Source organism: Macaca nemestrina, chromosome 12 (assembly GCF_043159975.1).
Source record: "Macaca nemestrina isolate mMacNem1 chromosome 12, mMacNem.hap1, whole genome shotgun sequence".
NCBI lineage: Eukaryota > Metazoa > Chordata > Mammalia > Primates > Cercopithecidae > Macaca > Macaca nemestrina.
The window spans coordinates 120,354,038-120,856,952 of record NC_092136.1 but is presented as its reverse complement, the minus strand read 5'-3'; the positions used below and the strand labels follow the sequence as shown (position 1 = coordinate 120,856,952).

Genomic DNA, 502,915 nt, shown 5'->3' with positions numbered 1-502,915 from the left:
TAGGCTGTATCTGGCTCTCATTGGAATGACGTGTCCTGAAGGGAATAAGGCACAAGCCACATGTTCTATCTTTTTCAGGGAAGAATGGGGGCTTCTGTGTCCTGTTTTATGGCAGCTAATCCTAATCCTACAAGCTCCTGAGAAATGTCTCTCCAGACTTCTTCACAAGACTCTGCCCTCCCTTCTTCATTAATTATGCAACTGGAAAGAAAAGTCAATTCAGCATTTGGAGGAAAATGAAAGCATGAAAGAAGGGACCTTACCTCACCTTTCTTTTTTTTTTTTTTTTTTTTTTTTTTTTTGAGACGGAGTCTGGCTCTGTCACCCAGGCTGGAGTGCAGTGGCCAGATCTCAGCTCACTGCAAGCTCCGCCTCCCGGGTTTACGCCATTCTCCTGCCTCAGCCTCCTGAGTAGCTGGGACTACAGGCGCCCGCCACCTCGCCCGGCTAAGTTTTTGTATTTTTAGTAGAGACGGGGTTTCACCGTGTTAGCCAGGATGGTCTCGATCTCCTGACCTCGCGATCCGCCCGTCTCGGCCTCCCAAAGTGCTAGGATTACAGGCTTGAGCCACCGCGCCCGGCCTCTCACCTTTCTTTTAGGCTAAAAATTCACATTCTTTCCTCATGAAGTCACATCCATCTTCATAGCACCTCACCAGGATTTGGCCCAGAAACAATTGCAAAAAACAAACTGACAGAATTACCAAGAGTTATGAAGCAAAACACTCCCTAGTGGGGTGGGGGGGTGGCGGTGGGCGGTGGGGGCAGTGGGGGGGGGGGCGGTGGGGGGAGTGTCAATGTGCCTTTCCTAAGAGAAGCGCACGTGGTTCAGAGCTGAGGCCCCCTCACCTCACTCCGGGTTATAATGCTGAATTCTGTGCACTCCTCTTAGTCAGGGACAGGGGACGTAATTTGAGTGAGCTAAGTTGTACCCTTGAACCCATGGCGAGGCTTAATATCTATAATTTTAAAAATAAAAGCAGACGCGCCAGAGAGCAAAAGGAAGGCAAAAAGTGTTACGATGGTCTTTCACGCATAAAGATGACGATGACTGAAAAAGTGCAAGGCCTTGACTCTCAGCCCCAGAAAATAATCTCCTGAGCACTCCTGCTTAGTGTCTCGCATTGGAGTTGCTTTTGTCTTTCTTTCAGCATACAGCGTAGATTTTTGCTTACATATAAGTAGTGCTGCCCCATCCCAGATGGTATCCCACCAGGAAAATGGAACATAAAATTGCTTTCTTGAACTGTTTTTATTTTTGCAAGTTATTTTCTGGAGTTTTCCCAGCATGTCTCAAGCAGCACTTTAACACCTCAATTCCTGAGGTGCAAAACAGTATATTAGAAATGATGTATTGGGGAAAATGCTTCTTTAGGATCTAGGTGAGGGTTAACAACTTAACTGCCTTTTTAAGAGCTGCATTTAAACGTGTATATGAAGGTTTTATGGGAAAAACAAAACTTTTGACTAGTCTGCACTGTATTAATCTATTCTCAGACCACCCAGAGTGACAATATTTTGCTTAATTTCTTTTATAGATCAGTCTGGAGCACTATGTTGTAGTGTAGGTATATGTATCTGTGTATCTATATATTTGTGTGCTTTTTAGCTAAAAGTAGGGTGAAAGGAGAAGAAAAACAAGGACAAGAACAAAGAGAACTCCAGAGCAGGGTTAAAAGTGCACACGGTGATGACATAACGCATTTAACCAATAGATCTCAAATTTAGCTCTCCAGATATTGATTCAAAAAAGGAAAAGAACCTTGTCAGTTCCCAGTATCTATAGGATAAAACTAATTGCTCAAGATATTTTTAGCTGTCTGTGGCTCTAAGATCAGATAGGTATTTTCCCCAGAGACTTGGGAATGGACCGTGTAAGATGCAATGCACTGAACCTCATTGTCAAAAACTGTCTTTACAATGGTGCTAATGAGTTTCACTGGGCTCCATCTTAGCTAATAACATCTTACCAAAGGGTCCTTCCATAAGACTAATTCTGCAGGGGTCCCGTATAACGTAGTCCATATAGTCAGCTCTCTGCTGATCAATATTGTGCAAACAATAAAGTAAATCAACGCCAGAAAAATTACAATAGTAAAATAGAGTGGCTAGTTATCATCTAAGTGCAAGAAACTACATTTCGCCACTACGTGCTTTATAGACTTTTGATCCATTTGCATAGTTTTTTTGTTCCTTTCCCATCAGCACCATAAATATTTGAAGGAGGCTGTAGCTGACAGCCTAGAAAAGGGCTCTTCTGGCCGGGCATGGCGGCTCACTCCTATAATCCCAGCACTTTGGGAGGCTGAGGCAAGTGGATCACCTGAAGTCAGGAGTTCAAGATCAACCTTGCCAATGTGGTGAAACCCCATCTCTACCAAAAATACAAAAAAATTAGCCAGGTGTGGTGGCAGGTGCCTGTAATCCCAGCTACTTGGGAGGCTGAGGCAGAAGAATTGCCTGAATCTAGGATGTAAAGGCTGCAGTGAGCCAAGATCGCACCATTGCACTCCAGTCTGGGCAACAAGAGCAAAACCCTGTCTCAAAAAAAGAAAAAAGGGCTCCTTCTTCTCCTCCTCCCCCTCCTCCTCCTCCTCTTCCTCTTCTTCTTTTCTTGGTCCTCATCATCATTATCATCTCTACCATTTCTTGGACCCTTCTTATTTACCAAGCCCTGTACATATGTTATTTACATGTGTTACCTCTGTAAGCCTCCCAGCAAAGCTGTAAGAAGTTCTATTTTATTTTATTTTTTAATTGGGGATGAGAACCATTAAATGAATTGCCCAAAACACCACCAGCTCATACGTGGTAGAGGCAGAATTGACTCAGTTCTGACCTTCCATTGTGCCATGCCACCTGTATACATCCACGCTTTAATTGGGAAGATTTTTCCCCCTGATTTCTTGTGAGCACTTTCTATTTTGGATGACTTTCTTCCAAATACCACATAGGACTACAAATCATTTGGGTAGAAACTCAGATTATTGATCCTTTGATTATATTTAATACTCTAGTAAAGAAAAACACAAACACTTCTCAAACCTTTTACTGTGTTGGTAGCAACAGTGCAATCTGAGTTCTTGAAGACTCTCTTCCAGATTTCCTTTGACTAACACATTCTGATTCAAAAAACTACTTATCTGCCTTCCTTTAACTGGGTTACTGCTCCTTTTATACACTTGCGATCGGCAGATACTTTTTGGGTTGTTTTTCTGCTCGTACCTGTTGTACTCCACTGTTGATAGTACAAATGGCTCCCTCCACATACCACAGGTGCACCTAAATCATGAGACCCTTTAGGAAAAGTTTCTTTGCTGGCATAAAATCAATAGTTCAGCCTCCTAAGATACCTGAGGCCATGTCCATATGATTAAAAACATTGCTTTGAAAGGACGGTTGAGAAAGTGTTTTTCCTGGTCAATGACTGAACTTGAGTGACAGCTTAGTTCACCTGAGCTACAGGAGATTTCACTCAATCTTGTATGGTAAAGACTTATCCATATGGAAATATGTAGAGCTGGTCCATTCACTTTTACTACTGTGAATTGCTGCATTGTATTGATTAAGTCATAGTTTTCAAAATCTGTCTTTTCATTGGTATACTTTTTAAATTGCTTCTAGGTGTTTTGGTTGCGTCTGTTTTGCTGTTACCAACTATTGCAGTGAATATTTTTTGTCAGCGTCTACTTGTGAACATTTGTGAGAATTTTTCTAGAGTATATTCCAAGATATGGAATTGATGATTCATAAATGTTCCTCACTTTACCTTTACTACATATTACCAAATTGTTCTCCAGTTTACCATCTACCAGAGACAGATACATGAAAGTTTCCTATATCCCACCTCCTTACCAGCTTTGGTACTATCAGATTTTTGTTTATTTATTTTGCTTACCTGATGGATGTGACGTATTATTTCATTGTTGTTTTGAAAGTCTTCAAGTTCTGGACAAAAGCTGACTTGGTAGCTTTGTGAGAACATAGCCTTGTTCTAAAGGAAGTAGACAGTTCATGAGAAGAATTTATTCAATTAGGTCCCAATGACTATGATAAAAGAAATCAATTACCCACAGTGCTTTGAGCACTTTTTGTTTGTTTGTTTTTTTGAAACAGGGTCTCACTCTGTCACCCAGGCTGGAGTGCAGTGGTGCAATTATAGCTCACTGTAGCCTCAAATTCTTGGGCTTAAGCAATCCTCCCGCTTCAGCCTCTCGAGTAGCTAGGACTACAGAGGCACACCACCATACCCAGCGAATGAGCACTTATATTTAAAATAAAAATGAGGCCAGGCATGGTGGCTCATGCCTGTAATCCTAGCGCTTTGGGAGACGGAGGTGGGAGAATGACTTGAGTCCAGATCGAAGCTACTGTGAGCTATGATGGTACCACTACACTCCAGCCTGGGTGACAAACAGAGACACTGTCTCTAAAATACATTTTTAAAATAAAATAAAAGGGAGTTGCTGGTATTCATATTTTGACAAGTCATAAAAAGTTCTTCCTCTTTTCCTATGCTGCATAACCTTTTCCTATTCGTGTTGAGTTATGAATTTGGTGCTACTCCAAAATAAATAATTCCAGATTGGTACTTGTTTGCATGGGGAAAGCATTTGCTTAGAAATTTGAGGGTTGGCTTTAGACAATGGCCTGAACTTGCAGAAACACAAACATGCTTTAAGATGTTCCAAGTTGCTTGGGGTGGGATGGGATGGGGACTTTGGTCTCTGCCACAGAGGCAGGCTAGAAGCTAAGCAGGCAGGAGCCTGTGCAGGGGCCCTCTGAGGATGGACCATGCCTTGGAGAGCCATCACAACTCTTAAGCTCAATTAATTAGCTACCTTTTAATCTGTGTTTATTTTCCTTTGTTATCTCTGGGCCTTTTCGTTTAGCCTTACTTTACCATTTCAGCTTTGTTGCAGCTGTGCTACAGGGAATTAAGGAAAAATTTTAAGTCAGTTTGAGTTTCATTTGTGCAAGAGCAAAAGTGGCACCCTAAACAAAGATGGCAACAGTGATTTGTGACAAGACTACAAGGGGAAGATGAGTCTTGAGGGGATTGAAATCTGGTTATCATATCCAGACTCCCATTCTCATGTAGAGATTCCACCTCCATTGCAATCTTGGAAGATTTTATTAAGTGAGACTGTGGGGGTTCTTAGAATCTCCCACAGAGGCCCCTATGGCAAGGTGAATCTTGGCTGACTCAGCTGTGAAATGAGCTTCTTATTCTTTTATTTCCAGGGAGCCAGCATATTGTCCCAGAAAGACCAGGATCTTTGAATTCTGGCAAACTTGAGCTCAGATCCGTGCTGGGAGAAGTTTGTGAACTTGGACAAAGTACTTACACTCCCTGAGACTCCAATTCTCCAGCTCTAAAATGAGGGTAACAAGACTACCTTAGAGAGTTAATCTTGATGATTACATACGATAACTTGTATAAAAGTGGCTAGTTTAGGCCTGGAACACAATAGACATGAAAGAAATATCTGTTTGCTTCTCCACCCCCCTACCTCACCCCTATGTCAGGTTTCCACAGTAGCTGGTGCCTCCACACTCTCAGACCCCAGGATCCTTGGTGTGGGTCTCCTGGCCCCAGGCCTCGTGTGACTGTCCAGGAGTTGACCTCTCCCTTGTCGCATTCCTGACCTCTGCTCTTGGGGAGCAACTGACTTTTTTTTTTTTTTTTTAAGACAGAGTTTCACTCTTGTTGCCCAGGCTGGAGTGCAATGGTGGGATCTCGGCTCACCGCAACCTCCGCCTCCCGGGTTCAAGTGATTCCTCTGCCTCAGCCTCCTGAGTAGCTGGGATTACAGGCATGTGCCACCATGCCCAGCTAACTTTGTATTTTTTTTAGTAGAGATGGGGTTTCTCCATGTTGGTCAAGCTGGTCTCGAACTCCTGACCTCAGGTGATCTGCCGGCCTCAGCCTCCCAAAGTACTGGGATTACAGGTGTGAGCCACCGCGCTCGGCCTACGACTGACTTACAATGATGAACTCAGTATTATACCTCCTTAACACAAAGAAATCACTCTATTGATGGCAATTTCAGGTACCACAGCAGGTGTATGGGGGAATGCTGTATTTGAGAACAGCAGAATCTTGCAGTAATTAAAACTAACCTCCAGTGCATACCTTTATATCCACCTCAGGGCAAGCTATGGTATTCAATTCAAAGTGAATGGATTTTTCACTGAGCGTCCCCAGACACAATTGATGTCCTCACCTGCCGTTAAGGCAACTATCTCTCCTCACAACTGAAAGAGACTTAGGACCTATAGATGGTATTATGGATCTCCTTGACATGCTTTGGTCTTAAATTAAAATGCCTCCAATAGCTGCTGGCTTGAGTGGCTGACTGTGGAACTTTTCATCTCTCAGTTACCATTTCAAATTTGCCCCTGCAACAGCATTCTTCTCCTGGAAGAAGGCAGCCTCTGATAAGGAATTTGAATGGGGTCTCAGCCATGTCCCTTACCCGTGGACACTTGGCTAGCTGGAAGCATCCTTCCTTCCGGCATGGTAGTCTCAATGGAGGAACTGAAGATCAAACAAGTTTAATCTCTGACCTGCACACTGGCCACCTAGCAGGGTTCTGTCTTTAGGGCAAGAAGGATCTGAAATAATTCATGCTGTTCTCAGCACAGTGTTATTTCTCCATAGGAGGCTGTCAGCTGCTGAGGGCTATCAATCTGACATACTTCTCTAGTTCTACATAGAGACTAAAATACCATTTAAGTCTTATTCCAACATTTCTCAAATCATGTGGGTATTACCAAGCATGAAATTATCATCTAAAAACTCAATTTGAAAGAGCTGGTTCTTTGGGGAAAATAAGAAAGAACATTTCTTCCTGTTTACTCTGAGATTTGCTTTTTTCCCCCAATAATGTGGTTATTGTGTCTTTCTTAATCTTAGCGATCAGGCTTGAATTTTCACCTAGTGTCCAATTTGCTTATAAATCTCTTCATTTTGCTTAATTTAAATGTTTTGGCCAGCTTCATGGTTTAATAATGGGAAATAAAATTGGAGCCTTGATGATTACTAAGAAGGGAATTTTCATTTCATTTGGAATTAAAAGAGCTGTCAAAGGAGTGGACATCCCGTCAGACAGGCTGCCACTGCCTTAGCTGGAGCATGCCAAATGCAGCTTGATACTATACATTTCTTTACACTCAGCGTATTCTCCAATAGGATTACTTGAAAAATCCCTCAACTCCATCCCTGCTCACATCCACCTGATTGCTATGCCCCTATTGATTAGCTGGGCACTATTAATTGAATACAGGCCATCTGAGGAGCCCCCAGGTCCCCAGTGTGTTGTTCTCTTGCTGCCCAGCAGAGCCAAGGCAAGTTACCCAGCTCCAATACGCTTCAACACAACTTGTGTAATAGGGGCCCTGAGACCACAATTATCAGATAACTAGGCAGTAGAGAGTACTGTTTCAGCACTTCCACCTGAGCAGACTTAAACTTAAAAGAGAGACAGAACTATAAAAAGTTTTAAAACCCTTTTCTAGTAAGTTTACCCACTGGAGAAAGATATCCACAGCATGGCTATGTAGCCTAGAATTCCCTCCTTGTCCCAGAGCTGGGAGGAAACCCTAGCTGGGTAATTCCCCTTGTGAAGAGAGAGGAGCTCTGGTTTCTTTTGCCTGTGTAGAATACAGTGGGTCCTCTGAGACAGTCAATGGGGAGACCGCTTGGCACCGGGTAGAAGAATGGGAACTGGCTTGAGATCGACTAATCCATTTCTGTTGGGGGCTTATTGGAGAGTTCAAAAAAAAAAATAATCTCAGATTCTTTAGGCTTGTCCCAGGGCATCTTTCCTCACCACATACCACTTCTTTCTAAAGAGTATCTCACAACTACTATTCAGCATTTAATCACACATTGTCTTGGGTTAGAAGGCTGCACAAATAGACTTGACTTTCAAAACAGATTGGAAATGCCTCGAGGGCAAGAAATTTGTTTTTATATTTTTTGTGTTCACTCATTTATTAATTGATAAATGAATGAGTGATCAATCCATTCATTATTCCAGCACCTGCTGTACTGACAGCATTGTGCAAAGTTTGTGTGTCTGTGCTCCAGGGGCTCCAGAGACGTGTGCTCCCTAACTTCTGCCTCCAGTAGCGCACACTCTTGTTGGATAAGCTTGATGTACATGGAAAGATAATAATGCAGTAGCCTGCAGTAAGAACACAATGACTCAAAAACACATAAAAATGACTAGAAGAGCTGGGCGCAGTGGCTCATGCCTGTAATCCCAGCACTTTGGGAGGCTGAGGCAGGTGGATCACGAGGTCAGGAGATCGAGACCATCCTGGCTAACACGATGAAACCCCATCTCTACTAAAAATACAAAAAATTAGCATGGTGTGGTGGCAGGCACCTGTAGTCCCAGCTACTCGGGAGGCTGAGGCAGAAGAATGGTGTGAACTCAGGAGGGGGAGCTTGCAGTGAGCTGAGATCGCGCCACTGCACTCCAGTCTGGGCAACAGAGGGAGACTCCATCTCAAAAAAAAGAAAAAAAAATGACTAGAAGAAAAATGTCACTAGTGTTTTTAGGTAATGCATTTGGGGTATTCTGTTTCTTTCTTCTACTTTTTGGATTTTCTGAATTTTCTATAATGTATGAGTATTACTTTATTAGTGGAAAAAAACCCCTCAAACTATAAATTGAGTACCAATACAATATATAACAAAAATGTCAAAAAAGCAAATTAAGATTCAGGGCCAAATGAGTCATCCAGAAAGTGACTTCCTTCCATTGGGCCTTGCTTTCTGTATCCTTCAGTGCCTAGGACAGAAACGTGGACATAGTAGGTGTTGAAGGAACATTTTTTGGACTATATAATAAATACTTGTTGAATATCAGTTTGTTAGTTGATTAATTTGCTGTTATGCCTCTTGTAGTCATATCTTTCATTATTAAAGAAATCTCTTCTATCGTTTTCTGACTGTGTTTCCAGTCTCTTCAATGAGACAATGTTTTTGTTTTACATATTACTTCCCCTTTGCACTATAGTTTGTCTCCTCTCTTACATGGCACATATTGGTACTTTTGTCTCCTGTTTTAAATGGTAGTCTGAAGGCAGGCCCCATGGCCTGATAATCATAAGATGTCAAGGGTGGGTTGGAAAAGACTTTTACTGAAAAAGAGACTTTTGAGCCAGGCAGCTGTGTTCAAATCCTAATTCCACCACTGACTTCAACATTGATGCTGACCAAATGACATAGTCTTTTTTTCTGTAACATAAGGAAAATACTATCTACCTGCTATGAATATTAAAATAATATATATGAAACAGAGTACCTCATCTGGAAATTATTAAATACTTGAGAAAATATAGCAGCTATTATTGTTATTATACTACTGTTATATGATTATCATAATAACAGGTCACCTAGTCTGACCTCTCACAAAATAAAATAATCTCTGATATTCTTAATGTATTAAAGTATCTCTGAGAACATTAACTCACATCTTACAGTGATAAGGAGCTTGTTACTTTGTTTAAAGGTTTTTTTTTTCATTGATCGTTATTCTTTATCTCAGCAATATGCACCATTAGTTCTAGGGGCTACAGAGAAGAAAAAGTCTATAAACTTTTCCACATGGCTTCATCCATCTTCATAGCTCTCAGCCGTACCCACAAAACTCTCTCCTTCCCCACCAATTCAAATGTAGCATTTAATAAAGTTTTATGGATTTCAATTGATAGATTACCTTTGTAGTCTCGATGGCTTGGGTATGGTCCTAATGGTAGGGAAATAAACTAAATTGGTCCACTGACTGTGGGAAGGTCCTTCTGGTTTACCAATCTGGGTGGCAAACTTCTAGACCTCTAAGGGCCTATGTACAATTTTCCTCAACTAGATATTTATGTCTGCTCACTGAACATTGCTTTCTTTCTCTGGAAGAAAAACCAGAGCAGCTGGTAGCTTATGTCAACTACACGACTGTCCTGGCTAGTTGGTGTGTGCTATACTAAAACCATAAACCCTCATTGCTATTAATAATAAGAAACATTGTCAGAGAACCTAATAAAAACTGTTCTTCTAGTAAAAGTCCATTATTTTTGCTTGTTTTTTGGAGAGAAGGTCTTACTCTGTCACCCAGGCTGGAGTGCAGTGACATGATCTCGGCTCACTGCAACCTCTGCCTCCTGGGTTCAAGCAATCCTCCCACCATAGCCCCCCAAGTAGCTGGGACTACAGGTGCACACCACCAGGCCTGACTAATTTTTGTATTTTTTTTTCTTTTTTTTTTTTGTAGAGACAGGGTTTCGCCATGTTTTCCAGGCTGGTCTTGAACTCCTGGACTCAAGCAATCTGCCCGCCTTGGCCACCCAAAGTGTTGGGATTACAGGCGTGAGCCACCGTGACCAACCAAATGCCATCTCTTAAGTCGTATATTTAGCATCACTGGTGATTTCTGAGCATTTACGGAAGCAGGTTGTTTCAAAAACTAATGTAAAAGATTAGGGGTGAACAAAGTTATAGAATCAAAGTGATTTGTCTGCTTCAACAACAAAAAGCAAGAGTCCTAGCTCTCAAAAAACCAAGCATATTTGGAACCTTGCCTGGGTTTTCTCCTTTCTGGGATCAGGTGATGTGATGCAATAAAAGATATCCTGGAAATGGAAACAGAGAGAACGGGGCTCTAATCTTTGCCCTTCATCTTGAAGCTTTTTCACTAACTGTGGCACTCTGGGCATGTCATTTCACTTTCAGAAATCTTCATTTTCTCTCCTGTAAGTAACGTTTAATTCATGGGGCTATCACAAGGATTAAATAAATAAATGTTTTTGACAGGTAGGAGATCCTGGAGAAATGCTGGTTCCTTCCCTCAGTGTCTCTCCTTTGTTGTTGTTGTTGTTGTTGTTGTTTTCAAGCCAAACACTAACACTTAGAAAAATTGTAGCACTTTTCTAAACTTGTCAAAACTGGCCAGACTTCCCAATATGGTAATCACTCTAAATGCCAGAGCTATAATTTGTTGTCCTTCAAACCATGATGATGTTTCACATTTTAAAAGCAAATCACCAAGGGGAAATGTGTCTGTTTTCCTGGCAACTGAGGAGGAAACATAGATTGATTTTGATGATTTTGGTCAAGACTGCATCCGTTCTGAGCAAGCACCACCTTGCTGGACTTACATGAAAATGGATAGCCCAGTAACCAAGTTTTGGTAATTTTATTTTGGAGCACAGATCACTTTTTGAGGATAATGAAGAGAGAAGGGAGAAGGCTGATTGATTTTTTCAAAGCTGGCTTGGGAGTTGGAAGACTGAATTCTTCTAACCTGTGTAGAAGGCATGCAGGCAGTGCGAAGAAAACATTCCCTCATACCTACCGTTTGGAACCAACTCTGAACCACTCTACACATATTATCAACTCTCTCCGCACTAGGTTCATGCCCAGTAAAGTAAATGAAGTCATATTTTTGTCTGGTATAAATTATTAAGTAGTTCTTTGCATGGTTGCTTTAAATCAAAGGTGTATTAGCATATCCCTGACACTCAGTTTCACACCTGCCGCATTTTTATGTGCATTTGCTCTCAGTTGAATTTGCCTCATTCATTCATGCATTCATTCATGGAAACCAAGTATGTGCCAGGAATCCTATGCACTGTGAAAGATAAAAGATGGAAAAAGGATTTTCTCTATACTTTAAAGACCTCACTCTGGTAGGTGGGAGTAAGGGGGCCAGCATATGTGTCACATATAATTTAACGTAGCAGGTGATAAGGGTCGTAAAAAAAAAAGGGTTGAGAATGTTCAGGAGAGGGAGAGGTTGTTGTTTACTCCCTTGGTGATGGGGATCAATGAAGACGTCAAAAGGGAGGTGGCATTTAAGCTAGATCTGAAATATGGGTAGGCTTTGGCAGTGTAGAGATGAATGGGAAGGGCATTCCAGGAGCTGGCAACTTCCAGAGCAAAGGCCCAGAACATGGGATGCGGAGGGTCAATATGGGGCAGTGGGGGATACGGTTTGACTGCTGTGTGGGGTGGAAGGGAGGTAAGAAGTGTCAGGAGAAGGTTGAAAGATCAGCAGGGGCCCAATCGGGGAGACCTTTGAATCCTCTAAAAATAATGACAGCTTTAGCAAATTTGCTGTTTTATTCAAAACAAGAGATAGGCTACCTGAGTAAGCATGTTTCTGAATTCTGTACTTTATTGGCCAATTCAACCACTCAAATTTGAACAATTTCATTGTCTGAGCTTTTTGAAAATGATTTTCTGCTTAAAATGATGAGGTTATTGATAAGAATGGAGTGTAAATGAAAGCTGACCTGCACTGCTCTGGTTCTTTCTGGCTGTGTTCTATCACACTATCGGCACAACACTTTTTTCTAGTCACTTACTAATGCTAGAGGGACTTTCTTTTGCAGCTGATGGAGGTAGAGTGGGAATAAGTTTTAAGAAGTCAGCGGCCGGGCGCGGTGGCTCAAGCCTGTAATCCCAGCACTTTGGGAGGCCGAGGCGGGTGGATCACGAGGTCAGGAGATCGAGACTATCCTGGCTAACATGGTGAAACCCCGTCTCTACTAAAAATACAAAAAAAAAAAAACTAGCCGGGCGTGGTGGCGGACACCTGTAGTCCCAGCTACTTGGGAGGCTGAGGCGGGAGAATGGCGTGAACCCGGGAAGCGGAGCTTGCAGTGAGCCGAGATCACGCCACTGCACTCCAGCCTGGGAGACACAGCGAGACTTCGTCTCAAAAAAAAAAAAAAAAAGAAGTCAGCTCAGGCATCTTATCACTCATCTGGGAATGGGGAAAAACACCTTTTACCTCATGCATCTACATATGCGTTCAGCTTAGAAATAAATTACATCGAAGACCGTTCAGTGAGAACTAAGCCTCCAAAGCCAGAAGACTAAAGCCAGCGGTGTTACCTAGAAGCACGGAGAAAGGCTGAAGCAATAATGGGAAAAGTCTTCTGTCTTTTGAAAGGGACATTAGGGGCATGGACAGGAACCTGCTACACACACACACACACACACCATACAACACACACACCACACACACACAACACACACGCTGACAGGAGCCGGAAAGTCTGTGCTAAACTGCTACACACACACACCACACACTCACACACATTGCACACTTACACATATACACACCCACTTGGTGCACACACACTACACCCACAGACAGGAACCTATATGTCTCTGCTAAGCTGCTACACACATACATCACACACACATATACACACCCACACCACACACACACCCTACACTCCCACACTGAGAGGAAGCTGTAGGTCTGTGCTAAACTTCTACACACACCACACCACACTCTTACTACACCAACACCACAACCACACTCAACACACATATACATACACCCACACACCACACGAAATACACCCCCACACACCACAACCACTCGACCCCCACACGCACACATACAGTGACAGGACCTGTAGGTCTACTCTAAAACTGTTACACATCCCACACTCTCAACATGACACACATCACATATAATATACCCCACATACTCCCCACACACCACCCTACACCACACACACCACACCACACACACATATACTACACCCACATACCCCCCCCACACCACCCTACACCACTCATACCCACCACACCTACCCACCCCACACCCAACCCACTCACACAACACCCACCAACCTCCCACACACCTACACCACTCATACACACGCCACACACACATATATACACCCACATACCGCCCACACACCCTACACCACTCATACACACGCCACACACACATATATACACCCACATACCGCCCACACACCCTACACCACTCATACACACACCACACACACATATATACACCCACATACTCCCCACACACCCTACACCACTCATACACACACCACACACACATATATACACCCACATACCGCCCACACACCCTACACCACTCATACACACACCACACACACATATATACACCCACATACCGCCCACACACCCTACACCACTCATACACACACCACACACACATATATACACCCACATACCCCCCACACACCCTACACCACTCATACACACACCACACACACATATATACACCCACATACCCCCCACACACCCTACACCACACTCACACACACACCACACACACCCTGACATTCATACATACACTTGCACACCACACATTCACATATCACACACACATACACACCCACACACCACACACACACATATGCTACCCCACACTCATATACATGTCACACACATACAGTGGCAGGAACCTGTAGGTCTATGCTAAACTGCTACATACTCTCATGCACACACATCACACACTCACATCCCATATACACACCCATACACCACACACACACACACACACACACTCTGGCAGGAACCTGTAGGTCTGTGCTAAATTACTACACATACACACCAGTTTAGTTTATATAAGGGAAAAATCAGCAAAGAAAAATAACTTCAAGTCTCTCTATACTGAACTATTTCTCATCTGATCCTCTGTACGCGGGTTTTAAAGTTCTGTCACCACCTGAGCTTGAGGGCACACAGTCTCCTGGTAATGACAGCCTGTGCTGTCCACCTGTTTGTGACTTCTCTCCGTTGACCTTCACATTTGACCAATCTTAGTGATTTAAAATGCTTTTGTAGCCCATTCGGTGCTATAGGATTACAGATGATGGAAACGGAACTTACATTTTATTATTTTTAATGGAAAAGCTACTAAGAAGCTAATCAGAACAATCCAAGGAGAATACCTTTCCAGGTAGACTCCTTGTGCTGTGAGTAACAGGATGGTTAAAAGGACTGAAAAGGAAGACAGTTCTAAATGTTCCTGTAGAGCAGAAATTTGGACGTTTGGTTCTGTATTAATTTTTACACTGGCTCCACACCTTCGGTCCTGTTTTCTTACTCCTTCCCTCCAATTTTAAAAATCTTTGATCTTTTTTTCTAAAAAGAGCTCCCAATCCACTTCAGACAGTTTCATTGCTTGTTTCAGTTAGCCTTTCTGTATTCTGTAGGGCTAGGCTGTTTGTATCTGCAGCTAATTCCACTAATACAACTTAAAGAAACGAAGGGATGAGACAGTGGTGAGAATCTCTAGTGTTGGCAGCAAACAGGAAGAAGCATCGTTTAAAAGCCAGAATTCCTCAAAAAGGGATGCTGTGGGTAAAAACAAAACAACAGGTATAACAAACTATCTTTTATCAGAGTGGTGCTGAATTCATCAACATGAATTAACCATATTTCACTCCAAGGGCAATGAGCAAGATCTTATTTCCCAGACATAAAAAAAAAAAATTAATTAACAACCCAAACACGCAAACAGTCCTGCTTCCTCCACCCAACCTTCCTTTGCTTTTTCAACTACTTAGAATCTTGAGCTCCTCTGAATTTCTACATGGTTAGTATTCCAAACCACACACTCTAGCACTTTCATTGTTACATTTTGTGTGATATTTTTTCCGTTTCTTACAGGTTAGTTTTTTCCTTCAAGCAGAGTGTAGATCACTGCTTCTATGTCTTATTTCTGGCAAAATCTAACGTGGTGCGGGGTGCTAGGTAATACCCTCTCCAGGTCACTTACCAATCTATGGAAAAGTGCCAGTGTTCCCTGACAACCAAGAAACAACATTTGATTGGGCACAAGGAATACTGAAGAGTGGGCAGGAGCTTTAGCTAATTTTCTACAGGAGAATCTTTTGCCCTAAATACAGATGATAGAGGGATTTGTAATCCACCATCTGTATCTAGTCTAACTTGTAAATAGGATCAAGCCCTCAGTTGCTACACCCATCATTCACAATGCACTGACATGCATTGTGACATGTAAATCCTGGTGACTGAAATATTTATATGCATATGCTTAGTTAACCTACGGATATAGTATATGCTGAATTTTTTTATGACCCTTCTTGGGGCCTCAATTTTCTGCCACTTCTGGTAGAGAGCTTAGTTTTTACTTCATTGCCTTCGTAGACTTCTTTCTTTCTTGATCTCAGCATTACTTCTGCTGTTTGTCAAATGCTAACATTCGTATTTGTTTCATTCACTCTCCAGATTTGGAAATTAGTATGAAATTCATAAAACTTGAATGATAATGTTCTAACAGCAGTGGTGGAATTTCTCTTGCTTGATTGCCCTCAAATTACAACAAGCTTGTTGACCATGTAGGCTCTAAAATTTGGATTTTTTTTCCCTTTGGAAGCCACACCCAGTAACAACTTTTTCCCCTATGGGAAAAGTCTTAGGAGAGCATACTGTCCCCAGCCTTTGAGGCAAACCTTAGGATGGGCAGGTTGTCAGTTCCTGAGGGCACTCTCTGGCCACTTTGGGGAGTCGCCTGTGGGGAGAAAGTCACCATTCCCGGAAAGGCAAAGGAATTACTCAGGTCGCTTTAATTTCTCTTTGAGAAGATCCCACAGGAAGCATTAGCTATAAGCAAAATCTTTATGAAAGGATTCCTTCTCTGAATTTTCCAAACAGGCCTCTTTGTTATTACCCCAAGAGAGCTTTGTTATTACCCCAACGAGTCAGGCACTCAAATCTCCCTTATCATTTCCAGACTGTTTTACCTTGCTGTGAACATCCAGTTGGTGGGAGGGCCACAAACGGTCTCTCAAGCTTCTCTCAAACCACCAATCTGGCGTTTCTGAAACGCCCCAGCCCTTTTCTGGCCTTGTGTACTTGACTCCTACACCACGGGGAAGCTCCCCCTTGGATTCCAAAAGAAAACTAAACTCCTTGGAATCCAAAACTAAGAAACTTTCACAGAGTGGCCCCAGGTGGATTGGTTATCATGATATTTCAGTCTCACCTAACCAATAAGAGAGCTGGCTGGCACGTTCCCAGGAAGAATATTCTCATATGAGCAGTGGATGAGAGGAAGCCAAAAGATTTTCGGCCCTCTCCATGCTCACCTTACACTCCACCTGGGTTCTGAGGTAGAGATCTTGTGACGGTTGGGGCCCTGCAAAGCAATTAAAAGAAATAAAGCAAAGTATTATATTTTAATTGATGTAATCTTCAAGCTCCCAGTGGAATCTGGGGTGATATCTGACTAGAGTTACCCTAGGTATCAATAGATGACTATTCTGTGAAAGTGCATTTAGGAAGACAAAACCCTAGGAATCCTGAACTTCATTAACATATGTATCCGTTTTTGGGGATGGGGGGCGGATTGGCTCTGGCTCCTAGGACTAAAAATTGAAAGAAGCCACCTAGACTTTTCTGGGATCTGAACAAAGAGCCAAAGCGGGTGGGGGAGTAGAGAGGGAGGTGGAGAGAGGGAGAGAGAGAGGGCAGGTGGAGGGGAAGACAGAGAGTGGGTTTATGATTTTATTTGCTTTTCAAGTCTAGTACCTGGATATTAGACACACTAAACCATACTTTCTAAACCCAAACAGCTTTCATCCATCACTAACATTTCAGGGTTTGTTTCTGTTTTATTGTAAATATTCCAGTTGAAGAAAGATAAACAGACAAGAAAAAACTGCTTTATACAGTTACAGAGTCAGATAGAAAATACAGAATGGAAAAGAAAGCCAACAACCAACAGATAAAAAGTGGAGACAAACCAAGGAAGGGTACTAGCTGGTTGCAAATTCACCCACCAGCTCGAGCGAGGTGCGGCCCTCGTCTCAGCAGCTAACAGAAACCATCTAGCGCTGGCAGTCTTATCTTGATTCCACACGGAGAAAGAAACAGACTATAAATGATGCATAGGGACATATATTTCACTAATCCATTAAAAAAAGTTTGCTATTGATCAAGATAGCCTGCTCATAAAAACGAGTTTTTTTTTAAAAAACCACCCTTCCCGCCCCAAATGTGATCTGACAGTAGGAACCACGTTGTCAGAAGCATGAGATGGAGCTGCAGGTTGGAGCACAGTGGCACCATTGGGGTCTGTGGTCAGCCGGCCTTCAGGTGCCCTTCCCACCAAATCCATGTTTCTCCACGAGGATCAAGGCAAGGTTTAAAAAAAAAGACCCACGTGTCTTGCACAGCTTGTTGTCATTTGATGGTTAAAGAGAAAAAAGATAAAGGATTCAAATTCATGAGTGAGGTCAGGTGAGGACAAAATGAGTATCCCTCACAGGAATAATCAGGGTACCGTTCGGCCCCCAGGACGGCAGCCCTAACTAACTGTCCTGGCATAAAGAGGATGCCGACCAACCCAAATGGCAAAAACATGAATTAAGCTCGTCATCTTCCAAAGATGTCTTTATTTTAGTACATTTGCAACAGCAACAAAAGTGAGGACAATTCCATTCAAGGTGGTGGCAGCGGTGGTGGAGGTGGAGGTGGTGGTAGTGGCTGTTTGTTTCTCTCTCTCTGAATTTGCTAAGTTTACAACCGGAAATTGCATAGAATTTGTTTTCCATCAGCAAATGAGAACTCTCTGCGTGAAACTCCTAATTGGTGAAGTCAAGCAAAGGTCAAGCAGCTGCAGAAAGCCTCACCCCTCCCATCACACGTGTGCTCTGGACTCTGCAAACTTCTCACATGGAGAGCAGTCACTAGCAGTCACCTGGTAACCTGGACAGCATCAGTAACTCCTATTTGGTGGATGGAACAGAAGTTCAATGCTTTACCTAAAGTCATACAAGGTGGGGGGCTACTGCTCAAGCTGAGGTTAGGACTCAGGAGTTCCTGGTTCCCAGGACTGTGTATTGACTAGGAGACTCCACCTCTCTCCCAGGAACCTAGCAAATTCTTGATTACTTAAGGTCTTTCTATGGAATAAATACACACACGCACACGCGCACACACATACACACACATACACTTGCACCCAGGTCTCACATCTAAGTAGCAAGAAACTACCCAATCCATGATTGATAGTCTTAGGGGTCTGGCTTCATAGGCAGCCACTGAGTTTGGTTGAAAAGAGATGCAGTTGACAAAGTATGCACCATACCAACGGCGTGGCCCAGTCCTTCCTCCTCTGTGAACAGCATGTTCCACGGGAAGCCAAGGCCATGGTATGGGAAAATTCTATCCACTCTTTCCGCTCCTTAAACGAAGTCCTAGGACACTTTGTGCATTCTGTTCTCCTCCCCTGTCTGTCTTCAGAGACTACATTCACAAAAAGATCAAATCAAACACAGTAACAGTGAAAGTCAGAAAGAGAAAGGGAAAGAAAAGACAGATTAACCCTTGACATCCCAGGCGTTTCAAGGTCTCTCTGAGTATCCGATGAGTTAATTGCTTTTTGGCATCTACAACTTTACTTCAATGCTTTTGAGACTCTCCATCTGACTCTTCCCGAGACCCCTTCTCTTGTGCTCCTGCAGGCCCCCAATCACCATACAGAAAGGAGAGTTAAGCACCTGAAATCGGATGCACTGGTAACGCAATATCCCAAAATTCAGGAAGAAGAAGAAATGGGGATTATTTAGGCTTCCATTCCCTAACCCAGCCTCCCCCTCCAAAAAACACAAAACAAATTAACATAACTGGGAAGATGACAAAGAAGAAACGGAGAGGAGGAAAGGGAAAAGAACATTAACAAAAATATACAAATCCAGAAATGAAAAACTTCCCTGTTTAATTTTTTTTTTCGGTAAGAACTAGACAGAGGGTACATTGGCCTCTGACTAGGGGGAATTCAGCTGATGATTCCACCAATTCATTGGACTGGTCTGGGTAGGGACCCCCCACCCTATACTCTGTTATTTTGGCGAGAGGGAAAGGCCCGCTGGGAGAAGATGTGTCTTTGTGCCCAGGAGGGAGGGCCGTCCTTTGCCACTTGGGTGCAACGTCTCCGGGTGGACCCCGCTGCCTGACCGGGCGCGGTCTCTGGCTGGGGCGTCAGGCTCCTTGATCTTTTGGAAAAGTGACTGGCTCCGAAATCCGGAGAGGTGTCGACGCTGTACAAGTCCCGGCTCGCGGCTGACAGCAGTGCCCGCCCCGCCCCGCCTCCGCGCGTCCTGTGGCCGCCGGGACTACTCGGGCTCGCTGCTGTTGGTGGTCTTCTCCCACTCCAGGCTCTCCTCGCTGCGGGCGGGCGACGGCCGTGCCCGCAGGCCCTGGAAGCGGCGGCACTCGGGGCAGACGCGGATGTGCGTGCAGCCGCGGGCCACCAGGGCGGCCTCCTGCGCCAGTCTCTGCGCGAGCTGGTCGGGCTCCCCTGCCCCGCACAGCTTCCCGTTGCTGAGCGTCGCCGTGCCCCGGGGCCTGCGCTCCTCGGGTATGGGGGGCCGGGGCGGCGGGACTCCGGCGCGCCGCCGGCGGGGGTGGATACTGTCCTGACACAGGATGATACTGCGCAGCTCGGTCACCATCTCCTGGCAGACGGACACCTGGAGGAGATAGCGAGGTCAGGGCCCAGCCCCTCAACCAGCCACCGCGGGCCCCTTGCTAGTTCGCTGGGATGGGGGATGAGGGGGACAGCGGTCACAGAATCGTGTCATGTTAGGTATGAAGATAATAAAGGCTTTTCAGTCCATCTCCTCACTCCACTCCCATTTAATGTCCAAACACCCTCCATACCATAATATTCAAGAGCCCCACCAGCTGGTCTCCAATCTTTGATGAACACCTTCAAAGACAATGATCTCCCTTTTTTTTTTTTTTTTTTTTTTGCACATTTCCATTAAATGCTGCTTCCTTTTACCCAGCTAACAATTTCTGTCCCTGAAATTTTCATTCATTGATCCCAGCTAAATTTGGACCTTGAAGTCTACCAAATAAATAATTCCTCCACCACATGTCAGTCTCTCAAGTATCTGAAAAGGCTACCATGTCTCTATGAACATTCTGTTCCTTAGGCTGAAGATTCCTGTTTCTTTTAGCCAACCGGTTATAGCTGGAGATGGATGTATCCTCATGATAACAAAAACAAGAGGAGGGTAATACAATGCACAAACAGTATAGTATGTATCACACCCAGTGGGTCTGGGGCAGACTTGAATGCAAACCCACTAATATTCCTGTAGCAATATGTACGTACACTCACACCGTGTGTGATAAAGGCCACAAACATCAGTCAAGCGAAGTCACCACTAAGTGCATTTGCATCAAACTTACAAGGAACTTGGAACTCTCCCAGCTTTTTAGGTTTCAGAACTGTGGATGAAGAATACAGGAGAGGGCTGGGCACCTGTAATCCCAGCACTTTGGAAGGCCAAGGTAGGCGAATCACTTGAGGTCAGGAGTTCAAGACCAGCCTGACCAACATGGTGAAACCCTGTCTCTACTAAAACCACAAAAATTAGCTGGGTGTGGTGGTGTGTGCCTGTAATCCCATCTACTCGGGAGGCTGAGTGGGGAAAATCACATAAAGCCGGGAGGCGGAGGTTGCAGTGAGCTGAGATACTGCCACTGCACTCCACTCCAGCCTGGGCAACAGTGAGACTCTATATCAAAAAAAAAAAAAAAAAGAGAGAATATAGATGGGCCTGTATTTTTTGTTTGTTTGTTTGTTTAGACAGAATCTTGCTCTGTTGCCTAGGCTGGAGTGCAGTGCCGCAATCTCAGCTCACTGCAACCTCCGCCTCCTGGGTTCAAGTGATTCTCCTGCCTCAGCCTCTCCAGTAGCTGGGATTACAGGCACGCGCCACCACACCCAGCTAAATTTTGTATTTCTTAGTAAAGACTGGGTTTCACTATGTTGGCCAGGCTGGTCTTGAACTGCTGACCTCATGACTCACCCGCCTCGGCCTCCCAAAGTGCTGGGATTACAGGCGTGAGCCACTGTGCCCGGCCGATGGGCCTGTATTACTACGATTACTATTATTATTATATCCATTTCACAAATGTAGAAATGGAGGCTCAGAGAAGTTATGCATATTGCCAAAAATTGACTAATAGCTGACTCTGAATTTGGACCAATACCTATCAACTCCAAGCCCACACATGCTCTGCTGAGTGCCCTACTCTGAGTTGAAAGGACACTTTCCTAGACCATATGGGAGCAGAAGTCCTCAGTTCTTTCACGTTCTTTCTTCCAATTCTATAAATGGGACAGTTGTTCTACCATAACCAAATCGCTAACACAGCACTGACTCTTTATTTTAGCTATTCGGAGTGCTCTAACTACTTGCTGAGTTTGTCAATGTACTTCCAGACCATGGGTGAGCTTTGGGGGAGAATAACAAAATGTGAAGCGGTTATAGAGAGGTGATGTCACTTAATGGAATATGGCCTACATTAGTTTTCCCGACTTGGATTATAGGACCCCATCACACCCCCACAATTGTTAACTAAATAGCAGAGACTCTTGGCAAGTCACCTAACCTCTCTTCTTCTAATAATAACTACAATAAAAATAGTACCACCTGCCTAATCTATTACATGTGACAATAACATAATAATGTAGATTTATTGACTGTCTACTGTGTGTCAAGCATAGGGATAAAAGACACAGTGTTTACTGCAGGCAGCTCAACCTCTAGTTGGGGGCTGATACCAAAATAATTGCAATGTGGTGTGTCAGTGGTTCATGCCTAGGTTACAGCGGTGTCAAGAAGAAGGAGGATGACCAATTGCTGAGACACAGCAGGAGAAATGAGGAAGGATTCAAGAGGAAGGGAACACTTAAACTAGGTCTTAGGGAATAAGTAAGACCGCCACCTTTTAAGGGGTGGGCAAAAGGAGAAAGCCAGTAAAGCTGGAGACAGCAACACGAGGGGAACCAAGAATCTGGGTGCCATGCAAGGCAAGGGAAAAGGGATTCTGGAAAAAAGTATCCCCATCATCAAGAGACACACCGAAGTCCAATAAGGCCCAATAGATTCTCTTTGGTTTGGTCCACTGGGAGGGGTCAGACCTTTAAGCACTGGCCTTTCAGTGCAGGGGTAGGGAGAAGACAGGCTGCCCTGGGTTTCGGACCAAAATGGGGGTGAGGAGATAGAGACTGAGATTCTCTCAGCTGGATCCCCTTGGTTTGGAAGAGGAGAGGGATAGAGCAAGCAATAGTAATCTTCCTATTATGTTGAAAGACGGCAGACGCGTTCATAATTGTGGATTGGAGAAAGAACAGGCAGAAAAAAAATACAGGGGAGAAAGAGGATAATCCTGGAGTAGCTGAGGAAAGACAGGATCAAGGAAGAGACAGCAGAAGGACTGGGCTATCTGCTGCAGCTGCAGGGTGGTGAGCTGTGGGGAGATGCTTAGTGGGGGTTTTAATTCAGGGCTGGCCACTCCTGATTTCTTGGGAGATGGGAAGTAAAATGAAGCTCTATGCATGCAGAAGCAGAGAAGCTTGAGGAGTGGGCAACAGCATGGAAGTCCTACAAGGAGACAGCAAAGGGGCTGAGCACAGAGGACCAGGACTGGCAGGCAGTGTTGTGCTAAGGCCCCATGTGAGGCCAGACTCCATAGACTTCCAGCGGCACTGTTTGTCCTGCTGTGAGATATTTCCCCAGTGCCAATTAGGAAAGGTTTTAGGAAGTTTCAGAGTTGGGAGATGAGATAGAGGCTAATGTAACTTTAAAAAAAAAAATCTAATAATGCAATTAACATGTAAGGATTTATATATCTTCCCTGGGGTGGGCTGGAAGAAGAGCAGGATAACATCTTCTTCCCTCTTCTCCAACTGTTGAAGCTGGGTAAAGTTTATGTTCACCCTGTCTCTCAGCCACAGCTGGGGAACTGAACTTATTCAAAATCCCCGAGAAGGGAGATAAAATTCTTGGATAAAATTCTTGAGTCAGGATATCTGTAAGGATCTTCCCCTGCAAGGCAAAAACATACTCGAAATGGAAGGACTGAGGTTGTCTTTTCCGTAGTAACCTGGTACTTTCACCTATTTTTCTCAACTACATCTTAAAGGATAGTTCTAGACGGCTTTGTTGTTCATAAAAGCTTTTTCGCATGCGTATTGGCTGGGCTGTTTCAAAGAAAACTGAAGCCCGGCGAGGTTAAGTGCCCCTTCTGTAGCTGCATAATTACTAAGTAATGAAGCATTGAGCCAAATCCCCTCTGCTGGGCACTGGGATTCTCTTCGCTGCACTTCCCGTGGGAAGCGTCAGAAATGACTTTATATGTGCATGAGTCGATGAACTTCACCCCATCTGCCAACACTATGGATCACACCCCTTTGAAAGTTTACCTCAGTTGCTTCTGAGTGTCTGAGAGTCCATAAAAACTCCAGCATAGCCATGAAAATGGCCACGATTAAGCCACAAATAAGAACCACAAAGATTCCACCAATATTCTCCATTCCCAGGCCTGTAAGAAAGTGATAACAAATAAAAAATATTGTAAAAGATCAGAAAGACACAATCATTGTATCAAAAATGCTAAAATCATTTAAACAAGAACTTGAGTATTGTAGATGCTCAAGTAGACACCCATGAGTCTACCTGACATAGAGACACCCAGTCCTGGAAGATATTTAATTATCTATCTGGAAAAAAATGCAGCATAGTTGAAATAAAATGGAAGAGAGAGATCTTGCCATCAATCAAGGACACTGGCAAGAAGCCTACCAAAGGGTGTCTGGGGCTGGGAGGTGGGGACCTTTTAAGAAAAGGGCTCAGGCAAACTCTGACAGCTTATAGAGAGAGACATGACGCCAAAATACCTGTCAGTTCTAACAGTTTCATAAAAGTTTTACTCAGTCTTCCTAATATTGTATTTATGTGATATAAAAGCAACTGTTTTGACCAAACCATGGATAGAAAAAATTCTATTTACCTATCTTTGTCAACATGTTACTAAAATACTTACTTGGAAAGTAAAACTTTTTTTTTTTTTTTTTTTTTTTTTTTGGTGAGACGGAGATTTACTCTTGTTGCCCAGCCTGGAGTGCAATGGTGCAATCTTGGTTCACCACATCCTCCGCCTCCCAGGTTCAAGCGATTCTCCTGCCTCAGCCTCCCGAGTAGCTGGGATTACAGGCATGTGCCACCAGGACTGACTAATTTTGTATTTTTAGTAGAGACGAGGTTTCACCGTGTTGCCCAGGCTGATCTCGAACTCCTGACCTCAGGTGATTCACCTGCCTTAGCCCCCTAAAGTGCTGGGATTACAGGAGTGAGCCACTGCGCCCGGCCTGGAAAGTAAAACTTTTTATCCCACCAAACGAGTGCTTCACAAACCAGTTGCCATCAGAACTGCCTAGAAAGCTTGCTGAAAATATTGATTCCCAGTCCTTACCCCAGACCTACTCAATCAGTATCTCTGGACATGGGGCCCAGGAATCTGTATTTTCACAGAAGTTTCACAGGTGATTCTTTTCTAGCCATTCCTAAAAATAGTTTACAAATTGGTAATTTTAGAAGCATTGCGCAAGTTTGTAAGTTCCTGGGAGTCAGACATCGTTTCTGGTCATGTCCTCATTGCAAAGCACAATACCTGGCACACAGTATATAGTCAATACATACTTATAGGATATGATGTGGCTGTTTCATTTCCACTGTGTCAAACACTGAGTTCAGCTATGGAATTAAATGCTTTTTTTGGCATTAGAGAAACTCAAACACAAAACACCCTGATTCAACTGGGGCCACAATCAGAAATCAGAAGGCATCTTTCATCCAGGAAGGTCTGTTGTGTCCCGTGTTCTTCAGGAATGCTTGCACATCTGAGTGTGCAGTCGGTAGTGTCCTCACAGAACACGGAGCCTCGTCAGTGTCAGGGGCAGTCAACTTTGCATGGTACTATGAAAGGAGTCACAGGGCCAGAGCAGAAATCGACGCTACCTTTTGCACCTTGGAAAACTGGAAAAATAGCCCTATCTGGCCACTTCAGGATGCCCAGGGGTTCCTTTCACAAAGTCCTAAGTGGATGCCTGATTTTTGTTTTTAAAATAACAGTGCAGTAGCCATCCCTGCCTACAACTGAAAATCTGCTTAGAATGACGCTGAGGACTCACATGATGAACGCACCAAATGAACTATACACTCTGATCTGCAGGTCCACAGTCAACTCTTGAGTACCTGTGTGAATGCGGGAATTCTCTATTTTGAATAATAAAAAATAGGGGATCATTTAAAAACTCAATTCTACCTTCCAGGAGGAAGGTGCTTAAATGGGCAAAAAGGCCTTAAAACACCTATATTTGGAGGCCCCATCTCACATAAAAGCAAAAGTAGAAGAAAATGCACCCACATCTTAACACCTGTCCCCCTAATCTGGGCCATTTGGGTAGAAGGTTTTCACTCTGGGAGCATCAAGAGCCACAAGAAGGAGGGGATGAAAAAGGGACACTTAAGAGGGAATGTACCAAGGAGCTGGCTGGGGTTTGTAGGCAGATACTTCAGCCCACAGATTTAGGGGTGGTGAGAACTGGAGTATTAGGATGTGTATCTGTGCGACACGGATGAATTACCTTCTCTGGCCAGCCCCTGTGGAGGGAGGCTGGGTGGACATCCCTCGTGAATGGGGAAATGACAATGGTGACATGAAGGACGGCCATCTGCTCAGGTAACTGGAGTCCCCAAGTGACTGCTGAGATTCTACAAGATACCCCCATCACTTGGCAATAGTTGTGATTGAGATAGAAAACAGGACAAGGGGGTGGGTGCAGTGGCTCACGCCTGTAATCCTAGCACTTTGGGAGGCCAAGGCAGGAGGATCCCTTGAGGTCAGGAGTTCGAGACCAGCCTGGCCAACATGGTGAAACCCCGTCTCCACTAAAAATGCAAAAATTAGCCAGGCATGTAATCCCAGCTACTTGGAAGGCTGAGATAGGAGAATCACTTGAACCCAGGAGGCGGAGGCTGCCACTTGATCCGAGATCGTGCCCTGGCACTCCAGCCTGGGCAACAGAGTGAGACTCCATCTCAAAAACAAAAACAAAAAACAAAAGAAAATAGGATAAGGGCCCCTTTGCAGAGGGTCTCACATTCCTCTTGTTTCTGTAGAGGTGGTTTTCTTTCCCCTTTAGGTCTTCTTCTGCTACCTGTGTTCCAGCTGTGCCCCCTGCCTCCCTATCAGTCACCTCCCTGGTCCTCCTCCAATCTTCTCTCCACTGGCTCTCTCCCTCAGTACATTCACATACTCATGTCTCTCCCTCCTTAAAGACAAAGAAATCCTCCTTACTGTCTCCAGCTCTGTCTAATCCAACACTTCTCTCTCCTTCCATGGCCAAGGATTTTGAGAGTTGTCTACATCAGAACTATTTTAAGACCTTCTAAAAGCCCTTAAAATCACTTACATTTGGAGGACCCATCTCACATAAAAGCAAGTAGAACAAAATGCACCCACATCTTACGTTAAATGCATTAAAAAATTTTTGCTTCTGATAATACTGAGTGGCAAGATACAGTTAACTTAAAATTGGCTGTGATTTCTCAGCAATCATTGCACATACATACAAAAGAATGTTGCAAAATTAAAAATATAACCAATAAATTATTTCTACATGTAATGAAGTTTTTATGAACATTAAATTTAAAGATTAATGAAGTTGAAACAATGTTACATTTTGGAGATATTTAATTAAACATGTCTTAATTTAATTTTGCAGTTTCCTTTTTGCATTCTGAAACCAGTAATTTTTTTCAGACCTCAAACATAATTTGGACACTCAAAAAGCTTTTAAGCTCCAAGTAACTCTGTCTATGATATCTAAAGGAGAAAATAATTCTGTTTTGAATACTCTTTTGTTCTTGCTATTCAATCTTCATCCCATGCAATTTTGTCTTGCACCACTAAAACCACCCTTGCTATGGTCACCAATGAACATTTTGTTTCTAGCCTAATGGAAATTTTCTAGTCCTAATCTTGCATGACCTTTGTTAGCATTTGAATCGTCAGTCACATGTCAGTCTTGGCATTTTATAAAGCCATTTCTTATCACTCTCTTCCGATCTCCTCAATCTCCTTTGATTGGCCTGGGGCACATTTTCTTCTCATTTTCCTGCCTTTGGTCTCCTACCCCTCCTCCATGTCTTGGCTATTACCAAATCCTGCTGATTTTGCCTCCTGAATATTTTTAAATTTCTTACCCTTCTCTCTATTCCTCCTGCCACTTCCCTAGTTTAGGCACCCACCATCTCTTGCTTGGACTATTGCAGTAGCCTTTAAAACTATTTCCCTCCCTGTAGCCATTTCCTCCTCAACTCTGCATACTACACAGTTACCTCACTGATCTTTCTGAAATGCAAAATCTAACTGTGACACATTCTCAAGTAACACAGAATTGTTTATAGTTCCCAGCACACAGCATCGTTGCTCCTACCTTCCATACCTTTGCTCCTGTTAATTCCTCTGCCTGGAACCTACCCCTACTCCCGAGACACACACCTGGCTAAACTCAACCTTTCCTTTAAGACTTAGCTCAGAGGTCACTTCCTCCAGGCTGCCTTCTTTACTCTTACCTGACTTTTAGTGATACTACTTTTGTGTTTTACTAATAATACCTTGTTTATCACTATTATGCATAAAATAATACACTAGTTTATATATCTGGATTTCCCACTACACTGCGAGTTCTTTGAGGGGAAGAACCATGCTTTGCTCAACTCTACAACCTCACAGTCATGGTACCTGGCCCATTATAGGAGCTCAGTAAATGTTTGTGGAAAGAATGAGCAGAAAGAGAGAGGACGAAGAATTCCAGATGTAGAGGGCTGCATTACCAAAAGCTCTGGACCCATATGTATTCCTTTCTAATTAAATTTGGTTTGAAATAATGGTAAAACGTGACAGCTCTGGTTGAGTGCTCCAGCCTGGTCATAGAGGAAGACGGCCCAGACTGTACTGAGTGGTGGCTAAAGGGGACTGAATATTGACATGGGCAATTCACAACATGGACTGCCTGTGTTGGGTGGGGGTATTGGGACAGTTATCAACAGGCATGTGGTCTGCACTGGAACAATTTTTATTAGATCAGGGAAAGCTTTTGGGGGAGCTGAGGTTTAACAGGAGGCTGGCAGAAACCATGAGTCACTGAAACACCCCATAGTCTTTCTTTCCTAGCTTCTCGCATTTCAGGGCCAGCATGTTAATCATGGGTGTTGGCTCCAGAGTCCTGATTCCTGGCTGAGTGGCCTCCTCCTCACAGAAGCAAGGCTTGAATACCATTTGTGCCTTGAGGAAGTTATTGGAAAGAGGAAGCAAGAATAGATTGCTGGCAGAGTCAGAGTTGAAAAACAGATGGAGTGGGGAGTGGGAAGGGAGAGTTCGGAGAGCACAGCAGTTCCATTTAACACTGTCATCAGTCATTCTCTAGAAGTCAAATGCCTTCCACAGCACATCAACATTCATCAGAAGGGGCCCTTGATGTGAACTCCCTCCAGCCTACAAGGCCCACGTGGCACTCACAGATGCCTCAGCACCGGCAAGGGGGATTGGGAAGCCATCTAGTCATCTCTTTCCTTCCCTTCTTCAGATGGGACCACGCATAAGCCATGCAGGCAGATGGCTTTACAAACTGGGACTTTCTCCTGACACTTGAGTCTCTGAGCCTCAGCTAGGCCCCAGCAATCAGCTGCAGTCACTGAAATAGAATCACGCTCTCCCCACAAACTCCTGGTTGGCTAAATACTAACTTTGGTGTCACCCGCAGATTGCCCACAAATATTTTGCCCACAAAATGATAGTTCACAAATGCAAACGAATAATGTTCTTTGTCTCTTGAACTAACAACGGGAAGGGCACCCTGGAAGAGAGCACCTGTGAAGAGATGTGAGTCTCCACCCACCCACTTGCTCTTCCTTTGGTTCCATCTGGCTAATAACCACTTCTTGGATTCAGGTACACTTGTGTCCTAGCCCGTAAAACCCTCACACATCTCCACGAAGCACTGTGGAAATCTGCAACTAAAATACAGAGGAAAAGCTCCTTTTGAACAAACAGTGAGGGAAGACTGAGAAAAAAGGCAGAGACCATAAAAGCCATGGAGGCAGGTGCAGAGAATCCACTCGCACAGAGAGAGGACTGACTAGTGCCACGAGATCCCGGCAAGAGACAATGTATTTGCTCTTTGACCTTGGTCAACAGATCTTGACTGAGAAGCTTCCATGAGCTGGGCACTATGCTAGGTGCTAAAGCTCTGTGCCACATTGGCTCATCAAGAGCACTGGACAAGAACATGAATTCTTGGACCCATAAGGCTTTCAAGCACTTTCTATTTCAGAACTATATTCACCTATAGCCATGCAAGTATATCAAATAGTCCGATCTCCAGGGATTGTAAATAGCAACTTCATGTGCCCAGGTATAAACTGACTTACATGACCTTCCCAGAAAATGCAAAGTGATTCATCATGTTGAAATGGTAAGCTTGACATTTCGTCTTGCATTCACCAAGGCATCTGGTGACTAGACCTAGCAGATTCTGGAAAGAATAATGGGAGAAAAGTAGGCAAAAGGGACTCAAACCCGAAGAGGGATGGGAGAGGTATTTGATAAATTTTGCAATTTATCAAAACACGAGCTATGGGAGGGTGCTTATAATCCATCAAAATATGAGCTCAAGTACCTCATTTTTCATTTGCTATCTCATTCAATTATCATTAAAAACACCATAGAGAAGGCCCATTGTCCCTACTTTATAGTTAAAGAAACAGAAATTCAGAGAACTTAAGTTGTCCATGTTTTCATAACTAATGTAAATTCTAGATCAGTTTGATTCCAAAGCTAACGCTCTGTATATATGTAAAGCTGACCTTTATGAGTGTTTACTATGAGCAAAGTTAGCCTGCTAAATGTTTTAACTCAATCCTTAGTTACCCTGTGAAATGGGCACTATGCTTACCTGCATTTTCCTGACACGGAAACCAAGGTACAGAGGAGTTAGGTAACTTGCCCAAGGTTCCACGGCTGACAAGTGGAAGTGCCCGAATCTAAACTGAAGCCAGGCCCCCCTGCCGGCCAATTCCACACCACCTCTCCCGGTCACTCGGCATCCACTCACGCTGCAGCGGGGCGATGACAGAACTCAACCTGGCATCCTAATGACTGAACACATTCCTGGGAACCTCTAGAGGGACACAGGGCAGGGGTAAGGGGGTCTATGTGTGAGCTACAGCTCAGCTTATAAAATCCCCTTCTGTCCTTCAGAACATGACATCACATGTTTGAATCGATGATTTGTTGGCTTAATCTCGGCCCAGTTTCCAGACAACAGTGAGCTGAAGTCTTAACAATTCGACCTGCTTTGTTGCAGACTCATGGGGCCACCCTTTGCCTCTGCTGTGATCATGGTTTCTGGAAATCCCTCTGGAGTTTCTCTCTCTCAAAAATAGATCTAATTTGATCAGAGAGAGGCTTCCTCCACGGCATCTCTCTGAAACACTATCTAAATTCCCACATTCAGGTTTCCAGCCTTGGCTCTCTCCAGAGAAACCAGAGAACCAGGATAACTACGCTGGACCCCATGAGAAGAAAGAGAGAGGGAAGCATCCCCGGGGCCCCTTCCACCCCCATCACTCACCCCCACTCTTGCTGAGATGTCTCACACTTCCATTCCCACTGTGCCAGACAGCAAACTTCCTGTTTTCTAAGGGTTCTGTGAGTCAATGCCACTGGCCTCTTTTCCATTTTTGAAAGGGAACCCTGATTTTCACAGCCTGGTGGTGTATTTATGTTCCTTTGAAGCCCGACTGTGAGCTCGTGTTTTTCAAGATAAAGGTATTTAATTTCCTTGGAGTTCACCAACCACCTTTTTGTCTAGCAATTGTTCTGCAAAGACTTCAGTAATCCAATCTCCTTGAATTGGGATGCCGGCATCTGTGAGTGGCTAGCGATATTTCTTTTTATAGCAGCTAAGTGAGAAAATAAATAAATAAATGTTTTTTGAAAAGAAAAGGCAGAAGAAAATGAAACAGCTTGGAATGGAGCCTGTTCCTTTTTGTAATCTCCAGTTTTCCACAGGATCTGCTGTTTCATTTTTTTAGCGAGGTAGGGAGGTGGACAGTCACCCAGCTACGGGCAGGGAGAGTCAGAGGGGGCGAGGAAGCTAAGGGGTAATGTTGTGGCTCTTACCAGAGGCAAGCAAGACCTGGCACAAAGACTCGGGATTGGTGGCATTATCACAATGTTAGGATTCTTCTCTGGATTTGGCAGTAATGTTTGAGCTGTAATATTGGATTAGAAGTGGGGTAAGCACCAGTTCCTTTTCTTTGAAATTTCTCGCATTTTAATAGGATAACAAAGTAGAAAAGGATTATGTTAGGCACTGGCGCGTCGTCTGGTACATTCTAATTAAAACTGCAGCCACTCTCAGTTTCAGAGGTCTCCGAAAAACAGACCCACTCATAGTTCCTTTCACCTCTATCCCTCTCTGCCCATTCCATATTTCTCTCCTTCCTTTAAGCACACGTGAAAGCCAACTGATTGAAATTCTAAAAAAGAAAGATCACCTAGGAGCTGCTTGGGAAAGCAGGTGAAAGCTACTGCCCTCTGTTCAGCCTGAGACACAAGAAAAACAATGTTCCTAGGTCTCAATTCTTGGTGAACACTTAAAGACGTAAAGCCCGGGTGCGGTGGCTCACGCCTGTAATCCCAGCACTTTAGGAGGCCGAGGGGGGCAGATCACTTGAGGTCAGGAGTTAGAGACCAGCCTGGCCAACATGGTTATATCCCATCTCTACTAAAAATACAAAAATTAACTGGGTGTGTTGGCAAGCACCTGTAATCCCAGCTACTCAGGAGGCTGAGGCAGGAGAATTGCTTGAACCCAGGAGCTGGAGGTTGCAGGGAGTCAAGATCGCACCACTGCACTCCAGCCTGGGTGACAGGATGAGAATCTGTCTTAAAAAAAAAAAAAAATGATTTAATGGAAGAGATGTTTGGGTCATGTTGGTCCTGTTTTTCCAAATCCCTTGGACAATGAATGACACAGCATAGTAAGTTTGACAGCTAATTTACGAGAGAGATCGATCAAGCAATGGCACCTCCCGTTTCAGGCTAGTGGCTCTTGCTTGGTTTGGAAGAAGTCACATGCAGTTTCGCTTGGCCAAGAAGCCTCTTAGCCTCTCTGAGTAATGTTTGCTTGGGCTCCAGCCATGGCACAAATGGGGCCACCACATTAAACTGGCACTAGCAGCTATGGCTGGGACAGTAGCTGAAGTCCTGGCTTTCAGAGTGATTTGCATAGCATCTCCCACACAGCCCCACTCTGAAACATTGCCTCTTATTAATACAGCTCACCCTCTTGTTCCAAAGGATGACCGTAGAGAGACAAGTTAAACTGGCTGGCTGATAGCACCCAGGAATCTTCGGATGCATTTGGGACCTGGGCAGGATGACTTCCACTGTTTATTTTCCCTTTCATCTGTTCAGTTCTCTTCTTCATGCCAGGGAACATTTGGTCCCAAGGTGCAGTGGAGAGAGGCCTCCTGTTCACTTCTTTCCATCTTTCCTGGAAGCCTGATCTCCCTCTCTGCCTCCCCTCTCCCTCCACCCTGAACTCCACTGTCAGTGCAGTCTTCCGAAACTGTGGAACCATCTAATCTATTGTGGATGCGGAACTGTTTCCAAGGCCAACAACTGCAACAATTATAACTTTGTATTTCTATTCCACCTCCAACTTCCATTTCCACCACATGGGCAAAAACATAGAGACTTTTCAGTCATTTCATGTTTAAATTCGCTTAAATCCAGTGTCTTCTCCATTCCCCCTTCTTTCCGGGATGTATTTCAGGTTTGTGGTTGTGTCATTGTATTGGGGTGGGGATAGGTGTCTGGTCTTATGCTGTAGTCCACTTAGATTTCCAATATCTTTGTCTGGAGTTAAGGAAAACTCAGGCCTTTCACTGGGCCCTCTGCTGTGGGTCCCTATGTGCCACCTCTTATGTCCCCCACTTCACTGAGGCATGGCACATATTTCTGGGGTTTGCTAAACTCCAGAAATATGCGTCATGCCACAGTACAAACTCATTACACAGCCAAACTCCCCAGATGCGAATTCTTCCCTGCTCCACATGTACCACCCACAGCCCCTGCACAAGTAAAAATCTCTTTAGAACGCTTGGAATACCCAGCTAATTCTGGGAGTGCTATCTGCCACTCGCCGGCTCCCAGGAGGGCAAGGACCAAGCACATTTTTACACGTCACTTCCTGCTCAGAAGCTCCTGTCCTGGCCAGGGCATCCTTTTATCTGATTTGCAGAGTTGGTGGCCTGGTTTTTCTATTTCTAATTTTTTTTTTTTTTTTTACTCCTACTTCTAGCATCAACTTTTTGCCCAGATTTTATTAGGAATTAACCTTCTGTATTCCAAAATACTTCTCTAGCAAATCAAAAACCTCGCTCTCCAAGGACATTATGTCTGCTGTGAGCTTTAAGAACTTATTTTGGAACTTAAAGCCAGTAATTTGACTTGGTTTCTCCCGAGGCAATAACTATCCCCTGGGACCATGAATGCCACCAAGAGCTCAGAATTCCGTCCCACCACACCTGCTTTCCGTGTGCCACATCTCACCCCAGAACCTTTGATGGCTACTGCCAATTCTCCCAAACCCAGTCCAGGGCACTGTTGCTGTGCCAAGGAGTCTGGCAAAGCTGTGGCATGCTGTTAGGACATCTTCCTGGGACACTGATTTTACTTACGGCTTGGGTGGGAAAAAACATTCTTACATTAAGTAAACATGCCTATATTACAGAGTAAGATGCAAAATTCACACGTATTTTTAGGACAAAACAGAAGATTTTCAGGAAATTCCGAACAAGTAGGCTGCTTTAGACAATGTCCTAGATCCCCAGCAGTTCCCATTTGGTCTCCTCTGCTTTTGGTTCCTCCTGTGAAAATGCGTGAGACAGACTGGTTGCAGTCCAAATACCTTTACCCAGTTTTCAACTCTCTCTTAAGTCCAACCTCATCCTACCTTTTCAGACCGAGTTCTCAGCATAACACCTGTGCCTCACAGCAGTCCTAAAGCAGCCATTCCTATGGGATGCTTCCAGGTCCAGGCCATGTGCCCTTAAACCTTCCCTGACCATTCCGCAGAATTCATCACTTCCTCTTCTGGGCTTCCAGACATTCTCTTTATACCGCTATTAAAACTCTCCCACACTGCAACCATTACAGCAACCATCTGTGCCTCTCTCTAGCTTCTAAGCCTCTTAAGGGCAAGGGCAGGTTGTGTTCCTTTTGGTAATTTCAGAGCCCCGCACGGTGCCTGGTACACAGCAGTTTACCACGCTATTTGTTGGCAGCAATGAGAGCTACATGAATACTTTCCATGCCAACATTTGGGGTGCTGGGCTCCCGTTTCAGAGGAAACAATCATAAGATAAGGCTTTCCAGACTTTTCCTTCTCCAAAGTCAGGAGGACTTTGAGATGCTTGCTCATTCACCTATTCATTTATCGATTGTAAATGAATTGTTCATTGTTTCATCAAACACTGATGGCAGGTGATGTTCTGGGCATCAGGACACAAAAATTAATAAGACACAGTCCCTGTCCTTGAGTTGCTTATTGTCTATAGGGGGGAAAAAAGTCAACAGACAGAAAATAAATGTCTTAAGTGTTGATTTTTTTTTTTTTTTTTTTTTTTTTGAGACGGAGTCTTGCTCTGTAGCCCGGGCTGGAGTGCAGTGGCCGGATCTCAGCTCACTGCAAGCTCCGCCTCCCGGGTTTGCGCCATTCTCCTGCCTCAGCCTCCTGAGTAGCTGGGACTACAGGCGCCCGCCACCTCGCCCGGCTAGTTTTTTTTGTATTTTTAGTAGAGACGGGGTTTCACCGTGTTAGCCAGGATGGTCTCGATCTCCTGACCTCGTGATCCGCCCGTCTCGGCCTCCCAAAGTGCTGGGATTACAGGCTTGAGCCACCGCGCCCGGCAAGTGTTGATTTTTGAAGAGCCCTTCAGCCTGAGGGAGAAGGGATGGATGCGCACATTCGCAGCTTGGGGACACTATTCAAACCTCTCATTGTGCCCTAATTGCTCGTTCAGGCCTCTCTCTTCTCCAGCACCTCTGCACCACCATGTGCCTTCGGTCAGCTGTTCAGAGGCAGGAACAACTGACTGTGAGCGGACAGCTCCTGGTGCGAGGGCTATTGGGGAAAGTAACTTCAAGCACAGTCTCATGAGTCACGTTAGCATGACCCAGGAGAACACAACAATTGGTAGCTTCCGACAGCTAGCGGCAGTTTTCATCACACATCCCACAAACACTGGGTAACTACTATGTGCCTGGCTCTGTTGGGGAGGCTAGGACCACAGAAGCAAATGAGACTGAGTCTGGGTCTAAGGTGCCAGCAACTGAGCAGAGGAGACCAAGATTGCAGCATAGTGTGTTGAGGGCTCTGTCCAAAGTCACAGAAGGCCCCCAACCCACTGTGGTGAGGGGAGAGGGAGATCAAGGGTTTCTAGGAAGGCAGATACCTAGACATTTCTTCTATTGCATTTATCAATCAGAGGAAGGATCGATTAGCAGAAGGTCCTCTGCTGTGGGCCCCAGGTTCACCTCCCCATTTCCACGTTAGACAGCTGCAGAGCACACCACCACTACTGTTTCCCTGCAGACGGAGGTGAGATGGCCCTCTTTCCTGCCATCCTTTAGCTCACTGTTATCACAGAGCAACATTAACATATGCTGACAATAATCCAATTTTATTTTAGCTATTCCAGGTCCAGCCACATGTTTCCAATCCATGTCTTTTTTTCGGAGAGGGAGTGGAGGAGCATTTTGCTACCCACACCTTCCCTAGTACAAACCGATTACACAATCCAACTCCCCAAATGCGAATTCTTCTCTGTTCCATCTGGACCACCCACAGCCCCTGCACACAGCCCTGCCCACTGTGCTGACTTCTGCTCCACACCCGTCTTCAAGGTGCTTATCTGCCTGCAATGCCCTCCTCCTACACTGTTGCCCTATTGAGGTCCTGGGCATCTTCAAAATCTAGTTCATTCTATCCAATCCACAAAAGTGTCTTGACACTTTTTTCTGCATATCCCCCATTTTCTATTACTCTGAACAAGCAGAAGTAATCTCCGCACTTCACCCCCTAGCATTTAACTGTAATTTGGCAAGTGTCAGTAATTGTGTGCTGACCGCTTCCAGTAAGTTAATTTTGTTTCCAGAAGTCACTTTAAGATGCTTGCTGGTAAGTCTGCAGAGCTTTCTTACTCCCAGGCGTGTGAAGTGATGTGCTAGGACACCTCACTGTCACTCAGCACATCCCTATTGATGGAATATCCAGCTGACCCTTGAAAATAACTCCCCTGCAGGCAGCTGATGGAATCAGACAGCCCGGAAGTTCAGAGAGCAGCCGAGTACAGTGCTAGGATGCAGATCAGTGACAGCTACGATACACTGGGCCCGGGGAGGAGCCAAGCTCTGTGCTTTTTCACTCTCCCTTCACAGCAGCCCTACAGTGTGTTACTTACTGAACTCATTTTACAGATAAAGGAATGAGGGCTCAGCGCTGTTAACTAATGTGCTGAAACTCACAGACTCGCGGTCGGTGGAGACGGGAATGAAATGAGGTCTGCCCATGCCCTGTGTCCATTCATGTCCACTGCTTTCCCCATGGTCAGATCTGGCCTTTGGGGAATGAAGAGCCAAGAAGTGTGTGGCCTCACTCAGTTCCTCTGAGAGCAGCATTTCCTTTAAATTATAAAAAATACTTGCTCCATATATCCATATTGTTGAGACCTCTTCTTGCAAGATAGAGATCCACGTTTAGACACTGAGAATCACATAGTTATTCATTCGCTGTCTCATTAGGGACAATCATTCATGCTGAGCAGAAAAGACAAGAACATGATATCCTTCATTCTGTTCCTCAGCTGTCTTCCTCAGGCAGAGCATGGACAGGTAAATCTGTTGCATATTTAACAAGGCTGCAGTAGATGGAGTAGTAGATATGGTATGTGACCATATGATTTATTGTCTAAACCAGGCCACTTTGAGAATGAAAGCTGTCTAGAAATAATTAATAGGCATTAACTGATCTACAACAGATAGAAACAAGACTATACCATCCTGGGCAAACTAGGGTAAGTGTTCCCCTACAGAAAATCCTGGGTGCTCAGGCACCCTCAACACTCCTTAACCAAACATCTTAGTCAGGGACTGCTTTCTATTTAGCCAAATTTAACATTCGCTCATTCATTTGATAAAATATCCACATGTCCGGCTCTGTGGGCAGCCCTGTGAGGACCAACCCTGCCCTCATGAAGCTTACATTCTAGTAGAGAAAGTGGAAAGTAAACAAATACATAAGAAATATAATATCAGGTAGCGATGAGGTCTGAGAAGGGAAATAAGGTGGGGTTAAGGTGATGGAGAGACATGTATAGGGTAGGAGTGAAGAGCTCTTCAAAGAAAGGCCAGGAGGAGGGAGCAGGTGCACAGGCCCTGGGGCGGAAGAGCCAGATGGGAGGCTTGGGGACCAGAGAGAAGAGAGGAAGGTTGAAGGGGAACAGATCATATAGGGCCCTGAATTTTATTCCCAGTGGGATGGGAAACCGTTGGAAGGTTTGTGCAGGGGAATCCTGACATCGAATTTGCATTTTTAAAAAGGATCACTCTAGCTAGTAGTGGAGAATATATTGTAGAGACGCAAGAATGGGAAACTAAAACCAGGCGGTTGTAATTACACAGGTGTGAGACGATGCAGCACGGGCCAGGGTAGAAGCCGTGGTGCTAGGGGTCAGAGGCAGCTGGGTTCAAGAAACACCATGGAGGCAGAGTCTCTAGGACTTGGAAACCAGGTGGACACTGGGTGCCCGTGATACGCAAGACCCTGGGACAGACCTGACCCCCTGCCAGCCCAGCTTATACCTAGGTTCCTTCCAAGGCAGTTCGCAATGGGTCCTAGAAGTCATTATGTGTACCTGGAATTTGAACATGAGAAACAAGCTACTTTGGTCCTCTAGGGCAGGAGGAGGATGGCCCTGAACGTCCTTACCTTTAGCTCTGTGATCTTCCTCCTTGGGGCACTTCCCTCCTTCCCACCATTTGCGCTTCAGGATCTCCAGGCGGTTGTTCTCCTGCAGCTGGAGAATGGCCAGATCAAACTCGTCCCGGAAAACCGAGCCTGCGGGGGTCACAGGAGAGCCCAGGACACAGGTTGTGAATGCCCTGTTAGGGGTCACTCTGCTCCCCTTCCCGGCACACCTCCTGGCCACCCTGCCTGCTTTCACCTCGAGAGGGGACAGACAGATGCAGCGGATGGGGCGAGCCCCTGGGGCCACTGCTCTCTACTTCCCCGGGAGAGTGCGGCGTTCTGGCTTCATGCAGGGTTCTCGGTTTTTCTACTTCCCTTCTCTCCATGCTGACTGGCGCATCCAGCCCATGGCCCAACACCCCAAGATGGGTCAAGGAAAGGCTTTCCAGGCAGTCGTACCATCCACCTCCCCAGCCGGACACCACCACTTTCTAAATTAAAAAGATGGTCTATTCTGGTTAAACAACCTGCCCACCAACACCCAGGACACTGGCTGCAAAGTATCCAATCCACCTCCAGGAGGCCAGAGTTTGTGCTTCTGTGACACAAACCTCTTAGGTGTGTCCAATTTCTACTTTATTTAAATTAATTTATCATGGCCAGTCACGGTGACTCATGCCACTTTGAAGGCTCAAAGTCCAAAGTGTGAATGTCCTTTTAAAAAGCACAGAGAATGAGAATGAGAAAGTGCTCATTCTCAGCACTTTGAGAGGCCGAGATGGGCGGATCACTTGAGGCCAGGAATTCAAGACCAACCTGGCCAATATGGTGAAACCCCATCTCTAGTAAAATACAAGAATTAGCTGGGTGTGGTGGTGCGCACCTGTAGTCCCAGCTACCCAGGAGGCTGAGACAGAAGAATCACTTGAACCTGGGAGACAGGGGCAGTGATCACACCACTGCACTCCAGCCTGGGCAACAGAATGTGAGACTCCGTTTCAAAAATAAATAAGTGAATCAATTTCTTAGGCACTTGTAACTCTCACTACGTTACACCTGACAACTGTTTATCCAGAGAAGTGACCAATCAGTGAGAGAAGAGCCACACCAGAGTGTGAGAATCAGGTCACCAGGTGTTCCCCATCCTCAGCGCTGCCTTCTGAGCTCACGAGAACCCACTGGCCTGTCCATCACCCTGTTTCTCCCACTCCTCCTTCCCTCCTCAAAAGAAGGTTTTTTTTTCTGTTCAGTACTATTCTTTTTTAATTTTTCTAATGCAATTTTGCCAAGGAGCTTTGGTTCTAGAATTTAGGTTTAATCACAAAAACAGGCTTAAATCAAACCATGGAAAGCTCAATGTCTCAGCACAGGCTGAGGCCTGAGATTATTAAGAAAAAGCTGCCAAGAGGCTGGAAAACAACTAAGCTGCCCAGTTTCCTTGCCCAAACTCTATGAAGGCTGGATGTGGACAGATGCCCCAGAGGAGAAAGGCTACTCTGAAGGATCAGGCAGAGCTTGGAACAAACAGATGAGTGCTTCTGAAATTTTCACGTGCATTGCAATCACCTGGGGATTTTGCTGAACTGCAGAATCTGATTCAGTAGGCCTGGGGTGGGGCCTGAGAGTCTGCATTTCCAACAAGCCCCTAGGTGATGTCCATGCTGCTGGGCCATGGACCACACTTTAAGAGGCAAGGAACCAGAACATCTCCCAGATCTCTTCCAACCGTGACAGCCCACGGCTCCACGGTAGAACCTTCCCTACTATAGATAAAACTCTGCTTGGACACCCAAACCCAAGCCTGTAGCACTGGATGTGTGCATGTGATTTGGGCAAACACCAACGAGCTTCATGTAGAGTAAGTACTTATTACACATCTTACACATAGTTGGACCCGAACCCCAAGCCTGCAGCACTGAATGTGTGCAAGTGATTTGGGCAAACACCAGCAGAGCTTCAAATACAGTAAGTACTTATTACACATCTGCAGTGAATGGACACATGAACGAGTTGTCTAACAGAGGTTGTTAGGTGGTGAGGCTAATGAACATTCCAGGTTTAGAGAGAATGGTCTAGCCCAGCAAGGCAGTTCAAGCAGTTTGAAGGCATGTTCAACCCAACCTCCTAACACATCAGGGGCCACATGAAAGGCCTATTCTGCTTACTCGTTGGTTGCCTACTTAGTTCCTAAGCCACCTGATTAATTTTCCATCTTGTTCCTTGTTTTGTTTCTCTTAATTTTCCTGGGTCCAACCACATTGCTTATTCCATAGTTAGGCTCTTACATTCCACTTAAGAATGATATACATGCTTGTATTTCCTGGGCATACCCCCAGCTGGACCTAAATCCTGGCTCATCAATGAACTGTGTAATGTTCTTTCCAGCTTCATGTGGGAAGCTGGGCTAGCTCCGAGTAGACCTTCCCACCTATCCTGTCCTTTCTAGCTGATAGGACCCATTGGCAACATGGTCTGGTAAATGAATTACTGGACTGGAGACAAGCATCCTAGGCTCAAACCCAGCTTCTCTACCTATTCTGTGACCTTGGACAAGTAATCTGTCAGCTCTGAATCTGAGTTCTGTCCTCTACAGGATGGGAATAACCACATACATCTTGCAGGGGTCTATGAAGTGAGATAAAATGTGAAAACAGTGTCATGTCAGATATACAGCAAATGCATTTCCTTTCACTTTTCCTTGGTTATTGATGAAAATTTCTAGAGTTGTGGTCTGTCTTATCCCAACTCTCCATTGTTTTGCTCCACGAAAACTTTGGAAGCATTTGAAATTTAGGTAAAATGTGTTAAATTGCTAGAGTATCATCAAGGTGTGCCTTAAGTTCATTTTGCAGTTCACACTATCATCTTGAAACAAAATGTCAGTGAGTATATCTCTCAAAGGGGTCCATAATCTGTATTATTAGTGGACACCAGTGAAATATAATGGCATATAGAGGGTGTGGAGGTTTATAAGTACCTGGAGTGAAGCCTCCAGTTCACAGTTCACAGAACTCCTAGTGCCATAATGTACAGAGTTCAGGGATGAACCATATTATTACCTATGTTCATTTTCTTGGTTTCTGATCAGAATTTAAGTCATGTGCTTTTGTCAAATAGTGGTGGCTCATGCCTGTAATCCCAGCACTTTGGGAGGCTGAGGTGGGCAGATCACCTGAGGTCAGGAGTTCAAGACCAGCCTGGCCAGCATGGTGAAACCCCATCTCTACTAAAAATACAAAAATTAGCTGGCCATGGTAGCACACGCCTGTGGTCCCAGCTATTCGGGAGGCTGAGGTACGAGAATCACTTGAACTGGGAGGCAGAGGCTGCAGTGAGCCTAGATAGTGCCACTGTACTCCAGCCTAGGTGACAGAGTGAGACTCTGTCTCAAAATAAATAAATAAATAAACATATATGTGTGTGTGTGTGTGTGTGTGTGTGTGTAATAACATAGGAAACCATAGAAGAGATGAGAAGGACACTAATATCCCCCAAGGCAGGCTCAGTGTGAGACACTAAGGTAAGGCACCTAACTAGATTATCAGGTTTAATCCTCCCAACCCCATATGGTAGGTATTAGAAACCTAATTTTATGAATTAGATAACTGAGGCTAAAGAATGCATCTAAGGTACCACAGCCAGTAACTAGAACATGTCCCGGGGTCTGCCTGACTCCAAGCCTGTGCTCTTTACACTCCACAGGTGTGAGTGAATCCTGCCATTTACAGAGTTTTGAGCTAAGGTAAAGATCAACAACAGGGATGTGTACTGTAAATACAAAGATGAGCATACCGTATGCCAATTTTCTCCCAGAGACTGATGGCCTTGATTCCCGCTTCTTCCCCTGTTGCCTTGTACAAGAACACCCTCATGCAAGAACAACCCTCTACAGCACGGGCTCTCTATGGGGTGTGTGGAGGGGGAAGGGTGCATGTCAGAAGGGGCTGGGGAAACATTCAGATCTCCTTCACAATCACCACAGCAGCCAAACATGTCCTCTCCTCATCTTCTTGGGGAGGTTCTGTTAGCAGGTGAAGGCTCAAAGTCCAAAGTGTGAATGTCCTTTTAAAAAGCACAGCCAGGACACCTTTCTGGAAGCCAAACATCTCTACCCTCCTATTCATAGAATGAGACGGGGTGACACCCAGTCAGCAGGCCAAACACCAGAGCATTCCCGCCCCTTCTCAATGACCCACACCAACCTACTGTAGCTGGATCAGTGAAATCCACAAATAATTTAAAAGCCATTTCATCTAATCATGGCCGTCCCCTTTAGAAGTAAACTTTTCACTGGTGACGCTAACAAATAGCAAAATTAACTGATTTGAATTTCACCATCTCATCCTTCTTTCCACTGCTAGTAGAGATAGCAATCAACAGAGAAATGGCCAAGGGGTAGCAAGCAAGAAGAGGAACAAAAGGCCTAAATACACACCAAAGGCATCAATGCTCTTTAATAATTAGTATTAGCCCTTTAAATTAGTCAGTTAATCAATCAGTAGCTAATCAACTAACTCTTTAATAATCAAGGATTGAGCACTGGTTGTTGAGTAAAAGAAATATGTGTGTTTGCTTTAAAAAACAACAACAACAACAACTTTAGAATGCCCATCTAAAGTCACTGTTAAACTGGTTCTAGCAACAGGGGTTACTGGATTCAATGCTGCTTTCAGTGGTTTGATCTACCCTGACCCTGTCTGGACAAAGCTACCCAAAGAGGCTGTTCCTCTCCCGCATACCGACTGGCATGCCAATCCCATAGCCCTTGGTGTCCAGCAGGCCCCCAATCTGAGTGAGGTTGCAGTTTCGCTGCCGATAGTACTCGTTCATGGTGGATTCCAGGAGGAAGGCGTAGTTGGAATTCAACACCCTGGCGATTCCCTCCTCTGTGCTCTTCACGAACACGCTGGGCTGCTTGGAATACATGTAATTCCACATGCGTTGGTAGGTCTGGTAGCGGGAATTCTGGGAAAAGAACAAAAGGAAGCAGGATTGGGAAAAGAGGAAGGAAACGTTGATTTAAAAAGAGAGGGAATCAAAGTGCACCTTAAGATGCTGGCCCTTCCTCTACTCTACCCGCCGATCACAGACAAGAACCTTTTCCCTTTCTGTCTCTCAACACAAGATGTTCGCTGTCACTGTGTAATGGCAGGGGAGGGAGGTGTGCCTTTGATACCTTTTACAGAAAGATGAGGAAGCCACAGGGCACTAGGGCCCTGATTTGGTAATTGGTTTTACCTCATCTACCCTCAAGAGCTCTTCTACTGCCAACCTCCATTTTCCGGTAGAACTGAAATTCTGGTTGGGTACCTTCATTGTCCCTCAATTTGGGGCAGTGAACTTAGGTTCATTTAGGACTATACAGAAATACCATTTGAAGAAGCAGTTTCACTATTTTCTATCCACCCTAAACCAGTTGATCAATCACATATACGAAGCTGGCTGCTGTGTTACAAATAATAACAAGTCAGAGAACTCTGGGGGTCTATCCAAACCCTGTGTTTGCACGATGACTTCACTGCTCTCTGTGCCAGTAGGCACTGAGACTTGCCTGGAAAACAGAAAGCTGAAGGCATTGGACTTGTTTCATGTGAAAATGAACTTCTTGGATATTAGGTTGGTTAGACACCTTTTAACCCCAGGGGAAACCTGCTTCCCAAGAGAGCTTGAGGCACATGAAAACCACTATTCCATCTGGTCTGGCTGTCAGTCTTGGCGATCAATCAGTTTGCTGACAGCAAACACATCGCTGTGGCAGGGCTTTCTCCTGAGCCTTGCCAGGGAAACTCAAAGAGGACAACAGGTCCCTATCTGATACCTATCAAGTCTGGAATCAATGAAGCCAGTTTGTCTTAAGCTAGTGTTCCTCAAACTTCAGTCACTCGTGTATGAATCTTGCTCTAAATACTACCTATACGATTTAAATCACTTGTTAAAATGTAAATGTATACGTTAACCCCATTCTATGCAGTAATACAAATAAAACTACAAGTTTGATTCACTGCATATATATACTTTTTTTCTAATGGCCATTAATATAAATATGAAACTATGGCAACGAAAAAATAGTTCCACCACATTAGACCTAAAATCATCTCAAGTATCACCACTCTGGCACCGGCTGATATTAACACAAAGTTCTTTTGGGACCTCATTCCAGGTGTATTTTGTGGAGCAACAGATAAATGAACCCCATGTGGACTTCCAAACTATATGTTCAAAAGAGATAATGAGATGACGAGAGATGTTTTTATCTCCAGCAGACAAACATCTCAACTTTATTCTGCCCAGTTCCCGATGTTGGTGAGCAACCAAACGGGGTTTACTTGGAAGAAGGTCATGCTGGAGCCTCCGTGAATTGTGCCATACTCAATGGCGGTCTGGTCAGCCAGGTCATCCACTGACTCAATGGGCACATCCATGCGCTGCACGGTCAGGAAGGCTGCCAGGTTGGCCGTGTAGGATGAGATGATGATCAGCGTGAATGCCCACCTATGTAGGAAAAGACAAGGAAGTCATCATTGCCCGGGCACTCCCTGGAGTCTTGGCCCCCAACCCCAGTCCTGCTGTGACATGGGAGAGACCAGGCATCTTTCTTCTAAGAGCTTTCAGCTTAGTGGGGGAAGAGAAAGGAGGCAGGGCATATGATGTCTACAGAAATGAATCGAGTTGGTGAGCATTGCCTGGAAGAAGACAGCTGATTTGTTTTTCTTATTTCCTGAAGGAGATGATTATTGGGTTATTATTCAAAAGAGGTATAGTCCATGCACATGAGACAGTTTTGGACACTGTGAGAAATGAGCCAGTGAATGAGCTGCGCGTGCCAGCTCCAAGGGCTCTGTTCAGAGCTAGAGCAGGAGGGCTTCCTCGCCTCCTCGTGTTGAAGCCAACCTTCAAATGTGCATTGCCAGGTACTGATCATCTACCACGAGCTACATCCACTATCTCACTTAATCCCTACAACTCAGGAAGGCAAAATTCTTATCCCAATTTTACAGGTGGGGAAATTGAGGCTCAGAGAAGTGAAGCAACCTGCCAAGTAACACCTTGATATATTCTTCTTTTTTTTTTTTTTTTTTTTTTGAGACGGAGTCTCACTCTGTTGCCAGGCTGGAGTACAGTGGCGCGATCTTGGCTCACTGCAACCTCCACCTCTGGATTCAAGTGATTCTCTTGCCTCAGCCTCCTGAGGAGCTGAAACTATAGGCACATTCCACCCTGCCCAGCAAATTTTTGTATTTTTAGTAGAGATGGGGTTTCACTGTGTTGGCCAGGATGGTCTCCATCTCTTGACCTTGTGATCCACCTGCCTTGGCCTCCCAAAGTGCTGGGATTACAGGCGTAAGCCACCGCACCTGGCCGATAAATTCTTTTTTTTTGGAGACAGGGTCCTGCTCTGTCGTCCAGGCTGGAATGCAGTGGCTTAGTCAGGGCTCAATGCAACCTAGAACTCCCAGGCTCAAGAGTTCTTCCTGCCTCAGTCTCCCAAAGTACTGGGACTATAGGTGTGAGCCCCTGTGCCATCTGATAAATTCGTATTTTAAAATCAGTTCTATAAATTGTAACAGAAAATCTTTAGTAAAGACGACCTAGTGAAAAGCACCTTTGAACTGCTGAAAGGCTGGAATTAGAAAATATTCTTACAATTGTCATACCATTTCAAATTAGAAGATTGTTTTATTGAGTAGACAGAACTCATTTAAAATTAGAATAATTTTGCAGCTCAGGCAGCATATATCCTAAATCCCTTAAAACCTGTGTGTTCATTTTAGTAGGTTAAACAAGCCTTCTCCCATCTGGTCAACAGTATGGAGCTACATCCCAATCCCAAGGGGCTCAGAGAGAGATCGTAGCACAGTTTGGGATGGAGAATCACAAATTCTGAATCAGTGGAGCCTGAGTTCGTAAGGCTTTATCCATTATAGACACACTAATGATGAATGCATAGTGATTAACACACAGAACTCGGCAACCTGCTGCTGCTGGGTCGATTTTCAAGAGCAGCAGGTCCCACTGCCCTATTTGCCACTGTGACCAAGAGCTCTTGCTGGCTGCCTCCCCAGGAGTGAAGCAACAAGGGCCTCCTCTGACCCGATGGGCACGTCTACATGGCAGACCACCAGCAAGTGAACTGGGTTTTGGTTCTGGCTGTGTTCCACTGTGAGACCGTGGGGAAAACCACTCACCTACTCTAAGCTCATTTACTTGTCTAATAAATATATGGGGATGATCATGCCTGCTCTGCCTGTTGCTGGAGAGTTGTGAGATAAAATGAAGTAATATGTCATGAGTGATCAGCAATCTGTAAAGGACTAGAGGGATGTGAGATATAGAGAAATGTCTAGAGAGACCATCAGACTGAAAATGGGATGAAAATCACCTGGCTACCTCCTTCTGCCTTCTCTATCTGTGACCTGTAAGTAGCAGGTGTCCCTCCATGCCCAAGGTCTGCTTTCCCTGCTCCTGCTTCAGCTCTTCTGCCCTATTGGAAGGTGCTTCTCATGACCATCCCTAAGAAAAGGCCTGGGGCAGGGCGGTCCCCAGGAGGAAGCCAGCACTCTGCAGCTGCTTAGCTGTGGTGGAGTGTGCTGGGGGTTAATGAGCCCTAGGTATGGACATGACTCAGAATTGGCTACACTCTGGCTACACCCCAGCTGGCTATTTAGGCCACTGGTCACAAGGAAACTGGTCAGAGGGCACAAGCGGCTCAGTGCAAGGCCATCGGCTCTGCTGAGAAAGGGAATGATGCCCGCTTCCGGAGGGGTCAGTGCAGCCTCGCTCCTGTATCAAAGGGCATTTTCAGTTGTCAAACTGGCATTCTCTCCAGCGACATGGTGTTTTCTATCTCATGCTCTGGGTGAGGAGGTCAAGGTAGGCCACAATGGCCCCGTCTTCTGACCTCCCACTCCTCCACAGAACGGACCAAACTGAGGCCCTGATTTAAGAACTAGGAACTGTTAGTGTGCTGGGAGAGAAGCACACTGACCACCTGGAGTCGGGGCTGGCACAGGCCTGTCACAGCGGCTTCGCATTTGCACTGAGCCCCTTCCCACACACGCTCTGGAACAGAGTGACCAAGCCACCTGCCGCCAGCTATTTAAAGCAGTGCTGAGTCCTCCCCTCAGGGCAGGGCAACCTGCAGGACGGCTGGGTCCTGGAGGAGGGATTTCCTGGGGTAAGGGTGGAGCTGACAAGTGGATGAAGTGGGCAGTGGGGCCCTAGCTGCATCCATCCGTGTGAGCAGGCACCCCCGGAAGGAAAAGCCCCAGGGAGAAGATGAACATCCTGGCACGCTCCTCTCCCAGGGCTTCTGCCCAGGTTCCCGGATGTTGTGGGACTTCCGTGACTCTCCTTGCTGGGACTGTCCATCCTTCTTCCTGGGGACCTGAGCTCCTATTCTCCATGGTGATCTACTCAGTGACATCTCCGAACTATCTGGTAACAGGCGAGCATCTCGCCCAAGTTTAAATCCTGCTACATTTGTTGTTTATTAGGGAAAATGGAAACCCCAGACAGGAAGGCGTGGCTGTCTCGCTGCATTTTCACCTTCCTAACAGCCCAGTGGCTCCTCCAGTAATTCTGTCCAGACCACCCACTCTGGGCACCAGTACTCAAGGGTGGAAACATCACCTGTCCTTTTCCTTTGGCTAAACAGGGTGAGAAGGAAGGGAGAGAACCAAGGTCGTAAGTCCTGTACGCTATGGCAGCCAAACCCACAGCAGATCTCTAAGAAAGGATCAAAAAAGGATCAAAAAAGGATCAAAAGAGGCATGTTTGTGTTCTGCAAACATGCCTCTCCAGGCTACACACACACACACACACACACACACACACACATACACACACACACACACGTTTCATCTTGTTTTTCCTTTGCCCCCATAGTGGTCTAATAACAATGACCAGTCCATATGTTTATGTAGCACTTTCAAGTTTTCAAAGAGCTTTCCCACACATTGAATCATTTGCTCAACTCTGAACGACAAGAGTTTGCATTTTCCCACACCTGCTGAGGTGAACAGGCCAGCAAGCCCCCAGAGCCAGGGGCAGAGACCCAAAGCCTCAGAAGGCTGGTAGAGGGGGCGTGATGTGGCAGCCAGGCTGGCTTCCTCCTGCAGGGACTTCCTGCCAGCAGGCTCATATTTGCATAAATCTGAATATGCCTTCTCAAACCTCAGGTCATTTTCAGGTCAGGAAGTTACCATTGCTTTGCTGAAATTCAGCAAGGCTGTTTGGTCACCTCCTCTCCCTTCCTCCCTTTGTTCCCCTCTGCATCCAGACCCCAGAGAGTGAGTAAGGGAAAGGGGACCAAATGGCACAGAGCAGGCCCCATCCATTGCCCCAAGCTTCTGAGTTGGCAGAAAGCACTCGGCTCCTTGCGTGGGTCTGCTGTAAGAGGCAGAGGCTCTGGGGCTCTAGCAGCTAGAGCCGGCTTATCAGAGGGCCCCTTTTGTGTCCCCACCCCACTTGGCCTGGTTCACCTCTGCCTGGGGCCTTACCAGACGCCACTGACACAGCGGGTGGATAAGGCGCGAGGGGCGATGGTGGAGCCCTGCTGCATGAACCCCCCGACCGGAAACCAGAGGCTGTTGCCCAGGGAGTACTGGTTCACCAGGAGGTTGCACCGGCCCTGGGCACATGGGTGTGGGCTGTACCACTCGTAGGGCGTCAACCTGTGGGAGAAAAGGAACATACACTAGTGCCACGGAGGCGGGGTGTGAAGGGACATAGGCAGGCTCTTCTGGCTGGTCTCATCTCTGAGACTGGCCTGTGGCCTTGGGCAAGACACTTCCCTTTGCTGGACTTGGAGTTTTGCAACCAAAAAAAAATGAAGCGGGTTGAACTGGGTTGATGGTTCTCAAACTTTTTTTAATCAAAGAGACATTTTTACCCTCAATAAATTCTGATGTGGAACTCCAAAATACAAAATAGAGGATGGCCGGGTGCGGTGACTCATGCCTGTAATCCCAGCACTTTGGGAGGCCGAGGTATGCGGATTGCTTGAGTCCAGGGGTTCGAGACCAGCCTGGGCAACACAGCGAAAACCCGTCTCTACTAAAAAATACAAAAAATTTAGCCAGGTGTAGTGGTGCGTGCCTGTAATCCTAGCTACTCAAGAGGTTGAGATGGGTGAATCACTTGAGCCGGGAGGTAAAGGCTGCAGTGAGCCAAGATCGCACCACTGTACTCCAGCCTGGACAAACAGAGTGAGACCCTGTCTCAAAAAAAAAAAAAAAAAAAAAAGATGAAAGTGGAGCACCTGAGGCTAGGAGTGTCAAGAGGTGGACAGCCTGGGAAGCTGCTTGTTCTGTCACTGCCACTGACAGGGTGATGAGAACTACGGTTTGAAGACCCCTAGCCTAGAGGAGTGGTCCTCCAGCCTTAGCCTACCTCAGAACCACCAAGCCGGTGTGCTGACACAGATGGCTGGGCCCAGCCCCAAAACTTCTGCGTCGGTAAGTCTGGGGTGAAGCCTAAGAATTCCCAAGTTCCCAGATGATGCTGACACCACCGGGCCAGTGTCCACACTGACAGCCACTGGCCTGATTGGTGTCTAAAGCCAGGCTATCCCCTGTCTGTGTTTCAGACCTCCCCAGAGGCTTTTAAAAAAAAGATTGCTGCTGCTTGAGTTCCATTCCCAAATATTCTGGTTTCATTGGCTCAGGTGGGGCCTGGGCATCAGTGTTTGTTTAAAGCTCCCCAGTGAGTGTAATGCACGCATGGGGCTGAGAAGGGCTGCTTCTAAGCTCTGGGCCTTGGGGTGAGGTGGGGACACTGCCCTGCTTTTCCTCTCAGCCTCACCACTGGTGTCTCTCTGAATGGCCCCTCTGATGCCCAGAATGCCCGCTCTTCCCCCACCCGCCAGGGACATGCTTGCAGCCCCAGCCCATTTTGTACTCAAAGTCTTCCAGCTCTGACGAGAGAAACAGTATGCACAGGTGTGCACCGCCCAGGCGGGTGGGGTGCTGTGTGCTCGGTGTTATCTTCACACTGCTCTTTCCTGCACCTGGCCTGATGTGCACTTAGTGTTCCCACTGTCGCTGCCTCCCATTTCCATCTGCGCCTCCCCTCTGCCCCGAGTACAACACAAACGTGTCAGCGTTGGCCCCTTGACCGGTGAGATGTGCTCTGTCCCTCTGTGCGTGTCCCGAGGAGCTGGCTGGCACTCTGGTGCCCCACTTTGTTGGCTCCCAAGCCTATGGACCATTGGTGGGATCTGCAGAACTTCAAAGATACAGATTCTCAGGCCCTTCCCCTAGAGATTCTGAGGTCATGGGACCGGGGAATTCAAATGTCTAAAAGCTCCCTACGGGACTCTGAAGTCAGCTTGCTTGGGAATGGCTACCAAAGAGCTGTCGTTTTCAGATATTTTTTTTCCCTGTAAAATCTTACCCAGAAGTACAATATATAAGAAATAAAAGTAGAGCTGGTCTGGATGAGGAGGAGTTGGGGACCCAGGGCTCTGGCTGCCCAGCCTCTTGTCATTTCACCCCTAAAGGCTCTGGTTGCTCCCAGGAGCCTTTGCAGTCCATAGAACCATGTTTGAAAATCACTACCTTAATACAGAATACCTTAGACTCCAGTATTTTGTGTGTGTGTGTGTGTGTGTGTTGTGTGTGTGCGCGTAGTGAGGAGAGAGAGGCCGTATGGTTAGCCCTTTAGCACATTTTCTGTTAATCTTTCTATGATGCTAGATGCTGGAGGGAGTGTGTTTGGATGTGGAGGGGAGGGAAGAGGGGCAGTGTAATACCCCAGGGCTGGTTGAAAGCTCCAGGCTGCTGCAGGTGTGTTGAAGCAGGCGTGTATATATCTGCTCACCAAGCCCCAAGACTTTTCAGGGCCCTTGAGGTGACCTGGGTGTTGTGGCATGCCACACACAAGGGCTCACATCCAAGGGGCAAGTGTGAATTACAGAGCAGTGGCGCCAGGGCTCACGTAGACAGCCTTCTAACGCGGCAGCAGTGTGGCAAAGTGGAGAGGTAAGGTGTCAGACAGCGTGCTAGCTCCCCGTCTCACAGGCCGTCACTGACAGCAGATACTCAACAGTGGCCATGCCTACAGGCCCGGGAGGGCTTGGTGGCACCTGAGCAGCAAACTCTGCCACGTTTGAAAATGACCAGGTTGTCAGCAAGGCCTGTCTTTTTTGGCTGCATCTCGGCCCCAAAGACCTTCCTGATCTTGGGGAGCTTGGTCTCCACTGGAAGAGGTATGTGCAGACAGGTTGATGCAACCCTTCTCTGGCAGGCTGGGAAGTGCCCCCAGGGGTTAGGTAGCCGGTGGTTCCCTAGGGCTCACCATGCAGCAGCTCCATCCCCGCGTGCCCCCCTCAGTCCAGTGAATGAACATGCCCTAGGGGAAGACCCCACCCACGCCACAGAGATGGGATGTGCACTCTAAAACGGTCTGCCCTGCCGCTGTGGCCTGGAGGCAAAGGTAACAACTGAGGAGACACCTGCAAACACAGCCACGGACAGATTTCCAGAAACTCCTCCTGAGTAGCTCTCGGCTCCCACATAACAGCCCTTTGTGAGCCTCCACCGCAGTAAGTGGAGGGCTAGCAGCACCAGGGACCTGAGTGAGTGGCCTGGGAGCCACCAGGGCTCATTCCACTTCTGGAGGGTTAAGCTGGCTCTCCTGCAGCTCAGGCTGGTCCAATAGCCTGTGGCCTCGAGCGAAACTACCTTTTCTGTGCACATTCTTGGGAGGCCACAGCCTCAGGCTGCTCCTCGGGTTTTTCCATAGGGTCAGGGCAGCCCCCGGCTTCCTGGGGATCGGGCAGGGCTTATTCTCCCCACTCCCAGGTCTGGCCCGTGTGTCTCAACTCAGCACTTCTTGAAAACGCCTCTCTCCATCCCGTCTCCTTGCCTCCCGTCACCAGCCTCCATGGTTCGCATTCGACAGGGCAGCTGTGTTTTCACAGGCAGACCCAGGCTGTCTGCATAGGAGGCCTTCTTCCTGGCCTGCTCCACTGCAGCCCCCAGTGCCCCCAGTCCAGATTCGCAGGCTCTGTTTCTTGTCCTTCAGCACTTTGTGGCAGATCCTTTGTGGCAATGACTGATGCCAGGGCAGCCAAATGCATAGTGCTTAATGGGAGTCATCTTCCTGCCACCCTCACCCCTCCTCTGTTCCCAGGGCTCCTACACAAGCAGGGGGCTTGGGTGGGGCTCTGGGGGGAAGTGGGAGGGACAGGAGGCAGAGGTGCAGAAGCCAAGCCACCTGTCTGCGTCGTGCACAGTGGGGAACGTTTGGATGGGCAGCATGAGGTCGACAGCGGGGCAGAGAGCATTTCAGGTCCCCAGTCCTTCTCCTGTCCCTCTAGTTTGGCACCAAGATCTTCCCAACCCACTCCTCTCCTCCTCCCTACCCCCTCCCCATGCAGTTCCCAGAGGTGGACACGAGGTGGCGGTGTGAGGACAGGGAAGGGAAGAGGAGCGTACCGAGCCACCAGGAAGAGGACACAGCTGACAGCCAGATAGGCTAGAAGCATGAAGAGCCAGACGCCCGGAGAAAATGGGTCCAGGAAGGAGAAATAGCCGGGTTTGCGTCCCTGGAAATGGAGAGAAAAACAAGATTCACCGCACACATTCAGTCAAAATGACCTTGGGGCAGGCAGGGCAGGGCAGGGCAGAGGAGGTAGTGAGTATGGGTCTGGCCCCAGTTCCCATTTCTCTGGGTTCTGGGTGACTGGCTTAAATGACACTGGGAATGAGGGTGTAGCCAGGCTGGACAAACACCACCAGCCAGCCCTGACCTCAGCAGGTGACACAGAACAGCAGCAGGGGCCATGCCACTTCCTGGGATGAGGCAGGCTTTGTGCTGGCAAAGAGGAACAACCCTCAGTGCCCCGAAGTACCACCCTGTGTCCTCCATGGGGAGTCGAGGATGGACTCAGGGAGCACCTTTGAGCTGCTGCTGTCTGCACTGCTGGATTCGACCACAGCATCCCTCTTAGACACTCACATCTTTTTCACAAGGATGCTAATACAACCGGAATCTCTGGGTTTTGTTTGCAGGGTGATCTCACACAGTGAGACCTTCCCCTGTCAACCTCAAAACAGTCCTGGGAGGCATAAGTTATTATTCTCATTTTATAAGTGAAGAAGCCAAAGCCGAGGGCAGTCAGAGATGTGCCCGAGGTTCCACAGCATGTAAGTGGAAGAGCCGGGACCCAAACAATCCCATGTTTCCTGACTCAAAGCCCAGGGCTCACACCACGGCACTGTGGGAAAACACGTTGCAAGGCCAGGGATGAGTCTGGCCAGAGTCCTGTGAGCCAGATGATGGAGCCAGGAACGGAATCCTGGGCGCCAAGCTCGCCACCATTCTTCACGGGAAAACAAAAGGGAATGAGAAGGATGGACTTAAGTCATCTGCTCCACGTCTTTAGCCGTGTGCTCTCAGGCAAGTCCCCACCCCTCTCTGGCCTCAGTTGGAGTGGGACTAGATCCGAGGTGACCACGATCCGAGGTGACCAGTGGCCTATGGACGCATACAGCCCACAGACTTGGTTTACCCTGTAGCATCTACCTCGTTTGTATTAGTTGCCAGCGTTAAATTATTAGGTAACTTCACATACAAATCTAGATTTCTGGCTTTTTAAAAAATGGGGCGATCCTGACACCACTGAGTCCAAGTTCCCAATTGGCTGAAGCTGAGTGTGGGCTGCCCACTGGAGACAGGGCACGTTCTCTGCAGCTCCGTGCTGCTACCCTGTCTTGTCCCAGGCTGGTTTCTTTCATTTACTATAAAACCACTGGACTTAGATGCGCTCTAAGGACTACTGTAAATGGAAAACGCTATGATTCTATAAGGCCAGAAATCCAGGAAGTCCATGGATAGGACTGAAAATCAGTACTAAGCTCAGGGTTCTATGAACAGGTCAGCGTTTAAGCTCAGGATCATATCGGCCATGGCACAACCTACTGTCACTATCAAGGTATGTCATTTTTACACTGGGGTTCCCAGAAACACAAAAGGGAACTCCCTATGTCAATACCGAGCTAAACTCGACCAGCCCTCTGAGCGTTCATTATTCAGGGGAAGCTGGAAGAAGCTGAGAAACTCCAAGTAACAACAGCTGTTTCCACGGCTGCATCTGAGGCAGGTGGGAGCAGACAGTTCTGCACGCTCCTGTTGTATCTGCACAGCCCCCATCATGGGTGATTTCCAGCTCCTCTTCTGGACGCTTTTCCCTTCCTTCTTAGGGAGCCAGTGGGCACACTGTGTTTCCTTCTACCTGCGGTGCAGTTTTACTTTCCTCTTTGAGACAAGAGCCGGAGGGTACACGGAGAGGACGCGAAGACTCATCCTCTGCCAAAAACGGCAGCTGTTCTTGGGCACTGTGGCCTTTCAGCAGCATGACAATGACCTCTCATATGGTCTATCTGAAACTGTTTTTCTTTCACAGTATGGGCTCAGACCACGGAACTGCCCTTTGATACCAATTGCAAGTTCTTTGACCCACTGTGGATCCATGCTCAGTCTGCAGACAACACTCAGGTATTATTGGAAAAATGAAACAAATGGGGGACAAAACCCAGTAACTTAGGGAAGGGAGCAGGAGAAGAATGAGGAGATCATTTAAGCTTGTCTCATCCCGTCATTACATAAATCCTCTAACAGAAGGCAAAGGACTCCAGAGCAGCAGAATCCAAGTCCCCAGTTAATCATTCCTGTGTCCATCACGGCTTGACTGTGTTTCCTTCATCATCCTAAGAGCCAGAGGCAGACACAGGAAGACACAGAGAGGGCAGGATCCATATACAGAGTACGGAATCAGTAAAGGAGCCGATCATGCCTATACACCTACTGCAATAGAAATCACTAGCGTGGTCCACTCCTGGGGTCTTTTTTGACCCCAGAGCTTCCCTGAGTAAATGTGCATGAATTCCACGTGCCCTGTCACTTATGACTGTTTCAATCTGTCTCTCAACTGAAAAATCTATTACTGTTGCTTTCTGACTCTGAAACCCCATTAGATGCTCAGTGTCAGAAATCTATACCTGATTATATCACAACAGGTGAAATTGAGGAAAATGACAGCACTATTTAAAGCTGCCATATTTGGTTATAGGTGATAAGGAATGATGCACAGCTGTGGGAAAAATTCCTAGAGACCAAAGTTATAAAACAGAGAACATCACACAAACAAAAACCAAGACATGAACAAAGCTCCCCCAGAAACACACCAATCACGTTGGCAAGGCAACATCTGATTCTACTTGTGATTGACTGACGCCAACCAGAAGAGCAAGGAATGGGCAGTCATTTGAGATTTGGGTCCGGGCTTATACAGCCTTGGCTTAGGCTAAATCCATGCTGTTTCTATGATGCCAAAGAGAAGTATGTTTCTTGCAAGATTCTGAGTGCCCACAATTTTTTTCTATGTGGATGGTTTAGATCACTTTCTTCCCAAAAGACATGAGTTACTGGCACTTGGGGCAAGTCAGGTGTCATATGCCATAGGCATTTCTTCCAAATAATTGATTTTCCTTAGCTCAAAGGAGGTATGATGGTGATGCCTTTCTTTTGAAGAACTAAAAGTGCTTCACTATGTTCTCTTGATTTCAATACCCAATTTTCCATACTGAGAGATGGAAGAACTGAGACCCAGGGAGGTTAAGTGCCTCGCTCAAATCATTGGTGATGGCTTCAATTTGTCTGGTGCTCATTCATCAAGCTGTGCCATAGGCATGCCACACTCTCCTTCATTCAAATGGCAGCTGTACTGCATCTTCCTCTCCTTTTCATCTTCACATCTTTATTTACTCCAATAAATTCCCTAATTAATCCCACGCCTTCTCCCCAATGCCAGCAAACTCTCAACCTACACACCCTCTTAGAGTACTCTTGAACATTATTTATTTATACCCATCACCATTTATTGTGACTCTGCTGTATTTATAGGCATTTGTATTGATTTATACATGTCTCTGTTGACTGTGAGTTGGCCAGTTCCTTCCGGTGAATACAACCACTTTGGAAGTAGATTGGTGGTTATATATAGTCTATGCCCCAAATGTTGAAGACAGGTCAAGCTCTGCTGATGAAATTGAAAATTAGATGGCAGCAAAATTAGAATTAGCTCCCTTGATGTTTGGACTGTGCATCAGACTGACCGTCAATCAGTATCCCTGATGCTCTTTGACGGAGGGAGAGATGCAAAGGGCTGGTCATCAACTGACCACAATCCTGGTGTGTGTAGGTCCTTTGCACGATAGTAGTGGGGCTATCCATGGAGCTGTGAAGTGGCATTAAACCCCCCTTGCATGCCCAACGTTCCTCTTATCCTTCAAAATAATCTGTTAGCTCATTGATACTTCACTCTATACATACTGGAAGAAATGATGTTCTAGGAAGAATGCAATTGCTTTCCCAGAGTCTGAAGCCAGATTCACAGGGACACCAGAGCCAGGCAGTCAGGACAGGTAGTGAATAAAACCCAGACTCTGGAGCCAGACTGTGCAAGATTGAATTCTGGCCCTACCGTTTACAAGACACGCAATCCTGGATAAGCTGGGTAACCTCTAGGTCTCTGTTTCTTCCTGTGTAACATGCAGGAAATAATAACACCTACCTCATGGGGTTGTTCTGAGAATTCAGTGAGTTAACACATAGAGCTATATGTATGTTCACTCCTCTTCTGTCTAATGGTAGCCGTGAGTGAAGGAGGAGTGGGGAGATGGTGTGTTACAAAGGCGGGAACTTCCTTTTATACTGATGCCTTCCTCAACGGACAAGAAATACTATACTTTCTCTCTTATGGTGACACATGTTAAAGATGCTTTGAGGAAGAATGCTATCTGGCTACAGCCACTTTTCAGAACTCCTGGAGTTTCTACAGCTATAATATATGCATCATGAGAGTTCCTCTAGGGCTCTCCAGAGAAGCACTTAGGGCAATACCAGGCTTTCTTCTGGAAGGAGGACTCTTAAAAGCCAGTGATTCCAACCTTTAGAACTCAATCCCTCCTCAGCCTTCCCAAAGAAGTCACTGACAGAGTGGACCAGACATGTGGCAGGTTCTCTTGGATCTGTGTTAGGGCTCTGTAGCCTAGCCACCATTTCCCTACACAAATGCATGATACCAGCTCTCTTCTTTCCCGAAACTCCAGCCCCTCCCAGCATAGCCAAGGACAAAGGGTCCTTCATGTGCTTTTTTACAGTCTTTAGAACTAAGTGGCAATTTATAGAAAGGTTGCTTGTGATATAATCAACTCCCAGCAGTGCCCAATGGTCACTCAAACACTGTCCAGGGCTGAAGAGGTAAGAGAATGCAGTCTCTCCAAGACTCCTGGGAGAGGCAGGAGGAGGTGATTTCTTCCTGTCCCTCAGCAGGATCCCATGGATGGCTTCCCTCAGTGTGTCTGCAATGGATTGTCCTGCTGATATTTTGGTTTAGCATGCGCTTTCCATCTCTGACTCCAAGAGGAAAAAAGGAAGCAAGTAATTAATTCCTATCCATGTAAAGCACCCAGATGGGTCTGTTGCCCATAGAACTCACATGCTAGTGTATCTGTTTTCACTTACTGGCTGAAAATCTGGTGTGAGGAGACCTACATTCTAATCCTGGCACTGACCTGGACTTGCTGAGTGGTGGTGCTAGGCAAGCCACTCAACTTATCTGGGTGCCATTATCTTCTCCCATAGAAAGGAGCACCATGAACGGAGCGCACCTTAATCCACATGAAGAGGGGCCGTGAGAATTACTAAAATAATGTTGATAACACACCTTGAGCTTCTTCAGAGAGAGGCACTCAGTAAATAACTAATATTAATATGATTATACATTCAGGGATCCATATTTCCATTATATGGGCTATCATGTTACTTAGCTTTAAGGAATAGAACTCTATTCATTTTCCATTTTCTTATAACAGAGTATTAAGCAGTATTAGAAATGATTCACTGGTTTACTTAGTATTGTTCTCCATTTTCCTAGACAGTCTTTCTGAAACGAAACAGACCTTCTTGAAAAACAGGTAATATATCCAGCAATGTCATGCATTAATTTAATGTCAGCATTTATTTCTCCCTCACATTTTTTTTTTTTGAGACAGAGTCTTGCTCTGTCACCCAGGCTAGAGTGCAATGTTGCAATCTTGGCTCACAACAACCTCCGCCTCCAGGGTTCAAGTGATTCTCCTGCCTCAATTTCCTGAGTAGTTGGGATTACAGGCGTGCACCACCACGCCCAGCTAATTTTTGCATTTTTGGTAAAGACACGGTTTTACCATGTTGGTCAGGCTGGTCTCGAACTCCTGACCTCATAATCTGCCCACCTCAGCCTCCCAAAATGCTGGGATTACAGGAGTGAGCCACCGCACCCAGCCTATTTCTCCCTCACTTTTTAAACACTGTCTGATTTTTCTTTTCCTTGAGAAAGAAGACTCTAGCTAAGAGTTAAGAAGAGAAAAAGAACAGAGTATAAAACTTTCCCATTTGTTAACCAAAGGTGGAACAAGTTGGTATGGAGGGAAAATGGTAAGCTCACATTTTCCAGGGAGTCTCGGATATTCTAGCTGGCTTGGGACCCTCTCTGGGATCAGAGATAGTACCCTCAGATGGGAAAGGATCTTGAAAAATCACCTAAAGCATAGCATTGACACCAAAAGAAATACACCTATGATACCATAAAGACAGGTAGTTGGACATGTATGGAGATTTGGAGACCAAAAACCTGGTTTCAATGCCCCCTGCAACATTGTGTTGCTTTTCCTCTTTCCTCTGCACTGACTGGGCTCACAGAGTTTCAGAATTTTGTCCTGTAAAATGAGAATCCTACTACCTGCTTCACGGCATTATTCCATTAAACCAGAGACTGTACATGAAAGTGCTTTATAAATTAGGAGACGTGAGTCAACAAACCACCATCTTACACATATTCCCAATTTCCTTGAAGATGTCAATACTGAATTTTTATTTTAATTTATTTAATTTTTTAAGAGGTGGGGTCTTGCTCTGTTGCCCAAGCTGCAGTGCAGTCATAACTCACTATAGCCTCGAACCCTGGTGATACTCCTGCCTCAGCCTTCAAAGTGGCTGGGATTACAGGCGTGCACCACTGCACCCAGCAACAATGAACTGTTTGGATGAGATTTATTCATGTGGGGGTTCTATGGGCCAAACACTGAATCCCAGGTTGGCTTCTACCACACTCTGATGATGCCTTGCTATAACAGTCAGGGTGTGCTTGAGGAATACAAACTCACTTTAATATTAATCTGAACAAAACATCATTAGGTAAATTGCTGCTGCAGAAAAAAAGAGACAGAAAACTACATGATATACTCTAATGTCAAATACAAATGGTTTTGGTTTTTCATATTCTTTTCCCCTGCATTCACAGGTATATTTGAGAGCTCAAAGTATGCATTAATGCCATAAAACCCTTGACTGCAAAATGTCCTTGGAATTATACTGCCATACCAAATACTAAACTTATCATTACAAGGAGATGAGCTGATGCGCCAGGGAAACCAAGAGTCTTGAACTTCAGATGTTCTGCCACTTGGTTCCCATCCTTGAGGTACCAGGGGAAAACAAAGGCTAAAGGCTGGACCATCTATATATAGCCTAGAAGCCCATCTGGCCCCAGACACGGATTCTGATACCTTCTCAGGTGGATGCTATGTTGTGTGTGGAATATGCAGGCATTGAGAGAGAGAGAGAGAGAGAGAGAGAGAGAGCGCGCACAAGCGAGCAGTGAGTTCAGGTGGCAGCTACAGCCAGACCTGAGCAAAGGCTGCATTTAGGCTGCCTGAAACATCTGCCTCCCACCTCTTTTTGTTCTCGAGACCTACAGGGGTAAAGGCCAGAAGACAAAAAAAAAAATCTATTTGGGTCACTTGTCCTGCTGCCTGGAATACTGGCCCTGTAGGGTTCCCTAATAGAATCTCAGGTTCCTGGGGCTCAGTGCTGCCCAATCAGGAGCACAAAGGAAAGCATAGCATTCACTGCCCACAGGATCACTGGATTTATGACCTGCTCTCCTTCCTTCCTGTTAAGTAAATACTGCATGTTTAGGATGACCCCATTTTCCATACCAAAAATCATATAAAAATCTATGGTCTGAAAAGAGGGTATCTTTCCCTTAATATAACTCCCATTGGAGGCTACAAAGGGAGAGAGGGATAAACAAAGAATAATATAATGCAGCCTAAAAGTGTTATAATAGAAGCATAGGCAGATGGCAAGCAGCTCCATCTAGGGGAGCCACATGGAAGAGCAAGTGCCATTTGAGCTGGGTATTGAAAGCCAGGCAAGAGTTTGTTAGCTGGCTGAGAGGCAAGCAGATGAGCATGAACCTACATGAGGAGGCAGGAAGGGTCTGACCTGACAAAAGAGCAGTGAGCAGCAAGGGGCAAAGGCGCCTGCAGGCAAAGACCTGGATGTAAGAAAGTTGAACTTTTTTGTGTGAGTGATGGGCAGCTGGTGAAGATGATTTCAAGTAGGAGGTTGATATGATTACATTTTTTTTTTAAAACCAACACCCAGGCTGCAAATAGATTATGAAGGAACAATTAATACACATTTCTTGAGTATAATAGCTAACACTTTACTGTGTATATGTCAGGCACTGCTATGAATGTATTACATACGTATTCTCATTTAATTTGCATGACAACCCATTTTTACAAATGAAGAAGCTGAGATGTATGTGACACGCATCTAATAACTGTAAAAGATGGGAATACACCCAGACAGTCTGGGTCCAGAGTCCATGGTTCTCACTCTGCTGTTTCTTAGTGAATGCATATAATGACTGTTGCCTTTTGATGGGGATCCAGTAATGGGCAAGAAATGCCTTGCCCTAAAGGAGGATACAGGCTGCAGGAATGGCAGCAGAGATTAGGAAAGCCTGAACCAAGGCACAAGTGGTGATACGCAGTGTATTTGAGAACTCTTTGGGAGGTGAGATGACCAATAGAATGTGTAAGGTAAGAAAAGTTAAGGATGGCTCAGGTTACTGGATGGAAATTCCATTACCTGATATGGGGCACAGGGAAGGAGGGATAAGTGTGAGTCAGAAACACACGGAATGCAGTTTGTGACACAGTTTTTGGGGTGCCTGTGAGACGTCCAGATGGAGATGTGAAGAAATGTGTCAGAAATACACTACTGGAACTCGGGGGAGCAGCCAGGGTTAGATTCACAGATTTGGGAGGGAGTGAGATTATCCAGGGAGAGATGGAAGAATAAGAATAGAAAAGGACATTTAAGGTGGGTGAGAAAGAAAGAGAAAGAGAAAGAGAGAGAGAAAGAGAGACAGAAGGGAGGGAGGGAAGGTGAGAGGGAGGGAGGGGGAGAGTGAGAGTGAGAGAGAGAAAGAGAGAGAGAGAGAGAGAGAGAGAGAGAGAGAGAGGAGAGAGAGAAAGAAAGAGAGACTTTTAAAAAGCAGGATGGAAAAACAGTAACAAACGCCAAAGCCAGAATCCTCAGCCAGCCTGTGAGTAACAGGGAGTAGGTGGTAAAAAGAGCAAAACATTCTTATTTTGGTCCTAAGGATGCCTGAACAGAAACAGAGATTATACCCGGTGTTAGGAAGAAGGTAAATATCCCACAGTCAACTGTTGATGATCTGTGCTCATGAAAATGCCTAGATAATCTTAGATCGCTGGAAAGTCACAAATGATTTCTTTAGACTTCAGAGACATACTTGCCACTACTTATTATTTTGGAGGTTTCAGCAATAATTCTTAACTAGGCATTCTAGGTTAATTATTTTTACATTTGCACACAGGTTTGATTGCCACCAGATGCTCACTTTTTAGTAACAATAACTCATCAGTCAGGTGACCTCATAAACATAGAACTAACATAGACATTCTTGATCCTTATAGTTCATAAATTTGATTAAATTACCCATATTATTGCTCACAGATAACAATTAGAGAAAAATTGCAAAAGAATGAACACCCAGTGTTTAATTTCATTACCTTAACACTATGATATTAGAGATAGAGTATGTAATTTTAGAATTAGGCTCTTGGGGTGGACTCTACCAGTTCATCCTTTAGCCACAGCAGATCTTCCTAAGGCCTCCTCTGTTTCAGACATAACAACGTTCATCTCAGACTTATTCTAACCAGGTATCCCCTGGGTTAGTCAATTTGGGATTGTTCTCTCCTCAGCTGACTTTTTGGTACTTTCTAAGCATGGTGTCTCATACACAGAATGCACTCAATAAATATTTGTTGAATAAATGTATAAACTGTCAGTTCTGCTTAGTGTAAGCTGTTTATCCCAGCACTCATTTCTTGCTTGGCCCCCTGTCACCAATCAGATCTAGGCAGCCACGTGGCATCCTGGTGCTTCAGTGTGGAGGCCAGGAGAGGAGAGGAATCCTCACCCAACAGTCAGGTGTGTGTGTTTGTGTGTATGGAGAGAGGGAGAGAGATAAGGAGAGATTGGGAGAGACAGGGAAAGTTATTTTAAGAAATTGGCTCACAGGATTGTGGGGGCTGATAAGTGCAAAAGGCAGGCAGGCTAGAAACTCAGGCAGGATTTCTATATGATAGACTTAAGGCAGAATTCCTTCTTTGGGTAACCTCAGGTTTTGCTCTTATGTCCTTCAACTGATTGGACGAGGCCCACCCACGTTATCAAGAGTACTCTCCTTTACAAAGTCAATTCACTGTAGATGTTAATCCTTTCTACGAATACTTTCACAGAAACACCTGACTAGTATCTGACCAAGCATCTAAGCAACATAACCTAGCCAAGTTGACAGAAAAGTTAACATCCCAGAAACGAATGCAGAGAAACTCATACAGGTCTTCAGGTGGTAGGAAATATTTAGTCAACAACCCAATTTGGGATGTCCAGAGGGTTGGTGAATTGTGGCTTCTTTCTGCTCAGAGTTGGTATTCAGGACAGTGGTGCCCTAGGTGGGGAGGGCAGCCTAGCAGTAGGTGTTTCCCGGTGGCGAAAACATTTGGGGTCAGGTGCCTTCCACCAGATGGTTCCTGATGGGCCACTGAGTCGCCGGGAGGGCATTAGTTCCCTCCAGGAATCTAGACATCAAGGCCAGAGCCTAGTGGTGTGGCTACCACAGGCCACAGCAGGGTAGTTTGGACAAAGGCTGTGTGTCTCCATTTCTTTTGGATGTCCCCTGACTCCAGGGGTCAATGTGGGGGAGGGGAGCTCCAGAAATGGTGCTGGCTGGAAGACTGCCCAGTGAGTACCAACAGATGTAACGATGGCAAGACACCCTCCTGGAGATAAGGGGCCTGGGTTCCAGGCTCAGCCCTGAACTAGCCCCAAGCATGACTTCAGTTTCCATATCTGTAAACTGGGAATTATCATACCTGCCCTCTTTCCCCCAAAGAACCATCTTGAGGACCAACTGAGAAAAAGGGTGCACAGAAGTGCCCTACGCAAGTGATTCAAAGACCACACACAAGAGGGTGGCAAGCTGCTGTCCTGTAGAAAGCACAGGCTTCAAACACACCATTCCTGGTTTGAACCCTGTTCTTTCACTTACTAGCATGTGGCCTTGCCCATGTTCTTAAACTGATTACAACTCAGTTTCCTCATTTCTAAAATAAGAACGACACAGCTGTATTCATCTCCCAGGACTGCCATAAAAAAGTACCACAACTGGTGGCTTAAAACAACAGAAATTTATCATGTCATAGTTCTGGAGGCTGGAAGGCCACATCGAGGTGTTGGTGGGGCCAGGTTCTCTCTGCAGACTCTAGGAGGATCCTTCCTTGTCTCCTCTAGCTTTTGGTGGTTGCCAGCAATACTTGGTGTTCCTTGGCTTGTAAATGCATCATTCCAATCTCTGCCTTCGAATTCCCATGGCATTCTCCTCTACATGTCTGTGTTCAAATTCCGTTCTTTTTATAAGGACACCAGACAATGGATTAGGGTCCAGCCTAATCTAGTATGGCCACATCTTCACTTGAGTACATCTGCAAAGACCCTACTTCCAAATGAGGTCACATTCACAGGTCCTAGAGGTTAAAACTTCAAGATACATTTTGGCTGGGGGGACACAATTCAACCCTTAACAACAACCCCCATTACAGGGTTGGGAGCATAGGCTGGAGCTGCAAAGGTGGACAATCCCCCTTTCTTAGAGCTGGGATGTGGGGCCTGGCAAGGGGTCACTTCTTCAGCAGGCATGTTGGGTGATCTCTTGGTCTCTACCCTGCTGGGCAGCCTTGAGGTACAGGCTCTGTTCTGGAGCATACCATGGCAGCTGAATCACGGGCACTGAGAGTGACTAGCGTGTTGGGCAAATCTGTATGACGCTCTGCACTTAGAGCCAGTTCAGCTAACAAGAGGAAAGGAAGGCTCTTCTGGTCCAGTAAGGTAAACTAGCAAAGTCAGCTATTTGCTGGCACTGTAAAGATTATCTACTGATGGATGGGACCCAGCCAGGGTGACTCTTCCTCTGCTCTTCCCACCGGCCAGTATACTTGAAGGTCGTGTCTGTACTCTGCTGCCTGTTGGTGTGTTCTCACAAACTCACTGTGACACTTACCTTGGCCTACCAGAGGAGTCTTTCTGATAGGGGGCATGGAATGCAGAAAAGGGCAGGCCAGATATAAATGACATTAAATTATCTACAATTTGTTCTCCAGGACAGATCATTGAGAGAGAAAGAATCTACATTCCCTCGCCAGTTGCAACACTAGAAGTGAACATAGGTGGACTTGGAAGTTGGCAACGTGCTTGAGAAATGCTAGGGTGGCTTATCTGGGCTGCAGGCAAGGGACCAAAGTGACCCACGGGGCCAATCACCAACACAGGATCCACCAAGTATTGAATGACCATTCTTGGTCATCGCTATTCAGAGAGGCAGAAGCAATTTTTACTGGAAAGCCCACAAGCATGACTCTTCCATCCCTCCAGTTTGCAAGTTTGTGCAGCTGATAGGAGAAAAAATAGCCCAGCACATTTGCATTTAAGTCTTGAAATCTAAATATTTCCGTGAGTCATTCATTATTCCCGTATAACTCAGTGTTTGCATGCAAATAACTTTAATGACATAAATGCTTATAAAATAAGTCTCTTACCATATGAACGCGGTAAAGAATGCTAATTCCCAGAGTCATGAATGGCTTAGAGAAATCAATCACCTTCTCCCGTTCAGCTGTAATGGTGAGGCCTGCCACTGCCAGATCTGCTTTCTGAAAGGAACAGAGACAGCCTGTCAGTCGGGTGGCCACAGGAGACGAGGTACAGAGACTTGCGACCAGCAACCGTCACTGCTATTGGAGATGTGATGCTGGTCTGGCTTCTTGCTTGAGGAGTGGCTCTAAGTCAACAAAGCATACAGATCTGAATGATCACTCACAAAAGTACATGGATATTGAAGCTATAACTCATGTTCACTTGCCGTTAGATCCCTTTCAATACATAAACCATTTTAAAAACGGGGGTATCACTACTAGACTGTTCAGAGACGGTCTCAAAGTGTCCTAGGGTAGGGGCTCGGGAGGAGGAAACTGGCAGATTGGGCTCCTGCGTTCTCAATAGCTTTTTTTTTTTTTTTTTTTTTCCAGAGACAGGGTCTCACTCCATCACCCAGGCTGGAGTGCAGTGGCGCAATCTCAGCTCACTGCAACCTCTGCCTCCTCAGTTCAAGCGATTCTCCTGCCTCAGCTTCCCGAGTAGCTGGGACTACAGGCGTGGGCCACCATGCCTGGCTTATTTTTGTATTTTTAGTAGACACAGGGCTTCACCATGCTGGCCAGGCTGGTCTCAAACTCCCAACCCTGTGATCTGCCCGCCTTGGCCTCCCAAAGTGATGGGATTATAGGCATGAGCCACCATGTCCGGCCCATTCTCAATATTGAGTAGTGTTTGTTCTGTTCAGTTGACAGAACTCCACTGAGTGCTTATGGTGTGTAAGAAACTTTGCTGAAGGGGGCTACAATGAAAAGTAAAAATGCTGCAACCACAGAAATCAGAAAAACCTTAATGCAACCCCATTTGTCCCACAGTGAGGAAGCAGAGACTTGGAAACTGAGCAAGTGGCCCAACGTCACAAAGCTCATCCCGGCTGGCTAGGATTCAGGCCTCCTGGATCACCGGCCACTTACGTCGCTGTCCAGGTGAAACTTCAGGTGTCATTAGTAGACCCAAAGAAGAGTCTCGATGGTGGTTCTCAAAATGCTATCTAGGGGGCCACCGACCTCAGAATCACCTGCTGGGTCAGTTAACATGTGAATTCCTGAGTCTCATCCCAGACTTCCTAGATCAGACTTTCTGGTGGTAGGACCCCGGAAGCTATATTTGTAAAAAGCTGCCCTGATGATTCTACCTTATACTGTACTAATTGTTAAGAGCCATATTTTTATGACCTGGCCGCTATGTCTCAGACTAGCCTACAACGATTTACATTTTCTAATGCTGGGAGATCAGCTGATGCAAGAGATGAAATACGAAAGTGAAGTGTGGTCCAACAATCTACAAACAGGCTAATGAGTTCTGAATGACTACGTACAAACATTGCAAAGAACGCAGGGAGACAGGCCCACATTTTACACACCAGGGAATTATGATGTGTGTATGGGAAGGATAAATTCGTTGGCAAAGGTCAGTTTCTTCTCCACCTCAACTCCAATCCTCCATCACCAATTCAGGTTCCACCCCATAAAGCAGTCACACGATCCAGCACAGCTTAACAAACTTGGAGCCTTATACAGTGAGGTCATCCTTAAAAAGCAACTAGGGTGCAGATGAAAATAGAACATGTGAATGATTCATTCTGTATTTCTCCAAGACAGTGCTGATGACTGCTAGCAAGTGAATCGACCCTTGGGTTCAAAGTGAGGTTTGATTAGAGGATTATTAGCGCCTTCATTTAGGGGACTCTTTAGAGGGTTGCTTGGGCCGTTCGGAGCCTCAGCCCCTCCACAACAGAGGCACTGATTTGAATTCAGCTTTTGAGCACAGGTGTCAGGCAACAGAAACGAACCAAACTGGTAGCCAAGCCCTACCTGAAACTTGAGGGGTGGAAACAAGAGTTAAGTGGGCTGCAATGAAGAAACTGGAGGAAAGATGGCAAGATCAGAAAAATTAAAAGTGTTGAAATGGGCAAGAGGTAAAAGTGGCATCTGCTCCTTTCTCTGGTTGTTTTTTAAAAAATCCGTATCAATGAACCAAAGTCAACAACTCTATCCTCAATTTTATTTTCCTCACACCCTGCTTTCCTCCCAAACGGCAAACTTTGGATTGAAATTTGGAAATCATTTCACAAGTCGATAAAAGTTGGCCAACAGTGACATTATGCCAACACAATTCCGCAAGTCCCTATGGAGACACATCTGGAAATGGGCAGCAGCTCCCTACAGGGTTCTTCCCTGGGCACACAGAGAATGAGCACACGCCGAGGGAGAGCTTGCGCCCCATGTTTGGAGAGCGCATTTCTGTCTACTCACTCACTGACACTTCCCTACAAACAGGGAACCAGCTTCATGCGCACATTGTGGGCACATTCCTGCCGGCCCCAGTCTTTCTTTCCTTTGTCCCCAGTCAAGAGGACGCTGGGGGTAAGGGAGGCAGGGAAGGAGACAGGAAAGGGCAGTGACAAGCTAAAGGAGGCCATGAAGGGTTTGTGATGGTAGTTTCTTGCACTTAATATCATAGTCTCAACATAGAGGAGCAATTACCTACTTTAGCTTGAACGCACTGGGGTATCAGCAACAGTCACATGGGATCAGATTATTCCAATCACATGTGCATTTGTTATTTTACCTTAGTTAAAAAGACATTCTGGCTGGGTGTGGTGACTCACGCCTGTAATCCCAACACTTTGGGAGGCCAGGCTGAGTGGATCACCTGAGGTCAGGAGTTCGAAACCAGCCTGGCCAAAATAGCGAAACTGTCTACTAAATATACAAAAATTAGCTGGGCATGGTGGTGCACGTCTGTAGTCCCAGCTACTGGGGAGGCTGACACAGGAGAATCACTTGAACCTGGGAGATGGAGGATACAGTGAGCTGAGATCATGCCACTGCACTCCAGCCTGGGCAACAGAGAGAGACTCCATCTTAAAAACAAAACAAAACAAAAGACATTATGCTATAAAGCAGCCTTCAGATGAAGAGATAATGTGCCATGAAAGCAAACTAGTAAGTTGGGGGACTGCAATTCCACCCAGGAGTCACTGGTGTAAGAAGCTGAGGGGCATGTAGAATGCTGAGGGGCATGTTCAATGACAACTCATCCAAGCCCTTCTGCTCCTCTGCCTCCTGAGGGGACAGGTGGGGGCCAGGCCAGGCAGGGGTGGGCGTGCTCTCCAGCAGAAAGAGCAGGGAACAGGACATCAGAAGACCTGGCTTTTGGTGACTGCTCCTGCTTTCATAGCCACTGAAGTACACTGAGCTCCATCGAGACAGCACCAGGGCAAGTGAGAACCAGATGGGCAATCGGCAGCTCTGTGCCTTGCTGAAGACAAATAGCTAAACACAGGCAAAGAAGACCCTAAGAAGCTGAGAGGCAAAATCTCATCAGGTGCACAGTCTGTGCAAACTTGCTGGGAGGAGCAGGAGAAGCAGCACCCAGCTGTCTCAGTCAGCTTTGCCAAGTTTTCTCAGAAGTACTCAGTGCTGCAAGGCCATGTCTGCTAAAGAGAAGGGAAAATCTGCGGACAGGGCAAAGGTGGAAAAGGCCTGTTATGAAAGAGAAAGGAAACCGGTATCTCTCCTAAAGGGGAGACAGAAAAAACATTAAAGGATCCTAACACACCCAAGAGGCCTCCTTTGACCTTCATCTTGTTCTTTCCTGAGTACTGCCCTCAAATCAAAGGAGAACATCCTGGCCTGTCCGTTGGTGATGCTGCAGAGGCGCTGGCAGATGTGGACTAACACGGCTGCAGATGACTAGCAGCCATATGAAAAGAGGGCTGTGAAGCTGGAGGAAAAATGCCAAAAGGATATTGCTGCAAACTGAGCTAAAGGAAAGTCGATGCAGCAGAAAAGCGAGTTATTGGGGCTGAAGAAAGCAAGGAAAAAAAGGAAGAGGTGGAAAACAAGGAAGATGAAGAGGAGGAGGAGGAAGATGAAGAAAACGAAGACCAGGGTGATGATGATGAATTTGGTTCTAGAGCATTTTTTCTTGTATGTGAAGCATTTGACACCCACCCCCCATACAAAACCCATTCCTTTTGAAGAAAATAAGTGAAATGTAAGGCTATGTAGGATTTGTTTTTTAACTGTACAGTATCTTTTTTTTTTTTTTTTTTGTCTAGTTAACACACTACTGAATGTGTCTTTAGATAATCCTGTCTTGGTGGTATTTTTAATGGCCACTAACCTTGCCTGACACAATATGGGGTTGTGAGTTGGCACAAAAATTTAAAGCAGGTTCTTGGTGCACAGCACAAAGTAGTTATGTATGGGGGCGGTGGCTTAACCATCTTTAGTTGACTCCGATGAAGCTTACACATGATAACTGTCGTTCTGTTAACTGAGTACCGCTCTGTAATTGCAACAACAAAAAAGTGGCAGCTGTTTGGTTGACATTCTGAATGCTTCAAAGTACATACCATTTTTATTTTATTTATTTATTTTTTATTATTTTTATTTTTTTGAGACAGAGTCTCGCTCTGTCTCGCCCAGGCTGCAGTGCAGTGGCACGATTTTAGCTCACTGCAACCTCCACCTCCCGGGTTCAAGTGATTCTCCTGTCTCAGCCTCCCAAGGAGCTGGGAATACAGGCGCCTGCCACCACGCCCGGTTAATTTTGTATTTTTAGCAGAGATGGGGTTTCACCATGTTGGCCAGGCTGGTCTCAAACTCCTGACCTCAGGTGATCCACCTGTCTCGGCCTCCCGAAGTTTTAAAATTTTAAACCAAAAAGAACCGTGACTCTTGTCACTTGTGGGCCACAACCTCATCATGACCTTAGGCAAATTATTCCACCGTCCGGAATAGTGTCCTCAACTGTAAAACGAAAGGGTTCAAGCAGAGGTTCTCCAAGCTCCTTTCCGGCTGTCAAATCCCCGGCTTTAATGTGCCTGACTAGAAGAGGCAGAACGTACACGAGTGGCGCCCACTTTGCTTAAGCGGATGATGGCGGTCAGCAGTATTGAATACTCTGAGGAGGAAACTGATGACCAGACTAGTCAGTGAAGAGCAGCCGCTAGCAGGGACATTTGATTTTAGGGAAAGAAATTCAGAAAGGGGCCAGCTGGGGAAGGCAGGTCTAAAATCATAACCCAGGGGGGATGGAAAACCAGAAAAGGCTGGGACCATTTGAGCCACAGGGTAGGTCTGCCGGAGGAAGAAAAAGACTGGTGAAGGGAAGCAAAGAGTGCTCCATGCATCCCATGTGCCTGGCTGTGGCACGGGGCGGATGTGCGCCCGCACAGGGGTACAGAAATACATTCCCTCCGAGAGAAAGACTTCTGTCTCCTCTCCCTATTTTTGACTGAAAGTGTTCTTTGAAGAGCTTTGTGTTCTGCCTCTGAGAGGCCCCCTCTTTTATCTCCTGGATGTTTGTAGAGTTTACAAGGGGAGGGCAGGCAGGAGCCTGCCTGGAGGTGACTTCCAAAACATACTCTCTTTGACCTCCTGGAGATTAATAGGGGCCATGCAGCTGCCACCATTTCTATCAACGCCTGAAGGCTTGGTGTGGCCACTGGTCCTCTCCTGGGACATGAGCCTGGCTGGGAGGAAGATGAGCTTTCACAACAAGGCTGTGATCTGCATCTGCCTGGGCCCGCTGCTCCCACTCGGCTTCCTGAGAACGGCATGAGGAGCAGTCTAATGGCAGTACCAGATCCGGGACCATCAGAAGCCAGCAAAGCCTTCCCATCTCCTTCTCTTCTTTTTCAGACAGCTGTTGCCGCCTTTCAGGCAAAATTCCGTCCCTCTCACTCAGCAGTGCCCTAGCACCATGGCGCTGACCTCTTTTTTTTTTTTTTTTTGAGATGGAGTCTGGCTCTGTCGCCCAGGCTGGAGTGCAGTGGTGCGATCTTGGCTCACTGCAAGCTCTGCCTCCCAGGTTCACATCATTCTCCTGACTCAGCCTCCCGAGTAGCTGGGACTACAGGCACCCGCCACCGTGCCCAGCTAATTTTTTATATTTTTAGTAGAGATGGGGTTTCACCGTGTTAGCCAGGATGGTCTCGATCTCCTGACCTCGTGATCCACCAGCCTTGGTCTCCCAAAGTGCTGAGATTACAGGCGTGAGCCCCCGTGCCCGGCTATGACCTCTTGCAGCCTCAGGCCTGCCTCCTCCACCGGGCCTGGTTGCCCTCCCTTACACACAGCCATGCTAATGGGAGGGTGGGATGGGTCAGGAGACCTGCCAATGCCTCTGCTCCTTGACGTCCAAATGTCCATGTGCAACTCACTTCCCTTCTCTGGAACTCATTTTTCTCCACTGTAAAATGGGGCAATACCTGCCTATCAATGTTATGTGAGAGTCAAGAGAGATGTTGGTTGTGAAAGAGCCTTATAAATCATAAAAGTGTAGAGTGCTGCCCTATCAATAAGGGGCTAGCAAGGCAGTAGAGGGGGTAATTGGACTTAGTTTTCAGCATGGCCTAGAACTACTTGGACTCGCACTCAACTTACTTGTTGTATGACCTTGGGCATGTCATTTATTCAACTTTTTCTAAGCCTCAGTTTGCTTATCTATAACGTGGGGATAATACAGTATCTAGCTCCTAGAACTGTTGAGAAGATGAATGAGGCCACGTCTGTAAATGCTGAGCATGGGGCCTGGTTCAAAGTAAGTAGCCAGTAGGTATTTGCTGTTGGGATGACAATGCTGCTGCTGCTGCTGCTGCTGCTGCTGCTGCTATTGAACTTGACAATGAGGATCATCTTAGCAAGGGCTTATGGAGACCTTATGATGAGTTGTGGGCATGTTTGGAGGCAGGAAGGCCTGTTCCGTGTATGTGCAGCCCTAACTGGTCACCGCGTCCCCCACTCCGCCCCCTGCGGCCTTTCCCGGGTGACCTGGAGCACACACACAACTATGTTGACACAATGTGCTTCTCTGGTGTGACTCTGTCCCTGTGGACCCATGTGGGGTCCAGGCCTCCCATACCTCATGCTGTCTGTCCTTTGGAAAACTGGGAAAAATCCAGTACCTAGCTTGGAAAGCCAGTCATTCTCCCCAGCCCCTTCCTCGAAACATGATTCTCCTTTGGGGAGAATGAATCACATGGCCTCTCCAGCTCCCTTTGAATCCTCTTTCAGATCCTCTCTTCTATCTCTGATCAGCTTCCAGATCTTTCTTCTCTGACCTTTTTACACGGCACCCCCTCACCCCAGCTTTCTGCCCTTGGGGAGGCCAGCTGCCCCTGCCCCCTCTCCATGCAGGCAGCTTTCTTCAACTCTGCAAGTCAGGCCTCCACGTCTCCTGTTTCACCTGCTGCTGGGGCTGCAGAGTGCCTCCCATTCTTTGATGTCATTTAACTCTGTAACTGTGTTACTTAACTCTGGGAAGCTTTAGGAGCCTACAGTTGGGATGAGAAAACGCTACCCAGAACAAGCATTCCTGGAAACCTTCATTCCAAGGTAATTGTCTCTGGAGATCCCCTGTATATTGAAAAGTCTTATGGAATTTCAAGCAAGGCCAGGCCTGAGGCTGTGAAAATGAGGCTGGCGTTATCTGTGAACACCCAGATAGGAAGCAGCTCTGTGCCCAGCAAGCCTGGCTTTCCCGGGAGGGATAAAGCACATTTGGCTCTGGATGAGGATATGGGCTGAGGGTAACATGGGGCTGCTGAGCTCACTGGGAGATTTCAGCGTGGGCGGGGGCTGCCTGCAGAGCCCATTGCCCTCTCGCGGCCTATTTCCTCCTCGCTAATGCTCAGTGTACCCTCGCAGCTCTCCACTGACTCTCTGCCCTGCACCAGGCAGTGTGCAAAGTGCTGGGATACTACGGTGAACAGATACAGGCACAGTCCCTGACAGCAAAAAAAAAAAAATTGCAGGCCAATAGAGGAGGCGAACAGGTATCAGATTGTTAAAAAACAAAACAAAACAAAACAAACCTTGTAAAATTGCATGCGTGCTGTGTTTATAGTGCGTTTATAGAGGGGTTATATATGGCACCATGAGAAGGTGGAACAGGGCTTGGGCAGAGCCTAGAAGGTCCACAGGAGTTTTCCCCCGATGAGACTCAGTTGTCTGAACACGGGTGACCAGTGAGAAGGCCTGGGTGAGTATTCCCACAGAAGGTACAGCGTGTGTCAAGGCCCCGATGCAGGAGGGAGCTTGGTGCTTTCCAGGGGCTGTGGGAAGGCCAGAGTGGCTAGAACACACAGGGCCAGGAGCGTGCTGTCAGATGAGGCTGGAGAGGCAGGCAGGGAGAGAGGATGCAATGCCCCCGAGAGCGGTCAGAAGATCCTAAAGTATTTTCTACAGTGAATGTCCTACGGTATCGGACTTGTAATATCAATACAGCTAATACCCGTATTTCTTCCTATGTGTCAGACACTGAACTAAGCCCTTTACATGTTACCTCACTCAGTACCCACAAAACCTCTATGAGACAGGTTACTCATTACTATTATTATCCTTATTGAACAGATAAGAAAACTGAGGCACAGAGAGTTCAAGTAACTTGCCCAAGGTTGCACAGCAAGTAAGTGGCAGAGCCAGGATTCAAACCCACTTAATTTGGCTTCAGAGTCTGCATGCCAAATTTGCCGCACATTCAATCGGCTCTAGCGAAGAAAAAGATTGAAGGGAGGCAAGAAAGGGCCCTTTGCACTTTTCTCCTCACTCGCTTGCCGTGTATATCACCACACTCCAGGCAATGTGGTCTCCACCCCATCACTCCACCAATGCCACTCCGGCCAAGGTCAGCATGACCTCCATGGTTCAGTGACCAAGGGGTGCTTAAGTCCTTGTGCTGCCAAGTCTCCTAGCCTGCCATTCTCTCCAGTTCCTGCAGGGGCTCTCCTAATAAGGCCAAAGTCAAAGCCATAGCTCTGCTTCCCTCCACCTGCTCTGACCTGTGACTACATTGCCTGGGTCACTGGCACCAAGCCAAACTGGGTTCAAGTCCTAGCCCTGCCAGTTACTAACAGTGTGACCTTAGATAGGTGTGATTTCTCTCCCAGCTCGTTTTTCTTATCTGCAAAGTGGGGATAATAATTGCCCATTCAGAGATGTTATGAGGACGAAGGAAATAATACATAATACACAAAACATTTTACCTGGAATAAAGCGGGTGCTCAGTATTTCTAGCAAAACTCACTTATGCACCACCACAACTGCACCTGTCCTCCCTCTTTAAGAAATTATTCACGACTCCCACTCCTCTGCAGTCCAGTGTGTGGGAGTCTGGCCCTCGTGGTCTGCCTACTCCTGCAAGTTCGGCCCCATTTCCATCGCTCCTCTCCCAGACACTGCTCCTCCCCTGCAGCCAGGCCAGCTCAGCTGGCTCTCAACACACCTTATACTTTTCTGCAGTTATATTTACTCCACATCAAAAGTCCGAACATCAACTCCACCTACTCTCTTCAAGGTCTTTTCAAAGTTTACCATCCTCATAAAGCCTTCTCTGATCATCTTCCCAGGCATAAGCCCTCCCTTCTCTGTCACCAAAGAGAGAAGGCAACGCTTGTGCCACCCGCCGTGGCATATACTATAAATTTCCTTGTATTAGCATAGGAGGCCTGGACTCACTCCAACTCTGCCACCTATGAGCTGCGTGATCTTAACTTCTCTGTGCCTCAGTTTTTTCATCGATAAAGTAGGGATAATGATAGTTCCCACCTCCATGGAGCTTCTATGGGAATCACATGAGTAACCCACACAAAGCTTAGGCCTGACACAGATAACTCACAATAAATGTTAGCTCTTACTATTACTGCTGTTGACATTTGTGTGCATATCTCATCTCCACATTAGATAAATTTCCTGAAGCAGGGATCAAATCTTAAAAAAAAAAAAATTAACATAAACACCATTTCAAAGCTCCCATTAGCCCTGTTTTGGAGACAAAGAAGCTGAGACCCAGAGAGGTTCATAATTTGCTCAAATACACACAGCTAGGACATGAAGAAAGCTAGCTTCAGACCCCCATGTACACATTCTCAGACTGTGCGCTTGGCTTTCTTATTACAGCACGGTTCGTAGTGACTTTCCCCAAGAGGGCACACAATCAGTCCCTAGTGAAGAGCCAGTACAGCCAAGGCGGGGACCCCCCTAAACGTGGCCCACCCTCGAGCCCCTTCTTGCTGGCAGCTGAAGCAGGCTGATTTCTGACAGATGCCTGTATGCAGGAGGGATTTTTGTCAGGAGGATGGAACATTAGAACCAGAGTCAGGTCATGCTGCGGATGCGATCCGACACACGTCCTCATCCTCCAGCCTAAGGAAGACTTGAAGCAGTAGGTTCCCCACTAGAGGGCGCCCTTCTCCCCTTGCCCCGCCCCAGACCCGGTTCCCTCTAACTCGTTGGACAGCGTCATGTGGGCCGCCCAACCAGAAGAGGAAGGGCCCATTGCTCCAACCTGGCTTAATGCAGCTGTCAGCGGAGGGGTGTTAATTATAGTCCGGGAAGGAATGGAGATGCCAGGCCCAGGCTGAGCCAGAGGCCGGAAGACTGGCTCCACGGAGCTGCTTCCAAATTCTCCCTAGGCCCCAGTCCTTTTGTGCTGTGCAGTTGAGCAGAATAACATCTGCATCTCAGTCCATTTCAAATTAGATTATCTGCTCACTTCCTGTCTTTTGATCAATTCGCCTGCGGGCAGCTTTCTCCCTCCAACCCGCACCTACTGAGATGCTCAGGGAACTTGCCAGGACTCACTGGGGTCACTGAGCTGCAGCGCAATGGGATCAGAAGAAGGCAGGGAGGTTCACTCCCACTACTGGCCCACACGAGCATCTGCAGGGTTCATCCTTTATACTTCGGCGTCACATGCCTGGGAACGCAAACACACACATCTGCTCTCCTGCCACATGAGTCAGGCTGTCTGCCCACGCCATCCGCCGCAGGCTGGAGACAAGGAGAAACTCTTAGGGGTCACATGGCACCCGCAAAATATTTGGTGTCCTTGTCCACTGAGGAGACTGGATGCCAAGCCCACCACTTCTCCCTTCTTTCAGAACCAGGATATAGGAACAAAGATCAGGGAATAAGGGAACAGTAAATAGCACCCAATTGTTCACCTGTGCCAACACACACACACACACACACACACACACACACACACACACACACACACACACACACACACCGTGTCTTTGCTAACCAATGCGAGCCCATGTTTGTAGAAAGCATTCCTGCTCACTGGGCCAAGCCTATCCACAGCAATGCTTGAAGAGGCAGAGGCCCAGCGGAGCATTAGCATTCCTGGGGAAGTAGCAATGTCATCCGCAGGTCCAAGTGCTCCCTAGTGCTATTTCTCGAGGTTACAGCTTACTCTCGGGGCTGGATGAATTTCTCTAGAGTTAAATTAAAGTCCCCATGAAATATTTAGTTGGCTCGGCACAGGGCTGTGTTATTGGCGTATGGAGGGCAGATTTTAGGAAAGAACCAGCGCTAAGGAAAGAAGGGGCTGGCGGTTCATTTGCAGGTGAAATTATGTGGCACAGAGGTCCAAGCTAGCTCAGGAGGCCAAGCAGATACTGTTTACCCTTGACCCTTTCATCACAGGCTCCCGTTCACTGGCCCACGAATCCTCTTGCTTTTTGGCGTCAGGCAGATGCGTGTTTGAATCCTGGCTCTGCCATTCACCAGCTGAGCTACTACCAGAAATCTGAGCTTCAGTGTCTTCATCTCTAAAACAGGCAAAATAACGTATACTTCTTATGATTGTGGTGAGGATTAAATCCAAGTCCCTGTGTAAACAGAGCTCACATGCGGTTCTGCTTCTTACAATCCCCTCTTCCCACTGCAGCCAGAGGGGTCTTTGGGAAAGCTAAAGCAGATGATCCCATTCTTCTCCACGTTGCCTTCTTGCTTTCTTTTTTTTTCCCTTTTTCTTTTTTTTTTTGAGACGGAGTCTCACTCTGCCGCCCAGGCTGGAGTGCAGTGGTGTGATCTCGGCTCACTGCAGCCTCCACCTCCCAGGTTCCAGCCATTCTCCTGCTTCAGCCTCCAGGGTAGCTGGGATTACAGGTGTGCACAACCACGCCTGGCTAATTTTTGTATTTTTAGTAGAAACAGGGTTTCACGATGTGGGCTAGACTGGTCTCACACTGCTGATCTCAGGTGATCTGCCTGCCCTGGCTCCCCAAAGTGCTAGGATTACAGGCGTGAGCCACCACGCCCAGCCCACCTTCTTAATCTTTTTCATGCCATGGACCTCTTTAACAGTCTGTTGATACCTGTTCACCTCTTATTTTAAAATGTTTTAAAATGACTACATAGAAATTCAGTTATAAAAATTTGTGTACACCTTTTTGTGGTATAGTGGTATCTGTGCCTCTTTACATAACAAGAGCTGGAAGTAGGTCTAATAGCAACACTAAATTAATACCATTGGTGACAAAGTCACAGGTGTGGTTAATACCACGAAGTTTTGTTGACCACATTCATAATCGAAGGAAATATTACATTTCTGTTTGAACTTAGAAAAATATATAGATGTTAATTTTTCCTTTCTTTCTTTCTTTTCTTTTCTTTTTTTTTTTTTTTTTTTTTGAGACAGAGTCTCACTCTGTCACCCAGGCTGGAGGGCAGTGATGTGACGTGGGTTCACTGCAACCTTGCCTCTCAGGTTCAAGCGATTCTCCTGCCTCAGCCTCCTGGTAGCTGGGACTACAGGCACGCACCACCACACCCAGCTAATGTCTGTATTTTTAGTAGAGATGGGGTTTTGCCATGTTGGCGAGGCTGGTCTCGAACTCCTGACCTCAAGTGATCTGCCCACCTCAGCCTCCCAAAGTGCTGGGATTACAGGTGTGAGCCACTGCGTCTGGCCAATTCTTCCTTTCTAGTTTTGTGGACTCTCAGTACTATCCTCAGACCATGGGTGTATGTGGACCCTAGGAAAAGAACCCAGAGACTTCCAAGTTCATAGACAATAAAGTCCTAACTCCTTACCGTGGACCACCAGGCATTGGTGATACGGCAGTCCACTCACCACACTCTAGCTAGTCATGCTAACCCCCATCCTGATTTCTGAACATGACAAGTTCACTTTCCACCTTGGGATCTTGGAGTTTACTCTTTCCCCTCCACATATGCTCTGCCCTGGCCATGGCCCGGCTGGCTTCTCACCGTTCTGACCTCAGCTCAGGCACCAGGCCATCAGCACGGCCTTCCCTGCTTGCCCACTTAATAGGGCCCTCTCCTCGAGACACTCTGGCTCATTAACCTGCTTTATTTTCTTCACAGCAGAAATCATGACCTGAAATTGTCTTGTTTATTTACTAGTTTACCTGTTGATTGTCTAGAGTGCCATCTTCAGGAGGGAGTGACCTTCGTCCACCTTAATCACCATACATCTCCAGTGTCAAGAACCTGCCATGTGCCAGGCACTACATAAATATTTGCTGAATGAAGTCATGATTGAATGAATGAATAGACAAATCCAAGAGAGAGGAGCTCAATTAACATTATTCTCCATCCTTGGCTCTCAACTGGTGGAATAATTTTGTAGTAGAATGTTTTGACTAAGGGCACATACTCTAGGGCCAGCTCAGCTGCTTACTAACTGCATAATCTTATGCCAGTTATTTAACCTCTTTGTACTTCAGTTTCCTCATCTGGAAAATGGGGTTAGTAATATTACATACCTTGTAGGTATGTTGGGGAGGTTAAATTAAGGAATATATAAAAAGCACTTAGAACAGTGCCTGAAACATAGGGAATGTTCCAGAAGTGTCAGCTTTTATTATTTTGTTACAACTTAAAGGATTCACTTCAATTTTATTTATTTTTAAATTATTGTTTCAGAAAATTCAATGTAGGTATTGAAGGGAGTACAAAGAAATCCCATGATTAAAAGACTAATATGCATTATAGATGTCAGTGTTTATATAGTTGAGGTGTGAAAGAGAATGGGAACTGAGAGAAAGGTCCAGACAGGTTATGGTACATGGCAAAGCCCAGAGAGGCCTGAGCTTCACTTCCTCACGTCACTACTACCATCGCCATCACACCTGACTTTCTGAAGACTGACCAACAATTTATACGTCTAATCAAGAAAATAAATTGAATCCTATCTGAGTTTTCAGGAAGACATGCTCATTTCTTTTTTTTTTTTCTTTTTGTAATGGAGTCTCATTCTGTTGCCCAATATGGAGTGCAGTGGTGTGATCTTGGCTCACTGAAACCTCCACCTCCTGAGTTCAAGCAACTCCCCTGCCTCAGCCTCCTGAGTAGCTGGGATTACAGGTGCACATCACCACACCTGGCTAATTTTTTTGTATTTTTAGTAGAGATGGGGTTTCACCATGTTGGCCAGACTGGTTGTGAACTCCTGACTTCAGGTGATCCACCCGCCTCAGTCTCCCAAAGTGCTGGGATTACAGGCATGAGCCACTATGCTGGACCGATATGCTCATTTCTAACCCAAATGCACCCTTTATTGATAAAACCTCCGGTCCACGTTGCAGTTACCAATAAGCCATGGGACAAGGGGCACTGAATTTTCACCAGTGAGTCCACCCTCTTCTGACAGTCTCCTATCCCCACTGGCTGCCAAAACAGCTGGTTAAGCTCTGGATTGCTGACAACGGGCAAAGCTAACTGGCCCACATGGGGATCCAACCTGTAGACCTGAACTAATGAGCAAGGGCTTGTGCTGGCCTAACCAGCTCTACACTTATTTCGAGGCTATGGGTTCCAGGCCCATTCAGGGGCCTGTGTAAAGCTGGCCTGGGCAAGCCCGGGCAAGAGCCTTCTGCCACTGTAGGAGCCCGACGGTGCCACTGGCTCAGGGCGCTGTCTTCCTTTCATTTTCCCTCCCACTTGTCAGCCCTGTAACTGGCAATGGTGAGATTCACAGGCCTGTTACTAGGACTGTTTGTGTTGGGTGAAATGAAGTACCACCAACTTCTGGGAGCAGTGCCCACAGCCATAGAGAACTTCTAGAGGCCTCCCCTGTGCCCCCTCTCTATTCGCACTTCTTCCCCCGTCCCCTACAGCCCCTGAGAGACGAGGAAGGGAGGCCCCGGCTCTGAACTGCCCCACCGCCCCAGGGAGTGAGCAGTGATGTGACCAATCAGATCCACAAAGTGGACGGCATCTGACCCCTTCTCATTTCCAATCAGCATGTGCACACGTTGAGACTGCTGCAAAGGGCAGCAGGGCATTTTCTCGGGAATCCCTGCCATTTTTTGAGGAAGAGAACTGGAGACATTGTTGTGAACCTCTGGCCACTCTTCCTGGGTGATAAAGGTGTATTTGGCCTTTTTCTGAGCGGTGTCCCACTTGTTGACATGGCTCATATGCCCATCAAGAGTCATACCCCAAAAGTTATTTTTCACAGATCGTACTTGAGACCCACAGCAATGTCTAAGGTTGGCAGTAACCTATTCAGAGATGAGGAGAATGAGACTCAAGAAGTTATGTGGTGTTAAATTTGGAATAATGCTTACCTTTGGGTGGATGAAAGGTATAGAGAGTGAAACAGGAAAGAGGTGGGTGGGGACAAGGGGGTCTTCGGGATGCCGCTAAGGCTATATTTCTTTATCTGGACAGTGACTGATCACACAGGGATCATTCATTAAGCCGACACTTACGATTTGTGCACTTTTCTATATGTCTATTTCAATATAATTTTTTTTAAGTTCAGTGATTTTCCCAAGTAGAAGAGAGAATGGCCACTGTTGAGCCTGCCACTAAATGCTCTGCTGACTCTGTGGTAAGGAGCCTGGAAGGGAAGCCAGGGCTGCTGCCACTGTACTGACTGCTGCAGTGGTGACCTCACACATGCAAGGGAGCCACATGCAGGCCTGGCCAACCTCCCGTGCACCTCTCTTTACACATCTGGGTGATTCTAATGCAAGAAGGGGTAAAATGCACATCTGGATATTTTCGTGGATTTTCATTTTCATTTGGATGGAGAAGAGTCCAGATCCCTTGTCTGGCACAAACAGCTTAACAGATTGTGAAATTCCCAGAGGAGCCAATTCTGCCTGCTGCGAATGCCAGGCAAAGCCCAGGGGGAAGACTTGCCTCCCTGCTGGGAGCTGTAATCACCCTCCAGGACTTGCCAACCATCACCCTAGAGAGGTCCCTACAGCCCAAGGGAGAGGGACCAGTCTGTCCCAGATTCCACAGTGATGCCCTGACAAAGCTGCATGGATCAACTACCCACCAGAATCTGACACTAGGCCAGAGAAGTCATCACGGGGTCCCGGGTTTAAGTCTGCCTCTGGGTAGCTGTGTGACCCTGGGCAAGTTACTTAGCCTCTCTGAACTTGCTTTCTCATGAGTAAAGTATGAATAGTACCAGTTTCTGCTTCATGGGTTTGTTCTGAGGATTAAATGAGTGAACGGATTGGGCCTAGCATGGCGCAAGTGCTCAATAAGTGTTCGTTGCTGTTCTTTTTATGATGCTGTTCCTGATTCTGGCATCTCATCTCCATCCTTTGTGCATAAGCCCCAGAGATCCAGCCTCTGCTTTGGGCAGTACCATCCTGCCTGGTAAGTTTTTCTAAGGCTGAGCCCTCCTATCCGATTTGCTCCTAGTAACTCCCCTTCCCTGTTGGCCAGACTAACCCCAGCTTGCACACTTGCTGGTCTCACTGGCCACACCTAGCATCTGTTTTGAAGTCCTGGTGTCCCACTGTTTGCCACCCTCTGACAGCCTCCCAGGCCTCTGACCCACTGTTCTGCCGCCACCTAGGACATGGCAGGTCTGTGTAGGGTGTCTCCTGGATCTGGATAGGGATCTGTCTGGCAAGAGTCAACAGTGCCTTTCAGTGCAGTCCAAATGCATCGACCGGCCTACACGCTGCCATTTCTAAGGATCTGGGCCTTCGTATTGTTGCCTCAAGAGCAAATGCGGACACAGCTAGGGCTGGAAATTGGCATCACGTGAAGCAGCCTATCTGAAGGCTGCATAAGATAAGGAATAATTCCATAGGTTCTGGAAAGGGGTGTAATACAACAGGGCTCTCAGATGACTGCCTCTGTAACTGCCAACACCGCCATGGGCACAACTGAGCCAGGCCTGACTGTCATGCTGACAAACGGGAGGATGTCAGTTGCTCCTGACGAGCTATAGGATGGCAAGAAAAATCATCTGTACATAAGCCCCCCAGAACATATAATGATCCTGGCCAGGAACTGTGAGTTGGCGAGGCCAAGCCAGGCAGTATGCACATCGAACATACCAAAGACCTTCTGGTGAGGGATGGCCAGAGGGTAGAGGGAAGATGGAGGGAGGTGCCACATTTGGAATTCTTTGAAGCAGGACTATCTATTCACAGAAAGGCAAGGGATGAGCAGGGCCTGGCTGTGGGGTAGGGCAGGGAGCAAAAGCAGCAGGATGGGGTGACTGAGGTACCACCCTGTAAGCGAGAGGTGGCAAGTGCTGGGGACAGCTCTGCACGGCAGTCAGGAGAACACACTGATCCATCTGAGTTTGAATCCTAATTCTACCACTTCCCAGCCACGTGACCTTGAACAAGTTAGTTAGCCTCAGAGCCTCAGTTTTCTGATCTATAAAACGGGGGCTATATATATATATATATTTTTTTTTTGAGATGGAGTCTCGCTCTGTCACCCAGGCTGGAGTGCAGTGGCCGGATCTCAGCTCACTGCAAGCTCCGCCCCCTGGGTTTGCGCCATTCTCCTGCCTTAGCCTCCCGAGTAGCTGGGACTACAGGTGCCCGCCACCACGCCCGGCTAGTTTTTTGTATTTTTTTAGTAGAGACGGGGTTTCACCCTGTTAGCCAGGATGGTCTCGATCTCCTGACCTCGTGATCCGCCCGTCTCGGCCTCCCAACAATATACTTTTGCCCTTGTAAGGTTGTACTAAGATTAAATAGGAGAACATTTGTAAAGCAAGCATTTGCATTGTGCCTGGCACACAGTAATGAGGCCAGTCCTATCTGTGGAGCAGGCACAGGCCAAGGTGACCCAGGGAGCCATGGGGGTTGAGCACAGTGTTGGGAGTCTGGGTGAGATGGTTCCAAAGTCCTGATGGGTGGGGTGGGCACTTGCTCTGTGACCTCCCGCCTGCTGCCGCCTTGCCTCACCAACACACATACTTCAGGAAAGAAAGCCCGCAAGCTTGATAGAGATGATTTATCCTAAAGGCAGTTGGACCATAGATGTGTGGGTGGTAGGGGCTGCACCAATACCCAGTTAGGCTGACAGCTTAAAAAGTGAAGCAAGGAGTCGCTGCAACTTGGAGAACAACATTGGAGACTGGAGGGTCAATCTTAGAGTCAGACAACTCCCCCTGGACCTCTCCACCCCATGGAGAGAGGAGGGAGGGCAAGAATTGCTTACATTATTCTTTCTCAAGATGATACTGCCCTGGGAAGTGGGGTGGGGCCGTGCATGCAGTGGGGTGAGCTGGAGGCCCACCTGTGGGAGCCTGGAGGGTGGAGGCAGGAGCGAGAGGCGGGGATCAAAGGAAGTGCACGCAGATGGGAGGGCAGCCACCTCCTGCAGCCCCAACCTGCCAAACGCACCAGTACACCTGGACTGCTGCTGTGCTTTCCCTGTTAGCAAAAGGATCTTCTGAAAACCTACAACAGGTCCCCAGCATTGGGCTGTTTGTTCCAGGCTCCAAGTGCTTTGGCATCAACACTGGGATGGTTAATTCTCTTCCACATGCCTTTACAGCATCCATCCATCCACCCATCCCCTGGTGGCTGAGTGTTATGTGTCAGGTCCTGTTCTGAATGCTACCAGTAGAGGGATAAAGAAGACAGCTATAGTTCCTGACCTCAGGAAACTTACATTCTAGTGAGCGGAGACAGTCAATAAACAAATAGTCCCATCATAAGCAAGGTGGTTTTAGACAGTAATAATTTCTTTGAAGATCATAAAACAGGATAGTGTGGTAGAAGGTGACTAAATGAGAGGATGGGGGTCCTTCAGGGTGGCAGAGAAAGAACACTTCTCAGAGGAGGGGACGCCTGGCTTCGATGGAGACAATGACATGGAAACGGTAGACTGGAGATTTGGGAAACAGCAGACTGGAGATTTGGGAAACAGGTTTTTGAAAGAAGTGCAAATGTGAAGGCCACATGCTGGAATTGACCATGCTGTATCCAAGGAACCAAGAGGAGGCCAGTGAGTGTGGGGCACATGAGGGGAGATGCAGAGATGTAGGACGCTGGATTAGTTCTTCCAGAGACAAGGGATACTGGTGAAATTGTGGCTGGTGCCAGGCAGGGCATAGAGGAAATGGTTATGCTCATTGAAGATGTGAGCAAATGGTAGCCCAGGAAGATTCAGATACTAATTTACGGTTCTGGGACAGACCCTGGCTTCCAACTCAAGATAATATTTCTCTAAGCCCAAGAGGACTAGTGGGTGCTCCACCACTGCCATTTCCTGGATGCCAGTAAGAGGGGGCCCAGACACCCCCACCTCCTGGGGGGAAGATTTGCTGCTTGTGTCTCCTTTACCTGCAGAGGGCAAGAAGAGAGGGGGTTGGAACAGCACATATAACTTTGGAAGGCTGCTGCGCCTCTCCCCAGTAGGATCAAGACTGGACACAGGTGTGTCTGTGTTGATGAATGACGCTGCTGTGGTCTGCATGGCAAGAGGAATGAACCCAGGCCGGCCTGGGAGAGGGAAGACTGGGGCCTGGATGAGCATGTCCCAGGAGAGCAGGCAGAACTGCATGAAGATGAGCATGTTTGGGGACCGAGGCGGGTGAGGCTGAGGAGCTGAGCTCCAGGCCAGAAGAGGAGGTGAAAACAAAGCCCTACGCAGGGAGGGAAGGAGAGGAGAGAGCGAACACTCACAGAGAGTCCACAAAGTGCGAGCATGCTAGAGGAATTATATTCCATTTCTTTCTCATAGTAATCTGGGGTGGGTACTATTATTTTCGTTTTGAGGGTGAAGACCCCAGGGTTCAGAAACGTTGGGTGACTCGTCCAAGTCCACACAGCTTATAGCTGGCAGAGCAAGTGATTTGTACCCCGGTGTCTGGTCGGGAGGAAAGGCAGTGTGAGGACAGGGGTGGGCACATCCCTCCCATTTTATTACCACGTATGCTGACAACTTCCAAATGGGGCTCGGGCCCAGCTCTGCCTCTTGCCAGCCTTCCTCACTCCCTCTACCTACTGACTTCCTATGCCCATGTCTAATTCCGTATCTCTGCCATCTAAAGCTACTCTTTCCCTGTGTGCCATTAATGACTTCCCTATCCATCTGTCATCCCAAACAGAGACCATGAGTCAGCCTGGAGTCTTCCCTCTTCCTCCCTTCCCTGTTGTCTCCCCATTCAATAACCAGGCTCCATCCCTTTTACCTCTGAAATGCCTGTTGAATCCATCACCGCCACTTGACTCTCACTGCCCCGACCATCATTCAAGCCTTCCTTTGAATTATTCAGTAGCTTCTGCACTGGTCTCTTTGCTTCCAGTTCTTTCCCATGCCATCCATCCACTCAACTGCACTGGGCACCAGGGGCTCTCAAACTCAAGCATCATTGGGAATCAGTGGTTCTCAAACCTGAGCTCGAATCAGCACCACCTGGAGGGCCCGTTAAGTTGCAAATGGCTGAGTCCCACCTCAGAGTTTCAGGTTAAGTAGGTCTAGATGGGGCCCCAGAATTGGGATTGCTGACAAGTCCCAGGTGCTGCTGATGCTGCTGGTTCAAGGACAGTATTTTGAGAACCACTGCTCTAAAGTTTACACCAAAGATCTAATATTACTCCTCTTCTTTAAAAACTCCAGTGACTCTCCACTCTCTTTAAAATGGAGTCTCAGCTCCTTCCCACGGTCTAAGTGATGGTCACCACCCAGCCGAGACTTGCCTCTTCAGCATCACCTCTAGCTACTGCCCTCTCCAGCCTGACGTGGACACAATGCACTCTTCGTGTTCCTTAAACTTGGCATACATTTCAGACCCCACACCGTTCCCTCTGCTGGCAACTCTCTCCTCCTTGTTGCTTGTCAGATTCCTACTTGTCTATCAAGGTCTGACTTGACTGCACTTCCCTGAGAGGCACTGCAGTGGTTACAATGACCGTGGGCTTTGATGTCAGATGGGTCTGGCTTTGAATTCCAGATCAATCACTTGTTAGCTGTGCGACCCTGAGTTGGCCTTCTCTGTGAAGTCAAAGTCAACCTTGGCGTCTTGGTTATGAAATATGAATAACAACATTTATTACATAAGATTGTTATGTGGAGAGGAAATGATGCATGATAAATGCCTGGCAGGTAGTAGGTATTCAATAAACACTGGCGACAATTCTCATTAGCTCTGCTCTGAAGCCTTGCCTGGCTTCCTCTGGCTGAAACACATCCTTTCTTCTCTGTGCTCCCATATCATTTTGCATAGGATTCCCTTTTGTATATATCACAAGATAAGGTCTCATACTAACTTATACACTGGGTCTCATTCCCAGTATAGTTGGGGACGTTGTATGAATTATAAAGATTGGCCCTCTGAGCGGACTTAGTGGGCACATGGCTTGGCAAGCTAAAGGCACTTTTGTAGGAAAAAAAAAATCAACAAGTGGATACCATCCCATCCCAGAGCACACGCTTGGTGAGCAGAGTGAGGGCTGGGTTTCACGACCCATTCCTCCTTCACCATGTCTTAACCTGCACAAACCATACCTGGAGGTTCTATGTATACAGGATGTGAGCTCTATGAAATTAAAAACTGTGTCTTGTTCAAGCTGAAGGCACAACCAATATGGAATCAATGCATCTAGGGGCAGGCACTATTGGTTGAGGATGGTAAGTACATCAGAGTGGGTCAACAGGGTTGTCGCCCCGGGTTCAGGCATAGGATTCTCACTCCTGAGGGGAAGGTGAGTGAGAGAACCAGCGCTGGCAAGCTCAGCGACTCAGGCTTGGGGAATCCTCAGAAGCTGCATTTCTCAGTCTGGGTGGGAAGGGGAGCAAGGCAGAGGGGGCTTGGTCCCTGTGTGCTGAACTGGAGCTCCTGAAAGCATCCCTGGCCTCAGACCAGAGTCTGGTGTCTGGCCAAGCCTGCAGGTAACATCCTCACCTCTGCTGCGTGGCTGGGGAATTGAGACTAGCTAATTCTTAGAAGACATTAAGATCACGTTGTCCGTAGTTTCCTTTCCTGCCTCTGACCCAAATCAATTTCCTACCGCCTGTCTCTTCTGCTTAACAGCAAGCCAATCTCTTAGAAGGCTTTCAGATGCCTTAATTAATACATTTTCATTTCCTCTGCAGACTCTTCACTCCCCTTAACAGCTGGCGCTCAGTGGGGAAGGCAGAAATAATTCCCAAGAAGTGAACCTTCCAACAAGTTTCCCAGGCTGCTTTGAGATGCCCACTGGGGTTTGGAGGAGTTCCCAATAGGAAGCTGCTGAGGGAGCACTGAACCTAACTGAACTTGGCCCCTTCCAGATCTCCCCGAGCAACTCCTTCCGTGGAAAATAACCAGCATGGGGATCTGAGGATGGGCAGGGAAAATTCTGAAGTCTGTTTCAAATCTATAGCTGACTCTCTCTGGGCCTGGAGACTGCTCTCTTGGAAACAGTGATTTAAGCAGAGTGCACCTTCACGGGTGGCGCTCCGATGTCATTCCTTAGTCCTGCCCTGCTTGGGGCTCCCAGCCATGTACTCACACACACACTTAATTATCTTACATGCCTATGTCCCCCTTGCCTTTTACCACCTGGACTGTAAGCTTTCAGAGACAGAACCCAACCTGATCTGTTCCTTTACCCTACACCCCAGCACAGTGACTGGCACATAGGTGTTAAATCACTGTCTGCTGATTGACTCACAGATGGAAAGTCTGTCTTTCTTTTCTTTTCTTTCTTTTTCTTTTTTTTTCCTCCTTTTCTTTTTTTGAGACGGAGTTTCACTCTTGTTGTCCAAGCTGGAGCGCAATGGCGCGATCTTGGCTCACTGCAACCTCCACCACCTCCCGGGTTCAAGCCTCAGCCTCCCGAGTAGCTGGGACTACAGGCGTGTACTACCATGCCTGGCCAATTTTTGTATTTCTTAGTAGAGACGGGCTTTCTCCATGTAGGCCAGTCTGATCTTGAACTCCTGACCTCAGGTGATCCACCCGCCTCGGCCTCCCAAAATGCTGGGATTACAGGCGTGAGCCACCGCGCCTGGCTGGAAAACCTGGCTTTCTAAGGCTTGGGTTGATGCAAACCTACTAAAGAAAGCAAGCCCTAGGGGAATGCAAGTGCCCCTTATCTGAAATGCTTGAGACCAGAAGTGTTTCGGATTTCCAACCTTTTCAGATTTTGGAATATTTTCATAAACATAATGAGGTATCTTGGGAATGAGACTCAAGTCTAAAAACGAAGTTCATTTCTGTTTCATATACACCTTAGACACATAGCCTAAAGGTAATTTCATACAATATTTTAAATAATTTTGTTCATGAAACAAGGTTTTGACTGTTTTTGACCATGACCCTTCATGAGGATAGGTGTGGAATTTTCCACTTGTGGTTTCACGTCGAAGCTCAAAAAGTTTCAGACACTGGAGCATTTCAGATTTTGGATTTTCAGACTAGGGATTCCTAGTATTACCTGTATTACCACTTCACTGTGTTTCAGGCACTGTGTTAGGTTCATAAGGATGTCAAGATGCATAAGCCACTGTGCTTTCCTTCAAAGAATTGCCAGTCTTACTTCCACTAGGAATCCAGTCCAGTTGTCCCGATTCAGATGTCATTTCTGCCCCTACCTTCCTAGTCATTTATGATGTACTTCGCTATGTCTAATACAGCACTTATCCTGTATGACCACATTAAAATAACTTCTGCTTGCCATCTGTCTGCTTTTTTAGCTGAAAGGCTCCTAGAGGAAAAAGATCTGACCTCAACTCCTAGCATTCCTGGGCGTTAGCTTCTTGGGGCTCTGTTTTCTTAGTCTGAAAAAGGAGGTGGTCATAATAAGTCCAGTTTCCAGATAAGGGGTGGAGGATGTAAGTGTCATCCAAATGTCCCTGTCAAACTGGCCACTCAGAGCCACCTCCTTGATTACCATTCTCCTGGGCCAACTTATTCCTTCCTCCCCATTCTTCTAGGAGGCAGATGCAGAGAACAAGACAATGCTACCCAAATCATTCTCTGTTCCAGACACCAGTTCTCACATGCCCCTTTGGTGTAGTGAGAAGAGCCCAAGATTGGGGTCTGAGTCTGGGCTCTGGCCACTTGCTGCGTGTCTGAGCTTGGGTTAATTATGGAACTCTCCGAGCCTCTGTGTCTTCATCTGTGGAATGGGGTAGTAATGCCTGTCTCATGGGCCATGTGAGGATCGAATGAACTCGTGAGTGTAGAGCTGTTACATGGTGTCTGGCCTTGTCAGGAGCTATAGTGTTCCTGCTTCTACTCCCTTCCCTCCTGGTGGCTCAGCTTTGAACTAGGAAGACATATGAGCAAGGGTCTAGAGCACATGAGATCCCCATTCAGATCCCATACAAGCCAAGGGAAGCCAGAGGATGGAGTGAATCGGAAAGGCACAGCAGAGCCCTCCACCGAGCGCAGGTAGGGCATTGGCTGGGCTCATACGATGGTTGGCAGCTGTGGCTCCAGAGGCCCAGTGGCAGTCTTCTGAGGTGTGTGCACCTCACTCCGGAATGCAGGAGAGGGAAGCCAACAGAGGGAGAGAGGAAGACGAGACGGGAGAGCCCAGCCGCAGCCTCGCAGCCGATAGGGTCATCTCTGAAGAAAAACAGGGTGGCTGTAGTCACGAAACTGCCATTATTGCCCTTTTCTCAGGTGAGTGAAAGGACTGCTAGTGACAGAAAAGAACCTTTTGAGAACTCACAACGAAGCAGAGTGTTGTCGAGAGAGCACACGAACATGGCTGTGGCTAAGGCGCAGTCCAGAGCGCTGGCCCTTTTGTTCTCAAGTACACCTGTCTGTGAATAATGAGCCGGAGAAGATGGATTTCCTCCCTTCCCAGGTCTCAGTGGGTTGCATGCAGGGATCGCTACGTGGCATGCATCTCTCCAGGAGCCATTGTAGAAAGGACCTTCCCAGGGTGAAACAGCGCATCCCTTCGCCCCCGAGAAGCAGGATGACCTTAACCCATGCTTGAAGGTCTACGGGAAAGGGGAGCTCCCTGCACTCACTGCGTCCCAGATTCAAATGCTGAAGTCCCCACACAGCCACCATCCTCTCCTGGGCATCCTCACCGTCACTGCTTAATTTAGACCCCGTTCTATTCTCCTGATCACTGGACAGCTGTCTAATGAGTAAACCTGCATCTGGTCTTCCCACCTCCAATCCGTTCCCCTCTCATCTGCTAGAGTAACCTTCTGGAACCAAAGGCAGTTATGCCACTCCTCTCTTTGAATAAAACAAACAAACCACCTGCTCTTAGACAGCTCCCACTAGTACTCTGGACATAGTTTATAAAGATCCAAACACATAAATCCTATCACGACTGGCCCCTGCCTTTAGCCCTGTTCTCCTCCACCCCCTCTCGTGCTTGGCTCCAGTTGTCCAGAACCAATGGCACTGCAATGTACATTTCTCACCGTCCACTGCACCTAGAATATAATATCCTTTTCTGCCAAGGCGATCCTTCTTGATCCCCAGTGCTCTGCTCACTCGTCATTTCCTTGGTGAGTTCTTCCCTGCTCCTGAACCATACCTCACTCAACTTCTATCAAAGCCACCCCTGCCACTCACTACTCATGGGACTTTCAGCAGGTTCCTTAACTGTTTTGCAACCTCACCTGCCACATTCGGTTATTGTGAGGCTTGAGTTAATACAGTCAAGTGCTCAGAACAGTGCCTGGCCCATAGGAAGCACTTCATACCTGTCAGCCGTGGTTATTACCATCATTATAACTGTTATTAATATAGCATGTGTCTCACCATACAGTAATTCTTGTTTACCTGCCCGTCTCTTTGAGTAGATCCTGAACTCCTTATAGGCAATTCCTCACATCCAAGTGGTGCTTGTCAGAAAGCAGGCACTTTGATGAATGAATGAATGGTTGAACTATAACGGAAGCTCATCTCTTTCAGATTTGGATAAATGCAGAAACTAAGCCTCAATGGGGAAGGTAAAGCAAAGCCCTCGCTGAGCTTGGCTGTCATGTGGGGAAGGAGTGGAACACTGCACTTTGGCCCCTGGATCAGTATCTTTATTTTAAAGAATGCTCAGTAGAATTCTGTGACCTACTTGCAGTTGAAATAGTCTCTGGCTTCAAGGTGAAAAGTGATCCCAGAGGACCAGTTGTATTTTTTATTTTTATTTTTTTTAGTTCAGCAAAATGTCTCCGGACAACCTTCCCGGTGGATTGAGGCCACGAACAGCCCAGCCCACCAGGCCTCCGGGAAGCTTCCTCCACAATCCTTTCTCCTGGGCACCCAGGAGAAAAAACGGAATGAGGCGTTTCAGCTTCATTTACACTTAATTCGTCAAAATGTCATTGGTAAGAGCTATTTGATGTCCAAGGCTTATGAGCCTTGAATCTAAGCCTTCCAAAGCCCTTTTCTCTTTGAACTTAAATGTGCCATTCTGCCAACATGGAGTTGAATGCCAACGGGGTACTTTGTTCTGAACTGTGAACCTAGAGGGGCACTCTATCTCTTCCCAAATGTGTTTTACTCTCTCCCAAGCAGGGCCCTGAGGATGGAAAATGTAGCTGTAGTGCCTTCCAGGGTACTACAGGTCAGTGCTTGGCCAAGAATGCCTCCCTACCAAGCGGAAGGGGCCTTGGAAGTCATCTGCCCGGCTCTCTCACTTTACAGATGGAGTGCAATCTCTTTACGGGCCAGAGTTGAACTTGGGTATCAAGTTCTGGGCACCTTCCCCATCCTCTGTCTGGAAGGACATCTCAGAAGTGAATGCCAACTGTGGCTGCAGGGAGATGAGGCTGTAATTCCTGCAGGGAAAGGCCATGTGCTGCCATGGACTTGGTCTCAGGTGCCTAAGTTTCACCAGACCTCTGCCACTAACTGGCAGTGGGACACTGGGTGGATCATTTTGTCCTTTGAAGCCTCAGTTTGCTTAGCTCTAAAATGAGGGTAATAATACCTACTTCACAGTGCTGCTGTAAAGGATGAAAGAGCTAATGCTTGTGAAAGCAGTTTGTAGACATTCAATCACTGCCTAAACGTCAAGGGTTTAAGACAACGCCCAGACAGATACTTGCCTGACGGCGCTGGTTCCCAGGTACCAGCTGTGGGAAGAAGTACTAGCATCTTGACAAAAACTCCAAAACCCTTTTCTGAACACTCCATCACCTCCAGCCTCCATCCCGCCTACCTTTTATTGACACTCCCAACTCCAATATTGCTCCAGCCACATGAATGTCCCTGCATTTCCCCAATCCATAAGAGAAGCATTCTCAATTCTGAGCAGTTGCTTACATAAGGGATTTCATCTTGACTTACAATCAATCTGTCAGCTCCACAGCTCCCTCTAGCTACAACCCTTTATCTTGCTTTCCCTTATAGCCACCTGACTTTAATGAGTATTTCCCAGGCCACTGTCTCCATCTCCTCCGCTCACTCTTCTTGTTCACAATTCAATCACTGCCACTGGACCTCAATCCAGTCACCCCCTGAAACTTCATTTGCCTGTGACCCCTGTATTGCTCAGCCTGGGAAATGCTTTTCTGTACTTCCTTTCAAGAGGCAGAAATCCTCTTTACCCATTCTCTTTCAGCTGCCTTCACAGGCTCCTGTCTTCCTCCCTCCTGAACATGTGCTCTTTTCCCTGAAAGATTCCTCCCTACTCATATCTTCAGTCGCACCCTCCCATCCATTCACCCTAGAATCTATGCCTTCAGTCTGCTGAAGCCCATTCTAGCCAACTCTCTGCTGAAAGTCTCTAAGTAGATGTCCAAAAGGCACCTTAAACTTGCCATTTCCAAAGCTAAATGCATCCTCTCTCTCCTTCCAGAACTGTTTTTCCACCTCAATGCTAGGCACCACCAACCATCCGTATGTCCAAGTCAGAAACTGGTGAGTCATCCTACATCCTCCCTCTCTCTCACATTCCACATCCACTGGGTCCCCTAGTCCTGATGATTTCTTTATTAAATAGTTTTTAATGGGTTACACAACACTGCATATAGTATAACCTCTTTTTTATAAAAAGAACTTGTGTAAAACATATATGCATTTAAAAATTGGAAGGCATGATACAGAAATAGCCATGGGTATTATTGGGTGGTGAAATTACAAATAATTTTTAGCTTTTTAAACCTTATCTATTTTTCAAAAAGCATGTCTACTGCCGTATAAGAGAAAAACCTTTTTTTTTTTTTTTTTTTTTTGAGACAGCGTCTCACTCTGTCACCCAGGCTGGAGTGCAATGGCGTGCAATCTCGGCTCACTGCAACCTCCACCTCCCAGGTTCAAGTGATTCTCCTGCCTCAGCCTCCCGAGTAGCTGGGATTACAGATGTGAGCCACCACACTTGGCTAACTTTTTGTATTTTTAGTAGAGATGGGGTTTCACTATGTTGGTCAGGCTGGTCTCAAACTCCTGACCTCAGGTGATCCACCCACCTCAGCCTCCCAAAGTGTTGGGATTACAGGCGTGAGCCACTGTGCCCAGCTTATTATCTTTAAAGAGAGTTTTGGAATCTGTACCTTCCTCTAACTCCCAAGCTACTTTTGGTTCTCACCATTTCTTTCTTGCAACAGTGAAAGCCTTTTTCCCGGCTCCCCTGTCTCCAGTCTTGCCCTCCTGCCCACTTGTTTCATGCTGCAGCTCAAACAGGCCCTTCACCAATGACAGCTGCCCACAGGCCACACTCCCTTACTGCCATGTTCTGTTCCAGGCAGACCCACCTTTGTGTGGTTCCTGAAATGGAAACTACCCCTGCACCTTCAAGTCCCCATGACTTGGCTCTTGTACTCTCTCCTCACTGGCATGCTCTTCTCTCTCCATGTTTCTTCCTTGATGGCCAATGTCTCTTCATCCTTGAAGATTCAGGCCTAGCATCACCTCCCACAGGGTCCTTCCCCATGTGTCACAGGCAGAGTGCAGAGCCCTCCTCCAGTCTTCTCTCTGCACCCTGCACTTTCCCATCATAGTCCTTCTCACCCTGCTCTTACCCACATGAGGCCCCTATCAAAGAGTGGCCTTCTTGAGTTGACTATCAATTCATCTTTGTACTTGAATGCCTTGAACAGTTTCACCAAAACTGTTTATACATTCATGTAAATGTACTGGCATGATACAGAGGGCCCCTGGGATTAGTCCTGGGGCATCTGCTTCTTCAAGCTACTCCAGTCTGTCTCCTTTCTGCCAAGCACACCTCCAATGAGATACAAAATCACTGCTGCTCAGGCCTTCTGTGGGCTTAGCTGTGAAGGAGCTGACCAGGCAAAACAAATTCAAACCTGACAGCCTCCCAAACAACCACCCTTCTCATCTCCACTGCCCACACATAGCCCCAAGGTGAGAGGCCACCCAGCTGGCCCAGTTTGTGTGAATCCATTTGCTCCCACTCCAACCACACTTCCCCTTTTAATGGGATTACACCAAAAGACATGCTCTGATGATTTTCATGAATATGCAGAAAATATGCTTAAATTCTCCTCCACAGTGAATACATGGCCACGTGTCTAAGTCCATGGTCTCTGTATGCTTTCTGCTGTTATAACAGGATACCACAGACTATGCAATTTATAAACAATACAAGTTTATTTGGCTCACAGTTCTGGAGGCTGGGAAGTTCAAGAGCATGGCATTGTCAGCTGGTAAAGGTCAGCCATGGCAGAAGTGAGCACACAAGACAGAGAGAGGGACCAGAGGCCTGACTCACTTTATAACAACCTGCTCTTCCAGTAACTAACCTTCCTCAATGATGACATGAATCCATTCCTAAGGGCAGAGTACTCATGACCCATTCATCTCTTATTGGGCCCCACCTCCCAGTACGGTTGCATTGGGGATTAGGCTTCCAACACATGAACTTTAGAGGACACATTCAAACCACAGCACCCACTGTTTTGGGTAAGCAGGTGATAACAAATGTGAAAAGACTAAGCCTCTACAGCTTCCACTGGAGATAACCCTGGGCCTCTACACTTCAATTCATATCACTCAGACATACAAGCAGTCACTATATTCCCCAAACTCTCCAAAGAAAGAGATTCCTTGGTCAACCCCCAGCCCCTCGCTGGGGAGGTTCTCCTTTATATCAACTTTCATTGCTTCTGCTGCAGTTTCAGTTACATGAACCTTGCTTGTTGTCCAGGGGAAACTGGTGGGCAGCCCTGTCCATACACACCCTGGCACCTCATCTTTGTACACATTCCCTTTCTTCCCCAAGTTCCACATGTGCTGGATAAGTGAGAGCCCCTGGAGAGCTGCCATGCCTGCAGGATGGCCAATGTCTAGGCAGGATCCCTGGACCCCCAAGAGGAAATCCTAGGCTTACTCAATGTGTTACAATGGTTTTCACTCTCAGCTGTTGACCATTGGCCTAATTTTATTCTTTGTACTAGCAAACATATACCTCTTGAACAAGAAAAGGGCATTGAGAGACAGCCTGGTGTCCCTAAGATAATCACTCCTGGGGCCAAAGCTCATACCCACGTTTGCTCAGGCACGCCCATGAGGATTTCCCCACATTGTTACCAATAACCCTCCAGGAAGATGACCCGGCACCACTGCCTTCTACTGATTCACAAAGGGAAGTTCCAGTCTTCACTGGAGAGAGGCTCAGCAGGTTCTGCCACTGCCTTGGTGGTATTCTGCCTGCTGGCCTGGCCCGGTCCATGGTGTCTCCTCTGGCTGACCTTTGTATTGCCTAACCTCACTCCTTGCACCGTGTCCTCAAGCCTCCATCCCTGAGGCTTCTTTGGGCTGCTGTGATGCAAGGACACGTTGGACTCCTTGGTAACCAGACCTGCACTGGTGCATCCAGCTGCAGGCCAGGCTGTGGGCAAGGAGAGGGTCACAGCTCTCACCCACTTGCTAGATCAGCCTACATGTTATGCTTTGCACCTCGAGTGCTGTTACCAGTGTCTTGGGAGCCAACTTCTTTGAAGGTGGCCAAAGGGTCTGGGCACACAACCTAGAAGTGTTGGGGAGGTGACTTCCTGTGGTGTGAACTTCGGTCAGTGAGAGATGGGACTCACAGACACAAGTTTCCTCCTCCTTGCAGTGGACTGTTTAGTGAGGCAATAGTTTCATAGGGCCTCTGCAGGCTGAGCAGTCAGCTGTGCTTAATACAAAGCTATGACCAGCAGCTAACACACTCCTTCTGCATACTCTCCCCGCTTGCCTGCCACCTTCCCCTTTCCCTCACCTCTGTCTGTGTACTTGTACTCCCTGATTTAGCATGCAAGCTTTGACCTTGGGCTCTGTTTTCTAGGGAGCCTGGCCTAAGACAGCTCTCATACTTCCTGTATGCCAAATAGTCTCTCTCTCTCTCTCTGTGTGTGTGTGTGTGTGTGTGCGTGTTATTTTAAATCTTTACCAAAAAAATCCTTTGCAGATGAACACTAGAGCTGTGGGGGCAGGGTTGGAAAGGATAAAATAATGCACTTAAGCACACATGGCTAGTAAATGAATAAACGGAAATTTTAGCTTAGGTCTGTCTAACATCAAGATTTGTGTTCTCTCAGATCATGAGTACTGAGATCAGACAGACCAGGGCTTAAATGCTGGCTCTGAACTTACTAGCTGTGTGATCTTTATCAGGTTACCTAACCTCCTTGGGCTGCCGTTTCCTCATCTGTATAAGGGACAGATTTAGATGCAATGGTTTCTAAGGTCTCTTTCAGCCAGCACATTCAATAGCCCCAGGGGCCTCACAGGAGCCTCTGCTTGCTGTTATAGCCACTGAATTTTCCTGTGCAGCTTGGGAAAGGGGTCACAAAGAAGGGATCCAGGCCTGAGGGCTACCACAGTCCTAGGGGAACATACTGGAAAACATCTTAATCCTTCAAACCTGGGGATGGTGGGGTCCCAGTGTTATCAATGACCACCCAGGACCAACCCCAGTGGCACACAAACAGCCTTCAGCCTTCTACCCTTTCATTGCCCAGGAAACTCCCACCCATCCTCCCTAAGCCAGCGCACACATCCCAAGGGAAGCCTTCCCCCTACAGCCCCCTTATGCGCCCACAGTGCATTCTATTCTCCTCTAGATGTTCTCTTACAACTCCTTCCACTCTGCCTCCCCTGCACTTATCACTTATCACAGCTTGAAATTACACAAGAATGCGGCCATTCATTGATCTCCGTCTCACTCACTAGTCCAAAAGATCTGTGAAGGCTGTGTCCATGTTTATTTTGTCCCCCATTGTATCTCCAGTGTCTACAAGAGTGGAAGATGTTCAATAAATATTTATTGAATTAATGGGTTAATTAATTAGTTCATGTCAAGTAGCCAAGTCTCAATGAGACCAAAGCAGCAGTATTTTTGCTTGAAAGAAGATCTGGGGTGAATTCTAAGATTCTGATTGCTCAAGTCACTCGGTGTGTGGCTGCATGTCTAAGAGTCCCAGACTCCTCTTCTTGTCCTCCAGTCTGTCACAGCTCATTAGGGGGCTAAAAAGGAGATGGCTGTGCACTGACACCGCCATCCCTGAAGTCACCCTACCAGTCATCAGGCAGCCCAAGGAGACCAAAGAAATCAGCTCAAGGTGAATGAGGACATCAGGAAAAAGGTAAAGAAAAGGCCTGGCATTTCGGCTTTCTGTGGTCTAACTACTGAGCTGCACCTTCACAGTGGACACCAAATAAGAAGAATGTTTCAGGAGTGGGTCTGAAAGATTAAATAGAGAAAGACACAAATCCTCTTCCACTTAAGCATGTACATCATCAGGCTGGAATCTCAAAACCTGAGGCTCAAGGACTGCAGAGGGCTTTCTGCCAAAGGCTTCGCCCTGCCATCCCCAACCCTGTGGCAGTCGTCCAGGGATCCCTAGGCCTTCTGCAACCTTCTGTTGACTTGTTGGCCCTCTGTTTGCAAGCCCCTCTCTGCAAGCAAGGCCTCACTTCTGAACCAGCCCTCTCTGGACTCCAGTCGCCCTGGGTCATTCAGAATTCCCAGAACAAGGCTTGCCATTTTACCCTGCTGGATCACTGCAGATGCCGTCCATATTTCGTCAGGCAAACTCCTGAAGGATCCTCCCTCCTCAGTTCTTAAACACCTTTTCCACAGTTCTCATCTACATAGGACTTTTCCCAATCCCATGTCAAGGACTGTTTATTTAATACCTCAACTAGTATTTTTATCATTGAAAAGTAGGATTTTAAAAATTTATCTTATATTCCAAGTTTGTTTGATATAAAGGGTTTAAAGCACATTATTAATTCAATAAAGAAAAAGATCTGGGTTCCAATCTGAGCTCTGCCCTATGCTGACAGTATAGCTCCCGACAAGTCATTCAAGCTTTCTGGGCTCGATGGCTCATTTGTAAAGTGGGACTAACAACCAGCTAAAAGGTGTGTTTAAAGAGGATTAGAGATAATGCATGTAAAACACCTTGCACATCAGCACGTGCTGGGAGGCTGCAGGAGCTCCTTCTACCATTGAAATCCAGAGGGGAAAAGAGTTGGATCAAGGTCACACCAAGAACCCAGGTCTGTGCTCTCTGCATTATGTCCTCATCACCTATCCTGATCATTAAAACTCAGTTATGGAAATATGGATGGTGAATTAGCAATGCCTTAATTAATTTCTACAGTTGTTAATAGTGTGTACAAAGAAAACAAGAGATTTCCCCCTGGAAGAACTTTCTATACCCTTGCTCTAACCTAACAGATGTCTGACATTCTCCAACGCTCACCCGCATGTTAATCACGTCTCCACATTCACCCTGAAAATCTACAGCAGATCCAAGCGCACCTTGGCCCTCGGTCCGTAAAAGGACATGAATGCCAGCCAAAGATAATACAAGATGAAAGAAAATAACTGTAGCTGTGACCAGCTCCTCTGCCAGTCAATCCCTTTGCCCTGTTATTTAGCCACGTCTCCCTTGGCAGTATCTCTCAAGCATCCAAGCCAGCTGATGTGGGTGCATTCTCTTCTCCCAGGGCCTGTTCAAGCTCTGCCAGGGAGTGCTAATGAGCCACAGAATAATCAGAACAATCAAAAAGCATCAAAAATGGAACCCAAACTCCCTAATCTGTGTTAACCAGTCAAAGCCTCCATGACTTGTCACAGGCTCTGGACTGGGAAAGCCACGGGGTGGGATCGTTGCAGGCTTATCCACAACTGCATGTCTGTGCCAGCCCAGGCAAGATTTATAGCGTGAATGGACAAATAAATGACAAATGCATGAATGATTGACTGAACAAATGGAGGGTTCATGAGCGTGCAGCACAACCTTATGCCCTTCCAATCCCTCCCAGCCCACCCTCAGGCCCAGATCACTTGTCCCCTCCTTACCCTAGCGATCAGCTCCCCGACCATTCCCGTCCAGGTGCCGTTGGCCTCGGGAACGCCGTACACGCCATCCCCAACCAGGCGGATCTTGTAGTTGAATCGGAGGATCTCTGCCAGCTCCTTGAGCATGTCCACACAGAAGCCCTCGTAGCGGTCATTGCCTTCCATCTCCTGGTGGTTCCCCTTCAGCATTAAATACGGGTTTTCCTGCAGCAAAACTGGGCAGCTGTCATTCTCATCTTAGCCCTGGTGTCTCAGCCACATGTGATGGGGAGGGCCGGGGCACAGAGGGCTGGGGAGGAGATGGGGCAGAAGGAGGAAAGTGACGTGGGTAATGGGCTACTTTGGCGTGATGACCAGTTCCTCTCCCTGATGTGCTCCTTAAAGCTGTCCTTCAGGGTGCTTCTATTGTCAGGAACACACAGTGGTTCCCACTGCACGGAGGGTCAGGCTTAAGCTGCTTCATCTTGTTTAAGGTCATCATCTGACCATACCCTCTATCTCTCTCTTTTTTTTCTACCCCTGCTTTATTCCAGGCAGATCTACCTACATAGGTTGGGTATTATCAGAGATATAAGGATGTCTGCAATAAGCAGGCTAGGTAAGAACAGGTACATGAGCAACTGCAGTCCAAGGAGGGCATTGGGAAGAGGGCAGATATCTCCAGTGAGATGTCCAGAGAAGGCTCCAAGCTGAAGGTGGGATCCAAGCTGGGCTCTGGAGGAGGCAGAACACTGAGAGATGGAAGGGCTGCGAATGAAAGGCATGGGCCAGGGGAAGGCACAATCAAGGGCACAATCCTGAGTGGCTGCTCAGTGGACGATGGACCTTCCAGGGTAGCTGGAGCACAGGTTGTGGGCAGGGGCGAGATGGGAGGAGAAATGTAGACAGATGGATTAGGGTCAGGGTGGGCCTCAGACGCCAGGATATGGTGGCTGCACATTACACAAGGTATAGAGGGGAAACATCACGCGTTTTAAAGACGCAAGGCTGTGAGCAAGGAATATTAAGTAGTAGGAGAGGAAGCATCCAGGGGCGAGGACAGACCCTCTTCTGAGATGAGACCCTGAATCCTGGGCACAGGTTGGACTGGAGAAAGCCAGAAGGATAAGAGATACAGAAAGGAGCAGGCCTGATGACTGGCTGGTTGGGTGTGGGTCCTCAGAGCCTTGGAGCCCGGTAGATGACCGACAGCGGGTGGTATCATGGGGGGCTCGAATGCCTGGAGGGGAGGAGGATTTGGAACAGGTTGAATCTGAGGTGCTGGCAGGCTATGCAGGCAGAAATGCCCCACTGGGTGTTTAAAATGTGGAGCGAGGGTAAGCCAGGAGCCAGAGATTGGACACGTCGCACAGAGATCAAGGCTGAAGCTAGGGAATATGTGAGACTGTCAAGGGGAAGAGTTGAGAAAGGGCAGAAGAGGAAGAAGAGGAGGCCCTGGGGAGAACCTGGTCTAAGGGAGTGGGGAAATGAAGGGCAACCACAGAAGACAACACAGAAGCAGCCAGGAAGGCTGAAAATTAGGGAAACGTGGTCTTAGCGTCAAGGAGGAGGGAATTTGAAGACAGAGGATGTAGCCACTCCCACCATTCTCACAGACCAAGCAGGGCCGGGAACCAGTGTGTGGATCACTTGTCACTGCTGACCTTCTGAAGGCAGGCAAGGTGGGGGCAGCAGGACTCCGTAGGATGAGGAGTGAGCGAGTGCCGCAGGAGTGAGGGTGGTCCAGCATTTTGACAGGTTAGGAGCTAAGGGAGGCAAGGCGGCAGGCACAGAGAGGGCAGATCGCCTCTCTTCCAAGCTCCTTCCCCACTGCAAACAGCAGGACTGGAGGGTCCTGGGGCCCACCCAGTTCTGTGATTCTGTGACTCCCTACGTTTGAGGGCGGCTTGAAGGGCAGCAGGGTGTGGGAAAGGTGAAGGCGAGGGTGTTTTAGGATGGGACAGTCCAGTGTATATTTATAGGCAGGAAGGGAAAATCTCTGGAAAAGGGGAGAAAAGAGGAAGAAAGAGCCATGTTAGCTGGTGGAGCAAGGGCCCAGGAAGCACAGGGTGGAGGCAGGGTGGCGGCAGGGTGAGGCTGAGGCCTGAGCCTGGAGGTGAGGTAGAGGGTGTGGGTGAGTTCACAGAGAGGAGGGAGCTTGTGCTGGCCCCAGAGTTGTGCTGAAAGTGGGGCAGATAGGCTTGAGGCTCAGTGTGTGGGAAGATTTTCAGCAGAGCCACTCAGGGGATGCGACAGGAGAGAGGAGAGCTGGGCTCAGGGATTACCAAGGTCCAGCTGCAGAGGGGGAGGCTGGATGCAGACAGGCAGCTGGGAGCAGGGGTGGGAGGGACAATCAGGCTTGGGTGCAGGTGTGCGTGGAGAAACCTGCACACCACGATTCTAGGAGCCAGGAGAGGAAAGTGCTGAAAGCCTGACGGGTTGAGCTTACTCTGAGAGGTGCTTCCAGGCTGGGGAAGATGGAGAGACAGACAGACCCAAGGTCATGGGGGGACTGTGCAGGAGAGCAGAGTGTGGGTGTGATGGTGTGGGCATGATGAAGTGGGCAGCCGGAAGGCAAAGGTCGTATGTCAAGGAGCAGGAGCTCTGAGTGGAAGGTGATGTGATTCTGATTCACGATGAGTCCACTGTCATGTCAATGAGATAGGGCCAGTCGGCCTGCCTTCCACACACGCCGTCCTCAGCACAAGGGCTTCTCCCTGCACAAACTCTCCACACGCTCCCCCATCTTCCGCCTCACCTAGCTCATCTTTGTCCACAGAGTCACACTGCCTCCTCTTGTGCCAACCCATGTCTCAGAACTACCCTGCTCTCATGCCAGGACCCACACAATCGCCCTCCAGTGTTTTCTGATTTGCACCTGCTCTAGGTGGAATGGGAGTGGGGCCTGGGACGGACTCGTCACCTGCTTGGTTCCCCTACCTGGCTCAGCATTAAACACTTACCAGTCATGTGAGTAAGAAGCAAACGAATGGCTTCATGGACAGGGCATGGCTGGCAGTTTCCATCTCAAGACTGGTAATGTACCATTGTATCTTTAATTGTCCCAAGGGGTGACACAAATGCTCCTTCCCAAACACTTGCTAGTCTCAAGTTAATTTAAAACTTATTGACATATTCAAAGGTCTTGGAGATACATTGGAAAGCCCAAGGATGGGGATGGTTAGGGCTCACTGCCACTTTGGAGAATGCTGGGGGTTTGAGTGCTAGCAGCGATGCTGTGAACGCAAGGTGAGAATGCGGCAAAATGCTGAAGACGAGGTCTGGTACAGAAAAGGTGTTCAGGGAATGGGAGCAGCAGCCACTTCCATGTGTTTGCTGGCATTAACCAATAAATCATCCACACATTCCCAAGTGTGCCTTGACCAGAGCGGGGAGACAACATGGATACGTGCTGAGTTTTAAGGGATAAATCATTCAGGATTCTCATTTGCCAGGGAAAACGCACAAATGGTCGCCCGGGGACTGAATTAAGATCATCATTCCTGGTGAGATCTATCGGCTCGGATCGGCCACTGTAGCACACACGCACAAGCGAAGAACCAAGGCTAATAGTTGTTTGAGTTGTACTTACCATGTTGTTAAGTGTCACCTCACACACCAGTGTCCGGCCTGCACCCCACCCCTCGTGAGCACGTGCATGTATGTGAATAAACACACGTGCACACACACACAAATCAGGGTGACTTTCCCAGACTAGCAACAGGACCCTGCGGACTTGGCATAGCCGTGGACCTGTGCCAGAAGTCCAAGCACGGTGTAACTCCCAGCTCTGAGAGGCTGGAGGTACAGCCCAGTCAGTTCCTCATCTCCCTCCCAAAGTCTTGTTGGCTTTTAAGGGACACCCTTACCCTGTAGGAAGGACTTCCTTCACTCAGACTCTAATTATTGAGCTCCTACTCTGTGTCAGCCCCTCTACTTTCAAGGAGCTCTCATCCTAGAAGGGCAGGTAGAGCTTTAAACAACAACCTCTAATAAGAGAAATGGGAGGGTCCAGGGAAAATGCTGGAGACAAGGAGAGGACAGGAGTTAGAGCAGGGAAGACTTTGTGGGAGTTGTGACATCTGAGCAGAGCACTGAAGGATGCATAGGCATTTCCAGCTGGAAACAGAAATTAGAGGGAAGGGTAACCCAGGCATAAGGAACAGCATATGCCAAGGCAGGAAGGAGCAGGATGCAGTGAGCAATTGTTGAGCCATCCAGTGGCACTAGACCCCACGCTGCATGGGGAGGAGAAGGTGAGGTGGGCTGGGCCTGATTACAAAGGGTTATGTCCCAAGCTAAGGGGCAGCAGGGCCTAGGCAGTGGCTGAAGGATTATAAGGAAGGAAATGCCAGGCCAATTCTGATTTTCAAATGACCATGCTGACAGTAGGGTCAGGGGACAGGCAGAGAAAGAAGGGAGCCTGCCAGCAGAGTATGGAGCGGCTCCAGAGAAAGAAGTAGAGGGGCCCCGATCCTGGATTAGAGCAGGGGCATTGAGGATGGATAGAAGAGGACAGATCCAGAAGTTTTTAGAGACTAAGAAGACAGCGGGAAGGAGGTCCCAGCAATCACACTGGGTGCTGCACATCCACCCCCGAAGTGGACTCAGCCAGGCTCTTCCCTGCTCTCTGCTGGGCAGCGACACCGCAACCCTCTCATCTTTCTGGCATTTTCACACTGGTTCAGATAAGCTAAGGCTGAGCTGAGATGGGTGTGGGTGAAACCCTGGGGGCTGGAACTGCGCTCTCAGTCCTTGCTTCAACAGCTCCCTCTGCCAAGAACACCCCTCCCCAGGCAACCACTTTGCTGTGTCCTCACCACCAGGTCTCTGCTCAATGCTGCCCTTCTCGGAGAGGCCACCCTGACCACTGGGTATGAACACCGCAGACCGTCCCAGCACCCTGGGCCCTTCACAGCTGTAGCTCCTTTTCCTCAGCCTTGCAGCCTTCTAATTCACTGTTTGACAACATTGCTCTTTCCTATCTGTCACGCGTTTCTTGTCGGAATGTAAACTCCTTATAGGCAGGGATTCTTGTCTTTTTGGTTCATGGATGCACTCTGAGCACCTACAACAGTGCCCAGCATATAGCAGCACCCAATAAACAGTCATCGCGTGAATAAATGAATGAATGAATGAATGAAAATGTTCAGTGACTCCATCTCATGACAATGAAGGGAAACTTAATAGCCTGGCATTCAAGTTCCTAAGCGCTATGGACCCAACCCACTTTTCTGGCTTATGCCTCTTCCCTTTCTTACCAGTGTTTGTTTCTCAGGAAAACCTGTACCTTTCTGCTTTTCCTGAACACCTGACGATGCCCTCCTTCATTCATGTTCTCCTCCCCACTTACTCCCTGTCTTTCAGAGCCCATCGTCAATGCCCCTTCTTTCCTGAAGGCTTTGCTGATCTCCCCATGGGAGGGACCTCTCTCTCCTCAAAACTCCACAGCTCTAAGTGTGCGCCTCTTTCCGGCTTTTATCTCCTGTTTACAGTAGATCAATCATTTCAGCCCAGGGCACCTGGGCCCCAGCAGTTCATAAAGCTAGTGATGGAGGTCCTTGAACTCTTTTTATTATCTCCAAAAGCCTAAAAGACATGGACACATTTGCAGACCCTGCACAGTTAGCAATGATAAGGCTGAGGAGGCGAACTCATGCATCGCCTCTTTGTTTTGGGCTGCAATGATATCAGTGTGGTACCACTGGCTATCTCCTGCTAATAAGATGCTGGGCCAGGCAGGGAAAAATGCTTTAGATTAGTTAAAAGGGGGAGGGGAGGAACAAACTAATGACTACTTAATACATGTAGTTGGTTTAATTGACAAATCTTTTAAACATAAGGCCTTCAGAGGGGAAGACAAATAATACCTTGACCATATATGCACTTGACCTATCCCATCTACTAACTTACAACCTCAGGACAGAGAATAGAACTGAGTCCTCCTCATCTTTGGTCTCCAGGACTGGGTACAGAACCTGGCACATGGCAGGGGGGCAGGGAAGGGAGGGTGAACTTGGCAATTACTGAATAGAACAGAATCAAATAAAAAGGGCAAATGGGCCGAGCACAGTGGCTCACGCCTGTAATCCCAGCACTTTGGGAGGCCAAGGCAGGCAGATCACAAGGTCAGGAGATCGAGACCATCCTGGCTAACACGTGAAACCTCGTCTCTACTAAAAACGCAAAAATTAGCTGGGCGTGATGGCGGGCACCTCTAGTCCCAGCTACTAGGGAGGCTGAGGCAGGAGAATGGTGTGAACCCGGGAGGCAGCGCTTGCAGTGAGCCGAGATCGTGCCACTGCACTCCAGCCTGGGCGACAGAGCAAGACTCCGTCTCAAAAAAAAAAAAAAAAAAAAAAAAAAAAAAGGGCAAATGGTCTCTTCCCCTACAGATTTTATTTTATTTTTTTGAGACAGTCTCACTCTGTCACCCAGGCTGGAGTGCAGTGGCACGATCTCGGCTCACTGCAACCTCCGCTTCCCGGGTTAAAGTGATTCTCGTGCCTCAGCCTCCCAAGTAGCTGGGATTTCAGACATGTGCCACCGTGCCTGGCTAATTTTTCTTTTTTTTTTTTTTTTTTTTTTTTTTTTTTTAGTAGAGACGGGGCTTCGCCATGTTAGCCAGCTTGGTCTCAGACTCCTGGCCTCAATCCTCCCACTTCAGCTTCCCAAAATGCTAGGACCACAGGCGTGAGCCACTGCACCTGGCCTCTTGCCCTATAGACTGAGAGCTCTCTTTTTATCACCTGGAAATGAAGAAACAGGCCATGTAAACCCACAGACATTCCATGTCCGCTTCAGGATGTGGTGGGGGACGGTCCTGTTTTGTATACAGCAGACACCCCCCAGCAAGGTGGGCTGCTGCGAAGGGGCAGGGGTCCCCAGGGTCTGAATCCAGCTCCCCGCTCTGTGTCACAGGTCCCCTTCCCTTGCCCCTGCACAGCTGCCCCAGCTGTCAGGGTGCCCCCAAGAGGCATCCACAAACTGTGGTGCCTCTCCACCCCGATCCTCCCCCCAGCTGCTCTGAAACACATCAAATATCATTTCCATAAGAAACAGCAACTTGAGTGTAATTACGCTGTCAGAAATTGGGCTCGGTGCTGTGATTAGAGCTCCCATCTTCTGTTCAAGGGGCAGCCTGTGAGTGCTTAGAGCCGGGGAGGCACCCCAGGGAGCTGCAGCTGGGAGCCCGGGAGAGCCCACTTACCAGGATGGTGGTGACGACCAGGGTGGTGTTGAAGAGAGTGTCCGAAATGTTGGAGGCATAGAGGCGGCTGTCCATGCTGAGGCCCTCTGCCACATGCCACTGGCCGATCTGAGGAGACCAACGGAGAGGACTGGGAAGAAATGGTGGCCTTCAGGGCTGGAAGGAGCCAAGAGACTGACCTCTGCCTCTGGCTGTGCTGCATGTGAGCAGGGAGGGGTGTGGAGTACGGAGCAGGGGGCTGGACTGCAGCAGGGAGACTATTACCCAGGGTTGGGGGGCTGAGGGAAGCGGGGGCTGTAACAGGGAAGAAAGAAATAAAGACGTGGGGGAGAGGTGGGAGAGGAAAATGGAGAAATAAATCAGGAACGAATGCAGTTTGGTGAAGTTCTCTCACACAGAAAGGAACGGAACATGTGGAATCACATTATTTTGGGGCAGGGATGGGCTGTAGAGCTTTTTTGATCCGGCCTGCCTTCAATCATTTCTGAGTATCAAAATAAGAATGAGAAGGCTATACTGGAGAGAACTGTGTCCTTTGATAAATGTTTGCTGGATGGCTGAATGAATGAATGAACTTCAACAGGTCTAGTCCAGATTGACTCATTTACTGGCTGTGAGAACTCAGGCAAGTCATTCACGTCTTTCAGAGCCCTAGTTCCCCATCTATCAATGGGGATGGTAATGCGTGTCCTGCCTTCCTGGAGCTTCTCATGTATGTGCCAGTGGGTGTTCCATTATTTACCCAGACCCAGGAACACAGATCTCAACAATGAAACCTTAGAAAAGTTACTGAACCTCTCTGAGCATGTTTCCTCACCTATAAAATGGGGATAATAATAGAAACCTCATTGGGTCATTGTAAGAATGTATTTAACCTGGCATTCAATACATGCTGCTCTCCTTCCACGTTGTCTTTTGTTTTCTCTCTCTATTGTGTTTTGTTTCCTTTATTCTGTTTTTATTTTATTGTGATAAAAACACTTAATATGAGACATACTTTTTTTTTTTTTTGAGAAGGAGTCTTGTTCTGTCACCCAAGCTACAGTCCAGTTGTGCGATCTCGGCTCATTGCAACCTCTGCCTCCTCCTCATTACAGGTGCCTGCCACTGTCCCCAGCTAATTTTTGTATTTTTGGTAGAGATGGGGTTTCACCATCTTGGCCAGGCTGGTCTCAAAACTCCTGACCTCATGATTCACCCGCCTCAGCCTCCTAAAATGCTGGGATTACAGGCATGAGCCACTGCGCCCGGCCGAGATGTACTCTTTACCAAGTTTTTAAACGTACAATATATTACTGTTGGGTGTCTCATTGTCTCAAAGACCACCAGGTGAAAAAAGTCCACAACTTACTCAGTTCTTCACTCTGGAAAGTTACCTAAACCTAAACTCAACAGCAATGAGGTTTCAGATTGCTTGTTTTTCCCAATGGATCTCTCTTTTTAATTTTTTTTCTTAAATAAGAAATGGGGTCTTATTATGTTGCCCAGGATGGTCTTGACTTCCTGGACCCAAGTAATCCTCCTGCCTTGGCCTCTCAAAGTGCTGGGATGATAGGCGTGAGCCACTGCACCTGGCCATAACTCTTTTTATACATATAAAAATACACACACACATCTCTATATACATCAAATCCCAATATATCTCTACTAACTGGAGCCCCTGGCAAATCATTGCTGTTGCTGAGTGTTTTTAGGTGGGCAGACAGGAGAGACGGCTGGCTAAAAATCAGTGAAACGCACACACCCTTCTCTGCCAGGCTTCTGCAGGCAGCAGCAGCAGCTTCCCTGGAAGGCCCACAGGAGTTCCACAGACGCCACGCAGTTCTACTCCGCAGAGCTGGGCCCTGGGTTCTTTCACGGAATTTCCAGCAACAATAAAGACATGTTGCACCCTTTTCCGCCGCTCCCACCCTATGGGGGCCAGAGGATTGAGAGTGAGAGGGAGCAGCTCCCTGCCTTCACAGTCTGGAGAAGGTGGAGCGTGTGGACGGCAGGGTCAGCCAGGCCCACCCCCGACCATCAGCTGGGAGCTCTCGTGGGCCTCCAGTTCCAGGCAGGAGCCTTATGGTCTCTACAGTTGGGGCTTTCATGTGGAAAAGGGGAGATGACCAAATGCTCCCGTCCATGCCCTGCAAGAATGCCACCTGGAAAAGGGTGGGCAGCTGTCCCCATCTCTGCAAGGGCAGCTTGGTTCTGTGCGTGTTCACATTCCTTTGCCGTTTACAAGCAAGGCCTCATACACATCCATACATCAAGCCCCGTTTTACAGATAAGGAAACGGAGGCCAAAACAAAACAGCCCACCCAACTTGCCTGAGGTCACAGAGCCTGTCAGCTGAGAGGCCTGAGCTTTAAGCCCTGCACTCTTAAGTACAGATGAATCTTCCCAAGGAAGGCTGCCTGGTCATCCTGTCTGACTCCTCCACCATTCAATTGCACATGCTTGTTTACTTGTGTGTCTCCCCCATGAGCAGCCAGTGTGGCTCAGGACAGCAGGTGCTGGCCTTACTTATGCTTGTACCCTTGCTCTGGGCCTGGCCTTGGGAGTGGGGGGGGACCATTGTCTCAACAGACTGCTGTTGTGGGTGAGGCATGGGAAGAAGGCACTTTCTCTTTCTCTGAGCCCTCCTCTGGCCTTGGGAACTCCTATTGTCTCTTAAAGGGAACAGCCAGGCCATGTTATGGTCCAAGATTCCCCTTCCTCCTCCTCTCTGCAGGGGTGAGGGATGAACTGTTAGGTTTCCAAATGAAAGGGAAAAGGGTAATAGTTACTGGACACCTGATGTGTTCGATGTGTCAAGCCTATCATCTCTGAATTCTCCCATCAACCCTTTCGAGTAGTTACATGCGTTTCTGTTTTAGTTAAGAAGAAACTGAAGCTCAGGGAGGTTTAATGGCTTGCCTAAGGTCCCCTGGCTGGCAGGTGTAGCACGGGATTGAACCTAGATCTGTGACTCCTAATTCTGTGATCTTTCCTGTTTCTGCTGCTGTCTCTTAGGGTGGGGATACGAATGTGCCCTTCACTTAAGCAGGCCAGGCTAACTAGGGAATGGCTTCTAGGGCCCCCACCAATGCATTAAGTCCAAATACATAGCTTTCTTCTCCTTGGCCTCGACACGCCACAAAGCCAGGTGAAATTATTGTCCTCAAAGAGGCTCAGTTTCCCTGTCTGAAAAATGGATAGAATTGGTCCCCAGTGGTCTCCTAGGTTGGGAGGGGCTATATTGAGGCAGAAAGAACATAAAAAGCAATTGGGCTAGATGTCAGCACTGGGATGTCTGGAACAGGACTGAACTCCTTAGAGTCCTTTCTGTCATCCTAAACCTCAGACAACAGAGCCAGTAAGGCCTCAGCTCTCTGCTACCCCCGTTCCCACCTCCACTGTTCTCAAGGGGTCTAATCCTCACTAACCACTTGTTCAAAGAAGCCCCAGCCCCAGACTCCTTGGTCTTCCCCAAGCCACGAGACAGGTAAAAGCCAGAGCCAGATCCAACACCCTGAACTACGCGCCCTCCCCGCTCCCTCCTCTGGGGACACAGCAAAGAGACTAATTAGCCCCCAAGCTCCAGTCAGGAAACGAATCCCCCACCCACCCTCCCACTAGCCCCCAAGAAATTAATAAACTCATCAGATCCAACAAAGCGGCTTGGCAGCCATTATCCAGTGCAATCTAATTGCAGAAAGGCAGTGGGAGGGAAAGGGAGATTCAGAGCCAGGCGCCCTGGGATACAGGCTAATTGCCCCACCCACTGGGCACCCTCGAAGCCACACACGTGCCAGAAGTGGGCAGGAGATACAGCTCTTTCATCACTGACAATCTGTGGCTCTGCCTCCAGCCAAATCCCTTTGCTCCACCCCGCTGACACCTGCCCCCCAAGCCTCCTGTAGGAACAGCTGTTTTGTAAGCCGCTTCCACATGCCCACATGTGCAGGCTTGATTTTGCTTCAAATAATGTCTCTCCTTGGCTCCCTCTATACTTTCTGTCTTGCACTTGCTCTGCCTTTCCACCGTTTAGAGGCCCCAGGGGTTGCAGTGGAGGAGGAGAAGGTATGGATTTGGACAGGGCCACTGCTAGCCTACATACAGCATCTTAATACCAATAAGACAAAAGCACCCCTCTGGGCTGAGATGGCCCTGCCAGAGCACCCTCGGAATGCAGAGTTCGAGCTGGACTTCATCCCTGGGCGCTGCACAACCAGAACCACTGATGCAAAGTTGGAGAGGAGTTTAACCTGGCTTCCTGCTGAAGGGCTGTGTGAATTTGGGTAAGTTAGTGAATCCCTCTGAGCCTGTTTCCCCCATCTATAAAATGGGGATGAAAATAGTAATTATTACCTCATAGGGTTCTTTTTTTTTTTTTTTTTTTTTTGAGACGGAGTCTCGCTGTGTCGCCCAGGCTGGAGTGCAGTGGCCGGATCTCAGCTCATTGCAAGCTCCGCCTCCCGGGTTTTTACGCCATTCTCCTGCCTCAGCCTCCCGAGTAGCTGGGACTACAGGCGCCCACCACCTCACCCGGCTAGTTTTTTGTATTTTTTAGTAGAGACGGGGTTTCACCGTGTTAGCCAGGATGGTCTCAACTCCTGACGTCGTGATCCGCCCGTCTCGGCCTCCCAAAGTGCTGGGATTACAGGCTTGAGCCACCGCACCCGGCCACCTCATAGGGTTCTTAAGATTAAGGGAGATGGTGTATGGGCAAAGTACTGTGTCAACCCTTATTAGTTTTTAATACCATTGCCCAAGGCGGAAGGTGGAATCTCCCGTGTGCTCTGCGAAAGGTTTCACACTATGGGCTTTAGTTGATTAGGCAGATGAGGCTGGTGTCTCAAAGCATAGTTCCCAGAAATGCAAATTATCTTCTTCTCTGAGATGGACATTTAAAAACCAAAATGAAAAATGAAAACAAATGCAAATTCTTGGGCCCCACCCCAGAATGACTAAATCAGAAATTCTAGGAGTAGGGTAGGCTGCGTTAGAGCAGAGCAGAAAGACCAACTCAGATGACAAACGGGATGACAGCGAAGGGCTAGGGTGCAGAGATTAACAGTGCTTCAATGCCTGCCCACGGTCAGTTAGGAAATGTTACAAACTGGCTCTCCTGGGAAGAAAAAAAAAAGGCTCTGATGTGTAGCATTTGCCAGTTTCTGTGATGTAAACACACCCACTATGGCTGATTTAAAGCTGCCAACATGATGTCACCAAGCACAGAGCTGGGAACGGATGTGTGCAACGGACTCCTGCAGGCTGGGGCGAGCCGGCTCTAGCCCTTGACTGCTGCCCGCTATACTCACACGGGCTCTGTGCTGGGCACTAGAAGGTCGTGCATACTAATCCCATTGCCACCCCACTGTATTCAGAAGGAAAGCAGGGTCCAGATACGTTAATAATTTACCTAAGTCGCAGAGCTGGTGAGGAGAAAAAATAGGACTCAAAACAAGGTCAGTGGCTGCTTAATTGGTTTCACAATATTTAAAACAAATGTGTAGTCCTTCTACCTACAGATTCTTAATGCCATTACAAGAAACATTTTATGATAGGAGTGCTTAGACAAATATTAAAACGTAGGTAAATATAATCGATATGGGATGTGTTTGCATGTACACAACGTGTATCATTTACCCAGCATCCGCAAGAGACACAGGTGGATATAAATTAATAATGATCTTGCTCCTTAAGCATTAAAATTTCGGAGAGTTTAATTATTTATTCAAAACCATTGTTTCCAAAACTCCTTTCTAAAGGAATTATTACGTTCCTCTGTCCTCTTGAACAGGGAGCCTGTCTACCTTAATATGCAGTGTTATCATTACCAAGCCAGTTATCACACTGTGCCATGATACAGTGCTACCCTTGGGGTTACTGAAATGTGGAGGGCCACTGCCTGCAGTTCTGCACTTTTATAAGTTAATTTGTCTGCTTCTCATAGTGTCTGTTTCTTTTCTCACTGTGAGCCATCACTTCTTGCTCCTATTAGGACTGCTGTCTCTGAGCCTCTGTCTTTGCAGGACCCCCGGGTAGAGCAGCTAAGGACCAAGCTTGAAAGAAATGTAAGGAGAGCCTAGACAAGGGGGCTGATGGGGTCACAGGGCTGTAGTGAATGGTTCTGTGGCATCGGTAGGGGCTACCCATAGTTCTTTGGAAAGGTGATGACTGCACAACTGAATGAGTGTCAGGGACTTGGATTTGGTCTGTTGCGTGACCCCAGGTCAACATAAGCAAACTCGTCACTTGTGCAGCAATGCACGACAGAAAGTCCTGCACCCAGGGGCCAGAACCACAGGGGCCCTCTGCTGCTTCCTGACAGAGGCTGCAGTGTGTTACCTGGCATTAGGAGACCCGCATTAGTACCTGGTACTATGGCCACAGGTGGGTGACCCTGAACAAGTCAGTTAACTTCCTCGAGCCTCACCCCTCCCCAGCCTCCACCCTAATCAAAATCCCCACTGACCTTGCCTGGGACTAGAATCCACTCTGGGCCTCTCTGTTCTGTTCTTCACACAGCAGCAACCGTTGTCACTACCAAATCTCACATACATGCCAGTCCCTGCTTTTGTTTACCTTCAATTGTTTACCATGTTGGTAAACAATTAAAACCCTTCAGTTGTTTACCATGTTGGCTCAAGGATAGAGACCAAACCCCTTACCATGGCCTGCAAAGCCCCAAGTCTTTCCTTTGCCCACTCTCCACTCTCCATCTTCTTCTCATGCTCTTTGGTCCAGCTTTACCTGTGCTGCAGCCACAGCTACCGTCTTCCTGCGTTCCAGTGCGACAGGCTCCTTCCCGCCACAGCCTTTGCACATGCCATTCCCTGTCTGGAACTCTCCTTGTCACATGAACCCCTGCCCCACAGACCCTTTCAGCTAGTTTAGGAGTTGGCAAATCCTGGACTACATGTGGAATCCAGCCCACTCCCTATTTTCTGAAATAAAGTTTCATTGGGACGTAGCCCCACCCCTTCATTTGTGCGTGTGACTGCTTTCCTCTACAACAGCAGATTCGCTCACAGCCATGTGACCTGCAAAGTCTAAATATTTATCATGTGGACCTTCATAGAAAAAAAATTTGCCAAATCTTGATCTACTTTACATCTGTTAATCCCCTCAGGCTTCAGCTCAAAGGTCCCTTCCTCCAGGAAGCTTTTCCTTGCTAATCCCTCAAAGTCAGACTCCTCCCAGAACCACGTTCTTTTCCTTCCAAACCTTCATGGATGTGACTATTGCTTATGGCCTATCTTTCTTACGAGATAATAAGCTTCACGAGAGTAGGGATCATGGCCAGCTTTGCCTGCCCTTTTATCCCGAGTCTGGCACAGTGCCTAGCTTATCACAGATGCTCAATAAAATCAAGTTAAGTGAATACACCAGGAACACTGCCTATAGTATCTCATTTAACCTTCAGCCTATCTTTAAGAGGGAGTTATTTTGTACTCATTTTACAGATCTTAAACCTCTTGAATCTCAGCAAGGTTAGGTCACGAATGTCCCCAAAGTCACATGCTGCTAAGTACCAAGATGGGGATATAAACCTGTGCTTTCTGCATCCCCAAAGCGTGTGCTCCTAACCACTGTGCTATTTTGTTTTAGAGTCAAGACAGCGATGGGAACAGGCATAGCACAGTGCCTGGCGTGTAAGCAGGGATGAAATGAACTTTGCCAAGTCCTTTCCTCTCTCTGTGACTCGGATTCCTTCCAGGCTGCAGTCAGTGAGCCCTCAGGCCCTTTCCTGTAGACCAGTCCTGGAGGCCCATGGGCTCACCTGGGTGTCATCCCTGGGACCTGCAGGCCCTGCCGCGGAGGGGAAGCCCTGGCAATCCTGCCTGCTCACAGCTCTCACTCCTGCCTAGAATCACACAGGGCTGTCATTTTGCCACGTTGTTCCCTCTCAAGTAGGTAAAAAGAGATTCATTTTTAAAGCCTCGAGGGATTTCCTCACATCTTTGCCTGCATCCGTGGGTGTGCACGCAGCACTATAACATTTAATATTTTATGTACATTTAGACGATTGTTCTTTGCACTCAGCGCTGCCAGGATCCAGCTTCTTCTAGGGAAGCCACCGTAACCCCAAGGCAGGGTAAGTCCTTCGGCTTCAGACTCCGGTTTTGCAAACACTTATTGATCACCTTTGCTTTCTGGGCACTCAGCCATGTGCTCTGCTTACATAAATTTCCTTGATTCTGCACAAGAACCTTGTTATTATTCCCACCTGAGAAATGTAGGCTTAATGGAGGTACTTCAGACAACAATAATAATGCTTAATGTAGCCACTTTCATACCAGTTTCTGTTGAATAAATGAATGAATGAATGAAAGTGAGACTCAGAGATGTCAAGCAACTTGGTGACGGTCACACAGTTACCAGGAGATTAAACTGAGATTGGAACTTAGGTTCTATTTATTACTATACCATCTGGTTGAGTTAGGACAGGTGTATGTTGTCTTGACCTTCAAACCTGGGCCTTCCCACATTCCTCTCTGATCATCATGAACTTGTTTACTGAATACAGCCCTGAAGGGAGTCACTTCAAAGAGCCCATATGAGTGATCCTGACCAGGGCTACAGTGGTTGCTTAGGAGCTAGCTTGGCACAAGGGGATTCAGGGGGTACAAGAGGACCCACATTGTTTTTCCCTCCTCTCCCATGCGTAAGCTGTATGAGCTGGGGTAAGGTATTTAACCTCTCTGAACCTTCTCCATCTGAAACGAAATGAATCTGCCTACCCATAATACAGCGTTGTTGTTGTTGATAAGCAACTGAGATAATGTACATGATGGCCCTTGATGAGCCACAATAAGCCATGGGAACATAAGGTAACAGTACCATTTAACAGTACCATTGTGTATTTGGTGGGAATGGAGCTGGCCAGAAGTCAGGAGATTTGGGTTCAAGTTCTACCCTGCAACTTACTACATGGTCTTGGGAAGTTGATTTTGCTACCTGTAAGATAAAAATAGCTCCCCTTCCCTTCTCCCCTTATTAGGATGATCTGAGGCAATTACAGATGTGGCAAAAGTCTCAAGGCCTATTCAAATGCAAGCTCTGATGGGGTGCAGTGACTCATACCCGTAATCCCAGCATTTTGGTAGGCCAAGGCAGGCAGATTACCTGAGGTCAGGAGTTCAAGAACAGCCTGACCAATATGGTGCAACCCCATCTCTACTAAAAACAGAAAATTAGCCAGGTGTGGTGGCACATGCCTGTAATCCCAACTACTCCGGAGGCTGAGGCAGAAGAATCACTTAAACCCAGGAGTTGGAGGTTGCAGTGAGCCAAGACAGTACCATTGCACTCCAGCCTGGCCAACAAGAGTAAAACTCCATCTCAAAAAAAAAAAAAAAAAAAAAAGAGAAAGAAAAGTAAGCTCTTTCTATTTTATTCTATTTCAGATCCTTGTTCTCTAGGGACATCCAAAGTCAGATGAACCATAACCAATGACTTTTTTTTTTTTTTTTTTTCACTCTCAGGTTCAGGGTACTAAGTTGAAGTTCTCACTAGGAAAGATGCATATTAATAATCTATATGTGGCTTCATGAGTGCACAGAAATGATTTTGACATATGGGCCAGAAAAGTGACATTCAGGTGAAAACACTATGGCCAGGGATCCCAGGAATAAACTGAGTTTGTTAGAGTTTCAAAGTCTCTTACATTATATACGTCTGTACTTTGAAATAAAACCAACTAAAAAGGTCTGTAATATTAGCCTCTGTGGTGAACACCTTGGCACGAAGGAGTAAATGCTTACTGCATTTAAATCTAATCTCTCCAATCATAAAAGTTTCATTTACAGAGGAGACTGAGTCATGAGTAAGCAAGAGCCCAACTGAGTCCCGGAGTGGGTGATCTGGGGAACAAAGGGAGTTGGCCAAAGGCTGCATTCTAGTAGCAGAGGGAACCATCAAATGTGTGCTTGTGCAGAATAATGCTGAAAATTCAGGATCAAAAGAAAGCAATGGTAAATGCCAAGGGTAAGAGATCAAAAACAAGTCCAGGGAAGGCTGAGAAGACTCGACGTCAAGTGAACTCTAACTGGGCTTTATTAAGCCCGCAACTCAGTTGGTCCAAGGCGGTATTTTGTTAAACTGTGGGTTGCAACCCATTAGTGGGCCATGAAATCAATTCAGTGGGTCAAGACATGCATTTTAAAAAGCAAATCTATACCTAGAATAGATCAGGGTGTAATGCACATAGCAGGGGTAACTTGTTTCACAAGCTTTGGTTTCAGTTACATATAGATGGATGTTTATGTGCATCCTGAATTGCAACCCCAATGTAAGTCATGCTCAAGAAGTGTGCAAGTGCTTGGCATAAGACATTTGGATACTCTCTCTGTTCACTACTCTATCATCAGCCCTTAGCCGAGTACCTGGAACATAACTGGTTCTCAAGAAATATATATTTTTTGCATCAATGAACTCCTAGTCCTGGTCACTTGTTATAACTGAAGGACTAACTACAGTATAAGAAAATTATACAAGCTAAGACTTTTGAACACTAACCATATGCCAAGTACTGGACTAAAGGTTTTGTATTTGTCATTTCATTTAATCTTCCCAACCACATTACAAGGGAAATACTGCCATCATCCCTGTTTTACAGATAAGAAAACTGAGGCTCTGAGAGGTTGGATTTCTTGCCCAAAGCTCCATAGTTAATGCAGATTCAAACCCAGGCAGGTCCGCTATGCTACTAGATATAGATACTAATAGATATAGATACTAATACTAATAGATATTAACTATATTGGGTTGGGACTATATAGTTAAACATTTAGTAAACATTCGAATCCTTATCCTTTATCCATTGTCATTTGCCACAAGCGTTCCTGCCTGAGACCCCATATCCCTGAAGGTGGCCTTTGCTGTCCCTTGTCTTTGATTCTGAGTTACGTACTTAGAAGAGGATACATAAATAAAGCTTGAGGAAAGGGAGGCTGGGCGGCAGTGAAATAAGCAGAGTGGGAGTTCTGGCTTCCCAACCAGCTCTGCCATCTACCACAACCACCTCTGGGTGGCCCCATTCAGGCTCCTCACACTCCCCTTCCCCTGGGGTTTCCCAGTCATCCACCAGGTTTCAGCCTGAATGTCACCCCTCAGGGAGGCCCCTCCCAGTCTTCTGTCTCCATCAAGATCCACGTCACAGACTTGTGCATAGTGCCCTGAACTACTGCTTTGTAGCACTCATCACATTCGAAATCATATAGGTATTTAGGTAATTATTTGTTTCACACCCCTCTCCTGTACCAGAGTGAAAAGACTCTGTCTTGTTCACTATCATATGCCCAATACCTTGCATGAAATTGGCACTTACTACATATTGGCTGGATGCATGAATAAATTCCGCTTTGTGGCTCCAGCTTCCAGGGAAGTGCCTGGCCTAAAAGGGTGCTCAATAAATATCTGTTGAATTGAATTAGAAAGTTCCTTTGGGCAAGTCATTTCTTTTGATCTTTAGTTATCTTACCTATAAAAGAAGGATATAGGCTTGCCCCTTCCAGTTCAAACAGGAATTCCTGAAAATGCTGGGTATATTTATAAAGTGAGGTGAATTTGCAAAGTGACTTGGGGCAGAGCCTGAGAGAGACAGGTTTACTCTTTTTTACTTTTGTGAGTGTCAGCAGCTCTCGTCTGAGCAGTTGTCTGAGCAGGCAGCCCCAGAAGGCCTCAGACAGGTGACGGTAGGAGGCGACGGGCAGCACTGCTTCCCTGGCGTGAAGGTGAAGCAGGTGGCCACCGACATGAGGGATACAAGGAAGTCTCCTCTCCAATCTGCCACAAAACAGCTCCATGAAATGAAGGTAGTGACGGGAAGGGTGGAATAGATGTGTGGAACCAAGAAACACAACTAAGGAAAAAGGAAAAAGGCTTTAGAAAGAAAGATTTCTGCCCAATAGATAGAAGAACTTTCTAAGAATAAGAGCGTTCCAAGATGGAATATACTGTTCCTGTATGAGTTCCCTGACACCGGAGGCACTCAAACAGACTCTATGATAATCCATTTGCCAGAATCCAAGCAGCCAATTAGAGTGCTGGCCTAGAAGACCTTTATTATTCTTTTTGACCCCAGGAATATAAGATCTGGATTCTACTTCTGCATCAGGGGAACCAGGAGAAAGGCAGGACATCAATAGGAAATGAAGCCCTTGCTCATTTTGAGAAAACAGGAGAACAGCAGTATGGGGCAGTGAACGCAGAGAAAAGGCCATTGTAGGAAAACTTCAGCTACTCATACGTTTGCTCATTCCTGGTCTTCTCTCCTGGCTGAAACTCACTACAGGTGATTCTCATTATTCATGGTAGTTCTGTTCTATAAAGTTGCCACAAACACTGAATTAGGGAATACTGAACCATTTTTGTTCCTATGGGAAATACAGGGCTAGGTTCCTGTGAGCCTCTGGTCACATTGTTTTCTTCAATCAATCAATCAATCACTTTGTTTTACATGTGTTGCTGTTTGCAGACACCTCGCTTAATATATATTGTTGATGCATCTACATTAAACAACAGCAAGCCCACTCAGCCAGAATGCAGCTTACCTAACACATGTGCTTTCACTGGAAGGTACATCACTGTTCTTGTAGGTAGGAACACTAGATAGCACTTCAGCACTATGCTTAGGGGTCATTTTAAACAGAAACATTGCCAAGAAAAAGTACAAAACTAGACAAGATGTGGCATGCAGTGGACTGTGAGAAGGACACTTGTTTACAGTATGAGAGCTGAAAAAAGAAGACACGGTGCAGCCTTGTTCAGCCTCAGCTGGGAACGTGCACATCGGTGATTCCAATTTTTTGCTGCTCTGTGCATGTCTGCAAAAGCACTGTATTGATTTGGGGGTTACAAATAGATTTTAGCAAGTAGTCGAATTTGCAAACATGGAATCCACAAATAATGAGGATCAACCGTACTTGTCTGCTCTCGAATGTGAAGCTTGTGCCAAGACCTGCCCAGACTTCCATCCCTAATCCCCAGTGTCTGGCATAGGAAGCAGAATTTGATCTAGCCCTCACTGCTCCTCCTGCCAAAGAGAATAAAAGCACATTGGCTGTTCTCAGAGATTCCAGTGACAGCGAAAATAATAGGGCAGGAGTGGAGCTCAGTCCACCCCAGTCAGCTCTGACTAAAAATGCCACCCCCGAATGATGTTTGTATGAACTTAATAGACTTCTCACCTAGCTCATGGTTTCTGAAGTTAAATTTCCTAGAGATGAGCTGTGAGGATGCTCAGATCTTCTTTCTTTTTGGACAGAAGCACTAAGTGATTTCAAGAATTTCTGTTGCTGGCAAGGAGTGGTGGCTCATGCCTGTAATCCCAGCACTTTGGGAGGCCAAGGCACGCAGGTGACCTGAGGCCAGGAGTTCGAGATCAGCCTGACCAACATGGCAAAACCCCATCTCTACTAAAATGCAAAAATTAGCCGGCTGTGGTGGCAGGCGCCTGTAATCTCAGCCACTTAGGAGCCTGACGCTGGAGAATCGCTTGAACCCAGGAAGTGGAGGTTGCAGGGAGCTGAGATCATGCCATTGCACTCCAGCTTGGGCAACAAGAGTGAAACTCCGTCTCAGAAAAAATAAAAAATAAAAAAAAGAATTTCTGTTGCCTACATCACAACTTCCTTTTCTTTTCTTGCATAGTCGAAAATCTCACAGATTCCCTTGTAAACATTTTGGGGGACGATCACATTGGCCTTCCTCAAATTGCCATGTGTGGAGTGCATGGCGGGATCCGCCAACATGAGGACACATCTGCACACCCTGCTCTCACCTCCAGGAAGCTAGAAGGTATTTCGAATTAGCTGCTGAGGAAAGAATGTATCAGAGAGCTCAGGCATGCTGGAGATTTTTCATCTTACAAGAAAATTACTGCCAAAGAACATGACACAGGCAGGCTATGCCTGGCTTCATTTGTTAAACGCACCAGGTGGAGAAGGATCTTGGGAAAGCTGGTTGTATTAATAACAAAACTTTGCGCTCTGAGTGGCAGATGCCAACTGAACTCATGATTTTAATGAAGTGCCTGGGTGGAAGGAAGCCAGTTACTCGCTGTCCTTCTGGAACTCAGGACATTGAAGTCAGCAGAATGCTGGAGGGCAGGGGAGGACACAAGTTCTGAGCTTTCTGCGAGGCCTGAGCATGGCCCGGCTCTGCCCCTGGCTGGAAGCTGGCTCGCAGCATGCAGCTAGCATGTGCGCAGGCCTTGCTGTGCTCTGGCTACATGGGGAATTTTTAGTTTTGGGGTTGTCAGCAGCGCTTGTCTGAGCAGGGCTCTGTCAGGCAGGCCTTTGAGGTGCTGGGATTCTCATAGGAGTGGTATCACAGCTTCTGCTTCCCTAGGCTTCACACCCAACCAGAGCCACTGCCAGGTGGAAGCAGCAAGGCTGCCACATTAGAGAGTGGAAAAAGGAGGGGTCAGGGATGGAGGAAGGAGAGAGGCAGGGGAGGCAGAGGCTGTGGGGAGGCCATCCTGAAGCCCCGAGTGGCCAGCCTGGTAGAGCTGGTGTGCGTCCTATCTGGCTGGCACGGGCCGGTCTTTGTGTGGTTACAGCCAGAGTGACCTGGCCCTGGGCATCTTGCTAGACCTCGCTTTGTTCTTCTCTCTGCCCTGAGGCACAGTAGAAGCGAGATTCTGGGAACACCACACACAAAGGTAGACAGATACATAGATAGTCATCTCTGCGTGAGATGACAGAACTAAAATTTGCAAATATAGTAGAATCCTCAAGAACAGCTATAAACAATGTTTCATTTTGCTCTCACAATAATTTTATGATGCACATAAAGCAGATATGATGATGATCACCATCCCTGCTTGACTGAGAAGGAAACTGAGAAACAGAAAGCTAGAACAGAAACGGAGAGAGCTGGGACTCTGCCCTGAGCCTTTGACCATGAAGCCTTATGCTCTTCCCAGTGCCCCACACTGCCTGCTGCTGAATGTGGCTCCCTCACCTCCCTGGATCCACCTTCATTCTTTCCCCAGGCCTGCCTGCCTGCAAACCCCACACCTCTGGCCCGTGGCCTGGCCCACCTCCCATCAGAGCTGACTGACGCAGGCTGCTTCCTGAGACCGAATTAGCAGGTCCGCCTCTTCCGCTCTTCCAGGCATGAGCTGGCTGAAGAGGCACGGAAAAGAGTCACTGGGAACTGGCAAACTTCCCCAGACTGATCTCAGGCAGAAGCGTGATCGGGCACATTATAAGAAATACATTTAAAATGCAGCACTTTAAAACCTTGTTCTTCTGCCCAAAAGCGGCCCCCAGCTCGAAAATTTAAGTAGCTCTAATTTGTTTGCCGGCTGATGTGTGAATAAGCTTCTGCAGTCAGTGAATTTCCCATCAGAGCTGATAAGCAGGAAGTCCCTGTGCTTTGGGAGAAAGAACCAGACTTATGTGGGCCAGGAAGGCAGGAGAGAAAATGCCCTTCAGGTTACACCCTGCCAAAGCCAGCTCATCTGCCCCTTGACCGTTGTCCCTGGAGTGGACAGGAGAGCCTGAGTCACTCATAGGAGAAAGTATTTCAGAGCCTTTTAGCGAAGTAGGGGAGCACTGTTCCTGGACGATGGCAAGAAATGGAAAGGGGGAAGATACCAGTGATTGGAGGGGCCTTCTGCTTCAATTTTCAAATTCCAGTTGTCAGCGGGGAGCTTTGTCATATGAAATCTCTCTTGAACAACGTGGCGAACAGTGGCTTTACAGAACTCTCATGACAAAATCCTCAGGTCCCCAGGGCTCTAGTGTCCCCATTGGCTATGAGCTCCTTAGGGCCTGGACAGCACATCTGTGTGCCCCCTGCACACCTCCCCAGGGCCCAGGGAGGTGGGCTGTGCACACACCAGTCCCTTGTTCACTCCTGTCTTCGCTCTCCAAGCCTGCCCTGAGCACCACTCTCAGCTGGCTCAGGGAGCCCCCAGCACTGAATAATAGTGTGAAAAGTAGAGGGAGCACATAAATGGAGCTCTGGACCGGTGCTTGCAGGAGCTGGGGGTTAGGGAAGCCTCACTGAGCTGAGTTTTGGAGACGTGAGTAGGAGTAGCCAGGTGAGGCATGGGAGTGGGTATGGGTGCACTGGCACGGGCATGTGAGAGAGCCTGGCATGCCTGATTGCCACAGCACCTAGTATTGCTGCAGCAGAGTCGGGAGGGTCAGTGCAGAAGAGGGGACTCAAACGTAAGCAACACCCAACACCTGCCATCCTGAAAGCAAATGGGGGCCACCGAGGGCTTTTCAGCCCAGGAATGACGCTCTCACAGATGTGTTCTCCGGTAGGAAAGATGGACTCGCTGACCTCCAACTCTTAAGAATTTTTGACATTCTATGAGATGTTGTCAACTATTTTAAACCTCATTCCAATTCCCCTTCTCCTGGATCCTTAATTAAAAAGAAGAAATAAGTGACTTCTCAGTAACTTTCAAAGCAGCCCCTCAGCCACCCATCTCTCTTTCTGCTCCCTCCACCCGGATCTGCCGCCTCAAAGTTTCCTCATCAAAGGTAAAGTCACTCCCACTGGCTCTGGGGGAATCGCCTGTCAAGTGGCCTCCCCAGCTGGCCCACAGAGGTCTATTCCCAAGCCGGAGAGCTGGCACTCAAGGCTGCCGATTCCCAACAATCAAAGCCGGCTCCAGCGCTCTGAGCCAGGCTCCGGCAGAAGCAGCTTCAAAGGATCTGCATATTTATGGTAAATTCCTTCCTCAAATTGAAAATGCATTAGATAGTAGCAATCACAGTACTCTCAGAGCCACCTTCCCGCTTCCACCCCGCAACCTGTCTGAGCCTTAATAGTCCTTCTCCTTAGCGCAGAAGGGGCTGGAGCTATGATGGGGTCAGCTCACAATACGAGGGGCTGGGGTCAAGGGCACAGATGCCGGGGGTACCTCTCCATGGACAGTGTGAAATCCTCCTCACTATTCTTCCATGTCATGTGAAGGCAATGTCAGTGCAGAATGTCATCTGACAGGCAGGGCGCTTTGATGGTTTTCTGTTGTTCTAGGTTTGTTTGCTTTTGAAACGGAGGAAGGGGCCTGGGTATGGGGACAGGAGTGGCTCCCACCAGAGAAGCAGGTCTGCTAAAATTCCCACCAGAGCAACAGAAGCTATTTTCCAGAGTTCTTGGCTGCACAGGGTCACGATAAGAAACGCAGCTGCCTTTACGTGACTTCCGAGTGCAGCAAAGCAAGTTCCACCGCTGCCAAGGCAGGAGGATCCCGACTCCCCCGGAAAGGGGGCAGAGCTGCCTCTGTGTGGGCTTCTGTCAGGCAGGATGGCAGGAGAGAAGATTAAAGAGAGGCAGCCTGACCTCCTAGCAACGGGTGGGACCTGCAGAAATTTCAAGGAGTTGGGTTGAATTCTCTGAGCCTTCTAAAGACGACACTGGATCCCTGAGTTCTTGGTTTGCAAGGGTGGCTCGGGAAAGTCATTTCATTCATCCTCCTCCTCGGGTTAGAACTCAAATCAGCCCCTTGAAAGCTGGGTTGATATAAGCTTTGGAAAACAAAAGTCTGGCTGTCAGCTCACAAGGCTTATTACTGGCCCTCTCCTTCGCTGCCTTGCCAGTTTCTCCAGCTCTGTAGGAACAGTGTGAAATAAATCTGTGGTCTAAGGAAAGTGTGGCTCAGGTGTAATCTCTGTGAAAAGTTCACAGGAAAAGAACCCTGCGTATCTGGTGGGAGAAAGGTAAGTGGAATAATTAATTGATCCCAAGGCCCAGAGTTCAGAATGAATAAAAAATTGGAAAACAAATTCCAGTAAGAAAGCTAACGCGGCAAACAGAAATGTGGTGTTCAGTCTGAGGAAACTCATAACTCTCCAGTGCTCTCAGCTCTGCTGTTCAGCCCCATCTGGAGTGTGGTGTTCAATGTGGGCCTTGTGTTTTAATAGACAACCTAGACAAACTGAAAAGCACTAGTGGTGAGAGACGTGGCAGCCATGTCATGTTGGGAACTGCTGCCTGAGAAAGGAAAAAATGGAAGAGCATGACAACATCAGCCCTGTACAGTAAGACCTGGCTGCAATTTTTGTCTTCCCCAAAAGATGATGAGCTCTTGGGGGAACCATGATTCATGAATCTTGCATTCCCAGCCCCTGACACAGAGAAGGTGCTCGAAAATTCTATGCTAAATTCAGGCATGAAAGAATAAGTGAATGAAGTAAAATCAAACTTTTGAAAAACATTTGAAGAGCTGGTAAGAAAGAGGAAGCAGACTGTTCCTATTACGGCAGAATTAGGAGGCAGATTTTGACTCAGTGCCTGGAAGAATTTGGAATGTGTCCCTTGAGAGGCAGTGAATTCCTCAGCCCAGGACATGCTCAGGGAGAGGCTGGGTGGTCATCTCCTTCAGGGGAACAATGGAAAACGCTCTTGCATTGGGTTGGAGGAATCCATGAAGGGCTTGAAGGTCCCTTCCAACATGGTCTGGGGCAATTCTGTATAGTGGAAAGACCTTGGACTTTGAAGGCAGCTGTACTCAGACCCAATTCTTAAATCTGGCACTTACTGGCTGTATGAATGTGGATACATGACTTCCTCTCTCTCTGTCTCAATTCCTTCACCTACAAGCTGAGAGAATAGCTCTCCTGCAGGGTTGATGAAATGATGAGAAATTTTAAATACATACGTACACCACTCAGCACAGCACATCACGTAGGTGACAATAAATGTTAGCGATTATGTCAGTAGAGCCGGCTTTCTATGTAACCACAGACAAGCACAAGACTGTGCCATGCAATTCTAGTTTGGCTAATTCTTGGGTTCACCCAGGTCCAACGCTGGGAGGTTACGACCTTCATTGCTCAGAGAAATGAAACTGAGGTATCCACATAGTGATATACAGTGAGCCAATAGAAAAAGTTTAGATCTGCATCTTAAACTAGGAATAGCAAACCTCAAAGGCTTAATTAGAGCCTGTTAAGCCATTTCCGATCCTCAGATGAAAGGTGCGCTCATCTTGTTACGGCACTAACAAAGTTGCTTGGGGGCTGCTCAGAATCTCTGATCTTTAGACCAAGTTAAACGAAGGAAATTCAGGGTCTTCTAATGCTGTGCTTCCTTCTTTCCCAGCCTCTTCCAAAGATTTCTCCCAAATCCGGAAGGGAGAGTATACTTTCCTAGTACTGTCCAGGCCATCTTCCGCGTCATGAAAAGGGAGGATATGAGATGGACAATGGAGATCTTGCAAGCGCAAAAACTGGGCGGCGGAGCTGAAACAATACTGTCAACTTCTATGCCCATAAGCCAACAACTGGGAGATGGTCCAGGTTCAGAAATGTCACTGACAGGGCACAACAGGGAACTGTCCCTGACCCTGCAGTCTCCAGCAGAAGCTCCACAAAGTCAGTCTCAAGACTGAAAACCCTCTCCGAACAGAATCAAAACAGTCATTTTTAAAATAGTAGAAAACAACCCTGAGTTCTGACAGACTATTTTTAAAACGGTAATAATCCTTTAATCAGCCACCGGCAGAGAATGCGGTATTTGGTTCGGATGTTTTACCAATTACAACCCACCAGGTCCCCGCGTGAGGCTTTCTAAATAATCAAAACCAGCTCTTAATGGTCACTCACCCAGACAGGAAGAGAGAGAATAAAACCAAGCCCCAATGAGAAGACGCCATTCCTAAGGCACGCCCAGCCCAGCCGGTCATCAGGACCGAGGCGCTGTCCTGGTTTGCAGCAGGTGGCAGCAGAACAACAGACCCGGCTAAAGGAGTTTGATTTGGGGTTTTAGGGATTCCAGGAATGTGAGGAATGGCCAGGAGTGGGGGAATCCAAGAGCACAGGCTTTGCAGTTGGACAAGCCTGAGCATAAATTCCAGCTCTGCCTGAAGTCCTTGCTAATAGCAGGACCAAGTTCCTTCCGCTCCCTGAGCTCCCGTATTCTTATTGGTGAAATGTGAATTTATCTACCTTGAAGGGCTGTCCTCAAGATTGGAAGCGATTTGGGCAAAGTGCTCATGTGATGTCCGGTATGCAAAAAGTACTCAAAAGATGTTATTTCCCCTGCTCCTTGTCCCTTTCTCCTCCCCTGCCCAGCATCACCTTGAATGGAATTGGGAGAGTATTCGCACAGAGATATTGACATTCCTCCCACCCTGGAAGAGAGGCCCAATTAATTATCACTCCCTAAACCATTTCTTCATCCTGTAATAAGCAGGGGAAGGACACCTGTCAAGAGGCAAAGATTGGGCGGTGATTGGGAAGGGACCTGGGGACCAAAGCTGCGAAGCTACATCTGTGTCCATGATACATCACGCACAGTTTTCACTTGGTACTCACGGCACCTACACCAGACAGGGAAGCAGCAGGATGCTCACTAGATTTGTTGAAAAAAAAGAGGGGGCAGGACATAAAGAGAATAATGACCATCCACTTTACAAGTCCAATCAAATATATGTGTCCCTTAGAGTAGTTGAAGGTCAAAGCACATCCTCTTTAATGGTCACTTCTGCAGCAGATTCCATCCAACACTGGCTCAAAAAGATGGGGGTAGGATGTGGAGAGGTCAAGAAAAAAATCTCTGTGTAGAGGCTGCAGTTCACGAACACTCTTCTACTAGGACAGTATTTGTCAAAGGGTAGTCTGTGGACCACCTGCACTGTTATCATCTATCTTGGTACTGGTTAAAATTATGCGGATTTCTGGAATATATCCTGTTTTACTAAACTGGAATTTATAGCTGTGAGGCCTGGGAGCGTTCAATTTTTATGAAGCACTCTCAGTCATTCTGGTGCACGTATATATTTGAGAAGCTTTGCCCTGCACTGCTCATGTGTGCCGCTGCCGAAGAAACTGCAGCCGCTATGGAGGATTCAGGGCACAATCCCTTGCTGGCCTGGGTCGGGGGCTGAAGGATGAGCCCTGGGGGCTGGGGCTGATGACGCTGGTTCTTAATAACTCAGGCAGTCCTCTGGCCTCGGGGCGAGCACAAGCCAGCCTGAGCAGCGGCTGCTGGAGCAGCAGAATAAAGATGAAGAGGCACTTGGAGCCTAATCAGCTGTCCTTCAAGTGGAGAGTGGGATCAGGGCTACCAGCCAGCTCTGCCACTGCAGGTGTCTCTTGATGGAGGGATGCTGGAAGTGGGCTCTTTCCCCGAAGCACTCACAAAGCAGGGCTGAGGTCTAAGGGGAGTGTTTCAAAGTCTGGGATCAGGCTTTCTATGGAGTGAGCATCATGTTCTCCTAACTGTTCCTCCACTGTTATCATCTCCACCCCCTTCTCCTGTCCCCTTTTTCTTTCTCCGCTTACCACTCCTGACACTATGTCACATATACATTTGTTTGCCCACTGCCTGTCCCCTACTAGAATACAGGCTCCACAAAAGCAGCCGCTTTCTTCGTCTTAAAAAACCTATACCTAGAAGAGAGTCTGGCACATAATAGGCACTCAACAAAGATGTCTTGAAAGAATGAATGAATATTCTTCACTTCACATCCCCCAAGCACATTGGGACTCAGAGAAAAGTGTGTCTGACAATTTCTCCACAGGCTGGCAGCTTCACCTATTCAGGTAATTAGAAGCCTAAGGGCACAATCTGAGTGTAATAACCCAAATTTGCACTTACGGTTTTCTATGTCAGGCTCCCTGGACCGACCGTGAGCACTCTCTCCATGCAAGGGCTGAATCTTTTTCAGCTTCGTTTCCCCCAGGCCCAGCATGGTACCTGATGCATAGTGTACGCTCAATATACGACTTGTTAGATGAATAAAATGGCCATTTTGTGAAACGCCATCCCCGTGGTTTCTGGCTGCCTACCTAACCCTGCTCCCATTTGAGAAATTATGCAAAGTGGTAGCTGTTATTGCTTACAGGCAATGCAACTCTGGCCCAGAGATACGAGGCCTTGCTGAGAGTCAGCAGCAGGACTCTGGGCTCCCCTCTGTCTGGGACTCTTTCCTTTTACTGCCTCGCCTTCCAAGAAGGGTGACCTGACCTCGGGACCCAGCATAATTAAGATCTCCTAGAAAGAACTCCACTGGACTTCTAAGGAGGGCTGATCAGAGCCTATCAGATGTGGGGACCCAGAAGCAGGAGGCAGATGTGACAGGGCCTCCGCGGGGTAGGGCTTCATTCGAATCACCTTGGGGGCTTGACGACTGCATCAGTTCCCAGGGCCTATCATAGGCCTCCCCAACTAGCCTCTTGTGAGGTAGAGTTTTAAAATCTGTGTTTTTAATGCATTTCCAAGGCGATTCTGATGCATAATTTGTTGTAATGGTTAAGGACTTAGACTTTAGAGGTAGATCTATTTGGGTCCAAAACCAGCTCTGTCATTACTGTTTGTTCAAGGATAAGTCACTCAGTCCCCCTGAGCCTCAGTTTCTTCAAGTATAAAACTGGGACTAATAAAAAGTATCTATTTTGTAGGGTTAAAAGAGAAAATATATATGACACACTTAACATGGTATAAGGCCCATGGCAAGAGCCTAATAAATGGAGGCTGCTATGATGATGACAATTGCAGTGGTAGTGATGATGATATTGGTGGTGGTGGTTGTGGTGATGACAGTAGTGGTGGTGGTGATGATGACAATGGTGGTTGTGATGATGATGCTGGTGGGGGTGGTGGTGGTGATGATGGTAGTGGTGATGGTAGTGGTGGTGATGATGGGGATAGTGGTGGTGATGATGATGACGGTGGTGTTGGTGGTGGTGATGGTGGTGGTGGTGGTGCTGGTGGTGAGCATGTTGGCAGTGGTGGTGGTAGTGGTGATGGTGCTGGTGGTGGTGATCGTGGTGGTGGTGGTACTGATGGTGGTGGTGATGATGGTGGTGGTGACGGTAGTGGTGGTGATGGTGGTAGTGATGGTGATGGTGGTGGTGGGTGGTAATGGTGGTCGTGGTGGTGATGGTAGTGATGGTGGTGGTGCTGGTGATGGTAGTGATGGCGGTGGTGGTAATGGTGGTTGCTGTGTTGGTGGTGGTGGTGATGGTGGTGGTGGTGGTGATGATGGTGGGGTGGTGGTGTGATGGTACCGGTGCAGTGGTGGTGATGGTGGTGATGCTGGTGATGGTGATGGTGGTGGTGATGATGGTGGTGATGGTGGTGGTGTAATGGTACCGATGCAGTGGTGGTGATGGTGATGATGGTGGTGATGGTGGTGGTGGTGGTGATGGTGGTGGTGGTGACAGTGGTAGTGATGGTGGTGGTGATGGTGGTGGTAATGAAGATGGTGGTGGTGATGGTAGTGATGGTGGTGGGGGTGGTGGTGGTGGTGATGGTGGTGGTGGTGATGGTGTTAGTGATGGTGGTGGTGATGATGATGGTGGTGGTGATGGTAGTGATGGTGGTGGGGGTGGTGGTGTTGATGGTGGTGGTGGTAGTGATGGTGGTGATGGTGGTGGTGGTGGTGGTGATGGTGGTGTTGGTGGTGATGATGGCAGTAGCGATGGTGGTGGTGATGGTGGTGGTGGTGGTGGTGATGGTGGTGGTGGTAGTGGTGATGGTAGTGGTGGTGATGATGGTGGTGGTAGTGGTATGACGGTACTGGTGCAGTGGTGGTGATGGTGATGATGGTGATGATGGTGGTGGTGATGGTGGTGGTGATGGTGGTTGCAGTAGTGGTGGTGATGGTGGTGGTGGTGGTGATGATGGTGGTGATGGTGATGGTGGTGGTGGTGGTGGTGGTGATGAGGGTGCTGGTGGTGGTGGTGATGGTGGTGGCAGTGGTGGTGGTGGTGGTGATGATGGTGGTAGTGATGGTGATGATGGTGGTGGTGGTGGTGATGATGGTAGTGATGGTGGTGGTTTTGGTGGTGATGATGGTTGTAGTGATGGTGGTGGTGATCGTTTGTGGTGGTGATGGTGGCAGTGGTGATGGTGGTGATGGTGGTGTTGGTAGTGGTGATGGTGGTGGTGGTGGTGATGGTTGTGTGATGGTACTGGTGCAGTGGTGGTGATGGTGATGATGGTGGTGGTGGTGATGGTGATGATGGTGGTGATGGTGGTGGTGGTGATGACGGTGGTGGTGGTGGTGATGGTGATGATGGTGGTGATGGTGGTGGTGGTGATGACGGTGGTGGTGGTGGTGATCGTTTGTGGTGGTGATGGTGGTGGTGGCGATGTGGTGGTGGTGATGGTGATGGTGATGGTAGTGGTGATGGTGGTGGTGTTGATGATGGTGTTGGTGGTGGTGGTGATGGTGGTGGTGACGGTGATGATGGTGGTGGTGGCAATGGTGGTGATGATGGTGGTAGTGATGGTAGTGGTGATGGTGATGTTGGTAGTGGTGATGGTAGTGGTGATTGTTTGCGGTGGTGATGGTGGTGGTGGTGGTGATGGTGGTGTTGGTAGTGGTGATGGTGGTGGTGGTGATGGTTGTGTGATGGTACTGGTGCAGTGGTGGTGATGGTGATGATGGTGGTGGTGGTGATGGTGGTGATGGTGGTGGTAGTGATGACAGTGGTGGTGGTGGTGGTGATCATTTGTGGTGGTGATGATGGTGGTGGTGGTGGTCGTGATGGTGATGGTGTTGGTGGTAGTGGTGATGGTGGTGGTAATGATGGTGGTGGTAGTGGTGATGGCAGTGGTGGTGATCGTGGTGGTGGTGGTGGTGGTGATGGTGGTGGTAGTGATGGTGGTGGTGGTGATGATGATGATGGTGGTGGTGGTGAAAAAGGGTAATGGTGGAGAATGAGCAAAGGAGTGGGGAGCTGAAAGGAACTATGAAGGACAAGGCATCCCTGCAATGACGGAGCAGGCAGGGAGCGGCCAGGAGAGGGGCTGTGCCATTGGCATGGGGGTGGGAGTTGTGGGTTGGTCAGAGAAGGGCAGACAGGAGACACCCAGCCATGCACTCCAACACTGAAGGTTTCCTTGGCCCACATGAGATACAGTCTCTGCCTTGCCAGCAGGCTCCCTGGAGTCTAAATGGGCTCCAGGATTAGGGTCCGACTCAGGGAGTAAAATCCTCCCTGGGAATTCCTCCCTTACATGACACCCCCTTGCCTCCCCTTTCATCCCAGTTCTCTCCCTCTTGGTATTTTGCTGGGGGTGTAGTCCCTGAGCCACAGTGACTGATCTGGTGGCAGGAAGGGGGAGGCTGGTGCAGGCCAGGAGCCTCGCCCAGGATCCAACCTGCTGCTCTTGGGGATAACTGGGAGTAGGAGGCCATCCAAAACACCAAAGGCATCGATGAAATGGGCTGGGGTCAGAGAAGGAAACAGAGAGGAGGACCTGCCATCACCACGGCACAGCTGTGCTTACCTGCCGAAAACCATTCCTTGTGAACTGTAAGATTTTCAAGGCATAGTTGGACCTCTGGCCTTTGCTGTTGAATTCAATGTGGCCGGTAAGACCTTCCAATTCTACCTGTCCAAGAGAGAGTGAGTTACAGCACCAAACAGGCCCCAGGTTACACTTGCCCCCAAGCAAGATTTCTACACAGGGGCTATTTAAGGATGCCCTGAAGAGGCAAAGCAGTTAAGATCCTTCTCCTGCCCACCCACAGCCAAGGCATCTTGAGATGACAAATGTGATGTCTGCAGAGACAATTCAGACTTGGCTTGGCCTGGAGTAGGAGAAGAATGCTTCCCCAATAACGCCATACCAACTGCACAAACCAACCCAGTCATGGTGCTAACTTGAGCTCACATTCCTCTCGGCCCCTCCTCCAGGCCCTTGGCTGTCCACAGCATTCATCCTCTCTGGGCAGGCGCTCACCCACCCCCAGGCCCACAGGAAGTCAGGATGACTCTCCACCTAACTCTAAATGCAAAGTCCGAGACATTGTGCTGCAGCAGGCTTCTCTGACAGAAGTCTTCTGTGTGGGGTAGAGATCCACATTCATCCACCAGAGGAGGCATGGCTGGGGAGGACAACAATGGGAAACCCAGCCAAGCTAGAAGTCTTGAGCCTGCAACTCCCACAGGGACGCCAGTCTCCATCAGCACCGCCCTTTCCCAGCGGTGTGGAGCTTTGCTGAGAACACTGCTGAGCAGACAGGCCAGGTGCTAAGTCTGGAATTCAGGGGCCCATTAACAGCATAAGGCTCGAGGGCTGTTGCCTTCTGAACAAACTTCCATGGATTCTCAGTGGTTATTGGGGCTTAGGGAACAAATGTGGCTCATGATCCATTCAACTGGGGTCACTAGAGAACACTGATTTATCTGGGGCTGTAATAAAAGGCACGTTTTGGGGAAGCCTGGAGTTGAGGGACTATTGTACCTTGAACCACGTGTCCCACCCCACCAGCCTGGGCACGGCCCTGTAGGGCCTCAGCCGCTCCTCACCATGCGCAGGTAGTTCATGAGGCTGGTGCCGTGCTGCCAGATCTGGGCCGAGCCACAGGACAGGGGCTTCACGCCGATTTCCTGGCTCCGGTTCAGTTCCTGCACCGCAGTCACCACAGCATAGACAGCATCAAACAGCAGGGCCGAGGAGAGCTGGGAGAGGCCGGGAAGCAGGCAGAGGGAGGGAGTGATGGGTGTAGAGGAAGGAAGGGAGGGGAGGGAGAAAAGAAGAGGACGGAAGAAGAAAAGAGAAAGCAAAAGAAAGGGAAATAAGAGTGCATCTTCATCGCCCTTGGCCCATGTCCTGTCTCTGGGCCAGCTCTACTGCATCCAATAGTCAGGTACTCACCCAAGACACATAATAGTGGCAAAGGCTGCTCTGCGATTCAAGCCTTGAGCTGGCCCTTTGGGCCCCAAATGACTTCAAGTGTACCCTTTTTTCTCTGCTCCAGGGAAATAAGCAACTGCCATTGCTCCCAGGAATCCTCAAGAGGCGGGTAGGGCTGCTTATGTCAAGAAGAGAAAGGAACCTGGCCACTGCCCCCCATCTACCCATTCTATAAGGCTCAGTTGAAGGTCACTTCCTCCTGCAAGACCCCACGATATTGTTTCTTCCTAAATGTGCCTCATATTAGTCCACTTTGTACTGTACAACTTGAGTAGGTATGAAGCACACGGTAAGTTCAAAGCCCAAAGATGAGTAGGAGCCTATTCCTGTGATTACAGCAGGATGGGGAAGGGAGGTACGAGGAGACAGGGCACGAATAAGGGGAACATGAGACAGAGTGTGGCAGGTCCACAAAGGTCTTGCCGGGGATGGGTTCCAAAGAGGGAAACATCTGGTTGGGCAATCGAGAAAGTCTTTCATGGAGGATGCTGCACTGGAACTGAGCACTGAAGGATGGGGAGTTGCTGGCAAGAGGGAAAGGCATTCCGGAGCATGGAACTGCAGGAACAAAGACTAGAAGGTGGAGAGTTGGACCATTCCTAGAGGGAGGGGAGGGGAGATAAGGGGTGAGGCTGGAGAAAGCAATCCATCAGACACGTGACAGGGGTCATGCCATGCAGGGCCTGAAAGTCAGGGAAGAGGTCAGCACAGTTGTGTGCCCACGTTTTCATCTTCCCTATTAAACTGCAAGCTTCTCAGGGTAGAGAACACACAGGACCTTAATCTCTACATTCTGCACAGCATCTGTTATGGGGCTTGTCATGTGACTGGCCCCCAAGACATCTGCTTGACTTGAGTTAACTTCTGGCTGAAATCTGCCCACTACCCAATAAATGGACACAATGTTCGCAGCCTGTGGGGAGGGGAAAGCTGGGTATCTTGGTGGAGGTGGTAGCAGTGGAAAGACAGAAGCCACCTGTCCTTGAGGAACTTGCAATCTAAGGAGATAATACTACACTATGTTAATGTATGCGGGGTCCCTGGCAATACAAACAAACAAACAAACAAACAAACCCTAGTAAGTGCAATTGACTATATACTCAGTACTGTGCCAGGGCCCTGAGGGGGGCCAGGAAGGCAGGTGGAGGCCTCCTGGGAGGAGTGGTGTTACAGGGCTAGAAGTCCACACACAGTCCCATTACCAAGCAAGTTCCTTCACTGAAACCAGACATTCCATCACTGGCGACTCAACATTGCCCCTTCCAAGCCTCCTCTTTCAACTGATGGCATCCTTGTGAGGGTCCCACGGGAGACCCTGTGAGAGCAACATTCCATGGGACCGACTGCTTACAGCCTGCCTCTTTCCTAGCCAGCCCTGGGACACCGGCCCCTCCAAGGCTGGATGGAGGGATGCTGTCGCAGGGTTTTCAAGCTCTCCAGGCAGTGTAAGCAGTGTGAGATAGCGAGGTGTTGGGGAAAGACCTTGAAAGCATGAACACCAAACCCAGAGTCCAGATCCCAGCCCTACACTATGTGCTGAGTGATCCCAGGCACGTGAATCCCTCCAAGTAAGCAACAATTTCTGCATCTGTAAAAGAGAAGCAGCAGTCCCTGCCTCAGAAGTCTGTAAAAGTGCTCTGCAAACGGCCAGTGTCAGAAGATAGCATTCCTGAGGGCAGGGGCTGTGCTCTCAGCTCCAGACAGATGTCAGCAGGTGCTCAGGAAGCAGGTGTTGACTGAACTAAGCAAGGCTCCAGGGAGTGGTAAGGACAGGGGGCTACAGGCATGGTGGATGGCCTTATTTCCTACCCAGTTTTGCTACATGTTTGGCCAGGAGGCCTATGAGGGGAACTGGGTGAGCCAGCTCTGGATAATCTCTTTAAAAGGTAATTACAGAGCAAAACAGTCAACAAAGTTTGTCTAGTCCAGTCCAAGTTCACCTGCATCACAAAACCACCTGGCTGCTGTATGCTTTCTTCCTCCCTCTCCCTCTCTCCCTCCCTCTCTTGCTGCTTCTTCCCCTCCTTGCCTTGCTTCTTTGCTTTATTCCCACTTTTATTCAGCCACTACCATCTGGCAGGTACCATAGCTCAACACCTTCCCACTCTCCACAGAGACACTGGATCAGGCCACTGCCTTCGGCCTCCATCGAGTCTCCTGTATCCCCCTGCTCCAACTCCCCTCCTGTCTGTCCCTGGGTCCCGGAGCCTCCTGGAACCCAAAGACTAAGCAACAAAGGGCACCCAATTCTCACCATGGGGAACAGTGGACATCTCTGCAGTCCTGCTGAGCTAGGATGAGCTGGGCTGAGACGCCACACTCCCGAGTCCCTCCATCCATTGTCCTCCATTCTCTCTTCTCTACCTCCCTGCTCTTCCCCTTTGCCCTCAGTTCCTTCTTCATTGGATTCACCCTGCATGGCAGCGAATGCTCCTTTGCAAGCCTACAACCGTCCTTGTCCTTCCATGTAACTTGCTTTCCCCTGAGCACATGTGGCTTTTTTATTAATGGGCCTCTCACATGCCACAAACTAATGCTGCAGACTCCCTCTTTCTGGCTTAGACAAATTGAGGGGAAGTTAGCTGCCCCTACTGAAATCGGCTTCTAGATTCCTCTGTTTGGCTATTTAAATGATACTATAAACCAATTTCTGTCCCACCTTCTCCCATGCCTCCCAGTTAATCTCATCATTCTCAGATTCCCAAAATTGCGGAGTGTTTGAGCTGGCAGGCATTCTAGAAAACAACTCATCCAGCCAGGCCCGGTGGCTCATGCCTGTAATCCCAACCCTTTGAGAGGCCAAGGCAGGGGGATCACTTTGAGGTCAGAGGTTCGAGACCACCCTTGCCAACATGGTGAAACCCCATCTCTAGTATAAATACAAAAATCAGGGGCCAGGCACAGTGGCTCACGCATGTAATTCCAGCACTTTGGGAGGCCGAGGCATGTGGATCATGAGATCAGGTGATCGAGACCATCCTGGCTAACATGGCAAAAACCCATCTCTACTAAAAATACAAGAAAATTAGCCGGGCGATGTGGCTGGCACCTGTGGTCACAGCTACTCGGGAGGCTGAGGCAGGAGAATGGCATGAACCCAGGAGGCGGAGCTTGCAGTAAGCCAAGATCATGCCACTGCACTCCAGCCTGGGCAACAGAGAGAGACTCTGTCTCAAAAAAAAAAAAAAAGAAAAAGAAAAAGAAAAAGAAATCAGCCGTGTGTGGTTGTGCGTGCCTATAATCCCAGCTACTCGGGAGGCTGAGGCAGGAGAATCGCTTGAACCTGGGAGGTGGCGGCTGCAGTGAGCCAAGATTGCACCACTGCACTCCAGCCTGGGCAACAGAGTGAGACTCCATCTCAGGAAAAAAAAAAAAAAAAAGTCGTCTGACTCTCTTCTTTTACGAATGAAGAAACTGAGGCACAAGACATTCTTCTCTTGCCCAAGGTCACAAAGCAAGGCCTGGAGGCCCGGCACCCCTTTGTCCAGCCTGGCTTCCTCCCCTCTCCACAGCACTGTCCTCCACCTCTGTCCCGCTGAGAAGCCCAGGCTGTCATTGCTCTATCAGATTTATTCTTATGCCTCATCTCCCAGGACAACTTGGGGCAATCTTTCATTGTTGCCTTCTCAGCAGCAGATGGGAGCGTGGGACTCTGGCGCCAGGGTGCGGGCAGGAAGGGGTGGTGGGCAGGCTTCTTGAATGCCCTGGGTTGGGGCCATCACCCAGTTTGCCTCCTGGCCAGACTGGCTGTTTGTCCTCACGTTAGCCCCTCAGTTAAGAGCCATTAGCCATTGGCTGCCTACCTAGCACCCATTCTCCCCTTCTTCCTCCCATTTTATTCAGGTATCCTTCCTTGTCCCAAGCTGCAAGGAGCTTCAGAGGAGGCTGAGCCAGCCCCAGGTCCCAGGGAATCCTGGGTGGTCCAAGGTCCCCAGGCCAATATGTGATTTGGGACTGTGTGAGTGACCCCATTGGAACAATGAGCCATGAACAGCGGCCTGGAAGGAGGGGCTTGCTTCTCAGGAAAGTTTCCTGTCTCCTAAGAGGACGCTCCTTCTCTCTCCTCTGGACATGTCTGTGTCTGGTTGGGATGCTTGGACTGCTGCAGCCAGCCCAGCTCCAGCCTGAGCATGAAGCTGGCACCAAGCAGGGACACAGCAGAGATGGAAAAGATTTGGTCTCCAACCTCATCACTCCGGAATCTTGCTAAGCCACGCAATAACACATTTCCGTTTTCCCACAAGGCATTTTAATACAGGGTTTCTGTTGCCGAGAGTACTCTGGTACCAAGGCCCTGGGGATCCCTTTCCTCGCAGAGGCATTGTTGCACGAGGCCCCAGAGTCTACAGGCCCCCTCCCCAGGTCCCCTCTTCCTCTGGTGAGGCTGTGTGCCGGTCCCCAAGAGACCCTCATCACAGTACAGTTGCAGAGAAAGCGCCACGCCGTTTCTCACATCCTCCCACCAAGCCCCCAGCTTGTTCCTGCTACATGGTTGCCACTATTCCCACTCCGTCTGGGACATGGTTTCCTTGGCTGATGCTCTCTTATTAGCGCATGATGTGGATGCTGAGAGATCCATGCATGCCTGTTGGCAATGTTCTTTGGCATCTCCAACTCCAAGGCCTTCAAGATTCTTCGAGTGCTTCTAGTACTAATGCCAGCTAGGGATGCTGGGCGCGGGGAGCAGGTGGAAGGAAAATCCTCAAGGTTCTGGTCTCCTCTCCATCTGTGCGTGGCCTTCAGAGGGGCGAAACCAGTGACGAGTCCCCCGTAGGCTCTGGGCTTTACGGTTCCTCTGTGTGGTTCAGCCTGGGCTGGTCAGAGCTGACCCCTTCTAAACCCCAAAGGTCTTCTCTCCCAGTGCAGTCTCCTCGGGTTCCTCTGCCCATCACCAGGCCACTCTCTTCTACAGGCTCCTGGCAATCTGCTCACATTTCTCACCTGGATCCTTCAAACTGCTCTGAGAATTCACTTCCCAACCCTTGTGCCTGCAGCTTTCTCCTCGCAGTCACCAATCTCCTGCCCTCACCCAATTTCTCCTCTGATGGTGTGCGAGCCTGTCATCTCTCTGCCTCATCAATTTTTCCATCTTGTTTCAGATCTCCATCCCAAAGCATCTTTCTCCCTCTCCTAATTGCTTTCTCCCTCCGCTATTACTTACTCATTTAGCTCTGGAAAGCATTTGGGGCTACAGTCAGGGAGAAGCAGTTTCTATTACAAAAGCCCTCCGGGCCTGGCGTGGTAGCTCATGCCTATAATCCCAGCACTTTGGGAGGCCGAGGCGGGTGGATCACGAGGTCAGGAGATTGAGATCATCCTGGCCAACATGGTGAAATCCCATTTCTACTAAAAATACAAAAAAAGTAGCCAGGTGTGGTGGCACGTGCCTGTAGTCCCAGATACTTGGGAGGCTGAGGCAGGAGAATTGCTTGAACCCAGGAGGCAGAGGTTGCAGTGAGCCGAGATTGTGCCACTGCACTCCAGCCTAGGCAACAAAGAGAGACTCCATCTCAAAAAAAAAAAAAAAGAAAAAAAGAAAAAAAGAAAAGCCCTCCATCCATGTCTCCACTTCTGGGCCCACCAGGGGAAGGAGGCGCCCCCCTGCCTCACTCCATTTCCACCCCTTCTCTGCTCTCTTATTCCATTTCCTTTTCCTCTCTGTCTTTCTGTGGCCTCCGCTCCTCATCTGTGTGTGCACGCCTCTTGGTTTTTGTCTCTGCTTCTCCTGTCCCTGTCTCTTCTAAATACTAAATCCCCCAAATGGCTCAGTCCTCATTTAAAATCCTCTCCTCTTCCTTGGCACCAAAACGTTGCTTGGCAATGAACCCTCGATTCTCTTGTTTTTATATTTTCATTTGGTTCTTCATTGTTATTTTCTTTTGAGCTGTTTGCAAATTGTTTAGGGGAATGCAAAGCTCTGTATAAATTAAGATGAATCAATTCTGACTCAGGGAGCTGTGGCTGAGTTCCTTCCCCCTCCCATGATATGAAAATAAGAATATCTCCTAAATACACACCTGTAACCCTCATCTCTCTCCACGCCCCAGATGACGGGATTCCCAGGATCCTCCCGGATGCCAATTTGTCTCTGAACTTCTGCAGCTTAAACTCTACCCCCCAATATAAAACCAGGACAGGAACCATTAAAATCTCATGGAATAGTTCTTACAATCTGGATTTTATTCAATGAAATAAACACTTAATTACAAACATCTGCTTTAGCCTAAATTCTAATTACTTAATCTAGCCATCTGTAATTTTAATGATTTTCCAGGATTTTTGTTCTTTGCCGCGTGATTAATGGGAACGGCGTGTGAAGCTAGCGGGTGTGCGTCTCCATTTGCGACACCCTGTCTTCTGCTTGCATTGTCTCAGGCAGAAGCACGTTTGCAGCTCCTGTTGGCCACCTGGCAGGTATGGCTTAGGGGCGTGGACTGATCCAGAAGGTTAGGAATAGCGGGAGACACCTACCCAAGTCAGGAGAAAAAGGCAGTGGAGAGAAGAAAGTGCCAAGAGTGAAGAAAGAGCGGGGAACATCATGTGGAGAGAGAGAAACAGAAAGGAAGGTCTAGGGAGAAAAGGGTAAAGAAGGGGAGAAGAGGAAGAGAAAGAGAGAACGTCCCCACTGAGGCTGGAGCTGTAGCCTTTGTAGAACGCTCGATGGCGGGGACAGAACCAGACTGTTTTCCTGGAACCGACTCCCTCTCGCCTTCCAGCTCCCCAGAACATAAAAGAGCTGGGCTGTTTGTGCTGTGAATTTCTCAGCCTCCAAAGAGACAGGAAGAGGCACCACTTTTCAAAAGCTGGTTGCTAAAGTGAGAAGCCTTGAGAAAGGTGTGTTGCTACTGTTGCTGCCGTGAGCTTCCTTTCCACACGCTGAGATGAGAGTGTCTGGAATACTTTCCCTTCCCTCTCAGAGGCCACAGAGACAGTAGCTGGAAGGTTCTCCGGCACTGGGAGACAAATGTAGGTTCTACTCCAGGTTATATTGGAGTGCTGATCTCAGGGGACCCTTGATGTGCCATCCAGCACTTCCATGCCTCAGTTTCCCCACTTGTCCAAAAGGGCTACATGACCACTCTTAACTGTTACTAGGATGCCATGAGGAGGAAAATAGGAGAAGGCGGGATAATTTCATGGGAAGGGCTACAGGAGTCTTCAGCTCTGTGCCCAGGTGAAACCCAGTGGGGTGGGCGCCCTGCTGTCCTCCGGAAGAAAGAACACTTGTCCATTTTATTGGCAAGAAAACCAAAGGGGCTTGGCTGAGAGAAAGCTGACTAAAGTAGACGCAGAATCTGTGACCGGCACAAGGACCAGCTGTAGGCCTGAGGTCCACATAGATGCTCCTCGCACAGTCCCATGAGACAGCCTCGAGCCTGCGCAGCTCAGCCCATCTTTACTCTTATTCTCCACCAGCAGCACCAAGAGAGCCTCAGAGAATACCCCCACTCACTGAATACCCCCCAAGCATTCTTGCGGGGCATAAGATGCTGAGGCCTTCGGAAGTCTGACTTTGGACTGGGAAGGAGATAAACGAGGTCAGGGTTTCTATCTTTTAAACGGCCCTGGGCAGCATCCTCATGACAAGACACCCTCTCCAGTCCACTGAGCGAGTCAGCACAGCGCCCCTGCTCCACTGGGATGCCGTGACCCTGCCTGGTGTATTGCACACAGATGAGCAGCAAATGACTGGCCTCCCTTTCTTCCGGCAAGCCTTCCCCGACCTCTGCAGGCAGAACTCAGGGGCTTTCCTCCGCTTCCATGAGAGTAACATAAGCCCAGGAGTCACCTTCCCAGAGGTGGAGGTGAACCCTGCTCCTGCATGGTGCATCTGGAGGACAGTGGCTTTGATCTTCACTGTGTGACTATGTGATGGAGCCAGCCCTTCATCCCACTCTGCCACGGTTTGTTTGGTCCCAAGTCTCATGTGGCAGTGACCCGGGTGGGTTGGATAAAGGGGGTGGACGCTTCACAAATGGCTTTGTGCCTTTCTCATGGGAGCGAGTGACTTTTCACTCCAGTTCCCACAAGAACTGGCTGTTGAGAAGAGCCTGACACCTCTTCCCCTCTCTCTGTGGCTTTCTCTCTTGCCATGTGAGCTGCAGACGCCCCCTCCCCTTGCCTTCCACCAAGAATGGAAGCTTCCTGAGGCCCTCACCAGAAACAGATACCGGCTTCTTGTACAGCCTGCAGAACCAGGAGCCAAATAAACCTCTTTTCTTCACAAATCACCCAGCCTCGGGTATTCCTTGATGGCAATACAAACGGACTAAGACGCACTCTGTATTTGGATATTCAGACTTTTTACCATGCGGCTTTGCATTTTTTTCCTCTAAAAGGGTAGAATACATTTCCTCACTCCCTAACATGGAGTTTGTGTGTGTGACTTTCTTTGGCCAAGAAAATGAGTGTGTGCCTTTCTGGAAGCCTAGGACTAAGAGGTCCTTGTGTTTCCACTTGCTTTGCTGTCCTTCTGTCATCACCATGAGAATATGCTGGGCTGGCCTGCTGGTCCAGGGGAAGAGGTACTGGCCCCAAGTAGGCCCAGTCTGGATTAGCCAACCCATGCATGCTGAGAGATCTCATCCAGAGCAGCAGAGCTGCCCAACCGAGCCAGTTAGACGAGTGGCTCCCTCGCTGACCCACAGGTCCACGGGCTTTATAAATGTGTACTGTATGCATATTTATTGTGTATCATGAGATTTAGGAGTTGGCTGTTACACAGCATTTACATAGCAAAAGCTGCCTGATATATTTAATAATGCCTATTCCAGCATCTGGCATATATAGGTTGTTATATTAACTTACTTGGTGAATAACTGTGAATTGAAGATAGAATCATATCTGATTCCATCTTCACAATAATGCTCTAAGACAGTCAGGCATAATTCACCTAAAATTATGGTAAAAGAATCTGAGGCCCACAGGGGTTACATCACTACCTAAGATCACATGGTGAGAAAGCGTCTAGGCCAGTATTCGACTCCAGGCTCTGTGACTCCAAGGCCAGTGATCTTTTCAGCCTGCCTGACCATGGCAGCGCTGACCCACAGCTCTCTGAAAGGCACTCCTGGCCTTTGTGCTGGATCCTTACAAAGAAGCCCACTAGGAACCGAAGAACCCTCATTTGTCTGCTCGTGGCCAATGTGAGCATCAATGCAAAGGCAGACACCCTTAGAGAGAATGAGGAAATAGGGCCTAGGACCATTTACTTCACTAGGCCAGATGCCAAATGTGGTGAGGCTTCGGTTGAAGGGAAAGAGACAGATTTTTTTTTTTCCTTTTTTGATACTGTGTTGCAAGCCTTTCAAATTGGTCAGCACCTATTAAAATACTGGAATGAGAACTGTAAGAACAGCAGACTCGGCTGGGAGAACAGGGCTTGCATTGCTGCTGGGGGTTGAGTCTGATCCTGCACATGAAACTGTGCTTTGAGATGTCCCTCTCTGTCCCTCAAACCATTTAATGGGCATGACTCCTTCCTTCAGCTGCCCTCCCCAGTCCTTCCCATGGATTTTTGCCTATTTTAGGTCTAAAATAGCTTGTTGGGATGGGTTCCATAAACCTTCATGAAACTCTGTTTCTCAAACCCCATCCTCCTGTCCCATTCCCTGGATCAAAGCTTCCTGAGTTTTCCATGAGCTCTGACCTCCTTAGCTATCCCTTCCTTCCTAAGATATCCACGAGGCCACATGATCATAAAAGCACAGAGTTTTGTGAAAGGTCATTAAGTCCAGGCCCTGGCTTCCGCAGCCCGCCTCCAAGGTCACCATGTTGACTAAGCACTAATTAGACGCCAAGTGTGCAGATGTCTAGATATGCCTTTGCCTCTGGGCATATCTTATCAAAGACAGGCATCCCTCCTATTTTTAAAACTCACCAGAGAATTTCCCACTCCAGGAGTGTACCTAATTCCATTGCCATCTCCTAGACCTGGTGCTTTTCCACTTCTATCTATAACTCATCATTCCGCCTGACTCACTCACTCACTCATTCACTCAACAAATACCTAGTAACTGCAGACATGTGTTGCTTAACAGTGGGGACACATTATGAGAAAAGCATCATCAGGCAATTTCTTCATTGTGTGCCCATCAGAGAGTGTGCTTACACAAACCTAGATGCTATAGCCTACTACACTCTTAGGCTATATGGTATAGCGTAGTGCTCCTGGGCTACAAACCTGTATGGTATGACTGTACTGGATACTGTAGGCAATTGTAACACAGTGGTACGTACTTGCATATCTAAACATACCCAAACATAGAAAAGGGACAAGAAAAATGTGCTATTATCATCTTTGGAACCTCCATCATATAAGTTGTCCATTGCTGACCAAAATGTCATTACGCCTGCATCACTGTACCTCCATCTAGCCAGGCTCAATTACAGTACAGCATGGCAAGGAAATGACAGTCCTAGAGAGATGCAAAGTGGCACGGAGGTTAAAAGTATAAACAGTAAAGCCATACGGCCTGGGTTCTGGTCCTGGTCCTCTGTTCACTGGCTGTGTGGCCCTGGGCTATTTGCCTAACCTTTCTGGGCTTCGGTTTTATCATCTGTAAAATGGAGATACTGATAGTAGCTGCCTCAGGAAGTTGTAGTGAGCATCACAAGCGCTGCCTCGTGGAGCTTTTAAAAATAAAATAACGTGTATAATGGGGCTAGGCAGGGCATAAAAAGCCACACAATCCTAGTCTCCTGAGAACTTGGCTCTTAACAAATGTACGCAAGCAGATATTCTTGGCCTGCCCCACGGAGAAGAACATCCAACTCAGTGGAGAACGGCCATGGAAAGGTTTGCTCCCGTTACACGTGCCAGAAGGGGCCAGAACTGCAGAGAGGAAGCACAGGGACTGGGCAGAGGGGAGCCACTCCGGATGAGCCCTGACTCAGGAAGTGGCCAGGGGGTGGACAGAGCACCAGACCAGGAGCCAGGAGTCCTGGGGTTAGTTCCACTCTGCAACAGCCTCGATGTTTGCCCTTGAACAAGACCCCCACATCCCCACTCCACATCCCATTCCAGCCTGGGCTTCAGTTTCCTTATCTGAAAAATGAGGGAGTAGATCAGCTTAAAGGCCCTTCTAAACGATTCTTGGATCCTAAACTCAGGCAGCTCTCGGCAATGGTATTATTGAGAGTCTGGCCGCGGGGGACCTGCAGACTTCACTAAGTGACAACCCAGTACCTCCACACAGCCTCTCCCTGCTGTCTACAGCTCACTGCTTCCCAAACATCACCCCCTGCAACCACTTCCCACACTTTCTACCTCCCTTTCTGAGCTGGGACGGGAGCGGGAGACGGCTGGACTCCAGGAGGGTGTGTTGCCCAGGGGCTGGTCCACAGAGGGGCGATGTGCAGAGGCCAAGGGGCACCAGGAAGAGCTCTGGCGGGTACTTACCGCAGGCCCAGTGAAGGGCACATGGTCACAGTTCTCCTGCCAGGACTGGTTGAGGCTCTGGGCAAACTCTTGGAAGAAAGCATGGGATTGGTTGAAAATGGAAAATCCCAGGATGTTGACACGATCATCCACAAGGCTGTCCATTCTCTGGAGTGAGAACTCCTGGAAAGACCCGGCATCAGAAATAAGAACATAGTTAGGAAAGGGTGAAGTGAGGGATGGACTTCGGTAGAGCACGTCCGGGTACTTCATTCTAGTCCAGAGAACACCATACAGTCTGTTGGGACCTAGGAGTCCAGAGTTAATGAGAGTAGTTTTTCTAGGAGTTAACACTGTAATAGTGGAGGGTGGAGGAGGAAAAAAAAAGCAGAATGATCTCTAAACAAGTATATACAAGATGCACTAGCTAGAGAAAGAAAGAAAAAAGCCATGTGCCCAGTGGAGGCAGCACTAGGCACATGGGGTTTTTTCCACGGGAAGTGGGATGCTTGAGCGGTGTCTTGAAGGATATATAGGCATTTTCTGGGTGGAGAACTGTGGGTGGTCAAAGGCTACTCCAGCCAGAAATCCCCACATATACAAGGGCACAGAGCTGAGAAAGTGCATGGCCCTTTCAGTCAACTGCCCGTGCTGTACTTGTACTTTGATGAAGACGTCACTTCTTAAAGTGTGATTCTACCGTCAGCATCATCCAGGTTCCTTTTTAAAAAATGATAGGGCTGGGTGCGGTGACTCACACTTGTAATCCCAGCACTTTCGGAGGCCGAGGCGGACGGATCACTTGAGGTCAGGAGTTCGAGACCAGACTGACCAACATGATGAAACTCCATCTCTACTAAAAATACAAAACTAGCCAGGTGTAGTGGTGTGTTCCTGTAATCCCAGTTACTTGGGAGGGTGAGGCAGGAGAATCACTTGAACCCAGGAGGCAGAGGTTGCAGTGAGCTGAGATTGTGCCATTGCACTCCAGCCTGGGCAAGAAGAGCAAAGCTCCATCTTAAAAAAAAAAAAAAAAAAAAAAAAAAGGATGATTCCTGAACCCCACCTACCACCACCTGAACCCGAATCTGTGGAGCTGAGGCCCAGGAGCTTGCATTTCCAGTGGGACCCTAAGTCTTATACACCTGAAGCATGGGTTAGCACACTGGATACAAGGGGGCGTGGGAGAGGGATGGTGAGAAACGAAGCTGGGGCAGTCAGCAGACGCCAGACCATAAGAGTGAGGATGCCAGGCTTGCGAATGTGCCCTTTGTCCTAGGTGTGATGGAACCCAGGGGAACTGTCAGCGGGGGAATGCCAAAACCAAGTTTGCTTTCCCAGAACCTCAACCTGAGGGTTTGTGGGTAGGGTGGTGCCTTCATTTACCACTAATTTTTGCATTCACTTGATAAACATTTAAGCATTTATCATGTGCCAGACATGGTTCTAGGCATGGAGGATACGGATGAGAGAGACACACTTGCTGCCCTCAGGAAGCCTGCAGTTAGTGGAAGAGACAGATAGTCAGGAAACAAATTCATCATCATTTCGTATAGCTAGGGGGATGGGACTTGGGGTGAGGGACTGCTACTTTAGATGAGGCAGTCAGGGAAACCCCATCTAAGGCAGTGATATTTAGAAGCTCAAAGGCGTTCTCCCTGCAACCCATGGTCCTCATGCAATCAGTCGGGTGGTGTGATAGTCAGCAGGTGTGAGTGCACCAAGGCCTGTTAGAGTTATAGAGAGGGGCAGTGTCCTCCTCTGAGCTGGGAGCCCTGGCCCCCAAGATCTCCCTGGGCCCTGTACAGCGAAACCAGTCAAGAGGGTGTAGATTATCCAGCTCACTGATCCCTGCTCCCAGAAAGATGCCTTCAAATGTGTGTCAGGCCACCTTTTCACACAAAAATCACATTCATTGCATGTTCATTCCAAGTGCCTCGCACACAGCTCCACACCCTGGGGGTACACAGGACTTCCAGACCCAAGGACTAGCCCATCAGCTACTCAGCCTGACATGACAGATGGCAAGTGCCTTGGGCTTTCCTTCTGGCCAGGCAGGCAGAAATATTGCTTTCCTCCAGGCAGTCTCCTCTTCTGAAGACTTAGCTGCTGTAGGCCCCTGGCACCACCCTTGTGTCCTTGCCACACAGCTCCAGTCACTGCCAAGGTCTCAGGCTGCAGGCCTGAGTTCACCTGCCCAAAGCCTGGATTCATTAGCTTACACGTGCAAACTGGAGGTACCAAGCTTCCTTTGAAGCCACCAATGCCTGACAGAGTGGATTTGGATAAGGATTAAGTGTATTTTGGATCCTGCCACATTCCCATTAGGGGAACAAGGACATGCCAGAGAATGTACTGATTCCTACACTGATATTATCTCCCATCTCTCTAACAGGGCAGCTGCCCATGTGCTGTGGGCTATCGGTAGGCACAAGGGGGCAGACGGCTAATGAGAAGAAGATTCATTTGGCAAGGTTGCAGTGACTGGGGCAGAGCCAGACTGTTGTGGGCAAACCTGGGCACAGTTGGCAGGGGCTGGAAAATGTCCTCTTCCCTGGCTTCCTTATCATTGTGGGCAGACACATCAGCTCAACTCCATCCTCTCCCCACATGCATAGCCTGATGGATGGAGGCTCATTTTAAGGAAGCCCTGAGGCCCTGGATGTTCACAGATTCACAGTGGCAGCTGGGGTGATATAGTGGACTCAGGCTTTGGTGTTCAAATCCAGGTTCCTTACCGCACTGGCTGTATGACTTTAAGCAAGGTCTGTAACCTTCTGGGCTTCAGATACTAGTTTTTAAAAAAGAAACAATATTAGCAACCTTATAGGTTATTTCAAGGAACAAGTAAGATGCATGCAAAGCTTAGCATCATATTTGGCAAATACAACAGCTACTGAAAGACCACAGTGAAATCTGGGGCAGCTTCTGGCTCTCTGCCTCTTCAGTTCCACTTGTCTTGGAAACCTAAGTTAGGAAGGTATTCCCTTCAAATGCATGTTCTAGGTGGAGTAAGAATGAATGAGTTAATTACAGACACTTAGAGACAGTCTACCCAGAAGTCAGCCAGTCTGTCTTCCTGCTTTTTTATTCCTATCTTCTTATCCCTCAATTATACGCAACTTTCAAAGGCCAAACCAGATAAAAAGATAAAAAGATTCCAGAAGTTTCCTTGATAATTTGTTCTGTTTATAATGACTCATGGGATAGCCTGTGGAAGGACAAGGAAGGGGGAGGGGCACATTCTTTTACTGCCATTTCCCACGACACTCTAAGGTTCTAGTATCTAAGAATCCTTACAGTTAGGAAATTCTTCTTTTCATCTAAACTTAGACTTTCCTGCTGCTATTGAAGACTGTTGTCTAAAAGAACATGGGAAATAGCTGACCACCGCTAGTTTACAAACAATGAACATCTTCTGTGCCAGTATTTCTCAAAGTGTGTTCCTCAGGGCATTAGGTTTCCAGAAATTTCATGAAGACAAGTTTCCATGCTCAAATAAGGCTGGAAAACAATGCACATTATATCTGCCTTTTCAAGATTCATAATACTCACTAGCCTATTAAAGGCTGAAAAAAGTACGGCAGCGAAGCAGCTGGTTTCATTTTGTTTAACCCTGAATTTCCCAAACACACTGACCATGGAACAAATCAGGACAGTGGGTTTTTTTTCCTCCTCCAAAATCCATGAGTGCCTGGCAGTAGCATGCTTCAGAACGTAATCTGGGAAATGCTACTCTACATCTATTCAGAGAAACATTTCTTATAAATCCAAAGTCAAGTGGTGGGGGCATTTTGTGGAGACAGATAGTTCATAAAACTAACACATTTCAGGAATGGAAGGGATTAAAGTTCACCCAGTTTCTGCTGCCCACCCATCTTGAGTCCTACCCAGGAATGCACACCTGGCTCACTTAGGCTCCCACTGTGCCTCCCCAACCCCGCCCCAGCCACACTGCCTGGCTGGTTGTAACCTTCATACAATGACAGAAAGGGCTGGAAGCAGTCCCTCAGGTGGAACAGGTCCTCATGGGGACCTTGATCCTCTTCTTACAAATGTCCCAGGAAGGGATGTCCTGAGGGTCCCTGCTCCCAACAAGCGTCGACTCCCATTGTCCCAAACCAGCGTGAAGCACAGAGCAAATGAAACCTGGTAAAGCCAAGTAGTGGGGCAGAGACCAGGACCAGGTCTTCCACGACTCCACGTGTGGGTGGCTTTGTGACAGACCCCGTGTTGCAGTCTTTGTTCACACACGTGGCCTCTCTCTACAGAGGGCTGTGTGTTTCCAGGAAGTAAAGATACATTTGCCTCATTTTTGAACTTCACATTGCAGCTACAGAGTGCTTGATACCTAGAAGCTGTTTGGTCAATGCTGTTTTGAGGACAGTTGATTGACGACATCTTAATGCCTTGGGTCTCACTGTGGCCAACTCTAACACCGAGCACACACTGTCACACCTCCAGAAGGTGTAAAAACATGCGTAGAAGCTGTGCTAACCACTGACTGTCGCCTGTGAATTGCATTACTGTATTTTTAAAAATCCTGACAGCTTGCTTTCTTATCACTGGGCTTTCACATGAAAAACATTTTTAAAACTGTGTGCATGTGTGTGTGTGTGCACATGTGCATACATGTGTGCAAATCTTTGTGTATACAATGGTATGGAAGGGTCCAAATAGCTATAGTTGAAGGTCAGGTCAGAACCACAAGTGGATACAGGGGGATGTTATCCTGGGATGAAGGAAGGCCTCATGGATAACGGCTTGAGAGCTACATGGAAGGGCGCCCCTCACTTTCTGCAGCAGATGTGCCATGTCCAATGTCCTGGTTTACCAACAGGCGTCCATTCACCGTGAGCTGCAGGAAGCTTCCTGGGTCTACTGCCTATTCACCACCTGGGCCAGGGAGCAAGAGCAGGCTCTGCGTAGGGGCTGAGTTGGGGATGGGCTCAGACAAGCAGAGGTCCTAGAGCTGAGGTAGTTTTGTTGGAGGAAGAGAGGAAGAGAGGGCCTGTGAAACTGTGAGATTACCATGGCTGCAAGGGGCTGACCATGCCTTACACCACACAGGGTCTGGTGCCAAGAAATACATAGCTTCAGTGTCTGGTATCTGGGAACACGGAGGGATAAGGGAAAGGCTGGGCAGACCTTGTCGGCAGCTTCTGCAAGGGAGGTCTGGGGGAAGCAGTGCCCTGAGGACATGTTCAGCTGGGCTAAGCAGTCCAGTCCTGTCACTAGGGGCTGGATTTAGTCAACCCTGGGGACAGGACGAGGTTAGTCAACTACAGCTAAAAGCACAAGAACATTTAATGACCCAGATTAAGTTTCTGGGTTTGACCTGAAGTAGAAAAGCAAGAAACCAAAGCACAGGTCCAGGAGGTGTCCTTAAATCAAGTTCATCTCCTAACTCAGGCCAGATGGGTAAGTAGGGGAAGTGGCATTCCGTGATGTTTTCTGCCCAACAGCCCCTTCCCCTTTGCCTTCCTAACCAATACGTGCATTACTATTCTCCCAGGCACCTAAGCTAGAAACTTCAGACAGCCTCGACTCCCTTATTTTTTAACTCCACACCCAGTCAACTGCCAATTCTGTCAAACCTATCTCTTAAATGTCTCTTGAAGCTGTCCCTTCCTTTCTAATCCCACCAGGCCTCGTCATTTCTCCTCTGCAATAGCTGCTATTTAATGGAGATCATGCCTGTGATTTTGGGATACCTAGCCACCATACTGTTCAACTCCCAGGTTCCATTTATACTGATGACCATGTGAATGGTGCCCCTTGGCATTGTGCAATGTGGCAATCTCATCACGAAACAGCAGCATGTATTAGAAAAAGCACAAGTTTTAAAATAAGGCAGTCTTGGTTTCAAACCCTCATTTGACCACATACTGGCTGGCTGATTTCAGGCGGGTCTCTGAACTTTCGGTGTGTTCACCTGTAAAGTGTGGGTAAGAGCATCTACCTTGCACGGGTAATCCATGAGCAGTGCCTGGCACACAGGCACTCGCGGCCTGGGAGTCCTCTTCTGTCCAAGTGCAATCTATCCTCCGTGCTGCCGGTGTCACCAAAGTGGGTGCGCTGCCCCACTCTCCTCCCTTTTCCTGGTCCCCCTGAACTGCTGGGCCCTGCCAAAAGGAAAGATCTGGCCTGGAGGTCTTGCCTTTCTCTTTCTCTTCCTCTTTGCTTGGAAAGAGATGATTCTTAGCTACTTGTCAAATGGGAAAAGTTTTGCTAAATAAGTCACCACAGGCTGGGCGCAGTGGCTCACACCTGTAATCCCAGCATTTTGCGAGGCCAAGGCAGGTGGATTACCTGGGGTCAGGAGTTCAAGACCAGCCTGGCCAATATTGTGAAACCCCGTTTCTACTAAAAATACAAAAATTAGCCAGGCGTGGTTGCGTGGCATGTGCCTATAGTCCCAGTTACTCGGGAGTCTGAGGCAGGAGAATCACTTGAACCCGGGAGGCAGAGGTTGCAGTGAGCCAAGATGGTGCCACTGCACTCCAGCCTGGGTAACAGAGACTCTGTCTCGAAAAAGAAAATAAGTCACCATAAGATGCTAATTGCTTGGTGTGGCAATTTGTGTTGAGATAGATGCCTTTAGTTGAAATTCCAGATCTTCCAACCATGAATAATCACAAGAAAGCAGTAATTCTAATAATAACTCCTACAATTTACTGACCACCAACTGTGTGCCAGGCAAAACTGAGCACTTCACCGAGAACATGGGAGAGCTGAGGTTCGCCTCACATCGCATCTGTTCAGCATGAGGAACCCAGACAAGGAGTCACAGCAAGTACCAGGTGCAGCAGGTGGGAAGGAATTCGAAGCCAATGCAGTACAACTGCAGGCTTGAGTGGCTACGATGGCTCAGAGAAACAGGCAGTCGAATGCAGCTTGGTGAACTTGGCCAACTTCTGCTGAGAGCTGTCCAGCAGCCTCAGCCACCCCTAGTAAAATCTCTCCACGGTCATCATTATTTGAGCCTCAAATACTTCCCCGCTGGCCTGTGAACTCCTGGAAGGCAGAATGGACTGTCTCACTCACCGCTGTGTCCCTGGCACCTAGAAAAATCAGTGAAACAAAAAACTGCCTTCTGGGCTCAATTATACGGTTAGGAGAATAATAATGCTGGAAAGAGTGAGTATGGGTCTGGAGTCACGGCATTTTACATCATACACTGTCTGTGGGCATTTTGACCTAGATTTTCCTCTCTGAAATCCCACATTCCAAAAACCAATCTTTTTAAAAAAAATCTTTTAATTTCTTTATTTTTATCTTTTTTAATCAGAAAAGTTTCCTCATTTTAAAATGGGGGAAATCAGACTTCACAGTGCCATTGTGAGACTCAAAAATGATAATATATAGGAGAGCTCTGTGCAGACTGGAAGCATGATACAGACTCCTTGAGTTATTACTATTATTAGAAGTAATAATAGAATAGCTCGAGGAATGCATGTTTCATGTACTTTCAGGGATCATTAGCAGGTTGTGAGGAAGGCAGTGTGCGGAGGCCTTCCTAAAGCCCACCAGATCACGCCACAAAGGTGGCCATCTCCGGCGTCTGCATAAAGCCCTCAGCCCCAGGTAGCCCAAGAACCTTAACAGCTCCCTTCCCACCAGGGCCACAGGCAACTTATAAAAGGTGTCACCCCAACACTTCTATGACCTCTGAAATCTCTCCGAATGTGAACACCTGGACCCATTTGGGTTTTAACTGTCCCTATTTGCAGCCTCTTCACTCCAGAACCGGCTCTGCTTCTTAACAGTGGTGTTTAAAATCCTTAACCCCCTTAACAGTGGGGTTTCCAGCAGTCCCTCATGTCTTGCCTGCTTTCACCCAAGCCTCAGCCTTTGATCCTCTCTGCTCCATGCTCAGCCCTGGACCCTGACTGCCTGGGAGAGGAGGCTGGCAGCCTCATGTCACCCACATCAAAGTGATTTATGAAATATCAATTTATTACTGAGTATAATAACATCAAATGCTTCCATGGATGTGGCTGAATGAAGCTTACAGGGCACTTTCATGCACTGCTTTTGGGTCTCCCAACCGTAATTGGAAGTGGACAGAACAGGTTTTATTCATGTTCACATGTGGTACAAGAGGAAACCATGGTGACCAGGAGTTAAATGTCTTGCCCCTAAGACAGATATGGAATTAAGATCCAGGTCCTTGGCAAAGAAGACCAGTGATTATTCTATCTTCCCTTATTCTATTTTCCCTTGTTCTATCTTCCCTTATTCTATCTTCCTTTATTCTATCTTCCCTTATTCTATCTTCCCTTATTCTATCTTCCCCACCGTGTGCTCAGCACCGGGCTAGGCCACTAGGAGGTGGTGTCGGGGCATACCCCATCCCTGAGATTATTAATGATTGACAACTTCAAATGTTCTCACCCCAGGAGTCCTGAGAACACTAAACAATTCTAATTTCTTAGAATATTATTATGAAGTTGAAAAGGAGGAAGATAGCCTTAAGACTGTATCACTCTTTAACTTGAACTCTTTATCTTCCCACTTGGATCTGCTTCCCTCCCTTGGTTCCCTCTTTGTGAATGTCACATGATCCACCTGTCAATCAAGCTAGAGTTTAGAATGCATCCTCCACTTCCATGTTCTCACTGTCCCCATCTCATTCATGTAAGCAGTTATGCACTCATTTATTGTCATTTGAGGACATTTTAATTTCTTTACATCTCTTGAATCTGATCCCTGCCCTCCACCCCATCATCTCTACCTCAAATCAGATCCTCACCAGCTGGGTCCTAGACTATGGACTCACTGGTTTCTCTTCCTTTAGTCTTGCACTTCTCCAAGTTCCTTCTCCATGTTATTGCTGGAGTGATCTTTCTAAACTCCAAATTTGATCATGAACTTCCCCCTCGCCGAATACTCCTTTATTGCATACAGGACTCCTTTATTGCCTACAAACCCTTGGCTAGACATATAAGTCCTTTCATGCTATGATTCCTGTCTACCTTTTCCTCAGTGTCCACCTTGACCTCCTCCATCACTCAAGCCTGGCAGAAGTGGCCACTCAATCATGCCCCCATTACACCTCATCTACATACCTGTCATCACTTGGAGCTTTTTACCACGAGTTTGTTCAAAGCTACCTCTCCAAGGACTAGATGCCATTTGAAATAAATGCACTTACATTATCAGTGTTCACTCTGGTGCGCCCCATATAGAAAGAAGTCAAGGCTGTTGACTGAAAACATTTAGGAAGGGAGCACTTGTCAGGCTGTGCCTCATCTCACCCCATTGGCAGCCTGGCCCTCTCACCTGCCCAAGGCTCTTCTTCATAGTTAGATCCATTCACTGCTCCTTGGGATCTAATGCATCGCAGAAACCAGGCCCCAGACCCTTGTCTCAGAAGTCCCCTCTTAGCCTTTTTGCAGGAAAGCCCCGGAGCCACCAGAAGTCCAACATCTCCTGGGCACGCTTACATCCTCTCCTTCCCTCCTAAGCCCACTTAACTGTGGTACCTGTCTGTCTATTTATCTGCATCAAAGCCTGTGCTGTCTGTGTAGGCTGGGAGATGGCTTTTTGTGTAATAGGTCTTTGAAGACAGTAGCAGCTGGGAGGCTAATTCATACCTGTCAATGAATTTCATTTAATAGGAGATTGGTCCTAAATCTCCCAGCTTTGGATTCTTCTCCCTGCATGTTTCGTATTCATTTAGCCCCATAACCTGGACATGCACATCCCTTCCTCCCGGGAACTCTGTCTTTTCTCTGCTTTTCTTTCCCAACATGAGTCCACAAACAGGACTTCAAAGGCAGACCATATTCCATCTTGTTCAATGCTCTATCCCCTTCACCGTACCTTGTGCTTAGCAAGTGCTCAATACACATTCATTAAATTAGTTAATGTTCACCTGCAAACACTCATCAGGGTAGAACTACCTTTACAAAGCCTTCAGTCATACGCTTCCCAGAAGAGGAAGGCAGAGGCCAGGAGGAAAGCCCTCTTACCTCCTCGGCAGCGGCTGGGTCTGTCTTCATTTTTTTAATCTACAAGACTGTTCTGGGTCTCTGGGTGCGAAATAAGTAGTTATTAACTGTGTGGTTAACTGTGCAGCTGAAACCTCAGGAGGTCAAATTGACATGAGAACTGGTGGACACCTCGGGCTCTCCCCTTAGGCTGCAGTGAGCTACCGCTTTTCTGCAGGCTTGCTTTCTTCTTCAAGCACGGATCAGGATTCACCGATCAGGCCTCCTGTTTATACATCAGGTACTAAACCTCTCCTTTCCCAGGTCCCAACACATTAGAATCAGGCATGCAGAGATCCTAGGCACCCCCAGCCCCACCATCTCACCAGGGGTACAAGGAGTTGTTTAGGAAGATGAGTGATGCTGTCAATCAGTGGCCTCTGCTCCTGACTAATTTACGTGCTCCATATTGGCAGCAGGATCAAATAATAACAGTTTTTCAGCTCTTGGACACTTTTTAGATCTTAGTTTCACTCATTCCTCCATTCATTCAACAAAAACATGAAGGTCTCCTTGAGAACACACATGCTGTGCACTAGAAATAGAACAATAAGCACACCCCATGCCTGTCCTCAGGATGCTTAAACTTAGTAGCAGGTGGAGGGCAAGTCCTGAAGTGTGGTTAATTACACAGTGCGGCACGTATAAAGTGGTCTCTTCTACCAGAATTGCTGCTGATATTCCTGAGCTGAGGGTTGACTGCAAGTTGAGACCCGAAAGCTGAGCAGGAGTCAGCCAGATAAAGAGGTAAAGAGGAGTTTCATGAACAGAGAAACCACAGCATGTGCAGAGCCCCAGAACAGCAAGAGCTTATGACAGATTCAGGGACCTGCAAGTCCTTCAGTATGGCTGGGGTGTGCAGTGGGAACGGGAGGTCACCGGAGTTATGTTAAAGGGTTCAGACTTTATCCTGAGGGTAATGGGGAGACAGACACCGAAGGGTTTTAAGCAAGAGAGCACTATGATCAGGAATGGTTTTAGGACTATCTTAACTCTCTGCCAAGATGAAAATCCAGCTTTGGAATTCACAGGAGAGGCATCTACCACGTGAGCTATGGCTGGAGGCTTCAGTGGGATGGGCAGGCCTCAGGCTTGCCACTGGGCTGTGAACGTGAGGGAAGCTTCAGATGGTGATTCACTGAGCTGTCGATGCCTTTGACATGGAGTGGAGCCTGACGCTGAGGATGGAGAAGCTGGATTGCTTAATAATAACAGCAATTGCTACTCCTAATGGTGCTTGTAATACAATAGCACTTATAATGTAATAATAATAATAATGCGATTTGCCATAATGCCTTTTATTCTCAGTCTCCCTCTGCTTTCCAAACATTCATTAAATCTCAAACACACTTCTCAGCAGGGCCCAGATTCCTCAGGGCCACCAGCCTCCCTGATAGCCACAGCAGTTTCAAGAGGCCTTGGTTTGCCCCTTTGCCTTGGCTGTCAGTTTTCCCTCAGGGGCTGGCTTACAGGCCATCATCAGGATGCAAGGGATGGGCCCTGCCCTGAGCTCTGCCTTGCTCCAGCAGAGACAACACAGAGTTTATCATTTGCATGATCAAGGGATGTATGGATTTCCTGCCTCAAGTGTCTCCAGCACTCTCCTCCCGGTGCCCTGGCCCCAGATCTCTCCTTGTATACCCTTTCACCAGATGGTAGAGGAGAAAGGAAAATAAGTAAACTAATTTACACAGTTGGCATGTGTGGTAGGCAGGATTCTAAGATGACCCCCAAGAAACACACACACACATACACACGCACACACACACTCTCCAGGACTGTGACTATGATGAATTTTACCTCTGCAATTAGGTTACGCTATATGACGCAGTTGGCTTCAAAGAAGGAGATTATCCAGATGAGCCTGACCTAAGAGTCCTTTAAAAGCAAAGAGTTTTCACTGACTATTTGCAAAAGAGGAAGCCGAGGAGATATGAAGTGAGCGAGGGGTTGGACTAGAGGGAGGTTCCCTGTTGATGAGATGTAGCAGTCATGGGGAAAGGACCCAAGAATGGTCTCTTGAGGCTAAGCTGTCCCTAGCCAAGAGCCAGCAAGAAAACAGATTTCATTCCTATAACCACAAGGAAGTAAAGGAAGTAGATTCTGCCAACCATAGGAATGGGCTTGGAGGGGGACTCTGTGCTCCAGATGAAAACGTAGTCGGTGACATTCAGATTTCAGCCTGAGCAGAGAGCCAGTCATGCCATGCTGGACTTCTGACCTACGTGACTTTGCACTAATAAATGCTGATGTTTTAAGGTGCTAACTTTGTGGCAATTTGTTACACAGCAATAGAAAACCAATACAGCACAGAAAAGCCAAAAAGATCAGTTTGACAAGTACAAGATGTGGGCTGGGAGGTAAAAAGCAGATTCTCACATCTGCCACTTATTGAGTGAAAACCCTTAAACATCTCCGAGCCTCACTTTCGTACTGCGTAGAACCGGAACACCCACCTTGCAGTGTTATTTTGAGGGTTAAAGATCTTGAGTGGAAGGTGCTGGGCATGGCGTCTGGCACACTGCTGGTACTCAGAGCCAGCAACGCCTGTTGTGATAATACCAGCTTTGGGAAATGGGCAGATTTTTATTATTAGACTCTCTTGATTGTGAATAATTGGAAATCGCTGGATCCGTAGACAGAAGGAAGGCCGAGGTATTTCTCATTAAATTAATGAGACTTCGGAATCTTTAACAACTTTGTGACAGAGGTCAAGGCAGCTTCCTCTTCTCCCAAAGCTCTATTAGGTAGAAGGCCTGGGCAGTCAAAGGCGAGCATTTCCATTATGTGTCCAGAGATACTGAACCACAGTAGTCTCCAGGGCTTTGTTCTTATTTCAGTTTGATGTATTTTATATGCACGGTCTGATGCACCCAGTCACCAATACACACGGGCATAGAAATTGTGTGTGTGTGTGTGTGTGTGTGTCAGGGGCAGATACAAGCAATGCATTTCAATTTTTACTAAATGGATGCTACACAAATATCTCAAACTCGGCTCTGGGAGCCCCGTGGGACTTATCTTCCCTGTCATGCTATTTGTCAAACATCAGCAAAGGGGTTGTCTGATAATTGGTTCCTCTGATGCAAAACAAGAGTTTCTTCACCTCCACCAGGGTCTCAACACCCCCTGTTGAGTTCAGGTGCTGTTGCATTCAGAAACTAAATGCTTCTTCAGTTTCTATTGATTTCCTGGCAATACTCATTCTGTTCTCACACCCCCTGTCCCCCTTGGTTAGGAACTGAGGGTATCTGGAAACTTCTGCCTCACCTTGGATAACCAGATCTCACTGAAAGGCCCAGGGGCTGGCTCCTCCTCCCCTACCCGAGCTCTGGGTGGGATAAAGAACTAATTGGTTAATTTTCATTTTTAGTAATCCTGCATCCGCCGGGTACACTGTCTGGCTATTCTTCCAGGATAACTGACAATAATGCCTCGTTTCCCCCCAATATACTGATTCATCAGTCCCAGCTGAGACCCACTCTTGCTGTGGGTGGAGAGCAGATGAAGGGACCCAAATCGAACAGCTTAATATTGGGGTACTCTTGGGGAAAGTTCCCATGCAGCTTGGGGCCATTCTTCTGATCACCTGAGCTTGCCAAGGGAAGGGTCTCATCTCTGATACCTTTTTCTCCTCTTCCTCTAGCCCAATAGGACTGGGTGAACAGCCACATACCCACCAGCCAAGTAAGGCAGTGGCTTGATTCAAATGCCCCCTGAACCAGAGTCTGTGCTAGGTACTGTTAGCGTAAGGAGAGGGAAAGTCAGAAGTACTGAGGAAAGAGCGGCCGCCTATACATGCTGGCAAGAAGAAAGGTGAACAGAGCACAGGAGGTAAGCCCTGCCCACCTGGGGCCGCCTGGAGCTCCGGATGAAGTTCATCGATGGCATGGAGCATCTTAGAGTCAGTCTGTACCTGTGCCTACTACATCCCCTGCCCCCTTAAGGGCTTCCTGGCCATCCTCCCTGCAGCACTCCTCCTCCAGGAGGAAGTTTCTCCTGCCTTGGATCTCAGGGCGAGAAGGCTTCCAGGGTCAGGAACAGGGATGCACTCCAGTGCTGGCAGAATAAAGTTCACCTTTCAGATGCTTCTTCCTAGCTAGCACCGGAAGCAAACCAAGGCTACGCCACCTTTAGGACTGGCCTAACCTCCCTGTTCCTGCCCTAGGGAAGCTCTGGTTTCCATTCTCTTTTTAAGCCAGTAGGGCTCACAGCCTGGAAGAGGGACGCTTGTTGACAGCTATCCAAGCGGTAATCCCTGAGTCTGGGATTTTAGGATATTTAGCCTGGGACAGGCATTTGTAACAAGCCACCACCAAGCTAAAGGTGCTGACTCAGGTCCACTTGGGACTCACGCCTTTCCTCTTCCCCTGCCTTACATAGGACAGTAAGTTGGCTGACCGTGTGGAGTAATATGAAAGCTCTGAAAGGTTCTCCCCACCCCCAAAATACCTTCCTTACAAGCTCCACAATTTCTCATGCAATCTGCTTCCTTGGTTAAGGCCTTAGTTAAAAAGCAAATGTTGTCTGGGATGCATGAGCCATTAACTGTGTGTATCCCCCACTTAGAATGTCCTTCTCTACCTGGCTAACTCCCATTGATTCTCCAAGGCCCTGTGGATGTGGCCTATTCCAGGAAGCTTTTGATGAACCTGCCAGGCTAGTCTGGAGGCCCTTCTCTGATGGCCCCATAATACCCTGTGCATATCTTCATCACTTTATTAAACCCACTGATTCATGATAATCGGCGTGTGTTCTTCTTCCCCTGACCTCCTGGAAGGTCAGAATTTTATTCTTCATTCTATACCCGACACATAGCACAGTAAGTGCTCAATTAATACTGGTCTAGGGAATGTGTGAACTGTGTGAGTGAGGAGACCTCCTCTCTCTACTCCTGACTCACTGTGAGAGCCTGGCCAAGTCACTTTCCCTCTTCAGTTCTGTTTACTCAACTGTAAAAGGATGAGATTTAGTTAGATGCTCTCAACAATCCGAAATAATTTAATGTTGTCATGGACATTAGCACCTTGGCATGAACTGGATTTTCAGATTGCGCCATCATCTCCCAGGGCTCTGTGGAGCAGGTGAGGACACAGGACAGGTACTTCTGGGTAAGGGAGTGGTAAGAGATTGAGATAGCTCACAAGACACGGGTGCTTCCCCACCTTGGGGTATCTGGACAGCTGAGTGCACTGCAGGGATGAACCAGCCAGACGAGGACACTGGAAAAACCGTGAAGAGGGGGGTGGCCGATTTCATCTGGAAAACAGGCTGGCCAGGAGAATTCATCTGGTTGTTCATTACGTATTCATCCAATCCATAAACTCAACAGAATTTCAGAGCTGAAAGGTCTTTGGAGACCTTCCAGCTTGTCTCCAGAGGAGAAAGGGCTTGTCCAAGATCACACAGTCAGTGGGACAGCCAAGACAAGACCCTGGGCCTACTGATGCCAATTCCAATGTTGAAATGTCCGGCAAATGTGCGTAGCAGCAGGACATCATCTCACTTGAGACTCCCTTGGCTGGCTCTGGCTCCACCTCTCTCCATCCCACTCTCCTGCTCCAGGCACAAAAAGGACCATAACTTACCACTGCCTACATGTCACTCTCCAATTGCCATCTCCAACACATCCTTCATTAAGGGAAGCCATATCTGTAAACCCTCATCCAAACTCCCAAAGAAGAACTACATGCTCCTTCCTCTGAGCTGCACACCTCACATTAATAGATGCAGACCTCTTCAATTCACATCCTGCTGGACCACATCCTCCTAGTCCTTATATCTCCCACCATACAGCAGGTACTTAATAGATGTTTGCTGAATAAATGTAGTTGATGGTAGCATTTTCCATAGGTAAACTGCCTAATCATAGCTGGCTAATCATTTTATAATCCTATAACTTGGACCAAGGAACGTCAAGCTGTCAGCCACAGTTTCCACAATGCAAAAAATAAATCTGCAGTCAATGCCTCCTGAATCCCCTTGTGATTCTCTCTGTTGTTTCTCCTTCTGAATATACCTCCATCTTCCAACAACCATGTGCAGAGAACAGGTACAGGAAGGTTAGCAGCTTTGGAAAACACAGTTTTGGATCAATAGCATCTCTGTAAGAAACTGCTGTGCCCATGTACACCCAGGAGACACCTGTCACCGCCAGACCTGCCACCTCTCAGGGTTTGCATTTGGTGGGGTGGTACCTTGGCAGCTCACACTGACACAGGAGGAGCTTTCACTCCATTACTCTTTTTCTAGTTGCACTAAAAACATATTTATTCACCAAAGTATACTATATTATGCAGAGTGGCTCTCCTAAAAGGCTCAATAAAGCTGAAATATGTGGATACTCTTAATAATTTTACAATAAACTACACTTTGGAATCAATTGCTCTGGCACTAGAAAGTTGTCTGGCTGATGGATTATAACTTCTGGCTGTGTGCGTGTGTGTGTGTGTGTGTGTGTGTGTGTAGAAGTGTGCATAGGGATGTGCATGTATTCGTTCAAGTGTGCCTGTTGCATTTTCCGTGAAGGACAGAAAGATGTGGAAACGGCTCAAGCATCCTGGGAACTATAGTTCCAACTAGGTGAGAGGCCAATTGAAATGTTTCTGATAACAGCTGTAGAGTTTTGGAAAGCTAGAGGCAGTAAATCAGGAAACTGAGGTCTAAGGATGGAAATACTCAACAGGGAAGTGAGGAAAAAAAGAGGGAAGGGAAATAATATTTACTAACAACCCTCAGGATTAGAAACTTCCCAAGGTGTTCACAAAATAATGTTATGAGATAAGCATTATTATCTCCATTTTACAAGAGGGAAAACTGACAGGCCAACAGGTTAAGTAACTTGCCACATGTATGGCAGGGCCCAGATAGGAACTCAAGTTCTCTTTGATCTGAGGCCCTGGCAGCTTCCATTAAACCATATCTCTATCCTCAGTGTCAACACAGTAATCAGGCTCACCCAACCTCATATGCCAAGCCACTGGGACAGAAGACAGGACTAGATCACTTCATAATGGCCTTTATAACCTGAAGGAGAGGTTTGTTTTAAAGACCCTTGGCTTCTGGCTCCATGAGTCAGCTGCCAGGTGTTGGCCCGAAGACACCACATGATCAAGGCTGACCAGGGCATGGTGCGGCCAGTGAAGGAAACAGTCCCAGGTGACAGAGAGACCACTTGGCACAATCAGTCTGACTGTCCTTGCACTCTTCTGCCCTGCCCTGCCTCAATGATCATTCTTGGTGCCAACCCTGGGCCTCAGGTTTTGACATCACTCTCACTCAGCAGAACCCCTGAAATTGTGTCTCTTGGATCCTGAACGAAACCACCCTGCATGGGCCTACACAACCTTAACTTCAAATCTGTCCAGCTCAGAATGGGAGGAAGGGTATTCCAGATGGAGTAGCTGTCATGTAGGCTACTCAAGTACCAGGGGGTCCTGGGGAATAGGGAACAGGGCCCAGCTCTCCTCGGCTGAAATGCAGATAGTTTCCTTCGTGCCTGAGGCTTAGTTGGGATGAACTGAATTCCTGTGGGATGTAAAGAGATGAGTTATCTCACTTAGCCAGCCCTTCTACTCCAAGAACTCCAGATACTACGGAATGCTCCATTCACTCATACAATATTTATTGAGTGCCTACCATGCAGGAGGCCACTGGATCTACGGTGATGAACAAGACTGATTTCATCTCGCTTTTCTGAAGCTCAAAGTCTGGTGGAAAGGTTAGCGTAGAAAAAGGGATTCCCACTCAAGATGAATGCTACAAAACCCAGAACGCACGGTGCTGGGAGAGCGTGTGACAGCAGACGTAACCTCGTGGGGTGTCAGGGAGACTTGCTGGGGGAAGTGACATTTAAGTAAGACCCAGAAGATGAGTAGCATCAGCTCGCCAAAGCAAGGAGTGAAAGAGTGGGGCTGTGTGCGTTCTCACTTCCTCCTGGAATCAATTATTTTTTCCCTCTCTGTCTGACCTGGGTCCCCTTTCTGTAATAATTTTAGCAATTTCAAATTACTTATGGCTAATCTCTCTGATAAACCTTTGGGAAAATAAACATAGGCTCAGGTCTGCTGACAATAAAATGAACCCAGGGGAGGAAAATTGGCTGCACATGTCCTTTCTGCCCAAGCAAGACAGAGACTGGGGCGTGGAGGGGTTGTTTCTGCAGGACTCACTTGGACCTGACTATAGTTTGGGAATCTGAGGAGCTGTCGGGTGAACAGAAACTGCTTCCACAAGTCACACGAACTCCCCAACCTGATGGGGCATTCTCCCCTCTCCCCAGGGAACGTCCCCAACTCCAAGGCATTGTGAACTGAAGTGAAACAGGTCCAAGGCTGAAAAGGCCCTTAGAGATCACCTAAAACAACCTCACAAATTTTCAGATAAAAAACTGAAGCCAGGCAAGGTAAAATGGCTCACCCAGATACAGGCGGTAGAGTGAAGAGGTTAAGAGCTACCTGCCTGGATTCGTGATCTGACTTGATCACCTTGATCAAGATACCAATGCTTTATAAGTCTCAAGCAAGCCTCAACTTGCTCATCTCTAAAATAGGGATAACACTGTGCCTCCTGCTAGAGTTGTTTTGAGGTTTAAATGGGAAAATAACTGGGAAGCACTTATTAGCAGTTACTCACAGAAAGTATTCAATAAATATCAACCATTGATATCGCCATGCACTCAGCTAGTTAGTAGCCCGTCTGGAACTTGAAGCCACAGCTGCTTCACCACTAGTCCAGGGCGTCGCCTTCTATAATAATGAGGCTTCCCGCTGGCGTACTCCTTCCCCCTGCCTTCTAACATGGCATACCCAGCTCTCAGTCCCTTCTCTCTAGATTCCCCAAAAGAAAAACTCTGGGTGACCACTGCCTCTGTTGACACCCCACAAATGGCAGCCTACCGTCCAGCACAGTGATGGTGCCAAGAGCAGGGAGCTCTGGCCCTGACTGGGGCATGGCAATGAAATGGTGGCAATGGCGTCCAGCTAGTCACACCACCTGCAATGCCGTAGCAGCTCAGTGACCAGCAGACTGCACAGCCTCCTGCTTCCAGTGTCCAATTATTTCCCACCTTTCATTGGCAGTCCCTGACTTTTGACCCTTACCCTTAAATCTCAACACTTCTCTCTGCCGAGATGGCAGCTCCTGCCTTTGGCACAGGGCCCACTTATGTTCTCTGACAATAGATTGGGGTGATTTTATCTTTTCTATCAGGCAGTGACTGCATATCTCTCTGGGTTCATTAGTAGCTGGATAATCCCTCCAGATTTATTAGCTCAAATTGAGCTTCCTCCTTCATCTTTTCTCTTGTGGCATCAACCACCCCTGCTGTCTCAACGGTAGACTGGTTGCCCAGAGGCCCTTACTTCTTTATGTCTTTTATCCAAACTTCCATCAATCTTGCACAACAAAGGTTTTCCCCAACCAAACCCAGAGGCCAACTGGAAGACAGAGACTCCCTTGCAGATTAAAGAGCAGAACAAGCACAGTGCATCTATAACTGTCCTATGCATGCCCTCCTTGGATAAGAGAACACAGGGAGCTGACATCCTTATAACTAAGTGCTGATCTCCACTTTTAGGATCAGTTATCCTCTAAAGAGACAAGCCAGGGCTTGGGATGCTAATTTCTTTTTTAGTAATACATGATATAGATGTGTGATGATGATTGACAATTTAATAATGTGGCAGAGATTGTTTTGTGGTCATTAAATCCATTTCCTGTTCTCCCTGGGCACATGGCTAGACTACGTTTCCCAGCTTCCCTTACAAGTGAGTGTAGCCATGTGATGAATTCTAGCCAATGGAATTGGGAGCTGAAATAATATGTGTCACTTCCAGCCCTGACACATAAACCCTCCCATGTATGATCTTCCACGTTGTTTTCCTAACACTGGTCTCTAAGAGGACACATTTATAAACCAGAAGAAGACTGGGCCCTTGAATAACCTTACGGAATGCTACTCACCAGGAACACCCTTTTGGAATTTCAATTGAGTAAGAAATTTACTTCCACTGTATGACACTATGATATTTGGGGGTTTATCTGTTATAGCAGCTATTATTACCTACCTGGTTCAGTGTTATCAGTAGCTAATTTTTAAATCTTACTAAGATTGTGAAAAGATGGATGTTATTATTATTCACATTTTACATATGAGGACAGACAACCCCCAAAGGCCTCAGCTTATAAGCTCCTGAACTGGGGATTTTTACCACTTCTGACTGATTTTAAGGATGCAATTTTTATACATCAGCTACTTTTCTCTCATTATAAAGCTTCTTAATCACCAGGACTCTCAACTTCAGTCATGTGGTCTTGCTTCTTCCAATTTGCACACTTCAAATAGAAATAAAAAACACATCTGACTACTTCACACTCACTGGGATGGTTATTATTTTAAAAATGAAAAATAATAAGCATTGTCAAGATTGCAGAAAAACCGGGACCTTTGTACATTGCTGACAGGAACGAAAAATGGTACAGTCATTCTGGAAAACGTTTGGAGGTTTCTCAATAAATAAACGAATAATGACCACATGACCCGCAATTCCACTCCTAGGCATATACACAAAAGGATTGAAAGCAGGGACTTGAACAGACATTTGCACACCCATGTTCATGCCAGCATTATTCACAATAGCCAAAAGGTGGAGGCAACCCAAGTGTCCATCCACGAATGAATGGATACACAAAATCTGGTGTGTGTGTCTACAGACACATAGTCTATTATTCGACCTTAAAAAGGCAGGCAATTCTGATGTATGAATGAACCCTAAACAAAGTCAAACACAAAAGGACAAATATTATATGATTCCACTTATATGAAATACCTAGAGTAGTCATATCCATGCAGAGAGAAATTAGAAGGTGGTTGCCAAGGGCTGGGTGGAAAAAGGAATGGGGAGTTTGTGTTTAATGGGTACAGAGTTTCATTTTGAAAAGGTAAAAAATGTTTCAGAGGCAGATGGTATTGATGGTTGCATAACAATGTGGATGTATTTAATACCACTGAAAAGTGTACTTAAATATGGTTAAGATGGCAAATGTTATGTCATATATATTTCACAATAATACAAAGCTTAAAAAAAGAAATGCAATTTCTGACACATGCTGCAACATGAACGAACCTGGAAAACATTATGCTGAGTGAAATAAACTAGACACAAAAGATCAACATTGTATAATTCCACTTCTGTGAGGCACCTAGCTAGAATAGGCAAATTCATTGAGAAGAAAAAAACATGGAGGTTACCAGAGGCCATGGGGAGGGGGAATGGGGAGCTATTGCTTAACGGGTACAGAGTTTCTGTTTGGCTTGATTAAGTTTTAGAAATATATAGTGGTGGCCAGGCGTGGTGGCTCACACCTGTAATCCCAGCACTTTGGGAGGCCGAGGTGGGTGGATCACGAGGTCGGGAGATCGAGACCATCCTGGCTAACATGGTGAAATCTAGTCTCTACTAAAAATACAAAAAATTAGCCAGGTGTGGTAGCGGGCGTCTGTAGTCCCAGCCTCTCGGAAGGCTGAGGCAGGAGAATGGCGTGAACCTAGGAGGTGGAGCTTGCAGTGAGCCGAGATCATGCCACTGCACTCCAGCCTGGGCAACAGAGCAAGACTCCGTCTCAAAAAAAAAAAAAATTGAAATATATAGTGGTGATGGTTGTACAACACTAAGAATATAATTAACGCCACTAAACTGCAAACAAAGGCAGGCAGATTGATTTCTGGATGAGGGCAGAAACTAGTTCTCTGTGTTGCCATGCTTTTATGACTTGGCACAGTAATTTTATTTCTCTTAATTTGTTCCTTAATGGGTCCACTTCATTTTGGCCTGGACTCTTGACCCCTTGCCTCAGTCTACCTGCCAGGACTTACTTCCTCATAGTTGCTCTTCGTGTGCCTGACCACATGTGCTGTCAATTTATCTGTCAAGTTCTCATGATTTGGACCTCATAAGCTAACCCTCTGCCCCAGGGCTCCCACCTTAACCAGGTACCATTGCCATCTGTTGATGAGAGATTTGCTCTGAGGGGAATGATTCCTGACCCACTAGAACCAGAAGCAGTGGCACGATGCTGTTTCACTTATCAAGTCTCTAACATCAGTGCCGACCACCCACATCTCACTTTGAAATAGATAATATAAATAAAAGGCTCAGATGTCAGCTCACTGTTTCCTATGACTGTGTGCCTTCATCGCTATACTTCCTGTCACTGACTTCCTCCTCTGTTCTGGAGAGGGGGTGTCCCTGTCTGCTGCTCCCTCCCCTCCTGCAGAAGTGTCTCTCTCATTGCCTGACACCTCACTGTCACCCTGTCACTGAGCCCAGCTTCCCCTGTACCAGAGACCTGGCCCTTCCCTGGACTTGCCCAGCTTCTTCCAGCTCTGCCTGTGATCGCCGTGTGACCTCTAGCAGCCTCCGCTCTCTCTGGCTCAGTTCCTCTTATTGCATCAGTCACCTCTGTCACCCAAGGTTCAGGGTTAGCACACTCACTCTTCTGCTGGCTAGACCCTGACAGAGAGAGAAATTGTGTTTCTATAGGGTCAAATGAACTGATGGTTTAGAAGTTCGATTCATGATGGATAATTTTGTCCCAATTCTTGTGATGGTTAATCAACTGACAGAATCCACAGCAGTCAACCTAATTTATGATAGATGCCCTAAATCCACCACTTTTCTTTATGCCTGGATGGGAGTGAGGTATGGGCATTTGATCAATTACTCAGTAATTACGGACACAAATAAACCCTACAATGGTAGGTTCAGTCACACACAAAAACCGTCCTAGTCCTATTTCTTATCTGGAAATAAATAAAATGGCATTTTAGGAGTCACTTTCACAGGCAATGCATGGCTGGGGAGCAAAATAAGCATCTTCCATTCCTTTGAGCCCATGGGAGGCATAAGCTGGACTTCTTAAAATAACACCTTCTCCTAAATAAACTTGTACTGTGAGTCTGTTGCTGTGTGTACATTATCTCCCAAAGCATGTGCTATTAGTGTCTAATTACAGAAGAGGTTCCTGGGGCTCAGAAAGGTTAAGCAACCTGCACAGGATCACACAGCCAGTAGCAAGTCAAACAAAAGTTTTGAGTCATGAGTACCTAATGCCAAAGTCCGTACCCTTCCCGTTTACCAAGCTTGTTCTCTAAAAGCTGATCTGAGGACCTACTGCATCACTGTAGCAGAATTCAGAGTGATGAGACATGGTGGAGATCTCCAAGGGATTCAGAGAAAGAAGAAATAAGAATGAAAACCCACTTGGCATCTGTATTGGGGAGAAGGGACTGGAAAATGTAGAAAACAACTCATTATCCTTTGGATGAAGCCTCTCCCTCTATGGCCCAAAACACCAACTGGGCCAGATGCGGTGGCTCACGCCTGTAATCCCAGCCCTTTTGGAGGCCAAGGCAGGCAGATCACCTGAGGTCAGGAGTTCAAGACTAGCCTAGCCAATGTTGTGAAACCCCGTCTCTACTAAAAATACAAAAATTAGCCGGGCGTGGTGGTGTGTGCCTGTAATCCCAGCTACTTGGGAGGTTGAGGCAGGAGAATGGCTTGAACCCAGGAGGCAGAGGTTGGAGTGAATCAAGATGGCACCACTGCACTTCAGCCTGGGTGACACAGCGAGATTCTGTCTCAAAAAAGCAAAAACAAAAACAAAAACAAAACACAACAAACAACAAACAAACAAAAAAACACCAACTGCAGCTGGGCAGAAAGAGTGGTCCTAAAAAGTTTCTTTACTCCTATTAGAGGTTTGTCCCTTTTAGAAAGCCAAAGCACTCATGAGAAGCTTCTAGAATATTCTCTCACTGGCAGACTTTTGCAATGGCTCTGCTGTCGTTTTCTTGACTATTATTCAGTCAGCATCACTCAGTTACTTTTCATCATGATTTCCCCTTGCAAACTTACAAACTGTTAATTCCATGAGTCCTGTTGATTCCTAAAGCTCATCTCATCCATGGCCACCCAAAAAGGAGAAAAGTTCTTTGAAAACTGAAAGCATCATAGAGATACGTATTTTTCTAAATATAATGCCTTAGAAACATACAGTACTTTGATATTTACAATAAATTTTTACTTACAGAATTCCATATAAAGTTTTATATTCCCAGTTTTAAAATGAGAAAACAGGGGTTCAGAGTCACTGCAACTCAACCAAAGGCTCACAGCGAGCATAAGGCAGAGCCAGGACTTGACTCGGGCCTCCTGACTTCAAGGGCCAGTGCTTTTTCCACTAGATAACATCGTCACCATTGTTCTTACGATTTCTATGAATGGGAAATAGTGGTACACTGTGGAGGATGCTGTCTTAAAAACCTCTAAGCCAAGCAACTCCACCTTATTCTGGTTACCGTCCTGGGAACTCATGTTCTAAATGAATGGCTTCCTTCCATCTGCTAAATCACCCCAGTGACACCTCGCTGCCCAGTTCCTTCCTCCTCTACTGATGTTGCCGGCCTAATTTAGGGAGCCTGTCTGGCAGGCTGGCACTGGCCTGCTTTTTCCCTCTCCTCCCTCTATTTCCCAGGCTCCCGAAATGGAACACAACTGTACTTTCATCTCTCTTTGCTCCTCTGCCAACTTGCCCAGGCTCTTCCAGATGCCTCCTTACTTTAAGCAAATGTTTTTGCATTGTTCTGGGAGTCTAATCCTTTTTTCCCTTTTTCCATATTAATGCTCTAATTTATAGCAGCAGTGTTAAGAAAAAAAAAAAGAAACAAAGAAGTTCATCTGTTTTATGTTTTGAGGGGCATGAGGGGGGCTTCTGGGGTGCTGGTAATGCTCTATTTCTGGAGCTGTGTGCTGCTTACACAGGTGTGCTTACTTGGAGAAAGTTTTCTTAAGCTGTGCCTATATAATATGTGTGGTTTTCATCTACATGCACGCTAGACTTCAATGAAGATGCCAACAATGGGGCAGGTATTTTGACAGTGGTGGTGAACTAGGCATTTCTACTCAAGTTCAAGCAAAGGCTGAATGACTTCCTGGCAAGCCTGTTGTGGGAGTCCCTATACCAGAAGAAAGGTCACACTGAATTCCTCTAAGGTCTGTTTCAACTCTGAGAACAAAGGCCTGTCGGATGCTACAGGGTCAACATTCCCACAGCAGCCCCCGGAAAGGACTGTTCATAGACACCGACAGCTGGAAAAGAACAAGGATCTCAGAGTCCAAGCCTGTCTCTCTGGGCTGACATCTCCTAAACCTCACAGGACATTTTAGGACACCTGATCCCTAAGTCCACCTAGAGACTGGACTACAGGCCAGACTCGTTCCTCCCGGACCTATTGAGGCGGCTCCTCCATCATACTACGGCCCAGAATTTGCTTTATGTAGCTAGTGGCATTTGAATGGCAGCATTAGATTCCCCAAATCCTCATTCTCCTGTGGCTCACAATTGTTGGGATGAGGATTTCCAGGATGCCCTGCCTCTCTGGTTGGCTTCTGCTACTCTGCTTCTATCTCCCGTACTCCTCATCTCCTGGGCTTCGTCCCTCATAATCCACCAATCCTGACCACTGACAACACTCTCTTCCAAGGAGGTGAGCTGTGAGAGCCCCTTACCAGATTAGTGAAGATGTATGTGTAATAGGCTGACACCATCCCAAGTTCGGCTGCCTGCAAGGCAAAGAGAAGGAGATTAGAGAAGAAAACAAAAACTCACTTGAAGCAAATGAGCAGTAAGGGTTCCAAGTGTCTGCCATTTGTCTGGCCCACTGCCCCTTGGCACCAGGCAAAACAGAACATCTTGATTGGTTCTTATGTTGCCCTTGATCTTGGAGGATGGAGCAGAGAAATTCTGGTCTCAAGAGCGGGGTCTCTCCACCTCTCCACCTCCACTATGCAGTGGCACGCATAGTAGCTGATGTTCTTATACACAACATACTCCCACGGTTATAGCCAGATCTTACTGAAACCAAAAAGGCTTTTAGGGAAATGAAGCAAATAATAAAACAGACTACAATAATGATCTCCACAGCTATTAACAATAACAATGGCTAACATTAACCCACTGTTTAGTATGTGTCAGGCACTCTCAAGCATTCTACATGGGATAACTCTATGAGGTTGGCACTATTATTCCTCCCCAACCCCATTTTACAGCTGAGGAAACTGAAACAATGAAAAGCTAAGTGACTTGTACAAGATCACATGTCTCATTACCGGAAAAGATAAAAGCAAATCCAGGCAGCCTCATTGCAGTGCTTATATCCAAACTATACTCCCCCTTCAGGACTGTTACATTGATGGAACCACAAACACATCTCTCTTCGGGCACAGATAAGAGAGTCCGTAGGTTGTAGCAATGAAAACGAACTCCACTCCGTCAGAGTGCAGGGCAGACTCATAAGGGTATTCTTGAACCTGCGGTAACGTCAGAAACAAGTGACTCATTTGCAAACCTGGGTCCTTTATTCGTAGTAAGGAGTCAGTTGCCTGTGACATGCCTCACCCTTGATCACAGCGCATCAGTGTGACATCACTCCACAGCTGAGAATTGCTACATCAGAAGAGTCTCCCTTTTGTCTGATCTTTGTACCCGTCATAAATACCCCTAGCCAACCTTCCCTGTCAGTGTGCCTGGCTTTGAGTGTGACAGGTGCTATAGAAACTGACATGTAGATCAGGTAAATAATGAGCTCCGCTCTCTCCAGGGCCCTCATCCCTCCTGACAGTTGGCTAGATTTTCCTAATGTATCCTGTAGCCCTGGGCCACTGGGAGACCGTTTTGTCATGACTATTGAGGTGGATGGAAGAGAAACCAGACCAAGGATGATTACATTTTCCTCTTACATAGTGTTTATCTCCCAAGGAACTCAAATAATTTTGTGAGCATTCTTTTTTTTTTCCTTTGAGTCAGAGTCTCCCTCTGTCACCCAGGCTGGAGTGCATTGGCGCGATCATGGCTCACTGCAACCTCCGCCTCCCAGATTCAAGTGATTCTCCTGCCTCAGGCTGCCAGGTAAGCTGAAATTACAGGCACCCACCACCACACCTGGCTAATTTTTGTATTTTTAGTAGAGACGGGATTTCGCCATATTGGCCAGGCTGGTCTTGAACTCCTGACCTCAAGTGATCTGCCCGCCTTGGCCTCCTAAAGTGCTAGGATTACAGGCGTGAGCCACTGTGCCCGGTCATTCTTACAGGAACCCTCGCAGGCTCCCTGAGGAACAGGTTGGGGGTAATTCTATCATGGTTGTTCCAATGGGAAGCTGGAGGGCAAAGGCTCAGGGGCTGCAGCAGGAGTCTCGGGGCACAATGGAGCTCAAAGCCTCTTTGGTGAGTTCCTTCTTCCTCCAGGCCAAGCTATATTTCCTCCTCCACTTTCAAGAGGATGGTGTGGCAAGATGACCAACCCATCCTATGCCCCACTGCACACACACAATCACACAGTCCAAGTAAAAGTGCTGCTGCATCTCGCCCCTGCCTAGACGGATGCGACCCACTGAGCGAGCCCACTGCTTGGGACCGGGAGGGGCCACAGTCGGGAGCTAAAACCCATTTTGTGAAATCTGCTGTCCTAGAGATAAAAGACAAGAGATCCTTGGTTTTTAAGGCCTGATTTCTGGGTAAACATGGAGTTTGTTGCTGGAACAGCCGCTCAATAAAATCAGGGATTACTCTGCAAATCCTCCTGAAATCAAGAGGTGGCAGAGTGCTGCCAAGCTCCGGGGGCTGGGCTCCCACGTGCACACCGAGCCTCCCAGAGTCCCCGTGTGCTCTCTGCCCACTCTGCTTCCCACCCTTGTTGAGGCCCTGCGAGGCCCTGTTGTGCCCTCCTGGAGGGGGGAGTACGGAACCCCAGGGAAGCATGAGGACAGAGGCCAGGCCTGATGGAACACCTGCCTGTCTGGGAAGGCAAATGGGAAAAGGGAACAGGCTTTCCTGAAGCCTGGCTGCTCATTCATCAGTGTGGCTCCCAGGTCACAGGAGTTGGGGCTGACAGGTGGGCTCAGGAAAGACAGCCCTGAGGCATCGAGCAGAACCATTTGCTAATAATGATCACTACACTACAGGCAGAGCTTCCTTCAAAAGCATGGCCACACACACACACACGCACACACACACACAAATCTACAAAGTGTTTTTAATTAACATACCCAGTATTGGCAAGGGTGCTATAAGACACCTATACGCTGCTGGAGAAAGTGTAAACTGTTACAGCCTTTCTAAAACGCAATCTGGCAAATCATATCAGAATCCTTAAAAGCATGCATACCTTTAACTCAGTAATTCCACTTCTAGAAATATATGCTGGGGAAATATTCACGAATGTGTATAAAGCTTTATGTACAGCCGGGCGCGGTGGCTCACGCCTGTAATCCCAGCACTTTGGGAGGCCGAGGCGGGCGGATCACGAGGTCAGGAGATCGAGACCATCCTGGCTAACACGGTGAAACCCCGTCTCTACTAAAAATGCAAAAAAAAAATTAGCCGGGCGAGGCGGCGGGCGCCTGTAGTCCCAGCTACTCGGGAGGCTGAGGCAGGAGAATGGCGTGAACCCGGGAGGCGGAGCTTGCAGTGAGCCGAGATCGCGCCATTGCACTCCAGCCTGGGCGACTAAGCGAGACTCTGTCTCAAAAAAAAAAAAAAAAAAAAAAAGATTTATGTACAAAGATGTGCATCTCAGCATTATTTATTGTAGCAAAAGATTTGAAACAACCTGTATCTCCAACAATAAAGTGATGTTTAAATAAATTATGGGACATCTGTATGATAGGAAATGAGGCAGCCATTAAAATATTTCTAGAAAAATGTTTAATGACATGGGGAAAATGCATGGCATAGAATGAAGTGGGGACAAAAAGCGCTTACAGAAAAGTTTGTGCAGTATGACAATAATTTGGAGGGAAAATGTGTCTGTAAAGCAGAAAAAAACAGACATCAAAATTTAACTGTGGTTAAACAGCTCTGGGTGATAGGATTGCTAATAATTTTTAGTTTCTTCTATGTGCTGTCTTTTCCATACATTAAAAAATTTCAACAATGAACTAGTAATACTGTTCGAATTAAAAAAATCATAGTGCAACATCAGACGCTGGGAGCCACGGAGGGCAAGAGACTGGCCCCCAGAGGCTTCTACCAGGGCTGTTCAGGCAGGCTCCAGCTACCACAGGGGGACCTGTGTATTCTGAGCTACCCTCCACAAGGGACATGTGTCTGCTAAGCTGAAGCTCTCACTCCCTGCTCCCAACCTTCCCTAAAGAGGGCCCCTCTCCTCCCGTGAAACTTGGAGGAGCTTTTCCACCCTTAATGACTTCATTGATCATAGCTCCAGGCATAAGGAAGACAGAGAAAAAGACGAAAAGAGAAAAATGCTCTGTTTGTGTGTGTGTGTGTGTGTGTGTGTGTGTGTGTGTGTGAGAGAGAGAGAAAGAGATACCGTCTGTGTGTGTGTGTGTGTGTGTCAGTGTGTGTGTCAGAGAGAGAGAGAAAGAGAGAGAATGTGAGTTGGGTATACGCACACAGACAGACATGGCTTTGGAGCTCTGGAAGATTACTATAGCAACGGGCTGAAGGGACAGCCCTCGGTACTGAGAGAACTCATTCAAATCTCTTATTAACTCTGAGTCAAAAACGAGCTGGGGAGGGGCAGCGGGGAGGGAGGGGGGAAGGAGAGGAGACAATCATCTGAGTGTCTGCGGGCTCCTCACAGCTTGGCAGAGGTTAACGAGGAGCCTCGCTGCCCTAGTGGAAGATGGCAGGTTGTGTTTAAATGTGCAATTAAAATGGCATTAGAAGAAGCCAGTGCGCCTAGAGAGGTTGGGGGAGCCGCCAAGGGGCCTGGAAACGGGGCCCGCTCTCTCCGAGGTTCATGCCCAGCCCAGCCACCAGCCCAGGAACTGGCGTCAGGTGACTCTGATGCTGCCCAGCTATTTCCAGCTGTTTGTCCTGTGTGGGGCCCCTAGGCTCCTGATTTCTCTCTCTCTTGGATGAGCCTCACTCACACAGTTCTGGTTTCCAGTGTGCATGTTCTGACTCAGGCGCCAGCACTGCCCCTCCGACTCCAGGAGCATAGGAGACACTACCTGATTTGCAGATAAGAGAGGGCTGTGCGAGCTCGGCCCTGCTCCACTCAGGGCTGGGCCTTGGACGCATCTGTTCATCTCCCAGAGTCTCAGTTTCTTCATCTGTGGGGGAAGACATTATACCTACCTCACGTCATTGCTAAGAGCTCTAGGCCAGGAGACTGACTGCACAGAAGCTCTGTGTAAACTGTTGTGGACCGTGTCAGATTAAAGACAGAGCTGGCATTCAGCAGGACACACTGGTGTGACGGTCCTATTGTGAAACTACGGAAACATTTCTACACCATTTGGCAAACAGCCTCTGCCCAAGCCCCTTGGGTGCCCCACCCTAGCCCCTCCTAGGAACCCACAGACCTCTCCGCAGAGCCCTTCGCAGAGTCTAAGTTTGACAGCATCTAGTTGTCTCCGCTGCCTACTGCCCTGCTGCCCCAGTGCTGAAACGACATCCCCCTCACCCTGCTTTCTTCAGTTTTCGGGAACCGCCCATTGAAAACGGAAGCACAGGGAGAGGTTTGTCAGAGTTCAGGTCCGGCCCGGGGCTCCGTCAGCCTCAGCTCAGGAGGACCCTCAAGGCAAGGAGTGCGGAGGGTGGGAGCTCAGCAGGGGAGGGGAGAGAGGGAGGCTCCCACCTTCAGGAGGATGGTGTGGGACATGGAGGCGTTGGCGTGGATGATGATGGTGGCCGTCTTGTCGTCCCGGATCTCCTTGAGGAGCGGGGTGGGGTCCCGGGTGTCATCCAGCATGCGGACGGACAGCGTGTCCTTGGAGATAAGGAATTGCCGGAGCAGCTTCTCTAGGTTTAAAAGGCCTGGAGGGGAGAGAGGATGAAGCCCCTGAGGGTCCACAGAGCTGCCTCTAGAGACACCTGGGCAGAAATGGAAAGGCACGGAGATGTGTGCTGGAAGTGGGGTTGGGGGGTCTGGCCCCATTGCCAGCATTAAGGAGCCAGATCATAACCTGAGCAGGTTTCTCAGCCTCTTTGGGCTTCAATGATCACATCTAAATAAAAGAACACTTCAGAGCCCATCACCTCCCCCGACTCCCTAGAGAATGTTCTTTCAAGGTAGAGACAGAAGCTCCCTTGGAATAAGAGAATCCCCTCTCCTCCTCACCACCCTCAAAAGCTGGACAGGATGCACAGAGACCAAGACCTAGGTTCAGAGACCACCAGGCCTGAGTCTGCTTCTCTAATCCATGGACTTCTCCATGTGGCCAGTTGTCTTGGCCTCAGTTTCCTCATCTGAGAAGTTAGAATTATCACAGCAGTCAGCACTCAGTTCCAAGGCAAGGATTACAGGAGGCCACGTGTGAAGGGCTCAAGCCCGAGCCTCGGACACGGTAAACCCTCATAAATGTTACACTGGGCTCTGTAAGAGCCTTTGTTTTCATTTTGGAGGTGGAGGAGCAATTCCCTAAGATCCCAAGGCCCAGAAAACAGATCTAGCAAAACGCTTTGAACTCCTCAGAGCCTTGTGGCTGCATTAAGACAAAATATTATGATGATCATAAGAGAACAGGCTTTGAACTGCACTCCAGCAGGCAAGAATCTGGGCCCAGAACAAAACAGAAAAAAGGGACTGTGCACCAAGGACCTACCCCTGCCCTCCCTCACTCCCTCCTCTCCTACCCACCAGCTATTTGATGCCTAGGGCCCTGGTGGGAGGAGGGGTTCCGGAATGACGTCACTGAGACAAGAGGGTCTTAATTCTGCCTTGTCTTTGGAAAGGCATGCCAGCCAGGAGAGGGTATGTGTGTATGGGGTGGGGGTGGGAAGTGTGGGGGATGGGGTGATGTGGGGGTGCAGGAGGCAGAGTGTGGTCTCCATTCCCATTGAAAAAGACATCATGTAGGCGTTTGCTCCCAAAAGCAATGAGAAGGGCAACATTTATCAAATGCTTACTGTGCTCCAGTTAATGTGCTAAACACTTTCCATGGCTTATCTCATGGAAGTCCTCACAACAATCCCATAAAGTAGTATAATCCCCAGCACAGAGGAGAGTCGGAGGTAGCGGGAGGACGAGCAACTGGCCTCACACACTGGGACGGCGAGGGAAGAGGTGGCTTTCTAACCAGTCCAAGGGCCCGTGCTGCTGGTTTCTGTCCTGGCTGATGGGATATTCAACCCGGGGATGGCTTGACTACAACCCCAGAAGACTCTTTCCTGCACAGGTTCCTCACTGCCCAGGCCAAAAGGAGGAAGAGCCTCCCATCCACCTCCTCGCGTTGCAGACCGGTGACATGACTTGCTCAGCACACAGAGACACGGGGACACAGCTGGGACCAGAATTCTGATCTCCGTTTTTTGATTTCCATCCATCCCTCTTCCCATGACACCAGGCTGCCTCTGAGGACAAACTCAGCTGGAGGCAGCAGGCACAGTGCCCGGGAAGGCCCAGAGACACGCGTCTCAGGACTTAGGGGAGGGAAGCTGATGTGGGTGTGTGTCTGTGCTTTTTCTTTTTTCACAGGAAGGAGAGGATAGTGGAGTTGGAGCCCAAGGGCCTGGCCTGATAGAGACAGGAGCTCTGGGAAGGTGCTGCCAACCCGTCTTCGTGTCACCTGTTTTGAGAAGGCTTTCTAGGGAGCTGGAGGTTGTGGCAGGTCGGGGAGAAGCCCTCGGAAGGCCTGTTATTTATAAAGATGCTTCAGAAACAGCCCAGCTGTGCAAACCCCAAAACTGGCCTTTCCTCTCTTCCCTGACAGGGTTTCAAGGGAGACTTGTAGAGACTCTCTGCCGCCACCGTCTGTGCCCTCACGGCCCCTCACCACCGGCCCCCACAACAGTGGCACTGACGTTGCAGGTTACTCCCTGCCAATCCTGATCCTGAAGCTCTGGATTCAAGCTCAGGGTCAGCCCTCCTTAGCTACGTGACCTTGAGAAGTTGTCTAACCTCTTCAAGGCTCCGTTCTTCATCTGTAGAATGGGCAAAGGAGGATGAGAACTCACTGTGATCATATGAGAAACCGCCGGGAAATGGGATGTATGGTCTCCATGTTATTCTTGTATTTACCCATCCCCAGAAGTGCTCCAAGGGCAGGCACAGTGAGGCAGCTGAAGAGTCAGGCAAGGACACGTCTGTTCAACCAACAACAGGACACCAGGCAGAGAAGACGGGTCACATACAATCCCTGCCCTCAGGAGTTTAGGGTGGCGGCACTCACAGCTAAGTTGACGATGAAGTTCAAATCACATCCCCGTTTTGTTTGGCAGCCTGAATTTAATTTTTTGTTTTTTAGGGGGCAACCTCATTTTGTCCTATATGTAAAATGGAGAGAGTATTTACCGCCTCTTCCTCAGAGACGATGTGAAAAGCTACCTCCTGCCTGGACAAAGGTCGGGGTGCCTGATCCAAAAGACACTCCAACAAGGAGGTGCAGGGAGGCCACAGAGCTGGGGCACCCGGAGTCTCAGCTGTCTCCTGGGCAGGCTGTGGGTGACGGTGCCCCACAGTTGGAGAGGTGAACAAGTAAGGGGTGGCAGATGCAACCCCCCACCCAGGTCCTAGAATGGAGCAGGAATAATTTTTAGAGCCTGACTGGGAAAGAGGCCAAATCCCCTGGGATTCTTCAGACAGGCAATGAAATTCAGTGGGACGAGACAGGGAAGGCTGGGGAATGACAGCAGGATTATGCACAGCATGGTGATGCCTGGCAGAGGCTGCCGGGAATGCTTTATTCCTTTGCAAATGGCAGGTGCACGAAACTCCCAGGGAAAGAGAGCCCCCAGATGTCAGATAAACTGGGGACCTGTTCCAATCAATTCCCAGCCTGCTACCCCTTGGAGAGTTCTGCTGTCCTTTAAACAAAGAATAGCATCATTCCCCATCCCATGTAACATGCTCTGTGTGCTGAGACGCAGGGCGGGGAGAGGAGAGAGGCGGCGGCAGCGAGTCCTCTGGGAGGTCCGCATCCCGCCCAAAATTGCCTATTAGTCAGTTGCTCTGTTTCCCAACCTGGACACACCTGGCTCAGCACAAAGAACCCAGTCTGGGACATGAGTGCCAACTCCAGCACTGCCAGGCAGGTTACTATGGCAATGGCCCTACCCCTCTGTGCCTCAGTTTCCTCTTCTGTGGAATAAGGGGAGTGACTACATTACAGGGTCATCAAGAGGATGGTAACTACAAGGGGCTTAATAAATCTTGTTTCCCACTCACCCCCCAACTGCCCTTTATCCCATCTCCTTCCCGAAACCTTCTCTCCATTCTCCAGCCTCCACCCCCTTCTCACTTCTCCCACCTCTTACAGGATTATCCAACCCACCAAAGATAGACTTGGTTTTAAACCATAGAAAGTATTTGAGAGCACATATATGCGTATGTATGTATATGTGCATATATGTGTGTGTATATATTTATAATATACAGTCTATGTATAAATGATTTCAGTGTTCGGTAGGGAACCCATTTCAGACTTCCCGGCACATCCCCAGGGTAGGCAGGGTGCATGGTGCTTGCTGGATTGGACTGATGTAGAGACTCTGGGGGAAGAAAGTAACTACATCCTAACGGGTCAGGGGAGCAGCAGTGCCAGGCAGGAACCGTCGCCATGTCACTTGAGGAGCAGCTGACTTGGGTGCCTGGCCGGAGGGAGAGTGGGAAGGGCTGTCACGAGGCAGGCTAGCTCTTGGCAGCCTCAAGGATTAAACCCGGGAGTCATGAGGGAGTGGAAGTCACAGGGAGACAGACTCCAGCTCAACATAAGGAATAACCCTTCCTTTATGATGCAGTGGGCTGCCCATGAGGTAGTGAGTTCCCCATCACTGGAGGTAGTCAAGGAAAGACTGCAGCCCCTCTTGAGGATCACTGTAGACAGAATTAAACCAGTGGATGAAAATTTGAACTAGAAAAACACTGATGTCTTTCCAGCCCAAAGATGCTCTAATTTTATGAATCAGAAGAGGATACTTTTTAATTCTAGGCAGTGGAAGAAATTTACATCAGGAAAAGTGTGGCTTAGTTACATTGAGAATATTGAGTTTTCAGGGCAGTTTGGCATTTTCGAATTGTCATTCTCCTCACCTTTATCTGTTTAATGGAACTAAGGGATTCACCAAAGGCAGCTGCCATGCCATCACAGGGGTTAAAAGCTGCTCTCTTCCCCACATCCCATCCACTTCCACCCCCACTCTCCTCTCCTTCGGGACCATGGCCCAGCATCAGGCCTGCCTGCCTGCCAAGTCTAAGGCGGAGAGGGGCCTAGGGAACCTATTAGCCTTGCTCAGGATGCAGCGGGACGGATCGATCAGAGACTCGGCAGGCAGGCTGTTCTGGGAGGAAGAAGGGAGGCTGGCTTCTGGAACTGGAAGGCAGGGGCCAAGACGGGTGGGAGGAGGATGTCAAGGCAGGGAAAGGCACAGCCGGGGTGGACACAGCTGCAGGACAAGGACACGAAGACCTAAGTGATGGGTTCGCAGGGGACACAGAGGACCCTTGTATCAAAAAATACTATAAAAATAAACATCTCTTTCAACCAGCTTCCTTCCCTCTCTACTAGCTGGAGTAGCACCTTGGTCTGGGACCAGCACTTTTTAACCTTGTGGGAAGCAGCTCATGTAGTATTGACCTTGGCAGATTGTGGTGAGGATTTAATGAGATAGTATGAATTCAATATGGCACATAGTGTCCTAAACCTAAACCTTCCCCTTCCCCCTGCCAGGTGCCCATGCCTCAGGGTGTGTGGTTGTTGGACCTCTTCCATGAAGCGAACCCTCACCAGAGGGACAAGATGAGGGTCCAAGGTGTCCCTAGGTGGGGAAGGGGCACAGAACAAGTTCAAGTTCTGGAATGATGTATTTTACCTGCATCCCAAATTTGTCCCATCCCACACCTAAGCTCTGCTCCAGGAACAGGCAGGGGAGACCAGCGGGGCAAGAGGAGGAGAGGGAGAGAGGAGCCGGCTGAGGCTTCTTGCTCACAGGCGGACCGTAGGTGGCTGTTTGGCCATCGAGGCTGTCTCTTCTACGATGGCAAGAATGGGTGTGGGAAGACCCCAGCCTTCGTGTTCCCATCAGCCTCCTGATTTCACGATGTGTTTCCAGCTTGGGCCTCAGCCACCGGGACCTGGTAGACATCCCTGCTCTGAGAATAACCTTCAGCGTTTCCTAAATTCCTTCACATACACAACTGATTTCATCCTCACGACTGCCCCGGGAGGTGGGCATTATTATCCCTGAGTCAAGATAGAATTGCTGGGGCGGGAGAGGTTCAGTGACTGAGATCATAGGGTCAGAGGTCCCGGGACAGGCCAGGATCCAAATCAGGTTATCTGATTCCACATTCTGGTCTCTGATACATGGGATGGTCTCGGTCCTCCTGTACTATAGGAAAGATGGTCCCTCACTTTTCTCTCTTCTTTAGGAAAGCTGGGAGAGAAGGTAGCAGGAATCATGTGACCTTGAAAATGGAGATAATCTCTCTTTTCTTCTGCATTTAATGAGAATGTTAATAGGGCCCATCTTATATGGTTATTGTGAGTTATATGGTTTAAATAAGAGAATCTAAAATTTAAATGAGATAATATAAAAACACTTAGCATGGTGTTGGGCACGTAGTAACTGCTCTGTAACGGGAGGACTGTGACCCTCCTGGTATCAGCTCAGAGCTGCATGGTTAATTTTGAATCATTACAAGCAAAAGGCCTTCCACAGGGCCTCCTGGGGACGGCACAGGGAAGGCCCACAACCGTCCTGGTTACTCTTCCAGGGCCTTGGGTCTCACTACTTACTTCCCATCCTCCACCCCCACGATCACAACCAGAGTTGCAGAATAAAATAACAGTAATTAAATGTGGTATCGTGTTCTGGGCCCAGTTACTTTCCCATCCAATTACCTCAATAGACATTATTATCGCCTTGTTACACGGGAGGAAACTAAGGCTCAGAGAGGCAGATTGACCTGCTCCGTGTCACACAGCTCCCAAGTGGTGGTGCAGCTTGGCTGACTCCGGTATCCTGCCGTTCTCTTTGGCAGCACATCCTCCCCAAGGGCAGGGACTGCCTCGAGATCCAAGTCTGCTCCACTCCAGCAGCCTGGGCCACGTTTGGTGAACACAGACTGGTATGAGGACAGAGCCCGGCCTCAGCTGACTCTTGCTCCCGGGTCTGGCCATGCCTCATTTGAAAGAGATCAGAGGAAGGGAGGAAAGGAAAACTCGTGTGTGCCGAGCATTTCCTCGGTGTAGACGCAGGGTTATTCACTCTCCAGGTGTCATCCTATTTAATCCCCTCAGCCATCCCGGGAGGGAGGTCTCACTGCCCCCATTTTACAGATGAGATGACAGAGGTAGAGGGTAAAGTCACTTTCCCAAGATCTCACAGGTAGAAAATAAGTAGCAGAAGATGTGGGGACATAGGCCATGTAACCACAAAAAAGGACGTTAAAATATTCAGAAAGAGGCCAGGTGCAGTGGCTCACTCCTACAATCCCAGCACTTTGGGAGGCTGAGATGGGCGGATCACCTGAGGTAAGGAGTTCAAGACCAGCCTGGCCAACATGGTGAAACCCCGTCTCTACTAAAAATAGAAAAAGTTAGCCGAGCGTGGTGGCTCACATCTGTAATCCCAGCTACTCGGGAGGCTGAGGCAGGAGAATCGCTTGAACCCAGGAGGCAGAGGTTGCAGTGAGCAGAGATTGCACCATTGTGCTTCAGCCTGGGCAACAGAGCGAGCCTGTCTCAAAACAAACAAACAAACAAACAAACAAACAAACACACTCAGAAACACAAAAGCAAGCATTTAAAAAATAATAATAATAAAATAAGGCCAGGCGTGGTGGGTCACACCTGTAATCCCAGCACTTTGGGAGGCCAAGGCGGGCAAATCATGAGGTCAGGAGTTCAAGACCAGCCTGGCCAACATGGTGAAACCTATCTCCACAAAAACATACAAAAATTAGCGGGGTGTGGTGGTGCATGCCTATAATCCAAGCTACTTGGGAGACTGAGGCAGGAGAATCACTTGAACCCGAGAGATGAAGGTTGCAGTGAGTGAGATTGTGCCATTGCACTCTAGCCTGGCTGACAGAGTGAGACTCTGTCTCAAAAAAAAAAAGAAAAGAAAAGAAATAAAAGAAAAGAGAAGAGAAGAGAAGAGAAGAGAAGAGAAGAGAAGAGAAGAGAAGAGAAGAGAAGAGAAGAAGAGGAAGAGGAAGAGGAGGAGGAGGAAAAAAAAGATTTGAGCCATGCAGGAAGATAGCAGATAGCAGGGAAATACACAGCATATTATACCTGTGGCTCTGGGCTTTGCCTGAGGTCAACAGGTAGATCCGTGGCAGGGCTAGGTGATCTGATCAACAGGCCCTGGGCACCCATAGTGGTGAGCCCCAACTCTCCTTGGAAGCCCCCCAGTAGCCAACTCCCTCAGGCTCTGTGAGTTCCTCCCCCAGCCTCAGCAGGAAACAGACACTTGCAAATGTTCTTTTTTCTCATTAAAGAAAAATAATGTAATATACAATATCACTCTACTTGGTCCAAAACCTGCTTATTAAAAATCTACTTTTGGGAAGCAAGAGAGTAAGTGGCATGATTCTCCATGGAATTATCTCCGTTATGCCTAATTTTGATGGCTGGAAAATAGAATTAGATTCTGCTCCTAATTCTACTCACAGCATCTCTTGGCCCTGCATTAATAAGGAAGATGGAAGAGTGTCTCCTTCGGAGCTCTGAGCTGTATTTCCCTTTGGTTCCTCATTTTCTCATCCCTTGATTAGATTTTTAATCCTCTTTGCCCTTGAACTTCTGCTCTGCTCCACCTTCCCTCCTCTGGCCCTGGAGGGTGGGGACTGGAGTCCCTCGGCAGCCTCAGTGAGTTTGTTCCAGCAAATCTGTTTCGTGCCTGCCAAGTCTGCTGGGATGTGGGCTGGCCCCTACTGTATCTGGACAGGTACACCTGCTCCAGAACCTTGTCTATGCTTAGCTGTCCTGCACCCCTGCTCAAGGGAACAAGGGCGTGTGTTGTTCAGAGAGATCTCTGCCCTTCCCTGAACACTGCACCTGCCACCCTCGAACCACTGCTCTGTTTGTGCAGACCATGATGGTGGAAGGGGGTCATGGAGAGGGAAAAGCCAGCTTGAGGATCAGAGGACTAAGAAAAAGTCTTAGCTTTGCCATGTACCAGCTGTGTGACCTGGCGTCCCTTAATACCTCCAAGACTCTGTTTTCTCAGCTCTGGAATGACTGGGGAGGAGGGAGGTAAAATGGAGAAATGTTAAGTGAAAGTGCTTTGCCATCTGCACGAAACTGTGTGAATGTCAAGGAATGTCATAATTCTAATGGGAAGAGCCCTGGGCTGGGAGGCAACAGAATTAGCATAGTGCTTAGTGTGTAGTAGATGCTTAGCAAACATCTGAGCAACCTGTTTCCCAAAGCCCAGTAAGAGTTGAAGCAGACGAAAAAAGTTTCAGCTTAAAAGCAAGCCAGATTGTGACTAGATACAAAAAGAACTTCCTGTCAGGTTGGTGAGATATTGTACCAGCATTGAGGAAGACTGCAGGACAATCTTTGCCTGGAGACATTTGCGGGTGCCCTCGGTCTCTTAATAACCCCGCTGTGTACACAGAGTACACCAGTTCAGTCCTGCCAAAATGGTCTCGTGGCAGTCAGTTCTAGGGGAGAACCCCTGAGCCTGTTACACCATTCGAAGGTCCAAGGGCGCCACAGGAGGAGAACCACCGAGTGGAATGCAGAGCTTCCTACTGTGTTGCTTGAAGTGGGAACATCCTTCAGGTTGAAAGATCAGCATTCTTTTTCTGCTCATGGTCAAACTTATTTCAAAGAAAATGAAGCAAATACCTGTTTTGGCCACAAGACATCTGAGCGTGTCCATGCTAATGTGTATCGTCAACTTCCTCCACTAGGAGGAAATAGAATGAAGGGTTATCCAAACATTATTTTTCTGATAAAACTCCTGGTCCACAAAACACTTATCATCAAAGCAGAGCTGTCCTGTAGAACTTTCTGCGGTGATGGGAATGTTCCACACTTGTGCTGTCCAACACAGCAGCCACCAGCCACGCAGCTACTGACCACTTGAAATGTAACGAGACAGACTGAGGAACTGGATTTCTAATTTTATTTTATTTTAATGAGTTCATATGTACACTTAAATAGCCATATGTGGCTTGCAGCTGCTGCACTGGTCAACATAGATCCAGAGGAAACCCATTTGATAAATACAGGTGTAATGACGATGGTGCACTAGACTGTGATCCAGAGACTCTGGATTCAAATCAAAGCTATACCACTTACTAATTATGAGACTCTAGTCAAACCAAGCTACCTTCTGGGCCTCCCTTTCTTCTTCTCTAGCTGAGGGGGTTAGAATCTATGTTCACTGATCTCTTGCCAAACCCCCTTCATGGAAGCCCTGCTGGAGAACTCCAGTGTACCTCAATTACCATTTTACTGTCTTTCTTTCTTTGTTTTTTGTTTGTTTGTTTGTTTTTTTGTTTTTTGTTTTTCTTTGAGACAGGGTTTCACTCCTGTTGCCCAGGTTGGATTGCAGTGGCATGATTTCGGCTCACTGCAACCTTCGCCTCCAGGGTTCAAGTGATTCTCATGTCTCAGCCTCCTGAGTAGCTGGGATTACAGGCGCATACCACCACACTCATCTAGTTTTTGTATTTTCAGTAGAGATAGGGTTTCACCATATTGGCCAGACTGGTCTTGAACTCCTGACGTCAAGTGATCTTTCCACCTTGGCCTCCCAAAGTGCTGGGATTACAGGTGTGAGCCACTGCGCCCATTTTACTGTGTTAATTGCTTCATGAACATTGACCCTGCTTAGTTTTCCATCAAGTCTGCTTCATTTTTGAGAAGAGAGACTGCGTGTTGCTCTTTCATGTCGTACATAGAGCGGAAGGGTGCCCAGCACCCAGGAGATGCTCGAAGATGCCTGCTGACTGCCTGAGTGATGGACTGGAGCGCTCTTGAATGCACCCAACTTGCTGGTGCCACTCAGGGCCTGCCTGTTGAACAAGGCTTTGGGTTCAACTTTCTTTCTCCAAGTCTGAGGGTCCCCAGCCCCTTGGGTCTAATTCCAGCTCCCAACTCCTTTGCCCTTTTCATGGACCCAAAACCAGTTGTTCCACAAGGGCACACCCATGATGAGAACGGCCTCTCCGCAGAAGACGCTCCTCGGAGAGTGACCTTCAAGGGCTTGCAGATGACACCTGACCAAGTCTGCGTTCCTCGCCTGCTACAAGGATCTCTGCTCCCTTCTCCAGCCTCTCTTTCCATCTTTATCCAGCATGGACTCTAGGCTCCAACCTACTCCCCCTAGGTACAGCATCAGGATTCCTGCCTCCCTCTCTTGCTCCTCATCTGGCATGCCCTATCTCCTTTCCCTCCTTTTCTAAATCTTTTTTATCCTTTGAGATCCAGTTGAAGCCCTGCCCACATCCCAAAGCCTATCTAGCACCCTGTACTCAGGGACCTTCTCCTTCTCGACTGACCATATTGCACATCTGACACTTAGCATAAACCACTCTGGGCCTTCTCAGATCAGTGGCAAGGGCCCTATTTTCTCTGCATCCACCGCAGGGCTCTGGAAAGAGCTTTTGACTTGAAGTGAGGAGGCCTTTATTTGAGTTTGGGCCCTGATGCTTAAGTTGTGTGGCCTTGGGCAAGTCATTTCACCTCCTAGAGTCTCAACTTCCTCAACTTTGAAATGGGGAGATCCAACACCTCCAATCCCCTGGGTGGTCACAGCAGAGTTGGAACTCCATTCCTTGATTTCTTGGGTAGCACAGAGTAAATATTCAATAAATCTGTATTAGATAAATGAATTAAAGCAAATGCCAGGCACAGAGATCTGGGAAAGTAGGTGGGTCTGACTCTTAACAGAGTGGTGGCTTTTGTATTTGGAGACTGTGGGGATTCCAGGATGCAGGAAGGACTTGAGAAGGCAGAGCAGTTCTGAGAAGCCATAGAAAGGAGCCCTAATAAAGATGGAATCACTCTGCAGTGTAACCCATAAAGACCCCCAGGGTAAGCCCTGGACAGGTGAGCTGCACAGGACACAGATGCCTGGGGCTCAGGCACTGGGTTCCAGCAGTAGCCAGTGGCCAGCACCTGTTTGACCACATGTGGGTGCACAGCTGCCGCTGGGAGCACACAGATGCACAGATTTGCTGGAAGGTGCTGGCTTAAATTAGCTAAATCTCATAAACACTAAATTTATGTCACAAATTGTCTGAGAGTCATAGAAAACACATTTCCAAAACCTGCATTTGCTAAAAAATGCTTTATCAGGAATTGACCTTGGACCTTGTTCCATCAGCAAAACCTGCTCTCCAGGGGAAGAAGCTCTTCAGCCCATCAAGTACAAATGCATCCAATTTTATATGTTCCCTCTCTCTCTTTTTGTATCTCCTTAACAATGAAGCTGAGAATGTGGGAATTGAGTTTGCAGATGCAAAAAGGCTTGGCGGTTGGCCAGTCTCCTTGTAACCTAGTTCCCCTCTGTTCCACTCATGCCCAGGGAGTCCTGGCAAATAGTACTCCTGGATGGACTCCCTCCCCATCTCTCCTCTCTCTCTCTCTCTCTCTCTCTCTCTCTCTTTCTCTCTCACTCACTCTTTTTCTCTTTTTCTCTTACACACACACACACAGACACACACACACACAAGGATAGGAACGTCCAAACCCACTGGTTAACAGCCCTTTGGATCTGAAGGAAACCTCCCGTTCCTGGAGGGTCTCCAGCCAGGGGCACAGGGAATCAGGCCAAAATCAACAAGACTGGACTGTCTGGGGCGGAGCCAGCCTGGGGAAACTTACATTCTGCTTTGGCACAGATGAGGCAGGCGGTGGTACAGTTGAAGAAGTTCAGGATCCCGGCTACAGCCACGCTGATGTCGGTGTTGCTGGGGTGGAGGTTCAGGGTTGTGAATCTCTGGAACTGGAACTTGACGAACTCCTCTGGGGCCACTTTGAAGTGAGGGACCTGGCGAGAGGAGCAAAAATGGACAGCAGGGAGGATCCAGGTGGGTGAAAAGAAAGAAAGAGGGATGAGTGAGCTGAGGCTGCAGAGGGTGGGTTCTTTTATGTAACACCTTCAGCAGACACCAACAGGAGAAGGAGCTCCCAGGGAACCCACTCCGTGGGAGGAAGACGAGAGATGACATCCCTGATGACGCTTCAAAGCAGCAGCCCCGGGACAGAAAACTATTTGTCCAGAGACCCGGATGAACGTACCGTGGGTCTGCAACCTGGGGTCTGTGGTCCTGAGAAGGCAAAAGAATCGATTTTTATTCTCAGAGGAACTGCCTGCCGCTGGGCAGACAGACAGTTGGCTCTTGAAAGCATAATCCTTAGAATATTTTATTTGTAGTTAATACATCAGAGCAGAGATGGCAAAAAGAGAAAAATGGCTACCCTGGGACTAAGAGAAGAGTCCCATTAGCCCAGCCCAGCCAACAGGTGTAGAGTAACCAGCTCCCAACAAACTTCAGTGGGGAATGCCCAGGGAGAGGAAGTAGGGCAGGGATGGGCTCCTGCACAGACTCACACGGGCGCACGTGGAGGAAGGAAGCCCTGCAGGCTGAGAAACCATCTAGAGAACCTCTGAACACAGCCAGGTAAATAAATACCTGGTTTGGCTTCATTAGGACAGTGTCAGCTTCCCTCTGCATCTATTACTGACATTTCCAGGACCCACCGTCCTGCCTTCTGCCTCTCTTCTCCCAGGAAAAGATCTTAAGAGGTTGTGATGGCTGCTTTATTGGCGGCTTAGGCTATTTGGTAGGTAATAGGAAAGTTACAATGTAATCATCTGCCATCCACCTTGATTTTATTCTTTCACCCTCACCCCTGGTGTTCAGAGCTGACAGAGCTGAAGCTGAGTCTCAGTGTGTATAGATGTTAAAGCAAGGAAGATCGATAGTAGACAGCAGGAAGAACTTCCTGGTGGTGAGTAGACTGGCTTCCAGAATGGATTATTCAGAAATGACGGACAAATTGTCTCTGCCTACTCCAGCCCAGAACTTATCCTGCCAAGAGTCTGGGAAGATGTTGGGATGGTCTCTGTAGGATTCTCCTACTTTATCCTTTTAAATTTCTGGGAGAAGTCAGCTGGAGACCAGAGCTCCTCTGAGACTGAGGTGGGAGGAGGATAAAGATTTAGCAGAAACTAGGGAGAAAATTTCTGAATTCAACTAGGATTAGCCTTTGAACCACAGGGAGAGGGCAACCAATATTTTCCAGCAGAAACTGAAAACCGCAGACTTGGGGAGAGTCTGGTGAGTTATGAAAGGCAATTCTAAAGAGTGAAATTGATCTGTGTTGTAAGGGATCTTTCCTCCTGCTTGTATTTTGTATCCCATCCACTCTGTCTAAAGTGAATAACAAACAGACCTTGAAAGGAAAAGGTCACAAATGGGCAAGATAGAGGGGAAGGCCGGGCAGGGGCAGGCAGGGTAGCCTGGCTGGCTGGTTTGAATGTTTGAGCACCTCTGACCAAGGTTGTCCCTGCGTAACCCTCTAGCCTACCACATTCCATTAGCAGCTAACCCAATAGAGCACAACCCATTAGCACCCCCTAGTACTGTGGAGCCCTCCAGAGTTGAATCCACCAGATCCTAGAGATGGATGGGAAAGACTCAGGAAGGTCAAAACAAACAGGTTTTGGAGTCTACAGACTTGGGTTTGCATCCAGGTTCCACTATGTGATTTTCAGGCAAACCACTTAACTTGTCTAAATGTCATTAAAATGGAGATAACCACAGGTGCTTCTTACAGCTCTGGGAGGATAAAATGTGCACCTGTGTGTAGGGTGTGTAATAGCTCAATATCTAACGAATAATAAGTGCTTGGGCAAGGCCCTTTCTCCTTCCTCCCCAAACACAGGAGCTCCCACAAAGCTCTTGGAGTTGTGCGCACAGGGGGTGAGGGCTGAGGAAGGGGACCTGATGGGGAGCGCCCAGCACAGTCTCCTTGAAGCCTGCTGGGCTCTACTGGGTCCAGGCAGGGATGGCCCAGCCCAATCCTGGTCCTGTGGTTCCCTCTCTAGGACAAAGATCAATCTATACTCAATGTGCAACTGCAAATGTATCCCAGGAAGCCATCACGGAGGTGTGTGTGGGACAAGAAGAGGTGAGCAGAATGGAGAGAGAAGCAGCAAGGCAGAAGGCAGCCAGCCACAAGGGCTGCAGAGATGTCAGCAGCACTTAAAGGAATGGACTCCTGGGTGAGAACTCCATTGCTTTTCCCTGGAGCTGGGGAGAATCCGCGTAAGGCAGTTCAGTCTCATAAAACATTAAAATAAATGCATAATCTGAGCAGAGAGGAAAGGTTGCTCTAGAAGAAACATAACCAGACAAAGGCGGGTAAGCGTCTGGCCGCTCCCAGGGCAGTGCAGTGCAGTCTGGCTGGCTGGTCTGGCACAGGGGCAGAGGAGTTGGCTGCAGATCAGGGGCTTGGCCTCTGGCCTGAAATGCCACACAGGGTTAAAGGATATATTGGCTGAGATCAAATAGCCACTGAACCCCAAGAGAAGGCCATATTGGAGCGGGGCTTGGGGGAGGATTGTGATGCACAGCAAAGACCGTGTCGGGGCGGGAGGAGGGAGAGAGGAGGAAAGAAAAAGAGGATGCAGAAGAGAAAAGATGGGGAGCTGAAGTCTTGGCAGCCCCACTTGGTGAAGATCAGAGCCACCGCTAGAATAACGACCTGCCATAGATTTAAGCTGTTTCTCAGAGTGTGGCAAGAAAGATGTAAATTACACATGAGGTCTAACTTCCTGGGCCAAGGGCTGGGAGAGGCTGGGAGGGACCTGGCAGAACAGAGCTCCTTTGTGGCCTGGGCTGGCCTCAGAGTTGTCTTTGAGGATATGTGAGGGGGAGGAGGATGGGGAGTTGTCAGCCCCAGCCCACGTAAGAAGGTTCAGGAGCACAGTCTACAGAGAGAGGCCCAGCTACTGGAGGAGCAGGACCAATGCAGCCAGGATTAGGATTGCGGCACTTAAATGTGCACACTATTCTGAGAGTGGGCTCATAAAATCAGGAAGATAAATATTCTTCTGCCCAAAGCCTCAGGGACTCACTGAGCCCTGGATCGTAAGAGATAGTGGTGGTATCAGAGGGGTAGGCTCCTCCCAGCAGGTGTGGGGTGGGCAGAGCCCTGTCTGTTGCTCCTGCCCTGGCAGGGGCGGCTCACTGAGGAGGCACCCAGTCCCTCCTGCAGCAAGTGCTTCCCCTATTTCTAAGAACTGGGTCCTCCTGAGACTAGAGCTTCTGGAAGGCTGAGTCTCCAGGCCTCTAGGGCAGAAGCAAGACTGAGCCTTCCTCTCATGTCCCTGCCCCCGACCCCACCCAGGCCCTGACCTCATGCCTGATCACCAAGCTCCATCTGCTCCCTAAGGACCTGGCGGGAAGGCCCCTGGGGCAGACAGGGGCTAAGGGGCCACTTTCTCACTGTCTCCTGAGGATATATCTGAAGGAGAAGGATTGATGGATCCAGGAAAGACCAGGAAAGATGCCAGCACTAGACAGAATCTCTGAATTTCTGAGTTTGTCTTCTCTGGGGAGAAAGGAGGGGGAGAGCTAACAGAATAGGGAGGGGGGCAGTCACTCTGAAACTTGTCCCCTACCATTTTTTTCTCCCATGGAAACAGAACTAGAGAAAATGGACTCAACACTTTGAAACTGGAGAGCCTCCAGTTCGAGTCACATCTGAGGAAGAATGTGCTGCCTGAAGAAGCAAACACTGGAATTGGTGAATGAGGAAGAAAGCAAGATAAAATCTCTTTTCTAGATAACTTATATGACAGAGGCTTTCAAACTTTATTTTAGCAATAAAATGTAGCAAAGCCTTCCTCGAAGGCATCCTTCCCCGGAATCCCGATATGTACACAGATGAACAGGAGCTGCTCACGTGGACACGAGAGTGGACGCTCAGACGTCTGCCCGCTTGGCCTGCCATGCCCACCACCCTCTCCAGCCTCTCCCTCTATCCACCACCACCAAGAGGCCGCTGGGAGCACCGCCATGGAACCCTAAGACACGGAGGAGCTCCGCTTCAAATTCCTGCTGTCAAACACCTCCTCCCAGACCCCTCCATGCAAACATCCTGGAGCAGGGCAAGCCCACTGCTTCTGTATTTGTATTTATGTTGTTGTTACTAATGACACCAACCCAGCCTTGACAGGCTCTTCCAGCCCTTAAGAATCAACCGTATCTTTGGACCCTGGGCACAGGCTCCAGCGCACGGATATTCCCCAGCCCTGCCTCACCACTCACCTCCTTCTCTCCACAGATGTTGCTGATGATGGAGCTGGAGGCTGGGCTGGACGATGGCCCGAGGACAGCGACCACCCCCTTGGGGAGGATCTGACACACTGCAGCCAGCGGCAGGGACAGGGAAAGAAGCAAGGCACTCATCAGGTCAGGCTTGGGCCACGGCCCAGTCCTCTCCTCTTCACCCGCTGCCCCCTCACCACCTACCCATCCGCTCCCCAGGCCCCTGCTCCAACGCTTCCAAACCCAGAGTCTCTCCTTCTCCCCTGGACGACTGGGCTCCAGGACAGTTTTATTGGAGTTTATGGACGGCATTAAATGAGGAAATGACCCAGGTTATGACAACATACGGCCACAGCCAACAGGGTGTATAAATTGTCTGGACTGTCACTGAAGGACAGAGGCTAATAGAGCAAACCTGCAGATTCCATCCCGCGGCCCGGCCTGGCCTGCAGGGGGGTAGGGGGAGCCCCAGCACAGCTGCTGCATTAGTCCTCCCAAATATAAAGAGAGTATAGGAGGAGGAAGGCAGGCAGGCAGAGGTACGAAGGAGGGCGAGGATGACACAGACAGGAAGAGAGCAGGTGCAGCTAAAGTCAAAGGGAGCAGAGGCAAGAAAAGAGGAAAGAAGATGGGAGGCAGGGAGAGAGCAAGAGGCAGAAAGGAGTCTCATCTGTCAATGCCCCCACCGTTCACTTCGTCCCACAGCCTGGCACATTCCCTCCCGCAGGCAGAGCAGGTCCCGTCCTGACAGACCAGCATGGCTGGGATCTGGCCTTTCCCTCCTGCACTGAACACTTGCTCACCTGTCCGGGATCAGCTCCGACACCACCTTCTCCTTAGACCTTCCTGGGCTTATTTATTTATGTATTTATTTATTGAGATGGAGTCGCACTCTGTCACCCAGGCTGGAGTGCAGTGGTGCAGTCTCGGCTCACTGCAACCTCCGCCTCCCAGGTTCAAGCGATTCTCCTGCCTCAGGAGTAACTGGGATTACAGGCACCCACCACCATGCCTGGCTAATTTTTGTATTTTTAGTAGCGACAGGATTTCACTGTGTTGGCCAGGCTGGTCTTGAACTCCTGACCTCGAGTGATCCACCTGCCTTGGCCTCTCAAAGTGCTGGGATTACAGGCATGAGCCACCGCACCCAGCCACTGGGCTCCTTTAGATGGAATTAACACTGCCTTCGGCTCCCAAGGCCTGGGGTTCATGCCTCTAGTCTAAGACACTGTATCTATTTTGCTTTGTTGTTTAGAACTCTCCTCTCACTAGATTTCAAACCTCTTAAAAACAGGAACTGAGCCACATTTACTCCTAATCCCCACTTCTCACCTCTTCAGTGTCCGGCACAGTATCTTCTAGAAAGTAGGAAGCCCAGCTCAGATTTGCTGAGTGAATGTGTGAAGGAATGGGATGTGTAATCAGAAGAGGGGGAGAGAATCTAAGATTTTAAAATGCTAGAGACTGAGAAAGGGAGGACGGGAGAAAGAGGGAAACACAGGGAGAGAGGACAGGAGAGAATTCTCAGTGCACACACTAGGGTATCAGAGCCAAGGGGCCGCCCCTCAGAAAATGCAGTTGAGCTTCCCACTGCATCCTTGTCTGCAAAACTCAAGGCTTAACTCCATATGTATTTTCTTCCTACTCGTATTGGGAGTCAGGCAGAGCAATTTCCCTGGGCTAGCAATTGAGGTTAAGGGACTAGTACAAGGTTTCTTATTGAACCAGCTGCAAAGCCACACTTGCCATGTGGATGCTTTCTCCTGGGTTAGAGTCCAACACAGCCAGGTGAACACCAGGGTTCAAATCCCAGCATTGCAATTTACCATATGAACTATAGATCTCGGAGTCTTCTCTTAGCTTAGGGCTTGGGCAGGCATCCCACAACATCCCAAAATCTCAGCTGACTGGAAGACTCATCAGTACTAAGTATCTGGCCGAGGGAGTGATGATCAGGCTTCATCTCTGAAGAGCCTCTTCAAAGTCCAAGCTATTTCCATGGGGGTTATCTCATGTGACCTCAGCCAACTTAACTCTTACAGCCTGCTAGGTGCTTTAAGTTCATCATCCCATCAGATCCCTACAACTGCCTTGTGGGAGTGGGGTCTTATCTCCTGATTTTACTGGTAAGGACACAGCACCCTATAGATGTGAAGTGCCTCCGCTCTGGTCACACACCTAATCAAGGCCAGAGCTGGCATATGGATTCAAGTCTCCTGACCCACATCCAGGGTTCATGTTCCTCTCTCCTAGCCACTTACTTTGTCTCCACTGCCCCCTGCAGCCAGCCACTCCTACACCCAGCTCTTCTCAGCCTCTTACAGTGGAGGTCCCCCCACCCACCTTGTCTGCTGAATCCACTTTCTCCAAGGTCACCATGACCTGTTATCCCTTCTCATCCTGTTCTCTTTCTGTAGCACTTGTTGTTCTGATTGCATTGTTCTTTAGAATTTCCTAACACCATCCAATCTGGATTTTCCTCCAGTTCTCTAGTCAGTCTTTCTCTCAGTGCTGACTCCTCTTCCTTCTCCCACCCACCAAATTCGGGATTTACCCATGACTCACTCTTCCTGGGCCATTTTACCATTGCCTACGGCCTCCACCCTTGTCTCTGCCCAGATGACCCTGCACTCTCATCTATGTGCTGGGTCACAAAGTCAAGTTCCAACCACCTGCTGGATGTTGCCACAGGGCCTTCCCTCTGGCATCTCGCACTCAGTTCTGTCAGAGCTTGGAGTCTGATGCATGGCTGTCTGGGTTTGGGTCTCTGTCACTTACTAGCTGTGAGACCCTGAGCAAATTACCAAACCTCTGGGCCTGTTTTCTCACCTACAAGATACTAACAGCATCTCTCTCGTAAGGTTGCTGTGAGAATTAAAGTGAATTAATACTTAACACTTAGAATGGTACCTGACACGCTACATGACCCTTTTCTTATTATCCCCACCGTATCAGATTTGTTATATATTTTTCACAGTCTGATTGGATCTCCATACTTCTATGAGGAAAATTCATTTTTATCTCCACTTTACAGCTGGGGAAACTGAGGCCTACAAAGTTTAAGTAACTTGTTTAAGATCACACAGGTAATATAAGGTCGGACTGGGCTTGAACTCGGGGATCAACCTAGCACCAAAGCCAGCGCTCTTGTCCACTCTACTTTACTCCTCTTAGCTCCTCAAGCTCAAAGCCACAGTCATCCTGGCCTCTTTCTTGCCTTCCCTCACTAAAGCTGTCCACCTGCTTTACCAGCCAGGGACCAGGTTCCGACCATCTGACCTGCTCACTCTCTGCCAGCCCTTCCTTCCTACGTCTACTGCCATGGTTCAAGGTCAACCCCTCTTTATAACCTGCCCTTCTAAGGGATCTCTCTGTCTCCAGGATTCTTCATTTCCAATCCATTCTTTAAACGGTGGGGCAAATTATAGTCCTAAAACATAGAAGTGCTCCCCCAAGGCAGAGAACCTGTCTTATTTACGTCTGTGTCCTCCATACTTGGAACAAGACCTGACTCAGAGTTATGTGGCCAATAAACAGTTGCTGAACCACACTGAGGCCCCCTCAACACCTTCCATGGAAAACGGGAAATAAACTAAATGTATAATCATAAAGGAACAGCTATATAACATGTGGGTGGTATGCCCAAATGGAATATTATTTAGGCATTTAAAATACTTATGAACAGTTTACAATAGTATTAAAATATTTATGTAATAATACTAAGAGACAGAAGCAGGATATAAAATTATATGTATATCTATACGAAGGCTACAGCTAAGCAAATACAGAGAATACTTATACATTGAGGAATGATTATGAGAAGATGTTATTAAAGACAACATTTACTGAGTGTTAATTATGGCCCATTCGAAGCACTTTTACAGGAACTGACTTATTTAATTCCCAAAATGACCTGATGAAATAGGTACTATTACTGTCATTCTCATTCTACAAGTCCAAAAACAAGACAGAGAAATTAAAGAGCAGAGTCGAGATTCAACAGCTCCACCCATTTCCCCAAAGACCAGCCCCTTCACCACTGCACCACACAGCCATCCCCAGCAAGTGGCAATTAACTGGGATGTTTGTAGATTGCCTTGGCCATTGGAACACTGAGTTATTTTCTTCCCTTTTTTCATTTCACTACTTTCTATAATGAGCATGTATTCCTTTTTATAACATATTATAAAAAATACAATGCTATAATAAAAGCATTCTTCTGACGAGCAAGTAAAATTCGAGTGACTCTGGTCTCCTTAAGTCCTATCTTTGCAGCCTCTTCTCCCACCGTGCCGTCTCCCGCTCCATGCCAGCTCACCTAGAACATACTCTGTACATATTTTCCTGCCTGATCCTGTTCCCGAATGGTTATCTCTAGACCAGGGGTTCTTAACCTGTAGCCTGGGGTCTGTGGGTAGAAGTCAGGGGTCTGTGAACACTTGCAGGGGGAATTGCATCATTCTTTTCTCTAACCCCTAAGTGAAATGTAGCATTTCTTTCCATTTTGAATGTAGGCAATAAACCACAGTATGTTAATAGCACCTGTGACTTTGTTTCCCACAGAAATCACCAAAGTTTTCATATCACACTTCAGGGCTAAGGATATCTTGAAATACCAGTTATATTCATTATTACTTCAAAATTATGGTAGTAGTTAGACTCGATGCTGGGCTTGGCTATTTAATACATTAATGAAGAAGCACATATATTAGTATACCACTACTAAAATATAACTGCATTTCCATATAGCTGGTTTTCACAGTCATCCTATCCATTTTATCGGATTTCTGTTGTTTATTTTCTGTCCTTTTTTATTAATAAAAATGTTTTTATTCATTTAAAAACATTTATCTGAGAAAGGATTCATTAGCATCTCCAGACTACCATGGTCTAGGCCTTCTCTCGCCCTCTGCCTAGCAAACTCCTACTCACACTTCAGCATCCAGCTCAGATCTTGCTCCTGGGCCAGAAGGCCTCTCTCCCTCCCTATATTGACAGCACACTGTGGCTCTGAGTCAGCTGCGTTTAGGAGACAGTGCAGCTTCCTTACTCTCTGAATTCCTGGCCAGCTTCTGTCCCAAGCACCCTGGTGACGCTGGGTCCCAACAGAGGAAAGTTCCTCCTGAAAATAAATTCTCAGAGAAGGCCACGATTCCTTATTCCCAATTCCAAAGTCCAAAAGGCTCTGAAACTTGATGTTTTTCATCAAACTCAGTTGTTGGCAAAATCTGATCTCAACAGACAGATATAAAGCTATTTACAATGTGTGAGTATTTGAATGTAAGCATGCATGTGTTTGAGTATGGGATTACTGGAGATTCAACTTTATATATGGTACATGCACCACACAACCGTTCTTTTGTTTTTGTGTGTTTGTTTGTTTTTTTGAGACAGTGTCTCACTTTGTCACCCAGGCTGGAGTGCAGTGGAGCAATCACAGCTCACTGCAGCTTGAACCCCTGGGCTCAAGCAATCCTCCTGCCTCAGCCTCCCGAGTAGCTGGGACTACAGGTGCATGCCACCATTCTTGGCTAATTTTTTATTTTTTGTAGAGATGGGGTCCCACTACATTGCCCAGGCTGGTCTTAAACTCCTGGCCTCAAGCAATCCTCCCACTTCAGCCTCCCAAAGTGATGGGATTTACAGGCATGAGCCACCATGCCCAGCCCCTCAACCTTCCCCATGTCTCACTCCGGATTCCACACACCTCAGGCCTCAAGGGTTTGTGGGCCTGTGCCTGCCATTCTGAGCTCCTCAAACACATTTGTCAATGTGTCCATCTCCCTCAGTGGATCATAAACGGCCTTGAGAACTAGCATCGTGTCTATTCAGCCCTGGCAAAAAGAAATTGTTCAATAGATGTTTGCTCAACTGAACTGAAATGATCCCAAATGAGTCCAGTGGAACTGAATTATGGTCTTACCAGCGGCTACGGCCCAGGGATTTCCTGGGATCTGGGAATTGGTCTTTTGTTCCCTATGAAGGGTGCCCTGCTCAGTAGAAATGGAAATCATTTATAAAGGGCCTCAGCTCTGGAACCCCTGTACGCTGATTCTGCAAGCTTTGGCCGTGTGAGCAGTTTGCAGGAGGCACAGGAAGGGAAGGAGATGCATTTACCTCTTCCTCTCAGGCAGCGGAGGAGTTGGAAGGCTCAGCTGCTGGAATAAAAGGCCACGATGGGGTATGGTGGCCCCATGGAGGAACTTCTTCTCAAAATGCTAGCACTGGCATGGATTGGAGACTCCTTAGAAGCCCAGGCTGGACAGGGATGGTGGCATGAGGGGTGTTGTGGAACTTCCTCCTTTCCTGTGTCTTCACAGGGTCCCTCCTCTGGACAGAGAGCAGTTCAGGGAGGGGAGGGTGCGGCTGTGTCACAGATGGTTCAGAGGGGTTAATGGTAAGTGCCACTGACTGTAGCCCCATCCAGGGAAGGAGCAGCTTCCTGGATGGACCCAGGGGCCAGATCCTCCTGCCTGACAGTAAGCAGCTGCTCAGTGTTCTCTGGTCCCAGGTGGTAAACAACCCTGGCCCCGCAGGGCCCACAGAGCTGTGAACTGGAGAGAGGCTGGGAGTCCTTCATGTGGAAGCACTTCCCAATGCTGCAGCCTGAGTGGAGCAGAGGGTACAGTCTCCCTCTGAGCCTGTTCATACTGCACAGAGTACATGTAAAGCCCTGGTGTCCCAGGGCAAGGCAAACAATTGCCTCAATCACTTCCGAAGAACCATCTCCTCTCTTGTGCCAAAGCTGTCAGGAACGCATTCCATTCTGAACTCTCTGGGAGTAGAGAGCGGACTAAATGGATTGGCCTTGCTGGCCCTGGAGCCGAGGAAGAAATGTGTGAGGGAGGGAGTGCCTCGCCCCATGACGGGCCCCCTGGTGTCCAAGAACTCGAGACAGCCATCACTTTTCCTCACCAACAGCGTATCACGCAAAGCCTTCACCTGGTCCTAAGATACCATGTAGGCAGCAATACCATTTACTGGGGCTTTCCAAGTGCCAGGCACACATGCCACCTGAATTCCTACAGCAACCCTGAGAGGGAGGAGTCACTATGCTAATTCCACTACTACTAGGTAACATTTATGGAGAGTACACACTATGCCAGGCACTGCTCTAAGTCTTCTAAGCACCATCTCATTTAATCTTCACAACAACCTCATGAAGTGAGAACTCTTCTTATTCCCACTTTACAGAAGAGGACTGTTGGGCATAGGAGAGAAGCTCAGGATGCTGGTAGAGCCAGGATTAGAATCCTGGTGCATCCAACTCCAGAACTTCCTCTACACTGAAGCCAGGCTCTCTCCTCTGCCCCCACGTACACTCTGTTTCAGCCATACTGTCTGTCACTGCATCCCAATGTATCCCTTTTTTTTCTGCCTTAAGCCTTTGCTCATGCTATTATGCCATCTACCTAATGCCTTCTTCTCTCTCTTCATCGACCAACATTCTAAGATATGGCCAGGGGCCTCATCTGACCCCATAGCCTGCTCTGCCTACCTCCTAGTTCTGACCTCCTGCTCCCCTGTGACTGAGCCACTCATTGGTACGTTCTCTGGAGAGCCACCTAAGACGATGTCATTTTGCAGATGTGTGCATCTGAACTTCTTCCTGGAGAAGATCTTGAACCTCAGTTTCCCCATCTGTAAAATGAAGGGGTTGGACCAGATGATTTCTAAGTACAGCTATTCAATGCATGACTGAGCCCACATCATGCCCATGATGTGGGTAGCTCCGAGAAGGGGAGTAAGGAATGTGTGCTGAATGACTCATCACTATTTGCATGCCTTTCTCTTCTGGCTTCTTACTTTTTTTTCCTTAAGCCAACTTCAATTGATGCTGTTGAACTGAAGGAGGGATGCTGGCCCTCACTTCTTAGAGGCAGCTCTGAATCACCAGAGGTCATGCTCGTGGAGCCTGAGAGAAGTTCAGAAGCCTGTGCAGGAGGTGCAGCCACGGGGAGCCGGAACACTATGCACCGTGCTCCCTCTGAGCGCTGGAGCCACGAGAGGCCCGGATAACCAGGGCGCCTGTAGTTTCAAGGGGAAACTGTGGACAGCTGATAGCATGCTTGGCCTCACAGAGACAAACTGAGGCACAGGTGAGGGGTTGACAGGGAAGCCCCTGCTTCTGGGTCTGCAGGAAATTAAACCTCAAACTGGTTCCAGCAGCAGCAGGGACGGAGCCTCGGGTTGTTTGAATGGTAAAGGGTGGTGCTTAAATACATGAGCCGCAGGAGAAACGCTGATCTGTAGGAACGGAGGAGGGCGACGCTTGTGGTAGCTCCCTGCAGAAGAAAGGCTGAGGCTCAGATGAGACACGGGTGGAAAAAAAGGAAGGGCCAGGTGGGACAGGAGCTGACCTAATAGGTCTTGTCCATCCCTGTTATTTTAGATCTGTGGGCTGTGTAGAAGGAGTTAGAAAGTCAAACATGAAGAGCCTGGGGCTATAATGGTGGAAGGGCAGAGGTGGGGGATGTCAGATGCAGGCTGGAGAAAGCTTTACAAGTGACCCTCACTTTAAATAAACCCATTATATGAAAATCTGTCTATTTGAACCCAAGAGAACAGGGGGTGATTTCCTCCTCATATCTTTCCAGTTTCCAGGCTGGCTATTAATTAATGCCCCATGTGATACTTTCCATCTCGGAACCTCGCTTTCAACCATCAGACGAGGGGGCTGACCTCTGGCTTCCAGCATCGTTAGCTTCTATACACTTCATAATCTTTGATTCTTGAAATAACCATTGCTTCCCTCAACTGACTCTCCCACCCTGAATAGGATTCATTAAGTGTGATGTGGACGGAGCTTTCTGAAATCCCCATTACTCAAAGTAAGGCACAACTGTGCCCTGTTAGAGTGCTACAGCCCCAACTTCAATCAGAGCCTCTGCTTGCCACAGTCAAAGACGTCATCACTAGGGTCTCTTTCATCCCCCTGGAGCCGAGCTCCTGGTCACAGGGTGACAGGTGTAGGGTTAGGGCAATTGTCCAGGACCCCAGATCCACTTGCATTTCTTTAAATTAACAATGCGAATTAGCCCTGGGCCACTAGCCCAGGGCAAACCACGGCCTTTGGCATTGGGCAGCAGCTGGCTTGAGGAGGCTCAGCACAACTTTCAAAGGTTCAGAGCTATCAGATGCATCAAGCCCAGAAAACTAGAAAGGGAAGGGGAATATCCAATGACGATGGATGCTGACATTAGGCAGGCCACTCGAGAACAGCCCTGGAGACAGTGCTGCCACATAAGTAGGGCTGAACTTTGAAACAGAAGAGAGAGGGGGAGGCTGGCAATAAGTTGGGAGGAAGCCTGTTCAAATGTGGGGTGAGAGAATAAAGCCAACAACAAAAGCCACAGCTGCCACTTCCTGAAGGCCTGCTATGTGCGGTGCCGAGCATTTCACCTACACTGTTGCGGGGAGTGTTCCCCGTGACCCTATGAGGCAATGCTACCATCGCTCCCATTTCTGAACGAGGAAACAGAGGCACAAAATGGTTTAACAGCCTGTCTACGTCACACAGCTAATACACGGGAGACCCAGGATTTAATGCTTGTCAGTCTGGTTCTAAAATCCATGCTCTGAATTTGTATACCACACAGCCTCACCAAAGGAAGGATCACAGTGCTGTGGGCTCTCCTCCACCCAGAGATCCTGTCTCCCTCCTCCCTTCCTTCCCCAAACACAATCGCTGCCCCACCGTGCAATAGCCAACAGGTGGGAGGTGCTTAAGCTGCAACCCACCTGCCCCCTTACTTTGGGAGGGAAAGAACTGGGCTGGAGCCTTTCAATGAACCTTACCTGGGTAGTGTTTAAAACCCACTGCGGAGGAGCACTCTGGCTTCAGGTGAAAAGCCTTTGGAGTGGGAAGTTCCAGAAGTTCCCTTTTCTAACAAATGCTAATCATACCTCAAACACACTGAGATGTAAAAACTGAACTGAGGGCCACTTGCTAAGAAAATACCTGGTGCCTAAAAGAAGCCCATTAAAAAGATGCCCAAAGTTCTATAAGGTGGAATAAAGATATCCGTTTCCTTTATTTCCCTGATTGATCTGGCTCAATAGTTTAGATATATTGACTTTACTAAGTCAGGCTGCATGGGTCACTAAAGAGGAAATTTACATCTGCTAATGATGCCATCCATCATGGGCAAATCTTGGCTCCCTCATTTCTGCCAGAGAAACCCCAAAGAACCAAAGAAGAGAGGGGCTGGCTTTTCAAAGTATGGACTACTGAACTATTTAGAAATCTGGACCCTTGTCTGAGACCTGGCCCCCTGGACAAGGAAACACTGTGGACTGGACTGGGGGTTCACAAGGAGTTGTTGCTGGCATTTCTGATTTCATTTGCAAGATACTGGGAAATCTGAATCTCCCTTCCATTATACTGGAAATTAACCTCCATCACAACTAGGATTCTTGTCTGTTCCCTGCTGAATCCTCATGGCCTAGAATAAAATATAATAGGCACTCACTAAACACTTATTGACTGAATGAATACATGAGCGACTATTCTGGCCTTGTTCCTCCATGCCTTCTTGGGGAGGAATCTGTGCCTATAGATCCTGTTGGCCTCAATGGCCCTGTTCTATATGGTATGGCCCTCCCTCAGTCATAGGACCAGGAGGGACCAGGAGTAGACACTCTCTCCAAAGGTAGTTATTAGGCAGCCTGGCCAACACCTGCAACTTGTGAGACTGGCCCCACTGCAAGTCGAGCTGGTCCAATCAGAGCCAGACCTTGGGGACACACACTAAGAGGCACTGGGGGAAGCTGCCACTGATGTGTGCCCTAAAGAGAGACTGAAAACCACCTGAGGGCAGGAGCACATCTGTCTTATTTCCTGCTTTGTTCCCAATGCCTGATATCCTGAATTATGCCTGAGATAGAGTCAATGCTCAATAAAAGTTTCTGAATGAATAAACAGAGAGTACATCAGGTCTGGGTAGTCATTATGGACAAGTACATGATGAATAAACCAGGGAACCCAAACTAAGAGAGAGGGAAGAGCCTGGATCTAACAGCACAGGAGCATGAAGGAAGCTGTGAGAGGGAGAAAGGCTAGGGAGTCTCCAGAGCCACCGCCTGCCTCACTTCTTACCTTTTCTGGATCTCACAATACCCCACATGTGATGCTTGGGCCGGTGTGGATGTACTGATTTTCCTGCAACCCTAACAGCCCAGGCTGGAGCTTTGCTGGATCCTCAGATGGAAGAACAGATGTATTTGAGCAAGTTGTTCTTTTGTTTTGTTTACTTATTTTTGCCACCGAGGGTGGTCAAAGGTTGAAATAAGTTAGAAAGGGAGGAGATGGGGACTCTTCAAAGTTTTAGGGAATAGATACTATTATCTCTGATTTGAGGGGCTCTTCTCCTGCCTTCTGAACTGGAGCTGTTCCATTTCTAGCTTAGCCACAAGCCACCAGCCCACTAACTTGGGCTTAGTCTTGTAAAGTTGTCAAGGTAATACGAACAGCAGGCCGGAGGATTGCAGGGAGGTGTCGTGGACTGTGCGCTGGGCACACAGGGTCCAGGACCAGCTCAGCCATTGACTAGCTCTGTGGTCTGGCAAATGATTCAATGGTTTCGAACCTCAGTTTCTTTTCTAAAGTGGAGGGGATAACACTTAACTCTTAGGTGAGAATTAAAAGCAGTACCCAGCACATAGTAGGGGCTCCATATATGTGACTTGAGCGACCTACTACGTACACCTGTAAAACACCGCAATTCACAGATTTTCCTATATTTAAAATAATTTAAATCTCACAATAGGCTGGGCACAGTGGCTCACGCCTGTCATCTCAGCACTTTGGGAGGCTGAGGTAGGGGGATCACTTGGGGTCAGGAGTTCAAGACCAACCTGGCCAACATGGCGAAACCCCATCTCTCCTAAAAATACAAAAATTATCTGGGCATAGTGGCACACCCCTGTAATCCCAGCTACTAGGGAGGCTGAGGCACGAGAATCACTTGAACACGGGAGGCAGCTGCAGTGAGCTGAGATCACACCACTGCACTCCAGCCTGGGCAACAGAGCAAGACTCCGTCTCAAAAAAAAAAAAACAAACCTCACAACAACCTACAAGACTTGCAAAATAGAGCCTAGTATTCCTCTTTTAAAGATGAAGAAACTGAGGTTTGGATAGGATAGGATAAGTGACTTACTGACTTATCTGAGGTTACCCAGAGAGTGAGTGGTCAAATTCCATCCCAAGTCCCAGTTTCTCCCACAACACCGCCCTTAGCATAAGAAAGCAAGGTAAGCAGTCAGATGTGTAGTGGCTAAGATACCCTCGGGCTGGCCGTCTCTCTTATCGCACGCACACGAGATTTCATTCAGGGACGTGTGGACAAAATGTCCAGAAGATGAATCAATCAATATATGAAGCAATGAATGAATGAATGAATGAATGAATGAATGGGTATCCTGTCTTAATTCTACTCCACACGTGATTCGCAACAAAACCTGGGAATCTCATCCAGGCTGAGAGCTTCACAGGACCTCCTGGTTCAAGTTCCTCTCCTTCCGCTGGAAATATCGATATCAGGTATCTCAGAGGCCTGGTGACTGATGGGTGCAGCTCACACCACCGCTCATCCATCCCCTCAGCAACGGAAGAGGCAGCCCTGCCCAGTCTACGTACTGGTTTCTGCAGTCTCGTACTCGCTGTCTCTGAGAAGCTCAAAGATGTCCACTTCGACCTTGGCCTTGCCCAGCCTCTCAGGAGCGCGGTTGATGCGGTTCTTGGCCAGGGTGATGGAGAGCCGCTCCCCTCTGCTGCACTCCATGGGGTCGTCCAAGATAGCAGCTGTGGGCAGGCAACCACATGGAGACAATTGGTACTCCACCGTTACTGTCACCCTCCTCCTTCTCCAGCCTCCCCCTGCTGCCACCTTCCTCTTCCAGGCAGCGCCCCAAGTCTCTCTCCATCCTGCCATGCTCAGAACCGTCCCCCAGGGCAAATTCTGTCCAAGCTGAAGGGTCTCGGTTTGCAGCCAGGTATACAGCAGTGAATTCTAAGGTGGATGCATGCCTCAGGAACCCTGTAATACCAGAGCAGGCCACTAGGGGTCCTGTCTGCACGAGGTCCCCAGGTCCAGGCATCCTGATACTTGGATACCTGTCTCCATGCACACAGGTAAGCAGGCATTGTACAAAGTGAGGCAGGTAGTGGCTGTCTTTTGAAATGGTATTCGGAACATATGAGAAACTCTCCCTGAGGTGAGAGAGGGTTAAAGGATGCCAGGTCTGTGAGGGAGGGCTGTGGTCTCAAGGAGCAGCTGCCAGACACTGCTGAATGCTGGCTCCCCAGGCTCTGACACCGATGGGCCATGCTGCCAACGTGAGCTACTTAGTTTCTCTGAACCTCTTTCTTCACTGAACATTAGAAAGAGTAGGACAACCTCACAGGGTTGGTGTGAGGATTCACTAAGATAATGTATGGAAGTGGCACAGCACACAGATTTAATCAGTGTGACTTACTCAGTGTGGATGACTGCAGTGGTGTAATACCAACAGTTGCCCAACTTCTGGGAGCAGTGTTAAGGATAAGTGTTATGGTATCACAGACAACTGGCGTCCAATCCCAGCTCCAGCCCTCCACAGCTCTGGGACCTCAGTTGCCTCACTTTTAAGGAAGTGGAGAGAGCCTTGGGCTATTGTGAAGATTACAGGATATGGCATGGGCTCAACACAGTATCTTGCATGCAGTAGGCACTCAATAAATCTAGCTACAGAGATTCTTAATTCTCTTGATGCAGATGTTACAAAAATGAAGATCACCAAAAACTTGTACACAAATATAAGCAGCATTATTCATAATTGCCAAAAAGAAACCCAAATGTCCATAAATTGATGGATAAATAAAATGTGGTTTACCCATACAATGGAGTATTATTCAATGATAAAAAATAGCAGGTACTGATACATGCTACAATATGAATGAACCTTAAAAACACTATGCTAAGTGTGGCTGGACACAGTGGCTCATGCCTGTAATCCCAACACTTTGGAAGGCTGAGGTGGGCAGATCACTTGAGGTCAGGAGTTTGAGACCAGCCTGGCCAATATGGTGAAACTCTGTCTCTACTAAAAATACAAAAATTAGCCGGGTGTGGTGGCATGATGTCTGTAATCCCAGCTACTCGGGAGGCTGTGGTAGGAGAATCACTTGAACCCAGGAAGTGGAGGTTGCAGTGAGCTGAGATAGTGTCACCTCACTCCGGCCTGGGTGACAGAGCGAGACTCCATCTCAAAAAACAAACAAACCATTAGGCTAAGTAAAAAAAGCCACACACACACACAAAATACATATTGGACAGTTCCATGAATATGAAATGTCCAGAAGAGCTGAATCCACAGAGGCAGAAAGATTTGTGGTTGCCTAGGGTTAGGAGAAAAGGGGAGTGTCTGCTAATGCATGTGGTGTTCTTTTTGGGGGTGATGAAATGTTCCTAAAATTGTGATAATGGTTGCACTACTCTGTGAATATATGAAAAAACCACTAAATTATACATTTTAAGGAATTATGTGGTATGCAAGTTATATCTCAATAAAGCCATTATATTAATAGAAATAACAGAAATATCAACCTTATCTTTCAGAGGTTGAGAACTCAGAAAAGCAACACAGGGAATCAAGCCAAATAAATTTCACTGACACATGGCCGTTGAATGTCTGGTGGACACAGAGATCCAGGTTCTATGATGTCCTTTCTGTGCATTGCTCCATACTCACTATAATCCATCCCACAAACCCAACATCAGGACACAGAATATTGCAAAACATTTTTTCCTTGATTTGTGGATTTATTTACATGCATAACTTCATTGAATAATAAAAGTTAAATGTCATTTACTCATGTTGGCCACGCATGGGGCTACAGAGGTACACCCAAGTCCGAGGCAATCTAGTGGACTTCTGGGAATTAACTAGCAAAGTCCACGCACACCTGGGTGATCAGTCACCTGTAGAAGTGACCACAGCACCATAAATGTGACTGAAGAGCCTGGGAACATTTAAATCACCCCCACACCCCCACCTCAGGGAAGCATGACTAGATTGAGGTGGCTACTGAGAGAGTAGAAACCGAGACAGTCACACCGTGGCATAAAAGAATGACAACCTTGGAACTAGAAAGGAAGCAGGGCAGCCTAGAGGAATGCTTCTCAAATGGTGCTCCCTGGCAGGCCCCTGAGTTCCTCCAAGAAGTGGAGGGGAGGCTGCCTGGGATCTCCAGCCCCATACCAGCTCCAACCATCACAATTCCACCTGCATCCATTTTAGGGGGTGGGGTTCCACATAAGAGTTGATGTGGGAAAAAAATGTTTTGCTATTAAAAATACATAGGGGCTGGGCATGGTGGCTCACACCTGTAATCCCAGCACTTTGGGAGACTGAGGCAGACGAATAAGGTTGGGAGTTCGAGACCAGCCTGACCAACATGGAGGAAACCCCGTCTCTACTAAAAATGCAAAAAAAAAAAAAAAAAAAAAAAAAAAAAAAAAAAAAGGCAGGCATGGTAGCGGGCGTCTGTAATCCCAGCTACTCGGGAGGCTGAGGCAGGAGACTCTCTTGAACCCGGGAGCTGGAGGTTGCAGTAAGCCGAGATTGTGCCACTGCACTCCAGCCTAGGCAGCAAGAGCAAAACTCTGCCTCAAAACATATATATATAAAAAATAGGAAAAAATCAGCCAAGCTGTAGAACAAGGAAAAGAGACATTTAAAGTGTCAGGAACTGGCAGTGCCATCCAGCATAAGTTAGACAGACACTGGATCCATGACACACGAGCTTTACATTAAGCTACAATGTCAGCATAACCACTTAGTGGACACTATCTCACTTAATCTCTGTAACAATTCCGTGAGGCGGATGTTTTATCTTCACTTGGACACGAGGAGTTGGAGGTCAGAGAGGTCATGATCTGCCCGTTCTCACAGGTTTGAAGCATGACAGAGGAGGGAGATGAGCCCAGGTCAGTCTGACTCCAGACCCTGCACCCTGGCCACAGCTTGTCTTCCTTTTTTTAAAAAAAAACTCAAGGATTTGCTGCTAAGCAGGGGTGCACTAGGGAGCGTGCATGAGCCTTCTAGGGACTGTAAAGGAAGCCTCCTTTTACAGACTGTAAAGGAACCCTAAAACACCAATAGCAACAGGCTTGCCCCTGGACCTCTGAAAACTCTCTCAGGGAACTTCCCCCTCCTCCCTTCTCCCTGTCCTCCCTCCACCCTGTCCTCCCTCCACCCCAGTGACACGGTGTTTAGACTGTGGAGGCAGCTATCCTTCCCTCTGGGCCAAATGAGCTCACTGTTACAACGTTTCCATCTACAACCTACTAACTATTTAACAATCACTTGTAATAAGATAAATAAAGTAGTAAAATAATCTCTCAGAAAATGAGCATGTCCGCTGCAGGTCTGGGAACTGGGAATGTTTTGATGTAGTTGTTCATGTTTCAGAGTCACGCTGGGCCTGCCTCTGCCTCATCAGTGTACAAAGGCCACAATTACACCTGCACCACAGGAGGCAGCACACACCAAAGGGTCTGCGCTGGAGCCTAGCAGTTCCATCTATTCCCACTTCGTTTTGGCAAAGTAAACATTCAAGAGTGTGCTATGGACTTCAGCAGGTCCCCCCAAATTCATATATTGAAGTTCTAACCCCTAATATTACTGCCTTAAAAAATAGGGTCTGTAGGACAAAACGAAGGTTTAAATAAGGTCATCAGGATGGGACCTTGATCTGATAGGATCAGTGTCCTTATAAGAACAGACACCAGTGCCTCATGCCTGTACCAGAACTTTGGGAGGCCGAGGCAGGCGGATCACTTGATGTCAGGAGTTCAACACCAGCCTGGCCAACATGGTGAAATCCCGTCTCTACTAAAAATACAAAAAAAATTATCCAGGCATGGTAGTGTGTGCCTGTAATCCCTGCTACTGGGGAGGGTGAGACACGAGAACCACTTGAATCCAGGAGGCGGAGGTTGCAGTAAGCCAACAGGATCATACCACCGCACTCCAGCCTGGGCAACAGAGTAAGACTCTGTCTCAAAAAAAAAAAAAAAAAAAAAGCCTGGCACAGCGGCTCACACCTGTAATCCCAGCGCTTTGGGAGTCTGAGGCGGGTGGATCACCTGAGGTCAGGAGTTCGAGACCATCCTGGCCAACGTGGTGAAACCCCATCTCTACTAAAAACACAAAAAATAGCCAGGTGTGGTGTTGGGCACCTGTAATCCCAGCTACTCGGGAGACTGAGGCAGGAAAACTAGGAGGCAGAGGTTGCAGTGAGCTGAGATTGTGCCACTACACTCCAGCCTGGGTGACAACAAGGCAAGACTCCATCTCCAGAAAAAAAAAAGAGAGAGAGACACCAGAGCTCACTCTCTTTTTCTCTCTGCCACATGAGGATAGAACAAGATGGCTATCTGCAAACCAGGGAGAGGGTCCTCATCAGGAAGCGAATTGCCTGACACCGTGATCTTGGACTCCCAGCCCCTAGAACACTGAGTAACATTTCTGCTGTGTAAGCCACCCAGTCTGCGGTGTTTTGCTATGGTGGCCTGGACACCAGTCTGCCATGTAACAGCATACAGTCGGCTCACAGAGCATCACTGCACACACCTTGAGATAGAGGGATAATAAGCAGGTGGGAAATAGGGAACGTGGGAATCTTATAGTAAGGGGAGGATGAGGTCCTCTCTTCACCCCATTCCTCTTTCCCTGCCCACAGCATCTAATTCAGAACTCTGTGCTCTAAGTTATTCTGCAGGTCATTGCCAACTCACTAAGATCTAAAATCTTGTCCTCTCTACCTCCCAACCCCCGTGCCATTCAGGGACCACTTTTCATTAGGTTTTCAACAGTGATTCAGCTCTGGCTGGAAATGGCCCCAACCAGTGGTTGGCTGGCAGGAAACATATGAGGATCGTAATAATTAGGATGACACCAGGTACTCAGACTCTAGAGCTGTGGACATGAAAGACAAGGTGGAGGCTCAGGCTCTCTTGGGACACCAGAGAAGCATGTCCTCAACAGGCAGTTACCAAACAGCACGCTTCTTTAGTAGTCCCAGGAGCGGGGACCAGATGGATGAAGGACAGCAGCTTGCTGAAGACTTAATATGCAGCGAATGCTCATGGCCTGCGCTGCGTCCCCTAGGCCTGGCTGCCTGGTTGGGCTGGGATGCTCCGAGTCCCAGCTGCTGCCTAATGAGGAACAATATGATCCAGCACATCCTCCAGCCCTGGGGACTGCCCTGCAGAGAAGCGCCGCACCACAGTGAGGCTGGGAGATCTGGGGCCACAGCAAGGGCAGAGCTGAAATGGGGAGACGTGTTCAGAGACCTGGGGCTTCCCCCTCTTTCCATCCATGAGGCCTCAGTGCACAATGACTCTTCCAACCCAGGTGGACTCCAGATGCCTCCAGCATGCCCAGGAAGCTGGGATCCCTGCGTTTCCATCGAGTCTTTCTCCCCAGGAGCCCCAAGCACTTCATCCTCTGCCAAGTTCTGAGTTCTAAGGCTCATGCCAAGAAAAGGGGAACCCCTTGATTGTGCCGTTCTCCACCCCTAAAACTCTTCTCCATGTTCTTGTCACATGCTTGTGTCAACACTGGAGGGGACTCCTCCCGCTGCAGCCCCTTCCAGCTCACCCCTAATCAGTGTGGCTGTGGCGACCCCAAGAGGGCATACAGCCACTGACCCGCTCAAGGTCCTCAGAATCTCCCCACTCTCTGAAGAGCTGTCCCAGTTAAGTCTCTGGCATGGCCTCAGGCCCCTTCTGTCCTGTCTTGGCCACATACCTCTGTGGTCACAGCATCCTCTCTACCCCCAACAAGGTGTCAGAGCCTCCATGTACAGTCCTGGACTGGCCCATTAACTCTCCTCCATGCCTTTGCCGACGCTGTCCCTGTCCTTTGTTCTCCCTTTCCCTACCAGGGCTCTTCTCTCCCTCAGACACCTCTTCCAGGAAGCCCTCTCTGACCCACTAGCCACAGTGCTCCCTTTCTCCTCGGATTTCCCGAGAAACTCCTACCACTCCAGCAGCTATTCCTTGCACACTGCCTTGGAGGGGTATTTATCCTTCTATCGGTACCTGTGAGTTCCCTCAACTGCTCGTATAATCCACCCTCCACATCTGTGGGTTCTGCATCTGCAGATTCAAACAACCATGGATTGAAAATATTCAGAAAAAAACAGTAAGAAACAACAGTACAATAATAAAAATAATACCAGTAAAAATACAGTATAGCAACTATTTGCATAACACTTACACGGTATTAGGTATTAGAAGTACTCTGGAGATGATTTAAAGTACATGAGAGGCTGTGCATAAGTTATATGCAAATACTACGCATTTTACATAAGGGACTTGAGTGTCCTCGATTTTAGTATCAGAGGGAGGTCCTGGAATCAATCCCCAGTGGATACCGAGACAGCTGTACTTTAAAAACCCAGAGTAATCCCTCTTTCCTTTGAATCTTCCCAAACTCCTCATCCCAAATTAATTTCCCCTTCCTTTGAACTCCCACAGAAATTCCTCTGCACCCTTCATTAGACACAAGCCACTTTTTCATTATGCTGATTTGTCTATCTTTTCAGCTCCTTCAGGGTGAGGACCACACCTGATTCATCTCCGTAGCCGCACAATTCTGGACGCAGAGTAGGCCCTTCATGAATGGTTGCTGAGTGAATGAAAAATTCAAGGCCGCCTGTCTTTTCATCCCCTACAGCCAGTAGGAGACGTGGAGCCTGGCGATGGTGCAGTCAGCGTCAGGCAATGAGTGGACTGACAACAGCCCCCACACACAGGGGTCCACAGGGTGGATGACCCGCCAGAGGCCTCCAGGGTCCCCCAGGGCTGGCTGTGTTCCTCCTGCTCCCTGGGTAAACTGGACTGGGGCTGGCTCACACTCCACAAATTCTCAGCAGCCCAGAAGTGACCCCTCAGGTTGAAAAAGCAGCCTCCTTAATCCCTCAGTTCTTCCAGAGCCTCGCTGCTGAAGATTTCCATGCACTTCGGTAACTCTTACCCTTTTAAGGGGTAAAATAAAGAGGTTTTACTGGAGAGTCTTTATAGGCAGTATCTATAACACTGCCTGTGGCTGTTTGGCTCAGCCGGATAAAGCCCTGTGTTAACAAGAAAAAGTGATGGTCTGCACCTTGGGGAGCGTGTTAGCTCTGCTCCCCAGCTGACCCCGGCTGCTTGCTCTCGGAGGCCCAGCCACAGCCCACCCCATCACTCATCTGGCACCTCTGTCCTCTGTGTCCCGCTCTTCAGCCCCTTGTCCTTGGTCATCCCTCTTGCTGGAGGAAATCACACCACTGTGCAGCTGCTCCCGCCACCAACTCACACCTTCGTCCCCATCTGGGGCACCAGGCTGGGCTGCTACCAGCCTTGGAGCATGCTCAGTCAGCTCCTCCCACACCACAGAACCTTAGCTTCGGCTGGGTCTGCCAATACAAAGCCCCACAGACTGGAAGGCTTAAACAACAGAAATTCCCTTCCTCACAATTCTGGAGGCTGGAAGTCTAAGATCAAGGTGTGGGCAGGACTGGTTTCTTCCAAGACCTCTCTCCTTGGTGTGCGGATGGCGCCTTCTCCCTGCACCTGCTCGTGGTCTTTCTTCCCTCTGTGCCTGCCTGTGTGCCGAGCTCCTCTTCATGTAGACAGAAGTCAAACTGAATTAGGGCCAAACCTAACAACCTCATTGTAACTTTCTTACCTCAACACCAAATAGAGTCACATTCTGATGTCTTAGGGGTTAGGGCTTCAATATAGAAATTCCAGAGAAGAGACAACATAGCCCCTAAAACCGACCTTTACCTCTAACCATCACCCAGCTCTTAGTTCCTAACACCGCCCTTCCCAGCCAACCATCGCCCTGCTCTCAGCCCTAACACCTCCAGTCACCTCTAACCATCACCCGGCTCTCAGCCCTAACACTGCCCTTCCCCCACAACCATCACCCAGCTCTCAGCCCTAATGCCTCCCCTCACCTGTAACCATCACCCGGCTCTCAGCCCTAACACTGCCCTTCCTCTCCAACCATCGCCCTGCTCTAAGCCCTAACACCTCCAGTCACCTCTAACCATCACCCGGCTCTCAGCCCTAACACTGCCCTTCCTCTCCAACCATCGCCCTGCTCTAAGCCCTAACACCTCCAGTCACCTCTAACCATCACCCGGCTCTCAGCCCTAACACCTCCAGCCACCTGTAACCATCACCCGGCTCTCAGCCCTAACACTGCCCTTCCTCTCCAACCATCGCCCTGCTCTAAGCCCTAACACCTCCAGTCACCTCTAACCATCACCCGGCTCTCAGCCCTAACACCACCCTTCCCCCACAACCATCACCGGCTCTCAGCCCTAACACCTCCCCTCACCTGTAACCATCACCCGGCTCTCAGCCCTAACACTGCCCTTCCTCTCCAACCATCGCCCTGCTCTAAGCCCTAACACCTCCAGTCACCTCTAACCATCACCCGGCTCTCAGCCCTAACACCTCCAGCCACCTGTAACCATCACCTGGCTCTCAGCCCTAACACTGCCCTTCCTCTCCAACCATCGCCCTGCTCTAAGCCCTAACACCTCCAGTCACCTCTAACCATCACCCGGCTCTCAGCCCTAACACCTCCAGCCACCTGTAACCATCACCCGGCTCTCAGCCCTAACACTGCCCTTCCTCTCCAACCATCGCCCTGCTCTAAGCCCTAACACCTCCAGTCACCTCTAACCATCACCCGGCTCTCAGCCCTAACACCACCCTTCCCCCACAACCATCACCGGCTCTCAGCCCTAACACCTCCCCTCACCTGTAACCATCACCCGGCTCTCAGCCCTAACACCTCCCCTCACCTCTAACGATCACCCAGCTCTTAGTTCCTAACACCGCCCTTCCCCTCCAACCATTGCCCTGCTCTCAGCCCTAACAACTCTAGTCACCTCTAACCACCACCTGGCTCTCAGCCCTAACACTGCCCTTCCCCTCCAACCATTGCCCTGCTCTCAGCCCTGACACCTCCAGTCACCTCTAGCCATCACCTGGCTCTCAACCCTAACACCTCCCCTCGCCTCTAGCCATCACCCGGCTCTCAGCCCTAACACTGCTCTTCCCACCCAACCATCACCCGGCTCTCAGCCCTAACATCTCCCCTCACCTCTAACTATCGCCCGGCTCTCAGCCCCTAACACTACCCTTCTCTTCCAACCATCACCCAGTTCTCAGCCCTAACACTGACCTTCCCCTCCCAACCACCGCCCAGCTCTCAGCCCCAACATCTCCCCTTACCTCTAAACATTTCCCAGCTCTCAGTCCCTAACACTGCCCTTCCTCTCAAACCATTTACCCTAACACCGCCCTTCACCTGTAACCACTGCTGGGCTCTCACCCCTAACACAGCCCTTTACCTCCAACCATCACCCTGCTCTCAGGCCCTAACAACGCCCTTCACCTGTAACCACTGCTGGGTTCTGACCCCTAACACTGCCCTTCACCTCCAACCATTGCCCTGCTCTCCGCTCCTAACACCACCTTCCACCTGTAACCATTGCTGGGCTCCGACCCCTAACACCACCCTTCACCTCCAACCATCACCCTGCTCTCAGCCCCTGGCTCTCAGCTCACACACTGGTTAAACTGAGGCCACGCTCAGTGAGTTGGTTGACTTTGTGCCCCACACCTTCCCAACAAGCTCAGGTAACGAGGGCTCAAGACTCCCCACATCCGGCCGGGCGCGGTGGCTCAAGCCTGTAATCCCAGCACTTTGGGAGGCCGAGACGGGTGGATCACCAGGTCAGGAGTTTGAGACCAGCCTGGTTAAAACGGTGAAACCCCGTCTCTACTAAAAAATACAAAAACCTAGCCGGGCGAGGTGGCGGGCGCCTGTAGTCCCAGCTACTCGGGAGGCTGAGGCAGGAGAATGGCGTGAACCCGGGAGGAGGAGCTTGCAGTGAGCTGAGATCCGGCCACTGCACTCTAGCCTGGGCGACAGAGCGAGACTCCGTCTCAAAAAAAAAAAAAAAAAAAAAAAAAAAGACTCCCCACATCCTGCCTTCCTCTCCCCTGGGACTCTGCCTCACCAGGCTTCCTTCTTTTTCTTCAGCTTTTCCCCCAGGCCAGCTGGTTCCCCTGTGCTAACAGTCAAGGCCCGCCCCTCCTATGCAGACCCTCCCCTGACCACCCTGACCAGCTGTGCCCTCTGGCTCTCCCTTCTCTGTCACTTTCAATGCAAGCCAGGCTTCTCAAATGACTACTCAACATTTGCTGACTTCACCCCATGCTACTGCACTGTGCCTTCCGTCCCCACCACTCCACCCAAACTGCACCTGCCAAGTCAATATCAACATTCATTTTTGCAAAACTGGTGAACTTTTGATTCTGTGTCTAATTATATCACTAGCTGGCAATACAACTTACAACCTGCCAGGTGCTGTCCTAAGAACAGCATATATGTTACCTCATTTAATCATCCTCCTTGGCTTCCATGAAACTACTCTCCTAGGGTTCTCCCACTGCTCTAACTGTTCCCTCCAGGTATGTTCTTCTGCCTCCCCTTTAAACAATGGTGCATCCAAGATCTTTGCAGAGGCCTCCTCTTGCCGTCCTCCCAGGAGCTTCCCGATGGATCTATTTCACAGCCGCCTCCATGGGTATGTTTTACTTATATTCAACAGCCTGGTGACATCTCCATGAACGTGTCCGAAGAGCATCTCAAACTTATGAAGACCCAAAGTAAACCCACCTCTTCCCTCCTACATTCTTCCTGTTACATTCCTACATTTAGTTAATAGCAGCACAAGCTACCCAGGCATCGTGCCTTCACCCAGTTCCTCACCTCCCAATAACCAGTCTCCAATTGCTTCTGGTTGTACTTCCTGAAAATTTCTCAAACCAGTCCACTTCTTTCTAGTCTTAACACCACCACCACCCTACTTTGGTCCTTTCATCTCAATGACTTAACTGCAACCTCTTAACTCTTATCTGGTTTTCCTGCCCCCAGGCTGGCACGACCACCACCTGGCGCTCCTCAACCACACCCTCTCATAGCTGCCAGAGTGTGCACTTTGAAGTGTAAAGCCCTGCTTTAAAAGCTTCCATCCTCAAAATAAATGGAATTCCTTGGCACGGCACACAAGATCTGAATTGACTCTTTGTCAAACCTTATATTGTGCTTCCCTGCTCATCCCTGTCTACCTTCTAGAAACAGTGAACTACTCATAGCACCCGTTACACACAGACACACACAGACACACACACACACGATGCTGCTGCATGCCTGCACACCTTTGCTCACTCCTCCTTCTGCACTCTCATCTTTGCTCACTGACTATCTCGGCTCAGACATCCCCACCTTCAGGAAGCCTTCCCTGAACACAGAGGCTGAGCAAGTGCACAACAATGTGTTTTCATAGAAACCCATGTATCCTATAATGTACGCCCATCATTGATCTAGTTTTCAACTGCCAGGGTTTAATTCTTCCTATCCCCAGTGCATTGACCTCGCCTGACAACAGGAGAACTTCATGAATGTTTGAGCCAAACTTGTCTTGGCTTTTGAGGGATTCTATGCCAACTTCTATTCCTACCTTCATAATTACTACTTTGACCTGTACATTTGTGGAAAACTGATTTTAACAAAGGTACGGTGGGGAAAAAAGTCTTTACACAAATTTTGCTGGAACATTTGGATATCCATATGTTAAAGAAAAAAGAAATCCCAATCCTTACTCATGCTATATGCAAAAATTAACAAAAATAATGAACCATAGACATAACAGTAAAACCTAAAACCATAAAACTACTAGAAGAAAACCTTTTTGATCTTGAGTTAGGCAAAGATTTCTTAGATAAGACACCAAAAGCACAACGCATAAAATTAAAAAATTGGTAAAGCAGACATCATCAAAATTTAGAATGTATGCTCTTCAAAAGATCGGAATAAAAGACAAGCCATAGGTGGGGAGAAAATATTATATGCAAAGCACATGCTGGATAAAGGACTTGTATCCAGAATATGTAAAGAACTTTCAAAGCTCAATAATAAGAAAACAATCTAATTTTTAAACTGGGCAGAAGATTTGAATAGACATTTTACCAAAGAAGTTGTATAGGTGGCAAGTAAGCATGTGAAAATATGTCCAACGTTATTAGTCACTGAGGAAATGCAAATTAAAACCATAATGATCTATTACTACACATCTATTAGAATGGCTGAAATTAAAAAGCTTGACCATACCAATTGCTGACATGGATATGGAAGAACCAGAACTCTCATATGCCCCAACCTCTTCCCTCGCTCCCCTTCCTCTCCTATGTAATGCTAGACACTATGTAATTGTCCCCCAGTTTTACACCCTGGATTTAGTCCACAGGCCACTCTTCATTGTGTAATTTCTCCCTTAAGAAACTTACTAATTTTCAACTATCAGCCCTATGCAGATAACTCCAAAATCTCTATCTCTACCCCCAATTTCTCATCTACACATCAGACTCCTTTTTCTGGCTACTAATAAGAAATGTCCAAATGTCCAAATTCTGCATCCCAAATGTAACTCATTATCTTTTTATTGAATTGGGGGCTCTTTCTGGCTTCCCAGTTTCACTTCATAGCACCAGTTGGTCTCATGCAAATCCCTGGGGGAGCTGCCTTGCACTCTCCCTGTCCCTATAGCCCCTCCATCTGCTCACCCACTAAAGACTGCTGAGGTATCTGCCTCCCACCCACTGCCCCCGTTCTGTTCCCACTGCCGCCACTCCTCGCTTTCTTTTGTAATACGTCTACACTGTCTTCTGCCTCCAGTCTCTCTTGCACCAACTTAGCTACTCTCCACTGCAGAAGCACCTGCCTGGCCCTCAGGCCCTCCACAGTCTGGCCCCAACATGCCTTTGCAGACTCACCTTCTACTGAATTCTATGACCACTTAGCTACATCTAGATTGTCCTTGCTGAACACTGAATACACCATGTTGCTCTGCCCTGTTTTTTTTGTTCAGGTGGTCTCTTCCTGGAAAGTTCTCAGCTGTTTTTTAAAACCCATGTCCAAATCCTACCTAATAACCCTCATTCTCATACCCCATTCCCACCGTGCCCCAGGTAAGCATTGAACTGCGCCAGCCCACACTTTCACCCTCCTCAAATCCTACAAAGCACTTATTGTGTGCACGATTCATTTAGTACTTAATATTTTGCTTTCTAATTGACATGGGTAATGCATTCACTCATTCAATCATTCCTTTCTTTATTAATTCCTCAAATACCTATTAAACACCTATCTTAAGCAAGGCACTATGTATGCAGAGAAGGATAAAATGTATCTCTGCTTTCAAAGTGTCCAGAGAAGGACATGGTCATACAAGCAAATAGCCACAACCCGATATGGTAAGTGATATGACAAAATCTTAAGATGTTTCCACCATGAACCAGGTGTTCAGGTGCTGGGAAATCACAGGTGACTAAGATGGGGTCATTTGACTCTGGAAGGCATCCTGGGGTCAGGGGACAGAGCCAGACTTTACTGTACAATGAAGCGATTCCATAGAGAGAATCGCAAAATTCTAAGGAAGCTCAGATAAAGGGAAACCAAACTCCAGGCGGTGGGGCAAGTTTTAGGGAAGGCCTCACACATTTATCTAACGCACATGTGTTAAGTGACTACTACCTGCCAGGCTTCACGCAAGAGTCAGCCTTGAAGGAGGGGAGTGAGCTTCCCAGGGAAGCAAGGAAGCAAAGCATGTTCCAGTGTGGGGTGACTGGCTCAGCCGGTGGGAGGGGCCTGAGCACCTGGCAGGGAAGGCAGATGGGAAGAAAAGAGCCAGGGCATGAAGAACCTGTGTGTCTCGCTGGAGAACTGGGATGGAGCCCCGAAGGTCCAGAAGGTGCCGAGGGACAAGAGGAGGGCTTCCGACAGGCGATGACATCATAAAATTTGCATTTTAGGGCAATCACTCTCAAAGATACACTGGAGTGAGAACTGAAATACGAGTTGGGAAGATCAATAGTCTGGGAAAGAGAAATGAGACAGGTACTGAGTGGGGCAGGGAAAGAGGATCAGAGAGAAGAGGCAGATTCTAGTGAGATAAATCCGGCAGAATCAAACTCAGTGGGGCTTGGGGGGAGGTAAGAGGGCTCTTGGCTTCACTGACAATTTAGATGGTGACATCAGTGACCAAGATAAAGAATGCAGGGGGATAGAGAGGAAGATTTTTCTTTTTTGTTTTTGGAGAAGGGCAAAGATGATGATTTTGGTGTGGTATTTATTAAGTTTGGGGCGCACTGTTTAGTAACAGAAAAAGTTACTGGTCTGGCTCTCCAGATAATGATCCAGGCTGGAGACACGGAGACCCAGGAGTCCCCAGGGTCAGGGTGATAATGACACCCTCCTCTCCTCTCCTGGAGAGGAAGAACCAGGCTAAAACTCTGGACACTCAACATTTGGGCGAGTGTAGGGAAAGAGACTGAGAAGCAATGGTTACATCAGAGGATCTAAGGAGAAGAGAAGTCAGACAAAACAAGGACTGAGCATTCTCCACAGGGCTGGGCAACTAGGAGGTCACCGCGGACTTTAGCAAGAGCACCTCCAGGGGAGAGGTTAGGCAGCATTTAGATGGTAGCAGGTGGAGGAGCGGCTGAGAAGTGAATGGAGAGAACCAAGTAGCGGGTCTGGGAAGGGAGGGGGCGTAATTAGGACAATCCGCGGAGAGAAGCACACCCTCCAAGGAAGGGTGTTTAAATTAAGACGAGAAGGGCCCAGAAGAGGAGCCAGTGGGAAGGGAAAGAGAAAGTCAGAAGAAAGGAGCACTTTCTGAAGCAAGCCCTGCAAAAAGGCAGCTGGAGGGAGCCTGGAACACACGCACAGGCTCATCTGAGGTGAGAGAAGGGACAGCTCCCCCTTCATGGGTGCCTTCTCCTTTTTTTCCTTTTAATCATATGTCACCCTATGTTTGACACAGACACACGGCCACCTAGCTCAGACCACACTTACCAGCCTCCCTGAACTCAGGAGGCCATGGGCTAAACCTGGACTAGCAAATGGAAGTAAAGTGACCGGAACATCCAGTTCATCTCCTTGCCCTGGATGTTCCCGGCCTTTTTTGCTGGCTGGTAATGACAGCAAGAACATATAGAGACCACGTGCTGCTGATGGCAGTGCCGCCCGCCACCCTCCATCCTTGGACCACTACTATTTACCTCCAGGTTTATGTGTGAGAGAAAAACACTTTGATTTTGGAGCTACTGCATTTTCAGGTCCCTTTGTTTTCATGGCTCAGCCTATATTCCCACTTAGAGCTGAGCCATAGAAATATAATGCAAGGCAGCTGGACATGGTGGCTCATGCCTGTAATCCCAGCACTTTGGGAGGCTGAGGTGGGCGGATCACGAGGTCAGGAGATTGAGACCATCCTGGCCAGCATGGTGAAACCCTGTCTCTATTAAAAATACACAAAAAGAAAAAGAAAATTAGTTGGGCGTGGTGGTGCGCACCTGTAGTCTCAGCTACTAGGGAGGCTAAGGCAGGAGAATCGCTTGAACCTGGGAGGCAGAGGTTGCAGGGAGCCGAGATTGTGCCACGGCACTCTAGCCTGGCAACAGAGTGAGACTCCGTCTCAAGAAAAAAAAAAAAAGGAAAGAAAAGAAATATAGGGCCGGGCTCGGTGGCTCAAGCCTGTAATCCCAGCACTTTGGGAGGCTGAGACAGGCGGATCACGAGGTCAGGAGATCGAGACCATCCTGGCTAACACAGTGAAACCCCGTCTCTACTAAAAATACAAAAAAAATTAGCCGGGTGCAGTGGCGGGCGCCTGTAGTCCCAGCTACACAGGAGGCTGAGGCAGGAGAATGGCGTAAACCCGGGAGGCGGAGCTTGCAGTGAGTGGAGATCGCGCCACTGCACTCCTGGGTGACACAGCCAGGCTCTGTCTCAAAAAATAAAATAACATCAAAAGAAATAGGTGAAATTAAAAAATTAATTTTAATATTTTCCTTAACCAAATTACACAAACACTATGTTTTGTTTCTGACTTTGTTTTTTTGAGACAGGGTCTCGCTCTGCTGCCCAGGCTGGAGTGCAGTGGTGTGATCTCGGCTCACTGCAGCCTTGGCCTCCCGGGCTCAAGCAATCCTGCTGTCTCAGCCCTGTGCAGCTGGGACCACATGTGAGCACCACCATGCCAGGCTAATTTTTGTATTTTGTGTGTGTGTGTGTGTGTGTGTGTGTGTAAAAAAAAAAAAAAGTCCTACTATGTTGCCTAGGTTGGTTTTGAACTCCTGGCCTCAAGCAATCCTCCCGTCTTGGCCTCCCAAAGTGCTGGGATGACAGGCATGAGCCATTGTACCCAGCCAAATACCATGATTTTAATATCTAGTCAATATAAAAATCATTTGTGTATTTTGTATCCTTGTTTTCATACCAGAACTTCAAAATCCAGTGTGCATTTTATATTTAGAGCACATCTCCATCCAGATGAGCCAGGTTCCAGGGGCTCAATACTAATGGCTACGACACTGGGTAGTGCAGGTCTAACTGATGCTGACAGATACAGCTGTAAATAAATATTTGCTTCGGGTGGGGGGTGTTGAAAGAGGCTGAGCTGGATGGCTTCTATTTTCTCTGAAAAGAGGAAAGGTCTCATCTTCATCTTCCACTAGCAAGACTGACAAAGATAAGGAAAGTGGCTTCAGGGGAGGGCTTGGAATAGCTGCTCTGATATGCAAATGCATTTCTGTTTGGACCCAGTTGAAATGAAGAGATGTTGGTGTGTTTCTGAAAGCAGCCTCAGGGCACAGCCTGAAGCAAGGCAGGCAGATGTCACAACTAAGAGTAGAAGGTGATCAGGTGGGTGGGCAGGACTGGGGACTAATGAGTGAAGGTGCTATCGGGACCTGGCAGGGGTGATGGGCTGGGCCTTTTCCACTGGACAGGAAAGGGAGTAACACCCAGAAAAAGCTGTCCAATGGGTTAGCCCCAGCAGCAAGGAAAGGCTGCATATGTGTGGAATATGTGGATACCAGGATTCACGGAAGAGCGGGAGCAGGGGAATGTGACGGTGAGACTGGGTAAGATGCTGTTTTCAGACTGTGGGATTTGGACATGTATGGTTTCAGAAGCAGAGGATCTAGGGCTGCCATGACTCGGAGTGCAGCTGTGATGGTCACGTGGAGTGGGAGAGAAGGCCATCAGACGGGAGGCAGCCGAGGATCCCCAAGGCAATGGCACAAGTGGGATGGCCCTTTGGGCACTAGGATCATGAGGCCAGAGCAAGGCAGCGGTCAGAGGAAGGCTGGGAGCCCTACATGAGAACAGCAGGCACAAGGCGGGGGAGGACTTGGACCAGGCAAGAATGGGGGAAATGTTTGAAGGCTGCACTGGGGAGTGAGGGAAATGCAGCTGCCGCTCTGGAGTAAGCAGTTGCTCTGGAGATGGGTTGGAAGGAAGCACTCTGACAGGGCAGATGAAGTGTGATGGGCTTGGCATCCCCGCTGAGTGGGGGCTCTGTGTGTGCCAAAAGGGCCGGGAGGGCAGGTGAGCTGGGGATGAGCACAGAGCCGCCGGGAGGATGCGCATGGAGATGCAAAGGCGTGCACAGAACCAAGCTGCCCAGGCGCTGCAGAGAACCATTTCCCTGTGCTGCGGGACTGCTGTCTAAACCGGAAACACCGCAAGTGCAGGAACTGAGTCTCCTCTTATCCTGTATCCCCCATACAACTCAGCAGAGCCAGGCAAATGTTAGGCACGTTAAGCACTTGACCCTGATATGAGCTGTTGGACTTTCACAAGGTTCACCTTTTAGCCTATCCCTTCACCTTTCACACTCCCACAATTACCTAAAGAACATGACTCCTGAAACAAAGTGTATGAATAAAGTCCCTGGCATCACCAGCAATTCTATCTGCAGTTAGTGCCCTATGTATATGGCCACTTTGTAAGGTCTCTGGATACCTGATTTGATATTCCCAGTTAGCCTCCTTAAACAGTTCCTTGCTCTCTGTGGACCGGCTCACCTCCCTGTAGGTTTTCTTTTGGGTAGGAAGACAGTCCTCATGTGTTCTCTTTTGAAAGCAGTCATGGAGAGCCCTCAGCTACATTTGGGCAAGCTCAACCAGCCAGCTCTGGCCAGCCCAGATGCATGACTGTGGCAGTTCGGTGCCCGGGATATCCAGTCTCATGGCTCACTGCACACACAGCCAGGCTGGAGGAAAGGAACAGTGGGCTGGAGTTGCCCATTTGTCTTGTCTAATGGCCTGCCAGTGACAGCATTCTGGACGACTTATGGGACAGAGCGGGAATGAAGGCAGAAGGGACGGGAGTGATGGGGGCTGCTGGGAGCCTTAATGGGTCTAGTGCAGACAGAGACACCAGGCAAGGTCTGCCTGTTACCTCCGGGGGAGACCCAGCCCAGATCAGCTTCATTGTCTGGGATAATTCAATTTGACTTGCATTTACTGAGCGCCGACCTTACGCCAGGCACAAGTGGGATAGATGCTGTTGAGAACACAAGACATGAAGACATGAAGCAGTTCTGGCCCCTGCTCTCAAAAGACTCATGGAAGAACTGGGGAGACAGTGATGGGGCAGGGGAGGGAGGGTGGAGATCATAAACTAGGTTCCTGGCAGACTCTGAAACTTGAGCTCAGCGGGGCAGCTGGAGGGTACCATCTCAAGAATCCACTCACCCCTGGACCAAGATCACTCCATGCTGTCTTCTGACCCACCTGTCAATCTCCATCATGTTATATCACCATTATATCATGTCACCTCCCTGATTCTAGACAGGGCGACCCTAAGCCATAGCACCACTGAGGGTCTTATCTCTACATTTTAGCCAAAGCTGTGAATAAATGAGCATCATACCCGCTAGAGTCTATAACACAGGACCCTGTGGCCTCCGATCAAAACTGACAAGTACCATGGGAGCCAGAGGTCTGACCACACCAAGGAAAAGCGCAAGCAGAAGGAAATGACAGATTAGAATGGCTTTGAGTTCTTTGCAAGAATATGGGTAGAAAAATCTGGAGGGCCATTACTTTGATGGTTTCCACCTTGGAGTTATCTGTCTCTTTTCCCAGGAGATCAAAGCGCCAAGTAATGGGTATTTTTATTCATTGTCATCATCCCCCAGGGAAGGAGCCAGAACAGGTGAGGGAGTATTTTTTATTCAGGAGGACACGGGGGCTCTGAGTCCAAGCTAGGGCCCCACCCCGGGGCAAGAGCAAAATATTCCTGTGATCATTCCTTCAAATAATACGCAGGTAATCTGTCATTTGTCTGTTTCCCTTTTCCTAAGGTGAAAGGGAAGAGATATGTATTAATATCAAGTCACTGTTCTACATGCTGGGGAGTGCCTCCTGGTGGAGGTCACGTCTAGGATGTGGGTGTGAACCCTGCCTCGCTCCCCATCCCCTCAGCCTCCCTGAGGCTGGGACCTCCCTAACACACTGCCTCCTTAGTTGTCTGCAGAAGTCTCAAACATCCTTTCAAGCACTTTGCAAAACAAACACCTCTCAGGTCTGTCCTCCCTCAAAATCCCATATTATGCATCGTATTTTTCCTGGACACTAAACTGCCTGTTTCCTTGAAACTAACCTGCCTTGGTCTTCTTTTCTGGGTAAACGTACGCTGTCTGGATGAATTTCCTTGAGAGCTGTTGCCTGAAAGAGATGCTTAGTTGGCTGTTGTCAGAATATTCAAAATGCATAGGGGGACGAGGGGGAAGAAATATCACTCACCGCAGGGGATAAAAAGCAGTCCCATTCCGATGCCATATGCCACGGAAGGGAAGAGCTAGTAAATTTCATTTAGTAGAGCCCACGCAATTACCCACTCTAAAAATTAAGGACCGAGACCATAAACCTACTAAACTTCAAATCTTCATAATGGGCTGTTAAATGAGAGACAAAGGGAGAGGGAGCAGAGGGAGAAAGGAAGAAGAGGAAAAAGACAAGAGGGAAGGGAACGGGGAAGGCAAGAAGGAAGGAAAGAGGAAGGCAGGAGAGAAGAGGAGGAAGGCAAGAAAGGGGGAGAACAGAAATACAGGATTAGCAAGACAGAGCAGGAGGCAGCACCAAGCAGAAAACAAAGTCAGAAACAGAGTTTGATGCACGCACATTCTCAGAGGAACTCCTGTTCTCAGGGTCTTCCCACTCTGTTGCCAAAGAGATTTAAAGTCACACCGTAGGCACAGAGAGGGACACAATCGTACTCTGACAACTTGGAAATATTCAGCACTATTGATGTGGGGCTGGGTAATTATTTGTGGTGGGAGTTGCTCTGTGCGTTGTAGGGAGTCTAGCAGCATCGCTGGGGCAATGGTTTGAACGTGTCTCTTTTCAAATTTCAGGTGTCCCCAGTGTGATGGTATTAAGCAGTGGGGATTTTAAGAGGTAGTTAGGCCACAAGGGCTCCTCCCTCATGAGTGTGATCAAGGCCCTTATAAAGAGGCCTCATGTACTCTTTGGAAGGCAGAAACCTGCCCTCCTGGCTTGTGAGGATGCAGTAGATGCCAGTAGCACCCTCCCCAGTTGTGACAACTAACAATGCCTCCAGATACTGCCAAATGTCCACTGGAGGAGGGAGAGGGGGAGAAATTGTCCCCAGCTTAGAACCACTGGCGTGGACCCTTTTCACATCACAACTGTTGGTGCCCCCAGTTTACCTCATTTCAGAGCCCTAATGCTCCAGCACCCCCTACACACAGTCATAGGAGGAATGCCTGCAGAAGGCACCTTTTGACGGGGCTGCTTCACTATTCAGAACCACTTCAGAGCATCCCAGTGTCCACTAAGTAAAAAAGTCATACTGGCAGCTGGGCGCGGTGGCTCACGTCTGTAATTCCAGGACATTGGGAGGCCGAGGCAGGTGGATCACGAGGTCAGGAAATCGAGACCATCCTGGCTAACACGGTGAAACCCCGTCTCTACTAAAAATACAAAAAATTAGCCAGGCATGGTGGCAGGCGCCTGTAGTCCCAGCTACTCGGGAGGCTGAGGCAGGAGAATGGCATGAACCCGGGAGGCGGAGCTTGGAGTGAGCTGAGATCCGGCCACTGCACTCCCGCCTGGGCGACAGAGCAAGACTTCCTCTCAAAACAAACAAACAAACAAACAAAAAGAACCAGTCATACTGGCTACCTACTAGGTGCCAGGCTTGGTTCCAAGCATCGGAAAAAGACTGGTGGACGGGAAAGAGACCCAGACTCAAGGACCTTATGCTCTAGCTGAGGAGGCAGACAGTACCCATATAAGGAAATAAAAGCAGGATAATTTCAGGTAGCAAAAAACCGCTACAAAAAATAAGGAAAAAAAATAAGGAAGTATGAGAGAATGATGGGGGGTGGTCAGGGAAGGGATGTCGCTAACAAGGTGCCACCTGAGCTGCAACCTGAATCAGGAGGAAGAAGCCATGGGAGAGAGAGGAAAAACATGCCAAGTTGGAGGAGCAAAGAGGGAGCTTGGCAGCCACCGGCGTTCAGCAGCTGGAGTGGCGCGTGTGAGGGGAAGAACGCAGGGAGGCACAGGGAGCAGGGACACACAGGTTGTCACATGGTCTCAAGGGCCATGGCGAGAATCTGTCTTATTCCAGGTGTGAAGAACAGTCACCGGAGGGTTCTAAACCTAGCCCAAAGTCCTGAAGCTGATTCTAGGCTTCCAGAGACCAACCCCACTCACTGCCAGCTTCATCCGCTTGCATCCCTCTGCACCAACTTGAGCGCCCATCAGAGTCACCTAGAGGGCTTGTGAAGACACAGACCGAGCAGGGCGCGGTGGCTCACGCCTGCAATCCCAGCACTTTGGGAGGCCGAGGCGAGCGGATCATGAGGTCAGGAGATGGAGACCATCCTGGCCAACACAATGAAACCCCGTCTCTACTAAAAATACAAAAAATTCGCCAGGTGTGGTGGCAGGTGCCTATAGTCCCAGCTACTCGGGAGGCTGAGGCAGGAGAATGGCACGAATCCAGGAGGCGGAGCTTGCAGTGAGCTGAGATCACACCACTGGACTCCATGCACTCCAGCCTGGGCAACAGAGTGAGACTTCATCTCAAAAAAAAAAAAAACAAAAACAAACAAATAAAAAAACCACACACAAAAAAATGGATAATGTTAAGTCCTCAAAAAATTAGAAATAGAATTACCATATGATTCAGCAATACCACTTGTGGGTATATATCTAAAATAATTGAAAGTGGGGACTCAAACTGATATTTGTACACCCATGTTCACAGCAACCTTATTCACAACAGCCAAAAGGTGAAAGCAACCCACGTGTCCAGCCACAAATGAATGGGTCGACAAAACACATACATACAACGGAATACGATTCAGCCTCACAAAGGAAGGAAACTCTGACACATACTACAAGGATGAACTTTGTAAACGTTATGCTAAGTGAAATAAGACAGACATAAAAAGACAAACACTGTATGATTTCACTATATGAGGTATCAAGGTTGTTGCCAGGAGCTGAGAGGAGAGTTATTGTTTAATAAATACAGAATTTCAGTTTTGCAAGACAAAAAGAGTTCTGGAGACAGATGGTGGTGACGGTTGCACAGCAATGTGAATGTCGTTAACACTGCTGAACTGTACACTAAAAATTGGTTAAAACAGTAGTTTTATGTGTATTTTACCAAAATTAAAAATAATTTTAAAATACACGAAGTCCTGTTTTATAGTTTACAAAGCACATTCACACATGTGTCTCATTTGTATCTCATGCTATTCTAGGAGATTAGAGTAAAATAGTACTATTCCCACTTCACAGATGAGTATTCTGAAGTCCAGAAAAATTGCCTCCTTATTGTCTGGCACTTCAGAGCTGCCTGAGCCAGACAAAGGCATCCATAGGTTGCCCCAACTCAAGGACACATGGCAGACATGTTGAGGAATTAAAGCTAAAAATCAGATCTCCTGCTCTACCAACGCTCTGTCTAGTGTATCACAATGCTTGTAGAATGTTCTGTAAAGTAAATCACCTTTCACATGCTAAGTGATGTAGAAATACTACCTGGCTAGCTAAGAGAAAGAAAACAGGCAAGGAGAGAGTGAGAAGCAATGATTTGATGTGAGGACGATTCCTGCCTCATGATTTAGGTATAGAGGGAAAACCAACATTTTCTGCCTTATATGGTGGGCATTATTATTTATTATTATTATTATTTTGCAGATGATAATAAAGAAAATAGAGTCCTTAAATCACTTGACCAATTTCACCACGACTTTGAATCCAGGTCTATGTGACTTCTGGGTGCAGACTCCCACTGCTGGAAAGGTAGCCTCCCCCTTGTTCCAGAATGGTCTAGTTGCCAACCTGTGGCACCCAGGCCTTCTTGCCCCTGGCTACCAGTCAGCTGATTCCTTGCCCAGTTCGCCTTCTTCTTCTACCATGCCCCCAACCAGGGTACTCGCCCTTTAAAGGGGATGCCGTCCCGAAATGCCCTTTCCTCTGAATGGACCCACCCACTAGCTGCCCTTTCCCCAGCTCCTGACCAGCCCACTCTGCTTGGTTTCTCAGGGTAAGGACAGACATGACATGGAGGCTTCTCTCTTCACCTTCCTTTGCCCGGGCTCACAGAAGGCCTGCGTACGCCCTTCTCCAAGAATGGTTGGTCGGTCCCCCGTCTGTCACAGGACTCACACCTCCATGGGACCTCTCAGAGGACAGAAATAATGTTCAGTCCATCACATCTTTCTCGCAGTCCTGCCCCTCACTCATGAAGGAACGAACCCACAACTGAGGTCCTGGTGCATCTGTCCCACCAGGTCGGTGCTCAACTCCCCAGCTGACAGGAGAGCAGTCAAGGTGCTCTCAGAGCGGGGGCTGAACAGCAGGGTGCCTGAGATGTGGAGCCCCACCATGAGTCTGAGAAGTTCTGCATCCTGTGGACTCACAAAGGCACGTCACACTAGCTCTGAGTTAGCTCTTTCTCCCACCTGGCCTCCTTATTGTCTGGTACTTCAGAGCTGCCTGAGCCAAACAAAGGCATTCATAGGCTGCCCTGTTCTAAGAATGCAGAAAGAGCTGAGGCCCCACTGATTTGAAGGAGGGGTTCATCGACCCCTGTGTCATGAACTGGGCTGCAAATGTGACTCCAGCTCCCAGTTCTCCACCAGAATTTGTCATTTGGTGGCCTTCCATTTCTCAGCATCCAGAACTGGTTAATCTACCAAATGTTAGCCCACTCCATGAATCTGACGGTAATGAGGTCAGCTTTTGCTTTATTTATCATTAGAGCTGGCAGACCCAAAGGGTAATTTAGTGTTTGAAAAAGCCGATTTTAAAACTTTATGTCAGGTGACACGTTGCCAAATGCAGCCTAATAACCGTATCATTAAATACAGACTAAAGTCTTCATTTAAATTTATTTTCATCTCACCTTGTCTATAAGGCTTAGGGATATAAACGGAACGAGTCTTTAATCCACAAAACAAATTTATCTGCTCTCGTGTTTCTCCCCCAGTCAGCGTCCTAGTGCCTCTGGAAGTTTGTTGGGGTCCCGATCCTGTCTCTCAAAGACACTTTTCAACTCCTATACATCAAAAGCACATTCCTCGTTCATCAGGCCTCTACCATGCTAAGCAGTGGAGATGTGCAATTGACATAATTGATGTATTCATGGTCCCTGCCTTCGAGGAACCTACAGACTTGTGTGGAAACAAAAGCAAATAATTATACCATGATAGGCACTGAATGTTATCCCCAGATATCCTCCCAGTTCAATGCCTCACTTACTACTGGTCTCCGGTCCTTGTCACCTGAGCAGCGAGGCCTTCCCTGAGTACAGGGTAAGAAACAACACCCCCACCTCATCGTTACCCTGCTCTACTTTATTTTGTCCTTTTTTTTTTTTTTTTGAGATGGAGTCTGGCTCTGTCACCCAGGCTGGAGTGCAGTGGTGCCATCTCGGCTCACTGCAACCTCAACCTCCCAGGTTCAAGCGATTCTCCTGTCTCAGCCTCCCAAGTAGCTGGGATTACAGACATGCACTTCTGGCTCCTTTTTGTATTTTTAGTAAGGACAGGGTTTCGCCATGTTGGCCAGGCTGGTCTTGAACTTCTGACCTCAAGTGATCCACCCACCTCGGCCTCCCAAAGTGCTGGGATTACAGGTGTGAGCCACCGCACCCAGCCCTATTCTGTCCTTTTGTCCATACTGTATATCAACACCCAATACAGTCCATACTTCTTGGCTTCTTTGTCTGTCTGTCAGACCCCACTACAGCAGGGGCAGGGATTGTGTCTGTTTTGTTCACTGCTGTGCCCCCAGCCCCAGCCCTGTGCCGGGCACACAGTGGGCACGCACTCACTACTTCCCAAGTAAGACATGGATGGCCGCTGGAGCGGAGGTACGAAGTGACTATGGGGCACTGGGAGAACCCCCATCTTTCTGGGAAGTTGCCCGGGAAGGTTTCACAAAGGAGGAGATGGGCTAAACCAAGTTGTAAGATAGAAATCTACTGTTTGGAGAAGGGAAATTGCAGGTCCATAGTCACAGAGAAATGACACCAAACTGTTTGTGTAGCTGGATTGGGGGTGACTGGAGAAAAGAGCAGAAAACGGGTGAGAGGTATTGGGGGGGCTGTGAAGCACCTTGCAAGCCACTGAAAGGGACCTGGACTTTATCTCGAAGATAAACTTTGAAGAAATCTGCATCGGTGTTTTTAGAATGGGAGAGAAGACCCGAGGGTGAAGTTTCTAGTTCCCTACATGACTCGAGCTGCACGGGTTCCTGCCAGGCCTTTGTCATAGCCAGCCCCCGAGGATGCCTGGTGACCTCTGCCTCCTGGTATTCACACCCCTCTTCCCCTCTTGTGACTCCCTGAACACAGCGGGGGTTGATCTGCCCAACAGCACATGGCAGAAGTCATGGGATGTTGCTTCTGAAACTGCTGCTTCCATGTAAGGGGACTTTTCTCTCTCTTGTCTCTTGCTCTGGGGAGAGTTGGCTGCCCTGCTGTGAAGAGGCCTATGGAGAGACCAACACGGCCAGGTGCTAAGGCCTCCAGCCAACAGGCACCAAGGAACTGAGAGGCCCAACAACACCTTGAGTGAGCTTGGGATTGGACTTTCCGGCCCCAGTCGAGCCTGGGGATGGCTGCAGCCTCAGCCCAACAGTTTGAGAGTGACCCTGAACCAGAAACACTTGCCAAGCAGCTCCCACATTCCTGACCCTCAGAAACTGTGTGAGACAACAAATGGTTATTGTTTTAAGCTGCTAAGTCTTGGGATAACTTGTTACAAAGCAATACATTGTTATTACAGCTTAATTCCCCTCCAAGAGCATCCAGTGATCTCCTGCCTTCAGGACAAAGACTGCAGTAGACATGCAGGTTGTCCCTTCTACAAAGGCTACTAATCAGAGATTCCCAATGAGGTCAGGCAAAAAAGATGGGGAACTCCAACTCCTTGTCTCAAACGCCCAGCAGGCGGAAAGAATGCCGGAAACTCAGCTTCCCTCTGAGCGAGGCCAGACACAGCCCTTCCTCCAGCTCCTGGGGCTGGCAGCTCTCCCCACCTGGCACTCTGGCCCACGCGGTCCCAGAGGTGCGGTAGAGATGTGAGCACGCAGTCAGTTTTACTGCTTCCCTCCACTTAATTCATGAGTTAATCAGAGGACAGTGCAGCCGCGCCTGCACAACAATAACAGAGAGCAGATGTTTCTGGGCAGGTTTATCTCTTGCTGGCACAACACTGGGAGGCTGACCTTTCTCCACCACGTTTATTAAGTGTTATTAACACTTTTAAGAGGGTCGTAGGTGCCCAGGTCCTTAGTCAAACTGAGAGATGCCTTCTCAGGGAAGATTTCCCAATTAGCCACTGCAGGATGCAGCCTGCCAGGGGAGGCTCTAGGGGCAACCAGGTGGCAAAAGAGGGCTCAGCCTGACCCCAGCGGTAATAATAAAAGTATTTCACAAATACCCCAAGAGGTAGCACCATGCAGTAAGGAAGCCATAAGCCTGGCTCTCACAAACTCCAATTTCAGCTAGACCATTTAGTTTTTGCCCTTAGGCAAGTTATTTGGTCTGAACCAAGAGTTCTCATCAGGATTGTCGGATTGTCATCAGGTTTAAATAAGAAACTGCAAAGAAAGTGCCAGCCACAGGCTCTGAATATGACAGGTATTAGTCAAGGTCTTCCTGCTAGGATAATTTGTAAAAATCTCACCCCTGCCCCATCCTAATCAATACACTGTATATTCTCTTCTTCTTTGTTCCATGCATGTAGGAAGCATTTCCAAATAGTACCTGTCATTATGGTCATGTTTTATACTTTCCAGAACACTTCCAATATTCATGAACATGTTAAATCCTAATATAGCCTTGTAAGGTCTGAGAGGTAGGGACTCTACCCGAGTCACATCAGTGATAAAGGGAAGAGTCGGGACCAGAACCCAGGTTGCCTGATTCCCTGTCCTCTTGCTGCCCAACCCAGCCATGTCTCTCAGGTCCTTCCTCTTCCTCCCCGTCATCAGACATTTCACCACTTAGGGGGGCTCTCTTGTATGGCTTATGTGCCATTTCATGTGTATGAGTCCAGATTCTTCAACGGAGGGCAGGTTCTTAACAGCTGGAGCTCTGGGCTTGCCAGCAGACCAGAGGCAGAAGAAATACAGAGGCCCAGGGTGTTTTCCAGGACAGTGGACAAGAAGGAGCCATGTTACAAGGCCCTCCTTAAATACCAACTCACGTGAGTTAGAAGTGCTGAAAACATAAACTGCCCCTCTGGGATGCCAAGGGCAGAGGAGGGGAAGGGAAGGAAGGATTACTGGGTGCCCCCATGCACCTGACACCACACACACACCTATCTGCACCGAGCCCCATCTTTATCTCATCTCCCACCCCTGGGGCAGAGTGTCACTCATGCTGCATCAGTAGGCCCTCTGCTGTCATTTAGGTTTCTATTTGTTCATGCATGTATTCACACACTCCCTCACCCTCAGCTGGACCCCCACACGGTCCAGCAGCCTTGTCCATGGACTTAACCATTACCAGCTCAGAGTCCCCACTCCCCTCGGCCTCCCAGTCACCCTGATATCCCTCCCCTCCGCAGATCACCCCACCGCCCCATTCACAGAGAATGTAGACTATCAGGACCTGGGTTAGGCTACAGTGCCTGAATGTTTGGCCAAACACCAGTCTAGACAAAGGTATTTTTTATATGATTAACATTTAAATCAGTAGACTTTGAGTGAAGCAGATGGCTCTCCACAATGTGACTGGGTCTCATCCAATCAGTTGAAGGACTTAAGAGAAGAAAAAAAGACTGAGGTTCCCGAAAAAGAAGGAATTCTGTCTCCAGACTTCTGCCTTTGGACCTGAGCTACAACCCTCCTTGGGTCTCCAGCCTGCTGGCCTGCCCTGCAGATTGAACTTGCCAGTCTCCATAACCATGTGAGCCAATTCCTTAATATCAATCAATCTCAATCTCTCTCTCCACACACACAAATACACACACAAACACCCACACACACAGCTGGTTCTGTTTCTCTAAAGAACCCTAAATACATAGCTCTCTAACCCTAAAGCCACCTCCCTAGAACTCCCTTTGGCAAACTCCTACCAATTTTTCAGTCTCTGCTCAAACGTGACCTGGGGAGGCCTTCTCTGGCTCCTCCAGGCAGAGCTCTTTCTCCTAGCCTCAGCATCCTTCCAACATGAAAAAATGATTAGATGGTGCTATGATCAGATCTGTCTGGTGATACTGTTAGCTGTACCTTCTGAGGGTCTAATCCTAATGTTTGTTGCTTCTGCTGACTCTCATTTGCAGCGGCTGCTTTCCTCTTTGTTGTTCAACTTTGGATTGCGAGCTCATTGTCAGTGGGACTTTTTCTGTGGGAATCCTTTGTGGCCAGGGTAGATGGTTTGTTCACTTGAGGGTTTTGTTTTGCTTCTGTCAGAAACTTCAGGAGCATTGCCAGCCTGTGACCACTTTCTATACCAATGTTTTAACTTGGTAATTCTCGGACCAGCAGAGGGTATAAGTTTAAACTTCTAACTCTTTGAGAGTAGTCTGTGGTTATAAAGTCTCCGGGGACTATTTTTTCTAACTCAGAGCCCAGGTTATCCCCTCTACCTATGAGTCGGCTGTTTTATAGTCCTCATTTCACCGAGGGCATGGCCTTGAAAGCACTAACTTTGTGTGGGATTCTCAATTCTAACTCTTGCCTGACACAGTTCCAAGGCCTTGCTTCCTATCTTTCCTTGGACGATAAAATCCAAATCCCTTGAATTTCCTGAGGAGCAACACCCCCACTTCCCCACTCCAGGCTGCCACCGCATCCATTCGCACACTCACCACTTCAGCTTTCAGCTTTCTCTCCGTGTTCGGTCCCTGGTGGTTTTCCTGTCGCTCCTTCTTGCTCAGCTAGCTTCTCAAAAAGGTTTGTTATTATATTTTATCCAGCATTTCCTGGTATTTGATAGGAGTTTTCATATTATCTAGTCAACCACACTGTCGGAAATAGAAATCTGCTGTATTTTAATTATTTGTCTGTGTGTCTATCTGCTCCCACTGGGCTAGACAAGCTTCTTGAGGCAGAACATTCGATGGGTACAAGGGTGGGCTTCAGACCACAGGTTGACTAGACACAAAGCCTGTCTCTGCTCCTTCCTAGCCATGTGGCCTTGTGCAGGTTACCTAATCCCTGTGTCCCAGTTTGACCATCAAAAACAAGTGAAAATATCAACATCTACTGTTTATGATGATTAAATAAAATATGCAAAAAATTTCAAACAAAAACAGGCATATGATCAATCCTCAATACACACTGCTATTATTGTTGGAATAGTACTCAATCTCTAGATGCTCAACAAATACACATTTAATTTATAATTGTCAACTTTATATCCTCATTGCCTAGCATAGTAATGTTGGCTCATCACAGGATTCAATAAATATTTAATGAGTTAATGTGACTAGATGACTAGATGAGTGAATGGATGAATACACCAGCACTTGGACCCACTTTCCCTTCTGTCCGAGGGAAGAGGTATCCCTCCCCTGTGTAAGGCCAATCCTTCCAGCAGCATGCTAGATCCCATTCCTTCCCATTTCTTCCCATGCCCTCTCTCCCAAAACACCATCTTCCCTTCTCTCCTTCTCCCCAGAATATAAAATGTTCTCATATCTCCCATGTAACACACACACATACACAGACCCCTCCTGTTCTCACCTACCAGCCTAGTGCAAGCTTGTAGACCACCTCCTTTTTTGACCTCCTTAGCCTGAGTTGAAGGCACTAAGCCACTGTTTCCTGCCCTAATTTCCATCCTGGCCCTTAACCACTGCCTGATAACAGAGGATGGGGAATATACAGTAGTTCTCCTCTTGTCATCCCCAGTACTTACTACTGAAACTAACATGCAGTAGGTGCTCAATAAATTTAATTTTTTTTTTTTTTGAGATGGAGTCTTGCTCTGTTGCCCAGGCTGGAGTGCAGTGGCGCAATCTCGGCTCACTGCAAGCTCCGCCTCCCGGGTTCACTCCATTCTCCTGCCTCAGCCTCTGGGGTGCCCGCCACCATGCCCGGCTAATTTTAATTTTTTGTATTTTTAGTAGAGACGGGGTTTCACCGTGTTAGCCAGGATGGTCTCAATCTCCTGCCCTCGTGAGTCGCCGGCCTCGGCCTCCCAAAGTGCTGGGATTACAGGCGTGAGCCACCGTGCCCGTCCTCAACAAATCTAATTAAATAAATGAATGAACAAAAGCTAGTGATGTACAATACTCATTTACCATTTACTCATTTACCAATACTCATTACCACCCCTAGGAGCTCAAAAAAAGAACCTTCAATAGTTCCCTGGGATAATCTAGGTGAATCAGTTGCTTGTTAAAGTTCTAAGTTAGGCTTATCTTCATGGCTGCCCTGACGAGCAAGCCCAGAGAGAGGTGAGGCTGGCCAGGGTTTGGGGGAGGACAAAGCATAGTTCAGTTCAGACCATGTGCTTTGACATAGCCAACTCCCTGTCCTACCAATGCTAACTATAGTACAACTCTGGAAGAGCCAGTCTCTCTGAATCTCAGTTTCTTTATGGACATAATGGTGATAGCACTATGTAGCCTTACTCTCTCTCAGGGTCGTGTGAGAAACAATGGTATATGTACTCATGGAACCGTGAAGCCCAAACATGAGTCAGTATTGCTGTGATTCTGCCCTCTTCCTTTCCCAGCTCCAAATCAATCCCACCACATGTCTGCTTTGACGTGATACTCTTAGCATGTGCTAGCCTATTCAGGATGCTCTAATAAAATATCTTTGACTAGGCAGCTTTTAAACCACAGAAATTTATTTCTCACAGTTCTGGAGGCTGGGAAGTCTGAGATCAAGGTGCCAGCAGATTTGGCATCTGGTGAGGGCCTGCTTTCTGGCTTATAGATGGCTCCTACCATAGATGGCAGAAGAGGCAAGGGAGCTCTCTGGGCCTCTTTTATATGAGCATAGTGATCTCATTTCGGCCACATTCTTTGTCACATTATAAAAAGGATGTCCTCTCCTCCACTCCTCCGTTGTCCAATAATATATTCCTCATTTCTGTCTGAAACTTCACTGGGATGGCCTCTATCTTCCATATTTCTACCAACATTCAGTTCATGACCACTTAGCTCATCTCTACAAAGACTGAAGCTTTCTCTATGGTTCTCCTCTTCTGAGCCCTCATCAGGATCACCCTTAACAGTCTGTTCTTGGCAAGGTAAGCTTTTTCTGGTACACACCTCAAACCTCTTCCAGCCTCTACCCATTACCCAGTTCCAAAGCTGACTCCACATTTTAGGTATTTGTTAGAGCAGCACCCTCACTTCTTGGGACCAATTTTCTGTCACAGTCCATTGGGCTGCTATAACAAAATACCATAAACTAGGTGACTTATAAACAACAGAAATTCATTTCTCACAGTTATGGAGTGCTGGCAGATTCAGTGTCTGGTGAGGGCCCGCTTTCTTGTTCATAGGTAGCACATCCAGCTATATCATCACATAGTAGAAAGAGCAAGGCAATTATCTGGGACCTCCTTTATAGGGTACTAATCCCACCAGAAGGGCTCTACCTTCATGATCTAATCATGTCCCAAAGTCCTCACCTCCTAATACTAACACATTAGAAGTTAAGTATACATGAATTTGAAGTTGGGGGGGAGGGCAGACACAAACATTGAGACCATGGCACTTCCCCAGAGTCAAAGGCTCTCACTGCATAAAATATAGAATTAGGCACAAAATACTCAAATGCATACACAGCATAAAAGAAAAAATAAACGAAATTCATCCAAAAGAAAGTATACTTTGTCAGCCAGCCTCAAGTAGGACTGGCCAATGGCAGATCTTTGTTTATAAAGGATGGAGCAAGGTCAGAGAAGAGACAGGGCCTGATACAGTGATGGGACTGAGAAACAGTTTGCCACCAAAAGAGGTAATGTGTTTTCAGAAAGGATGGCTGGAGCCAGAAGCTTAACTTTGGGTGACTTCCCAGTTTTGCTGAGGGTCAGCCCTCATTAACTTTCACTGTGTGGCATAAACAGATGCTGGGAGTTAAGGTCATTTTATCATGCCACCGTCACCCAGGAAGATCTGTGCTGCAGAATTTGGGAAGATTAGTGTGTGTTTGTCTTCTACGCCACGCCTTGACTATATAGGAGGATCATTCAATTCCTTTGCTTCCCTATTGCACCCCTGGGGACTGCAAACCTAGTGAGTGTTTCAGTGACTACTTACTGACTAACTGGCTAATTGCAGAACTCCTCTGGGTCTAGGAACAAAAGTAAGAGCAGGAAGACCCTGCTAAAATGTATGGGTTTGGGTGTTACCTGGAAGTGAGAGAAATGTTTCTCAGCCCATTGCCATTATTTTGAAGAATTAATTATATATTGGTTAAGCTGGGAGGGAGTCATAGCAGTTCCCAGGTAGGGAGAAGTGTTGCCCAGAAACTGTTGGTGCAGGCTTTGTCCACCATGGAGCAACACATAGATATTATAAGCCTCACTGTCCACAGTCCCAGCTAAACTACGCTTCTTGCAGACCCTCAAAAACACCAAGCTGTCAGTAGAGCATACTGAAGTTGACTCCCTATCCATTCCATGTCTCCTTCATTATACAACAGCAACATAATTTAGGGACTGAAACCCTGTTCCAGGAATGAGTTCTTATTAGTGTAAGTCAGGGGTCAGCAAACTATGATCTGTTAAATCTAGCCTGCCACCTGTTTTTTGCTTGTATGTGTGTGCATGTCTTGGTTTGGAATGGTCTGCAAGTTAAGAATTGTCGGGCGGATCACGAGGTCAGGAGATCGAGACCATCCTGGCTAACACGGCAAAACTCCGTCTCTACTAAAAAATACAAAAAAACTAGCTGGGTGAGGTGGCGGGTGCCTGTAGTCCCAGCTACTCAGGAGGCTGAGGCAGGAGAATGGCATAAACCCCGGAGGCAGAGCTTGCAGTGAGTGGAGATCCGGCCACTGCACTCCAGCCTGGGCAACAGAGCCAGACTCCGTCTCAAAAAAAAAAAAAAAAAGAATTATCTTTACATTATTAATGTTTTGGGAAAAAGCCAAAATATTTCATGACACATACAATTACATAAAATTAAAATACTAATATTCACAAATAAAGTTTTATTGAAACACAGCCACATTCATTCATTTATGTGTTGTCTACAGCTACTTTTGTGCTACAATGGCAAAGTTTAAAAGTTGTAATGGCCTCAGAAATAAAAGAATCATAGAGACTATTACGAACAATTTGAACAATTATTTGTCAACCTAGAGGTTGAAAAACCTAGAGGAAATGAAAAAATTCCTAGAAAAATGTAACCTACCAAGATTGAATCAGGAAGAAACAGAAAGCTTGAACAGACCAATAGCAAATAAAGAAACTGAAGTAATTAAAAATCTTCCAATAAAAAAAGCCCAGGACCAGATGGCATCAGAGCTGAATTCTACCAAACATTCAAGGAAGAATTACTACCAGTGCTTCTTAAACTCTTCCAAAAAATAGAGCTAGAGGGAATACGTCCAAATACATTTTACAAGACCATCCCTTTGATATTAAGCCAGATAAAGACACTGCGAGAAAAGAAAACTACAGGCCAATATCACTAATTAACATTAATGTAAAAATCCTCAATAAAATATTATCAAACTGAATTTAACAACTCATCAATCAGATTATACATCATGACCAAGTTGGATTTATGCCTGGCATGCAAGGCTGGTTTAACATATGCAATTCAATCAGCATGACACATCACATTAATAGAATGAAAGATAAAAGCCACACAATCATCTCAATTGGTGCAGAAAAACATTTGACAAAGTTCAGCATCCCTTCTTGACAAAAACCCTTAACAGTTTAGGTATAGAAGGAAAATTCCCCAACATAATCAAGGCCATTTATTAAAAACCCATAGCTAAACTCATAATCAACGAGGAACAACTGAAAGTTTTTCTACTAAGATCTGGTACAAGGCAGGAATGCCCATGCAACTTCTATTCAATATAGTATGAAAAGTACTAGTGCTAGCCAGAGCAATCAGATAAGAAAAAATAAAAATAAAAAGGCATCCAAATTCAAATGATCTCTATTTAAAGATGACATGATCCTATATGTAGAAAACCCGAAATATTTAACCCACACAAAAAAACTGTTAGAATAAATTAATTCAGTAAAGTTTCAGTACACAAAATAAACAAAACAGCATTTCTATATACAAATAATGACTTAGTTGAAAAAGAAACCAAGAAAACAATCGCAAAAAAATTGATAGCATCAAAAAACAAAATGTCTAGGACTAAATGTAACCAAGGAGGTGAAAAATTTTTACACCAAAAGCTATAAGATGTTGATGAGAGAAATTGAAGAAGATAAACAAATAAATGGAAAGATATTCCATGTTAATAAGAGTAGTATTGTTAAAATGCCCATACTATCCAAAGCAATATATAGATTTAATGCTGCCCCTATTAAAATTCCAATGACATTCTTCACACAAATAGAAAGACAATCCTACAATTTCCATGGGACCACAAAAGAAACCCCTGCATATCCAAAGCTGTACTGAGAAAGAAAAAGAAAGTTGGAAGCATCACACTTCCTGATTTAAGATTATATTAGAAAGTTGCAGTAATCAAAACAGTATGGTACTGGCTAAAAACAGAAACACAGACCAATGAAACCAGAATGGAGAACCCAGAAATAAATCCAAACATAAACAGTCAACTGATTTTTGACAAGGGCACCAAGAAGACACAATGGGGAAATGACAGTCTCTTTAATAAATGCTGCTGAAAAACTGGATTTCCACATGCAAATGAATGAAATTGGACCCTTATCTTACACCATACACAAATATAAACTCGAAATGGATAAAAGACATAAATGTAAGACCTGAAACCATAAGACTCTTGGAAAAAAGAACACAAAGGAAAAGCACCTTGACACTGGCCTTGGCACTGATTTTCTTGGACAGCACACCAAAAGCTTAGGCTACAAAAGCAAAAATAAATAAATGAGACTACATAAACTACAAAGGTGCTATACAGCAAAAGAAACAACAAAATGAAAAGGCAACCTACGGACTGGGAAAAAATATGTGCAAATCACATATCTGATAAGAAGTTGACATCCAAAATTTATTTTTAAAACTCTTATAAATTAATAGCAGAAAAACAAATAACCCAATTTAAAAATGGGCTAGGCCGGGCGCGGTGGCTCACGCCTGTAATCCCAGCACTTTGGGAGGCCGAGGCGGGCGGATCACAAGGTCAGGAGATCGAGACCACGGTGAAACCCCGTCTCTACTAAAAATACAAAAAATTAGCCGGGCGCGGTTGTGGGCGCCTGTAGTCCCAGCTACTCGGGAGGCTGAGGCAGGAGAATGGCGTGAACCCGGGAGGCGGAGCTTGCAGTGAGCCGAGATCGCGCCACTGCACTCCAGCCTGGGCTGGGTGACAGAGCAAGACTCCGTCTCAAAAAAAAAAAAAAAAAAAAAAAAAAAAAAAAAAAAAAAAAAATGGGCTAAGGACCAAACAGACGGTTCTCCCAAGAATACATACAAATGGCCAACAGATATATGAAAAAGTGCTCAACATCACTTATCCTCAGGGAAATACAAATTAAAACCACTATATCACTTCACAACTGTAAAAATGGCTCTTATCAAATAGACAAAAGATAACAAGTGTTGGCAAGGGTGTGAAGAAAAGAGACCTCTAGTGCACTGTTTGGTGGGAATGTGAATTGGTAACAGCCCTATGGAAAATGGTATGGAGGTTCACCAAGAAATAAAAAAATAGAACTAACATATAACCCAACAATCCCTTCTCTGGGTATATACCCAAAGAAGATGAAATCACCACCTTATAAAGATATTTCAACTCCCATGTTCATTGTACTATTAATCACAATAGCCAAAATGTGGAAGCAACCTATGTATCCATTGGCAGAAAAATGGATAAAGAAAATATAATATATGGATTCCTCGGCAAGATGGCCGAATATGAACAGCTCTGGTCTGCAGCTCCCAGTGAGACCAATGCAGAAGGTAGGTAATTTCTGCGTTTCCAACTGAGGTACCCGGTTCATTTCATTGGGAGTGGTTAGACAGTGGGTGCGGCCCACGGAAGGCAAGCAGAAGCAGGGTGGGGTGTCATCTCACTGGGGAAGTACAAGGGGTCGCAGAACTCCCTCCACTAGCCAAAGGAAGCCATGAGGGACTGTGCTGTGAGGGACTGCTCTGTGAGGGACGGTGCTATTTGACCCAGATACTATGCTTTCCCCACATTCTTCACAACCCACAGACCAGGATATTCCCTCGGGTTCCTACACCACAAGGGCCCTGGGTTTCAAGCACAAAACTGGGAAGCCATTTGAGCAGACACCAAGCCAGCTGCAGGACTTTTTTTTTCATACCCCAGTGGCGCCTGGAATGCCAGCAAGACAGAACCATACACTCCACTGGAAAGGGTGCTGAAGCCAGGGAGCTAAGTGGTCTTGCTCAGCGGATCCCATCCCCATGGAGCCCAGCACACTAAGATCCACTGGCCTGAAATTCCTGCTGCCAGCACTGCAGTCTGAAGTCGACCTGGGATGCTCAGGCTTGGTGGTGGGGGAGGGGCATTCACCATTACTGAGGCTTGAGTAGGCGTTTTTCCCCTCACAGTGTAAACAAAGTCACTGGGAAATTTGGACTGGGCGGAGCACACCGCAGCACTACAAAGCCACCGCAACCAGACTGCCTCTGTAGATTCCTCCTCTCTAGGCAAGGCATCTCTGAAAGAAAGGCAGCAGCCCCAGTCAGCAGCTTATAGATAAAACTCCCATCTCCCTGGGACAGAACACTTGGGGGAAGGGGCAGCTGTGGGCGCAACTTCAGCAGACTTAAACGTTCCTGCCTGCCAGCTCTGAAGAGAGCAGCGGATCTCCCAGCACAGTGCTCCAGCTCTGCTAAGAGACAGACTGCCTTCTCAAGTGAGTTCGTGACCCCTGTACCTCCTGATGGGGAGACACCTCCCAGCAGGGGTTGACAGACACCTCATACAGGAGCGCTCCAGCTGGCATCTGGCGGGTGCCCCTCTGGGACAAAGCTTCCAGAGGAAGGAGCAGGCAGCAATTTTTGCTGTTCTGCAGCCTCTGCTGGAACGGGGTCTGGACCACCTCCAGCAAACTCCAGCAGACTTGCAGAGAGCAGCCTGACTGTTAGAAGGAAAACTAACAAGCAGAAAGCAATAGCATCAACATCAACAAAAAGGACGATCACACAAAAACTCTATCCAAAGGTCATCAGCAGCAAAGACCAAAGGTAGATAAATCCACGAAGATGAGGAAAAACCAGCACAAAAAGGCTGACAATTCCAAAAACCAGAATGCTTCTTCTCCTCCAAAGGATCACAACTCCTCGCCAGCAAAAGAACAAAACCAGATAGAGAATGAATTTGACAAATTGACAGAAGTAGACTTCAGAAGGTGGGTAATAACAAACTCCTCCGAGCTGAAGGAGCATGTTCTAACCCAATGCAAGGAAGCTAAGAACCTTGATAAAAGGTTAGAGGAATTGCTAACTAGAATAACCCATTTAGGGAAGAACATAAATGACCTGATGGAGCTGAAAGACACAGAGCAAGAACTTTGTGAAGCATACACAAGGATCAATAGCCAAATCGATCAAGCGGAAGAAAGGATATCAGAGATTGAAGATCAATTTAATTATTTAAAGTGTGAAGACAACATTAGAGAAAAAAGAATGAAAAGGAATGAACAAAGCCTCAAAGAAACATGGGACTATGTGAAAAGACCAAACCTACGTTTGATTGGTGTACCTGAAAGTGACAGGGAGAATGGAACCAAGTTGGAAAACACACTTCAGGATATTATCCAGAAGTTCCCCAACCTAGCAAGACACGCCAACATGCCAATTCAGGAAATACACAAAATACCACAAAGATACTCCTAGAGAAGAGGAACCCCAACACACATAATCGTCAGATTTACCAAAGTTGAAATGAAGGAAAAAATGTTAAGGGCAGCCAGAGAGAAAGGTCGGGTAACCCACAATGGGAAGCCCATCAAACTAACAGTAGATCTCTCTGCAGAAACCCTACAAGCCAGAAGAGAATGGGGGCCAATATTCAACATTCTTAAAGAAAAGAATTTTCAACCCAGAATTTCATATTCAGCCAAACCAAGCTTCATAAGTAAAAGAGAAATAAAATCCTTTATACACAAAGAAATGCTGAGGGATTTTGTCACTCCCAGGCCTGCTTTACAAGAGCTTCTGAAGGAAGCACTAAAAAGGAAACAAAACAAAACAAAACAAAAATAACAACTGGTACCAACCACTGCCAAAAACAAACCAAAATGTAAAGACCATCAACACTATGAAGAAACTGTGTCAACCAATGGGCAAAATAACCAGCTAGCATCATAATGGCAGGATCAAGTTCACACATAACAATATTAACCTTAAATGTAAATGGGCTAAATGCCCCAGTTAAAAGGCACAGACTGGCAAATTGGATAAAGAGCCAAGACCCATTGGTGTGCTGTATTCAGGAGATGTATCTCACTTGTAAAGACACACATAGGCTCAAAATAAAGGGATGGAGGAAGATTTACCAAGCAAATGGAAAGCAAAAAAAAAAAAAAAGCAGGGTTGCAATCCTAGTGTCTGATAAAACAGACTTTAAACCAACAAAGATCAAAAAAATACAAAGAAGGGCATTAAATAATGGTAAAGGGATCAATGCAATAAGAAGAGCTAACTATCTAAATACATATATTTGCACCCAATACAGGAGCACCCAGATTCATAAAGCAAGTTCTTAGAGACCCACAAAGAGACTTAGACTCCAATACAGTAACAGTGGGAGACTTCAACACCCCACTGTCAATATTAGACAGATCAACGAGACAGAAAACTAACAAGTATATTCAGGACTTGAACTCAGCTCTGGATCAACTGAACCTAACAGCCTCTCTACCCCAAATCAACAGAATATACATTCTTCTCAGTACCACACAGCACTTATTCTAAAATCGACCACATAACCGGAAGTAAAACACTCCTCAGCAAATGCAAAAGAATGGAAATCATAACAAACAGTCTCTCAGACTACAGCGCAATCAAATTAGAATTCAGGATTAAGAAACTCACTGAAAACCCCACAACTACATGGAAACTGAACAACCTGCTCCTGAATGACTACTGGGTAAATAATGAAATTAAGGCAGAAATAAATAAGTTCTTTGAAACCAATGAGAACAAAGACACAACATACAAGAATCTCTGGGAAAAAGCTAAGGCAGTGTTTAGAGGGAAATTCATAGCACAAAATGCCCACAGGAGAAAGCAAGAAAGACCTAAAATTGACACCCTAACATCACAATTAAAAGAACTAGAGAAGCAAGGGCAAACAAATTCAAAAGCTAGCAGAAGACAGGAAATAACTAAGATCAGAGCAGAACTGAAGGAGATAGAGGCATGAAAAACCCTTCCAAAAATTAGTGAATCCAGGAACTGGTTTTTTAAAAAGACTAACAAAATAGATAGACCACTAACCAGACTAATAAAGAAAAAAAGAGAGAAGAATCAAATAGACACAATAAAAAATGATAAAGGGGAGATCACCACTGATCCCAAAGAAATACAAACTAACATCAGAGAATACTATAAACACCTCTATGTAAATAAACTAGAAAATCTAGAAACAATGGAGAAATTCCCAGACACATAAACCCTCCCAAGACTTCTTGGTTTAGAAGAAGCTGAATTCCTGAATAGACCAATAACAAATTCTAAAATTGAGGCAGTAATTAATAGCCTACCAAAAAAAAAAAAAAAGCCCAGGACAAGACAGATTCACAGCTGAATTCTACCAGAGGTACAAAAAGGAGCTGGTACCATTCCTTCTGAAACTATTCCAAACAGTGGAAAAAGAGGGACTCCTCCCTAACTCACTTGATGAGCCCAGCATCATCCTGATACCAAAATATGGCAGAGACACAACAACAAAAAAAAGAAAATTTCAGGCCAATATCCCTGATGAACATCGATGCAAAAATCCTCAATAAAATACTAATGAACCAAATCCAGCAGCACATCAAAAAGCTTATCCACCACAACCAAGTTGGCTTCATCCCTGGGATGCAAGGCTGGTTCAACATATGCAAATCCATAAATGTAATCCATCACATAAACAGAACAAATGACAAAAACCACATGATTATCTCAATAGATGTAGAAAAGGCCTTTGATAAAATTCAACACCCCATCATGCTAAAAACACTCAATAAACTAGGTATGGATGGAATATGTCTCAAAATAATAAGAGCTATTTATGACAAACCCATAGCCAATATCATACTGAATAGGCAAAAGCTGGAAGCATTCCCTTTGAAAACCAGCACAAGAGAAGGATGCCCTCTCTCACCACTCCTATTCAACACAGTATTGGAAGCTGTGGCCAGGGCACTCAGACAAGAGAAAGAAATAAAGGGTATTCAAATAGGAAGAGAGGAAGTCAAATTATCTCTGTTTGCAGATGACATGATTGTATATTTAGAAAACCCCATTGTCTCAGTCCAAAAACTCCTTAAGCTGATAAGTAACTTCAGCAAAGTCTCAGGATACAAAATCAGTGTGTGAAAATCACAAGCATTCCTATACACCAATAATAGACAAACAGAGAGCCAAATCATGAGCAAACTCCCATTCACAATTGCTATAAAAAGAATAAAATACCTAGGAAAACAACTTACAAGGGATGTGAAGGACCTCTTCAAGGAGAACTACAAACCACTGCTCAAGGAAATAAGAGAGGACACGAACAAATGGAAAAACATTCCATGCTCATGGATAGGAAGAATATCGTGAAAATGGCCTCACTACCCAAAGTAATTTATAGATTCAACGCTATTCCCATCAAGCCACCATTGACTTTCTTCACAGAATTAGAAAAAGTTACTTTAAATTTCATATGGAAGCAAAAAAGAGCCCGTATAGCCAAGATAATCCTAAGCAAAAAGGACAAAGGTGGAGGCATCATGCTACCTGACTTCAAACTATACTACAAGGCTACAGTAACCAAAACAGCATGGTACTGGTACCAAAACAGATACACAGACCAATGGAACAGAACAGAGGCCTTAGAAATAACACCACACATCTACAACTATCTGACATTTGACAAACCTGACAAAAACAAGCAATGGGGGAAAGGATTCCCTATTTAATAAATAGTGTTGGGAAAACTGGCTAGCCATACACAGAAAACCGAAACTGGACCCCTTCCTTACACCTTAAACAAAAATTAACTCAAGATGGATTAAACACTTAAATGTAAGACCTAAAACCATAAAAACCCTAGAAGAAAACCTAAGCAATACCATTTAGGACATAGGCATGGGCAAAGATTTCATGACTAAAACACCAAAAGCAATGGCAACAAAAGCCAAAATTGATAAATGGTATCTAATTACACTAAAGAGCTTCTGCATAGCAAAATAAACTATCATCAGAGTGAACAGGCAACCTGCCAAATGGGAGAAAACTTTTGCAATCTATCCATCTGACAAAGGGCTAATACTCAGAATCTACAAGGAACTTAAACAAACTTACAACAAAAAAACAACCCCATCAAAAAGAGGGCAAAGGATATGACAGACACTTTGCAAAAGAAGACATTTATGTGGCCCAGAAACATATGAAAAAAAGCTTATCATCACTGGTCATTAGAGAAATCCAAATCAAAACCACAATGAGATACCATCTGACACCAGTTAGAATGATGATCACTAAAAAGTCAGGAAACAACAGATGCTGGAGAGGATGTGGAGAAACAGGAATGTTTTTACACTGTTGGTGGGAGTCTAAATTAGTTCAACCATTGTGGGAGACAGTTTGGTGATTCCCCAAGGATCTAGAGCTAGAAATACCGTTTGACCCAGCAATCCCATTACTGGGTATATACCCAAAGATTGTAAATCATTCTACTCTAAAGACACATGCACACATATGTTTACTGCAGCACTATTCACAATAGCATGGACTTGGAACCAACCCAAATGCCCATCAATGATAGACTGAAAAAAAAAAAGTGGAACATATACACCATGGAATACTGTGTAGTGATAAAAAAGAATGAGTTCATGTCCTTTGCAGGGACATGGATGAAGCTGGAAACCATCATTCTCAGCAAACTAACACAGGAACAGAAAACCAAACACTGCATGTTCCCATTCATAAGCGGGAGTTGAACAATGAGAATATATGGGCACAGGGATGGGAACATCAGACACTGGGGCCTGTCGGGGGTTGGAAGTCTAGGGGAGGGATAGCATTAGGAGAAATACTTAATGTAGATGACAGCTTGATGGGTGCAGCAAACCACCATGGCACATGTATACCTATGTAACAAACCTGCACATTCTGCACATGTATCCCAGAACTTAAAGTATAATAAAAAAAAATATTTTTTATATATATATATATATATACACACACACACACACAATAGACTATTATTCAACCTTAGAAAAGGAGATCTTGCTATTTGTTACAACATGGACAGACCTAGAGGACATTGTGCCAAGTGAATAAGCTAGACAGAGAGACAAACATTACATTATCTCACTTATATGTAGAATATTTTTATAAAGAAGAACTCAAATACATAGAGAATGAACAGTGGTTATCACAGGTGGAGATAAGGTAGAGAAGAAATAATAGGGAGACATAAGTCTAAGAATACAAAAAGGCAGATATGTAGTATGAACAAGTTTAGAGACCTAATGTACAATGTGGGGATTAAAATTTACTTATTTAACAAAAATCTCTAATATAAAGTGTGTTGTATTGGAGATTTTTGTTAAATAAGCAGATTTTAGCTGCTCTTGTCATAAAAAGCATGTGTGATAATAGACATGTTAATCTGCTTCACTATAGCAACCATCTTACTATCTATATGTATCCCCTAACATCATGTTGTAAGCCTCAAATATATACAATAAAAAATTTATTTTAAAAAAAGATTCCAGGGAAAAAAGAAGTCATAACAGAGACCATATGGCCCACAAAGTCTAAAATATTTACTATCTGGCCCTTCATGGAAAAACTCTGCCAATCGCTGGGTCTAAGTCAATCACAGTAATCCCATTTCCCTTACCAGTGTTTTGGTTTGTTTTGTTTTGCTTTGCTTTTAAGAACCCAGATTAAGTCAATCAGAGCCAGGCATTCCCCCATGACAATAATCAGTTCAGGGTAGTTAAGTGAGCCAGACTGGCCCCATTAAGACCTGAGGGAAGAGACTTCGGTTCTTACTTTCATGTTAGACTTGAAAAAAAAAAAAAAATGCTACTGATAGCCCGCAATACAACACAAGGGGAATCCAATCTTGGGAGAAGCCAATCTTGGAGAGAAAGCCGATCTTGGGAGAAAGCTGAGGCTGTGAACAGTGGAGTAAAGAGACGGGAAAGCCTGAATCTGATGTCCCTGAGCCACCAGGACAAACAATGCTCACAGCCTCCCTGGCTGCCACCTGCCTCTAGACTTCCTACTGTGGAAGCCAATTCATTTTCTTGGCATTTTAGCTGCTTTCGATTTAGTTTTCTGTGACTTGCAACCAAAAGCTTCTCTCTGACCCTGACCATTTGCACATACTGTTCCCTCTGCCCAGAAAGCTCTCCATTCCCCAGCCCTTGCCTGGCTAACTTCTACTACTCATCTATCAAGCTTCAAAATACATGGCAATGTCACAGGAAGACCATCTTGTAGCCTCCTAGACGAAGTAATATCCCCGCGCTATACACCATCCCTTGTCCGCAGTACCCTCGATCCCACATCACTTATGTATTATTATGTGTTTATCCCTGCCTTCCCTGCTAGTCTTGGATATAAGCCAACGCCATGCTTGTCTTTTTCTCTACTGTATCCCCAGTGCCTAGCACAGTGCCTGGCAATTAGGTGCTGACTAAACTGCACAAGGAGCAGCATTTCCTAGACTATGTTTCATGGAATACCAGTGTCCCATGAGAAGCAGGTAGATAAGACACCAAAACATTCCCATTTATTGATGTCTACTATAGACCAATTAACAGCTGGTGATTATTTTTAGCTGCCCTCTCCCTTTTTCTTCTGTAATGTTTCACTCCAGTGTCCTGTATAGACTATGTATTATTAATAGATGATCACCCTCTTATTAGAAGTTTCAGGTCTAATACCTAAATAATTTCAAGAATCATTTAGACAATTCTAAGCAGTGGCCTTCACTACATGATTTCTCAGAGACACTGTTACAGCGCTGACCCTGTAATGGTGCCATGGGAGGTGGGCAGTGCCAGGGCCCTGGTTATGAGCCTCTAAGAGGTGAATATATATAAAATGCAGTATTTCCCAAACGTATTTGATGACGGCACACTTTTCTCTAAACCAAGTAGCATCTTACAAGACTCCAGAGCTGGAAAAAAGAAAAAAAAAAAATTTATGAAACCTACTGGCTTAGGGCCTTTGGGAAAAGACAAATGTAGAGGCAGAGCATGAAGAGGCCCTCCGAGGTATCTGGTAGAAAGCAACTGATTTGCTAAACACTCCAGAATCACAGATGTTAGGCACAGAGGCCCCCCAGGTCCTCAGGATGGGCACAATGAAGCGGAGTGAAAGAGAGGGTTGTAGGGTCTTGTACCCACTGTTCTACTGCATGGGATCCTGTGCCACCTTGCTTCCAGAGTGGTGTGAGGGGCATAGACTGTGCTGCACTGAGCCTTAAGGAATGCCCAGGGAGATGGATCCAGAGGGGTCACCTCGGGGCCAAGTGATCCCCACTTGGCATCCCAGCCTAATGCCCACTCCTGGGCTAGGAGCTAAAACCAATCCAAGAAGCTTGGCTATCAGTCTCCATGTCGTCAATCCCATGGACTGTAAATAATTTGCAGTCTCTCACTGAGGCAGAGCCCAGGAGAGCTCCAGTGGAGAAGGTGAAGCTTCAGGTTCCTTTCCTGTTTTCCCAAAACACCCTGTGCAGGGTGGGAACAGAGTGATCCTGCCCTCCGAGGCCCAGAGGGAAGGAATCCCATGGAATTCTCCAATCCAAACTCTCCTCCACAGACAACTGAGACTTAGCAACGGCCCCCGATCACTAAAGGAGAACTGGTGGTTCCATGCCCAATTCAGCAAACCTGTATTTCTAGAGCCCAAGCCCTATTTTGAAATCCAAAAAAATAAAATATAGGGGACTGGAAGAGATTGACGTTTCACTGCTTTCTGCCAGACCCTGGGACCTCTTTTACCTTTCATAGCTGTGGAGGTGGACAGATTCTCTAGAAAGAGATATTAATGGCTCCTGAGCCCTCCCTGGGCCACATGTCATCCTTGCTATTTTCCACACTCTAAGTCTTTTTGCCTCCCAACCCCACTGTGTGACAGGCAGTACTAGCATCCACATTTCACAGATAAGGCACCTGAGGCTCAGAGAAGTCAGACGACTTGCCCAAAGACACGGCCAGAGAGAGAGAGAGAGCTGAGGTTTGGCTAAAAGCCCATGCTACTCCCATTGGTCACACCACCTTCTGGAAGCCCCAAGGCAGGTATCGTGGCCCAGCAGACACAACCTTGAATATGCGGCCCCGTGGCCCTTGACATTTTTATCTCCCTAGAGGCTGCTTTCAGGGAGTCCAGCAGTATCTCTGTGGGACTGGTGGCTCCTAGTAGCCAAATGTGTGCCTCCAAAACCTCTCAGGCCACCTCTGGGAGTCTCTTACCCTGCTCAGTGAGGAGGCAGCTTCACGATGCTGCTGCTGTGTCAGTGAGCAAAGACACTCACGGGCCATCGATCTGATGAGCACACACTCGATTCACTCGTGGGTGAAATCCTGCACCTCTTTCGAGAGCAGAAAAAGACCTGTGTTCTTCAGGCAGGAGGCAAGCTGAGCAGAGGCTGGCTGGGCTGGCTGCAGGTGCGCAGCACAGTGGGAGGTGGTTGGAAGGGAGATGGGTTATCCAGGCAGCATAAAGCCTGCAGAGAAGCTGCCAGGGACAGTCCCACCTGTGTCCCAGCCTCAGGGCCTGGATGCTCCCCCATACTTACTCCCTGCCTCTTAAATAATAAAAACATTCAAGAGTCTCAGTGTCAGGATCTGAGCTCCATGTCCCCTACGGATCAATGGACAATATGCAAGATCCACAGGATGAGATGACTGGGGTCCATTCGTACAAGAGACAAAAGGCAGTGATGGTAAAGTTGGTTTCAGAGGTATGAAGAGTTGGCAGGAAGATAAATAATTTGGAGTCCAGTATGGCTCACGGACCTCAGTCCTTTGAGCCAAGTCCTAGAGAGCATGCAATAAAGAACGACCAAAAACAAGACAGGGGTTTTCTTTTGGAAACTAGGCATATAAGGCAGCCCAGTTTCCTTCCCTGTAGAGCAGAATGTGGCACAGGGCATTGGGGAACATTTTACCCCCATCAGGACACCACAGAGGCCTTAAGGGTCAAGAGTTAGAGATGGGCATGGAGGCCCTGGGATCCACAGAGGGGCGAGAGCAGGCTAGGACATGGGGTCCCAGCAATCTTGCTGGAGGGTGGGGAGCATAGTATCTAGAGTGGGCACACACATGTCTGACAAATGAAAATATACCTTCAGACTATTATTCCTAAGGGTGGTGTAGCCTGGAGAAACCAACGTTGCAACAGCAATGCCATATATTGGTTTAGGGTGGTGCAGGTGACCAAGTGCTTAACCATCCTGGGGCAGGTAGCATCAGTCCTACCTGATGAGGGACACCAAGCTTACACGGCTGGGATCCAGTCAGGTCTGGAGTCCAACACACAGAACAGAGTCTCATGATGCTGGAGACAGAACACCTCTGTCCTAATCCTAATCTCAACAATTAGTAATTGTCACTGTGGGCAAGTCACTTAACCTCCCCAAGTTACAGTTTCCTGATCTGAAAATGGCGACAATAACAGTTTACCTATGAGGTTATCATGAGATGACAAAATGTCCTACATTCCAGGAGCCCCAACTCTCCCTGGAGGGTAGGAGGGCAAGGCCAACCACGTTGTCTGTTAGCACAGAAATAAAAGCCGTAACAGGCTTGAGGGACCTTTACAAGCAGGCTATTTTCCTAAATTGTTTTCACTGTTGATTTGCCCAGTAAATTCTTTTTATTGTTGTTACTATTATTATTTATTATCTTCGGTGTTTTGTTGTTGTTGTTTTGTTTTTTTGAGACAAGGTCTTGCTTGCCTCTGTCACCCAGGGTGGAGTGCAGTGGTGTGATCACCACTCACTGCAGCCTCGGCCTCCCAGGCTCAAGTGATCCTCCCACCTCAGCCTCCCAAGTAGCTAAGCCCACAGGCATGTGCCACCATGTCTGGCTATTTTTTTTTTCTTCAAATGTTTTGTGGAGATGAGGTCTCACTAGGTTGCCCAGGCTCAGCTTGAACTCCTGGGCTCTAGCAATCCTCCCACTTCAGCCTCCAAAGTGCCGGGATTACAGGTGTGAGCCACCGAGTAAATGCTTTTTAAACAGTTAGCTCTTCCTTCCCCAGGGCTCCCTGAGCACCTGGCTCTGCCATTAGCGCTCAGGCCCTTGGCTCCCATGGTGTGACTGTGTTCTCCTCACCACACACTGTGGCTGTAAAGGCAGGACTCAGTTCTGTTCACCTCTCTACCCTCAGGGCCTGGAACAGTCTTTGACTATAGATAGTCTCAATAACTGTTGAAAGAATAAACTTTGAACCTCTGTCCTGGACCCATTCCAAATTACCAGAGTCCAAATGAATGAGGTTTAATTGTAATTAACACTGACATCGTTTGCAGTTTGGATTCAGATGTCTCCCTTCAAAGGACACTGTGAAGAAAGTAAAAAGACAGCCTATCAATGAGAGAAAATATTTGCAAATCACATAAATGATAAGCGGCTATATCTAGAATATAGAAAGAACTCTTACAAACTCTTACAACTTAATAAAAAGACAAATAACCCAATTAAAAAGGGACAAAAGATCTGAACAGATAGATCTCCAAAGATGATATACCAATGGCCAGTAAGCATATGAAAAGATCCTCAACATCATTAGACTTAGGGAAATACACATCAAAACCATGTGAGACAGGATGTGGAGAAATTAGAACCCTCATACATTGCTGGTGGGAATGTAAAATGGGGCAGCCACTTTGGAAAGCAGTCTGGAGTTGCCCAAAGGATAAAATATAGATTTACCATATGATTAGCAATTCTACTCCTAGGTATATATCCAAGAGAATTGAAAACATGTGTCCACCTAAAAACACATACATGAATGTTCATAGCAGCATCATTCACAATAGACAAAAAGTGGAAAAAAAACAAGTATCTATAAACTGATTAACAAATAAAATGTGGTAGAGCCACACAATGGAATACTATTCAGCCACGAAAAGAAATGAATTATTGACACATGCTACAACCCAGATGAGCCTTGAACACATTATGCCATGTGAAAAATGCCAGACACAAAAGGCCATTGTCTGATTCCATTTGTATGAAATGTTCAAGGGCCTGAACAGTGGCTCACACCTATAATCCCAGCACTTTGGGAGGCTGAGGCAGGCAGATCACGAGATCAAGAGTTCGAGACCAGCCTGGCCAACATGGCGAAACCCCATCTCTACTAAAAATACAAAAATTAGCTTGGTGAGGTGGCGGGCACCTGTAATCTCAGTTACTTGGGAGGCTGAGGCAGGAGAATCGCTTGAACTCGGGAGGCGGAGGTTGCAGTGAACCAAGTCATGCCACTGCATTCCAGCCTGAGTGACAGAGCAAGATTCTGTCTCCAAAAAAGAGAGAAATGTCTCAAATCGGCAAATCCACAGACACACAGAAAGCACATGAGCGGTTGGCAGGGGCTGGCATGAATGGGGACAGTGAGGAGTGATAGCTCAAGGGGATGGGGTTTCTTCTTGGGGTGCTGAAAAAGTTGGAAAAGTGATTGTGATGAAGCTTGCCTAACGGTTAAATACATTAAAATACGTTAAAAACCATTACATTGTGTACTTTAAATGGGTGCATTGTATGTTATGTAAGTTCATCTCAGCACAGCTGCTTAAAAAACAAAATAAAAAGGAAAATCAGATTCTGATGTCTTCATTATTCTCAAGCCTCTAATTTTGAAAGACAAGGGCCAGCATCATCTCTTACCTGTTGTATCCCCCACAGCACCTAAGATTGGGCTGGATGTAGAAAGCTCCTCATATGTTTGTTGAATTGAAAATGACGACTGTTTTGCCAAAAAAGGAAAATAGGGTATGTAGTCCCTCATTCAAATTCAACACCATCAGGGAAACAGTCTCCTAAAATCTATAGAGGACTTGTTGGGATAGGCACGATCCCAATTTTACAGAACAGGAAACTGAAGGCCACTTAAATTGCTTGTCTGGGGCCACGCAGCTAGTGAGTGACAAAGGTAGAATTACGTTCTAGTGTCTCCTGACCTGTTTGATTTTCCCACCCTAATTCACTTTGTCTTCCCCAGTCACCCTGCACACACACACACACACACACACACAGTTGTGTTGTCTGATTGCTCAACTGCTGGCCCAGGCTTTGGCCCCTGCCTCTGCTCCCCAGCCTTAAGCCAGAGGCCCCTCAGATCCCGCACCAAATTATTCAGATTCACCTGCATTTCTATTCTGCTCTGAATAAAGTTGGGTAAAACTCCAGAGCTTTCTTGCCCATTTTCTCCAAACCACCCATTGGTGCTCAGCCGCTCTCCTGTAAAGGACAAGATGAGGTGAGCAGTGAAGCCTCATTTGGGAGTCCCCACCCAGCTGAGCACCCTGAAAGCCACAAAGGAGGGGGTGGGACTGGCCTAGGAGGAGGCACCTCCAGGCCATCTTCCAGCCTAGGCCCACGGCTGTGCTCTCCTGCCTCCATCCCTCGCTTGGAGGGAGCCTCCTCTGACTTGACTGCGGAGGGGGTGAACAGGCTTAGAAGCCCACTGTGGGTCACTAATCACTGCCATGCTTCATGCCTCAGCTGTGCAAACAGTGACAACAGGTGGCCCTCAAGCAGAGCAAAAGAGGATCAAGGCCAATGCAGACAGCTTTGGGCAGCGGGGGCAGGAGACTGGGTCCCCACCCTGACCCCTCTAAAAAGCTGCGTGCTCCCTCCTCCCTGAGAGCTGCAGGGAGGGCGGAAGGTAAAATCAACTAATGAAAATGGGAGAACTTTAAAAGAAATGAAAAAACATAAACTAGATGAAGTTTAAGGGTCACCAGGCCAACACTGTTCAACTCTCTTTGACTATGAGAAAGCCCGCTGGGCTCAGGCAAGGGGTGCATCTCTCCATTTCCCACCCAAGCTGGGGTCACTTTGGCTTTTGCAACAGCTCTTAGACGGCGGCCTGCCCACCTTGTCTGGCTGTGTGACTCTGGCTGTGGCTCTGCCCCTCCGGACGTCAGTATCAGATCACGGGGGGAGCTCTGCTGAGATGGCTCCCCAAGCAAGGTTACAGACTCTGCTCTGGCCCAGTTGCCTCAAAACTCTGCAAGTAGAGTCATGGCTTCATTTGCAGGGATCTCTTCCTAAAAACAGCAGCCTTTTGGGACTGAAGAGCTAGATTTTAAATCAGACCTCCTGCTCCCCTGGCTGAGTGACCCTGGGCAGGCCCCAGTTGTCCTGAGCGTCTATTCCTCACTGGTCACAAGAAGTTGATCATCTCTTCTTCACAGGTTGTGGGAGCGTGCTGGCCAGGGCTTGGTGGGTTGCACAGCTGCCCTGTCACCCTGTCGAGAACGCCCAGCATCTTACTGTTAATAGCTCCTGCAGCTCCCACCTCGGAAGAGGGTCCTCAGAGGGTGTCTCCCCACCCTCCAGCCGCAAGCTGGTGATGCAGATTCCTGGGCTCCCCTCCTGACATACCACAGCAGACTTGTCAAGGAGACCCAGGAACCTTCATCAGGAGAAGCTTCCCAGGATCATCCTCCCACTCAGCACTGAGCACTGCTGCTCAGGGGAGCACAGGAGCCAGCCTGGAAGCCCAGCAGGCCTGGGGAGGAAGGAGCAGGCCCTTCACTGAAGATGCTGCTGACGTCAAGCCAGCACAGAAGGTCTAGAGAAACATGCAGGATCGTTTCCTGGTGGGAACACGGGGCTGCTTTTATTGCATCCAGGTGCCTGTCCGACGGTGTATCTGACGTGTCTGCTTCCTCCAGAGCCTGGGTCCAGAAACCTGCCCTTCCCCCGAACCCACCCAGAGCCCGGCAGCGAGGGGCTCCTGGGGACTCTATGCAGAACCCAACAAAGCAATCACTTCCCTCTCAGAGCACAGGCTTATGGGAGTCTGCTTGGCAGCCTTATCGGCCATTTATTTTATTTATTTCATAAAGCTACCGATAGGACTTCCTATGCAAATAACTCCCAGATGAGATGCAAATTGGGATTTGGAGCCAAGAACCACTAAGGCTTTTTTTTTTTCTTTCCTTTTTCTTTTCTTTTATATTGGAATGGCACTGTGGCACATCCTGCCTCATCCTCTGCCCTCTGCCCGGCAGCTTCCTTGCCACGTGCTTCCCGCTGGCAAGGCTTCGCTTGCCCCTGCCAGCCACGGGTTCTGAGCTGGCCACGGAGAGCTTGTTAATTGTGCTTGAAGTAGGGGGTCTGGGTGGTGAGCAAGCCTCGGGGGCTGTGCCAAGGTAAAAAAAACACTGGAGTCTTCCCACCCTGTGTCCCCTGTACACAGGTCAACTTAGATGCAGGTGTGCAGACAGGAACCCCCTCCCCAATTAACTTTCACGTTGCAAAAGGCTTTACTGCACATGTGTTCCTCAGGAGCCTACAGATCTGGGTTCAAATCCTGACACAACCACTAAACCCAGTGTGTGATCTGAATTTAATTTCTCTGAGTTTCCGCTTCCGCGTCTGTGATGAGGATAACAATGCCTACTTTCTGATTTGGTGAAGATTCCGTGGAAGCATCTGTCCAAGGTACTCAGTCCAGTGAGAATAGCTCATCGATAGGTTATTATTACATCAATTAAATGGAACACTGAGTACCTCACTTTGGAGAGCCTGTGTTCTAGATGAGGGAGTAACAGAATGATAGAAACAGAGGTTTCCAGGCCGGGGGTGGCAGCTCACGCCTGTAATCCCAGCACTTTGGGAGGCCAAGGTGACCAGATCACTTGAGGTCAGGAGTTTGAGACCAGCCTGGCCAACATGGCAAAACCCCATCTCTACTAAAAATACAAAAAAATTAACCAAGCACGGTGGCACATACCTGTAATCCCAACTACTCAGGAGGCTGAGGCAGGAGAATCACTTGAACCCGGGAGGCAGAGGCTGCAGTGACCTTAGATCACACCACTGCACTCCAGCCTGGACCACAGAGCGAGACTCCACATCCAAAAAAAAAAAAAAGAGAGATTTCTAGGATAGTTTGAATGAAGATCCCTTTTTTATAACCAGGGCAGGATTAGGGTGTACCAAGACTATGCCTTGGCAATTTGTTTTTTTCAATTCAATGAACATGTTTTAATGACTACCGTGCAGGGACCAAATGAGAAACATTTGATACTCAGGCTTAACACCCCTTCTTTCAGGGTTGCCATTGCCAGCCTGGGAGTCAAGAGCCACGGGTCCTGTCTCAACTCTGCCACAAAGTAGCCTGTGAACTCCAGCAAGTCACTTTCCTTCTCTGCCTCAGTTTCTTCACCTGTAAAACGACGCGGCCATACCAGGACCTCTGAGGCTCCTTCCAGTGCTAAAATTGTGGGATTTTCTACCCAAGGCTGCTGGACTCCCTTCTCTCCCTCTCACAAAGCTAACAAAGCGCATTAACAAATGGTTCTTGCATACATAGAAAACAACCCTAAACTCAGAACCCACTGCCAGATTGATTTCTCTGTCAGCAAATATTAATAGCATAAAAGTAAATTTCAAAATGATTCTGAAACATCCCCCCGCCGTCCTCACCACTGCCGAGCCCATCAGCCCTTCCGTGGAGTCCCACCAAGGCTGAGATGCTGAAGGTTGTGCTATGGGGCCCCTTCTCTGCAACTGGCCTTCGAAAGGGCTCCCTACCGCAAAGCAGCGCTGGCATTATTTACCATCTCCCTGTCGTCTGTCCTCTCGGAGGCTGTGCTTATTGTGCTTGCCTACACCCTCGATTTGCAGCTGGATGAACCCAGGCCTTTTGGTGTGATTCATTCTGGGGAGTTCCTCTGTTCTGTCTCGGAGCCTCTCTTTCTGCCTGGAAAGCTCTACAGATTGCTCTGAGCCCAGCAGCCCAATGGTTTCCACAAAAGTGGGTGGCACAAGGACAGAAGTAGGACTGTTGGCTTCCCTGTAGCTCCTCGACACCATATGTGAGCTGGGCAAATAGAGGCTCTTGGGGCCCTGTTGCCGGTCCCCTCTCCCGACACCTGCCCATGGCACCCTAGCCACAGAAGAGAGGAGGGGGCTTCTTTCTAGCCTGGCACCACAGCCCAGTGTCCAGAGATCACCTACTTTGGAGCCCCAGAGTGATCTGTGTCTTCCCAGTTAGATGAGCAGAAGACTGCGAGGATGTTGGGAATGGGGTTGGGGGGGGGGGAATGTTGGCAGAACTCCCCTGAGGTCAAAAAATTAGTACTATAGGGCCAAGCAGGGATCCAACTCTGCTATACCCAAACCCACCAGAGCTTTCTTGTTCCTGCTTAAATGTACCCACCTTAGCCAATTTCTAATCCTCACAGATCAGCAGATGGAGGAGGAGATAGTAGCTTAAATAACTTAAAAATGGCCATAAAGCCTGGATCAAAAAGTTAACGGGTTCCCATTTCTAATTCATTTGACTTGGCTTTGTGGCTATAGCACCACCACTTTTGAGGAGGCCTTAGAAAAGCTACCCAGGAACGACAGGTAGATTTCCTTAACAGTCCTGGGCAGATGGAAGGCCGCCGCTTGCCCAGCCTCTCCTTCAACTCCCGAAGGGCCCTGGGCAACTCGCTGTCCTGTGGTTTCAATAGAAACCTTATCTTTTTCATGCAAAGAGCGAATGGTGACCAGGGAGGGCTTTACAGAGGGATTGGGTGCTGAGTACCACTGTGAATGGTCACTAGGTGTAGAGGGAGCCCATTTGCCATCAGTGGCGGGGGCGGGGGGAGGCGGCGGGGAACCAGGTGCAAATGCTAGAGCCAGCAAAACACAGGCATGTTTCATTCCTTCCTCACTCTCCTCTACAGCTATTCATTCCTCTCCTGTGTGCCAGGTGCTTCCTCGACTTGGAGACACAGCCATGAGGTCACCAGTGCCTGTGGGAGAGCAGAAACGGTAGGTCTGGTAGCAGAGGCTGTCCCCTCACCCGCCCGCTATACAGCAGCACCCTACTCTCATGTCCCCACAGACACGGGGCCTGCGTACATCAAGGAGAGGTTTCAAGGTGATAAATAAAAGTGAGGAGAAAATGAGGTGCAAGAAGAAGACAGAATCAATTATTCCAAGCAAATTAAAAGTGCTCGGCAGGGGGTGGAAGGAGATGGGAGGAGGAAGGGAGAGTCTGGGAAGGTTTCCAATGGACACAACAGCCAAATGCTGGACGAGGAGGGAGACAGGGAGAGAGAAGGGTTTAACCTGTCGGCCAGTTTCCCACAGACCACCTTGGGAGACAAACATCAACTCCCCAGCCAAGGTCTTGGCGGTGAACAGAGAGGCTGAAGGCTGCTCTTCAGAGCAGAATCACAGTCCCCGGTGGTGCTTCTTAGAGAGGATATTGAATTAGCTACATTAATCCACAGAGGCGCCTGGCAGTGATAAGTGTAATTAAACCACTTAGTTGCTGGATCATGGGCTTGGGTTACAAACAGTCAAGTTTACTCATCGCGGCCCTCACCCTGAATCTTGTTTGAAGAGCACACTTGGAGAGGGTGAGGCTTGAAAACCGGTGTGTACGCGCGTAGGTTTGCACGTGTGCGAAGCCATGCACATGCTTAAAAGATTTTGGACCAGGCCCTGAGCCCACTTTCTAGACACTTTGATAAAATTCTGATTAAAATTATTTGACAATAATGTTCACAATATTAACCACAATACCAAAAATATGAACAGTACCACTGAGCCGTGCTCAAAATAAATCACTAAGCAGAAATACCACAAATGGGAACGGCGCATAGAACAAGGAACCCTGGCAGCCTCTCCTCCCTCCTTCACCTCGTGTTGTTCTGAAGACCTCCAAAGCAATTTCTAAAGTCCTAGCTATCTGTCTAAGCTTTTCATCAGCCTCAAACCACCTTAGCACTCCTGACTTTACATCTAGGGTAATCCGTTTATGGGGTTTTGGACTTTTTCCACCACTTCTGGCTTCCTTCCAGACATTTTCATCACCGCTAACATTGACTTGGTTTGTCACACCCATAGGAGGGGAGGAGACTGGGGCAAGTCAAGACAGGCTGGGGATGCGTAGGTCTGGCTCAGAACTGCAGTTGTCTAGTGCCTGTTGGGAACGTGCAGTTAATCAGCTTCCAACAAATGTGAACTAAAGACCAACGGATTAATAGGATGTGCTGAGGAAGAGCCTGCTGCTCACTCACTAATTGTTTGTTTATTTAACTGATGATCACACTATACTCATTAGGGGTTGTTAGAACATCAAGGCAGTAGGTCTGCTGATACTGAGAAAGGCTTGAGTTTGTGGACCTGAATTGCTTGTTAGAGTTTGGCAACAGCATGCACCTCTTATTTCAGGGATGTCACACCTCACAGAGTTACCAATTATTGAGTGCTTACTCAAAAAAATAAAAGCCAGGGATGATCTCATTTAATTCTTAGAGCAAGCCCATCATCCCTGGCTCAGAAAGGGATGTGGTTTGCACAATGTCACACAGCTTGCCAGTGGTGGACCCAGGATTCCAACTCCATAGTCTTAACCATTGTGCTGAATTATCCCATCCTCCAACCTTTGCTTCCATGCATTCATTCGAGAGTTGTCTGTGTTTGAAATCCTACTGAGTGATGTGCTAAGAGAAGATGGGAAACCTGAGCTCTGCCTCTTCTCTGAGGAATCTGTCATTCCTGATGATGACAGAGAGACCTTGCCGTCCAATGCTTGCAGCTCATGAACATTTCTTGATTTCTCTGGAATGGATTGTGGCTGAATAGAAATGGAGTCTGCATTTCCCCTTTTGGGTAAGCAGAAGCTCCTCCCCGTCTGCTACCTAGGACAGTTCCTCTCCTAAGGCATTTCTGAAGTCACCACACTGTGTTTGTTGACCCTGGGCTCTGAGGGCACAGAGCCCTCCCCACCTGGCTAGGACAGAAGAGGGGGCTGGAGGAAGGGACAGTTCGCTCTTCTCATCTTGCTCTCATGACCTATCCACCTGTCCCACCTACCTACCTATGCACATCTAACTGTCCCATACCCCATCTAAAAAATCAGCAGAGCTGCTGATCATGACAGGGCTGAGCTTCTTACACAGTTGTGCCTCCCTTGAGTTTTCAGAAAGGGAAGCTTCAGCTTAGAGAGGCTTAATAACTTTCTCAAGGTCAAAGAGCAAAGAGGAAACGAACACATCTCTGTTCTCTGGGTCCCAGGGCTCTGAGCACTGTGGTGGAGTAGGGAGGAAAGGAAAGGAACACTTTGATCAGCTTTAAATCAACCTCAAATGCATGATTAATAAACACACTGACGTTTAAGAAGCACCTTATTCTTTAGAAAGTAATATTGCAAGAGCTATCACAGTTACTTTTCACAGTGACTCTGCGAAGTATTTGTGATGGTCGCATTTCACCCAGGAAGAGGTTAAAAAAACATCCCCAAGTCCCAAACTCATTACGAGCAGAGCTGGAATCACAATGCTGGGTTGGACAGCAAGTCCCAGGTGCCTCATGCATTGTCAGTGCTCTATGGTAGCTGCTATTATCACTAGCTGAGGTTGCAAAGGGGCTTATCACTACCCTCCTGAATACCTCTCAAGTCATAACACTCCCACCCTCAGTGGGAGTGAGGCTAAATGTTGTTCTATGGTCCAAAACAAGCTCTCTCTCTTTCTCAATCTTCATCCTGGCCCCTAAATGAGCAAAATCACCAATTCCCAAAAGATCTTTCCGAGTTTTGTGCAGTAGTCTGACATAATGAGAATCCATTCGACCTACAGGACAAACGTTGTTGAATCTCATTTTTCAAGGTCAACAATGCCCAACTGATTCTGCTTTAACATGTTCACACCCATTCACCCAAATCTTTCACTTCTAGGAGTTACTCTCCAGAAATCCTCCTGCAAATGTACAAAGACCCAGGCACAGGGATGGGAACAACCCATATGTCCATCTCAAGAGGAAAAGTTAGTTCAATGATAGTATAGAGGACAAGCACACGGCTTTTAAAAAGAAGTAGATGGATGTATATGAACTGATATGGAAAGCTGTTCACAATACAGTGAAATGGGCTCATTGTAATACAGTAGGTATGGAATGTTCTCCATTTTTTGGAGGAAAAAAATATAGATTTAGTATAAATAGAAAAAAGCCAGAGGAATGTTCATCCATGCTGGTTAACTTGGCAGGTGAGAGAGGCAGAATCATGGGAACCAGGAGTAAGCGTTCTAGAAGATGCCCAGTGGACTCTGGCCGGAGTCACCTCCTCTGTCTCCACTGTTTTCCCTCTAGCTGTGACCAGGATGAAAACTGGAGGCCTCTCCCCAGCTGTCATGTTTGGACATCAGCAAAGATGAGCTGGGAAGGTCATTCCCATTTACATCCCTACTCAATTCCCCTCAGTCATCAAGTCCCATCGGGTTCAGAACAAAATCAAATCATAAAAATGAAACACAGATTTATTTACCACCGTGGTAGAATTGGGCCATTTTTTTCTATCAATTTCCAAGCCCAGAAATTGCCTTTTAAATGGATAATGATGATTCTGAGGGTCCAGTTATTACCTTGAAACCTCACATTTTGATATATTCAATGCTGTTCTCTTATATAAATAACAGTTATTACTGCAAAGCGATTTTTTTTCCCTTGCACTTCCAAAGTGTTCCTGCAGGAGATGGCAAGAAAATGGATTCCATTAATATTCTACATAGAACTGTTGCTTTTTCCAGCACTAACTTCCACATAAATCTCCTTGTGAGTCTTTTTATACAAACGCCACCCCTTCTTCCCTGCACTGCCCCACACTTTCTACCCCACCCGTATCTCCTCCTGCTTCCTCTTTACGCCTCTTCCGGGAAAGGGAACACTCCATTCTCTGGCTGCCCAGTCAGCTGCTGGGACACCACGACTGCCCCCTTTGCCCAGGGCCTGGCAGAGGGTGAATGGCAGTCGACATTACTCCTGTCGTCCTTCTTGTACGCAGCCAGAGAACAAGCTTTTCAGTTCTATCTTCCTGCCTATTTGGTACTCATTAAAACCCCAAAGTAAAACGTACGAACAACAAAAAGGCTAAGTAATGGACAAGGGCCAGGGACAGTGGGGTTGTGGGTCTTGCTGTGCCCAGCATCCAGGCCCGGGGGAAAATGGAAGCCCGAGCCCCACGCCGTTTCCAGACATTCCCAAGTCCCAGCAGCTGTTTGTGCCGGCAGAGTCTGATGGCGCCAAACTTTAACAGACACCCGACAGCCTCATTAACGTTCCTGTCAGCCTCGTTCCCCCTGGACAGCTTGTAGGTTGTTATTAGGAGGCATCTCTAAAAGACTCTATCACTGCAAAGTGCTTCGCACTCACTTCACGAGAGAGACCGGGGTGCTGGGAGAATTACACAGGACTTAGCTCCATCTCCGTCTCTAGGATCTGTCAGCTGCGCACCTTAGAGGACCGATTCTGTCACTGTGCCCTTAACACAGCCCTCTGGCTTCCCGGTGCATGACTCCCACACCAGCCTCGCTGTGCTACTCGTTACAATGAAGATCAAAGTTCACATATTAAAGCCCTTCCACCCACAGTACATAGTTTTCTCTTTACCAGCAGCTTTAAAGATACTCAAGGCAGATACTATTGCTCCCATTTTATAAATAAGACAATTGAGGCCCGACAGCGTCAGCTGACTTGTTCAAGGTAACAAAGCAAGGTGCTGAAAAAAATTTTCAAAAAGCATCTATGAGACCTTGTATGTGCTGAACTTTGTGCCAAATCCTTCAGTACATCATCTTTGCAAAAATTCCCCAAGCAGTAATGGGCAGAGCTGCGATTTGAACCCAGGTCTTCTTTGTGGCTAATTCCAAGATTACCAAAACTTTTCTTTCAAAAAAAAAAAAACAACACTTTTATTTTAGGTTTGGAGGTACACATGAAGGCTCGTTACATAGGTAAACTCACATAACAGGGGTTTGTTGTACAGATTACTTCATCACCCAGGTATTAAGCCCAGTACCCGAGTTATCTTTTCTGCTCCTCTCCCTCCTCCCACCCTCCACCCTCAAATAGACTCTTGTGTCTGTTATTTCCTTCTTTGTGTTCATAAGTTCTCATCATTTAGCTCCCACTTATAAATAAGAACATGTGGTATTTGGTTTTCTGTTCCTGCATTTGTTTGCTGAGCATAATGGCCTCCAGCTCCATCCATGTTCTTGCAAAAGACATCATCTCATTCTCTTTTTTTTTTCCCCTGAGACAGAGTCGTGCTCTGTCACCCAGGCTGGAGTGCAGTGGCATGATCTCCGCTCACTGCTCACTCCTGGGTTCAAGCAATTCTCCTACCTCAGCCTCCCGGGTAGCTGGGATTACAGGCGCCCGCCACCACACCCAGGTAATTTTTGTATTTTTAGTAGAGACGGGGTTTCACCATGTTGGCCAGGCTGGTCTCGAACTCCTGACCTCATGATTTGCCCGCCTTGGCCTCCCAAAGTGCTGGGATTATAGGCATGAACCACCATACCCAGCCAATCTCATTCTTTTTATGGCTGCATAGTATTCCGTGGTGTATATGTACCACATTTTCTTTCATCTGTCATTGATGGGCATTAAGGTTGATCCCATGTCTTTGCTATGGTGAACAGTGCTGCAATGAACATTCACATGCATGTGTCTTTATGGTAGAATGATTTCTATTCCTCTAGGTATATACCCAGTAATGAGATTGCTGGGTCAAATGGTAGTTCTGCTTTTAGCTCTTTGAGGAAATGCCATACTGCTTTCCACAATGGCTGAACTAATTTACTTTCCCACTGACAGTATATAAGTGTTCCCTTTTCTCTGCAACCTTGACAGCACCTGTTATTTTTTGACTTTTTAATAACAGCCATTCCGACACGTGTGAGATGGCATCTCGTAGTTTTGTTTTGCATTTCTCTAAGGATCACTGATATTGAGCTTTTTTTTTCACATGCTTGTTGGCTGCATGTATATCTTCTTTTGAAAGGTGTCTGTTCATGTCCTTTGCCCACTTTTTTTGAAACGGAGTCTTGCTCTGTGGCCCAGACTGGAGTACAGTGGCACAATCTCGGCTCACTGCAACCTCCACCTCCCAGGTTCAAGGGATCCTCATGCCTCAGCCTCCCAAGTGACTGGGACTAAAGGCACACACCACCATGCCCAGCTAACTTTTGTATTTTGAGTAGAGACGGGGTTTCCCCATGTTGGCCAGGCTGGTCTTGAACTCCTGGCCTCAGGTGATCCACCAGCCTTAGCCTCTCAAAGTGCTGGCATTACAGGCATAAGCCACCGTGCCCGGACTATGAGGTTGTTTTTCTTTTGTAAATTTGACCAAACCTTTCCTTAATTCCTGAGATGTGAGCCCAGTCTCCAAATTCCCAGATCATATTTGTTTCCCTGTGTCCCCATGGTAATTTACCTCTATTGCTGCAGCTACCCTAGAGCCGTTGCATATTCACAGATCTATGTCTCCTCTTAGCCAGAGAATTCCCCCAGGGCAGGGACTGCATCTTACCCCATAGGGACCCACTGGGCTTTGCTGGTCGGAAAGAATGAACGAAGAGCAGGGTAATGACAATTGGTTGATGTGAGTGTGTCTGTGCTTGCCTGTGTATGTATGTGTGCATGTATACTGATATCCATGAATGAAAACAGAAGGCATTTTATATTTAACCTGAAAAGTTAAGGTCCCCTGCGGGGCACTCACACAAATAGAAGGCCCTGAGGAAGGAAATCTACACGTTTGCTGTTTTTGCAGAAAGGCAGCACTGCACAGTGGTTTAGAGCACACTGCCAGGGCCAGGCACAGTGGCTCATGCCTGTAATCCCAGCACTTTGGGAGGCTGAGGTGGGCGGATCACGAGGTCAAGAGATCTAGACCATCCTGGCCAACATGATGAAACCCCGTCTCTACTAAAATTACAAAAATTAGCTGGGCGTCGTGGCACATGCCTGTAGTCCCAGCTACTCGGGAGGCTGAGGCAGGAGAATCGCTTGAACCTGGGAGGCAGAGGTTGCAGTGAGTCAAGGTCACGCCACTGTACTCCAGCCTGGGTGACAGAGTGAGACTCTGTTTCAAAAAAAAAAAAAAAAAAAAAAAAGCACACTCCTTGTTCTGCCACTTCTCAGCTGTGTAAACTGAGGCCAGTTTCTGAACTTCTTTCTCTATGCCTCCAATTCCTGAACTGTAAAGTGGAGGATATTGTGAGTAGTAAACGAGTAAATGCATACAGGGGTTCAGAAAGACCCCGACACCTGGTAAATTCTCAGTGCTAGCAATCACACGAGGGAGAGAGAGCACAGCAGTGGAGTTCTGGAGCAGGTGCCAGAAAGCTGCCCCTCACACACACTATCCATAGGTCTACTGAGGCCCCTCCTCCCGTAGGTCCCTGGTCCAGCTGGAAGACCCCAGAAATATGAGGTAGGGTTGGACACTCAGTGCAGTCTCAGCTCTTGCAACAAATAAAACCAAATAAACATGCCTCGTCTCTACGGTAAGGTGAGAATGACCCAGGAGAGGGTCCATAATAAAGCATTATGCAGACACATGGCCAGGAGAAGGGTGGGAGAGGCCACCGCACTTTACAGATACACTAACTGAGGCACTCACGGGAGGGGGATTGACTGATGGGCAAGAGAAGCAAAGAGACAATGCTCCCATTCCTCACTAGTCACTCAGCTCCATGGGAGCACAGAGACTGGGGTAATCTCCTCTGGACCAACCCAGGGAGGCCAGAATCCCAGGCAGACGCCAGAGACAGTTCCTCCCAGGTTACCAGGCAATGCTGGATTCCTTCCTGGCAGTTCACCTCCCCTCTGCCAGCTGGGGCCCTATATGGGTGGAGTGCATGATGGGGCATGATGCTCAGAGTCCCAGCTGGGACAGGGCCACGGGGCAGCTCTGGGTAATGTGGGGTCAGCAGGTTCCTGTGGGGATGCCTCAGTCCCTATCCTTTCTCTAGCTGAAGGCTCTGCCACTCATGTGGGGGTGAGAGAAGGAGGGGCTGGGAGCTACTGCCACTGTGAGAGCCTGGCTGTGATTGTCTAGCTTCTGCTGGTTTTCACATCAACAGCAGGTGCATGGCTGGCATATGACTTCCCCAGCAGCCTAACTACAACCCCATGCTATGCTCAGGTATAACAGTTGTCGACTGCAGAGTACAGCCAGGCTCAGGCATTTTATTAAAATTCTTGAAGTGGAGAGTAGGCTCAGAAGGGAAGGAGAGGCAATCTACACCTACGTGATGCCAAACATCTGGTTAAATCTGCAGAAGTTCAGCCAATTGTTCATGTAGTCCACATCCCAAGCTGTTCCGTGTCATGCAAACCAGCCATCTGTGTTTCCCAAACATAGCCTCTGGCCACCAGATGGGCTGCCCTGGTGGATGAGGTTGGGGCATGTGAGGTCAGCTGGCTGGAGCGCAGTTCTAGGGCAAGGGTAATGGGTTTGGTCTGTGTGTGATCTTGTTAGTGGACTCTGTTTGGAGCCACGAAAGTCACCTCTAGTTTAGGCCTGCCCTCTGGATATGAGACAGATGTATGACTGTACCAGATCAGTGTAAATCCATCACAAATGCTAGAAACTGCATATGCATACTGACACTGAGCACCGTCACCTGAGAACAGAAAGGCCGAGTCACACACTCACCTCTAGATCTTGGGCCTCCAAAGTGCCCCATATTGCAAGGCAGAAGTTTGCTCCGATAGGTGTATGCTAAAATAAGAGATGTCTAAACACGTTGTCTCAAGAGAAACACAGAGTGACACAGAAAGTTCTAGAAGCAGTAGAAAAGGATTCCTTTCCTGTGGGCCTCAGTTTTCTCACCTAGAAAAACATCTCCAGGGTCCCCGCAACTCTAACCTCATTGGGCAGTGAGCAGTCCTAATGTATAGACTCTCACCTCCAAGGGAGCTCTGGTCCATGAAGCAAAGCCTAGAAGAGGCCCAGGCTCAGCCCTGTGGGTATGTCTCTTGAGTTCCTGACACAGAGGGCAGGAAAGCAGGCAGAGCCCATGGGAAACTCAAGGGGGCCAGATCAGCTAAGATTAGCCCCACTTGTGTGGTAAGCACCGCTCTAAGCATTTTAAGCATAGGAACCCATTTCTGATAGTAATTCTACAAGTAGGCACTATTATTATTTCCATATAGATGAGGAAAATCAAGCCTGGCTGGTTAACACCATGCCATCCTACTAGAATGCCTCTGCCCATGGGCAGGGCAGGTGGCTACAGGAGGGGGTATTGAGCCTTGGAAACTCTACTAAGAAGGGAGGACACCAGGCTGGTGTGGATTGAGGGCTACGAATGCTCTTTTTATATTGCCAGGCTGCTCTGAAGAGAGTATCCAGCCCTGCTGTGAAACTTCTCCGCTTCAACTTTTTGGCTCTGATCTTGGAATGAACAAAAGGCTATTCTGCTCCTCTCTGCCGACAAGACAGAGTCCGCTCACCACCAGCTGCATCTCCAACCGCCCTGGCCTGCCTCATCTTCAGGTGCCAGCCCCTCCACCCCCATCTCACCAGGATGAGAAATGGCTGTGACTGAGCTTCAGAGGGAAGGCACGAACAAGACACAGGGAGAATCCATTCTCTCGACTTTGCCAAGGCAGGTGGTGATGGGGATCAGAAATCCCAGCTGACGGCTTTGATCTGCTTGGCATCCTGTCTCAGCAGTTGGCTGCTGTTGCCCGCAAGTGTGGTGCCTCCCGCCCTTCAGGCCCTGCTTGCCCTGCATGTAGAACAGCAGCTGGCTGCTGCCTGCCCTGCTGCAGGTCTATCTTCAGCATCATGCATTGGGCAGAGCAGCGCGTTGAGACAGGGTGGGTGGGAGGCAGGGGCTGAAGGGTGATGGACTTCAACAGAACACACCATGTAGCTCATCTTCCAAGCAGAGTGCCCTGCCATTGGGGCTGAGTCTGACTTGCATTTGTCTGGCACTAAGACAGTCGAGGGTGTTCCTGACCCATCGCTTGCCCTCTCTTTTGCATCACTCAAGGTTCCCTTGAAACCATTGCCTCCAGCTCACTCCCCATCCTCGCCTGAACCCACTCTGCTAGGCTGTTGCCACCACTCTGAGACAGTGCTCATTGAAGTCACCAATCACTCACCTTGCACCAAAGCCCATGGGTAATCTATGCTCACTCTAGTCTCCCAGCAGCATTGAGCAGTTAAAGCATTTACTCCATCTTGAAATACTTTCTTCTCTTCCCTGATACCTCATTCACCTGTTCCTTTATAGCTACTGCTTTGTTTTCCTGCCTCCATGGCGGCTCCCTCTCAATCTCCTCTTCTTACCAGACATTCAAACACTGGAGTGCCCCCAAGGCTCAGTCCTGGGCTGTCTGCCCTATCTATCCTCTCTCCTAAATGAAATTATCTATTCCCAAGGCTTTAAATTCCGCTTATGTTTTCATGACTTTTTTTGGTTTTGATTTACCTGTTTATTGTAAAACAAAACATAGATACAGAAAACAACACACACAATATAAATGGTTTACTGAATCATTATAAGGTGAACACTTCATAATAACTATGCAGGTCGAGATATAGAACTTTGCCAACCACCCAGAAAGCCTCCATGTCCTCATCCCAACCACAGCCTCTACCTCCTCTCCAAAAGTAACGACTTCCCTAACTTTTAGAGTAATCACTTCCTTGTGTTTTTTTTCTTTTATGATTTATCACCCAAGTGCATTCCCAGACACTAGTCTTGCCTAGTTTTTGAAACTTTATGTCTTCTCTCTTTTAATTTACAGATTCCTCCTTCATCTCTTTCCTTTCCTTACAATTTATTTGTTTGTTTGCCTGATGGAATTTCTCCGTCTAGATTCTGTGGCCGGCATACTTGTGTGCAGTTCAACACATCGAACTGTCTCTGTATTCTTGAACCTGACAGCTGGATTCTGAGGCTTGATCAGGCTCAAGTTCAATTCTTTTAGCCAAAGCTATGCACTTCATTAGGAACACATAATGCCTGCTTTTTGCTCTGTTTTTAGTATTAGCACCTATTGGTGCTCAACATCTAATGTCTAGACTCTGGATCCATAAATCATTTAGATTTCATTTATCAGCAGAATAATTTTATGCAGAGATGCTACCCCTCATCTATTATTTGGTTTTTCAAATAATGCATTCAAATAGTAGTGATAAGAAAAGTGCTTATTTCCTTGTATTTACTAAGTTTTCAAAATAAACTGGTGTCTGGCCATCCTCAGAAGACAACCAATTAGATAATTTTTAAAATGTCATTATGAACTCATGAATATAAATATACTAGACCATGTCTAAACATGGGTTCCAATCCATTGCAATGACTATCTTTATTAAAGCTCAAGTTGTCATCTTTGGCTAGTGGGAATCTCCTTAAGTTGGCTTCTAAGTCCTTTTTATATGACCTGTTCTGGGCTCATATGGTACATCTTCTGCCCAGACCTGGGATCAGCCATTTCTCCAAGATGCCTTGCCTTCTTTCAATGGGAAATGGTATATCACAACCACATCTGGGCATAAGAGGCTCATTGTATTTCTTGGTCATACTTTCTAGGCCTTTTTCAGTGAACAGAGGTGGGCAGGGTGGGGAGAGAGAGAGAGAGAATATATATATAATTAAAAATTCAAAGTCAAGTCCAGATCTACAACCTTACCTCTTCTATACAACTATGTATTTCCATTCTTTTGAACTGAGAATTCTGGTCCTCAAGAACACAGAAATAATATAATTAGAATGATCAATAAATGTTCTAATTATTCATTTGCTTTATCCTACATTATACAAACAACAGCCTCAGAATAACAATAACAATACTGATACCACTACCAGTAAATTATGATGACCAAAACAGTGTAAAATGTCTTAGGCAGGTCCTGATGCTGTGCTGGGCTTAGAGCCAGTGGACTGGAGCAGTGTATGACCTAGGTAGACACCAGCTCAAGTGACTAAGGGAGAGTTTGGTCCCCCAACCCCACTCAGCACAGCTGGCAGCAACAAAAGTGACTCCCTCCTTCTGCTTGAGGAGAGAAGAGAGAAGAGTAAAGACAACTTTGTCTTGCATCTTTGTTACCAGCTCAGCCACAGTAGGCTAGGACTCTGGGCCGAGTCATGAGGCCCCCATTCCCAGCCCTGGCTATTTATAGACAGATAAATATAGATATTTATAGACATACCGTGGCCCAGAAGGGAACCTGCTACCTTGAAGGGAAGGACCCAGTCCTGGCAGGATTCATTCATCAACTGCTGACTAAAGAGCTCTTGGGCCATGCCTTGAATAACCAACAGTGATACCCAGAAATACAGACCATGGGCCTTGGGTAAGACTCTGAGATGTGCTGGCTTCAGTTACTAGTTCAGGCCACAGGAGGACAGAGCACCAAACAGGCTCTTGGGATCCCTGAGTCCAGGCCTAGGCTCTTGGACAGAATTTCTGGACCTGCCCTAGGCCAGAAGGGAGCTCACTGGCCTTAGGATTGTGTCCCAGACCTGGCAGTATTCACCACAAACTGACTGAGATGTCCTTGGGCCTTAAGGGAACATTAGCAGTGGTCTGGCAGAACTCCCCATGGGCCAATGGTGGTGGAGGCCACGAGGAAAGGCTCCTCTGCCTGTGGAAAAGAGAGGGAAGAGTGGGAAGGACTTTGTGCCAGCATAGCCACAGAAGAATAGAACATCAGGTAGATTTCTAAGGCTTTTTTTTTTACTCCAATCCCTGGCTCCCAGACAGTATCTATGGACCCACTTTGGGCCTGGGGGAACTTGTCGCCTTGAAAGAAAGATGCAAACCTGGCTGGCTTTGCTACCTGCTGATTGTAGAGCCCCAGGGCCTTGATCAACCATAGGTGGGAACCAGGTGCTGGTTACAGTGGGCCTTGGGTGAGACCCAGTGCTGTGTTGGCTTCAGGCATGACCCAGGGCAATTTGAGTGGTGGTGGCCATAGGGGTGCTTCCATCACCCCACCCCCAGCTCCAGTGGCTAAGCACAGAGAGAGAAAGACGCCATTTGTTTGAGAGAAACTAAGGGAAGAGAACAAGAGTCTCCGCCTACTAATCCAGAGAATTCTTCTGGATCTTATCCAAGACCACTAAGACGGTAACTCTGTGAGTCTGCAAGAACCATAGCATTACTAGGCTTGGGGCCCAAGACCCGTTGAATACCTGGAAAGTCTTCCCAAGAAGAATAGCACAGACTGCGAAGTCCAGATTGTGAAGACTACAACAAACACCTAACTCTTCAATGTCCAACATTGACAAACGTCTACAAGCATCAAGACCAGCCAGGAAAACATGACTTCAGCAAAGGAACTAAATAAGGCACCAGGGACCAATCCTGGAGAAGCAGAGATATGTGACCTTTCAAAACCAGAATTCAAAATAGTTGTGTTGAGGAAACTCAAAGAAATTCAAGATAATAGAGGAAAGAATTTCAGAATTCTATCAGATAAATTTAACAAATAGACTGAAATAATTGAAAAGAATCAAGCAGGAATTATATATTTCTTGGGGTCCCTGAGTCCAGGCCTAGGCTCTTTTTAAGGGGAACATCACACACCGGGGCCGATCATGGGGAGGGGGGAGGGGGGAGGGATTGCATTGGGAGTTATACCTGATATAAATGACGAGTTGATGGGTGCTGACGAGTTGATGGGTGCAGCACAGCAACATGGCACAAGTATACATATGTAACAAACCTGCACGTTATGCACATGTACCCTAGAACTTAAAGTATAATAATAATAATAAATAAATTAAAAAAAAAAAAGAAAAATGCAATTGATATACTGAGGAATACATCAGAGTCTCTTAACAGCAGGATTGATCAACCAGAAGAAGGAATTAGTGAGCCTGAAGACAGGCTATTTGAAAATACACAGACAGAGGAGACAAAAGAATAAAACATGCCTACAAGATCTAGAAAGTAGCCTCAAAAGGGCAAACCTGAGTTATTGGCCTTAAAGATGAGGTAGAGAAATAGACAGGGGTAGAAAGTTTATTCAAAGGGATAATATCAGAGAAATTCCCAAAGCTAGAGAAAGATATCAATATCCAAGTACAACAAGGTGATAGAACACAAAGCAAATTTAACCTGAACCAGACTACTTCACGACATTTAATAATCAAACTCCCAAAAGCCAGAAGTAAAGAAAGGATCCTAAAAGCAGCAGGAGAACAGAAACAAATAACATACAACTGAGCTACAATATGTCTGGCAGCAGACTTTTCAGTTGAAACCTTACAGGTTAGGGGAGAGTGGCATGACATATTTAAAGTACTGAAGGAAAAAAAACTTTTACCCTAGAATAATATATCCAGTGAAAATATCCTTCAAGCATAAAGGAGAAATAAAAACTTTCCCAGACAAACAAAAGCGGAGAGATTTCATCAATCATCAGACCTCTCCTACAAAAAATGCTAAAGGTAATTCTTCAATCTGAAAGAAAAGAATGTTAATGAGCAATAAGAAATCATCTGAAGGTGCAAAACTCACTGGCAATAGTAAGCACACAGAGAAACAGAATATTATAACCCTGGAATTGTGGGATGTAAACTACTCTTAAGTAGAAAGACTAAACAATGGGCTGGGCGCAGTGGCTCATGCCTGTAATCCCAGCACTTTGGGAGGCCAAAGCAGGTGGATCATGAAGTCAGGAGTTCAAGACCAGCCTGGCCAACACGGTGAAACCCCATCTCTACTAAAAACACAACAATTAGCTGGGCATGGTGGCGGGGCCCATAATCCCAGCTACTTGGGAGGCTGAGGCAGGAGAATCACTTGAACCCAGGAGGCAGAGGTTGCAGTGAGCTGAGATCGCATCACTATGCTCTAGTAGCCTGGGTGACAAAGCAAGACTCCGTCTCCAAAAACAATGAACCAATAAAAATTCATAACTGCAACAACTTTTAAGGCATAGTATAATATGACATAAAGAGAAACAAAAAATTAAAAAGCAGGGGGACAAAGTTAACATGTAGAGTTTTTATTTTCTTCTTGCTTGTTAGTTTGTTTATGCATTCAATGTTGTCATCAATTTAAAATAGTGAGTTATAAAATAGTATTTGCAAGCCTTATATAAGGTAAGCCCTCCCGCCCAAAAAAAAGACATACAACAGATATACAAAAACTAAAAAGCAAGAAATTAAATCATACCACCAGGCAAAAACACCTTCACTAAAAGGAAGACAGAAAGGAAGGAAAGAAGGAAGAGAAGATCACAAAACAACCAGAAAAAAAAAATGGCAGCAGTAATTCCTGACATCAATAATAACATTGAATATAAATGGACTAAATTCTCCAATAAAAAGATACACAGTGCTTGAATGCACAAAATAACAAGACCACATAATCTGTTGCCTACAAGAAACACAGTTCACCTATAAAGATACACATAGACTGATATTTCATGCCAATGGAAACCAAAAAAGAGCAGAAGTAGCTATACATATATTAGACAAAATAAATTTCAAGGCAAAATCTGTAAGAAGAAACATAGAATGTAATTATATAATGATAAAGAGGTCAGTTCAACAAGAGGATATGACAATTGTAAATACATACGCACCCAACACTTGAGCACCCAGCTATATAAAGCAAATATTATTAGAGCTAAAGAGAGAGAGAGACCCCAATATAATAATAGCTGGAGACTTCAACACCCCAGCACCCCACTTTCATCATTGGACAGATCTTCCAAACAGAAAACCAACAAAGAAACACTGACTTAATATGCACTATAGAATAAATAGACCTAATAGATATTTACAGAACATTTCATCCAATGGCTGAAGAATACACATTCTTCTTCCCAGCATGTGGATCATTCTCAGGGATAGACCATATGCTAGGTCACAAAAAAAGCCTTAAAACATTCAATGAAATTGAAATAATGTCAAACATCTTATCTGACCACAGTGGAATAAAACTAGAAATCAATAACAAGAGGAATTTGGGGAACTACATAAACACACAGAAAATAAACAATATGCTCCTGAATGATGACCAGTGGATCAATGAAAAAATTAAAAAGGAAATTTAAAAATTTACTTAAACAAATGATAATGGAAACACAACATACTAAAAGCTATGGATACAGTGAAAGCAGTACTAAGACGCAAGCTTATACCTGTAGGTGCCTCATTAAAAAAGAAAAACAACTTCAAATAAATATCCTAATGATGCATCTTAAAGAACTAGAAAAGTTGGCTGGGCGTGGTGGCTCACGCCTGTAATCCCAGCTTTGGGAGGCCAAGGCGGGTGGATCACAAGCTCAGGAGTTAAAGACCAGTCTAGCCAATATGGTGAAATCCTGTCTCTATAAAAAAAAAAATACAAAAATTAGCTGGGTGTCGTGGTGCACACCTGTAGTCCCAGCTATTCGGGAGGCTGAGGCAGGAGAATCACTTGAACCCAGGAGGCAGAGGTTGCAGTGAGCCAAGATTGCACCACTGCACTGCAGTCTGGGCGACGAAGCAAGACTCCATCAAAACAAAACAAAACAAAATAACAAAAAACAAAAAACAGGAACTAGAAAACCAAGAGCAAACTGAACCCAAAATTAATAGAAATAAAGATCAGAGCACACATAAATGGAACTGAAACAAAGAATACAAAAAAATCAACAAAACAGAGAGTTGGTTTTTTGAAAAGATTTTTAAGAGTGACAAACCTCTAGCCAGACTAGGAAAAAAAGAAAGAAGATCCAAACAAACAAAATCAGAGGTGAAAAAGGAGACATTACAACTGACATTGCAGAAATTCAAAGGATCCATTAGTGGCTACTATAAGCAATAAATTGGAAAATCTAGAAGAAATAGACAAATTCCTAGATACAACATCCAAGATTGAACCAGGAGGAAATCCAAAACCTGAATAGGCCAATAACAAATAATAATATCAAAACCATAAAAAAGTCTCCCGGTAAAGAAAATCCTGGGACTCAACGGCTTTACAGCTGAATTCTACCGAACATTTAAAGAAGAACTCATACTAATTCTACTCAAACTATTCCAAAAAAACAGGAAAAAGGAATACTTCCAAACTCATTCTATGAAGCCAGTATTACCCTGATAACAAAACCAGACAAAGACACATCAAAAATAGAAAACTACAGGCCAGTATCACTAATAAATACTGATGTAAAAATCTTCAACAAAACTAGCAAACCAAATCTAACAATATATTAAAAAGATCATTCATCATAATCAAGTAGGATTTATCCCAGAGACACAAGGGAGTTCAACATATGACAATCAACCAATGTGACATGATATCAAAAGAATGATGGACAAAAACCATATGATCATTTCAATTGTTGCTGAAAAGCATTTGATAAAATTCAACATCTTTTCAGGATTTTAAAAAAACTCAAAAAAAAACAGGTATAGAAGAGACATACCTCAACATAGTAAAAGCCATATATGACAGATCCACAGCTAGTATTATGCTGAATGGGGAAAAACTGAAAGCCTTTCCTTTAAGATCCAGAACACGACAAGGATGCCCACTGCCCCCACTTTTATTCAGCACAGTACTGGAAGTCCTAGCTACAGCAATCAGACAAGAGAAAGAAATAAATAGCATCAAAACTAGAAAGAAAGGCATCAAATTATCCTTGTTTGCAGATGATATGATCTTGTATTTGGACAAACCTGAAGACTCCACCAAAAAACTATCAGAACTGATAAACAAGTTCAGAAAAGTTGCAGGATACAAAATCCACATATAAAATCAGTAGTATTTCTATATGCCAGCACTGAACAACCTGAAAAAGAAATAAAAAAGTAATCTCATTTAAAACAGCCACAAATAAAGTTAAATACCTACGAATTAACTTAACCAAAGAGGTGAAAGACCTCTACAATGAAAACTAAAAAACACTGATGAAAGAAATTAAAGAGGACACCAAAAAGGGAATGATATTTCATGTTCATGGATTGGAAGAATCAATCATTTTAAAATGTCCATACTACCCACAGCAATCTATAGAGTTAATGCAATCTCTGTGAAAATACCAATTACATTCTTCACAGAAATAGAAAAAAAAACCCTAAAATGTATATGGAACCACAAAAGACCCAGAATACCCAAAGTTATCCTAAGCAAAAACAACAAAACTGGAGGAATCATATTACTTGACTTCAAATTATAAGCTATAGTACCAAAAAGGCATGGTATTGGCACAAAAACAGATACATAGATCAATGAAACAGAATAGACAACCCAGACAAAAATCCATACATCTACAGTGAACTCTTTTTTCTTTCTTTCTTTCTTTGAGACAGGTATCACTTTTTCACCCAGGCTGGACTGCAGTGGCACAATTGCACCCCACTGTAACCTCTGCCTCCTGGGCTCAAGTGATCCTCCCACCTCAGCCTCCCAAGTAGCTGGGACTACAGGTACACACCACCACACCTCACTAATTTTTGTATAATATTTTGTAGAGACAGGGTTTTGCCATAATGCCCAGACTGGTCCTGAACTCCTGAGCTCAAGTGATCCACCCACCTCAGCCTCCAGAAGTGCTAGGATTACAGGCACGAGCTACCGTGCCCCACCTGGTGAACTCATTTTCCACAAAGGTGCCAAGAATGTACATTGGGGAAAAGACGGTCTCTTCAATAAATATTGCTGGGAAAACCAGATATCCATATGCAAAAGAATGAAAGCAGACCCCTATCTCTTACCATGTATAAAAATCAAATCAAAATGGATTAAAGACTCATAGCTAAGACCTCAAACTGTGAAACTACTACAAGAAAACATTGGAGAAACTCTCCAGGACATTGATCTGGGCAAAGATTTCTTGAGTAATACCTGACAAGCACAGGCAAAGATAGAAAAAATTGACAAGTAAGGATCATATCAAATTAAAAAGCTTCTGCATAGCAAAGGAAACAGTCAGCAAAGTGAAGAGACAACCCACAGGATAGAAGAAAGTATCTGCAAACTACTCATCTGACAAGAGATTAATTACCAGAATATATAAGGAGCTCAAACAACTCTATAGGAAAAAGTCTCATGATCCAATTAAAAAATGGGCAAAAGATCTGAATACACATTTCTCAAAAGAAGATGTACAAATGGCAAACAGGCACATGAAAAGGTGCTCAACATCACTGATGATCAGAGAAATGCAAATTAGAACTACAGTGAGGTATCATCTCATCCCAGTTGAAATGGCTTTTATCCAAAAGTCAGGCAATAACAAATGCTGGCAAGGATGTGGAGAAAAGGGAACGCTCACACACTGCTGGTAGGAATGTATATTAGTATAACCACTAAGGAGAACAGTGTGGAAATTCCTCAAAAACTAAAAATAGAGCTACCATACAATCCAGGAATCCACTGCTAGGTATGTACCCAAAAGAAAGGAAATCAATGTTATCAAAGAGATATCGGCATTCTCCTGTTTAGTGCAACATTGTTCACAATAGCCAAGATTTGGAAGCAACTTGTGTCCATCAACAGATGAATGGATAAAGAAAATGTGGTACATATACACAATGGAGTACTATTCAGCCATAAAAAAATGAGATAATATTATTTGCAACAAAATACATGGAACTGGAGACCATTATATTAAGTGTAATAAACCAGGCACAGAAAGACAAACTTCACATGTTCTCACTTATTTGTGGGATCTAAAAATCAAAACAATTGAATTCATGGAGAAAGAGAGTAGAAGGATGGTTACCAGAGGCTAGGAAGGGTAGTGGCGAAGTGGGGATAGTTAAATGGTGCAATAAAATAGTTTAAAAGAATGAACAAGACCTAGTATTTGCTAGCACAACAGGGTGACTACAGTCAGTAGTAATTTAATTGTACATTTAAAAATAACTAAAAGAGTTTAATTGGATTGCTTATAGCACAAAGGATAAATGCTTGAGGGGATGAATACCCCATTTACCATTATGTAATTATTATACATTGTATGCCTGTATCAAAGTACCTCATGTATCCCATAAATATATATACCTACTATGTACCCACAACATTAAAAATAAAATTGTGAAAAGATATTTTTAAAAGTTTAAAATGTTTTGCATATACCATCTCTATTCTCCCCATTTTTAATACTATATCTATATTGTTAGATCATAATATATCCCTATTAATTCTCAATCTTGTTTAATGCTCACCATTGGTTTTATGTCAACATCTCTCTAGTTATTTGGTTGTCTGAAATGCAATCTTTAGCAGATTCCAGAAGGAGGGCTCTTGGGAACAATATTCTCTCAGTTCTTACATGTTATGTTAATATAAGTGTGTGTTCTTCACACTTGAAGGTCGATTTTACTGAATATAAAATCCTTGGCTCATGTTCACGTTTTTTTTTGAATATCTTTAATATGTTATTTCATTTTCTTATAACATATGACTGTAGAAAAGTCAGATGACAATGTCGTTTTCTTTCTCCTATATGTCACTTACTCTTTTAGCTTAGATGCCCAAAGTATTTTTTTTCTTTTTCTTTAAAACCCAGTTATAATACTAAAATATGTCTTGGTTCTTCTGAGTTAATATTCTCAGGTGCACAGTGTGCTCTTTCAATATACAAGTTTAAATTTATAGATGTTTAATTTCATGAGGCTTTTTGAATTATAATTTTTAGGATTTGTTACTTTGGTTTTTGCTTCACAGGGATGCCTATCGTTCGCATATTAGATCTTCCTTGCCTATCTTCAATATTTGTCATTTTTCTCTCAAACCATATTTATCACATTCTTAATTTCTTTTTGATTTTAAAATTTTCCTTCCTTTGTGCCTTTTGTTTCCCATAAGCATCATTTATAGTGTTTATTGGTTCTTGTGCTCCTTACAGTTTTATTTTCATTTATAAAATAACGTTTTTTCCTTCTATTTCTAATTCTTTCTTGAATCTGCATCCCATTTCTAAGTTTTTCTACTTCCGATTTATGTTATCTTTCATGTCTTTTATCATTTTAAAATGCTTTTGAGCTCATGGTGACACAGTGTGCCATAGGTTTTTATTTTTTTCTGCTTCTCTGAGCATGAGTTTCTGGTGTGCTTTCATGCTCAGCAGGTTGTTACTCATCTCATTCTCTCTTTCTTACAGTAACTTTTATTAAAGTTGGATCCAATCATTTCCTTTCTATGTAAAATAAGTTTTCCCGAGCCTTTAGAATGAGGTTTCTAACATATATCCTTTCTAATTTCACAGAGCTCCCATTTCTGTTGTTTCATATGGTGTTTAAAAAAAATTCTGGTGGCTTCCTTTCTGAGATTTCCTGGTTCTGCTCCCCCCCCGCCCAACTTTTATCTGGACTTTCTCTTTGTTTAGTCTTTATTATCCTGACCCTGTTCAATTTCTATTCCATTCCCAGTGGTTTCTTTTCAGTGGGAACTCTGGAAGGAAGCCCTGACAGGTCAGTTTGGAGAATATGCAGGAACGAAGCTGCTCTCGTCCCTTTGTTCCATCTGGTGGACTTGTTGTACATACCTACTACTGGAGCGGGCCAAACCCCTCCCAACTGCAGTTCCTATACTCAAATTGGCCCATCACGTTTTCCCGTGAAAATCTGTTGCTATTTTGTGGTTCTCCTGTTCTCAGGGCTGTCTTTCCCTTGCTTCTTTCTGCTTTTCATTTTTGGACACAAATAGCAGACAAGTCTTTTATTTGCTGTTTCTCCTCACCCTATTGTATTTGGAAGTTCATGGAAATACTCCATCACCTAGTTCTATTGTAAATGTTGCCTATGGATTTTTGGTTTTGTTATTATGTTGTTTCATTTGTTTTATGTGGGGATTTGGGAAGATCCACAAACCATGCTGCCACCACCGCCACTATGTTACCAGAGGCTATCCTGTTGATGACTTTCAAATGTTTATCTCCAGCCTGCATCTCTCAACTTCTATGCCCAACTATTAGTTGACATGATCTATGTCTAATAGATGTCTCAAATTTAACTTAGCCAAAATAGGCCAATTTCCCCCTTAAAATATACCATCTCTATTAATTTTCCCCACCTCAATAAATGGCACCACCTCCTCCCCAGTTGCTCCGGCCAAAAACTTAGTAGTCAGTCTCTTTTCCCTACATTCCAAAATTAATCACGTCCATAGGCCCTGGCCAATGGACGTGATGAATGGATGTGGAGTATTCTATCTCCAAAATACATCTCTAATTCAATTGCTTTTTACCGTCACCACTGCTTTTACCCTGGCCTAGGCCTCCACCATCTCTCTTCTGGACTTCTGCACGAGCTTCCTGACTGGTCTCTCTGCCTCTACTCTCCCTGCAGGGCAGCCACAGTGGTCTCTGTAAAGCATAACTCAGATATATCATCCCCATGTTTAACAGATCCCAAAGGCTTTCTACTTCAAACAACAACATTCCAACACTTAACCACGGCTTACAAGACCCTACATAATTTGGTCCATGCTGTCCTCTCTGATTTCCTCCACTCTCTCTATAATCTCTATGTTCCTGACCTCTAGACTTCTTTTCATCCCCAAAACATGTTCAAATGCTTCCCATCTCAGGGTACTTGTTCTTGCAGTTCCCTGTGGTTGGAATATCTTTCTGCTAGGTTTCTGTAACACTGCCTCTTTCTCACTGTTAGGTGTGACTCAGAGAAGCCTTCTTGAATACCCTAAGTGCTACCTATTTTGTCTTAGCACTGGTCAGTGCCTGAAATTATCTTATTCATTTATTTGTATATATAAATGTTGTCTGTCTGTATACCCCCCACCACCACTATCACTAGAATTCTCTTTGTGGACAAGGATAACACTTGGTACATAATAAGTGGCCAAGCAATATTTGCCTGCCAAGTGTATTTCCAAATGCCTCTGGATATGGCCAAGGGAACAGAAAGTGACCCAATAGTTCCACAGATTTTTTTTTTTTATAAACATAGAAAATGACCCTTCTGGTCCTAAAGCTTGCAATTTAATTTGTTTTATCTGAGTTCTTCCTCAAGAAATGACCCCCAGGGCTCTCAAAAAAAGAATCAAAGAATTGAAACTCACCAGATGACCACATCCAGGAAATGAGATGCCAGACCCCTCATTCCTCAAGACTGCTTGCTTGCCCCTCCCTAGTTCCTGTTTTCTTACACACTGTTACATTTCTTCCCTGCTGTATAAACCCCTAGTTTTAGTTGGTCAGGGAGATGGATTTGAGACTGATCTCCCATCTCCTTGGTTACAGCACCTGATTAAAGGCTTCTTCCTTGGCAACACTAGTCAGCTCAGTCACTGGCTTTCTATGTGGCAAACAACAGGACCTAGACTGAAGCCCTGGTGTTTCAGTAACAGAACTAAGCCCTGTGCCATAGCAAGTTCTGGAACATGAATATTTTCGTAAAATTACCAGCCACCAACCTAAACCTTTCACTCAGGACATGGGCCCTGTCTATGCTGCTGGATATGGAGACCAGCTAACTCATGTAAAGAGCAATGGTTCTCAACTCTTGCTCAAAACAAAATTCCCTTTTTGTAACAGATAGTTTGTAAGGCCCCTTTTCTATTCTGAAATAAAATTTATTCGTAACTGCATACCTAATTGTTTTCAAAAATCCACATAATCCCTAATTATATAAAGAATAATAAAAAAATTTGCAATAGAGTAGCATTTTATTAGGCAAATAGTTGAGCAAGACTAAACTAGAAGACATAATGAAAGACTCAGATGTTTGCACCCTTATATAGAATAACTATAAACACAGCAACCACAAATTCAGACGAATACAGGAGTATTGTGTTAGCAACGCAAATACCACAAGCCAAGTTGGCAAGAGCGACGAGGGTGATGCGATTCTCCAAAGTGGTGCACAACTTTGGTAAAAATCAGAACGAAACAAAGTATAGTCTTATCAGTTTACTTAGTAGTTATAGTAACGGAAAATTCAATGCATACTAAACCTTGATAAAAATTACTCTGAATTTACAAAAAAAATATAGTTAGTTTCTAGGCTTAGACATTTATAAACAGGTTTACCACTTACACGAAGGTCCAGCAGAACATGTAGAAGTCTTGGAGGAAGCAGGAAATGCCTTCATTGTATTGGACTGTCCTGAATCTTGAGGGTACCCAGTACCAGGCCTGGCACATTCAACGCCAGTAACATTCCTTCTCCAATCATCGAAAAAGAAAAAAAGTTGACCTAACAAACTGACAAAATGCCTCTTCAGTTTATATTAGTGTGAAATAGCAACCTTATTCATGGTCACCAGAAACTGGAAACAACTCAAATGTCCTTTAACTGGTGAATGGATAGATACACTGTAGTCCATTTGAACAGTGGAATACTATCCAGTATTAAAAAACAAACAGGTGGCCGGGCGCAGTGGCTCACACCTGTAATCCCAGCGCTTTGGGTGGCCAAGACGGGCGGATCAGGAGGTCAGGAGATCGAGACCATCCTGGTTAACATGGTGAAACCCCATCTCTACTAAAAATACAAAAAATTAGCCGGGCGTGGTGACCGGCGCCTGTAGTCCCAACTTCTAGGGAGGCTGAGGCAGGAGAATGGCATGAACCCGGGAGGTGGAGCTTGTAGTGAGCCGAGATGGCGCCACGGCACTCCAGCCTGGGCGACAAGGCAAGACTCCGTCTCAAAAAAAAAAAAAAAAAAAAAAAAAAACTGGCTGGATGCTGTGGCTTGCACCTGTAGTCCCAGCTACTTGGAAGGCTGAGTCAGGAGGATCACTTGAGCCCCGCGGTTCGTGGTTACAGTGAGCTATGATCATGCCACTGCACTCCAGCCTGGGTGACAGAACACGACCTCGTCTCTCAAAAACAAACAAACAAAAAGGAACAAACTTGTGATATAGGCAACAACATGGATGACTGTAAAATGCATTATGCTAACTGAAAGAAGATAGTCGAAAGGCTACATACTAATTCCATTTATATGACATTTTAGGAAAGTCAAAACCATGGGACAGAAAACAGATCAGTGGTTGCCAAGAGCAGGAGGTGAGGAGAGGGGGCTGAGCACAAGGGAGTTTCCAGGGCACTGCAATGGTTCCAGATCTTGATTATGGTGATGGTTACATGCTTGCATGCATTTGTCAACACTCATAGAAGGTGCACTCATAAAAAGTGAATTTCACTATATGTAAATTATACCTCAATTTTTAAAGTGTTAAAAAAAAATAGGTGCTACCCTCACCGAGAACCACTGGTTTAGAGTGTCACAGCTTATAAAGCACTTTCAGATGTCCTATCCACTGTGAGGAAGGCCAGGCACACTAACTGGCCCTGTTTTAGAGGCAAACATGGTATGTGAGAAACTTTACATGGGACTTCGTGTGAGCAAATCAACACTTGGGCTGAAGGTCTGGTTCCAAAGCCTGGAATTTACCATCTGGGTATATCTGTGTGACCTTGGGCAACTAACTTTCTCCTCTAAACTTCAGTTTCCTGATTGTGAGTCTTGACCTTCTTTGATTCAGCGATTTGCCCGAGGCCATAGAGCTGGTTAATGGCAGATCCAGGGCTTCTGGGTCCTGGTGTAGCTTGTCACCCTCACAGCGAAGAAAACTAGGATACCTCTCAGGGCAGGTGATGCTCAAGGGAGGCCTATCAGCTGTCCACCCTCTTGGGGAGGGGTCAGTGCAAAGCACCGGGGCTGGGAATGAGGCCTGGAAGAGTAGTGGGTGGAAATCACTAAGAATGGGTCCTTTGAAGGAAGGGCCTACTGCAGGGGGTGGTCAGGAAGTTCAGATGGCAGCAGGTCTGGGTGAGATGACTTGGTGACAAATCAGAAGTCATGGTTGTTCTTGCTGCAAACTCCCGAACTTGACAAGGTCCTCTTTCTAAATAGCAGCAGCACAGGGACTCTCAAGGGCTATGTTTTTCCTTCTGTCTCTGTCTTAGTCCCTTCAGGCTGCTATAACAAAACGCCACAGGCTCGGGGGCTTCAACAACAGAAATGTATTTCTCACATTCTGGAGGCTGGGAAGTCCAAGAGCAAGGCACTGGCAGGTTCAGTGTCCAGTGAGGGAGGGCTGCTTCCTGGTTCCTAGATGGTCATCTTCTCATTGTGTCCTCACATGTTGGAGAGCAGAGACAGCTCTCTCGGGTTTCTTTTGTAAGGACATTAATCCCTCCCATTCACGACAGCTCCACCCTTAACCTATCACATCCCAAATACCATCACATAGAGGGGGTAGGATTTCAACACACGAATTTTCAGAGGAGCACAAACATTCAGTCCACTGCAGTTCCCTCCTAGGGGCTCTTCTCTTTCCCTCCTTACTCTGCTGCCCCATTTACAGTGCACCTAAGGCTCTGTCTTTCCAAATGGTATATATACAATCACCTTTCAGGGATGAAGGCAGACACTTTGCACTACAAACCTCCAGAGGGCCTTCTCAGGCTAAGAGCTGAGCTCAGCCTCCCAGTGAAACCCCCGTGGAACCTTTAAAAGAGTTACTACCAACTGAAGCCCATTACACACCTCCAGAACTGAGGAGGGAAAGGCCAGTTATCAGAGGACGAGACACATAACCCAAACTTCAGCACCTTCCTTCGACCTCTCCAGATCACTGCAGCCTTTGGAATTTGAACCCTGCAAAATCCTTCACATGTGGTTCTGTCACGAAGCACCATTTACAGATGAGGAATGGCTGGTGTCAGGATAAAGCCCTATTAGTTACCATCTCTTTTAAACTTCATTAAGGAAAACATAATTACCAAGTGAATCTCATTTGGGTTCACTCCATGCTCCAAAGGCCCCAGCACAGACTGTTCTTCACCACTTCTTTATAGAAAGAACAGTAACTGGGCTTGCAAAAGATCCCTGAAACCTGGGGACACTTGGTATACATGCAAATGAAGGAAAAGCAATGTCTAGCCGGGGGGCCTGCTGGTGTTGCCTAGAGAGAGAAATTCGAGTCCCTTTCAGAAGAGCCCAAGTCGGGAGGCAGCCTTCCAGACTGCATCAAGACGCCTCTTTGGAAAAGCCCCAAAATCTTTTTTTTTTTTTTTTTTTTTTTTTTTTAAGATGGAGTCTCGCTCTGTCACCCAGGCTAGAGGCTGGAGTGCAATGGCACAATCTCCACTCACTGCAACCTCTGCTTCCCGGGTTCAAGTGATTCTCCTGCCTCAGCCTCCCAAGGAGCTGAGATTACAGGCATGTGCCGCCACGCCCAGATAATTTTGTATTTTTAGTAGAGACAGGGTTTTATCATGTTGGTCAGAACTCCTGACCTCAAGTGATCCACCCGCCTCCGCCTCCCAAAATGCTAGGATTACAGGCTTGAGCCACCGCATCCGGCCCCAAAATCTTTCTGATCCTCAATTAATCCTACTGCTAAAACACCATTACCTCCATCATGGTGGAAGTAGTAGAATCAAATGGGAAGTTTTTAAAAGAATGCCACATATAAATGCAAGAAATTTTTAACTTTAATTAAAGTTGCTATTACTGAATGAAGGATCCACATCCTTTGTGTGTTGGTTTGCTCAGCACCCACTACAGAAGCTGCAGAGCACAGAGCTGAGACTACCAGCCTGGGAGCTTGCCTGCTGCACTGGACCCCAGGCCCAGACATTGACTAGCTAAGTAACCTACCTCAAGTTACTTAACCTCTCTGAGCTTAAGATTTCTCCTCAGTAAGGTAGTACTTAAGTCCTAAAGACACCATGAGAAGTAAGTTAAAACATATAAACCATGCCTCACACATAGTGTCCTGTAAATGTTATCAGTGATCATTCACTTAACTGCTGGTACTAACCGTGTCTTTCATTTTCTGTATTCTGATGCTTTGACGTCTCGGGGTCTTGCCGACCTGGGACAGATGGCCCTCCCCTCAGGGTTAACCAGTTCCTAGAGATAGGAACACAAGGGCATGTTCTGAAAACAAGCCAACCAATCCACAGCCCATACCCCAACCATTTCCTTGATTGGGTCTCCCACTCTGGACCACCAGTCACCTGCCCTAATCACCCCTGGGCCAGGTACCACACAACTAGGATGGCACCTACACCCCAGAGCTGCTGGAATTATCCAAACAAGCCCACCCTAAATCTGCTTGACTTGCTTCACCTGGTCCTTCCCACAGAAACCACAGTAAAGGTTCTTGCTTGCTCCTGAGTGATCCTGGGACATCCCATGTGGCCTGCCGTGGCGTGGCATGGCCCCTTCTCTTGGGAACTGTGAGGAACAAACTATCTCTTCAATGGCAATTGTCCCTGATCTGCTGGCCTTACTGTACCTCAAATTTTCTATTAATGCACAATACTTGAAAACATTGCCTTTGCCACGGTTCTAATTCTCTTGAAACTGCACTCTCAAAGGTCATCAATCATGTCTGCTTGCCAACCAGATGCCTCCTCCACATCTGTTTTCCCTTCATGGTCTAAGGATTTGATTTTGTTGACTGGCTCACAGCTTAGAGATCACCTGCTCTAAAATGTCACCTTGAACCACTCCCTGTAGCTCCCAACCAGGGACCCCAACATGCTCCCACAGATGTTGTCGTTGCCCATTTTTGTATCCATAAACCCTTCATTAGACAGTTACCTCCAGAAAAGCATGTCTTTCCCTCCAGTGTGTAGCAGCGCCCTGCCTAGTGCTGCTCAGTTACTCTTAACTGAATGAATGATGAATGAATGAATGAATGAATGAATACATGAATAAACAAACTCATCCAGCTTATAGAACCTAGAGTCATCTTTAACTTCTTGTCCCTCTCTCTTCTGTCTTTGCATTCATCTCTCTCCCTTTTCCCTCCACCCTCACGCTCCATTCCTCTAACCTTTCCATCACATGCTGACACAGAGCAATGACTTCTCAATTCATTTTAAAAATTCCAGTATCTTTCCCCTCCAACCTGTATTGCACCCTTAACTTCTTAAAATATAGCTGAACTCTTAAATCTGTCTCCCTCCCTACTCTTCCCTAACCCCCACCCTCACAGAATAAATATCAAATCACAATTGCCTATCCTGGTGCCAGCACCTTCTTCCCCTCCCCAATTTCCCTGATCTCCAACTACCCATGGCTGTGCACCAGGGCTCCCATCTGAAAGCTTAGTTCCTTCTCAGTCCTGAGCTAATCTTAACCAAAGCAGGACACAACAACATCATCAGTTCCTACCTCCCACATGGTCCAGGCCTGGCATCTGGAGGCCCAGGTACCATGCCAAATAGCTCCTTATCCCCACCCCAAACGTGCTGGACTTGAGGGAGTCAGCCTTGAGACCTGGAATGCGATGGGAAAATCTATATTACTTTGCTCACAGCCAAACACACATCAAAGGATGTCTGCAGAAAAGTCTACAATAAACCAGGGTCAAACACAAAATGCAGTGCTGATCGATTTCATGACCAATCCCACCTCAGCAGACCTTAATGTGCTGTGACTGTGACCAGCAGAAGTTTTTCTAATGGTCATGCCAATGAGCCCTTGGTTCGAAATCTCTCCCTCTCCCCTCCGTTCTCTTTCTTTACCACGTCCCCCGACAACACACACAACGTGCTCCACATTCTAGGTGTAAGGCAGGGCAGTGCTCCCTAATTCCAGGTGTAGTTTGCTTTACGTAAAAGTTATGTCCTGAAACAGCTTGAATTTTTACAAATGAAATCTGTTTCCCAAATATATATATATATATATATATACACACACACACACACACACACACACACACATATATATATATATATATATATATATAATCTACCTTATCTCTCTCTTGAATTGATCTTTAGGAAACAAAAATTCCTAACCTTTAAGCCGTTAGCTTTCAGCCTCTTTTCTTGGCTTCTCTGTCAAATGGATAACAGCAGCAGCTAACGTGGAGAGAAAAATGCTTTGCGGTAGAAGTGCCCTGGCAAATACCTTTACATAAAAAGAAGGATCCTTCTGGAATAAAGCTAGTCACTGTCTCTTAGCTTTGTATTTTAGAAATTCTTGTTTTGAAAATTGGGCAGGAGAGAAGCTTATGTAACTTTCATTTCAGATTAAATACTTCTTTATAGTGGGAGAAGGAGTGTGTATGAATGACTCTGGACTCCTGAGGCCTGAAGGAACGGGGGAAAGGTAAGAGGAAGGGAGTGATGATCTGTGGGGAGCAGGCCTCTAGGAGCCTGACTCACAGACTGTATCTCAGATCATCTTCAAAACAACTAGGAAGTCGGTATCATCAACTGTCTGACTTTACCAGAAGAGGAGCACTCAGGATCCAAGGGAAGGTAGCTGGCCCAAGGTCACACAGGCAGTGAGTGTCAGGGGCGATTTGAATCTAGATCTGTCTCACTCTAAAACCTTCATCTTCTGCCAGGTTATCTCTGGAAGGAGGCCACCTGGTTAACCCCTCACACACACTACCTTCAGTTCCCTGCCTCTACCTAGACGAGATTATAGGAAATACCACTTTGTGTATGGCTGTAGAAGTTGCTATAACCTACTATTTTAAAAACCCTACTTTTAATGGACTCACCCAAGCATGCATAAAATGCTATGAAATTATTGATGGTGTCTCTGCAGAAGAATGTGAGATCTCTGATTTGTTGGATTTCTTTAAAATCTTGTTTATTTAAAATTCAAAATATTCATTATACACTTTAAAAAAGACTCAATTATGCAACTTACCAAAATAAAGAGTAAATGTGTATCTAAAAAAATAACCGCAAAACCTGTTGTTTTACTTCTGTAAGCCTTATTCTATACCTTATTCTAGAAAGGGGAGGGCCACCTTCTCTCTTAGCAAACCATTCCTATGCTTAACAACTCTTGTTCTTAAAAACAGGCCTTAGCCAGTCCTGAAACCATTCTAATTGTAGTCAGCAAGGGACTGAACGGGCAAGTATGAAGGGAAGGGGTTAAAGGTCCAAGCAGCCCTGAGGTATGGACCCAGACTAAGTCAAGGCAGGACCAAGGTTGGTACTGACAGGTCCTGGGCTGGGGACAGGCAACAGTGGCCAGGTTGGCCCTCCCAGGCAGCAGACCCACAGCCCTGGACATCCACCTGCCGACCTAAGGTGACTTGGATATGAAAGTGCCTCACTCAGCCTCAGCATACAGACAATGCTCAATACATGTTGGACTCTCCCTCCTTCCTTCCATCTCAGGGACAGGATTGGTCCCATGCCAGGGCAAGGCTGTACTTGTGGCTGGAGGTTAAGTGTCCCTGGCTTAGAACACTAGAGAGGAGAGTGGCAGGGAACCACATTATTTTCCAGCGTCACCAAGCTCTTGTCTAACCCAGCCTAAATCCACTTGCGGCTGCCTAAGCCTATCTCTTTTTGCTCTGTCCTCGGGGAAAATGGAAACTGGCAAGTATCCTCTCCTGAATATGGATGCCTCCGTGACTCAGAGACGCTGGTCACATACTCCTCAGTCTACCAGGAGTTGGAGCTTTTTCTGCTGTTTCCAGAATGCCTGGGTAAAGACAAGGAGAGGAGGAAGTGGCTGGGAGGTCCCTGATGGACTTACAGACTTGAGGGGACATGTTAGGAACTCCAGGGGCAGTCACAGAACTACAGTCCTGTGGCTCCAGGGCTGAGTCCTGTCTTTGCTCTTCTTGAGGAGAGAGAGGAAGGAAGACCCTAGAAGAGAGGGAAGATGGCAGGAGGGAGAAGTCAGGCTTCTCAGCACCCAAAGCAACAAGCAAATGACTTAGGATCCTTTCCTGGAATCAGATGTTGTGTCTAGACAGACACTTAAGGGGAAAACCACGGCACTGACTTTATTCTTTTCAGAATCTTTTCAAGCCCTCTTGCCACACACAGCTGTCTCAGCTTAGAGAGGCGGGCAGGGAGGTGCCAGCTGGTGGTTTCCTACCCCAGCCTTGCTGGGAGGTCTCCCCATCCCCCAATTGCTCAGCCTCCAGGAGGCCTGAGCCAGTGGAGCCTCAGCTCCAGGGAGAGCACGTTCCTGCCCACAAAGCCCAGAGCTGGAAGGGTGCCCTGGGCTGATCTTTCCTGATCAGAATCCCGCACACCCCCAGTGGGCCTTCCCCACCCAGGCCCTCTCTTCCATCATCCCATGTAGCCTCCTCTCCTCATCTTGGTGATGCAGGAAGCAGGAGGAGTCTTATTTCCCTTCTTATAAGTAAGGAAATGAGGACCAAAGAGGTCAGCTAATACAGTCAACCTCACACATCAAGTTCTGGAGCCCTCCCCCCAACCTTTTTTTTTTTTTTTCTTTTAACTTTTAGGGCTCAGGTTTCCTGGCCCTGTGCTCTCTTTCTATGCAGGCTGGGACATGTGTGTTGGCAGGATGGCAAAGGAGACAGTGGGCCCATCCTTCTCCACTCCCTAAGCACTGCCTGATCCTGGGCATGCTTGCCGTCTGTGAGCAGGTTCAGGGGACAGGAGAAGAAGGGAAGAAGGCCCAGGGGGCAGTAACATCTCACCTCGTGAGAGTGTAAACATTGCTAAAGGGCGCCCCACAGCAGCTGCCCTTCTGTTCCTGCAGCGTTGCCCGCCACCCAGGTGCATGCAGTTGCTTCCTCTGTCCCAGCCCTTAGCTACCTTGCAACAGCCTAGCCAGGTGACCCCAGCCTGAGGCTCACACTAAGGTGACCAAAGGCAACCAGTTCTGCGATGAGCACAGGGCACCTGGCCTCCATTTACAGGCATTCCGTCGGCAGCAAAAATCTCCTGGCTGGACCCCAAACTGCCTGTCAGAGCAACCAGCAGCCACCGCCTCAGCATCCTTTCCCCTCCTGGGTATGAAGACGTCCCCACAGCAAATATTTAGAGGATTTGGATCCTAATCCCTAAGTATGCCCTCTCTAACCCTCTGAGCTATATTCTCAGTCCATGGCTGTGCAAATAGATTTTATTACCAGGGCCCTGAGCTGATAAATGGAGTTCAGGGACAATCGTGCTGCAGAACCACCCTCCCCTGCGGATCCATTCTTAGCACTCTGATGAGCAGAGCGGTGGCAGCTGGAAAAGGCTGTCTCTCCTGGAAACTTCAGGAAGAGAAGAATTCCTTCTTCTCTCACTGCTGGAAGGATTCCTGTGCAGAGTGAATGTCAGGTCAGGGGTGCTGGGGGCCTGGGCTTCCTCCTCATCTATTTAGACTCAGTTTCTGCTTCCCTAGCCAGGCTGCCAACACTTAGGAGGCAGAGACTGCATCTTAGTTATCTTTGCACCTCTTGTACCATAGCTCTGAGCCTGCGCATAGCAGTCACTCAATTCACATAGAGAATAGCCAGACATAGTGGCTCACACCTCTAATCACAGCAGCTTGTGAGGCCAAGGTGGGTGGATCACTTGAGGTCAGGAGTTCGAGACCAGCCTGGCCAATATGGTGAAACACCGTCTCTACTAAAAATACAAAAATTAGCCGAGCGCAGTGGCAGGCGCCTGTAATCCCAGCTACTTGGGAGGCTGAGGTAGGAGGATTGCTTGAACCCGAGAGGTGAAAGTTGCAGGGAGCTGAGATCGTGCCACTGCACTTCAGCCTGGGCAACAGAGTGAGACTCCATCCCCATCCCGATCCCCCCCAAAAAATCATGTCAGGTAGTGAATGAGCTTTATAACTATAGAGATCCAGGTTTGGGCTTCTGCCAATCAGGCTCTGGCTCCTTCTTCTCAGCTCTGATAGGGTCACTCCCAGTTCAGAAGCCTTAGCCAGCTCACCATTGCCTACAGAACAGTGGAGGCTCCGTACCCTCCCTGCATTTAGGAGTGCTGACGTCAGGCTCCAGCATGCCTGTTAGCCGCCTTCCCCCACTGCCCACATGCCCAGTTCCTGAACTACATAGAAGCCCACTCTCTGCTCAGGATGAGCCTTTGCTTGGGTCACTTCCCCCACCTGGAATCCACTGTGCTTTCCACCAAGAAGGGGCTCAGGAAGAGTATGTTTAATTCATTTGAATTAAATTAAGGCTGGAACCCAGAGGAGGCTGCGTCCTATTTTCTGCTTCAGTCTCCCCAGTTCTATCTCAAAAGTGGGAACATTTGCCCCCAGTCCAGCCGCCCCACTAAAGGGAGAGGGTGTGGCGCCCATGGGGCCTGGTGTGAAACGAAGCTACAAACACAAGATGTTTTCTTCCCAAAGGTTTGGGGCCACAGGAATTTGAGAATCCCCAAGCCTTTTGCAAACGTTGTTCTCCATACCTGACCGGGAAGGCGTTGGTGGGGAAAACGAATGTCTAGAAAAGGAAAGATGGAGGGGAAAGAGGAGAGAGAGGGAGTGTTGGAATCAGACAAACAGGAAAGACGAGGAAAGGAACATGGGGGGGCAGAACACACTTTAGGCCAAGGGTCCTCATTTGCGTTCACAGACCAACCTCTAGGGGGGTTCATGAGCTTCCGATTGCTTTTGTTTTGTTTTGCTTTGTTTTTTTTTTTTTGTTTTTATGAGACATGACCCACCGCTTTCAGACAACGGATGCTCAAACAGGTCTGGGATGCCAAAAGGGCTTCCTTTTCCTGAATTATTTGCAGGGTCGACTTCCTTGCCTGCCCTCGTAGGTTGGTACTCCTCAGGACTGTGCCCCAGGGCCCCTTCTCCCTCCCTTGATCACACATATCCTTGGCTTCAGTTATTGCTCCACAGATAAGCCGAATCCCAGCACCTGGCCCAGGACCAGCATTAGTGCCCCAGTGCCAGCAGAGATACAGTGAACTCCTATTTCCAGCCTATACCTGTCTTCTGAGCTCCAGTCCCATGGGTGAAGGTAGTTACCTACAGGGTGGACACCTCCACTGCAAAGCCCAGAGGCAATTCAGAATCAGCAGGACCCACACCAAAACACCTGCTTCCTCCCATGCATTCTCTACTCTGCAGCTAGAGGAGTCTCTCCAAAATAGAAATCTGATCATGTCCCTCCTTGCCTGTAACTCTCCAGTAGCTTTCCCTTATACTAGGCTAAAGCTGAACCCTCCTTAACAAGACTCCTAAGGCCCTTTATCATCTGACCGCTTCCTACCTCTCCAGGCTCATCTCTTCCCACCTCCCCCTCTCCCTACATTTTCAAAAAGAATCATGTTCTCTCTTGACCCAGGCCCTGAGAAAAGCACTGTTCCATGTCCCCTTCATCTAGAGTCACATCTACCTTTTATTTAAACTCCGGTCTCAGCTTAAGCCATTTCCTCTAGGAAGCCGTCCTTAACTCCCAGACCAGGTCACAGGGCCTTGCTGTGGGACCCTGTAGTACTTCATGCTTCCTCCATTAGGACAAATTTGATACTTTTCAGTAAGTGCTTAATCTTCTGTATCCTCTCCCTAACCTCCACGAGATTTAAGTTCCAAGAAGCCAAAAACCACCTCTCCCCATGTACCACTAGATTCCTAGCACATGGCTCAGTGCCTGGCACACAGTAGGTGTTCAAAAAATAACTGCTGAAAGAAAAAACTAAATACCATGAATGGATAAAGAAAGGGAAGGCAGGAGGGAAAAGGTTAGTCCTTTCCTTCTGAAAGCCCCTCATCTTTACTCTGGGTTGCAATAGACACATGCACTACCACTTTCCTTTCTCCAAAACCCCAGAGCTGTGGATTGTAAGTCACAATGAGCCTCCAGACTGGGTGAATTCCCGACATTATTAAAGTCACTGCTATTGAAAGGCTGGGAGAGTACAGCATACACTTTTGCATCCGCATGGTGTCTTGCACACAGCAAGTCCTCAGTCATAACAACAGCAACTATGGATAGCACCTTTAGACTTTAGTTTACAATGTGCTGTCATAGACATTATCTCTTAAATAATGATGGAAGAGGAATGAGTGATGAGCCGGGATGAAATCCTGTGAATAATGCTGGAGGAGCAGGTGCTCTGTGGTAGGAAGAGCAGAGCACAAGACCTGATTCCAGCCCCAATTCCAGCCCCAATTCTATTCATGACTCTCAATGGGACTTTGAATCAGCAGCAAATCCACTCTCGACTCAATTTCCCTCTCTGTAAAATGGAGAATTGAGCCTTCCTTTCCCTATCTGCCAAAGCTGCTGTGAAGAGATAAGGCTAGCAAAGCAGTCACCTAAGTGAACGGAACTATGAATATTCATGTTGTACATCTCTTAGGGCGACCTTAGCAACTGCGACTCATCAAGTCACTTGTAGCCACCTCTCTACCTCACCGAGTTTCCCAGTTCCAGCCCCATTTGTCTTTCCTCCTCCCTTAAAAAATCCTCTGTAGCCAGAGAAGATAAAAGAGACACAGCTACATCTATTACCTCCTACAAGCTACGGTCATAAATCCCATTGCAATTAAACCTCGCCTAGTAAAGAGCTCTAAGCACAAAACAGGCTGGTGCTTTCTGCATTTGCCAATTACAACATGACAATGACTGAAGAGCCCAATGTCAGTGACGCAAGGGTGGCCCCCCTCTGTCTTCCTCCTGCTCTCTTCATGGAGTTTACCTGCCTGGGTTGGGGGGCTGCTCAGGTGCCAGGAATGACAACCCACAGAGCATGCTGATGAAATCTGCAGAGGGCACAAAACTGGGAGGGGGTGTGCTTAGCATGTCAGGTGGCAGAATCCAAACAACCGATGAACAGCAGAATAGAACACTGAGAGAAACCAATCCAGTGAAATCTTGGATGGAAAATATAAAGTCTTACATTTGGATTCAAGAAATACAGCAGACCTATAAACAGGGGGACACTTGACTTGTCCAAGTTTATTAAAAGAGGAAAACATAAGCTTTGTTTTTTTCATTTGTTTTTAGAACCACAAACTTGACATGAGCCAGCTGTGACAAACTGCTGCTTATAAAAAAGTGCAACCTTGGGCTGTGTGAATAACAGCAGAGTGTCTCAGACAAAGTGGGGCACTGCCTCTCTCATCCCCGCTCCAGCCGGGCTCACGCGGGAAACTGTAACCAGTTATTGTCATTTCTTTCAAAAGGACGATAATAGACCAGGAAAAGAAGGGATCCAGGCTAGTGACACGGGTAAAAATCAAATCACGTAAGAAGGGACTGAGAGGGCAGGAAAGACACCTTCTGAGGAAGAGAAGATCAGACATAATGTTGTTGCTGACTTCAGGTGTATAAAGGGCCATCGTGAAGAATCTGGAGACTATCTTCTCTAGGCCCAGGAGGGCCAACCAGGGCCAGCAGAAGGGAGTGATAAGGCTGAGATTTGGACTCAACATTAGGAAAAACTGACGACCAGGCACTGAGCTCCCTGTCCCTGGCAGAATTTAAGCAGAAGATAATTTTTTTTTTTTTTTTTTTTTTTTTTTAGAGACAGGGGCCAGACTGTTCTCGAACTCCTGGGCTCAAGTGATCTTCCAACGTTGGCCTCCCAAAGTGTTGGGATTCCAGACATGTGCCACTGCGCGTGGCCAGAGGATAAATTTAGAAGAAAAGCACAGAAGGGTGGGTGGCCTCTGTTGACACTGCCTCTGGAAGGCAAGAAATGACTGAGTTTGGAGGAGATTTTCCTAATGGAGCTGAAAATAGCTACAGACTGCTTGGCTAAGGTCCTTCCTAGGCCAGCAGGCCTGGTTTCTTTTCCTCTCTTAAATCCTACCTGTCTGGTCTCTTTTTCTGCCACGTTTCCCCCTCTCTTCCCAGCCCTCGCCCCAGCACACCGCATGGCTGGACATCAAGACCTGGTTTCTCCATCACCTCTGAGAAGCCTTCTACTAACCCCAAGGGTCGGCTGGGTGCCCCTGCACCCCAGGTTCCCTTAGCACCCTGTATGTGTGCTACTGGAGTATTCACCCAACTTTACAGTCACTATTCATTGACATGTCCATTTAATTTCCCTGCTGAATGTAAGCTGGGTGAAACAGAGACCTTGCGTGCTTTGCACATTATTGCATCCATAGCACCTCACACAGTGCATGGCACAGTGCAGGCGTAAAACAATAATTTCCTGAGTGCACGGATATATGAATGAATTGGATTCTGAATGAAGCTACTCAGACCACAGAATGGGTAGGATTCAGTTGCTAGGACTTCCAAGCTTTGCATCCCGTACAGACCCACCTCCTGTCTCCTCTGGGATACGTGTCAGCTTTAAAGCCTTTCTGTCCTGGCCTCAGGGCACTGGGGAGAAATTTCCAGCCCTCTCCAGCCACAAAAGCCCCTCTGCAGGTTCAGGGTACATTAGCTTCCCTCTTTCTATTGGATCATCCTGAAATGGACATTTTGGGAAGTTCTTTTCTGGAAAACGTTAGGGATCAATCTGTTTGGTATAGTTTTGCCAGGTGGTTACAGATTCAAAAGAGATGGGTTAGGCTCTTGGAGGTCCCTTTCTGCCTTGGGAGTCTCTGCTCTTAGATTCTGAAACAGCCTGTCCTTCTGAACTTGGGCTATCCTGAGAGACACCCCTTGAAGAAAAGCATGACCCATTCCAGGGTGTGACTCAGCAGCGATCCCCAGGCCAGAGAGATGGGTCCCGCCAGGATGAATTTGCTTCTCTCTGCACACCTTGGGCTGTGGCAGAGGCAGGTGATGGGGACCAGGAGGTCTCTGACTTGGGACAGCAGATGAAGTGAGGAGCATCTCGTCCCACCTTGGTGAGCCCACTGAGAAAGTTAAGACCCAAGGTTTAATGCTTTTGCTCTGCTCTTGAAATGCTCATTCTACTCTCACCCACTGTTGCCCTTAAAAGGAACGTTTACAACTTGCTTTCATTTACCCTCTGCCTCTGCTGCTGCCATTAATATTTGATGTCTCTCGAGGAAGGCGAGCTTCCCTGACATAACAAGCTGTGGTGCAGCATTCATCAGAGACACTGACTTGGAGCTCACTGCCTCCTAAAGCTCAGCATGGCCCACCCTGAGACGGAATGGGAGGGCTCAGCATGGCCCACCCTGAGACGGAACGGGAGAGCAGGGCCCTGCAGCTGCCCACACCCCCTGCCCACTTCACAGAGGCAAGCGAGGCTGGCCGGGCCACCTGGTGTTCCAGCTCTGCACTGCCTTCTGGGAATGACAGTTTTGGAGTCGGCTGAAGACTCCCAGTTAATTTATTTACCCACTTCCTTACTTTCTGGGCCTCTGGCAAAGAGGCCTCCAGGCACACAAACAGATTTTAAAATAATACAAATCATTAACATTAACATGGTGATGAGCAACAGCTTATTCTTTCCTGAGGTAGCAAGGCAGCTCAGAGAGGAGTAGGGCCGTGTACAAGGCTCCAGGTCAAGCCCCAGACCCTCTGGGCACAGAGTCTGGAGGAGGTCTGCTTTCTTCCCTGGAGTAAGGGATCGCCTTTGACCCCTGCACAGAAAAACCGCGGGGCGCGTTCCAATCTGTGAAAAAAGACTCTTGTGAGTCTGGTGCCCAGAAGAAAGGGCCCGCACCACTGCTGCCTCACACAGCTGGAATGGGGGCCCGTTTTGCCCACAGAGCAGGCCACACTCAGAACCTATACGCATGTGGTTACAGAGGGACCAGAGTGAGTCAGTGCAGTCGATCAGAAGAGTCGCCCCTGGGGTCCACCAGGAGGCCCCAGCTGTATCTTGACTTCTGCCGTGCATGAGCCATGTGGTCTCAGCCAGACCTCCTAACCTCCCGGTGACTTGGCTCAGCTCATCTCAACTTTCTGATCTGGCAAAGTGATAGAATTATTCTATTTTAAAAATGGAAGAGGTCCCAGAAAACATCCAGTTCAATCTCCTCACTGTACAGATAACGTCTGTCCTACCTATTCCTCCGAGTTACTAGAAGGATTAATTGGAATACAGGAAACCTTCTGTATTTGTGGATCCAGGATTTAAGATCTGACATGGTGTCAGTCATTTCATTTTGTTTCCGCCTTGTCTCGCGCTGACTACTGTTCAGCTGGGACCTACAAGCAACTCTGAAACCAAGGTACAGCGTTCTGGTCATGAATCACGATGCTTTGTATGTGCGTGGCTGCTTCTCAGTTTCCAAAGCACCCTCGCCTGCATTAGCTACTTTATCCCGATGATACAGACAGTGATATATTAATGTGGCAGGTGGAAAAATACAGACAGAACGGTACACTCGGAATCTCACAGGTGGCCGAGAGCATCCCGGCCGTTTTATTCCTTGTTCAGGACTCTGTCTTCTACACTACTCTGATTTTTTAGTTCAGAAAAACTGGGACTCTCTTTGGTATAATCAGAAAACCTAAAAGAGCCTCCAAAAGGAGGAGGCTTTGGGAAGTGGGTGAACAGCTGTCTAAAGCATCCTGTGTATGCAACAAACACTTATAGAATAGTCTATTTGCAGGGACAGTCAGAGGTGTCATATGAAAGTAAACTATGATCATTATTAAAATCCCACATTGCAAAACCAGATGGCACCAATTCTCCAGTACTCCTATCAAACTGACCTTTTATTTTCTATAAGCTAGTAAGTATTTGCAGAGAATCCCTCAGGAAGTGACTCCAAAACTGCAGCAAAAGGTAAGGAGAAGGGCTGGGGAGCTGAACCCCTATTTTCAGATAATAGAACTTAGTGCAGGGACTTCTGAAAGCAATCATCCCCTCCGTGGCAGGTACCATGTCTTATTTATCCTCATGTCTCCGGCACGTAACACCACACACAGCATAGAGTAGATGCTCAACAGACGTGACTGGAACTGCCATGAGATTGGGGGTAGAAAGTAGATCTAGAATGGGCATTCTAGATGGGGGTAGGGACAAGAAGTGGGTCTCAAACTTTAGAATTCCTGTGACTCACTGGGTTGCCTGATTCAGACATTTGAGATTTAGTAGGTCTGAAGTGTACATTTTTAATAGAGTCTCCAGGTAAGATTTTAAATAGGTGATCCTTGGCCCTCCCTTTGAAAAATATGCCTTGGAAAGGACTCCGGACTCCTGAGCTGGCAGGTTCTCCTGAGGGCTATTTATACATCTCACGTCCACACAATTTGTCCCCAAGCTCTTGGATTTTATAAATGTCTCCAGGCCAGACCAGGTAAAGGTTACTGCCCTGCCTCTGCTTATGCTCTGGGCTGTCAGAAAGCAGCCAGCCCGCTTGCTGAAGTCCTGCAAGCAAAACCCAACGTCTCACAGTGCGGGAGGGGTAAGAGGTGGGAGACGGAAGAGGAGTGTCTCTGTGTGGCAGTCCTGGCCTCCCAGCAGCCAGGCCCTGTGCAAAGCAAAGACTTCAGCTGGTGCAGCCTGCGAGCAGAATATCAGGAAGACAGCGGGTCTCGGCAACTGCGTTCTGGCCCAGCCCGACTGAGGGTAATTAACCTTTACAGGGGCAGCCTCATTTCTGGAACCAGCAGCTGCCTCTGTCCTCTGGAGCCTGTTCACGTTCCCTTAGAGAGCACCAGTCTGGGGGCATCTCCCTGGATGTGGCTCTGTTCCAAGGCCCAGAGATCCAAAAGGAAAAATACCCACACTGGCCAGCCTGCCAGCTGCCAGGGCTAGCACCTCCGAGCCCCACACTCAGCCCCGTCTCTGCCTGGCTGTTAAGTAGGAGGATATTTCTGGTCTCTCTCTGATGAGGATTATTCATTAGGGACTTCTGCAGAGCTGAGCTAGAGGTGGGAGGGGATGTGTTTTTCTCACAAATGGTCCCTCACAGACATCAAGGAAGCAGATCAAAAGCTTTGCTCCCCCCACCACCACACACAGAGTAGAAACAAATCAGGCACTACAGTTAGGATCTTTCCACGTGCCCATGGCAAGATTCACTTCCTCAGCATCTTGCCCTTGTACCCACTGCCATTTTACAAGTCCCTAGGGTTCTAAGCATGTGGTAATGTCAAAATATGGCCATTCCTTCTCTATGGCTCATATGGAGATGGTATTATGTTTTCCTAAAATGACCACCACACTATCTCCCATCCCAGGTATTCTCATGATGTGTCTCTGGCATTCCTCCCATTAAGAGGTGGCATCTATCGTCCCTCCTCTTGAACATAGGTGGGCTTGTGACTACAGTGCAAGTGATGCCAAATGACTTCTGCTAGGTCAGCCATAAAAGGCAAAACAGCTTTTGCATGGTTCTTGTGGGTTGCTCAGTCTTAGAACTCAGCCACCATGTTGTGAGGAAGCTCAAGTAGCGTGCAGAGGGGCCCACATGCAGCAGTCCATGTGGAGAGGAACAAAGACCCCTGACCCTCAGTTCTGACAGTACCTCCAGCCTGTAGCCAGCACCAATTTGCCAGCCACGTAACTGTGCCACCTTGGGTTCTCCAGCTTCCTGTCCAGTTGCCCATTCAGCTGATGCTACATGGAGCACAGATTAGCCTTTTGAACCTTCCCTACTGAACCCTGCCCAAAGTAAAGATTTGTAAGCTAAATAAATGATTGTTGCTGTGTTAAATTATATTTTCAGATGATTTGTTATAGAGTAATAGACAACTGGAAATAGTTTGGTTAGGCCCTGGGAGTCCAGCCTCTTGATTACTTCCTTTACCCTTGGCAGTCATCAAAAGGGGCCTCTGAGGTTACAGAGCCACATGGATTTATAGGTCCATGTGTAGACAGATAAATGTGCAGGATCTGCTAGCGGACAGAGTTCAGAATTGATTTCACCCACACTGGCAGGTGCTTCCTCAGACTTTCCCCTCAATGGTTCACCCTCAGCAGACTGGCTGTGCCTGGCAGACTGGCGGCCACAAGTGTGGGTCCCAGCCAGTGAAGTGATACACTGATACATCAATGGCTCCAGCTCCCACAGTGTGTGGTTCTGACTCATGTACTTAGCCTCCCTTCCATGGCTCGCCGGGGTTCTTGTCTCATTACTTTCTCCATCTCCTTGCCTCCAGGCCTCTGTAAATGGCCATCACACTGCCATATCCTCCTGAGCAGCCCTGTCCTGACAGCTCATCCAAGCCTGGTGGTTCGATATTGATGAAAACAAAAAGGCTCTGCGTGGTCATCCCAGGAGCTCTGAGGTGTTGCAGAATCTTTGCCCAAGTCAGAGAGGATTGGTAGCTATTTGCTCCTTTCATGGTGCCTGACATGGTGTCAGGTCACAGCACCATGGCACCACTGTCAGCACCTGATCCGTTCATATGGTGATCATAACAAATAAAGACAGTGCTTGTAGGAGACACAGCCACCAAGTAGTGTGCATCTGCAGACGAGGAACCAGAAATTAGGAGGCCTGCTGGGCCAGCAGCCACAGAGGGCGTAAAAACCAGTTGCCATCCCCAGTCACTGCTTGGTCTTGGTCATACGTTCCCTTCTCTCAGCCTCACATATTGCTTTGACACTGCATGCAGCACACTACCTATATGTCTTAGATGATAAAGATCCCCATAGGTCACATGTTTTCTAGGCCAGAAATCAACCCAGTCCTTTAAGGGGTCCCCTGTGCTCCTAAAATGTCGGAGCATACCGTCCACCAACAGCCCCTCGCCTGGAAGTCCAGCCATCCATCTCATTCTCTACATGACTTACCCCTGGGCTCCATGCAAGGACTCCAGGCCTGCAAGAGGGGAGAGACATAGGGCGGACACATGTTCCCCCATGTCACACCCACATGTGCACACTCACACTCACAGAGCCCCGGCAGGCCAACACAGAACGGAAGAGGTGGAGACACAGCACCGGGGCTGCATCAGCCAGGAGTCCAGAAGAAACTGGGTCTAAACATAGACAAGGCAAGAAATCCATTCCACATAGGGCAGCTGGAAGGATGGAGTTGGTGATAAAAATGTGTTAGAAAGAATTACAGGCAGAGATCAGGGTCAGCCCTAGAACCCACAGCCCCTTCCTAGGAGAGGCATGGACTTCAGGACAGAGCATCAAACTCTTGCAAACGGGCAGGAAGAGGTTCCTGTATCTCTCCTGAGCTGACACCAAATGGACTTGGTCACGGTGGCCGTCCAGGGTCCGTGGAACTCTAGAAAACTCAAGAGCAGGCCGGACGCTGGAAAGCAGTCCTCTAGTGTTTAGGGTGATATGCCTAGGAGTGGGATGTCCTAGAAGCCTCACCAGAGCTAAAGGAGGATGTCAGACAGGAGCCTGAGATGCTGGGGCCCCCAGAAAAATCCCAGAGAATCCACGAACACTACTAGAGCTAATAAACAAATTCAGCAGATTTGCAGGGTACAAGATCAATGTACAAAAATCAGTTGAGTTTCTAGATACCAGTAATGGGCAATCTGAAAAAGAAATAATAAAAAAAAAATTAATAAAACAAAACAGACTATTTTGGCCAAAGTCTTTAAAACCAAAAAAAAAAAAAAAAAAAAAAAAAAAAAGAAATACTGTCTACGCTAACTTTTTACTAAAAGAAAAAAGAAAAAAAGAAACATTTCAATTTACAATAGCATTAAAAAGAACAAAATACCCAGGAATAAATTTAACTAAGGAAGTAAAAGACTTGTATACTAAGAACTATAAAATATTGCTGAAAGAAATTAAAGATGACTCAATTAAATGAAAAGACATTTCATACTCACGAATTGGAAGACTTAATATTGTTATGATGGCGATACTCCCCAAAGCGATCTACAGATTCCATGCAATCTTTATCAACGTTCCAGTGGCTTTTTATAGAAATGGAAAAGCTGGGAGAGGTGTGGTGGCTCACGCCTATAATCCCAACACTCTGGGAGTCCGAGGTGGGCAAATCACCTGAGGTCAGGAGTTCGAGGCCAGCCTGGCCAACATGATAAAACTTTGTCTCTACTAAAAATACAAAAATTAGCTCGGCGTCGTGGCAGGCACCTGTAATCCCAACTACCTGGGAGGCTGAGGCAGAAAAATTGCTTGAACCCAGGAGGCAGAGGTTGCAGTGAGCTGAGATTGTGCCATTGCACTCCAGCCTGGGTGACAACAGTGAAACTCTATCTTAAAAAAAAAAGAAAGGAAAAGAAAAGAGAAGAGAAGAGAAGAGAAGAGAAGAGAAGAGAAAAAGAAAAGAAAAGAGAAAAGAAAAGAGGGAAAGCTGATTCTCAAACTCATATACAACTGCAAGGGACTCTGAACAGCCAAAACAACATTGAAAAAGACAGAGTTGGAGGATTCACAGTACCTGATTTCAAAACTAACTACAAAGCTACAGTAATCAAAACAGTGTGTTATTGGCATAGGACAGTCATACAGTCAATGGAATAGAATTGAGAGTCCAGAAAAACCCAAACATCTATGGCCAATTAAGCCTATGACAAGAGTGCCAAGACTATTCACTGGGGAAAGAACAGTCTATTCAACAAATGGTTCTAGGACAACTGGAAAACCACATGCCACCTGTTTTTGTAAAGTACATTTTTTGGAACATAGCCCTGCTCATTTGTTTATATGTTGTCTGTGACTCCATTTGAGCTAGTATGGCAGAGGTGAATAATCTCAACAGAGACATTATAGTATACAAGTCTTAAATACCTACTCTTTGGCCCTTTACAAATAAAAAAAAAGTTCACAGAGTTACGTTCTACAATGTTACTTCTCATGCCCCACCTGTGTTCATTCCTTCATCAGACATTTACCGACCACATGGTATGTGGGTCTCATGCCCCAGCCCTGTTTCAGACACAACAGCAAACAAAAGTGTCTATCCTCACAGAGCTTATATTCTAGTAGAGGAATTATCCGTCACAGCCCTGCAATCTAAAGAATTTCAATGGCCACTTGAGAAAGAGAAGCAATGAGACTATAAATTACGTGCAGGCTTCTAAGCTGAGATAGCGGCTGTGACTCCTGTAAGCTTGGGCACTCCCAAATGTTCCCTGTTGGCCCTGGGTCATGTCTCATTCAGCTGCATCTCCTGAGCTGGGACCAGAGGTATCCAGCAAGCAATAAATCCAATAGCTCTTCCTAAGAACCTAAGAGTGAGGGCTGTGGAGGACAACAGTGAGTAAAATACAATCCCCACTTGCAGAAGACCACAGTCTAGCGAAGAATAAACCAAATATATATCATCTTAAGAAAAGTAAAGAAACATTAACACTTAATAAATGAGCACCTACTATGCCCCAGGCACTGTGCAAAAACTTCTATGGTTACTATCTCATTTGACCCTCAAGAAAACACAACAAATACACTGCTTTTGATAGATGAACAAATTGATAGATGAGCAAATTGGGTTTCAAAGAGCTTAGCTTTTCGCCCTTGGTCACAAAGCTAGTGAATGGAAACTCAGAAATCTAAACTAAATGGGTGCAGCACACCAACATGGCACAAGTATACATATGTAACAAACCTGCACGTTATGCACATGTACCCTAGAACTTAAAGTATAATAATAATAATAATAATAAATAAATAAATAAGAAAAAAAAAGAAATCTAAACTAAAACTATACAGTTCTAAGTTTAGCCATTCGATTATTAAACAGACATCTGTTGAGGTCCCACAATTTTCTAAGCATCATTCTCGGCTTTAGTGTTACCAAAGATGATCAAGACGAATGCTCTTTATACCAACCCATCTTGTACCTACCATGTATAGGAAACGAGATAATTCACCTTCCTCCAGGAGTTTATAAAGAGATTCAGAAAACAGCACACAGACATAACTGAAATAGTGATAGTAATAATAGGTACATTCTAAGTGTCCAAAAACGAGTTTAAGTAACTGTATTTCAAAGGAATTTAAATGAGTCGCTGCTCAAGAGATACAGCTGAGTGGACAGGGGAAGTTTTATGAAGGAAATTGACAGATGGTGGGATTTATAAGAGGTCCATATACTAGATATACCCTCCCGTCCTCACCCTTACTTCTAGGTCCTCACCCTTAACTCCTGTAAGCCCAGCCTTACAGCCTGGGTTGGGCTGACGGTGGAAGAAACAGCTTCAGGAGACTTCAGAGAGCTTGTAAACCGGCTAATAGACCCTAGAACTTTAGACCACACCTAGGTCACATATATTATCTCCTTCTCAAACTCCACCCTCCAAGACTCATCACCTCAAGCTAACCCAGCCCCCTTTAGAACATTCTGCCACCTTCTTGGGAAGCAGAGGGTAGGTTGAAAGATCCCAGGCCTTGGATAAGAACACCTGGGTTTAAATATAGTGTAAATATGACCACTTAGAATCGTTCCATCCATTAAGTTAGCCACTTGCCATAGATGGTTCTTTATATTTAAATTTAGAATAATTTAAGTCAAATGCAATTTTAAAACTAGCCAAAAAGTCACAATTCAAGTGCTTAGTAGCCACAAGTAGCCCACAGATTCAATGCTGGACAAAGCAGATACAGAACATTGCCATCATCGAGAAAGTTCTATTGACCAACACTGATTTCAAAGCCTCTGAACTAAAGAGAGCTATGTTGCTTTTTTGCATCTCATTTTCTTCATCTTAAATTGGGAAAAGCACTACAAATACTCCCCTAAAAGGCCTTATGGAAATAAAACAAGACAGTGAACTTAAAAGTGTGATGGTAATTTCCTCTTTTCTTTTCCATACAAATACATCTTCCTTCCTGCTTTCTGCAGGGCTGGAGCCTCAGGCTTTATTCAGATAGAAATGACCTCAGGCCATGACCCATGGGATATTGTTTTAATGTGGAGCATTAAAAACAAAGTGAAACAAAAATCCCCAGAGCAGTGAGCCCACCTGTCAGTCCTCGTCTCCCTGGGCCTTTCAAGAGGTTTGTGACACTGATCACTTCTTCCCTTGGCTTCCAGGAGACCATGCTGACCCAGCTTTCCTCCCGCCCCTTGGTTGCTGCTTCTCATTCTTCCCAGTGGGCTCCTCTGCATCCCTCTGACCTCTTCATTTCGAAGCGCCCCCGAGCTCTCTCCTCGTCCTCTTCTCTGTCTGTACAAACCCAGTCTCGTGGTTTTAAGCACAATCTGTATATTGATTACTCCCAAATTTACGTTTCCAGTAGAAGCCTGTCACTTGAACTCTAGACTCACATTCTAGCTGCCAGCTCGCATCTCCACAGGTTGTCTAACAGGCATCTCACATTTGGCATACCAAGATTCGGCTCAGACACCTCCTACCCCCAAACCAGCCCAATCTCCTTCCCTACTGTAGCAAATGCCAACTCCACCCTCGTAGGTACCAAGGTGAAAACCTTGGAGTCGCCAGGCACGGTGGCTCACGCCTGTAATCCCAGCACTTCGGGAGGCCGAGGCAGGTGGATTACGAGGTGAACAGATCGAGGCCATCCTGGCCAACATGGTGAAACCCTGTCTCTACTAAAAATACAAAAATTAGCCAGGCGTGGTGGTGTACGCCTGTAGTCCCAGCTACTCAGGTGGCTGAGGCAAGAGAATTGCTTGAACCCAGGAAGCGGAGGTTGCAGTGAGCCGAGATCACACCACTGCACTCCAGCCTGGCAACAGTGAGACTCTGTTTCAAAAAAAAAATGAAAAAAAAAAACCTTGGAGTCACCCTTGATCTCTCTCTCACACACACATCTCACATCCAGACCATCAAGAAATTCTGTTGACTTTACCTTCAAACTCTATCCAGAATTCCAACCTTTCTTACTACCTTTACTGCTGCATCCTGGACAAGCCAGCAACCTCTCTCACCCAGATTACTGCAAGAGCCTCCTAAATGGATCTCCCTTCAGCCTATTCTCAGTGCAGCAACTGCAGTGATCCCTTTTAAATCTAAGTCAGAAAACAATATGGAGGTTCCTAAAGAAATTAAAAATAGAACTACCATATGACGCAGCAATCCCTCTTCTGGGTATACACACACAGGAGATGAAATCACACCTCGTAAAGATATCCACACTCCTACGTTCACTGCAGCGTTATTCACGTTAGCCAAGATATAGAAACAACCTAAGTGTCCATGAGTGGATGAGTGGATAAAGAAGATGTGGTGTATGTACACAACGGCATACTACTCACCCTTAAAAAGGAGATCCTGCCATTTGCCACAACCTGAATGAACCTAGAGGAAATTATGCTAAGTGAAATAAGCCAGACACAGAAAGAGACATATTGTATCATCTCACTTAAATGAGGAATGTTAGAAAAGGAGTTCAAAGTCATAGAGAAAGAAACAATGGTTACTATGACTGGGCATGGTAGAGGGGTAGGAATTGGAGAGGTACAGGTCAAAGGACACAAAATAGCAGAGATACAGGAAGAACAAGTTTAGAGATCTAGTGTACAAAATAAGGACTAAAGTTAATAGAACTGTATTGTACAGTTACACATTGCTTAACAATGGGATACGGTCTGAGAAATGTTTTGTTTGGTGATTTAGTTATTGTGTGAACATCACAGAGTGACTGACACAAACCTAGATGGTATAACCTCCTATACCTAGGCTTTACGAAACAGCGTATTGTTCCTAGGCTACAAACCTACACAACATATGCCTCTACTGAATACTGGAGGCAACTGTAATACAGTGGTAAATATCTGTGTATATAAACACACCAAAATATAGAAAAGGTACAGTAAAAATGCAGTAATATGGCTGGCTACGATGGCTCACATCTGTAATCCCAGCACTTTGGGAGGCCGAGGCGGACGGATTACCTGAGGTCAGGAGTTCGAGACCAGCCTGGCCAACATGGTGAAACCCCGTCTCTACTAAAAATACAAAAATTGGCCGGGCACGGTGGCTCACGCCTGCAATCCCAACACTTTGGGAGGCCAAGGTGGTCCGATCACGAGGTCAGGAGTTTGAGACCAGCCTGGCTAACATGGTGAACCCCGTCTCTACCAAAAATACAAAAATTAGCCAGGTGTGGTGGTGCTCACCTGTAATCTCAGCTACTCAGGAGACTGAGGCAGGAGAATTGCTTGAACTCAGGAGGTGGAGGTTGCACTGAGCTGAGATCACACCACTGCACCCCAGCCTGGGCAACAGAGTGAGACTGTCTCAAAAAATAATAATAATAATAATAAATAAAAATACGAAAATTAGCTGGGTGTGATGGTGCACGCCTAATCCCAGCTACTCAGGAGGCTGAGGCAGGAGAATCGCTTGAACCCAGGAGGCAAAGGCGGAGGTTGCAGTGAGCCAAGATCACACCACTGCACTCCAGCCTGGGTGACAGGGAGAGATGCCATCTCAAAAAAAAAAAAAGAAAAAGAAAAAGAAAAAAGGTAGTAATATAATCTTATAGGAACTTTGTCATATATGTGGCCCTTTGTGGATGGAAACTTCATTATGTGGCATGCAACTATAGTAGGAGTTTTTGTTAAATAAGTAGATTTTAGCAGCTCCTGTCACACACACAAAAAAACCAGCTATGTGAGATCACGGGCATGTTAACCCGCTTCACTGTAGTAACCATTTTACTATCGCTATGCATCTCATAACATCATGCTGTAAACCTCAAATATATACAATAAAGTTTATTTTTGTAAAAAATTTGAAGTCCAATCATGGCCTTACTTTGCTCAAACGTCCTACCTGGTTCCCATTTACCCTAAAGAACCCCTGTGGTTTGACCCTCACACCCACATCTCTGACTATCTCCTACTGCTGCGGCCCTTGCTGGTACAAACTGGCCATGATTTGTACCAGCATGCCCCGAGCTGGCCAGGCCCATTCCTGCCTCTGGGTGCTGCACATTTGCACATGCTGTTCCCTCTCTCTAATATCTTCTTCCCCAAACATGTGTGCAGCTCTTCTCTCACGTCCTTGAAGTCTTTACTCAAATGTCACTTTCTCAGAGAGGTTTTCCATGCCCACCCTGTCTACAATGAAACACCCTTTCCCTTGGACATTCCCTATCCCTTTTACTGCTTTATTTTTCTCTTTAATACTTATCAGTCACAGATTACACACACACACACACACACGCACACACCTGACTGTTTATATTCCTCACGAAGCAGGGATTCCTATTTGTTTCAATTCACCAATTTATGTTCAATGCCTAGAACAGTACCTGGTCCATAGCAGGAAATAAACATTTATTTGTTGAATGAACTGAAGACTGGAGGCCATGGAACTAAAAACTTGCTTTGTCATGGGGCTCTGCAGGTTATAGTCATGGCCGTGACCACCAGCCCTCCATGCTCAAGAGCAGGACCCCTGGAGGAGCTAGTTTGATCTTTCCTTAAAGCAGACAATTTGATCCAGGCTTTGGAGGAGTAGGGCTGGGACTGTGAGCCACCAAGAGAGATCAAGGCAGGTGGGCAGTGTGCTGGCCTCACCTTGCCACCTGGGCCAGAGGCTCACATGCAGCTGTGATGGACTGAAGCAGCTTGCCCTATCACCATCCAGTGGCAACGGGAAGTATGACATGTGAGATGCAGTGTGTAGGGGGGCTGCCACAGGTGCAAACAGACACGGGCAGGAGATCATCCCCGAATAGAACCAGATAGAATTTATCCCCATTTTAACAATTATGGCAGGGAGAGTGATGAAACATTTATGAAGGACACTTACCTGGAGCTAGGCCTCACAGGGGACCAACGAAATCCAAGAGCCCACTTATCCTAATTAATCTAATGCACCAACAATAGAGAAAAATGTTTGCACTTAGAGTGGGGGTAATTGGGCTCCTAAGATCTGTGTTACACCTCCCTGCTGGGTGGTGCAGCCAAACAAGCCCCAGGAAAGTCAGAGGCTTGGGAGTGCAAAGTGGATGGGGGCAGAGCTTCAGGGCAGGGAGGGAGCAGGAATTGCACTGCAAGCTGGCAGCACAGGAAACTGCAGAGTCAAGGGGAGGGGAGAGCAGGCCGCAATGGCATGATGGAGGCAAAATCGCTTTCAAAGGTGAAGGACAGAACAAAGGTGAGGCGTAAGGGTATTGTGAACATTACTAAGAAAGGTAGTGAGAGGGGAAAAGTGTGCCCTGTGTATAGAACTTTAAGATATTGCATCTCATTAGTGCCTCTCATCCACTCAAGGGGCAGTCATAGTTCTGTGTAATTTACCGATGAGGAGACCAGGGCTCAGAGAGGCTAACTCACCTGCTCAAGGTCACACAGCCAGCAGTGGCTGAAGACAGACCCAAACTTCTCTGACTGCAAAGCCATTGGTTCTTCACAGGGACCCTGTGGAGCTTTCTGGAAACTCAGGGGATATTTCACCCTGTTATATGTAGTAATGCCCAAGGATTTATACATTGAAATTAATTTTACTATGTTATTTTCTTTTTATTCATCCTTTATATTATATTTAGGACATTATATATTTTTAAAATCATAAAATCATGTACTTAGAAAGGTTATACACTCTCTCTAGGTTTCATCTTGAGAGAGTAAAGTAAGCTTTTTCAAAATACTTGTAAAATGGACAGGGTTGAGTGGAGAAACGCCACACCACACAAAGCCGGGGGGACACCTCTTGGCACACTGCCCACCTGCCTTGATGTCACCTTAGCTCTGGCCAAACCACCCCACCCCACCCCCAGAGACTCGGGAAGGGGGAGATGGTGGCCCGGAGCAGGAGGAGGTAAGGAGCAGTGCATCAGCGATGTGAGAAGGCGGCAGGGCAGGTGCAGGAGCTGCGACCCTCCATCGAGGCCATTCTGGCTTCCCTTTACCACTGCCAGCCTTTCCCAGAAAGGACCAGCCCTGCCTTGACAGCCCCAACTCTCCACACCGTCCCCATATAAATCACGCCCTGGGAGTATGCAGAGGCCAACATACCCAGATCATGCCTTCATAAAAGCCTCCAGAGCTCTGCAGCCCATTGCTAGCTCATTTGGAGCCTCAGAAGCTACCTTTCCTCTGGCCATCCACTGTGCTAAAGGAACACAAACTGTTTTTTTTTTTGGAGATGGAGTCTCACTCTGTCGCCCGGGCTGGAGTGCAATGGTGCGATCTCAGCTCACTGCAACCTCCTCCTTTCGGGCTCAAGCAATTCTCCTGCCTCAGCCTCCCCAGTAGCTGGGATTACAGGCTCATGACACCATATCCAGCTAATTTTTGTATTTTAGTAGAGATGGGGTTTCACCATGGTGGCCAGGCTGGTCTTAAACTCCTGACCTCAGGAGATCCTCCCGCCTTGGCCTCCCAAAGTGCTGGGATTACAGGCGTGAGCCACTGCACCCAGCCACATAAACTCTCATAGGTCAGACTTAGCGAACCCACTTCCAACACAGGAGGCATTCAGGATTTGGGGTTAGCTGATGCTGAGGACTGTCTGCCACTGTTCCCCTGAATCAGCACAGCCAACCAAAGGCTCTCTCATGGTCCCTCCTTCAAGAACACAACCTGCTGCTTAACTCATATTGAAGCACAGGCAGGGTGAAGCATCCTGGGGTGGGACTGGAGTGATATAGTCAGGAAGGCAGAGGAAAAGAGCTGGGAAGTGAAGGGGTTGAAGGATGAGCTGAGGCAGCAGAGGCAGATCCATTCATAACAGGAAACATACAAACATCACAGGGTGTGGCAACAAGGACACTGGATAAGGGGCTGGCCTCCAGGGTTCCAGACGTGGGGCTGCCCCAAAACAGTCATATCTCTGTCCACAGCACAGTTTATCTTCTGGAAAATGAGGGGGCTGGACCTGTTCTGGACTCTGACAGCTTATGAGTTAGGAAGCCAGTTGGCAAGGAGGGTGCAAAGAGCAGAGCCCCGGCCCTCTAGTGGGCGCTCCCATGGGCAATGGTGAGAGGTGACAATGTGCTAGCAGCCCTCACTCTTGGTGCCTCCTCGGCCTCGGCATCCACTCTGGTGGCGCTTGAGGAGCCCTTCAGCCCACCACTGCACTGTGGGAGCCCCTCTCTGGGCTGGCTGAGGCCGGAGCCGGCTCCCTCTGCTTGTGGGGGAGGTGTGGAGAGAGAAGCGCAGACTGGAACCAGCGCTGCGTGAGGCACTCACCGTCCAGTGTGAGTTCCCGCGGGCGCGGGCTCGGCGGACCGCACTCACAGCGGCCAGCCATGGCCACGGGCCCAGGGCAGTCAGGGGCTTAGCACCTGGGCCAGCAGCTGCAGAGGTTGTGCCGGGTCCCCCAGCAGTGCCGGCACTGTGCTGGAGTTCTCGCCAGGCCTCAGCTGCCTCCCCGCAGAGCCCTGCTCCGGACCTGCAGTCCGCCATGCCTGGGCCCACCCCCCAACCCCTGCAGTGGGCTCTCACGCAGCCCAAGCCTCCCCAACGAGCGCCACCCCCTGCTCCAGGGCGCTCAGTCCCATCAACCTTCTGGGGGCTGAGGAGTGTGGGCGCATGGTGCGGGACTGGTGGGCAGCTCTGCCTACAGCCTGGGTGCAGGATCCACTGAGTGAGGCCAGTTGAGCTCCTGAGTCTGGTGGGGACTTGGGGAACTTTTATGTCTAGCTAAGGGATCCTAAACGCACCAATCAGCACTCTGTGTCTAGCTCAGGGTTTGTAAATACATGCATCAGTACTGTGTATCTAGCTAACCTAGTGGGGACTTGGAGAACTTTTATGTCTAGCTCTCTGTGTCTAGCTAAAGGATTGTAAACGCACCAATCAGCACTCTGTGTCTAGCTCAGGGCTTGTAAATACACCAATCAGTACTCTGTGTCTAGCTCAAGGTTTGTAAATACACCAATCGGTACTCTGCATCTACCTAACCCAGTGGGGACTTGGAGAACTTTTCTGTCTAGCACTCTGTGTCTAGCTCAGGGATTGTAAATGCACCAATCAGCACCCTGTCAGAACAGTTCAATCGGCTCTCTGTAAAATGGACCAATCAGCAGGATGTGGGTGGGGCCAGAGAAGTGAATAAAAGCAGGATGCCTGAGCCAGCCAGTGGCAACCGGCTGGGGTCCCGCATTGTAGAAGTTTTGTTCTTCCACTCTTTACAATAAATCTTGCTGCAGCTCACTCTTTGGGTCCACACCGCCTTTATGAGTCGTAACACTCACCCGCAAAGGTCTGCAGCTTCACTCCTGAAGCCAACAAGACCATGAACCCACCAGAAGGAAGACGGACAAACAACTTAAGACGCGCTGCCTTTAAGGGCTGTAATGCTCACCATGAAGGTCTGCAGCTTCACTCCTGACAGTGAGACCACGAACCCACCAGAAGGAAAAAGCTCCACACACATCTAAACGTCTGAAGGAACAAACTTCGGACACATCATCTTTAAGAACTGTAACACTCACCGCGAGGGTCTACAGCTTCATTCTTGAGGTCGGTGAGACCAAGAACCCACCAATTCCGGACATAATGGTACCATGTTGAGGGAGTCGCCCTCAGTTCCCACCTCTCCCTCATGTCCACCCCTGCAGCCACTGCCTTGGCCAGACCCTCATCCTCTCTCACCTGGTCTGTGGCACCAGCTTCCTCCAGGTCCCCCTTTCCCAACCCCAGGACCATTCTGGCTGCCTCTATTCTCTTCCAAAGGAAAATAAAAGGAAGCCACCAATGAACTCAGGGCTCCGAACCCCCTTCTTAACCCCAGCTCTCTCACCTTGGGCCTCCCCAAATTTAAGCTTCACAGCCTCCTCCACCACATGACCCCCCACCAACACCTCTATCTAGAACCATTTTGCTCAGACTTCACCTTCCCTATGGAAGCTCTCCCTGAAAGTCTGAGGCTCTTTTCAGGTCTGATGTTCTGGACTCTTGAGCTGGGGTGGGCCCTGCCCCACCCAATCCACCAAACAGGACTCTGTGGCTAGCGTAAGATCTGCTGTACAGTACACATCTCTTTCCTGGTTGCCACTGGGACAGACACACTTCAGCGCATATGTGCTCACAGGCAACCCCTGCAGATTCTTCCTCTCACTCTGCACTCCCAGGGTTAATTAGCCTGCAGCATCTACAGGGCTGCTTTCTCCTTTAATAGGCAATTAGATATTGTTAGCTCTATTGTCATTTATAGGACAAGTGACAGAGGCACTCCTAAGGCCTCTACCCCATCTTGCAGAGGCAGGCTGCCCAGATCCTCTGCTAGACGGGGGAGAGCTGGGGACCTGCTCCTAGAAGTGGAGTCCTCTTAGGAAGAGAAGGTCTCCAGGCCCCTGGGTGGAGGCACGTGAGAGCCTGGGCCCTCCTCCTACTGGTTCATCGAACAGGCCTGTGTGAGGGGTGCAAGGTCCCCCAGGGCCACTCTGGTCTTGTCACTTCAAATGCTCCTTCCAGAGGCTACACTCAGTTAGGTCCTTGGCTGTGCTCAGTTATCTGCATGGCGGCTCCATCTGCCAAACTGCCAGGCCTCTGCAGGGCCAATCAATATCCAGTCAGGCTGCCCTGCTAATGACACTGCCTCTCACCTTGGTCACAGGGGTGTCGGCCTACTGCTGCTGCAGCTCCAAACAAGATCTCAGCCTCGCTAACAAGGCAAAGACAGCCCTGGCCAGCCCTGCCTCCCACCCGTGGCGGCCACCCAGGCCTGGGAGGCAGTGGGTAGGCCAGACCCCGCGGGCTGACCTCTCTTCTTCTTCTGCATAAATGAAAGTTCTGACAAGCATGGCCTCAAGTGTCCTTGGCGCTGAAATGCTAACATCTTGATATGGGCAAAGAAACCTTTCTGGCACTCCTCTATGGAAACAGAGTTTGTCTTTCTCACAGAGACCTGCGTGACATGTGTGTCTTCGAAGCAATCCCTTGGCGAGCCACAGAAGGCCCTTCATGGTAGGACATGGCAGCCACCTGAGCCGGAGGGAGGGCCAGGGCTTGGGGGAGAGCCGCCCGATGCCAGGATGGGCTGGAAGAGAGCTTGGGCTCCATGGGCAGCTGAAGGCCCTCAGCCTACTCACAGCCCTGTTGGGTGGCCCTATAGCTGGCAAAGTCACAGCAAGAAACAGCCCAGCTCATGAGAATGAACACCCCCCATGCTCCTGGGTCCCAAGGCTCCCACCTCCAGCGGGGAGGGCGGGCTGGGGGCATCCCTGGCTCCCCGTCTTTGAGAGTATGGATTGTAAGTAGCACAGGGCTTTGAAAGGAGTGAGAGAAGGCAGCAGGACTGGCTGAGGCTGAGGCTCGGGATTCTTTTTTTAATACCTTCCTAAATGCGCTGAAGGGAAAAAGGAAATAATGAGGTTCCCACAGTGAAGCCGAAAATGACAATCTAGGAGGAAGTGGAGCCGCGTGAGCCGATGGGAAGCGTTACGGGCTGCAGTATTTTATGACCTGTGCTGCTTGCCTGTTTTCCTCTTTTTATAAAGGGAAGCAAATTAAAGGGCTTAGATACTAATCAGGCCACTGAAAGACAAAAATGAACCCGGGCACTTGCAGGTCGAGCGGGCTCCAGACAGCCTCTTTTCCCAGGCCCCCTGGAGCTCTGCTGCACCCCAGGAGGCCTAAGGCTCAGTGTTCACCTCCTGCACCCAAGGCTGGGCTGTAAACCAGGCTCCTAGAAGTAAGTGCCAGCTAGCAGGGACCTCAGGAAGCGGGCACATTTCCGGTTTCCAAAGTATGCCCCCCAGGGCACCCTCAGTGGCTGCAGTGAAATGTTGAGTTTGGGTTGGGGGTCGGGTGGGGAAACAGAGCTCAACCTCCAATCTCTTGACATTCTACTCTTAGAGCAGCTCACTTTTCGCTGTTGGGATTCTGTGTGTGATTTTATTTGAACAAAAGGTTCAACCACTAAAAACTAAGTTTGCAGACCACTGATCTGATCATCTCATTCTACAGATGAGGGCCTCCAAGGCTGAGAGGAGGAAGAGCCTGTCTTAGGTTGCAGGATATGAATGGCAAATCTAAGACTCAGACTAAGATACCTCGACATTTAGCCCAGGGTTCTTTTCCCTACTGCACTCTTCCCCCAATAATTTCATCTGCTCACGTGCTTTCTGTTGCTGACAGTGCCAAAGCAATTCCTCCGGCCCAGACCCCTCCCTCATGCTTCAGGCCTATGCATCCAGCTGTCTATTGAACATCTCGTCCAGATGCTGTGGGCACTTGTAGTCCACCCCAGCTCACCATCTGCCCCCTGCTGAATGTCTCCCTTGGTTGGTGGCCCGCCTAGTCACCCAAGGCAGCTCCTGAATTTCTACAGAAGGAAATGAAAGGCAACTGGGCTGACAGAAAATGGTGCTGAGACAAGGTGGCGCCCTAGTCTCAGAGCTGCATCTACACGGCAGATGCACTGCTCTCCTCTGCTTCTGTGCTTAACCAAGGGGCTGAAGATGCTATAGCAGAAGCCCCTCCTGGCTCAGCCACTACAGCCTTCCAAGGTGGAAAATGGGAGCTACATATGCCGCCTCCTTCATGCTCGCTACCCACATCCAATCCATGGCCAAATCCTGATAAACCGGCTTCCAAAAGGACTTTTTACTTTATCTTCCTTTCTCTATCTGCTCTACGAGAGAGGTCCAGACCTCCTTACCTCTTCTATGTCACCGCTGGTGGGCAGAGACTGTCTTTCTTACCTACCTCTGTATACCCAGGACTCTCCCAGTGCCTGACACGTACTAGGTATCCAAGAAATATTTATTGAAAGGACTATTTGATAGACAGATGGATGAATGGATGGACAGACTACTCCAACAGTCTCTTTTTTTTTTTTTTTTTTTGAGACGGAGTCTCGCTCTGTCGCCCAGGCTGGAGTGCAGTGGCGCGATCTCGGCTCACTGCAAGCTCCGCCCCCCCGGGTTCACGCCATTCTCCTGCCTCAGCCTCCCGAGTAGCTGGGACTACAGGCGCTGCCACCTTGCCCGGCTAATTTTCTTGTATTTTTAGTAGAGACGGGGTTTCACCGTGTTAGCCAGGATGGTCTCGATCTCCTGACCTCGTGATCCGCCCGTCTTGGCCTCCCAAAGTGCTAGGATTACAGGCTTGAGCCACCGCGCCCAGCTGCTCCAACAGTCTCTTAACTCGTCTCTCTTTAAAGCTGTATCCTCCATCTTACTGCTGGGCTAATGGATCTAAAATGTAAACTGCCAGCCTGGCGCAGTGGTCATGCCTGCAATCCCAGCACTTTGGGAGGCCACACCAGGCAAATCACTTGAGGTCAGGAGTTCAAGACCAGCCTGGTCAACATGGCAAAACCCTGTCTCTACTAAAAATACAAAAATTAGCCAGGTTGTAGTGGTGCATACCTGTAATCCCAGCTACTCAAGAGGCTGAGGCAGGAGAATCGCTTGAACCTGGAAGGCAGGGGTTGCAGTGAGCCGAGACTGCACTAGTGCACTCCAGCCTTGACAACAGAGAGACTCTGTCTCAAATAATAATAATAATAATAATAATAATAATAAAATGTAAATTGCCAAGACACCCTCTTTACCTAAAACCCCTCTTTAAGAGTTGCCTGGGCTGGGTGCAGTGGCTCACGTCTATAATCCCAGCACTTTGGGAGGCCGAGGTGGGTGGATCACCTGAGGTCAGGAGTTCAAGACCAGCCTGGCCAACATGGTGAAAACCCATCTCTACTAAAAATACAAAAATTAGCTGGGCATGGTGGTGGGTGCCTGTAGTCCCAGCTACTCAGGAGGCTGAGGCAGGAGAATCGCTTGAACCCAGGAGGCAGAGGTTGCAGTGAGCTGAGATTGTGCCACTGCCCTCTAGCCTGGGTGACAGAGCAAGACTCAGTCTCAGAAAAAAAAAGAGTTGCCTGTTTCTCCAAAACAAAGTTCAAGCTTCCTACTAGGGCCCAGCAGGTCTCTGTGGTTTGGGTTCCTCTGCAGTCTCGTCTCCCCAACTGTCCTCCTTGTAACGCTCCTCTGAAGCATCCTTCCCCTTCATCCGGACAACTTTAACTCAGCTCCAGGGACGTGTCTCTCAAAAACCACTGCTGCCTCCATCGTTCCAGTTCTAGGCTGTTTGATGCCTCACTCCCGGGCTCCACAGTGCACATCTCCATCCCCGCCATGGTCACATGAATTGTATCTATCTATGCACCGCCTCCCCCACTAGCCTGCTCTTTCCTTGAACACAAGCTCCATGTCTCACCCATCTCTGTATCCCCAGCACTCAGCACAAAGACAATGGTTTAGGTTTTAAACATGTAACTGTGTTCCGGTGGGGCTAATTCTGAGAAGCAGATCCTTAAAAATCTTCCTGGTGCTGAGCATGCCCTGGAGGGTTGGAGTCAGCTTTCCTTGGGCCTGCCCCAGGTCATCACAGGCTCTGGTCACCTCCCCAGAGATAGATGTCTTCCTGCCCCCAAGCAAGTGGCAAGGAAGACAGCTGTCATGCCGGGTACCACTGACACTTGGCCACTCTGCCTTGTTGGGCCCAGCAGCCATCACATCCTCCCCTGGCTGGCTGGGCACAGGGAGAGAGAGAAGGGGCATCACCCATAGAGGGGCCGTGTTCAGTCCAATCCAACCACATGCACATCATCGGAGGGTATTGCTCAGACACAGCAAAGGACTGGGGCAGCATCCAGCAGTGGAGAAAATTCTCACACTCTAAACTGGAGAATGCTCCCCATCCAGCTTGGGAACGGGGAACGTACGGCAGTTCCCAAATACTCCCCTTAAGGCCACTGGCAGGGGATCAGCAGGCACATGAGCCCCACTGCATACACGGCAGGAAGTAAGCCGAGTTCAGGATAAAGGGAGAGGCAATCGGAACAAATCAAGTGAGTTTTAACATTTCAGGCCATGCCAGAAGAAAGCCACTGGTCTCCAGGACCTGGGTTCAGTGGGGATGAGGGAAACGTCCCCTCACCTAAATGCTGCTCTTACACTGCTCCCACTGCAAACTCCTCTGTATTTTCTTTAAAGGAGGCTGCATAGAGTGGAAAAAATACTTTTGGGGGTCATCTCACAGCCCGTGTCCAAATCTTAGATGTTATTATTTATTAGCTATATGCTGTTGAGAAAGTTATTTAACAATGCTGAGCCTCAGTATCCTTAACTGCAAAGATGGAGTAATAATATACATCTCACATGATTCTGTGCGAGTTCCTGGAAATCATACATCAAAGTGTCTTGCACAAGGCTGGTCACATCGCAGGGGCTTGGTGTCTGTTGGCTCCCTCCTCTTTCCACCCCCAATCTTCCCAACCTTAACTTCTGAGCTCTTAATGTCTCCCAAGCCTCCATCCCAGGCCTGAGGAGTGGGCCACAGTGAGAATAAGACCATTCCAAGAGAAGACTAGGTTTAGGGTGTGTGAACCGGAAACAGTATATACCAGAATAAAATGAGAAACATGCAACAGCGTCACCAGAGAGAAAGCAGCAAACGCACCCCAGAACAGGGGTCCCTGACTGCCCCCCCTCTTCAGACCATTCTTGAAACACATTATGGAGTTTTGGCTTTCTTGTTCTGAAAAGAAGCCAAGGAGGGAGACTGAATGCAAAGAAAGGCAATAAAAATGATTAAAGGAATTAGAAGGCTTGACCTATAAAGGGAGGTTAAATGAACATAATATGTGGAACCTAGAGAGCCAGGGCCTACAAGGACATGATAACTTCCCATAAATATGCGAGACAGAGCCACATAAAAGAAGGGCAAGAATTATTTCAGGCAGCTTGGGACACCATTAAAAGAAGAAATGGCCTGAAACTAAAATAAGAGAAAGTTAAATCTGGGCCTTGGGAACATTGGCTGGTGAGGAGGGTAAGGAATAAGACACCTGGCTGTTGGTGCAAAGTCATCAGAAAGCAAAGCCACAGGTCCCAGGGATCCTGTCCCCATTTGGGAGAAACTGCCCCTGTGGGACCCATCTTGGTTGCTCAGGTGGTGTTCTCACTCTGCAGGTTCAACTACTGTTACCTGGCTTCCAATTCACGACAGGCAGGGGCCTGGCTCCAGGTGCCTGGCTGCCCATGCTCAGCTTCACTCTTGGAGTAAAAAGAGATCGGCGCAGCCAGTTCTTGCTGCAGTCGGGGGTGCTCAGCTGGTGACAGCGTGAAACTAGGAGGCCAGGGTCACAGGTTTCAGCCCCGTGTGTGCTTTGCCAAGGACTGCCGTGGGAGAATGTGGCTGGACAAGTAAAAAGCTATCACCACTGGTGCAGATGTGCCTAGAAGCACAACCCACACAAAAGATCATTCTTGAACATCAGGCTGCGGGGCATTCTATGTGAACATTACCCATAAACATCTTACCATGCTCTCAGGAGTGAGCATTTTTTATTCAGCACTTCAACACCAGACACTAAAGCCACTCACGCCCCAGGACAACAGGGCAGCTATGCTTCCACATTTAGGGTCTGGAGTAATGAGGGGTGCAGGTAGAAGCTGACTCTAAGCATTTTCCTAACCTGTTTGCACAGATCTCCTATCCAACCATAAATCACTTTTACAGTCCTTCTCAAACCTCACATAAAATTTATGTTGTTTTTTGCCTGAAATTGACTTTAAAAAAAAAAAAAAAAAAACTTTAATTACAATAAGAGACACCTGGAGCAAAACACGTGGCAAGCCCATTCGATACTCATTTACTCATTCAATCAATAAATATTTGTCAAGCACCGGGAAGGCACAAGGCACCAAAGGAGCTGCGGTGGAGACCACGGAGATGAAAGGGTGTTCTCCTGCCTTCAAGGAGTTTGCCCTGGCGGGGGTGTGGGAGTAACTACCAACAGACAGAGACACAAGCTGCTATGAGATGAGCAGAGTGTGATTTATTTTAACAGAGGAGGAAACTGTCAGGTAACTCAGAAGAGAAATTATTCATTTGAACTGGGAGGATCAGGGAAGTTTCCAGAAAGGAGGTGATATGTGATCTGGGTCTGAGGTAAAGGGTAGACTTTTCATCAGGTGAAGACAGCAGGAAAGGACATTTCAGGCACAAGGAACACCATAAAGAAAGCCAAGGGACGAAGAAAGTGCTGGTTGTTTACAGCAATACGGAGAGGTCAAGTGAACTCTAGAACACGGGTGCAGTGTAGGGTTGGGAGGGAATGGAGGAAGATGATGAAGGAAAGGAGGGTGGGTATGGCTGGATCATGGAAGGGACACTGCCCACTAAGGAGTTGGTATTTCATAAATAAGAAAAACCCTAAGAAATTCCTGGGCTGTCAACAACGGTCAGGTCTGTGTTTTGGGAAGAAAAGCATGGGTTCAACATTTAGAACAGGCTCAAATGAGGGATGGGAGGCAGGTAGGAGGCTCTTGCCAGGCAAGAGGTTATGAAGGCTTGACCAGGGTAAGGGCAGAGGCAATGGAAACTTCCAGTTTCCATGGAATTATGTCTGTGTTATCTCAGTATTGTAGCAGCACTATTCCTCAACCTGTTCCTTCTGCCCAGAAGGCCCTCCACCCATCCATGTGGCTTACCCAAGCCCTGACTCGGCTTGGTGCTCCCGACACAGCAGGGGCCTTCCTCCATCTGAGCACCTAGGACTGTTGTTATTGATCATCTGGTTACTTCTCAGCCTCTACCATCAGACTGTGAAGTCCTGAAGGGTAGGACTTTGGTCTTTATCTCTATTTTCCCCAGACCTGGTACAGAAAGGTTTCTGTGATGGAAGGGAATATCCATACAACGCTGTCTGCACATACAACCTCTCTTTCTTCCATACCACATCCATAAGCAACTCCATTCTGGCATACATATGGGCTACTCCCATGTTCAATCTCTCTCTTACATCTCACGCCCCCTCTGAGCCCCATCACTCTATTTGCAATGTAAAGCATCCTTGACTAGCCTCTCTCAACCCCATTAAAACGTGATTAATTATTTTCGGCTCTCATGCAGGACTCCATATTGGGTTATCTGAGCTGAAACACAATCTGTTTGCTAATATCAAAATGCTGCTGCTCACCCATGGGATTAAGACTCTGACAAAATCATTAGAAACCTGATGGAGTATCGAGGCCTCCTGGGCTTGCTGAACACTCATTCCTCATCCCAGTGAATGCCTTCTTCCTGGGTCCGCAGTTACACACCCACCCATTTCCCTGCCGCCTTCATGGTGGGACAGCCCGGACACTCAAGGAAATGCCTTAAACAGTGTTTGCTCCTAGTTGGCTGGCCAGCTACCGAGACACCCAGCTAAGAATCGCTCTTGTAATCCTGTGGCTTTTATGTGTGAATAGTAAGCATCTGGCTTCCTCTTCGGGGTAGGGTGCGATAGTTTGTGGCCGATCAATGCTTCCACTAAGAACTAGAAATGCTAGAAGAAATACAACAATCATCTGTTTCAAGGCACCATTGACCTGCTGGAGCAAGAAGGATGGGAGAGGATACAGTTACCGAGGGGGGAAAGTGTGAAGAGGTGAACTGATATTCTGTAATCACTTCCTGGAGGGTATGTCATTTCTAGGCCCAGGATGAGAGGCTGAGAACCCAGGGTTTGCAGGAAGCAAAGACTGCTGCTCGGGGACAAAGAAGCCAGCATGGCTCTGGCAGCCTGAGGACTAGAGAGAGAAAATTAAGGACTTGAGGGTCCTCAATATAGGGTCCCAATTTTCTCCTTAAGTCATTTATAGAATTCTGAAGCTGAATGGAGGAGAAAGCCAAAAAATCTCAGCTGAAAGCCTCTATAAAGCAGAGTGTTTTCTGGCCATTCTGAGGCACTGAAGAGCAAGACTAGAATTGAGGACCTGCTGGGGAGGGGACCCAGTAAACACAGGAGGCTCTCAACTAATGGTGGCTCTGCTCTGAGAAAGGAGTGAGCCCGAGGTAAACTAAATCTGACCAAAACACAACCCGGCAGGGACTCAGTTCAGGCTTTAATTGGAATAAGATCATTGGTTTTACTCTGTCTAGCAATGAGTAAAACGCCTCTTGAGGAAGATCACAGCATGTACAACCCATACAATGTTCGGCATTCAATAAAAAAGTTATTAAGCAGATCCAGCTATAGGATCATATGACCAAAATCCAAGAGAGAAAAAACAACAACAGACAACAGACATAGACTCACAGGTGATCTGAACAGACAAGTTAACAGAAAAGGACTTTAAATGTGATAAATGTATTCCAACAAATGGAAAGAAAATATAAAAAATAGATGAAAATAAAGAATCTCACCAGAAATTGAAAACAACAAAAAATAACCACTTGGAAATTCTAGAAGTGAATAAGAAACATCTTAAAGAACTGGAGGTTCATTAAAGCAGTATGGTAAAGTGGAAAAAGCACCAGAACCCAAGAGTGAAAAGACCAAGGCGTGGTCCCTGACTCTGCCTGTATCCAGCTAAGAGAGCCTGGAGAAGCCGCTTTACTCCTGAGCCTTGGTTTCCACATCTGTCAAATGGGATAATGTCATCTACTCTATTTACATAAGCGTCAAGCAGACAAAATTAAATAATGTATACAAGAGCTCTTTATAAATTACTAATCATACAAATGTAAGGTATCATTATCATAATAGTCTAGCATGAATTCAAAACGGTGCTTCTGCTCCATCACCAGAAGTATTTTATGTCAATGTCAGGTGATTAGTCTGCCCTTGACTAATTGTTATAAAGGATTTTAACCAGAGAAAGCTAAGAGGGAAATAATAGCGCAACAGCCAACTCACTGTTACTTATGTTGGAGTTAATAATGCACTTTGTGAATTATCCCTGGAAAACTGAAAACCCTAAACTAGCTTTTCCCACTGCTCTGCCTATGCTTGGGTCACCACCTTCGGTTTCCCAGGTGGTGTATGCTCATGGAACGCAAGGTCATATTAATGTATGCTGATAAAACATAATCAGCAAGGTAAATCTGAAGCAGAAATACCAAAATGCTTTCCAAAGCCAACGGCAATAACGTTGAGACAGCCTGTTATTTGGATTCTCCACATCACTGCTCTCCTCTGTTAGCATATTTAATGGAGAGTAACGTGCAAGCCTTCACATATCGACGTGATGCAGCCCATCCACTAACAGCAGGACTTGTGAGCTTCCCTGGTATGGTACACAGGCACTGTATGAGGCCCTCTGGGGAATAAAACTATTATAAGGCCATGAGCCTGGCCTAAAAGGAACTTTCAGTTTTTAGGAAAGATACCATGTGCTTAAATAATTACAATACAAGGTAGTCAGTGATTTAGGTACCATAAGAGGCACAGTTAAAGAAGTACAGGTATTTGTGTGAAAGCTGATTTGGAATTGGGTTGATAATAGACTTCATGGCTGAGGCAGCAACAGAGTTTGGCCTTGAAAGACAAATAAATGGATATTCTAAGCAGAGGGCTGAGTATGACCAAAGTCACATTTTAAAAATGTAGTCGGTGGCTCACGCCTGTAATCCCAGCACTTTGGGAGGCCGAAACGGGCAGATCACAAGGTCAGGAGATCGAGACCATCCTGGCTAACACGGTGAAACCCCATCTCTACTAAGAAATACAAAAAATTAGCCGGGCGCGGTGGCGGGCGCCTGTAGTCCCAGCTCCATGGGAAGCTGAGGCAGGAGAATGGCGTGAACCCGGGGGGCGGAGCTTGCAGTGAGTGGAGATCATGCCACTGCACTCCAGCCTGGGCGACAGAGCGAGACTCCGTCTCAAAAAAGAAAATAAATAAAAAATAAAAATGTAGCAAGGTATGAAAAATTGGGTTCAGACTGATGGATGTATCATACTTTTTTTTTTTTTAAAGAAACTAACATTTATTATGCGCTTACTATGTGCCATGTAGTTTACATACATTATCCCATTTGGTGTCCAAAATAATCCCTTGAAGCAGATGTAATTAATCCCACTTTAAAGGTAAACTGAGACTCAAAAGTAAATCAATTTACCCAACATCCCTCAGCTGAAAACTACAGCCTGAGTAGATCAACACATGTTGAACTCTGCGCACAGCTGGAGTTGGAGAGAGGAAGGGTTGCAGACGATTTGAAAGTTGTTTACTTCCGTGGAGGGCACAAGATTGCCCGGAAAGGGTGAGGGAAGTACAAAGGGCTTAGGGAAGAAGAATCATCAGCAAAAGAGACAAGAAAGGAGTTGTTAGCAATAAGGGCTGAGAAAGATGACCATAGCCTAATGGAAGCCAAGATCAAGAGAGAGCTTCAAAAAGGAGGTGGTGGTCAGAACTGCAACTGCTGCAAAAGTGAAGGCGGACGAGATGAGGAAGACCAAGAAAATGCCATTTGGTTTGTGGTCTTCAAAAAAAAATGAGTTCGATAGAAGAATGCCTAGATCCAGGTGTGTGGTTGGAGAGAAAGCTGGCCTGCCCCAAGGACACGGGGCACAGCAACAGAACAGCCTAAAGCAGAGCTTTGAAACCTTGTCTGACAGCAGGCATCATCTGAGGGTACTTATTAAAAATGTTAACTTGCAAGTCCCATCCTAGTCCCACCAATCAGAATATCTGGTGGGCGAGGGGTGCAGGTAGACCTGGGAGGTATCCCAGAAGAGCCCTACATGACAAGGGTTAGACCCATGTTTCTCAAACTTTAATGAACATGAGAATCACCTGGGGATTTGCTGAAAATGCAGACACTGATTTAGTACCTCTGGGACAGGACTGGAGATTTTGGATTTTCACACTCTCCTAGATCGTGATGTCAGTGCTGCTGGTCTGAGGGCCATATTTTTAATGACAATGAACTAGACTAAAGCTCACTTGTCCTCCAGAGAGGGAGGTGTCAACACGTGGTTCTTCTTGGCACCTTTCCTTTCCAGTACCTGAAGACTAAGCTCCAAGCTCCTTTCCACACTCACCAACAGATGGCAGCAGATCTAAATGTCATCTTCCACAGAAGTACTGACTCAGAGGTTCCCTTCCATCCCATCTGACTTCCTTCACACCTTAAAAAGCACTTTATTCACTCCTCTAAGATAAATCACCGTGTCAGGTGATTTAGACTTTATCTAAAACCTGCTGGTCTCTTAAGACCCTTCTTTACTTTTCTACGGCTAGCCTCATCATTGACCAACATGCCCCTCAGACACAAAATTCACAGCTTTTCACTCTTTACTGCCAGTTAAAATATTTTGGCTGGTTAAGTCTGGTCTATACATTAGTCCTACAGTTCATTATGCATTCAGTACACTATGTCTATTTTGCAAATATTTCTTTTTTTGAGCAAACATCTAGGTTGCTCAGTGCTGGGCTCTCCATCCAACTTTCCACACCTTCTCTCCCTAGGACACGGCCTGGTCCCATGGCTCTGAATACTACTTATGTGCCAATGATTCTCCATTTATGTCACCATCTGGGACCTCTTCTTCTAATATCTTATGTCCATCTGACTCCCTGATATCTATACTTGGATGTTTTACAATCATTTCTCATTTAACATTTGCCACATAGAATTCTTGATCTCCCCGCCCCTACCCTAAGGTTTCTCCTGCCTTTTTCCCCTTCTCAATAAATGATACTTTGGCTACCTACTTGGTCATTCTTGAGCTTTTCTCCATCATTCACATCCAGCTACTACCAAGACCAGTCAATTCAACTTCAAAAACATCTGTTTACTTCTCACCATCTCCATTGTTACCCCCCAAGCCAACATCATCTCTGGTCTGGATTATTAAATAGTACCTAAAGCCATTTTTAGCTTTACACTCATTCATCTATTTGTTCATGCAACAATTTACAGAGTGTCCACTCTGTTAGTCAATGCTCTTAAACCAGTGCAGTAAGCCCAGGAAAGACCAGTGAGTAAGTCTGCTACAATGAAGGTATCTCTGAGGCATGATGACACACAAGGAGAGTACGAGCAACAAGAGAGAGGGGGAGCAGTATCTGGGAGCATGTCACGGAGAACCCGACACTTAACCCGGGTTTTAGGGAATGAGTAAGTATTCACCAGGCAGACACTTGGAACAAAAGCCTTCTGAGTGTGGTGACAGAGGTGGAAAAGTGTGTCATGTTCAGGGATCATCAAGCAGAGAAAAGTTCAGAAGGTGCATGGAGAGGTGGCTCCTGAGGTAGGGAGAGGCTTGGACCTATAGGCAATGTGGTCACGGGGAAGGCTTTAAGCAGGGAAGAGGCCACATATCTCTCCAACCCACTTCCCATGTATAAGATGGAAACTGTGTTGGGCACTGGGAATACGGTCCAAAGAAGGTTCATCTGCAGAAATGGCATTTTACCTGTGGGATAAATAGGAGTTGGTCAGATGGGAAAAAAAAATGGGGGCAAATAGTGGTCTAGCCGAGACAAGAGCATGCATGGATATGGCCCTAAATCAGGAAGGCTCTTGATGCATTCAAGAAACTGACACTAGGCCAGTGTGGGCAGCACTTGGTGAGACAAAGAAAAAGCATCAAGAGTTGCAAATGGGGGGAGTCAAGGCCAGACCATGGTACAGGCCAAATAAACAAGTGTGTCTCCTCTTCAAAGGACTCTCCTGGGGGCCCAGGCCCACTCCCTGCTTAAGTGAAGCCTCGCGGTGCCTCTGGCTGCCGCCATCTTGCCTTCTGCCAGCAGCAGGGAAGCCCTCCCCCCGCCTGTCTGCCTGTCCATCGGCCGCCAAGGTGACACCACCAAATGCATTTCTTCCCAGCCTGTGCTCTGAGAGACACCAGGATTTGCATTTCAATTTGACTTGGTTCCGAGGATTCCAGCCCAAGCTTGGAAATCACTGCCCCTGTCACTGTCTCACCAGCTCAGTTTTCCTCCTTTCCTCCCTCCACCTCCAGGGAGGGCTGTTTTTTCCTTGACATCTCGCTCCTCGATGCTGAGAAAAGTCATCCTTAACAGCAGTTTTATTGCCCGGTGATATTAACACAATGAAGGAAATCATCGCTAATTTTTATGAATTATCTCATCATCTGCAGCTAATTAACAGCTGCTGAAAGAGTAGGCATTACGCCTTCCCTTGGAGAGCCTTTACCCCGAGCACTTCTGAAATGGCCCTGCCCCTGCTGTCAAGGGGGACCCTCGGCTACGGACAGCGCCTCCTCTCCGACAGGGCTCTGTCCATCTCTGTCCCCTCCAGCCCAATTCTGCCCCTTCCTGCCTGTTCCCAGCCTGGGGTACTCAGTGGTTGCTGGGCCACCTGTGACGGGGATGATTTAGGTTAGCTGGAAACTTTATTAAAATCCAAACTAAGTGGGCCGCCGCCGCTGATCTCTGTTCTCATTATGCTTCCTCTCCAAAATCAGGCCTTGGCCTCTGTGCCTCACCAAATGCATCTATAAAACTGAGTGAACAGGCAGCCAGCAGCTAAGTGGCACTTAACCAGGGGATAATCTAGACCAGGGTGGACAGTAAATACTTAGTGGGGCAGAAGGATGAGAGGGAGAGAAAACAGCAGAGGAGGAGGACAGGAGGGAGGCTGAAGGCGCAGCACCTGTTACAGCCTCGAGACAGAGGCACAGTACAGAAACACGGAATCCCAGGCTGGGCAGGACCTCGGAGGCCAGAGCAGGAGAAAACTGAGGCTTGGAGAGCTGTGAGCCCTGCAAATTCCAGACTCAGAGCCCGGGACTCACCCTCCTCCTGTGCTTCCCTCCTGCACCCTGAGCTTTCCTGGTCAACAATCTTCCCTGGCCCCTCCCCCCAGGACCTCTCTAGTCTTCCTTCTCATCCCTTTCTTTTTGACGATCCTGTCTTTGAGTCTCCTGACATCTGGCTAAAGCCCAGGCAGCCACTGGCTGTGTCTTAGAGATGAAGGGAAGGGCACTGAGAAATGGGGTAAAAAGGTGAAAAGGCCTGAGGCCAGCCCACCCTGTTTGTGGGGTGGTCTTCCTTGGATGGAGTCGGGCATCAGGGCCAGGCAGTGCAGGGGGCCGCTGTGATGCTGGCCCAAGCACACACAGTCCTCCTAAAGGTCAGTGGCTGCTCGTGATATATTTTGCTGCAACTGAAAAGGCCAGAGACTCAACGCTGGTATTACAGGGAAGAGAGAGTCCTTGGAGAGAGGCCCTGAAATCCTCCTTTGGTGCTGGCCAAGGTCTCTTTCTCCTCTCTTCCAAACTCGAAGACAAACATCCAGCTCCCTTCGCCTCCATCCAGCATGTTCCAGGTGCTTTGCTGTCCTAGTTCAGGTTGCGTAACTTGGCGCATTTAGTCCCTGTTTCCTGCCCTGATGTCCCCATTTTCAAAGCCAGTGAGTATGTGGCCCCAATTGAAACAAACACCTTTTCCACAGCTGCCCAGGATAAGAATGAGTCATTCCTACATTCACTTGACTAATGTTTACTGAACACCTACTATGAGCAAGGCCGAGGGAGTCATAGGTAATGAGACATAGTCTTTGCCTTGAGAGACTGATGCTGAAACTCATGTCACCATGCCACATGGGGTGAGGCTGAGGTGCAGTCACCCATGCGGTGGCACCGAAGCCCCAGAGAGGGAGAGATCCACTCTGGGAGGAGATGGAAAGGGCCATCAGGCCAGGCACAGTGGCTCACACCTATAATCGCAGCACTTAGGGAGGCCAGGGCAGGTTGATCACCTGAGGTCAGGAGCTTGAGACCAGCCTGGCCAACACAGCAAAACCCCATCTCTACTAAAAATACAAAAATTAGCCAGGCATGCTGGAGCACACCTGTAGTCCCAGCTGCTTGGGAAGCTGAGGCAGGAGAATCACTTGAGCCTGGGAGGTGGCAGTTGCAGTGAGCTAAGATCATGCCACTGCACTCCAGTCTGGGTGACAGAGTGAGACTCCATCTCAAGAAAAAGAAAAGAAAAAAGAAAAGAAGAAAAGGGTCATCAGAGAAAGGCCTTCAGAGGACGAGGTCATATATAAGCAAGGCCTTGAATGGTGAATAAAATTCTGCTGGGCAGACAAGGTGAGAAGAAGAGTATTCCAGGCAGTGGAGGCAGCAAAGGCCCAGCGATGTGAGAGGCAAGGATGTTCTAGGGACTCCAGCGTCTGCAGCACAGAATTCATGGGCGTTGAGTGTTTATGGTAGGGACAGGGATGGGGAGTGATGTTGAAAGATGAAGCCACCTGGATCATCTATAGCCTGCCTGTGAAGGCCTCCCATGCCCTGAAAAGGAGTTTGAGCTTCCTCCTGCAAAGAGAGAACTGAGAAAGAGTGAGGATGGGAGGCATGAGAGAGTCCAGGGGTTAGCGTGTCTGAGATGGGCAGGGGAGGTTCAGTTAGACAAGTCCTCCCTGCCAGGAGGGTCCCTGCTTTCCTCAGGTGTCCAGAGGGTGGAGACACTACAGGTTCCCATCTTGGTACCTCTGGGCCTGGCACTGCCCAGCCTCTCCCTGCACCATCACAACTCTAGGCAGACACCCTGCCTGCCACGCAATTCAGGCTTAGGCAGGGAGGCCCCATGCCATGACCTGTCCCACCCCGAGTGGCCGGCCCCAGGCCTGTATTAGATGGCTCTGCATGAGCCATGCTCCACGGACCACTGGCAGCTCCTTCCGAGTGAGCAGCAAGGCACTGGGAAAAAGAACGGAGAAGCCAAGAGCTGCATTCTCCATACTCTTCCCTGGGCTCCGGGGGTACTAGGTTTTCCATTCTTTTCTTGGGTTGTTTACTCAAAAAGTTAAACTTAACCAAAAAAGAAGAAGGGCACTGACTTTGACAGAGGGCAGGGCAGTATAATGGACATGTGCTCTCTCCAGAGGCAGACAGGGCTTGGATTTGAACACCAGCTAAGTTATGAATTTCTCTGAGCCTCTGGTTTTTCATCTGTGAAGTGGTAGGATTAATCATTTTGAAGAGCATTTACCATACTGCCTGGCACATAATAAATACTGAATAAATGCTGCTGTTATTATAAAGCTAGATATTTCTAGCTCCAGAAACCCCAACTCTTATTTCAAACTCTTCTTTCCCTTTAGGGTGTCCTACTCCCTCTATTTTAAGGATTGGCTCTTTAAAAAAACAAAACAAAACAAAACAAAACGGGCTGGGCACAGTGGCTCATACCTGTAATTCCAGCACTTTGGGAGGCCAAGGCATGTGGATCATGAGGTTAGGAGTTCAAGACCAGCCTGGCCAACATGGTGAAAACCCATCTCTCTAAAAATACAAAAATTAGCAGGATGTGGTGGCACACACCTGTAATCCCAGCTACATGGGAGGCTGGGGCAGGAGAATCGTGTGAACCCAGGAGGTGGAGGTTGTAATAAGCCAAGATCGCGCCACTTTACTCCAGCCTGGACGACAGAGCAAAACTCTGTCTCGAAAACAAAAACAAACAAACAAAAAAAACACCCTTCTAGTGGAGCCCCTCGCCTGGTCTGTAGGACCACCGGCCAAGCCAGTCCTCTATCCTGGCCCCTTCCCTTGGTGCTTTCCTGAAAAAGAAGTACCCGGTACACTTAGCTGGCTGAATAAATAGCGATAATAATATATGTTCAGCTATTAGCCGCATAAGTAATCAAAGATCACTGCCATATGATTCCTGGTTAAACATCATTTAGAATCTAATAAATAAGTGACTATAAATAAAGCCAGCATGCAGACTTTGCCCTTCTGAGCACCACAGCCTCTGCTCTCAATTTTAACCTAATGGTGCCTTTAGCACTAACCCTGTGGTTCCGTTTTAAGTTAATTTCTCTCTCTCAAGTGTCTGAAAAGGAAACCAGCAGAGGTGGGGGACAAGAAGGGAGGCGAGGTGTGGGGTCTGCCCTAAAGAAACTGAGGTTGTCCCGTGGGTCTCAGGCAGACCTCAATTACACCTACCTTCTCTCGCACCTCCAGAGCCACAGGCACTGGCCAGAGGCCTTGGGGTCTCTGCAGAGGGGAGCACAACAGGGAGGAGTCTAGTGTAATGGATAGAGCATGGGGTTGGTGCTCCAGGGAGTCTGGCTCAAATCCAGCATCTTCCATGTTCTGCATGGATGACCTTGGTCCCTCCACGCCTCAGTTTCCACACCCAAATAGCAGACATTATCAAACCGACCTCTGGAGGTTGTTATAAAAATTAATCATACAACTTCTGGAAGTGATGGGCACAGCAGATGCTCAATAAACATGAACGTCATCCCCTCTCCTGTGATGCACAGCCCCTTAAAGGGATGGTCCACTGCCCTCTCACTCACTCTGCTCTAGGCAGCAACAAAAGAAATACCAAACAGGGAAAAGGAAGCGCAAAATGGCAATGTCCTCACGGTCCCTGGACCACCACAGTCACCGCTGCCTAACCCCAGAGCTGATGTCTCAGCACTTAATACTTCCTTATTTCGTATCGCCCTCTAGTTCCTTCATGTCTGAGAGTCTGGCCTTTCCACATTTAGAACATGTACCAACAAAATATCCTATTTCTTTGTATTTTCCATAGAGCTGAGCCCTAAACAGAGCATTGTCAGTATTAAGTAAGTATCAGGGGACAGAGGAACAGGCAGGACCAGCTTCAGATCCTAGGTGTCCTCATTCTCCACACACAGCAGTACTCTCCTACACCACATTGCTTCTTAAAGCACACATAGATCTGTGCCCTTCTGGAAGGATGGCAGGCAGAATAAGAGAGAGTCTGCTGGGACTGCGGCGGGACGTTATTCTCTCTAGAACCCATGGCAGGAAATAAACACATCATTCTGAGCAGAGCCCAGCGGAGCCCACGTGACACAGCCTCAGATCACATTCAGCTCGCTGGCTACTCCTTCAGTGCCCTGACATGTTAGGAGTGGCGAGATTACTAAATCAACGTGATAAAATACTTCCTGTTACACAGCCCCTTCCTAGCTGTCTCTTCTCTGGTGGCATAGTCTCAGCTGCAGTAATAGAAGAGCCAACATGTCCAGTTCCCTCTGTCCATTGAAAAAACCGCATCAGCTTTGGTGCTCTGAGATGCCTGGTTCTTATGCAAAATGGTTGATGGTAACAGGAATACGGCAACTTGGGCCAAGGATTGAGCTATGGACAGTTTCCAAGTGTGCAGTCCTTGCACGTGGAACTGCTCATGAGAAGGCTTTCCAGCGGCTTAGCCTCCCACATTAGAAGAACGGTTGTTGTAGGAAGAATAATGGCCCCCAAAGATGCCCACATCCTAAAACCCAGTCTCTGCAAATGCATTACCTTCCATGGTGCTATGGTTTGGACATGGTTTGTTTGTCCCCATCAAACTCATGTTGAAATTTTATCCCTAATGTGGCAGTGCTGGGAGGTGGGGCCTGGTAGGAGGTGTTTGGGTTGTGGGGGTGGATTCCTCATGAATGGCTTGGTGCTGTTCTGTAGTGAGTGAGAGTTCTTGCTCTCAAGCAACAGGATTATTTACTGCAGGAATAGGTTCCTTCCCAAGAGAGTGTGGGTTGTTAGAAAGCCAAGACACCCCTCAGGTTTTTCCCTCTTTGCACATATCTGCTTCCCCTTTTGACCTTCTCTGCCATGTTGTGATGCAGTACGAAAGCTCTCACCAGAAGCCAGGGCCATGCCCTGGAGCTTCCCAGCCGGCAGAACTATGAGCTAAATAAACCTCTTTTCTTTATAAATTATCCAGCCTTGGGTGTTCTTTTATAGCAACACAAAATGGACTAAGACACATGGCAAAAGGGGCTTTGCAAATGTGAGTAAGGTTACAGATCTTGAGGCAGGGAGACGACGATCCTGGATTATCCTGGGAGATTCAATCGAATCTCATGAGTCTTTAAGATTGGAGAACCTTTCCCAGCTGAGCTCAGTGAGCTTGTGAGGTGAGAATGACTCAACCCACCATTGCTGGCCTTGAAAATGGAGGAAGAGGAAAGTGGAGCCAAGGGATGCAGTGGCCTCTAGAAGCTGGGAATGGCTCTCAGCTGACAGCCAGCAAGAAAACGGGGCCCCCCATCCTATAACCACAAGGAAATGAATTCCATCAACAACCCAAATGAGCAGGTTCTCTCCTACAGCCTCCAGACAGTAATGCAACCCCACTAAAATCCTAGCTTTAGCTCAGTTAAGACTTCTGACCTACAGGCTATAAGATCATAATTTTGTCTTATTTAAGCCACTAAGTTTGTGAAAATTTGTCATGGCAGCAATGGAAAACTACAGTGATAATAATTATGGTAGAATGATTGATAATAACTGTTATTTATAGACTTCCTACTGTCAGGTACTGTCCTAGCTATTTTCCATACATTAGCTCATGTAAACCTCAACAATTCTATAAAGTGAGTATTAGTATCCCCATTTCATAGTAGGAAACAGAGACCAAATAACTTGCCTGAGATCACATGCTGAAATTACAATTCAGTTGCAGTTTTGTACATCAATAAAGCTCATACCTGTCTCACTACCCTATGATGCCATATAGTTGCTTGAGCAAACTACTATTTTCTTAAATAAACAAAAAAATAGAAACTAATATTTATTATATGCCACACACTGTGCATGCTACTTCACCTATATCCTTTCAATTAATGCAATAATTAAGGATAAACTCTGTTATCTCCAGTCCAAAGATGGAAAACTGAGTGTGAGAATGGGATGAGTAATTTGCCTCCAGGCACTTGGCTAGTAAGTGGGATTCAGGCACACAAGTTTTGGATCCAGGCCAGACATATTCCAGGATGCCTGGGCTATGATGACTTGAATGTGAACTCCAGACCCAGAAGGGAGCCCCACCCAGGCTGCAACTATAAGCCAACTGCAGCAACTCTCCCAGAGAAGGTGGCCCTGCCTCCCCATGGGACCCTCCCAGGGGCCATCGTGCTCTCTGGGAGATCATTCCTATGGCAGATGAAGAAGAGTTTGGTTAAATAAAGGGAAAGCGCCAAAGGGAGCAATCCACAGATGATTTCACTTACATACATCCAATTTCATCTCCACCAACTCCACTTATTTCCACTTAGCAAACTTAATTCCTTTAGTGCTTTAGGTTTTCCAAATTGACTCTACAGGGGAAACTGGCATTCAACCATAATTTCCAGATAAAGGCCCTTTTAATTCAGAAGCTCCAGCAGCTCCAGGAGGTGCAAGGAAAATTCCTTAACTGTGGCCTCTGGAAAGTTCTCCCTCTTCTCCAGGCTGCATGCCTGAGATTTCTGGGAGGCTGCCAGAGGTCTGGGGCCACCCATTACAATTCTACTCAAGCTTCTGGTTGGTGCCCCCTTGGAGCAGCTCCTGAACAGAGATTCCTGCTGGGGCCCCCAGGGCTATATGTTTCCCTTTTCTGTCATTGCTGGGAAAATCCCTGTTCTTTTATCTGTGAGCTGAAAGCTCAAAGTCTCACGTTCTTAGATCCCTGCCGCTAGGGGAAATTTATAACTGTTGCTAGAGAAGTGGCATTCACTCCCCCACCTGTGTCACTCCATGCTCGAAAGACCATGTCCTAGAAAGGATGAGAACACCACAGCTTGGAGGAAGCCAAGGAGGTGATTCCAGTGAGGGAAGCTCCCAGCACTTGGCCCTTCGATGCAGTGATATTTACACACAGGGCAACCTGCTGCAGGGGTTTCAAAGAGCAGCCTTGGTTCTGGGTACTGAGAGCAAAGCCCAAGCTTTGAAGAGCCAGGGCTGGGGGATGCGTTTTATAGGCACATGTCGAGATCTAGATTGGCTCTCTTTAACCCAAAGAGAGGCACTTGGCTAGTAAGTGGGATTCAGGCACACAAATTTTGGATCCAGGCCAGACATATTCCAGGATGCCTGGGCTATGAAGACTTGAATGTGAACTCCAGACCCAGAAGGAAGCCCCACCCAGGCTGCAACTATAAGCCAACTGGGTGGGAACGGGTTCAACAAGGGGCTCTGAACCTAGAGGTCAGATCCCCACCAGGCTGGAGCAGATACCTATGGTGGATGAAAAGCAGGTGAAAAGAGTCCCTGCTTCTGATTTGAGGGATCACATCCTAATTCGGACGGAGAAAAAAGGAAACTCATTTGGAGGAGAGTGACCAGGTTGATGAATTGGATCCAAACCATGAGATGGAAGGAACCATCAAAGGCACTAATGGTACATCTCTGGAAGAAAGAAGATGCTGGGAGCCATGAAATGATAGTGCTGCAGGTCTCAGAGGGGCCATCACAGGGAAGAGCACCAGGCCTGTTCTGTATGGCCCCGAGGAACAGGCAGAGCTAGAAAGGTAGGCACGGAGAGATAGAGTCAGGCTCAACAGAAAAACCAATGGTCAAAACGATTCAAAGGAGGAATGGGTTATTTGAGGGCCCTGCCAGCATGCAGATTTTGTGAATCTAAGGAAAAGCGAATAGTCAGAACTGGTCAAAGCTTCTCCAGTTTCCTGAAACTACCAACAATGGCAGTTTCAGGAAAGAGCTAGAGGCCAGGGGCAGTCCCAACTGAGACGCTAGGTCCAGGTTCCGGTCTCCAGGCTCCTGCAAGACTGAGACAAAAAGGTCTGACCATAGTCCCAGAGGAGCTTGGACACAGGCAGAGCATCAGAGTGAAGTCACAGACCTGATGAGAAGACTTAGGCACTGCAGGGGAAACACAAGTGCTGGCTGGTGGACTATATGCCATGAACCTGGTATTTGGATCTGAGGGACAAAGTAAGACCAACAGTCAAAACTCAGGTTGATGCTGAGTCATTAAACTGCTGGCTTGGGCTTCCTCCAAACAGGAACAAGATTTGCCTCAGGACCTGGGGTTTGGCTGCAGGGATCAGAGAATATAGGGACAGGGAGCCAGCGGCATCACTGCACAGTCCTCAGCAAGCAGCACTTGTTAAGGGCTGCCTCTGTATCCGTGAGACCGCCCATGTATGCCTTCCAAAAGCTTTCAAATTTAAAGCTCCCTTGGGTCTCCATCATTAATTCATTCAGTAGATATTTAGTGGACACCTACTATATGCCAAGCACTCAGTCTTAAGTGCTGGGGAAACATCTGAGAACTAAACAAGGGTTTTCCCCATGGGAGGACTCAGACAATAAACAATAGGACCCATATGTCAGATGATGATGAATGTTATAGAAAAATAAAGCAGAGAAGAGGGACAGAAAGTGTCAGGGGCAGAGGAGGGGCTAGAGGATGGTCTCACAGCCAATATCACACTGACTGGGTGAAAGCCAGAAGCATTCCCTTTGAAAACTGGCACAAGACAAGGGTGCCCTCTCTCACCACTCCTATTCAACACAGTATTGGAAGTTCTGGCCCGGGCAATGAGGCAAGAGAAAGAAATAAAGTGTATTCAAATAGGAAGACAGGAAATCAAATTATCTCTGTTTGCAGAAGACATGATTATATATTTAGAAAATACTGTCGTCTCAGCCCAAAATCTCCTTAAGCTGAGAAGCAACTTCAGCAAAGTCTCAGGATACAAAACCAATGTGCAAAAATCACAAGCATTCCTATATACCAATAATAGGGAGTCAAATCACGAGAAAACTCCCATTCACAATTGCTACAAAGAGAATAAAATACCTAGGAATATAGCTTACAAGGGATGTGAAGGACCTCTTCAACGAGAACTACAAACCGCTGCCCAAGGAAATAAGAGAGGACACAAATGGAAAAACATCCCATGCTCATGGATAGGAAGAATGAATATCGTCAAAATGGCCATACTGCCCGAATTTACAGATTCAATGCTATTCCCATCAAAGCTACCATTGACTCTCTTCACAGAATTAGAAAAAACTACTTTAAATTTCTTTTATATATATATATATATATATATATATATATATATATATATATATATATATAAAATTTTTTTTTTTTTTTTTTTTTTTTTTTGAGACAGACTTTCACTGTTGTTGACCAGGCTAGAGTACAGTGGTGTGATCTTGGCTCACTGCAACCTCCACCTTCCAGTTTCAAGCGATTCTCCTGTCTCAGCCTCCCAATTAACTGGGATTACAGGCGCCTGCCACCATGCCCAGCTAATTTTTGTATTTTTAGTAGAGACGGGTTTTCACCATGTTGGCCAGGCTGGTCTCGACCTCTTGAACTCATGATCTGCCTGTCTTGGGCTCCCAAAGTGCTGGGATTACAGACGTGAGCCACTGCGCCAGGCTTAAATTTCATATGGAACCAAAAAAGAGCCCATATAACCAAGATAATCCTAAGCAAAAAGAACAAAGATGGAGGCATCATGCTACCTGACTTCAAACTATATTACAAGGCTACAGTAAGCAAAACAGCATGGTACTGGTACCAAAACAGATATGTAGACCAATGGAACAGAACAGAGGTCTCAGAAATAACAACATACATCTACAACCATCTCATCTTTGACAAACCTGGCAAAAACAAGCAATGGGGAAAGGATTCCCTATTTAATAAATGGTGTTGGGAAAACTGGCTAGCCATATACAGAAAACTGAAACTGGACCCCTTCCTTACACCTTATACAAAAATTAGCTCAAGATGGATTAAACACTTAAAAGTAAGACCTAAAACCATAAAAACCCTAGAAGAAAACCTAGGCAATAACATTCAGGACATAGGCATGAGCAAAGACTTCATGACTAAAACACCAAAAGCAATGGCAACAAAAGCCAAAATTGACAAATGGGATCTAATTAAACTAAAGAGCTTCTGCACAGCAAAAGAAACTATCATCAGAGCGATCAGGCAACCTGCAGAATGGGAGAAAATTTTTGCAATCAATCCATCTGACAAGGGCTAATATGCAGAATCTACAAGGAATTTAAACAAATTTACAAGAAAAAAACAAACAACCCCATCAAAAAGTGGGCAAAGGATATGAACAGACATTTTGCAAAAGAAGACATTTATGCAGCCAACAAACATATGAAAAAAAAGCTCATCATCACTGGTCATTAGATAAATCCAAATCAAATCCACAATGAGATACCATCTCATGCCAGTTAGCATGATGATCATCAAAAAGTCAGGAAACAACAGATGCTGGAGAGGATGTGGAGAAACAGTAATGCTTTTACACTGTTGGTGGAAGCGTAAATTAGTTCAACCACTGTGGCAGACAGTGTGGTGATTCCTCAAGGATCTAGAGCTAGAAATACCTTTTTTTTTTTTTTTTTTTTTGAGATGGAGTCTCGCTCTGTTGCCCAGACTGGAGTGCAGTGGCGTGATCTCGACTCACTGCAAGCTCCGCCTCCCAGGTTCATGCCATTCTCCTGCCTCAGCCTCCCGTGGAGCTGGGACTACAGGCGTCTGCCACCGCGCCCAGCTAATTTTTTTGTATTTTTAGTAGAGACGGGGTTTCACCGTGTGAGCCAGGATGGTCTCGATCTCCTGACCTCGTGATCTGCCCATATCAGCCTCCCAAAGTGCTGGGATTACAGGCGGGAGCCACGGCACCCGGCCTAGAAATACCCTTTGACTCAGCAATCCCATTACTGGGTATATACCCAAAAGATTATAAATCTTTCTACTCTAAAGACACATGTACACATATGTTTAGTGCAGCACTATTCACAATAGCAAAGACTTGGAACCAACCCAAATGCCCATCAATGATAGACTGGACAAAGAAAATGCAGCACATATATACCATCGAATACTATGCAGCCATAAAAAAGAATGAGTTCATGTCCTTTGCAGGAACATGAATGACGCTGGAAACCATCATTCTCAGCAAACTAACACAAGAACAGAAAACCAAACACTGCATGTTCTCACTCATAAGTGGGAGTTGAACAATGAGGACATATAGGCACAGGAAGGGGAACATCAGAAACTGGGGCCTGTTGGGGGGTGGGGGACAAGGGGAGGGATAGCATTAGGAGAAATACCTAATATAGATGACAGGCTGATGGGTGCAGCAAACCACCATAGCACATGTATACCTATGTAACAAACCTGCACGTTCTGCACATGTATCCCAGAACTTAAAGTATAATAAAATTAAAAAAAAGAAAAAGAAAAAGAAAGCAGAGAAGAAGGACAGAAAGTGTCAGGGGCAGAGCAGGGGCTAGAGGATGGTCAGGGCATGACCTGCCTGCATGGCATGAGAAAGTGAACCACACAGATATCCAAGGGAAAAGTGTTCCAGGCAGAGAGCACAACAGGTGCAAGGGCCCTGGGGCAGGAGCACACTTGGTGCATTTGAAGAAAAGCAAAGAAGCTGGTGGAGCTGGGGGTGGTGTGTGGCATGAGTGAGAGGCGGGGTGGTAGGAAATGACAATAAAATTCACCAGAATAAAGGGCAGTTCATGGACGGCCCCGTGGGCCACTGTGAGGCCTTCATCTTTTATTCTGACACGGGAAGTCAGCGGAGGACTGGAGCAGTGGACTGACACAATCCAACTTACATCTTAAAAGAGTCATTTTTGCTGCCATTTTGACAGTGAAAAGTGAGAGGGCAAGAAAGAGGCAGGGAAACTAACAGGAAAGGTTTGCAGTAATCCAGGGAGAAATAATACTGGCTTGGAAAAGGAAAGCGCCTGCTGAGGTGGTGAGACGCCGCTGGGTTGTACTGGATATACTTGGAAGGCAGAGCCAACAGGACTGTTGATAGAGAGGCTGTGGGTATCAGAGAAAGATGAGACCAAGGATGACTCTAAGGTTTGGAGTCTATGTCCACAGAGGTAGAATGGCATTACCATTTATGAAATGGGTAGACAGTAGGAGAAACAGGCATGGAGGGGAAAATCAAGAACTTGATTTTGGACATGCCAAATCTGAGTTTCTGTTAGACATCCCAGTGGGGATGAATCTGGAGTTTTGGAGAGGGGTCAGAGCTGGGGATGAGATTAGAGAGTCACAAGCATAACAATGCCTTTAAAGCCCTAAGACTGCATGAGATCATCAGGCAGAGGGCATGCACAGAGAAGAGGTTTAAGGACTGGGCCCTGAGGCATATCCATCTTCAGAGATCAAGAGCTGAGGAAGAACAAGCAAAGGAAACTGAGAAGGAAGGGCCAGAAACAGGGCAAGAACAAGATGGGGCATGGTCTAGAAGCCAAGCGAAAAAGTGTTTCAAGGAAGAAGGAGGAAAATACTATGTCAAATGCTGCTGCTAAGTCCAGTAAGATGGGGCCTGGGGATGGATCACTGGATTTAGCAATCTGGGTATCAATGCCCAGAACTGAAAGTCTGGTTGGAGACGGTCCTATTGATAGGGAAAGAGAGGACAGGAAATGGAGACAGCTTGAATAGGCAATTATTTTACAGAGCTTTGCTGTAAAAGGAAGAAGAAAAATCAAGAGCCCACTGTAGAGGGACAGCAGCTAAGGAAGGTTTTTAAGAAGGGGGAATCATTCAGCTCCATTAGTCAATACCTGGGACAACTGCTCCTGTGTGGAGTCCACCGTACTAAGAGGGTAGGAAAGACAGAGCTCTCTCCTCAGGATGCTCTTAGCCTCCCAGGGTAGATGAAATTCAAATAACGTTTCAAAAAATGCCTGTACAGAAACGGGGGGTAAGTGCCCAGAAAGAGTGCAACCCACACATGAGTGTGTGAACACACACACACCCACGCTTTGGAAGGGAAAGTTCCCTAGACAAGGTGGGGATTCTCATCTCCTAGAACAAGGTGAATTTAAAGCAGGGTTTAAAAAAAGAGAAAAGACAAGATTTGGTGGAGGCATGGGGAAGGGTGATCCAGGCAGGCAAAGGCTAGAGACGGAAACAGGCTGGCCCAGTAGTCTATCATCAATTATAGATGTCACTTTCATAGCACTTACTGTATGCCTGACACCATCCTAAGTGCTTCTATGCAGGAACTTACTGAATTCTTATAAAAGCATAAAACAGGGACTACTATTAGCCCATGTTATAGATGAAGAAATGGAGGCGCTGAGAAATTATGTTCTTGCCCAAGGTCATACAACTAGTGAAGGGTGGAGCTCAGATTCATATCCAAGCGGTCTGGTTCCAGAGCCCACGCTCCTGGTGTTAATGTGTGCACTGTGCCAGAGCCTCCCGGGAACCAGCTCCAGCGTTTCCCCACAACACATCTGACTCCATTCCTCAATCATATGAAAAGCCACTAAAGGAACCTGGGTGAGTCCAGGCGGAAGAGACTGAGAGGAGAGGGAGACATGGGGGACCCTCTTGTGGACTACCCTAGATGACCAGTCAAGCCCGTTCAGGCTGATTCACCACCTGAAACACAGGGAGTGACAGGAGTATAAAGGGCTGGGGCTGACATCTGCCCTGGGGTAGGGTTTCAGAGGGGTAAGCCTCTTTCTTTTCAATTATTTTCTTTCCTTTTTGTTTTCTTTTCTTTTTCTTCCTTTCTTTTCTTCCTCTTTCTTTCTTTCTTCCTTCCTTTCTTCCTTTTTCTTCCTTTCTTCTTTCTTCCTTTTTTTTCTTTCATCTGCCTACCTCTGTCTGCCTACCTCTTTCTCTGTCTACCTGTCTGCTTATCTACCTACCTACCTCTTTATCTACCTACCTATGTATGTACTTATCTACCTATTTATCTATCTGTCTTCTATCTATCTATCTATCTATCTATCTATCTATCTATCTATCTATCTATCTATCTATCTTTGAGACAGGGTCTCACTCTGTCACCCAGGATGGAGGGCAGTGGTGCTACCATAGCTCACTGCAGCCTCAAACACCTGGACTCAAGTGATCCTTCCATCTCAGCCTCCCAAGTAGCTGGGACTACAGACATGGTGAACCTTTTCTAAAGGGGTCATACTCAGACAGATAGAGTCTCAATTCCAGAGACCCCCAGTCAGGGTTGAGCATTTGACTGAGTCACAGTGCCTCTCGCGTCCAGCAAAGTGGCACTGTCTGCCAGCTAGAGGACTGTGTTTGCCATTGCGTGTGCATTTGAACCTGACTGGTCAGTGTCCTCTCCACAACACCCCTCATCAGTGTGGGTTTAATGGGCCTCGCTGGCTGGGTCCACCACAAGCTGCCCAGGCACCATATCTCAGCTCAATGGGAGGAAACACACACCAATGGGACATGGAGGGGCTGCTGGGCAGCCTGACAGCTGTCTGCAGCACCCTGCTGCCCACACTACCCCCCCAAGCCGAACCCCAGCCCCCGTAAAGCCGATAGGGAACGTGTGCCTGTTTATCCAGACTAATGAGAGCTAAGTGTGACCACTGTCTTGCCTGCTGACGAGCCGCGAGGCTGTGAGTGGGATGTGCTGGCTCTGGCAATGCACACGCACGCGTCCCACCCACGCAGGCACTCGGCTGAGGTCTAGCAGCAGCTTCCACATTGCCTGTGCTTCTTCAGCTCCACCATCAGTGGCCACAGGGAGGAAGGAAGCACCCAGACAGCCCAGGTCTACATCAACAGAACGAAAGAATTAGCAGGGTTCTTAGGTCCTACCTGGCTTATCCAAAGGATTGGAGCCAAATGGGGTCATGGCTTAAATTAGGCAGATGGTTGCCTCAATTCTAAGTTCTTGTTAATGGTTATTAATGAGGACACAATGAAAATGAAATGCCTCCCCATGAAAGGATGAGAAGAGACCAAAGGTGAAAAGACTGTATCACCAGATCCCAGACTGAAGGGGGTCTTAGAGGTAACAGGTCCAATACCACATTTGAGGCTGAAATCCCTGTCCAACCTATCTGTGGCCACCTCCGGGTATGGGGACCTTGGTATCCAGAAAAGCCCATTCCATCTGCCTGGAAAACACTTTTTTACATGGAATCAAAACCTCTTTCCATAATTTCCACTCCCAACACCCCCCCCCACCAAAATAGAGCTTGCTAGTGACTCACTCCACATCCCAAGACTTTTTGTAAATGACTTCACAGAGTTGGAGACAGGCTTTTGAAATTCTGATGAAATATCACCATCACTCTTTCAATACGATGTTCATCCCTGTTGAATCCAATACTGCCAGTCAGGTCCACTGGCCATGCTGCTCGATCCAACCGAATAGATATCATCAGCCCATAATATTCGTTGAAAACCTGGAGATACTCAGGCCATTCTAGCAGAAATGAACACAGGCAGCCACATACCAAAATGATATGGAAATCAGCTCCGTTACCTAAGACTTCAGATATGGAACAATAGCCTCATCCCTTCATGTCTGACACTTCTGCCAGTGATCAATCCCAATATGCTTAAGAAAACAAAATAGAGAAGCAAGACTCACTAACGCTCGCTGCCATTACCTATGTGCTTTTTCTCTTTAGCTCGGCCTCGTTTTGTGAGCCCCCAGGCATCGGCACACTGGCCCCTGGTGGCATTCGGATCTCATACATCGAGAACACACTGCCAGCAGGCTATTCAGGACCCTGCCCCAATGCTGTCCTCAGATGCTTCTGAGTCCATCTCCTTTGATGTGACCCCTCTTCCTGACCTGTGCAAGCTTGGGGAAGTCACAACCCTGGGCACCTCAGGCTCCTCTCCACAAGATGGGCACTTCGACCTGCCTTGCAGATCACTGGGGAAACTGAATTAACGTGTGTAAGAACACGTTATTCACCACAAACCATGGCACGAATGTCACCCAGGCGGTTGGGAGTCAGGAGTCCTGGCACCGCCAAAAGGGCATTCACCAATTCATTTCACCTTTTGGGACCCCGGGATTTCTTATCTGTAAAATGGAATATCTAGGCCTAATTCATCTCTAACTTCTCAGCAGAAGAGATTATGGATGAAGTTACAGTGCACAATGGGTTTTGGAAAGGGCAAAAGAGAGAACAAACATCCCAAAAGCACCCTGTGTGGTGCTCCTGAGGACCAAGGGAAGACGGATGACACAACAGCATGCCAGCCTGGATATCTCTCTCACTACAGCCACACCTCCCTCAGCCACCCCAAAACGTGTTGGTGGCAGGGGAGGAGCAAGGAGGAGAGGAGAGATAGCCTTACATAAGCACAAGTGTATGCAGACACACACGCGGACTTTTTTTTCTTTTGGTAAAATATTTACTCTCCTAATTATATATTTTATGGGCTGACAATAACATTGGTTGGCATTTTTAAACCTTGACCAATTCCTGGGGGAACAGAAGTTTACAAACTGACAGGTCAGCTCAAAATTCAAAACTTGCCACAGTGAATTCATTTAGCAAACATTTACTAAGCCCACTACTGTGAGCCAAGCACTGTGCTAGACTCTGGGAATACAGACATGAATAAGAAAGACACAGCCTCCCTAAGGTGCTTACCAGGGGAGAGACTTATGTCCTAGAAATCCTTCTATATTCCCCCTCTAGGTGACAGATGAAGGAGAAAGTCATCAATTTCTATTTGTCACTAATGTGAAAGACCAATTGATTGTCTATATGGGTGACTCAATTTGGAAACGAGATGAAAAGTTGCATGCTGATCAAAATTTCGTAAATCAAATCATGTGCTAACATTATCAGAGGAGCCCACTACTCAAACAAACCCATGGTGAATCCTCTACAAACAAGGCAAAGAATTCAGCTGGTATATTTGAATCTCGGTGAATGAGATATATTTAATACACAGCATAACAAGATGAGAAACTGGTGTTTTTTATCCTTTCCCCTTGTCTCCCCCAATTCTCCTATTATCTTTATCTTTATAACATTTCAATGTTCTATGTTGAACATTCTCTGTACAGAATTGAAGCTCATTGGGGGAAACCAACTAAGTAAAAAAATTACAGTTGTAAAGTGCCTGGGGGGTCCTCGTAAGACAGAGTGTCAAATAAATCCAAGTTCTTGCTGCTTTACCACACAGAAAAACCTTAAACAAGAGAGATTCAATTGCTACAATTACCTGCTGATGTGTCTAAATACACCCATGCTGAGCAGAACTTCCCTTGCCACCTGGAATGAGCCCTGAAATCCCCATGCCTCAGTTTCCTCATCTCTCAACTAGACTTTGTGCCCTTTAAGAAATGCTTTGGAGGTAAAAAGTGTCAAAAAAGAGCAAGAAAGTATATTAGCAATCATGATTCCATCTTTCAGCTCCTTACCAGCAGAACACAATATATTTAATGTGACAGCTGCGATAATGAGATATCCCAAATGCTTCCAGGGGTTCATCAGCTCTAGAAGAGCAGGAAGAGACAGCGTTGGAGACAGGTTCAAATTTCAGTAGCTGTGTGACCTTAGATTTGTTATTTAAATTCTTTGAGTCTCTGTTTCTTCATCTATAACAGGGGATTGTTTGTTCCAATGAGACAGGCTGAGATATGGGGAATACTTAGCCCAGTGCCAGGCAAAGAATGGGAGTTATTATTTTGGCTATTATCGTGTAGCACTGCATCCTCAGTGCTTGGCACATAGCATTCAATAAATATTTGTTGAGTTAATTAATGAATGAATAATTGTACCATTGAGTTTATTATTACTGCCAAAGCTTTCATTAGAACCCAACCAGGATCTTCAGCCCATTCCTATTCTTTTTTAAGTAAGACAGGTAGATGAACATTTTCTCCTTTTCCTCTTTCTCCTTTCTCTTCTACTTTCTCCAATAAGTTTACCTCTTTATGCATAGGTAAGACAGTGCCATTTAAAACAATGGTACCAAACATGTTATTGGAAAACCCAGTCTTGCAAGGACCATGGATTCATATATCCATCACATTCATTGAGCTGGAGCCATATACTTCTCTGTATCATGTGTTGGGCCCTTGTGTTAGGGGGTCACTCTCCCATGGAGTTCAGAGTCTAGTGGGAAAGTGCTATAATCTTTAGAATATAACATGGCAAGTGCTGGAACAGATGTTATATGCTGGGGGAATGGGGGAATGGTAGGAAAAAGATGAATTCTCCCTCTTATGGACAGGATGATAACGGGAAAGGACTTTGCAGAGGAAGAGCCATTTAAGCTGATGGTGATGGAGGAGGAAGACAAAGAAAAGAAGAGGAGTAGAAGGAGGAGTTGGATTTGTTTTCCAGACAGAGAAGATGGAATGGGAGGAAGAGCACTATAGGGATAGCTAGGGAATAGGTAAAGCTGAGAGTAAATCTTCCTGGCATATTTGGCTCACAGGGAGTGGTTTAGTGTAGCTAAAATACAGAGCCAAGGAAGGAGTAACAACAGAGCCAAGGAAGGAGTAACAAGAGATAGGCTTGGAGCCTAGCATTCATTCAGTTAACAAATACTTAATGAGTCCCAAGGTGTTAGGGGCAAAGGTAACACATTTGCTAATGTCTGAAAAGTTTTCTAAACAGGAATGGAGAAAACTGTAGGAGAATATAACCTTCACATACTGTTGAAGGTGATTCTGCTTCTCAGAAGCTAAGGGAGGCCATGGGTGCATGGAGAAGAAAGCACTGGAAGAGGAGTCAAGGATGCCAGCACCACTGCCAGCTGCCACCACCCAGGCCCCTACTTGCCAGGCGACCTTGGCCAAACCACCGCCCGCTGCAGCCCTGTTTCCTCATTTGCAAGATGAGCAGGTTAGATAATGAATCCTTATAGTCCCTTCTGAATTTAAGAATGACAATGCTTTCTGGTCTCTTTAAGTAACGAAGGGGGTGCAAAGATGGGGTGGGGTCTTCTTAGGGCATTTATTAACTTGTAGCTCCACAGTCATCACTCAGAGGACCCAGAGGGACAGAAGCAAAATCAGAAAACATTTTCAGAAGATCGATGACGGAAGGGGTTGACATATGTGTGAGAGTTTGGGGAATTTATGCAGCCAGCCTCACAGCCATAAATAAAATCCCTTTCTTTTACCCAAAACCTCATTCGAGGGGTAAACACCAAACACTGTAATAGACAATTTGGCTGTATCTCCTGCCCTGTGCCTCACTTGAATGAAAAACAGCCGTCACAAGGCAGGGTAATGGGTTCGGCCGCCTCTTTCCAAACATCCGTATTGTCACCAGCAGACAAGTGGGGCTAAGGATGGAGCAAACAGGGCGATTTATCTCTCAGATTCTTGGTCTCTTCATGCAGCCCCATTCAGAGAGCCACGCATTCTGAGGCTGGGGTTGGGGAAAATCCCAGAAAAACCCAAATGCAAGGAAAAGTGACCCCCGGGAAGGCGAGAGGCGCAGCAGCCCCTTCCCTTCCCATAAGCCTCTCAAGGACCCCAGAAACCCCAGCACAGTTAACGCGAGCCCGGCCCATCTGCGTGCAAGGCTGCCTGCTGCTCAGCACAGCTACTTGTGTTTTCTTGACCCACTTCTCTTCCCATCCCTGCCCTACTCCACATCCCCTCTGGAGTCCACGTAATTAGCAACTTTCCATCCATAAGGATTGGGAGACTTTTGAAAAGCTCCTGGCACTCAGGCTAACCAAGGAGACAGGAAGAACAGGTCCTGGCACTGCTGTTTGCGTTTTTCTTTTCTTCTCTTTCTGTTGTCTTAACTCTGCTTCCTGGCCTCTGCAGGAGATTAGGCCCGGTTTGACCTTGCTAGCCAGCAGGGCCCGTGGCTGGAAAGTGGCTGGAAGTGGCCTAGCATGAACCAAAACCGAGGGCCAGCAGTCTTGAAAGAACTGAACAAGCATTGTTCAGAGTATGGGTTTGGGAGCACGAGGGGTCCCTTTGAAGCCCTCTGTTGTGGCAGCCAAGAGAGGGACCTGTCAGCTCTGCTTTCTGCTTCCCTCTCGGAGCACAAGTGTCAGGAGAAGCGAGGCCATGAGGCACTGCCGATTCTGCCTCAATTCCTTTCCGCTTCCGATTAGCGACAAATGGAAATTGATGGGTTGCTACTTTATTCACTCATTTAGAGGGGGAGAAAACCTCACAGTAAACGCTGAATAACTATAGGCATCTTATAAATTAAAAATCTTAAGGATATGAACCGTTTTGCATTGCTGCTAAGCAGAATTGAATTAGGTTTTGAAGTTTCTGTAAAAATGAATGGAGAACTGGGAGGGAAAATTTTGCTTTTTAATTTCTTTTTTTTAAGCATGCAGAGCAGTGTGTCGAGGGCAGGGTGAGGGGGAGAACTGAGTCACCTGTCCACGTTTCTGATTCCAATCAGCTCCTCTGCATTTGCATGAAAAACTGTGCCCGCAAGGTAAAACGGAGCAGCTTACAGAGCTGCAGGCTGGGCTTCTGGCCTGTGACACCTGGCCTAGCCAGGTCTCGGTGGCTCGCCCACCTCTGCCCACACCATGGCCTCCTGACCACCACCAGCACACCGACCTGAATGCAGCTGGAGGAATTTGGGAGCTTTAAGTCAACTCCCTGAGATTCAGCATCATGCCATCTTTGCTCTAAGTCAGCCTCTAACGCTTTCAGGCTCCAACTTAAGATCTAGATTCCTGCCTTTACTCCCAACCCCACCCCTACCCCCATCTGCAGTGTGGGAAGAGGGGCCTCATGTGGTTATCCCTTGGAGTAACCTGCCTGGTATTTGAGTTCCTCTAGGGCTGTCACTTAACCCTACCCCTGGGGCTCTGCTGTTGGATGGGTCATCTTGTGGCCATCAACCTACCTTTCTGGGTTTGTCACTGCTGTGCTCCACCCACCTGTCCACACTAACCCCCATCCCTCCATGAACACATAGACACCCCCGATCCCCAACACCTCACATCTGTCCTAATTCCATGGGTTCTCTGTTGCTGAGCCATCAGATGACCATGCTGCGCCTGCCAGACTGAACTGTGTCCTTGTCCCTGTGGCTGGCTGTGCCTCCAGGACCTAGGACCTGGAGAGCCTCAACCTGCAGTTGACAAGGCTTGTTCAGTCCTGGCAGGGAGGAGGCACCCAACTTCCCAGGCCCGCCCCTCCAGGGATGGGGTGCTGAGGGCTCGATGGAAGCCTGCCTGCCCACACCTAGAGTGGGCGTCCCGCAGCAACAAGGCAAGGGAGAGACTCACATGACCCTGCCCTCCCTCTCAGAGCCAGGCCACGACAAGCAGATCCAATGTCAAGGGCCCTTCCAAGCAGCCAGGCCACCCCAGCAGACTCCTGGCTTCTTCCAAGTTGTGGACATAGCATGCTCTGCAGGAAGCCTTCTTGGACTGACCACAGGAAAGAAGGGACCTCTTCTCCCATCTCCAGCCCTAGATTTGGAATCCCCATGGCCATCCTCACCCTCCTTTTTCCCCAACAGCTGCCTCTTAACCGGCTAGGCTGAACCTACATTGACTGCACCAGGAAGTTATCAGCATCTTTATTCCAGTGGCCAGGGGGTCGGGAGGTTGACCAGATCTGAGTGGTCACCTGTCAGCTGCCTCCACCCCCACCACCTGCATCTTCACCCCAGCCACACTCAGGGAGGGCACAGTGCACAGGCTGGGCGGCTTCCCCAGGTCCTGTGCAGCACTCTCATGTCCCTTGTGGACACCTGGATAGTGGATGGGGGCACTGCCCCGAGCCAGACCACACTTACCGATCCTCAAGGAGTGTGGGCTGCAGGCGACCATCACGAGCCACGCAGGAAGCAGCACCAAAGGCGCCGAGACGCGGGGCATCTTCTATGAATCCTCATGGAGCCCCCTGCTGGCCTGGGCATGACATAACTCTGCGAGAGAGGGGGTGGGGGGCACGTGAGTCCCAGGCTCCAGCTAGGCAGCTGCCCCACCATCCCAGTGACCCCCAGCTACCAGGGAAAGTCACGGAGCCGGAGAGGCCCCTTTGTCTTTCCTCCCTACACCCTGGGCTCAAAGAAGGCTCAGGTTCTAACTTCAGCCGACATGGGGCAGGTTGCTGTAACTGTGGTTGGATGATTCATGGCATGCCATTAGAAATGAAGAACCTCATCTGCTCTCAGCAAGGCACAGTGGCTCACGCCTGTAATCCCAACACTTTGGGAGGCCAAGGCGGGTGGATCGCTTGAGGCCAGGAGTTCGAGACCACCCTGGCCAACATGGCAAACCCTGTCTCTACTAAAAACACAAAAATTAGGTGGGCAGGGTGGCACACGCCTGTAATCCCAGCTACTCGGGATGCTGAGGCACAGACTCGAACACAGGAGGCAGAGGTTGCAGTGAGCTGAGGTCGCGCTACTCGCCATTGCACTCCAGCCTGGCTGACAGAGCGAGCCTTTATCTCAAACAAACAAACAAAAACCTCATCTGCTCTTCAGGAATTGGAGCCATGGGTGAGCAGAAGAGGAAGGGATGGGAGAGATGGGAGGATTACTCCATTGCCCCAAATGCAGCACAGGCACTGCACACTGACGAGAGGTGTGAGAAGGAACTGGGTTCAAGACCAGCTCCTCTAATTGCCAATTGTGTGGCCTTCATGAGGGCCCCTCTGTGTCTCAGAGCTCAGTGTCCTCACATGTTAAAGTGGTATAACAACTCCTCCTGGTGGAGTTGAACTAAAGAAGAATCAAGGTAACATCGGAGAAGCCACCGTGCTCAGGGTCTGGCCTAAATGAGGTGCTACACAAATGTCGGGTCCTCCCTGGCCCAGATGGGAAAGGTCTGTTCCCAGCAAATATGGAGGGCAGACACACACCTCCCAGGTTATCAGCTGCTTTCCACATCTGTTCTACTACCCCTGAAAACCAGCCCCACCCCCATCCTCTACCAATCCCTCTCCTCCTTCCTGAGGTGGGTGGACCTCTGATGTCAAATCCAGAACCTTGCAGGGGCTGCCTCTCCCCAAGGCAGCCCATGCCTTGGCCCCCACTTAGACCCAGAGTCTGCCGATGACCAGCTCTGCTTGCTTCACTGGGGTGAGGGTGCGGTTGATGAGCACCTGGATATGCTAATCCCAGGTGCCTGGGTTGGGAGAGTAGCATTAACATGTTTCGACCCGGCGCGGTGGCTCACGCCTGTAATCCTAGCACTTTGGGAGGCCAAGGTGGGCGGATCACGAAGTCAGGAGATGGAGACCATCTTGGCTAACACAGTGAAACCCCATCTCTACCAAAAATACAAAAAATTAGCTGGGCGTGGTGGCGGGCACCTGTAGTCCCAGCTATTCGGGAGGCTGAGGCAGGAGAATGGCATGAACCGGGGAGGTGGAGCTTGCAGTGGGCCAAGATCGTGCCACTGCACTGCAGCCTGGGCGACAGAGCAAGACTCCATCTCAAAAAAAAAAAAAAAAGTTTTATCCTCCATCCCCTAGACAGACAATCCAATAGGAAAATGGGCAAAGGTTTGAACAGACACTTTACTAAAGAAGATATCCGAACGGCTTACAAACATTTGAAAAGGTGCTCAGCCTCATTAAGTATCAAGAAAATGAAATTTTAAACCACAATAATATAACCACTGTACACCTACCATAATGATTTAAAAAAAAAAAGACAACAGTAAGTGTTAGAAAGGATGTGGAAAAACTGGAACTCTTATGCAGTGTTAGTAGGAGCGTAAATTGAAATACGTACTTTGGAAAACTGGTCTACTAGAGCTTTACATCTAGCCTAATGACCCACTAACTCCATTCCTAGGTATGTATCAAGCAGAAATGCAGGTATATGATCACCAAAGACATGCATACATAGCAGCACTCTGGTGGTTTCCAGTTTTCCCAAACTGCAAACTACCCAAATGTCCAGCAGCATGATGGAGAAATATATTATATATGCACACAGTGGAATGTTATACAGAAATGAAAATGAATAATCAACAACTACATGCAACAGCATGGATGAATGTCATAAATATAAGATTTAGCCAAAAAAAGACTGGTACAAAAGATTACACATTCTAGAGACAGAATAATTCTGTCTATATAAAGTGTAAAAATAGATCAAACCACTCTGTGCTGTTGGAAGTCCAGTTTCAGGTTAGGGTGGTGACTGGCAGGGGACATGAGGGGACTCACCGGTGCTGGTGATGTTCTCTGGTTTTCACGCTGAGTGTTGGTTACAGAGCTGTGTTCACTTTATGAAAGCTCACTGAGCTATAAACTTATGATGTGTGCACTTTTCCTTATGTGTGTTATGCCTCAGAAAAAAATTTTGTTCAGAGACACCCCGCCTCCCCCAGCATACTCAACATTTCATCTACACTCAGAGCCTTGTCACTTCCTGTGCATAGAGCATCCCTTCTGCCCAAAGAATACCCCTCTGCTCGCCCCTGCTATGGCCAGAATGGGGCCTCTCTGTGAGCCATCAGCATCCTGGCATGGCTCCGAGAGCAGCACTTTTCCTGCCGCTGTTGTTGTCTTTATGCGTCTACGCCTGGGATCAGTACGTGCTCCTTAAGGGAAAGGACTGTGTCCAAGTTCCTGTTGCATCCCCAGAGTCTATTTATACATAATAGGTGCATAGTACATATTTGTTCAATGAATGGAAGGAAGACCTCAAGCAATCGCCTGCTGGGGTAGACAGAGGAAGATAAAGAGTAAAGGATGGGGGTGAAGGCAACTCCGCTGTTGGCAAATCAGGCCCAGAATCTTTGTTCTTTAATTCATGGGTGTTGGTGCAGGGATAGATTAAAGCAAACACAGTCTCAGGAGAAGCTAGACATTCTTACTCATTATGGATAAAGTTGATTATTCAATGATTTTATGTCTCCTTACTAGAATTTTAGCTCAATAGAGGTGGGGCAAGGACAGGAATCTTGTTTGGACTATATCCCCAGGGCCTAGAACAGTGCCTGGTATATTATACAGCCTTAATAAATATTTGTTGAGTGGATAAATGAATGAACAAGGAGAAAAAAACTGTAATAATCTGATTAGGCTATATAAAAGTACTACTAAATACAATCACTTACCTCAAATGCCTTCCATTTATGCCTGATCAGCATGCTGCACCATAATTATTATGCAGACTGCTAAACAGGTGTCAGATTACCCTGTGTAAATTGTATCTGATGACAGAACTACACTCAGTTCAGTTCGTGCAGGCCTGAGGAACTGAGTGTAGCTGCTCACGGCCCCAAACACTGGTGGATCCTGGAAACTACTTTTTTTTTTTTTTTTTTTTTTTTGAGATGGAGTCTTGCTCTGTCACTCAGGCTGGAGTACAGTGGCACGATCTTGGCTCACTGCAACCTCCACCTCTCAGGTTCCAACAATTCTCCTGCCTCAGCCTCCCACATAGCTGGGATTACAGGTGCCCACCACCACGCCTGGCTAATTTTTTAGTGGAGATGGGACTTCACCATGATGACCAGGCTGGTCTTGAAGCCCTGATCTCAGGTGATCCACCTGCCTCAGCCTCCCAAAGTGCTGGGATTACAGGAGTGAGTCACCACGCCCAGCCGAGACTACATTTAAGCATGACAGTGGCTCAGGTCCTGGGCTGCTCTTGGGCCTCAGCTCTGTGACCCCCTAGACACAGTGATGAGAAATAATTTCCTCTTAAACCTTACAAGAATGAAAAGAGCCACCATGTTGCATGTCTGTAAGGCTCAGTGGCTTGCAAAATTCTTTGCACAGTTTTTATCATAGTTAATCCACGGAACAAGCTCTATTACAGATGAGGAAGCTGTGCCCAAGAAAAGATACGTGTCTAGCTGAAGGTCACACAACTGTCTGGAGGCAGAGCCAAGGCTAGACAGGTCTCTCACTCCACTAGCTTTTCTATCTTAACTGCTACAGAGCAGAAAGATGAAGCTTTTAGATTCTTCATCAAAAAAACACAAAGACATTTGGGGTCTTATTTTCAGCTTAACATTCAGATAAATCTAGTCTTAGGAACTAACAGTGCATCCCTCATTAACTGAAAATATTTTAATAATTCAGGGGCAAAAAACAAAATTATCCTGAAGTTAGAGCACCAAGACGCTCTTTCCACGACCACTACCCTCCATGGGGGGTTTCTCCCCTGCCCATGGTGTATTCTCCTCCACCTGCCTGCATGCTGTGGCACTGACATCGACAGCTCAAGCCCAGAACACTATGACTGCACACCTGCCTCATAACATCTCCACCTGGGGATCCCACAACACGTCACAAACACCTTGTCCTAAAGAGAAGGCGTAGTCTCCACCACGCCCGCCACCTGCTCCTCCTCCTACTTCTTCTTAGTAGGTGGCACCACAATCCACCAGTCACCCAAACCAGAAGGCTGAGAGCCTAGATTTCTCTGTCCCCACACCCCCACATTTAATAAGTCCCCAGATCCTGACAGCGCTGCCTCCTAAATACCACACTTTTCTCTCCGTCACCACCGGCTGTCCAAGTACAGACATTTGTCAGCAACAACCTGCATCTCTGCAATAGCATCGTCATTCGGGCCCCCATCCTCTAGTCTTTCTCTCTCCATTTGGTTCTCCATATAGCAGCCAGGGGCTTGTTACAGAAATACAAACTTGATAATGACACACTCCTGCACTAAAGTCTTGGGGAGCTCTCCATTGCACAGCAGATCAGGGCAATCCCCTCACTCTAATAGATAAACCCTCCCATGATCTGGCCCTGCTCACCTGTCCCTACCCTGTACCCTACAGCACCTGATGCCCCAGCAGAGCCAAAGCCCCACTCCCCAACAAAAGTTGTGTGCTTTCACTGTGCCCTCTGCCCGCTGCAGGTGCTTCTGCTTGGAATGCAGTCCCATCCCCTGATGGACTGCAAGCTGTGTTTTCCAGGTTCAGCTCACTGCCTCCCCTTGAGGCTTCTGTGATCCCCTCCCCATCTGCTGCCACCATACCCTAACACGCCTCACTGGGACATACATCCTACCTATGACGACGATGCTGTCTGGACAGCACCAAGTACCCAGCACCCTATCTGACACATAGTAGGTGCTCCAATAATATTGGCTGAATGAAATGAACAGATGGGGTCAATATGAAATAAATTCCCAGTTTGGTGTGTGCATTTTGTATATGCACCATAATTAAAACAAACAAGCTAAGCAGACATAATGCCGCAGATGCAGGCAAAGGGGAATCACGATAATATATGCTGAGAAGGGGAGGGAAGCAAATGTGTACTGCCCTCTGATTCTGTGCCTGGGGCTTGGTCTGGCTGCCACAGGTAAGAAGACAGGGTTGAGTCCTACACTGCCATGTACTAGCTGCACACCTTGGGCAAGTCAGCTAACATCTCTAAACCTTGACGTCTTCATTTGTAATAGGGGGATGATAATAGTTCCCTCGTGGAATTGCTATAAGGATTGCATAATAAGATGCTGTGCACTGCTGCTCGGAGTAAGCACTCAATAATAAATACTAGCCAGGCGTGGTGGCTCACACCTGTAATCCCAGCACTTTGGGAGGCCAAGGCGGGTGGATCACGTGAGGTCAGGAGTTTGAGACCAGCCTGGCCAACATGGTGAAACCCTGTCTCTACTAAAAATACAAAAATTAGCCAGGTGTGGTGGCAGGTGCCTGTAATCCCAGCTACTCGGGAGGCTGAGGCAGGAGAATCGCTTGAATCGGGAGGCAGAGGTTGCAGTGGGCAGAGATCGTGCCACTGCACTCCAGCCTGGGTGACAGAGCAAGATCTGTCTCAAATAATAACAATAATAATAATAATAATAATAAATACTAACTCTTCGCAACCATGTACTCACCCTGTAAGATGGCATTGCATCTCCATTTCACAAATGAGGAAGCTGAGGTTCAGAAAGGCTCAGTAACTTATCCAAGCTCATGCAACAAAAACAGCAATGCTGGGTTCAAATTGAAGTATGTGTCTAATCATATGCAATCACAAATCCTAGGCCCCTGCTTTGACTACAGTTGAATTCAGCAGTGTTGGCAGAATTTAGGTTGAAAGCAGGTATGTCAGTACAGCTTCCAACCTCAGAGGGCCTCTGACAGTCCCCACCTAGACAGAGTTGGGCCTCAATCCCATATTTTAGGTAGTCTGGAAGACAGAGAGTTCAAAAACAGAAATTCCCATCTATTTGAGACTCCTGCTCTCAACACCCGACAAGAGCCTTGCTGATCCTGAGTGCAGAGGGAAGGCCCAGACTGGACAGAAGCTGGGCTCGGTCTGGCTCTGGGCCTTACAATGAATGCTCATGAGCAGTTGCCCCCCTCAAAGCCTGCCTTTTCCTCCGCCAGTAACATGGGAATGGCAGTGCCTACCTCCGGGGTGATAAGCGCCAGGAGAGCAGGGAGCAATTCGGGCTTTTCCACCTGTGTCCTCAGTGCCTAGCACAGGCTGGCACATAGTAGGCACTCAGAAAGTATCTGTTGGAATAATAAAAGAGTCCAATCAGAGAACGTATGTGGAAACACTCTGTCAACTGCAAAGCATTTACATGTGAGTAGTATTTGGTGCCATTGAAGATGAGGAATTTACAATCTAGGTACTATTTCTCTACCCACGAAGGCTCTCCTCCTTTGACCCTCCAGCCTTCGCTGTCTGCCGCTCATGGGGCATCATTTAATCACATGCTGTCCCCCAAGGGGCTCAAAGATGCACTGTGAGCACCGCACTCAGAGCTGAGGCTCCCAAGTTCTCACCTCTGCTTAACCATTTACCTGCCTGCGATGTGTCCTTACCTTAACACCAAAAATCAGGTGTCTCCACTTTTCCCAGAAGGGGAAGCTCATTTCCAGTTTTTTACAATTGCGAGACTGGATCCATTTCCTCAAGCTAGAAGATCCTCTAACATCTCTCTCAATGGAAAGAGACTAGCCCCCTGGTTCCATGCTTGTATTTTGAATACAAGCCCCATAAGGCAGGGGCTTTAACACGCTTATTCTCTTTCAGCACCTTGGACAGCGCCTGGCAAGCAGCAGCCTGCACATACTGTCAAATGCATGAATGAATGAATGAATGAATGAATGAATGAATGAATGAATGAATGGATGAATGAATGAATGAATGAATGGCTATTTCACTTTGCATTTTTTAAAGCAGGGGAACATCTCTTTGGGGCATGTATCACCTGCCACACCTGCTATTATGTCTATACTGACTAGAAGTTTAATAAATGTTTGCTGTTTCATGAGCAGCAGCCAGTTCATAAGCACAGACAGGCACCACCTGCAGACAGCTCACGGTATTCTGGCTGTGCACATGCTGTCTGGACTCCATTGGCCCAGTTGTGCAAATAGCTTCTCCTCTCCTGACTTGTCAGCAGTCCCTCTGCTCGTGTCTCTTATCCTCACAGGGCTACTACATCAGTAATTGTGATTTTCCGAGGTGGGTCAGAGAGGAGGCTGACAGCCACCAGTCGGTGTGGGGTGGAAGGGAGGGTAGAGGGAATCAGAGGGGCAGCCAGATTAATGACAAGTGTTTTCCCCACTGTGGGCAACAAGATCTTGATTACTCTTCCTGGTGCTCCAGGCTCCTCAAAAAATGGATGTGAGCTTCTCTGCTGTCCTGACCCTCCCCTGGCTAGGAGAAACTCCAAGCAGTAGCCAGCAGCCTGGATGGAGTGTGAAGGGGTAGGGGGTGGCCATGACAGGGGAGTGAGTCTGCTTCAGCCTCTGTGGCCTCCTTGAGAATCAACCCTTGTGGCCTAATGCAGTTGGGCAGCACTTTCTAGGTATCCTCTCTCCCTAACAACAAACAGGGAGATGCCAGGATGCAAGACTGTTCCAGGAATCATGAACCTGGGTGCTCACCCGCTCTGGGAGTCAACTCTCTGAGCTGCAGTCTCTCATTCTGTAAAATGAAGGAATTAGACTAGATGATCTCTAAGGTTCTTAGAAGCTCTGGGAATTCTGCAGTTGTAAGAACTGAACTCTATGATAATATAATCTTTATTGAATATTTACTATATGCAAAGTACTACTTCAGACTCATTTACTCCTCAGGAGAAGCCTACGAAGCACATACTGTCATCCTAACTGCCGTACTCCCCACCTGCAGACCTGGAACTGAGGTTGTGTAACTTGCCAAGGTCACTCAGCAGGGAAATGGAGGAACTGGGCGTTGGCTCCAGGAACTTGTTCTCACCCATCACTCACTACACCCACCTTCTCTGCATGTCCCAGAACCCAGTACGCAGCTGGCACTTGAGGAAATGTAGGAATGTGATTGTGACGATCATAATGATGCTGGAGAACAAATCAAGTTAAATGCAAGCAGATCACCTGCACATCTTGCTGAATAAGGGGGCTGGCAACAGAAGAATGCATCTGGGAGTACCCTTTAGCCAAAAGATCAGCCCAGGTGTCCTCGGCCTTTAGGAATTCCCATAAGGAGATGCTCCCAGGAGTCTGTGATTAGTTAGGACACGGCAGGTTAGCCAGGGGAATGAGCATTGACGCTGGGAGCTGGACCTGGTCTGACTCATCTAAATAAACTGAAGAGCAGCGGCGGCACTGACCACCCAGCCCGGGTCCGACTTGTGGGGAGGACGTTCCCTGGGCACTACAACTGTGGGTACGTGGTAGGAACCAGGCCACAGGACTAGAGACAGTCATGCCAAATGCTCAGGCACCAAGGAGCAAGAGGAATGAGTAATTACAAGTCTTGTTTCCTCTCTACATTTCACACAGATTTCAGACCCCTAATGCACCTCTAAACAATGGCCCCTCCCCAGAGACATGATAAGATATCCCTGGCTTCCAATGCCAGTTGTCACTATGTATCCTGGAGCTGGCAGCTTAACCTCTGAGAACTTTATTTCCACAACTGTAAAACTGCAGACAATGGCTCCCTGGAAAGGTTGCTTCAAGAGACCTCAGGTATAATGCAGTCAGTAAATGGGAACTGCCTTTCATCTCTCCACCCCATTCAGTGCTTCCTTCCAGGCCTTGTACACAGACACTCTGATGGCATCCTCATCTTTCCCCAATAAGATGGCCTCCCATGCCTGCTTGCTGGAATTAATCCACAGCCCTCTGACCTGCAAAGTGTAGGTCCAGATCCACCCCATCCCTAAAGCTTTCCCTGAAGAAATCAGTCCATCTGGCAGAGGAGAAAAATCAGCAGATTGCAAGTAGAGAGCTGTGTGACCTTGGACCCATCACATAACCTCTTGGAGCTTCCATTTCCTCTGCTGTAAGGTGGGAAATGACATTTGTACCATCTTCCTTACAGGGTTGCTAATAGGATTCAATGAGATCATGGATGTAGAATCACTTTGCAAATGAGTAAAGTGCTTTTGCGGCCAAAGGATCTATGTTGTTCCCATACCCAAGACTGGTCAAAGCACATAAACACACTTAATGGCACTATACATTTATACTTTATTCAGTGAATACTACTGAGCGTCTACTGCGTGGCAGGTAATTTTTCAGGTCCTGGGATACATACATTCTCTGCCTTCCTAGAGCTTACAGTCTGGGATATTAAGAAACACTCATCAGATAGTCAGGTATCTTGATGCCATAATTACAGACTGTGAAGGAAATGAACAGGAGGGTTCAGTGCAGCAGGGAGGGAGGACTTCCCTGAGGGTGAAATGTTTGACTTGAGTTAGCCAGGTCCTGGGAGGGAGGATGCGAACAGCAGGGATGAGGCCAAGATGGAGAAAACGACACGTGAGGAGGGCAGAGGCCTAGGACGGGACATGGCACAGTGGGTTTCAGAAATCGCAGGGAGTCTGCTGAACCCACAAAGCTAGAGCTCCTTTTCTGCATACCTGCTGTGTGGATTTCCAGTCTCCCTCGTTAGCTGTGGCATCCATAAGGACAAAAGCCTGTCCCCTCTCCCTCTGCACCCCTTGGTCTAGGATAAGGCTCTGCATTGAGGGCCGATTTTCTCCATGAACCTTGAACTGGACTCAGCATCCTTCACAGAAAAGGCAAGGAGCCCACAGCTCCCACCTCCTGTACACTGAAAGGCAGGTGGGCAGAGGTGAGAGGACAAGGAGCTCATTGCCAGCCATGGGAGGTGGAAGGTGAGGCCCACAGGCTGGATGGGATGGGCAGGACTGGCTCTGAATGGTGACAAATATCCCTGGCATTTATCTGAGGCCACCAGGCTGGGCCCTGGGAGGCCTTTGACATGCGCTCCTGGCAAAGACCACATGAGCCAAGGCTTTGAAACAAAACAGCTCAGTTCGGAAGCCGTCTGTAGCACACTTAGAGCAGAGAGACCTTGCAGAAGGGGTGGCCACGGAGGAATCAGGTGAGCAGGAGAGAAGACCAACTTGGAGGGAAGAATTTTTAAGGACAGCATTTTAATCACCTCCAGATAAATATAACCCTCTCTCCTCTGCAAGGCATCTCTCTGGGTGTTTGGGAGGAGATGAGCAGTTCTGCAGATGACTGTCTGTGCATTGGAGTGAGGGTGTGTGTGCTGCAACCTTCCCTAAGGAGGACTGAAAAGAGCTGGGCTTCTCAGGCTGGAGAAGAGGGTGGGATGGGTGGCAGCTGTATAATGAGCCATGCAGGCAGAATGCCACCATCTGAAGCCAGCGAGGGCTATGCTGGACTCCCAGGTGATGGTACCCAGGTCAAAGCCCGAGGAAAGCACTAGAACTGCTGTTCGTGACAAAGAGGAAGTCCTGAGGCTGAGAGCTGCTGGGCACAGACACAGAGCTCCGGTCCCTTGTCCTGGCCTCAGCATGCCCAAGTGGAGACCCCATTACATCTGTCCTGTCCAGGGTCACTTCTGGTGCACATCAGCGCTTTTTGCTGTCTTATCCACCAACGTCAGAAAGTAGGCCCTATTTTTTTCCTTCAGTCTTAGCCAGAGCAGGTGAGAAAGGAGCTATCCCTGGATGCGTGCATTCCTTGGAGAAACCCAGAACCAGCCCACCTCAGCCCTCCCAGGGGTGTGGGGCAGAGGGCAGCAGAGCTAGATAGGTCCACAGCAATGTGAGCGGCGTCCTGCTGAAGGTTCAGAGAGAGACCTATGCTACTAGAGTCATCCAAACTCAGAAGAGTCTCTCAGAATTGCCTAAGGGCACATGCAGGGCCCAGCCACCCCTCCCCTTCCATCAGCCCAGTTAGCACTGACTCCCATCCGCTGGGGGCAAGGCCCTGGCACCAGGCTCCCTCGGGGGCCAAGGGAGAAGAAACTGGCTGCTGGCTGGCTGCCCCCAGAGAGGGGATATAGGACTCCAGTCAGAGTAGGAGGGAGACTTGCTTTTCATTCTCAAGTGTTCTCTATTGTTTGCATTTTTAACTGAGAGGTTAGACTTGGTTTTTTTTTTTTTTTCACTTAAAAAGTCTGGTTAATAATTAAAAACACAATAAAGAATCCTGACTCTCTCAATACCTAGCTCCAAGACCTGGGCCTGTTCCTTAACCCCCCTGAGCCCGGATCCCCTCCTCTGCAGAGTGAGGCTAATACACCTATGCCCAGGTTCAAGTGTTAGTGAATGCTGGGCCTGCCTAGGTCTCTGGTGGCCTCTCTGGAACATTCCTCCACAGCCTATGCTCTGGCTGCCCAGAGCAAAGCTGGAGCTCAGCGCTAACCCTGGGAGTTCACCCCAAGACCTGCACTTCTCCAACCAGGATCACCTCTTCCACAGCTAGTATTCACCCGAGTCTACCTATAGCCATGATTCTCACCTCAAAGACCCCTGGCTCTGGTTCTTGGCTGGATCTCAGGCCCTCCCTCGGGGAAGGAGGAACTCTGGGGAATTACTAAGTTCAGTCTCCTAAGGGGCCCAGGCATGCAGAGGACACCCCATCCAGAGGCTGCCCTGGGCATCTGTATTTGACACAGGTTACAGAAGAGAACCCGTCTAGGGCCCATCAGCTTCCCTCTGCCAGTGGCCTAGAGATGCCACAGAAACCACAGGCAAAGCCAGGCTCATCTCCGGGCCCTGGGTTAGAAGTCCAGAGGCTGAAGACTTGGCCCCCTCCCTTCTATAGTCACAGGGCAGCCTTGAGGAAATCCTCAACCTCCCTAGCTAAGCAAATGGGTCATCCTTGCTCTCAACAGGGATGGGACTTCAGTGAGGGGGCACATACACCCAAGAACACAGCTCTGGCGGCCAGAAGGGAGAGAAAGGCTGCGGGTACTACACCTCCTCCAACAAGGGGCTGCCACACGAGCAGATCTCACAGGTCTATGGCACTGCGCCAGCATACCCACATGCTCGGGGCCCACCCAGCTCCACGCTGGGCACTGGCAGCCACGGGGACCCTCGGGGTGGTGCCTTCCCTCAAGAAGCTCCCTGGAGAAGTATGATGTCCTGGTGTGAAGAGTAAAACAGGTTGCGAGAACTCAGGATGCCCGGCCACAGTGAAGCCGCTTTCACAAGTCAGGGTGGCCTCTGTCACAAAACAAGGAACAGCGTTGGAAGGCAGGCAGAAAAATATCCCTGGACCCCGGCAGTTGCAGCAAGAATCTTGGAAGATGTGAGCCACAGGCTGAGCCCCGAGGCATGTGCTGGGTGCGGGGAGACCTTCCAGGTAAGTGCTGGGGAAAGAAAGCAAGGGCTGTCCAAAGGATGGTGACAAAACCAAATCTGGCAGGAGCCCATTGTGTCTGAGGGGCCCAGAGATGGGTAAATATTGCAGTCAGATTCTGGAAGGCCTCAAATGCCATGGTTAAGGAGTTTGGGATTTATCCTCCAGGCAACAAATAGCCATTAAAAGTTTCTGGGCAAGAGAGTGCCAGGACCAGAGCTGTGCTCTCAAAAAATCCATGAGACCAAGGTGTGCCCGATGGCCTGGAGAAGTTGACAGACACCTAGCAACATGTGGGGGGATGTGAATGTGGGGAAAACTGACCCTGAAGCGAACTGGGCTGATTCCACTTGAACAGCAGAGCACAAACATTTTCCCACAAACTGGAAAAGAAAATGTCCAAGCAGCTGCACATTGGGTAGGAGCGTATGGTGGTTCTCCAAGGCAAGCAGAGCCCTGGCAGGTCCAGAGCCAGTCTCCGTAGGATGTGGGACATCAGACACACTGACGAGTCTGGATCCACCCATCCCCAAATGTTAGACTCTAATGGGAGTGTCTTTGTAGTAAAGGGTCTGGACTTGGAGTCAGAAGGCCTGTGTTCAAACCCGGTTTTGCCACTTGTTCCCTGGGTAACTGTGGTCAGATCCTTGAATCTCTCTGTGCCTTACTTTCCCATAAAATAGGAGACATACTATCTGCCCTGCCTACTTCACTGGGCTGTTCAATGATCAGGGATGTTACACGTGAAAAATGGTTTGATAACACGCAGTGAGAATTAAGGAAGGTTTTTTCCTAAATCAGACCCCTGTGGTTGGTCAGTTCCTAGCATTCTTCTTCCAACGCGCCCCACCAATTCATCCCCCATCCTATGTTCTAGGATATGTCTGACTCCCTATCTCTCAGATTTATTGAACAGATGAATGATTTATCTTTGTTTTCTTCAAAGCACCTGGGACAATGTTTTCCACCTAGTTGGCGCTCAATGAGTGTATGATTGATTAATTAATAAAAGTGAACCTACAGAGGATGTTTTAATCCTACTCATCTTCCCCCTACTCAGTGACTCATCTTAATATCAATGCTAGCAAAAAAAAATAATTAGGATGGCAAGAGGGAGATGTCCCCCCACTCCCTCCATTCACAAAACTTCACAAAACTCCCAGAAGGAGGCAGTACAAGGCAGTGGTTATCAGCACAAGCTCTGCGTCTGTTTTAAACAGAGCTCCCAGGGCCTGGGTGCTGCTTACCTACCAGTCATGTGACTTGGGACAAGTTATTAACCTCTAGAAACCTCAGTTTCCCCATTCATAAAGTGGAGAAAATGCTAGACATTCCTAAGGTTGCTGTCAAAGATTAGCTGCGATCTTAGCAGTATGTCTGCAAATAGCAAGTGCTCAATGCTTAACAGCTGTTATTGTGATTATTGCTATTATTGTCCAAAGCCAAATCACCATGATTTGGGGAGACTGGTACTTGGGTATAGATTTTCCATTAGCGTGGATGATTGTGAGTGCTCTGTGACAGCCAATGGATTAAGCCTCTCAAATGCCTTAATCTGGAGAATCAGTTGGACCCCCAAAGCCAACTAACATCCCTGCTATGGAATGGCATCTGGGGCTGGGGGCACGGAATGGATCAGTCGCCCTTATGGTGCTAACCCAGCGTTAATGGTGCAAGTGAATTACAAACAAGGCCCACCTGCTGTGCTCAGCAACAAAACCCGGCGGGAGGGTAATTGCCCGGAACTTGATCGCAGGGGGACACAGCGGGCATGGAACACATTAACCACAGGGAAAAGCAACTTCCCAATGCTTTCGTTTTCCAGCCGACCCAAGGAGAAGCCAGCAGGCAAGGGAACGTGAAGGCGGAGCCAGATAGGGAACTCTCAGGAACCACAGAAGAAAGGTGCTTCCAGACCACAGATGGCTGCCCAGCCCAGCTCCTCAACAGATCTGAGAGCAAGGGGAGATCACCTACGCCAACCATGCACAGGGACACAGGTGCTCCCCGTGTCCGCATGAATGCAAAGGATTTCTGGCATTGAAGTCCCATCCGGGTGGTCCAACCACAGGAAGGCAGCCTCCTTGATATTAAGCCCCCGACATGAGTGATCAGGAGTAGACAACAGGCTCACCAAGGTCAGTGTAGGCAGTGGTGGCATGGAGGCCATCCAAGTGTTCATTCATTTGTTCATCTACACACTCAACATGCATTCCACATGCTGTGGCATATGAAACGAAAACTAATATGACACAAGACATTCTTTCCAGGGGCTGACTGTGTTAGGAGAGGCAGGCACAGACATTAGTCACCCAGCACAGGCTGGGAACCGCGGTCACACAGTCAAGGAACAGGGCCCAGGCTGAGAGCTCTCAGCACTGCCAAGGCACGGTCAGAAGGCGCTTTGCAGAGAAACAGATCCTCACACTGGTATTGAAGGACAGACACACACAGACACACACACACCATACATACACATGCACACACTATACATCATATATGCATATACATATCACACATCCACACATCCACACATACAAGGCATACCATACATACATACGTACATACACATGTACATCATTGATGCATGTACATATATGTAGACCCATACATACATGCATCCTCAGGTTTTAGGCACCTAAGAAGGAAGCATAAGGACCAAAGCTCTCATATCTCCACCAAGTTCTTTTTTTTTTTTTTTTTTGAAATGGAGTCTCGTTCTGTTGCCCAGGCTGGAGTGCAGTGGTGCGATCTTGGCTCACTGCAAGCTCCGCCTCCTGGGTTCACGCCACTCTCCTGCCTCGGCCTCCCCACTAGCTAGGACTACAGGTGCCTGCCACCACGCCCGGCTAATTTTCTGTATTTTTAGTAGAGACAGGGTTTCACCGTGCTAGCCAGGATGGTCTCGATCTCCTGACCTCGTGCTCCACCTGCCTCGCCCTCCCAAAGTGCTGGGATTACAGGCGTGAGCCACTGTGCCCAGCCATCTCCACCAAGTTCTTAACATGCTCTAAGACCAAAAGGAAAAGGACAAATTCAAGTACAAGGCAGAGAACAATCCTTGTCTTTGATCATCCTCACTGTCTATTGCAGGCAAGGAAGGGCAACCCCTTTGCCTTCTCCCCTTCTACTGGAACGTTCACTGATGACCTGAGCGGTGACTTCACAGCCTTGGACTTTCCTCCTGGCCTGGCTGCAAGAACATCCTTCCTGCTCCTCCTGAGACATCAGGCCACGGAAAGAGACAGCGATATCCCAGGCAGCCTCTGGAGCAACTGGTATAGGTATTCCTTCTGGAAGGCTGGGTTCCAATCCCAGCTTCCTCACTTACTAACTGTGACCAAGACATTAACCTCTGAGCCTCAGCTGCCTTGTCTGTAAAACAGGAATAATAACAGTACCTACCTCACGGGGCTATTTGCAGTTTCAAATGAGAAACAGTTGACTGTTATTATAGTGAATTATATTTATTGACTATTTATGCAAATAGTTAATACAGTGGCTGGCACATAGTTATCAATAAATATAACTCACAATGGTACCACATTCCCACTGCCTAGAAGCAAACAGCTCTACTGTTTCTGATCCCCAAATTTAATCTAGCAAAGAGCATTTTCCTCACTGCTCTTTCATTCATTCAACAAGGATTTACTGAGCACTTAATGTATGCGAGGCAAAAGATCTTGTAAAAAACACAGTATCCTCAGTATCCTTGTCCTTGAAACATTTATGAAATAATTTTAAAAAACCCTGTGTCACAGAACTGTACACACATACACACAATCACACACACACTTTCTCTCTCGCTCTCTCTCTCTCACACACACACACACAGACCCTCTCCCCTGAAAACTTGTCATCTATATATAAAGTACTATTATCTGTATTGTTAGACTTGATAATTACTAAAGTGTACGCAGTAGGCAGCTCAGGGACTCTTATACTCTATTTTCTATAAGAGGAAACTGAGGCTCAGAGAAAATAAATACCTTGCCCAAAGACCAGGGGAAGGGATTCACTGGAACTAACATTATTAGGCACCCCGGCTGCAACATGCATTGAGTTAGCTGCTTCCACATGGTCACTTCATCAAATCCCACAACAACCCTAAGAGGCACGGGTCAGAGCTCTCCTTCAAAGAAGAAGAGCCGGAAACTCAGAGCGGTTAAGTAATTTGCCAAGGATCACAAAGTTAATGAGCGATGAGCCAAGTAGCAAACAGTATTATCAGACTCAGTCCTGCCAGCTCCTCCCACAGGACCAGGCTAGATTTAATAAGTGGCACTGTTCAGACAAGTCATAAGCTATTCAGCTGCAGGTCCAGCAGGCTGCAGGCTAACCCCCAGTATCAGTGGTGGGCCTACTAAGCTCCAGGCATTGTGCTCTGACAGATACCCTGACAGGCAGAGTCCACAGGTAACGCTGGGTCCCACGGTGCCTCAGGTACACTCTGCACATTCCTATCTCGGGGCCTGTGCTTGAGCTCTGCCCTGGACCTAGAACACATTCCTCCAAAGAGCAGACATACTCCCTTACCCTCTTCCAGGCCTTGACTCCAATCTCTAACTCTCAGGGGGCTTTCATCCTTGCTACCCTGCTTTATTTTTTCTTTTTTCCATAGCACTTATCCCCTTGTAGCTTATTATATAATTTACTTATATGTCTTCTTTTTTTTTTTTTTTTGAGATGGAGTCTCGCTCTGTCGCCCAGGCTGGAGTGCAGTGGCCGGATCTCAGCTCACTGCAAGCTCCGCCTCCTGGGTTCACGCCATTCTCCTGCCTCAGCCTCCCGAGTAGCTGGGACTACAGGCGCCCGCCACCTCGCCTGGTAATTTTTTGTATTTTTTTTTTTTAGTAGAAACGGGGTTTCACCGGGTTAGCCAGGATGGTCTCGATCTCCTGACCTCGTGATCCGCCCGTCTCAGCCTCTCAAAGTGCTGGGATTACAGGCGCGAGCCACTGCGCCCAGCCTTATTTCTTATTTATATGGGTTTCCCCTCTATACGCTTGCTCAAGAGTCCGCAAGCTCCTAGAGAGCAGGGATTTTGTTTGCTTTGCTCTTTATGGGTCCCAAACACCTAGAACAACGCCTGCCGCATATAGTAGGTGCTCAGTAAATGTGCTGAATGAATATGGGAAACATTTGAGCAGTCATGGTGTTAAGATTAAACACTCCCAGTGCAGGTAGAGGCTGGGTATATTCTGGGAGGGGGCCATGGCAGCCAGGCATCTCCTGTTTCTACTGGGGGAAGTGCAGCCTCAGAAGCACATAGATTTAATGCCTCTCTATTGAATATCATAATAATTCAGAGACAGAGGCAGCATGAGAAGCTTCCTATTTGCAATATTCTGACAGCAAACAGATGAGGTGAGGAGGAGGGCAACAGAATTTCAAGGAGTTCTCATCCTGGACACAAGGAGAACCCAAGGCCGCTGCTGGCTGTGGCTGAGCCCTGCGGAAGGCAGGATGCCAGGCTGTGCTTCCCAGCACATCCTGAAGAGACAAGAGAGTCAAGGAGAGGGAGAAGATGGGGCCTCACAGCCTGGAAAGTCAAGAGAGATGAGAAGAGTGAAGCCTTGGTTCAGAAGACAGGTCCCAGGACCTCACAACTGGAAGGGAGCTTGGGGACTGCCTAGTATATATTCCTTACTTCACAGATACAAAAAAAAAAAAAAAGAAAAGGTCCAGAGAGGGAAAATGACTTTACTAAGGTCCAGAGTTTGTCCCAGAACAGGTTCCATTACCCGCATCTCCCAGCTGCTCTGTCAATGTTCTTTTCGTGATAGTACTGGCTCAGTGACCCGTTTTGCTTTGTCTTTTTTCTTACAGATGGAGGTCTTACTACATCTTGCCCAGAGTGGAGGGCAAGTGGCATGATCATGGCTCACTGTAGCCTTGACTTCCTGGGCTCAAGCCATCCTCCCACCTCAGCCTCCTGTATAGCTAGGACCACAGACACACACCACCACACCGGGCTAATAACTTTTTAAAACACTGTCTTCCATAACTCAGCATTGTATTCCATACTAGGGACATAGCCGTGTGCAAGACAGATAATGTGTGTTGGGAAAAACACACAGGTAGCCATCAAAGCCCAATATAAAGTGGACGGTGTGATCAGAGAGGATGTGTTTCCTGGTTGCCATGGGAACACCGGGACAGAGCACCCAAACCAGGCTTGGGAAGCGGGGGTGGTCAGAGAAGAATCCTCAGAAGAAAGAACATTTGAGACCCAAACAATGTTGGAATCAGCCAAAGCATCAGAAGTGTTCAAAATAGAGCAAATCCATCTTGAAGAGGAGCTGGGTAAAATGAGGCTGAGACCTACTGGGCTGCATTCCCAGGCAGTTAGGCATTCTAAGTCACAGAATGAGACAGGAAGTCAACACAAGATACAGGTCACAAAGACCTTGCTGATAAAACAGGATGCGGTAAACAAGCTGGCCAAAACCCACCAAAACCAAGATGGCAACAAAAGTGACCTCCGGTCATGCTCACTTCTCATTATATGCCTATTACAATGCATTAGCATGTTAGAAGACACTCCCATCAGCGCCATAACAGTATTCAAATGCCATGGCAACATCAGGAAGTTACCCTATATGGTCTAAAAGGGGAGGAACCCTCAGTTCCGGGAACTGCCCACCCCTTTCCCAGAAAACTCATGAATAATCCACCCCTTGCTTAGCATATAATCAAGAAACAACTATAAATACACTCAGCCATGTGGGCTGCACTGCCTATGGAGTAACCAAGCTTTATTCCTTTAGTTTTTTTTTTTTTTTTAACCTTTACAGTTCAATTTACTATATAGAAATCACTTGGGTTTTATATTTTCAGTTAACTTTTGAACCAAGATTACAATATTATAACAAAAAAAAAATTTACACTAATTCAGGACTTTTTAGCATATCAAATTGAAATACATAGATTCAAATTTCAGATTTATGACAAACAGTCTTCAAATACAATACAGACATTTCTTAAAGTAACCATATCATTCACATGTGATATCTGCAACTCTGAGGTGTTTCTAATAGAACAGCTCTCCTGCAGATATGGCAAAGTGAATATGCCACGAAGTTCAAAGCCTGTATAGTCAAGCCACGGACTCAAAGTTGCACCATCTTTAAAAAGGTTTGGCATTTCTGGGCCGGGCGCAGTGGCTCATACCTGTAATCCCAGCACTTGGGGAGGCCAAGGTGGGCAGACTGCCTGAGGTCAGGAGTTTGAGACCAGTCTGGCAAACACAGTGAAACCCCATCTCTACTAAAAATACCAAAAAAAAAAAAAAAAAAAAAATTAGCCGGGCGTGCTGGCATGTGCCTGTAATCTCAGCTACTCGGGAGGCTGAGGCAGGGGAACTGCTTGAACCAGAGAGGTGGAGGTTGCAGTGAGCCGAGATCACACCACTGCACGCCAGCCTGGGTGACAGAGTGAGACTCCATCACACAAAAAAAAGGTTTAGCATTTTTGGACCACAACAATGCACAACATGTAAAGAAGGTAGGAAACAGTTCCCCCTCCTTGCTATGGTTAAAAGAAAGTTACATGGTAGCTTGAATTTTGCATAAAACCCCATATTATACCTTGGAAAAGTGCAAGGGCAATTTGATGGTGACGGATTGGGGTCCTATACTTTTTTAAATTAATAGAACCCATGAAATTCAAATGGGCATTAATTAAATCAAAAAATATTAAGTACCTACTGATTTAAGAGATTTAAATTTATTAGAGATTCATAATCCGTTTCTTCCCACCTTGAAATCAAGGTGTAAAAACCAGCTATTAAGTACATTCCAAATGTCTCCTAAGTAGTACAAGTAGAATTTTCTGTCCACTGGCACCAAAGTGAAGTCACATTTCCTCTTGGGAGACAGAAATTCCACACCTGAACATAGAGTAAGTTGGGAAGAAATGACCCGTTACTACTGTTGTGATTCTGAGATCTAGGATTGCTAGATTACCAGCAGTAAACAAAGCAAATTCCCGGCAACAAGTGTTATTCCTTTAATTTCTTAATAAACTTGCTTTCACGCTACTCTATGGACTTGCCCCAAGTTCTTTCTTGCATGAGGTCCAAGAATCCTCTCTTGGGGTCCAGATCAAGACCCCTTTCTGGCAACAAATGGGAAGCAGAGGGGTGGGAGGAGGATGAGCCCATATCTGGAGGGGACAGGAGACAGGGATCTTTCCTGATCCAAAGGCAGCAAGGGATGCTACCCTGGGGGAACAGGATCTGGGTCAAAGATGGCTCCACAGCAGCCACGCTAGGAAGTCTGGGTTGTATTCTAGGGGTACCACAGAGCCACTGAAAGTTTTACGTAAAGTGGTGACATAACCAGAATTTCTTACGGAAAGATCACTCTGACTACAATCTGAAAAGAATTTTAGAGGGGTTAAGTCTGGAGTCTGGGACATCTATTGGGTGGACACTGAAGAGGTCCTGGAGACAGATAAGGGCGACGTGAGGAAGGTAGAAGTGGTAGAGGAAGAGACGTTTGCATTTGCGAGTATTTTAGGAGGTAGAATTGACAGGACCTGGGGATCAGATGTGGGTCATGGAGAAATGAAAAAGCAAGGATGCCTTCCAGGCTTCCAGACTAAGCACCTGCCTAGAGGATGGAGCCACTTCCTGAGACAGGAGCCGACCCCAAGAGGAGAGACTGCAGGACAGGGGGATGACTTCCCCAGGAGATTAGAGATAGGAAAAGGCAGGAAGCAAGGGATGGTGAGCCCAGGGTGCCAAGAGCACCTGTGCTGTGTGTGTAGCGAGATGAAGAGCACAAAAGCAGGCCTCAGGGATTTTCCCATCCAGAGCTCAGATGGTTCCAGGATAAGCTCCAAGTTAACCTTTCCACCTCTGTCCACGGCGCCCCTGATGCAGCTGAATCGTAGGACAAGCTTGTGCTTTGTAGGCTTTGACCACTGGCCAGACAACAACCTCTGCTTTTTTTTTTTTTTTCTTTTTTTGAGATGCCCAGGCTGGAGTGGAATGGTGTGATCTCAGCTCACTGCAACCTCTGCTTCACGGGTTCAGGCGATTCTCCGGCCTCAGCCTCCCGAGTAGCTGAGATTAGAGGTGCCCACCATCATGCCCAGCTAATTTTTTGTATTTTTAGTAGAGACAGGGTTTCACAATGCTGGCCAGACTGGTTTTGAACTCTTGACCTCAGGTGATCAGCCCACCTTGACATCCCAAAGTGCTGGGATTACAGGCGTGATCAGGTGTGGGATTATCGCTCTCGGCCTGACCCCTGCTCTTGTAAGGTCAAGGGCCACCTTGGATAGAAATGATTTTAAGGCACAGAAAACATAGTTCTAATCCCTGAAAAAGCCAGGCCCTTGCTCACCATGCCACTTTAGAAGGTATCACTGGGTCAGGCTCATGCCTGTAATCCCAGCACTTTGGGAGGCCGAGGCGGGCAGAACACGAGGTCAGGAGATCGAGACCATCCTGGCTAACAGGATGAAACCCCGTCTCCACTAAAAATACAAAAAAGTAGCTGGGCATGGTGGCGGGTGCCTGTAGTCCCAGCTACTGGGGAGGCTGAGGCAGAAGAATGACATGAACCAGGGAGGTAGAGCGTGCAGTGAGCCGAGATCGTGCCACTGCACTCCAGCCTGGGCAACAGAGTGAGACTCTGTCTCAAAAAAAAAAAAAAAAAAAAAAAAAAAAAAGAAGAAGATATCACTAACAGGTAGCAGAGCATGAGAATAAACAGCATGAACTCTGAGGACAAATTCCAGCTCCACCACCAACCAGCTTGTGATCCTATGCAGGTTACTTAACCTCTCTGCGCTTTGTTTCCCGCATTTGGAAAATGGGGATACTAATTTGTATCTCCAAAGAGGTAGTAACCCTACCTCTCTGTAGAGTTTTAAGAGTTTTAAGTGAGTCAGTATTTGTCAAAGAGCTTAGAAGAGTGCCTGGCACATAGTAAGTGCTATGTAACTGTTAAATAAATAATAAAACATGAGTGGTGTGGTGGCTCATGCCTGTAATCCTAGCACTTTGGGAGGCCAAGGCGGGCTGATCACCTGAGGTCAGGAGCTCGAGACCAGCCTAGCCAATGTGGCAAAATCCCATCTCTACTAAAAAATACAAAAATTAGCTAGGCATGGTGGCGGGTGCCAAGTAGCATCCCAGCTACTTGGGATGCTGAGGCAGGGGAATCGCTTGAACCCAGGAGGTGGAGGTTTCAGTGAGCCAATATTGTGCCATTGCACTCCAGCCTGGATGACAGAGCAAGACTCCCTCTCAATAATAATAATAATAATAATAATAATAATAATAATAATAAACATATGCATAAGCTGAGGGTTTAGATGCCATCACACTAGGAATAAGATAACTCAGGGTGGGAGAGGTATGGTTCTGTAAGGAAAGGAGCCCAGGAGAAAGAAGGGGCATTCTGTGGTGTGGGCTTTAAGCACCCTGGCACACCCCACTAGGAAAAAACCTGGGCAGAGACAAATGAACATTTAAACCAGCTTCAGCTTCAGATCACTGCAAGAAATAATTATTCTGGGTATGAATCTTCTCTAAGAAGTAATATTTACTTTGGAAACACAGCAACTGTACCTCAAATGGCTCGCTGTTTGTGGAATCTGAGCAGCCTCCACTTTACTAGGGGAAGCAGTCCTTCTTTATGTATCCAGGCGCTCTCTAAAGCACTGAAATTTACAGCGCATTTGTTATGCGGCTCAGCAAAAGGTGTATGAATAAAGAATAACCTGTTCAATCAGCACTGCTCAGCCAGAGAGGCCAGGAAGCCACTCACTCTGCCTGTGAAAGGGATTTGCCAAGTGCCAGGGGGGAAAAAAAACAAGCCTATCCCACCAGGGCACCCTGACATTGGATTTCGACAGGCTCCTGTTCCTGCTTCCACTGTGTCACTTGCTGGTGAAAACAATACAACTCCAACATAAGGACACCTGCTTCCCTCGAGAACACCCGCTCCTTGCCTGTCTGACTTCCTCCCCGCCCCCTACCTGGCGTCTGGAAAAAAGGGGAAAAATATGTGTTCATGGTTCTCTCTCTCTCCCCCTCTCACCTCCTTCCCTCCTCTTCTCTTTCTTCCTACATCTTCTCTTCTATTCTTCATGACTCTTCCCTCCTGCTGGCCATCCAATGCCTACGTCTGGGGAGGCCCATGGCATTGGGGTCCTCAGAGACCTGAAGCAGGTAGAAGCTGGTTTTGCACCAGCTTGTCACCGGGGGGCACTGTGGGAAACTCGCAGACACCTCTGACCATGGCCATGGCCTCCAGTCCATTCTCAGGGACATCAGGACCCAGGTGGAGCCCAGCGCCCAGAGAGTAGCACTCTTTCTTTTTTTTTGAGAGGGAGTTTCACTCTGTTGCCCAGGCTGGAGTGCAATGGCACGATCTTGGCTCACTGCAACCTCCACCTCCCGGGCCCAAGTGATTCTCCTGCCTCGGCCTCTCGAGTAGCTAGGATTACAGGCACACGCTGCCACACCCAGCTAATTTTTGTATTTTTAGTAGAGACAGGGTTTCACCATGTTGGCCAGGATGGTCTCGATCTCCTGACCTCGTGATCCGCCCATCTTGGCTCCCAAAGTGCTGGGATTACATGTGTGAGCCACCGCACCCAGCCAAGAGTAGCACTCTTGCTAGGGAAGAATCCAAATTGATCCCCAAGGCTCCCAACACAGCCTCCCCCAACACAGCCTCCCCACACTGCTTTTCTTAGGTATCAAGAGAAGCCCTGGGCAAAACTGTGACATAAAATTTGTGCATTCACTCAACTAACGCTTTTGAGCATCTTCCACTGCCAGACATTCGCCTAGGAACTGAAAATGTCACTATTCATCTTTCCCGGATTACAACAGAGTGCCATGGGAGGGCAAAGGAGGGGCACCCATGCTCCCCAGGGGTGGGGGTCAGAAGACGGTTCCCAGGAGAACAGCACATAACCTGAGATGTAAAAGAAGAAGAAAGATATGGCCAACAACATTTAAAGCATCACTATTCATGAAAGTCAAAAGCTAGACATCCAAATGTCCACCAACCATAGAATAAACTGTAGTATATTCATACAATGGAACACTACACAATAATGAAAATGAACAAACTTTAACAACATGGGTGAATCTCACCAACAGAAACGTTGAACGAAGGAAAAGCCAGACACAAAGGGTAGATACGTTGAAGAAGTCCATGCTCACAGAGTTTGAAAAGAGGCAAAATGTATCTATGGAAGTCAGGATAGCGGATGCCTTGGGGGTTACAGTGGCTGGCTGGGGGTCTGAAAGGAGCAAGTAGGAACTGTTTCACAGCCCAGGTGCTGGCTATAAGGGTGTGTTCACTTCCTAAAAATTCAAAGCCATACACTTATGATTTGTGCATTTTTGGGATGATTGATATACTTTTGTGAAAATGTTTACTAAAATAATTTTAAAGGCAAACGAGATAAGCTGGCAACCACAGGGCACGCTTATCCTGAACGCCCTTGGCTTGCTCCTTTGCTCTCTCTCCTGAATCACCTGGTGACCTCATGCCCTTTCCAAACACTCATCACACGCCGTTCACTCTGCAGGCAACAGGAAAGCATCCGATTAATTAATTCGTACTAAATTGTCCATGACTGAGAGCGGTTCAACAGTATTACCCCTCCCTGGGGGACTTCCTTTTTAATAAAACATAATTGCTTTAACTCAAAATAGTAACTATCACCAGGCATCTGGAGCAGGAGCAAGGAGAGCTATGGGGTGGGGCTGGGGGCGCTCTCCAACACCCCTCGGCTCACTGCATGTCAGGAAGGCCCTGGGTGACAGCAGCACGCAGGACTCAGGGTGCAGCGCAAGGCTTGCCAGGGAATTTGCAACTTCAAAACACAAACAGGACTCTGACCTACACCTCTCCATTTGCATAGCTGACTCTGCACCTTGGGCGGCTGTAGCGTGTTTCCAAGAATTATTCAAACATTTCTCCCCTTCTGAGTGGGGAAGGGGTTGGGGTGGGATGTGCTTGGTTCCTAACCCAAGATGATCTCTGAGAAGAGTTCATGGCAGGCAGAGGAGGAACCTGACCCTTTGCAGGGACCTTAACATGAAGCTTCAGCTGGGAATCCTGGGCCACACTCAGCTGCCCTCCTATCTCCTCTGCCTGGAAAATGGAAAGGGGGCAAGAAACAAGCCCCACAGCTGCTCAAGGTCCTCTGGCCTCCCTGGTCTGTCTTCTCCCAGGCTTTGCTCCCCGGCTGCCAAGGCCAAGCTCAACTGAAGTGCAAGGAGGACATTCGCATCTCGCTTTCCCTGGAGATGATGGATGCTCAGTCTGGCCACCTGCTCAAGCAGGCAAGCAGGTCACATGCTTGGCGACTCCGTGAGCTGGGCAGGAAAATTGGCAGAGAGGAGGGAGAGAAGCCCTGGCAAGGGGTATCGCCCCCTCCTGCTCGTGAGGGTCTCTGGAGAGCTCCCGCAAGGAACCTCCCACTGTCTCCGGACTCCGTTCTCTGTCTCTTTTCTGTTCCCAAATCTGCTGTCTCCAGATCACTGGGATTTCCAGACAGAGCAGCAGGTCTCCTGTCTGACAGACTCAACTCTGAGCAGGTCCCGAGAGGAACAGTTTCTCTGAAGTCTCTGGGGCAGGCAGGCTGGGAGTCTTTGGTGTCTGGGAGGGCTCTTTCCAGAAAGGCCAAGGCAAGACCCTGGCAGAAGCTGCAGAACCCTTGCGGGAGGAGAGGACTCTGTGTTATAAGTAGAGGCCTTTGAACCTGGGAAGTGGCGCCACAGGATGGTGGCGGGGTGGTGTCGGGGAAGCTTTGGAATGGGGAAAGCCGGGTTTGAATGCCAGCTCCACTTCCTGTTTGCTGCAGAACTTCAGGCCTAGCCCTGGCACGGAGTAGGGTCTCAGTACACGTTAGTTGTCATGTTCAACAACTAACGCTCTAACGAGGCTAGAGTGACAGAGAGAGTGCGTCAGGAAACACAGGGCACCAGAGGCCCCCTCTTGCCATTTATTCGGCGGCTTACAACTCGTCAGGCAGGACGCCAAGCACTTTACATACATTATCGTGCTTAATCTGCACACACACTGGGAGGCAGGTCTAAAGAGCCCCACTTTAGAGACGAGGTTCAGAAAGGTGCAGCCGCTGCTCTAACGTTACATTGCTCAGAAGCGGAAACACCAGGATTTGAACCTACGTTTGGCCACCTCCAAGTTCTGTCCTACTAATCACCGTGCTCTCTCTCCCCAAGAGCCCTTCTCCCACCCCCATGCTCACAGATCTTCAGTTTGCATCAGCTCAGAGGTTTGCAATCGTCTTTCACACATCCCACTGGGAGATGTGCCGCAAGCAGGGTCCTTATCTCAAAAAATCTCCATGCCCAGCCACGCTTCCCTTCTGCCTATGCTTGGTTCTCCTCAGCAAACCCCCACAGTAGCAACAGGGAAATGGAGAAACCCTCCCTTCCCCCACAAGCCTCTCCAGACTCAGGGGCCTTCTAATGCTAACATAGCCCATCCCCTTTCATCTGAGGGGACTGTCCCTTCATTTCCCTTTTTACTTAAAAAAGCCAACTCAGTACACTTTTGATGCTTCAAATTTATCTTTATTAATAAACAATAAAAGTTAAAGGCTTCTCCGGTCCCTAATTGAACACCATCAATAGCAGATGTGGCAGCCTAGCTTCAGACACAGAGCAACGTCCTGACAACATCTAAGTCAAAGGCTTTCAAAGCAGGTGCATGTGATCACACACACGTGCTCACCTGAACAGAACAAGGCCTGGGCAGTGATTAAGAGGGGCAGGCATCTGTAGGGAGTCCTCTTTATCCCAGGAAACGGCTCTCTCCGCTCCCCACAGAGAAGGCCTGAGAGTCCTACGAGGCCTGGCCCTGCACTCACTGTGTCTCAGATTTACGGGGCTCTGAAAGCCTGATATGGCCATTTCAGTACTTTAAACATGCCCATAATGATAATTACTGTGCTGATGGCACTTCATCTTAAATGAAGCTCCAGGTCAAGAAGACTCTGAACTCAATGTTACTGAACATATAATGTTCTTGGTTGACTCTACTCTTCTGCGTGGCGCTGGTGGCCCTGCGGGCAGCTGCCACTCAAGGCAAAGGGCAGTGAACTTAGGGTCAGATGACCAAGGTGCCATCATCTGTGCACCTGGGTGAATCACGTGCCTTCTAAGTTTCCTCATCTGTTAAATGGGTGGTGATATAACCAGCCCACCTCGTGGCTTATTTGTGAGGGCCAAAGGAAACGACCTGTGAACTCCAAGATGGGTTAAGACGTGAGCTAGTAACAAGGTCATGGTGTCAATGGCCCCACGCTGGGTGTCCTCTGCAGCAGAGAAACACACTCCAGTCTCCCCAGTGGTGGAGAAAGACTTGTCCACTGAGAGCACACAGAAGCCTCTTGGGGATGCTGGTGGTCGTGCAAGGGGTTGCAGGAGATTCCCGGAATCAGGAACCCTCAGTTCTGGGGGTGCCCTTCCACCCATCCCCAGGACACGCTGTGAGTCAAGTGCTATTCCTGGAAGAGCAAAGTTTTCGGCCAGATAAACGGAGCAGCAAGAGCAGGAAGAAGGTGGCTGAGACAAACGGGGACAAGTGTTAGACTTCTGTTTCTCACACCTGGAGCTAGCCTGGAAACAGGAAGCACAGTGAGGCCCTCGGAGTTGAGCATGGAGCTCTAAGCGCCTCCAGGGTTCTCAGAGGGCACGGTCCAGCCCAACGATACAGGACAAGGAGAAGAAAGAGAGGAGGAGAAGGGGACATGGAGCATGGAAGCAGAACCCCACCATGAGCTACGTTCTTTACTCATTATCTCTATCCAGCCTTATAAAGCTATAAGGTGGGTGTTGTAGTTTGAGGTGGCTTATAAACCATAGAAATTTATTTCTCACAGTTCTGGAGGCTGGAGGTCTGAGATCAAGGTGTGACATGGTCAGGTTCTGGTGAAGGCTCTCTTCCAGGTTGCAGAGGGCCGGCTTCTTGTATCTTCACATGGTGGAAAGAGAGAGCAAGCTCCCTGGGGTCTCTCATACAAGGGCACACATCCCATTCATGAGGCCTCCACGCCTATGACCTCCCAAAGGCTCACTTCCTAATACCATCACACTGGAGAATAGGATTCAACACACGAATTTCAGGGGGACACAAACATTCAGTCCACAGCAGTGGGTACTGCCATTCATTTCCAGATGAGGAAGCTTGGAGGGGGTAAGGAACTTGCCCCTGACTGCTGCTCAACAGTATATGATCATGCTGGACTTCGAACCTGGGATCACCTGACTCCAAGTTGGTGTTCTCATCCCCACCCCTACCAAGCTCCAAGGCTGGGGGTCTATGGGGCAGATGGAACCCATGTGCCTCCTACAAGCCCAGTGGTGTAGTAGGAGCTCTGGGGTAAACAGCGATTTGAGACAAGACCTTTGTCCTCGAAGGGCTTTCAGCATAATTGGAGAGACAAGCCCATGAGGCAGTCCTAATAATCAGTCCTAAATGACGAGAAAATTAGGAGTTCAAGGTAAGAATCATCTTTAAAATCCTTTCATGAAATCAGCTGGGAAGATTCTCCTGACCTCATTGCCCCCAAAGGCCTCTGTCCCCTCTCACTCCTGTCTGATGAGACATTTGTGCTGCCTACTCTCCTGGAGGCAGGGAGGCGGCCGCTGCTGAGCTTCCCAGGCTTGTCACTCTCTCCTTGGACCCTAAGAGGCTCCCATTGACTCGGAGGCCTGGCCCTGGGTGACACATCTGCCTACACTGGGCATCGATGCTTTAGTAGCATCACATCCTGGCTACTCAAAGTGTGGCCCGTGGTCAACAGCATCCATATCCCCAGGGAGCTCATGAGAAATGTAGAAACTCAAGTCCCACCTCAGACCCTAGAGTCAGCATCTGCCTTCTGACAAGTTACTCAAGTAATAAAAGCTTGAGAAGCACTCGGAAATCCCCAATGAGCCGCACAGCCAACACTGTCAGAACTAGAAGAGACAATGAAATGACGACAATGATCATTACAATGAAAGAAACAAAACAGCAGACCTGTACTGAGTGCTGTGTAGGAGCCAGACACCGTGCTAAGTGCTATGTGTGCATCTCTGTTCATTCTCACAATATCCCTGAAAGGTGGGCACTAGCATTACTCCCATCCTCATATGAGAGAACTGAGGCTGAGAGACATGACCCAGCTTGTAAATGACAGAGATGGAATGAGACCCAGGACCACCAATGCTGTGCAGCCCACACACACATTCTTAACTGCCTGGCTGGAGTGCTTCTCCAAGAACCCAGAGATCACCCAGGTGCACTTTCTCATTTTACAGAAGAAAAAATAGATCCAGCAAGAGAGGGGTCTTGCCCAAGGACTGGAGAAACCCAGACTCTAGAACCCAGTCAGGACTCTAGAACCCTGGTTAGCGAACTTTCCAACACATCACGCTGTCCGACATCAGCAGCCAATGGTGTTGCACGAAAGGGACAAAAACGTAGAGTTCTGAAGTAGACTACGCTAATTTTAAATCATTTGCTCATTTGTGCTCAAAACAACATGGATTTATGGACTGTCACAGAAGCCCTCTCCCAAGAGAGTTCCCCCTTACCTGGCTCCTGAGACGGCGTCCAGCCACCCAGAGCTCGGCCCAATGCCCTTAGAAGAGGAGGCAGGTGTCTGCTTTTCTTTGCATTTCACCTTTTCCTGGCAGAGCAGGAACGGCTGGAGATGGCTGCTGCTAAGAACCATCAGCAGAACCGTTGACAGTGCAGAGCCCGGGCTGCCTCCTCTTCCCAGTGGGTGCCAGGAGCACGTGCAACCCAAAGAGATTCTTATTCACTGCTCTTCTTCAAGCACGTTTCTATCTGCCTTCAGAAACACACCACAAATAGTCAGGCAGTCTTTTGTCTGAGTTAAACAGCAGGTCACAGGAGGCCTGCTTTGTCTACTCCCAAGGGGCTTAGCTCTGGCACTGGGCCGTGGGGCCTTCTGCTTGCCCCAGAGGCTGACAGGTAAGAGGGGGTTCAGGGTCCCCATACAGGGCAAGGCAGAGGATGACTCTGTAGCCTGCAGCTGGGCTGGGCTAGGCAGGAAGACAGGAAACCCTCCCAGCCACTTCACTTGCAGAAGGAGCTCAGAAGGGCTCCTAGACCCCATCTCCTGCCTGGTGCCCACGGTGCCCCTCTCTCCCCCACAAAGAAATGCCAGGTGTTTTCTATCTTGGTGCTGGGTATCCTGCACCCAAGCTTTGCCAGCCCAACTGCCAGTGCAATGAAACTGGATTAGCACTAGGACAGCTGGGACAGGCCCCATCAGCAGAGAGGCCCCCGCCTTGGTGCAGACAAAATGTCAGATTTCCTAGGGGGTGGGCAGATGCCTCTGAGGGCATCACAGCCCCCTCTCCTAGCAAAAGGCCAACTCCACAGCCGCCCAGCTGGGGAGCCGCTGGAAGGAAAAGGTGGCTGAAGCTGTCAATACAAACAACAGCGGTCCTGGCAGGGAAACTTTTTGCCTAGGAGGACAATCGGAAAAGAGCAGGAGGGAAATTGGGTTCAATTCACACCTGCTGGAGGGGCTCCAGCTTCCTCTGCTTAGGGATAGGGGATTGGTCAGAAGCCTAAGCACACAGCCAGGTGCACATGTGGCCCAGAGGAGAGATTCAGGTGCCCTCTCATCAGAGCAGGGTCAAGGCAGGGAGGGCAGGAGGACACAGTAGCAGCAACTGGAAGGCAGAAGTCAGGCAGTCGCACCAGCATGGCAAGAACGACAGTAGTAGCTAATGCGTTTTGAAAACGTGTGTGCTCAGAACAACCTTGGCCCTAGGTAGTTCACATTTTATTTCATTTAATCCTCAAACAACCTTAGGAGATAGATACTGTTATTATCCTCATTTTTCAAATGAAGAAACTGAAGCTCACATAGGAAGGTGAATTGTCAAGGCCACATGGATATTTCATGGTATAGACAGGATTCAAACTCAGATCATCAACAACTGCCCTACACCAGTTTTGTTCTCAATTATGCTTCCTTCCACCTTCCCCACCTCTCCAACTTCTTCCCATCCTTCAAGGCCCAGCTCTGAGCCACCTCCTCCACAATGCCCTCCGTGGCTACACCAGGCTTCCCAAAGCTCACCCAGGTCTGAATGCCTATGCCGCTCCATCAGCGGCTGCATGCCTCCTTCTGCTGCCTTGCTCAGTGGTGATTTCATCTCCCTGACTAGACTGCGAGTTCCTAGGAGGGCAGCAGACACATTCTCCACTCTTGAGTGTCCTAGTACAGCATAAGGCAAGTACTGCTTGCTTAATAAATATTTTAAAAAGGAAGGAAGGGAGGGAGGGAAGAAGGATGGATCTTTCCCCGAAACCCTCTTTACTTCACATTTATTTTTCATGGTATAAGAAAAAACAAGAGAACTGAGCATGAGGTTTCTTACCCTTGCCGGAGAAGTCCCTCCGCCCCACAGCTGAAACCACGGCCACGACCTCTGGACTCACCTGGGTCCCAAGAAATTGCCTTCCTCAGGCCCCTAGGAGCTGATGTCCCTTCTGTTCCTCCACCCATCACTGAAACACGCCAGGACCCCAGTGAGGCACTGCTAACCCTTGTGTCATCATGACCATCAACCTCTCCATGGCCCTCCCTCTCTGCAAAAGGCACACTTTGTCAGGAGGGCCCTCAGGAGCACAGCTCCTGGCTTCAGGGAATCTATAATCTCCAAGGTGTGTTTTTACCCAGAGGGGTGTTTGGTGGTCAGGGAGGCCCAGGGAACACAAATAAGGATGTCAAGAGTCACATCCTTGTTTCAGCCAAGGAAAAGGGCAGCTAAAAGGTAAGGAGTAGTGCTGGGGATTGCTGGGGGCTCCTGGGGCCATGGCTAAAGATACATTTCTGGGGAAAAATTGATGATTCCTCTAAGCACAGAAGAAAATAGCACTCCAATCTGTGGCCTGGGCCAGAGATGTCAGATGAAGGGCCAGGTGACAGGGACAGAGTGACTCAGTCTCCTCTACCTCACAGCTCACCAAGCCTCTGAGTTTCTCACCATGTTTGAGCCATCTGGATAACAACCCTCCTGGGAGCACACCCTCTGCCACCAGCGGAGCATTAGCACCCTGCCACAGGCTGCCTCCTCTCCCTGGAGGCTGACACTGATACAGCCCTTTGTGCCTTTCAAAGCACTTCACATATATTACCTCTCACCATGTTGCAGAGCTCCAGCAGGGCTGCACCGGCGCCCCAAGCCACAAGCTCATCCTGCTCTTAGACCCTTCAGGGAGTGGGCAGCAGCCATGTTGACAGTTTCACCCCAGCAAGGCTTGCCTCCTGGGCCCCAGGAAACCACTGTCTTCAGGAACTGCCAGGCTTATTCCACCTCCCAGCCTGGTGTGCTCTGGGAGGCACAGGGTTGAGCAGGAAATATCAAGGGGGAGGGAGAGGAAATATCAGAACTGGAAGGAACTAGCACAGTCCCACCTGACACGTGCAGAGAGGCACATGGAGACTCTGGGGAGGCGAAGTGCCCACATTCACAGGGCCAGTGCAAAGCAGGGCTGGGACCAGAACCCAGGTTTCTACTCCTAGCCTGGTGCTCTCCTTGCACCGCACTGTGTGGCTTCTCCTTTGGGGAAGACCAGGAAATTTCAGGTTTCCATCTAAAATCAGTTTTCTAAGTAAATGGTGAGATTTATAATTTCTTGTGAATGAAGGAAGAACTGGATTAACTTGGGCTCCATAATGTTTATCATCAACCAACATTAATGAAAGTCCTACTTTGTGCTGAGCCCTGGGAACCCAACAGTAGATAAAGTGGGCTGGTGACACAGAGGGACACGGAGCTGTGCAACCCCAGACACACAGCCCAGGACTCTCAAGAACAAATCAGCACAAACAGGGCCAGGCCTGCCTGCCACATGGCCTCTGCCCAGGGCCTTGGGCAGTGGAGGAGCCCCTTGGGCCTCTGTGGAGTCAGCTGGCACATAAGGAACCAGTGTGCTGACCATCAGTGTTCACCACCACTAGGGCTGGCTTTCTGTCAATCACATCATCGGCTGGCTTTCTGTCAATCACATCATCACTTCAGGGCAGATCACAAGGCAAACGTTTGCATCTGTTTGCCCTACAAAGCCCTTGATATGTGAGTCTGTCATCCTCCTGATGAGCCCTGATCAAGGGAGAAAGCACTAGAAGTCCAGCAAGAGTTTTCCAGACATCGTGTGTCCAGAGCGATGACAGCACAGCAGCTGTGGAGTCCTTGAGATTGGATCCAAACGGGGCGTTCAGGCAGAAGGACAGAGGGAATGAGCTCTGGGATGCCTAGGAGCCTACTGTTCCCTGGGGAAAGCCCGGATCAAGGTGAGCTTGACACTTGAGTGCACCCTGGAAGCAGTGTCGGTGTGGCAGGAGACCAAAGGTTAGGCCAAAAGATCCTGGGTCCTAGAACCACCCTATGCGGCTTTGAGACAGCACAACCTCTTGAAGAGTTCACCTCCCCACTCACATAAGACATGCCACTCTCTCGTCTAAGGGTAGGAGAGCGCATCGGTTTCCCTCCAATAAAGTCTGTCAAGCCAGTTAAAGCAGGCAAAATGGTTCCAAGTTCTTCCTGAGGTCGCATCTAAGTCATTTTAACGCATTTTCCCCTTCCCTAGCCTTCATTCTATTCCCTTGGTGGCAGAGACTTGGATCATCTGTCACCAGCACACAGGAAAGGGGCAAGGCCCATTGAAATACATGCACATAATATTTTTATGTGACTCCCCAAATCAATGAATCCTTTTTTTAAAGCATCTTTTGTTGGGATGGGGGGACACTTTGAATCTGAAATTATTAAAGTCTTCCATCAAATTATCCTGGAGATCTCTTTCCATGAAAAGCCTTTAATTTCATCCTCCTTGATGTAATCCTACCCCAGCAGAGGAAGCTGGCCTTTTATATTTCTTCAAATATTAGTCAGGTCCCTTATCAGAAGTAGAATCTGAATAGAAGAGGGACTGGGAAGCCTCCATGCATCAGAGCCTGGGGTGGGGCAGGGGTGGCCATCACTGACACCTCCCCACACTGCATCTGCCCCTGTCTCAATCCCCCATGAGTCCTTCCTCTAATGCATCGCTGCCACCTGGAAGTTCTGGTTCACCCAGCCAGCTGCCTACCCTCCCCCCAAAACACATGCAGTTTCCACCACACCTTGGCACTCTGTTTGGAGCCGGGGGTAAGACAGGAAGAGCACACAAGCCAGCTATGACTTCTTCCCACCGAAACCCAGACCAAACTGTTTCCTCCACTGGAAAAATGAGCTATGCCCACTGAAAGGAACAGACAGAAAGATCCAAAGAGCCATGGAAGAGCTGACTAATCAGCATCTCAGATGTGAGAAGAGGCAACAACACTTGGAATCCTGAAACCAAAATGAAGTTCAGGAGGGCCTGTGAGTAAGTGACCAGCTGCTGCCTCACATCATGGCCCTTCTCTCTCCGCCTCTCCAGAGTCTGCTCTCCCTCCCTTCTGCTTCTCTCTGTGTCCCCTCTCTGGCTGGGTGCTCATTTGCCATTCCCTCCCCACTGCCTTTGCTCTGACCTCCCTCTTTTCCTCCTTTCCCTCTTTCCTGACTGCCTTGACCAACCACTACATGAAACTTAAGTCACTCTGTCACCCAGGCTGGAGTGCAGTGGTGTGATATCGGCTCACTGCAACCTCCACCTCCCGGTTCAAGAGATTCTCCCACCTCAGCCTCCCGAGTAGCTGGGACTACAGGTGCGTGCCACCATGACCAGCTAATTTTTGTATTTTTAGTAGAGACGGGATTTTACCATGTTGGCCTCTAACTCCTGGCCTCATGTGATCCACTTACCTCAACCTCCCAAAGTGCTCGAATTACAGGCATGAGCCACCGCCACTGGCCTTAAGTCTTATTTTTATGTTTATTTAAAATGAGGTCGCAAGACTGCCAGTCTGTAATTTTCATACCAGGTGCGTTTCATCTTCTCTAGGTCTCTCTTAAATCTCTTAAATCTGCACCCCATCCCCCCAAGATAACCAAATACATGAAAGTGTCTTTATTTCTGTGTAGCTTTCTATGCTTTCTTTCCTGGAGCAGCAAGCAGGGAGAGAAGCTGAAGGGCAGGAGGTGAGGTGGGAGCTGTTTCACAGCCCTGGAAGGAAGAAACGAGGCTCTACGGTAACGGAGAAGGAGGAAGAACAAGGTTGAGAGCAATTCCCAAGGTGCTCCAGAGAATGCCCAGACTCCACGGCAGGGTACGAGATGAAGTGTCTGTCTTGCAATCGTGTCTTGCAGAGGACTTCACCCAGTCCACTTTCTTCCCTCGGTGCCAGCTGACTCTGGGCAGGTGCTGAGAGAGCAAGGGGTGGCCAGCAAGAAGGGGCAAGCAGGACAGCCCTCTAGGAGCACCTGCGGCTACTCAGGGTGCAGAGTGGCTATGGGACAAGGAGGAGGCCAATGGGGATGGGATAGCCACCAAAGACAAACTCAGCTACAGCCTGGCTTGGGGCCAGGACCTCTACATCTGGTTACAGGGAGGGGGCGCCAATGGAGGCCCCAACACTACTCAGATATTTCTGCCCCACCGGGCCCCATAGGGAAGGTCCAGAAAGGCCTAAACAGTCCACTCTTGGGCTCTCCATTGGGGTGGCCCCTGCCAAACCCCAAGGGAGCCTCAAGAGCCCTTGGTGAGAGGTTGTAGCAGTGTGATGAGATGTTTGGATTTCAACATAATTATTGCTATAACAATTTAATCACTTAAAAACACTATCTTGTGTTGCTCTAATGAAGAGAGAGGCTCTTTTTCATATTGTTTGTGCCATCTGTGAGCAATTTTCACATTAGCCTCTTAGAATGGCAAAATGAAGGCCAGGCAGTGATGGAGAGGGGCAGGGCGGAAAGGGGAGGAGGAAAAGGGAGAGGGAGGAGGAAGGGGAAAGAGAAGGAGGAAGGGGGAGGGCCTAGAAGAGAAGCAGCGTGCCACAGAGGGCAGCAGGGGCTCTGAGGGTCCCTGGATTGGCTGCAGGCTGCATGGTGCAGGCCTTCTGTATGCAGACCCCATCCTGGAGCCATGGAGGAGCCGGTGGATGAACACTTGACCCTGCCTTTGAGGGTACCCCACTTTCTGATGAGAAGGAATTTCCTAAATTTATGAAGAAAGTAAAGAAAGGCAAAATAGCCCAGGACAGTGATTTTTCAAACTATGGGTCATAACCCATAAGTAGGTCCATGAAACCAATTTAGTAGATTGTAATCAGTGTTTTTCTTTAACGAAATAGAAGAGAATGGAAAATAACAGAAATGTCATTTCCTACTGAAAGAAATCAGGGTGACTTGGAGGAATTCCTGGTTGGGGGGCAGGAACACACAAGCCTGTGACATCTTGTGTCAGAGAGCATGGGCTTGTTCACGGACTGATGGGGTCACGCCTGAAGAGTACAGGAGGCTGGGTGCGGTGGCTCACACCTGTAATCCCAGTGCTTTGGGAGGCCAAGGCGGGAGAATCACTTGAGCCCAGGAGGCCAAGACTAGCCTGGCCAACATAACAAGACCCCATACTCTACAAAAAAATAAAAATAAAAAATTAGCTGGGTGTAGCCCCAGCTACTCAGAGGCTGAGCAGGGAGGATCACCTGAGCCCAGGAGGATGAGGGTGCAGTGAGCCATGATCACACCACTGCACTCCAGCCTGGGCAACAGAGCAAGACCCTGTCTGAAAAATAATACAAAATTTAAAAGAGTACAGGGGCTGGCTCCAAGGGGTTCCTACAGGCCAAAGATGGGACAATTTGAGATGCAAAAAGAATAGTTAGGAGAACTGACTGAGATACACTTAATCTGTAAAAAATTCACAAGACCATAACTGTAGTGGGTTAAAAGGCGACCCCTATGACCTAACTCTCAGAACCTCTGGATGTTACCTTGCGTGGCAAAAGATGTGATTAAGTCAAAGGATCTTGAGGGGAGGAGCACACTTGGTCATCAGGGGGACCCCAGGTGCACCACATGTATCCGTATGACAGACACACAGAGAAGAGGAAGGGGCAGCATGACCACAGAGGCAGAGACTGCAGCAAAGACCAGCCAAAGCCACCAGACGCTGGAAGAGGCACAGAATGCGTTCTCTCTAGAGCCTTTGGAGGGAGCAGAGCCCTGCTGATAACTTGACTGCAGACTTCTGGCCTCCAGAATTGTGAAAGAATAAATGTCTGCTGTTTTAAGCCACCGGGCTTCTGGTCATTTGTTACCACAGCCACAGGAAACTAATACAATAATGACACTCCCAAAAGAGAAAGCCAAAAGCAAGGAAAATAAGAACTATCAGGGCATGGAGTACAAAGTATTTCCATTGGATATGCATATATCTGTGGACAGTCAGGGTTAGGCTTGGAAAAGTATTTCTTGCTGTGAGTCTTGCTCAAAAAAATGAGAAAAGTCTGCCCAGTGGTTCAAGGCATGGCTTTGAAGTCAAACTACCCAGATAAGTGTCTCACTTCTGCCCCCTAAAGGCAGTGTGACCTAGGACAAGTCACTTACCTTCTCTAAGCCTCCAGTCTTTGTCTGAAAAATGGGGGTAGTAATAGCACCTAGTTCATGAGGTTGTTGTGAAGATTAAATGTACCACATCCCAGTGTTGGTGGTGGTTGCACATTTGTCAGTTAAAAATAATAATAAGGTCGGGTGTGGTGCCTCACACCTGTAATCCCAACACTTTGGGAGGCCGAGGTGGATGGATCACCTGAGGTCAAGAGTTTGAGACCAGCCTGGCCAACATGGAAAAACCCCGTCTCTACTACAAATACAAAAATTAACTAGGTGTGGTGGCGGGGGCCTGTAGTCACAGCCACTCAGGAGGCTGAGGCAGGAGAATTGCTTGAACCCAGGAGGTGGAGGTTGCAATGAGCTGAGATTGCACCACTGCACTTCAGCTTCGGCGACAGTGTAAGACTCGGTCTCAAAAAGCAAAAATTAAAATAATAATAATCATAAATGACATGCATAAAGACAAGCACAAGCTATACCCCACACCCATGTTAATCATTACAAAGACCCCCTTGTCCTGTCGCTGCAGCTGAGAAGTCTCTAGGGATGACAGCATGTCAAAACTGACTAAAATCATGCAATAAGGGCCTTCACTTTAGAGAGGAAGAAAATAAGGCCCAAAGAAGGATGACTTGGCAAATTTACATAGTTATTACATGCCTGAGATAAGACAGACTCCACCTTGGAACTCCCAGTCTAAGGCAAAAGCACGTTAACCCAACTCCCATAGTCTTACATCTGCCCATGAGGATGCCAGGACTACCACTCTTTCTGGCTCCTGATGGCCCAGACCCTCCCTCACCTCACTGCCAGTGCTCTGGGGAAGTCTTCTTTGTGCCCACTTCACAGAAAATTCCTTAGCTGCAATGCCCATTGATGAGCTGGGAGGGGGTTTCTGTTACAATGAGTTTTCCTGCACTAAACAAGCTTACACTATCCTATTATTACCTGTTCAAATGATTTAGATATTTCTCCCTAACAGCTCCAAAGTGCCTGATTCCCTCATCCTCTCCAGCAGGGGGGCTTGCCGGTCTCCAAACACTCAGCTGATTGGAGAAAATGGACGGTGTGAAAGGCTTAACTAAGGAGAAGGTTGTCAAGATCATCCACTGACCCTGCAGACTCACCATGCCCACCCCAAGTGGCCTTCCTGACCTTACCCAAGACTCAGGATGAACGTGTTCCTTTCTTACTTCACAGAGGCTTTGAGCTTGGGGTTTGTGTGTGACAAGCTGTGACCAGGGTACATGAGTCTTTGTTCTCAGCATTGAACCACCCATCCCCAAAGATTAAATAATGGCTGAGCATATAGGTTTCGGAGTCAGGCTGACTTGGGTTAGAATTAGGGCGTTTCCACTTTGTTGCTGCATGATTGTGGGCAAGTAACTTAACTGCTCTCTGAGCCTCATCAGTAAGAGGCGGGTAATGATATCTACTTCACTGGATGGTTGTAAGGATTGAATGAGATCATATTGCAAAGGGCTGAGCACAATGCCCGGCACACCATGCATGCCTAATAAATTGTGTCTGGTAGTCATCGAGGAAATAATAGTGGTGGTGGGGTGGTAGCGGTACTAGTAATAATACTACAATACCTGATGTGATTGGAGCTAAATACTAATAAATGTTTATTTAAAAAATTAAACCAGAACTTTTCCACAAGGCTATGAAAAGCTGCATTAAAAGCTTTCCCAGGCCAGGTGTAGTGGTTCATGCCTGTAATCCCAGCTTTTTGGGAGGCCAAAGCAGGAGGATCCCTTGAGCCCAGGAGTTTGAGACCAGCCTGGACAACATAAGGAGACCCCATCTGTATTAGTCTGTGCTCGTATTGCTATAAAGAAATACCTAAGGACAGGGAGGCAGCTGAGGGTGGGGGAGTGGCCCTGGAACAGGGGCTGTGGCCATACATGGGGACTGGGCTATGGTAGCTACGGGGTGGTACATGGGGACTGGGCTGTGGTGGCTCCTCGAGCTGGGGCAGAAAAAGAACTCTGAGAAACTACTAAAGTTCCTGAGGAAGCAAAGTAGAATTTCATAAGAACAAAATGGATGGCAAGGAGAAAACCTATGGTGGCTATGAAGGTCCTGATGCCATGTATGTCAAATCAGTATCATCTGATGGCCATGAATTTATTGTAAAAAGAGAGTATGCATTAACATCAGGCATGATAAAGCCATGTTGAGTGGCCCAGGTCAATTTTGCTGAGAACAAAACCAATGAGGTCAGTATTAGAGAGGTACCTTCACATGTGCTATCAAAAGTATGCATGTTATTTTACATACAAGGTTCACTACACTAACAGCTCCACCAAGATTCCCAAACTCCCAATTGCACCTGAAACTGCACTAGAACTGCTGGTGGCTGCGAACTTCCTAGATTGTCAAATAAAATAAATTATAATACACTGTTAACTCTTTTCAGTTTTTTTTTTTTTAAAGAAATACCAGAGACTGGGTAATTTATGATGAAAAGAGATTTAATTAGCTCACAGTTCTGCAGGCTGTACAGGAAGCACAGTAGCATCTGCTTCTGGGGAGGCCTCAGGAAACTTACAATCATGGCCAAAGGCAAAGGAGGAGCAAGCACTTCACATGGCCATAGCAAGAGGAAGAGTAGGGGAGGTGCCACTCACTTTTAAACAACCAGATCTCATGGGAACTCACTCACTGTCATGAGAACGGCACCAAGAGGTAAATCCACCTCCACAATCCAATCACCTCCCACCAGGACCCCCCTCCAACAATGGGTATTACAATTCCACTTGAGATTTGGGCAGACACACAGCTTCAAACCATATTATTTCACCCCTGACCCCTCTTCAATCTCATGTCCTTCTTATATTGGAAAATATAAACATGCCTTCCAAACAGTCCCCCAAAGTCTTAACTCATTCCAGTATTAACTCAAAAGTCCAAAGTCTCATTTGAGACAAAGGAAGTCTCTTCTGCCTATGAGCCTGTAAAATCAAAAACAACTTAGTTACTTCCAAGATGCAATGGGGGTACAGGCATTGCGTGAAAACTCTCATTCCAAAAGGAAGAAATAAGCCAAAAGAAAGGGACCATAGCCCCCATTCAAGTACGAAACCCAGCAGGACAGTCATTAAATCTTAAATCTCCAAAATAATCTCCTTCAACTCCATTTCTCACATCCAGGACATACTAGTGCAAAGGGTGGGCTCCCAAGGCCTTAAGCAGCTCTGCTCTTGTGGCTCTGTAGGGTTCAGTCCCCACAGTGGATTTCAAGGGCTGGAGTTCAGTGCTTGCAGCTTTTCCAGGCACAAAGTACAAGCTGCTGGTGGATCTACCATTCTGGGGTCTGGAGGACGGTGACCCTCTTCTCACAGCTCCACTAGGCAGTGCCCTGTGTGGGGGCTCTAACCCCACACTTCCCCTTCATACTGCTGCACTAGTAGAGGTTCTCCATGAGGGCTCCACCCCTGCAGCAAGCTTCTCCCTGGACAAATAGGCTTTTCCATACATCCTCCAAAATCTAGACAAAGGCTCCCAAGCCTCAACTCTTGCACTCTGTGCACCCGCCTGCTTAACATCACGTGGAAACCACCAAGGCTTATGGCTTGTACCCTCTGAAACTGTGGTCCAAGCTGTACCTGGGCCCCTTTGAGCCTCGGCTGGAGCTGGAGTGTGGGCTGTAAAGAACAGTGTCTTGATGCTGTGCAAGGCAGCAGGGCCCTGGGCCTGGCCCACGACACCATTATGTCCTCCTAGGCCTCTGGGCCTATGATGGGAGGAGCTGCCACAATGGTCTCTGAATGCCTCAAGGCCTTTTCCCCACTGTCTTGGCTTTTAGCCCTTGGCCCCTTTTTACTTTTGCAAATTTCTACAGCCTGTCTGAATTCCTCCCCTAAAAATGGGCTTCTCTTTTGTACCACATGACCAGGCTGCAAACTTTCCAAAGTTTCATGCTCTGCTTCTCTTTTAAATATAAGTTGCAGCTTTAAGTCATTTCTTTGTCTACACATATGAGCATAGGCATTAGAAGCAGTCAGGTAACATCTTACATGCTTTGCTGCTTAGAAATTTCTTCCACCAGATACTCTAAATCATCACTCTCAATATCAAAGTTCTACAGATCCCTAGAACAGGGACACAAGGAAACCAGGCTCTTTGCTAACACATAGTAAAAGTGACCTTTTACTCCAGTTCCCAATACGTTTCTCATCTCTATCTGGACACATACTCAGCCTGGCTATCTCTGTTCATATCACTATCAGCATTTGGGTCATAACCATTCAAAAAGTCTCTAGGAAATTCCAAATTTTCCCTCATCTTCCTGCCTTCTGCTGAGCCCTCCATACTCTCCAAACCTCTACTTATTACCCAGTTCCAAAGTTGCTTCCACATTTTCAGGTATCTTTATAGAAATACCCCACTCCTGATACCAATTTTTGTTATTAGTCCATTCTCACATTGCTATAAAGAAATATTTGAGACTAGGTAATTTATGATGAAAAGAGATGTTACTGGCTCACAGTTCTGCAGGCTGTACAGAAAGCACAGCAGTATCTGCTTCTGGGGAGGCCTCAGGAAACTTACAGTCATGGCCAAAGGCAAAGCAGGAGTGAGCACTTCACACGGCTGGAGCAGGAGGAAGAGTGGGGGAGGTGCCACACACTTTTAAATGACCAGATCCCACAAGAACTCATTTGCTATCACAAGAACAGCACCAAGAGGGAAATCCACCTCTATGATCCAATCACCTACAACCAGGCCCCACTGATCCAAATGATATCACTGTCTCTACAAAAAATTTCAAAATTAGTCAGGTGTGGTGGCACATGTCTGTGGTCTCAGCTCCTCAGGAGGCTGAGATGGGAGGATCACTCGGACCTGGGAGGCTGAGGCTGCAGTGAACTGAGATCGTGCCATTGCACTCAAGCCTGGGCAACAGAGTTAGACCCTGTCTCAAAAAAATAAATAAATATATAATAAAAAAGCTTTCCCCAGTCATGAACCATTATTCCTCTTAGTCAGCTATTCATCCAGCCATTATTTATTAACCACCGACTAAGTGCCAGCTACCTAAGCTAGGTACTAAGAAAACAATGGAAAGCAAAGCAGACATAGCCCTGCTTTCACAGAGCTGACTGGGGTTCTTAACCTTAACCTTTTGCGAGACAAAAGATCATTCTGAGACTCTGGTTGAAGGTTTTATGCTCTTGCCCAGAGAAACACACATCACTACATACACATAACACTTTGCCAACATTCACGGGGCTCAGAGAAGGTTCCCCAGGAGAACCCCTGTCCTAAGTGAGCCAAAGAGAACCCCTGTCCTCATGGCCAAAGCACTTTGGCCATGAGGCACTGTAGGGCCAACTTCCTATTCCATCTGTCCTGGCTGAATAGCCTAGGGTCAAATCTTCCAGACCAAAGTATCCAGTTTCCGTCTGAAAATAATGGCTCTCTAAGGAACATGTCTGTCACGGCCAATTTGAAAGAACAATCTAATAGGCTCTTCCTCAGGACCCCTTATGAAAGCTCCATTCTCCACTGCTGCCTTTATGACTGAGCTCCAGTTAAGGTGCACCTGGGGATCTCTTAGTAAAGGGATTACTGACCCACAAGCTGAGTAGTCACAATCCATCATGGCCCATTCTACAGGCCCCTCTGCTCCTGGGGCTGGACCAGACTCCGTGGCTCAAATATGGCTGAGTCCACAGCCCTCTTCCCCATTCCCACCATCCAACAATTCCCAAGTTCTTCCCTCTGCCCCCTCCCCACTCCCACAAAGATGTAAGGCCAGGGATTTTAAGAAGCGCATAGGACTGGCAGAATCCAAGGTCTCTTGGACTGATCTAATGTAATGGATCCCAGGTTCTTGACCCGTCAGCCAGCAGACAGCTGGGTCCTGGAGGAGACAACCCTCTGAAATCAGCTGGTAACCCTCTCCCCTCTGTGTAACCCAATTCCTGCTTCTCCCCAACTCCTGGGATTTCAGGCTGGGAAGGGATACTAGATCCCATCACTTAGCAGTTGAGGACACTAGGCCCAGAGAAGAGAAGTACAAGGACACATAAGCAGTGAGTGAGACTGAAATCAAGATATCCTGGCTCTGGCCGGATGCGGTGGCTCAAGCCTGTAATCCCAGCACTTTGGGAGGCCAAGACGGGCGGATCACGAGGTCAGGAGATCGAGACTATCCTGGCTAACACGGTGAAACCCCGTCTCTACTAAAAAATACAAAAACCTAGCCGGGCGAGGTGGCGGGCACCTGTAGTCCAAGCTACTCGGGAGGCTGAGGCAGGAGAATGGCATAAACCCAGGAGGCGGAGCTTGCAGTGAGCTGAGATCCGGCCACTGCACTCCAGTCTGGGCGACAAAGCGAGACTCTGTCTCAACAACAACAACAACAAAAAAAAAAGATATCCTGGCTCCTACTCCAGAGCTCTTCAGCTGTCAGATTAAAATGAAAACTGAGCACCCAGTTAAAGAGGATCCTGGGGATCCCCCGCCCACAAGCTGCAATCACAAAGTCTGATGGCAAAGTCACGTACCAGGCCCTAGGGGCAGGAAGCGTGCCAGCCAAGCCCAGTAGGTAGAATGCATTACTGAGAGGTCTCTAGGGACTCCCTGGGACAAAAAGACTGACAAGTCAGAGCTGGCATGGCTGGGCTTCCTGGAATAGAGAAGAGAGCCAGAGCCCGGGCAGCTGCCAGGCCCTGCCAGGCAGAGACAAATTCATCAAAGGGTGAGGGGCTACATCATTTCTCTGAGTCTGACTTAAAGGCAGCTTCCATCCATCAAGGCCCAAGTACCCTTCAATCCGTAGTCTTGGGGCATAATTAACAGGCATTTAGTTGGATTGAATCTCATTTTTGGTGTCTATACAAAGGAGGCCCACAGAAGTAGCCCACCCAGCCTGCTCAATGCTTAGTGAAGCGCCATTTGGCAGAACCAAGCTCTCAGACGGTGAGCGCAGCCAGGAAAGATGGTATGGTACTGGGTTCAGGGCCTCAATCGGCCTCCTACAAGCTGCATAAACTCACTTAACCACTCTCTGCCTCAGTTGCCTCAAATAGAAAATAAGAATAACAACACCTTCTTCATGGGATATCAAAAGGACCAAGATGAGATATGCAGAAAAAGCACCTAGCATGGTGCCTGACACAAAGGAAACCCACGATGAATGCATATTTGCTTAAGATTTTTTTTTTTTTTTTGAGATGGAGTATCATTCTGTCGCCCAGGCTGGAGTGCAGTGGTGCGATCTCTGCTCACTGTAAGCTCCGCCTCCCGGGTTCACACCATTCTCCTGCCTCATCCTGCCGAGTAGCTGGGACTACAGGCGCCCACCACCAGGTGCAGCTAATTTTTTGTATTTTTAGTAGAGATGGGGTTTCACTGTGTTAGCCAGGATGGTCTCGATCTCCTGACCTCATGATCCGAATGCCTCAGCCTCCCAAAGTGCTGGGATTACAGGCGTGAGCCACCGCGCCCAGCCAACTTACGGTTTTAATAAATCAGATCACTACCAGTGCCTTCAAGAAATAAAAATTGCAAAAATGCTCCTAGAACCTGAGGGTAGCTGGCATGTACATCTGAGTGGGGTTATGGCCACAGGAGCTGTCTTCACTGCAATGGGCAAGCCTGGGTCTAGGATGCAGTAGTTCAGATTGGCCGGGAGCAGCCATAGGGCCATGTCCACTTCTCTCACATTCACTGATCTGGGGCCTTCCAGATGCAGGCACCTCTGGCTCACCCAAGAACTTTCTGGTCTCTGGAGCTCATGCAGCCCATGTACATGGGACAGACCCCAAGTGCTAGACCCTAGCTAGTGGCCAAGGAGCCTCCTGCCCTCAGGAGGCTCTATACTCTCCCACTGTGCCCCAGTGGGATTGGGCCCCGGGTAGCCACAGTTTTATGGTCTTCTTCCCGTTCCCTGTCTCACTTCTCCACTCTTCTATCAGGCAAATGAGTGCACTTTTAAAAACCCATAACCCCCTTTTTGTGTGGTTCCCAGGACCACCAACTACATAACCACCTGCACTTACTTCTCTCTTCACTTGGGGTCTGCTTCTGGGGGAGCCACGCCTACATGGGGGGCAGGCCAGGCACTGCACTGAGGGCCTGTCCCCATCGCTGCCTGCAGGGAAGGCTCCCAGAAGGAAGCGAGAGAGGATGCAGGCAGAGTTTTCATATGCAGAGGGGAGGGAACAGAGGCGAGGGTGAACCAACTGATAACTTAGGGTTAAGACCAAACTCCCGGGAGAGAACAGATCGTCCATTGCTGAGTCAAAACAGAACAGCGTGTCTTTGAGTTCACAGATTCCCCATTTCTAGGCTATAGCGGGGCTGGCAACTTTGCCAGAAGGATTATCAGGACAATTTTTAAATGCCTTAGCATCCTGAGACAGAGCGCAGGGCAGTGTGCAGAAAGCTCACCCCGCACCTGACTCTGGGCTCTTAAATCCTTCCCTTGGACCACACAGACGCCCCTGCAGAGCTCAGGAGCTTCCCTGCCCCAGGACCTGGAGCCACCTTCCAACCAAGAATAGAATCACAGCATTTCTGGGATGGAAAAACACGGAGGGCATCTCCTCCAAGCCTCGTCTGAGGCATGAATCCCTGCACATCATGTCTGCAGCACCTTCGAGGGGAGCATGAACAATGTGTGCACATGCACACACGCAAACACATGCACACTCCATGTGCTGCCCTGCATTCTTGGTCAATCCCCCCAGTGTTATGTGCCTTGTACAACACATGCACACATCAGCCCCACACAGATTAAGGGGATTAGCTCTTATCAAGAGCTTTGTATCTCCAGAGCTCTTCCCAACATCAGCTAATTAAGCAGACAGTCCCCCTTCCCTCGGCTGAAGAGTATAGAAAGCACAGGACAAGAACTGACAAGACCTGAGTGCTAGTTCCACGGTGGGGGCATGCCTTCTTGTACAAGACACAGAGAAGCAGGAAGCAGTTATTATGATACCCCACGCAACAGAAGAAGAAACAAAGTATAAGGAACTTACCCAAGGCCAATCGGCTAAGCAGCAGCTGGGCTCAGCTGTGAACTTTGCTCTCTCCAGCTCCAGCACTCGAGCTCTCCGAGTTACGACTACATACGGATATTAGTGATCATCCTCATTCTCACCAGCCAAGACCCCAATGGCAGAGACCAGCCCTCCAGCCTCAAACGGCTCTTTATCCCAACATCCCCACCTCACACACAGAGCCCTGCTTAATGCAAGGGTCATTGGTTAGAAATGCTTTTTCCTCACACACACACCCGGGTTTGCACCATGTGCTCGTGACCCTGCTCCCCTACCCACCTCACTTCTCTTTGTCCCTGTGTTCCCTGCCCCGCTCAGGGCTCTATACATGGTGGAAGCTCAGAGCTCTGGTATGGCTTCAGTCTGACCCACCCAGAGTGAGTAGGGAGAACTCTCCTGTCATAGACAAAGCCCCAAAACCAGTTCCCATCCACCACAAAGTAGCCCGATAATGAGGGCTACATTGACAACTTCTAGTGTCAGGTCTAATTCCCTTTAACTGAGATCTTTTGCCTTCAATGAAGTCATCAGTGGCTGTCAGGAAATGATCAGAAAAACCCTTTGGATTTCCACCTGTCATGGGGAATCGCACATGCTATACGTTTCATCATAGGGACTCAGGCTTGGTCAAATCTTTCAAATGTTAGCACCCCTTAACAAGGCTAATAAGATTTTTTTTGCTTCAAAAGTCTTAATAGGATAGAAAATTTAAGCAAGTCAATCAGTAATTAATTACCCATTAAATTATCTGCCCAGTATTATGAAGACACATAAGTATTTAGTAAAATCCTTGCTCTCATGGAATGTAGAATGTATAATGAGAAAACTAGCATTACAAAGAGATAACAGCTGAACAGGCTTCTCCACTACAAATACAGTAGGAAATCTATCGTTCATTCATTCAGCAAAGTACCATTTAAACGCTACCAATGGTAAAGTCTACCATAGATGGACACCATGGTGGCTCACGGGAGGGCGAGCTGTCCCACAGGGATAGATACGAGGTGTATCGCAAAGGAAATACATCACATAAGTAAGTGATTACAGGACAAGGTAAAGTATGACAAGCATGTTAGGAGAAGAATGAATTAAGTATTACAGGAGCGGTACAGAAAAGATGGAATTACTAGGGAAGGCTTTGTAGAAGCAGCAGGACTTGAGTTACCATCGGCCCTGCAAGGAGGTAAGGTGGGTCACCGACTCTCCGTCACTAGGAGGGGGTGCCCTCAACCCAAAAGCACAGCACTCTCTGCACTGCACAGAAGAACTCAGGATTCATCTTGAGAAATTAGAAGCTGGCAGGTTCACACCCACTGGCTTCATCCCAGGTGGGGCTCACCAGGCCTGGAGTTAGAGCACTCATCCATCCAATGAACATTCAGGAACACTGATGCTGAGGAGGAAGGGAGGAGGCACAGTCTCCGCCCCCACTGAGCTTATAGTCAGATGGGCGAGAGAAACAAGCAAACTCCACCGACGAGAGATGGATGAAGGGTTATACCACACACAAGAGGGTGCTGAACCAAGACCAGGGTAGTGGGCAGTGAGGGATTATGCACGGAGGAAGAGTGACTAAAATGAATCTTGAAGAACAGATGAGAGCTGGGTGTGCAGGCTGCAGCCACGAAAGCAAATCATGACGATAACAGTAACAATTGTGATACACCATTATCACCATTTTTTGAGTGCCTTCCTTGTCTTTTGCCAGAAACTGTACTTGGTATTTCACACACACACGTGCATGCGTGCAGACACGCACATGCTAATGCTAATCAATTTTTAGTGTGTGTGTTTAGGATGCAAGTGATCCTTACAATTATACTACCTACTAAATATTATTGTTCCTCTTTGACAAATGGAGATACTAAGGCCCAGAGAGATGAAACCACTTTCTCACAGCCACACATCCAGTAATCAGCAGAACTAAGATTCAAATCTCTCTATATCCTATCTGCTATTCCACACTTTGGAGCTACTGGGTGGAGTTCCTGTGTGGCCTCCTGGACAAATGGGCCAAGTGAGTCATTGAGGGGCCAGAGTCCCCAGATCTCTGCACCTCACTGTAGAGTCCCAGAGGCTCAATGAAGGTGAAGTGATCCTCTCCTGGTTCTACCTCAAGCTGTCAGTCCAAATCAAAGTCTTGTCTGCTCACTGGGTCTTGGTTTCCTGTTGAAAACGACAGGACATGGGCTGGATGTTCTTTCAAGGCCCTTCCTGAGCTGACATTCTGAGACTCTGTGGTTCTCATGTAAAAGGCCTGAGCACCAAAATGGAACCCGGTCAGAGGGTTTCCAATCAACATGCTTTGCTTGCACCCAGGCTTGTGACTCACTAGGCACAACCTGTAGCAAGGATCCCCTTGCTGGGGAGGGGGACCTTCCTAGGGCAGAATGGGCAAATCCCAGAGTTCCTGAAGCTCAAGACACTGCAGGCATTTCCTGTTTCCTGAGTCCTTCCTTCACCTCTCCTATCCTGTCGTTCCTTTGAAAACTTAGAGTGAGCTCCGCAGACCACAAAGAACATGCTGCACTATCTTCGGGGCATGCCACTCCTGAATGACAGTGTCCCCTACCATCTGGTCTCTCACAGACTCCAAGCCCCCCGGCCCACTGTGCTCTCCACCCTCCACTCCGGCTGCCTGGGCCAGTCCCAAGACAGGTGAGAGAGCTCATCAGCAGAAACCACGAAGCCAGACACCGTCCCTGCACCCACCCCTTCCGGCCACACACAGCCATGCTACGTGTTCCGAGGCTTAGGGGGCTGGCATCCAGGAGCACTGCACACAAGAATAAACAATCTCATCTCTGAGTGCCTATTTTGTCTTCATTATGCCACTGTGAAGGTGTTAATATACAACTTACAACATATTAATCACCCCTCTAACTTCCAAATGCTAAATGCATCATTAACATTCATGTTTTCTTCAATTACTTGGCTGTTCTGGGGGAAGGGAGCAAATCAGCTCCTCACCGAGTCCCTCTCCTGTGGAAGGCTCACGGATCATAATAGGCAGTCCAGGCCTCCACCTGTACTGTGGAGATGGGAGACTCCTGCTCCCAGCATCGCCATAAAAACAAAGCGAGACCAAGAAGTGAGAGAGAAGAGAAAGCGGATGCGACAGAAGGAGGGATTCTCACAGGGAGGAATCACATGCACGTCAAAGGCTCACAGAGACCAATCGGTCTAAACCCTGCATTTCATAAATGAGAGGACTGGAGCTCAGAGAGGCGAAGTGACGTGCCCAAGATCAAACAGCAGGTTAGTGGAGAGAGCCGAGGAAAGGAGGGATACGAAAACCAAGTGTAGAAGAGGAAAGAAAAAGCAATAGGAGAAGGGGGTAGAAGGCAGGTCCATTAAGATATTAAGATGTGCAGGCTGGGCGTGAGGCTCACGCCTGTAATCCCAACACTTTGGGAGGCCGAGGCAGGCGGATCACCTAAGGTCAGGAGTTCGAGATCAGCCTGGCCAATATGGTTAAACCCCGTCTCTACTAAAAATACAAAAATTAGCCAGGCAGGTGGCATATGCATGCAGTCCCAGCTACTCAGGAGGCTGAGGCAGGAAAAACGCTGGAACCCAGGAGGCAAAACTCTGTCAAAAAAAAAAAAAAAAAAAAAAGATGTGTAAAGATGGAGGAAAAGGGAAAGCAGAGAGGAAAAAACAAAGGTAGGGAAAGCTACCTTTGGGAAAGGTGAAAGGGGGAAAAAAATCTTAAACAGCCAGGAGTGGAGGCATGCGACTATGGTCCCAGCTACTTGGGAGGCCGAGGCAGGAAGATCACAGGAGCCCAGGAGTTTGAGGCCACCCTGGGCAACACAGCAAGACAGCAAAAACAAACAGTTCTACAAAAAATATCTGAAACAGATGCAAGCCCAGGACTGTCTTCGACTTCTCCGCCACCTGCCTGCACCCAGATCCCTGAGGTGGGAGGGGCTGGGGGAAGGAGAGTAAACTCTGAGAAGGACCAAACAGGCCCAACTGAAGGAGGAGGGGAGGCGCTGGGAGCACGCAGGGTTGGGCCTCCACCCCAGGCTTCTGAGACTCAGCCAGACTAAATATGACATGCAATTAAAATGTCATTACCCCACAATCGTGCGATCCAAACTTCACTTGGAATTTGTTACAGGCGCTGGTGGCTACAAAATCAATCTGCTATTGTATTTCAGCAAATCAGAGTCAACACTCTCCCTGCCAGTGGGTTGCAGACTAGCTCTGAATGGAAGAGGAAAGAAGAAAAGCCTCCTGCTGGCAGGTCACTTTTTGTCCACAGGCCGCCAGCCAGCCAGGCCTATCCACCTTGAAGAAGCAGCATCCAAGGTCAGGACACACAGGTGCTTCCAGAAGGGTGGGGCTGGGGGCTTGTGGCCCAGCAGGGCAGAGGATCAGGGCAGGAGGTATCAGGTCAGCTTCTGGGGCACCTCCTGGGCCCTGCAGAGACACAAGCCCTAGACGGTTGTTTGCACCGTAGTTAAAAACCCACATGGTTCATCACAACCTATGCAGTGCTTTGAAAGGCATCATTCCTGTGAGTCTCACAACTTGGGACGGGGGGTCACTGCTTCCTCCACAATGAGGAAAAAGCCCTAGAGGGGTGAGGATCACAACCAAGGTCACCTCTCAGCATGGGTAGGGGCAGAGACTATTACCGATGACAGCATTTAGCCCTGAAAAATACACACACACACAAACACACACATACACACACACAGAGTAGAGTGTGGCCAGTGGGGCTGGCCCCAAGATCCTTTGTAAATGTGTCCCCTTAGCCTAGCGATGTTGAGCCCTAGCAAGTCTTCCTTGCACTCCTCCTCCCAGACGTCTCCTTTTCCTCCTGTACTTTTTGTAGAGATGGGGTCTCACTACGTTGTCCAGGCTGGTCTCGAACTCCTGGGCTCAAGCAAGCCTCCCACATTCTCTAAGCCCACTGCTGCACTCCCAGCTGGCTGGAAGCCTGCAGCAGCCTCGTTGCTGGTCTCCTGACCTCAGGCTCTCCTACCTCTGACCTTACACACATTTTCCAGAATAATCTAAAATGCCACTTTGACATTGACACTTCTTTGCTCAAAAATCTCATACAGCTGCCTCTCTGGCTTCTGCTCCTACCACTCAACTGAAAATATTCCCTGCAAAAGCCCCATGACCTCCTCATTGCCCAATTAACGCTTTTGCACCCTCAACTGATTTGACTCCTCTCGGTAGCAACTGTCTTTTCCAATCTCTTCCAACCGGCAACCACCCCCTGGAATCCGGGGTCTCACCTGCCCTCATTTTTCCCTCCACCTTCTCTAGTTGCTCCTCAGTTGACTTGCCAGGCTTTCTTCCCCAGATTGTTCCATAAATTCCTATGTTTCTCAGTTCTTTCCTCTCTCATCTGCTCTCTGTTCTTCTTAAGTGACTATAAGTGACATAATCTGGGCCCGTGGCTTTGGCTGCATCTCTACCCAAATAAAGCCCAAATCTGTGTCTCACATCCACACCCCTCTCCTGGGTTCCACACTCCATCAATCAGCTTCCTGCTGGGTGCTTCCATGTGGCCAGCTTACAGGCACCCCAAACTAACATGGCAAAGCTGAATTGGTCATCCTCTTTCTGCCCCCAATGGCCACTCCCCCAAATTCTTCCTATCTGAATGGCATCTCCACCCAACCTGTGGTCCTGGGAATCAGCCTTGACTCCTCCCTCCCCCACCCACCGTGCAGATGCCCACAGGGCCCTGCCCCAGCCCCTTTCCCGAGCTGCAAGCACCTGGGCTCTCTGCATGAAGGCCTTCTCCCGGCCTCCTGCACACCAATGTGCTGTGATGCTGAACACAGGTGCCCCTCCCTGCCTCACTACACCATTGTTGATTCCCGTGATCACTCCTCAACCAAACCCCTTACAACACAAGTCATTTTTTCAGGGTGTACTTTTGGGGAAACGTAGCCTAAGGGCCCACAAATACTGAACCAGTCACCACCATGCAATTGACTTCCTGAATGTTTCCCAAAGCCTGTCCTCCTCCTCTTCCTCATTTCTCACCTGGACCACTGAGCCAAGCCTTCCAACTGGCATCCTTGCCTCTGGTCTTGCCCTGCTCCAAACCATCCTCTCATCTCAATGAATTGTGGCATTCCCTCGCAATCTCCAGACCACCCAAATTCCTTCACCTTTGCGGCTTCTAAACCCTCTGTGACCTGCCCTTACCTCCTGGCCACCCTTAACTCCTACGAGGCCCCTCCGGAACCCTCCAACCCCAGCCATACAGAATAGCAGGCAGCTCCAAAACATGCAGATTCCCCCCCATGCCGCTGCTCCGGCAGCACGCCCTGACTGGAACGTCCTTATCCTCCTCTGCCATCTGCAAACTCATTCTTAGCTGAAGCCTGAGCTCAAAGGCTGTTCCTTCTCTAAAGTCTTTCCATGGCCCCGTCACCCCCAGTCGCCTCTGTGGGAGAACTGCGTGCCCTCCTCTCCATGCTCACAGCTCCTAACGACACACATTTCCCACCACACCTGCAGCACTCTCATGCACAACAGCTTTCCATCTTAAAATCCCCAGGGCCTAGCTCAGTACCTAACACTTAGTAGGTGCTCATTAAACCTCAGTTGCCAGCATGAGCGGATGAATGGATGGAATGAGTGTGCTCACAGGCCTGTGGGAGGTCACAGTTTCTCCCCTCGGGCTCTACCCCTGGTTTGGCCACTGTCTGATGCGGAATCTAGAGATGTCTGGTAGAGACTTTGTCTTTCCTTCCACAAATGTTTACAGTGCTATGTAAATAACTCTCCCTGGGGATGATATATGTGGCCATTCTGCCCTGGGCTTGCCATGGTCCATGCCAACTGGGCCATCAGGGTGGCTGCTCAAGTGAGACGCTGAGGAGTGCGGGTCTGCGGAAGAGGGGCGTGGGGAGGGGATATAATAAAACACTGTACAAGGACAAATCTGGGCCCCACGCCATGAAAAATGTGAATCTGTTCTTGACTTCAGTGGCAAATGAGGCGTGAAAACATATCAAAATGCGATATTCAATAAATGGACGTATTTAATATTTTACGAGACTGGAAATCAGTTACTGAAGGTTTGAATGATAAATCAAGCACCAAGCAGATGAACTTTTTCAAGTGTCTGCACCTGATGGGTATCATTTCTCAGGAAGGGAGACGGGAGGAAAGAGAGCAAAAGAGGGCAAGAACCAGGAGCCTATTAGAAAAGGCACAGAGACCCCAGGTACGCCCTCTCCCCAGCCACCGTCTGCGCAGTCTTTCCCTGCTGCCCACCAGTCTCATTCACCTGGCACACCCAAAGAACTTTCTCCATCCTGCAAAAACCCTGTAACTTCTTTGGAATTCTGTCTAAGCAGCTTCCCTGACCCATGACCCCTCTTGTGCCAGGCCCACGGCAAGCTCTGTGCACAGCGTGGCTAAAGGGCAGGCGGTTTTACACATCTACCTCCCTGCCATGCTGTAAGCTCTCTGAGGAAGACGACTAAGCCTCCCTCACTTCAATATCCTTCAGGGCCCGGAACGTCCCTGACACAAGGTAGAACCACAATCCACATAGAATTTAGACTGGAAAAGGAAGCTCCTGCAGCAAAAGCCTTGGACTAGAGCTACAGAGGACGCACCCCACCCGGACGGTAAGCCGGGAACTTGCTGACGGCTGTCACACTGCTTCTTCATGTCATCCTCGCAAAGACCCCATGCTGTAAGTAGTATTTGTCTTATTTAACTGATGAGGAAAATGAGGCTAAGAGAGATTTCGTCCCCTGTGCCTAATTCTATTCTGTACACTTGGAGAGGGCAGGAGACCGGCCCACCTACTGCTGTAAGGGCAGAGCAGTGTCAAGTCTTCAAACACTTTATTGCATGAGTGATGCTGGTGCCTAGCCTCCCTCAAATACTCGTTTTGATATTTAACAGCCATCACTGACAAGTAACATGTTCATCTTTCCCAGGGGTCCCTAACTTGGTCAGTCATCAGTATCACTTGGAAAGTTTTTTAAAATTCAGACTTGGCTGTGCTGTGCACAGTGGCTCATGTCTGTAATCTCAACACTTTGGGAGGCCAAGGCACGAGGCTTGCTTGAGCCCAGGAGGTCAAGACCAGCCTGGGCAACATTAAAAATTAGGCAAGTACGGTGGTGCACACCTGTGGTCCCGGCTACTCGGGAGGCTGAGACAGGAGAATTCCTTGAGGCCAAAAGGTCGAGGCTGCAGTGAGCCATGATTATACCACTGCACTCTGGCCTGGGCAACGGAGTGAGACCCTCTCTCACATACATACATACACATATATATATATATATATATATATATATATATATATATATATATATATATGTGTGTGTGTGTGTGTGTGTGTGTGTGTATATATATATATATATCAGCCTTCCAGGCCCCACTTCCGGCCATTCCAAATAAGTCTGATACAAGGTCTGGCCATATACATTGTTTCTTCTTATTAAAGCTCTCTGGATGATTCTGACAAAGAGGCAGATTTGGGAACCACTGATGCAGCCCTGTAAACCTATCTGGATCTTGATTCTGTTTTCTCCAGCTCTGGCTTATGGCTAACAGGAGCCAGCTGGCCCCTTCCTGGGACAGGGCTTTTGCTGTTTCTCACCACTCCCGTGTTCTCTTTTCTCATGAACTCCTCCCCTGTCTGTATGTGTCTTCAAGTCACAGTTCCCACTGCTGGGCGATGACTGTGACCCTCTCCTACCTGACTTTAACCTCCCAGGTCTGGGCACAAGCCCAGTGAGGTCTTCAACCTGCCTGCCGGCCCATCTGGAAAGCCACCTTGGTAGCACAGTTAGCTTTGCCCAAATGGTGCTTCCCCGTTCCTGACCAAGATGAGTGTTAACTTTATTTAGTTCATGGCCTTCCTGAGATAGGAAAAGCAATGAGATGCCCAGGGAGCACCACCTGCTGAGCGAGGGCTCCCCACACCTCAGCACCGCTGGCATCTGGGGCCAGATCATTCTTTGCGGCGGGGCTGCCCTGTCACGATAGGATGTCAGCTTCCAAACGAAGAGGGCCAGATCACTCTTTCTTTTTTTCCTTTTTTTTTTTTTTTAAAGATGGAGTCTCGCTTTGTCGCCCAGGCTGGAGTGCAGTGGCGAGATCTCGGCTCACTGCAAGCGTCGCCTCCTGGATTCATGCCATTCTCCTGCCTCAGCCTCCCTAGTAGCTGGGACTACAGATGCCCGCCACCACGTCTGGCTAATTTTTTGTGTGTATTTTTAGTAGAGACGGGGTTTCACCATGTTAGCCAGGACGGTCTCGATCTTCTGACCTCATAATCCATCTGCCTCAGCCTCCCAAAGGAAGGGGGTTATAGGTGTGAGACACCGCGCCCAGCCAGGGACCAGATCATTCTTTGTGGCAGGGCTGCCCTGTGCACTGTAGGATGTTAGCAGCTTCCCCTGCCTCCACCCACCAGGTGCCAGTAGCACCCCCTCTACTTGTGGCAACAAAAATGTCCTCAGATATTGCCAAACCTTCCCCCGAAATGAAAACCAAGGAGTTAAGCCCCATCAAGGGGTATGATGCTTGAAGGCAAAGGACTTGTCTTTGAACCCAAGCCCCGGCCCCTATGGCCGGCATGTGTTTCTTTACCTTCAAGATGGGGTCAGGGACATCTTCCATGGCAGCCTTGTCGTGAGGCGTAAATGAGACTGAATTAAATAAAGCAAGGTGGATGACCATGCCTAGTACAAACTGGAGAGAGTTTTCAAAGGAGGGCTGAAAGAAAATGCCTACAGGCAGTACTGTGCCGGTAAAGTGGCTCTCAAAAAATAAACAACGAACTGAAGAAATAAAAAGCCCTGATTTGCAGTGTTTGCTGACTTCTATGGTGGAATACACCCAAGATGGCCAATTTCAAGCTGCCAGCCTGATGTCACTGAATGCGGAATCAGGGAGAGATATGCAGATTCGCACTCTCAAGCCGATCAAGCCAATAAAGGAAGTGTAGCCTGGCAGGTGTGTGGCAGCAGGGAGAGGTGGGCCTGTGGCCCGTGGGAAAATGCCTGCCCTACCCACAGGCACCGAAAGTCATTGCCAAGCCAAACAAAACAGCAGCATGTCTGCACATGACCTATCTGCCAGGGGGAGTCAGTCTCCCCATTTGCGACCTCAGCTCTGGAGATGCCCCATCGGAAGATCATCCCTCTGCCACCTTCCTCCTTCTCTCCTGCCTTCAGGCCTCTATCACCAGATCTAGCACTCAACACAGTGGACATACTTTTAATATTAAGAGGACACTGGCCGGGTGTGGTGGCTCACGCCTGTAACCCCAACACTTCGGGAGGCTGAGGCAGGAAGACTGTTTGAGGCCAGGAGTTCGAGAGCAACCTAGGCAACATAGTGAGACCTTATCTCTACAAAACATAAAAAAATTAGCCAGGCCTGGTGGTGCACACCTGCAGTCTCAGCTACCGGGGAGGCTGAGATGGGAGGATCACCTGAACCCAGGAGTCCAAGGCTGCAGTGAGCTATGACTTCACCGCTGCACTCCAGCCTAGATGACAGAGCAAGATTCAGTTTCAAATAATAATAATAAGAAGAAGAAGATACTAATGAAAATGCAGCCAGAAAAGTAAGGCGAGGCAGATACCCTCATACCCAGATAGGCCTTCAATCGGGACTATGGGCTTTGGGCTCAGCCAGTTCTGTGTTCAGAGCCTCCTCTGTCAACACTGGAGCATGCTCTTTTACTTCTCTGTGCCTTGGTTTAGTCATCTGCAAAATGGGCTATCAATGCCTATCCAAAACGGTTGAAATGAGGTGGGCCTGAGGGAATGTCTAGAAGCTGCCAGGCCAATTCCTTCCTTCCTCTTCAGGTGGGTCCTCCTACGACTACCCACCCATTCCCAGAGAGGGGCTGGCACTCCCTGAACAGTCCCCTCGGGAGCCAGCAGGATGGTAATCAATTCCTATAGGGCTCTATTTGTCCACTAAATGGAGATTGGCTCCCGGAGCAAAACAACTATCAGTTGAGAATAGCAAAAGGATGTTTTCAACCTTCTTATCATTTCAGAGAAACTAGGAGGGGGGCCTCCACAGCTTGTCAAAGGCAACAAAGAAGGAAGAGGGGGCAATCTACGGAGCTGGCTCCCAGGGGCTTCCTGAACTATGCTGTAAGGAGCCGCTGGATGAAAGAGGAGGATGAGAGCCCCGGGAAGGCAGCCCCAGGGTACCTGGCTGGGACTGAGCTGGGGAGAGGGACTCGGGCAGAATCAAAGAGAGAGGATCAATGGTCCAGAAGGTGAGGGTTCCATTTCAATCCTCCAGACCTGCAGGAGTCAGGGGACACTCCTAAGCCTCAGGCTCCCCATTTAAAAAGAAGCCCCTTAGTCCACTGTACCAGAAAACTACATAAGAAGCTCACCTGGCTTCTTTATCCTTCATGCTGCTCTCTTCCTCTCATTAAGCCTGGACCAGGAACACACAGGGCACAGCTCACTTCTGTTCCCGTTCAGCTCTGAGTCAGTTTCACCCCAAACTCAGCTGCTTTGTATTTTATACTTCCCCCACACGTTGAGCCTGCTTATTCCTTATTTATTTTGCTCATCTCAGCCCCTTTACTTCTGGGAGTGATTCCAACTTAAAAAAAAAAACACACACACACACACACAACAACAACAAAACCAAAAAAAACTAGTCAATTAAGAGACAAGCTGCTTGCAAATGAGAAAAAGCCTCCCTCCTCAATTTTGCACCCCCCGCCCCGCCGGCCTCAAACAGAGGGATCTGATCTTTAAACAAAAAGCCACTAATGTGCTGTGTGACTTGAATCATCAAGTCATTTGCCCTGTGTAGGCCTTCCTGGACAAGGTTCTTTTGGGGTTTGTTTTTGTTTGAGACAGAGTCTCGCTTTGTTGCCCAGGCTGGAGTGCAGTGGCGCAATCTCGGCTCACTGCAACCGCCACCTCCCGAGTTCCACTGATGCTCATGCCTCAGCCTCCCCAGTAGCTAGATTACAGGAGTGCACCACCGTGCCTGGCTAATTTTTGTATTTTTAGTAGAGATGAGGTTTCACCACATTGGCCAGCCTGGTCTCAAACTCCTGACCTCAAGTGATCTACCTGTCTCGACCTCCCAAAGTGCTGAGATTACAGGCGTGAGCCACCACACCCAGCCCCCGGACAAAGTTCTTCTTGTCCAAAATGCAGGTGTTGTAACAGGTCTCACGAGTTTTGTTTGTTTGTTTGTGACAAGGTCTCACTTTGTCACCAGGCTAGAGTGCAGTGGCCCGATCCAGCTCACTACAGCTTCAGTCTCCCCAGGCTCAAGTGATCCTCCCATTCATCCTCCCGAACAGCTGGGACTGCAGGCGCATGCCACCACACCTGGCTACTTTTTGTATTTTTTGTAGGGATGGGATCTCAGTATGTTGCCCAGCCTAGTCTCAAACTCCTGGCCTCAGGTGATTTGTCTGCCTGAGCCTCCCAAAGTGCTGGGATTACAGGTGTGAGCCACTGTGCCCAGCCTCTCATGAGTTCTTCCATCTTTTTGAAGGTCACCGACTGCTTTGAGAATCGGAACAAAGCTACAGATTTGCCCCTTCCAATTTCACTTTCCCTACATATTTGCAACGCTGCCTGTAATGCCAGGGGCTCCCAGAACCCCTGAAGACCTTCTTGGTGGGGAGCGGGGCCCCAGACCCCTTCCTCTGCACTCCTGAACAGGATCTCCTCCAGCTCTGACTGTAGGAGGAAAACAAAGAGCAGCATGCCTCCTCAGCCCTCTGTTCAAGGAGCAGAACAAAACCCAGGTGGGCTTTGCTGGGAGGCCCAGAGAGTAGGAACCGGTAGTTCCCTGAGTGAGCCTGAGGCACTGCTTCTGGAAGGCTGCCATTCAGGCAACCAAAGCTGATTTGACATTTGTTTAATTTGCAGGAAAACTCTAGTTTTCTTTTTTTTAAGACAGAGGGGGGAAAACTCTCATAAAATCTCTTACTCTCTTGCTCTAATGGGACCCATAATGGCTGACGGTGCACCAGGAATCAGCCACGCTGAGAAGCTGGAAGCCTGGGATGTGGAGGTACCCTCCCACCGTGCGAGCAGCAGCTTTAAGAGTCTCATTTTTCTGCAGGTCTTAGGAAAAGGCCTCAGGTGTTTTGGGGAGGCCAGTACATTTTGGGGAGATGTGTCATATGGTGGAAGTTAACCACTATACCATATTCTGTCAAGGAAAAGAACTGGTTAGCTCCTCAGGGGGGGGGCAGGTTCCACCCCTCAGGCCAGGAAGTGTCCCTGGGGCCAATGGAGAAAGACCACAAACTCTGCAGGCCTCAGGTTTTTTTCCCCAAACACACTTGAATCAGGGCTGCCGGCACCACCCCCCCTGGAACTTTCCACCCAAGGGCTTCGGCCACCTGAAGAGTGGGCGAATGGCAAGGTCACTTCTAGAGCTTTCCTCATGCGCCAGGCCCCATGCTAGGTGCTCATGCCAACACGAGAAAGAGTCAAACCTAAAACCAGCCTCTAATGTTCAAACATACTCTGGCTGCAAGAGGCACCAAAAGCCTTTCTTTCACCTTTATGTCACGGGCCCTGGGGCAGGGGTTCCCCTGTGCTGTATTTAACTTGCTCCTGGGTCACTCATCTGAGAAGGCTGAGCTGGGGAACAAGGCCCAAGGTGTTTGTAGCTCCTACTGCCTTTTCTCTGCCTGTTGAAAAGGAGAGTTCAGGGCAACCTGGAACTGAGGCCCACATCCCAGGAATACCCGAAGCTGGCAGCCTTGAAACTGGTTTTCACAAACCTCTGATCAAAGCACTTTCTGCACTGAAAACAGGGCACTATGTCCCTGGAAGCACAAGAGGGAGGCTAGGGGGCCGAGAATACAGAAGCTGAGATGGAGCTGGCAAGACATCTAGAGACTCCATCACTGACTCATTCTTCTGAACCGCTCCTTCCTTCAAAGGACCTAAAACTCTCTGGTCTTCATCTCCCAGATGACGGCGGAAACTCTGTTAAGTCCAGGTGGAGAAACCAGGGCACACTCTGAGCCCAAGAAGAGGGCAGGCATGGGCACTAATGTCCCCTCCTCCATCCCTGAAGCCTCAAGCCCAGAACAGGGACCTTCCCCACCACCAACTCCAAACGTGCACTCCAGGCTCATCTGCAGCAGCTGGTCCAGGGAAATATTAATAACAATCATGAAAAGTGATGACTAGTTGTGAGAACAAGGATCAACTCAAAAGGGAAGCTATGTTTTCACATTCTCTGCTTGTTTAAAAACAACAACAACACACACACCAAACCAACAAAATGAGGCATCTGTCTGGCACAGCCTCGTGATATCCTGTCCAGATGTGGAAGCTCAGCAAGCCCCCTCTCCATGCCCTTAGTTTATAGGACCAGGAGCTGTGAAACGGCCTTTGAAGAGTGGGTGTTACCCTTTGCAGCAGCAGCGAATGACCACAAAGCCTTCCCCGTTCCTGCAGGCACACCCCTTGAAATGGGGCTTCTTGGCCCCTCCCATCAAGAGAAGGAGTCCATTGTCCATCCCTTGAGTCTGGACTTGGACATATGACTTCCTTTGACCAACTGGACATTAACAGACGTGAAATAACAGAGGATGTAAAAAGTACTTATGCATCAGGCTTCCCTCTTCTGCAAGACAAACAGGGTCCAAGCTCCCAGCTCAGTTACTTTCAAAGAGGAAGAATGGTTGTCTACATCTACATGGACATGGAGAACGTGTGGGGAAGAGGCCAGGCCTGGGCAAGCCTCTTGGAAGACAAGAGGCCATGTGTTCCTTGCCACAGCTGAAACTGAGTGAGGCCATCCCAGTTCCTGCAGTCCCAGACAACCTGGCCAAGAACAAAGGAGCCATCTAACCAAACACAGAGCCATGAATAAAAGTAAAGTTCATTGTCTTGAGCCAGTAAGTTTTGGGGAGATGTGTCATATGGTGGAAGTTAACCACCATACTCTACCATTTTCTGTCAAGGAAAAGAACTGGTTGGCTCCTCAGGGCGTGGGCAGGTTCCACCCCTCAGGCCAGGAAGTGTCCCTGGGGCCAGTGGAGAAAGACCACAAACTCTGCACTGGAGGCTGAATTCAAACCACCCTTCTGCTACCTGCTAGCCATGTGACCTTGGGCAAGACACTAACTCTGTGACCCTCAGTTTCCTCATCTGCACAATGGGCACAGCAAGCCGTTTCATAACGTTGCTGTGAGAAGGAAATGAGAGAATGGATGGAAAAGCTCAGATGCACAGCAAGACACATCAATAGATGCTTGTGTCTCTTTTCTATCCAGCCAAATTCAATGGTCGAGGCACCTTCCACCTTGATTCCAGGAGTGGAAACAACAGAAAAGGCCCAGACCAGCTCCCACTGCCAGACCAAGGGAGAGCAGGAGGGGAGGTCTGTTGCTAAAACAGTCGCTTGGCTCTGTCGCTGAGGCACTTAGTTTTTCATCGCTCTGAGGAAAGAGATGTTTCATCCAACATTCACCGCATCAGCAACTCTGTAAGTAAAAATTAGGGCCCAGAACAGGAGACCTCATCGGCAGGCACTCCCGCTCCTAAAGCCAGGCAGGTTTCTAATTGGGCTGGAGAACAACTTTGGGGGGGATCTCACGGAGGCCGCTAAAGAGGGACTCATCCACAGTCACAATTTCCCTTTCCCTTTCAGGCGCTTAGAGAAAAATTCGAATGCTGCACTGTATTAGGAAATCAGACAAAGTGGGGGCTGCTCGGAACAGGCAGCACGCACGGCCCACCGCCTCGGGACCCCCACGGATCCCTGAATGCACACACACTGGCAAAGCGCACGGCTGAGGCAGCCAAGGAAGACTGAGAGGCAATTTGCTTTTTGTTCTTTAAAAAGCAGCAGCTAGAGAAATTGCCTTTGTGTGACACTGAGACTCTGCTGCCTGCCACGGGGCTCAGCTGGGGGTGCCCGGGGCTCGGTCAGAGAGCAGGGCAGGTCTTCACCTGTTGGGTAGTCAGTCGAGGAGGGAGAGAAAGGAGAGGGAACTGGCGACTGCCCAGCTCCCACCGCGTGCAGCCCCAAGAGAGGTGCTTTGCATACATGATCTCACCGCATCCTCCCAGAACCCTCTGCGGGAAACATCGGCACCCCATCGCGGCGGGAAGGGACTTGCCCCTGTCACCCAGCAGGTGAGGAGGAGAACCAGATTGGAACCCAGGCGGAGAGGGAGCAGCCCTGCAAGGTGAGTGGAGCTGCCTCTGGCATTCAGCGTCCCAAGAACAAAGCTACCTGGGGCTGCCCTGGCATGAAGCTGTCATGTTCCCAGCTCTGGGAGCAGCCGTTGACTAAGCCAGGGGTCCCGAGGTCCCCAGTGCTTACATATACAGAAGCCCCAAGTGAAGGGAGAACTGGATGGAACACAAGTCTCAGCCAGGCACGGTGGCTCACACCTGGAATCCCAGCACTTCGGGAGGCTGAGGTGAGTGGATCACTTGAGGTCAGGAGTCCGAGACCAGCCCGGCCAACATGGCGAAACCCCATCTCTACTAAAAATACAAAAATTAGCCGGGCATGGTGCCACGTGCCTGTAATCCCAGCTACTCGGGAGGCTGAGGCAGGAGAATCACTTGAACCCAGGAGGTGGAGGTTGCAGTGAGCCAAGATGGCGCCACTGCACTTCAGCCTGAGCGACAAAGTGACACTCTGTTTAAAAAAAAAAAAGGCCGGGCGTGGTGGCTCAAGCCTGTAATCCCAGCACTTTGGGAGGCCGAGACAGGCGGATCACGAGGTCAGGAGATCGAGACCATCCTGGTTAACACGGTGAAACCCCGTCTCTACTAAAAAATACAAAAAACTAGCCGGCCGAGGTGGCGGACGCCTGTAGTCCCAGCTACTCGGGAGGCGGAGGCAGGAGAATGGCGTGAACTCGGGAGGCAGAGCTTGCAGTGAGCTGAGATCCGGCCACTGCACTCCAGCCTGGGTGACAGCGCGAGACTCCATCTCAAAAAAAAAAAAAAAAAAAAGTCTAGCTGCTGAAGCCCCTTCTCAGACTCTCTGCCCTCATTTTCCCTACGCATACTCTCCCTTACTTTTCCAGCATGGCCCCTTCTCCATATACTTTACAGAGAGACAGAGCCTTAGGCATAGAGACTTACACATAGACTTCAACATAGACACATAGACAAAGGCATAGACCTAGACACGTAGACACAGACATCCATCATTCCCCTTTGGAAATCATTTTGCTGGCTTGAACCCCACTCTATCTTTCTCCTACCTCTCTCTGAAGTCTCCCTAACACCCCATCTTCTACTTCCCTGGAAGATTTCATTGTTCCCTCATCAGTGTTCCCACAGCTTCTTTTACCACACTCATCACGTTGCATTTTATTTACTGGTTAATAGACCTGTCTCCCTTTCTAGAATAAGAATGGAGACAATTTCTTATTCATCTTTATATTCTCAACACTTAACACAATGTTTGACACACAGTGGGCATTCAAAAATATTAATCAAAGGAATTAATTCAACAAATACTTTGTGAGCACCTACTACAGGCTGCATGTTAGGGATATGGTGATTTTAAAAAGCCATCCTGGTCAGTGGCCCATGCCTGTAATCCCAGCACTTTGGGAGGCCGAGGCAGGCAGATCATTGAGGTCAGGAGTTTGAGACCAGCCTGGCCAACATGGTGAAACCCCATATCTACTAAAAATACAAAAATTAGCTGACCGTGGTGGCGCACGCCTGTAATCCCAGCTACTCAGGAGGCTGAGGCACAAGAATCACTTGAACCCAGGAGGTGGAAGTTGCAGTGAGCTGAGATCATGCCACTGCACTCCAGCCTAGGCAAGAGAGCAAGACTCCATCTCGAAAAATAAAAATAATAAATAAAAAAAGCCATCAGGGGCCTACAGTGCAAACTGGGAGGTGCTCTGCCTGCTGAGAGCAGGATCCCGAGGGCACATGGTCAGTGGAGGGACGCTTCCAGGGAGAAGTGGCAGCTCAGGCGAGACCTACGGAAGAGTAGGAGGTGACTGGGTGAAGGAGGAGAGCTGTTCCAGCAAACTGAGATGCACATGCAAAGACCCAGAGGTGACAGAGACTAAAGAACATTCTAGAAACCACCATTCCGTGTGGCTAAAGTAGAAAGTGTGAGAGGTCATCAAGCAGCAGAGCATAAGGTCAGGAAGATGAGCATCACTCCTCCATTCACGCCCTCAGTCAGTAAACAGGTGGTGAGCACCTTCCCTCTGCCATGCACCTTATAAGGTGAGCAAGATATATACAGTCTCTGCCTTTATGGAACTTATAGTCTAGAGGGAAAGAAAAAAAGTACACCGAAAAAATAATTTCAAAATGTGCTAGTGGCTGTGGATGAAACTAACAAGAAGCAGACATAAAGAAAATAATAGGACAGAGAAACCCTTATGTGAAAATAATCTGAGACTTAAAGGATGTGTGAAAAGCGGGACGAAGAGTGCTCCAAACAAAGGGAGCAGTATGTGCACACCTCCTGAGGCAGGAGAGGGCGTGGCTCGACCACGGGCTGCAAGGCCAGGGAGAGTGGAACACGGCGAGCGGGAGGAAAGATACCGGTTAGTGTGTGCTCAGCCACACGCAACAGACGGCCTTCATAAATGTGGCTGGGACTAGAGAAGCATTCATTATCCCTTTAAAGAGGAGGATGGCAACTTTGTGGCTGATCCCGAAACTCAACTGTGGCTTTAGAGGCCTGCTCCTTCCATCTGCCTTCCTCAGTATGTGGACAGTGTCTTCCTCGCTGGGGGTGACACCTCACCCTCCCACATCCCTGAAGCAGGAAGGACGCATGCAGGCATCTCCTCTTCACGCGTCACTCTCGTATGAGGGCAGCCCATCTTTCCCACAGCCACCAGCAGACGTTCTCTTCAGTCCCACCACTTACCCCAATCAGTGGCAATGGAGTCATGGTACGGCCAAGATTAACCGTGGCCCAACTGCGGTGAATCACAGGAGGGTACACCTTCCCTGAAAATATCACCATCTCTTTCATGGAAAAAATGTTCCCTATATCTGAACAAAATCAGGCTTCTGCTAACATGGAAGATGGGAGGAAACAGCTGTTAGGAGGGTAACTGATCAAGGAGAGAGTGCAAGAGGAGGCTGGAGAATTAGACGTGCCAGATCATACCTTATACGGCATTATGAGGGCCTTATAAGGCATGGCAAGGAGTTAGGATTTTATTTATTCATTTATTTACTTATTTATTTATTTAGACAGGGTTGTGCTCTGTTGCCCAGGCTGAAGTGCAACGGTGCAAACACAGCTCACTGCAGCCTCAACCTCCCAGGCTCAGGCAATCCTCCCACCTCAGCCTCCTGAGTAGCTGGGACAACAGGTCCTGAGTAGCTGGGACAACAGCTACCATGCCTGGCTAATTTTTGTATATATATTTTTTAAGAGACAGAGTCTCACCATGTTGCCCAGGCTGGTCTTCAACTCTTGGGTTCAAGCAATCCGCCTGCCTTGGCCTCCCAAAATACTGGGATTACAGGCATGAGCCACTGCGCTCAGCAGGATTTTATTCTAAAGGTAATGAACAGCTACTGAAAGGTTTTAAGCACAGGAGTAGCAAGAAACAATTTAAATGATGTATTTGCAATGCATAGTTTTTAAAATGCTGTGCTGTGTGAAGAACAAGGAGCAAGAGAAGTGGAAGGAGAAAAAACAATTAGGTGGCTACTGTCTTAGGTCAGGAGAGAGATGGTGGTGGCCTGGACGGAAGGGTGGCAGAGCAAGCGGAGAGAGAGAAGGGTATACATTTGAGGCACCTGCTGGAGGTAAATTGTCAGGACTTGGTGGGGTATGCGATGTGGAGAGTGAGAGAAGGGACAGATCAGGAATGACCCCCATTCTTTTGGTCTTGTAAACTGGGGAACCATCATGCCATTTCCTGAGATGGGGAAAGAGGGAGAAACATATTTGGGAAGAGGAATAAAGTGGTTTTCCACGTTTAGGATCTATGGAGGACATTCAAATGAAAAAGTCAAGTAGATAGATGGAACTGCTAGAGCTGCACTCAAGAGAGAAAGTTGGAGGTCATCACTGTATAGATGGTATTGAAAGTGTGGCAACAGGTAAGCTCACTCAAAGAGAATACACAGTTAGAGAAGGCGGCGGGGGGCAAGGCGTGGGACATCCGACATTTAGACAGGAGTAAAGGGGGAGTCAACAGAAAGGGACATGAGAAAGACAGACCTGAGGTGGGGACACAGGAGGAATGGAGTGTTCAGAGCCTGGAGAAAGTGTCTCAAGGGAGGAGGGAAGTGTCGAATGCCACTAAGAACCAAGATGAGGACAGCAGTGTCCACGCGATTGGGCAACATGGAAGTTACTAGCGACCTGCACAAGCTGTTGAGTGGATTAGTGGGGTGGCCGCCAGATTGAAGCGGGCAGGAGAGTGACCAGGAGGTGAAGTGGAGGCAGTGTGTGCCCACAACTCTTCTGAGTTGTTTAGCTACAAAAGGGAGCAGAAATGGAACAGGAGAAGAAGAGGCACAACTGCAGGCAGCTTTTTTTTTTTTTTTTTTTGAGACGGAGTCTCGCGCTGTCGCCCAGGCTGGAGTGCAATGGCATGATCTTGGCTCACCGCAACCTCTGCCTCCCGGGTTCAAGCGATTCTCCCACCTCAGCCTCCCGAGTAGGTGGGATTACAGGAGTGTGCCAGCATGCCCGGTTAATTTTTTGTATTTTTAGTAGAGATGGGATTTCACCATGTTGGGCAGGCTGGTCTCGAACTCCTGACCTCAGGTGATCTGCCCGCCTGGGCCTCCCAAAGTGCTGGGATTACAGGCGTGAGCCACCACACCCAGCCAGCTTTCTCAAATACGACCAAAAGAACAGAGCACATCCCTACCCTGCTTCGAATGACCCAAGGGTGAGATCCCTGAGAAGGTGAGGGGCTGGGAGGCAGCCATGCAGAGGACCAGGCCCTCGGAGTTGCAGGAGGGGCGCATGTGGGTGAGGGGTCAGGCGGGTTTGCAGAGTTCAGGGTGAAAAGGGGCTCCAGTCTGATGTCTTGGGGCTTCCTCCGTGAAGGCTGAGGTGAGATGCCGCGCTCAGAGGGAGGGTGTGGGAAGTGCCGGGGGAGATCTGAAGCCAGAGAAGGTAGGAAATCCAAGCTTTGGGGAGTAGAAAGGGAGTCTACTAGAGCAACATCATTCGATAAAAAAAAATCTTAAAAGGCCCCTGCATTGAACTATGATTTTCAGTTAGGAAATCTTCCAGCCCAAGGGAATGCGGGGCCGAGCAGAGGAGAGGATCAATTGGGAAACTAGCACAGCCAGCTTCGTTCTTGTTCTCAGGGTTCGTCATTAAAGAAAAACAGGCACAATCACGTCGGGGGGGCCTGGCCATCGTAGGACGGCGGCCATCTCCAAAGACTCGTGTGCACACACTCGTTAGCAGGTCAGACTGCATCTCCCCATGGACTTCTGCACAATTTCTGGGCTGCTTCATCATCATCTCTGAAGGATCTGTAATTGGCACTGATTCTTAAGCTTGAACATAAAGTTTTCCAGTCCCTAAAGCCTCTCTGTCAAGTACTTAATGACCTGGAAAACACTTACATAAACCAAAAGAGCTCTGATTTTAAGGACCCCGGCAGCGAATCTTTTTCTGTAAAGCGAGGTCTTTTGTGACGCAAATGACCTCCACCTATTGGATTTTCCTAAAGAGAGGTCCACCCACATTCCAGGGCTTTGTGACCCAAGTGGAGCCTGCACAGGTGGTTTGTACTGACATATTTTATTTCCTAAGACATTGACACACATCTGCTCAAATTAATTACTCTTCCAAGATCTCTCCCCTGACTCATCCGGTGGGAATAACAGACCCTGTGCCGATGCAAATACAGAAGAGGAGGGAGGGATGCAAGAAGAGGAGGAGGGATGCAGGAGGAAGAGGCATGGACTAGGCATTGTGCAGCTTATATTATAAAAATGCAAGCATCAGCACTTCACTTATACCCAAATGTTTGTCTATGAGCATTAATCCACAGGCAAACACACAAAACAGAGTTGTCTAGGACAAAGAGACAGAGGAAAAAGCTGGGTGAATTCATCCCTAGTACTGACTAGGAGAACTTCTGAGAAGAGGCTGTGGTGGAGGGAAGAGGGGAGAAGGCGAAAAGACCAGAGGAGGCAGGAGGCAGGTGGGGTGCACACCGAGTGTATGCTACAGTTAACCCTTACAACACACTTTTACGTTAAATTCTAACTTTATTACTGCTATGGATAGTGGGAAGACACCAAGAGGAAGAGCGAACATGGCACGGAGTTGGATTGAGAAGGTGGCCATGGGATGGTGCCCTATTGAGGTATCAGCTTCCCTGCCAACCAGTAGCACAGTCATGCCTAGGCCCATCTGCCAGCATCACAGCCCAGCTACAGGCTTGGGAGGCAGGGTCAAGGGGCATCCACCAGCCCCAGGCGAGTCCTAGAAATGCCTTCCTGCACCCTGACATCCAGGTGCACAGCCATGCCCAAGTCCATCTCCTCCCTTGACTGCGGGAGACGCCAGCTGGGTATCTCCCACAGTCAAGGGAGGAGATGTGCAAGGGAAGCAGGGACCACAAATTCAGACACCACGGTCCTATTCTTTCAGATGTGGCTGGATTGCGCAGTATGGTGACTTGCCTCAGTTTATGCTTCCAGTGTGAGAAGGAAGCAGGTGAAGCAGCCATATCTCCTGTGATCTAACCACTGCACATAACACCTCTTGGCAATGACCATCATCATTTGGGAGTGTCTTGGGCCTCAGGTGAGAGTCGGCCTAAAAGCCGAGGATTCGTTAAGTCCCTTAACCCTCAACAGCTTCATTTAACCTGCCAGGAGGACAGAGATAGCAGTACCCATCTCAGAGGTTGCTGAATCAACAATCTGTATAAATCACTTAGCAAGGTGCCTGGCATACACTAAGCATTCCACAAATGAAAGGCTAGCCAGGGCCTAGAGGCAACGACCCTGTGGCAGAAGCTGCTTCTGAGGGGCCTAAAATCCCTGAGTCATGCATGAGTCACCATACAGTGAGCCTTGGGGTTCCCAAAGAAGAGGCCTGAGTCCAAATCAAGGGAATGAGCAAAGCATATTTATTCATCCATTTATTCACTCTACAATTGAAGCGAATGCCAATTACATTCCAGGCACTGTGCTCAGCCTAGAAATATAGCAATAATCACAATGCTACGCCAGCAGCAGGGGGCACCTGGATGTCAGGGTGCAGGGAGGCATCACTAGGACTCATTTAGGGCTGCAGACCCAGGCCACCAGACTGACATGTAAGGCCAAGCGCTAGTTCCAGGTAAGGGAGCAGAGTCTGCAAGACGATTTCATTCCAATTCAGACAAAGCCTGCAGCTGGGAGGAAATGTTCTGCCCAGGTAGAATGAATTCAGTGCTAAGGCCTGCAGGTGGAGGCCTCCTGGGGCCAGATGAGAGGAAGCAGAGGCAGGGGTAAGGTATAAGGTCAAGGTGAAGGCAGGGAGTTAGGGACAAAGTGCAGGGTCAGGAGTAGGGCGCAGGATCAGGGTAAGGTGAAGGCTCTGGTTGAAACACTAAAGAGTAAGAAGAAAAAGGCAATGAAAGGAATCCTTCATGGATGAAAAACGCATTGAAACATACCCTCCTTCCCAGCTCCAGACCTTGGCCTTGAACACAGCTATGTCCTTGAACCAGCAGGATGCATGGGTCAAAAGCACTGAAAGCTGCCTCTGCCCCTCTTTGACTGTGCTACCCTGCAACCCTCACCTCCCTCCCTGGGCCTCAAGGGATTGGGTCCAATGACCTTTGAGGTCCTTTCCTGCTCTGGCCTTCTAGGAGTGAAGGGAGAAAGAAGTGTGAAAATGCCAGCTGCCCAAGCAGCACTGTGTGTGTCCCTCTGGCCTTTTTGGCTATCAATACCTTTAAAATATATATGAAAAGAGACAAATGTGCTTGTCTCCTGCTGAGGCCGGGAACTGTGATGACAGGAGGCGCTGGACAGGCAGGGGGTGGTGAGAGACCTGAGGGTTCGGGGAGGGTTACGCTTTGCTTTCTGAGTTCCCCCAGGAACCAAGGAATGCAAACGGAATGCTCCCAGAGCAAACGGTGGCTGCTGGCTGAAGGATTTTGTTCAGATTTCCAGCGTCCTGAGCCCTGTCCTGTAGGGGTTGCATCTAATTCAACAGACTCGACTGCTATAGTGAGACACGGGTGGCCAGCACCGTGGAGGTTCCGAGGGCTGAGCCAGCAGGAGTTCCCAAGCTGGATCTTGAGTCAAAAGCAGGTGTATCCAATCTATCAAGTCCTCCCTAGAAAAGCCCTTGGCATTTAGATGGTGGCCAAGGTAGGATTTTGACTTCTACTAGGAAGAAATAAGGGCTGTATACCTACAGCCTGCCAACTGCGTTACGGTTGGCCTAGGCAGTAAATTAAAATCATGTAGTGCAGTGGCTCTCAAGGTGTGGTCCACAGACCAGCAGTATCAGCATCGGTGTCACCTAGAAACTTGTTAGAAATGCAAATTCTTGAGCCTATTACAAGATGTTTAGCGACTACTGCCTTCAGCTTGGCCTGCTTGGTGCGTGTCACCACTCAGCTGGAGCCCAGAGGGCATCTGATTTTTCCAACCCTTAGCAGAGAAGGTAGTTCTATCCTGAGCAAAACTTCTTGGCAGTTTCCTGATACCACAGCCTCTCTGCACCATCTGCTCATAAAGGCTCCTCATTATTTCTAGAATAAAGTCCCAACTTTCTTGACCTGAAAGCCAAGTCTCTTCTAGACTTTCCAGACCCAGCCAACATTTGCACTCTTAGCTCTGTCCCCTATACCGACGGTTCTCAACTGGAGACACCTTGGCTACCCAGGAGACATGCAGTGAGTCTAGAATTGTATTTGGTTATCACAACTTGGGGGCTACAGGGGGTGCTACTGGCATCTGGTGGGTAGAGGCCAGGGATACTACCAGACACCCTGGAGTGCACAGGAGAGCACCCCCACGACAAGGAACTATGTGGCCCAAAATGTTGAGAACCCTGCCCTACACTCTCCCCGGCTGCCAAACTCTTCCGTTCATTATTCCAAATGTGTGGTCCCTCGACTTACACCCTTGACCTCCTGGGATGCCTCCGGGCCACCACCCCTCAACTGAGTCCTCCCGCAAACCCCACTCCTGCTGTCAGGCTTTCCTGACCAGTCTGGATCGCAGTAAGTCCCTGCTGAAAACCTACTCAAAAATGAGCCAGGGAAAGACCCTGTGTCGTGCCTGTGGTCTCCCCATCCCATTGAGACCATAGAGGGCCCACTGCCTTGTTCCCTCTATGCCTGAACACAGTAAGTACCAGATATGTGCTGGATGACGGGTGGCCAGGCAAAAAGGAAAGGAGTTGGCTAGCAGGATGATCACCTCTTCCTAAAACTCCCACTTCAAGAACGCCATACTCCAAGAAGCCTCCCCCAAATAGATCTTGAACTGGGGTACTGAGAAACCAGAGGGCCAGAAGCTGTTTCACCTCTCCCTGGATTCTGGGTGGCCCCAGGAGCAGGCCAAGCCCAGCCATACACCAGCAGAGACAGGTGCTCTGGACATCTCTGTCTCGTGCCCCTCTGGCCGCCCACACACCTGCCCTCCGGAATTTGCAGCCCACCCCCAGTCAGTGTGCCACAGCTCACAGTCTGGGGTGATAAATTAAATTCATGAACACAGTTTGACAAATCCCGGCAGCCAAGTGACTGACAGCGCTTTTCATACTGAGCCCTGCAGAACTGGAATAATTACGCCATATCAGGATGGAATTAGAAAGATCTCTTAATAATGTGGGTAGTTGCTCCGGCAGTGGCATCCTTGTCCAACAAGTCCCTGCTCCTCCCACCCAATTCAAAAAGCAGCTCATCAGCCTTCCGGTGCCTGTGCCACCCCGCAGACTGACTCAGCACCAGAGCTGACCGGTACCTGACCACATAGTCCAGCAGGCCTAAAATCCCACTGGCTGAGCCATGGCCAGGCTGGCCTTGCAAACAGAGTCTGGGATGAATGGGCTGGGCCCGAAAATCAATCCTAAACAGCTCCTGACTTGCTCCCCTCACAAGTTACTGGTCCAAACACCTTAACATGCCCATTCCTATCTAGAACTCCATTCTGGAGACATCATGATAATAACTACGTATGTCTACACTGTGCCAAGTAACTCACATATGCTATCTCATTAGATACCATTATCCTTATTTTGAGTGTCACAGATTTTAAGTAACTTTTCCCAGGTGACATATGCAATAAATGGCAGAGCTAAGATTCAAACCCTGAGCCATTTGATCCAAAGCTCACGGTCTCCTTTCCGTGTGACATTATAAGATTTTTTCCATGTCAAAGTGGCTCCAAGTTTCCCTCCAACCACGCACTCACGCCGGCTGCGGTGTCTTCCCCAGGGGCCTCTCACCCCGATTGTCGATGTCGTTATATTAGGACTTCTTTACATTCCAATTCCCCTTATATCATCTCAGCCTGGCTTTATAAAACAACCCCATCATAAACATCAGCTTGATTACAAGCAGAGACTGCCGCCTCTAATAAATAAGCATGTGTGATGCATACAGAGAGAGAAAGAGACACCTCTATATTTTCAGTTTTGTAAAGACAAATCGCCTCGATTGTTTAATCAATAAAAATGCCCCTCTAACTCCTACTGTTATTACAAAGCAATTTCAGACAGAGCGAAGAAGCAGCATCACATCTGTATTCCTGTCAGGGCTGACAGGGTCTGATTAGGCCAATGGATGAGGCATCAGACCTGACGCCAGTCCACTGAAGGCCAGTATCTGGACCTCCCCTCACTACTATGCCTGGGGCAGCATGACCACAGGGCCTGATCCCAACCACACATCGGGAATGGAGAGGCTAAAGCAGGGAGAGGTTTCTCGGCACCCTGGGGCTTGATCGAATCAGGGATCCCTAGGGACAAACACACTCTCCAGGTTGGAGGAAGGGCAGCCTTGCTGTGGGGCAGAGGGAAGGGAGACTACAAGAGGAGGACAAGGACAGTCACCCAAATGTCCCATTGTCACCTCTCACTTCCCATCCCTAAAAGCACCGCTGAGTCCACACACTCGGCATCTGGCAGTGAACGAGAGGCCCTCGCTGATCTTCCTATCTCCTCTAATTCACACCAAGGCCCTGGTGATACACCTAAAACACACCTCTGAGGAAGGAAGCAATAAGCACTCCCTTACAGCAGGCTTTTCATTGATTCCCCAGTGTCTATGTGGGAAAGTCCAAACCGCTCTCCCTAAATGAAGGCCCTTCCTGAACTGGCCCTGCTTTCTCTTCCAGCCTCATCACCTGTCCTCCTCCCCCTGCACCTTTCCCCCAGCTGCTCCAAACTCTTTTCTGTTTCCTCAACACCCTACACTTCATGCCCCTAAACCTTTGCATATTCTGGTACTTCCCCTGAAAAACCACCCCCTAGATTATCTCTTGGTAAACTCCTATTCATCCTTCAAGACCCACTCACATGACCTCCCGTAAGGCTCTTCACTACTCCCCCATGTACTCCACCCAGAGCTCCTGCTTCAGCTACAGCTCCATGGCTGTATTCAACACATGTCCAAGCGTCAGTTCAAACACCTGTCTCTGTGTGTCAATGCTTTGCAAAATGCGTATCTCCAGCTCTTACCTCTGTCCTGAACTCCAGACTCATATGTCCAGCTGTCTCCTGGGCACTCTTATGCCTCATGGGCATCTCTAAAACACAACTGTGAATTCCCAACTGCTAAAGGTGCTTCTCCCCAAGACTCTCCCATCTTAGAAATGGCACCCTGACCCAATCAGTTTCTCAAGCCAAAACTCAGTCACCATTAGTTCCTCCCCCTCCTTCATGTTCCACATCCAAAATCACATCCTGTCAATCCTATCTCAGAAACAGATTTACAGGAAGGACAGACTTTTCAACAAATGGTGCTACAATGATTGGATACCCATTTGCCAAAAAAAAAAGAACCTTAATCCATACTTCTCACCATATGCAAAAATAACTCAAACTAGATCAGAGTAGAAGAAAACACTTGTGATCTTGGATTAGGCAACACTCAGATACAATCCCCAAAGGACAATCTATAAAAGAAAAAATAATAAACTAGACTTTATCAAAATTAACTACGGCTCTTCGAAAGGCACAATTAAGGCAATCAAAAGGGCAGGACACAGTAGCTCACTCCTGTAATCCCAGCTACTCAGGAGGCTAAGGCACCAGAATTGCTTGAACTAGGAGGTAGAGGTTGCAGTGAGCTGAGATAGGGCCACTGCACCCTGGTCTAGGCTACAGAGTAAGACTCTGTCTCACAAAAAAAAAAAAAAAAAAAAAAAAGAGAAAGAGAGAGAGAGAATGAAAAGAACTCAAAAGAATTTAAAGCATGGTCTCAAAGAGATATGTGTATACCCATGATCACAGCACCGTTATTCACAAATTGTGGAACAAATTGTGGAAGCAACCCACGGGTCCATTGACAGATACACAGATAAACGAAATGGGGTATAAACATACAATGGAATATTATTCAACCTTAAAAGAGAAGGAAAGTCTTACTGAATCTATTCCAAAACACTGAAGAGAAGGGACTCCTCCCTAACTCATTCTATGAGGTCAGCATCATCCCGATACCAAAACCTGGCACAGACACAACAAAAAAAGACAATTTCAGGCCAATATCCTTGATAAACATATTAATAGGTGCAAAAATCCTCAACAAAATACTAGCAAACCAAATCCAGCAGCACATCAAAAAGCTAATCTACCATGATCAAGTAGGCTTTATCCCTGGGATGCAAGGTTGGTTCAAATCAATAAATGTAATTCATCACATAAACAGAACTAAAAACAAAAACCATATGATCATCTCAATAGATGCAGAAAAGGCTTTTCATAAAATTCAACATCCTTTCATGTTAAAAACCACCACAACAAACTATGCACTGAAGGAACACACCTCAAACTAATGAGCCACTAATACAGTTTGGATAGTCGTCCTGCCCAAATCTCACTTGAAATGTAATCCCCAGTGTTGGAGGTGGAACCTAGTGGGATGTGACTGGATCATGAGGGTGGATCTCTTGTGGCTTGGCGCTGTCTTCACAATAGTGAGTGAGTTCTCATGAGATCTGGTCATTTAAAAGTGTATGGCACCTCCCCTTACCTCTCTGTCTCTATCTCACTCACTCCTACTTTCACCATGTAACATGCCTGCTCCCTCTTCAACTTCCACCATAATTGTAAGCTTCCTGAGGCCTACCTAGAAGCTGAGCAGATACCAGCACCATACTTCCTATAAAGCCTGCAGATCTGTGAGCCAATTAAACTTATTTTATTTATAAATTACCAGTCTCATGTATTTCTTTATAGCAATGCAAGAATGGCCTAATACAGTCATCTATGACAAAACCACAGGCAACATAATACTGAATGGAGCGAAAAGCTGGAAGCATTCCCCTGGAGTACTGGAACAAGACAAAGATGTCTACTCTCACCACTCCTATTAACATAGTTCTAGAGGTCCTAGCCAGAGCAATCAGACAAGAGAAAGGATCCCCATAGTCTCTGCTCAAAAACTCCTAGAGCTATTAAACAACTTCAGCAGAGTTTCAGGATACAAAATCAATGTACAAAATCAGTAGCATTTCTATACACCAACAACGTCCAAGCTGAAAGCCAAATCAAGAACACAATTCCATTCACAGTAGCCACAAAAAGAATAAAATACCTAGGAATACAGCTAACCAGGGAGGTGAAAGATCCCTACAACAAGAATTACAAAACACTGCTGAAAGATATCAGAGATGACACAAACAAATGGAAAAACATTCCATGTTCATGAATAGAAAGACTCAATATTATTAAAATGGCCACACTGCCCAAAGCAATCTACAGATTCAATGCTATTCCTATCAAACTACCAATGACATTCTTCACAGAACTAGGAAAAACTATTTTAAAATTCATATGCAACCGAAAAAGTGTTTGAAAAGCCAAAGCAATCCTAAGCAAAAAGAACAAAGCTGGAGGCATTATGTTACCCAACTTCAAACTACACTACATGGTTACAGTAACCAAAACAGCATGGTACTGGTACATAAAACAGAAACATAGACAAATGGAACAGAATAGAGAGCCCAGAAATAAAGCCACACACCTACAACCATATGACCTTCAACAAAGTAGACAGAAACAAGCAATGGAGAAAGGGTTCCCTATTCAGTAAATGGTACTCAATAACTGGCTAGCCATATGAACAAAATTGAAACTGGACCTCGTCCTTACACCAAATACGAAAATCAACTCAAGATGGTTTTTTTTTTTTTTTTTTTTTTTTTTTTGAGGCGGAGTCTCGCTCTGTCGCCCAGGCTGGAGTGCAGTGGCGCGATCTCGGCTCACTGCAAGCTCCGCCTCCCGGGTTCCCGCCATTCTCCTGCCTCAGCCTCCCGAGTAGCTGGGACTACAGGCGCCACCACCACGCCCGGCTAATTTTTTTGTATTTTTAGTGGAGACGGGGTTTCCTTGTGTTAGCCAGGATGGTCTCGATCTCCTGACCTCGTGATCCGCCCGTCTCGGCCTCCCAAAGTGCTGGGATTACAGGCTTGAGCCACCGCACCTGGCCCTCAAGATGGTTTAAGGACTTAAATGTAAAACCTAAAACTATAAAAACCCTGGAAAATAACCTAGGAAATACCATTCTGGACATAGACATTGGCAAAGGTTTCATGATGGAGACACCAAAAGCAACTCCAACAGAAACAAAAATTGATAAATGGAAACTAATTAGACTAAAGAGCTTCTGCACAGCAAAAGAAACTATCAACAAACAGACAACCTATAAAATGGAAGAAAATATTTGCAAACTATGTATCCAACAAAGGTCTAATATCCAGAATCTATAAGGAACTTAAATTAACAAGCAAAAACCAAACAACCTCATTGAAAAGTGGGCAAAGGGGCTGGGCGCGGTGGCTCACGCCTGTAATCCCAACACTTTGGGAGGCCGAGACGGGCGGATCACGAGGTCAAGAGATAGAGACCATCCTGGCTAACACAGTGAAACCCCGTCTCTACTAAAAATACAAAAATTAGCCGGGCATGGTGGCGGATGCCTATAGTCCCAGCTACACGGGAGGCTGAGGCAGGAGAATGGTGTGAATCCGGGAGGCGGAGCTTGCAGTGAGTGGAGACTGCGCCACTGTACTCCAGCCTGGGTGATAGAGTGAGACTTCGTCTCAAAAAAAAAAAAAAAAAAGAAAAGTGGGCAAAGGACATGAACAGACACTTTTCAAAAGAAGACATATACATGGCCAACAAGCATGAAAAAATGTTCAACATCATCAATCATTAGAGAAATGCAAATCAAAACGGCAAGGCGATATCATCTCACACCAGTCTGAATGGCCGTTAAAAAGTAAAAAATAACAGATGCTGCTGAGGTTGCAGAGAAAAGAGAACACGTATACACTGCTGGTGGGAATGTAAATTAATTCAGCTATTGTGGAAACCAGTGTGGCAATTTCTCCAGGAACTCAGAAGTAACATTTGACCCAACAATCCCACTACTGGGTATATACCCAAAGAAATAAAACTTTTTCTACCATAAAGACACATACATGCATGCTTATGTTCACTGCAGTACTATTCACAATAGCAGACACGGAATCAACCTAAATGCCCATCAATGGTAGACTGGATAAAGAAAATGTGGTACATATACACCATGGAATGCTATGCAGCCATAAAAAAAGAACAAGATAATGTCCTTTGCAGCAACATGGATGGAGCTGGAGGCCATTATTCTAAGCAAACTAATGCAGGAACAGAAAACCAAACACTGCATGTTCTAATAAGTGGGTGCTAATACACTACTAGTGGCAAAAACTGCAATTACTTTTGCACCAACCTAATAAATGCTGAATACACAAGGACACTAAGGAGGGAACAACAGACAGCAAAGCCTACTTGAGGGTGGGGGGGGTGGGAGGAAGGAGAAGACTGAAAAACTACCTATCAGGCACTATGCTTATGACCTCGGTGATGAAATAGTCTGACCACCAAACCCCCATGACATTCAATTTACCTATATAACAAACCTACACATGTACCCCTAAACCTAAAATACAAGTTTTATATATACACACATATATACATATGTATAATGTATATGTATATGTATACATATACATATTATTTAAGAAAAAAAGACAGACTGTTATTACTTTTCAGGCCTGGGTATCTGGATGGCCCTATAGATGCTCATGGTATAAGAAACTTCTACTAGGTTTTTCTCAAGTCTGCCTACAAACTATTCTTAGTGTTTAAAATCTTCTATTCAGGCCGGGTGCGGTGGCTCACGCCTGTAATCCCAGCACTTTGGGAGGCCGAGACAGGCAGATCATGATCAAGGCATCGATCTCCTGATCGAGACCATCCTGACTAACACGGTGAAACCGCGTCTCTACTAAAAATATAAAAAAATTAGCCGGGCGCAGTGGCAGACACCTGTAGTCCCAGCTACTCGGGAGGCTGAGGCAGGAGAATGGCCTGAACCTGGGAGCTGGAGCTTGCAGTGAACCGAGATCTCACCACTGCACTCCAGCCTGGGCGACAGAGGGAGACTTCATCTCAAAAAAAAAAAAAAAGAAAGAAAAGAAAAATCTTCCATTCACTGAAATAAAACTGTACATGATGAACTATTCAGAAAAAAAAGGAAGGAAATTCTGACACATGTTACAACATGAATGAACCTTGAGGACATTGTAACTGAAATAAGCCAGTCACAAAAAGGTAAATGCTACATGAGTCCACTTGCATGAGGCATCTAGAGTAGTCAAATTCGCAGAGACAGACAGAATGGTGTTCTCTAGGAACTGAGGGCAAGAGGGAATGAGGAGTTGTTATTTAAGGGGTACAGAGTTTCAGTTTTGCAAGATTGAAAGCGCTCTGGAGACTGACTGCACAACAATGTGATGGTACTTAACACTGCTCAACTGTACACTTAAAATGGCTGAGATAAGCAATTTTATGTTATGTGTATTTTACTACAATTAAAAACAAGAAACTACAAAATCTGGACCATCAAAATAAGAATCTCATAGAGACTGTCTTCTGAAACCCTTCTCCAAATGACAATAAAGGAAGTGTCTGTGATCAAGGAATTATGTATGTTTTAATCCTTGTTCTATTTTCATAAGTACACTTAGTCTTGTAATCTAAAGGAGAGAGAGAGAATGAAAAGACGAGCCACAGACTGGGAGAAACGATTTGCAAATCTCACATTTGATAAAGGACTTGTATCTGGAATATATAAAGAACTCTCAAAATGCAATAACAACAACCAATATAAAAATGTACGAAAGACTGAAAGATACTTCACCAAAAAAAGATATAGGGTTGGCAAATAAACAGATGAAAAGACACATCTTAAGTTGTTAGGGAAATGCAAATTAAAACTACCATGTGATACAACCATATACCTCATAAAATGGAGAAACAAAATTTGTAAGATTTGTTTTAAGGACAATACTGGTGAGGATGCAGAGCAACTGGAATTCTCATGCATTGGTGATAGGAAGCCACCACAGAGATCAGGTGTGCAGCTTCTTAGGAAGTTAAACATACACTTACCATAGAATCCAGTATATCTCACATCTAAGTATTTACCCTAGAGAAATGAAAACTTAGGTTCACATCAAAGCCTGCACTCAAAACCGGGTGCAGTCACTCATGCCTGTAGTCCCAGCTACTGGGGAGGCTGAGGCAGGAGGATCACTACACCCTAGGAGGTAGAGGTTGCAGGGAGCTATGATCGTACCACTGCACTCCAGCCTGGATGACAGTGTAAAACCCTGTCTCTAAAAAAAAGAAAAGAGGCCAGGCATGGTGGCTCACACCCGTAATCCCAGCACTTTGGTAAGAACAGATCACTGAGGTCAGAAGTTTGAGACTGGCCTGGCCAACATAGAGGAACCTGTTTCTACTAAAAGTACAAAAATTAGCTGGGCATGGTGGTGTGCGCCTGTAATCCCAGCTAGTTAGGAGGCTGAAGCAGAAGAATCGCTTGAACCCAGGAGGTGGAGGTTGCAGTGAGCCAAGATGGCGCCACTGCATTCCAGCCTGGGTGACAGAGTTAGACTCTGTCTCAAAAAAATAAATAAATAAACAAATAAAGAAAAGAAAGGAAAAAAAAAAAAACCCCTTGTACTCAAATGTGTACAGCAGCCTTATTTGAAATTGTCAAAAACTGAAAACAATCCAAACGTCCTTCAACGGGTAAATGAATAAACAAACTGGCATTTCCGCACAATGGAATACTATCCAGCAATAAAAAGGAATGAACTACTCACATATGCAGCAACATGGATAAATCTCAAACACATTATGCCAAGTGAAAGAAGCCAGACTCAGAGAGCTATATACTATGTGATTCTATTTATATGACATTCTGAACACGATCAGCGGTTGCCAAGGGTGGGAGGTGGGGAGGGAGGGTGACTGCCGGGGGTGCGGGGGAATTTGAGGGGTGACGGAGATGTTCCATATCTTGATTGTGGTGGTGGTTACACAACTCAGGACTTTGTCAAAAGTCATGGAACTTTATGCTAAATGGGGAATTTTACTGTGCGTAAAAACCTGAAACTATACAGATCGGGACCTACCCACACATGTCTGTTGCCTCCAAGGCCATACTATGTCCAAGCCTCTGTCAGTTCTCACCCAGCCTACAGCTACTCATGGCTTAACTCTTCCTCTCCTATGATTTATCCTTTATAAGCTGTCAAAATAACTTTTTCAAATATAAATCAGACTGTCACTCGCCTGCTTAAACTCCTCCAAAGTCATCTTATTTTAGAATAAAATCCAAATTCCTTCCCTGGCGCACAAGGCCAGCATGGCTCTGTGACCTCCTCTCATTCCACAGCCCTGTATCCACCCTGGCCATCTGTCCATTCTCTCGAAGACACTCAGCCTGTCCCCACCTTGCTACCGCCTTGTTCCCCTTGCCTGGAAGGCTCTGCCCTGAACTCCGTGTGGTTGGCTCCTTCTGAAAGGGGCTGACATAAGTGTGACCTCCTCAGTTCACCCTACAAAGCACCTGCCCCCATCACTCCGCACCCCCATGCCTCATCCATCCAAAAAAAAAGGGGGGAGGGTTATTTTGTCGTGTGCTGTCACTTCCCGATCATCCTTGTTTACAGCTGGCTGTCCCCACTCCACCATCACACAGCCTTGTTCACAGCCGGATCCTCAGTGCTGGGACAGGGCCTGGCATACAGTGCACGCTCAATAAACACCACTTGAGCTGGGCTGTCATATTCAGGTAGGAGTATGCCTCCGAGCCTTCCTGGGCACTCACAGAGGGACACGGTATCGCTTCCACATGGCAGAAGCACGGCCCTGCCTGCAGGAACTCCCGCCTCACTCCCACTACTTAACCCACAACTTCTGACCAGCTGGTTAGCAGCAGAGTCGGGGCTCAAAACCAGCCACCCATGGGGCTGGGGACCGTTGCAACCCTCCCTACCTCCCTCTCTGAGTATATGTGGAGATGAGCCAAGTGAGGAAGCGGGATGGCATAGCAGGGTGATACCAGAAACCAGGGACCAGGCGGGGGCATTGGCCGGGATGGGAGATCACTGGCCAGCTGGGCCCAACCCTCAGCTCTGCCTGACTCCAGCTCCCAAGGCCGAGGGGCAGAGGCTGAGTGGCTGTTGGGATTTGGAATCCAATTCCACCAAGTTGTACTGAGTGTATCCCCCACTATGGGAGGGAGGAAAGGTGGAACACAGACTTACTGGATGTGTATGTCCTAGAAGCTTCAGCTGTGTTGCCTGTAAGGTTGGCAATGGTATCCTCATTTTTATGGGACCTCACAGAGGTCATGCATGTTGTGTGTGGCAGAACCTCTTGGTGTCCATGTCTATGGCTATTTCCCTTGCACATCTAGGGGCAGCTCTAAACTCCAGCTTCTTGGGCAGCACTGAATCAGCATCTCAGCCCAAGGGCCCCAGAGGATCCCACTGCTATTGTAACTTCTCACCTCCCCTTTCCTCTCCCTGGGCTGTGCCCACATCTATCCCTCCATGTTCTCATTTCCTGTCACCTGTGGCTAAAGACACACAGCTGAGATCAACTTCAACCAAACAGCCCAGCCCCAGAGAAGGCAACAGGTGCCCTTCTACTTCCCTGCCCTCTGGTCTTGTTTCTCTCCTCCTCCCTGTTGCTGCCTCATCTCCCTGCCTTTGTCTCTATGTCTCTGTCTCATGCATGCACACACAGGCACACACACATACACAATTGCCACTACCCCTTTTCCAACTCACTTCCTTCAACTGTCCAACTCACTCTACAGAAAGGAAAGGACCCTGCCAGACCAAGGCTCTGAGAAGCCACTACAGGGGATGGAGGAAAGGAAGTTTGGGCTGTGGCTATGATCCTGGGGCTGAGCTGAGAAATCCAAGCACTGCAAGGGCTTGTGGCTGCATAGACCCTGCTCCAACACCACCCTCCTCACTAAGCCCTCAGCCAGCTACACAGACACCTGCCCTTGCCACCAGCAGGGAGGGGCTCTGTCCAGCCGATACTCTGGGCCAACTCAGCAGCTGCCCAGTGGTGTAGTTGGGGAGGACTAAAGACGGGAGGGCAGGGACTGGCATAATTTCATGTCTGGCCTTTCCCAACGACAGGCAAAATGACTCTGTGGTCCCCTGGCTCTCTAAATTAGCTGCATTTTATAATCCCTCTGCCTGGCATGAAATGTCCCATTAAATCTTAACAATCTGCCTTCCAAGAAACTCCCCAGCCCCTTTGGCCCCTGGAGGACACCTAGCCCTGGAAGATCCGGGTAAGAGGCTGGTGGAGAAAAGGAAAAGATGAACCCCCCGAGGTGTCTGGAATGGGCTCCCTTCCGTCTTTTATTGGGCAACTGCCTTCAGAACCAGAAGAAGCCCCTTCTAACCCAAGAGATCTCCATCATCCCACTCTTCCCATAGGACTTCTGCCCTCCACACACCCCTCTCAGGCCACAGGCCACTCACCCCCTCAGAAACCCACCTGGCTCTCCTCCACCCCAAGCTCCACATATGTCTCTAGACCACAGCAACTCCACAGGAGGCAAGTTTAGGACGGCACCGTGCCTGCCCTGCCCTCCACACATGCACCGAGGTGAGGATAGAATCTTTCCTTGAAAGAAACATGCCATATGACCTTCAGGATTATTCAAATATTAACCACCCGGATAAACAGTTTCTCTTATGTTCTCATTATCACCTCTCTTGCTGAAGCCAGCTAAAGTGCAGTATTTCTCTTTTATATCCAGAGGAGAAGATGCTTCTGGTGACTCCAGGGGAGAGGGGAAAGACGATAAGAAAGTGAAGGAGAGGGCAAGTTTAGGAGAACAGGGAGCTGAGTCCTTCCAGCTCCCCACCCCAACCTGGGCAGGAGCTAAGGCAAGACCTTGACCAGAAGGCTGGAGGTCACCCAGAACCAAACAACAGCCAGCTGTGTCTCGGGCCCAGCACAGGCTGCTGGTCATAGAGGCCTTGGGAACAGAGGCTCCACTATGGTGACCCATCCAGCTCCCAGAGCTCCTAGCATGACTGAGGCCTTGTTACCTCTTGGGCCCTCTCTGAGGGCACTGCCACCTGCCCCTGTCTAGGGTGGCTGCCCACGACCATCAGATGTGTAAGCAGAGCTCTTCATCGACACTGCGTTAAACCCCACACATTCTTGGCTGAGCCATTTCCTTCCTGTATTTATTCTCTCTCATCCCACCTTACCTCTGGCCTCCACCTGCCCAGGTCATAGAAGGCTAAGCGCAGGTGTGCGGATCCCTCTCTGCTTCTCCCATCACCCCTAGGCAGCAAAGGTCCCACCAGTCAAGAGCAGCTGTACTCTTCTCCAAGCCCAGGAGGGGAACAGAAATGGGTAGTCTGCCTGAAGTCTAGCCTCACCTGGCAGAGAAGACAAATCTATCACCTACTTTCATGTTTGCAACCATTTTTAAAGTTATCATTGTGGATTCTTAAGATGTCAACTATAAGGAATCCTATTGTCCTACTAATTAATTCAGCAATCTCCCTGAAATAAAAGGAGTTGTAATTGTAATTCCAAACTCACCCCTCGACCACTGGAATCAACTAATTAAACAACAATCAGCCAGCAACGGGCTTTCATGGGGAAGATGGACTATTCCTTTTTATAGCTGCAATTAGGCGACACATTCAATAATCAGAATGAAATACAAATTTACCCAGGAGCCCAGTAAATTATGGCCACTCACACTTTGTTTTCCTATGGTTGCCTCCCAGAAAATAAAAGGGGCTGCATCTTCCAGCTGCATGCAGCAGGATGCTGTCTGGATGGCATTTTTTTTTTTTTCCAGAGACAGGATCTTGCTCTGTTACCTAGGAATTTAGTGGTATGATCATAACTCACTGCAGCCTCGCACTCCTGGGCTCAAGTGATCCTCCTGCCTCGGTGTCCCAAAGCACTGGGATTACAGGCACATGCTACCACGCCTGGCCTTGGATCATCCTCAAGCGCTCCTCGGGGTCCCTCCCCAACACCAGGGGGCTTTCTGCTGCTTGGTTAATAAGCACAAGGAGAAGGCAGGAGGGGGCCACCAACATCTGTAGGGATGCCCAGCAGGAAGTCAGAGTGACCTGTGGTTTCTGGAGGGAGAATGGGGCAAGAGCAGGAATCAGGTCTACACTTGTGCCCGGGTAGGTGTGGGAGGCACATGCCCCAAATCCACACACACACCCCAAACCCACACCCACACCCTCAAGAGCACACCCCATTCAGCGGTGGCCAGCACCTGCCTAGATGCACAGTGGAAAGAAAGCTCTTTGTATTTCTTGCAAAATGTTCTGAGGGGTGGAGGAAGCCTGGAAGATAGATGGTGAGAGGACCCGTGAGCCAGAGGGAAGAAACGTAAAACGATGCAGACAAGTTCCGTGAGAAGTCACTGAATAAGGTGTTAAAATTAAATTAGGTAAAAGGCTGGGCAGGAAGAGGGCAGGGAGGCCTGAGATGATAAATGGAAAGATAGTAGCACCAAGGTACCGTAAGCCCGTCACAGACTGAGCTAAGCGGAAAACGTGTGCTCTTCAGAATTTGCCAAAATGCTCATGTCCTCAAAGGGAGGGTGCGAAGGATCCCAGCATGAACGTGCATAACCGAATCACCTCCACCGGTCCACCTCAGGCATGGTGGCCACAACGGGGTCCTCTGGAGCTGAGAAGCCTGCTGAGCAGGGAGCCCATTCTTCTCTTCTCAGAACTCTTAGAAGGCTGCGCAGGATGCATTCTCAACACATGACCCAGCTTTAGGAGAAGTCCAAGTGAAGGGAGTCCTTTGCAGAAGACAGTCTCTAGATCCCATGTCCTCAATGTTAGACATTCCTTGAGGTCAGGGCTCCCTTTCCTGTCACTCAGTGTAGACTCAGGCACACAGTAGGTGCTAAATGAATTCTTATTAAAGAGATGCCTGGTTCTGGGACACCTCTCGGCTTGGTGGGCACTGCAGGGAGACACAGAGGAAAGCGCCTCCCCTCCCCACAGACTCCCCACAGATGGAGTGTTTCTGTAGACACCAAGTGATCCTCTAAGAATTGGTTCATTCCTTCATTCAAACACATTTATTAAGCATCTACTCCATACCACCTAAGTGCCTGGCACCATGGGTTCAATAGTGAGCAAGACAGGTGTAGCCCCCGCCCTTACAGAGCAGGGAGGAGACACAAATCATCAAAAGCCAGGAAGTATCAAAAATGCAGTGTTATGGAGGTAGGGGATGTTGGCCTGAAGAATGAAGGAGAGTGAGCCAGGTGCTTCCATGTCCTCATGTGTAAAAAGGAAGTAACAGTGCCCGTCTCATAGGACTGCTAGGAAAATTAAAGAGACCATATACATAAGGTGTCACCACAGCCCCTGGTACTGCGACTTGTTTGCTATTTTGGCTATTATTGTTATGATCATCCCTCCACCATTCCCTCTTTGGGAGAAGACCTAAAACCAAGGAGGACCATCCAGCCCAGCGATGTGATCGTGGATGGCTGCTCCCGGCACAGTCCCCTGTACATTCAGCATAATCACACAGCACAACCACTGCTCAATTCAACCAGCATGACAGAGCCCCACCGTGCACCTGGAACGTGGGAGGAGGTGTGTGACTTGCTCTTAAGAAGCTCATGGATAAGGCTGGAGGGAGACACACAACAAATGCTACCTTTCATAGCGTGCACTCTATCCGAGTCACTGGTGTTGGTCTCAGGGGAGAGAGGACTGATTGGTCAGGAGATGCTCTCAGGACTCTAAGGCCCTCCTGGGGTCACAGTCCCAAGCCTGGAGTCAGCCAGATGAATCCGCAGGAGCCCGAAGGCCCTGCCATCAGCCTTGTTGCAGCCAGGCTCTGTGTGGGCCTCTGGGATGTAGAGGGACCCAAGGAGAGCCTGGGTTGGCTGTAAGTCCAGGCCACCTCCAGAAGGGCTGGGAGAGGGTCCCTGAGCCCCAAATCCTGGAGCTCTGTGCCCAACTGGCTCGAGTCAGGCCCATCCACACACTGTCTATGCAAGCCAGGACCAGCACCTGCTGATTCCCAGTCCAGGCCACACCCCACTGCTCTCTCTGGTCCTAGTTTTCCCCATGTGTCTTGCCAGCCCTTGTCTACCTGCTCAGTGACCGTTCTGAGTCCCAAGTGCTCCAACTCTGTCTCTCCATCCCCTGTGCACCTCTTTCTCCCACCCAGTGAGACGAATTTGAGCTGGACCTCCAGGGACCCACAAGCCAGAGCAAAGGACAGCTGAGGCCAAGGGTCCGCAGCAGTGGTGGGGGTGGTCGCAGGTTGGGAGTGGGTATATGGGGCCATGACTAATCGACTGACTCCTCGTTATGGACACAGCTTCCCCTCAACAGCCGCGTGCCAAGGTCTTTTTCATCATGGCCCAGCTCTTGGAAGCTGTGAAGAGTCTGATTAAACATCTTTAGCATCATGTTCAAGGAGAAATTCTCACACAGGCAACTAAAGATTTATACCCTGATGACAATGGCAGCATTAACTTTATTGATCAAGCACCACCATCATCAACAACAAACATTTATGGGACTCACTCTAAGCAGACCACTTGTCCTTCAACCCAAGCAGTGAAACACCCAGGACACCACACCAAGCTGGCCAAACCAGCCTGGCTCATGGCCTCAAGGTAACTACAATCCACAAGAGAACACTTTGCTTTAAATACATTCGGAAAACTTCAAATTAAAAGACACTGTGATTTCGTAACACCGGGGCCTAGAACTGTATTAGATCAATAAAAGGCTACTGAATGAACGAATGAGTGAATGAATGAATGAATGAGTGAATGCAGTATGGTTACCTCTCAACGGCTTTGGGCCCAATGGTCTAATTTAGAGATTACCAACGCCTCTGGCTTTCCAATCTTCTTGCACAATATTTAATGGCCTTAGTTGGGTCATTTCATTACTAATTTGTTCCTCAATCAGAAGAAGAAGGGAACAGCGGAACTGAAAAGGGGAAAGATACAAATCCATCAGTGCTGTTCCCTTTAGCAGTTCTGGGAGAGGGTTTAGCGGGTAAGAGAGATTGAAGCTAATGGCTAAAGCAGGGCTTGGGAATTATCTGTGGATTTTATTTATGCATGACTTCTGGCATGAATTGCCATTTTGCTCCCACTCTGCCTGGAAAACTTCCCAAGAAAGGCAATGCTTTAGGAGGTGATGACTGTAAAGACGGGAGGGAGAGAAAGAGCCCAGACAGGAGGAGGCAGCCTCCTTAAAGCAGGCCAGGCAAATCCTCCCAAAGATAGCCTACGAAGTAGACAGGCGCGCCCTCTTTCCACTCCCCACCTCGACACGCTCACGTTCCAAGGGACTTCAGGTGAGTTCCCACCTGATCTTCTCCCCAAATTTTTACTCCCTGATCTGCCCGATCCAGATGGAGATTTTTCTGGACAAGGGCTATCAGGCATGTTGTAGTGGGGATGTGTTATGGACTGAACGCTTTTGTCACCCCCTCAAAATTCTGGTGTTGAAGTATTAAGGGATGGAGGCTTTGGCATATGATTAGGTCAGGAGGGTGGAGTCCTTACGAAGGAGACTCGTGCCCCTTCAAAGAAGAGACACAGAACTTGCTCTTGCTCTCTCTGCTCTCCGCCATGTGAGAAGACGACAGGAAGATGGCCATCTGCAATCCAGGAAGGGGGCCTTCTTCAGACCCTGGATCTGCCGGCACCTTGATCGTGGACTTCCCTGCCTCCAGAATGGTGAGAAATGCATGTTGTTTAAGCCACCTAGTCTACGGTAGAATGATCTGTTACAGCAGCTCCAGCTGACATAGACAGGATGCCTCTGGTGACTTCCTGCCAAAGGACCACGAGCAGGGCTGTGCCACAGTGATGGCCTCAGTCCTCATGTTCCCCAACATGTTCCCCACCACCAAGTAGGTCGTTCACCTGGGAAAGTTTAAAGAACCCAGGTCACCTCACAGACCTGGGGCTTCTGTCCTGGCAACCCAGGTCCTAGACACAGCCTAGGCAAAGGTGCAGGCTGTCAGAGAGACAGACATCCACGATGGGGGCTGGCAAGAGAGGACGAAGAGGAGACATGAGGGGGGTGGGCCAGGCCAGGTGGATGAGGGGTGGTGAGAGACAGGGGAGGGTGCGGCTCCTGGGCCCCCACAGGAGGAGGAATTAGAATCATAGCTTGAGGGAGGAGGAACACCTGAGGTAAACCAGCAGACCTGGGTTTGAGTCACAATTCTGCCACTTACTAGTGTGGCATGCAGGAGGGTCCTGCCACCAATCAGCTTTCCTAAAAAATCAAAATCTTCCAGCAAGATAAGGGACTAACCTAAGCGAAAGGAACATGTGGGCTACCGAAAACAGGAGATCCAGACCAGGGGAAAAGAGACCGCTGTGCACAGGTGTGGAAGGCAACCAGCCAGACTGCAGGGTATGCAGCGGCATGCAGAGGACGGTCGTCACCACGTCCTCAGCTGCTGCACAGCTTTTCAATCTGAGAAAACTCCTGGAGAGCACGCTCCATCAAAACAATGGAGTAAACCAAGAAAGAAGAAGATGCAAGGTCTCGGAAACAGGGAATGTACATCAGGGAAAGGCAAAAGGAGTCCAGGGAGGAGGGCGGAAGAGGGAAGTCCCAGGAAAGCAGCCAGGCACCAGGCTGAGAAGGCAAGCAGTCCATACATAAGAACAGAAGCGTCCAGGAGTGAAGGCTCCAAGACACAGGGGCTGACTGATCACCTGGAGAGAGTGACCTTGTGGAAAATCATTCTGAGGGGCTCTTGGTAAGTACGAAGAAAACTAAGCAAATGATAAAACAAGGCAGTTACCAACTTCAGAACAAAATGAGAGGTAAGGAAACAACTGTTACACAATAATTGTAAATAATATTCACATAGATATAATGTAAATTCTGAATATTCATTTAACTAAAGTTTAAATACTACATATGGGTGAAGGTAAGTGTCAGACGGGATGGTAGTATAAGAAACTAAATCCTCATGACCATAAATAGATAATTGACTCACATTACTCACACCTGTAATCCTAGCACTTTGGCAGGCCAAGGTGGTAGGATCACTTTAGCCCAGGAGTTCGAGACCGGCCTGGACAACACAGCAAGACCTGTCTCTACAAGTAATAACAAAAAAATAGCCAGGTGTGATGGTGCACCTATAGTCCCAGCTACTCGGGATACTGAGGCGTGGTGATCCCTTGAGCCCAGGAGTTTGAGCCTACAGTGAACCGTGATTGTGTCACTGGTCACTGCACTCCAGCCTGGGTGACAGAGTGAGTCACCCTCTCAAAAAGCAAAAACAGAAAGTTAACTAATAATGTATACAATGATACATTAAAATATAGCAATGCACACATATTTACAACTAGAGAGATATGGAAATCTCAGAAAAAAGCAGCTAAACAGTTGAAAGCCATTATTTCAAAAAAAGGGAGGCTGGGGGACAGGACAGTTGGGACAGAGAAATAGTGAATATGGTTATAAGCCTTTTAAAAATTTGACTTACAAACTAGGAGTAATTATCACAACAGCTTTTTAAAATCCCCAACTCCTGATCCTCTGTGGTTGGCAGTAGAGCGAGGTTCCCCACATGAGAAAAGCTGCAGCCTTTTCAACCTTGATCCCCGTCGCCTAAGCTTCTTCTCGCCCTGGCGGTCTCTCACTTTTCACTGTTGCCACCAACAGGATGGGCTCCCAGGGCAGCCAACACCATTTTCATGTAACTCTGCTATGGAGAGTTCTATGTAACTCCTTTGCTATGGAAATGGGTCCTGGTCTTAATTCCAAGAAGCACAACTAATGAGACTAGAATGATTAAATAAGACTTTCGAACAGCCTGGAAATACAAATGGGAAAGGAACAAGAGGCATACGCATCTAGCAGATGTGGCCTTTGGGAATATGGGAGATGAGACCCTCCCTCAGGTCCCAGTTCACCCCACCTAGCTCCCCACCCACCACATAGGGGCCACCACTGTTCCCTACACCCAGCCTCCTCCAAGTCTGTATTCGCAAGAGCAGAGCCCGGAGTTTCTCCTCTGCCACTGTGGAGTCCCTCTTGCCACTCCTGTTCCCGGGCTAATGACCCTACTGTTATCCCCAAACTGACTCTATGCATCACTACTCTTTAGGGAAGCTACTCTTCCCTCTCTCAAATTATAATTCAACAACAACAACAATCCCTGACATTCACAAAGGAATACCCATACACAGAAATGGGGGCATGAGAGAAGGGGAGCTTCTTAATTTTGGACAAAGCTGTAAACATCTTGAAGCCTCAGTTTTCTGACCTGTAAAATGAGGATGATAGTATCTGCTCCAGTCCAAGAGTGGTTATCAGGATCAAGTTAGATAATGGATGGAAGGCAGCTTTATAAACTAGAAAGTCCCTTATGAATGTGAATTATTAATATTATCATCATTGATAACAGCAATTTTCTAAATCAGCAGACCTTACAGAGATCCTTGAGTGGTGGGGACCAATGCACTGAAGTTCAAAGCCTCCATTGCGAGTAGCCCTTTCCCATATTAACCATGGGGCGGGGCATGCCTGGAAGGTCTATTATCCAGCTTGCAGCACTGCCAGTTGCCCTGCCTGGAGTTGCAGATGCTCCGGGCATAGACCTTGGTACCTCAAGCAAATGGCTCTAAACACCTGTGCCACTTCCCCTTCATAAAATCAAATCGCTCACTAATGCTCCTCGGTTCCTTTCATCCAAATGGCAACAGCCGTTGTTCTTATTGGATTGTAGATGAATCACTTGAAAAATATTTTGGGGCACATTAGAGAGGCAATAACATAAAAGTACCTGGAAAATGGTTCTGTTTTGTTCTCCACTTTGCAAACCCAAACTGGAGCCTGGGGTTGTATTACATATTTTTGTCTTCTTTTTTTAACAGAAGGGTTTTGCTCATTTCCTCTCCATGCTGGGAAAAGGGACATGTTAATTACTGCTGGGTGGGGAGGGAACCCCTCTGAGGGTCTAACTCCATCTTTGGCAAGAAGGATTGCATGAGAGGAGAAGTGAGACTTAAATGTCAGCCTTCACATCTCCAAAGAGTGACTGGAGGCCCAGCACAGTGACTCACACCTGTACCCTCAGCACTTTGGGAGGCCGAGGTGGGAGGACTGCTTGAGCCTAGGAGTTCAAGACCAACCTCGGCAACAAAGAGTGATCCCATTTCTACCAAAAAATTAAAATTAGCTGGGTGTGCCCCAGCTACTTGGGATGCTGAGGTGAGAGGATCGCTCGATCCTGGAAGGTCAAGGCTGCAGTGAGCCATGATCGCACCACTGCACTCCAGCCTGGGGAACAACAAAGCAAGATCGCATCTCTAAAAAAATAACAACAAAAAACAAGTTGGGTGTGATGGCATGGCCTGGGGTCCCAGATACTGAGGAGACTGAGGCAGGAGGATCACTTGAGCCCAGCAGTTCAAGGCAGCAGCACAGCACAACCACACCTGTGAAGAGCAACTACACTCCAGCTTGGCCAACACAGCAAGACCCTGTGTTGGGGGCAAAAAAAAAAAAAAAAAAAAAAAATTGGGAGGCCGAGGTGGGCAGAACACGAGGTCAGGAGATCAGGAGATCAAGACCATTCTGGCCAAGATGGTGAAACCCCATCTCTACTAAAATACAAAAGACAAAAATTAGCTGGGCATGATGGCACACACCTGCAGTCCCAGCTACTCGGGAGGCTGGGGCAGGGGAATCGCTTGAACCCGGGAGGTGGAGATTGCAGTGAGCCGAGATGGCGCCACTGCAATCCAGCCTGGCAACGGAGTGAGACTCCATCTCAAAAAAAAAAAAAAAGTCGAGGTAAAAACAAGAAAACAATATTGTGATATGTCCCTAGAATCTCCTTCTTAGTTGATGTCAACCCATTAATTGCTCACCAGTAATGAAGCCACTTTATTGTACTACCCAGTCAGAAAACTGAACCTCAAGACGAAAAAGGGTTTACAAGTTGTTGGAACAGCATGTGCCACATATGCTAAGCACCTTCTTTATTCCAAATCTGGAGGGTTCAAACCACATCATATGTTGGCTCAACTTAGTCCACAGATTAGCTAGCAATCACCTTAAATAGTCTGCTTTAACACCAGCATGGGCTTATCCGACACCTGAGACCTTACTTAGTCAGAAGGAATTTGAAGTCTGGCCTCCTTTCTCAGTCACTTCCTGGCTGGATGACCCTGGACCGGGTGCCTAATGTCTCTGGACTCCAGTGACTTCCTCTGAAAAGCAGAATAAAGAATATCTTGCCTAGATCAGAAGATCTCTGGAAATCCCTTACAGCTCAAGAGCCACAATTGCTCACTAAACGGCCTCAACAAATGAAGAATTTTTTGCCTTTTCATTTGTCAAATAAAATCTGAGGCCTAGGGTAATAGACAAAGAAGAGGCTTTAAAGTGCAAAGTACAAATCCAGGCTGCCATTTACTGTATCTTGGACGTAAAACTTAACCTCTGCGGGCCTGGCTCAGATTTTTATCCTAGAAATAATGATGCCTACTTTCAACATGGCTCAAAGGGGTAGGAAACAGCATCATCTTTCCAGCCTAATACCAACGTCGCACCCCAAGCCCAGAATAACCACGTGTGTCTCAAGCCTTTCTGCTAGATTTCCTGTCTTGCTTTTCACTCTCTATAGGAAAAGATGATTTTGTCCATTCCCTGGCAACTAACGTGGTATTAGTTAAGTCTTCTCATGTGGCTAGGTATTACCTCTGAATTATAAGCGGAAGGACTGAGATGTAGAAAAGAGCCAGGGGGCAGGAGTAATTAGTGAGACAAAGCCTGCAGACAGACCCTGTATTTCTACTCTGTTCTGATTAACCGTGAGCGCTGCCCAGCGCTGGAGGCCCCCTTCTCCTACCTGTCCTTCCCCATTTGGCTGTGTTCTGTTGTACCTCGTACAATATTGGATCTGTAAAACGCTTTAAATTCCTTCAGCCAACGCAGGGATGATTCAGAACAAGATTGGGTTATTACAAATTCAGGAGGCACTACACACACGGCTGTCATGTTTCAGTTACCCTTTCTCCCGGTTTAATAAAATTTACCACACTAATACAAAGCCATCTTTTATCGTTTTCCCTGCAGTTGTAACAACTTGTCCAGCGCCTTCCTGCTAATTAAAGGAGGAGGGAATGCAGCAGCTCATTGGAAAGTGGGCTTCTAGGGAGGCTGTCAATATATTTGCAGCCACTTAGCTCTGGTTCTTAGAGTCCTTCAACCGCCGGCTCCTCCATGATATGAGGCCTAATGAGGTCAGCAGCCGGTGGCGACATGGCAGGCAGTCCCGCGTGGCGGCGGCCAGGGCAGCTGGGCGCGCTGGCAGGAGAGCAGGCACAGCGCTCCCCACGGGCAGGATGACGCGGGCTCCGCAGCCCGTCCTCCCACGCCGCCCGGCATCACTGCTTCGGCCCTGACGTGCGTGCGACAGACTCACCGCAAACAGTCCCCAGCGGGAGCACGAGGCCGGGACGGGAGGGGGGCGGCTACACAGGACACCCCCCGCCACAGCCGGCGGAGCAGATCGCCGGAAAAGGGAGGCGGTGGGCGAAAGGCAAGCGGGGAGCTGGGAGAGGAGCTGTAAACAAAGAGCTGCCCTTGTGCGAAGTCCTGAGCCGGGTCCAATCAGCCCGCTTCCGGTGGCCCACGCGCTGCCCGCCGGCCCACGCGGGAGCCGGGCGCAGCCCTTGCAACCAGCAGCCACCTCCGCGCGCTCCAGCTAATTACCTGCTGCGGCGGCGGCCGTGCCCTTTAGGGCGCATTAGCATTCCCGCCACGGGCGCTGCCCTCGCGGCGTCGGCACCGAGGCCCGGCCACCTCCAGCCCCGAACGACTGCGGCTGCGGGAAGCTGGGTCGAGGGCGGCTACGGCACCCCAGGGAGAGACCGGGAGCTGCCCGGACCTCGGAGGGGGTGGGGTCCTCTCCGGGAGGCACCCGTCTCCTTCCTGGGTCCTAAGACCTTCCCAGCCCTGCGCTCCGACCCCACTCCTCCCGAAACGTCGGGGAATCGAGAAAGGAGAGCCACGGGCAAGGCGGGGCGGGCGCCCCTGATTAGCATGCGGCGCCAGTCGCACGGGCCCGGATTCCCGAGCCCCCTCCCCGCGAGCGCACACTAATAAGTTTACAAATGGAAGCCGGTGGCGCCGCTTGCAATAAAAGGCAGAAGCTGCGCTCCGGCGCTTCAATGAGAGCATTTTCCCCCGTAACAAGGGGCTGGATTCAGCTGCCTGGTGCCGTCTGAGCGGGGCGAGTTGCCAGAGTAACCAAGGCCTAGCGCGCACGTGGGGAGAGGGAGCTGGCTGGGGCTCCAGCGCTAGCCGCCGCCTGCGCGCCCGGGCCCTTCCTCAGGCCAGCAGCCACTCCTCCGGGACATTGCCTCCCCCACCCCAACTTCCCCACTACACAAGCTGCCTCCCTACCCACCCGCTAGCCTTTCAAAGGCTCTCTGGCAGCTTGTGTTAAATTCATGAGACCCACCGGGAACACCTCCTCCGCGATGGGAAGATAATGTTTAGGCCTGGGGTGTCACTGGGGAAGGGGCCCAGACGGTGACTGTGCTCAGAGCAGGCCTGGAGGCACAACCGACCCCAGGTGTGGGAGGCGCCAGAAGTGGTGCAAACAAGTGAAAAAGCAGGTGGAGATTCCAGAGCTCTGGGTAGCTCAGGAGGTAGGCTTCTGAATGCCCGGGGGAGGAGTGTAGGGGAACTCAGAGCCTACTAACCCTGAGTGCCACATCTAACTTCCTGAGAGGAGGCTCCAAGGACGGAGCTCCAGAAGTTCCCGGGGTCTAGTAGCTGGGGGAAGACCAGCTGGACCATGAGCAAAGCACCCATCCATTCCACCTGTAACCCAGGGCCGGCCGCTGCTGCCTTCTCCCAGCCTTTGGCCTAGGATGGTTTTAAAAAAGCGAGTTCAAAAGCTGAATTCACTTTTGGTCTTCAGCTCGCAAAAGTTCACATTTTGCTCCAGAAAGTTAAGACCGCTGTCCACCCTGCTTCCTTCCCAGGGACGAAATACATAGGGATTGTTTCTCTCCTTTTACAAGCTTGTCATTGGGCACAGGGTTCTTCCAGGCCCCAGAAGTTGTTCTCTGGAGCCCAGAGAAGCTGGATCCCATAGTTCCTCTCCTGAAGCTAGGCTGAGGGCTGCCAGGCAGCCGCCTTCCAAATGGCCACATGCTAGTATCCTAGGAGATGCTACACCCAAACACAGTGCTTACCGGCCAAGCAATCCCTATCCCACACGGACAAAGAGGCTGATACTAGACACTGCGAGTATGTCTAATAGAGAAAGAGCCCACTTCCTCTGCAACTGACAAACGAAGGGAGCTCATTCCCAGGTTTTCCCCAGGGAGACGGTGAAGTGGAAGGATGCACTTCACCATCCCTGTTCTGGAAGCTGGACCAGCAGGGTGCCAGCCTGCATGACTGACATCTCGGCAGTCACATACATCCACAGCCCAGTGGACATCATGCTTCCGCCAGAAGGTCAAAATGGGGTCCCCCACTGCCACCAGGCAGCTGGACCCTGCATAAGAGGGCTGGCTGCCCATTCTGATCCCCTGACCTGGCTCCTCCCTTTTCCACACATGACACCCCCCATGCCCAATCATCACTAAGTCCTGTGGGTTCTACCTTCTAGAAAGTCTCTCAAATTAGTCAAAGCTGCACACATTTCTCACCAACACTGCCCTACCACCACCAGAGGATCTCAACCTGTTCCCTTTTGTATAAATCTCCCCAGCCGTTTCCTGGCACCCTTAGCCTGGTATACAAGGCCCCCCATGACCTGATCACTGTCACGTCTTCAGCTTCTCTCCCCTTGCACCCTGGCTCCAGCCTGCTTGCCATGACTCAAACACAAGTCTTCACTTCTGTGTGTGCAAGCTCTTCCCCAGCCCCCACCAGCCTCACAATACCCTAACTCCTCTTCTTCCTCTGACTGGTTCCTATACATCCTTCCAGGCTCAGCTCAGGCATCACCTCCTCCAGGAAGCCCTCCCCAGCTCCCTGCCATCCATCCAAGACTGAGTTAGCCTCCCAAATATACTTTGCTTCTTCACTAGACTGTGAGCCTCTTAGGGGCAAGGCCTGGGTCCCTGTTGACTTTTTCACAAGGCCTTACTGGCAAATGATTAAAAGTCTCAGCTTTGGAGTTAGTCAAATGTCAGTTTGATTGTTAGCTCTTCCATCTGGGATGTCACATAATTTATCTGAATCACAGTTTCCTTATTAAAATGGATAACGGTAATATCTTAGGGCTGTTGGGCTTACGTGAATCAATGTGTTTAAAGGACTTAGCACAGCGCCTGGCCCATGGTGAGCAGATTCTCCCTCCGCTTATTGTGTGTATTCCCTCACTGTCAGCCCATCTGGCACATTCTAACAACTGCTTCCTAATTGTTGAGCTAATGAATGATGACAGGAAGAACACGACATCCTTCTGGGGCTCTTCACCACCTTGGCCGTACCCCCCTGGATATTCTTTGCTTTATTTGGCACCCTTTTCAAGTGGGCCACAAAGAAGTGTTGACCAAGTCACAGTCCCATCATCGGATGTGTAGAGTGCCGCAGTTGGGAGTCAGATCCCGATACATGACTGGAGGAGAAGGCAGGAAAAAGAAAACAGCTAAGACTGAAGGTGGCTTAGAGCCTCTGGGTCATCTTGGGGTTTGGGAGAGAGGGAGGAGATGTGGGGGTGGCCACGTTCTTCTGGAGGACAGAATCATGTGGTAGTAAAGAGGCCTTACCCACATCGCCTTCTCTTTGCTGTTTCCTGACCCCTAGGCATACATGGGCTGCCCCCGAAGGTGTGGCCTGGGATACCCTTTCTATATATGAGACCCTCTCATCGCTTTTGCCTTTGCTGGATCGGGGATATGCCCACAGGGAATTCTGGGGAGTCCCGGAATACGCCACCCTAGTCCCCACGTCTCCAGCAGCAGAAGGAACCTACAGTGCTGCCTGTCACCAGCACCATGTTGCTTCCTCCCAAGCAGAGGCCTTGCTGGTGGGCGTGCAGGAAGAGAGGCGAAAGCCTGAAGGAGAGAAGGGAGACGAAAGCTCAAAGCCCGGCACCAGGCGCCTTGATGCAGAGCTATCTTCTAGAACACCAGGGAGAAACGCTCCATCAAAACCTTCTGGATTTCAAAGTCAGCCAGGCTGATGACCCGCCAGCAACCCACCCTCCCCTGGCTGCCCCTAAACCCAGGGCCTGCTCCTGCCCCACCTCTCCGCCCTGCCTCACCCCTCCTTACCCGGAGACCACACACCAGGGGACTGGACAGGCTCACTCCCTCCCTGGCTGTCTTGAAATTTTAATTTCTCACCTTCCTAAACAGCCAAGATTTATGGCACACTTGACAGAAATATTTAATTTTCCAAATGTCTATTATTCAAAGGCTGTGGAAATCTCCAGCCCTAACATTTCCGCATTAATATCCATCTAAGGCTGAGGCCAAATAAAGATCTTCCCAGAGGCGTGGAAGCGGGGAAGGAGGAAGATGAAATCCTTGGCAGACAGGAAGGACCCACAGAAAATTTCCCACGAGATCATACCATCCCCACCGCTCTTCCACTGAAACAAATGTTAAAGCTTTTTAATTATTGTCATTAACATCACCGAATGCTTATTATGTGCCAGATACCGTGCTAAGCAATTTTAACAGCCACAATCTCACTTAATCCTCACAACCCAATAAGGTAACCACTATAATTATCCCATTTTATAGATGAGAAAACTGAGGCACCGAATGATCTAAGACCACCCAACTAATGAATGGAGGAGCTGAAATTAGAACCTCAATTTGACTCTTACTATCATACTGTCTCTGCGTGTGCCTGATGGAAACACTCTTTCTTCCCAGACTTGTATACAAGTTTATGTATATCATATACACACATAAACATACTATATTCAATTTAATTCTGTATATCATTGTGAAGGAGACTCACTGATGAATTCAATGAGGACACTGTGTAGGGTCCCTGCTATACCCAGAGCACTGCTGTGTGGCCAGAATAACAAATGTGGGGCTAGGTCCCTTTCTAGCATGATCTTAAAATCTGCATGGAGGCCAGGCACCGTGGCTCACTCCTGTAATTCTAGCACTTTGGGACGCCAAGGCAGGCGGATCACCTGAGGTCAGGAGTTTGAGACCAGCCTGGCCAACATGGTGAAACATCGTATCTACTAAAAATACCACAAAAAATTAGCCGGGCGTGGTGGCGCACACCTGCAATCCCAGCTACTTGGGAGGCTGAGGCACGAGAATCCCTTGAATCCCAGAGGTGGAGGTTGCAGTGATCCAAGATCGCAACACTGCACTCCAGCCTGGGCAATAGAGTGAGATCTTTCAAAAAAAAAAAAAATCTGCTTGGAAAACTGGGCATATATTCAAAACAATGCCACACCAACACAAGGAGTACAGGAATGTCGCTGCTAGGGACTCGACTTTCTCCTGAGATACAGAAGGAAACCAGAAGACCTCAGAACGAACCAGAGAGACCCTCTCAGGCCTCCCTCTAAGCCTGTCTCCTCTCGCTGCTGGTGTAATGTGGATACAGTTAATATGCACTCAATGCAGAACACAGAGGAGGCAGGCATTCTGGCAAAAGTAAGAGGCAACTGATAAAATGAAGAGGAAAACATAAAAAGCTGATTAATAAAGAACTCAGGAAGTCGGCTGTCTTGGGTCACTTGGTGTGCGGGAAAACAGAATCACCTACTTGCCCCGGAAGTGTCTGTTAGTGCACAGGATAGTAGCTGGTGTTTATAATGATGACCCTGAGTAATGAAAAAATGATCAAACCGTGTTCCGTGCATGCTGTTTTGGAAGGCCTGCATACTTTTCTTATGTCCTTTGGATAGAAATATTTAAGAGGCCAAAATAATTTTTTTTAATGTTTTGGTGATGAAAGAGGTAAGTTACATTCTCCTGAGATGCCAGCTGAAATTCAGATTCCAATGTGTAATGAAACGTCCAGCTGGTCAGGACTAGGAGCCCCTGCTGGACAGGAATAGGTTCTGTCTGACCCACTCTGCTCAGTGTCCAGCATGGGTAAGCACCCAACAAAGGATGGCTGTCACCAGGATGCTGGTGCCCACGAGCCCATTCATCCACAGCCAAGAGATTAGCCGAAGCGAGGGAGTCTGGGACCCCTCCAAAGCTCGTCCTGGGAAACCACAGATCTCACTTCCCCAGCTCCTTGGAGGCCAAGCATAGGGCAGAATTGCCACCTAGTAGCCTCAGCAGCAGGCCTTTGCTATGCCACGCCGGTCACCACTCCCAGGCTTCTCAAGAAAGGGTCCTAATCTAAGTTTTCAGTAGTCAACCCCCAGCTGAGAACAGAGAAGCCTTCTCCATCTCCCTTGGCCTGGTCCTAAATGGCTCTGGTCAGTTGCTGGCAGGGAAGGTGATGGGAAGAGTAAACACAGCAAAAATATGAGTGTCCTTCAGCATCACCATGGTGAGGCCTTATCAAGGATCTTAGCAGTCTCGGTAAAACCAACATTCACTGGTAATGAGCCAGAGCAAGAAAAAGAGTAAGACACAAGAGAGGGACCAATCTATGCGACCCATACTATGTCCAAAAGGGGAAAACTCTTGTTCACATTCAATGTGAACCTAAAATGCCCCCCAACGCTCTCTATAAACTAAATACATGCAATTGATGCTTGTATACAATCTACTCACTTGTTAATTTTCCATCATTTATGTTGTGTATAAATACCTCTTTATCAGCACAACTGTCAGAACTGAACACATCTGTGAGGGTTTTGTTTTGTTTTGCTTTGTGTTTTGAGACAGAGTCTCGCTCTGTCGCCCAGGCTGGAGTGCAGTGGTGTGATCTCAGCTCACTGCAAGCTCCGCCTCCCGGGTTCAAGCGATTCTCCAGCCTCAGCCTCCCTAGTAGCTGGGACTACAGGCGCCCACCACCACACCCAGCTAATTTTTTTGTATTTTTTGTAGAGATAGGGTTTCGCCAAGTTGGCCAGGATGGTCTCGATCTCCTGACATCGTGATCCACCCACCTTGGCCTCCTAAAGTGCTAGGATTATAGGCGTGAGCCACCGCGCCCAGCCTGAGGGTTTTAACTTACTTCATATGGAGGAAAAGGAGCTCCCATTATAGAGTACCTACTATAGTACAGACACTTCATGTAGGTTTATCTCATTTAACCTCATAATAGCCCTCTCAAGTAGATATTATTTCCATTTTACACATAAGAAAACTGAGGCTCGCCAGGCGCGGTGGCTCACGCCTGTAATCCCAGCACTTTGGGAGGCCGAGGCGGGCGGATCACAAGGTCAGGAGATCGAGACCACGGTGAAACCCCGTCTCTACTAAAAATTACAAAAAATTAGCCAGGCGCGGTTGTGGGCGCCTGTAGTCCCAGCTACTCAGGAGGCTGAGGCAGGAGAATGGCGTGAACCCGGGAGGCGGAGCTTGCAGTGAGCCGAGATCGCGCCACTGCACTCCAGCCTGGGCTGGGCGACAGAGCGAGACTCCGTCTCAAAAAAAAAAAAAAAAAAGAAAAAGAAAATAAAACTGAGGCTCAGAGACGTTAAGTAACTTGCTCAAAGTTGCACAGCTAGTAAGTGTCAAAATAGGGATTCTGTTTCAGGTCCCTTGACTCTGACTCTAAGGACCACCGTCAATGACTTCTTGATGTTATCACCAGCAAAACAGCAGACAGAAGCCTCTCTCGTGGCAAATGTGGGGATAAAGAAGACCCCTCCCAGCATTTTCAGCAGAAAATGCTGCTCATTTTCGGCCTGAGCCTGGCTGGCATTTCAGGGGCTGACTTAAGATGATGAATGGGCTCAGGGCACACACGAGATGTAATATGTCTTGATTTAGGGAAGCGCTAGATAGGTCGTCTGATGAAATTTTACTTGCAAAATTAATTCAGATTGTCTTGGCTGGGTACTCTCATCACCCAGACAGCAGGAGAGGCTGGGAAACCGTAAACAAGTGGTCAAGAGAAGAGGCTGCGGTGGGCAGGAGAGCAGCGGCCAGGGCAGGCGCAGCCTGAGAGGAGACTGAACGGCAGGAGGTGCCGTTTCCTTCCCCCAGGGCAGCAGAACTAGGGTGTGCAGCAGAAAGACTGCAGGTAGAGGGAAGGGACGGTGTGCTGAACACTAGAGTCCTCGAAGGGTTGTGGGGGGACAAGAGAGGCAAGGGAGGGGCTCCTTCTGAATTCTATCCGGTCCTCCAATGCACTAATGGACCACAAGAGAAAGAGAGTCAGCCCTGAGTCCCCGAATGCCGCCATCAAGCAGGCTCCAAGGACAAGCCGCCTGCCCTGAGTCGGGGTAACTGAAGCCTCAGTCAGGACAACTTTGCAGCAGGAGTCAGAGGTCGGTGCCTTCTGTGGGCAAGAGGAGACTGGACGGGTCAGCTCAGGAGGGATGTTAGCTCACACCAAGAAGGGGAGGCAAGCAGCTGCCCGCTGTCAGGAGGGAGGCCAGAACCCAGGTAAGGGTGACAAGGCGAGGGGAGGGAGAGTGACTAATGAGGAGGAATGAGAGGCCCCGTGCAGAGTTGAGCTCAACTGACACAGGGGGCGGGGACGTGACTGCCAGTCACAATTAAGGAAGGAGCGGAGAGGAGATGGATTACTGTAATTATGAACCTATGGAGCACAGTTTTAAAAGCGTGTTCCTCTTGTGTATATGCAGGAGGTGACAGGAGAGTGCACGTTTTTCCCCTCCTAAAGCAAAGAACAGGGGTTAAGCCCATTCCCAAGACAGGTGTTACCCAGAACGTTGAGGAACCTGGGGCCTTGGAGAGATCAGGTGGGCCGAAAGATAACCAGGCTGATCCAAAAGAATGTGGGCGCACCCAAGAAACCCTAAACGCACCCCTCTGGAGTGGCAGGAGGTGAGTGGCACTGACTGGGGTCGGGGGTGGAGGGCAGGTAGGTGCTGCCTCCAGGATGCACGTGGAGTTATCCTTGCGAGATGACTTGATCTGACTTGCATTTTAAAAGCTTTACTTTGGCTGTGATGTGAAGAACAGACTGGGGGAGTGGAGAGAGGACGGGTGGTCTGGATGAGGCTAGGAGTGAGCAGAAGGTGACAAGTGGTTAGATTTGGGGTATTTTTTGAGGGCAGAACAAACAAGACTGAGGAATTGGAAATGGGGTGTGAGATAAAGAAAGGACTCAAGGGTGAATGCATGCATGCATGAATTCCCTCCTGGACCGTGCTGTGACAGGGGCCCAGGGACACTGATTCTTCCCTCCCCCAGGCTTACCCGCACTCCCCGCCATCTTCTCTTCAATGTAAACCTTGACCTAGACCTGCCATCCCTACCAGCTGATCATTTCCTCTAACCCATGTTAGACAGCGCTCTGTGTGCTGGCATGGCAACCTTGCCACCTCCTGAAAATGTATTTCCATGAGAAGAACTGGTTTCAAGTAGCCGACAGTCTAACATGTAAGTAAACCATGAGAAATATGACCTGTCTGTAGTGAGAAGTGCCTTTGTCAACCTGTTCGTTGCCCCAGTTGTCACATCCAAGACAAGCCAGTTTCTGTTGCTCCCAAGACGCATGGCCCCAGCATGGCCATGATTCTCGGTGGCAGGGGCATCAATAATGACGGTGGGAAGAAGCCCCAAGGCCTCTGAGGACAAGGACGAAGGAAAAAAGGAATTTGCAAACTTTGTGCCACTCACAGCTTTCCTGAGAAGTCGAAAGGGCCCTGGGCAGAGGGAGGGCAGACCTCCCCTGTGCCCCTCCTCCACCTCACCACCTGGGCGTTGGATGCGTCTCACTCGCATTTGCCAAGTAAGAAACTCTCCAGAAGTGGGTAGGTCAGGAAGGGCAGGCAGACCGTGAGGGAGAGGACACCTGCTGTGTGCATCTGGCAGCAGCCTCAGCCCCAGAGCAAATTTTACTGAGTGAAGAGGAGAAAGTGTGTGAGTGTTGGCTTGGCAAGTACATAAGCAGCCCGGTAGAAAGCTTTTTTAGCAAGCTCTATGCAAATCAGACTTGGAGAAACAAAAGCCAGACCTACGCCTGCTGTGTCAGCTCCAGAGCCACGTTTCCACTTCTCATCTGGCCCTTGCCACCTCACAGTGGCTTCTGGTTCAACATCCAGTCATGAGAGCTCCCAGACCTAATGCATAAACAGGAAGCCGCTTGCTGGGCTTTGAATTCGGACAGCCAGCAAAAAGCATAGAGCTTTCTGGGGCCTGCCGTCTCCATTTGCAGGAGTTAAGCCTGAAGTCATGGGAATGATGGATAGATAACACGGTGACCTGCGTGTGCATGGCCCAGAGGACATCTGGGCAGCAGCCTGTGGTCTCGGGCTGCAGAGTGCTTTCTCATGCCTCACAGGCTTCAGAGGCAACCAGCTTCTGTGGACTCGCGTGGACTACCATTCCGGGATGCCTGTGTGGGAGCGTGGTTGCGGTCTCCCTCTCCCTACCTCCTCCAGCGCGGTCCTCACCACACCCACCAGGCGGGACAGACATTCCTCATTTGGAAAGAGGGGAACAGATGCTCATGGACTCTCTAACTGACTCTCAAGAGACTGGAAGGGGCTGGGTGTGGTGGCTCACGCCTGTAATCCCAGCACTTTGGGAGGCCAAGGCAGGCAGATCACTTGAGATCAGGAATTCGAGACCATCCTGGCCAACATGGTGAAACCCCATCTCTACTAAAAATACAAAAATTAGCCAGGCGTGGTAGCACACGCCTGTAATCCTAGCTGCTCTGGAGGCTGAGGCAAGAGAATCGCTTGAACCCGGGAGGAGGAGGTTGCAGTGAGCAGAGATCGTGCCACTGAACTCCAGCCTGGGCGACGGGGCGAGCCCTTGGCTCAAAAAAAAAAAAGAAAAAGAAAAAGAAAAAGAAAAAGAAAAAAACAGAGAGAGAGAGACAGACTGGAAGGAAAAGGAAGCCAAACCTCTCCCCTTGACTTCATACCACTCACCAGTTTGGGGAGTGTGGAAAGAAACTCGGAGGAACACAAAACCTAAGCGGAGGCAGGAGCCCATGCAGGGGCTGCAAGGTTGGGAGACGTCGTCATCCAGTGCTGAGGCCTGACCCCACCTGCGCTCACCATGCCGGGAGAGGCTGCACGGGCTTTCACAGCTAAAGATAATGAATTGCCACCAGCATCTATCCGGGGCTGTTTTAGAACACAAACCTTCTCTACCGATGATATCCTAGGCTCAGAAACTCATCTGTAGACTTAACAGATATTTTTGCTGGTCCCATTTGGGCCCAACTCCAGTTTTGAAACTTCATATATTCACCTACCTTTCACTCATGCAGCCCTATGGGTGCCTACAGTACTGGGCTACTATAGATGCTGTGGGTGGGGGTGTGAGTGGGTGGGGGTGTGGAACCTTTAACATCATCCATAAGTGTCCCCAAATCCATCTTAGTCTCATCTGCATCAGCCTCCAAAGTAGTTTCTCTGTTTTGTTTTTTTAAAACCCTGCCAAGTCTCAGGAGGCTTCCCTGTTTTAAAGCCTGACCTCGACACTGTGACTTGAACCTTCCCAGTCCTCCTCTGCCCCCACTCCACTCTGTCAGCATTGAGACGGCACACTCTACTCCGGAGAGAGACATCTCAGGGCACAAGTGACATCCAGGCAGGCAATTTACGGCTCCTGGGCTTGCTCTGCATCCAGCAGTACTGCTGTCCGCACTCCCGGCCTGCTCCCTGACCCCTTTTAACTTCTCCTCCCCTCCCCAGGCCCACAGGGCTCTCTCTGCTCACAGCTCCAGGCCCTGAGGAGGCCAAGTGCTGTTTGCTAGTTCCAGATATAACCCCTGAGTTCAGGTCAAACCTTCTTTTCCCTATAACCTCTTGGAAAATGAACCAGTTTCTCATTTTTCCAGGCCCAGGTCAAGTTCCTGTAAGTTCGAGACTTCTAATCCCTTCTGTTCCACCCTCTCTTTCCACATTCTCCCTTTCCTTCTTCACTCTAGCCCACTCCCCGCTTCTCCTCTGCAAATGTTCTCTCCTTGGTCAACAGTGGCTTTGGAATGAGAGATCCCAGTCCCCCGTGACTTCCTAGGAGCACACGACAGGGCTGGCCCCTCCTCCCATTCTTCCTTCCTCTGGGTGTCCCCTGTGCCACATCTCCTGGTTTCCTCCTGCTCCCCTGTCTCTTCAGAAGGTTCCTGTCCTGGACCCTCCAACACTGACTCTCAGAGTTTCATGACTGGCCTTGTTCCTTGTCACTCCACAGACAGTGAGTGGCTGGGCAAGTTCATCCAAACCCCTTACCTACTGCCTATGGGTTGATGGCCCCAAATCTTTATGTCCAGCGTCTTTTCTATCTAGAAGGTACTTGGAGATGCATGATTGCAGCCCACTCTAAGCTCTCCCTTGCAGATAACCCCCAATCCTTTGCCCCTTCCTCCCTTTTTTTTTTTTTTTTTTTTTGAGACAGAATCTCGCTCTGTCCCCCAGGCTCTGTCCCCGAGTACAATGGCACGATCTCGGCTCACTGCAACCTCTGCCTCGCAGGTTCCAGCGATTCTCCTGCCTCAGCCTCCTGAGTAGCTGGGATTATGGGCACCCGCCACCATGGCCGGCTAATTTTTGTATTTTTAGTAGAGACGGGGTTTCACCATGTTGGCCAGGCTGGTCTCGAACTCCTTACCTCAGGTGATCCACTCGCCTCGGCCTCCCAAAGTGCTGGGATTACAAAAGTGCTGGGAAAAAAAATTTAATTGGACGAAAAGGGTATGATCTGGATTATAGGCACGAGCCACCACGCCTGGCCTCTCCCTTCTTTTTTACTCTCCTGGCTAAATCCCAAGCCCAGCTAAACCCAGCTACCCACCCTCTCCACGCCTGCACCAGCAACTGAAGGTTCCTATAGAAAACCACAAAGCCAGTTTGACTTCTTGCATTTTCAACTTACAACCACAACCTCTAGCCAGGCCCTCAACAGCGTCCTGTGCCCTTCCTACAGATGCAGCAAAGTTGTCACTTTATTCCCTCACGCTGCCATAGTACACTTTTCCCTGCGCCTCAGCCTTCCCCACACCCTCAGCTCATTGCCTTGTCTCTCCATCCATCAGAAAACAAGGTGTTGGGGAAAACCCTCAAATTATTTTTCCTCTGCTGTTCATCCCAACAATCCCCAACACAGAAGGCTTCTGTGACCAAATGTGTGGGGAGGGGGTGGGGGGGTTCTCCCCACCACCAAGCAATCAGCTCTGCAGCAGACGCCAATGGGGTGTCCTCCAATTCAACTCCAAAACTGTCTACCTGGAGATAAACTCAGATCCCACTGGGTGAGGGCTCAGTCCCAAGACTGCCCTCCACCCCTCAGACACCAGGTGCAAGTCCAGATCCCAGGGGAAATTCTGGCCACCCAGCTTCAGGTTGAGATTCCCACTACCCCCTCTTTGAGTTTGATTAATTTGCTGGAGTGGTTCACAGAGCTCAGGGAAACACTTACTTATGTTTAGAGTTTATTATAAAGGATATTACAAAGGATACAGATGAAGAGACGTGTAGGGTGAGGTATGGGGGAAGGGCTGCAGGGCTTCTATGCCCTCCCCAGGCACCACCCTCCAGGAACTGCCACATGTTCAGCTATCCAGAAGCTCCTAGAACCCAGTTCCTCCTGGGCCTTCTAAGGAGACGTCATTGGATAGACGTGATTGTCAACCACGTAAAATTTTATTTATTTATTTATTTATTTTACAGAATCTCACTCTGTTTCCCAGGCTGGAGTGCAGTGGTGTGATCTCAGCTCACTGCAACCTCTGCCTCCCAGGTTCAAGTGATTCTCCTGCCTCAGCCTCCCGAGCAGTTGGGACTACAGGCGCCCACCGCCATGCCCAGCTAATTTTTGTATTTTTAGTAGAGACAGGGTTTCGCCCCGTTGGCCAGGCTAGTCTTGAACTCCTGGTCTTAAGCAATCCGCCCACCTTGGCCTCCCAAAGTGCTGGGATTGCAGGCAGGAGCCACCACGCCCGGCCAACAACCACGTAAAAATTTAATTGGACAAAAAGGGTATGATGTGGATGCAAAACGTCCGCCTGTTCAGATTCTTCCTGGCCTCTCTATGTAGCATTCCTTCCTCCTGGGTATGAGGGCGGGACCCACTCTGGAATGAGGGTTTCATGACCCATAGTCAGATCAGAGTCTTGCCTTGGGCAGGTGAAAAGAGGGCAGGAGAAGGTCAGAGACAGAGAGATTCTGCTTACAGTAACAAGGGCTATGGGAGTTATGAGCCAGGGACCGGGGATGAAAACATACACATACATAAGCAAACAGGAACTCGTTAACTTCCCACCATCAAATCTACCGGCTTCCCTCACTCTCATCTCATGTTCTCTGCCCTCCCTCCATGTAGCTGGGAGAAGTGTTCCTGCTCCCATCAGAAGCCAAACCACTTGTCTCGTGAATCCCAGCCCCTGACCTTCTCAAGGCCTTCATTCTGGAAGTCACCCCTCTGTTCTGAGTTATCCATGAATACCCCCACACTAGATCATTCCTATCACTGTGCACTCATGCATGCTCCGCTGTCTCCTGCCCTTACAAATAAAAGACCACACTCAGCCCCACATGCCCGTCCAGCCACCGCTCTGTGCACCTGCTCTTGTGCACAGCACTCCTCAAAGAACAGTTTGTGCCCGCTCCTCCGTTCATCTCCTCCCACTCACTCTCCAACCACCCCAGTCTGGCTTCTTATCAGGTCACCAGTGACCGCCTGACTGTTGCCAAACCCTCCACTCATGTCTGTATGCTTCTCCCGTGTGACTCCCTGGGCCTCAGGACTCAGCTGGCCTCTGTGCTCTGTGTGGCGCCACATCCCCCTGGCTTGCCTCCTCCCTGGCCACTCCTCCTCCATGTCCACTTCAGGGCTCCCTACCTCTGCCCAACTCTAATATTGGCATACCCCAGAATGCCATCCTCTGCCCCTCCTCAATATCTGTATCCCCTCCTACATTGCCTCTTCCTTTCCTCTTAAACACTGATGACTCCAAGATTACATCTCCAGCCCAGACCCTTCACCTGGCCGAGAGACTGATGGTATCCAACTGCTGACGCCATCTCTCTGCTGAGTTGTCTAATCAGCATCGGCTCAAAGAAGAATGCCACCCCACCCCCAATTCACCCCGCCCCTACCAACCCCTGTTCCTACTCAGTCTCACCTAACAGCCCCATCCTCCTCCCACTCACTCCAGATCCTTGATCCACCTCTTCTTTCAGCCCTGGCGGCAACAGCAACCTGGGACGCCAGGTCCAAAGGCACCAGCGCTGTTGCATCTGTCCACTCTGCCACCACCCCTGGGTGTAAGCCCCTTCTTCCCCCTGTAGCGCTGCACCAGCCTCCTGAATAGCCTCCCACTCCCACTCCTGACCCTCTGCAGCCCATTCCCCCCTACCAGGCAGCCACAGAAATCCTGTTAAAATGTAAATCAGACCATGGCATCCCTCTGCTCAAATTCCTTTAATGGCTTTTCATTGCACTTAGAGCCAAACCCCTTGCAAGTGACAGAAAACACAACTCAAACTGGCTTAAATGATAAAGGGTAATTTATTGATAGCAAAATAGCTGAGGCTGCCGTCTGCCTCACAGGTTCACATCTCAATATCCAGCGTAGCCTTTTTCTAAGGGCCACAAAGGGGCTGCTAGACTGGCAGCCGCCTGGCCGTTCAGTTGATTCCTTGGTCCCTGGGGGCTCTGTCCTCCTTGAGGATTCCCTTGTGTCCCCTCTCTGCAGCGGCTGCCTGCCTCTCCCACTCCTTCTCTGCACCCCAGATCTCCCAGCGGCCCACGACTGGCCCTCAGCCTCTGCTTGTCTTGTCCCAGGCCCCTGCTGTGAGCTGAGAAGCATCTCACTGTTGCACATCCCCTAGCCAGGTGCCGGGAGGGGACGCCTGCTGTACCCCTCCCCATCCTGTCTCCACCCTCATCTCTTCCAGGAAAGGGACCTGCACACAGGTGCCACTGGAGCCCCCCTGTGAAGGGCTCACTCCTTGTTTGTTAGTGTGTGTGTCTGTCCACATTGACCACCTAATGGTACCACATGAGGACATGTTCCTTCTATTAAAGAACAGCCAGGGCCAGGCGTGGTGGCTCACGCCTATAATTCCAGCACTTTGGGAGGCCAAGTGGGTGCATCACGAGGTCAAGAGTTTGAGACCAGCCTGGCCAACATGGTGAAACCCCATCTCTACTAAATATATATGTGTGTGTGTGTGTGTGTATATATATATATATACACACACATATATATATATATACACACACACACACATACACACACACACACACACAAATTAGCCAGGTGTGGTGGCACATGCCTGCAATCCCAGCTACTTAGGAGGCTGAGGCAGGAGAAGTGCTTGAACCCAGGAGGCAGAGGTTGCAGTGAGCTGAGATCGTGCCACTGCGCTCCAGCCTGGACAACAAGGCAAGACTCTCCGAAAAAAAAAAAAAAGAACAGTCGGGAAACAGGCATCCTTCAGAGCCCCCTTGATACCACAGCTGCCTGGGATGACAAAGCCAGGAAGAGGGGAGACCTGGTCATGCACGAGGTGCTGTGTCCTGGGGCTGCCTGGAGCTAGGCCGAGTCTGCCTGAGGCCACACCAGCCCCACACGTCAGACAGGCACTATATGGTCTCAGACTTTCACGGGGAACACTTTCACTGAGCAGAAGTGCTCTCCGGTGCAAGACAGCCCTCTCTCCCCTGCAGATTCGGCCCCCTCTGCTGAGTGAGTGTGATGGATTACTTCACCTCTCAGGACTTTAGGGTGTCATGTATAAAATGAAGGGGTCTCGGAGCTGAGGTAGGCGGCCCCATGGACAGATGTGCCTCTGCGCTGGGGTGTTTGCTCTGGAACTGTCATACAGGGCACAGAAATCTTCCCTCTCCAAAATCCTCCCAGCTGCCATCAGAGGTCTCTTCTCAAAATGTCAAAAGGATCATGTCGTGCCATTCACTCTTAAAACCCAGTGCTTAGAAGAGGAAGTCTGAATCCCTCAGCAGGCTGTGGAGACCAAGGTGCCTCTGTAGCCTCATCTCCTCCCACTCCTCCTGCAAGCTGATGGCCAGCTGAGCAAGGCACCCTGCCCTTCTCTGACCACACCCCTTGTCTCCAGGCCACCATGCCTTTGCTGGGGCCGTCCCCTCTCCTTGCAATCCCCTTGCCTCTTTGCCCTACGTCTCCACTCGCACAATCTACTTTGTAAGTAAGCCTCTGCCCACATGGCCCCTGTGCATCCTTGCCTACTCCACCCCCAAATCAGAATTCAAGACCCCTCACTAAGCATCCATGGTACTGGGTCCTACTCCTGCTGTAGCCAGTATTTATCATGTGTCACGCATGGTGTCTATTTTCATACTTCGAGAGCCCCTGGGTGCCAGGCAGCGCAAGGGAGACAGCGTGGGCCTCAGAGCCCAGCAGGCCTGCAATCGATTTGGGCTGAGTCACCTACCAACGCCAGTAACAGGTGATCACTGTCACACACAGGCTTTAGGCAGGGTGCCCATGCATGCATTCTCCCAGCGTCCTTCACCCTGTGGACAGCAGTTCCCATGTGTGCCCTCCCACAGCCACCCTCTGAGTCATAGGCCAGGCAGCCCCGCCCACCCTGGCAGGTACCCAGCAACCCTGGGCTGCAGACGCCCCTCACACCCAGCATATTTATCCCGCTAATGAGTTCTTAAAGCTCTAACAAGGCTCTTTCCACCGAGCAGGTTCAGTAACAGATTCTTATAAAAAATAAATTCAGCACATTAAACCCAGATTTCAGCGTATTAGTAGACCTATGGGGAGGGGCTTGAATTTACCAAACACTAGGCAGTTGCTGTCTTTTAATTAAAAAATAATGATGACAAGCTCATGTAATGTCTGGTCCCTCCCTAAGAAAGGTTTTCTGATTTCCCATGTCAGACGTTTCCATGGAAAAACCAAGTGTTTATGTCAGGACAAAAAAAAAAAAAAAAAATCCCTGAATGTCTGGAAACAAGAAGTTTCCCTGCTTCGCTCCCCTGGTGCCAACCCCTCAAACACTTTCTCCCTCCCCTTATCTAACTGCTGCCTGCTTCGCTCCCCTGGTGCCAGCCCCTCAAACACTTTCTCCCTCCCCTTATCTAACTGCTGCCTCGAAGGTGTCGGTGAGATTTTATGCCTGTGTGAGGATGTGGTCACCGCCGACCAGAGTCTAAAGGAGCCCTGCTCCATCTCACCACGCCGTTCACTCATCCCTCTGTACTCCACCCGTGCAGCCACTCGCCCACCCGCTGAGGTCACTGTGTGCTAGGGGTGAGACATCCACAGACGCCCAAGGCAAGGTCTTTGGCCTTTGGGAGCTCACAGTCTAAGATGCCAAGAACCACGATAGAGGAGGGCCCAGGGTACCCTGGAGGCAGAGAGGAGGGTGAGTGTGTCCAGGACAGTCTCCCAGGAGAGGCACTGTGGAAGGAATGACCACTGAGCTGGCTCCTGAGGATGAGTGGAGGGAAGAGAGGGAAGGGGACTTCGAGTCGAAGGGACTGTCCATGCAAAGGAACTGAGGCATGCGAGACAGGAGGGTGTGGAGGAAGCGCTGCCAGAGCCCAAGGGGCAGGGTGCCAGGGAGGCACACGGAGCTCTGTATGCACAAGGCTTAAGCCGGACAATCAGGCAATGCCAACCCCCCGACCTTGCTGTTCTTAAGTTGTGCTCAGCCCCAGAACCTGGTGGGATTAGAGAGGAAGCAAAGCCGCATTTGGTTTCTCTAGCAAGATTATGAATCATCTTCTTGCATTTCCATTTCATGCCCAGTTCTGGGCCTGAAGCTCCCCACAAATTCCCTCCTTACTCCTAGTAGCCACACAGTGGCTACTTCAGGAGTCGGGGGACTTCAGGAGGTGGGCGGAGGCGTCTGTGACTCAGGGAGGGGAGTGACATACTAAAACTCAAGGCTAACGAGAGAGCTGAGCCAGAAGCATGTCCCAGGCCCTCTCCACACAGTGCACGTTCCCTAGACTCCATCCTTCACCTTGGACGCACTTTGGGGCAGGACTCCCATGGGGACATGCTGTGCGCAGCCCCTCACAGTGCTGGACTCCCATCCAGACTGCCTCCACCTTCCTCTAGGTGGATCTCTAGGGAGAAGGAATCAGGCTGTTGCAGGGGCAGGCACAGAAGCCATGTTGCCCCAGCCCAGCAGGTGCAGTCTCCACCACCTAGAAGGACACAGGCAGGCGCGGTCCCTTGAGAAGCCCTTTGCCATTCCAGAGAGAATCCTTCCCAACTGAAAAACGCCCCTGACCACTTTTCCGGAGCAGATCTCATTCTGGCCCGTCTCCCTCAAGGTGCAGTCCTGAGAACTAACCCGGGACTTCAAGGGAGACTGCAGGAGCAAACCCACAGCAACTAGGGGCAAACCAATTCAGCAGGAGCGGCAGCGCCAACACTGCAAGGGCTGGTTTGCAAGGAGGGTCCCTGCTGCTAAAATCTCCTGTCTCTTCCACACAGGGGTTCCCCCATGGAGGATGCAGCCCTACAGAGAATGGCTGTACCTCAGGGCCGACACCCACACAGACCATGGATTCTCTGGTTCATGAGCCACAGAGACATCAAGGGGAGAAACCAAGGGTACCCAGCCACACCGAGGGCACTGACCCACAGAGCAGAAGCCAGGAGAAGTGTGAAGCAATCTGGTCAGAGCGGAAAGGGTGGAGCCTGGGTGCCGCCCGTGGCTCTCTGAAAACATGCAGGAAAGCGCTCAGGGCATAGCACACGCCTCTGCAGTTCTCAGTAACTCTTTCTCAGCCTCCATCAAGCCTGAGTTAAAGAACGTCTAGGTGTTGTTATCCAAAGATCCCTAAAACTGGTGCTCCCTACCTGACCATTATAATCAAGATTTCTGGATTCCAGGGCAGGTGAAACTCAATCAACCGTTCTCCTCCCTTTCATTTAAAATCCACTGCCACTGCTGTTTCACACAAGATAGAGGTAGTCAAGAGCCTGGGCCCTAGAGTCAAATGGTGTATATTAAAATCTCATCACGTCCTCGCTGTGTGACCTTTGTCAAGTTACTTAACGTCCCTGAGTCTGTTTTCCTCATACATTAAAGAAAGGTTGACAATAATCATATGTCAAAACACTTCGAATAGCACTCACTATAACACGGCAATTACTCATTCCATGCCAGTTACTATTGTTATTGATAATGGGCTACATGGCAGGATTGTTGGCAATTTCCACCCTCTTACATTTACCTCACTGTATTTTTTAAACTCTCTTCAATGAGCACATATCATTTTATAACAAGAAAAAAAAATGTATCTTAGGAAAATAACCTTCAATTAAATTCACTTAATATAGTTTCAGCCAAATGAACACTCTTAACGACTAGAGATAAGGCAGTTTTGAGGGAAAGAGCTCCATTTCTGGTTTGACTACATAAGGACTTGTAGTAAGAGACACACAAAAGGGCTCAAAGCTGTGGCTGAATCGTGGGAATGCTGCAGAGAGCCACAGGAAACCGGCCAGTGACCCCCGGGCCAGGCCTGGATGTCCCCTGGTTTGTCCACCCCTCTCAGGTTCTATGACAATTCCCCTAACGGAGCCATGGGAGAGAGCAACACCCACGCTGCTTGAGGGGACCACTGCAGCAGAGAGGGCTGGCCCTGCCTCCGGCCAGCTGTGAGGCCTTCAGCCAGCTGCATAAGCTTCCTGCCTCAGTTTCCCCATTCACCAATTAGAGAAAGCAGGAACCCTGCAGCACAGGTTGTTGTGACAACAGACCATACCGAGCACCCTGGGAGCCCGGGCTGTGCTCAACAAGCCTCAGTTCCCCTTGCCTGTAGGTCTTCAGTTTCCTCTTATGGTCCCTTGGTGGAAAAGGACAAATACGGCTTCAGTGAATCCGTTGAAGAATCTCTGTCGATTCTTCCCAACCCTCCTTATCAAGCCTTAACCTCTCACATGTACATTAGGACCAGAGCTCTGACGGCCCACAGGACATCTCCTTTCCGTGTCCCTGTGGTAACTCAACCCTAGGAAACATCACAAGGTAGGGGGTGGAGGGACACAACTTCCTAATAACAGCTGTGCTGAAATGTCCAAGTTGAAAACAAATAGTACTCTTTAGCCTGTAATCCCAGCACTTTGGGAGGCCAAGGCAGGTAGATCACCTGAGGTTGGGAGTTCAAGACCAGACTGGCCAACGTGGTGAAACCCCAGCTCTACTAGAAATAAAAAAATTAGCCAGATGTGGTGGCGCATGCCTGTAATCCCAGCTACTCAGGAGGCTGAGACTAGAGAATCTCTTGAATCCTGGAGGTAGAGGATGCAGTGAGCCGAGATCATGCCACTGCACTCTAGCCTGGGTGACAGAGCAAGACTCCATCTTAAAAAATAATAGTATTATTTAACCACTTTATTAAGTATGATTGACGTGTAAAAAGTCATGCATATTTAATGTATACAACTTGATGAGTTTGGGGACAAGTATACACTGGTGAAACTACTATCACCGCCAAGGTCACAGACACATCCATCAGCTCCCACAGTTTCTCTTACCCTCTTTATGATTATTTTCATATGTGTATGATAAGAATGCTTACTATCAGATCCATCCTATCTGCAAATTCTAAGTATAGAACACAGTAATGATAGCTATGGGCACGACGCAGTGCAGCCGCTCTCCAGAACTGACTGGCCTTGCATAGCTGAAGCTTTGCACCCTCTGACCAACAACTCATTTCCCCTCCCCAACAGCCCCTGACAACCACCATTCTACGCTCTGCTTCTATGAACTATTTTAGATTCCACACATAAGTGAGATCATACAATATTTGTCTTTCTGTGCCTAGCTGATTTCATTTAGCACAGTGTCCTCCAGGTTCATCCATGTTTTTGCAAAGGTAGGATCTCCTTCTTTATTAAGGCTGAGTAATAATCATTGCATGTATGGACCACATATTCTGGATTCCATTCTTCCAAGAGGAACGCTCTCTTGGCTATGGTGACTAGTGCTGCAATGCACATGGGAATGTAGATATCTCTTCGAGATCCTAATTTCAATCCCTTTGGATAAATACCCAGAAGTGGGATTGCTGGCTTGTATGGTAGTTCTATTTTTAATTTTTTGAGGAACATCCATACTCTTTTCTTTTGAGATGGAGTCTCACTCTGTCACCTAGGCTGGAGTGCAGTGGTGTGATCTCAGCTCACTGCAACATCCGCCTCCCGGGTTCAAGTGATTCTCCTGCCTCAGCCTCCCGAGTAGCTGGATTATAGGCACACGCCACCGTCCCCGGCTAATTTTTTTGTATTTTTAGTAGAGACAGGGTTTCGCCATGTTGGTCGGGCTGGTCTCAAACTCCTGACCTCCTGTGATCCACCTGCCTCAGCAAAGTACCAGTATCACAGGCTTGAGACACCACACCCGGCCCTAGGTTTTTAACTTTTAGGTTCAGGGGTACATGAGCAGGTTTATTAAACAGGCAAACACATGTCACAGGGTTTGATGTACAGCTTTTTTCAGCACCCAGGTACTAAGTCTAGTACTCAATAGTTTTTTCAGCTCCTATCCCTCCTCCCACCCCATACTGTTTTCCATAATGACTACCAATTTACATTCCCACCAACAGTGTACAGGGGTACACTTGTACCAGATATGAGGCTTTCAGCCAGCTGCGCAGACACCCTGCCTCAGTTTCCCCATTCACAAATTAGAGAGAGCAGGAACCCTGCAGCACAGGGTTGTTGTGACAATGGACCACACCAAGCACATGCCGAGAGCCTAGGCTGTGCTCAACACACCTCAGTTTCCCCTTCCCCTAGGTCTTCAGTTTCCTCTTTATGGTCCTTTGGTGAAAAGGGGCCATAAAAAGGTCTTCTTTTCTCCACATCCTTACCAATATTTGTTATGTTTTGTCTTTTTTTATTATGGCCATCCCAACTGTTGTGAAATGTCATCTCATTGTGGTTTTCATGTGTGTTTCCCTGGTGATTAGCAATGTTGAGCATCTTTTCATATACCTGTTGGTTATTTATGTGTCTTTGAAGAAATGTCTATTCAGATCCTCTGCCCATTTTTTAACTGGGTTGTTATTTTGCTGTGCAGTTGTGGGAGTCCCTTATATATTTTGGATATTAATCCCTTATCAAATATATGGCTTGCAAATATTTTCTCCCATGACACAGGTTGCCTTTTCATTTTGTTGATTGTTCCCTTGGCTGTGCAGGAGCTTTCTCATTTGATGTAGTTCCACTTGTTTATTTTTGCTTTTGGTGCATATGCTTTTGGCATCATACCCAAAAAATCACTGGCAAGACTAATGTGAAAGAACATTTTCCCTATGTTTTCTTTTAGGATTTTTATGATTTCAGGTATTATGTTTAAGTCATTAATCCATTTTCAGTTAATTTTTATGTATGGCATAAGATATGGGACCAATTTCATTCTTTTGCATGTGAATATCCAGTTTCCCCAACACCATTTATTGAAGAGACTGTCCTTTTTCACTGTATATTCTTAGTACCTCTGATGAAGATTAGTTGACCATATATGTGTGGATTTATTTCTGGGCTCTCTATTCTGTTCCACTGGTCTATGTGTCTATTTTTATGCCAGTACCATATTGTTTTAATTACTATAGCTTTGTAATGTAGTTTGAAATCAGGAAGTATATGATGCCTCCAACTTTGTTTAAGATTGTTGGCCGGGCGCGGTGGCTCAAGCCTGTAATCCCAGCACTTTGGGAGGCTGAGGCGGGCGGATCACAAGGTCAGGAGATCGAGACCACAGTGAAACCCCGTCTCTACTAAAAAATACAAAAAAAATTAGCCGGGCGCAGTGGCGGGCGCCTGTAGTCCCAGCTACTCAGGAGGCTGAGGCAGGAGAATGGCGGGAACCCGGGAGGCGGAGCTTGCAGTGAGCCGAGATCGCGCCACTGCACTCCAGCCTGGGCAACAGCGTGAGACTCCGTCTCAAAAAAAAAAAAAAAAAAAAGATTGTTTTGGCTATTTGAGGCATTTTATGGTTCCATATGAATTTTAGGGTTTTTTTTTTTTTTTTTTTTTTTGTCTTTCTGTAAAAACAAATGCCTTTGGAATTTTGATAGGGATTACATTAAATCTGTAAATCACTTTGAGTAGTATGGACATTTTGACAATATTAATTCTTCTAATCCATGGGATATCTTCCAAAACATGGGATACCTTTCCATTTATCTTCTCAATTAAGAGTATTTTTTTGGCCAAGCATGGTGGCTCATGCCTGTAATCTCAACACTTTGGGAAATCAAGGCAGGCAGATTGCTTGAGCCCAGGAGTTCAAGACCAGCCTAGGCAACATGGCAAAACTCCATCTCTACAAAAAAATACTAAAATTAGCCAGGCGTGATGGCATACCTGTAGTCCCAGCTACTTGAAAGGCTGAGGTGAGAGATCACTTGAGCCCAGGAGGTTAGGCTGCAGTGAGCCATGGTCACACCACTGCACTCCACCCTGGACAACAGAGCAAGGCCCTATCTCAGAAAAAAAAAGAGTATTTTTCCTGACACCTACCTGTTATGGCCCTTTTGGTTGCAACAGCTTATCCAGGTCAATCGACAAATGTTATTGAAGACTTACTCAAAAGGCTTATTCAGAAATAGATAGGGCAGCTCCTGCCCTTAAGAAATACCTAATCTTCTGGGCAAAACCAACACAGGAATAAATCGTTTCAACACACTGTGTGATAAGTGCTGCAATATAACTGTTCAAAGTTTGATGCTGGCTCAAAGGAGGGGGCAGTCAGCTCTGCTCTAAGGAGATGGATCAGAAAAGACTTGAGCTGGGTCTTAGAGGATGAGCAGGAGTTCAGCAGGTGGGTAAGGAGGCAAAGACAGAGCTGCACCGGCAAGGGCCCAGATGTGTGAACTAGCACAGCACATTCCGGTAGCTGCACCTCAGTCCAGGGCCAGGGCCCCAGGCTACAGGGCAGTATGTGGTAAAAATATGCTGGAGAGAGGGGCTGGGGCAGGTTGGGGAGGGCCACGTGTAGCACACAAACAGCTGTTCTTTGTTTTGTTTTTAAGAGACCGGGTCTCACTCTGTCACCCAGGCTGGAATGCAATGATTTGTGATCATCGCTCTTCAACTCCCAGGCTCAAGAGATCCTCCCACCTCAGCTTCCCAAAATGCTGGCATTACAGGCATGAGCCACCATGCCTGGCTGTTCTTGATATTTTTTGGGGCCAAAGTCCTCTTTGAAAATCTGATGAAAGCTATTGTTCTTGTATCCAAAAATGCCTCTACTGTATTCACATCTTTGCATGTAACTCTGAAGGCTTCCCACCCCTCAACTCTACCAATGACCCCCTGGGTGTCAGTGAGCCCCAGTTTTTTGTTTTTTATTTATTTATTTTTTAGATGGAATCTCGCTCTGTCACCCAGACGGGGGTGCAGTAGCATGATCTCGGCTCACTGCAACCTCCATCTCCTGGGTTCAAGCAATTCTCCTGCCTCAGCCTCCCATGTAGCTGGGATTACAGGTGCGCACCACCATGCCCGGCTAATTTTGTAGTAGAGATGGGGTTTTGACATGTTGGCCAGGCTGGTCTCGAACTCCTGACCTCAAGTGATCTGCCCACCTCGGCCTCCCAAAATGCTGGGATTACAGGCATGAGCCACTATGCCCAGCCGAGCCCCAAGTTTTAAGCTCCCATGAGGATCCTAAGGAAGAAGCCCTGGTAATATGCCCCTGTCCCTTTGCCAGATCTGTCAGATGGCTCAGACCCTGCACTCTGGTTTGAATGATTAATCCCTAAAAGCATCCCAGTGCACTTTCCCACATCCAAGCTGCCCTCCTCTTACTCGGCTGCTTGCCCAGGATAGTGAAGCCTTTCAGTGATGTCTCCCTAGAGGCCTGGAAGAGGCTCCTGCAAACCTGGCAGTCACCCTGTGAGCACCTTTCCCGTCATTTATATAGATGCTCAATAAACCTAAGACCAGCCCCAGCCCAGGAAACACTCCCTTCTTGGTCCCATAAGTCCCACGACTCACTGCCTATCGCCAAACGGCTTCTCCATCTGTGACAAAGTCCTAGCCCCAGCCCCGCGGTAACTCGATTATTTTAACATTGCCTTTGGTGGGTAACCTTGAAAAGGCCTTTGAAAGCCAAACAGATTATAGCTCCTGGTTCCCTTTATCTGGCTGCCTATTTAGCCCCCTAGGAGCTCCATTAAACCATCCTGGCACACATTTTCTTTGCAGAAACTCACCGTCCAGCCCCCAATGGAGGCGTTTTGCTTATGTATTTGGTGACCCTGTTCAGCTGGGAGATGCTGACATGGCTTCAAATATTTAACCAGTTTAAAGACATTGGTAATAGCAATAACTTTGCTGAGGGCCGCTCAAATTAAACTCCAGATCAAATAAGATTTGTTGAACCTAAAATACTAATTAACTCCCCGGCCAGCTTCCTTCACAGCAGATGGCCACATGGGACAGCTGTGTGTCCTGGGAAGAGCAATGAACTTGGAGTCCATCTGCAAAGGGGAAAATAGTGCTTATTTTCCTCATGCTGTTGTGAAAAGCAAATAAGATCATGTTCGCATAAGTGGTTCCTTTTGTGACCTATTATGAAGTGGATACAAACGTAAGGGATCGTTATCATTGATGGTTAAAAATGCTCCCGGCTCACCCTCGGGGGTCTGCCCTGGGATTGGCCAGACCTGTTCTTCAGAAGCTCGAGGACAGAGGGAACACAAGTTGGACAACAGGTCCAGGACTGTCCCACAGGCCCCCCAAAACCACCCAGCATCACCAAAGGGGCTGTCCTCTCCTCCCACAGGGAGCGAGCTGGTCCCTCTGAGGGGTACCTCCCCTAATAGAGTGTTCCCTGTGCTGCCTCCAAAACCTTAGCAAGCTCCCCCCAGCTGCAGGCTCGGCTGGGTGCCTCTCACTTGCTCTGGAGGTGGCCCTGGCCTTGGATACACCCAAGAAGCTCTGGGGGCAGGTACTCAGCCCCACTTTCCTTCCCTCTCATGGAATTTCCCAACCTGGAGAGTAAAGAGAGGAGAAATGTCTAGTCTGGTCCCTGGCCCAACAAGGACACTAGACCTTCTCTCTGGTACCTCCCTTGGGAAGATGCCAGTCATCCCTGAAATACAGTTAGAGCCCTGAGCCCCCAGCCTGGCATCAGCAGAGTCACCCTCTAGACTTCCTTGTCAACGTGTTGCATTGGTTTGCCACTGCAGAAATCCAACCTTTTGCTTCTCCTGACCTCCTCCTCCTCTGAGGACAGATAGGTAGTTACCAGGAGGGCGGCCAGTTTCAAGATCTCAGACCAGCAGCAACCCTGAGAACCCGGCCCGCCGCTGCACCTCAGGCAGAGAAGGGACCCGAGGCAGTCTGCCCAGCCAGCCCTAAGCGGCCAGGAAGCCAATGATAATGGCTAATGCAATACATGCAATTTCATTACTAATGTGAAAATTGATTCTAACTCACGGAGAAAGAAAAGGGAAACCTGCTTGGAATGTTAAGTCTCAAGGATTTGGAACGGTTGGATGTGCCTGTGCTGAGAGAGTAGGTCTTTTACAATGTACAGTCCCTGAGGAGGGAATCAGACACTTTGGTGGAGCGGGGGTTAGGGGTCGCCTGGACGTTTTTGAGTTCCCTGAGGTTTCCCACCTGTAGTTGACTGCTGTTCTCCCCTCTTTCTTCCCCCGGAGGAGATGCCATCTCCAGAAACAGGTCGTCTCCCACTGCCCTGACACCCAAGTGACGCGCGGCCCTGTCTTGGAAAGCAGCCTCAACCTGGGGACAAGCACACGGCGGGAGGGGTGGGATGTGTGCCGCTCCAGAGGCCGTGAGCAGGTCAGGCCGGAAAGCAAGCCTCTTTGTACTCCTCAGGACAGACTTCTGTCCTCATTAGAAAGTGCAGCATAAGAAAGTCTGGGGCTGTCATACACTTTTGTTTATTAAAGCTAAATAACGAAGAAAAGATTTTTCTTTAAACCTCGGCCATGACCACACATCACGGACTTGCCACGTGGTTTTTCTTGTCATAGCATATAGACACTTCCCTGCCCTCCACCTTAGGTCTATCTCCTCCACAAGGAAAACTCATTCAAGGTTTGTTTGTTGGTTCTTTTTTTTTTTTTTTTTTTAATAAGAACAAACAAGTATGTGTTCCAACCGGTACACAGAAGAACATATATTTATTCTACAACAGATCCCTTCATTCATTACGAGCGTCTACTTTGTGGGTGGCACCGGGCCAAGACTGAGGCTGTAGGCAAAGGAAGCTGCACAGAGCGGCAAGGAGGAAGGCGCGTGCCCATCCCCAGTGCACTGTGAGCGCCCGCCACACAGGTGGGTGCAGAGCATCTGCAGGCCTAAGAAGAAGGAATGATTAATTCCACCTCAGGGTTTCGGGGAGCTTCCAGGAGGCATGTGTGTTTGCTTCCTTCACTGTGGGCATCCAGGTAGGACTCCTCCAGGCAGTACAGAAGCTGCCTGGCAAGATCCCAGATATCTCATTTGCACACACCCATCTATCTGCCTTCTGTTCATGCCCAATAAAGAGAAGGAGACATCCCTATGAAGGATAGTAGTTTTGATTTTGAAGCTTCCTAAGAGGCTGAGGCTCTCTGCAGAGTTTCAATATCTCTGTCTCTGAGCTTCCACCTCTGACCACAACCCCAAGGCTCTCGTGCTTCCCAATCTCTCATTCCTAAAGAACCTGTGGGCCAGGTCAAGAGAGGACGATAGAGCTATGGAAGAGACAAGGGGTCCTGCGTGTCCACTAGTTGGGGGTGAAGAGTAAGAGACAGCAACATGAATAAGCTAGGCTCTCCTGTGGCCCGCTGAGTCTGTGGATCAGTTACCCTGAGTCCTCTGTCTTTTGGGGACGCCTCCCAGGAAACAGGTCTCGGCTCCCTCGCCCTCTTGCCAGCTCTCTTCTGAAAGAACTGTGGATTTTATCACCGTGTCTCAGAGTGAGGCCCTACGCACAGGGCACAGTGCACCCAGAGCACAGGCTCACAGGGTGGAGCATGGGGAGCACAGCCTAGGCCTCAACCCCTGGCCACCTCCTCAGCAGGGGTCTGGGCCGGGCAGAGCTGATGGTCAGCCTGCCTCCAAGTCCTCCGCCAATCAGGTTTCCCATGCTCTGTTTATGTAACTGACTTTTTAGAACTCTAGATGCAGGACTCTTCCTTTGCTGGTGGTTAATTCCAGCTTGTTGGTGTGGGTCCATTGTTCTGCCTATTGATCACTCCCCACTCACCCGGTAGGGTAGCTTCTTTCCCCGCTGAGCCTCATATCAACTGGATAATCCACCTTCTCCCTCCTCACCCGCGCCGTCAATACATACGCCAACCAGAACAGGCCCAAGGACGACACCCTCTGGCACCAGAGACCCAAAGGAAGGGCTTGGTTAATATCTGTCACGTGATTAAGCGAGTACCTGAATAAATAAAGAGATGAATGTGACCTCTCTCCATGCCCACCCTGATCTGTAATCAAGGCTCCAGGTCCAATTGTTCAACCAGCTTTGCATCCACCTGTCTGCAGCCCAGGGCGATGTACAGCTTTTCACCTTTTCCATACAGACACCATCAAGCATTGGCTTAAGCCTCGCTGAAATTAGGACACCCCTCGACTAAGACACTTAGACACGGAAGGCTTCTGAAACAGAGAAAATGAGGTGGTTTGGGCCTGACTTGTCCTTCAGGAATTGCTGCTGGTCCTGCGAGCTCCTCTTTGTGTTCTCAGAGCTGCAGGACCATCTGCTTCAGACACTCTTTCGAATTGTTGCAGGAAAATAGCCGAACACTTACTGCTTTAGAATATTTTTTAATCTACCTTTCTGCTCTTTGTGAAAACATCTGCCTGACTTGATTTTTGGCACCTCTCACCTTCTTAATGTCACGCACAATACTTCAAGGATGGCTTTATAATCTTCCACTGCTCCCCCAAGCCTGACAGGAGAGTTCGCTCATGTCTATCTTCTCCTCTTTTCCAACCCCTGGCTTGGGCCCAGCATGAGCTGTGTGCAGCGAGATGGTCAGGAGGAGCCAGTCAAGCGTGTTGGGACTGTATTCATGCACGTGCATACCTACCCTGGAGAAAGTACAGTGATGCCTGCCAACTGAGGGCAGGCACAGTGTCCCTTTCACATCCTAAGGACTGCACGCTACGTGGGAGCAAGGTAGGAAAAGGTGCAGCAATGCAAATGTGCACAGATGTACACATAAAAAAGGCAACATTCACCGAGTTGCTGCTGTAATAACGTGTTAGACCACTGCCCTTGCTCAGGTAGTAAGTGTTTCACGTATTTTAACTCATTTAATCCTCGCTACAGTCCTGTGAGGTGAGGGATGTAGAATTGGGATCCCGAGCTGTCCTGCTCCTTTGTCCTTTAGTGACCCTGCCCTACACACCCCGTCTAGCCAGCTCCTTCCCTCCCACACGCCCACTTCTAGGCTGTTCCAGCAGTGTGGTGCCTGGACAGTGTCACCACGCTGCCCTCAGTGCTGCTCCAGGATCCTGGGTGGGGGTTCTGGCCTGCTGCCTACCCCCTCCTTTTGCAGGCTTTTCCAAACTCCTTCCTCCCTCTTACCTCCCCCTTCACACTCCTCTCTTCCTTCCTTGAGACCACCAAGGCCATGGTGTGGCCATGCCCCCAAGCCTTCCCCAACCCTCCCTGCAAAGATCTGCAGGCAACCCACCCTTCCCTCTTCCCTCTGGTCCCAGGGGGTTCTTCCCTGGATCCCCCACCTCCTCAGGGCCCCCACCTGCCCACCCACCAGGCTCTCTCCCCGGTGTGCTGGAGCCGGCTCAGACAGGCTCACAAGAGTGGGCCGCACGCACCTCTTCCCAGCTCCGCATTTAGTGACGTCATGTTGGCAGCTTAAAACTGACCATGGTATTTACACCGTGGAAATCAGCAAACCCTACAAGTCAGGGCTTCCCCCAGGAGAGCCCGCTGTTGAATACTGGCCAGCTTACTACAAGGAGTCAACTCTCCTAGCGCAACCAACCATCAGGGTTGCCTGGGATCATCCTGGGTTTAGCGCTGAAGTCCCGTGTCTCAGGAAGTCCCTCAGAGCTGGGCAAACCAGGATGGTTGGTCACCCTAACCTCTTCATCCCTGCTGAGTGCCCGCCGTTGGGAAGTGCCTCCTCAGATCTCTGCCTCTGTTCCCAGGTATTTTCCTGGTCTCTCCCCAGCTGGGCTGCAGAGGCCATCTGTCTGTCCCCATGTGCCCTCTGGGCCTATCCAATGCTCTTCTACTGTTGCAGTCACCTCCTTCCCACACCCAGGAAGAGCACCAATGACCTCCCAGTGGCCCAATCCACCAGACACTGTTTGACTCTTACTGTACTTACTGTAGCGCTTTCCACCATGGACTATCCCCCATTCTGCCTGGGTTTCTGAGCAACCTCTCTCCTGGCTGTGCTACCCGTGGCTGCTCCTCCTGGTCTCTTTTGTGGACTCAGGCGCCAGTGTGCATGGTTCTCAGAGCTCCGTCATCAGCTCCTCTTTGGTCGCGTTAAACATTCTTTCAAGGGGAGCTCATCGCAGCCCCTGTGCTTCCTACTTGCCCTAATTTCAAAATCCCCAGCCACACCCCTTGTCTCTATCCTGGGCTCTGGGTGTGTGCATTCAATTCCACATAGATGTCCCTCAATCACTTCAAAGCCAACCAGTCTAAAACGGAACTGAATCCGTCACCTGCTGCTGCAATCTGGTCCTCCCACCTCCAGTGTCTTGGTAATTGACTCCAAACTACCCCGAATGAAGAATCTCAGCCTCACGTAAAGACCTGCCTTCCACCTACCACCCATAACCACATCCACCAGCCCCTCGGTGTCCTGCGATCCCACCTCCTTCGTGCTTCTGGGCCCACGCTCCCCTCTGTCACCCCGTGCCCGGCCCTTTTGGCAGGATCACTGCCAGGCTCAGTGGGTGCCTCCAAGCCTCCAGCCTGTGTTGGGGCCACCATCCTCCACATTACAGCCAGAGTCATCATTTTTATTTTTGAAAATAAATCTGGTCAAGCTATTTCTGTTTAAAATTTTTCAGTGGCTTTCAGTTGCTTTCCAGATAAAGTTAAAACGTTTTTTGCTTTTTTGTTTTTGTTTTCGTTTTGAGAGAGTCTCACTCTGTCACCCAGGCTGGAGTGCAGTGGCACAATCTTGGCTCACTGCAACCTCTGCCTCCCGGATTCAAGCAATTCTCTGCCTTAGCCTCCCAAGTAGCTGAGATTACAGGCACGCACTACCACACCCGGGTAAGTTTTGTATTTTTTGTAGAGACAGGGTTTTGCCATGTTGGCCAGGCTGGTCTCGAACTCCTAGCTTCAAGTGATCCACTCACCTTGGCCTCCCAAAGTGCTGGGATTACAGGCGTGAGCCACCACATCCAGCCAAGTTAAAACTTTTGAACGTACACGTAAGACCCTCCGTAATTCAGCTCTGTAGGGATGCCACAATGACCCGACCCTGGTGTCACATCCGTGAGCCAGACAGCAGCTGTGAAGCAGCAGGGGCACCGGGGGAGCCGGCACCCCTGAATCAGACTGCCTGTGCCCATATCTTAGGCTCAGCTACAAAAAGGGATGCTAGCAGTACCTGCGTACAGGGTTGTTATAAGGACTAAGCTAGATAATACAAGGAAAGCCCTCACAACCCTGCCCAATGCTTAGAGAGGGTGCAGTATATTATCATTCTGTAGATATTATTAACCCTTACCTTATTCTCTGCCATCTCTCACTCTAGAAGTCCCCTCTGACCTAGCTGTGGCATGTGCTTTTCCCTCTGCTAGGAGGCTCTTGCCCTTTCCTTTGTCAGGCTAATCCCTCCTCGTTTCTTGAAATGCAGTTCCCACTGCACTGTAGGTAACTCCTCCAGGAAGCCTTCCATGCTGCCACATCTGATTTTACCATTTTCTTCCATGTCTCTGGGCCCCCCACCCTTAGCCTCCACCTTGGCACATCACACCGCGTTGCATCATCTGTTTACTTCTCTGTCTCCACCACAAGGTGCTGAACTCAGGAACGTGTCCCCTTAGTGCTGAACACATGGCCTGGTGTAGAGTTGGTGCCCCAAAGAATATCCCCTGAATAGATGGATGACTGAGTGAATGAAGCAAGCAGCCCTACCGGGCTCATCCCCTAAGTCTCCAGGCACTGCCCTTCCCGCTCCCTTCCAAGGAGACGCCCAAAGCATCTAAAACCCCGAAAGAAAGGTGACAAAGACAGGCCGACTCTGTCTTTGTCCTGAGTCTCCAGATACTTCAGAAAACTCTGGTTGAGGGATGAATCACAGGTGTCCACTTGGGAGGGACCAGTGGCTGCAGGGAGAGCAAGGCCAGCACCAGAAAGCAAAAGATGCTAATTATGAAGCCAGTGAAATGAAACCAAGGTTTGGGGGCTGGGGGGAAACAGTCCACACTAGAGAAACGAAAAACCAGGCAAAGCGAGCAAACTATTTAAGCAGGCAGCCGGCTCAGAGGGGGAAGGACAGATTAAATCAAACCTCTGACAGGCAATCAATAGACATTCAATTAATGGTTACAATATTACTAATTTACACAAAATGTCTAAACAATACCCTTTCCCCTCCGAGAGGACTTTGATTCAATGCCTCTCAGCTGTTGGGACATTCCCTGACAACACCACAGGGCCACCCGACTCCTGGGTCTACACCCAGGGCGAACCCCTGGGCACAAGGCCAGCCAGATCAAAGGAAGCTGGGGGTGGGGTAGGGCCCAGGGGGCTGCAGAGAACCCAGCATGGAGTTGGGGGATGGACATTCAGAGCAGCGAGGCCAGGTGACTTTGGGGACTAGGGAGGAGCAAGCAAGGACTCAGGAGCACAACTCAGGACCATGCAATCACCCTTGCGCCAGCAGCCCAGGGCCTGAGTAGCCACAGGTGCCTGGCTCCACCTGTGGCTGTCTTGCTCTGGGTTCAGTTGTGCACCTGCCAGGTGCACTCCCAAGTGGAGACCTTCCCCCGTCTCACATCCAGAGGTGGGAGCAGGGGGAAGGTCTCCATTTGGGAGTAAAGGGGAGAAGAAGGGATGCCACCTGCTCCACAGGGACACCGAAAGGTCACTGGTATGACATCCTCAGGCCAGAACCATGAGGTTGCAGGCTGCTAAGAGAAACAGGTGGGCTGGGTGCTGTGGCTCACACCTGTAATCCCAGCACCTTAGGAGACCAAGGCGGGCGGATCACCTGAGGTCAGGAGTTCGAGACCAGCCTGGCCAACACGGTGAAACCCCATCTCTACTAAAAATACAAAAATTAGCTGGGCATGCTGGCACACACCTGTAATCCCAGCTACTCGGGAGGCTGAGGCAAGAGAATTGCTTGAACCTGGGAGGTGAAGGTTCCGGTGAGCCGATATTGCGCCACTGCACTCCAGCCTGAGCGAGACTCAGTCTCAAAACAAAGAAAAAAGAAACAGGCTGAGTTCAGTTGTAACTATGACCTTGGGTAGACCCCTCACTGCTCCAGTCTCAGTTTCCTGATCCAGTAACAAGGGATGATCCTGGCACCCACCCCGAGGCTGGTGTAAGCACTGGAAAGCACATGTACAGAGCACTGGAAACTCCTGGTGTCTAAATGATTATTTGGGCAGCGCTACGGAGCAGGTGCCTGTGGCAGGGGCAGAGGACATGAAAGGAGGATGTGGGGAAGGAAAATGTCGTTTCTCCTTCCATAAACAAACATGCATGAACCAGGCACGACAAGCTCTGACTTTCACTCTTGATCTTTCTGGCCTTGATGGATGAATTCTGAAAGAGGTTGTAAGGTAGCATTTACATATAAGAATCGCAAATCCACCCACATTTTCTAAGCCCTCCAAAAGTCTAGTCTTAAGCAAAGCACTCTCTCAAGGAAAGCATGAGAGCTGTCTCCAAATATCTAAAGGGCTGTCACACCCTTCTGCTTAGACAGCTCCATCCTTCCCCTCCTGAGCCTATGAAGGGAACCAGGAAGGACTCATCACCCCCACTCTGCAGAGAGGAAACTAAGTCCAAAGAAGTAAAATGACTTGCTCAAAGTCACACCGTAGCAGGTCTCCTGTTTGTGAATTGGCATTTTCTCCAGCCGATGATGCTCCAGAGACATCGGTAGGACACAGGTACCATCCATTGTAGGGAAGAGGGATCTAACATCAGAGTTCTCTTCACCCCAAAATGCCAGCCAGCTCTAAGTCCCCTCCACAACGCAGGGCCATCTCTGTCTTCCTACATCACGGAACCTGTAGCAGGCCTCTTGGTTTTTCAGAGACTTAGAACCTTCTTAGGTCTCTGAACCCCATTCTCAGCCCGGCGTGGCAGAACCCAGCCCGCCCCGTAATCATGCAGTTGTCGAAGACAGAGGCTTCCGTCTGGAACCCAGTTTTGGGACTTTGCAGGAAATGGCTTCCCAAATTAAGGATTTTAAGCAAAGATGACTGAAATAGATATTGAAAGCTATTCACCCAGCCAACAGCCACCTCCTCAGCCTGGAGATGCTGCCTCCGTTGGCAAATGTGCTTCCTGACAAATTTTACTGTGCAGATTAACGACTCACCAAACTGGACCAGAGTATAGAGCTGCCCCCAGGATAAGTCTCCCTACCCCCACCCCCACCCCAGCAAGGACCCATCTTCTAGAGCCTGCAATAGCTTGGGCTTCTGTCACTCTTCTCCATGAAATATTCTTCCCCTGGAGCCTCTCCCCACAGGCCATCGACCGATTCATTTGCTCACCATTATTTTTTAAACTCAAATTTTATTAGCAGTGGAGCATGAGTAATAAATACTAATACACTGTTTGCACTTGAATTAGCCCTGCATGTCCTGGGACCACAGGGCTATTTGTCAAAGGCAGACATTTCTCCACACCCGCACCTTGTGGTTGGCACACAGGCATTTCCAAGGTCAGGGACTCTCAGGCATTAAGCAAGAACAGGGGGCCTCATAGGACTCACATTTGGGGCACCCTTATTCCTAAGCAGGCCAGTGAGCCACCAGGAAGGAAAGGCAAGTGGAGCTGTAATGCTAGAAAAAGGAGAACGGGATCCTAGCTCTATTGCTTACCAGCTGTGTGACTTGGGGCATGCCAACTTAACCACTCTGAACTTCTGTCTCCTCATCTATAAAACGGGTCAACAGCAGCTGCCTCCCAGGGTTGTTGGGGAGATTAAATGAATGCTGGATGTGAAAGCAACTAAAAGGGTACTTGCACATAGTGGGCATGGTGGCTGAGGTGGAAAAGGTAGGTTGCGAGGGAGGCTACTCCCTATCAGGAGTCAAGAGATACATTGAAATCATCTCCACATTGTTCCACAGAAGGATAAGTGATGGACAGCACTTTTCTTGCTTCCCCCACCACTCCCAACAGGGGACTTACATGTGTGACTATCCAGGCACCTCTGAGAGACACTATTATGTTACATCTCTGTGCAGATTTCAGGAACCCAGTGCTGTGCAAAACAGATGTAGTCACTGGTGCCCAGGCTGGGCTGTAGGCTCCTCCCTGTAGTAGCTGCTAGGGGCTCAGACTTAGCTGGAGGAGGTCTCAGCCAAGGGGAATCCCTCCAATGTTGATGGGCACAGCGGCTGGGCTTGCTCCTCTCTTTGGTGCTCAATGGCTTTGCTTCTTTCAACAAACATTTGGAAAGATCCTCCTGTAAGCCAGGTACTGTGTTAAAGTGTGGCACAGGTGTCAATGTGGTGGCCTGATGCCTGGCCTCCCACAGCTCAGTGCTACAATGCAAGTTGTAGGTTACAGTGCAAGGTGGGAGTGCTCCAAAGGGAAGGAGGGTTGGGGCTGCAAGAACACATGAGGGTGGGGGTGGGGGGTTATGCAGGCTCAGAGAGGCATCAGGAAAGGGCTTCCTGGAAGAGGAATGGATAAGGAGTAGTGAAGCAAGAGAAGGAGAGGAGGTGGAAGGAGGGGTTCCAAGCAGAGTGAACAGCAAGTGCAAAGGTCCTGAGGCAGGGAGCCAAAGCTGCCCTGGGAAACTAGAGTGCTGTAGACAGGCACCTGCTCAATAGATGGTGATATGGTTTGGCTGTGTCCCCACCCAAATCTCATCTTGAATTGTAACTCCCACAATTCCCAGTGTCGTGGGAGGAAACTGGTGGGAGGTCATTGAATCATGGAGGCAGGTCTTTCCCATGTTGTTCTCATGATAGATCTCATGGGTCTCACAAGATCTGATGGTTTTAAAAAGGGGAGTTTCCCTGCACATGCTCTCTCTTTGCCTGCTGCCATCCATGTAAGATGTGACTTGCTCCTCTTTGCCTTCCACCATGATTGTGAGGCCTCCCCAGCCACGTGGAACTGTAACTTCATTAAATCCTTTTTCCTGTATAAGTTACCCAGTGTCGGGTATGTCTCTATCAGCAGCATGAAAACAGACTAATACAGATGGGATCCCTAAGACAGGCTCAGAGGAAGGAAGGGTCCCCCATAGTCCCTGCCATCAGTCAGCATCCAGTCAAACAGGGGTGACAGGACCAACATATTTAAGACAGACTTAATATAAAAAAAATTATATGGCCAGGCATGGTGGCTCACGCCTGTAATCCCAGCACTTTGGGAGGCCGAGGTGGGCAGATCACGAGGTCAGGAGATAGAGACCATCCTGGCTAACATAGTAAAACCCCATCTCTACTAAAAATACAAAACATTAGCCAGGCGTGGTGGCAGGTGCCTGTAGTCCCAGGTACTCCATAGGCTGAGGCAGGAGAATGACATGAACCCAGCAGGCGGAGCTTGCAGTGAGCTGAGATCGCGCCACTGCAGTCCAGCCTGGGCCACAGAGCAAGACTTTGTCTCAAAAAAAAAAAAAAAAAAAAAAAATTATAAGCAAGAAGGACTTTTTAGGCTGGGCGTGGTGGCTCACGCCTGTAGTCCCAGCACTTTGGGAGGTTGAGGCAAGCAGACTGCTTGAGCTCAGCCATTCAAGAGCAGCCTAGGCAACACGGTAAAACCACGTCTGCACAAAAAAATACAAAAAAAACCCCAAATAGTCCAGCATTGCGGCCCATGCCTGTGGTCCCAGCTACTCAAAAGGCTGAGATGGCAGGACCGGCTGAGCCCAGAAGATCAAGGCTGCAATGAGCCCAGATCCCGCCACTGGACAATAGAGTGAGACCCTGTCTCAAAAAAATAAAATAAAAGGACCTGTTTGTTGATGAGCTCGCTCTATTCACAGCACATGTGTCCCTCCTGAGGGCCAGCATAAAGTAGCTGAAGGGGTTAACCAGAGCAGGCCTCCCAGAGGAGGTGAGGCTGGCTCAGCTGGTAAAGAAGCTTCTTCCTCCACCCCTGAGTGGGACCACCAGGCCCTCTTTTTCCCCACCTGATTGGAAACCTTGGACAACAATGAGGCTGTATCTACTTTGCCAGCTGCATATAAATGCAAGCACAATGCCACCTCTCTCTCACCAGACAAGGCCACACGCCAGGGGTGGCTTAGTGTGAGCTAGGCTGTCTGGCTCAGCCACATCACAAAGGTAACAAAAGCACCTGAATGCTCGTCTTCCTCCCAGCCCCCAGCCCACCCCTGGGGGATGCAAGTGCGAGTGTCTGGGGCACAGTGAGGTCTCTGGGAGGAGATAAATCCCTAGTACGGGCTCCAGGGAGGCAGGGGGGAACTTGCAGCAGCTCCCTGCTCCCCTACTCTGCTGGGAAAAGCATTGCCATGCTCCCTCTCTCACTGGCAGGGGTCTGCCCTGAGGGGTTTTAAGTGAGTGAAACACCATCTGCCCCGGGGTCCCCACCCAGCACACCCTGCAGACAGATGCTGTCCAGCTCCTGCCCCTGCTTCCTCCCACTCTGGAACCATCTCCACCCTGGGGCTGCAGGGAGCTGAGGCTGCTCTCCACGTTCCACGAAAGCTGAGGCCTGGCAGGACCCCGGCATAGGCAGAGCCACAAAGATGAGACAGCTCCAGAAGCTAAAGACCTGGCAAGACGAGGTGGGGTCAGGGCAACCCCACCTGCCTTTGTGTCCTCCAGGCTCCCCAGGACTGAGCACTGGCTCTGGTCACACCCTCTGCCACGGGCTGGCTGTGTGACTTTGGGCAATTTCTGCAATCTCACTGAGTCTCAGTTTCCCCACTTGTAAAATGTGAGTTGTTGAGGTTTAAATGAGAAAATGTTTCTTCTGCCTAAAGTGTTCAACTACTATTTTTATTAACATCATTCCAGGTTTCCTCTTGGATATGTTGTCAAACCTTTAGCCATTTATAACCTGACTGTGATAAGCACTTTAAAAACTAACTTTTTTTTTCTTTTTTTGAGATGCAGTTTTGCTCTTGTTGCATAGGCTGGAGTGCAATGATGCAATCTCAGCTCACTGCAACCTCAGGCTCACTGCAACCTCCACCTTCCAGGTTCAAGTGATTCTCCTGCTTCAGTCTCCCAAAGAGCTTGGATTACAAGCGTGTGCCACCATGCACGGCTAATTTTGTATTTTTAGTGGAGACGGGGTTTCACCATGTTGGTCAGGCTGGTCTTGAACCCCTGACCTCAAGTGATCCACCCACCTCAGCCTCCCAAAGTGCTGGGATTACAGGCGTAAGCCACTGTGCCTGGCCTAAAAACAAACTTTTTAAATTGATGTGTACTGTTTATACAGAAAAGTGTACATGGTTGGCCACAGTGGCTCACTCCTGTAATCCCAGGACTTTGAGAGGCCAAGGTGGGAGGATCGCTTGAGCCCAGAAGTTCAAGCCTGGGCAACATAGAGAAACACTGTCTCTAGAAAGAAAAAAATATAAAAAATTAGTGGGGCATGGTGGTGCATGTCTGTAGACTCAGCTACTGGGGTGAGAGGGTGGGTGCTAGGGTAGGAGAATTACCTGAGCCTGGGAGATAGAGATCATGCCACCGCACTCCAGCCTGGGTGACAGAGTAAGACCTGCCTCGAAGGAAAAGAAGAAAGAGAAGTGCACATAAGTGTGCAGCTCAAGGAATTTCCACAGAACCAGCTCTCAGATCACGAAACAAGGCATTATCAGTATTCTAGAGGTCCTTTTTCAGGCCCCCTGCCAAGGCTAACTGCTATTCCAGCTTCTATTACCATGGATTACTTCGCCTGTTTTTGAACTTTATATAAATAAAATCACACAGTATGTACTGAAAACACCTTCAGACTTAAGAAGCCCTTTCATAGACGGTATCTTATTTGGTCTTCCCCAACCCCTGTGAGATTAGGTTTTCTATTGTCCCCATTTTATTGCTGAGCAAACAGAGGCTTCAGATACATGAACAAACTTGTTCAAGGCCACACAGTGAGTAGAGAGAGGGACTCTAACTCCAGCTGTCCAAGCCCTCCCGTCACCCAGCTACTTCCCACACATCAAACCAGCCTCTCCCTGTGCCCCAGTTAAGGCCGCTCCTCCCCAAAGCCCTATTTCCTCCAGGAAGCTTCCTTGGATGGCTCAGAAGAGAGCCATCAGCTCTGCCCCCACCCCCAGCCTAGACACGGGGACTTAGCATGAGGCTAACCTTGGTGCAGGTCTTATGGGTGTGTGTTGACTGCCTGCTACGGTTTCTGCAACACCCCTGCTGGTCTCTTCTCCACATGCCTCTCAGAGTCACAACACCAGAAGACAGAGCTGCTTCTGCAGCTCTTTCCACACCCTCCCCAGTATGAATGGGGCTGGCTGGGAGCTGGGGTCGGGATGGTCACTGCATTAGGTCAGGTGGGGAGCAGGGCACATGTTCCCCTGGTTTGATGAGAGGCTCCTGGTGAGTTCGTCTAATGAAAAGTGTGAGACCAAAGGCACTAGGGGCCGGGGGACCCCATTTCAAACCCCGATTCTTCAAGTCACATGATCTCGGGCAAGTTCCTTCCCCTCTCTGAACCTCAGTACCCTCACTTGTAATATGAGATGGCTGGACTCAATCTGACTTCACAAAGCCATGGTACCCTGTGGCCATGTCAGACATCACAGTGAGTCCAGGGCCCCTTCCCAGGGAGCCCACACTTGGCCTCAGGCTTCTTTCGACCCAGCACTGCAGGCACCATGGATCCACTGAGAAGGGTAAGAAGGGGAAGCCTGCCCAGCAGCCTTGACCAGGAAGGTCCAGAGCCACTGGACATTCATGCTGCAGCCCCTAATGGGCTCCAGAAGCCAAGAAGACGGAAGGTGGAACAGGACCTCAGCTCACCCTGCAGACCACACGGAGCTTTGTCATCCCCACACAAAGGCGACCGCTTCCTAGGGCTCTCTGCCACCACAGCACCCAATCCTGAGCTGCCCAGTGCTCTGCCACATAACTAACTCCGCATAAGGATAAATGCCCCCATGATGCACGCAGCCCCTAGCTCACACTGGCTATGTCTGGAGGAGCACCCCAGGTCCAGTCCATGTTCCCAGAGCCTCTTCCTGACTCATGGCAGCTGCAGTGCCCACAGCCTGATCCAGAAGTTAGTGCTGTCACCCCAAATGCCACCTTTGCTCTCACCAGTCACCCCAGTACAGTCCCCCTTGACCCATTAATGCCAGGCTCATCGGGGTTCGAGGAAGGGGTAAAGTGCTTGGGGCCAAGGTCCAGGAAGGCCCAGGGTTACTCTTTGTACTAGTTCAGCTCCATCGCCGGCTACGCTAACCTGAGAAACCAGTCCTGTCATCCACTGCGGAAATGTGTTTTGAGATCACACAACTGACTTTTCAATCCCATACACCTGCGAGTGGAAGGCGGCCCATCCAAGCTTTCCAGAGCCAAGGCTCATCCTAGTCTAGGGCTCCAGAGTCCAGGGGCTCTGCAGACAAGCAGCTCACCAAAGCAGCCGCTCACCCACTAAATGCATACTGAGCGCCCAGTGCTGTTCAGCTGTTGGGGAAAGAGTGCAGAAATGGCCGGGCGCGGTGGCTCACACCTGTAATCCCAGCACTTTGGGAGGGCAAGGCGGGTGGATCATGAGGTCAGGAGATTGAGCCCATCCTGGCTAACATGATGAAACCCCGTCTCTACTAAAATACAAAAAATTAGCCGGCAAGGTGGTGCGTGCCTGTAGTCCCAGCTACTCAGGAGGCTGAGGCAGGGGAATCACTTGAACCCGGGAGGCAGAGGTTGCAGTGAGCCGAGATCATGCCACTGCACTCCAGCCTGGTGACAGAGCAAGGCTCCGTTCAGGAAAAAAAAAAAAAAAGAATGCAGAAGCAAACAGGCCCTGTGCAGTGGAGCCTGTGCCTTGTGGGGCGACAGATGATGATCTCTGGTGACCTCCCCAAAGCATCCAAGGTGGCCTGATCTTGCTTTACCAGCCCCACCCTGATCATCTCCCAGCTGGGCTGCTCAGGTTCTTCCCCTGCTAGGAGGTGAAAGTTCCTTAGAAAGGCACTGGCCACACGGAGAAGCAGTGGCTAAAGAGGCGAAGGTAGACCCAGGCAACACCGACCCACAAAGTCCAGGTTCAGCTGTGTGACCTTGTGCCAGTGTCTCAGGTTTTCTGGGCATCTGTGTTCTCCCTTGTCCAATGGGAATAATAAGACCTGCCATGGAGGGCTGGTGTGAGGACCTGCAGTAACGCAGGATGGCAACTGGAGAAGCAGCGAGAGAAGTAGCCGCATTATTGGCCCAGGAATACAGGACAAAAGTCAGCTCCTCCTCCACCCTAGAGCCCAAGGTCAAGCTCTTGACATCCTCCTTCCCACTCCCCTCTCCAAAGGAGGTGAGGGGAAGAGAGAGCCCAGCAGCTGCCACCCCGCAGCACCGCACAGGAGAAATGCACTTTCTCAGCTGACTTCCGCTACTCAGACAGCCCGATTGCTTTGTTTACTGCCAATTTGCACCCCACCTGGCAGATCTCATGTTCCGGCCTATTTACTCTGGACTCTGGCAGGACTGTTACTTTTCAAAGGAGAGTCGGCTGGTGCTATTTTAGCACAAATAAACTGGTGAGCTTCCTCCATCTAGTTGCCTACTCTGTGCTCTTAGATTTGGGTCAACTGAAATTTTGGCCCCCTGATGGGATGTCTGCATCCCCACCCAGCCTCCTAGGAGCAGCAGAGGAGCAACAGTTTGCCTAGTCCTCAGGCTCCTGCCCCCAGGACCCCACCACCAATCTGGCATCTGACAGATTCGGCAGGTGTCTGTGCACACATCTGCAAGGGTCCAGCCTTGGGATGGGCCCACCTGTGCTGCTCTGTGGCTGTGCCTGGCACATAGGAGGCACTCTGGAAACATGTGCGAAAGAACACATGTGTGACAACCCCTCAGCGCAGCCCTGTGGCCAAGGATCTACCTCCCTCATGAGGCAGGTCCCAGCCTTGGACATTTCTTTTCTAGGCCCCCCAGGCCAGGGGATTTCATTTTGGGAAAGAGTCTCGGAAACTCAGGGAGGAAGAGACAAAGTTGGCTTTGCTTCTTGTTCATTAGGTAGCTTCACATTCAGAAGGCTGGAATGGGGTTCCAAGGAGGGCGCAGAACAAAGACCCACGGGAGCCAGGCGCAGTGGCTCACACCTGTAATCCCAGCACTTTGGAAGGCCAAGGTGGGCAGATCACCTGAGGTCAGGAGTTCGAGACTAGCCTGGCCAACATGGTGAAACCCTGTCTCTACTAAAAATACAAAAATTAGCCACGTGTGGTGGCACACACCTGTAGACCCAGCTACTTGGGAGGCTGAGGCAGGAGAATCGCTTGAACCCGGGAGGTGGAGGTTGCAGTGAGCTGAGGTCGTGCCATTGCACTCCAGCCTGGGCAACTGAGCGAGACATTGTCTCAAAAAAGAAAGAAAAAAAACGATCCATGGGAAGTCGATTTGGCTCAATCTAAGGTAAAACCTCCCAGTATGTTTAGAAATCACTTGCACTGACAGAGCACATTCCCTATGCCCGACAGGGCACTGGGTGCTTTCGTGTTGCTCCCTCGTTCACAGCCACCCAACTCGAGGATGGCCTGCCTTTGGATCACTCCAGAGCACTGCCCAGCCTGCCTCATTCATATCCCGGCTCTATTACTTGGCTCATGTGTCATCTTGGGCAAGCTACATAACCTCTGTGGGTCTATTTCCTCATATGTAAAGTGAGACAACAAAAGTACCTACTTCATAGGGTTGGCTAGAGAATCAACTTCATACATACAAAGCATCTAGAACAGTGAATGGAAGGTGGTAAGTACTCAATGATGTCAGCTTTCAGAAGAAGGGGAAAACGGAGAAAGAGGAAGAGGAGGAGAAGGTGGCAGCAGCCGAGGCGGGATAACCACCCACGGGAGATAATAGAAGCTCAGGTAGGACGTCAAATGCAATGATCTCGAGAGCCTTCAAGAATAAGATTCTAGGATTCCCTGGGCTGCATTCAGTTTTCCCAGCAGTACAACAGGCGATATCATTACCTGACAAATGCTGCTTTCTTCCGCGTGATATTCTCTACCTTGGGAAGAGCAGGTGTTCCCAGGGACCACTGCCTCTACCATCGCACAAACTGGAAGGCACAGGGTGGCAGACGCAGCCGTGGGCAAGGGGTGGGAGTCCTGGCAAGGGGTAGGAGTCCAATCAAACTGTGTGGCTTTCAGCTAGTTACTGAAATTCCGAGAGTCTGGGACAATAATTTTAACCACCCTTCTGTGTCTCAGGTTTGTGGTCCTGTGAGCACTTTGGGGCAGAGGGTACAAATCACCAAGAACCTAATAAGCCTTTGGGTATGTGACTACCATCAGAAAGTGGTATTGTGGGCCGGGTGTGGTGGCACACACCTGTAATCCCAGCACTTTTGGAGGCCAAGAGGAGGGATCACTTGAGCTCAGGAGTTTGAGTCTAGCCTGGATAACAGTGAGACTCCATCTCTACAAAAAAATCAAAATATTTGCCAGGCGTGGTGGTGCATGCTTGTAGTCCCAAGCTATGGGGACGATCAGTTGAACCCAGGAGGTTCAAGCTACAGTGAGCTGTAATCATGCCACTGCACTCCCACTTGGGTGAGAGTGAGACTCTGTCTCAAAAAAACAAAAAACAAAACAAAACAAAAAAAGAAAATAGCATTGCGGCTTCAGCACAAGGGCAGAGTTGTGCTGACCTCTCACCTGGAAATAACTCTACAGGTTCTTCTGCATACCCTGTGCCCTGCCCAAACCCACCTTTGTCTTCTTTAATTCTGAAGATGCCTCTGCTGCCTCCAAAAAGAGCGATGTTCCCGTTTCCATCCCATCACCAGCCCTGCTAGGGCCATCGTTCTGTTGTGATCTTAGGAACTGAACTAGGCTGGGGGAGATGCTGTCAGGAGCAATAACGACCATGACTCGAACAATGCTACTATCGGGTTTCTTCCAAAGAGACTCCCTATTCTGCTGCTATGGCTGAGAGTCCAAGACCCCAGTCAGATTCCACGCCTTCTAATCCTCGGCTATTAACCTGGGGCAGCCAGGCCAGCCAGCCAGGCCCTTGGAGGAGGTGGTGAGTGGACACAACCGTGGTTGGTCCAGTGGGAGCAGGGCTGCTTTTAACCTCCTAGAGTCCTGTCTCACCTGAGCACTACTCAGCGCTCAGACTCAGCAGCCCAGGAGAGGGTCTCATCAATGCTTGATGTCGCCGCCTTCTTCCTGCCTCCACACCAGGCCCTTCCCTGGATGGCCTCCATGGTGGAAAAGAATGGCACATGATTCAGGAGGTGGCTCTTTAATCACTTCCCCAATACAGCCAGTGACCCTCTCACTCAGGGATCAAAGAAATCAGGCCAAAGGAAGGCGAGTCCCAAAATGCATAGAGGTGCCACCGCCCGTTCTCCACGCCTGCTGATGGCTGGATGGGCTGGGACTGGCTTGAGGGTGCTGGTTCTGGAAATGAGCATTGGCCTCCTTGCCTAAGAGATGAGGAATCAAAGTATAGAAGTAGCAGTGAGGTAGGCTGGGTGCAGTGGCTCATGCCTGTAATCCCGGCACTTTGGGAGGCTGAGGCGGGTGGATCACCTGAGGCCGGGAGTTTGAGACCAGCCTGGCCAACATGGTGAAACCCTGTCTCTACTAAAAATACAAAAATTAGCCAGGTGTGGTGGTGGGCGCCTGTAGTCTCAGCAACTCAGGAGGCTGAGGCAGGAGAATTGCTTGAACCCAGGAGGCAGAGGTTGCAATGAGCCAAGATCGTGCCACTGCACTCCAGCCTGGGCGACAGAATGAGACTCCATCTCAAAAAAAAAAAAAAAAAAAAGCAGTAGTGAGGTAGCCAGAGGTAGAATCTCAGAACTAGGGAGGGATTAGTGCATACTTCCCATACACTTATGCACCCACAAGCATGCATGCACGCACACAAAGGATTTCCCACCAGAGCTTGAAACCACACTGCCTGGGTACACATTTCAACTCTGCTTCTTACCAGCTATGGGACTTTGGGCTAATGAATCACCTACTCTGAATCTCAGCTTCCTCATCTGTAAAATGAGTATAATAAACTTAAAGTTATTATCATAGTGCATTTGGGCTGCTGTAACAAAATACCATAAACTGGGTAGCTGGTAAATAATAGAAGTTTGTGTCTCTCAGTTCTGGAGGTGGGGAAGCCTGAGATCAAGGTGCTGGCAGATTCAGTGTCGGGTGAGGGCTTTTGGGTTCACAGATGGGGCCTCCTCACTGTGTGCTCACATGGTGGGAGGGGTGAGGGGGCTTTGCGGGTTCTCTTTTAAAGGGCATAATCCCATTCATGAGGGCTCAGCTCCATGATTTAATCACCTCCCAAATGCCCCACCTCCTAATACTATCACTTTGGGGGCTAAGATTTCAACATGAATTCTGGGGGAACACCAACATTCAGTTCATAGCAGTTATTAGGAAGATTAAGATAATATATGGAAAGCACTTTGAATTGTACTTGGCACATAATAAGCATTGAATAATTATTAGCTATGATTATTGTCATCATTGTCGAATTCACACCTATGTGTCAGCCTAGTGTTAGAGACAAAAGCACAAGGCCCTATCCGTGCCCCTAAGGAGTCCTCTGTCTAGTGCCTTAAAGAATCAAAATCATCCATCTGCTTAGTTCTAGTCCGATTTTGTTTGGATGCTGCAATTGGACCAAACAATTTGTTGAAGCCTCTCTTTTCCAGCCCTCTCGCTCCTGCATGGAGGGCCACAAGACCCAGCAAAAGACACAGGCTAAGCCAGGCACAGTGGTTCATGCCTGTAAAGCCAGCGCTTTGGAGGCTAAGACCAGCGGATCACCCGAGGTCAGGAGTTTGAGACCAGCCTGGTCAATGGTGAAACCCAGTATCTACTAAAAACACAAAAAATTAGCCGGTGGTGGTGATGGGTGCCTGTAATCCCAGCTACTCAGGAGGCTGAGGCAGGAGAATCACTTGAACCCAGGAGGTGGAGGTTGCAGTGAGCCATTGCACTCCAGCCTGGGCGACAGAGCCAGACTCCATCTCAAAAAAATTTTTAAAAATTTTAGCCAGGCGTGGTGGCGGGCGCCTGTAGTCCCAACTACTCGGGAGGTTGAGGCAGGAGAAAGGCGTGAACCTGGCAGGTGGAGCTTACAGTGAGCCAAAATCGTGCCACTGCACTCCAGCCTGGGCGACAGAGCGAGACTCCGTCTCAAAAAAAATAATAATTAAAAAAACTTTAAAAATACACAAGCTGGGAAGCCTGGAGGCCTGGGCTTATACTCCAGCTCTGCCACTTCCCTGCTACACTGCGTGGACAAGTGACTTAAACACCCTGGGCTTTGGGCCCCTCATCTCTCTGGGGCTTGGACTAAACCCACTATAGACTTTTCTAATTAAAAAACAAAAAAAAAAAGTACAATAGCTTTGCTGCTCCCAAATCCCCATCCTTTCACCAGCCGTGCTACAGACACTATTCTGTAGAGTCTAGGAACTGGACTGGGTTAGGAGAGACGCTATGAGGAGGCAACACAGTAATAACGACTGATAACGACTGCTGCCACAGACGGCTGCTCAGCACAGCTGCCGAGAGACATGGAGGCCAGGGTGGGCTCGCACAGCTTTGTGCCCAAAGTTGCACTGCTGGAACTGGGGGAGCTGGGATTTGTCCTATGTATCTGACCTGAAAGTGGCCAGGCCAACCACTGTACCACACAGCCTCAGGGGGAGCAACGGAGGTTCCCACCCAGACTACCCCAGCAGAGAGGGAGACACAGGGAGTGCCCTTCACTCACTCCTGGAACCCAACCTCCCTTCTCAGCAGCCTCCCCAGGCCGGAGAACAGGGAGAGCGGAAACCAACCCACACCGGCTTCCCCTGCCTCCAGATGTGCCCTATCTTCCATGCCTTCCTAAACTTTTCTTTTTCATTAAGTGTGCCTTGCAGCCAGCCTCTCACTTACACATCTTAACCTCCTCTGGGCTATTGATTTCTCATTCCATTAAATCCTCCTCTTTAACTCTGGCCCTTAAACTCCAATTCTAAACCTGTGTCTACTCCCCAGTCACGCTCCCAGGCCACCACTGCGACTCCTCTGCGCTAGGGGCCGGCCCCTCCCCGCTTCCTCCTGGGGGCCTTCACAGGACTATCAACTCAACTGGGAACTCCGTGACGTAGAGTTTATTCTATGCCTTTGTTTATAGAGAGGAAACTGAGGCAGCAATCCTAGCCTGGCCTTCTATTTCCCAGCTGTGCCCTTCCCGAGATGCCCACTGTGACTCGGCACTCAGGCGTCTGCGTGCTCTCTCCCGACACCCCACAGCACGGCACAGCTATCACCCTCACCAATCGGGTCTCCCTGCTCTCCAACTTTAGGCAGAAGTCAGGGCTGCACAGATGGGGACACCGTTTGCCTTTGGGGGCCTGCCCGTGGCCTCCCTGGGGCAAACGATGCCAGCCTCATTTTGACAACACAAGCGGGCACCAAGAGGCTGGACACTGAGGAGAGGAGAGGGTCGCACCAAGGAGCCTGGGACACCCCATTCCCAGAAGCCTAAGGCCACACAGCCCCTCTGGCTGCTCTTCACCCTCCCCAGCCTCTGAATTTACCTCTGTAACAAGCGTCCATTAAACATGAGTTGAGGCCCCTTAAATGGGACAGATATTGACTTAACACCTGTTCTGTGCAACCACTACGGATAGCTCAGTGAACAAAGTGGACGAGGCCCTTCCCGTTTGGACGGGAGCTCCACGCTCGGTCCCCGGCAGTGACAGGCACAGACGGAGGAAGTTCAGGGCAGTGAATATCAGACACGAGGGTCCTGGTACCGTGGAGGGAGGGCCGCAAGGGCTGGCAGGAGGCTGGGGAGGTGAGACTGAGGCATGTGAGATGCCTTAGAGCTGGCCACCGGCAGCACGTGCCCCAGGCCTGTTCCCGCACAAGACTAGACAGCGGTTGCTGCCCAGGCAGCCACAGCCTGAGGTGAGCTCCAATGGCTCCAGGCCGCTCCTCAGGCACAGCACATCCAGGCATGAACTGTCAGCTTTGCCTCAGACCTGCTTCCCCCTCCGGCTTCCCTATTCCCCTCGCATTGCCATTCCCCCTGGTCTCCAGCACGGGAAATCTCAAAGTTATCTCCGACATTTCCGGCTCCTTCATCTGCTGCATCCAATCTGTCAGCGGGCTCTGCTGTTCTTGGAAATGTCACTCAAGCTTACCCCGCTTTCGCCTCACTGTCACGGGCGCCCAGGCCCAGCCCTCAACCTGTGCTTCTGCACAGCCCTCCTCTGCCCACGAGTCTTCACCGGCTCCCCCGAGCCTGCTGCACTGACCTAAGGCTTTTCTGTTTGGTGGTCAGGGTCCTCTTGGAATCCAGCCGTTCTACCCACCCCATCTACTGGGACACTCCGCTGCTCTGACTCCAGCCTTCTGCTGCACACGGAACTCTTCTCTCACTTGCCTCTTCCACTGTGCCCGAGCACCCAATCCTCAGATCATCCTCTCTCCCCTCATCCTGCCTGCACAGCCCCTTCCCAGCCTCCTCACTGTGAGTCTTCCTTCCCCCATTCCTGAGCACCCCTGCCAGCTTCTGCCAGGTCTGAATGCTGGTGGCAGGTGCAATCAACACACGCGCCACGTTCCCAGAGACTGAGTGTCTTGGTGTGCTATCCACCCAAACTATCACCCTTCGGGAGAGGACGGTCCTGCCCACCCCCCAACCAGGGGACTCCACAACCACCCCATCCCTGCTGGGCTCTGTGTAAATGACTTAAGTGCTCAGTTGTTTAAAGAAAACCCGTGATGAATCAAAAAGGATCTCTCTCTTGTTTTTTAAAGCAGAGGATGCCCAAGTGTAGGGGAAGAAGCTGGGGGTCCTGCCGCACTCACCAGTCTGGGATGTGGGACAGAGTGTATATGTGACCCCCAGGGACTCCCTTCCTCATCAGTGAGAAAGGAGATGCCCACAGCTAACTCGCGGGGTAGCTGGACTGACTGAGCGAAACAAACGGAGTACGCAGTCAATACAATGTTAAATTGATTCCTTCCTTCCTTCCCATAATTCACCCAGCCTGCAACTGTGGCGTAAGTTTTTTTGTTCATATTGGATTTGCTAAATGTAAGGCATACCCTATTTTATGTAACAGAATGTTATAATCAAGCAACAGCTACATCTTATGTCCTTACTACGGACAGGGCCGATTTACTCACTCTGCTGGGTGCTGGAGAATGTGAAAAGGTGTCAGGGAAAGGCCTTGCTCCTCCAGGGATCTGCCGTCTGGGTGGGGAGACAAACCGACAGACGATTACCAATGCCAGGTAGGATGAGGGGACTCAGCCAGCCCATACAGAGGGAGAGCAGGAGGAGGCCACCCAGAGAATGTGCCCTCGATATCCATGCAGGTGCCCTTCACACCGGACGAGTCACACTCCCACTCACATTCCATGCTGCCAACCCTCTGAAGCAGGTGAGTTTTATCCCCATTTTACAGGTGAGGGCAGTGAGGCTCAGAGTCCCCGTTTTACAGGTGAGGGCAGTGAGGCTCAGAGTCCCCGTTTTACAGGTGAGGGCAGTGAGGCTCAGCGTCGCCGTTTTACAGGTGAGGGCAGTGAGCTCAGAGTCCCCGTTTTACAGGTGAGGGCAGTGAGGCCCAGCATCCCCGTTTTACAGGTGAGGGCAGTGAGGCTCAGAGTCCCCGTTTTACAGGTGAGAGCAGTGAGGCTCAGCGTCGCCGTTTTACAGGTGACAGCAGTGAACTCAGTGTCGCCGTTTTACAGGTGAGGGCAGTGAGGCTCAGCGTCGCCGTTTTACAGGTGACGGCAGTGAGCTCAGAGTCCCCGTTTTACAGGTGACGGCAGTGAGCTCAGAGTCCCCGTTTTACAGGTGACGGCAGTGAGCTCAGAGTCCCCGTTTTACAGGTGAGGGCAGTGAGGCCCAGCATCCCCGTTTTACAGGTGAGGGCAGTGAGGCTCAGCATCGCCGTTTTACAGGTGAGGGCAGTGAGGCTCAGCATCGCCGTTTTACAGGTGAGGGCAGTGAAGCCCAGCATCCCTGTTTTACAGGTGAGGGCAGTGAGGCTCAGAGTCCCCGTTTTACAGGTGAGGGCAGTGAGGCTCAGCGTCACCGTTTTACAGGTGACGGCAGTGAGGCTCAGAGTCCCCGTTTTACAGGTGAGGGCAGTGAGGCTCAGCATCCCCGTTTTACAGGTGAGGGCAGTGAGGCCCAGCATCCCCGTTTTACAGGTGAGGGCAGTGAGGCTCAGAGTCCCCGTTTTACAGGTGAGGGCAGTGAGGCTCAGAGTCCCCGTTTTACAGGTGAGGGCAGTGAGGCTCAGTGTCGCCGTTTTACAGGTGACGGCAGTGAGGCTCAGAGTCCCCGTTTTACAGGTGAGGGCAGTGAGGCTCAGAGTTGCCATTTTACAGGTGAGGGCAGTGAACTCAGCGTCCCCGTTTTACAGGTGAGAGCAGTGAGGCTCAGAGTCCCCGTTTTACAGGTGAGGGCAGTGAACTCAGCGTCCCCGTTTTACAGGTGAGGGCAGTGAACTCAGCGTCCCCGTTTTACAGGTGACGGCAGTGAGCTCAGAGAGGTGAGGCAAATTGTCCGACGTCACGCAGGGAGTGATGCGAGAACAGGAACCCAGGTCTGCCTGACATTTGGTAGCTGGAACTGGTTTCTCTTCCACCAGCACCTTGAAGGCTGGGCAAGACATGGATGGGAGGAAAAGAGGAGGAAACGCAAAGGGCCAGGGTGAGGACACACAGTGCCAGGGCTGGGTGGCAGGGGGAGGGGAGACAAGATCATGCCAGACACCATGTTGTGACGTAAAGTTGGGATCAGCGTGCAGAGGGCCTTCACCTCCAAGGCATCTTGGAAGGCAGTGCTGCTGAGGGCTGCTGAGACAGGGTCCCCTGTGAGAAGCGCCACCCTCTGTAAGAAGACAGGCACAGCGGCAGAATGGCTGGAAACTGAGGCTGGAGGCCCACTAAGGAAGCTGTCAGGACAGTAACCCAGGGTGAACAGCCAAAGGCCCAAGTAGGGACCACATCAGTGGGAAAGCAAAGGTCAGAGTGGACACTCGAAGTGCCCAAAAGAACTGAGTGGGCTGAGGCCTTAGGCACCAGAGAGAGGGAAGGGGGGGTGCCCCAGGCGCCCCGGCTGCATGCCTAGGGGAACCCATCTGCTCCTTCCACCAGGGGGAGGCAAGAGACAGTGCCCACTTGGGGTAGGGGGTGGTCGGTTGGATCTAGGGGGTGGCAGGACACCCAGGCAGCCAGTCTAAGGCGGAGGAGACCACAGAGCAAAGACTCCACCAGGCCTGGGGTGGGGGTGGAAGCGGTGAGCCATCACTGGAGAGGGTGAAGGGGATGAACCTAGGAACAGGCAGGACCGAGGGTGGGCTTTCTGAGAACTGAACAGCTGAGACCTTGAAAAGCAAGAGGAACTAGCCCAACAGCACTGGACTGAGCGTCAGAGGCCTGGACCCAGCTGCGGAGCCTTGGATAAGGCATCCATCCTCTCTGGGCCTCAGCTTCTGTTGGGTCATTAATGCCTCCTTATAAGTTTGTCTGTAAGGAGTGATCAGACGCTTGCAGGGCTGTAGTAGAGACCCAATGAAGGAATTGTTCTGAGAGGCATCTGAAACGCTGCAGAACTCCATACACACATAAGGGATTAGTACTACGCAGAAGCACCAAGAGATGCATCCTTCCCACACACGCTCGGCACTGCCCACCCTCCCCAGACACACGAAGGCCAGCTTCCGCCTCGCTGCTCCTCTTGCTTTCTGAGCAGTCTCTCCCCCAATCCAGGGCCGGTCGCCCTGTCCTCCCTTCCATCTCTGGATGGCTGAGAACCACCTCAGAAGCAGCGGAGCTCCTCTCTGCTGGACGCCCTGACTCTCTGCAGCTGGGACCTTCTCCTAGAGTCTCCGCCTCTCTCCCGGTACTAAAGTTCCCTCTACATCCTAAGGGAAAACCAAACTGGAAATCAGACCACGAAGCTGACCCAGGTTCTTGGAAGAACTTTCAGTGCTGGGGAAGACAGCAGCCACCGATCAAGATGCCCAGGTGGGGGGATGGGAAAAACACAGAAAACCAAGATCTTCTCCCAACTTCCCCTCCCGAGCACCCGCCTCTCCCCGACCCGGAGGGACTGGTGTTGCCTCTGGGTTTCAGGTGACAGGTCCAGAGCAGGACGGGGGGGTGGAGCTGGTGAGACAGGCCGGAGGCTGGTGGGCAAGCCCGGGCCACAAGGAATGAACAAAATATGGAAAATTAAACAAACTCAGACACTGTAATGTGTGCATATTAGATTAACTCTCCAAAGGGTCGTGACCTTGAGGAACACATCCAGCCAGTGACAAAAATAATAAACCTGATTAACGATGAAGCCTGAGCTGCAGCTTCAGCAAATAAAACCAGCATGATGATGATGACGCCCAGTGGAATTCCAGGGGCTCCTGTCCCTGGTGGGACCGGAACACAGTCGACCTCGACAAGTCCCTTGTCCCTGACCACGCAAGCACAGACACTCAGGGATTAAGGCAGGACCGGATTTGTCTCTCAGATGCCCACTACCAACCCAGGCGGCCTCTCTCCCCAGAGATACCACGCCCGCAGTTTCCGGGTGCTCCTAGAAGGGTCACCACCACCCGGGTGACCCATAGGGAGTGAAAGTGAAGGTAGTTCTTTGTTCCTGGCAGGGCTCAGTCCTCCTGACCAGCCCTCAGACCTCTTGGCCTGGTCTTGACAGCTGCCCACTGCCTGGCAAAAGGGCCCAGCTGTGCCCAGAGCTCCTCTCCTCTTTCCAGACAACCCAGACCCTTGGGAGACATGCCCAGGAGAGCCACTGGAGGGAGGCAGGGAGGTGGCACCGCGTGGCATCACCAGACAACAGCACCAAGAGGAAGATGGCAGCATCAAGTACAGATGCCAAGAGCCACGCAGCCCAAGGTCCAGCCCGGGAGTGGCTCAGCCCGCATTGCCCCACCACTGCCAGGCAGACGGGCCAGAGGCGCCCGGGCCCAGCCCCCTCCGCCGCCTCCTCCCCCATCCCAAGGCCCTCAGCCAACTCTCCCCAGGCTCCAACTCCTCCCCTCACTTTGCTCAGCTCAAGGGAGCCAGGGAAAGAGACACAGGTGCTCTCAGTGCCTTGAACCCCCTGTCCCAGCTGTCGCCTGCACGCCCTCCACGCCAGCCAGGTCGGAGCGCACAGCTCTGCCAATCCTCACTGGAGAGAATCTAAATCAGCTCCCCTCCCCCTCCGCCCCAGCCCCCTCCCCCATCACGCGCCCAATGCAGGTCTCTAGAGTTTCTCCCTCACTTCCCACTCGGATGAACTAGGGTGAGATGGGTGGGAGCCCCATTCGCCCGGGGAAAGAGGGTCATTTCTGATAGGGCTCTGGTTCCCCCAAGCAAGTGCAGGGTGGGCACGGTGTGCGGGGTGGGGGGTGTGGAGGTGGCCCGAGTCCAGTGCAGGGGCAGGGGGCAGTCGAGGCAGATGGCAGTGAGGGAGAGGGGAGGGGGCTTGGTGGGATGCCGGGCTGAGCCGGGATGGGAGGCTGTAGCGAGGAACAGCGGCTCTGGGAGAAGCGGAGGGTGACGAGGTGTAGGGTAGACGCGCCAGGCTGGGAAGGGGCTGACATCCCTGCAGGGGGCAGAGGCAGGGCTGGGAGTTGCACGGGGAGGGGGAGGACAAGAGCGGGAGGACGGCGAGTCCGGGGAAGGGATGCGGAGGGAGGGAGACGGACCGGGATGGAGACTGGAGGAACTACGGGAGCAGAGAGGTGGGGGTTCGGCGGCGAATCTGGAGACGCAGGGACCAGAGTGCCAGGGACTGGGCTGGCGGGAGGCGGGAGCGGGGAGGAGAGCGCGGGGGCGGGGGCCGGGGCAGGGGCGCGGGGCCGCGGCCCCCGAGGGCAGGAGCGGCGGAGACGTCAGAAGTCGGGGTGCGGGTGTGGGTGCGGGAGAGGCCCGCGCGGAGGGGATTCGGGGGCGCGGGGGCAGCGCAGGGAGCGGGCCGGGGGCGCCGCCGGGGGCCGCTGCCCTTACCTGGGCGGCTCCGCACTCCGGGGGCTGAGCTGGGGGCCAGGCGCTGCTGGGCCCGCCGCGGAGCTGCTGTTGGCCGTTTTTTCTCTTCCGCAGCAGCCGCGGCGGCTCCAGCCCGATCCGCCGGCAGCTGAAGGCAGAGTCTGTGTCCGGCTGCGAGCGAGCCCGGCGCGGGGAGCGCGGGAGGAGCGCGGCGAGGCGCGGGGCGCCGCCCGGCGGGCAGCCGGGGAACTGCGGCGGCCCCGCGCACGGCCGGCCGGTTGGGGGCGCCCCTTCGGGGCCGGGCCGGCGCCCCTCGGGCAGCCGCACGCCCCCCCGCGTCCCTCGGAGCCTCGCCTGGCAGCCCAGGCGCGGGGGCGACGGGAACGGCGGGGGCTGCTGCGCGCAGGGCGGGCGCGGGTCCGCGCGGCCGGGGGCAAACTTGCGGCTGCCCGGGGGCCGGGGCCGAGCGGGAGGCGCCCGGCTGGGGAGCGGCGCCCGGCTGGGGCGAGGGGCGAGGGGCGCGGGGCGCGCGGCTAAGCGGGCGCTGCGAGGTACGGACCTCAGGTGGGGAACCCAGTGCAGCCCGCACCCTCCACCGCCCTGCGCAAAGGGGCAGCCCGCCCCGGCCCCGAGGAGTTATTAGCCCGGCTGGCTTCAGCGAGCAAGGGGCGCCTCCTGGTGGCTTTCGGGGAACAGCGCGGGGGACGAGCGTGCCCTGTTAGAAGAGACTGCGGCCTCAGTGGTGCAGAAGATGGAGAGAGGTGGAGGTTTCATGGGAAGAGACAAGACCACCTTGTTCAGGAGGCTGAAGAGCAACAGCTTGCATGGAGTAATTCGAGAGCACTGTTGTATACATACCAGCATCTTGGGAGGATCTCATGTTACGCATGAAGATCCTGAGGCTAGGAGAGGTGAAGGGACCAGGCCAAGAACACACGGGGAGCAAGTGGCAGGACCCAGGAGGCAACCCCGCTTTCTGACACACGGTTCATTTCAGTACACCTTGTGGTTCATCCTAATACAACAGAATTGCCCTTAGGAGGAGGCTGGGTGAAGACGGGGTCCTGGGGGAATAGGAGGAAGTGCAAGGGACATGTGACTCCCTCAAACCTATGATCTCCTTCTTATCTGACCCACGGGGTCTCTGTCTTGGGCAGACCACCAAACTGATCACACCAGCCCTTTCACCTTCAATGGCTTGTATCCCGACACCCAACCATCAGCACTCCCA

At 48.2% G+C, this 502,915-nt stretch overlaps 1 protein-coding gene and 1 pseudogene across 6 annotated transcripts; one reads left to right on the top strand and one right to left on the bottom strand.

Annotated features, from left to right (window-relative positions):
- Positions 1–17,308: 17,308 nt before the first annotated feature.
- LOC105476347 (glutamate ionotropic receptor kainate type subunit 4) lies at positions 17,309–501,862 on the bottom strand. Of its 6 annotated transcripts, XM_071075720.1 has the most exons (21): positions 501,706–501,862; positions 358,116–358,220; positions 351,563–351,694; positions 205,152–205,316; positions 192,512–192,609; positions 188,055–188,220; positions 175,907–176,085; positions 170,812–170,865; positions 145,269–145,430; positions 133,480–133,632; positions 132,455–132,559; positions 107,270–107,377; positions 100,081–100,284; positions 65,756–65,869; positions 53,165–53,274; positions 49,226–49,399; positions 45,053–45,218; positions 43,466–43,691; positions 38,748–38,876; positions 24,045–24,163; positions 19,801–20,292 (listed from the first exon to the last, which is right to left on the bottom strand). In XM_071075720.1, the coding sequence occupies exons 3-21, from the start codon at positions 351,642–351,644 to the stop codon at positions 19,936–19,938; spliced, it is 2,871 nt and encodes a 956-aa protein (XP_070931821.1). In that variant the 5' UTR covers positions 351,645–351,694; positions 358,116–358,220; positions 501,706–501,862; the 3' UTR covers positions 19,801–19,935. The 6 variants fall into 6 exon arrangements, with proteins under 6 accessions (XP_070931822.1, XP_070931821.1, XP_070931824.1 ...); XM_071075721.1 differs by lacking the exons at positions 358,116–358,220; positions 501,706–501,862 and adding an exon at positions 447,113–447,741 and having other exon boundaries at positions 17,309–20,292; XM_071075723.1 differs by lacking the exon at positions 49,226–49,399.
- LOC105476348 (elongin-C pseudogene) lies at positions 391,866–393,289 on the top strand (annotated as a pseudogene).
- Positions 501,863–502,915: the final 1,053 nt, after the last annotated feature.

What these genes read in the sequence shown, in the direction of transcription:
- LOC105476347 (XM_071075720.1), bottom strand. Translation starts at nt 351,644, where the DNA reads ATGCCCCGCGTCTCGGCGCCTTTGGTGCTGCTTCCTGCGTGGCTCGTG. An exon ending in GTCCTCTTCCTGGTGGCTCG is followed by an intron (nt 49,400 to 53,164) that starts GTACGCTCCTCT and finishes TTTCTCCCACAG; the next exon opens with GTTGACGCCCTACGAGTGGT. An exon ending in GACACTCAGAAGCAACTGAG is followed by an intron (nt 20,293 to 24,044) that starts GTAAACTTTCAA and finishes TATCTCCTCCAG; the next exon opens with GTGTCCGTCTGCCAGGAGAT.